Genomic DNA, 473,459 nt, shown 5'->3' with positions numbered 1-473,459 from the left:
GGCCCAGTTAGACATTAAAGCGGGGTGGTCTCCAATCTTGGACGTTATCCAGGCACGACATTTTATCCAGCCAGGGAAAACATCTTAGAGCTGGGGGCAGATCTCATCTGCAAACAAGGGTGGAGATGCCCACAGAAGTTACGTGAATTGCCCAGTGTCACACAGCTGGTTATGTCAGAGCTACAGTTGGAACTCGGGCCTGTGGCTGAGTCTTATGTCCTTTCTACTGCTCCCAACAAGCCTGCAGGACTAGATAATCAGGGTGAGGAAGAACACATGCTTTCTATTTTAGTCCACATTTTCCCATCTGCAAGGTTCAAAGCCATGGACCTGGCTTCTCAGAGACTGAGCAACACATTTAGAAGTATCTGTGACCTGGCTCGTGGCACCACTCTTTCTATACACCTGGTTACCTGTAAATACTTTGTTTTGTGCCAGGTGTGGTGGCTTACACCTGTAATCCCAGCACTTTGAGAGGCCAGGTGGGCAGGTCACCTGAGATCAGGAGTTCGAGACCAGCCTGACCAACATGGAGAAACCCCGTCTCTATTAAAAATAAAAAATTATCTGGGTGTGGTGGCGCATGCCTTAATCCCAGCTACTCGGGAGGCTGTGGCAGGAGAATCGCTTGAACCCAGAGGCAGAGGTTGCAGTGAGCCGATATCACACCATTGCACTCCAGCCTGGGCAACAAGAGTGAAACTCCATCTCAAAAAAGAAAACAAAAAACCCAATCCAAACCAAACCAAACCAAACCAAAACAACAACAACAACAACAAACAAAACAAAACAAAACTTTGTTCTGTGAATTAAGAGAGTCAGACACAAATAACTCCTGGATAGGCCAGGCACGGTGGCTCATGCCTGTAATCCCAGTACTTTGGGAGGCCCAGGCGGGTGGCTCACTTGAGATCAGGACTTTGAGACCAGCCTGGCCAACATGGTGAAACCCCATCTTTACTAAAAATACAAAAACTGGCTGGGCACGGTGGCTCACGCCTGTAATCCCAGCACTTTGGGAGGCCGAGGCAGGCGGATCACGAGGTCAGGAGATCAAGACCATCCTGGCTAACACGGTGAAACCCCATCTCTACTAAAAATACAAAAAAATTAGCTGGGCTTGGTGGCGGGCGCCTATAGTCCCAGCTACTCGGGAGGCTGAGGCAGGAGAATGGCGTGAACCCGGGAGGCGGAGGTTGCAGTGAGCCAAGATTGCGCCACTGCACTCCAGCCTGGGCGATAGAGCGAGACTCCGTCCCAAAAAAAAAAAAAAAAACTAGCTGGACATGGTGGTACGCACCTGCGGTCTCAGCTGCTAGGGAGGCTGAGGCGCGAGAATCACTTGAACCTGAGAGGCAGAGGTTACAGTGAGTCGAGACCATGCCACTGTACTCCAGCCTGGGTGACAGAACAAGACTCCATCTCCAAAAACAAAAAACAAAACAAAACAAAAACAAAAACACACAAATAACTTCTGGACATCATCTGATTAAGAAAATAATAAGGACCTACAGTGTTCCTTGTCTTCCTCAAAATCTTCCTACTCAAAATCTAAAATCTTTCTGGTCTTTCACATCTTAAGTTTCTTGTTTCATAGCTGAATTTATAATGGATGATGTCTACTGCTGCAGGGGTAGCTTGATATTTTTCAAATAACTTTTTATCTGCTTATATAGGTAATTCTCTCCTTTTCTTTTCTCCAACAAGAATGAGCTTGAAATTTCTGTTTTTTAAAAAGAATTTGGCAAACAGAGAAGTATAAGGAAGAAAATAAAAATTACTTGTAATTCTATAATTAGCTGCTGTTAACATTTAAATTCTTTATTACCATTAATGCATATTCATGTATAGATGCAGATTTCTTTGCATGATTGAGATTATATATTATTCATAAATCTTGGCATTCTGCTGTTTGCTTTCTAAAGATCAAAAAAGTTATCAAATGTATCTTATCAGTAAAGGATAATCCAATGTCATCAGAGTTTACCACAGCTCAGAACTTGAGTAAGATTCTGAAGCCAAATAAAGATGCCTTGTTAAACAACTTACATCTTGAAAAGGTGGCAAGGCGGGCGGGAATCTTGTCCAAGAGGTTGTTTGATTTGCATTTCTCAAAGGCAACCACATGTGTACTTACCAGTTTTGAGCTAACTTGTGTTTTTCTCTCACAAAGATCAGCCTTTAACAGATAAATAGGGAGAAAACAACAAAAAGTTCTGGAGCCTGCTCCCTTGGTATATTAAAAGAGTATGATTTAGCATTTACACTGTATAAGGAAAGTATTTTTCTTCCATATTTCAACCTGAAGCACCATTTAGCAACCCATTTTCTGTCCCCTCCCTATACAACTTTAAAGTTTCTGAAATCTGCTGCTAAAAGACTTAAAAGTTTGTGTGCCTTAATCACTGCTTTTAAAATACTCCCCAGGTTATGAAAAATATAGTACCCAGGTCATAATAAACACCATCTCTTCCCAGGAATAAAGGCTGGGGAGGAAATGCCAGGAGTCTTGAGTCATCTGCAGCTTATTATGAATTTGGCTTTAGTTAGTTACTTCTGAAATGTTTCTGCAGTTGGCACTGATCGTGCATTGAGCCAGCTGAAGTCTGTGCAACATTGAACAGTCCCGTCAGGTTTGGGAACCAGAAGGGTGAGGCTGGCCTCGTTGGTCTGTTGTCCTCTGGCCACTCCCAGCTGACATATTTTGAACTTCTTTATTACTTCATAGCCATCCGAAGATGATGCCCTTTCCAAATCAGCCCAGATATCCTTGAATCTCAATCAGCTCACGTGGGTTGTTCTGGCTTTTGCTGAGAAGAGCCCTGGGGAGTTTTTCTATGGGGACAGATCTATAGTACAGAAAAATGCAAGTAGAATTGTCCCTTGCAAGTCAATACGGTGCTGTAGAAACAGATTAGGCTTTGAAATCAGACAGTCAGAAAAGCCGCTTACACTTGCTATGTTTCAGGTTTCCCAGCTGAAAACAAAGGAGCAAGATTATGCCTGCTTTTTAGGCTTGTTATGAGGATAAGATAGAACAGCATTTCTGGTGAGAGCAACCGAATAAGAGCTCCCCTCACTTCTCCCTCTCCTGCTTTCTTAGGTTTCTTTACGGTTTTACATATTAAGTGCAGCACATTGTAATAATCTCTCGAAATCATCTACCATCCTTCTTCAGGGCCCAAAGTCCTCTCATCTGTATTTTCTTTTTCACCCAAAAAGCCTTTGTGATTTTAGGACAGCCATTGTTATCATTGTCACTGTTTTGGTCAGAGAAATTAAGGCCAGGGAATTCTCAGGATTTGTCCTAGTGTACACAGACAAGGAGAAGTCACCTCTGCTCACTTCCTCATCTAACAAGTTTTTTTTTTCCCCCCACAATATTTGCCAGGCACTGTGGAGCATGCAAAAATAAATCAGCATTTTCATACTAGTACTAGAGCAAAGCAAGTCTGATAAACAGAATACTGAGCAGTTCCAACTCACTAAGGTCTGAACACAAAACACTAAGCAGGATGTGATATGTGCATACACACGAGGTGTAGACATACCAGGAAGACCATGATCCTCTTTCACAGATGAGGAAGCAGGCTCAAGGAGATTAACTGAGCTGATCAAAGCACACTTAGTGGTAGAACCGGGTCTTGAACTTCATTCTTCTACCTCCAAGTGTCTCTGGCATTACAAGCTCTAAACCACCCCTCTAGGCCCCATGCAAAGACCTAGTTACTAGCACTCAGCCTGTAATTGCATTTGTTTGTTTGTTTGTTTGTTTGTTTTTGAGACTGAGTCTGGCTCTGTTGCCCAGGCTGGAGTGCAGTGGCGCGATCTCAGCTCACTGAAACTTCCACCTCCTGGGTTCAAGCAATTCTCATGCCTCAGCCTCCTGAGTAGCTGGGACAACAGGTTTGTGGGTTGGTTGGTTTGTTTTTGACAGAGTCTGGCTCTGTTGCCCAGGCTGGAGTGCAGTGGCACGATCTTGGCTCACTGCAATCTCTGCCTCCAGGGTTCAAGTGATTCTCCTGCTTCAGCCTCCTGAGTAGCTGGGATTACAGGCACCCGCCACCATGCCCAGCTAATTTTTGTATTTTTGGTAGAGACAGGGTTTCACCATGCTGGCCAGGCTAGTATTGAACTCCTGAACTCAGGTGATCCACCCACCTCAGCCTCCCAAAGTGCTGGAATTACAAGTTGGAGCCACTGTAACTGGCCTACATAAGTTTCTACATAACGTCAGTGGACTTTTTGGTGAGCTGTAAACTGTGGTTAATAATAGTACCTGTCGGCCAAGCGTGGTGACTCACGCCTGTAATCCCAGCACTTTGGGAGGCCAAAGCAGGCAGATCGCCTGAAGTCAGGAGTTTGAGACCAGCTGACCAACATGAAGAAACCTCATCTCTACTAAAAATACAAAATTAGCTGGGCATGGTGGCACGTGCCTCTAATCCCAGCTACTTTGGAGGCTGAGGCAGGAGAATCACTTGAACCTGGGAGGCGGAGGCTGCAGTGAACTGAAATAGCGCCCTTGCACTACAGCCTGGGCAACAAGAGCGAAACTGTCTCAAAAAAAAAAAAAAAAGAAAAGAAAAGAAAAGAAAAAAGAAAAGTACCTGCCTCATAAGGTTTTCCCGGGAATTAAATGATATGGCAGAGTGAACAGTGCATATTAAGCAATTGGCAACGACGTGCTATTAGCATTTACTACTTTAAAAAGCTCCATTCATCTCTGCTTCTTTTCCTCCTTTTATTTCTCACTTCCAAGTTCCTTTTTCTCCTCACAGGGTTCTTTGGGAAGATGCGAATTTTGCCCTATTATAAATATATGGCACATTGCCACTCCTGCATTCAGTCACTTTCAACCTATCTTTGATGGAGTTAGCCTACATGGTAGGTTAACTACATCTTGGAGGTACCACAGGGAATAGGAGAGGTCCCTGACCTCAAGAGTCCTGGGCTGGAGAAAGAAGAGAAAGAAGAGAAGGAGTGTGGCTGGTGCTTAGGGAAGAGTCTTTGGGCTACAGCCAAGAGCCCTCTGCAGGAGTTTTGAGCTCTGGCTTTGGAGTCAAAACGATTGGACCTCAAGTCTCAGTTCTGCCACTTACTAGCTGGGCCCTTTCCAAGTTACCCAATCTCTCAATACCCCAGTTTTGAAAATGGGGACTTCAAGTTCAAGTTAGAGAATTGTGATGAAAATGGAATGAGATAACGCATGCAAAATGTCTAAGCATGACTGAGCCTGGTGTGCTCACAGTAAGTGCTCCCATCATTTTATTTAGATTATAGAGTTCAGGAAGGCACTCTGTTCACTGCCAAGTTCACAGTGCTGAATAGACAATATATTTTGGATCACTGCACTTCAAGCAAGGGGCTTAAATGCTGGAGGATGTCTGGAGAATCAGAGGAAGCTGAGTGTAAATGTTTTTGCTCTTAGATCGGTCTCTTTTAGAAATATGAAATGATTTGAAAGAGACATGAAAATATAACACTGTATATTTAAGTACTGGGTATCTACGTTATGGATGAGCGACATCTGTAACCATTCAATTATGTTTATAAGACAAAATTGCAAACAACATATATGTCCAACAAGAGGATTGAACAAATTAGTAATTTTATAATCATGCTGTCATTAAAAACATTTTAGAGGAATATTAAATGACATAAGTGATCATATAATCTCAGCATTTTGGGAGACCGAAGTGGAAAGACTTTGAGACCAGCCTGAGCAATGTAGCAAAACCCCACCCCTATTTAAAAATTAACTAATTAATTAAAAAATAAATGATCATTAACTTTTTTTTTTTTTTTTGAGATGCAGTCTTGCTCCATCGCTCAGGCTGGAGTGCAGTGGCACCATCTCGGCTCACTGCAACCTCCGCCTCCTGTGTTCAAGCGATTTTCCTGCCTCAGACTCCTGAGTAGCTGGGATTACAGGCGCCCACCACCATGTCTGGATAATTTTTGTATTTTTAGTAGCGACAGGGTTTCGCCATGCTGGCCAGGCTGGTCTCGCACTCCTGACCTCAGGTGATCCGCCCGCCTCATCTTCCCAAAGTGCTGGGATTACAGGCATGAGCCACCATGCCCGGTCTGATCATTAAATTTTAAGCAGAAAATTCAAAATCAGATTCCAATTCTCAGGCCGGGTACAGTGGCTCAGGCTTGTAATTCCAGCACTTGGGGAGGCCAAGGCAGAAGGATCACTTGAGGCCAGGAGTTCAAGACCAGCCTGGCCAACATGGTGACTATGGCCAACATAGTCTCTACTAAAAATAAAAAAATTAGCCAGGCATGGTGGGTGCCTGTAATCCCAGCTACTAGCAAGGCTGAGGCAGGAGAATCGCTTGAACCTGGGAGGCAGAAGTTGCAGTGAGCTGAGAATGCGCCATGGCACTCCAGCCTGGGCAACAAGAGCGAAACTCCGTCTCAAAAAGAAAAAAAAAGAGAGAAAGTCCCGTTCTCTGTAATCCCGGTGCTTTGGGAGGCCAAGGTGGGAGGTTCACTTGAGGCCATGAGTTTAAGACCAGCCTGAGTAACATAGTGAGACCCCCAACTCTACGAAAAATAAAAATTAGCCAGGTGCAGTGGCTTGCACCTGTATTCCTAGCTACTCAGAAAGCTGAATACAAGAGTATCACTTAAGCCCAGGAGTTTGAGGCTGCAGTGAGCTATGATTGCATCACTGTACTCCAGGGTGGGTGACAGAGCAAGACCTCCTCTCTGAAAAATAAAAATAAAACCCCAAACCAAATATGGAAAAGGAGAAAACTAGAATAAATCCTGTGCTGCTGAACTGAAACTGGAGGTGCCAGTCTAAACTCCCAGATTTTAAAATGGGTGGATGAAGGGAGAGAGAGAGAGAGAGAGAAATAAACCATTTACTAGCTCTGTTTGCTGGGAGACCTCAGAAGCAATGATTTACCAGTAGCACTGAATATACCAGTAGTCCAGATCTTAGTTTCTAATACCACCATCCACTAAAAGGAACCAGGGAACCTTGGAGAAATGGGTGGCTTCCAGGCTGGATTAGAGGATAGTTAACAGATACGTCAGTTTACTCTCAAATATTTTCTACATATAATTAAGTCATTATATAATATATAGTACATATTGTAAGTATATATTAGGTGATATAGAGAACTATGTCATATATATTACATGCCAATATAATAGTCCTATCATATACCCATATCTGTCTATGGAAGTTCCTTGTGCTAGTCTTACAACTTTTCTGTAAGGCTGAAATTTACGAGGCTGGGTACGGTGGCTCACACCTGTAATTTCAGCAATTCCGGAGGACGAAGTGGGCAGATCACTTGAGGCCAGGAGTTTGAGACCGGCCTGGGCAATATGGCAAGACCTCATCTCTACAAAAAATACAAAAAATTAGCTGGGTGTGGTGGTGCATGCCTGTAGTCTCAGTTACTCAGGAGGCTGAGGTGGGAGAATCGCTTGAGCCTGGGAGGTCGAAGTTGCAGTGAGCCGAGATCACATCACTGCACTCCAGCCTGGGTGACAGAGCCAGACCCTGTCTCAAAAGAAAAAAAAAGAAAAAGAAAATAAATTATGTTAAAATAAAAAGTTATCAACCAACAACAGGAAAATCCCTTTGGCAGGCTTCCATTAGTAGAAGTGAGAAGGGTGGTCCTGTTCCCACCCCCAGCTCTCAGCCTGGCCCCACTCTGCCTAGAGGACAGTTCAGGAAGCCACGGGCTCCGAGGTCACCCTCCCCTGCTCACTCTGATCTCCATGCGGCTCAGCACACCCCCTCTTCCGTCCCTCTTCCTGTCCCTCCTCCACCCTCCGCCCTTCATCTGTGCTCTCTGGCATTCATGTCCCTCATCCGCAAAACCTCTGGCTCCCAACTTCTTTCAATTTCCCCACCTTGTGTACTCCCCTGAGGACACTGTTTTACTCAGAACCCCTCAGGGGTTGGTTGTTTCCTGTCCCCACACCTACCAGCCCTGGGGCAATTCTCCTTGCTCCATCTTGCCACATCAGGCCCTTCTCCCGCACTCTGCCCTAACTCCCCTTGTCCCCACCCCTAGCTTCCAATCTCGGCATAGACCAGCCCTGGCCAATAGAACTCTCTGTGATGACTGGAATGCTTTATAACGGCACTGCCCAATACGGAAGCCATTGGCCACATGTGCACCTGAAGGAGGCTGGAGAAACTAAGGAACAGTTTTACATTTCATTTAATTTTCATTACTTGATTTTTTTAAATTCATTAATTAGATAAGTTTATTTATTTAATTATTTTGGAGACAGAGTTTCGCTATGTGGCCTAGGCTGGAGTGCAGTGGTGTGATCTCACTGCAACCTCGGCATCCCAGGCACAAGCCATCCTCCCACCTCAGCCTCCCGAGCAGCTGGGACTATAGGCACATGCCACCACACCTGGCTTATTTTTGTATATTTTGGTAGAGACAGGGTCTTGCCACATTGCCTAGGCTGGTCTCAAACTTCTGAGCTCAAGCAATCCTCCCGCTTTGGCCTCCCAAAGTGTTGAGATTACAGGCTTGAGCCACTGTGCCTGGCCAATTAATTTAGTTTTTGAGACAAGGTCTCATTCTGTTGCCCAGGCTGGTGTGCAGTGGTGCAATCACAGCCCACTGCAGCCTTGTCCTCCTGGGCTCAAGTGGTCCTCCCATCTGAGGCCTCTCCTGAGTAGCTGGTACCACAGGGGCACGCTACCAGGCTCAGCCTTAATATTTGCATTAATTTAAATTGACTACACGGATGGTGCTACTGTGTTGGGCAGCGACGTGTGGACAAACCGCCCTTTACCCTTCTTTTTATGGTGACCTGCAGACCCCCAAGTTCCTCCCTCTCATTCTAGTCCCCTTCTCCCCATCACTGTTCCCATCCTTACTTATGGGTGGTTTTTTTTTTTGTTTTTGTTTGTTTGTTTGTTTGAGACAGGGTCTTGCTCTGTCACCCAGGATGGAATGCAGTGGCAGGATCATGGCTCACTGCTGCAGCCTCGACCTTCTAGGCTCAAGTGATCCTCCTCCCACCTCAGCTTCCTGAGTGGCTGGGACCACATATAGGTGCATACCCCTACACCTGACTAACCTACTTATGTCTTCTTTTTTTTAATGGAGCAGGGTCTCACTATGTTGCCTAGACTGGTTTTGAATTTCTGGGGTCAAGCAATCCTTCTGCCTTGGCCTCCCAAAGTGCTGGAATTACAGGCATAAGCCAGGGCACCTAGCCTATTTATAACTTTTATTTTAAGTTCAGGGGTACATGGCCGGGCACGGTGGCTCACACCTATAATCCCAACACTTTGGGAGGCCAAGGCAGACAGATCGCTTGAGTTCATGAGTTTGAGACCAGCCTCTGGACAACATAGTGAGACCACGTCTGAAAAAATAAAATAATTTTTTAAAATGTTTTAATTAAAAAAAAAAATCAAGTCAGCTCAAGCATGACCTGCCCTTGAAACCATTCTTGATCCTCATTTGGGCTTCCGCCCCTGGCATCTCCCATCCCTCTATCACAGCTTTAGTGCCTGATCCCAAAGTCCTGGATTCCTCATCTGTCTGATCTCACACTGCGAGCTACTAGAGGGCACTCCCTTCCTCAGCTCTATATTAATGCCCAGCACCACGCCTGGCATAAAGTAGGTTGTCGGCAAATGTTTGGTTAATATGTGAATTCTTATAATTATTTTGATAAACATTGTGATTTTTAATTCTTTAGTAAGTATATCAAATGTTTAACTATTTGGAAAATATATATTGCTCATTGCCATAAATAATATGCGCTTAATTTGCCAATAGTTGATAAACATTGCAGAAACTTAAAATTCAGAGAACACACACTGTGATTAATAACTTTAGAGGTCAGTAATGTCCAATTCTCAGAAGAATACTTGTCCTTTTTTGTTTATGTTTTTTTGTTTTTTTGTTTTTGAGACAGAGTGTTGCTCTGTCGCCAGGCTGGAGTGCAGTGGCGCGATCTCAGCTCACTGCAACCTCCGCCTCCCTGGTTCAAGCGATTATCCTGCCTCAGCCTCCCTAGTAGCTGGGATTACAGGCGCCTGCCACTGTGCCCAGCTAATTTTTGTATTTTTAGTAAAGACAGGGTTTCACCATGTTGGCCAGGCTGGCCTTGACCTCCTGAGCTCAAGTGATCCACCCATCTCAGCCTCCCAAAGTGCTGGGATTACAGGCGTGAGCCACAGTGCCCAGCCCCCATCATTTTCTTAAAGAGGTTTTCAAGATCCCACTTATGTTCATGGTTTCACCTATGAACATTTATGCTAATGTGAGTGACCTCCTTCGCTCTCCCCTGGGATTTATTTGGCGGGAGTAGCACACTGATAGATGGATGGAATACAGCATCAGGAAATAACAGCATCTTTTCTTTTCAGCACACATCATTTTTAAGGTGTATCCACTTGGGAAATGGGTGCTATGAGAATAGGGAATTTTGGATTTGAATATTGTGAAGGAATAATGGTTCTCAACCACACAAAAGCCATGGAATAACAGCACTGGTTTTCTCCAGGTATCCTGTTTGGTGGAAGCCTGCTGAGTCTATTGGCAGAGGGAAGCCATTGCAACTTATGACAGCATACAAGGTAGGACTTTTGAGATGTCAGTAGAAACAGGGGAGCACTGGTCCCTTCCTAGGAGGGGCAGAGGGTGTCAAAGGCATCTGTGGGTCTGGGTTGGGTGCGAGCCTGAGCCTCGTGAGCATTGTGGAAGTTGCCCAAGAATGTGGAGTTTGATGCGGGGGGGCCCTCATGTTGTAGACCATACCTCCCGTCTGCTTCCCGGGAACCTCTGCTTCTTCCCAATCTGCCTTTGTCCTCCCTAGATCCTAAAGCCCTGCAGCTCCCTGGAGCCATCTTCTGGAGTAAACAGACTCTGCAACATCATCCACTTGCCTCCACCCCCTGCCATAGCCCTCACCTGAGGATGCTGTGGGCAACTGCAGGTCTCCGCCCTCCAGGCTGCTGCTGCCAGACCCCGATACCTCCACACTTGTGTAGAAGCCCCTGCTCCCCAGGGCTCCTGCCATCCTGCTGAACACCCTCTGCCCCTCCTAGGAAGGGAGCAGAGAAAGTCATGTGTGTCTGCAACGATGGGTTCGCAGGAGATGGTCAGATCCACTAGGGAAGCATCTGCATCTGCCTGGCTCACCACATGGTAAAGCTAATAAACAGTAACTATTTCCCCGAATGAACAAATGAACGATGAATGAATGAATGTTAACACCTGCCCACTCCCCATTGCGCGGTGAATACTCAGGCATCTAGCTTTAGAGCAGTATTTCGCTCCAGCCCAAGAAGGGTGGCTTCAGTGCCCCGTGGAGGACACCGGATGGCCGCCTCTGTGCACCTTCACTTCCTCCACTCCAAGGCCTTCCCTTTTCTCTCCCTTCAGGTGCCCACTCCTGTGCCACACCCTGTACCTTGTCATCACCTGAAACTGCTCCGCCCCTGAAATCTTGAATACAAGTACCCCACCTCCATCCCCCATGCCTGCCTCCCACCACACCTTCCCCTTAACTCACACACCGCCTCTGCTCCCTGCCACCCCATCACCTCCTCCTGGTCCTGTTTCTCTTCCAGCCAAGCCTGAACCCCAGGCTGCCTGAACCTCCCTCTCATCAGCACCTTTCCTTCTCTGTGCCTCACCTTGTTTCAGCAGAACCCCAGCCTAGCTCAGCATTTTTTTTTTTTTTTTGAGACAGGGTCTTCCTCTGTCACCCAGGCTGGAGCACAGGACTCAAGGGATTCTCCCACCTCAGCCTTCTGAGTACCTGGGGTTACAGGCACCTTGCCTGCCTATTTTTTTTATTTTTTGTAGAGATGGGGGTCTCACTATGTTGCCTAAGCTGGTCTCGAACTCCTGGCCTCAAATGATGCTTTCACCTCAGCCTCCTAAAGTGCTGGGATGACCGGCGTGAGCCGCTGTGCCTGGCTACATTTTTTGTTATATCACAATATCACCCTCTCCCAAGGTTGCCTCTTTCTTCTTAGCTCAGGGGATGCAGCACCTGTGGTTCAAGGTCATTACCACCTCCTGTTTGGACACAGAATCCTCCCCAGCTCCCCATCAGCTATCTCCTCATTTTCTTTTATCTTCAGACTCATTAGATTGACCCCTCCCCTCAGCTGGCAAACATGCACCACTGCCTTCTGTCCTAACGCCCATCCTCCTTGGTCCCTGATGCCCATCAGCCGTCATCTAATCTCTCTCCTTCCCTGTGCATCTCACCTCCTCAGAAGGGAGGCCTCATCACAGTCGTCAGCACCTGCCTGCACATACATGCACTCCCCTGACAGGGGAGGACCTACCTGCACGTGCATCAGGCTCATGGCTGGGGAGAGCCAGGAAAACAGGACAGACAAGGCCGCCGACCTCCTGAAGCCTACATTCCAGTGCAGAAGGGAGGAAATCGGCAAGCAGATAGGTAACTAAAAATGAGAAGCGCACACATTCTTTTAAAGTCCTATGAAGAAGATAAAAAGAGGCAACGAGACTGAGCAGGCGGGACATGGGGTCTCACACCTGTAATCCCAGCACTTTGGGAGGCCAAAGTGGGGAAGGGTGGGACATCATTTGAGACCAGCATGGGCAACATAGTGAGTCCCCATCTCAAAAAAAAAAAAAAAAGAGAGAGAGAAAGAGACTGACAGAAACTGAGAAAATGCACTTCAGTGAGTGTTCTTTCTGAAGCAACAACAGTGCCTGAAAGTTTATTTCTTTATTTATTTTTGAGACAGAGTTTTACTCTTGTTGCCCAGGCTGGAATGCAGTGGCACGATTTCGGCTCACTGCAACTTCCGCTTCCCAGGTTCAAGCGATTTTCCTGCCTCAGCCTCCTCAGGAACTGAGATTACAGGTGCTCGTCACCACACCCAGCTAATTTTTGTATTTTCAGTAGAGATGGGGTTTCACCATGTTGGTCAGGCTGGTTTCAAACTCCTGACCTCAGGTGATCCACCCACCTCGGCCTCCCAAAGTGCTATGATAACAGGCGTGAGCCACTGCCCCCGGTCTAGTGCCTGAAAGTTTGGAATGATCCAGATATGTAAGGAGTGGAGGGAAGAGCATGAGGGGCCCTGGGAACAGAAAATGCAGTGCCCAGGGCTAAGAAACCGCATGGCTTAGGGAAAGCAAGTGCGGGTGGGTGCCACGCCCTCCTCAGCCCTCCACAGCCTGGTTTCTTCCCCTGCCACTGCCTTGGAAGCCACACTCTTCTCCTTTGTGAGCCCAGTGAGAGGGCTCTGCCATATTGATTAGTCCTCCCTGCTCTATTTCTCCTTCCTTGATCTTCTCTTCCGGAGCCACCCCCTCTTGTGACTTCCATGACTCAGAGCACCCCCACCCTCCCTGCATCCGTGCCCACTCCCTGCCTGGCTCCTTTCCCGTGCTGGTTGCCTGACTGCCCTTCAGGTGTGCTTGACCTGAGTCTCCATTCTCGCCCACTGCTCCCTCACTCCACACCAGAGGGTCAGAACATTTTCTGGGGTCATAGACTCCTTTGATTCTCTGCTGGTCACTCTTCCCAGAAAAAAATAAGTGCACATAATACATACATATGATTTTTTCCATACAACATCATGAAGGGGTTTGAGGGTCCCCCTAAGTGTCGTGAACTCCAAATTAAGAAGCTTCATTTCTACATTGTCCCAGAAAGATTCCATCTATTTTCACAGTACTATCTGTTTATAGCTTTTTAAAGTTGAAAACTGCACTGTAATTCCAGCACTTTGGGAGGCCAAGGCGGGCAGATCACTTGAGGTCATGAGTTTGAGACCAGCCTGGGCAACACGGTGAAACCCCGTCTCTACTAAAAATACAAAAATTAGCCGGGCGTGGTGGCAGGCACCTGTAATCTCAGCTACTCGGGAGGCTGAGGCAGGAGAATCACGTGAACCAGGAAGGCGGAAGTTGTAGTGAGCTGAGATCACGCCACTGCACTCCAGCCTGGGTGACAGAGTACGACTCCGCCTCAAAACAAAACAAAACAAAAAGACCCTGAAAATTCAGGTGGGTAGGGATGAATGGGCAGACACAGAAGATCTATATGATACTGTCATGGTGGATACATGTCATCGTATATTTGTCACAGCCACAGAATATATAGCACCAAGAGTGAAACCTGATGTAAACTGTGGCCTTCGGGTGATAATGACTTGTCAGTGTAGGTCCCTCCACTATAGCAAATGTGTCACTCTGGTGGATGGTGTTGATCAAGGGGGAGGCTGTGAGTGTGTAGGGGTAGTGGGTATATGGGACATCTCTTGAGAACCTTCTGCTCAATTTGCTCTGAAGAACAAAGCTCTAAAACTGCTCTAAAAAATAAAGTCTGACCAGGCACGGTGGCTCACGCCTGTAATCCCAGCACTTTGGGAGGCCAAGACAGGCGGATCGCCTGAGATCAGGAGTTTGAGACCAGCCTGGCCAACATGGTGAAACCTCATCTCTACTAAAATTACAAAAATTAGCCGGGTGCGGTGACAGGCACCTGTAATCCCAGTTACTTGGGAGGCTGAGGCAGGAGAATCACTGGAACCTGGGCGGCGGAGGCTGTAGTGAGCCGAGATTGCACCATCGCACTCCAGCCTGGGCAACAAGAGCGAGACTTCATCTAAAAATAAAAAAATTTTTAAAAAGCCTGTTATTTTAAAAATGAATCATATGTAGGAAAGAGAACAAATTACATGTATGAAGCTTGACAGATCATAAGTGGGGATTCCCATGAAGCCACCACCCAGGTCAAAAATGAGCCCTGAATGTGACCAGAAGCCCCCTCTTGCCCTCTGCCAGTCACTATCCTTGCCCACCCCCCAAGGAATCTACCATGCTGACCTGCACACCAGTGACCAGTTCTGCCTGTCATAAGTAGAATCATCTGCCGTTGGCTCTTCCATTCACCTGGCTTCGTCTGTTATGCTTGTGAGATTCTACTTTCTTGGCCGTAGCAATTGTTCTTTCTCATCCACTGCTGTCCAGTATTCATTGTCTGATGTCCCATAGTGTGTTTTGATGGACTTCTGTTTCAAGTTCTAGGCTATATTGAATAATGCTATTGTGAGCATTCTCGTACGTGTCTTTTGAGCATTCTTGTACGTGACTTTTGGTGAACATAAGTACACATTTCTTTTCTTTCTTTCTTTCTTTCTTTTTTTTTTTGTTTGAGGCGTAGTTTTGCTCTTGTTGTCCGGGCTGGAGAGCAATGGTGTGATCTTAGCTCACTGCAACATCTACCTCCTGGGTTCAAGCGATTCTCCTGCCTCAGCCTCCGGAGTAGCTGGGATTACAGGCATGTGCCACCATGCCCGGCTGATTTTTTATATTTTTAGTAGAGACAGGGTTTCTTCATGTTGGTCAGGCTGGTCTCGATCTCCTGACCTCGTGATCTGCCTGCCTCAGCCTCCCAAAGTGCTGGGATTACAGGCATAAGCTACCGTGCCCAGACACACATTTCTTTATTTTTAATTTTTAAATATTTTTTAGAGACAGGTGGAGTACAGTGGCTATTCACAGGTGCCATCATAGCACACTACAGCCTCAAACTCCTGACCTCAAGTGATCTTCCTGCCTCAGCTTCCTATGTAAGCTGAGACTACAGGCACATGCTACTGTGCTGGACTGTACATATTTCTTTTTCTTTTTTCTTTTTCTTTCTTTCTTTCTTTTTTTTTTTTTTTTTTGTGAGACAGAGTCTCACTCTGTCGCCCAGGCTGGAGTGCAGTGGCACAATCTCAGCTCACTGCAACCTCTGCCACCCAGGTTCAAGTGATTCTCCTGCTTCAGCCTCCCGAGTAGCTGGGATTATAGGTGACTGCCATCGCGTCTAGCTAATTTTTGTATTTTTAGTAGAGACGGGATTTCACCATGTTGGCCAGGCTGGTCTTGAACTCCTGACCTCGTGATCCACCCGCCTCAGCCTCCCAAAGTGCTGGGATTACCGGTGTTAGCCACCACACTGGGCCAGCTGTACATTTTTCTGTTGAGTGTGTATTTAGGAGCGGAATTGCTGGGTCATAGGAGATACATATGTTCAACATAGGTAGATAATTCCAAATAGCTTTCCAAAGTGATCGTACTCATTCACACACCCACCAGCAATGTGTGAGTACATCTCCATCCTTACCAACACTTGGTATTGCCAGAATTTTTAACTTTCACCATTCAGGTATGTGTGTAATGACAGCTGGTTGTGGTTTTAATTTTTATTTCCCCAATGACTAATCATGTAGAGGACATTTTTTATGTGCTAATTGTTATTAATACACTAATATACTTTTTATTGGATTGCTTTTATATTATTGAGTTGTAGGAATTCTTTATATATATCCTGGATACTAGTCCTTTGTCAGACACATACTTTGTGAATATTTTCTCCTGGTGTATAGCTTGCCTATTTTCTTTTCTTTCTTTTTTGTTAGAGACAGTCTCACTCTGTCACCCAGGCTGCAGTGCAGTGGCACCATCATAGCTCACTGCAGCCTCAAACTCCTGGGCTCTAGCAATCCTCCTGCCTCAGCCTTCTGAGTAGCTTGGACTACAGGCACTAGTCACCATGCCCGGCTCCTATTCTTTTTTTTTTTTTTTTTTTGAGACAATGTTTCACTCTTGTTGCCCAGGCTGGAGTGCAATGGCACAATCTCGGCTAACTGCAACCTCTGCCTCCTGGGTTCAAGCAATTCTCCTGCCTCAGCCTCCCGAGTAGCTGGGATTACAGGCATGTGCCACCATGCCTGGCTAATTTTGTAATTTTAGTAGAGGCAGGGTTTTTCCATGTTAGGCTAGTCTGGAACTCCCAACCTCAGGTGATCCGCCCACCTTGGCCTCCCAAAGTATTGAGATTATGGGCATGAGCCACTGCGCCGGGCCCTATTTTCTTTTCTTCTTTTTTGAGTCGGAGTCTCGCACTGTCGTCCAGGCTGGAGTGCAATGGCAAGATCTCCACTCACTGCAACCTCTGCCTCCCAGGTTCAAGAAATTCTTCTGCCTCGGCCTCCCGAGTAGCTGGGACTACTGGCACGCACCAGTAGTCTAAACTACTGGTTCCTGGCTAATTTTTTGTATTTTTAGTAGAGACAGGGTTTCACCATATTTGTCCAACTGGTCTCAAACTCCTGACCTCGTGATCCGCCCACCTCTGCCTGCCAAAGTGCTGGGATCACAGGCGTGAGCCACTGCTCCCGGCCTCAGCTCCTATTTTCTTAATTATGTCTTTTGATGATCAAAAGTTTTTCATTTTGATGAAGTCCAATTTAACAACTCTTACAATTGTTGCTTTCTGTGACATACGACATCTCCGCCTATTCCCCAAGTCACACAGATATCCTCCTAGGTTTTCCTCTAAAAACCTTTTCGGGCCAGGCACGGTGGCTTACGCCTGTAATCCCAGCACTTTGGGAGGCCAAGGCCGGGGGATCACGAGGTCAGGAGTTCAAGACTAGCCTGGCCAAGATGGTGAAACCCTGTCTCTACTAAAACTACAAAAATTAGCCGGGCATGGTGGCAGGCACCTGTAATCCCAGCTACTTGGGAGGCTGAGGCAGGAGAATCGCTTGAACTTGGGTGACAGAGATTGCAGTGAGCTGAGATCACGCCACTGCACTCCAGCCTGGGTGATGGAGTGAGACTCCATCTCAAAAAAACAAAACAAAACAAAAACTTTACAGTTTTAACTTTGATATTTAGGTCTGTTTTTTTTTTTTTTTTTTTTTTTTTAGACAGAGTCTTGCTCTATCACCCAGGCTGGAGTGCAGTGGCACAATCTCAGCTCACTGCAACCTTCTCCTCCCAGGTTCAGGCAATATCAGTGCCTTAGCCTCCTAAGTAGCTGGGATTACAGGCATATGCCACCATGCCTGGCTCATTTTTGTATTTTTAGTAGAGATAGGTCTTGCCACATTGGCCAGGCTGTTCTCAAACTCCTGGCCTCAAGAGATCCGCCCATCTTGGCCTCCCAAAGTGCTGGGATTACAGGTGTGGGTCACCATGCCTGGCCTATGGTCCATTTTGAATTAATATTTTTTGTATGATATGAAGTAGGACTCACGGTCCACTTTCAGCCATACAGATACACAGTAAATCCCAGTACCATTTGTTGAAAAGCATTTTCCTTCCCCATTGGATTGCTTTGGTGCTTTTGTTGAAAATCGGATAACTACATAAATTGGAATAGACTCCTGAGCTCTTTATTATTTTTATGATCTGTTTGTAGATTCTCAAACTAAAAGTGCATAATTCATTACTGTTGCTTTGTAGTATGTCTTGAAATGAGGCAAGGTAAGTCCTCTGACTTTGTTCTTTTTTTTGTTTTTTGTTTGTTTGTTTTGAGATGGATTCTCACTCTGTTGACCAGGCTGGAGTGCAGTGGCGCAATCTGGGCTCACTGAAACCTCTGCCTCCCGGGTTCAAGCAATTCTCCTGCCTCAGCCTCCCGAGTAGCTGGGATTACAGGCAAGTGCCACCACATCCGGCTAATTTTTGTATGTTTAGTAGAGACCGGGGTTTCCCCATGTTGGCCAGGCTGGTCTCGGACCCCTGACCTCAGGTGATCCACCCCCCTCAGCCTCCCAAAGTGCTGGGATTACAGGCGTGAGCCACCATGCCTGGCCTGACTTTGTTCTTTTTTAAAGTGTTTTGAGAAAAAACACTTTGCATTCCTATATACATTTTAGAATCAGCTTGTCAACTTCTATCAAAAAAAAGATTACTGAGATTTTGGTTGTGGGATTGTGTTGAATGTATAGATTAATGTGGTGAAAACTGGAATCTTAAATAAGTCTTATCCTGAATTGTTTACTTATTTCCCCTATTCTCCAACTGTCCACCAAAACTTCCTCTTACTGATGTATATTGTGTCTTAGGTAGAGTACCATTATCTACTATCCTGGCTGACTTTATAACTGGGAGGCACTTTTAACTTCGCCCTCTTCCTCAGCCCTAACAACAATCTTTAAGGCTGGCTGAATTTGCCCCCTAAATCTTACTGGATTCATTCATGACTCTTTGTCCCCATGACTGCTATGCTAATGTAGGCCTTCCTCGTTTCTCACCGGGGTAACTGCAATCACAGCATAACTAGTTTTTCTGCTCTAGGCTGGACCCTGCAAATCTACTTTGCACTCAGCCTCAGAAAGATGGCTCTTGCAAATCTGACCATGCCACTCTGGCTCAAAGCCCATGGGTTCTAAGTTGCAGTCCTGATGGCTTTGACCTGAGATGCAGCGTGCTCATGATCTGGCCCTTTCCCACCCTTCAGTTGCATTTCCTGATATTCCCTGTACTCTGTTCTTTCTGAAAGTCTTGTGACTAAGAAGGGACCCCACAGATGAATAAGGGTCCCTTCTTAGTGTGCCCATAATGCTCTGTACACAGGACCAGCTACACAATTTCAAGAACCTAGTGCCAAATTAAAACATGGGGCCCCTTGTTCAAAAATGGTTAAGAATTTCAAGAGGTGACAGTAGAATGTTAAACCAAGTGTGGGGCCCATCTGAGCAGGGGGACCCTATATGACCATGCCGGGCCTGGGCACATCTCATGCTTGTTATTGTCTCTGTTTCTGTGATACAAACAGGCAGCCCTAGAGCTCTGGAGATCCCAGGCAAATCATCCATGAGGTAAGTTGCTTTCTTCCAAAATCAATGGCTTTGGCTTTTGTTATAATCTGATTAACGTAAATGCTCTTACAAGGTCAAACATTCATAGTTTTACAGTCCAGTTACTCAGTTCTGAAAACTGCAGTTAACTAATGACAATGTGTGAGAACCCCTAAGATCAGGCATCGTGAGTCGTGATTAAACGGATTGCTGTGGTCACAATGTCAGTCAGCAGTTTCATCACAAAGATAGAGGTTGTGATAAGCATTCAGACACAGAAGTTACCTTGGGGTCAATTTGTATTCTGTGTAGTATAATTAGCCTGTGCTTATTCTCAGTAAATATCTGACAATGTTCTTATTCAAAGGATTCTATAAATTAAATGTCCCTCCCCAGAATAGATTGGAAATGCACATTTATTTGTACTTGGTATTACTCATACAACACTTAGGTGTGTGATTAAAGGAGGAAATGTACAGTGAGCTAGCATCCCCTGGTTTTGGCAGGGTGTGGGTGTTGACTGTGGCATGGTTTGGGACCCAGGCTCTAGCAAAGGTCTTCATGGGCAAGTCTAAGTGTCTTTTGGTCTGTCCTACTGCCAAGCCACCTGACTTCATTCATCAGTCCCTAGAATGCTTCATCAATGCAGACAAACATCTCAGCCAGCCTTTTATTTCTATTTCTACTTGTTATTTTTTTGAGAAGGAGTCTTGCTCTATCGCCCAGGCTGGAGTGCAGTGGCACAATCTCAGCTCATTGCATCCTCCGCCTCCCGGGTTCAAGTGATTCTCGTGCCTCAGCCTCCCGAGTAGCTGGGACTACAGGCACGTGCCACTACGCCCGGCTAATTTTTTGTGTTTTAAGTAGAGACAGGGTTTGACCACGCTGGTCAGGCTGGTCTCAAACTCCTGACCTCAAGTGGTTACACCACTCCAGCCTGTGCAACACAGCAAGACTCCTTCTCAAAAAAATAAAAAATAAAAGTTTTTTAAAAATACAAAAAATGAACAAAATTAGCCAGGTGGGGTGGTGTGTGCCTGTAGTCCCAGCTACTTGGGAGGCTTCAGTGCGAGGATCTCTTGAGCCCGGGAGGTCAAGGCTGCAGTGAGCCGAGATCACACCATTGCACTCCAACCTGGTTGACAGATTGAGACTCTGTCTCACAAAAAAAAAAAAAAAAAAAAAAAAAAATTCTTAAGACTTTTTAATTGCAAAAAAGAGAAAGTAAGTTGTAAATCTACAAATATCCTAGAGTTCCCATTTACCACCCCCCGCCTCGCACCCAGCACTCTGGTTGTTAACATCATACATAACCCTGGTATATATATCAAAATATGAAATGAACACTGATACAATGCTGTCAACTAAACTGCAGATTTTATTCAGATATAACCAGCTTTTCCACTAATGTCCTCTTTCTATTCCAGCATTGAGTCCAGGACACCACATTGACTAAAGACATAATTCTTTTAAATGTTACTTAAAGATGTACAAATAGAAACCTAGTTACAAAATGTATTATGCTTTTAACTCTTGTATTATTATAAACCAAACCAAAACAAATTTATATTTTCTTTTTTTTTTGAGACAGAGTCTCGCTGTGTCACCCACGCTGGAGTGCAGTGGTGTGATCTTGGCTCACTGCAACCTCCATCTCCCAGGTTCAAGCGATTCTCCTGCCTCAGCCTCCGGAGTAGCTGGGATTACAGGCATGTGACACTATGCCCGGCTAATTTTTTGTATTTTTTTTTTTTTTTTTTTTTGTAGAGACAGGGTTTCACCATATTAGCCAGGATGGTCTCGATCTCCTGACCTCGTGATCCGCCCACCTCGGCTTCCCAAAGTGCTGGGATTATAGGCATGAGCCACCGCACCCAGCCCTTTATAAGTTATTTTCAAGCAAAACTTTAAAACTTCAACCTAGTATAATTCAAATTAATTTAGTACGATGATTGATATCGTTTTGATGGAAACCTGCTCTTTGCTAAATGAATGGAGAGCTCTGCTATGGCAAGAGTTCTCGGCCGGGCGCGGTGGCTCACGCCTGTAATCCCAGCACTTTGGGAGGCCGAGGCGGGTGGATCACGAGGTCAGGAGATCGAGACCATCCTGGCTAACGTGGTGAAACCCCGTCTCTACTAAAAATACAAAAAATTAGCCGGGCGTGGTGGCGGGCGCCTGTAGTCCCAGCTACTCGGGAGGCTGAGGCAGGAGAATGGCGTGAACCCGGGAGGCGGAGCTTGCAGTGAGCCGAGATTGCGCCACTGCAGTCCGCAGTCCGGCCTGGGCGACAGAGCGAGACTCCGTCTCAAAAAAAAAAAAAAAAAAAAAAAGAGTTCTCTTGCTTCTACCCCTGTGCTATCACGTTCCCTGGGATGGTTTAATTCTTCCTGCCCCTGACTTCAATTTGGTCAATTGCAAAACCCTTTTTCCCACAGTGAGCCATGACGTCATTGACTTTCACTGGGCTCAAACTTGCCCGTATCTTATTACCTCCTACCAGACCCATCTCATCTCTTTTTTTGAGAGGTAGTCTCACTCTGTCACCCAGGCTGGAGTGCAGTGGTGCAATCTCAACTCACTGCAACCTCTGCCTCCTGGGTTCAAGTGATTCTCCCATCTCAGCCTCCCGAGTAGCTGGGACTACAGGCACCTACCACCATGCCCAGCTAATTTTTCTATTTTTAGTAGAGACGGGTTTCACCATGTTAGCCAGGCTGGTCTCGAACTCCTTGCCTCAAGTGATCTGCTTGCCTCGGCCTCCCAAAGTGCTGGGATTATAGGCGTGCGCCACTGTGCCCGGCCCAGAGCCTCTCCTAATCACTGGGTCAAGACAATACAACTAGTGGGACAGGCGCGGTGGCTCACGCCTGTAATCCCAGCACTTGAGGAGGCTGAGGCGGGCAGATCACGAGGTCAGGAGATCGAGACCATCCTGGCTAACACGGTGAAATCCCGTCTCTACTAAAAGTACAAAAAATTAGCCGGAGGCCGGGTGTGGTGGCTCACGCCTGTAATTCCAGCACTTTGGGAGGCCAAGGAGGGCAGATCACAAGGTCAGGAGTTCTAGACCAGCCTGGCCAATATGGTGAAAGTCCCGTCTCTACTAAAAGTACAAAAAATTAGCCGGAGGCCGGGCGTGGTGGCTCACGCCTGTAATTCCAGCACTTTGGGAGGCCAAGGAGGGCAGATCACAAGGTCAGGAGTTCTAGACCAGCCTGGCCAATATGGTGAAACTCCCGTCTCTACTAAAAATACAAAAATTAGCCGGACGTGGTGGTGCATGCCTATAGTCCCAGCTACTCAGGAGGCTGAGGCAGAAGAATCACTTGAACCCGGGAGATGGAGGTTGCAGTGAGCCGAGATTGCACCACTGCACTCCAGCCTGGGCAACAAGAGCAAGACTCCGTCTTAAAAAAAAAAGAAAGAAAGAAAGAAAGAAAGAAAAAATAGTAGTGGCACATGGAACCAGTGAACTGTAAACTTAAATGCAAACTTGGCACTGAAATCAAGCAGCAGTGCTTCTTAGAAGATGGCCAACCAGAGAATTGGGTGTGCTTATTATCACTGAAGTATTAATAGAAGAAAAACACCTAAAGATTATCTCTCTTTCATTATTTTCTTTTTCGAGAAGTCTCACTGTGTCACCCAGGCTGGAGTGCAGTGGCACGAACTCGAGATCTTGGGTCATTGCAACCTCCACCTCCCAGCCTCAAGCGATCTCCCGCCTCAGCCTCCCGAGTAGCTGGGATTACAGGCACGTGCCACCACATCCAGCTAATTTTTGTATTTTTAGCAGAGATGGGTTTTCGCCATGTTGCCAGGCTGGTTTCCAACTCCTGACCTCAAGTGATCCTCCCACCTCGGCCTTTCAAAGTGTTGGGATTACAGGCATGAGCCACCACACCCAGCCAGTTATTGTATTTATTTTTTTTTTTATTTTTTGAGATGGACTCTCGTTCTGTTGCCCAAGCTAGGGTGCAGTGGTGGGGTCTCAGCTCACTGAAACCTCTGCCTCTCAGGTTCAAGTGATTCTCCTGTCTCAGCCTCCTGAGTAGCTGGGATTACAGGCCCACGCCGCCACACCCAACTAATTTTTTGTATTTTAGTAGAGACGGGGTTTCACTGTGTTGCCCAGGTTGGTCTCGAACTCCTGAGCTCAGGCAATCCACCCGCCTCGGCCTCCCAAAGTGCTAGGATTACTAGTGTGAGCCACCGCGCCTGGCGCCAGTTATTTTAAGAATACAAGTATAGTCTGGGCATGGTGGCTCACGCCTGTAATCCCAGCACTTTGGGAGGCTGAGGCGGGCAGATCACCTGAGGTTGGGAGTTCGAGACCAGCCTGACCAACATGGAGAAACCCCCCCCCCCCCCCGCCGTCTCTACTAAAAATACAAAATTAGCTGGGCATGGCGGCGCATGCCTGTAATCCCAGTTACTTGGGAGGCTGAGGCAGGAGAATCGCTTGAACCCGGGAGGTGGAGGTTATGGTGAGCCCAGATTGAGCCACTGCACTCCAGCCTGGGCAACAAGAGTGAAACTCCATCTCAAAAAAAAAAAAAAAAATAGAATACAAGTGTAGGCCGGGTGCGGTGGCTCATGCCTGTGATCCCAGTACTTTGGGAGGCTGAAGCAGGCAGATCACCTGAGATCGGGAGTTTGAGACCAGCCTGACCAACATGGTGAAACCCCGTCTCTACTAAAAACACAAAAATTAGCCAGGTAGTGGTGCACGCCTATTATGCCAGCTACTCAGGAGGCTGAGCAGGAGAATCGCTTGAACCTGGGAGGCAGAGGTTGCAGCGAGCTGAGATGGCACCATTGCACTCCAGCTCTGGGCAACAGAGCAAGACTTCATTTCAAAAAAAAAAAAAAAAAAAAAACAGCCAGGTGTGGTGGCTCATGCCTGTAATCCCAGCACTTTGGGAGTCCACGGTGGGTGGATCACAAGGTCAGGAGTTCAAGACCAGCCTGGCCAAGATGGTGAAACCCCATCTCTACTAAAACTACAAAAATAAGCTGGGCATGGTAGTGGCTGCCTGTAATCCCGGCTACTCAGGAGGCTGAGACAGAGAATTGCTTGAACCAGGGAGGTGGAGGTTGCAGTGAGCCGAGATCTCACCACTGCACTCCAGCCTGGGCGACAGAGGGAGACTCCATCTCAAAAAAAAAAAAAAAAAAAAAAAATTGTAAGCCCTAGTTTAAGAAACAAAACAGTGAGATGATACACAATGAGAACTTTGATCTCTAGGGCCTCTTGCAGGGGAAGAAAGATTCAGGAGAGTTACCCAGGTGTCTCAGTCCATTCTCTGTTGTTTACTACAGAATACCTGAAACTGGGTAATTTATAAAGGAAAAGAGTTTATTTGTTACAGCTGTAGAGGCTGTGAAGCCCAGGGTCGAGGCGCCATATCTGAAGAGGGCCTTCTTGCTGATGGGGACTCTGCAGTCCCGATGCGGTGCAGGGCATCACATGGTGAAGGAGCTGAGTGTCCCGGCTCAGGTCTCTCTTCCTTTTCTTATAAAGCCACCAGTTCCCCTCCCATGATAACCTATGAATCCATTAACCCATTTATCCATGAATGCAGAGTCCTCATGATCCAATCACTTCTTCTAGGCCCCAGCTCTCAATACAGCCTCATTGGAGATTAAATTTCACTGTGAGATTTGGAGGGACATTCAAACCACAGCACTGTGCAGAGGAGGGTGTTAAAAGTAGCCAGAGGAGCAGGAGCAAAGGCAAGAAGAGGGTGAGAGAGGCCTTGTATTTTTCAGGCTGTCAGTAATCCAGGATTTTTGGAGAGGGTAGTGAATGCAGGAGAGAGGCAGCAGCTTCGGCACTGGCTGGAAAAGGAAGGAGGGGCCAGGTGCCTATAAGGCCAGAACCTGCAAAGGTGTTCGAATGTAGTATTTTCTTTTTCCTAGAGAGGGTCTCACTCTGGTACCCAGGCTGGAGTGCAGTGGTACGATTATGGCTCACTGCAGCCTTGACCTCCCTAGGCTCAGGTGATCCTCCTGCCTCAGCCTCCCAAGTATCTGGGACTACAGGCATGTGCCACCACACCTGGCTAATTTTTTGTATTTTTTGTAGAGACAAGGTTTCACCATGTTGCCCAGGCAGGTCACAAACTCCTAAGGTCAAGTGATCACCCACCTCAGCCTCCCAAAGTGCTGGGATTACAGGCATGAGCCACTGTACTCGACCTTCAGGTGTGTTCTTTTTGGCTTTAGGAGGATTGAAGAGTTTTTGTAGGAGTGCACCATAATCAGATTTGCCTGTTAGAGAGAATGAGTTTGTCTCTTATGGGAGGCAGACTTGAGGCTGGGAGAACAGGAAAAGGGACTACAGTGGGCCAGGTAGGAGACAATGAGGTCTGAACTCCTGCGGCAGCAGGAACAGAGAAGGAATCTGATATTGGAAAGAAGGAACCAAATGCTTCGGAGACCTACTGGCCATGGAGGTAAAGAATTAGGAGAGGAGCCAGGCGCGGTGGCTCACACCTGTAATCCCAGCACTTCGGAAGGCTGAGGTGGGAGGATCACCTGAGGTCAGGAGTTCGAGACCCGCCTGGCCAACATGGTGAAACCCCGTCTCTACTAAAAATACAAAAATTAGCCTAAAAAATTAGCCAGGCATGGTGGCATGCGCCTGTGATCCCAGCTACTCAGGAGGCTGAGGCAGGAAAATCGCTTGAACCCGGGAGGCAGAGGTTGCAGTGAGCTGAGATCCCGCCACTGCACTCCAGCCTGGGCAACAGAGTGAGACACTGTCTCAGAAAAAAAAAAAAATTTAGGAGAGCAAGCTTGAATGTTATTTGAAGGTTTCTGGAATGGCAACTAACAGCAGAACATTTAAGGTTAGTTGGAATCTGTAACAACTAGTTTTTCTGGAATAGTTTTTAATGTTTTGGTTTTCTAATAACTAGCACTTATGTAGTGTTCTGTGTAAGGCACTGTTCTAAGTGCTTTATATGCACTTTATTTTATTGACTCTAAAAGACCATTACCTATAAGATGCACCATTCCCTCAAGATATGCACGATACACTAGACTCATCCTTTCAGAGATGCTAAAAAAAAATGAATGTCCTGAAATCAGTGATTTATGGCGTAAACTCACTTTTCTGTTTTTTTGTTTTTTGAGACAGAGTCTCGCTCTTTTGCCAGGCTGGAGTACAGTGGCGCAAACTTGGCTCACTGCAACCTCCACCTCCTGGCTCACTGCAACCTCCACCTCCTGGGTTCAAGCGATTCTCCTGCCTCAGCCACCTCAGTAACTGGGACTACAGGTGTGTGCCACCATGCCCAGCTAATTTTTGTATTTTTAGTAGAGATGGGGTTTCACCATGTTGGCCAGGATGGTCTCGATCTCTTGACCTCATGATCTGTCCTCCTCGGCTTCCCAATGTGCTGGAATTATAGGCATGAGCCACCATGCCCAGCCTTTTTTTTTTTTTTGAGACGGAGTTTCACTCTTGTTGCCCAGGCTGGAGTGCAATGGCACAATCTTGGCTCACTGCAACCTCCGCCTCCCGGGTTTAAGCGATTCCTGTGCCTCAGCCTCCAGATTAGCTGGAACTACAGGTGCCAACCACCACACCTGGCTAATTTTTGTATTTTTAGTACAAACAGGGTTTTGCTGTGTTGGCCAGGCTGGTCTAGAACTCCTGGCCTCAAGTGATCTGCCCGCCTCAGCCTCCCAAAGTGCTGGGATTAGAGGTATGAGCTACTGCGCCTGGTCATGATTAGTTTTTTTTTGTTTGTTTGTTTTTGTTTTTGAGACGGAGTCTCGGTCTATTGCCCAGGCTGGAGTGCAGTGGCGCCATCTCTGCTCACCACAACCTCTGCCTCCCGGGTTCAAGCAATTCTCCTGCCTCAGCCTCCTGAGTAGCTGGGACTACAGGTGCGTGCCACCATGCCCGGCTAATTTTTGCATTTTTAGTAGAGACAGGGGTTTCACTATGTTCACCAGGCTGGTCTTGAACTCCCGACCTCGTGATCTGCCTGCCTTGGCCTCCCAAAGTGCTGGGATTACAGGCGTGAGCCACCGTGCTCAGCCCATGATTAGGTCTTAAGGGCAGAGCTCTCATGAATGGGATTGGTGCCCTTACAAAATACAGGTTGAGTATCCCTAATCTGAAAATCCAAAATCTAAAATGCTCCAAAATCTGAAACTTTCTGAATGTCAATGTGATGCTCAAAAGGAAATGCTCACTGGAGCATTTCGGACTTGAAATGTTTGGATTAGGGATGCTTAACTGGTAGACCCATCTCTATAAAAACAAAACAGCCAGCTCTGGTGGTGTGCCTGTACTCCCAGCTACTCAGGAGGATAAGGTGGAAGGACAGCTTGAGCTCGAGTTTGAGGCTGCAGTGGGTCATGATCATGCCACTGTATTCCAACCTGGACAACAAAGTGAGATGCCCCCATGGAAAAAACCCACAACGCCAACAGAAAGTAGATTAGTGGTTGTCTAGGGCTTGGGTGGGGGATGGGGCATGGAGTGAATGCTAATTGAGGCTGGGGTTTCTTTTTGTTCTAAAAATGATTGTGGTGATGGTTGCAGAACTCTGAATACACTAGAAGTCATTACATTGTACATTCAATGGGGACATTTTACAGTATGTTAATTATATCTCAATAAAACTGTTAAAAAGGAAATGTTAATGGAATTTGGATACATTTCCACTTATTTGGTATATGGCTTTATTTTCAGTTTTATTTTACAAACACTTACATGGTCTTACTATGTGCCAAGTACTGGGTTCCAAACGTTTTATAAATATGAATGTATTTCATCCTCATAACTCTGTGAAGTGGATACTACTGTTATCTCCATTTTACACAGGTACAGAGAGGTTAGGTAACTTACCTAAGGTCTTTCAGTTAAAAATGGCAGTCGGGATTTGAATCTTGCCAGTCTGGCTTCAGAGTCTGTGATCTTTATTTATTTTTCAAGAGATAGGGTCTTGCTGTGTTGCCCAAGCTGGAGTACAGTGTTAGTCACAGGCATGATCCCATTACTGGTGAGCATGGGAGTTTTGACTTGCTCCATTTCTGACCTGAGCCGCTTCACACCTCCTTAGGTAACATGGTGGTCCCTGGCTCTTGTGGGGTCACCATATTGATGCCAAACTGAGGACACCCAACGCTCGTTGCGTGCTACAGCCAAGAACTCCTGGGCTCAAGTGATTCTCCTGCTTCGGCTTCACTAGTAGCTAGGACAATAGGCCTGCACCACCAAGCCAAGCCAGAGTCTGTGATCTAACCATTCTATTATGCCACCTTTCCCAAAGATGTTTACAGTTTTTCTTAACTGTAACCAGTGTAGAAAATTAAAAATTTGTGGAGGATCTTAAATTTGAGGACAGAGTTAAGGAATATATCCCTACGTACATGGCTAAATGTAAATATGTAGCAATGCCTAATAGAGGCCAGGCACTGTTCTGGTACTCTGGGTAGGGGTGGATGGGGTGGATAGGGAATATAAGGACAAATGATATAGGGTCCACGAAGAACTCTCAACCTAATTCTGATGCAATGTGGTGTTGGTATTTGAGAGTTTCCAAAATGTTGTGGGTAGGAGAGCAAAACAATAATATTTGGGTTTTAGAAAGTAAGGCATAAAATAATTTGTTCATTAAATCAAAGGAAGTAAGAAGATCACTTGGGAAAGTTATAATCCAAAAATAGTTAAGTATTTGAGTTTCAGCAGGAGGAATGAAAACAGATTACTTTAAGGAAATATTTCATAATTAGAAATATCCAGGTTTAGATACTGAAAGTGAGGGCCAGAGATAGGAATGGGTTGAAGATGACGCCACAGTCTTCTTTTTTTTTTTTTTTTTTTTTTGAGACGGAGTCTCACTCTGTTGCCCAGGCTGGACTGCAGTGGCACGATCTCAGCTGACGGCAACCTCTGCCTCCCGGGTTCAGGCGATTCCCCCACCTCAGCCTTCAGAGTAGCTGAGATTACAGGCGCGCGCCACCAGGCCCGACTGATTTTTGTATTTTTAGTAGAGACGGGGTTTCACCATCTTGGCTAGGCTGGTCTTGAACTCCTGACCTCAGGTGATCCGCCCGCCTCGGCCTCCCAAAGTGTTAGGATTACAGGCGTGAGCCACCGCACCCGGCCTACAGTACTTCTAACGTAACATCGCAGAAACACTGGAGGAGAGAAGAGAATACACTTCCACTCGGAATTCGCACCCTGGTCGCCTTCATTCGCTGGGTTCACTCGCTGAACTGCCTCGCCCCCGCCCGGGAGGATGACATCTCGGCCTGGGCAGAGACTCGAAAGCCTCCTCCTGCCGCTCGGGATGCTAACAGCAGGGAGAGCTGTGTCTAGTTTTTTTTTTTTTTTTTTTTTTTTTGAGAGGGAATCTCGCTCTGTCCCCCAGGCTGGAGTGCAGCGGCGCGATCTCAGCTCACTGCAACCTCCGCCTCCCAGGTTCAAGCAATTCTCCTGCCTCAACCTCCCGTGTAGCTGGGACTACAGATGCCGGCCACCACGCAAGGCTAATTTTTTTGTATTTTTAGTAGAGACGGGGTTTCACCATATTGGTCAGGCTGGTCTCGAACTCCCGACCTCAGGTGATCCGCCCGCCTCAGCCTCCCAAAGTGCTGGGATTACAGGCGTGAGCCACCGCGCCCGGCTTGTGTCTAGTCTTGCCCGTAGCAGCGTCGCCGACAGCCACGCCGGGTTGTCAGAGCCTCACTAGTTTTTCTCCCGGCCGCCGCTCTTCCCGGATTCAGCCACCTTCCCTCTTCCGGGAACTTGCCCGCGTGTTCCGGCTCCAGGAAGTGCGTCATCAGTCGGCGCCAGCGGCCGCACGCCGCGGAGCAGGGGCTCGGAGGTCCCGGGATTACGGTGCTCGAGCACGCTGGTGGGAAAGGACCCGGGACTTGAACAGTGTTGTGCGGCGCCATGCAGGTCTCCAGCCTCAATGAGGTGAAGATTTACAGCCTCAGCTGCGGCAAGTCCCTTCCTGAGGTGAGTCACTTCCCGGCCCCCTCACTCTCGAGCTCTTGGGGGTCGTCCTCCTCGTGGGGCAGCCGCCCCTCTCCTCGGCCCTAGCCTCTGTTTTAGCTGGACGCTGGTCACCCCCCGACTCGGGGAGGCCCAGAGGCGGCTGACAATTTCCGGGGGAGGTGTCGGCATTGGGAGACAAGGACACTGCCGTCACCGCGCCAGAAACTGGACCAAGGGATAATCAGGGTCAGTGAGCTTTGCTGGAACTTTTGTAAAGTTCTCTGTTCCAGAGAACGCAACCATTTGGGCCTCTTTGGGTGTTCACAGTCCCTGCCGTACATCGAGGAGGAAAACGTGGCAGATTCGTTGACACATCTCTCCCCCATATGGCCATCAGCTGTTTGTGGAGTCCCTATCATTTGCCAGGTCTTAGGGATACAACAGTGAACAAGGGAGATACAGACTTCGCATCTGCAGAATTTATGGTGTAGAGGACAGTATTTTCGAGACTTGTTGAACTTAACCTGATTCCTAGTCTTAAAGTTGGAGAGGGCTTGGACAAGTCGGTAATTCTCTTCCAATCTTCTCGTGTTTAGTAATGCAGCTGAGATTTAATAATGCGTTTAATATGCAGCTGAGATCCAGCAAGGGGAAGGGTGACTTGTCCAGCATGACACACTTAGGCTCTGAAACTTGTCTTTTGTTTCTTATACGTGATGATCCAGCCTCTGTCCAAGCACTACCACTGAGCACTACCTTTTGTGGAAGCTCATTTCCATTTTGAGACTCTGCACTTGTTAGAAAGTGGTTTTCAAATATGTCACCTTATAGCATGCCACTGTTGGCCTGAGTCCTGCCCTTGGAAAACAGAATAAATATAGCTCTCCTTCCATGCGTCTGCTTCTACAAAAATTTGGAGCCAGTGCTTAGGTTTTTCCTTTCTTCCTAAAATTCTGGTTTGAATAATTCCCTGTCTTCCAGTTGTTCTTCACACCCCATGAGCTTTCTCATTTTGTTCATTCATTCTCCACATGTATTGAGAAGTTACTGTGTGCAAGCAACTCTGTTTTAAGTATTGGGATCTATAGTGGACATTTCAGATAAGGTTCCCTGTTGGGGAAAAGGGAAATAAACAAGTGAGCAAATAAGGCAATTTAAGGTAGTCAAAAAGTACTTTTCGTGGTGAATGATTAGAAGAGAGCTGTTTTGGATAAAATATTGAGAGAAAGTGTTTTGGATAAAACCTTCGGGGAAGGCCTCTCTACAAGAGGTGACATATGAGCAGAAACTTGGATGATGAAGAGGAGCCAGTCGTGTGAAGATGTGGGGAAGAGTTTTCAGTGCTGAGAACAGAAAGTGCAAAAGCCCCACATGGGAATGCACTGGACATGTAGGAGGACGGAAGAGGCACAGGTGTGATTGCACTATGCTGAGTGAGGGGGCGAGAGCAGGGTGGATGAGGCTGGAGAGGTAGGCCTGGTAGGAAAGGTAGGAAGTTCAAGTTTTATTCTTAGTGCTGCTGGAAGTCACTGTTGTGTGGGCTGCTGTGCGACAAATGTCTAGCTGGGGAGGGTTCAAGTCGGGATGAATTAGGTAGTCCAGGTGAGCGACTTCGGTGGCTTGGGCTTGCCTGGTAACAAAGAAGATGCTAAAACACAGTGAGATTCAGGACATACTTTGTAGATAGGGTAATGGAACTTGCTAATGGATTGGACTGTTGGTAGAGGGAAGTTGAGGTGACAAAAAGGAAGGAATCAGAGAACTCTTCAGTTTTGAGTCTGAACAAGTGGGTGCACGGTGGTGCTGCTAACTGACATGGAGAAGAATCAAGAAGGAACACATTGAAAGGTGGAGAGGAGGAACGTAGTGAGCAAAAAGAATCAAGATTTTTTTTTGAGGTCGCGTGCAATGGCCTGATGTTGGCTCACTGCAACCTCTCGGGTTCAAGCGATTCTCCTGCCTCAGCCTCCCCAGTAGCTGGGACTACAGGCACGTGCCACCACACCAGCTAATTTTTGTATTTTTAGTAGAGACGGAGTTTCACTATGTTGGCCGGTATGGTCTCGATCTGATCTTGTGATCCACCCACCTCGGCCTCCCAAAGTGCTGGGATTACAGGCATGAGCCACTGCACCCGGCCCAAGGTTTTTATTTTCAATAGTGAACATTTGAAGTTCTAATACATACCAAATGGAGATGTTGAGTAGTTAGCAGTTGCATGGATACTAGGATGGAGATTGCAGGTGAATTTACTGTCGTTATTTGGGACTAGGTGAGATCAAATTGTGAGAGAAAGAACAGAGAAGATAACTAGGCTGAGGACCTGAGGCAGTCTTAGCATTTGTCATCCAAGAAGAGGAGGGGAACCCAGCAAAGAAGAAAGAGTAGTGGGCACTGATGGAAGGGGAGACTGGGAAATGTGTAGTTTTGTAGAAGTAAGTGTTTCAAGGAGGAGGTGGTGGTCACCTGTGTCAGCTGCTACTGAGAGCTTCAGTAAGATGAAGGCAGAAAAATGACCATCGACTTTGGCATGATGCAGAGCGCCCTTGACCTTGGCAAGGAGCTCCAGTGGAGTGGTGGGGAGGGTAGCTTGAGCTGAGTGGATTTGGAAACCCCTGCTTGTCCTGTTTAATATTTTCTGGTTATTTCTTTGAGGTGTGGTGCCTAAACTACACGTGGAACCCCAGTTGTTGTCTGATCTGTGCAAATATTGCTTCTCTCCTTCTGGGCTTTACCTTTTTATTAATGTAGAGAAGCCTCTACGTTTACTCCCCTGGTGATCCTAGGCAGTCTCCTGGCTTTAAGCACATCTGCATATCGATAACTATCACATTGATGTTTCTAGCCCTTACCTCTACTCTGAACTGGACTTGTGTATCCAACTGTTTCTTGACATCCCCGCTTGGATGTCTGATAGGCATCTCAAACTTAACTTGTCCAAAGTAGAACACCAGCTTTCCCCCCACATTTCCCCCTCCTGCAACCTAGTGGTCTTCCCTCCCTCAGCCAGTGGCAACTCCATCCCGCAAGCTGTTGATGCCAAAAACACTGGAGGCTTTTTGTTGTTGTTTCTTTGCTCTCATACAATCCACTAGAAAATGCTGTTGCTTCTATCTTCAGTATAGATCCAGAATCCAGTCACCTCCATTACTGTCACTGATTCAAGACACTGTCACCCCTGACTATGCAATTGCAGTTATTGCAGTTGACTTCTAAGCAGTTTCTCAGTTTCCACCCTCTACCCCTTTATTCCACAGTCTGTTATCAGTAAGCTGCCAGGGTGATCCTCTACTCAGAACTGTCCAGTGGCTCCTGCTCTCTTGGGGGTGAAAAGCAGAGTCCTTTGAGTGACTTTTAAGGTCCTACTTGATGTTGTGCCTTCCTGCCCTCCTCTCTGAGCTCAGCGGTCACTGTTCTCCACCTTACACTGGCCTCACAAGTCTCACTGCTCGAGACCAGGCACACTCCTGCCGTAGGACCTTGGCACAGGTCCTGCCTGCCTGCTTTTTTCCCAGATGTTCTCCAGGCTTTGCCTCCTCATGCCTTTCAGGTCGTTGCTCAAGAGGACCTTAACCTTATTCAAAATTATAATTCTCCACCAACACTTCGTCTCCTTTTCTTGCTTTATTTTTTCCATGGCATACATAACCATCTGACATTCTAATTGTTTTACTTCCTTATTTGTTGGTGTTCCCTCACTTGAAAGAAAGCTTCATGAAAGGAGGGGTTTTTAGATTTTTAAATTTTTTTTTTTTTTGAAACAGGTTTACTCTGTTGCCCAGGCTGGAGTGCAGTGGCACAATCATGGCTCACCTCAGCCTTGACTTCTCTGGGCTCAATGATTCTTGCACCTCAGCCTACTGAGTAGCTGGGACTACAGGTGTGTACCAACATGCCCAGCTGCTTTTTTTTTTTTGTAGAGACAGTGATCCCACTTTATTGCCAGGCTGGTCTCGAACTCCTGGGCTCAAGTGATCCCCTTGCCTCAGTGCTGGGATTATAGATATGAACCACTGCACTTGGCCAAGAGGGCTTTTTTTTCCCTCCTGTTTTATTTACTACTGCTATACCTAATTACTGGCATTTAGTAGTACTAAATAAATATTTGTTTAATGTATTGATGAATAAAGTTAATTTTCATTTTCAGCTCCATCACACTTTTGACTTGGGGCTACGATTTTTATTCACACAATTTGACCTACAGTCTCCCATTCTGGAGTTAATCAGCTTTTGTTGTATTTTTAATGCCGTTAAATTTATTTTCGTTAGTTTTCTAGTGGTTAAGCCTGTTTTTTTCTTTTTTTTTGGCGGGGGGGGGGGGGGGGGGGACGGAGTCTCTCTCAGTCACCAGGCCGGAGTGTAGTGGGAAGATCTCAGCTCCCTGCAACCTCCGCCTCCCGGGTTCAAGTGATTCCCCTTCCTCAGCCTCCCGAGTAGCTGGGATTACAGGTGCCCACCACCACACCTAGCTAATTTTTTGTATTTTGGTAGAGACGGGGTTTCACCATGTTGGCCAGGCTGGTCTCAATCGGCCTCCCAAAATGCTGGGATTATAGGCGTGAGCCACCATGCCTGGCCAAGTATCAGCTATTTGGTCAGTTATTTATCTGGTTTTATTCCTTGTAAAAAATATATTTCTATAAGAAACATTCTCCTATAAATGTTTTACTTTTTAAATTCTCACTTAAATAGATTAAATTGTTCCATATATTTAGTTATAACCCATAATATTTGAGGCTTTCTGCTTTCCTTTAGATTGCTTAGATGGGTTAGTTTTTCTCTATGTAAAAGATTGTAGTTCAAAAAATTTCTTATCTGGCCGGGCCTGGTGGCCCATGTCAGTAGACCTAGCATTTTGGAAGGCAAAGGTGAGAGGATTGTTTGAGCCCAGGAGTTTGAGCCTTCGGTGAGCTACAGTCACATCGCATCATTGTACTATAGACTGGGCAAGCATGAGACCCTGTCTCTAAAAAAGTAAAAATAAAAGAAATTATCTAATGTATGTAAGTATACACAAGAAAAAAAATCCAGGAGATATTTAATACGTTACGAGTAGAGTTAGGATTAGAGAATATTTTTTGCTTCCTATGTTATATATTCCTATGAAGTTTGAATTTTTAAATATAAGCATGTATTGATTTTGCAAGCCGAAAAACAATTTAGCTAAATTTGTTTTAAAATAAACTCTCTTCATTTTCTTTAAGTGGCTTTCTGATAGGAAGAAGAGAGCGCTACAGAAGAAAGATGTAGGTGAGTATTGTTTTTTCCCACTTCAGCTGCGTTAGTGATCCATGTTCTAATGCTTTTACTCATTTGCTGTTATATATAAGTGAGGATTTATAAGAATGCGGTAACATGTAGTGGAAAATGAATGCTCTTGTCCCTTTTCTTTTTTTTCCTTTGACATGGGGTCTCACTGTGTTGCCCAGACTGGTCTCTAACTCCTGGGCTTGAGCAGACCTCCCACCTTGGCCTCCCAAAGTTTTGGGATTACAGGCATGAGCCACTGTACGCAGCTCTTCTCCTTTTTTTTTTTTTTTGAGATGGAGTTTCACTCTTATTGCCCAGGCTGGAGTGCAATGGTGTGACCTCGGCTCACTGCAACCTCCACCTCCTGGATTCAAGCAGTTCTCCTGCCTCAGCCTCCTGAGTAGCTGGGATTACAAGCCACCACGCCCGGCTAATTTTTTTTGTATTTTTAGTAGAGATGGGGTTTCTCCATGTTGGTCAGGCTGGTCTCGAACTTGCGACCTCAGGTGATCCACCTGCCTTGGCCTCCCAAAGTGCTGGGATTACAGGTGTGAGCCACCGCGTCCGGCCGCCTTTCTCCTTCTTAAGAAACTTTTTGTTGTGGTTGGTATGTTCCTGGTGGGTATGGGATTTGATTTTACCTTATTAACTAATAAGTTAGCCTGTTACCGTTTCATGGATAACAATAGTAGACGCAAGACTCCTGGGCTAGAAATGCAGATGTTATTACTCACAGCACAGTAGATAGCATGAACATCAGCATATTTGTGCCAGTTCCCCTCTTGGGTCTCCTGGGGACACTTAGCACAGTCCAGGTGGATGCTTGGCACACAGTGGATTTGCGTTGTGGCCGAGCAACACAGCTTGGGAAGTCCACTGCTTTTCTGGCAAGCAGTAAGCAAACCTGTGTTTTGTCCAGAAGGGACAGGTTACCTGTCTATCAAGGTTCTCAGCAGTGTAAACAACCCTGAGAAATGGCTCAGGTAAGAGTGGCTGGGGTCTTGCAATCTCGCCATACCCAGTAAGCATGCAGGTCCAAGGAGGACTGTCTCTCCTAACAGGTCCCTAATTGCTTTGCTCTCTTGTGTATCAAAATCTTATCGTGTAAATTAAATCCATTTATCAGTGTTTGAGATACAGAGACAATGAGCATTTCTTGAAGAAAGGAATTTTACATGTAGGGTTTATGAATCTGAACAGTTAAAGGTGATTGCAGAAGATGTTGGTTCTTTTAAATTTACGGCAGCAAGAAATTGTAAGAAAAATTTCTAACTTAAATAATTTTGGTGCACAAGTTTTCATTATATTTTCTTCATTATAGCTTGTCACATATGAAAGAAAATTTATTTTCCCATATATTTTGTTTAACTTACTCTTTAAAAACCTAAGGTATCAAAGGGGTTTCCTCTTGTCTGCAGATAATTGGTTCCAAAAGAGGTATAAGTCAGCTTCGTAGCAGTTTCTTATATAAACTTAAGAGGTTGGGTCAGGCACAGTGGCTTATGCCTGTAATCCCAGCACTTTGGAAGGCCCAGGCGGGCAGATCATGAGGTCAGGAGTTCAAGACCAGCCTGGCCAACGTAGTGAAACCCCGTCTCTACTAAAAATACAAAAATTAGCCAGGCATGGTGGTGCGTGCCTGTAGCCCCAGCTACTTGGGAAGCTGAGGCAGGAGAATTGCTTGAACCTGGGAGGTGGAGGTTGCTGTGAGCCAGGATTGTGCCACTGCACTCCAGCTTGGACAACAGGTGAGACTTGTCTCAAAAAAAAAGAGTTTGGAGAGTTTGGGGGCTTAAACCTGTTACTTAGGAGAAAAAAAAGTTGGATTTTTGTCTTTGCCATGATTGAGTAGTAATAGTGGTTTAGGGGCCCAGTGCGGTGGCTCACTCCTGCAATCCCAGAAGTTTGGGAGGCTGAAGTGTGAGGATTGCTTGGCCCTAGAAGTTTGAGACCAGCCTGGGCAACGTGGCGAAACCCCATCTCTACAAAAAATACAAAAATACCTGGGTGCAGTGGCATGCGCCTGTAGTCCTAGCTATTTGGGGGGGCTGAGGTGTGAGGATCGCTTCAGCCCGGGAGGTTGAGGCTGCAGTGAGCCATGATTGTGCCACTGCACTCCAGTCTGGGTGACAGAGTGAGACCCTGTCTCAAAAAAAAAAAAAAAAAAGTGGTTTAATGTTTATGCTCTTCCTCCTGTAACACTGGATGTTTGATACACTGTTGTGGAAAATTTTTTTTCAATTAATGATGCTACTTTTTTTATTCTTGAAAAGTAAAAATGAAATACTTAGCTTAGAAAAACAACGTATGAGCTAAGGAAAAAACCTCTGCTGTTTAATGGTTGGGCTGTGCTGGTGACCTTTCCCAAGGCCAGGAAGCATTTGGGATGAATTTCACCTGTTTATAGTTGTGGTGACTGCTTGGTACCCATTTGTCTTCTTATGATAGAGAATAAGCACATGTTAGTTAAACTAGTTGTTTTTTTCTCTCTTTTTAGATGTCCGTAGGAGAATTGAACTTATTCAGGACTTTGAAATGCCTACTGTGTGTACCACTATTAAGGTGTCAAAAGATGGACAGTACATTTTAGCAACTGGTAAGCATCTTTTTGGTTATGATTTTCATGCATTTTGTACCAGGAAATGCTGCGATGGGAAAGGTCTTTTTTTTTTTAACCCTAATATTTTATTATAAAAAATTTCAAACACACAGAAATATTGAAAAAATTGTATAGTAAACACCCATTTAACTACTACCTAAATTCTGCAATAAATAGTTTACTCTGCAGTATTTGATTTATCCCATGCATCTGTCTCTTTGTTCATGTATCAGTCCATCTTGTTTCTTTGATGCATTTCAGTGTAAGTTGAAGATACCAGTATACTTCACCCTGAAACACTTCAGCAAGTATATCATTAGCTGGAGTTCAATATTTATCAGTATTTACTTATAGCCTTTTTCAAGGTAAAAACATTTATATTGGTGAAATGCACAGATCCTAAGTTTACCATTTGGTTAGTTTTGACAAATGCACACGCTTGTGTAACTCAAAGCTCTATCAAGATACAGAACATTTTTTTCCTGCAGAAAATTTCTCCCACCCATGCAGAGACAACCATTGCTGATTTTTTTTCAATATAGACAAGTTTAGCCTGTTTCAGAACTTAATATAAATGTAGTCATACACTGTATATTCTTTCTCTGTGAGACTTATTTCATGTAGGATTTTGTATTTGAGGTTCATACATGTTGTTATATGTGTCAATAGCTTCTTTTTTTTTTTTATTACCAAAAGATATTTCATTCTATGACTAAGCCACAGTTTATTTACCCATTCTCCATGTGATGAACAGCTAGGCTGTTTTCATTCAGGTTTTTGGCTGTTACTAATAAAGCACTATGAACAATCGTATAGAAGTCTGTTTTGTGGGTATAAGCTTTCATGTCTTTGGTGAATACCTAGGAGTGGAATTTTTGAGTCCTAGGTAGGTGTATGTTTAGTGTTCTGGGAAACTTCTAAGTCGTTCCCCAAAGTGATCATATCATTTGCACTCCTACTAACAATGAATGAGAGTTTTAGGAAAGGTCACTTATAACATGATTTTCTGTATAATGTACTAATTTTTAAAAATATCTCTAAGATTTTACATTAACAGTATTTATCGTTATCAAAAAATCATGAAATGTAGAAAACTTTTAGTGTGTTGGAGTGTTGAACAGTATCACCCAACCTTTAGTGGTTGTGATTTTGGCGCGTAAGTCCTGTATATTGTCCAAACATTTTTTGCTGATAACAGTATTCCTTTTCCAACCACTTTCTTTTTGGTAATACCTTTTATACATACACAGGCCAGTCTCTTTTGCTTTGTGTTAATGATTATCTCAGTACTAACTAACACTATCTACATCTCTTAGCCTTCAGTTTTATGTTCAGAAACTGGTAAAAAGAATTGAGGAAATCTAAGATACATGGACACCCTTACTGAAGACTAGAAGAAACTCAAATTTTCTTCATTTTATAGATCCAGAGATATTAAGTGACTTGTCTAGGCTCACAGATCTAGTACTTAAGAAAGCTAGGATATAGATTTGTTAAATGACACTTTCTTTTATGAAATCGTCCTCTATTCCCATGCAAAATTAATGGTTCCTTTTCTCCTTCTCCTCCCTCTCCCTCTCCCTCTTCTCCCTCTCCCTCTTCTCCCTCTCCCTCTTCTCCCTCTCCCTCTTCTCCCTCTCCCTCTTCTCCCTCTTCTCCCTCTTCTCCTTCTTCTCCTTCTTCTCCTTCTTTTTTAAGAGTCTCACTCTGTCACCCAGTCTGGAGTGCAGTGGCATGATTTTGGCTGACTGCAACCTCCGCCTTCCGGGTTCAAGCGATTCTCCTGTGTCAGTCTCCTGAGTAGCTGGGACTACAGGTGCTCGCCACCACACCCGGCTAATGTCTGTATTTTTTTAGTAGAGACAGGGTTTCACCATGTTGGCCAGGCTGGTCTCGAACTCCTTGCCTCAAGTGATCCGCCCAACTCGCCCTTCCAAAGTGCTGGGATTATAGGTGTGAGCCACTGCGCCTGGCCTAATGGCTTTCCTTCTTATTCAGAATGCCTCGGTTTTATTTTATCTTAAAAATATTTAATAAATAATATGTGGGCTGGGCGGGGTGGCTCACACCTGTAGTCCCAGCACTTTGGGAGGCTGAGGCAGTCAGATTGCATGAGGCCAGGAGTTCGAGACCAGCCTGCCCAACATGGTGAAATCCTGTCCCTATAAAAAATAAATTAGCTGGGCATGGTGGCGTGGACCTGTAATTCCAGCTACTTGGAGGCTGAGGCATGAGAATCGCTTGAACCCATGTGGCGGAGGTTGCAGTAAGCCAGGATCGCGCCACTGCGCTCCACCCTGGGCAACAGAGCGAGACTCTGTCTCAAAGAAAGAAAGAAAGAGAGAGAAAGAGAGAGAAAGAGAGGAAGGAGAGAGGAAAGAAAAAGGAAAGAAAGAAAAAGGAAAGAAAGGAAGAAAGAATGTGAAACATGGTAGTGAGACTGAGGAACTGAATTTTTTTATTTTTATTTTTTTTGAGACAGGGTTTCACTCATTGTAACCTTGAACTTATGGGCTCAAGCCATCCTCCTTCCTCAGCTTCCTGAGTGGCTAGAAATATAGGTGCTCGCCACTATGCCTTGCTAATGAAATTTTTTTTTTTTTTTTTTGAGGCAGAGTTTCACTCTTGTTGCCCAGGTTGGAATGCAGTGGTGCCATCTTGGCTTACCGCAACCTCTGCCTCCTGGGTTCAAGTGATTCTCCTGCCACAGCCTCCTGAGTAGCTGGGATTACAGGCATGCACCACCACGCCCGGCTAATTTTGTATTTTTAGTAGAGATGGGGTTTCTTCATGTTGGTCAGGCTGGTCTTGAACTCCCAAACTCAGGTGATCCGCCCACCTCAGCTTCCCAAAGTGCTGGGATTACAGATGTAAGCCACCGCACCCGGCCAAAAAAAATATTTTTTAAATGGAGATGGGGTCTCAGTATTTTGCCCACATTGGTCTCAAACTCCTGGACTCAAGCAGTTGTCCGCCTGTCTCTCAAAGTGCTGGGATTATAAGCATGAGCCACGGCACCCAGCTGGAATCTTAAATTTAATTTGATTTTAATTCATTTTAACTTAGCCTCACATTACTAGTGGCTGCCATATTGGACAGCACAATTGTAGAGTCCAGAGTCCTGGTTTGACTTTCCTAGAGGCCTTTTTCTGGTATTGGTAGGGGAAATGGAGTTGGAATGTCACTTGCTTCTCCATTTAATTTGGTAGAGGTTTTTCTTTCAATCTCGGTATCTATCCCTACTTCTTTCTCAGATTCCCTTTGGTGTTCTAGGCCTTGTGGCTAAAAAGTTGAGTAAGATTGGCCCTGAAGACCTTTCATTCTGGTTGGGGAAATAGATTATCTAAGGGAATGAACTCAGGGGATGTGCAAAGTATTGATTTGTTACGGAAGTGACTGGCCTCTTGATTCCTTTTGGAAGCATTGGGTTTATGATCATGCCAGATTCAAACCTATCCTTAGTGGTTGTGTTAATTTTTTCTGTTACTTGGGGATGAAAGATAAGAAATAGAGGCTCTACTTTTATTAGTGTTTTTTTTTTTTTTTACCACTTTTTTCCCCTAGTGGCCAAAGTAATACTTGTAAGCCTTTCAAAGAACATAGCAATAAAAAACAGCAGGGTACACAGTAGCTCATGCCTATAATCCCTGCACTTTGGGAGGCTGAGGCAGGAGGATTAATTGAGGCCAGGAGTTCAAGACCAGCTTGAGCAACACAGCAAGATCCTGTCCCTACAAAAAATAAAAAAAAAATTAGCTGAAAGTGGTGGTGTGCACCTGTAGTGTCAGCTACTCACGAGGCAGAGGCAGGAGGATTGCCTGAGCCTAGCAGTTTGAGGTTACAGTGAGCTATGATTGCACCACTGTGCTCCAACCTGGGCAACAGCGAGACCCTGTCTCTAAAAAAAATTAAAGCCCCAAAAACAAACGACAGTGGAATAAAGGTCCTGGCTATATTAAAAGTTTTATGTATAGCCTTTCAAATTATGTGTGTGTGTGTGTGTGTGCACATAAAATTATGTGTGTATATATATGTATCTGTCTATATGGATATATATGTACACACACATATATACACACGCATATATATGTGTATACACACACACACACACACACACACACACACACAAATGTATTAAAATTATTGCCATACGACAGTGGGCTCATATTTACTGGTTTTAAACTTCTCTTTTTTAAGCTGGGTGCGGTGGCTCACGCCTGTAATTCCAGCACTTTGGGAGGCTGAGGTGGGTGGATCACTTGAGCCCAGGAGTTTGAGACCAGCCTGGGCAACGTGGTGAAACCCCATCTTTACAAAAAATACAAAAATTACACAGTCGTGATGGCAGGCGCCTCTTGGTCCCCACTACTTGGGAAGCTGAGGTGGGAGGATCACTGGAGCCCAGGGCGGTTGAGGTTGCATTGAGCTGTGATTGCACCTCTGTGCTCCAGCCTGGTTGACAGAGTGAGACCCCATTTCAAAAAAGGAAAAAAAAAAAAAACACCAAAGAAAACCCCACAAAATAACCTTTTTTTTTTCTTTAAACGAAATCTTGGGTTTTGATCTATGCCAGAAAACAAAGGACTACCTCATTCTTTTATTTTTAAGATGTCTTTGTTGGAAATACATAACATAAAATATGAAAGTCTCCGAAATTGCACTTCACGGAGATAGACTATCATTGTGAAGTTAGTTCCTCCAACTTTTGCCTTACAAAGTGCCAAAGTTAGGCCAGGCATGGTGGCTAACTCCTGTAATCCCAGCACTTAGGCAGGCGGAGACAGGCAGATCACCTGAACTCAGGAGTTCAAGACCAGCCTGGCCAACATGGTGAAACCCCATCTCTACTAAAAATACAAAAATTAGCCAGATGTGGCGGCAGGCACCTGTAATCCCAGCTACTTGGGAGGCTGAGGCAGGAGAATCACTTGAATCCAGGCAGCAGAGGTTGCAGTGAGCTGAGATTACTCCTCTGCACTCCAGCCTGGGCGACAGAGCAAGACCCCATTTCAAAGAAAAAAAAAAAAAGAGGCCGGCCTCGATGGCTCATGTCTGTAATCCCAGCACTTTGGGAGGCCAAGGTGGGTGGATCACCTGAGGTCAGGAGTTCGAGACCAGCCTGACCAACATGGTGATACCCCGTCTCTACTAAAAATACAAAAATTAGCTGGGCATCATGGCCTGCACCTGTAATCCCAGCTACTCAGGGGGCTGAGGCAGGAGAATAGCTTGAACCTGGGAGGCGGAGGTTGCAGTGAGCCGAGATCACGCCATTGCACCCCAGTCTAAATGACAGAATGAGACTCTGTCTCAAAAAAAAAAAAAAAAAGACAAAGTGCCAAAGTTACCATTTCATTGTACAAAATTGGGATCGTATTATATGGATCATTCTCCAGCACTCACCTGTGCTCCCCCTGTACTTTTACTTTATAGTACGTTTTGGCAGCTTTCCATGTCAATGGTTACTACTGAGGTCTGCCTCATCCACTTTATGGGCTATGTAATATTCCCTTGTGTGGATTTATTGTCATTTATTCAACTATTTTCCTGTCAGTGGACATTTTATTGCTTTCAGTTGCTGACCATTTATAAATAATGCTGCAGTGAACATTCTTAATATCTTTGGCAGGCTTGTGGATATATTTCTGTGAGTTCAATTTATGTAAGTTGAAATATAGATTGAAAGTATGGAAACATCGTGTGTTTTTAGGGATTGTCCTTCAAAGAAGTTGTATCAATTGTATACTAATCAACAACAGTATAGGGGAATATTTTATACTTTCACCAACACAGATATTAACCGTTTTTTAATCTTTGCCATTCTGGTGGACAAAACTGTTTCATTGTTTGCATGTATTTTGTTAGATTACTTGTAGGTTTCTTAGTTATTTTGTTTGGTTTTCTATGACTTGCTTGTTTAGCTTTTGCTCAGTTTTTCCTTGGGGTGTTTGAGAGGGGCTGCTTTTACATTCCTTTCTTTTGATTTGGTTACAATTAATCCTGCCTGTCTCTGAACAAGAAGTACACTCAATGTATCTGGATGTTTTGACTATGAAAGTATGTCTTTAGGTTTTACATCACATTAATTTTTTGTAGGAACATATAAACCTCGGGTTCGATGTTATGACACCTATCAATTATCCTTGAAGTTTGAAAGGTGTTTAGATTCAGAAGGTGAGTAAAAAGCTAAATTTGAATTCATGAAAATGGCTTTTTATGTTGTCTGCTTTTCTGGTTTTAAAATGAGAATGGTTTGTAATTAGTTTTTTATTGCTGTATAACAAATTACTGTACTACAATCCCGATGGCTTAAAACATCCATTTAGTAGCTCACAGTTGTGTAGATCTTAAGTCTATGCAGGTTCTGTGCTCAGACAGGAGGTCAGGGTGTTGACCAGGTGGAGCTCTGACTTGGAGGTGCTGGGCAAGAATATGCTTCCACGTGTTAGTTTGTAGTTCTTTTAGAATTGACTGGCAGCTTTTCTTGTTTTCAGAGAATGCACCCCCCCCAAACCCCCAAAATAATAAAAAATAAAAAAGAATTTGCTTCCAAATACACTCAGGTTGTTGTCAGAATTCAGTTTGTTGTGGTTATAGGATTGTGGTTCCCATTTCCTTCTGGCTGTCAGCTGGGGGCCACTCTAGGCTTCTAGAGGCTGCATGCATTTCTCATCACACACTCACCTCCACCTTCAAGCCAGCAACAGCTCATCAGATCCTCCCTGTATTTCTTTTCTTTCTTTTATTTATTTATTTATTACTTTTTTAAAGAGATAGGGTCTTGTTGCCCAGGCTGGAGTGCTGTGGCATGATCATAGTTTACTGTAGCCTTGAACTCCTGGGCTCAAGTGATCCTCCTACCTTAGCCTCCCAAGTAGCTAGAACTACAGATGTGAACCACCATGCCCCACTAATTTTATAATTTTTTGTAGAGATGGAGTCTAGCCATGTTGCCCAGGCTGGTCTCAAGCTCCTGGCCTCAGCCGTCCTTTTGCTTTGGTCTCCCACAGTACTGGAATTCCAGGCATGAGCCACTGCACCCAGCCCCTTGTGTTTTGGATCTCTCTGACTTTTTCTTCTGCTGCCAGCCAGAGAAACTCTGCTTTTATTTATTTACTTATTTATTTTTTGGAGACGGAGTCTTGCTCTGTCGCCCAGGCTGAAGTGCAGAGGCACAATCTTGGCTCACTGTAAACTCCACCTCCCAGATTGAAGTGATTCTCCTGCCTCAGCCTCCTAAGTGGCTGGGATTACAGGCGCACTTTACCACACCCAGCTAATTTTGGTATTTTTAGTAGAGATGGGTTTCACCATGTTGGTCAGGCTGGTCTCGAACTCCTGACCTCGTGATCCACCCGCCTCGACCTCCCAAAGTGCTGGGATTACAGGCATGAGCCACTGCGCCCAGCTGAAACTCTGCTTTTAAAGGGCTCATATGATTATAAATCTCCCCTTTGCCATAGAATGTAATGTAATCATGGGAGCAATGTCTTATCAATTCACAGTTTCTACCCACACTCTCAAGGGAAGGGGGTTATACGAGGGTAAAGGTCACTGGGGGTCATTCTTAGAATTTTGAATGGCACTGAAGTCAAGTTAAAATGGGAAAGTTCAAGTGCTTTTATCAGTTGGCCTAGAATTTGGGATTGAGGGGAAAGGAGTTAATGGGATATGTGGTCTGTGGAATTATATGCATAGTCTCCCAACTTGTTTCACCCTTTGTTGTTTTTTTTTTTATTTTTACTTTTTAGAAACAGGATCTTTTTCTGTCACCCAGGCTGGAGTGCAGTGTTATGATCACAGCTCACTGCAGCCTCAACTACCCAGGCTCAAGAGATCCTCCTACCTCCGCCTCCCAAATAGCTGGGATCACAGGCATGCACCACCATGTCTGGCTAATTTTTTTTCTGTTTTTTTTTTTCTTTCCCATAGTGATAGGGTCTTACTATATCTTTGTTTATTGAAAACAATAGAAACTCTGTGTGCCACTAATAATGGCTATTTTTCGCTCTTTTTCTTTATCAGGTAGACTATGAATGGGTAAAAAATGACATCTTTTTTGTTAAGCAACAATTTTTTTGTTCTTTAATGTATATTTGAAAGTCTTTAAAATTATTTTGTTTTCAACATCTCAGAGTGTCAGAATTTAGAAGTCATTATATTTTGTGAATTTGCATTCAGTTCTACAAGAAATCTAGTTGATGTGTATTGAGAAATTATGAGGCTTTTAAGTTTTTGTTGGTGTTTTGGGACAATATACTATGACAATTTTCTTCTTGTTTCACGTAGAGGCAGAAAAAAACTGGTATGTATATAATTTCTGTGTTGAATTAGAATCTTTGCATCAGGTTTGCGTTGTTACTAAGAATATTGTTTGATAATTGTATTTTTCCTATTTCTTGTTTTTCAGTTGTCACCTTTGAAATTTTGTCTGATGACTACTCAAAGGTATGTTTTATAGCATTGGTTTGTACTGACTAGACCCAAGAAATGAGTGAGTGGAATTTATTTTAATGATAAGCAGTTTTATAATATTTTTATTGTTAAACTAAAATGGCTGTGTAGTTCTATTGTTAAACAAAAATGGCTGTGTAGTAAAATGTAACCCATCATTTTTTATTAATATTAATACAGTGATACGGATAGCCTTTGGCCAATCTAATATCAAAGGTAATTTTTCATATCGTATATGAAACCTTATTTGTATTTTTAAGAATTGGCAGCAGTCATCTTTTATATCATCCTGTATTCTAGATTTGTGATTCTGATTATTACGTTTAACCTAGATTTATTTGCCAGGTTGCTTTCATTTTCTTATTTATATGTGAAATGTAAACTAGCAGGGTTGTGTGTTTAATTTTTTTTTAACTTTGCAAATGGTTGTGGTATATTCTGAAACAGTTCAAAATATAGCTAAGTAGATTTATTTCTCTTTTTTGGTGCCATTAGTCCATCTTTCAACTCTTTTTTTTTGGAGACAGGGCCTTGCTCTGTCACCCAGGCCGGAGGGGCAGTGGCGTAATTTCAGCTCATTGCAGCATCAGCCTCCCGAGTTCAAGTGATTCTCCTGCCTCTGCCTCCTGAGTAGCTGGAACTACAGGCATGTGCTTCCACACCTGGCTAATTTTTGTGTTTTTAGTGGAGATATGGTTTTACCAGGTTGGCCAGGCTGGTCTCAAACTCTTGACCTCAAGTGATCCACCTGACTTGGCCTCCCAAAGTGTTGGGATTACAGGCGTGAGCAACTGCCCCCGACCCATCTTTCAACTCTTATAATCACTTTCAACAATTATAAAATTGTCAGTAAACTCTTGAATTTAAAATGAAACATTTTTAGTGATGTCAAATGGCATCTTGAAAGAAAATTGAATTTTCTTAGCTGACATGGCTTTATATTTTCAGTTTTGGAAACTATGGGGTACAGCTTATCCTTTTGTCTATGGTATCATTTATCATACGTTTTGGAACATGTCATTTTAGAATGTATTTTCTCTAAATACTGACAAATTTGCCTTTAAATACCATCTGTTGATGTTTAAGATACCCCTTTAGTACACTAAAGTCAAATGTATACAAGGAGTTTATCATAACTTGTGTGATAATGGTGGGATTATTATTATTTTTTGTTTTTTATTTTTTGAGACAAGAGTTTCACTCTTGTTGCCCAGGCTGGAGTTCAACGGCACAATCTCGGCTCACTGCATCCTCCGGCTCCTGGGTTCAAGCGATTTTCCTGCCTCAGCCTCCTGAGTAGCTGGGATTACAGGCATGCGCCACCATGCCCAGCTAATTTTGTGTTTTTAGTAGAGATGGGGTTTCTCCATGTTGGTCAGGCTGGTCTCAAGCTCCCTACCTCAGGTGACCCACCCGCCTTGTCCTCCCAAAGTGCTGGGATTACAGGTGTGAGCCACCATGCCCGGCCAGGATTATTTAAATGTGTTCCCAAGTGAAAGAGGGAACTGATCATTGAGGGTACCATGAGAGTGCTCTATGTTATGACATGCTGGTGCCATGTAAATGAAGGGCGTTTGTTTCAAGTCTTTAATTAGTATGTAAGGTTTGCAGAAAAGCTATCAGGATACAGGAAGGCATTAAGGAGCCGATGGAGTGTTTTCATTCTTAATCCCAGTGGAGTGTGTGTGCATGGACATGTGTGTTTAGATACAGAAAGTGAGAGAGAGGTAAGGGTTTTCCTTGGTTTGCCAGTTTTTTAGCGATAATGAAGTAAACACCTAACTAGAAACCTAAGCAAACTAATTTTTTTGTTTTATTTTCAGATTGTCTTCTTACATAATGATAGATACATTGAATTTCATTCGCAATCAGGTTTTTACTACAAAACCAGAATACCAAAGTTTGGGAGAGATTTCTCTTACCACTATCCATCCTGTGACTTGTACTTTGTTGGTGCAAGGTATTGGATCCAGTCCCTTTTTCTCCTTTTCACCTCCTAAAACAACCAACTTCTGTTCCTAAATTTCGTGTACATTTTCTCTGTTTAGGTAACTTGCTTTAATAAAAAAGTGATACGTGGCTCTTGTAAAAAAAAAAAAAAAAAGAAAAGAAAACACAGGATAGGCAAAAAATTCTATTTTCTACATATTGGTTTACTTATAAGTACCATATACTGTTTTAACAACTGTTGTTTTGCTTAATACAATATTTTCTAATGTTAAAAATATCTGTGATAGTTATGTGCCTCATTGGGAAATACTGATGGGAAGTGTGTGAGCCTTTTCAGTTTAGCCCGGTTGCCACAATTTATGAGACATAGTATTGTTTTATTTATCTGTTTATCTTCTAGACTTTTGTCTCGACCTTAAGTTTGCTTCATGTCAGTAATCAGTTTCTATCTGATCACTTTGTGATTAATAGGTCATATGTGGTTATGGACTCTAGTTTAAAAAAATTGGGAGAGGGTTTTATTGTTATTATTTTTGGTAATTTGATAGTTTGATTTAATTTGATTTGCATGAAATGACAAAAGCATTTAAAGCATCTTTCATTATGTAGTTGATGTCCTACATTAAACAGTCTACTAAATTCTGAACAAAAGTTTATTAGCAAGTTTTCAAAAATTTAAAAAACAGTTGTTTCAAAACCATTAAGTAGTAAATGTATTTAAGAAACTAATTAGGACAGATGTCATAACTTTAGAACACCACTACCTACCCATGTCTTTTTGTTTTGTTTTTTCTGTTTTTTTTGTTTGTTTGTTTCATTTTCTTTTTTTGAGAGGGAGTCTCACACTGTCACCCAGGCTGCAGTGCAGTGGTACGATCTTGGCTCACTGCAACCTCTGCCTCCCAGGTTCAAGTGATTCTCCAGCCCCAGCCTCCTGAGTAGCTGAGACTATGGGCGCCTGCCACCATGCCCAGCTAATTTTTGTATTTTTAGTAGAGGCGATGTTTCACCTTGTTGGCCAGGCTGGTCTCGAACTCCTGACCTCAGGTGATCCACCCACCTCGGCCTCCCAAAGTGCTGGGAGTACAGACATGAGCCACGGTGCCCGGCCCTGTTTTGTTTTGTTTTTAACAAAGCAATTAGTGTATCTTTTTGGCTATTAGTATTAGCAATTTATTTACAATATTTAACGAGATAAATTGTAGGCAAAAATTCAGTACAATTTCAATAGAAATATCCCTTTTTTTTCCCCTGAAAATACAGCAGTATTTGAAGGACTAATTTCTTTAAAGAAGAATAAGACATGATCTTTGCTTTTAAGTTGCTGAAAGTGAAGGTATAATTCCTACATGTGACTCATTTAGGAGTGATATCTTTGGCTTCTGTTAGTATGGTGCTAAATTTGGAGATAGACATGTATAATCTAGTTGATAAAGTCAGTTTCTTAGCCCTATTGCACAGTATTTCAAAACTTTTTATTCTAAGTACCTTTTTGGTTTTATTATTAGTTTTTTATAAAGATGGGGTCTCACTATGTTTCCCAGGCTGGTCTTGAATTCCTGGGCTCAAAAGATCCTCTTGCTTTGGCCTCACAAAATGTTGGGATTACAGGTGTGAGCTACTGTACCTGGCCTTTATTATTATTATTATCATTATTATTATTATTATTATTTGAGATGGAGTCTCGCTCTGTCGCCAGGCTGGAGTGCAGTGGTGCAATCTCCACTCACTGTAACCTCCACCTCCCAGGTTCAAGCGATTCTCCTGCCCCATCCTCCCGAGTAGCTGGGATTACAGGCATGCGCCGCCACGCCCAGGTAATTTTTGTATTTTTAGTAGAGACAGGGTTTCACCATATTGGCAAGGATGGTCTCGGTCTCTTGACCTCGTGATCCGCCCACCTCAGCCTCCCAAAGTGTTGGGATTACAGGCGTGAGCCACCGCTGCCCAGCCCTGTGTTATTTTTATGGTCATCAAAAAGGTAGCATTTGACCAGGTATTTGACTGGTGGCTATTATGTTTGTGTGTGTGTGTGTGTGTGTGTGTGTGTATATATGTGTGTGTGTATGTGTGTGTGTGTGTATATATATATATATAAAAAATAAAAATATATATATATATACAAATACATACCCATTTTAGAAAATTGGGAAAATATAGAAAAGAAAAAATTCAGGCTGGGCATGGTGGCTCATGCTTGTAATCCAGCACTTTGGGAGGCTGAGGTGGGCAGATCACCTGAGGTCAGGAGTTCAAGACCAGCCTGGCCAACATGGTGAAACCTCGCCTCTACTAAAAATACAAAAAAATAGTTTGAGACCAGCCTGGCCAACATGGTGAAACCCTGTCTCTACTAAAAATACAAAAAATTAGCCGGGTGTAGTGAGTGGCGCCCGTGAGCTGAGATTGCGCTATTGCACTCCAGCCTGGGCAATAAGAGCAAAACCCCATATCAAAAACAAAAAAACAAAAAAAAAGAAAAAATTCAGCCATAATTACACCACCCAGAGAGGATCCTTATTATATTTCCTTCTAGTCCTTTCTTATATACATATGTAGATACATTACATATACTTTTGGATCTTGTATTCTCCATCTTATTTGTAAATAGTATTCTACGTAATGACTTCATATTTCCTTGGCACATGAATGGTTTAAATCACTTTTATACATGAACAAATTCATAAAGTGGATATTTTTCAGATTTAGAATACGTTTTTGTATCAGTGTTACAAAAGGAAGTGGTGGCTTATGAGTAATATATATATTTATAAAATTTATATTTACTTAAAGTTTCATTGTAGTTTAGCAGGTTTTTAACTTTCTTTATTACTTTACAGTTCTGAAGTTTATAGGTTAAACTTAGAACAAGGACGATACCTGAATCCTCTACAAACTGATGCTGCGTGAGTAGTTTTAGTAATTCTGCTATATACATTTTGACCAGGAGGTGGAGCCAGATGCTCAGTTTGTTAACAAGTAACATAAACTATTGCAATTAAGCAAAACTCCCAGCAACTTAGTTAAAAAGTACTGTTGAATTTATTCTCAGACAAAAAATTCACTGAAAGATCTGGTGATTACTTTAAAAATTAAATGAAAGCTTTTTTTCATCTACTCAACTTTAAGTCAGTTAAAAATACTCAGTTTATTATTATTACTTGTAGTGTTCTTTAAATTTACATTCATGGTTTTGTTTTGTGATATTTTCTCCTGTGGAGAACTTTTGAATTAATTTGGAGTGCCATTTTTAAATTTTTATGCTCTGCTAGCGGACATTTAAGGTTTTTAAAGGTTTCCTTTTATCATACATTATAGTCTACACATATGTACTATGCAGCAAAAATTTTTAGGAATGAATCCATCATCATCATCATCACAACAAATAATAGTGATAAACACAGTAGGAAAGCACTTTGTGCCAGGTGTTATTCAGTCATTTTACCTTTATTATCTCATTTTAAACTTAGAACAGATTTTTGTGGTAAGTACCATTTTACAGATAGGGCAGCTGAGGCTCAGAGAGGTAAGTAGTTTGCCCAAGGCCACACAACTAGTCAAGGGTGGAAGCTGGATTACTTCTCATTGTGTATATGAAGAGCTTGCTGAATTTCTCGTATTGCTTTGAGAGGATTTTTAAAGGTTAGGTGAACATGTTGTGATAAGAACCAAATAAACTCTAATTTTTTTTTATTTCACATTGGGTAGAAATGCTTTTATTTTTATTAAAAAAAAAACTTGTAGTAGTAACTTCACAAATGCATTATATTGAGTGTCCTCTGTACCCCAGATACTGCTGAACGCTTTGCAGTCTTTTTCATTTAATCCCCATAACAACCCCCCGAGGTAGGTGAAATATCCATTTTACAGAGAAAGAAAATGAGACTTAGAATGATGTACCCAGGACAAGCCTGTCAAGGCTCAGGATTGTCATGGTGATAGCGTGTGTTCTTTTAAGAATGTTACCTGCCTTGGAAGAAAATACCTTGAAAAATAGAGTGACCCTTTCTTCTCATGGTAGTGGAATAGTATTTCAGAAGGAAGTCCCTCCTTGTTTGTCACCTAGCAGGTAGAGTGTCACCCTGGGGATCAGAAACTCCAGTGACTGAGCCAAGCACTTAACCCTTTCATACCTTGGTGTTTTCCATTTGCAGATTAGTAAGAGAGAATCTGTGTGTCTTCTTTCTACTCAGAATTTGGGTTGACTGTTTATTTATTTAATATTCCTTCCCCACTAAAGTAGGTGCTAACTAATTCATTCTTTCTTACTGCTTTCCTGTGTTAGGGAGAATAATGTTTGTGACATAAATTCAGTGCATGGCTTGTTTGCCACAGGAACCATAGAGGTAAGCATATGTTGACTTTATTTTTTAGAATATTTGTTTTATATTTGATTGGAATTTTTATTTAAAGACTGAGTTGCTTGATTCCTTAGAGCAGGATGATAATGAGGTGATAGCTTGAACATCCTGTAGAGTAACATTCAGTAAATATTGAGATGAATGTACACAACATTTTTCTTTTAAATGATAATATCTTTGAATCAATGTCCTTCACACTTACCAATAGTTTTTTGTAGATTTGCATTTTTCACTTAAAATAATGATAAATACTCATAGTTTTAAAAAATGCAAATATGTCAGAAGCATGTAATTTTAAAAAGTGCCCTTTTATACCTTCCAGTCACCAAATCCTACACCCCAGAGGTAACACTTGAATGGTTTGGAGTAGTATCCTTTCAAATTTTTTTTCCTAAGTGCTATATGCCAATATGCATATGTGTACATACATATTTTTTAAAGTGGTTTACCAAACTGAAATTGTATTCTACTGTAGTTCTCCATTTGCTTTTTTTTTTTTAGACATAACAGTATATAATATACATCTTATTGGTACTTATAATTACTTACGATGCTAAACTAATTTTAAAAAAATTTACAGGCCAGGCGCAGTGGCTCACTAATCCTAGCACTTTGGGAGGCCAAGGCAGGCAGATTACTTGAGATCAGGAGTTTGAGACCAGCCTGGCCAATATGGCGAAACACCGTCTCTACTAAAAATACAAAAATTAGCCGGGTGTGGTGGCACACACCTGTAATCCCAGCTATTTGGGAGGCTGAGGCAGGGGGGCGGAGGTTGCAGTGAATGAAGATTGGGCCACTGCACTCCCGCCTGGGTGACAGAGCGAGACTCCGTCTCAAAAAAAAAAATGATAGTTTACAGATAGCATTCTGTTGTTTGTACTATAATTTATTAAACCAGTTTCATATGGATGGAATTAATGGTTTTTTTTTTACTCAAATTATTTTTATGTTGAGAGATTAATGCAGCCACAAAAAAGAATGAAAGAATGTTCTTTGCAGCAACATGGATGCAGCTGGAGGCTGTTACCCTAAGTGAATTAAGACAGGAACAGAAAACCAAATACTGCGTGTTCTCACTTATGAGTGGGAGCTAACCGTTGGGTACTCATGACCATAAAGATGACAACACTAGACACTGGGGATTACTGGATGGGGAAGGGAGGGAGGGAGGCAAGGGTTGAAAACTAACTGTTGGCTACCATGCTCACTGCCTGGGTGACGGGATCAGTCACACTGCAAACCTCAGCATTATGCAATATACCAGTGTAACAAACCTGCACGTACCCCCAGAGTCTAACAAAGAAGTTGAAGTTGTATTTTAAAAAAAGATTAATATTTGAAATGGGACACTAAGTTTGATCTGACAGATATTATGTAAAACTATGTTGAATGTGTTTGAATACTGTTATGTCTAAATCAAGCTTTCTCTTGGTAGTCAGGTTACTTGAGATTACCAAGGGGAAGTTTTACAAGAGTTTCCCTGAGAAAATAGTTTTTAGGGTCCTTACAGGGCAGTCTAGGCTAGACACCAGGCAATGTGCTAAGAGAAGTTATGTATTAGAACGTGCTGCTCTTCCAGCAGCTGGTTTAAGACCAGCCTAGGACATGTTGAAGGGATAGGAGGTAGGGATGCTCAAAGACTGGGCTTCCGGAAATTCCTTGATTATTAGCAGCTTGCAGTTTCATAAGCATAGTCAGATCAGGCTTAACAAATTCATTTTACATTGATTTTCATATTACATCTCAGATTTTAGTTTCTTCTTTAGTTCTTAGTTATCATAATATTGTCAAACTAAATGTTTGCATTTTGTGCTTTTTGAAGTGCCTAAGAGGGGAGGTTTGGCAATGGAAATATTCAAATTTAGGTAATAGAAAATCAGTGTGCTTAAAAATACATTTTGTATTTACACTGGAAGTTATCTGCATACCCATTTTGTGTTTTTGGAATGCAACTTTTCTTTTTTATGTCCATAAAATTTATTAACTCATTTTGAGAAGACATAGAAGACTAGACCATTTGGAATTACCTGCTGTAGTTTAAAAAGGTTTCCCTTCGATTATTCATCTTTGCAACATACCTACTTGTAATAATATTAAAAGATTAATGAGGTCAGAACCTCCTAAGTATATTGAAGGGTTTGCTTTTAAGGTAGTTAATATATTAAACAATCTTAAAACATCTTTGTTTATGTTTTTGTTTTATCATTACAAAATCAAATGATAGACAAGAACACAAAGTGAAAAGTGTAATTCCCTTCCACCCTGTCCTATTCCTGTTTCCTTAGGTAAATACTGTTAATAATTTGCTGTGTATCCTCTCAGGTTTTTCTGTTTGCACAAGCATTTTTTTAAAAACACAAATGTTGGCTGGGTGTGGTGGCTCACGTCCGTCATCCCAGCTCTTTGGAAGTGCGAGTGGGTGGAACGCTTGAGTCCAGGAGTTCGAGACCAGCCTGGGCAACATGGCGACACCTCTTCTCTACCAAAAATCCAAAAATTAGACAGGCGTGGTGCATACCATAGATGCAGCTACTGGGGAAGCTGAGGTGAGAGGATGGATTGAGCCTACAAGGTGGAGGCTGCAATACGCTGTGATTGTGCCCTGCACTCCAGCTGGGCGACTGAACAAGACCTTGTCTCAAACACACAAACAACGACCCCTCATTTAAAAAAGTAAATTGCTTTTTTGTGGACACAATTCTAGTACATGTATATTCACATCATTCTTTGTAATGGCTAATACTCAGTTTAAATGGACGTACTACAGTTTCTCCATTCTGTTTTTTTTTGAGACAGTCTTGCTTTGTTTCCCAGGCTGGACTCGGCTCACCGCAATGTCTGCCTCCCAGGTTCAAGCGATTCTCTTGCCTCAGGCTCCCGAATAGCTGGGATTACAAGCACCTGCCACCATGCCCAGCTAATTTTGTATTTTTAGTAGAGACGGGGTTTCACCATTGGCCAGGCTGGTCTCGAACTCCTGACCTCAGGTGATCCACCTACCTCGGCCTTCAAAAGTGCTGGGATTACAGGCATAAGCCACCATGCCCGGCCTGTTCTGTTTTTTTGGGTTTTTTTTTTTTTTAGACGGAGTCTCTCTCTGTTGCCTAGGCAGGAGTGCAGTGGCACGCTCAGCTCGCTGTAGCCTCTGCCTCCCGGGTTCAAGCAATTCTCCTGCCTCAGCCTCCTAGTGTGTGGGATTACGGGCATGCGCCACTATGCCTGGCTAATTTTGTATTTTTTTTTTTTTTGGAGACGGAGTCTCGCTCTGTCGCCCAGGCTGGAGTGCAGTGGTGCGATCTCGGCTCACTGCAAGCTCCAGCCTCCCGGGTTCATGCCATTCTCCTGCCTCAGCCTCCCAAGTAGCTGGGACTAAAAGCGCCCGCCACCATGCCCGGCTAATTTTTTGTATTTTTTAGTAGAGACTGGGTTTCACTGTGTTAGCCAGGATGGTCTCGATCTCCTGACCTCGTGATCTCCCCATCTTGGCCTCCCAAAGTGCTGGGATTACAGGCGTGGCCACCGCGCCTGGCCGGGATTCTTCTTTTCATTAAAAAAAATTTTCCCCAGCTTTTTATTTTTAAAAAGTTCACATCTTTGTAAAAGTTTAGTGATATATATATTTTGCATTTTCTTTTCCCATAAAAATGTACATGTATTAAAAATGTTTTTTGAACCTTTTGAAAATAAGTTGCAGGCATTATGATATTTCTTCCCTAAATACTTTAAAATGGATTTCTTAAAAATAAGGACTTTTTCTATGAAATAAACAATGTTAATGTGGTTTATTTTTGTATGTGTTTTAAGGATTTCTTAGCAGCTTTTTTTTTTTTTTTGAGACGAAGTCTTGCTCTGTCGCTCAGACTGGTGTGCAGTGGCATAATCTCGGCTCACTGCAACCTCCACCTCCCGGGTTCAAGCAGTTCTTCTGCCTTAGCCTCCCAAGTAGCTGGGATTACAGGCGTGCACCACATACCCAGCTAATTTTTTGTATTTTTAGTAGAAACAGAGTTTCGCCATGTTAGTCAGACTAGTCTCAAACTCCTGGCTTCAGGTGATCAGCCCGCCTCGGCCTCCCAAAGTGCTGGGATTACAGGCATGAGCCACCATGCCCCGCCTTCTACAGCTTTTATTTAAAATTGTTTTTCATTTGCATAGGGTAGAGTGGAGTGCTGGGACCCAAGAACTCGAAACAGAGTTGGCCTGTTAGACTGCGCCTTAAACAGTGTCACAGCAGATTCAGAGTAAGTAGAAATTAATTTGCAATGTAAATGTTCATCAACTTTTAATTTAAGTAATGTGTCTATATTAAATTCAAATAAATTGCTACAGGATATCTGAAATTGTACTTTCCATGATTGTTTTTCATAAAGATCCTCTCCTGTAAAAGCTCACTAGTGAGTAAGCCAGATAGAATTTCTTTCCAAAATACTATACAGAAGGCCTTATTTCTTTAGTTGCTGTACGATTTTATTAAAACAATTACACTACAGGAATTTGTATTCCAATTTTGTAGAATCTAGTGATAGAACCAGGAGTCCACCACAAAGTCCACAGAGGTGTGCTTTGAATTCTAAGGTGGAAGGAAGCAAGTGTTTTTTTAATATTTTCTTGTTCCTGTTTGCCTAATTTCTACATTTAAACCAATCAGAAGAGTTTTCACTATTATACATCCATTTACAGTTTTATGATTATTTCCTGAGAAATGATACCTAGAACCTGAATTTCTGGATTAAATAGCATACATGTTTTGAAGGTTTTTGGTACATTGCTAAATTGCCCTACAGAAAACATAACCTCAGGTTAAATGTCTCCCTGCATGCCCAGAGCATACATTGCTCACTCTCCTCAGCCTGGGACGTCCATCACAGCACTGCTAATAATAAGTCTTAGAAAGAGCCTGAGGATATTGATTAAATAAAGCTTAGTAGAAATAGTAGCTGACAGATAGTGCTTTCTATTTGCCAGGTACTGGGTCTAAGTTCTTTACATATATTAACTTATTTAATACGACAGCCCTTTGCTGTAGGCACTGTTATTGTATTTATTTTATAGATGAAAAAAATATTCGTCAATGGCATACATGTTACTCAGCCTTTAGGAATTATGTTGCAGAAGCATATTTATTACTAGGGAAAGGTGGTCCAAATGCGCCTGTCAGTGGAAAAGCGAGCCATACTGTTGACTATAGAGTGTTACCACATTGTTATCAGAAAAACAGTGAACACAAGCATAGTCATAGGAAGAAGGCTGGGTGTATTCCAGAATGTAAAAACTAGAGGGTTTTTTTTTTTCCGATTTGCTTTTAGGTAATTTTATTTTTTAATTTTTTTTTAATGCTTAGCTTTTTCGTTTTTGTTTTCCCTACAAACCTTAGAAGCTGTCACTTCTAGGTGGAGCCCATACAATATGAGAAAGCAGTAAGTGTAAGTGTTGGATAGGGGAAGCAGGCTGTCATTATTTGCAGATGATGTAAGTTTCTCTGCCTGAGAAACTCAGGAGAGTAACTGAAAATCTATAAGAACTAATATAGACCAGGCACGGTGGCTCACACCTGTAATCCCAGCACTTTGAAAGGCCGAAGCTGGAGGATCACTTGAGGTTAGGAGTTCAAGACCAGCCTGGCCAACATGGTGAAACCCTGTCTCTACTAAAAATACAAAATTAGCCGGGCATGGTGGTGCATGCCTGTAATCCCAAGTACCCAGGAGGCTGAGGCAGGAGAATCGCCTGAACCCGGGAGGCAGAGGTTGCAGTGAGCCGAGGTCACCCCACTGTACTCCAGCCTGGGTAACAGAGTGAGACTCCATCTCAAACATAAATAAATAGGCTGGGCATGGTGGCTCATGCCTGTAATCCCAGCACTTTGGGAGGCTGAGGCAGGTGGATTACCTGAGGTCGGGAGTTTGAGACCAGCCTGACCAACACAGAGAAACCCTGTCTCTACTAAAAATACAAAATTAGCTGGGCGTGGTGGCGCATGCCTGTAATCCCAAGTACTTGGGAGGCTGAGGCAGGAGAATCACTTGAACCCAGGAGGCGGAGGTTGCAGTGAGCCAAGATCATGCCATTGCACTCCAACCTGGGCAACAAGAGCAAAACTCCATCACAAACAAACAAATAAATAAAGTGTTACCACATCGTTATCAGAAAAGCAGTGAACACAAACATAGTCATAGGAAGAAGACTGGATGTATACCCGAGTGTTAAAACTAGGGTTTTTTTTCTGATTTGGTTTTAGGTAATTTTACTTTTTTTTTTTTTAATGCTTTGCTTTTTTTTTGTTTGTTTTCCCTACAAACCTTATAAGCTGTCACTTCTAGTGGAACCAATACGAGAAGGCAATAAGTGTAAGTGTTGAATAGGGGAAGCAGGCTGTCATTTCCAGATGACATAAGTTTCTGTGCCTGAGAAACTCAGGAGAATAACTGAAAATCTATAAGAACTAATATAACAGTTAAATAAATTGGTTATAAAATGTTCAAAAATCAGTGACCTTGTCAGCACTATCCAGTTAAAAAGGTTATAAATGGAAAAACATTCTAATAACAACAAAAATTGTAAAACTCGATAAGAACATATATGGGCCAGGTGTGGTGGCTCACACCTGTAATCCCAGCACTTTGGGAGGCCAAGGCAGGCAGATCACTTGAGATCAGGAGTTCAATACCAGCCTGGGCAACATGGTGAAAACCCATCTCTACAAAAAAATACAAAAATTAGCTGGGAGTGGTGGCACACATCTGTAGTCCCAGCTACTCGGGAGGCTGAAGCAGGAGAATTGCTTGAACCGGAAGGTGGAGGTTGCAGAGAGCTGAGATCATGCCACTGCACTCCAGCCTGGGCGACGGGAGTGAAACCCTGTCTCCAAAAAAAATATGTGAAGAAAATGACAAAGGAATAAGTAGAGAAGTATATCACTATACTGAAAGAAATGATTAAGTATACTTTGAAGAGTAAGTGACTAAAGTTGCTGTGCATATGAGGCTTCGAGGTTCCCACAGGTGCCCCAGCGCAGTTACAGGCTCAAGCTCTAGGTGGCAGAAGAGACCTGATGATGCCGACAGCCAACAGCCAGGACTCTAGGTCCTGGGCCAAGGGCATGTGGACGATAGGATTGATAGTGATATTGTCCACTTCTGACTCATCGCCTAGCACTCTTTCCACTGGAGATCATTGCTTTTGGTGCTGATTGTCTTGGTTGGTATGTGAGAAGCATATTCTAGAGTCGTGGCCATAGCATTCACTCTGTCTTTGGTACTTTCAGAGGCTCTAGGGTCCCCATTTGAGGATTAGTCTTTTATTTTAGCTGAACTTGGCTAATTTTAAAGTGGAAATGGTGTACCCATGTCCAAACAAAACTATGTCTTCTTAAGTATGAAAGGGGATGTTTCTATAAATACCTTATTCTGGCTTAATTAAAATGGAAGAAAGTAGATTACGTTTTGTATATAAAGTGTAACTTTGATTATGAAAGTTTGAATAAAATTACTATTTACTTACTATTTTTGAGACAGGGTCTTGCTCTGTTGTCCCAGCAGAGCTCCACTGCAGCGCAGTGGAATGATCACAGCTCACTGCAGCCTTGACCTCCCAGGCTCAAGCAGTCTCTTGCCTCAGCCACCCAAGTAGCTGGGACAACAGGTGTGTGCCACCACAACTGGCTATTTTTTTTTTTTTTAATTTTTTGTAGAGATGGTGTCTCACTGTGTTACCCAAGCTGGTCTTGAATTCTTGGCCTCAAGAAATCCTCCCACCTCAGCCTCCCAAAGTGCTGGTATTACAGGTGCGAGTCATCTTACCAGGCTGCAGTTACCTTTTAAACAGAAGCCTAGAAATGTGATTCCTCCCCCCCCCCCCCATTAGATTTGAAGTGAAGACTAATAATGAACTTGTTACTTGGAAGGAGGTTTGGCCGTATATTCATGAAGCATGAATATTTTGCTTTTCAGGATAAACAGTTTACCAACAATCTCTGCTTTGAAATTTAATGGTGCCTTGACCATGGCAGTTGGAACAACCACAGGGCAGGTAAATATGTTTAATTTGGAAACCACATGTAAGTTGGTATTTCAGTGGTGTGTGTATGTGTCATGAGAAATACACTGCAGGAACAGAAAATGAGATCATACTATTTTAGCCAGACCAGAGGGTATTCCAGAATGCTGGATTCTTCCACACCTTGAGAAATCTTGACTCTTGCCTTGGTCAGTCTGCAGTGCTGTGGACTTAGAGCTGCAGTGGGATAGGCCTGCACCACCACACCTGGCTAATTTTTTGACTTTTTGTAGAGACAGGGTCTCACTGTGTTGCCCAAGCTGGTCTTGAACTCCTGGGCTCAGGCGATCCCCCCACCCTTGGCCTCACAAAGTGTGGGGATTACAGGCGTGAGCCACCGGGCTTGGCCATAGGTATTCTCTTGTTAGTGGTTTGGAACAGCATTTTTCAGAGTCTATGCAACAGAATTCTGTGGTCAGACAGTCTTGGGAGTCTGCCAGACTTTTACTCTTGAAGATTGACAGTGGGTTTCAATACTGTTTTAATGAAGGCTCTCAGGAATTCTTGCAGACAAGAAATATGTTTAATAAATATTTCCAAAATTTGTGTGTTCAAGGAACTTTTTTTTTTTTAATATAGCATCATTAACTATAGCACATGCCATGAGTGGTCAGCAGAACATGCATTAGCAGTGCTAGTCTGAGGAGTACTTCTTTCTTTCCTTCAAGGCAGAGCCTGTACACTTGCCTCCTACAAGAGGTCTGAAACCCTGCCTTGGAGGATTTACTTTCTTTGTCATCATGGGCTAGAGGGCATCTGTCACCTGGGACTTAATCCTAGGGGAGCTTTCCCAGGCTTCCTTGCCTCTAGTGACGGGTCCGAAGAGATTCTCCCTTCTCCCAAGAAGTCATAGCCTTGCCACCACCATCTGTCTTGATCTACTAGGACTGTTCCTGATTATGTCTTTCATTTTTGTTTATATCTGTTGCTATGACACTGCCTGGTACATAGGCCCTCAGTATATATTTGTTGAACAAATTAAATTCTTATGGGCTTTCATTTTTTGTTCTTTCTTAGTATGTTCAGTAGCTCTTACAAATTAATCTTGGGGTTGAATTCATAAAATGTATACTCTAAGGATTATTTAAGAGATCTTTCTGGAAAGAATCTCAAATCTCAGCACCTTGAGTAAGGGTGTTCATTGTGTTCATAACAAAGCGATGAAGCAAATGGCTGCCATTATTCTCACTTAGAAATATTTCCTTTGAAGATAAAATGTCTAGTTTGTTTAAACAGAAATAATTTTTTTTCAGGTTTTATTATATGACCTTCGATCTGATAAGCCATTGCTAGTTAAAGATCACCAGTATGGGCTGCCCATTAAGTCCGTTCATTTCCAGGATTCATTAGATCTGATTTTGTCTGCTGACTCTCGAATTGTCAAGATGTGGAATAAGAACTCCGTATGTATTTTTGGTTGAAATTACTTGCTTCTTTATTTGCAGGTGTTCCGAATGATCCTTTCCTCTCCCTTTCCTTTTTTATGTGGGTTATTGGGAAAGAGATACTGAATATACATTTGGGAACTTAGCGGGAGGTCAGTTACTTTTGGATAGATAATATCCATATTTAGATAAGATACTCATGATTGCTTTCCTTCTGTTAAGTTTTCCCAATTATCTAGAATTGGCATGCATTTTAGATGTTAAGTTAGGTAGAGAGAAAATAGTGGTTTACAAAAGTTGATCTATGACCCGAGAAACCCCCTAGATATTGAGATTCCCTCACAGGTGTAGGAAAAGTCTTCAGAGCTACTAATTATCCTTCCATGCATGTTGGTATTATTACATATCTCAAATTCATACTTTTCCTATTTGATTTTTTTTTTTTGAGAGAGTTTGCTCTGTCGCCCAGGCTGGAGTGCAGTGCCATGATCTCAGCTCACTGTAACCTCCGCCTCCCAGTTTCAAGCAATTCTCGTGCCTTAGCCTCAGAGTAGCTGTGATTACAGGTGCATGTCACCATGCCCAGCTAATTTTTGTATTTTTAGTAGCGATGGGGTTTCATCATGTTGGCCAGTCTGGTCTTGAACTCCTGGCCTCAAATGATCCGCCTGCCTCGACCTCCTGAAGTGCTGGGATTACAGGCGTGAGCCACCTCACCTGGCCTTAAAAGCTATATTTCTTAAGAATATTTTGATGGTCCTTCTCCTCAGCTCTAAATGTCATTTGAAATGTAACAAAATCCTATATTGCTGGTTTTAATCTGTCTTCTGCTTTTCATTTTTCATTTTAAAACCTAAGTATTTTGAGAGAATAGTAAAGAGTTGATCAAATAAATGGGAAAAATGCATTCAGTATAGCTATGTTTTTAAGAGTTCTTTGCATTTAATTCATTAGAAACTTAGCATTTTTAGTTTAAAAACAGATCACTTTTAAAAAATTCCCATTTGTGATGAAGTCGGGTGGACGGCCCACCAGCCTGAGCAGTTCGTGCCTAAGCGCAAGTGCCCGTCTATTCCGTGGGGGCTGCCTGTGCCCAGGCACACACGCTGCAGACAGCCCCTCACAGTTCAGCTGCCTGTTGAGTCTCTGGCTTTCTGGGCTGTTACTTTGGTTTTTTAAATTTCATTTTGTTAATTCCTGAAGTATGGGTCTTACTTGGCTTCTTTTCCTTTTTTCTCTGGATCTGTCCTGGAGACCAGAGCTGTGTTCTACATCCCTGAGGCCCTCACCTAATTCATAGGTTCTGGTGACTTTGTTTATGTTACAGAGAAGAACATAAAGAAAAGACAGGCTTTCAGTCTTTCTAAATTCTTGGAAGAATTGCCCTGATGATTGCCCAGGAAGTGTCTATGCTGTCTGCTTTGTTGGCTTTGAGTTTGAAGGATTTTGAGGGCTTTTTTAAGGAAGATTCATGATCTTAGACCAGAACTTTCTCTGCTCTTTTTCTGGCAATTCAAACTAATTGATGTTAAAACAATATTTATTTTTAATACTACAAATGCATATGTTTTTATTCTTAAAAATTCATAAAACACTGGTAAAGTAGAAGTTATTTATCCTTGACCTGGCTTTCATCCAACCAAAGGGAAAGACTGTTAGCAATCTGGATGTATCTTTCCAGACCCTTTAACTTCTGCATAGTTTCCATCATGTGGATTATTATCACCTTTGACACCTTTTTGTCATTGTTGTTCCGTGCCATTATAATTCCTTTCCCTTTGCTTCCTGGTTTCCCCTCTTTTCCTTCCTCTTTCAGTGGGAACTTGAGAAGAACAGCAGGTAGCTGTGTGAATTTCACTGTTAGTCTTGGGTTAGGACTTGGCCGTGTTCTTCATCGGACACAAACCATCTTGTCTGTGCTCTAACACTGCTCTTTTTCGCCGTGGGCACTTAGTCCATCCTAGTGTCAGACTTTGCATAATGAGTTACAAATGCAAGAGCTGGCAGAAATTTTCAACATCACTTCTTGAAATCATCACACTGTAATTGCTACAGTAAATTTTATTTTGGCATTTTTTTTGTTTCTTATGACTAAAGACTTCCTCTTGACTAACACCCACGTTACTTGGTTTTGCCTGACTTGCTTACCTTGTTTATCTTTCTCATCACCTTTTTCCACACCCACCTTCTTAGCATCTTTTTCTTTTACTTTCCTTCTCTTAATTTTTAAAAGATAAAACACTTTTCCCCAACAGTTAAAATAGAAATGGTTTAGCCCTAACTACATAGTAACTAACACTTAAGTATTTGTAGGATTTCATTTTGTATTTCATATCCATTGTCTCACTTGATCCTCCTCGAAACCTTGCGGTGCAGGCATGGCAGTGTTGTCCTCATTTTCCATGCTGGCCATCTCTCTCCTCTGATTGGTTTGTTTTCTTTTCTTTTTTCCTTTCCTTTCCTTTCCTTTTTCTTTTCTTCCCTTCTTTCCCTTCTTTTCTTTCCTTTCTTCCTTCCTTCCTTTCTTTTCTTCCTTTCTTTCTTTTTTTTTTTGGGCAGAATCTCACTCTGTCGCCCCAGGCTGGAGTGCAGTGGTGCTATCTTGGCTGACTATAACCTCCGCCTCCTGGGTTCAAGCAGTTTTGCCTCAGCCTCCCTAGTAGCTGGGATTACAGTTGCAGGCCACGATGCCCGGCTAATTTTTGTGTTTTTAGTAGAGTCGGAGTTTCACCATGTTGGTCAGGCTGGTCTTAAACTCCTGACCTCAAGTCATCTCCACGCCTCAGCCTCCCAAAGTGCTGGTATTACAGGTGTGAGCCACTGCTCCCAGCTGTCTTCCGATTTCTTTCAATACAAGTTAAGCTGGGTACACTTCACAGATTATGAGAGATTTTTTTTTAAAGTTGATGCATAATTCAAACTTCATCTTTTCTTGCCATGTTGACATTATCTTTAAAATGTTGTAATTTTTCTTTTTTTTGGACAGGTCACTTCTTCTCCTTAGGCCTGTTTCTTCATCTATAAAATGGGATTTTTTGATAAATTGATAAGATAAATTCTCTAAGATTTTTAAGAATTTAAATTTTGTATTTGAAGTAGGCTATTTTATTTCTTTACATAGGAGTAGATGGTTGAGTTACAGCTTCAGTTTGACATTGCCAAAGTTGTTGTTCTTTAACTTTTAATACTTCGTTTTTGCTTGCTATTTTTAGGGAAAAATATTTACTTCCTTGGAGCCAGAGCATGACCTTAATGATGTTTGTCTCTACCCCAACTCAGGTATGCATTCTGTAGTGAACGTTCAGTGAGACAAATAAAAAGATGCATTCTGTAGTGAACGTTCAGTGAGACAAATAAAAAGGCTATACTTTTTTAGGTTTTAAACCCATTTTATTTCTTAAGATAGAATTTGGCTTTGTCAGCACAATTCTTGGATATTTAACTTACTTAGAAGAATTAAGAGCAGGAAGTGGTGTGGATGATTCAGAAAATGGCACTCTTAATGACTCAGTGCTCAGCCCGCCCAGCTATTAGTGGAACGTGGTAACAGCATACAGGTAGGAGGCAGGTGAAGTGCTATTTTAGTGTGCTCTTTAGCTCTTTTATGTGATTAGTAATAGTGTGTGGAAATTGAGGGTAGAGATTTGGAGAAAGCTAGATTGCCTGATAATACACAGATGGCTCATGAAGCCATAGGTTTTGTAAATTCTAAGTTGTATGCTATTCAGCAATTTACATGTTAGGTTTCAAAATTTAACAGTGCATTCAAGGCAAATCTGTGAAGAATTTCAGAGTATGGGAGAAAAATGAGAATAGTTTCTACTCTGAGGGCAGAGGTACCCAGATCATCTTGATAGAGAGAAGTAAGGCAGAGCGTGAGAACTCCTATCACATTTGTGCAAAGAGTACTTTGACAGCTTGCTGGAGAGAGAGAGCTTTTACCCTGTGACCACCGAGAGCGGAGCAGTGAGAAGATTTTGCTTTGCGTTGAGCTGGAGTGCCGAGTGAGATTTGGTTAGGTGGAGTTGGGGGGCTGAGGTGATTCTCATGGGAGAGCAGTCCAAGATGACCAAAAAGGATGGGCACAGAGGGCTCGGTTGGGGTGGGGAGGAGTGTCCTGTGCCTGAGCTGTGGTGGCTCTGGGAAGGCTGAAGTGGGAGGCAGAGAGTGGTGGGTGGTAGAGGGTTGGGCATGATGTGCTAAATGTCTTGGGCTCCGTGTGCTGTCAGAGAGGACTTGTTCCGACTGTGCTTTCAGAGGCAGGTCTACCCACTGTGCAAAGGGTAGATTGGTTTTGGACAAAAGTGCCTTGGAAGTAACTGATATTCTGAGCTGAGATGGGGAGCACAGGTGAGAGAGCAAGTTTGGAAAGATTATGGCTTCTTTTTCTAACGTGTGAGGATTAGGAGGTGACAGGACAGTGGCAGTATCTGGCACTATCTGGCTTCCCATCAAAATCATCTGCACAGCTTTAAAGGTACAGCTCCCTTGACCTTATACTAGGTGTACTCACTCATAGTGTCTATGGAAAGGGCTTAGAAATGTGTGGTTTTTTTTTTTTTTTTGAGTTGGAGTCTCGCTCTGTCACCCAGGCTGGAGCGCAGTGGCACAATCTCTGCTCATTGCAACCTCTTCTCCTGGGTTCAAGCGATTCTCATGCCTCAGCCTCCTGAGTAGATGGGACTACAGGCACGCACCACCACGCCTGGCTGATTTTTGTATTTTTAGTAGAAACGGGGTTCCGCCATGTTGGCCAGGCTGGTCTTAAACTCCTGACCTCAAGTGATCCGCCTGCCTCCACTTCCCAAAATGCTGAGATTACAGATGTGAGCCGCCGCGCCTGGCCAGAAACGTGTGTTTTTAACACACTTCCCGGTGGATTCTTAGGCGGCAAGCCCTGAACCGATCCGCAGACTTGTGCTTGGGGGGCGTGTCTGGCGTCCAGTAGAAAATGTGGTCTTGGGGTAAGCAGGTCTGTAGATAGAAAGTTTTGCGATTATCCCAGAAGTGGTGGGAATGAATGAGATTACTGATAGGGAAAGCTGGGAGTGAGATAAGAAGTGAGCAGGAGCTGGTTCATTTGGGAGAATGAGGGGGAGGAGCCAGCTGAGAAACCGGATGGGAATGGACAGAACGACAGTGCCAGGCCCCACGGTTTTTGAAGTATGGAAGAGATTCAGTGGGCACTGCTTAGCAACTACTAAGGATTACAGAAGTTGGGGCAGGAAGGAAAGAACTAAGATTGATTGCATGCTGCTGTTATCAATCTGGATGATGGATGCTGTAATACAAACTTATTTAATATTTTATAACTGTGTAGTCAGTGGTCCATGGCTTTTTTTTTTCTTTTTTCTTTCTTTCTGTTTTTTTCTTACCTCTTAAGGGGTCAGAAAAATTGGGTAATTCATTCAGGGTTGGTCACCCAGCTGGTGTGTGGCAGAGCCTCATTTAGAACCCAGCCTTCCTGTTTCTGGTGCCCATGCTGTTTTTTCTTTTTTCTTTTTTTTCTTTTTTTTTTTTGAGACAGAGTCTCCCTCTGTCCCCCAGGCTGGAGTGCAGTGGCGCAATCTCAGCTCACTTCAACCTCCCCCTCCCGGATTCAAGCGATTCTCCTGCCTCAGCCTCCTGAGTAGCTGGGATTACAGGTGCCCGCCACCACGCCCGGCTAATATTTGTATTTTTAGTAGAGACAGGGTTTCACCATGTTGGTCAGGCTGGTCTCGAACTCCTGACCTCGTGATCTGCCCGCCTCAGCCTCCCTAAGTGCTGGGATTACAGGCGTGAGCCACTGCGCCCAGCTGCCCATGCTGTTTCTAATTGCACACTGCTCTCCCAAGAAAGATGAGAAACCCTGGACTTTATAATTTGCATTTCATCTGTAATAGTTGAGAGAATTTTATTATAATCATGGGAGTAAAGTGAAATTCTGGTGAGTTCAGGAATAGATTGCAGCTGAGGATGCTGGGTCCTAGTTAGGGTATTGAAATGACCTACACCAGGGTCTCGGTTAAGTAGGTAAGTGAGTAAATCAGGTGGAGCTGAGGTTGGGGCAAGGGTGACGAGCAGGGATAGTGCGACTGGGGGAGTGACAGTTTGAAGGGCACAGAGAGTTGGGAGAGAAAGAGTCTTACCTTGGGCTGTACAGTTTGGTAGCCACTAGCCACTCGTGGGCATTGACATGTACTGTGAGTATAAAATATACATTGGATTTAAAAGACATTCTACGAAAAAAGGATGTAAAATAGATCATTAATAATTTTCTATTAATTACATGTTGAAATGAAAATATTTTAGACCTGTTGGATTAGTAAAATATATTAAAATTAATTTTACCATTTTTAAAAATGTGGCTACTAAAAATTTTAAAATCACATATGTGGTTCACATGCTCTTTCCATTGGACAGTGCTGGTCTAAACTGGGAGAGCTTCAACCCTTGAGGATGCTGGTAAGGTTTAGTAGTGCTTGTGCCTGGCCCAGTGTAGCGGGGATTGTTGAGCCTGGTAGGCTGCCTCAGTTTTTCCATTGTAACCAAGGATATAGAAGCCCAAAGAGACACCTGCTGAAATGAGTGCCAATCTGTTGGCCCCCGCAGGCTGTGTGCCTAAACAGCTTCTCCAGGAGGCAGGGCTGGAGGGTGGACTCTTGTGGGCAACTTGATTTCTCAGGTCAGTTTTTGTGCATCTCTTCCCCCACCTTTAATGGCTGTAAAGATCTCTTAACCCACAAAGGGTGTGACTACTTGGCAAAGAAGCCTCTTTCTGAGAAATACTCAGGCTCAGACTGTTGAGGAACCCATTCTTGAAATGCCACCACTGACGACAGTGGTTGGAATCACAAGGACAAGGAGAGGAGGGAGGCTGATGTTAGCAGTGCATGTTGTTACCCAGGTGACTGCTGAGGAAGAGACTTAAAATGGATTGAGAGGGTGCTGATAATTCAACTACGCATCTCTGGAATGCTGATTTTATTTTTTCGCCTGGTCTGTATTTATTTATTTTTTCAGAGACAGGGTTTCACATTGTCACCTAAGCTAGAGTGTAGTGGCACAATTATAGCTCACTGCAGCCTTGAACCCCTGGGCTCGAGCGATCCTGCCTAGGCCTCCTGAGTAGCTGAGGCTACAGATACGCACCATCACGCCGGCTCTCCCCTGGCCTCACGATAAAAATTTAAATGATTTGTCATTTAAAATGGCATAAAAATTGTAAAAATAAGCATGCTTTTAAATGAAATTTAAAAGTGTTTCTCTCTGGGAAAAACGCCCAAAACACTTATTTAATGAAGATTGTTGTGGCCTAGTGCAGTGGCTCACGCCTGTAATCCCATCATGCCTATAATCCTGAGGCAGGAGGATCACTTGAGGCCAGGAGTTCAAGACCAGCCTTGTCAACACAGCAAGACTCTGTCTCTACTAAAAATAAAAAAAATTAGCAGGAAGCAGTGGCACTGTGCGCCTGTAGTCCCAGATACTCTAAGGGCTGAAGCAGGAGGATCGCTTGAGCCCAGGAGTTTGAGTTTATAGTGAGCTGTGATCTTGAAACTAACTGTACTCTTGCCTGGGTGACAAAGCAAGACCTAAAAAAAAAAATTATCTTGCTAACATTTTAATTGTAGAAGCATTTATAGCACAGTGATTTTAATAGTTACTTATTAAAGTAATATTTATGAAGAAATGTTTGACAATTTGGTCAGAAAACATTCTTAATGAGTAGCATTTTAAAAAGTCTATTTGGCAAACTGACCTATAGGCCAAATCCAGTCCACCACTTGGTAATTTGCAGCCTTTGAGTTAAGAATGGGTTTTACATTTTTAAATGGTTGGAAAAAAAAATCTAAGAAGAGTAATATTTTATGACATGGAAATTCAAATTTTTGTGACTGAAATTCAGATTTCAGTGTCTTTCAGCATAAAGTTTTATGTGAACACAGCCACCCTTGTTCGTTTATACATTGTCCATGTGGCTTTTGCAGCACTGTGGCAGAGGTGAGTAGTTTTAACAGTGACCAGGGGGGCTGCAGAGCCTGAAGTGTGTACTGCCTGGCCCTTTACAGAGACAGTTTGCTGACCCCTGGTCCATATTACTAATATAAACAAAAATGGTCACTTTATCCACAGTATTTAATTATGAAGAATTTCAGGCCAGGCGCAGTGTCTCATGCCTGTAGTCCTAGTACTTTGGGAGGCCGAGGCATGCAGATCACTTGAGGTCAGGAGTTCGAGACTAGCCTGGCCAACATGGTGAAACCCTGTCTCTACCAAAAATACAAACTTAGCTGAGCGTGGTGGCAGGTGCCTGTAATCCCAGCTACTCAGGAGGCTGAGGCGGGAGAATTGCTTGAAACCAGGAGGCGGAGGTTGCAGTGAGCCGAGATCATGCCACTGCTCTCCAGCCTGGGCGACAGAGCAAGACTCTGTCTCAAAAAAAAAAAAAAAAAAAAAAAAAAATTCAAACATACAGAAAAGTTGAAAAACTGGTAGAATGAACATCTTTATATTCTCTCCTCAATGTTTGTTATTGTTGTCTTCACCATAATTGATTTATTTATCTCTGTGCTTCTGTGGTTGTTGTGGTTTCTTTGTGGAATCACTCGAAAGCCAGCTGCAGACATGGTGGCACTCACCTGCACCCAGGGTGGCATTGATCTCCTGAAAATCATTGAAATTATTAGGTCCCTTATTGTGCCTAATAAAAATGGCAGCCCTTTTCTAATATTATCTTACATCCAGTCCATTTTCAGGTTTTCCTAATTGTTCCCCATATGCCCTTTTTTAGTTAGGTGTGGTTTTTTTGTTTGTTTTTTGTGTTTTTTTGAACCAGGATATAACTGAGGTTGTGTGTTACATTTCGCTGTTGTGTATCTTTAGTTTCTTTCAATCCAGTATAGTCCCCCACATCTTTTTCTTTTCTTCTCCATGACGTTGACTTTTCAAAGATCAGGCCAGTGGTCTCAGAATATCCTTCATCCTCGATTTATGTGATTTTTTTTTCTCGTGATGTTGTTTAACTTGATCCTCTACCGTGTATTTTTTCTAAAATAGAAGTTAAGTCTAAAGACTTAATTAAGTTTAGATTAAATTTGGGGCAAGAGTAATGTGCAGGCTGCTGAGGTCTCCAGGTCGTTGCAGTATTGGAGAGGGGTAAGGTTGATCCCATTGTTAAGTGATGTCGTCATTACAAAGTACAGTTTCTTGCAAACCAGCAACTTTAAGCATGATGTTTTGGACAAAGGAATGACTGTTACTATCTAATAACTCGTAAGAGGTTAATCAAGAGTAGAAAAGCTAGCCAAATAATTTATTTCATAAGAGAGCAGGCAGAACAAGACCCGTAGGCGCCCCTTCTTTGTGGCTTGGATCTGAGTGTGGCGGATGATTGCACTCCGCTTTTCCTTGCTTTCCCACACCTTTTCCTCCCGTTCAACTCTTTGTGTCTGGTGCTTAATCATTGTGGGCTTAATCATAGTTTAGAAAAGCTGAAACTGTCTTTCTTTTTTCTTTTCACTTACTCATTTTGGAGTAATTGAAGCATAATCATGATTATGGTTTTGTAATATTTTTCTTATACCAAGGCTGCTCAGTATATTGGGAAATGGTTCTGCCTTCCTGCCTTGTTCAGGGCCCTGCTCCTATGGCTCATCAGCCACCTGTACAGTGAGCAGCTGCTCCATGCCGGTCAGGGCACTTGAAGAGACAGCACGGCTCTATGACTTGGGTGTGCATCAGATTCATGACACGGGGAGCTTGTAAAGCTTACGTGTGTCTTGAGTCCCACTCCAGACCTGTGGAATCAGCATCGGTGGTTTCAGAACCATGGTAGAGAGAAAAGAACAGGGGCACTGGGCTCAAGAAAGATCCAATTCAGGCTTAATAGTGGTAGAAATTACCCAACCTCGGAATTCTCACCTGCCTTACAGGGCTGTTGAAGACTACCTGTACTGATAAGTGTGAAATAGCCTTTTATTCCGTCAGTGCCTTCTAAATACATGGAAAACTGTTAGAGCCATCTATAAATATCTTTGGTGCCTTGTATAGTAAACTCAAATGCCCCATACTTTCATCTGAGGTTCTAAATAGGGCAGGAGCGCCCCTGCCAGTCCCCTTTGGCACAGTTCTGCGTGCACAGCCTGTCTCCTCTGAGCTGTTCAAGGTGGTGACTGATGCCATATGTTTTTGCGCAGCACTTCCCAACACGTGTGGTGAAGGACCAGGATTTTGGTTTTTTGTTTTGTTTCGAATTTTCTAATCCACTGCACGTTGATACGTCTGTAAAAGACAATACAAATGAATTACTAGGAAAATGATCACACATTTGGTTGTCACTGCAGTGTTGAATTGCAGGTTTCTAAATGCTTCTTTTCAATTTCTGCACTTATTTCCTGGCCTGGTAACAGTTTGCAGTCTGTCACTGGGGACACACTTTGAGCAGCTGTAGAGCACTGTGTTTGTGTTGTGAACTTCAGTGAGTCCTTTAGTCCCCAGAGCACATGCAGATGAGTACTGATTTGTGCATGTTTCTGGGGAGGGCACTATTTTGTCAAATTCTCTTTTATTGTATTATTACAGCGTACTATACACTATAGTGTACTGGGTCATATTGGAAATGTGTTCTTTTGACTCCAGGTGCTGATATCTTTTCCTTCCTTTAAAAATGTATAGTTTTATTGTGGATAAACTACATTAAAATAAATTTAAAGGAAAAAAGTCCTCAATGCCATAATCTCTTTACACGTACTGTCACGTACTATTACTGTCTTCATGGGTGAAACCATATTAATTCTGTGTTCATATGTTTTAAGTTGTCCTCACACTGTACTTACGGTTATCTTTTGCTTTTCAGTTTGATGTTATATTAAACACATCTTTCACGTTGCCATGTGGTATTCATACTGACTTTTTTAAAATGGTTTCTTACTTGATCATGCAGGAGGTCTTTTAATTTTACCTTAGTTGATGAAGTGTCAGAGTCCCATGTTATGAGCCTTGGAATTGGTAGACTGTCAGTGGCTCTACTTACTAGCTATGTGGTGGCCCTGAGCAAGGGAGGTAACTTGCTGAGAATGTGACTTGCCTGGCGCGATGCTCATGCTCTTCTCTTCTCCTGCCTTGATCATCTTAATTTCTGCTGAACTAAGGCTTTCTTTCACAGGTTTATTTTTCTGTTTCTGCCTGTTAGAAGCTGCTCATACTCTTTGGGCTCTATGATGTTCTTTTTCTCATTCATAATTGCTTTCAGCCCTGACCCTCCTCACTTGAGTTTGGTAGTAGACCTGCTTGTATCATTAGCCGTATGTGGTTGTGTGAGATCCTCCTCCATTTTTAGAAAACAGTCTAGCTGTGTCCAGTCTGAATTTTTTTGTGTAATTACATTAGAGCCCTTTCCGTGGTTTGTTTGGTAGGTGGTGTTGTATTTCATTGTGGAATGTTCATTGTTGAGTGTTCAGGGTTGAGCCAGTGGAGAAGGCTTAGGAGAGGTCTTTATTAGGAACCTTCCTTTTGGTTGTGAAGATGTGGCTTCTGTCTCCAGAACTGCTTTAATTATGTCCAAAGGCTCCTGGAGATCTTTCAGCAGTGTTGTTAGTGGAGACCTAGGAAGCACAATCAGCAGAGGCAGTTTCTGTCCATCATGACCTCGGTGAACGTTGTTTGGAAGGCCAGAAAAAGTGCTAAGATGAAAGATTCTACAAGAGTTACAAGCTATGAAAAACAGCTCTGACTTTGTTTTGGTTTAATTTAGACATTATTCTTGCTTTTTTAGACTTCATTAGGTGCTTTTAGATGTTTTTACGGGGTGTGTGTGTGTGTGTGTGTGTGTATGTGTGTGTGTGTGTTTTGTGTGCATATATTTTTGGTGACCTGTTGGTCCCAGTTCAGGGCTAGCTCACACTTCTGAGTTATTGGCAAGACGTGGTTTTGGTAAGATAGTATCGAGGCCAGATGCGGTGGCTCATGCCTGTAATCCCAGCATGTTGGGAGGCCGAGGCGGGCGGATCATGAGGTCAGGAGATTGAGACTGTCCTGGCTAACATGGTGAAACCCCCCTCCACTAAAAATACAAAAAATTAGCCAGGCGTGGTGGGCGCCTGTAGTCCCAGCTACTCGGGAGGCTGAGGCAGGAGAATGACGTGAACCCAGGAGGTGGAGCTTGCAGTGAGCCGAGACCACGCCACTGCACTCCAGCCTGGGCAACAGAGCAAGACTCTTGTCTCAAAAAAAAAAAAAAAAAAGATAGTATTGAGTTCCTGCTTGAGTGGTAATTGACTCTATTCACTCAGCATCTCATTTCTGTAATAGAGTCAAATATCATCACTTTTACAAACTTTTGTGTTAATAAAAGGAAAGGCAGCAAAAAATATTTTTAAAAACAGAATCTAATCATTGCCCTTAACATTTGGTATATTCATTTATCATTATGTGATCTGATAATCTAAATGTCTTCTCTCTGTGGATTCCTCTTGTATCTTACAAATAGATTTTTAAAATGAATTCTTATTTAGCTGATCTGTAGAAGTCTTTATTTAAAAGCAGGCGCTCTTGAGTTTGACTTTAGCTTTAACATTCTCTCACGACTGGGGCATCAGTCCCTCTGAGCTTTATTTTCTGATCAGTAAAATAGGGCTGATGATACATCTTCTTTGAGAGGGTTGTTGTATGTTCACTAAGATAGTATATGTGAAAGTGCCTAGATGATTATGAAGGACTGGTCAAAGGCTTGCTGGTTTCAGTTTTATTTAAAGTGCAGTGGTCCAGAGCAGGGGATCTGAGGAGTTTTGATGTTTGCATATTGCCATGTTGGAGCTGCTTCAGAACACTTGTGGGGAAGGAGTATGTTGCAAAAATGGCAGAGAAAAGGGAACAAAACCGAGATATTTGAATACTTTGATACTAAGTAGTTTAGTACCAAATAATAATGTACTTATAGGTTGCTCCTGGGGTTATAGAGAATCCTTTATTGAATGCCGGAAAGTTATCTCTTTCTTCAGTTTTGCTTTCTTATATGCTGATCCCAAGGAGACTCAATTATTAACCACCCTGTTGGTTCAGTCTGTTATAATTCCCTGTGAGGGAGTGACTGTGCTGTAGTCAGGGCTGTTAGAGTCCCTCTAGGACTTTCTGGTGTAGATGATAACAAAATGTAGACATTTTGTTTTGCAGTCAGTTTTGTAAAAGTTAGGAATTTGCTTTGCAAAAGCAAAGCAAATTTGTTCTGGAAAATTCGAATTTGTTTTGTAAAAGTTAGGAATTTGCTGTGACATTTTGTGGGAAATACTATACTTTGGTTCACTGACTAACAGAAGTTCCTCAGGCATTTCAGAATGGAAAGCAAATAGAAAAGGGTACTTTCTTTTTCCTATGCATTGACCTTTTTCATTGTATTTATTTTTAGGCATGCTTCTGACGGCCAATGAAACCCCCAAGATGGGCATCTATTACATTCCAGTAAGTAATACAAAGAGGAGTTTCAGTAAAAATAGGACAAGCAAAGATACTTTTTATTATTTATTTAATTTTTTGAGACGGAGTCTGGCGATCACCGATGCTGGGGTGCAGTGGTGCAGCCTCAGCCCACTGCAACCTCTGCCTCCTGGGTTCAAGTGATTCTCCTACCTCAACCTCCTGTAGCTGGGATTACAGGTGTACGCTACCACACCTGGCTAATTTTTGTATTTTTGGTAGAGACGGGGTTTTGCCATGTTGGCTGGGGTGGTCTTGAACTCATGACCTCAAGTGATCCTCCTGCCTGGGCCTCCCAAAGTGCTGGGATTACAGGTGTGAGCCACCACTCCCGGCCAAAGATACTTTTTAAATTGGATGTATTGAGGAACCTGGGTCTACATGTGGCTGTGTACATTAGACACAGTGGACTCACTTTTGGGTTGAATTTGCTTTCTGGAGCCAGTCAATTCATGCTCAAACATTCTTTTATGGGAACTGTTTAATATCATGTTAAAACAGACATTATAAATTAGTATTTATTCTTCTGATTTACATTTATTTTTTGTTTCCAAGTATTTCAGAATCTTAAACTTTCAGCTGTTAGTGATCCGGAGGTCTAATTCTGAAAAGTCTATTACTCTTCAAGTCATCTCACTATAGTTTGTTTCTTTTAAAAATAAGTTACATATATAAATTATCATAGATCATCCTGATCAGGGATGACATGTAGTTTGCCAAAAAAACCTTTTTTTCCCTCCTTAAATAATTCTTCTCTTAAATAGCCAGAAGCTCCCACCCTTCCCTTTAAGTTTATAGTAAAAAATGAAGCAAGGAAATACGATTTCATAAGCAGAAAAACACATAGTATAAAGTTGGCATTAGATTACTTTATACTCAGCAGACATCTCCCTTACCTGAGATTTGAGAAGAGAGTAGAGTGAGGGGTACTGAAGATCAGAATCTGAGGGAGGTGAACTCTCTGTAACCACTATCATCTTGCAGGTATGAAAATTATTCCTGTCTATGATAGTCCTTTTAAAATTGCTCAGTTATGTATTTTCACACATAAAAAAAGCATGCTGCTTGCTGTTGACTCTGTGGTTTCGGGATACTGACGTGTTGTTGAAAGCACTTAGAGATATTTCGTTTGGTTGGTAGTGAAATGAAGGCCGTTCAAACAGGAAGCATTTTGGTTTTCCTAAGTTACCATTTGTTCCTTTTCCCCTGGACTCTTGCAGATACTGCATTCATATTCCTGTCAACTTATCCATCTTTCCTTGTATTCACTTGTTAATAAATATTATGGACTACATCAACTGTGTGTTGGGAACGATGCTGTATGCTGGCAGTATTACAGCATCCAGGGTGCTGCCCTTCTCTTTGAGGAGTTACTGTTGGGAATCCAACAAGAAAGTAGGCAGTTGCCATTCAGTGTGAGGAGTGCTACCAGGGTACTGTGGTGGGAGCACGTAGGAGAGACCCTGTACCCACTGAGGGCCCAGGAGCTGATGAGAAGTGTGGTTGGCACTCAGGGAATACTTCCCAGAGGGAGAGACTTTGAAGGAGGGACCGAAGGATAGCTGCGTCGACTGGGTGAAGGGGTGGGGTGGAGTGAGGTGCCCAGTGGGAGAAGGGTTTTTTTTTCCTTTTCAGTCGACTTTCCCAGGTTGGACAGTAGATCGGATCTTGACAGTAGAGTGGGTGCAGAGCTGCGGGAGCAAGTACCTCCCATGGCTGAGCATTCGAGCCTGTGGGGGCAGGTAGAAAGCCAGGTTAGGAGGGGTCTTGTGAGCCGGCTGTGGGGATGTAGGGCAGGGAGTCCTGACAAGAGTTGTAAGCGGGGGGATAGGATCAGACCTGTGTTCTGAAAAGATTACTTTTGCTGCCGCAGGGGAATGCATTAAACAGGCTCTAATCTGGACGCAACAAGCACAGGCTGTGGCAGCCCACAGGAGAGATGATGGCACCTGCATTACCTGTGCCAGGCTCCCTTTCTAGTAGTTGTGGCTCTTTGGGGTTCTGGGATAATGTGAGAGAAGTCTAATCTGGTAGGCAGTACTTGCAGACGATTCATCCTTGAATTGCCTGGTGGCATGTCTCAGAGGTGTTCATTGATAGAGAGCTGTATAGATCACAAGAATGCTGCCCTCAGACCAGCGTTACGTAGTTTTCTCCCAGTTTGTGCCCCTTTGGGGAACATTGTCAGGAGAGGCAGAATAAATCAGCTTGCCCCTAACCTTTTCATCATGAGAAAGGTCTCTTTCATCTTCCTCTTAGAAGTGCTTATTGTATTTTGATCACTACAGCAACATGGACAGCAAGTGCCTGTCCATGCCTTGGATCTTAGATCCCTTCTGCATGTCAAAAGTAGATAGAATCAACTAGTGGGCAGGTGAAAAGCACTCTCAGTGTGGAGTGCTGCTTCGGGAGGTCTGCCTAGTAGAGGAGGAGATGTGGGCTGGAGAGCCGCGTTATGGAGAGGTGGGGAGGGGCAGTCCTGAAGATGGTTGCAGTGAGGCCACCTTACAAGCCTGTGTGAGGATGGTGGCCATGGGCATAGAATTGAAAGGGTTGTTATGGTTGTAAGAGACTTGAAATTGATGAGTGTGGGAAGTAAGGAATAGGAAAGGACCAAGGATGACACCCCGGTTTTTGCTTGGGCAAATGTGCAGATAACTATGTCATTCTGAGTCCAGGAAGAGGCAGGAGAATATTAAACATTATTTTCCCTTTGGTATTTTCTGCATTTTATAAAATGATCTTTTAAAGAAAGCAAAACAGCTTTTTTGTTCATGCAAACAATGTATGCGTATTCCTATTTATTCTAAGTGGGTTACAAAGTACATGAAAATAAAAACCAGCTATTCCCTCTTGATAATACTATAACTACCATTAATATTTGGATGTATTGTTTTTTAGTTATATTTGTGATGTTATGTGTGGGAAGTTGTATTTTTTTTTTTTAAGCTTTAATGTTTTTTTTTGAGACGGAGTTTTTGTTGCCCAGGCTGGAGTGCAGTGGCACAATCTCGGCTCACTGCAGCCTCCACCTCCCAGATTCAAGCAATTCTTCTGCCTCAGCCTCCTGAGGAGCTGGGATTACAGGCATGTGCCACCACACCCAGCTAATTTTTTTTTTTTTTTTTTTGTATTTTTGTATTTTTAGTAGAGATGGGGTTTCACCATGTTGGTCAGGCTGATCTCAAACTCCTGACCTCATGTGATCCACCTGCCTCGGCCTCCTGAAGTGCTGGGATTACAGGCATGAGCCACCGCACCTGGCCCTAATTTTTGTGTTTTTAGTAGAGATGGGGTTTCACCATATTGGCCAGACTGGTCTTGAACTCCTAGCCTCAAGTGATCCACCGCCTCAGCCTCCCAAAGTGCTGGGATTACAGGCATGAGCCCCAAAGTTGTATTTTATATACAAATTGGTTCCTGGTTTCTTCAGTTAACCTTGGAAATATTAATTCTAAGGTACTGCAATTACCTAAAACATTTTTAGTTGCCTCTATTATATGTCATTGGCTGGTTTATGACATGTCTATTATCTTAGAACTGTAAGAGACCCATTGTTTACTTCTGATTCTCTGGATCAGTTTCTTAGGGTGGGCGTTTTTGTTCCAAGTAATGGTGACTTTAATTAGCATGAGTATGAGGGGCTGGTGATGAGAAGAAGTATGAAGTATGAAGTGTGAGGGGCTGGATGATAGCCAGGTGATGAGAAATTGCCTTCTTGACAAATGTTAGCTTATCTTATAAGACCTTTTTAGTTTCAACTTTCTACCTGAGATTTAACAGAAAGCTGTGAAAAAAACATCCAGAGAGCCCTCTCCTAGGTGAGCTGCATATGGGGACAGTGTGAGCAGAAGTTGCTTTTGCTAAGCGAAGCATTATGCTGAAACTTGGACTTCAGTGTTCCTTTCTGACCTACCTTTCTGCCCTGCTCCCTCCCACAGTACTGAGTGATATTTTATAGCACCACTTGTCTTTACTTGGAAACTGCTCTTTGTAAACTCCTTCAAAGCAAAGGGAGAGCCCAGGGGTCTGAAAGCCTGCCATTTTTCATAAGATTTTATCAAACGTACCAAGTTGACGTTTGGCAGGAAGGTTCATTTGAGGCCTATAGAACCAAAGAAATGTGTGTTTAATGTATGATCCATGCCAAGTTTAGGAAGCCTGGACTGTGATTTGTATTAACATCTTATAAATCAGGTTTGAAAACTTTTTCCCTCCCTCTTTGGGGCATACTGAAGATGAAGGCAACTTAGTGTTCTTTTAGCTTGTTAATTTTTGCCTATCTGATATCATCTTTCTTGAGTAATTGAAATCTTTATAAACTAATGCAGTTCCTGATACACCACCTTCTGGCACTTAGATATCTCTGTAGCCAGCTTGTCCTTTGAGACCAAATGGGTTGTCTGCAGCCCCTGTCCCATTTTCTCAGTTCTTTCCTTATTTTTTATTTTTATTTTTATTTTTTTAATTCTCTCAGAGACCAGGTTCTATTGTTTTGTTTGTTTGTTTTCTCCAGGGTCTAATTCGTCTGCAGCTTCAGAGACTAATGCCAAGAATAATTTTTCAAGCTTGCTTTTTCCTCTGAAACATAATTTAATCTTAGGTTAGTTCTTTATAATTAACATCCTTGGCAACTATGTAGACTTCAGAGGGAATCCAAGTCCCCTATGGCACCCAACCCAAAACCTTTCTGCTTAATGGTGTTTCTGTTGGAAATGCTCCTGAATTCCGAGCCCCTAGCATATCAGGGCACTCCTGCAGCCACTCATTGCTTGGTGGTGGTGGTTGGGGTGTGAGTGATTGCTTGCTGCTTGGTAATGTGGATGTGTAAACTTGAGGAAAAATGTAGGAGGAAAACTATTTGTTTGGGAAGCTGTTTGATTTAGATGGAGTCTCGCTCTGTCGCCCAGGCTGGAGTGCAATGGCAGGATCTCGGCTCACTGCAAGCTCTGCCTCCCGGCTTCACGCCATTCTCCTGTCTCAGCCTCCCCAGCAGCTGGGACTATAGGCGCACGCTGCCACGCCCAGCTAATTTTTTGTATTTTTAGTAGAGACGGGATTTCACTGTGTTAGCCAGGATAGTCTTGATCTCCTGACCTTGTGATCCGCCTGCCTCGGCCTCCCAAAGTGCTGGGATTACAGGTGTGAGCCACCGCGCCTGGCCCAAGCTGTTTGATTTAGAAGAATAAAAGTAATTCAGTTGGCCAGGCATGGTGGCTCACGCCTGTAATCCTAGCACTTTGGGAGGCTGAGATGGGCAGATCACTTAAGGGCAGGAGTTTGAGACCAGCCTAGCAAACATAGTGAAACCCCATCTCTACTGAAAGTACAAAAATTAACCAGGCGTGGTGGTGTGTGCCTGTAGTCCCAACTACTCAGGAGGCTGAGGCAGGAGAATCGCTTGAACCTGGAAGGCAGAGGGTGCAGTGAGCCGAGACCACACCAGTGCACTCCAGCCTGGGCAACGGAGCAAGAATCTGTCTCAAAAAAAAAAAAAAAAAAAAAAAAAAAAGGCCAGGCACGGTGGCTCAAACGCCTGTAATCCCAGCACTTTGGGAGGCCAAGGCGGGCGGATCACGAGTTCAGGAGTTCAAGACCAACCTGGCCAACATGGTGAAATCCCGTCTCTACTAAAGAGACAAAAAATCAGCCGGGGGTCATTGTGGGCACCTGTAATCCCAGCTACTTGGGAGGCTGAGGCAGGAGAATTGCTTGAACCTGGGAAGCGGAGGTTGCAGTGAGCTGAAATCATGCCATTGCACTCCAGCCTGGGTGACAGGGTGAGACTCTATCTCAAAAAAAAAAAAAAAAAAAAAAAAAAGGGAATTCAGCTATAAGGGTATGTGCTTTGTTTTTGTTTTTTTCTTTTTTTAATGTCACTATTTAAGATGTTATAAAGAATAAATACTGCACCCAGCTTTCAAGAATGGCAGTTAGGTACTGTTACGTTACGTTACGTTACGTTACGTTACGTCACGTCACGTCACGTCACGTCACGTCACGTTACGTTATTTTTGAATGAGACAGGGTCTTGCTCTGTCACCCTGTCTGGAGTGCAGTGACGTGATCATAACTCACTGCAGCTTCATCCTTTGGGGCTCTAGCATCCTCCCGCCTCAGCTTTGTGAGTAGGTAGGACTACAGGCATGTGCCACCAAGCCCAGCTAATTTTTATGCTGTTTTTTTGTAGAGAGAGGATCTCACTGTGTTGCCAAGGCTGGTCTCAAACTCCTGGCCTCAAGCGATCCTCCCACGTTGGCCTCCCAAAGTGTTGGGATTACAGGTGTAAGTCACTGCACCTGGCCAGTTATTTTATTTTCAAACATTTTCTTAAGAAACTCCTATATTATTTCTATTAAAATATTTTGACTGTTTAAAATAAAACACTGATTAAATATTTTAACATTTACCATTTAATTTAAAATTTGGAAAGTACTCTTGGAGCCTGCAAATGAGGCGGTTAAAAACATGAAGAACCCTTCTAACTTGCACTAGTGCTTCTGCGTCTGTTCAGAATCGCACTGGAGCTTATCCAGCAGTTCATAAACCCACAAAACTCTGTCTTCGCAAATAGAGGACACTATGTGTTAAGAAGCATAAGGCCTCAAAAATACATACCACACAGCTTCACAGAGGCACGCAAACCAAAGGAAATGCACAATTGGAAGCCACATTTTTTGGAATGTAATAAAAGGTTGTTTAGTGAATGTTTCTAAGCCTCTCAGCTGAGTAGGTAGCACACTCCCCGCAGAGGTGAGGCCTTCTGACGCCATCACAGGGTTCAACGCTGGTATCTCCTCAGGGCTTCAGTCACTGGGCTAGGGCAGACATCTGTGCTCCTGCACCTGTAAAGATGGCAAGGCAGTAGGTGCTGCAGAATTTTAGGGGTTGTCAGGGAGATGCTTTTGAAATCATTATAGCTTTGGGAAGTCAGTTTTAGGGAAATGGCATGGACATTTTTCTAGTAAATGTATGAATATTTGCAGTCTGGCAGATTTTTTTCTTGCTCAATGAAGAAATACAAATAGATATTATAGTCTTTTTCTCAGGTTTTTTTCTGTAAGGGTTTTTGGTTTTAGTGTGTGTGTGTGTTTTTTTTTTTTTTTTTTTTTTTTTGAGACAGTGTCTTGCTCCGTGGCCCAGATTAGAGTGCAGTAGCACAATCAACCTCCATCTCCTGGGTCAAGCGATTCTCTTACCTCAGCCTCTCAAGTAGCTGGGATTGCAGGTACGCACCACCACACCTGACTAATTTTTGTATTTTTAGTAGACATGGGGTTTTGCTGTGTTGGCCAGGCTGGTCTTGAATTCCTGGCCTCAAGTGATCCACCCATCTGGGCCTCCCAAGGTGCTAGGATTACAGGCGTGAGCTACCACACCCAGCCTCTAAGGGTTTTGTGACAAAAACAAATTTAGGTGCAAACAATTTTAACTTCTGTCTGTGGTGAATTGAATTTGTTAGTCTAGTTCTAAACTCCATGACTATGTCAATGACTGTTGTCTGTTAGAGAGGTACTTATGGATACTTTTTAATCATCGCTATGTGATCTTCTTCCTATATAGATGGTATCTTTTTTCAAGTTCAGTATTTGAAACATTACTGTTCTGGTGTGTTTTGGCATAATTTTCCAAAGTCTTAAGAACACAGCCTTACTCCTCAGCTTCATTAAGAAGATACTTTTTTTTTTTTTCTTTGATTGAAGGTCGCACTCTGTCTCCCAGGGTGGAGTGCATTGGTGTGATCATGGCTCACTGCAGCGTCACAACTTTCTGGGCTCAGGTGATTTTCCTACCTCAGCCTCTCGAGTATCTGGGACTACAGGTATATGCCGCCACACCCAGCTAATTTTGTTTGGTGTTTTTTTTTTTTTTTTTTTTTTTTTTGGTTTTTTGTAGAGACAGGGTTTCACTATGTTGCCCAGGCTGGTCGCCAACTCCTGGGCTCAAGCAGTCTTCCTGTCTCGGCCTCTTAGAGTGTTGGGATTGGGATTACAGGTGTAAGCCACTGTGCCCGGCCAAAGATGCCATATTTTATCAGCTATCCAGAGTATATGTTGTTTTAGTTTAACGGTAGATTTGACAGTATCTTGAAAATAAGTGTCAAAAATTCCTGGATGGGCCAGGCATGGTGGCTCATGCCTGTAATCCCAGCACTTTGGGAGGCCGAGGCGGGTAGATCACTTGAGGCCAAGAGCTTGAGACTAGCCTGGCCAACAAGGCGAAACCCTGTCTCTACTAAAATACAAAAAAATAGCTGAGCATGCTTTGGCACGTGCCTGTAATCCCAGCTACTTGGGAGGCTGAGGCATGAGAATAACTTGAGTCTGGCAGACAGAGGTTACGGTGAGCCGAGGTCGTGCTACCGCACTCCAGCCTGGGTGACACAGACTCTCTTAAAAAAAATAAGAAATACATGAAATTCCTAGATGGACGAGTGTTTTGCTATTTTGTCTCTTAATATTTTTATTTTGTCTTCCTATATTATAAAAGTAAATGTAGGAGACCAACAAGTGCTTGTATTTGTTCAGTAAGGATATATTGAGTACGGTACTAGGCTGCAGGAATATGTTGGTGAAGAAAACCAACATGTTCTCTATTGTACACTCACCGCCCTTGTGAGCTTACAATCTAGGTGAGGGGTGGTGATAAACAGATCTGTGACTAAGCGCTGTGAAGGAAGGCAGCAGGGTTCAGTGGCTTCCTACGCATTTTCCCTAAGTCAAGGGTCAGGCACTTTGTATCAGTCTCTTTTTTATGTAGATATTTTATCAGCCCCCTTCTTCTGTGTAGATATTATATATAGATTTGTAAAAATCTCCCCCACCTTCATCTTAAATTTGAATTTCAGGGTTGGAGACTTGGTGTTTTCTTTGCCTTATGATCATAGCACATATCTGGGGCAAAATAGTGAATGACCATATTTGTCCCACAATCTCTGGAAACAAAAGAGAACAGTAGAGAGAATGTTGGCCGATAGAGAACGTAGAGGTTGAGCCTCTATAATCCAAAAATCTGAAATGCAGACGCTCCAAAATTTAAAACTCTTTTGAGTGCCAACATGACTCCACAAGTGGAAAATCCAAACATGAGACTTAACCTAAAGTCTGTTTCCTGCCAAAAATTATTAAAAATATAAAATGTTTAAAGGTATAAAATTACCTTCAGTCTGTGTGTATAAAGTGTATATGAAGCATGAATGAATTTCATGTTTAGACTTGGGTCTCATCCCAAGATATCTCATTATTTTTATACAAATGTTCCAAAAGCCAAAAAAAAAATCAAAAATTTAAAATCCTTCTGATCTCAAGCATTTTAGAAACAGGCTACTCAGCCTGTATTGCTTTTCCTGGACAGACGTGTACAGTCATCCTCCCTTTCTCCTTGAACATACATCTCATATGCACATCATTTTACTTTATCTCCAAGTGGTATTTAGAAACACAGTTGACCAGGCCTCCTTAAAACTCTGTGCCCAGCTTCTAGAAGGCCACATTCTCCTGGGATTCCTTCTTTCATCTAGTTATCTCTTTTCAGTCTTCACTGGCTCCTCCTCCTGCTGATAACGTCCTAGACTTCGGATCTTGCCTCTCTCCCCTGACCTCTGAATGTTAGTGAGCGCTAGGACTTAGTCCTTGTCTCTTCTTTATTTATATTCTCTCCCAGGGAGCTTGTTTATGCCTAGGCTTTATATAACTAGGCTTTATATAACAGCTGTGTGTTAATGACGTCCAATTTTCCCTCTCCAGCCTTCCCTCTGAGCTACAGAGGTACATATCCACCAGTCTACTCGGCTTCTCCACTTGGATGTCTAATAGCACATCCTGTTTAATGTGTCTACATCAGAACTTCTGATCCAGCTCCCCACCTGCACCCCACCTGCCAGGGTCTCCATTTCAGCTGAAGCCTTGTTGTTGCTCACTCGGCTGTCTAGGCTTAGAGCGCAGGAGCCATCCTTGTTTCCTCTCCTCTCCACTTCATGCCTCGTCATCCAGTCCATCAGCTGTTTGCAGATTTTGTTCCACATCCAGCCATTTCTCAGTGCTTCCCTTCCATCAGGCCTCTGGATTACTGTAATACTGGATAACTGATCTTTCTGCTTCTGCTTTTGTCTCTCTTGTAACCTATTTTCCATGTAACAGCCAGACTGATGTAAAATATTAAAAATATAAACAAAACAGGCCCAGTGCGGTTGGTCACACCTGTAATACCAGTGCTTTGGGTGGCTGAGGCAAGAGGATTGCTTGAGCCTAGGAGTTTGAAACCAGCCTGGGCAACATAGTGAGACCCCATTTCCACAAAAAGTTTTAAAAATTAACCAGGTGTGGTGACATGTGTCTGTAGTTCCAGCTACTTGGGATGCTGAGGCAGGAGGATCCCTTGAGCCCAGGAGTTTGAGGCTACAGTAAGCTATGACCATGCTACTGCACTCCAGCCTGGGTGACAGAGCAAGACCCTGTTGCTTAAAATAATAATAATAAATATATATATATACACACACACACACACACACATACATATAAACAAAACAAATATAAATCAGATTGTGTTACTCTTCTGCTTAAAACCTTCCAGTGGCTCATTATTTTGCTTACAACTTGAAAAGTCTTACATAATAGAAAAGCAGAAAGAGACTAAAGAATCAGATTCTGTTTTCTTCTCACTCAACAGAGAATAGATCTCTATTAAGCATTAATCTATTTACAAAGATCACCAAATAGTCAGACTGTTAAACCAAATCCTCAGCCACTGCCACCATAAATGGGGAATAACTTATGGGCTGTTAAACCAAATCCCCAGCCACTGTTACCATAAGTGGGGAATAACTTATGGGCTGTATATTAATAATATATCAATATATAATTAATACCAATGTTATGATACATTAATATATAATTAATATATCAATTATATATTACATAAGCTTTATTAGATAAGAAATTTAAAATTAGAGCCTTTTGCGGTGGTACCCACCTGTAATCCCAACTACTCAGGAGTGGAGAATCACTTGAGCCCAGTTCAAATCCAGCTTGGGCAACATGGTGAGAACTTGTCTCAAAAAAATAACGGAATAACTAAGTAAAATAAAAAAGAAAGACAGACACAGCCAAGTTCTGCTGTTCATTTGGATTCACCCCGCGAGCCAAGGACAACTGTGCTTGGATTTCAGGAGCCCAAGTATGTTACACTCTGATGAGGAAGTTTTCCTGGTTCTGTCAGGTGAGTGCATCAGGTATCTTAGTGAGACCTCCAAAACTGCTAAAAGATAACTTCCCCAAAACATGAAATCATGATTCTCATATAGAGATGAAATAAATACATCTTAAAATTTTAATTTAGGCCTAGTGCGGTGGCTCACACCTGTAATCCCAGCACTTTAGGAGGCTAAGGCCGAAGGATCACTTGAGCCCAGGAGTTTCAGACTAGCCTGGGCAACATAACCAAGACACTGTTGCTATTATTTTTTTAAATAATATTTTAAAATTTAAAAATTTCACATTTTAATTTAACCTGTAAATTAAATGAGGGAACCAGGCCCATGGTTAAATCAAAAGGTAAAATTTTAATTTAACTTTTAAAAGGAAAAGTGTAAAAAAGGACAAATTTACATGGAATAAAGTTATATTGAATTGGGAATGTGCAAGTAGACACAAAATGGTCTATTTTGGACTATTTGGGGCCTTTTCCAAAGGTATAAACTGTCCACCAGACATAATTCATTTGCATGTCTATAGACAATTATTTTGCATTGCTTCCAGTTACTTACAATTTGCAAAGTTGTAAAATAGGTCCTGTAGAATGAGAATCAGATGATCTTGCAGGGTGTACTCTAGACTGGGGTTTGGGAAACTACACACCAGCTGTCTGTTTTTGTAAATAAAGTTTTATTGAAACACAGTGAGCCCATTCATTTATGTATTATCTATGCAACTTTCTGACTATAATGGCAAAGTTGAGTAGCTGTGACAGAGACCATATGGCTCGTGAGCCCTAAAATATTTTCTCTTCGTTTATTTACTTCTTTACGTCTATATTTCCCCATTGTAATGTAAGACATGAATGCAGGGGCGTCATTTTGTCTTTTTCCCTGTTATATCCTCAGCACCTAAAGCAGTGCCTGTCATACTGTAGGCCCTCACTTAATGGGTGTGGAAAAATTAATGAGCACACAAGTGAGAGTGACCTGATTACTGCAATTTGGAGCGTCTTTGATAATGGTTGTGTACTTTGACCATGGCTGGTTTGCAGTGCTTCTTGACCGTACTTAATGCCAGATTGAAATTTTGCATTTGCCCTTTTCTGCTACTACTATTAAAATATAGAAAGGCACTCTGGGAGGCCGAGGCGGGCAAATCACCTGAGGTCGGGAGTTTGAGACCAGCCTGACCAACATGGAGAAACCCCGTCTCTACTAAAAATACAAAATTAGCTGGATGTGGTGGCACATGCCTGTAATCCCAGCTACTAGGGAGGCTGAGGCAAGAGAATCGCTTGAACCTGGGAGGCAGAGGTTGCAGTGAGCTGAGGTCGTGCCATTGCACTCCAGCCTGGGCAAACGAGCGAAACTCCATCTAAAAAAAAAAAAAAAACAGGGAGAACATGGTTCATGTGTGCCAGAGTATAATTTTCATACAGTAGGATTAGCATCAGTTCTTTGGCTCTGACAGTGCCTTCTTGTCAGCCACATCTGAGAATGGTGGTATGATGCAATCGTTGTGTTTGGGAGTGCCAACAAATTTTTAAAAGTAATACCTTGTCCAAAAGATTTAATAGTGATTCTGTTAAGAAGATAGGTTAATTAAACTTTTTTTTCCTATAAAAATCCAAAAGGAGAATATGAAAGCAAGGGCATTTAGCTTTTGTCTTAATTTTTTTGGAATTTGTGCAGAAGTTGGCTTTGCATCTAGAGTATGACAGCCTTATTGTATGTTTTAAAGATTGAAAAGAATGCCTTTTGTTTTTCTCTCCATGCTTTTAACTGGAGTTGCTGGGAGTGCTGTACACGTCATTCCCTAAGATTTGGGTTTGAATCAGGACCACGATTGGTCCAGCTGATGTATTTCAGTTCAAAGCCAACAATGTAGGATCATTTATGTTTACTAAATTGATATTCTGGAGAAGTCCCCAGTAAGAGATCTCTTTGCCCCATTAGTATATGTTGAAATGGCCCTGAATCTGTTAGTGTCCGTGTAGAATCCTAAAAATGATAGATCACACTTTCATCTAAAGTGCACATTTAAGCAGAGCCCTATTAGACATACTGACAGATGTAATTTTGCCAGAAATTGCTCTTTTATAGTACCAGTAGCAACATATTCTCTTTGTTTGGGAAGGTAGTGTCAGATGAAAAGAAAACTCTTCCCTAGGGAATTTATCAGCATACAAACGATGTTCCAGACAGAATGTAAACGGGAAAGTCGTTGCTCAAATCTTGTCCACACTAAAGGATTCATCAGTGTGCTTTAAAGGAAAGGGGAAGCTTTGGAGCATAGACCATCAGAGCTAGAAGGGATCTCCAAGGTCATCTAGTCCAGCCCTTAATTTGTAGCTGAGGAAGCAAGTTTTTGGGTTTTTTTTTGTTTTGTTTTTCCTGAGACAGTGTCTTGCTCTTTCGCCCAGGCTGGAGGGCAGTGGCACGATCTCAGCTCACTGCAAGCTTCACCTCCCAGGTTCACACCATTCTCCTGCCTCAGCCTCCCAAGTAGCTGGGACTACAGGCACCTGCCACCACCATGCCCGACTAATTTTTTGTATTTTTGGTAGAGACGGGGTTTCACTGTGTTAGCCAAGATAGTCTCAATCTCCTGACCTCATGATCCGCCCGCCTCAGCCTCCCAAAGTGCTGGGATTATAGGTGTGAGCCATCGCGCCCAGCTGCAAGTTATTGTTTAAGGTCAAATGGCAAGTTGGTGACAGCTGGATCTAAAAAGCATTTCTTCCTTCCACATTGCATAGTAGAAATAACTTAGACTTTGGAATTGGTTGGACCCGAGTTTGAATACCAGCATTGCCATTTATAAATGTGACCTTGAATGAGTTACTTATTCTCTCCGAACACTAGTTTCTTGAGCAACAAAAGAGGAATGATATTGTAAGGCATTTATGTAGAATGGATATACTCATTCAGTCATTTCTCATGTTCAGCTGATTTCTTGTAATGAACAGAATTCACGGGGTCCGTGGGTGGCAAAGAGTATTTGGATAAAATTAAGTCATTAAGCTGGGTGTGGTGGTTCATGTCTGTAATCCCAGTACTTTGGGAGGATGAGGTGGGAGGATCACTTGAGGCCAGGATTTCTAGGCAGCCTGGGCAACATAGTGAGACCCTCTTTCTGCAAAATGTTTTAAAAAATTAGCTGGGCATGGTGGTATGCATTTGTAGTTTTAGCTACTCAGGGGACTGAGGGGAAAAAGAATAATAATTATGGCATTGTGTGAGCATGGACTTTTATTTAGCTTTTAGAAGGGAATATCATGTTGAGCAAAATAAAGCTATACACGGAAAAGATTGTGACAAACTTGTGAATGTGAGCAAGGAAAATGAGTTAAGACATGATTTGGGATTGTTTAGTCTGATAATCACTTAAGATATAGATTGAGAGAGGTCTGTTGTGCCATTAGTTTTGCCATTGACTATTGAAACAGAAAGCAGTGATAACATCTGGTTGTTTAAATAAGAAGTCTGATTTTTTAAAGTGAAGTTCATTTTCCCCAATTATATCATCAAGGCGCACTCTTTGTACAAAATATGGCAAATACAGATGAGTAGAAGAAAACTCAAATACCCTTCCACTGCCTAAAGACAAACATTAACATTTTGCTGTATTTTTTCAATATTTAATCTGAAACTTTGTTAATATGGTTTCTTATCTTGTTTTTTTTCCCACTAAACATTTCTTTATTATTATAAACTCTTGGAAATTATTAAAAAATATATTTTCTGTATGAATATAAAGTAATAGTTATTTTTGAAAATACATAAATATCAGAAAAAGATGAAAAATTTATAAATCTCACTAGTCAGAGACATTCTTGCCAACATTTCTGTTACATTTTCTTTGCATTTGGGATATTTTAGTGGCTACTGATTGGATTTAAAGTGAAATCCTGTCAGAAGTTCATTTAGCTTACATCAGTTTCAATAAAAGCCCTTCAAGATGTTGGAGGCTGGAGGTGGAGGGGTGGTGGGGGGAGGGAGGGAGGTGTATGTAGGGGAGAGGTGGAGGGAGCAAGCGAGCATGTTTGCACTCTTAGGCAGTTTCACTTACGTGGCTGTCCATTCGCTCTGGGGGGCATATGTCCTGGACTAAACTTGAGATGAGAGGGCCTTTCTCAACCGAGAAAACGTGTTCCTAATTCCCTAAGGCATCCAGTTTATGTGATCAATTACCTTCTCCCCCATGCATTTAGGATGGCTCCAGTGATGGATCGTTGTTGGGAGAATTGAGAAAAGAGTTACTCGGTTATTTTTGTGTTCTTAGTTGAGATGAGGAAGACTGTTTGAAAAAGTTTGCTTAAATGTGTTGTTTCCTAATACTGCGCATGACAGCATCACACTGAGTGTGATTCTGGTCATTTAAGACATGGGATTTTTTGGTATGACGTAGTCACCAGGTGCAAGTCTCCTGCTGTATCTGGTCCTATTCTAACACCAGATGGAAATTCTGACGGGCCTTTCAAGTTTAGGTTTGCTTATATTCCATTTAGTCTTATCTGCTTGACTTTAGAACCTGATCTTTATATAAGAGATTAAACCAATGAAATTAAACTTCAGAAATATTTAATGCAATGGATAGAGTAGGAGAAGGGGAACAATTTTAAAAATACAGTTAGCGGAATGGGTGAGATGGTGCCTAGCAGCAGCAGCATCTATAACAAAAAGAGCTCTGTTGGTTTCAGTCAACTGTAAATCAAAGGAATAAAGGTTAAGTAGAATGTTGGCAGTGACTCCACTTGTGAATGGGGGTCGAGAATGTCAGGATAGCACAGTGAAGGGGCTGTCTTGGGGCTCTTCATGTGCAGAGTGTACCTGTGTGTGTTATTTCTGCTAGTGGTGGTAAGTTGGAGAAAGCTCAGAAAAGAATTCAAGAATTGTGTTTCCAGGCATCATCTAGATAGAGAAGGCATGATTTTAGGATCTAGGAAAAGAGTAAGATCATGCAAGAAAGCTACCTTGTATGAGGTACAGAAAATGATAGGACATTGGCCTGAAGACGAAAGTTTTCATTGTTTGAGGGTGTGGGAAGAGCTGTCAGACAATGGGAGGCAGTGAAGCACTCGCCTTTCACAGCTTCTAAAAGGAGGAAAAAGACAAATTTGAATGAAAAATATGATTTACTTTAAATTGAGTTCAAATTTGAATTCAGATGTATATTTTTAATTTTTTATTATTTTTATTTTTTAAAATTTTAACTTTTTTTAGATTCAGGGGGTACATGTATAGGTTTGTTACATGGGTATTTTGTGTGATGTTGAGGTTTAGGATGCGATTCAACCAGTCACCCTGGAAGTGAGCATAGTATCCAAAGTTGTCCCTCCCTCCCTCTCTCCCTCCCTCCCTCTCTCTCCAAAAGATGTGTTTTTTGTTGTTGTTGTTTGTTTTTTTTTGTTTGTTTGTTTGTTTGTTTTTTTTGAGACGGAGTCTTACGCTGTCACCCAGGCTAGAGTGCAGTGGCGCAGTCTCAGCTCACTGCAACCTCCGCCTCCCGGGTTCACGCCATTCTCCTGCCTCAGCCTCCCGAGTAGCTGGGACTACAGGCACCCGCCACCACGCCCGACTAATTTTTTGTATTTTTGGTAGAGACGGGGTTTCACTGTGTTAGCCAAGATAGTCTCGATCTCCTGACCTCGTGATCTGCTCGCCTCAGCCTCCCAAAGTGCTGGGATTACAGGTGTGAGAAGATGTGTATTTTTAAGATGTCTTGATTCATAATAGGATAAAAGAAACAAATGCCTAATTTTATTCTCCAAGAAAGGTATTACAATGATAAAGCCAAGCCTATAAGAAAGATCCGGAAAGATAAGACATCTTATGGAAGGTAAAAGACCTAATTTTATGGGGAAAAAGTGTGGAGTTCTGTTTTGTGATTTTTCAGTTATATATTCATAACTATGAACTGGGAAGCAAGGCACAAATGTCAGGTGGTTAATACAGATTCTTTTGTAAGACAAACAAGTTGTTTGTGACTTTACAAAGGGGAAATGTGGACTTCCTATTTTAATCTAAACACTTTCAGGTAGTAACAGTATCTGTGGCCTTTTTCTCAACAAAGGATATCCTCCCCGTTTCCCATCACAATTTATTGGATCACAAGAATAGCGGACATACAGAAGCATTAATGTGTGACAATCAGGAAGTAATTTTCTGAGCATCCTGTCGCATTTTCAAAGTTAATTTCAGTTCTGATTGGGTAAAAATGTATGTAATTTTCATGGAGATATTTGATACACATATGACATATATTGTGTTAGTGTATCAGATGATGTTTGTTTTTGCTTAAATAGTCTTACATCTGGCATGTCCATTTTCTTGAAAATAAATGACAACTTCCTATTCAGATGCTAGTTTGACTTCAATGTTGACCAAAGGCCTTGTCTCCTGGTTCCGGCATTTCCTCCATCTTGGTGCTTACCAAGTCGATCTCGTTGCCATTCTTATTTTGGATGAGATATAGTCGGACTTAAACCTAGTATTTCAGTGTCCTGGTTGTGTAGTCACTTAGGTGGCGATGTCTTTAGTTAACATGGCCATTATCTCTTCTTTTTTTTTGGTTTTGTTTTGTTTTTTCCTTAAAAAAGAAGGTAGCTTATACAAGTAAGCCAGAAATTTAGACTACATTCTTTTAAAAGGCCCACCTTATACAGAAAATAATAAGAAAGTTCTAGGACTTACACCATCTCTACTTTGATTCAGTGTTCTCAAATCCCAACGTAAGTTTCTCTTCTGATGCCCACTTAGGATGTAAGCTCCACAAGGCGGGAACTTTGTATGTTGTGCTTTTTGCTGTGTCCTTGGTTCTTAGAACAGTGTCTTATACTTCATAGGCTTTCATTGACTCCATGCATGCTGGTTTAAAGTAATGAATATTGACCCTTTTAAAATTTGTTTTATTTATTATTATTTTTTGAGACAGGGTCTCACTCTGTCTCCCAGGCTGGAGTGCAGTGGTGTGATCATGGCTCACTGCAGCCTCCAAACTCCTGGGCTCAAGTAATCCTCCTACCTCAGCCCCATGCAGCTGGGACTACAGGCACATACCACCATGCCTGGCTAATTAAAAAAAAATTTTTTTTTTCATAGAGACAGGGTTTCACTCTGTTGCCCAGGCTGATCTTGAACTCCTGAGCTAAAGGGATCCTCCCATCTTGGCCTCCCAGAGTACTGTGATCATAGGCATGAGCCACCACACCTGACCTGACACATTTTTTTAATGTATTATGAAAAAAATGTATTTTGTCTCTCATTGGTTAGAGGAGAAAAAATTTCAAATAGACATAAAAGTAGAGAGAAATGTAACAAACCCGTCTTCTACCCATCCTTTTGCTCCCATGTCATCAGCTTTTCCCCCAGGCTTTTTTTTTGTGGGGGTGGGGTGGAGGTAAAGTTGGCTTATACTGTATTACTAGCACCGTAAATTGCTCTAGAAAGTAGTTATTACAGATTGTTAAATGGGAACGAATATTAGATCTTGACATGGGCACAAATCCTCATTTGGATTATATGTTTACCTTCTTGAGGAACAGAACATTATTCTTGGTTGGAAAACAAGTAATATGTAAATGATAGTAGTGGGACATTGAAAGAAAGGTTAGATCTGCCTGTCCATGTTTCTTGCATGTCTGTACATGGTTATGTCATTCACTCATTCAGTGGTCTTTATTTTTTAGAGCAGTTTTTGGCTCACGGCAAAATTGAGTGGAAAGTACAGAGTTCTTATGTCCCTCCCCCACACGCTCCCTCACCATCAGCACTTTACAACAGAGTGGTCCATTTGCTGCAGCCAGTGAACAGACATTGACACATCACCACCTGAAGTTCATAGTTTACATTAGAGTCCACTCTTGGTGGTGTACATTCTGTGGGTTTTGACAAATGTATAATGACATGTATACACGGTCATAATATCACATAGAATAGTCTCCCTACCCTAAAAGTCCTCTGTTCCACCTGTTCATCCCTTCCTCCACCCCACAAACCCCGAGCAATCACTGGTATTTTTACTGTCTCTAGTTTTGCTTTTTTCCAAAATGTCATATAGCTGAAATCATACAGTATGTAGGCTTTTCAGATTGGCTTCTTTCACTTAATCCTATGCTTTTGAGATTCCTCCATGTCTGTTTGTGGCATGATAGCTCATTTTCCTTTATCGCTGAATAACATTCTCTTGTCTGGATGTACTGCAGCTTGTCTGTCCATTCACCTATTGAAAGGCCTCTTGGTTGTTTCCAGTTTTGGCAGTTAGGAATAAAGCCGCTCTAAACATTCTCGTGTAGGTTCTTATGTGCACATAAGTTTTCACCTTGTTTGTATAAATGTCAAGGAACCCAATTGCTATGTCATATGGTCACAATACGTTTAGTTTTGAGAAATTGCCAGATGGTCCTCCATAGTGCCCATACCTTTTTGTATTTCTTTTTTTTTTTAAATTCATAATCAGTGTTTTTATTATTTTCGATGATGGCTCATTTCTAAGTTAAGTGATGTATACTGTCTACATTTCCCATCTATAAGCTTTTGTTTTTCCTGGACTTTTGTTACCTAATTTTGATTTGCTTAGGTTATTATTTTTTTTAATCTATGGCATGTCTTCCTATCGCTGTGTACAATGGCTTTCAGTAGAACTTTTTACATCTTCAAACTCATCAGATAACTGTGTTTTAATATCTTTTTCTGAGGACATTCCTCCCAAATCCCTCTGTTCTGCTCCACTTGGGGCTGATAGGTCCTTTTCTGTTTTGAGACAGGGTCTCACTCTGTTGCCCAGGCTTCAGTGTAGTGGCACGACGAAAACCAGAGACCTTTGTTCACTTGTTTATCTGCTGACCTTCCCTCCACTATTGTCCTGTGACCCTGCCAAATCCCCTTCTGCAAGAAACACCCAAGAATGATCAATTAAAAAAAAAAAAAAGAAAAGAAAAATCTACTTCTGGAGAAAGAAATTACCTTCCCATCTCTTTTGTCAGGAAACTCTTGGATGATATACTGACCAAAACAGGGAATAACCTAACAGAGAGGAAGACAGGGATTTTAGGAAACCAGAGATCACACAGGAAGGAGGTAAAGGGAAATCCCAGGATGATGGCAAAGGGAAGTCCCCAAACAACAGCTGTGCAACAAGAATAAAGACCTTTTTGTATTTCTGACATCAGTGAATGAGAGTTCCTGTTGCTCCACATGCTCGTCAGCATTTGGTGTTGTCAATGTTTTTGCGTTTTAGCCATTCTAATCGATTTATAGCGTATAGTATCTTATTGTTGTTTTAATTTGCAAATATCATTTATTTATGTTGGTCAGTCATGAAAATGACACACCATGATTTTTGTCTTTTTGGGCTTAACTAGATAGTTGTGTTAATTAGTTGTTAGTTTTGAGTATTTGGGGGGCTGGGTCATTTATTATACAAACATTTGTTACACAAACACTTAGTGAGCATCTTTCCTGTGCCAGGACCAAGGGTGGGATATCAAAAACTGCACTAGGATATCAAAGGTGTTTGAAGAGATGGGCCTTGCTGCCTAGGAGCTGATAGTCTAGTAAAGGAACAGATAGTACAGGTGATAAGGAACTTTGGTATACAGGATCTTACAAGAGGTAAGAAAGTCACTTTCCCATAAGTAATGTTTCATTCAAATTTCGAAGGACGTTCAGGAATTAGGCAGTGATGGTGGATAGAAGGGTGGCAGAATCAGGGAGATCATCCTGTACAGAGGGAGCTGAAGTAAGACCCACGAGCCCCGGTCCGTTCAGTCTGTTTGGGAAGAGCTTGGGTTTTTCAGCGGCTCTTAAGGAATGGGAGATACTGATACTTCTCCGGTAAGACTGGAGAAGTATCAGGACTTAAAGCCAAACCTTTTGTACCATGTTAAAATTTTACTTTTGCTTTAACTAGAGTGGCATGCCTTTGAAGGGTTTTATTCAAGGGACTGAAATCAGATAGGTGTGTTAGATTATTCTGCCTGTTTAATGGGGGTTGTCTTTGGAAGCCAGGGATAGGACACACTGTAATTGATTAGAAAAAATAATGAGGGCCCCATTTAAGGCAGTAGGCATGGTGAGGGAAGAGTTGGGTGTGAGAGACAGTAAGGAGTGTGCTCATAGAGTGCGGTGATTCGTGGGGGAGTGATGGATGATGGGGAGAGAGGGGAACTGAATGAGCAGTGGTACCATTCACAGAGGTAAGGTGGAATAGATACTAAATTCAGTTTTGGCCATCTTGAATTGTCTTAATTCTGACTCTTCATATATATGAGTTAAACTGCTTCCTGGGAGGGAGTTTTGAGCTTTTGTTTTTCTGGTTCATCTCCATGGAAAAGGTCAAAGGTTATGAGTTAGGTTCTTGAATTTTCTGGAGAAAAAAAAATCATCTTTATTATCTACACTTTGAATATCTGTTCTCAGCCAGCAGCACTAGTACTGACTTGAGTGCTCACTAATAGCCTCAATGTTGAATTAGGGGCTGGGTCTCCGCTCCTTTACAGAGTACTTGAAATAATTGAGGTTTCAGTTTGATAGTGTAAGGGACTTGTTCACCACTTGGTATCTGCATCTGTGCCTGTATTCTTTTGGGGGTGTTTATTTTTTCTTCTCTCTTTTTTTTTGAAAAACGCTCTAACTAAAAAAAAAAATTTAACCTTGTAACAATACATAACCAAGAAGATAAAAGTCCTTCATTACCATTATTAACAAGTTACTAACAAGTTGGTGCACATGCTGTGCAGTCAAGTCACGTATGACACACACAGCGTGGCATGGGGCTTGAGCAGAATCAGGGTCTCCTTATACTATTCTCAAAGGTTTTTTTGATCACAATATCATTTTGGTCAGCACGTAAATCAAGCTCTCTTTTTAATAGTTGCATAGTGTTTTGTTGTGTAGATATATCATACTTTATTTACATAGTTTCCTGTGTTAACTGTTTACCATCTACATTTTCCAGTTCTCTAAACCAGTGCTGTCCAGTTCTCTAAACCAAAGTCTGCCACCAGCGTTTCTGTGATGACGGACACGTTCTATATCTGCTGTGTCCTGTGTGGTAGCCATTAGTCACATGTAGCTGTTGAGCACTTGAAATGTGAGTACTGCATCTAAGGGACTGAATTTTTAATTTCATTTAATTAATTTTAACTTAAATCGCCACAGGTGGCTTAGTGGCTGCCTTATTGGGCAGCATAGCTCTAAACTATTCCAGAGTCAAGTGAGATCATTAGGCTACTTCCTTAGACCACATGCTTTGGTCTTCATCAATTATAGTTTAATGATTTTCTTTGATGTTGAACTTCTGTAAGCCTCTCAAAGAAATATATTTTGTTGCCAGACTCCTTTAAAGGTCTATATTTTGCTGCTTGAGTTTTGTTCCAACAGAGAATTTCTTCTTCCAGATCTATCAGTGTACTTCCCTCTAGCAAGTAAAGGGTATCTGTCGACCTTACTGTGCATCTCCTTTTGTCTTGGTTGCCTAGAAGCCCAAAGTTAATTTTTATTTTTATTATTTTTGAGACAGGGTCTTATTCTGTTGCCCAGGCTGGAGTGCAGTGTCCTGATCACAGCTCACTGCAGCCTTGAATTCCGGGGTTCAAGTGATTCCCCAACCTCAGTCTCCCAAGTACCCAGGACTACAGGAATGTGCCACCACACCCAGATAATTTTCGTATGTTTTATAGAGATGGAGTCTCACCATGTTGTCCAGGCTGGTCTTGAATTCCTGGGCTCAAACGATACTCCTGCTTTGCCATCCCAAAGTGCTGGGATTACAGGCCTGAGCCACCACATCCCAAAGTTAAATTTTTGATTGAATTATAGCAGTTGGTTTTTTTTGCCTCTCACCACCACCCCTATCAAACTTCATCACTTTCTTTTCCTTATGAGTTTAAAGATTTCGTTATGTGTATGGTTTTTTTTAAATAAAGCTCTTCATATTCTTTTTGCAGGTGCTTAGATTTTACATGAAGTCTTTTGGATCTATCCTAAAACTTCACTAAAAAATGATTAGCAGCGGCCAGGCACAGTGACGCACGCCTGTAATCCCAGCACTTTGGGAGGCCGAGGCAGGTGGATCTTTTGAGCTCAGGAGTTCGAGACCAGCCTGGCCAACATGGCAAAACCGTCTCTATTAAAATACAGAAAATTCGCCTGGCATTATTGTGCATACCTTTGGTCCCAGCTACTCAGGAGGCTGAGGCAGGAGCATCGCTTGAGCCCAGGAGGTGGAAGTGGCAGTGAAGTGAGATCATGCCACTGCACTCCGGCCTGGGTAATAGAGCAAAACTCTATCTCAAAAACAACAACAACAACAAAAATCAACAGTATATACACACTGCTTCCCTCCCACAGTCATGCACACCCACATATACATCTTAGTGAGATTCTAAATATTATCACATGTTTGTGGGAATCCTGTTTATTACCTCAGAGGAAACTATGCATACTTAAGACTCTACTTAAGTACTGTTGTGGTTGACCACATTTTATTCCACTGAGTTCAGATTGAGTTCCTTTATGTCCTTTGCTGTGTCAGTATCATGCTTTCTTTCCTTCAGCTTTATTTGGGGGAACATATGGGAAATCTTATTTTGTATGAATTTAAAATACGTTCTTCAGGATTTCCTAGTTCCGTGCATGACCGCCTCCCCAAGATAATCGGTAACTGCTAAATGGTGTTAATATATTTTTTCACCTTCCTAGAATAGCACTGTTAAGGTATAGAACCTTGAATAAAAGTGTACATATAATTTTTTTAAAGTTTTGCTCTTCCTTTTTTTCTGCCGAGTTTCCCCCCCTGGGTATTTTTACATATATCGGTACCCTTAGTTTTTACATAGATTTCAAAATTAAGAATTAGAAAGCAATAAGAATATGCAGAAAAGTTATTAATAAACACTTTTGCCTGCAAGGAAGTCGAGTAGAACCAGGAAACTACTGATGTGCTAAGGATAACACACCAAACCATCTGTGTTACTAACTCTTGGCAGGAATAAAATGACAAAACAAGATCTTGGGAGATGCTCATTACCAGGTGCATGATCAAAAAGATAAATACATTCTCATGTAAAAAAATTGGCGTAGTGCCTTTAGCATCCTTGGGGCATGTGTGCGTGTGCATGTGGGCAAGTTTAGCATTTGGTGTAGTTAGGAAATTGGGAGAGGAAAAGGGTAGAAGTAGAGGACTTTAACATTGCTTAGAGTCATTGTTATTGCAAAGTCTGGAAGTGAACTCTAGGAAACTGCACTGGAATTCAAGTGTAATATGATGATAAACATCAAATGACTGTTTGTAGCCGAGGTGCAAGGCCAGGCTCTTCAGGAAAGAATGAATAGGAGACCTTAAAATAAACATCTGTTTTTTTATTCAGCTAACAGTGGACTTTGAAGAAGATTGGGGCCATGTTCAGATTTTCTTTTTCTTCCTTGAGAATTGAAGAAAAATGTCAGCTGAGGATTTTTTTATGCTATTTAACATGTCATTTGTAGTGTTTCATGAAAAGCAGACAGATATGTAAAGCTTTTTATTCCACTTCAAATTAGAATAATAAGTTAGATCCAGTTTTGAATTTAAAAGAGAACTTTAACAGATATGTTTTATGAGTGAGTTTCATGATTTTGAATAAAATTTTCACACACTTAAACTACAGTGGTTTGGCCAGGTACGGTGGCCACAACTGTACTCCCATTGCTTTGGTAGGCCAAGGTGGGAGGATCATTTGAGCCCAGGAGTTCAAGACCAGCCTGGGCAACATAGTGAGACCCCGTCTCTACAAAATAAAATAAATTAAAAAATAAATTAGCTAGGCATGGGTACATGTCTGTAGTCCCAGCTACTCAGGAGGCTGAGGCAGGAGGATAGCTTAAGCCCGTGATCAAGGCTGCAGTGAGCTATGATCATGCCACTGTACTCCAGCCTGGGTGACAGAACAAGACTCTGTCTCATAAATACATAAATACATACATACCTACATACATACTACAGTGGTTCATTTGAAAGTAATTCTGTATGTCCTGTTCCTAAATGTTTTAGGAATATCTGGTTTTCACCAAGCTTGCATGTTCTGAATCCTGCTTAAGTTCAAAGTTTATAAACCTCCGTTAGGTACGTGAATTTAGTTTTCAGCAAATTATTCCTTTGGTTTCCCAGAAGCTTCCTTCACATTCCAGCTCCTCAAGTAAATGTTAAAAGTTTAACAAGGAAAAGGAGTGAATTGATTTTGTATATATTTTTGTTTGGTGAAATAGCAGAGTGTAGGCATAGTCTTTTCAGATAAGTTTGCTAAAAAGTAGTTTCCTGTCACCTCCCTTTGAAAAGAACTGAGGTGTGCCCCATCCTCAAACCTACCATCTTTCCAATTTATTTGTTTATTGGGGTAGTAGGTGGGAATAAATGTTTCTTAGATTTTTCTGGCCTCCCTTCCTAAGCCAGGGTAGCTCCTGGCAAATAGTCCCCAGACAAACCTTAACTGGGCCGCCTTCCTGGAACCTCATTTTATACCCAAAATACAAAAAAATAAAAATACAAAAATAGGAAAACACATGAAGATAAAGTGCTGCAAACACACGACTTTGCAAATATTAATCATACAGAGCCAATCGCTTATGGTATAGAAATAGTCTGAAGTATTCTTTTGGCACAGCATTGCCTGTGTGATTCTCGCCAGAAAGGTTTAACTGGATCTGATTATGAGCAGTGATCAGCAGAGGACTGTGGGGAACCCCTGCAAATCAGGGCTCTTTCTAAGAGCTCTGGCCTGAGCCTTGAGCAGATGTCCACATCCTGAAAGTCAGTGAAGGTGGGGGCTCCTACATTAAAGGAAACTAAGGAGACATAATAACCTCCTTAATTCATTTTTTTTTAAAAAAACAGCTTTTTAAAGACATAATACACATACCATGAAGTTTATCCTTTTAAAGTGTATAGTCCTAAGCCAGGCTCTGTGGTACCCACCCATAATCCCAGCTATTCGGGAGGCTGAGGTGAGAGGATCGCTTGAGCCCAGGAGTTTGTGACCAGCCTGGGTAACATAGTGAGACCCCATCTCAAATAAAAAAGAAAAAAAAAAAAAAACATGAAGTGTACAGTCCAGAGTTGTGCAGTGGTTGCCACTAATTCCATGACGTTGTGTCACACTAACCAGAAACCCCATGCCAGTTTTTCTTCCTTCTCCTCCCTCTCCCAGCCCCTGCAACCACTCACCTACTTTCTGTCTATGCATTTGCCTTTTCTGGACATTCGTGTACAGTACGTGGTCTGTTTTTTCTTCAGCATGTTTCCCGGCCCGTCCATGTTGTACCATGTCTCAGTACTTTATTCCTTTTGATTGCTGAGTGACATTCCATTGTGTGGATATTATCACATTTGTTCACCCATTCATCAGTGGATGAATGTCATTATCCAGTTTTTACTAAGTCCAGTGTTTGGACTTAGTGAAGTAGCTAGTCTCTTAAAGATGAGTTCTCTGGCAACTTTCCCCCTCCCTTCATATGGACCCTGCTTTTCTTGTTTCTTTGTGTGTCCTGTAATTTTTTTGTTGGAAGCTGGATGCTTTAAGTAACATAATTTAGGAATTATGGAACTCAGTCCCTCCCCCAGGTCCCCAGGGTTTGTGGTTGTTTGTTTAGTGACTGTCCTGGACTAATTCTATAAAATCTGATTTCTTTCTAACGTGTGACCACTGAAGTCTCTGCTCGTTGCCGAACTGTCAGCTAATGAATAAACAGAGATTTCCTTCAATGCCCGGAACCAGTCAGTCGCCCAGCCTCTGCCAGAGTGATCCTCATGAATGCCCCTGCTCACCATTGCTCTCTCTATTCAAGCCACACTGGGCTGGTCTTTTTACTGATCCACAAACATGCCAAGCAATTCCAACCTCTAGGCCTTTGTAGTTGTCAGGTAGTCTTGAGGGTCACTCCCTCCTGCCCCTTGGGTCCCTGTCCATCATCTCCCCTTCCCCTCTATTCTTCATTGCCTTCTCTCCTTCAGTTTCCACAGCACCAGTCTCTGTCTGTCATACTCTCCACTGCCTCTCCCTTGTTTGTAGTTTCCCCTTTCTGGAAGGTAAGCTCCTTGAGGGTGGGGATTGTTCTGTGTTTTGTCACTGAGTATCTAGAGAGAAGGGAAAGTGCCTGCCTCTTTGTTGAATAAGTGAATGGGGAGGTAACTCTTTGTTGAATAAGTGAATGGGGAGGTAACTCTTTGTTGAATAAGTGAATGGGGAGGGAGCTTAGGCAACCTGTTCTTATTTAAGAATGAGGGCCAGACGTGGTGTCTCACTCCTGTAATCCCAGCACTTTGGGAGGCCGAGGCCAGTGGATCACTATAGCTCAGGAGTTCAAGACCAGCCTGGGCAACATGGCGAAACTACATCTCTACAAAAGATACAAAAATTAGCTGGGCATGGTGGCACACACCTGTAGTCCCAGCTACTTGAAGGGCTGAGGTGGGAGGATTGCTTGAACCTGGGAGGTTGAGGTGGCGGTGAGCTGAGATCGCACCACTGCACTCTAGTCTGGGTGATAAAGTGAGACCCTGTTTCAAAAAAACAAAAAAAAATGAAGAATGAGGTGCTAAAATGCCAACTGGGGCCAGACACGGTGGCTCATGCCTGTACTCCCAGCACTTTGGGAGGCCAAGGCGGGCGGATCACCTGAGGCCAGGAATTTGAGAATAGCCTGGCCAACATGGTGAAACCCCGTCTCTACTAAAAATACAAAAATTAGCCAGGCGTAGTGGCACACGCCTGTAATCCCAGCTACTTGGCAGGCTGAGGCACAAGAATCCAGGAGGCAGAGGTTGCAGTGAGCCGAGATCGCACCACTGCACTCCAACCTGGGTGACAGAGCAAGACTCTGCCTCAAAAAAAAAAAAAAAAAAAAAAAAAAAAATGCAGGGTGGTGTTGTCCACTGGTAGTTTTCATGTGGACCCTTCAGCTAATGACTCTACCCAGATATCAATATCTTAAAGTCTGTCTTCTGGGACCTTTCATTTACTCCAGAGAAGAATCCCCCAGTTTTGTTCTGAGGTGTTAGGGGTTTGGGCTGGTAGAGTGGACGCACAGCAGCATAGGCTTGACTTTGGCATTCCAGGGGCTGGGAAAAGGAGGCGAGGGTCCCACAGTTTGATGTCTAGACTGCCATTAATTGTCCTGACTTTAGCCCCACAGCTCAAGTCACCTGTGCCTGGTGGCATACTCCCCACCCACCCCGCACATAGGGCAGCTTTGGTTCCCCTCCTCCAGAGAATTATCTTCTGGTCTCTTTAGGCATGGTGGGGATTTGGGTGTTCATCAGCTCCATTGTTCCCCCTTTATTCGGGCCTGTGCCTCATCCTGTCGTCCCCCATGCTTAGAGCCTTGAAGTTCTTGTCCCAAGGATTCTGAGAGAGGAATCTTTTCTCTTTGCTGTTCACCTCTGTAAGCTCTCATGTTTACCCGGTTAAGTTTCTTAAATTACTGCATCTTCTTCTTCAGTTCTTTTTGTCCTTAAAGGTTAATACCTTTTAAAAGTTATTTACTGTCATTTTAAAAAGGCTTGACAGCGATGGGGGTACCACTATTAACCAAAAGCTCTCTGTGTTTCTTAACATCAGTTTTAATTTGGTGTTTAAATGTTTGCTTGGGGCGTCCTGTCTCTGCTAGCCCTTGACTGAAGGCACTCTGTCATGTGTATCTCTACTCATAGTGTCACAAAAATTGACTATTGCTTGATGGGCTATTAGTGAGATAGTGGCTTAAGGAATCTTAACAATTTTTTTTTAACTTGGCCTTATTTTTCTTGTTATTTCATTTCAGTCCCTAAATTATCTTTTCAAATATTAAGTCATGGCAGGTAATAGTTTTTCTTTTTTAAAAATAAATCTTTTAAAATGTTGAAATTAAATTGCTTCTTTGCTAATCTGATTTTTAAGAACAAAACACTACAAGTAGAGTACATTTAAATGACTCATAATTACTCACACAAATGCATGTAAACTTGGATATGCAATTAGGCAGCTCATTATGCTGCAAATGCAATTACATGCTTAAGGTCATGGCCACTCCCTCTGGCTCACCCAGTGTTCTCTTGGGTTTATGATCATTTATTAAGCCTCAGCTGTCAGAATTTGAAAATACATGCTGCTGCTCCTAGTGAGGCCTTTCCAACAATAATGGAAGAAAAGCTGGAAAAGAAAATTTTCTTTTGAGTTTATATGCAGAGTTGGTTTTCTTAATTGGCAAAATCCCATTTTCCCACAGGAGATGCAGGCTAGGTAATTAGAAAAATTATCATTAATCATAATAGTGGTCAGTGATATTTATAGTATATCTATATTTAGTATATATTTACCATATGTAGCTATGTATAGTGTGTATATACATTATAGTACAACTCCATCATCTCTTATCTGCAATTCTGAAATTTAAAAAGCCTTGAAAGTTTGTTTATAACCCTGTGGTAAACCCTGACTGGACCTGATTTATTAGGACTTCAACCTATGTGAAATAATGAATTTCTTTGTAGGTCTGTGTTTATCCCAAATCACTGGTATGAATTTGTGTAGGTTTTGCTGCAGAGATGTTAATATGATTTGATCATGGGCTACTGACCCAGACCTTACTGAAGTTTTTTTGTTATATACAGCATACATACTGTATTACTTTTTTAAAATGCAAAAAGTTATTTGTTTCAAACTCTGGTTCCAGTTGTTTCTGTTAAAGAACCAGGGCCTCACTGCAGTGAGCTATGGTCATACCACTGCACTCCAGCCTGGGCAACAGCAAGATCCTGTTTCCCAAAAAGAATCATGGCCTCACAGTAAGGGTAACAGATTTCTGGTTAGACCTGGATTTAAATTCTAATAGCGGGCTGGGCACTCTGGCTCATGTCTATAATCCCAGCACTTTAGGAGGCCGAGGTGAGCGGATCACCCGAGGTCAGGAGTTCAATACCAGCCTGGCCAACGTGGTGAAACACTGTCTCTACTAAAAATACAAAAATTAGCTGGGTGTGGTAGTGCATGCCTGTAGTCCCAGCTACTAGGGAGTCTGAGGCAGGAGAATCACTTGAACCCGGGAGGCGGAGGTTGCAGTGAGCTGAGATCGTGGCACTGCACTTCAGCCTGGGTGACAGAGTGAGACTCCTTCTAAAAAAAAAAAAAATTCTAATGGGGGATAAAAACCCTCTACCTCTTAGAGTGTGGGTTGCTAGTGCTATTATTATTTTTATTGTTGTTATTGTTTTTATTATTGTTCCAGTTCCAGAACTGATATTTATATCTATTTTTAGAGTGTCCTGAAAACAGTTCTATAATAAAATAACTAGATACTTGATATGGTTGTTAGGTGGTAAAAAAAACTTTTATATTCAAACTCCCTGTTGCTGTTAGTAAATGTAGTTCTTACCTGTTTGATTTAATAGTGTCATTATAACATAAAAGTTTAAATTCAATTTCTAGGATTGTAATAGTATAAGATCACTGAAAGGTAAAAATGACAATTCTTTTAACTAAACATCTTCTGTGTAATCAGTGAAATATATTAATTTTATGTAGCACTACATTCTTACTATTTAGTGTGGCAGTTAAGCTTTCCTGGTTATGAAACCATAGCCTCTCAGTTGTTCAGGGCCTTGCTCAAGTGCCCCTTGCAAAGCTATCTTGATCGGCCTCAGCAGATAAAGGGCTTCCTAGAACCTTTTAAAAATTTCTGTTTTGGCACTAATCCCATTGTATTGTACTTGATTGTTTTCCACTTACTTATGTTTGACTTTAGCACTTAACTTTTACCAAATGCTCAGTTAACTTTTTGAATGAATGAATGAAGTTGAAGAAATTAAGAATAATTTAGTCCTTCCACATAAGTATTGCTGTATTTGAAACAACTCTGTTCCTTTTGGGTTTCATTCTACTATTTTTATAGGGTATACTGTACTTGGAACATAATAAATATGGAATTTAATAAATATGTGATGAATAAAAATTGAATTAAAATCTATTTCATTACATTTCATGGTTTCAGTTTTATTCCTGAAATTAAAATAATTTACTTAGGTCCTTTTTCCATGTGATTCTTTTTCTTTCTCTTCTTGTCTTCTCTGGTCTTCTTTCTCTCTTTTTTTTTTTTAACAGGGTCTTATTCTGTTGCCCAGGCTGGAATGCAGTGGCGTGATCATGGCTCAGGTGATCCTCCCATCTCAGCCTCAGGAATAGCTGGGACCACAGGCACATGCCACCATACCTGGTTAATTTTTTAATATTTTTAAAAAATATATAAAAAATGTGTAGAGACAAGGCCTCACTACATTGCCCAGGCTTGTAAAAGAATATTTCTAGGCTGGGCGCTCTTGAAATTCCAGCACTTTGGGAGGCCAAGATGGGCAGATCACCTGAGGTCAGGAGTTCAAGACCAGCCTGGCCAACATGGTGAAACCCCGTCTCTACTAAAAATACAAAAATTTAGCTGGTTGTGGTGGTGAGTGCCTGTAATCCCAGCTACTCAGGAGGCTGAGGTATGAGAATCGCTTGAACCTGGGAGGCAGAGGTTGCAGTGAGCCTAAATCACGCCACTGTACTCCAGCCTGGGATACGGATGGAGACTGTGTCTCAAAGAAAAAAAATAATATTTCTAAAAAAAGATAATTTCAAATTTAATGGCTGTTCTATGTTATCAATTATTTTCTTATTTGTTCCATTAATAGTACGTTAGATAATGAAAGGCTTTGTCATACTCAGTAGCATTATAAATAAGCAGAAAAAAATGATGGCATTTGTATTGGTTTAGTAGACTTTGGTTCTTTGTCTATAATATTAATAGTACTTTGTTGTTGTTTTAATCACCCTTGATCTGTTAAAACCATTTATCTGGTAATCTTCAATCTTTTTTTCTGTCTCAGCACAGCTTTGGGATGTAGCACAGTGATTTTTCTAAAGTAGAGTGAGGGAAGGAGTATCTTCTTTCAGCTCCCTAAGAGTATTTATTTTATTTTTATTTTTATTGTTCTTAGAGACAGGGTCTCACTCTGTTGCCCAGGCTGGAGGGCAGTGGCACCATCATAGCTCACTGCAGCCTCCAAATCCTGGGCTTAAGGGATCCTCCTATCTCACCCTCCTGGGATAATATTTGGGACTACAGGTACATGCCATCATGCCCAGCTAATTTTAACAGTCTGTTTTTGTTTTTGTTTTTGTTTTGTTTTGTTTTTTTAAGCAGGGAAGCAGGGTCTAATTCTGTCACCCAGGCTGGAGTACAGTGACACAGTCTTGGCTCACTGCAACCTCCACCTCCCGGGTTCAAGCGATTCTCATGCCTCAGCCTCCTGAGTAGCTGGGATACAGGCATGCGCCACCACGCCTGGCTAATTTTTGTATTTATAGTAGAGATGGGGTTCCACTGTGTTGGCCAGGCTGGTCTCGAACTCCTGACCTCAGGCGATCCGCCCACCTCAGCCTCCCAAAGTGCTGGGATTACAGGTGTGAGCCACTGTGCCTGGCCAACAATATGTATTTTTGTAGAGACAGGATCTCACTGTGTTGCCCAGGCTACCTTGAACTCCTGGGCTCAGGAAGTCCTCTTGCCTTGGCCTTCCAAAGTGCTGAGATTAGGCGTGAGCCATTGCACCTGGCCCCTAAGATTTTTAGTGTTCACCCTTTTTCCTCCCCACTTGTAGTGCTTTACAGGAATACATGATAATTTTGAGTTTTATAATTAACATCTTAAAGACAAATTGTAATCATAGAAGCAGTGATCATCTTGGGCACATGGCATGTATTTTCATGTCCTTTAAAATTGGTTCTTCCGCTCAAGTAGATTGGCACAAGCAGATACTTTGCTGCATTTGAGTTGTGGCCTTCTTGTAGCATGTTGGTACATAAAGATTCATATTTTATAGAATCAAGTATTTCCATTTAGATTGGTTGATATGATTATCATTAAAGTTGCTAAGGGAGCCACATTATCCCTTTCTAGCAATCTGATGAATCAGTTTTCAATTTTCTACTTTTATTAATACTGACCTGTGAGTTGAAGAAATATTTGCTGGGCGCAGTACCACTGCCTGTAATTCTGTCTATTCTGGAGGCTCTCAAGAGTTTCAAGACCAGCCTAGGCAACACAGCAAGAACCTGTCTCTAAAAAAATAAAAAGAAAAAAAGAAAGTCTTATAAATTGACCACAGCATGGGCAACATGGTATGACTGAAGCATAGAATACAGCAATGTAACAGCAGGACAGAAAACCTGGAAAGTTTGAGGTAGTAGTGATAGTCCATATATGGCTAAAAAGGATGTTTTCCTCAAGTTGTAAAATGTGGAATTTAGAAAGTAAATTAATATATTTCAAAGGATTAGTTGAGGTTTAACATATTTTATGGCTATGAAGGCAATAAAGACATTTTACACATTGACGCTGTGATGTAGCTACATCAGAGAGTGTGACGTGCCTGTGGTTGAGCCCTCCTTATTGGCTAAGCTGGCCACTGTTTTTGAAACTTAATGGTAGGCCTCTGACGAAAGGTCTAATGTGGATAAAACCTGCATTTTATACCAGTGTAAATCAATAATTTCAACTTTGTTATGGTGGTTTTGATGTTTTTTCTCTGAAAAGGAACTCAGGAAATGTGATTAATAAGGTCAACTGCTAGATTTAATTTTGTTTTTGATGGAAATATTTTTTCCTAGAAAATTTAATGGCCATGAATCTGATTGCAGAGATTATTTACCATAACTAGACCTGTCCCCTGACAGGCAATTTAAACCACTTCCATTAAAATCTAGATAATCAGAAAGAATGTTGTGGAACATTATAAAAGAGGGCTATGTGAAAGTCAATTCACATCTAGACTGTTTTAGTATTCCTGCCTTCACCTTTGAAAGTCAGTGCACACAGTATAATCTTTTTATTGTCTTTGAAGCCCATGTTTATGATTGATTTAAAAAGGTGGAACAATTTATTTTGAGGTTCTTTGGGTAACAGTGTACCCTTGTATAGGAATCAAGATAGATCTAACTTTCACCAGAAGTATTCATATACCCAGTAGCTTTATGGTGAGGTATTTGAGTGTTTTTGTCTGAATAAGGAATATTAGACCAATTTAGAAATACTTTTGCCGGAGAGGACCCTTTCAGTTTTAGTACTTGATGCATATGAAATTCATATGTGTTTTGTACATGAATAGATTTATTTATCACATAGTTATTGAGCACCTACTATTTGGCAGGCACTGTTCTAGGTACTAAAAATTCAGCAGTTAACAAAACAGATGTCTCTCCTCAGAGGACAATATCTTGGATATTATATTCTAAAAAAGCAATAATAGCATACTTTGATCTCGTCTAGAAAAGAAAAGATTGCTGTTTTAGGGAGTACACCATTATCTGATAGAGCTTTGCATTTGCAGGTTTATGACTCACTGGAAGCAGATACCCCTGTAGTTACAAGGGCCTCAACTCTCTCGGCTTCAGAAGATGCCTGTGATTTTCCTAGCTTGCTCATGTGCTCCTTCCGACATGAAGTCCTTTCTTTTTTTTTGAGTCAGAGTCTCGCTCTGTCGCCCAGGCTGGAGTGCAGTGGCGTGATCTTGGCTCACTGCAAGCTCTGCCTCCAGGATTCATGCCATTCTCCTGCCTCAGCCTCCCGAGTAACTGGGACTACAGGCATCCGCCACCGCGCCTGATTTTTTTTTTTTTTTTTTTTTTTGTATTTTTAGTACAGACAGGGTTTCACCTTGTTAGCCAGGATGGTCTCAATCTCCTGACCTCGTGATCCTCCCGCCTCGGCCTCCCAAAGTGCTGGGATTACAGGCGTGAGCCACCGCGCCCGGCCATGAAGTCCTTTCAAATAGACTTAATTCGGTGTCCCAGCCTTCCCTAGTTTTTTTTAAGCCATCTTCCCCTTCGACTCAGTGCAGTCTGAGTTCATTGCACACACATTGTGTGTGTATGTGCGTGTGTGTGGACATGCAAGTGCACACATGTGCTTCAGCTGGATTTTAAACTTCTTCAGGGAGATTGTGGTCAGTGTCTTTAATTTAGCACAGTGCTTTGTATGTGGTAGCATTTAGTTGTTGACTTCAAGCTACTGTCCTAAAATTGCTTAAAACCATAGCAGTTCTTTTAAAAAGTGTTCTATATGGAATTTTTTAAAAATGCCTTGCATTTCTTGAAGGTTTGTCTTTTATGGTTGGAGTCAAACCACTTAGTATATAAAAACCTTTACTTCTATTTTTAAAAATTGTAGATTGCACTAATATGAAGTTTCTGTGGAAGACTATATATGCTCGAGTTTTTTTCATGTTTATGAGTACCATAGCTGTGTTGAGGTGAAGAGAATCACTCTTTCTAATCCGGCAAAATAATGTCACTAAATTATTATGGCCATATCTAACATTTACTTTTCTTTTTATTTGAAGAGGGTGTTAACAGGGGCTGTTTTTCTTTGTTATAATTCTCTTCCTTCTGCCTTTCCTTCTTCAGAAAGTTTAAGCTAGATTTAATAATTTCCATTATGATTTCTGGGTTTTTTTCCAGTATGCTTGATTGCTACTGAAATAAACAGGTTAAGTCGTCACTGGAAGTTCCATTTTGCCCGAGTCCAGTGTTCTCTCATTACCTCTAGCTTAAGGGAGGATTTCGCTAGCATATCTTCTCTGTTGACTGAGCCAAGGTTTCCTTTGGCATACATTGACCTCAGCGGGTGTGGCATTTTGTTGGGAAAGATTTGTATCAATAGCAAAAATGTACAAAGTGATCATAGTATTTTATGAAAGTAGGTGGATTATATTTTTTCATAGTTGGATTACAAACTTAATGATTCATATTTTATTAGTTGGTTATAATTCTGTTCAGCCTTTTGTTCCTCAGCCTTTCATTGGGATAACTCGTGGAGCCTGGTCACCCATTTAGTTTTGAAGACTTATTTATACAGAAATTTAAAAAATCAACTAATTATTTTTAAATGGCAAGTAAAAATTACATGTATTTGTTGTGTACCGCATGATATTTTGAAACATGTATATGTTGTGGAATGGCTAAATTGAGCTAATTAACATTTGCATCACCTCACGTAGTACTTACCATTTTTTGTAATGAGATCATTTAAAATCTACTCTCTTAGCGATTTTCAAGAATACAATATATTGCCATTAACTATAGTCTAGAATTGTAGTTTTTAATGAGTTAAATGAATTAAATGAAGTGGACCATGCAGAATGGAATGTAATTGTCAAGTAATTAGTTGAAAAATCTTAAAAGAAAGTAATTTTGGGCCGAGTGTGGTGGCTGAGCCTGGCAGATTGCTTGAACTCAGGAGTTCAAGACCAACCTGGGCAACATGGCAAAACCCTATCTCTACAAAATAATAATAATAATAATAATAATAAATATTGTTTTTTAAAAAGGTAATTTTTCTTTTAGACTTTTGTTTGGCAAACTTAAAAAATCTAGTGTACCAAATAATGCTTTTGTAGAATTCTAGTAGTATTTTGAAGGAAGGAGGTGATACATGAATGGATGGATGTTATTATAAGTATCTGAATTATTTATCTGTACTTTGATAGTGCTAATATAAGAACATTCATTCATACTTTTGTACCTTAGACTAAGTGAGGTTGTTTTCTCTTACAAGCCTAAACATTTACCACTTTGTTTATTCTCTTCTGTTATATACTTGTTCATTATACATACTGCATCCATTTGTCAATACTTCTGATAGAAAAAAGGATTTAGAAATCATGTTTAACAAAATCTGGTTATAAATAACTGAGACTTGGATGGCGTGGTAAACTGTGCCTTTGCTGACCTTCTCATAAACACCAACAGGTTTTGGGTCCTGCTCCTCGGTGGTGTTCCTTCTTAGACAACTTGACCGAAGAATTAGAAGAGAATCCAGAAAGCACAGTCTATGATGATTATAAATTTGTCACCAAGAAAGACCTTGAAAATTTAGGTAAAAAAAAAATTGTGATGAAATATTATGTAATTACTTTATTTCTACTTTTTTTTTGAGTTTTGAACATGAGAATTGGCTGAGCCATGTTTACCTCATCTCCTAAATCTTCCCTTTCTGCCAAATCAGATATTAAACATATTATAAATTGTCAGATTTGTAACCTTTCTCCTTAGAGAAAAGTTCAAGTAAATTTAACATGCTGAAGCTTTTTTGTATTTTAAATGAGAATTTATTTTAGCAAATAATTTCTTTTAGCATACTAGCTATTATAGAGGAAAAAAATTGTCACGAAAGGAGTGATTTTTTTTTCACCAGTATTATCTGAAGTATAATAAGGTTTTGAAAATGTCTCAGAGACGGCAAGTAAATGATTCCTGCCTCCCTTTTAGGTTTGATTATAAAAGACCCAATCCAAAACTTAGAAGTGATACATTGAAACTTCAGATGTAGAAGAACCTTAATAGTTACTTTATGTTTGAAGGTCACAAGCCAAGAAGTGTCTTAAAAGAACAGCAAATACTTATGAGATAGGGCTTACTATGTGCAGATAGTATTTTTTTTTTTTTTTTTTTTTGAGACAGAGTCTTGCTGTGTCACTCAGGCTGCAGTGCAGTGGCCCAATCTTGTCTGATTGCAACCTCCGCTTCCTAGGCTAAAGTCATTCTCCTACCTCAACCTCCCGAGTAGCTGGGATTACAGATGTGCACTGCCATGCAGCATGGTAAGACGGGGTTTCACCATGTTGGCCGGGCTGGTCTTGAACTCCTGGCCTCAGGTGATCCACCCACCTCAGCCTCTCAAAGTACTGGGATTACAGGTGCGAGCCACCACGCCCAGTCTGTGCAGGCAGTATTCTAAGCGTTCTACATGTAACTCATTTAATCTTCACATCCCTATGGATTGGGTACTATTATGATTCCATTAGATAAGGAAACTGAGGCAAAAAAAAAAAAAAGATAAATGTACATTGCCAGAAGTTTCAGTGGTAGTAAACTTGAGAGTTGAGCTTTAAATCCAAGAGTCCGTGCCCTTTCCCCAGCCATCCCAGCCCCTGCAGGACATGTTGCGCCTGCTTGCCTAGCCCTCCTCTAGGTTAGAGTAGATGGTGCTCATCTTGTTCTGCTGCTGTCAGAGGGCTACAGCAGAAGTTACTGAGAGTGGGAAAACTTAGAGGATCCATTTTATACAAGGCAAGGCAACTTAGTTGTCTTTGGAACAAATAGATGTGCAACAACAGTTGAGTATTAAAACAGAATCATGTTACCATTAGATTAATTAAACTTCCTTTTTAACCCATATCTCATAGCACAGTTAATCCAGGCGGAATTACTTTCTGTCAGTTACTACCAAAAAAGAGCTGAATTTAGCCTTTTAAAAAATGACTTGAATGAAATAGGACCTTCTTACTGCAGTGCCTTCTTAAGTGTCTCCAACGTAATTTTCATAATATGCTGTCACACTCACCTACATTCTTAAATCGAATGAAAAAAGGTCATTGTTCTTTTATGGATTTTTTAAAAACTACTATGTTTAGTACATTTTGGGTTCTTTTTCAGTTTCTTTACTGGGTTTATTTTGGGTGAAAAAAGGAGTTATATAAGTTTAGGTATATTTTGTTAAAAAGTAATTGTACTGCTCATTTTTAAAACTATAGAAATAGATATTCAACAAAATGACAGTTATACTAGAAAGCATTTTATGTATATTACTAATATCTTTTGATGTCAAATGAGCTTTTATCATTTCCCCATAATATATAAAACCTTCTAAATAGAATATCTTAAGAGTAGAAGTAAGTAATGAACTTCCCTTACTTCCTAAGATTATTTTTAGTGCAGCATTAGTATATTGAAGATTTGCAAGTTCTGACTCTTCTGGATATGGCCAACAGCAGATCTTATAGCTTGGTATTTCCCACAGTGCGTTCTTTGGAAAATTACGTCTGTAAAAAGGACTGGGTGGATAGCATAGTGGCTGATATTGTGGGCACTACAGGTAGACTGACATGGGTTTACATCCCACCTTTCTCACTTAATATCTGCACAACTTGGCCAATTCACTTCGCCTCTTTAAGCCTTGGTTTCCTCATATGTAAAATGGGAATAATATTGGTCCCAACCTATAGGGTTGCCTGGAGAATGAATCAGAAAATGCTTGGAAAATATTCAGCACCCTTTTATTTTAGGAGATTTGTGGCAAATAAGTTTGGGAAATGCTAGGTTAAGCACAGTTAAATCAATTTCTTTACCTCGCATACTTCTTAGAGCCTTTAATACCATCATACATTGTAAATCTCCAAACGGAAGGAAAGTATGAAACATTTCCCAAACTTACTTGACCATGGAGCCCTTTTTTCTCAGAAGATCTCTTGGGACTAGTGATCCATGGAGTTAACTGTAGGAAATGCTGCTGCATCCGATTCTCGGGTTAGGACTGTTTCGCTATGAAAAGCGCTTCACTTGGTTTTTATTTATGACCTGACTTGGATTAATTCTGTGACATTAATAAAGGAAACAAAAAATTACTTTTGCAATCACTGGTATATGTATTTTATAATGTAGTGGTTAATCAGACCCTTATCCTGAGGAAGATTTAGAGAATATACACGTGCAGTTGTATACATTCACGTTTCATTAAGGCTCAGCCCTCTTTTGTTAGGACTCCATTGTGAAAGTGCAAACCCCATATTTTTATTAACCTAATGAATTCTATGACAGTATTTTCCTAATCAAGTTTTAGAATTCCGTTATGAGAATATCCTAAATTTAATTTTCTTTTTTATATTGTTCTATAACATATACTATTTTATACTACTGTATGATTTTGCTCAGTACTTGATTTTCAGGTCTAGATGGATGTATATTTCTAAAATTTGGAAATTAGAGTAATGCTTTCCTTAGAAAGACAGTCACTTATACCAGGGGTCCCCAACCCCTGGGCCATGGACCCATACCAGTTGGTGGGTGGCCTATGAGGAACCGGGCCACACAGCAGGAGGCGAGTGGTAAGTGAGCATGACTGCCTGAGCTCCGCCTCCTGCCAGCCGTGGCATTTGATTCTTATAGGAGCGTGAAACTAGTGTGAACTGCACATGCGAGGGATCTAGGTTGTGGGCTCCTTGTGAGAATCTAATGCCTGATGATCTGAGGTGGAATAGTTTCGTCCTGAAACTGTCCCTCCCTGCATCCGTGGAAAAATTGTCTTCTACAAAACCAGTCCCTGGTGCCAAAAAGGTTGGGGACCACTGACATATATCGTAAATGTTCTGCATGTGAGTACATCACATGTGGACTTATTTTGAAGATCTCAGTCTTTTTCTGTGTCAATATTTGGAATTAATAAATAATTCCTGTGACATAGAGCATTCTTATGTGACCACCAGCACCACAAATTCTAAGTGTAACCTATTAAAACTGGGAAACTCTGTGAAAGTATTGTTTGAGGCAGGGTTCTCAAATGCTGACTGGCAGTGGACTTTTCATTAGTCCCTGATGAGGAGTGCATATGTGATATGAGTATTAATATGCATGTATGTATGTTTATATATGGTGGTAGGAATTTGTCAGCTGTTCTTTCTTGGAAGACGGTTCTTTCTACGTTGTTTTTGTGAGTGTCCTTTGTCTTTGCAAATGGTCGATGACAATGTTTCTCCTCTCTCCCTTCTCCTCATTTCAATTTGGCAACTTACTGTTGATCCCCAGTATTATTTTCTAAATTGAACTTGTTTGTGGAAATAAAAAATCTGAGGACCACTCAGAGGGTATAAGGGAACCCTCTTTGTCTTAGTTCATAAGGACTTTCTCATCATTTTTGTGTGTAGTATTATTACATTTAAAATAAGGATGATATTGCTGAAGTAGATTAAATGTTCTCTATAGATATCAAAGAAGATTAGTAATTCTAATCCTTAAATTTTTAGTCTGAAGTGAAATCTTACTATAATCAAATTGTTGCCCAAGAAAAACTGTTGAATGTTAATGAAGATTGCATAAGGACCTGCTGTCTTCTGTTTGACCTTTCCCAGGGCTCACCCACCTCATTGGATCTCCTTTCCTCCGGGCATATATGCATGGGTTTTTCATGGATATAAGACTCTATCACAAGGTAAACAGAAAACTACAGTTATTATGTTTCAGGTAACTAATGCGCAGTCTGTGGCCATTTCCTCACTACTCGCACTTTCATAAATCATACATAGGATTTGTAGGGGATCTGCCTGTTCTTTGGCATAACTGTCGTGGTGTATATGAAAATGATATTACCAAATACCATTCTTTTATTTTAAAAACTTTTTTCATTTTGAAAAGGTGAAACTGATGGTAAATCCATTTGCTTATGAAGAATATAGGAAAGATAAAATACGACAGAAAATAGAAGAAACACGTGCACAGAGAGTCCAGTTAAAGGTAAATATTATACTTACCATTGAATTTATCAGAGAAGAGTACTTAATTTCCATTTTGTGTATTATTCCAAAGAAATCTGCCATTCTTTTCTTGATTTTCCATCTTTAATTTGCATCTTTTACTGATATTTTTGGTATAGTTTGTTTGTCATCAGTGTGTCATGTTTGTCATGAGGGTGCAAAACTCTTTACAATTTTCGCATTATGACCTCTGCGGTAATTGTACTGTGGGACATAATGCTAGAATGATTGATATTGTCACCTCCACTAGAAACCTGATAGCATTTTTAAATGGGTTTTCCATTTTTGGAGTATCCGGGCTTTGCTAATCCCTATTCCTTACTGACCTTTGGCCGTATCTTAGGCTCTGTTTGGATCATGGGAAATGGTCGACAGTCGTAAACTGCACTCTCTGTCTGAGTACATAGAATTTAATGTAAAGAATGATTAACTTGGTATTGGAGAACTGAAAAGACAGAACTGCTAAAGGATGGAGGAGAGAGGTAAACTGCAGGAAGCAGCCACCAACTCAGAGCTGCGGAACAGCCTGGGGAATAGGAAGAGGAGGCCCCGTGGAGCTGGACCCAGGCCTCTGAGGAGGGGCCACAGGCCGGTTCCAGGGCCCTTGAGGCATAATAGCAAGGATGTTCCTGGGAGCGTTGGAAACTGCAAACTGGAATCCACCACTGCTGTGGAACCAGCTGTTGTTTCCAGGACAAAGAGTTGCTGTTGTGTGATGCCAGTGTAGACAGAGAAGGGCAGGCCCTGCTCCTGCACCTGCCTTGCAGTCTGTCTGCAGCCGCCCCTGTTGGTTCATTTCAACCACCAAATGATACCAATGTGTATAACTGAACGTTGGTATACGTACATACTCTGTCACTATAAAAGACTAGTGACTGTTTTCTGCATTTACCCTCAGTACTTTTTTGTTTTTCCAGACTGTTAAAAGATTTCTGGTGTATTTTTGAGACAGGATCTTGCTTTGTTGCCCATGGTGGAGTACAGTGGCATGATCAGAGCTCACTGCAGCCTCGACCTGAGCTCAAGTGATCTTCCCACCTCAGCCTCCCAAGTAGCTAGGGACTATAGGCGCACACTACCACACTCAACTAATTTTTTGTAGTTTTAGTAGAGACAGAATTTTGCCGTGTTGCCCAGGCTGGTCTTTAACTTCAGGGCTAAAGTGAGCCTCCCATCGGCTTCCCAAAGTGCTGGGATTACAGTCATGAGCCATTGCGCTGCCTCTCAGTGCACTGGAAAGAGGCTCTCAGTGCCCTGGGAAGAGAAATGAGGGCGAGTTCCCTAGCAGTAAGCTGGGGTTGCCGTTTTTTTGCCATGTGGCCCACCTGGTATCATCACCTGTCTACATTTCCTACTATGAGGATAATGAAATTTTTAAAATACGAATTAGTTGGCTGGGCGTGGTGGCTCATGCCTGTAATCCCAGCACTTTGGGAAGGCCCAGGCAGGCGGATCACGAGGTCAGGAGACCGAGACTGTCCTGGCTGACACAGTGAAACCCCGTCTCTACTAAAAATACAAAAAATTAGCCAGACGTTGTGGCGGGTGCCTGTGGTCCCAGCTACTCGGGAGGCTGAGACAGGAGAATGGCATGAACCCGGGAGGCGGAGGTTGCAGTGAGCTGAGATTGCGCCCCTGCACTCCATCCTGGGTGACAGAGCGAGACTCCATCTCAAAAAAAAAATAATAAAATAAGAATTAGTTATCTCCTATTTATGAAATTATACTTACACAACTGTTTACCTTTAAGCTAATATGTAAATATGTTAGCTTTTAAAATAAAATAAAATACCAGCTTTTATTTTCTCTCTAGAAATTGCCAAAAGTTAACAAAGAGCTGGCACTTAAATTAATTGAGGAAGAAGAGGAGAAGCAGAAATCTACATGGAAAAAGAAAGTTAAGGTAAGGTGAAAAAGTATCGGCAAATTGTTTCTGCGTTTTGTTGATAGTAACTTACATCTTTTTTATTGTTTCTTTTTACTTTAAAAATACATGTAGGACTTTTTCTTTCCTGCGTATAAGATTAGTATATGCTTAAGATGGGAAGTCTGGAAAATAGAAAAGAATATCAAGAAGAAAGCTATCCTTACGATTCTTATACCAGAGAAAGGCATCATTAATATTTCAGTGAATTTTCTTCCTGTCTTATTTGTTTCAAAATTAGAAACTACAATAGCAAGAGTCTTGTATGTGTAAAATGTTTATCCTGATTCTTTAAAATAACACAGGTGGTTTCCCATTTTGTTAAAAATTCTTTGTAAATATTTTTAATGGCTACATATTCTGTTTTATGAAGTGATTATAATTTACTCAATCCTTCTATTGTTAAACGTTTAGATTATTGTTTTTCTTTGTTCATAACTCCAGAAGTAACTGATTTTTATTTGGACTTGGTGTTCTTACGAGTATGCAGGCTGAAGTGTAACTTCCACCTGCTTTCCTTTATTAATGTGAAAATAGACAAAGATCAGTCATAAGATAAATAAAAGTTAGCACTTTGTTTAGTTGGTATTGTCCAGAGGTGAGATTTTTCTAGTGTTTTCAGATGTATGAAGGTACCTGGGTCCTTGCCAATCTTGTTTTCTCTGCTTAGATGAGGCAGGCAGATAGCCAAGCTTGGTTATGTGCTGGAATGAGTTGGAAAGAACTGATCTCTGCGACAGCCTGCAGAACCTAATGAGTAAGGAGCTGACCTTGTAGTTTTGGGCCAGCTGTGTGGTGCCCTCAGGAGGTTCTTTTTTTTTTTAAGCTTATTCTTTCTCTGTCCTCTGGTTTTTAACCAGGTACGTGCATCTAAGATGGGTGAGCTCCTTTTGTCTTCATTTCTGTTCATGCTTTTCAATACCCAGGGACTGCAACTGAAGGGTCTTGTTCCTAGCTCTTGGCACACTGCTTATGTAATCTTGGGCGATTGCTCGTCTTCATGGGGTCACAGTTTTTTCATCTGTAACATGCAAGGACCGGATATGGGCATTCTTAGAGCTGTGCTTTCCAAATGGATTCAGACTCAAGACTCCCCCTTGCTGTCTTCTGCTTCCTTAGTCTTTCCCTGCATCCCCTCATCCTCGTTTATTACATTCTTTTAGTATATTGTTTAAATTTTAATTTCTGGAAGCCTCTCAAGTAAATAGAGGACTTTTAGGTTTCCATTTTCATGACATGAATAGTATGCCAATGTTGAAATAATTCCTCAAACTTATTAATATTTGAATTTATGTCTGTGTGTAATGGCTCTGCACCTTCCTAAGTTACACCAATGTGTATAAATGAATATATATATCTTTAAGTGTTTAGAATACAAGTCTTTGCTGCTGTGTTGACTCTCTCCTCAGAGTATTCACACTGATCTTCTTGTTAGCTAAGCCTAAGCATGATTAGGGAGGTAACTTTTCTGCTTTGTAATGTCATTTTACAGTAAAAGCTAAATGGAAGTGATCTTTGGATGTACATGCCATGCCCTAAGGCTTCAGTAGATAGAGAGTAGAGCTAACTTAGACTGTAGATGTTTGCATTCCTATCTGTGTTTTATGCCAGAGTCTTTATCATCTGATAGAGGCAAGAATACTTAAGTTACAATTTAATTTTGCTACTTTGTGCAGCATGCTATACCAGAGCCTGTTTATAAGGCCCTGTGATTATCTAGATGCAGAAGTGCCCTTCCCTTCCCCCCATTTCTTTGTAGACCTTTGCTGAGGTTGAGGGCAGCCAGAGAAGATTTAGAATACCCCATAGTGCAGGATGGTGGAAATGACCTCACAAGTTGAACACATGCAGAGCAATCCTCATGGTCAGGTGGGAAAATTAGCATTGTTCCATGCCTTTAAACATTTTTGACAAAACATTAAAAACTCTCTTACTGTCCATTATAAATTGGAAAACTAGGATCTTTTCATTATATTGTAATTTAAAACATTAGGAATAAAGCCTAATTGAGTATTTTATTTTCTTTCTTTTATTTCTTTTGTCAATAGTACTTGGAACAGTGCTTACTTTTTTCTCCTCCTAAACTTTTGATACGGAGCCAGCATTTTTCTTTGCCTCAGCAAATTGTCATACTCACTTTCTAAGTTTGGATAAGCTTCCGATGTTTCATCCTTTGCTCTTTTGACGTTATGAATTGTCTCTGAGAGTTCCTTTCATGTAAAGTTTTTTGCCAGTGTCACTTCCACTGGGACACTTTTCTTCTTCTTGTCACAGCTGTTTTCCTCATTTGTTTTCAGAGGTTCACCATTACGTGGTCCCCTCACTACAGACTTAGAGTGCCAGCCAGTGACAGTAGCCACATTCCCTGTATTCCCACAGCCAGCTCTTTCTTCTATAACTCCCTTTAAATTTGATTCACATTTTTGTTGTTGCAGTTTTATCTTGTTGATTAGTTCTCTGTAAATTATTCTTTTTTGTAAATGTCACACGAGTTTGTCTTCGGTATCTGAAGAAGCAATGCAACAGTTACACACGCGTCCTGTCTGCAGGAACTGAACAGGAAATTCACGGTGCATCACACCGCCTGATGCAGTGTCCGGTCACTGACAGGCTTTGAGAAAAGCAACCCATTATTTACGTAGGGATTTGTGGACTAAAGAGCTCGCTGTGGAGTTATACTTTATGAACATACTCAGTTGATGAACAGAGATAACTGAAATTTGAACCGTCTTGTTGGGGCACCTGGTATTCTTTAACTGCATTCCTTAGCTACTCCTTCCTTTTGGCACCGTGCGAATCAAGAACTTGCCTTTCTGTTATCTCCAGTCACATCTACGTTCCGTTGATGTTCACTCATTTTGTTGCTACATATTCTCTAATTAACTATCAGGATGGCATTTGATTATTTTAAAACCTATTGGTGGGTCACCCTGTAAAGAATTACCAAGCTGTGTACCATTTTACTTCCAGTGAAAAGGAGGAAGAACCTTAGAAATTCCTATCTTCTTCCATCAAACAGCAGTTTCTCTTCAGCTCTTCATAGCTGGAAATGTGATCTTTGTAGCCATATCACGTGATAACAGAATTCTTCCAAAGAGTACTATTTGTAAAATGTGCCCCTAATCTTCTTGTTGGTGACTTCCTAGCCCAAATCAGACCTATTATCAGAGCTCAGTTTCATTCCAGAAATATTTATATATGGTCTTTTGAAAATCTGAGGCTGTGCTTGGAAAAAGTTTGTATAATTTGTTGTTGAACAGTTTCATCTTATGTAAAGTGAAGATCGTAGAAATCACTCATGAATTAAGGAAAGAATCCTTCATTATAATTTAAAAGACTACTTGAAAGAATTGCTAAGTCTCATCAGCAGATCATTAGTCTCGCCTTTGAACTCAGCTCCTCAAAAGCTTGAGAACTTTACTAGCTGTGATACCTCCTGATTTGAAAGTAGGTATCTTGCAATACCAATTTGAAAGGTATGTTTTGCCTTGTCTGCAGCTGAAATTTATTGGAGACAGTGAAATGTGTTCCTAAATATTGCTGCCACTGAGAACACAAAAATCGAATAAGATGTTTACTGTATGGTTGATATTGAACCTAAAATGGGAAGTGGCCCACCACATAATGTCAATCAGTATTATATGGACATTATCCAAACTCAGAAATTTTGGTTGCATTAATTCTAGTTAACAATTAAGGCCGAGTGCAGTGGCTCACGCCTGTATTCCCAATACTTTGGGTGGCTGAGGCAGGAAGATTACTTGAGCCCAGGAGTTGGAGTCTGCAGTGAGCCATGATCACACCACTGTACTGCAGCCTGGGCTACAGGGCAAGACAGCATCTCTTTAAAAAAAAAAATGAATGAATGTATTTATTCTTTCAACAAATATGTATTGAATTTCCAGTATGCACAAACAGCTTTGAGAGGCATGGGCATCTGTGATCTGTTTGATTTGTGAGGGTTTGAGTTTTGGTTAGAGCTATTTTTCCTATAGGTATCATTTTTTGTATGTTAGTCTTTTTTGTCAGTTTCTTGCTGTGGCCTTAAAGTCTCTGATGAATGTACTTTTCTTTCATTCTGCAGCAGCTCAGGCAGGACTGTGCATGAGATCTCTAGGCCAGGGGTCTCCAACCCCTAGGCCATGGTACTGGTCTGGGGCCTTTTAGGAATCAGGCCGCACACCAGGAGGTGAACCTCAAGCTTCATCTGTATTTACAGCCACTCCCCATTGCTCACATTACTGCCTGAGCCCCACCTCCTGTCAGGTCAGTGGCCACATTAGATTCTCATAGGAGCATGAACCCTATTGTGAACTGCGCATGCGAGGGATCTAGGTTGCGAGCTCCTTATGAGAATCTAATGCCTGATGATCTGTCACTGTCTCTCATTAGCCCCCGATGGGACTTTCTAGTTGCAGGAAAACAAGCTCAAGGCTCCCGCTGATTTTATATTATGGCGAGTTGTATAATTATTTCATTGTTATTACAGTGTAATAATAATAGAAATAAAGTGCACAATAAATGTAATGCGCTTGAATCATCCCAAAACTCCCTCGCGCCCGCCCCCCGCCCCCCACCACCATCTGTGGAAAACTTGTCTTCCGAAACTAGTCCCTGGTGCCAAAAAGGTTGAGGATCACTGTTCTAGGCTATGTGTATTCTGTGGTTAGGAACCCATGGAAGAGATATTTTAGCAGTTTCAGGAATTACTAAATACCACTGAGAACTTATATTAAAGTAATACCTCATCTCTCTAGGGAATACAATTAGGTACAGATACTTTGGGTTGGATCAGGTCAGTTTTAACATCCAAAATATTATTTTTAAAGCTTTTTTAGTATCAATTAAAATTTTTGTTTTTTTTAAATTACAGTTATACATGCATAGTTTTAAAAACTAAACATTTCAGTCTGGGCACAGTGCCTAACACAAACATTATGGGCTCACACCTGTAATCCCAGCACTTCGGGAGGCCAAGGCAGGCAGATCACTTGAGGCCAGGAGTTTGAGACCACTCTGGCCAACACAGTGAAACCCCATTTCTACTAAAAATAGAAAAACTAGTTGGGTGTGGTGGTGCGTACCTGTAATCCCAGCTACTTGGGAGGCTGAGGCAGGAGAATTGCTTGAACCTGGGAGGCAGAGGTTGCAGTGAGCCAAGATCACGCCATTGCACTCTAGCCTGGGCAACAGAGCAAGACTCCATCTCAAAAAACAAACAAACAAACAAAAACAAAACAAAACAAAAAAACATTTCTGTAATCCCATCATTTTGGGAGGCCAAGGCAGGGAGGATCACTTGAGCCCAGGAGTTCAAGACCAGCCTGGGCAACATGGTGAAACCGCATCTCTACAAAACATTAGCTGGGTGTAGTGGTGCATGCCTGTGGTCCCAGCTACTCAGGAGGCTGAGGTGGGAGGATCTCCCTGCAAGGCCGCAGTTAGCCATGGTTGTGCCACTGCACTCCAGCCCAGTAACAGAGTGAGACTCTGTCAAAAACAAAAACAAAAAAAACCTAAACATTTCTCCAAGGTTTGTTAGGAATGTAGGCCATCCCATTGTCTGCCCCTTTTCCTCCCTCTGCCTTCCTCCATTTTCACCTCTTCTCAGACAACCACTTTTGCCTTTTTTGCTGATTATTTTGGTATAAATCTCTCTCTCTCTCTCTCTCTCTCTCTCTCTCTCTGCCCCCTCCCCCTCCCTCCCTCTTGCCTGTAGTCCTACCTCTTAACTTTTTAGTGTTAGGCATTATCTTTTGATAACTTTCCTTTCCAAGGAAGCTATATTGTGATTTTGATTAAGTTGGTATTCAGCATTACATTGTTGTACTTTTGTTTTTTGAGATAGAGCCTGTTACCCAGGCTGGAGTACAGTGGCAGAATCATAGCTTACTGCAGCCTCAGTCTCTCGGGCTTAAGTGATCCTCTCACCTCAGCCTCTCAAGTAGCTGGGATTACAGGTGCACACCACACCCAGCTAATATATATGTATGTATATATTTTAGTAGAGCTGAGGTCTCACTGTGTTGTCCGGGCTGGTCTCCAACTCCTGAGCTCAAGAGATCCTCCCACCTCAGCCTCCCAAAGTGTTGGGATTACAGGCACGAGCCACCATGCCTGGCCTACGTAAGTGCTATTTCCAGCCGAGTCAGTAGTAATCTGTGACTGCATTTCTTGTTCAATCTTTGTGTACTTTGAAGTTAATAATTGTCTCTCTTGCTCGTTTTCTATGTAGTTATCACTAATCAACACCCAATTCTATGTCAGTTCTCTAAGTCTTATTTTGAGGTGTTTAGATAGGTTAGACTTATGCTTATTTACCTTCCTGAAGAAGTTGCTTCTAGAATTTTCTGCCCCATTCCATTCTAGCCTGGTCACCTTCTAATCCCGGGACCTCCCTTTACCATTATCCTGGGGATTCACTTCACCTCAGCCCATGTTGGACAGAGAATTACAAGAACCTTCAGTTTCCTGAAGGAATATAGTTTCCAACCTAGGCAAGCAGTCAGTCAATGTGAGGGTATGGTAGATATTTTCAGACATGCAAGTTCTCAACAACAACCAATTCCCCTTAAATGCTGCTTTTCCTCGGGAAGTTGCTAGGGGAGTTGTTTCTCTAAAATAACAGTGTAAGCCCAGGAAGAGGAAGCGTCCTGGGAAACCTGACACGAAGCGACTGTACTGTGCTGCAAGCCCATCTCAGTCTAGAAGTTCGGTCTTCAGTGCTGGGGAATTTTCTTGAAAGAAAATTTCAATTAGTTTTTCCTGCCATGATCCATAGTTATTTTTTGGCAGTGAGGAATAAGAGAGTTAAAAAACTGAATGAAAACTCTAGGTGGGGACAGGGTCCCTCAGTCAGTGTGCAGTGACTTGGCCACACTGTTTGGGGAAGGACACTGCACATGTCATTGTCTCTTAGGTCTTTCTCTTGGCTGGTCAGGTCCTCCTGCTTGGGGGGGTAAAGGCCTGGCTACCAGCATTCCTAGAACTGACCACTGTAGGTCACAAGAGGTTGGAGGGGTCCAGAGGGCACCTCACCCCCATGTGCCAGCCTTGCCCTCCCCTCCTTGTGGCCAGCACACCTCTCTTGCTCTTGCAGTGCCAGCCTCAGCCAAGCAACTTCTCCGTGGGAAAGGGCTGGGGCCAGGCTTTCCAGAGCTGGGGTGTGATTTTTAAATAGGCTTTCTTTCTGGCTTCCAAATTTTTATTACCCCTATTTCCTTTCCTTTTTTTCTTAAGGGTTTATGCCCTTTTTATAAAGCTCCTTTTCTGTTGTTCTAGTGAAGTTTTAGGAGAGATTAGAAGATACTAGTGTTCAAGCCACCATCTTTACTCAGAAGTCTGTACCAGCCTAACTTCATAGGTATCATAGCATTGAAAGAACTAATTTGATTGGCCGGGGTGCAGTGGCTCACGCCTGTAATCCCAGCACTTTGGAAGGCCGAGGCAGGCGAATCACCAGGTCAGAAGTTTGAGACCAGCCTGACCAACTGGTGAAACCCCGTCTCTACTAAAAACACAAAAATTAGCCGGCCGTGGTGGCGCGTGCCTGTAATCCCAGCTACTCCAGGAGGCTGAGGCAGGAGAATCGCTTGAACCCGGGAGGCAGAGGTTGCAGTGAGCCGAGATCACACCACTGCACTCCAGCCTGCGTGACAGAGCAAGACCCCATCTCAAAAGAAAAAAAAGAAAAAAAAAAAAACTAATTTGTTTCAAATGGCAATCATTCTTCATATATGTTACTATGTTGGAACAAAATAATAATAGGCGTCCCACTCAGGTAGACAGATACCATTCTTCCAGGTAGGACTGTGGTATGAATAGTACTTTAATGTTTTCTATATTTTAATGGTAAAGTTGAGCATGTGTAGACGGGTATTTATAGGACGGATCACTAGCCAGACACTTGTAAGCTCCTATAGAACATTAATAGCTATACCTTATCCTACTTTTTTCCTTAAGACAGCTGTGAAAACAAACAGACTAGGAAAAAACCCTGAGGGAAATATTTTTACAAGCTGGGTCAGAAGAGGTTTTATTTTATAGTTGTTCATCCAAAGCATACTTGTCTTTAGGCAATGCAATTGATTTGTTTTAAATTAAGAAAAAAATCTTAATACCAGCAACATATGTAGTCTTTGTAACATTTTCTCTATTTATTAAATATGATTATTACTTTAATAAATATAGTAAGATGAAAAGTAAATATTTGCCCTTGGGTTTTTTTAACCTGAAAATGTGTAATAGGCACATAGTTATTCATTTGAAATTATCTTTCACACTATCATCTATCCGATATCTACAGATAACTCCAAAATTTACATCATAGCCCCCTCCCTTCTCCTGAGACATGGCGCATCGTTCCCAGACACCTAGTGGTGTCCGTCTGAATCCTGGTGCTCTTCTCCCTGTGCCACAGGCATAGGCAGCCCTAAATGGAGCGTGATTTCTTCCCCTTTACTCCACCCCTGCGTTTTTTCCTAATGCTCTCCAGTGATGGATTCTAACTCAGTGTCGCCAGCTTTCTGGTTGCTTAAGCTACATGTTTGAGAGAAGTTTCTAACCCTGTTTTTAATTCTTAACCCTCCCATCTCCATAGCTGGATCTGTCAATTCTAATTTAGAACTGTATCTCGTAATTATTCTTTCTTAAAAACTGTCTGTTCCCATTGCCCTAATTCAGGCCCTGTCTCTCTTGCCAGTTTCTTAAAATGGCTTCTTAGTCTTCTCATGATGCTAACTTCTTACTCAGCAGTCCGTCAGACATCAGGCTGCTGCAGACTTTTGAAGCACAATTTTGGGTTGGTTTGTTTGTTTGTTTGTTTGTTTGTTTGTGACAAGGTCTCTCTGTTACGCAGGCTGGAGTACATGGTGTGATCTCAACTCACTGCAGCCCTGACTTCCCAGGCTCAAGCGATCCTCCTACCTCAGCCTTCCAAGTAGCTGGGACTACAGGCATGCACCACCACGCCTGACTAATTTTTTATATTTTGTATAGACAGCGTCTCACCATGTTGCCCAGGCTGGTCTTGAACTTCTGGCCTCAAGCAGTCCTCCCACCTCAGCCTCCCAAAGTGCTGAGATTGCAGGCATGAACCACCACCTGGCCAGTTCTGTCATCTGGGAGTCTTGAAGCACACTTCTGTTGATCATCCATCTTCTCCTTCCTCCCTCCTTCCCTGTCTCCCTCCTTCGTTTCTCTTCCTTTTTCTCTTCCTCTTCTTCCTCCCCCTCCTCCTCTTCGCTAGTGGTTTCCCCTTATATCTTCAAAATAACAGTCATGGTATTTAAAATCCTTTACAGTATGACCCAATCAAAAAATTGTTTTGAAATTGCATCATTCTTATGTCGCCAGACTATTCACCACTCCCATCGGCTGGAAATGCTGTTTCTTCAGATTTCTACTTGTTGAAACCTACTCATCTTTCAAGCCCCCTCCCTGATGCTGCACCCCCCAGGGCCCCTCCTGGGGTGTCTTTTGTTGGGATTCCTTTTTCTGTCCTCTCCTGTGGCACTTTCAGCACTACCGAGCAGCCCTCAGAAGAGGCCTAGTAGCACGTGTTTGCAGTGTTTTTTCTTCCTTACTAGTTTAGGATCAGGAACTCGATCTTACCTTTCTTTTTCCCTTCGTTGTAAGTCTTTCTTGGAAATGATGTTTAATCAGGGAAACTTGCTGCATTTAATATCTTAGAATTTTAGGTAAGGGTTTATCTGTTTTTAGGTACATACAAATAATAAACAGGCCAAGTTCCTTAATATCTTATGATTTACTAAACTTTTGTATAGGTCTGTCACACAAATAATATTCAGAACTCAACTGCCTGCAATCTTGTTTACTCTCAACAGTGGAGAAATAGTAAAGTAGTCTGTTCAGCAGAGTCAGAGTCCATCACAAACAGGTCAGCTTTTTCCAGCAGTGTTCAGGGCTGTTTACTCTGATTGACAAACAATTCTGAGTAAGCCGTTTCATCTGGCTTCCAAGCCTGTAGCAGAGAAGGAACAATAAGACAGTCCTAAATGTGTAAGATTCTCTGTCATCTACTTAAGTGAACAGGTAAGTTTACAGTACAGTTTAGAAAACTTTCCATTGAAAATGGTACAAATAAAAAGGAATTTAGTATCAGTCCTGAGCTATCTAAATGGGTCTCAGTAGCCAAAGTTTTTGTATCTGAAGGATACACAATATCCTTTGACAACAATTAGTTGACCTGAGGGGGAATATTGATGAAACAACCCTGTAGGGGATGGAAACGTCCCTTCTGTTTCCCAGTAACTCAGCTGGAATCGGTAAACTGACATCACCAGCTTCCTGCATCCCACCATGTGAGTTACTGACTTTGTATACCTCCTCTCCCAGTTTTGGAATCTGAAGTTGAAAGAATTGCTTATTTTAAGTCAGTGTAGTAACTAAGCTTTATTTAAAAGCCCTGTTTTCAGTGGCTCATGCCTGTAATCCCAGTACTATGGGAGGCCAAGGCACGAGAAATTGCTTGAGCCCAAGAATTCAAGACCATCCTGGGCAACATAGTGAGACCCATCTCTACAAAAAATAAAAAATTAGCCGGGTGCGGTGGTGCACCTGTGGTCCCAGCTACTTGGGAGCCTGACTGAGGTGGGAGGATCACTTGAGCCCAGGAGGTTGGGGCTGCAGTGAGCTGTGATTGTGCCACTGCACTCCAGCCTGGAGTGAGACCGTATCTCTAAAAAATAATAAAAGCCACTTTTTAAAAACCTAGTATCTTCTTGAAAGGTGTTTTTTTGCATTAAAATGTTAATTGAAGAAATTCTTTCTAATCTGTTAAGCATAAAGTTAGCCAAAAGGGTCATTCTTGGCTCATTGTGTGTAATGGCCAAGTGGTGTAGAGCATCTGCAAAGTAGATTAATAGAGGTTGTTTTGGTGGTGGCAGCTAAAACCTAGGGGCACGTTGAAAGTCCTGGAAGAAATTTCATAATGAGTTAATAATGTATGCCTCATGCCGCTTATTAACTTATAATAGAATCAGTGTTTTAAAACCATGTTTCTGGTCAAATTTTAGTCAGATATTAACTTAAATTTTTACGTACTTTTTCCTCCTTGTAGAGTCTTCCTAATATTCTCACCGATGATCGATTTAAAGTTATGTTTGAGAACCCTGACTTCCAAGTAGATGAAGAGAGTGAAGAATTTAGGCTTCTGAATCCACTTGTTTCAAAAATTAGTGAAAAAAGGAAGAAGAAACTAAGACTCTTAGAGCAACAAGAACTTCGTGAAAAAGTAATGTACTCCTTATCAGTTAGAATTTGCTACTGTTTCTTTAATGTAATGTTTTCTTTGTAAGTTAGAAGAGTCTTTGATTATACTTGAGATGTAATTAATTCCATATTAAGTGTTTGACATTGGGCTTAGGAGTATTATCTTATTTATTTAAAGGCATTTCTCCTGATGCATGCAGTAGAGCAGCTGTTAGGCACTCATTAATGGGCCAGTGCTGCTTCAGAGAAACCAAGGGGTCTGTGTTTGACTGGGGGAAAGGAGTTGCTGCTTACTATTTTTATTCTCAGGAAGAGGAGGAAGAGCCGGAAGGAAAACCAAGTGATGCAGAAAGTTCGGAGAGTTCAGATGATGAAAAAGCCTGGGTTGAAGAGGTCAGGAAGCAACGCAGACTCCTCCAGCAGGAGGAAAAAGTGAAGCGGCAGGAACGACTCAAGGAGGACCAGCAGACAGTCCTAAAGCCCCAGTTTTATGAGATCAAAGCAGGAGAAGAATTTAGAAGCTTCAAAGATTCTGCCACAAAGCAGAAACTGATGAAGTGAGTAGCACTGCCTGAGCGCACAGTTGACATGTAACCAAGCCCTTGCTTTTCCTCTCTGGCACATTGCCCTAAAGATGACATTTCTGTCTTTGGATGATGGAGGTGCAGAGGGTGGAGGGGACGAGGGAAGCAGGGGAGGTAAGGCCGTGCAGGAGGTGATGTGAGGGAAGCACCCAGGAGGCCTGAGGGGAGCGTCGCTATTGAAGTACATTGGTCTCTAGGGGATTTACTTATTTGTCACAACTTTTTGAGGTATAGTTTACATGCAGTAAAATACAGGGTAGAGAGAGCCTTATGAGTATCAGTGGAACACTTTTAAGCTGCAGAAGCCACACACTTTCCTTGTCCTTGTTTTTTCCCCATGGGGTTCCCTCACCTACAAATACTTACTCTGTGCCCTACAGATCAGTGGTTTGAAGCCTTTTGGACAGTGGTTGCTAGGAGATGACAACTTTTCTGCTTCTTCACAAAGTTATTTTAAAAAATTAGAACCTCGGTTATGTTTACCCCATCTCACTTTACCTGGTTATTGAAAAGGTTACTTGGAAAATTTGCCAGAAATTTTAAGTCTTTTTCAGGAAAATTGAGAGATCGAAAAGAGTAGTATTCTAGAATAGGCAAATATGTAGAAAGAGGCAGAAAGTAGAATGGTGGTTGCCGAGTGTTTCATGGGTACAGAGTTTCAGGTTGGATTATGAAAATGTTCTGGAAATAGTTGGTAGTGGTGGTTGTACAACAGTGTGAATGTACTTAATGCTGCTGAACTGTCTACTTAAAAATGGTTAAAATGGTAAGTTTTATGTTATAAATATTTACCACCCTTCCAAAAAAATTAACCTTCCCCAAAAAAGGTAGTTTTATTTGAATAATTTTCAGTTGTCAGGAGTCTGAGTCAGGAACAAGCTAGGTGTCAAGCCCAAGTTGTATGTAAACTCTAAATTATGCAAGTCTCTGCTTTGAGAATTCCTAGGCAAAGTATTGATGCACAAGATTGGAATATGATAGACGGTCACAGGAGATGTCTTAAAAGAATAGTGGAATGTCTGGGGAGCCAAGGGAGCAGTCTTGAGGTGGAGCAAGAGGAGTGGGCAGAATAGACAAGGTGTTAGGCTGGGGTCAGTACATTTCTGTACCTTGTACTTCTCCAGCTCCCAGCTCTCCGTGCAGGAGAAGGTGTTTTCTCCGAAGTGGGAGGAGGAAAAGGGTGGGGAGGACATCAGTGAACAGGTGGAATTGTTTCTGGGGTTGAGATATGTTTTATTCATCTTTATTTCACCAGCTTCTAGCAAATATCTGCAACACCAGATGTAGTGAATCCTTGAATTTAGAATTCAGAAGCACCTCAAAATTCTGGTTCTGATGAACTAACTAAAGATATGTCCATGAATAAAGAAGCTAGTAGAGTTGACCCTTGAACAACTCGAGGGCTAGGAGTGCCAACCCCCTGCAAAGTAAAAAATGTGCATTTAGGCCGGGCACGGTGGCTCACGCCTGTAATCCTAGCACTTTGGGAGGCCAAGGGGGGGGCAGATCATGAGGTCAGGAGATGGAGACCATCCTGGCCAACATGGTGAAACCCCGTCTCTACTAAAAATATAAAACTTAGCTGGGTGTGGCGGCACGTGCCTGTAGTCCCAGCTACTCAGGAGGCTGAGGCAGGAGAATTGCTTGGACCCGGGAGGCAGAGGTTGCAGTGAGCTGAGATCACGCCACTGCACTCCAGTCTGGCAACAGAACTAGACTCCATCTCAAAAAAAAAAAAAATATATATATATATATGTGTATATATATATATGTATGTATATATATATGTATATATATGTATATATATATGTGTATATATATGTGTATATATATGTGTATATATATGTGTATATATGTGTATATATGTATATATATGTGTATATATGTATATATATGTATATATATGTATATATATGTGTATATATATGTATATATATGTATATATATGTATATATATATGTATATATATATACATTTAACTTTTTGTGTTATTTATTTTCACTAGAAAGTCTAGACCTAACACATACAACTTTTGATTTCCTGAAAACTTCATTTTTTTTTTAAACCTTCTTGGTGACTGAGAACCTAGAATATCCCCAAAAACTTTACTACTAATAGCCTACTGGTAACCAGAATTTTTAACAGTCAGGGGTCAATTACCACATATTTTGTATGTTCTATGTATTGTATACTGTACTCATACAATAAGATAAGCTGGAGAAAAGCAAATGTTATTAAGAAAATCATAAGGAAAGGAAAATATATTTATTCATTAGGTAGGAGAGGATCATTGTAAAGGTCTTCATCCTTGTTGTCTTCATGTTGAGTGGTCTGAAGAGGAAGAAGAGGAGGGATTGGTCTTCCTGTCTCGGAAGGCAGAGTCAGAAGAGGAGGAAGTGGAAGGGAGGCAGGGGAGGCGAGTAATGGTGTTAACTTTTATTGGAAAAACTGCGTGTAAGTGGAGCAGTGCAGTTCAAACCCATGTCATTCAAGGGCCAACTATAATGTTCTTGGTATCTTTTGAAGGTGTTTTCTTTACTGACCAACCTCACTTTTTAAAATAACCACTTTCTTGAGATATAATTTATGTAACATACAATTCATCTGCTTAAAGCATGCAGTTCACTGGTTGTTAGTAATGTAACATACAATTCATCTGCTTAAAGCATGCAGTTCACTGGTTGTTAGTAATGTAGCATACAATTCATCTGCTTAAAGCATGCAGTTCACTGGTTGTTAGTAATGTAACATACAATTCATCTGCTTAAAGCATGCAGTTCACTGGTGTTTAGTATATTCACAGAGTTCTGGAACTATCACCTTAATTTTAGAACATTGTCATCACCCCAAAAAGAAACCCCACGCCTTATGGGCAGTCACCCCACATTTACCCTACCCCATCTCCCATCCTGAGGCAGCCACTAGTTTACTTTTCTGTCTCTATCGATTTGCCTATTCTGACATCTCATGTAAAGGGAACTGTATAATGTGTGGCCCTTTGTGGCTGGCCTCTTTCCCTTAGCACAGTGTCTTTAATGTTCATCCGTGTTGTAGCATCTATCGGTGTAGTCAGCCCTCTGTATCCAAGGGTTCCTTATCCATAAATTCAACCAATATGGGCTGAAAATATTCAGAAAAAATTTGTAACTGTACTGAACGTGTACAGACTTTTTTCTTGACTTTATTCCCTAAACAATAGTATAACAACTATGCATGTAGCATTTACATTGTATTAGGTATTATAAGTAATCTACAGATAATTTAACATATAGGAGAGGGTGTGCACAGGTTATATGGAAATAACCACACCATTTTATACAACTTGAGCATCCATGGATTTTAGTATCCAAGGGAGGTCCTGGAACCAATTCCCCAGCGGATACCAAGGGACAACTCCACTCCATTTGTTTTTATTACCAAGTAATATTCCAGTGTATGTATAGACCAGTTTATATCCCTTCGTCAGTTAATGGACATCTGGGTAGTTTCCACTTTTTGGCTATTATGAATAATGCTGCTATGAACATTGGTTTATACAGTTTTACATGTGTTTTGCATATGTTTTCATCTATGTGCAAGAATTGGAAGAAATTGCTGGTCATATAGTAACTCTATGTTTAGCCTTTTCAGAAACCGGCAAACTTGTCCACAGGCTGTGCCATTTTACATTCTCCAGCAGCGTGTGCAGCCTCACTTTTTATACAGCTGTTATGTGTAGGTGTTTTACTGGGAGTCCTGCTTGGTTTGTGCTGTTCTGGTTCTGTGGAGTAAGTTTATTTGTTGAGTATATGCTGTTTTTGTCTTGCTCTATTTACTGCTTTATCTCTGGCTCTTGAATAAGTACTTAGAATAGAGTGGGCACTTGAGAAATACTTGCTGAAACTGTGAATCTTTTTTGCCATGACAACACATCAGGCAACTCAGAAGTTACTCCTTCAAGATCTGCTGAGAAAGGACTCCTTTTCCCCATAGCCATTGACCAGGAAAATCTGGGAGCAGTTGTTTTGAGTGTAACCACAGCAACAGGAGGCTGTGATTTGGGGGTAGGCGGTCTGACTAATCTCTCTAACATTCTTCCTTTTGCCTGGGGGCTGTAGTAGGATATGGAGGTATAAAACAAAGAGGATAAAAATTTGTATCTAAGAATAACCCATAGCGAGGTGAATAAACTGCAGTTAAACATTCTAAGTTAAATATCACCAAGTTAAACATTCTTACTAAGTTAAATATAACCAAGTTAAACATTCTTACTAAGTTAAATATCACCAAGTTAAACATTCTTACTAAGTTAAATATCACTAAGTTAAACATCCTTTTTGAGAACTATATAAGTGATAATATTTACATGAGTATTTGGTGAAGCATTAAACCACGATCCTTCAGAGAACTAAAGTGACTCTGTATGTTTATTCTGCAAGTTACCGCAAGCCAGTCAACAAGAGACAACATCAGATTGAATGTGTTATATTTAAATGTTCACTTGGACTTGCCTAGCTTTAAAATGTTTCTATAAAGGGAAAGGTGGATCGTGAATGGTAGCTGGAGACTTGAGTGAGCTGTCTGCGTTGCTTGGTGTGGTCATATGGCTTTAGATAAACACGTGTGTCTGTTGACACATATTTTTATGCCTTACAGTGGGCTAACTTTGTTTGTGAGTCTGTTCATCCACTTATCAGCCTCTCCACCACCCATTCATTCATCAAGCATTTATCAACTGCTCAGTGCGAGCATACCAGCATTCTAGACCCAGGGGATGGGAAGAACGACATGGCCTGCGTACCTGAAGCGCTCATGGGAAAGGAGCATAAGAAGGAAGGAGCTGAATTTGGGGAGCCTTGAAATCATATGGAAACTGGTTGTGGAAAGATGCAGAGTGGAGCATTCAGGGCTGGTGGGAAAGATAGCATTCCTGGCAGAGGCACGGTGCAGCCACAGGCAGGCCATGCGAAGGGTTGGGGGTGCCTTCCTACAGCCAGAGCATGGGGTGCCTGAAGGGGTAGCCGAGCAAGCACTGGAAAGCCACGATCTTACAGCTTAGATGAATGGGATCCAATCTATTCCAACCCCTCCCCTAGTGTTGTAAATACTTTTGTAATAAAAGCAGTGCATGTTTGTTGTAGCAAATAAAAACATAGGCATAAAAAGTCCCTATTCCCAGAAACCCATTAGCAGAATATCTCCATTTTAGAAAGACAATGTGCGGAGAACCTGGACACCCAGAGACCAGCTCTCAAACCATTAGAATCATCCCAGTTAGAAGGGCCACAGGCCTGAACGATGGGGTGGAGAGGAGCAGACAGACCAGAAGACTAAGAGTGAGAAAGAAAAAGGAGCACAAACTCCACCATCAGTTCCTAATAATATCAAAGGAGAAGGGAATAGTCAGGGATGACGTAGAGATGTCTAGTAATGTTGCCATTGAGGTAAAAAATACAGAATGCAAAATAGGTTTAAGGCTAAAAGTAATGAGCTGGGTTTTGTGCACATTAAATAAAGGAGCCCATGCGTCTTCTGTGTCACATTCAGTAAACCAATGGCAGTGTCCATCGGGCCCAGGAAGAGGAGGCTGGAGATGTCAGTTTGAGAGATACCAGCGTTTATTGTGTGGTCAAGATCACGAATGAAAAGAGATTTAGCGTCATTGTATAAAGTAAGATTAGGGCTAAGAATGGAAGCTTGGGGAAAAACAAATATTTTACTTGAATCTGTGATAAAATCCATACCATACACCTCTCTAGAGAAAAATACAAATGCCTGTGATGTATTTACATAGAATTTTAGAGAATTCACAGATGTACTGATTGCCTAGAACTAAAAATTCTGTTAGAAAGCAGACAGAGGAGAAGATGGACAGTAAAGATACTGGAGTTGTCAACAAGCTGAGAGGAAAACTGGAAAGGGCCAAACCTGGAGCGTGTCTCAGGGAAGGGAGTGGTCCTGACACCCATCGGAGTAGAGAGGCCCAGGAATGAAGGCTGGGAAAAGGCCAGTATGCGGATGGCCTCACTGGCACTCGTTTCTCAGTCCTGCCAAGTGGCCAACTGCAATAGAGACACAAGTGACTGGGAGATAGAAAACACAGTAAACAGTTAGTGTCGGTGAGTCTTTCAAGAAGTTTGGTAGTGAAAGAAAGGGATGAAAGCCAATAACTTGATGGAAAGCGGTTTATAGACTTGAGAGATGTGATTTGTTAGTAGGCAGAGAAGACTCAGCCACAGAAAGTGGGTAGTAAGGAATGGAGAGAATTGAGTCAGTTGATAAAGTGGCATCTGGTAAGGAACTGGGTGGCAGTGGGCCCGAGTACCAGGTAAGGAGAGCCTCAGAAAAGACAAGGTATGCATCCTCAGAGACATGGAGGAAAGAAGTCCAGATGCGTGAACATAGGGGACATCATTCTGGTTAGAGGTAGAAAGATTGGGAAGGCCATGCTTGTTGGCCTCAGGAATCTGGGCACATCAGCCTTTTCTGGTATCTGGAGCAGCCATGACCTGCAAGGTATAGGAGTGGAGCTGTGTGTGTTGGTGAACAGTGGAGAAAGAGAGTCCTTAGAATGAAAACTCTCCACGTTTCAGTAGATGGGGATAACTTCTCTCCTTGGGTAGTCAATATTAGCTGCCAGGCAGCCTTTCAGTTCCATTTATGAAAGCATTCTTTGAAGTACCTGCCCTGTGGTAGGTCCTAGAAATTCAAAGATGTTTAAGACAGTCCCTGCCTTTGGGGAGCTCATCTTCTTCACCGGGTAGCTTGGTAGCTTTGGGTGAGCTTTTTATCGTGTCTGCAACATTATCCACTTTGTGAATTAATATGGCATGTTTTTACTCTTCAGCTCACATTCCTCTGATAGTGGATAAGAGCTGAGGTAATGCAGCTTTGTTTTAATATAAGCATTTAAAAATCTAATCTGGAAAGTAATTAAATTCCAGGCTTACATTTTTAAAAAGAGAATCTTGTATTACTCAAGGAATACGTCCTCAGTACTATGTAGGCATGTTATCATTGTAACACTTAAGAGTGTGGGCTGAAGGTTAAAGCCTCTCCTGTCCCCCACCTCCCTCCCTGAGGTCATGGCTGTGTGTGCACCACACTTCTCTCTTTTAAAAAATGCATTCATTCCCGTATGTGTTCACACTCACACATCTATACCTGTAGCTTTTTTTCTTTAACATGAATGGTTCATACTCCTCATGTTATTTTTTGAGATGGGTCTCACACTGTCGCCCAGGCTGGAGTGCAGAGGCGCAATCATGGTTCACTGCAGCCTCGACCTGCTGGGCTCAAATGATCCTCCCACCTCACCCTCCTGAGTAGCTGCGACTACAGGCCACCACATGCGGCTAATTGTTAAATTTTTTGTCCAGATGGGGTCTCATTTTGTTGCCCAGACTGGTGTTGAACTTCTGGCCTCACAACATCCTCCTGCCTCAGCCTCCCAAAATGCTGGAATTGCAGGCATGAGCCACTGTGCCCAGCCTAATTATACTGTTTTAACTTGCTCTTTTTGTTTAGCAGCAAGTCTTGGAAACGTTTCTTTGTACGTACAGTAGGCTTACCTTCTGGCTGCATAAATACTTCATAAGGTGGGTGTGCTGGGATGTATGTTGTTCTCTGACGATGGGTGTTGAGGTTGCTGCTTTTTCTCTTTCCCCTTTCACAGTCGCAAATGTGTGTATGCACACGGACAAGTATTTCTTTAAAGCGTATTCCTAGTAGGAGTTTGCTGGATCAGCGGGGGTATGCGATAAGAGACTGCCAGATCACCCTCCAAAAAGGCTTGAGCACTTTGCACTCTGGCCAGAGCGCCTGTTTCCCCACACTCCAGCAACGCCGGATATTAAGAATCTTTTACATCTTCGTTATGCCTATAGATGAGGCATCAGATTTCGTGGTTGCCTGAGTTTAAGTCTCTTGAAATAGGGCCTTTGAAGCAACACATGGAAACGGAAAGCATTCAAATAAAGTTTTTACTAAACCTTATGGCATATGTAAATATTTGTCAAAGGTAGTTATTTAAAGCAAAGTACTTAAAATTAAATTTAAAAAATACTTAATCCTTTATCTGTGGATTCTCTTTCTCCATTTTCTAGTTTATTCCCTCCGGTGTAGACTATGGAGTGAGGGCTCCTTTAATTAGAGTTAATTAACTCTTCTCAATTTTGTCCTGAAGCACATGCCTTTATGAATATGACCTCCACCCCCACACCGCCCCTTCCATGCAGCGGGATTCAAAACCTCTCATCTGAGGAGCATTGAGTTTTAATTAAATATGTGTGTGTGCGCGTGTGTTCGTATTTTAAAACCCCAAAGTAAATTAGCCTCCCTGGTGCATCTAAATATTTAATTTGATTTTCTTCCTAGTAGTTTCTGCCCACTTTCCTTTTTATTTTAAGATAAATTTACTAATAATTTAGGTTCTTCCCCTGGGAGCCTTCTGCATTCTACACTGAGTAATTCTACCCACTTTCAACATTGTAAAGCCTGTATCTATTTTCTTAGCAATCACAAGTTTGGGGATTGTTTTTATCTGCTTGTTCCAATTAGATTTTCCCCTAGAATCCTTTACTATACACCAGTGAAAAAGTCCCCCATGGCTGTCAGACCTAAAGTAAAGCCTAGGCAGGGAAAAGAAGCAGGGGCGGGGCAGGGAGCGGGGGAGGGGAGAGGAGGGGGAGGGAAAGGCCAATTCTGCCATCCTCCTCTGCCACCTGCCAGTGTCCTGGAAGAAACATGCTGAGAAGCGCATGCAGTGTGGTGTTCTGCCTTTTGTTTTTCTGTTCAATAAGGAATTTTCAGGTGTTCCTACAGCAGTGTCTACTTAGGTCATCTCTGACCGAAGTCACACTCAAGAAGCAGGCTGTGGAACTGCTGGGTTAGCAAACGCTTTCAGTAAACTGACTTTCAAAGGGAGGGAAGTGGAACTTCTTTAATGTAGAAACCTCCACACACGGTCTCTGTCTGTGTCTGATCTTCTGCCATGGTTTGTTCCAAAACTCAGCTTGTCTTTCCAAATAGCCTAGACAGAACAAGTTTTTACAAGTGCACATTGAAAGTACATTGAGAGAAACCCCAGAATGTGTATGCCCTATCATGGAGGAAGTAAGGTCATTCTTAACAGAGTAATAATTGCTCACAATTTACTGGCAAAGTCTTTTTCTTCCTAAATTAGTGTTTTCTGTATACCATCTTCTCTCAGTGGTTCCATAGTTATTCAGAATTCCTGTTAACTTTTTTTTTTAAGTGAAAGCAAGTTTATTAAGAAAGTAAAGGAATAAAAGAATGGCTACTCCATAGGCACAGCAGCCCTGTTAACTTTGAAACCTCAGAGTTTATAGCTATGAAAAGAAAGAAGAAGAATGACATGAACAGGTTGAGGGATTTGCTGAGGCTCACATAATTCACATGCATGCCAGAGTCCGTTTACACTTCACTTTTGAATTGTTCGGAAAAAAAAAAAAAAAGCTAACCGAAATCTTCATTTCATTCCGTTTGTCATGTGGAAGCTTGTCATTGAGAATACTTAATGGACAAGTTTCCTGAACAAAACTGTGTAAATCAAGTATGGCCTGACACTTGCCTGGAAACCAGCAATTCTGAAATTGGAATCCTGCTTAGAACTGAATCCTTACGTGGCCTGCAGCAAGTCATTTCACATCTTACCTCCCTTTTTTGCCATCTATAAAGGATAAATACTTCTGTCTCAGGGATGTTGAAAGGATTAATTAGTTAGTCTATAAATAACTTTGAAGATGAAAAGTACTTTAAAAGTGCTTCTTAATAACATTATTGCTTAGAAAAGAGTGCCACTTTTATGCTAACCACTTTATGTCTCAAATTATATAAAGAAGGTATGTTTAGTACATTACTACGAGTTGTAAACTAGAGATAAATTTCACATGGTGTGAGCATCAAACATTAGCTTCAGAATTTCAAAGAAGCATCACTTTGTCTTAAGGATCATTTAGGAGCTGTGCTCTCAGTAATTAGTTACAAAGATCATATTTCAGGGAAAAAAAGACTCTTTCACACAGTTCAGCCTTTTTCTTTCTTCAGTCAGGTTTCTTAGCCATCACTTTAAAGGGCTGCATTGAATTTGATCTGGGGCAGGGAGGACAGGAGACAGTATACTATTTTTGAGGAGGGAACAGAATAGAAGAGAACCATATTCTTTGTCTTCCCTCGCATCTCTCTCAATCTTATCAGGGGGATAGGAATCTATTGCTTTAGCCATTTCTAGAAAAGTTAGAGTAACTGTTTAAACTTACTGAAAATATATATCATTAGGCTTAATTCAGTTTATTTCCCTCTAAACCAAGTTAACAAAAAGGGCCAGTGTTCTAGTTTATAATAAAACATTATAACTTGCAGTGAAGTTTCATTTTATAATGGGTACAAAATTCAAACTTAACCTCTTTATTGGAAAGCAGAGGGGGATTGTGTTAATTACACAGATGACAGTGAAATGCAGGGCACAGCAGACTGTAACAGAGACACAGATTATATAAAGAGAGCCTAGAAAAATTTGGAAAATGTGATCAAGAAATGAAATGAGATTTAAATTTGGAATAAAGTATGTCAGAAAGAGTAAGTCAAGTAAGAAACTAAAAGGAAAGGTACCTGGAGAGATAGCAGTGGCTAGAGCTGAATCAGGTACAGTTACCCAAAGTGTAATTGCTTTTGTTTTCTCTCAGCGTCATCAGACAGATTCATGTTTCAAGCTGTTCATGCTGTGGGATGATGGCTTGCAGTCTACGGAGTTAAGACTGAGTGAAGGAAAAACGAGAATTATCATAGCTCTTCTCTGTGGCTTGACCTGGAGGACTTAATTTGTGCTCATTCCTTTGTAAAAGGTGGACGAGTGGCCAAATTACTCACATACCTAATTTGTGTATTGTTTAAATATATCATTATATCATAAATGCCATTGACCATTATGATCAATTACAGGCTTCAGGAGTAGATTGCTCTTTGCATTTGGTCTTCAGAAATATGATTGATTTTAGTAAGAAAAGTAGCAGGCATTGAAGTGTTTGGTCCTGCCACTTAAGATATTAAATTAGTGGGTGTTTTTGCCAGCCATTGTTTTACAGTCTATCTCTGGAATATGAATAATGACTATTTGAATGCACCTAATTCTTTCCATTTATTGTGTTAAATGAATGATATTTTCTGTTTACATGTGTAAACATTTTTCTTCGCTATCAATTCTAATCAAAACTTGTTTCAAATGGTAAATTAAAACATAATTTTGATTAATGTGGCATTCTTTTGAATTTCCCATAGCAAAACCCTTGAAGATCGTTTGAAAATTGAAGCAAAAAATGGGACATTGAGTGTATCCGACACCACCGTTGGCAGCAAACAATTGACATTCACGTTAAAGAGGGTGAGTTGTCTTTTATTGTTATTTTTTAATTCACAAAAGAAAAATAGCCTTTCAATAGTGTTTGTGTGTGTGTCCTCAGAGCAGCCTTCTCAATGCTTTTCCCCTATTGAGGAAGCTGTGTTCCCTGTTCTAACATTTTCCTTGCAACCAGAGCCCCTGGTGGGCCAAGAGCACAGTGTGTGACTGCAGCAGAGCCAGGAATGTCACTGGTGTTCCAAGGGAGACAGGGAGTTAGTGGCCCTGGAGTTAGCTCTGTTGGAGATGAACCAGCCGTCTTGGTTTCTGGATTGCTCTGTAGCCTCAGGTGCGGCTTATAAAGCAAAAGTCCCATCCTGACCCTCTAAAGATGTAGGGCTACTACATCCTGACCCTCTGAGGATGTAGGGCTACCTCGCATGTATATGGACTTTGAAGAAGACCGGGAATTGGCGAGTTCTGATAACTTGTGACAGTCACACCCAGCTTGCCCAGATACTATCATTTTAGAAGACAGACTACTCTGCCCGTGGTCATTCTATTCTAAATTGATTTATAAGATCCATTTTTTTTAGCCAGTGGTAATAATACCTGTCACATTGTAGGAGGAGTAAGCTGCTTAAATATTTACTGTTAACTGGATACAGTTTTATTTCTCAAAAAATTTTTTTCTCATTCAAAGTCAGTCCTCTTCAATATAGTCACCAAATAGAACAGAATGACAAAGATTTCATCCCTTTTTTTTTCCTTAAGCAGTAGTAGGGAGATTATTCTTTTTTAAAATTGAGATATAATTCACAGACCATATGCATCCTTTTAAAGTGTACAATTCAGTGGTTCTTAGTGTATTCACTGAGTTGGGCAACCATCACACTGTGTAATTCCAGAACATTTTCATCACCCCAGAAAGAAGCCCTATACCCTTTAGCATTTACCCCCATCTTTTCATCCGCCAGCCCCTGGCAACCACTAATCTACTTCCTGTCTCCATAGCTTTGCCTGTTCCGGGCATTTCATACAAATGGAATCATTCAATGTGAAGTCTTTCATAGCTGGCTTCTTTCACTGAGCATAATGTTTTCAAGGTTTATTCATTCAGTGGTGTAGCTTGCATTGGAATTGCATTTCTTTTTATGGCTCAATAATATACCATTGTACGTATATAACACATTTTGCTATTCATTCGTTTTTTAAGGGACACGGGTTGTGTTCTTTTGGGGTAAGCGATTAATAATTGGCTGTGAAAATGAATGTATAAATTTTTGCATGAACATGTGTTTTTATTTATCTTGGGTCTATACCTAGGAGCAGAATTGCTAGTGTAGCTATTTAACTTTTTGAGAAACCTGTCAGACTGTTTTCTGACAGTGGCTGCACCATTTTACATTCCCACCAAGCAGCGTATGAGGGTTGCAGGTTTTCCACATCCACACCAAACCTGTCTCTGTCGGTCATCTTTATTATAGCCATGCTAGTGGGTGTGAGTGGTGTGTTGTTTGATTTGCAGGTCCCTAATGACTAATGAGTTGAGCATTTTATCATGTGCTTATTGGTCATTTGTGTGTCATCTCTGGAGAACTACCTCATCACATCCTGTACCCATTCATCTCTGATTTCTCTAAAATTTTCCCAACGTGCATCCAGGAGGCTTGCCAAGTAATAAAAAACTTCATTATTCTAAGTGCAAAAAGCTTTTCAGTTAATTCTGTCTGCTGAGAGCAAATTTGCCCTCTTACATTTATCACTTACGTAAGCCAAATACACATTCAGAGGGACCTCATTGTGCCTGTTCCTAATTTCTTATCAATTTTCTTTATACCTGGAAACATTCGTTGATTCCCTCTGAAACTCAAGTGATGTCAAATGGGGCAGGAGCAGCACAGCCTGGAAGGATCCCAGGTCTGCAGCACAGCCACCTCAGCTCCTGCAGAGGCCCCTCTGCTGGGTTGAGTGAGCACCTACCTTGCAGTAACATGAAAATACAAGCCTTTTCCCACTGTTTCTAAATCGGGAGGTACTGAGTTGAAGATCAGTTTAAAATTTGTAGTAAAATGAAAATAAGATGGCTCTGAAATTATATTTTTGTTTATAAAAAAAGTATTAAGAATTGCTTTAAATGGCCTCATAACTGAATCAAGCAGAGGCTTTGAAACTGTTTTGAGGACTGTGTCAATTAATGTTTGATGTGTGTGTTTCCTTACTTGACAGACATTTTAATTATTAAATCTCAGTTTTACTTGAGTTCTAGTTTACAGTAAACTTTACTTATTCGGGCAGTTGTTCATAGAAGTCTCTTTTTATACTGCAGGTTAGATATGCTCAGGTAGAATCTTGAGTTTTTCCTATGTTTGCATATGTACCTCCTAAAATTTCAATAAAATTGAAGAGAGAAAATCCATGCTTTAATGTCGTTTAAAATTGTATAGTGGCAAAACTGGGATTCAGTCACAAATCTAATTTTAAAATGCCATTTAGTACAGTTCCTCATCAAGCCTGAGACTGTTGCTGATACAAATGTGCCTGTTTGCACCTGTCCTCCTCCTCCCTCTGTGACAGGAGTGCTGGAGGCTGTGGTGAAGTAGTCGGGAAGAGGAGGCAGAAGCACCCAGGAGAAGCGCTAATGGCCCATAGATCCTATCCTCCTGAATCCGCCACATGGCGGCAAGGCCTTCCAGATGCCGCCTTGGGAGAGAGGCTAGTCATAGTCCTTTTTCTGCATGGAAATTTGTCTGCAGAACAATAGTCACTGCTTACAAGCTCCTCTTGAAGCTCCTACCTTGGTGGAGAAAGTCTGGCAGAGCTTCCCAAAATGTGTTCCAGGAGATGTAAATGGTGACTCTGGAAGATTACTTTTGCCATCAGACAGATAAGGGAAAAACCTTGGACTGATGTCCATGTTGAAGACTTATGAAGGTACCTTAACTTAGAAGCTCCAACACACACACCTTGTTTATCTGTATTTAGCACATGATTTTCCAAAATTATATGAAGAAACCCTTTTTTTTTTTTTTTTGAGACAGAGTCTCGCTCTATTGCCCAGGCTGGAGTGCAGTGGCACCATCTCTGCTCAATGCACGCTCCACCTCCCGGGTTCACGCCATTCTCCTGCCTCAGCCTCCCGAGTAGCTGGGACTACAGGCAGCTGCCACCATGCCCAGCTAATTTTTTGTATTTTTAGTAGAGACACGGTTTCACCGTGTTAGCCAGGATGATCTTGATCTCCTGACCTCATGATCTGCCCATCTCAGCCTCCCAAAGTGCTGGGATTACAGGTGTAAGCCACCACATCTGGCCTGAAGAAACCCTTTTTAAATAAACCTAAACCCTGATTAACATGAAGAATCGAAATATTGAGTAACTGGTGTTGGTTCACTTTACAGGGCTCCTGGTGGTGTCATCACTTGCTCAGCTAGGGAGTGTTAGAAGGAGTTCTGAGTTTTCCATTAACGCATGTGTATTGATGCCTGCCCTGTGCTGCATGCTAGGGACAGACATGGCTCTTGCCACCACAGTTCTCAGTCTACTGGGAGAGAGAGACAGCGGGTAAAAATTATACACCTCTAATTATATCATTAGAACTGCGGCAAGTGCTTCAAAGGAGAGCAGAGGGCTGTGAGAGTGTTTGGTAAGGGACCAAACTTTGCACAGTTTCAGTAAGCACAGGACTGAACTGACATAGTATTTCTATTTTTTTTAAATCCTTCCGGTTGCTGCATGGAGAGTTGCCTCAAGGGATATTTGAAAGGAAGCAGAGCACGAGGAAGGCAGCTCCGTGGTGGCCATGCTTAGGAGCGGCAGCAGCCTGGGCTTGGGTGGGACCCTTTGAGACGGAGCACAGTGGAGGAGTTTGGGACGCACTTCAGAAGAATACACAGGACAGGATTTACTTTGAAAAGACAGTTGAAGAATAGTAATAGTCAGAGAAGGGACTTAAGAATTATGCAGAAACCCGGTTTAAGAACTTATTAGAATGGGAGAAATGCATCCTTTTTTTTTTTTTTTTTGACATTACAAATTGCTTTCCTTCCCCGCTATTCTCTCACTTGCAACTCTTCAATTTTAGAAGAGTGGGTAATATCCACAAGAGGTGAATCCACTGGACACTTTCTCCTCAAGGGTAACACACAGATGCATGTGTTTTGTTAGGTGTGTAGAAAATACAGATCCTGGCTGGGCACGGTGGCGCACGCCTGTAATCCCAGCACTTTAGGAGGCCAAGGTGGGTGGATCACAAAGTCAAGAGATCGAGACCATCCTGGACAACATGGTGAAACCCCATCTCTACTAAAAATACAAAAATTAGCCGGGCGTGGTGGCGGGTGCCTGTAGTCCCAGCTACTCTGGAGGCTGAGGCAGGGGAATCGCTTGAATCCGGGAGGCAGAGGTTGCAGTGAGTCGAGATTGTACCATTGCACTCCAGCCTGGCAACAGAGCAAGACTCCATCTCAAAAAAAAAGAAAATACAGATCCCAGAGAAGCAGGTTCCCTGGGTGTCCATAAGACGGTGCTTTTCCGCTTTATCAACTGAGGCCCCTGACAGTGCTTTCTCAGTTTACCATGTGTGCAGTTCCACCGCTAAGAAATTTTTTTTTTTTTGAGCTTTACCTTCAGGAGTTTGTATTTTCAAAACCATCAAATGTGTTTTTAAAACCGTGTAACTCTTAACCTTTGTTGTGGATTCTGCACTGATGCTCTTCTAAGAATTTCTGCTGAAAGTAGTTAAACCATTTGGCGCCAGGGATGGGGTAGGGAGGAGTTCCAGCTCCCATGTGAGCCAATGAGCATTGAGGACAAATGTGAGCACCTTTCCAGCAGTCAGCCCGAGAGTCCACATGGTTATTGCAGCTGTGAACGTGTGCATCGTCTGCCTGGCTTTTATCAGTGATTAATGAGAGCAGTTTGCTGCTTTTAAGGAGAAGTGGAGTTTTGGGAAACAGCTAAAAATTCTTTGGAGCAAGTTCTAGTGAATGAATGCTTTAATAACGTACTTTTAGTACATTTAAGTATTTTTTGTTTTTAAAAACAGTGGGAATAAACTAATGGCTCTAGTTTGTAAACAAAGATCTCTAAAAGGAAGTGGACACTCTAAGTGATATCATCTTCTTAAGGTGGCTCTTGTGTAGGCTCTTTTAAAACATCCCAGTGGTTGTGTGAGTGTGTTGGTTGAAAAACCAGTCTCCTACTTTGTAGGAGGCTGGTCTGTCAGGGCCCTTCTCTTGCCTGGGGTTCAGAATTTCTGCTTTTGCATTGATGGTAAAAGTTGGCCTTGGTCCTGCTGTTTCTGCCAGGGTAGCATTTGTCAGAGCAGAGTCCAGGCAGCCCCACCATGTCCCCTGGAGCCTGTGGGCAGCATTTCTCCTGGCAGCAGTTCTGAGATTGGTGGTGGTACTGTTGGCAGCCTGACGGTTACCAGAAAAGAGGTATAGAATTTTCTCTCTTTCCCTCTACTCATTTCATTTTCTCTTTTAGTCTGAACAGCAGAAGAAGCAACAGGAGGCTGAGAAACTGCATCGACAAGAAAGGAAAAGACTCCGTCGTTCGGCCGGACACCTGAAGTCAAGACACAAAAGAGGACGGTCGTTTCATTGATTTGGGAAGTGGTCCTACCTGTGATTAGGGAGGGGTACGTCTCCCCCAAACTGATCATCGTTAGGGTGTTAAACACAGACGAGGAAACACACGTTTTTAAAGTTCATGTACGTTCTTGTACACAGAGGTAAAGATTTGAAAACCTGTGCCTTGTGGGTTGGACTTTGAAGCTGGCCCCGCCGACGGCCACCGCACAGCCCCAGGGGTGTGCTTGCGAGTCGTTGCTCCCTGGAAACATTGTCCTTTCCCCACGGCGTTAATCATGAAAACCAGGCTGGGGTTTTTTTAATATTGTGAAATGTACACCATGAAATGAAAGGTTTATCCTGTGCCAGAAACCAAGGTTTATCATGCTCTAGGAACTTTTTTCTTACACTGCCTACCGCCATTCATGATTAAACCATCCAGAAATACCATCCCTGTTTTACCTGGTGTCTGTGTATTGCCTGTGTTTGTGTTTATAAGTTTATGCTGATAGGTTTGTTCGGCTTGTTTATGTATTAGTTTGGGATTTGTTTTTAAATAATTTATACCAAGAGAGTATAATCTAATGGTGCAGGTTGAGAGCATCCCAAATCCGAAAATCTAAAACTGTTTGAGCACTGTATTTATCTGTTCTTGCACTGCTATAAAGAACTACCTGAAACTGGGTAATTTATAAGTAAAGAAAAGAGGTTTAATTGACTCACAGTTCTACAGGTGGTACAGGAAGCATGGCTGTGGAGGCCCTGGGAAGCTTACAATCGTGGCAGAAGGTGAAGCGGAAGCAGGTATGTCCTGCGTGGCTAGAGCCAGAGGAGGAGGGCAAAGGGGCAGATGCTGCACACTTTCAAACACCAGATCTCCAAGAACTCACTAACACAGAATAGCAAGGGGGAAGTCTGCCCCCATGTTTCAGTCACCTCCCTCCAGGCCCCTCCTCCAACACCGAAGATTACAATTTGACATGAGATTTGTGTGGGGACACAGAGCAAAACCATATCAAGCACTGACATGACATTGGAGGAAAATGCTCATTAGAGCTTTTCAGGTTTTGGATTTTCAGATTTGGGATACTTGACTAGTAAATATAATACAGATATTCCAAAACACACAAAAAAACCAAAGTCTAAAAGACTTCTGGTCCCAAGCATTTCAGATAAGGGATACCCAACCTGTAATAATGGGAAACAAGCAGTAGAGGCTGTTGGTTAATCTTGGCACAAGTTTAATTACAGGTTTTTTTTTTTTCCTGTTTCTTAAGTACAGTCAAACATAAACTTACTGGAGGAAACATTTATAAAAATAAATATACTTTCATTTGAATAGCTTCTTTGAGAAAGACTCCAAGAAAATTTTTTTTTCATTAGTCAAACGGTGGTGTGCACTTGTAGTCCCAGCTACTGAGGCTGAGGTGGGTTGCTTGAGCCTGAGAAGTCGAGGCCAGCCTGGACGACAGAGCAAGACCTGCGTCTCAAAAAAAGAAAGAAGAGAACCAACTTTGGTTTCCTTAGTTTTTCCAGCTTTGATGTGATTTTGGAGGTGCCTTTATAGATTTTTAAGGTTCTTTATATACAACTGAAATAGTAACTCTTTGGACTGTGAATGATACAGCCTAATTTCGAATAGCATAAGCCGAGAGGCAGAATGCATTAATTTACATCACCATGCTTGGGACATGGAACTGGCCTCAGGAACACCTAGATCCATGGCTCCACGGTCAGTCAGCTAGCACATGCGCACTCTATCTCTGTTTCCCTCTTTCTCTCTCTCTCCTTCCCCTACTCCCTCCCTTCCTCCTCCTGTCTCACCATTGTTCCTTCTCTCTTCAGGCCTCCCCTGCTGTCTTTTCCCTATGTGTTTCCCGTCCCCCTGCCTCTGCTCTCTGTGCTGCTTCTGCTTCTGTGCAGATTGGCTTGTTCCCAAGGCAGGGAACAGCTCAGCCATGTGTCCACTTCTGTGGTCCGAGAAATGAGGTCTGTTTACAGAAAAAAGGTGTGTGGAAGGTGGGGTATGTGTGTATGTTCTTGTTCCTGGGGCACCCAGCCCCATTTGTGCTGTGGTACCAGGGAGTCCTCCAGCTGTTCCAACCCCTGGACCGGTACTGTCCTTTTTCAGCTTCTTTCCCCCTAAACTCTTGCTCACTGTCCACCTCTTCTCAAAGGAAGTGGCTGCAGCTTCCTGTTGCCTTCTCTTCTCTGTTTCTACGCTGCCTCCCTCAGGGATGGGGGGTTTTAAAAATTTAGAGAGGGACATTTTGCTGGCTGGAATGTCCCCAGGGGTTGGGTGTTTATGCCCTTGGCCTGTTTCCTGACGTCAGGGTCTGTCACGTCTACTCCTGGCTTTCCCAGGCCCCTCTTTTCCTTCCTTCTTGAAGGGCCTCCTGGTTCTGTGGGGAGCCGGTATTCCGCAGGGCCAGATTCCACAGGCAGCGGTGCTCTCTGTTCACCCAGCACTGTCAGCACACCAGGAGGTCAGGACATCAGGGTAGAGGAGGAGGGCCAGGATCACTTCTGGGCACCTGGGAGGCTGGCAGTTTAGTAGAAAGAGCTTGCATTTGGAACCACCCTGACACAGGGTCGAATTCCAGGTCTGTTGCCTACTAGTTCTGTGTCTTTTGACTGTTGCCTTAATCTCTGTGAATCTCATTTCCTCCTGTAGATCAGCCTAATACTTAGTTTTTATTAGAGTAAAATGAGGCACTTACATTAGGTACAGCACCTGGCACTGTGCAAGGCTCATGAGGATTTGACAAAGCTTCTTGACCATTGAGGGTTTTCAAGAGCAGGGGAGGTGACCTCGGCTTTTGTTCTGGAGAGTTGCTGAAGGGCAGGCGGAGGGACTGCCCTGAGTCTGAGGGACACAGAAGGAGTGTCCGCTGACGACAGCTATATGGGTACTCCTCCTAGGCCTGACCCGTCCCTCATTGCCCCAGTTTTCCTACCGATTCAGCCCTTAACGCAGGCCTGCCTCTTCAGGGCTGATTCCCAGCGTGCCTGCTCTAATCCTTCATGTCTTCGAAGTTTCCTGTTTCCAAGTTTTATTCAGCTTTCATACTCTACTCCATAATTTTTCCGTGTGTGTGATATACTACTCACTAGTCCTAGGAAATGGCCATTTCCCATGGGTCTCTGTCCCAGGCACGCACAGCTGGGGGTGTTCATGAGCCAGTGCGAGAAGCATTTCCTCACAGATGGGGCCCCGAGGGCATGGCTTTTACAGCGGGACTGAGCTGGGGGTTCCTGGGCTGCCATTTCTCCCCTTCCCCTGCTCCAGATCCCCTCAGCCTCTGACACCCCAGACCTAAGGCCCAAGTTTGTTTATTTGTTTCCAAGTTTGTGCTCAGCAGTTAGGATAATGGTGGCTTTGGAGAGAGGGGGGAACATGGCTGGGAGGGACGTGATGGGGGATCCTGTTTGGTCTTGTTCCCTCACCTGGTGGTGGCTTTTCCCACGGGCGCACTTTGATCACTCCTGGGCTGCTCACGACTCATGTCTCTTTCTCTGTGCTTGTTATCCTTGAACACAAAGTTTCATTGAAAAAGAATTACTCGTGTTAGCCAGGATGGTCTCGATCTCCTGACCTCGTGATCTGCCCCCCTCGGCCTCCCAGAGTGCTGGGATTACACAATGAAACCCTGTCTCTACTAAAAATACAAAAAATTAGCTGAGTGTGGTGACAGGCACCTGTAGTCCCAGCTACTCTGGAGACTGAGGCAGGAGAATGGCGTGAACCTGGGAGGCAGAGCTTGCAGTGAGCCGAGATTGCGCCACCGCACTCCAGCCTGGGCGACAGAGTGAGACTCCGTCTCAAAAAAAATAAAAAGAAAGGAAAAAAAAAAAGAAAAAGAATTGCTTTATCGAAGGGACATGTTTCATGGCTCCTCACAAAACCATTTCTATAGATAACTCATAACACTGTAAGGTTATGTTTTTTAGATATTTTTCTGTTCTATAGACAATGATAGACACATCTGTTTTAATAATACAAATGGGATCACACTATATATGCTGTTCCTGAACTTGATTTTTGTAACTAACAATATATTAGAGATATTTTCCCAGGTCTATACATATTAATATGTAGGGTGATCTACCTCATTCTTTTGTATAGAGTATTTCATTACATGGCTGACCCATAATTTATTTAACTCTCTGTCTACATACAGTTCAACCTAAAAATCTAAAGAAATAACCTTTTAAAATCTTTTTTCAAAAAAAGTTTACATTCAAGGAGACACGTGCTTGTTTGTGAGATGGGCATATTGCACACTGGTGAGGAGTGGGCTTCCAATGCACCCGTTACCCAAATAGTGGACACTGCATCCAGTAGGCAGTTCCTCAACCCTTACCACCCTCCCAGCCTTTGGGGTTCCCTGTGTCTGTTATTTCCATCTTTTTTTTTCTTTTTCTTTCTTTTTTTTTTTTTTTTTTTGAGACAGAGTCTCGTTCTGTCACCCAGGCTGGAGTCCAATGGTGCAATCTCAGCTCACTGCAACCTCCGCCTCCCGGGTTCAAGTGATTCTCCTGCCTCAGCCTCCTGAGTAGCTGAGACTACAGGCACCCACCACCATACCCAGCTAATTTTTGTATTTTTAGTAGAAACAAGGTTTCACCATGTTGGCCAGACTGGTCTCGAACTCTTGACCTCAGGCGATCCACCTGCCTCGGCCTCCCAAAGTGCTGGGATTACAGGCATGAGCCACCATGCCCGGCCAGTTATTTCCATCTTTATGACCATGTGTACCCATAAAAATCATTTCTATAGTAAGTATAACCCAAGTTATTTTTTAAATGAATGTAGTAACTTTGCAAAGCATTTGTATGTAGTAAAACAATGGAAATGTCATTTCGGTTATCATTTTCTTTCTTTTTTTCACTATATGGAGCTTGATAGTTTTAACTCCACCAGTTAGAATAGAGTTTTAGCATCTTTTTTATTCATTTGTCAGAAGAGCAGAAACAAATACTTTATAACATTTTTGTTATAAAGTAACAAAAACAATTTTCATAACATTCTCTTAAGTACCATTTATGGTACAACAATTGAAATTATTAAAGTTCCTGGGACATTTCTATGGATTTCCCATCTCTTACGAATAACCCCGTGTTATTCTTCAGCTACAGGAGAGGGTGGGGTGCGTGGGGCTGGGGCAGAAGCAGGAGATCACTTGGGAAGCGCCATAGCATCGTGGGTGGGTGATGGGGCTGGCCCAGGGGTAACAAGGGTAGAGCCCCAATAGGTTTTGCAGGTAGGATTGACAGGATGTGGAGGAGAGGAGCCAGGCATAGCTCTGACATATTTGGCCTTAGCAATGCCAAAGGTGGGACTGTCCTTGCCTGGTACCACAAAAACCACAGCAGAAATAAGTTTGGGGGTGAGGAGGTAATGAGGGATTCTGTTTTGACCAGAATCAGCTTATTTTATTATGTACGTATTATTTATATGGGGACAGGTTCTCACTCTGTTGCCCGGGCTACTGTGCAGTGGCATGATCACAGCTCGTTGCAGCCTCAACCTCCAGGGCTCAAGTGATCCTCCCCCCTCAGCCTCCCAAAGTGCTGGGATTACAGGCATGAGCCATTTTATTTTTTTTTATTTATTTATTGTTTTTAGAGACGGGCTTGCTATGTCGCTCAGGCTGGTCTTGAACTCCTGGCCTCCAGTGCTCCTCCCACGTCAGCCACTCAAGTAGCTGGAATTGCAGACTTATTTTAGATTGAATGCTTTTCATTTTTCTCTTTTTGAAACACCCTGTGGTTCATGTTCTTACTCAGAGTAACAGTCCATGTCCCCATAGCAGCCCACAAGGCACCACGTGGCCCCGGCTGGCCTGTCCAGTGCTCTCCCCTCCGTCCGCTCGTCCTCTGCATGCTGGCCTCCCTGTCATTTCTAGAACACTCAGGCATTCTCTTAAGCCAAGGCCTTTGTAGTTGTGATTCCCTCTGCATGGAATGCTCTTCCCCAGCCATCTCCTGTCACTCTCTCACCCACCCCATGAGGTCATGACCACGCTATTTAGATTGTCACACCCCATCTCCTGGATTGCAGATGAGATGATATGCAATGTGCTTTTTAAAAAGACTACTATGGACAATGTCTAACATATACCAAAGTAGAGACAAATTTAATGTGCTTCCATATTCCCAGCACCTGCTTCAGTAGTCAACAGTAGCTGACCCTGTTTCATCCTCACTTCTACCCATTGTCCCATTATTTTGAAATATTTGATCCCCAGACGTCCTATTGTTTCATTCATAAATCTTCATAGTGGCTTACTTGTTTATGGTTGATTCGCCAGCCCCACTCCCTTCCATAGCAGCCTAGTAAGGGTAGGGATGTGGGTTTGGATGCGTTTTGCTCATTGCTGTGTATCCAGCATCTAGAACAATGTCTGGCACCTCGTAGCTACTTATCAATATTTATTAGATGAATAATTAGGTCAAGTTTGATGAAGCCTGAAGATTGAACTCTGGCTTTAATACAAGAGGGGTATTAAATGTTTTGACTGCAGCTGTTTGAGAGGGGCTGGGAATGCTGAAAAGCCTAATTGGAATAGTTGAGGAGAGAATGGGGAAAAGGAATCAGAAATAGCGATTATGCACAACAGCTGATACAGGGGAACAGAAAATAGGACATCTGAGATCAAGAGAGAGCTTTCTTTAAGAGGGTAGATATTATAGCCTGTCTGTGTGCCCCTGGGAATGATCAGGAAAGACTGAAAGCGATGATGCCAGACAGAGGGCAGCTCCTGGAGTGATGTCAGGAAGTCCGTGTGGTGGTGCTCTGTCGCTGCATAACAAACTACCCACTACTTAGAGGTTTAAAAATTAAAAGCAAGTTAGCTCACAGTTTCAGTCGATCAGGAATCCAGCTTAGCAGGGTGATTCTGTCCAAGTTCCTCCTGAGGGTACAGTCATCTAAAAGCTTGTCCGGGGCTAGAAGAACCCTCTTCCAAGCTTCCACACATGGCTTTTGGCAGGCGGCCATTGTTCCTTGCCACATGGCCTCTCCACAGGGCTGCTTGAATGTCCTCACAGCATGGCTGACTTCCCCCAGAGCAAGCCATCCAAGAGAGCAAGAGACTAAGATGGGAACCACAGTGTCTTTTGTGACCTAGTATTAGAAGTTGCATGTCATCCCTTACTCTGATTTGTTAGAAGGGAGTCACTAAGTACAAAGTAGGGTGGCCAGACATCCAAATAAAGATAAACAAAGGCTTATTAGTATAGGTGTATTCCAAATATTGCATAGGGAATTCTTACACTAAATAATGACTTTATCTGAAACTCAAAGTTAATGTATGACCTGTATTTTTATTTGTTAGATTTGGCAACTTCAGAAGGAATTTGTGGACATACTTTTAAACTACGGCTAGCCAAAGGGAATGGGATGTAGTGCATATGTAGAGCTCAGGCCTACAGAAACACGGCAGATCATAGGGAGAGGGCTGGCGGAGTACTTGGCAAATGTAGATAGGTAGGCGGGTGGGTAGGCAGAGGCAGTGAGGGGAGCAGGTGGACATGCTCTTCTGATTGCTTCTCTTTTCTCACCGGAGTAAGCAGCAAGGTTATGGGCAAGGTAACCTTCTCCCGCCCCGCCATACACCTTGCACAGAGCTTACCCTTGACTCAGACCCTCCATGCTGGGGGAATTACCTCCCTGTGACCATCCTAGGAAGACACCTCTTGGCTCTTGCAGAGTCAGAAAAGCACAGGACATGGAGTTGAGAAACCCGGTTTCTTCTTTTTCTTCTTTTTCTTTTTTTTGAGATGGAGTCTCGCTCTGTTGCCCAGGCTGGAGTACAGTGGCACAATCTCGGCTCACTGCAACCTCCACCTCCCGGGTTCAAGTGATTCTCCTGTCTCAGCCTCCTGAGTAGCTGGGATTACAGGCACACGCTGCCATGACCAGCTAATTTTTTGTATTTTAGTAGAGATGGGGTTTCACTGTTGTTGCCCAGGCTGGTCTCGAACTCCTGAGCTCAGGCAGTCTACCCACCTTGGCCTCCCAAAGTGCTAGGATTACAAGTGTGAGCCACCGCACCTGGCCTGCTTTTTCTTTTCCCTGTTATGGCCTCTCTGGGTTTCCAAAATTCTATCTCTTTTTTCTCTTTTTTTTTTTTTTTTTTTTTTTTTTTTGATGGAGTCTCACTCTGTCACCAGGTTGGAGTGCAGTGGCACAATCTTGGCTCACTGCAACCTCTGCTTCCCAGGTTCAAGTAATTCTCCTGCCTCAGCCTCCCGAGTAGTTGGGCCTACAGGCATGCATCACCACGCCCAGCTAATGTTTTCGTATATTTAGTAGAGACAGGGTTTCACCATGTTGGCCAAGATGGTTTCAATCTCCTGACCTCGTGATCCACCCGCCTCAGCCTCCCAAAGTGCTAGGATTACAGGCGTGGGCCACCTCGCCTGGCAAAATTTTTTTTTTTTTTTTTTTTTTTTTTTGAGACAGTGTCTCACTCTGTCGCCCAGGCTGGGGTGCAGTGACGCGATCTTGGCTCACTGCAACCTCCGCCTCCCGGGTTCAAGTGATTCTTGTGCTTCAGCCTCCCTCAATGTTTTTTTTACTTTGTCCCACAGTAAGAAATCCATTTGACATCATGGTGCAGAATACACGTACATCAAAGGTATTAGAAAATTGTTATCTTGCATCATACAAAGGACGCTGTTATTTTTCTATCCAGTCCTGCTCTAGTTCCTTTACACCTCCCCCCAAAAAAGTTCACACCCATTACTATGGTTCCACCACCCACTAATGAGGGCTCCAACCCCGAGTTGAGAATCACTGCCTACTACCCTAATCAACTGATGGCATTCTTGCAGGAGTATGTTGACAAAGCCCATACTGAAATGTGTCCCCCAAATGTGTAATTCTTCCTATTGTAATGTGATAAATTGTGTAATGAAACGTTTTGCTGGAGTTTTATGAGAATTTTTTTTGACTGAAGACACGAGATGAGTTTTTAATTATTTTTTTCAAAGCTCTATTTTCAGCATAAATTAAGTACAAAATATATTTTATGGAATAGTTATAGGGTTTTTTAGGAAAATTTAAAAGATTTTGTGGTTCTTTCTAAGGAAAACTTTCAATGTGTTAAAAACCTATCCAGGGCCTGGTGCAGTGGCTCACGCCTGTAATCCCAGCACTTTGGGAGGCTGAGACAGGCAGATCGCTTGAGGCCAGGAGTTCAAGACTAGCCTGGTCAACATGGTGAAACCCCATCTCTACTAAAAATACAAAAAAATTAGCCAGATGTGGTGGCAGGTGCCTATAGTTCCAGCTACTCAGGAGACTGAGGCAGGAGAATCACCTGAACCTGGGAGGCAGAGGTTGCAGTGAGCCAAGATCGCGCCACTGCACTCCAGCCTGGGCAACAGAGCAAAACTCCATCTCAAAAAAATAAAAAATAAAAACCTGTCCAGGTTTTTTGTTTGATAAATTTTGTTTTTGAAATGATTTTCAAACCTAACTTTACCCATGTAGCCATGAAGTTAAAACAAAATCCTAGAGTTTATGCTGTCATTGTAAGCAATTACAGATGATGGCCATTACAAAACTTCATTTTACTCTTTGTGGAAGACTAGTCTCCATTTCATATGCAATAGAAGATTCAACTCTCTTTTGCACTTGAGAATACTAAAAGTAAATGTATTTTAGTAAAGAAAAAAAACCCACATGTAAATGAATGTGTGTCTTGGAGCAACTGAATTCTATTCAAAACTTTGGAAGGAAACAGCAAAGTGTTAGAATACGTGATTTTTAAAGTGTATGTATAAATAAATACCGTGAGTAAATATTTGCTTATTTCTTTGACATCCCTAAAAAGTTTATATATACAAGTTGGCATAATTTTTTTTCTTCCCCTTGGGAAATAGTGTAATTGCCTTTATTTGGAGTTTCCTTATATTAACCATTTATAATTATAGTAGCTTGATTTAGGACATTACACATCTCTTTGAACGTGGGGAAATTTTCAGTCCTGAAAATTTTTATCTTACAATTTTTTTTTATTAACGTGTACATTTTCCAAAATTAATGCAATAACAAATCTGACAGTTAATATTTGAAAGAACTATTTTGGCCAGCATGCTGCCTCCTACTCAAAACATCTGTTGTTCCCCATGAGCACATACTGGGTGAATGGAAACTTCTAAGAAAATGTCAGTCCTTACCCTTGGAGATAGGACGGCCTGAGGCAGGAGTGTCAGGAGGGACACAGGTCACCATGCTGGTGCGGGCTCCGGGTGTGCAGCTCCCTGCAGGGGGTGGAACCCTCCCCACTCCCTGGGCATCCTGCCCAATGGGAGTCCCAGATGCACATCTTAATGCACGAGGAAGTTATTATTCTCTCACTGTTGTCAGTTGCAGACCCTGTTTGTGACTATTCTGTAAACCCAGATGGAACTTCAAAGCGGTAGGGTGGAGGGAGGCCAACTATATTTTTCTGGTAGCCTTAGGTTTCTTTCCAATGTAGGACAAAATCACGAATCTCAGCCTCTCAGGATTTGAGGGATCTTCTAGTTGAACTGGCTGAGACGCCTACCTGATTGGATTTCCCGAGTTGCCTTCTCTCCCATTTCAGATGATCTCATTGTGAGTTGAGATTTGGAGAATCAAAACCTCCCTCCCCGCCCTTTCCCTAGCTTCCTCCTGCCCTTGCTAGGTCTGCCTTCCAGGGTTCTGCAGAACTGCTCTGATTTCTCCTGGCGCTCCCTTCTCTGTCCCCATTTCCCTCTGCACATCACCCCTTTCCTTGCTGGGACCCACCTCCAGTCCCCTCCACTCACCACTCAAGCTCGTGGGAGAGGAAGCTCATCTCCTGATCTCCAGCCTTGCTAGCCTCCCTGGGAGCTTCGACACGGCCTCCATTTCCCTCTTGTCCTCGGCCTCCTTGGTCTCTGCCGACTCCTCATCCTCACCCACGCAGGTGTTAACATGCTCCAGGATGTCTTCTTTAAGCCTGTCACTCTTCCTTCCATAGTGTCACCTCTCTTCAGTGTCCCAGAGCTGCCTCCCAGATAGCCTCTGGGCCTTTCATCTGGGTGGCCGCTGGCACCTTGAGTTCCACATGCTCAAAGCAAAACTCATCCACCCCATCCCACCCACCCGAACACTTGCTGCTACTCCTCATTCGCCCGTCTATCAACCTGAGCCAGAAGTCACAGTTCCTGCAAGCACTACTTATCGAGCACTCTGCAGTTGACTCAGCAAAAAGAGCCGTTTACTTGAGTTTATGTTTCACGGGGGAGACAGACGATGCATCCAGTAGACACAATGCAGGCCACACGAGCCACTGGGCAGGCAGGAGAGCTGGGAGGGCAGGGCTGAGAATGCAAGAAATCGGCTGGCTCAGAAGAGGCCTCTCCGAGAAGGTGAGAAGTGAGCAAAGCCTGGAAGGAGGGGAGGCAGTTGGCCAGGGTATCCGGGAGGAACATTCTAGGCAGAGATCTCCAGGGTGCATCAGAAGCCCCTGGAGGGCATGTAAGGTGGAGTTTCTAATTCAGTGGGTCTGAGGTGGGGGCAGAAAACCTGCATTTCCAACATCACAGATGCTGCTGCTGCAGCTGGCCTGGGGCCCCACCTGAGAACCACTGGCTGGTGCAAAGGCCCGAGGCAGGGCTTTGCCCGGATGCTCAAGGAAGACGCCATTGGCCCCTGGGGCTGGCAGGGAGTAAAAGATTCCCCTGTAATCCGGCGGGTGTGGCTTGGTGTCAGCTGTACCAGAGTGAGTTGTGGGGCACTTGGGTCCTTGCATTGCTGTCCCAGCCCATGGAGCTCTCCGTGGGGATCTTTTCATCCCGGGAACCTCAGCCACAACTTCCTCCTTGCCCTTTGCTCGCCTCTGCAGCCTCCTGGCCCAGCAGCCTTCCCTGCACGCAAATGGCAGCAGCATCTGGGCTCCCCAGGCCAAGCTGTGGGAAACTCTAAGCCTTTCATGATGATGGGCTTTCAAAGTCCAGGACGGTCTGATGAGTGAAGACAACAGAAGGAAACAAGACCTGGGTCTGGTCCGGACTTGCTCATGGCGAAGATTTCAGTTAGTGGCCAAGTCACTTAACCCGTCCGTGCCTTGGTGTCTACATCTGTAAAATGGGTTTAATAGTATCTGTCCCCTAAGACTTCAGAGGATGTTAGTGGAGCCTAGTGAGTGAAGTCCATTAAATTCAGAAGAAAGGCGTAACTAAATACAAAGCACTACTAGAATTAGCTCTCAGGGTCTTTAAGCCAGGTTGCATCTTGTTTTAAGAGGGTTACCATGGCGATGAGTTTGTTTGAAAAGCATATGTTTAAAAGGCTTGGCTATTATCTTGCAACAATAAGTAAATTTCATTTTGCTGGTTCCCATTGTAACAGAGGCGCAGCGCCTCACCAGCAGCCATGACAGCCAACACTGCTGCGACTGCCACCTTCTGCCATGGCAAAGAGCACGGTTACTCCTGCTGTACATACAGTGAGTGCTTACTGTACGTTGTAGAGGCCACTGTGGTGGCATCTTGTCATGCGGATAGAGGACTGTCCTGTGGGCAGGACCCACCAGAATAATGCTCCTGCCATACCCACATCTATGGTTATGCTGGGTCTGCACTGGGCCAGAGATGTTGGCGGGATGGGCGGGGAGGGGTGAGGCTGAGCATCCTGCAGGAACGACTCTGTACCAGGCACCATCAGATTCTTTACACGTCACATCTCATCAAATGCCCCCGGCAGCCTGGCACTGTCCCGGGCAGCAGGATGGGGGTGTGGGTGCATAAGAGGTAGGACGGTCCCTCCCTCCATGAGAACAAAATTCAGCCTAGAAACGCAGACAGCGTGGCAATGCTGGGGCGGTGGTGGGGGTCCTAAAACTCAGGCACAGGGGCCAGCCCAGAATCTGGGGTCCTGGGGCTGGGCAGGGGCTTGGGTCAGTCCCTGGGTGCAATCCCAGCCCCACCGCGCAGCAGCTGCATGACAGTGGACAAGTCACTCACCCTCCTTGCCCTGGTTTCCACAAACAGGAGCACACACAGCGCTGTCAGTGGGACGTGGGGCACGCCATGTTCAGAGGCTCCATGTGAGTCTCTGGCAGGCAGCAGCAACTGAATGAATGGGGCAATGGGGACTGTGGCCCTGGATGAGGACACAAAGCTCCTCAGGTGCTGCTCTAGCTCCATGGTCCTGATTGGACAGGAAAGACCCTGTCACTCCGCCGTTGCTTCTTCTCAGGGCTGGACCCACCACAGGCACCTCACACACCTCCTGGAGTGCAGGAAGCAGGACCCCTTGTCTGTGTGGGGCCACATGAGCAGAATCTTGCTCAGGTCTGAGAGCCCCACCTCTGCTAAGAGGGGCTTTGAGGGGGTCACATATCCCCATGTTCCTGCTCACGATTGGGCTGTGGTGTCCCTGCTGTGCCACAGGCCCAGTCGCAGCCAAGGCAGGACCAGGGGCTGGAGGGTCTCGGAAGCTGCCGCTCAGCCCCTGCCTCAGTTTCCTCACACTGTGAAGGTGGAGTCAGGTGAGCCTCCCGTTGCCTGGTTTTCCTGGGGAGGGTGGGGTCTTCCTGTCCAGCTTGGACGTGGAGTGGAGCACCCCTCTTTCCCACAGTCCCGCCAAACTGGACTCATTTTCCTTCAAAGCCTAAGTCTTGTGAAGACACTTGTGCCCTGGAGGGCCTGGCGGCCACGAGGTGGACACTCCATGGCAAGGCCTCGTCATCAAGGCACCTGCCGCCCAGCACAGCGCTGTGCACAGCAGGTGCTTACTAAATACAGGCTTAATGAATAAGTGAATGAATGGAGAAGGGCATGAGAGAGGGGAAGAAACTCATCTGTATTAGCTCAAAACAGCCCGAATTCTGGCCTCCAGTCGGCATGGGACCAAGGAGAGCTGCGCATGTGGTGATCTGAGCCTCAGCCAGGGTGGGCCCAAGGGTAGGGGTGAGGCGAGGTGCACCCATTTTCCTGGGAGCTGAGCTGGAGGCTGATCCCGGCTCAGGGCCTCCTGCTTCCTTCCCTGTGTGGGGAAACGAGAGGCATTTCCTGGAAATGCAGCCTGGGTGCAGCGGAGGACAGAGCCAGGTAGGGTGGGAGGAGGCTGTGGGCCAGGGCTCTGGGACAGGTGAGAAGACACTGGCGCTCTGCCCAGAGACCCTGTCCCCCAGCAGAGTGGCTACGAGTTTCCTTCCCATCAGAAGTCAGGCCCTGCAGGTCCATGGACCAAGACAAGCCACCTCCAACCAGAAAGAACTCTGGAGAGACGTGCCTGTGTCCACGCCCATGGTTGCTCAGGGACCAGTCAGGCAACCTCCTGCCTCACTTTCCCCCTACAAAACAGGGAGATCAGCATGGCCCGTTGTGTGCCCCCAGGAGAGGCACCTGTTATACAGAGCAGGGCGGCAAACAATGGCCCATGGGCCGAACCCAGTCGCCGCCTGGTGGTGCTTCCTTTTCAGCCACCCACCTTGTAGTGCCTGGCAAGGGCAGCCTAAGGGAACCCACACCCTCTCTGACACCTCTGTTGTGTGGATCTCACAGCTCTCCCTGCTGTCATAGCTTATCATTTATTTATTTTTATTATTTTTTTGCGACTGAGTCTCACTCTGTCGCCCACGCTGGAGTGTGGTGGCATAATCTCGGCTCACTGCAGCCTCCGCCTCCCGGGTTCAAGCGATCCTCCTGCCTCAGCCTACTGAGTAGCTGGGACTACAGGCGTGTGCCAGTACACCTGGCTAATTTTTGTATTTTTTGTAGAGGCAGGGTTTCACCATGTTGGCCAGGCTGGTCCCGCACTCCTGACCTCAGGTAATCTGCACGCCTCAGCTTCCCAAAGTGCTGAGATTACAGATGTGAGCCATCGCGCCCAGACAGAAGTTATCATTTATTTATTTTTGCTCATCTTCCTCTACTAGAATGGAAACTCCACTGAGAGCAAGGATCCCATTTATTCTTTATTTCCGTATCCCCGGTGTCTTTGAAAGTGCCTGGTACGTACTGGCACAACGTTTCTGAAATGAATGAGTAGATATGGCTCTACTGGTGTCCTGTGACCCGCGTAACCAAGTGCCAAGAGCTGGGTGGCTCGCAACAACAGAACCCGCTCTCACCGTCCTGGAGGCCAGGTGTCTGACATCGAGGTGTCAGCAGGGCCCTGCTCCCTCCAAAGGCTCCTGGGGAGGCTCCTTCCCGGCCTCCTCCAGCGTCTGGGGGTTGCTGGCAATCTTTGGCACTCCTTGGCACTCCTTGGCTTGTGGACGCTTCACTCCAATCTCCGTCTCCGTTTCTGCCCAGAACTCCCTTGTGAGTCCGTGTCTTTGCTTTCTCAGGAGAATTGCTCATTCCAGCCGCAGTTCTTCCAGGGGGCGGTCTGTGCGCGTGAACTGCCTGAGCGGGGAACCCAGCCAGATCATGAACTGCCCAGGCCCCAGCTCCCGGCTTGATTTGCTGCAGTTTTCCTAATTGGAAGAGAAACGTATGCTGATTATTTTTAAAGACATAAATGTTACAGAAATGTAACAAAAGCAAGTGAAATTCCCCCCAGCCCCATCTCTCCCTGCTCAATGGCGTGATCGCACACATTTGGGGCTGGTGCCTCAACTCAGGCCTCTCATCACCCATGGAGGCCTGGGATGGGCAGAGCGTGACGTCAGGCACCATGGGGGGACTCGCGGGGGCGAGCTTTACCTTTGCTCTTAAGGAGCTCCCAGTCTAAAGAGGGAGACAAAAAAAAAAAAAAAGCCCAAGGAACTGTCCTAGCCAGAGGGGCCTAAAGAGGCCATGACTAAATGGCCTGTGGCTTTCTGCAGGGGATCCTGGAACAGAAAAGGACTTAAGGTGAAAACTGAGGAGATCTGAGCCAACAGTGGACCTGAAGAATGACTGTCAGTCCATTCATCGGAACAAATGGGCCGGACTCATGCCCCATGTTAATAATGGAGGAACCTGGATGTGGGGTTTATGGGAACTCCCTGTACTATCTTCTCAATTTTTCTGTAAATCCAAAACTGTTGGAAAAATTAAAATCCATTAAAAAAAAAAAGACACAATATAAGGCACCAAGGCAAATGGTCTGCTGAGACAGAAGAAACCAAGCCTCGGAGCTCCCCACCGGCTTACGCTGAGGGACCCCCGGAGGGAGGCCAGCTGGCCCTTGCAGCCACACAGGGTGAAGGAAATGAGTTGGGTGTTTCGGGAGAGAGCAACCAGATGTCCCATCTGGCTGTGGCCCGCATCCCTCCCCGCCAGGGCCCCGCTCGGTAAGCGGTATCTGCAGCCTTGGGAATGCCCCAAGGGGAAGGGGACAAGAGGAAAGGGAGTGAGACCATGGGATGGACCCGCGGGCCTTCCTGCTCTAGTTCCCAGCCTCTGCCTGCCCCACGGGAGGCTCCCTAAGTTCCCCGAGAGTGCAGGAATGCACAATGAGCAAATGCTGGTTGCTAGGCCTGCGTGCGCACAGGCAGACTCTCCGTTGTGTCTTTCGGTGCCTGCAAGAGCCTTGCGGGTCTGCAGCTCATAAACCCTCTTCACTCACCATCTATTTTGCTATTTTTTAATTGCCTGAGGTCAAATCCAGAAAGCAGCTTCTGAGATTCCTGCGGCTTCCTGCCCGCCTGGTGTCCTACGCTACCATTTTCCTGTGCAAACACTTGAGGGGCGTTGGGAGCCGAGGGAATTGGAGCAGCAGGTCCTGTTCCTTCCCCTGGCTGTGTGTTTAGGAAGGTCTTTGGAAACACAACTGTTTGGAAAAGTCTTGAAATAGGAAATAGAGTCCCAGCTGAGTGTCTAGGTTACATGAGAGTCAAAAAATATAAAACCATTTCCTCCAAGGTTGCCAAGTTTGGAGGGCCCACCCCGCTCTGCACATCCTGCAAATGACTCAACTTGAATTTACCTCCGTGACTCTTGCGCGACTTCCACGCGTGAAGCCAGCACCCAAAGGAGCACTGGGTGCCCCTGGCGTCCTGGACACCAGCCTCCCCTCCATCACAACACTGGGACCCTATCCCAGGCTGGGCCTGGCCCACTGCTCAACAAGCATCACACTGTCACCTGGGGCATCTGCAGAACTTTTCATCAGACAAGGAGAAATGGCCTGTCCCTTGCATGGGGAGAATTCCTCTGCTATTTTAACCATTTTCTTTTCTTTTTTTTTTTTTTAAGACGGAGTTTCGCTTTTGTTGCCCAGGCTGGAGTGCAATGGCGTGATCTCAGCTCACCATAACCTCCGCCTCCCAGGTTCAAGCAATTCTCCTGCCTCAGCCTCCTGAGTAGCTGCGATTACAGGCATGCACCACCACGCCAGGCTAATTTTGTATTTTTAATAGAGATGGGGTTTCTTCATGTTGGTCAGGCTGGTCTTGAACTCCCGACCTCAGGTGATTCACCCGCCTCGGCCTCCCAAAGTGCTGGGATTACAGGCGTGAGCCACCGCACCCGGCCTTATTTTAACCATTTTCAAACATGCAGCTCAGTGGCAGGAATCCATTCATTGTTGTGCAGCCATCACCAACATCCACCCCCAGAACTTGTTCATTATCCCCTGCTGAAACTTTGCACCCACAAAACACTCTCTATTTCCTCCTCCTCCCAGCCCCTGGTAACCGCCACTGGACTTTTCTCTCTATGAATTTGCCTCTTCCGGGTGCCTCATATCAGTGGAGTCATGTCCCTTTGTGTCTGGTTTTTTCACTTAGCGTAGTGTTGTCGAGGAGTCATGTCCCTTTGTGTCTGGTTTTTTCACTTAATGTAGTGTTGTCGAGGAGTCTGTCCCTTTGTGTCTGGTTTTTTCACTTAGCGTAGTGTTGTCGAGGAGTCTGTCCCTTTGTGTCTGGTTTTTTCACTTAACGTGGTGTTGTCGAGGAGTCTGTCCCTTTGTGTCTGGTTTTTTCACTTAACGTGGTGTTGTCGAGGAGTCTGTCCCTTTGTGTCTGGTTTTTTCACTTAACGTGGTGTTTTCGAGGAGTTTGTCCCTTTGTGTCTGGTTTTTTCACTTAACGTGGTGTTGTCGAGGAGTCTGTCCCTTTGTGTCTGGTTTTTTCACTTAACGTGGTGTTTTCGAGGAGTTTGTCCCTTTGTGTCTGGTTTTTTCACTTAACGTAGTGTTCTTGAGGTTCACCGGTGTGGTAACAGGTATTCGAGTTTCATGCCTGCCCATGGCTGACTAGCATCTACTGTGTGACTGGGCCTCACTGCACTGATGCGTCCCTCTGCGGAGGGACAAGTGGGTCGCTTCCACCTTCTGGTGACTGTGAATAACACTGCTGTGAACATGGGTGTGCACTCTCTGTTGGAGTCTCTGCTTTCAGTTCTTTTGGATATATACCCGGGCGTGAAACTGCTGGGTCATAGGGTAATTCTGTGTTTAACTTTTTTTCTTTCTTTCGAGACAGAGTTTCTCTCTTGTTGCCCAAGCTGGAGTGCAGTGGCGTGATCTCGGCTCACTGCGACCTCCGCCTCCCGGGTTCAAGCAATTCTCCTGCCTCTGCCTCCCGAGTAGCTGGGATTACAGGCATTCGCCACACCTGGCTAATTTTTTGTATGTTTAGTAGAGATGGTATTTTGCCATGTTGGCCAGGCTGGTCTCGAACTCCTGACCTCAGGTGACCCACCCACCTCAGCCTCCCAAAGTGCTGGGATTACAGGCATGAGCCACGGCACCCAGCCTGGGCTTTTTCCTGTTGCTGTCATTGAGGAATTGTAGTTCTTTACATGTTCTGGAGAGGGACATCACATTCTATGTTTGATTTTTATCCATCTGTGCACACATATCCAGAAGCAGAAATTCAAGTGTAGGGGGGCTGTGGGGGGACTGAGAAAGGCTTATATAAAAGGCTTGGCAACAAAATCAAATCAGCCTTTGCAGAGGTCCCTGTTCCTTCCATTCCCAAGGGAACATTCCAGAAACCCCCACTGTGGGCTGGGCTTCTCAGTCTTTTCTCCATGTCCTGTTGCAAGCCCGAGAGCCCTGAGCCCATGGGCCTGTGTGGTGGTGGTCCACAGCCTCCAGGCCAGGGGAGGAAGGGTAGACCTTGCTGGGCTTGGGTGCTCACCCGCCAGGCTCCCATCCTCAGTGCCCCTGGGAACCCTGTCGGCATCGCCTTGAGTGCCCCTGCTGTCTGTCTCCGGCCCCCCTGGGTCAGCCCCTTCCTGAATGCCCCTTGCACCCATCCGTGCCCGTCTTCTCCAGGAGCAGGAATTCGGCCTGTAATGGATGCAGTTTTATTATTGAGGGAGGCAGTGAGTGTGGGTATCAAAAAGGAGAAAGAAACCCACCCGGCGTTCTTCCACAGTGCATGACGCGGCTGAAGGATACAGTGGACTTACCCACTTCAGTGACTCCCAAATTATTCATCAGATTCCTCGAATTGTACACACATCCCAATTCCTCATCTAGAGGGCGTTTTCCACCTGGCATCAGCTCCCAGGGATTTTGGCCTTCATTGTCACTGCTTGGCTGGGAAGGGGAGGTGACGAGCTGCATGCTGGTGGCAGATGCAAGTTGAATTTGAAGGCCCCCAGCTCCAGGACTGGATGTGGTGCCTGCCCCAGCCTGTGGGGCACCTTAAGGGCCCTGTGGCTTTAAGAGCCAAGGCCGGCTCTGTCCCCCTGCTCAGCCCAAGTTACTAGAAGGCCAAGGCAGAGGCCTCACAGCCTCAGAAGGAACCAGCCCTGCCCACACCTTGGTCTCTGGCCTCCAGAACTGTGAGACAGGATGTGCCTGCTGTTTAAGCCCCTGGTGTGTGGTGCTATGTGACAGCAGCCCTGGCAAACTCACATACCTGGAAGCCCTGGTTACAGCCACGTGGTTTGTTGAAGTGGAGCTTGGGGGCCTAAAGGAGGGGCTTCTGCTCTGCCTACAGCCCCCGAGCCCAGGGGAGTTTCAACAGTGATGCCCTCTAGGTTCTGGCAACAATTGCGTGTCCTCAGAGGTAGTGGAAGGGAGCACCTCGCATGGCTGATTGAGACTGGAAAACAAGGTCCTGGCGAGAGAGAGAGAGAGAGAGAGAGAGCAACAGAGAGAGAGCCCGAAGCCCACCCATGGGAAGCCCCCATCACAGACTTGGCCCCGCTTAGGCACAGACCTCTCCACGTTAGCGATGGAAGTTATCTGAGTCACACGGCAGCGGAAGATGTTAGCGGCGAATCCATACAGGGCTGCAGCAACCTCCTCAGAAGAACGAATTTGAGGGGCATGAGGCAGGAGAGACTGGGGCAAGTTTTAGGGCAGGAGTGAAAGTTTATTAAAAAGCTTTAGAGCTGGAATGAAAAGAAAGGAAAGTACACTTGGACGCGGGCCCAGCAGGCGACTCGAAAGACAAGTGCGACGCTTGACCTTTGACTTGGGGTTTTGTATGGTGGCCTGCCGGGGGCTTGCATCCATTCTCCCCGATTCCTCCCTCGGGATGGGCTGTCGCATGCACAGTGGCGGCCAGCGCTTGGGAGGGGAGCATGCGCAGTGTGCGCACTGGAGCTGTACACATGCTCCCTTGAGGCGTTCTTCCCATGCCAGTCGAATGTCCCTAGAATGTCATATACCGCTTATACTCCGCCATTTCACCTCTCGGTGCACACGTGTGAGCCCACCTGCCCAGCTCCTGAGGTCTCATGGGGAAGCTGCTGATGGCCAGCTTCAGGTGTTTTCTATTAGGAGACTGCCTTTCCCTGGAGCTGGCTGCAACCAATTATTATTATTATTGTTATTTTTAATTTAATTTTATTTTTTTGAAATGGAGTCTCTGTTGCCCAGGCTGGAGTGCAGTGGCGCGATTTCAGCTCACTGCCACCTGTGCCTCCCGGGTTGAAGCAATTCTCCTGCCTCAGCCTCCTGAGTAGCTGGGATTACAGGCATGCACCACCACACCCAGCTAATTTTTGTATTTTCGGTAGAGATGGGGTTTCACCATTTTGGCCAGGCTGGTCTCGAACTCCTGGCCTCAAGTGATCACCTGCCTCAGCCTCCCAAAGTGCTGGGATTAGAGGCATGAGCCACCACACCCGGCCCCATTATTATTTTAGAGAGACAGTCACCAACCGCCTGACCATCCCTTGATGGTCGCGGACACTCCTGGGGGGGTGGGGGTGCCTCTCCTGCCCTGCTCATGTCTGACCAGCCACCTTCTGTAACATGGGGAGCCTGAGTGCTGGTGGATGGAGCAGGGGCAGCCCCCAGCACCCGCTGCCACCTGGTGCTGGATGTCCCTCTTTCCCGAACTGAGGAACAAGCGGCTGTGGAACCAGTGATGGCGGCTTATTGCTTCCTGGATGGAGCGGGCTGGGTTTCCTTCCCGTCCCAGCACTGCCCCCACCCCCCACCCCCAGGGCAGCAGCTCCCTCCCTGGAAAAGGCTGAGGACACGTGTATCCTGGCAGCTGGGCTGAGGGTACATCCTCTTGATTGTTTGAAGGAAAGTTCAGGAGTAAATATGGAAAAAGCCAGCAGCGTGTGGCAGGCCGCCTGCCCAGGGGGTGTGGCCGGGCCCTGGGAGCGTGGCCCCCCTGCCACTGGCCTGGATGCAAGCCCCAGCTCCCCAGTGCCTGGGGCCTCCTCTCCACAGGGACACTGGGGTCAGGAGAGCCTGGAGAGCTACTGGGTCTGATGGAACAAAAGACAGCATTTTCAGGGGGTGCTGGGGGTCCCCATGGTCCACAGTAACCTGTTCCAAGGTCTGCCCCAGGGCCCAGAGAGCCTTGGGGATGGAAGCAGACAGTGGACAGTGGTGCCCGGGGAGGCCAGGCAGGGATGGGGCCCCACCATCCGGCCGCCCTCTGGGGGCTGGGAAAGGGGTTCAGTTGCTGCAGGTTTCTGGCCCAGTGCCCCTGGAGATCAAGCCCCAGTCCCTTAGCTGCCCCACTAGTCCTGCCTTGCAGCCTCACTGTCCCCATCTCTCAGGGTGCCTGCCCGTCACCACTGTACACACTGTCACTCGAGGCCCAGCACCACTCTCTGCACACTTTGTGGGCTATAAAGACCTACTTATTTTCCGTTTGTCAGCATCGCTCTGTGACTTGATTTAGAAGGGTCCTAGGATCCTAGGATGGGATCCCCTTCTCAGCCGACCCCCACATTCTCCCCACCTGGCACAGAGCAGGCACTCAGTTCAGGGCTGGGTTGCTGCATTTAATTATTCCTGGGTAGAAGTCTCGAGCAGGTTGAAGTTCAAGCCGAAAAAGAACCATGTACATTACAGGAATGCCAAATTGCCCGGGAGGGTGACAGCGCCTCTGGAGGGGTGCATTCAATCAAAAGGTGCGGGGACACACGGCCCTGGAGGGCCTCCAGCACTGAGATCCTGAGCGCCTTTGTGAGTGGGGCACACAGGCTGGGTGGCCTTCATCAGATGTGCCGTCTCAGAACCCGGGCACGGTCCAGTGTCTCACAGATGCCAGCTGCCTCCAGACGTCCGTGTCTCCTTTACCCCCACCACAGTGCACTATTTGCTGCTTGAAAATGCTTGTGATGCCTGCGTGCCTCTTCTCCCCTTCTTCCAGCTGGTACCCCAAAAGTGAGCACGTGCCCCTGGAGAAAGCGCCGCCTTCACGCCTCCCTGAACTCACTCAGTGCTGGACAAGGAGATGTGAGCAGAAGCAGTGTGTGCCACTTCTAGGAGTTCATGTCCTCAAGGGCGGAGCATCCCTTCCAGTCCCCACGGCTGGAATTTCAACGTAATGACCCAAGTTCCAGCAGCTGCAAGGACAGGTCCTGCACCCCAGGGAGGACACACTGAAACCGGGAGGAGCCTGATCCTTACGATGTCGGTGCCACTGCTGGAGGTGACAAGGAACCTCTGTGACATGAGAGGACAGGGCTTTGGATTTTTCTGCTAAATCTCCTACCTGATATAGTCAAATCACAGCACTGTCCGGGAAGGGAGACTGTTATGTTTCCTTGGAGGGGGAGTCCATATTTTACATTTATTTGTATTCTTTTTGTCATCTAGCACAGAGTAAGCATTTTGATCTGATTTGATCCAATCTTTTCAAATTCTGTTACTCAGGGAGTGACAAAATCTACACCATGCCTCCCTGCCGTCTCCAACATGCCCTGTTTTCTCATCGGCAAACTCCCTCTTAGGTTCCAGACGGGACTCTTTGGAAGGCTGCGGAGCTTGCTTTTGCCCCAGTTTCTGCTGATCTTGGGTCTGGATGACATCACCTCTCAGATCTGATCTTTCCAGATGGGACATCCACCCGGCAGTGGCTGCTTAAGGCATCTGCTGCCCGCCGACTGAGCATCTGAGCAAAGCCATGTGGCAAGTCAGAGTCCGAGAAAGGAAGGGCTTCCAGGAAGGAAGGGCTGGGGTCAGCCGGCAGATGCCGAGCCGCTCAAGGTGGGGAAAGCCGGCCTTCCGATGGGGCCCCGGGGCAACAGGACCGGGTCATCCCAGCAGAGGCGCACACGCGGCCAGGCTGCAAGCACTGAGGGCGCCTGGAGCAAGGAAAGCCACAGCAGCAAGGAATCACCCCTCGTCAGGGAAGTTCACAGCGATAGGAATGAAATAGAACAGTGGCTTCGGGAGCCACAAGGTGGGCTTTCCTTGGATAGAATCTAGAAGTGAAAAAGTGACGGCTCTTTTTCAACGAGTGGCAGCCACTTCTCCTTAGCCTGGGTCTGCTCTCCAGGCATTGCTGCGGGGAGGGGCAGGCACTATTTTTTCTTGGTACTACCCATCTGTATTGCTTATATTTTTTCAAAGCCTGTTTACCTACTCCTGTCATTTAAAAGAAAAACATTTTAAATAGATTCCTGAGCGGGTCATCAGACCAGGGGCCACCAATAAAAAAACTTGGAAATTCCACTTGCTCCAAGGACTTGGCTTTGGGGGGAAATGTCAGAATCAAAACAGGCAGCCGCAGATTTTGAATGGAACGGGTCTGGGACATGCCTTTCCTCTGAGCCTGAGGTGGTCCCAGGTCCCAGCACGAGCCCTTTGTTGTCACGTGACCAGGAGCCAAACCCTGCCTTCGGTTTTGTTTCCTGTGAAATAAGGCCCCGGGTGGCAGTGGCAGGGCGGAGGTGTGCTTTCGCAGTTGGGGGTGAAGCCAGGTAGTCACGAAGGTCAATTATAGGGCAGGGACAAGGCCACGGGGCCGTCTAATAATGAAAGGATATATGAGATTGTCTTTCTTTCTTTCCACACGCAGCTTACTCCTGTAGCTGCTGTGCTGAGCTCCATATGAAAAGGTTACTGACCACAGAGCTTTGGGTTAGTTCCTGGTGAGAACTCCAGGGTAGGGTGGGTAGGGGAAGCGTGCCTTCCGCCGTGGGACAGTGTCTCGGTGCCTGACTGTATTAGGGTTCTCCAGAGAAGCAGAACCAACAGGATGTATAGAGAGCAGTAGAAAGAGATTTATTATGAGGGACTGGCGTGTGATTACATAGGCCACGATGTCCTAAGATCTGCTGTCTGCACTGCACTGGGGATTCAGGAAAGCTGATGATGGAGGTCCCAGGCTGAGTCCAAAGGCCCTAGAACCAGGAGCTCTGACGTCGGAGGGCAGGAGAAATGCATGTTCCAGCTCAGGAGAAAAGAGAGACAATGGGCCTTTCCTCTGCCGCTTTGTTCTATGAAGCCTTCCTCGATGGGTTGGATGAGGCCCACCCGCAGGGAAGAGAGCGGATCTTCTTTACTGGGTCCCCTGATGGAAATGCCAATCGCTTTCAAAAACTATGCCCCCCACCCCGCCCCCCGCACTGACACACCCAGGAATAATGTTTTGCTGCTTATCTGAGCATCCCTTAACCTAGTCAAGATGACTCATAAAATTCACCACCGCGCTAACCCCAGGTGTGCTACATACCTTGAAGTGCTAAATACTGGATGAGATACTTTACTGCTGGGATCTAACAGCTTCTCATCCAACCCTAGAAAGCCCCTAGGATCTTCCTCCTCATGAGTGAATAGATTAAGGCTGACCAAGGTCTCCCAGCCCCTGAGTGGCCCAGCTGGAATTTGAGTTCGTGACTATCAGTCTTCAAATCTGAGTCGTGCCTACTCCAGGCTGATGCAGCCCTGAGCGGCTGAATGAGCTGGCAGGCGCAGGATGTGTCTACTGAGTTAAATCGAATGTACTGGAAGGGAGGGGACTTAGGACACATTATATTATTCATGCATTTTTGCACTTACTTATCAGGGACCTGCTGTGTGCACATTCTGATACTGAGCTCAGCAGAGGTACAAGAGAAATATACCGCCACGGCTTCCTTCAAAGAGCTCGCCGCATGGCTGGGAAGCAGTAGCAGGGAGGCTTCGCTCAGTGCAGACGGTAAGATCTGCGGGCCCCAGGAGAGAGAAAGCCTGCGCCTGGGGTATGGGGTAAAGGCATCATTCAAGAATATTTCCTGAAAGAAGTTGGGGTTGAGCTGCACAATATGGCATGAACAGGGCTCGAGTTCATGCCAAGAACTCGGGAATTTGTTACAAGGACTTTGTTTGGAACTTTGTTCCAAGAACAAAGGAAGAGCATTCCAAAAGGGGAAAATGGAATAAGCGAAGCACCAGAGATAGGTACGTGTAAGGCATATTCGGGGGGCAATAGATCAAACCGGCTGCAACAGCAAAGGCTGTGGTGGCGTCTAGTAAGTTTGGAGGATACCAATAGATAATTATTCAACATTTATTTATTTATTTAGAGACAGTCTTACTCTGTCGCCCAGACCGAAGTGCAACGGCAGGATCTCGGCTCACTGCAACCTCTGCCTCCCGGGTTCAAGCAATTCTTGTGCCTTAGCCTCCCAAGTAGCTGGGATTACAGGCTCCCACCACCATGCCCGGTTAATTTTTGTATTTTTAGTAGAGACGGGGTTTCACCATGTTGGCCAAGGTGGTCTCGAACTCCTGACATAAAGTGATCCACCCACCTTGGCCTCCCAAAGTGCTGCGATTATAGGCATGAGTCACCACGCCTGGCCTATTCAACCTTTAAAAAGAAAAATTCTGGGCCAGGCATGGTGGCTCACACCTATAATCCCAGCACTTTGGGAGGCCAAAGCGGGCGGATCACCTGAGGTCAGGAGTTCAAGACCAGCCTAGCCAACATGGTGAAACCCCGCCTGTACTAAACACACACACGCACACACGCACAAAAAAAAAAAAGAAAGAAAGAAAGAAAGAAAGAAAGAAAGAAAGAAAGAAAGAAAGAAAGAAAGAAAGGAAAGAAGAAAATTAGCCAGGCATGGCAGGTACCTGTAATCCTTGCTACTCAGGAGGCTGAGGCAGAAGAATCACTTGAACCCGGGAAGGGGAGGTTGCAGTGTGCCAAGACTGCACCACTGAACTCAAGCCTGGGTGACAGGGCAAGACTCCTTCTCAGGAAAGAAAAAAAAAGAAAAACTCTGACACATTCTACGCCATGAATGAACCTTGAACCTTGAGGACATGATACGAGTGAAATATTCCAGTCACAAAAGGACAAAAACTCTGTGATTCCACTCCTGTGAGCTTCTAGAGCAGCCATAGCTACAGACAGAAAGTAGAAGGTGGGTGCAGGACTGGAAGGTAGGCGGAATTGGGAGTTGTTGTTTAATGGGTATGGAGTTGCAGCTTTTTTCTTCTTCTTCTTCTTCATTTTTTTTGAGATGGAGTTTCATTCTTGTTGCCCAGGCTGGAGTGCAATGGCAGGACCTTGGCTCACTGCAATCTCTGCCTCCCAGGTTCAAGAGATTCTCCTGCCTCAGCCTCCAGAGTAGCTGGGATTACAGGTGTGTGCCAGCACGCCTGGCTAATTTTTTTTGTATTTTTAGTAGAGACGGGATTTCACCGTGTTAGCCAGGATGGTCTCGATCTCCTGACCTCGTGATCCTCCCACCTCAGGCTCCCAAAGTACTGGGATTACAGGCGTGAGCCACCACACCCGGCCCTGGCTAATTTTTTGTATTTTTTAGTAGAGACAGGGTTTCACCATGTTGGCCAGGCTGGTCTCAAACTCCTGACCTCAGGTAATTTGCCTGCCTTGGCCTCCCAAAGTGCTGGGATTACAGGTGTGACCCACCGTGCTCGGCCATGGAGTTGCAGGTTTGCAAAACGAAATAGTTCTGGAGATGGACGGTGGTGATGGTCGCATAACAATGTCAGCATACTCAATGTCATTGACCTGTACACTTCAACACTTCAAAATGCTTATGATAACTGTTGTGTGTGTGTGTGTGTGTGTGTGTGTGTGTGGTGTGTGGGTGTGTGTATACTTTTTTTTTTTTTTTTGAGACAGAGTCTTGCTCTGTCGTCCATGCTGGAGTGCAGTGACATGATCTCGGCTCACTGCAACCTCTGCCTCCCAGGTTCAAGCGATTCTCCTGCCTCAGCCTCCCGAGTAGCTGGGATTACAGGCACACACCACCCACGCCCGGCTAATTTTTGTGTTTTTAGTAGAGACAGGCTTTTGCCATGATGGCCAGGCTAGTTTCGAACTCCTGACCTCTGGTGATTCACCCACCTTGGGCTCCCAAAGTGCTGGGATTACAGGCGTGAGCCACCACACCCAGCCATGTTATGTATATTTTACCACAATTTTTAAAAATAGGTCAAAGTTTTTGTAGTTTGGAAGGTACAGACGTCTTTTGTGGCTTGCGTGCTGCACGCCGAGGAGTCTGGACTTCACCTCGTAGGCTAGTGGTCTGCTTCAGTTTCCTCTTGCTACATAACCAACTACCTCAAAGCTCAGAGGTTTAAAACAGCCACCACTGTATTTGCTCACGTTCTGCGGGTCAGGAACTTGAGCAGGGCTCCACTGGGCAGGTCTTCGGTTCCACGTGGTATTGATGTGGGTCTCTTGTGAAGCTGCTATCACAGGATGGCTGGGGCTGGAACAACCAAGACGGTGCCACCTCTGTGTCTGGTGTTTGCAGGAATGGCTGGGACAGTAAGACTTCTCTCCTTTTCTCCCTATATTCCTAACTTGGTGGTTGGACCGCAAGAATGGGCTTCCCAAGTGACCAAGGTAGAAACTGTTTCTATCTTAAGACCAAAATTTGGAGCCTACATAGCGTTAGTCCCACCGCATTTCATTGCTCAAAACAAGCCCAGCTTCAAAGGGGAGGGGGAAAGCTGGCACTATTTCCTAAGGAAATTGTGGCAAGGTTGCTTTGCAAAGGAGCAGAAAAGATAGAGATTATTGTTATTGTCAGTGAAAAGTCTTGGAGCTAACTTAGTTTTCTGTTGTTGTTGTTTTTTGAGACGGAGTCTTGCTCTGTCGCCCAGGCTGGAGTGCAGAGTGCAGCGGCACAATCTTGGCTCACTGCAAACTCCGCCTCCCGGGTTCACGCCATTCTCCTGCCTCAGCCTCCCGAGTAGCTGGGACTACAGGCGCCCGCCGTACACCTGGCTAATATTTTTGTATTTTTAGTAGAGACGGGGTTTCCCCGTGTTAGCCAGGATGGTCTCGATCTCCTGACCTCGTGATCCACCCGCCTCGGCCTCCCAAAGTGCTGGGATTACAGGCTTGAGCACCGCGCCCAGCGCTAACTTTGATATGTATGTTTCTTTGCAAACTATACACATATATTTTTATTAGTTTAATATTTATTTATTTATTTATTTTTGAGACAGAGTCTCACTCTGTCACCCAGGCTGGAGTGCAGTGGCGTGATCTCAGCTCACTGCAACCTCCGCCTCCTGGGCCCAAGCGATTCTCCTGCCTCAGCCTCCCAAGTATCTGGGATTACAGGTGCCTGTCACTATGCCTGGCTAATTTTTTGTATTTTTGGTAGAGACAGGGTTTCACCATGCCGGTCAGGCTGGTCTCGAACTCCTGACCTCATGATCCACCCACCTTGGCTTCCCAAAGTGCTGGGATCACAGGCATGAGCCACTGCACCCGGCCACACATGTATTATTGTACTTATATATCATGTACTTATAAAACTTACACAAAAAATGGAAACAGAAAGACTTACTATGAAGTTAGATCAACAATATTTTTAAATGATTGTGATTTTGGTTTCCATTAACGGCTCAAAAATAACCTTTCGCTCTCAATAATCTCAAAAATAACATTTTGTTGGTGAAAGCAAGGTGATGGGGTATGCTTTGTTCTCTTACAAAATCTTGGTTTAATAATTGGTTTAATGATCTGAAGATCTTGTTCTAAGTTATTTCAATACTTGATTTTGATGGACGTCATAGCCGAAAATACACAGCCAAAGTTACAGAGAGCCAGAAGGAAGAAGGGCCTTGTCCACCCACATGAAACCAGGTTTCTCTTTTAAATCCACTGGTATGCAAACATTTTTGTTTGCTTGTTTTAAAAATCTGACAACTGTTATCATCCTTATTGTCAATCTATTGTTTTTGCAAAGTAACTGGAAGTTTTTAATATTTTTAATAAATGTGATCAAAATCTACCAATTCTCCTCATTGGGATGATTTTTAAACAAGATAAAGAATTACATTTTTTGGCTGGGCATGGTGGCTCACTCCTGTAATCCCAGCACTTTGGGAGGCCGAAGCGGGCAGATCATTTGAGGTCAGGAGTTCGAGACCAGCCTGGTCAACATGGTGAAACCCCATCTCTGCTAAAAAAATACAAAAATTAGCCAGGTGTGGTGGTGCACGCCTGTAATCCCAGCTACTTGGGAGGCTGAGGCAGGAGAATCGCTTGAACCCAGGAGACAGAGGTTGTAGTGAGCCAAGATCACACACCATTGCACTCCAGCTTGGGTGACAGTGCGACTCTGTCTCAAAAAAAAAAAAAAAAGAATTATGTTTTCAAGTTTGTCATTGCTGTTGTCCACAAGTTTTTCCAGCCCCCAAGTTTTTTCAGCCTGAAGATGTGAAAGTTGTTTAGTTGACAAATCGTTCATTGCTCCTTCCCTAAAAATATCAAGCAGTAATAACATTTCCAAACATTGTTCAAACTGCCCAATTGCACAATATAAAGCAATGACTTTCTTAGGATTATCAGAATGTCACTGTCTCCAGCAGATCGTGTGAGTGTGTGCCTGCATTCTCAGAGTCGGCTAGGTTGCTACCACGCATAGCCACCGTATGAAAGAAAGGGTCGCTAAAATTGGAGCACTTGCTTTTTGTTTGTTTGTTTAAGGCTCGATGGGTCTTTTCAATATTCTGTCACAAGATCACCAGTGAATCTCTGCGGAACAAAAGATTTCCTTCGCTTCTCGTCTCAGTGCAAGGTACTGAAAAGATGCTCAGCTGTTGAAAGGTCTTGCGTTATGAAACTGACCGCTTCTGGTCACTCTGCTCTCTGGCCTCCTCCCCTACCTGCCTCAGTGACGAAGGCAACGAATTCCCTGTTTCACTCTCTTTGTAACCCCATTCTGCCTTCCTTTTTCCTTTTAAATTCCAAGTAAAACGCAGCCCCCCTGGCTTACAGAGTTTTTCTTTTTCTTTTTTTTTTTTTTTTTTTTTTTTTGAGACGGAGTCTCTCTCTGTCGCCCAGGCTGGAGTGCAGTGGCACAATCTCGGCTCACGGCAAGCTCCGCCTCCCGGGTTCACGCCATTCTCCTGCCTCAGCCTCCCGAGTAGCTGGGACTACAGGCACCCGCCACCGTGCCCGGCTAATTTTTTGTACTTTTAGTAGAGACGGGGTTTCACTGTGTTAGCCAGGATGGTCTCGATCTCCTGACCTCGTGATTCACCCGCCTCGGCCTCCCAAAGTGCTGGGATTACAGGCGTGAGCCACCGCGCCCGGCCCCAGAGTTTTTCGATAACACATTGTTTTCATTACAGAAGTCATTTACAGTTGAGAAAATGCCTTCTCTGGCAGGTCCTTCCTTTGGTGGCTCATGAAAAAGGAGTTCTTTATGCACTTCATCTGTGAAACATAACCTTTCCCAGATACAGTAACAATATCTGTAGTTTCATCCAACTGAGTGGCAAACTTCCCACTGAATAATTTGTTCTAATGGTTGTCTTCACATTTTCCAGCACTATTTGTTGACCAAAAAAATGTGTCTTGGTTTGCTGCCATCTTGCTTTCCAGTCTGTAATCCATTTAAGCATTTGCCCACTGGTATTGCCTCTTGGACTTTTTCTATTAAAACAGAAACAAAAACAAAAAAAACACCTCAGAGGGCTGGCCACGGTGGCTCATACCTGTAATCCCAGCACGCTGGGAGGCCAAGGTAGGATCATTGCCTGAGCCCAGGAGTTCAAGACCAGCCTGGGCAACATAGCAAGACTTCATTCTACAAAAAATTAAAAATTAGCTAACTGGGCATGCTAGGGGGAGGACCTGTAGTCCCAGCTACTCGGGAGGCTGTGGCGGGAGGATTGCTTGAGCCCTGGAGGTCGAGGCTGCAATGAGCTGTGATCGTGCCACTGCACTCCAGCCTGGGTGACAGAGCAAGACCCTATCTTAAAAAAACAAATAAACATTTTTTAAAAAACACCTAAAGGCTGGGCACGGTGGCTCACACCTGTAATCACAGCACTTTGGGAGGCTGAGGCGGGCAGATCACAAGGTCAGGAGATCAAGACCATCCTAGCTAACGCGGCAAAACCCCGTCTCTACTAAAAAAAAAACACAAAAAATCAGCTGGGCGTGGTGGCGGGCACCTGTAGTCCTAGCTACTCGGGAGGCTGAGGCTGGAGAATGGCGTGAGCCCTGGAGGCAGAGCTTGCAGTGAGCGGAGATTGCACCACTGCACTCCAGCCTGCGCGACAGAGCGAGACTCCATCAAAAAACGAAAACAAAAACAAAACAAAAACACCTCAAAAGAAGCTTCTAAACATTTTTCATTAAATCTCAAGAGTCCATAAAGAGTAGAACTGTAAACATCACAAACAGTGTTGAGGTTTGTCTTGGGTTCTGAAGGCTGAGTTTTGTAAATGTTTTGCTAATTGAGATAGTTTTATGGAATCTTGAGCTGTGATCCAATACCAATGCATAGCGTAGACTTAGAGGGAGGCTTCTTGTTAGCAATGACGATAGATACATAAATCCACATTTCCAATAGCCTTGGTAGTTTAGAAAAGGGAGGGGTGCTGACTTCTCATCACATTGGATTAGGTCTCTATTGCTTTTACTTGATATTTGTCAGCTCGGTTACCTGTTGTGTGGTTCTCCAATTCTCTAACACCAACTTGGTGTTCAACAAGTTAATTCAATTCTGACACTATCTACCTGGAGTTAGCATCAGACTCCACAGTTGAAGGGCTCAGTTCCACAAGACAGCCTCATTCAGATCCCAGCCACAAATGGGGTCCTCAGCCGACCTACACTTCTGCCCAGCTGACTTCGAATTCAGGAGTCCCCACCCCCAACCCTCAGGTTCGCTAATTCGCCAGAACGCCTCTCTGAACTAAGGGAAGTGTTCCCCTTGCCATTCCAGTTTATACAGGATACAAACAAGCCGTCCAGTGAAGAGGCACATGGAGAGTGCCAGAAGGGGCCAAGTCATGGCAGCCTGCGTCCCGGTGGAGCTGGGACGTGCTGCCCTGTTGGCGTGCGGATGCGTTCACTAACTTGGAATCTCCTCGAACCCCATCACTTAGGGGTTTTCAGCGGAGGCTTCACTATGCAGGCAAGACAGAGGAAGTCACTGGCCATTAGTGACAACTCACTCTCCAGCCCCTCTCTCCTTCCTGGAGGTGGGGGGTGGGGTGCTGAAAGTTCCAACCGAGGCTTGGTCTTGCTGGTGTCCAGCCCCACCCGGAAACTGTCTCAGTGCCCCATTTCCCCAAGACCCATCATTCATTAGCGTAAAGAAGACAGTTCAGTCACTCAAGAGAGTCCAAGTGTTTGAGGAGTTCTGTGTCAGGAGCCGGAGACAAAGATCAGAATTTTTGTTAAACCACACCTGTTGTTCACTGGGGCTTGTATGTTAGGATTATTTTCAATTTTAGGACTTTTTTTCTTTTTTGCTATGTTTTTTTTTGAAGCACTTCTCCATTTTAGAACAGTTACTTTGATTAAAATCTGATAATATAATCTATATATCCATAATGAATCCACCTAACTGGGCAAATGTTTCATGATCCTAAGAAGAGACAAATATGGGCAAGAGCACCTCTGTATTTTTTCTTTTTTAACAGGGTCTCACTCTGTCACCTAGGCTAGAGTGTAGTGGTAAGATCATGGCTCACTGTAGCCTCCGCCTCCTGGGCTCAGTGATCCTCCTGCCTCAGCCTCCCAAGTAGCTGGGACTATAGCACATGCTACCACACCTGGGTAATTAATTTTTTTTTTTTTTTTTTTTTTGTAGAAATGGGAGTCTTGCCATGTTGCTCAGGCTGGTCTGAAACTCCTGGGCTCAAGCAATCCTCCCACCTTGGCCTCCCAAAATGTTGGGACTACAAGTGTGAGGCAATGCACCCAGTCTCCCCTGTATTTTGTGTGCAGAAGTAACCTTCTGACTTACCTGCCAAGCAGGGACTAGTACCAATCTGAGTGATAAATATTTGTCAATCTTACTCTCTTAGGAAACAGAGTCATCAACATTTCTTGAGGTAGGGTGACTCATTCTTCCATGCATCCCACAGACATGCGTCAAGAGCTTACTGGGTTCTAGGAGGTGTGGTGGGTGCTGAAGCCACCAGATTGAATGCTAGGCCCTTGCCAAAACCAGGATAATCCTGGGCACACCGGGACAGCAGCCCCAACTCCATCCTGAGGAATGAAGAAATGATGCCACCCTCCATTCTGAAAAACCACATTCCCCCACGCTCCAGCTCTCCTGCATGCTCCAAACATGCTGCTTACAGGCGTGAGCCACTCAGCCTGGCTCAGCTCTTTTTTGATTGTTTTTGTTTTGAGACGGAGTTTCGCTCTTGTTGCCCAGGCTGGAGTGCAATGTTGTGATCTCGGCTCACTGCAACCTCCGCCTCTCAGGTTCAAGTGATTCTCCTGCCTCAGCCTCCCTAGTAACTGGGATTACAGGCGCCCGCCACCATGCCCGGCTAATTTTTTTGTATTTTTAGCAGAGACAGGTTTTCCCCATGTTGGCCAGGCTGATCTTGAACTCCTGACCTCAGGCAATCCACCCGCCTTGGCCTCTCAAAGTGTTGGGATTACAGGGGTGAGCCACTGCGCCTGGTCCCCAGCTCTGTTTTTAATAGCCAAAGAATAGTCAGACAGGAGGCGACTCTCTATCCAAGTCCCAGGGGATATCGATGCCAAATATAAAATGCCACCCCAACAGCCGACGACGGGGCTGGCGGGCAGGCTCGAGGCCTGGCTCTGCAGCATCGCTCAGTGGGGCAAACACCTGCTCTGGGAGCAGGCCAGGTCCCACATGGGAAGGATGCGTGCAGAAGACGACAGTCATGGGAAACAGAAAGGGCAATCAGGCGTCTGTCTGTGAAACGCAGCACCGGGTAGGTGGCTCTGTGTGGCTCTGGAAACTTGGAATATCATAGCGCCCTTTGTGTGCTCAGATGGTGGTTTCTCAAAGCACTCACCAGAAAGCCCACATCCTTCCGCTGAGGTTTAAGGTCCAGGGAGAGTGTTCCTGGTACCGAGTACCATAACCCAGGTTTTATGTGCGACTTCCCCCTGCATCTGTCTGCCAGGCGCCACCGGCCTCTAGTGCACCATGGTGGGGAGCAAAGCCCTTCCATCTCTGAGCTGCTCTGATGTCCACACCAGTCTTAATCTCAGTAGCCCTAAGCCACTGGTGTTGGTTTTGTACTCTGGGGTTTCATTCTAGAAGCCAGATCCTCCTTTTTTTTTTTTTTTTTTTGAGACAGAGTCTCACTCTCTCCCCCAGGCTGGAGTGCAGTGGCGCCATCTTGGCTCACTACAACCTCTGCCTCCTGGGTTCAAGCGATTCTCCTGCCTCAGCCTCCCAAGTAGCTGGGATTACAGGCACGCACCACCACACTTGGCTAATTTTGTATTTTTAGTAGAGATGGGGTTTCACCATATTGGCCAGGCTGGTCTGGGCAGACAACAGGGACACCGTGACCCCTCCCCGCCACTGGGCTTGACATTCATTGAGTGTGTGTGAAGGACACACACAGACCAGAGGAAATGTACATCCAGATTCCTCCTGAAAGGCGGTCACAGGATGCCCAAAGGAGAGGCGTTCCAGAAATCAGTAAATCTCCCCAGGGGATGTTCGAGCAAAAACGCACTCAGCAGTTCCATGACACGACGTTTGCTTTCTTCTTCTTTTTTTTTTGGTTGTTGTTTCCTGTGTAAATATTTTGTTCTTTTGTCTTTGTCAACAGCCTTGACCACACACATGTAAGCTTCGTTTCACTCAGCGGTTTCCAAGCTGACAATGTCCCAGGCGAGGCCGGGTTTCAGCAGACGCATCCCTGCATCCTCCACCAGCACTGTTTGTTCTGAAATCATCTTGTTCATGGGGATTCTGGGGAAAACCTTACTCAGCCCCCTTTCTCCTCCCTGTGGTGTCAGCATTCCCATCCTGGCTGCATATTCAACTCACCTGGGGAGACTAAAAAACACCCCAATACACAGGATCTGCTGAAACACCCCAATACACAGGATCTACCCAAACACCCCAATACACAGGACCCCCCAAAACACCCCAATACACAGGACCCCCCAAAACACCCCAATACACAGGACCCGCCCAAACACCCCAATACACAGGACCCGCCGAAACACCCCAATACACAGGACCCGCCGAAACACCCCAATACACAGGACCCGCCGAAACACCCCAATACACAGGACCCCTCAAAACACCCCAATACACAGGACCCGCCCGAGCACCCCAATACACAGGACCCGCCCGAGCACCCCAATACACAGGACCCACCAAACACCCCAATACACAGAACCCCCCGAAACACCCCAATACACAGGATCCCCCGAAACACCCCAATACACAGGATCCCCCGAAACACCCCAATACACAGGATCCCCCAAAACACCCCAATACACAGGATCCCCCGAAACACCCCAATACACAGGACCCACTGAAACGCCCCAATACACAGGATCCCCCAAAACACCCCAATACACAGGATCCCCCGAAACACCCCAATACACAGGACCCACTGAAACGCCCCAATACACAGGATCCCCCGAGATCCTGATTTAGTGTCAGAGAACCTGCTTCCTGGGTGATCCCAGTGTGAAGGCCTGGGCGGAAACCCATTTCAGGTTCCCACGCCAGCAGATGCCGAGTGACCACGCCTGGGCGGGCAGGGCTTTCGGTTCTTCCCAGCTGTGTGACCTTGGCAGGGCCCTGCAGCTCTCTGAGCCTTGGGTTCGCCCATGTGTGCTGGGATAGTGTCCCTGCCTTCCGTGTCTCTCAGGAGTATTGAGAACATCAAGTGAATTCCAGCATGGGGCCAGTGCAGGCCAGCAACCAAGAGCGCCCTGCTCCTTCAAGGCAGAGCCTGGAGCCAGGCCACAGAGGCCGGAAGACGCTGGAAGTGCGGCGGGAGCCGGTCCCATCTGCCCTCCGCACTCTGCCCAGGCTTCTGCCACCGAGCACTGCCTGGACCTGGTGGGGCATGACTGGGACCCAGGAAGGGTCTGCGACGTCAGTGACATAAAGCCCAATAGGACAGAAAAAGGAAGCACTTCTCTCATTGGAAGTGTTACCTAGATGTGGGAATGACAGTGCAGTCATTGTGAATGGAGGTCCTGGGGCCGAACCGCCCAGGTGAGAATCCAGCCTCTACCAGGAGAAGCTGCTGAAGTCTCATTTCTTCACCTGTACAATGGGCAGAGTTGCTTTGAGGATTAAATGAGATAATCCATACAAGGTGCTTGGCTTTTGTTAGGATTATGACTGGTACCTTACAGGCGCAGTTGCATTTCTTTTTCACAACAATCCCTATTACTATCATTCTCCTCTCTTTTACAGGTGACACCATGGAAGGTCAGAGAGGTTAGGGATCTAATTGCCCAAGGGGCAATGCCAGCAAGTGGAAACAGAGCCAGAACCTGAACCCACGTCTGCCTAACTCCAAAGACAGCTCTTTCTGTATGGTGTCCTGCTTGAACTCAGAATGGGTGCTTTTGGGGCTGTCTGAGAAACGGGAGTGAAGAATCTCCCAGGCGGCTGGGAGGAGGGCAGGGCCTGGCTGGAGACCCCCAGAGCAGAGTACAGGGACCACGTGGAAAAAGGGAGATGCAGAATCAGAGCCCCAGAGCAGTGGGTCGTGGAGGTCGAGGGCCTGGGGCCTAAAAAGGAAGTCACATTCTTTGAGCGTCGTGTGTCCCAGGCTCTGACGCATGTGTTGAAGAATGAATCATCATTGTCCTGCAGACCATCTATGACAGAGGAGGTGAAGATCAAGCCCTGGCCCAGTCACACGGGAGGCACTGTGGAGCTGTGGAGCCCGAAGCAGCAGACAGAGGGGTGAGGAGGGCCTGCGCCCTGTGGCAGGTGGGGGCCTCTAGGTGCCCCCTGCGGTGGGAAAGGCCCTGCCAAGAAGTCCTCGCTCTCCCTCCTGTCTAACATCAGCCTGCTCCCAACGGCTGGCTCCCATTCTCCTTCCTCCACAAAGCAAACTCCCATCCCCAGTCGGGCAGGCCACCTGCTCTCTACACCCCAAGGCCACCTCGGCCTATGTCGGGGTGAGCTTCCGCCCTCAATGGGACCTAGAAGGCGCAAGAGAAGAGCATGAGGTGGCAGCCATGTGCTGGGGGCCTGGATCCTGGGACCCAGATGCTGGGTCATATGGGGCAGCTGTGAGGTCTGTACTGGGGTCTCAACCCTGCATTCTAAGTGGGGTGAGGAGGGATTTCCTTTAGAATCCCCTCGGTGTCTCCCAAGGGTGTTTCTCTTGGTTAGTGGCATCGAGTTTGGCTCCTGGCTCTTTACAGCAGGGTCACTCTGAGCAAGACAGGCTTTTTGCAGCAGAAATGACTGCTGGCATCGAACCCTCAAGAGGACAGGACCTGAGACGGGCCATCCTTACTATTGGGTTCACAGGCAGCGAGGGCCCAGTGCCCAGCTGGCATTAGAAGATGGGAGCTTTCCTTGGCATGTGGTGGAGAAAGTCACAGGGCTGTGGCCAGTGCTCACCAGGAGTGAAGCCCCATGAAGCCCTGGGTGTGGCTGGCTGCTTGCCATGGGGTGAAGCATGTGCGGGTTGTGGGGCAGCAGGTCCCAGTGTCAGTGGGGGTTTACAGAAGGAAAACCGCAGGCTCAAGGCATAGAAACAGAACCAGCCAGAGAGCTTGTAGTCAGAGTCTCTGGACTGATGCAACTTACAACCCGAGCCGAGTCTGGTTTCAACACAGGGCAAACTCACAGCCCCTCCAGGTCTCTGATTGAAATGCTATGGCATTGTTGGCAACCAGCCGGAGCCTTCGGATTGTATCCAGGACTTCGGGAATGTTCACCTCACTGATTCCCAACCCCCAAAGCCCACAGAGCTGCCTTTGCAAACGAAAGCAGCCCCTTCTTCCTGTCTGGTGAGCTGGAGACCTTGTGCACAGCGCACCCATTGCCTTTAGACCTGTCACCCAGCAGGACGCAGGAGCCGGTAAGTACCCACTTTTGGAGACAGGAGGAGTATGCCTCCCAAAAAGCAATATTTGCCAATGTATTTTGTCAAAAACTTGGGGAATATGTCAGGCACGGTGGCGCACACCTGTAATCCCAGCACTTTGGGAAGCCAAGGGAGGTGGATCACTTGAGGCCAGGAGTTCAAGACCAGCCCGGCCAACATGGTGAAACCCTGTCTCTACTAGAAATACAAAAGTTAGCAGGGTGTGGCAGTGCACACCTGTGGTCCCAGCTACTTGCGAGGCTGAGGCAGGAGAATCGCTTTAACCTGGGAGGCAGAGGTTGCAGTGAGCCGAGATTGCGCCACTGCACTCCAGCCTGGGCAACAGAATGAGAGTCCATCTAAAAATAAAATAAATAAATAAATAAAAAACTTGGGGAATATATGTGAGAATGGATTTGAGGCTATTAGGCTTAGGAAGAAAGGAATAATTTTAGAATGGACAGATTTTATTACTATGGTGCAACTATAGCAAAGTCAGTGCCATTTTATGGTACAGTTTTTCAACATTCTGGAGTCAGTGTGCGTGTAACTGTCCTAAGCCAGGACAGCTGTAGGATCTACGGCCATTGAAATGGGCCCTCTGATTTCAAAGGGAAGGGTGGGCGTGTGACTGAGACGGGCAGCAGGACCCAGGGGTGAGCAGAACCAGCTGGGAGCTGATGGTCCCGCAGAGCCAGGAGCTCTGCAGTGGGGGGTCCGAGACCAGCCCCTGTGAAGGCATCACAGCACAGGTGCCAGGCGACAGAGCAAAGCCACACTCTCATCAGCAAGAAACTATGCACTTCACAAACATCTCCGAGGCTAAACATCAACCACAGGGACACCAAGTGACCACGATCACAAGCTATGCATCTCGAACTGAGCCTTGTGTGAGCCAGGGAGTCACAGGCTGGGTGTGCTCGGCCGCAGTTAGTCATCAGGGAGGTGGCATGTACACGGCTGTGCTTGAGAAGGTCCTGAAGGCACAGGTAAGCTGGCTCTCACTCCCCTCCCCTCGCTGCACCGCCCTCCCCGGCCCCTCGGTCTTGGCCTAACTGGCACCTGTGAGCACCATCCACCCACCCCCAGGTTCCCAGGCTGCCCAGCAAAGCTGACCCTCATGTCCTACCAAAGGGTCCCTATGGCCAAGTATCTTCATTCCCTAGGGCTGTCATCAGAAAGTGCCACAAACTAGGAGTCTTAAACAACAGAAATGTATATTGTCTCAGTTCTGGAGGCTTGAAGTCCAAAATCAAGGTGTCAGCAGGGCCACGCCCCCTCTGAAGTTGTGAGGGAGAGTCCCTCACTGCCTTTCAGTGCCCAGTGGTGGCCAGCAGTCCTCAGCATTCCTTGGGCCACAGGCGCGTCACTGCCGTCCCTGCTTCTGTCTCCCTGCATGTCTGTATCTCCTCTTCTTCTAAGGACACCAGTCATATGGAATTAGGGGCCCAACCTACTCCAGTATGAACTCATCCCAACAAATTACTTCTGTAATGAGCTTAATCCAAACGAGAATTGCATTCGGAGGTACTAGGGGTTAGGACTTCAAATGGTTCTTTTTCAGGGGGATATAATTCAGCCCAAAACACCAGGAGACCAGGGAGGAGAAATCTGAGCCGGGTTTCAGGACGGCTGTGTATGACCAGCTGATGCCAGCACCTGCCTGATGGGCTCCCAGCTGCGCTGCAGAACCGCCTGGGCTCAGTCCTGAAGGATGACGGGGAAGGGACAAGGAGGCTAGATCGCATGCAAACCAGAAGCCAGATGTGTCAGCCAGTACCCTGTGATAAATATCTCTCTTCTTAAACTGGCAAGAAGGGATCATATTATCTCAACAAAAACCCTGTGATTGAAGCATTCTTTTTTTGTCTTTTTTTTTTTCTTCTGAGATGGAGTTTCACTCTTGTCACCCAGGCTGGAGTGCAATGGTGACATCTCAGCTCACTGCAACCTCCTCCTCCGGGTTCAAGCAATTCTCCTGCCTCAGCCTCCTGAGTAGCTAGGATTACAGGTGAGTGCCACCACGCCCAGCTAATTTTTGTATTTTTAGTAGAGACGGGGTTTCGCCATGTTGGCCAGCCTGGTCTCGAACTCCTGACTTCAGGTGATCTACCTGCCTCGGCCTCCCAAAGTGCGGGGATTACAGGCGTGAGCCACCGCACCAGGCCGCCTTCTTTTTGTAATTAGAAAAAATAGTAAACATGCAAGCAAGAATCTTCCCAAGCTGATGCAAGCGGGGAGTGAGGGGATGGTGTTCTGCGGGCTGCTGGGAGTGCCGGCCCCACCCTTTTCATCTAAACCCTCTATCTGGTCTTGCTGTGTTGCCCAGGCTGTTCTTGAGCTCCTGGGCTCAAATAGTATCCCCCACCTCCTGCCCCGACCTTAGCCTCCAGCAGAGCTGGGACTATGGGTGCGCCCCACCATACCTGGCCTGGGAGGTGCCTCTTCTAGTAATAATTCTCAGAGCCATGGTGGCTCTGCACTCCAGGTCCTCTGGGATCTGTCCCCACCAACCTGCTTCCTCTTCGGCCCAACTCCAGCCAAAGACCCAGAACTCCCCAGTGAGACCCCATTTTCTGCCTCCCTGAGGGACACACCACTGAGGCCACCAGTGGGGAGCCAGGCCTAGTCACACATCTGGGAGGGAACATGAGGTGACTCAGGCCACGAATCAGCTTTGGGAAGGAGCATGCTCCTGCGGCTTGGAGACGCTTAGATAAGAAGTAGATTGGGAACGGGCAAGCAAGCAGATCTGATTAAAGGGAGCTGAGTGAGCAGCCCTGAGCGAGCCGGGCTGGTGAGCCTGTTCTGTGTCCACAGCCTCCATTCAGCCTCTCGGTGCCTGTCAGTAGCAGGGCACCCCAAGTCCCTGCAGTCCCAGTGAAGAGCTCTGGAAGCAGAGCCCAACCCTTCCATTGTACAGGTCAGGAGACTGAGGCCTGGAGCTGGGACCAGAGCCTGGCCCTCCTTGGTTCCTTGTTCTTGGCCTGACTGGCATCTGAGCATCATCCACTCCCCCAGTTTCCAGGTCACCCAGCAAAGCCATCTGCGTCCTTCTCTACAGGCCCTGCCCAAGAGGCCCTGGGGGAAGAATAAATGAGAAACCCCATCCCAAAGGAGAGGGCAGAGCAAAGGCCTCAAGGAGGAGGGCTGCAGCTGTGGTGGTCTCCAGAAATAGAGACATTGCTCACAGCAACGTCCAGTGGGCCAAACAGCCCATTTAAAATGCCAGTTGAGGCTGGGCATGGTGGCTCACGCCTGTAATCACAGCACTTTGGGAGGCTGAGGCAGGCAGGTCACTTGAGGTCAGGAGTTCGAAACCAGCCTGGTCAACATGGTGAAACCCCGTCTCTACTTAAAATGCAAAAAAAAAGCTGGGCACGGTGGCATGCACCTGTAATCCCAGCTACCCAAGAGGCAGGAGAATCACTTGAGCCCAGGAAGCAGAGATTGCAGTGAGCCAAGATCACACCACTGCACCCCAGCCTGGGTGACAGAGCAAGACTCTGTCTCAAACAAATACATAAAATGCCAGGGTGCAGTGGCTCACGCCTGTAATCCCAGCACTTTGGGAGGCCGAGGCAGGCAGATCACCTGAGGTCAGGAGTTCGAGACCAGCCAGGCCAACATGGTGAAACCCCGTCTTTACTTAAAAAATACAAAAATTAGCCGGGCATGTTGGTGGGCACCTGTAATTCCAGCTACTTTGGAAGGCTGAGGCAGGAGAATCGCTTGAACCCAAGAGGTGGAGTTTGCAGTGAGCCGAGATCACACTATTGCACTCCAGCCTGGGCAACAAAAGCAGACTCTGTCTCAAAAAAAAAAAAAATTGCCAGTTGGCTTACAGGCAGCTCAGCCCCAAGTGCAGGGCTCCCCATGAACCTGGCAGCTCACACGTTCCCCCCGCTGGGGCCTCCCATGACCTGAAGCCGCTGTGCTCATTTTCCAGCGGGCTCGAGGTGCAGTTGAGTTCCTGGGGGTCTGTGCCAATCCTGGAAGCCACTCAGGAAGAAGTGCAGGCCCCTCTCCTGCCTCACCTGGCCATCTTGATACTATTTTCCTGAACACTCAGATCTATATCCTTTGCCCCGCTTTCTATGATTATGAAAGTAATCCATGCTCATGGGAAACTAGGAAAATCAAAAAAAGTTGAATAAAGAAGACAAAGATCACTCATAATCACACATCTGGGTAGATGTTTTGTGATTATCTTCTGGATTCTTTGCAGCATATAAAAGTAAGTTTTAAAGGTAGTCATAACTGGGGCCACACCACCTACTGTTTTGTATCCTGAGTTTGTTTTTTTTTAAACAGCATAATGTTCTCTGAATTTTCCCATTCAGACATTATCCAAAAACAAAATTATTGATTCATTTTTGTTTTCTTTGAGACAGGGTCCAGCTCTGTCTCCCAGGCTGGAGTGCAGTGGTGCAATCATGGCTCACTCTGCAGCCTCAACCTTCCTGGCTCAAGTGATCTTCCCTCCTCAGCCTCCCAAGTAGCTGGGACCAGGTAGCATGCACCACCACACCCAGCTAATTTTTAAAATTTTTATAAAAACTATTTTTGTAGAGATGGGGTCTCTCACTACATTGCCCAGGCTGGTCTTGAACTCCTGGGCTCAAGTGATCCTCCCAGCTTAGCCTCCCAAAGTGCTGAGATTACAGGTGTGAGCCACCAGGCCTGGTCCACTTTTTTTTAAGCCTAAATTTTTCAGGAGGTTAAGTTATCCATGGTGTTGAGCACAAGGTAAATCCCCACTCCCAAATACATATCAAAATCAAAACCCCACTTCCTCCCTGCATCCCGCACCTTTCACCACTGAGCTGGCCAAGCAGGTCAGACACAAGGTATTTGGAAGCACCCGTGCCTCATGGGGAAGAGACTCTTCCAGGACACAGGACTGTTTACCAGAACAGTGAAGGGGTCAGCTGGCCAAGCCCTTAGTGCAGCCTCTCTGTTAAGAGTTTTTTGTGGCAGCCGGGCACGGTGGCTCACGCCTGTAATCCCAGCACTTTGGGAGGCCGAGGCAGGCAGATCACGAGGTCAGGAGATCATGACCATCCTGGCTAACACGGTGAAACCCCGTCTCTACTAAAAATACAAAAATTATCCGGGCGTGGTGGTGGGTGCCTGTAGTCCCAGCTACTCGGGAGGCTGAGGCAGGAGAATGGTGTGAACCCAGGAGACGGAGCTTGCAGCTTGCAGTGAGCCAAGATCGTGCCGCTGCACTCTGCACACCAGCCTGGGCGACAGAGCAAGACTCCATCTCAAAAAAAAAAAAAAAAAGAGTTTTTTGTGGCCGGGCACAGTGGCTCACGTCTGTAACCCAGCGCTTTGGGAGGCTGAGGCGGGTGGATCACGAGGTCAAGAGATTGAGACCATCCCAACTAACACGGTTAAACCCCGTTTCTACTAAAAATACAAAAAATTAGCCGGGCTTGGTGGCATGCACCTGTTGTCCCAGCTACTCAGGAGGGTGAAGCAGGAGAATTGCTTGAACCTGGAGGCGGAGGTTGCAGTGAGCTGAGATCGTGTCACTGCACTCCAGCCTGGGCGACAGAGCAAGACTCTGCCTCAAAAAAAGAAGAAAAGGAGTTTTATGTGCATTATCCCTTTAGCCCACTGGCAACCTGTCAAATGGGACAGTGGGGCAGAGGTGGCCTGATTTCCCCCAATAGTCCTTCCCTTCGTCCTTAGCGATAGGACATCAATTTTATCTGGACACACGGCTGCTGGAATAAAGACCACGTTCCTCAGAATTCCTTGTTGCTGGGTGGGACCATGCGACAAATTCTATCCAAAGGTCTGTAACCCAGTGTGTTACATGTAACTCCCAGGAAGTGTGCTTTAAAGAGAACCCTTCCTCCCTTCTGCTAGCTGGAAATAGGACACAGTGGCTGAAGCATGGCAGCCACATTGGGCCATGAGGTGAAAGCTTCCTGCTGAGGATGGTGAAGCAGCAGGAGAGAAGGGGCCTGCGTCCCCGCAGATTTACCACACCACCAGCCCCGGACTGTTTACCGGTAGACTTTTACTGAAATGAGAAATACATTTTTATCTTGCTTAAAAATATGCTACAGCAGGCCTCTCAGAGCCCTGGGCTCTCTCCACAGATAGCTTCCTGCTATTAGGAAAGGTTATTCATATTTATTGCATGTCTACCTCTTGCCAGGCATGTCATATAATTTCTTTAATCAAATTTCATGTATTTTAGCCTCATTTTATTTCCCCAACAACCCTACAGTGTCAGTATTATGATCCCCATTCTACACATGAGGAAACCTAGGCTCAGAGAGGCTGAGGACCGTATCCAAGTCCCACAAGTAAATGACAGTGCCTGACTCCCCAGGTCCCGCTGGCCCCGTGGGCCTTGCTGCCTCCTCCCCAGTTCTCCCGGGTTCATTCAATTTTGCTTCTGAAGGAAGAGCTCCCACCTGAGAAAATCAAGTCACCAAAGGTGGCCATAGGCCAGGTGTAGTGGCTCACGCCTGTAATCCCAGCACTTTGGGAGGCTGAGGCAGGCAGATCACCTGAAGTCAGGAGTTTGAGACCAGCCTGACCAATATGGTGAAACCCCATCTCTACTAAAAGTACAAAATTAGCTGGGCATGGTGGCGCATGCCTGTAATCCCAGCTACTCGGGAGGCTGAGGCAGGAGAATTGGTTGAACCTGGGAAGCGGAGGTTGCAGTGAGCTGAGATTGTGCCACTGCACTCCAGCCTGGGCGACAGAGCAAGACTCCGTCTCAAAAAAAAAAAAAAAAAAAAAGGTGGCCATTGTCTTGTTATTCACCAGCCTCACGTTTGAGATGAAGTCCCAGAAACCGAGCCATTTCCCAAGGGTTTGAAGGAAAACTTCAATCATGTTTTAATATCAGTAAATTATTTTCTTTCTCGACTTAAGGGGAAAAGAGCCATCGTCAGCTATAATAAATCCAACTCAATTACCCTTATTATAGTGATTACTGCCCATGCCAGTCTAATTGGCTTCACTCAGCGTTTTCATTAAGAAACCGTATCTTCAAAGCTTTATACTCAGACACATTTTTACTTGGAGCTAAAATTTAGCTTTAGCGGCCAAACTGGGAGCTCAGGCGCCGGAGGTGCCGCCCGCAGCAGGCGGGCAGGCAGGCCAGCTCCCCTTAGCGCCCTCCCAGCCTCGGGAGGTGCTAGCAGGTCTGTCAGGACAACCGGTCACGACTGTGCAGTTGTCTCCACACGGGCCTCAGTCTTGTTGGGACAGGCCCCGGGCTTGTCAGATGGCAGCGTGGCCGCGGCTTGGCCGAAGCCTGGCTCCGGCCGGGTTCTGGATCTCACCGTGGCTCAAGCAAGTGCTCAGGGGGTGCTAGTTCTGGGGCATGGTGGGAGGAGGCGGGACGGGGAGCCGGAAGTCCTGTATGGGAGTTCTCGCTCCCCCCATGGCTTTTGGCAGGGTGCTTGAGCTTTCTAAGCCTCAGTTTCCCCCTCTTCAAGTGGATAATAGTTGTCATGAGGCTCAAGAGAGATCAGGTGTGGAAAGCACCGATGCAGGTGGTACCGTTTGACTGTGAGCCTCAGCACGGACCCAGCCCCAGCACGGACCCAGCCTCAGCGTTCCTCTCTCCAGTGGAAAGCTTGGACAGGTCGCGTCTCTGGATCTGTAGAGACACAAACTCAAGTCAGTTCTCCATCCGGAACTGTCAGTGGCAGGCCATGGTGCCCGGCAGCAGGCATCTCAGGCTACTGGCAGCCGAGGGGCTCCTGCAGGGCAGAGGGCCAGGGCACTGCCCTGGCACTGTCCAAGGTTCAAATCCCACAGCTCCACGTATTCTCCATGCGACTCTGACTTCTCACAGCCACAGCTTTCACTGGCGCAAAACGCAGATAATAATTGTGTGAGGCGCAGGCTGGCACAGGCGGGCTCTCAACAAATCAGGCCTATTGTTATTAGCAACGGAGGACCTCGCAAATTCCGAGAGTCTGGTGAGTGGAGGACACCTAGCTGGCCAGCAGCCTTGTGGTGCAACATTTTGCCAGCCCTGGTGACCGCTTGTGAAGGAAGAATAAAACTCGCCCCACGTGCCACTAGTCCAAGGCTGGCCTTGCAGGGGCTCACCTGGAGACCCCAGACTCGGGGTGCTTGTCTAGGACCCCGAGAGCTCCCCTTTCGCAGCTCCACCTGCTGCACTGCTGCTGCTCCCCCCAGTCAGCTTCGGAGGAGCATTATTGCTTTACTTCTTGAAACAAGACCGAGCTGGCCTTGACCCACGGCATTTGCAGGGAGGGAGAAGAGGTGGGCCTCGCAGAAGGGCTCCTTCCGTGAAGCCAAGATGCAGGGCGGCTGGGAAACGCTGGTGCCAGGGAAGCTGGAACTCCCTCTGCTCCCTCTTGCCCTGGTCCCGCTGCCCTGGGATGTCTCTCCCTCTCTCACATTCAGAGACACGAGCACAAGTAGACCGTGGTGTCCTGCACGGAGTGTGAATCTCGGCCCCAAACACTCCATCACCAGCTGGAGCAGCTGCCGGGGCTTCTCTGGTCCTCGGTCTGCTCATCTGTAAATCGGGTAACACTGTTCACCTGGCAGGGCTGTGGTCCCATCTAAACGAGGCGTGCACACGAGGAGGCTGCACTGGGCCTGGCACGTGGTCGCTTCTCAGCAAATGGGGCTGATGTGGTTTGGATGTGTGTCCCCTCCAGATCTCATGTTGAAATGTGATCCCAATGTTGGAAGCGGGGCCTGGTGGGAGGTGCTGAATCATGCAGGTGGATCCCTCATGAATGGCTTCCCTTCCCACGTGAGTGTGTTCTCACTCTGGGAGTCCACGGGAAATATGGTTGTTTAAGAGTGTGGTGCTTCTGCCCTCTCTTTCTCTGGCTCCCCTTCCACCATGATTGGAAACTTCCTGAAGCCTCACCAGAAGCAGATGTCGGCGCCACACTTTCTGTTCAGCCTGCAGAACTGGGATCCAAATAAACCTGTTTTCTTTATAAATTACCCAGTCTCAGGTATTACTTTGTAGCAATGCAAGAATGGGCTAATACAGGGGCAAAAGCAACAACTCCGAACTTTCAGGGACCTTGGTGATCACCCGGTCCTGCCCCATTATTGAACAGACCAAGGTCCCGGCATCTGAGGTCCAGAGGCAAAGTGAGTGCTGCACCTGCACTCACACCTTGCACCCCACCCGGAGCCACCCCGTCTGTGTCTCCTGCCAGGCCTCTGCTGGGCCTGCACTCACACCTTGCACATGCCCCCCCACCCAGGCCCCCCATCACTGTGTCTCCTGCCAGGCCGCCACACCCTCCAGCTGCTGCTCCTCCACCATGGCTGCCCTCAGCCCTTGGCAACTCTCGCCTACATCGCAGCAGCCCTTAAGGTCTCCCTGCCTCTGGCATTCCCCTTCCAGTCCCTTCTGAGGCCCCCTGCCTGATGTACCCTCCTAAAATGTCTTCATTTAAAAATCCCCATTGGTTTCCAAACCCCTCAGTTTCAACTCCTCAATTTGCCACTTAAAGCCCTACAAAAATGGATTTTGCCTCCAGCCCCATCGCCCTGTTTCCCTGAGACAACCCTCCTGCCACAGCCCAAAGGGTCCCATTGGAGTTTCCAGAACCCCAGGCCCTGGCTTGACCACGTGGCTGGAGACCAGGCTGCCTGGGGCTCAGGACAAATTTACCTCGGCCACAGGCTCCCCAACAGGGCTCAGTTGGGGACGACTTCCTGGGGAGCAGCCCCTCAGTCCCCCCACCTCCGTCTGGCCCCCCACACCACCCTAGAGAGCTCCTGAAAGGCCCTTTCCCTGAGTCCCCATGTGCCATGTTGGGCCACGGTCTCAGGAGCCGAGAGGCCGGCAGCCGAGGGATCTGCAGAGGTGACACAGTTGAGGGTCCTGAGATTGGAAGATGACCTGGGATTATATGGATGGACCCTGAGTGGAATCACAGCTGTCCTTATAAAGGAGGGCAGAGGGAGCTGTGATGGAAGAGAGGAGTTGGTGATGTCACCAAGGAAGGGAGGAAGAAGCGATGTGGCCTCAGCGGGGAGGTGCGCCCTGCCCACTGTGTGCCCAGCACAGGCACGGAGCCGGTCCCACCTGTGCCTCCAGAGGGAACCCCCACCACCAGCTCACCCAGAACCGTCAGGGAGCACCTTCACTTATTCAAAGTCATTGCGTTTGAGCTTAGTCCTCACAGCAGAAACAAGTGAGGTCACCCAGGCGTGCAGTTGAGGATCACACAGCCAGCCGGGCTCCAGCCCATGCCAGTCCAACTCCTGGCGGCAGGATTTTGCATCCTGCCCCCTGGGCCGGATGGCCACGGGGCTGCCACAAGGCCCATGATGAGCTGCCACCTCTGGGGCATTGCCTGCACTTGGCACGAGGACTCACCAGCATGGGAAGCACAAGGGCCTGCCAGGTGGCCCTCACAGACATCCTTGCAGGATCTGACCCTTCCACTGTGCCTCTGCCCTCGCCCCGAGGCCAGCACCTGCGGCTGCCTCTGCTCCTCTGCCCAGGCTGCCCAGGGCGTGGGGCCCTCCTTCTGCTCCCCTTGTAGCTGCTGCCCTCCACTCGGAGGGCAAGTCAGAGTCTCCTGGGTGCGCCTGCCCCAGCCCTCCCATCGGTCCCTGCACATGGATCCCCGACCCCAGCCCACTGCCCTCTGCTGCCCCTGCCAGCCTCTGTGGCTCTCTGGTCCTTCCTCCCTGACAGAGCCTGCCCACTGTCACCTTCTTATTCCTCAGTCCCCACAGACCACCGGCTGTCCATGCTGGCTCGCTCATCTTCCATCCACACCGCCTTCACTCAGCAGGTGATGGCGAGCCCCATAGGCACCCATGAGACATCCGGGATGCAGACAGAGAAAGGCCCTGGTGGTGGGTGGTGGCGAGTTCACTCCAACGGGGGCAGCCCCACAGTGAAAACATCAAGTGAGCAGATGGTGCCAGGAGTGAGATGGGGCTGAGCAGACTGGGGGTGCTGAAGAGGCTGGGGGGCTGAGGAGGCTGGGGGGCTGAGGAGGCTGGCAGGGACTAAGGAGGCTGAGCAGGCTGAAGGGTGCTGAGGAGGCTGGGGGGCTGAGGAGGCTTGGGGTGCTGAGGAGGCTGGAGGGCTGAGGAGGCTGTGGGAGCTGAGGAGACTGGGGGTGCTGAGTGGGCTGGGGGTGCTGAGGAGGCTGTGGGAGCTGAGGAGACTGGGGGTGCTGAGGAGGCTGGCGGGGACTGAGGAGGCTGGAGGGCTGAGGAGGCTGAGCAGGCTGGGGGAGCTGAGCAGGGTGGGAGGGCTGAGCAGAGTGGGGGAGCTGAGCAGGGTGGGGGAGCTGAGCAGGGTGGGGGAGCTGAGCAGGGTGGGGGAGCTGAGCAGGGTGGGGGAGCTGAGCAGGGTCGGGGCCCCACTGCCTGGAAGGGACCAGCCAGGAGAAGCTGGTGGCAGTAGAGAGTCTCCATGTGGTGTCTGGGGATGAGGGCTCCAGGTGGACAGAAGGACGCCCTGAGGCTGGACCTGTCAGTTGGAGGAGAGCGGGAGAGGTAGGCGGAGGTAACTGGCACCCCAGATAGGGCCTTGAGGGAAAGGACACTCGGCAGGGTGTAGGGCTGGGGCTGCAGGCCTGTGTGGGATCATGAGGCTGAGACTTAGAAGGCAACTGCTGGAATGGGGAGGGGCCCCAGGCTTCGTGGGAGGCCGGATGTGTCTTCAAGGGGGTCCCCCTTTGACTAAAACCCCCTCTACCAGCTCCGCTGGCCGCCCCCTGACTGCTCCCCACCCCCCACTCCACTCCCATGGCCGCTTGCTCAGAGCCGCCCCTCCCCCACACCCAGTCACAGCCTTGCGAATCTTCAATGCCCACTGGTGACCCCCTCATCCCCAGGGGACAGACCACAACCCTCAGTCATGCCCAGACAGCTGCCCCTCAGGTTTCTCTGACCTACCCTCAAGCCCCACAACTCCTGACATCCCCTCTCAGAGGGGCCCAGCCCCCAACAGTGGGGCCTTCTTTATCTCTCCAGCCTGACCCCAGGGTTCCTCCGGCCTCCCCTGTCCCCCTGCACCCCGTTTTCTGCCCCCTGGGTCCACAAAACCCACCCCACATCAGGCCCACCCTATGTCTTTCCCATCACGGCAGCAGGGGCCTGAGCTCGCTTCTGGGAGGTGCTGTCCAGCGCCTGGGTCTGGGTCCTCGGAGAAGCTTGGGAGCCTGACCCCGCCCCTCAGGGAGCACCCGGCCCCTCCGCAGCTCCTCTTCCCACCTGGCTTTCATGGTGACGAAACGTCACAGGCTGGACGGCTTCAGCAGCAGGCACTCCTGCTTGTTCTCATGGTTCAGCTGGAAGTCTGAGGTCAGGAGGCCCCTAGGGTCCATTCTGCAAGGCCTCTCTTCTTGGCTGGCAGAGGTGGAGGGACAGTCCCCTTGCCCCTCTGATAAGGCTGAGGTCCCCATCAGATCAGGGCCTTACGCTTACGACCTTACTTACCCTTAATTACCTATACAGTCACACTGGGGTTAGGGCTGAACCCAGGCATTTCAGGAGCCGCAGTCGGTCCACAACACCCTCCACTTCTCGGAGGATATGGAGGCTCCCGGTCAGATCTCCCTCCCTCCCTCCCTCCAGCCTCCCCTCCTGGCCTCAGCCCTACCCTCCCCTTGCCCCAGCCTGGACTGGGCTCCATCTCTCCTGCTCACTGTCTCCCCAGGCCTAGCTCGCACATCCCTGCCTCAAAACAAATATGAGACCAAAACCCCAAAACCCTTCCCCTGATCCCACGGCGCCCACCCCCATCAATCTCTCACTTTCTTTTCTCTTAGAGACTTCCCAGAAGTCCGTCTACATTCACCGTCCTCAGCCCACTCCTTCCCACCCCAGGGAGTCCACACTGTCAGGGTCTCCTCTTCTGCCCCCCAGGGGCTGGCTAAAACACAGAGCCCGCCTCTGCCTCCCAGGGTTCATGTGGAAGCCCTGATCCCCAGTGTGATGATGTTTGGAGATGGGGCCTTTGGGGGGTGATTAGGTTTAGGGGCAGTCATGAGGGTGGGGCCCCCACGAGGGGACTAGTGTCCTTCTAAGAAGAGGAAGAGAGACTCAGGCTGTCCCTCTCTGTCATGTGAGGACACAGTGAGAAGGTGGCCGTCTGCAGGCCGGGAAATGGGCCCTCATCAGAAACAGAAGCCACCGGCATCTCAACCTCAGACTTCCAGCCTCCAGAATGGTGAGAAATAGATCTCGGTTGCTGAAGCCACCCAGCCTGTCTGTGGTATTTGGTTACAGCAGCTCAAGCAGACGGATATCCAGGTGAAATACCAAAGGCCACCTGCAGGGAGTGCTCCTGTGAACATGCAGGTGGTCCTAAATGAACACACCTGCTTTGGGTAAATAAGATGCCCCACATATGCCAAGGAGGTGTGCCCAGAGCGGATGCCCAGGATTCGGGCCCCTGGTCAGCAACTGACTGGGACCTGCTGTTCAGATGAATCTCAGTGCCCTGGGGACCAGCTAGGTCACTGCAGCCATCGACCTTTCTAGGCGTCCGTGCCCCTCACGGCTGCTGCCCCATGGGCTCCCAGCCCCCCTGCGGTATCCTCATCAACTGGATGTGCCCTCTGCCCAGGGCGGCTCTGACCAGGAGCCAGTGTTCCCCATGCTTATCCAGAGTCTTCTTGCCTTCTGGCCTCCGTCCATTGAAGGAGTCACACATCTTTTTCATGTTGAAGGCAAAAAAAAAAAAAAAAGATTACATAGCATTTAGCAATTACAGAAAGTTACAAAAATATTAAAATTGATTTTGGTTAATATTTTATTTCTTTCCATCTTACTCCCAGTATTTTCCTGTGGGCTTGTTTCCTGAAATTCTATCATATCATATATATAATTGTATGCCTTCTCCTTTACTTCTTTAGAATATATATTTATTTTTCTATCTATCTGTATCTTAACATTGTATCATGAGCAGTTTCACGTGTCCTGATGCAGTCTTCCATTTGTGGATTTAGGTTTTCCATTCCTTTATTCATTCAACAAATGTGTGTTCAGAGCCTGCTATGTATGTGCCAGACACTGATAATATAGCAGTCAATGAAACAGTTGGAGTTCCAGGCCTTATGCAGGTTCCAATCTGATGGGAAAGCGGGGTAGTGAAGAAGCATTTGGAAGGTAATTCACAGTGCTGGGGAGGAGAAGTGCGGCTTGCTCTGGGAGCAGATAACACGAGAGCCCGGCCGGGAGACCGTAAGGACCTGAGATCTGAAGGCTCTGTAGACAGATCGACACCACGTTGTCTCTGGGGGTAACATCTTAGGCAGAGGAATAATAGCAGGTGCGAGGGCCTTAGGTCTGGGGAGTGCACATAAGAGAAAAGAAAAGAAAACCCTTCCGGGCAGCATGGAAAAAGCCTGCTCCTTCCTCCCTAGAAGGCCGTGCAGGGATGGATTTCTGCTGTCCACGCCCCGTCAGGCACCCACCTCGGGAAGCCCAGTCTGTCACTCGCCAACCCCTGGAACTGAAGAACAGCAGTGTTTTGCCCGTGGTGGGAACATGGAGGCAGCGGGGCACTGGTGTGTGTGGCCAGGCTTCCACATTCAGGTCTAAGAGGCAGGCCCAGCTAGAGATCCAGCCAAAGACAGGCCGAGTTATGGTACCGACCCAGAGGGTGGGACGGCCACCAAGACCTCCGAAGCCTCACCTTCAGAGTGGGGCAAGTGCACCCTCTTGGACCCTGGCCCTCTGATGCTCACGCTGAGAGTGAAATACTGCGAGCATGACTTTCTGAAGGGATCATAATTAGGGAGGACATCCCCTGATCCCAGTGCCACTCCCCACACCTCGTTCTGGCACTGAAAGAGGAAAAGCTGATGGGCATCCTCACCCAGAGGCCTGGCCTGGGCCTGCGTGCCCTCTCTGCCCTGACCTCGGCTGGACTCCCCTGGCCTGATCCACATCCGAGAGGGACCTTCTGTGAAGGGCGCCTTCTCTCCCAGGCATTCTGTGTGTGTGTGTGTCATTGTGTGTGTGAAGTATGTGTATGTGGTGTCTGTGTGGTATGTATGTGGTATATGTGTGTGTGGTGTCTGTGTGTGTGTGATATGTATTGTGTATGTGTGTGTGGTATGTGGTATGTGTGGTGTGTGGTATGTGGTATGTGTATTTGGTATCTGTATGGTATATGTGTGTGTACTGTGTGTGTAGTGTGTGGCGTGTGTGTGGTGTGGTGTGTATGTGGTGCCTGTGTGTGTATGGTGTGTGTGGTGTGTATGTGTGTGGTATGTATGTGGGTCTGTGTGGTGTATGTGTGTGTGATGTGGTGTGTGTGTGGTGTGTGTGTAGTATATGTGTGTGGTGTGTGTGTAGTGTGTCTGTGGTGTGTGTGGTGTATGTGTGTGTCGTGTGTGTGTGGTGTATGCGTGTGTGGTGTGTGTGTAGTATATGTGTGTGGTGTGTGTGTAGTGTGTCTGGTGTGTGTGGTGTATGTGTGTGTCGTGTGTGTGTGGTGTGTGTGTGTGGTGTGTGTGTAGTATATGTGTGTGGTGTGTGTGTAGTGTGTCTGTGTTGTGTGTTGTGTATGTGTATGTCGTGTGTGTGGTGTGTGTGTAGTATGTGTGTGGTGTATGTGTGTGTCCTGTGTGTGGTGTGTGGTGTATATGTGTGTGGTGTGTGTGTGCACGTGTGGTGTGTGTTCTGTCAGGAAACCTGTCCTTCCACTTTGAAGCCCACTTTCTGGAGGCTCCCAACAAGGCAGGCTTTTTCTGTATGTTGACTTTGTGCTGCTTTGCTGGAAAGTGGGCAGTGGGCACAGCAAGCTCCAAGCTCATGGCTCTGGGTTGCTTTCCACAGCCAGTCTCCCCTCTGCCTTTCCAGCATGCTCCTGACTGTGTCCAGTGTCCAAGGGGAGCACCGCGAATGGTCTGAACTGACCGTGACAGTCTGATTCCATTTTGCCACCTGTTCCTCAAGCCTTCCCACAGCCGGCAACAGGCATGTGACTGAGTCTTGGACAATGAGATACATTGTGAGGGGTCTGCTGGGAGGCCTTTGGGGAACCATTGGCCTCCCTATAAAAGGGACAGATGTGACTGGTGCTCTTTCCTCTTTTTCCTGTCTTAAACATGGACATAATGCCTAACATTATGGTGGCCATTATGTAACTATGAGGCGATAAGCATGAGGAAGCGTTAGAATCCCAGATAAGAAACATGCAAAGAGCTTTGACCCTCCCCTGCCCGCTAGGGCATTCCTGAGCAGGTGAACCAATACCACCAACTGTCTATCTTTAGACTTCTTGTTATGTAAGAAAAATAAGCTTCTATTTGTCACATTGCTACTACTTGTAGTGGAAAGCATTCCTAACTGATTCATCCTGTACATTTAAAACCGCTAAAATTCTCGAAAGTTGGTTTTGTAGTTTTTATGGCTTCAGGTTGTTTAACCTGAGCAAGAACCAACCATATCTGATGTAGCAAGAAGAATGTCATGTTTCATTTCAAGGAGACTTGTCTCCTTCCACAATTTTCCAAGATTTAGTGCACTGCCAATAGATTAATCACTGTGCTTAGAAGAAAATTCACCTGTCAGAATTTCAAGCCGAGAATCAGAATCCCAATCCCAGAATCCATGTAAGGCTGAGAACCAACCAGAAGATCTTTAGCCCATTATGCTAGAACTCTAAAGGGTTACACACCCAGGATTAGCATGAACCCGAAGTAAATTTTTGCATTCTCTCCCTCAAACCCCCCTTTAGAAATAACAAGGAAATGTTTCTTGGCACTGAGGAGAGCGGGAGAAAAGCTCATCTCTGTGAAGCTGTATCCAAACACTGACCCTTGTGCAGACTGGTACCCAAATTCACACCCCCTGAATGGCCCAGAAATTTTCCAGGAACAAATTCAGATGAAGGTGATCTTGGAGTGGAAGTGTCCCTAGGTGCATGGCAGATGCAAGTGCAAATTCTTTCAGGCAGATGTCACATTCATCCGAGATCTCAAAGAATTATCATCAAGTAATATCTCAAGAAAGTAAGCAGGCTGGCCATGGTGGCTTATGCCTGTAATCCTAGCATTTCGGGAGGCCGAGGCGGGTGGATCACGAGGTCAAGAGATTGAGACCATCCTGGCCAACATGGTGAAGCCCCCGTCTCTACTAAAAATACAAAAATTAGCTGGGTGTAGTGGAGCATGCCCGTAGTTTCAGCTACTCGGGAGGCTGAGGCAGGAGAATCGCTTGAACCCAGGAGGCGGAGGTTTCAGTGAGTCAAGATTGCGCCACTGCACTTCAGCCTGGTGATAGAGTGAGACTCCATCTCAAAAAAAAGAAAAAAGAAAAGAAAGCAAGCAGCACTTAGTGAAAAATAAGGAAGCACACAAGGAAATAAGGCAACATGAGCATGAATAAGCAGAAAAAACAAACAGCTAAACTACTCCCAAATATTTCATATAATGAAATAATAGGAAAGAAATTATACAATTGTTATGTTGAAAAAACAATACAAGCTTAAAGATATTTGCAGGAAACAGAGAACTATGAAAAAACTGATTTGGCAGGTTTTTCGAAAATCAAATAGATCTTTCTTATAAAAATGAAAAATATAATAACTGAAACTTTAAATTTAATAGGTGGATTTAATAGGAAATTAGATATAGGCAAAGAGAGAATTAGTGAACTGGAAGATGGGTCAGAAAAAATTATCCAAATGATAGCACAGAACAACAGAAAGATGAAAATCATGAAAAAGAGGAGGATAGAGTGAGAAGGTCTAAATACATTTAGGGGGTATTCCAGAAGGAGAAGCAAGGGAGATGGGGGCAAAATTATTATTTAAAGAGATAATGTCTGATAATTTTTTGGAATGAACCAAAAGATGTCAATCCATACATTAAAGAAGCTCAACAAATGCCAAGGACAAAAAATAAAAATAAAAGTGAAAAAAATGTTCGAACTGAGTGGCTATCACAAATCTGTCTCTTACTGGCAGGGTGACCCAATGGTGTGTCCAAGGGGCTGATATTACTCATCCAATCCTGGAACATGGAGCTCTGAGCTCTTGCAGGGGATGAGCAAAGCAAGTATAAGTGCAATAATGGGCTCTGTGAGGCCCACTCCTTCTGGCCTGATCTAGGTCTGTTGGTACCATAAACAGAATGATGGTGGAGGTACCAGCGCATTTTTAACCTCCTTCTGTTTATTATATATAACATAGGAGGGATGGACAAATGATGGAAAACCCATTCCTCCAAGGTGAGATTTTTTTCAAAAAGTCTGGCATAAATCCATTGTTTTTTCCCACCCTACCTTGTAACTTAGTCTCCATATCTACCTTAGAATTGCCACATGCTTGGGATTTCATAGGAAATACTCTAAAAATCTTGTTTGGCAGAAAGGCTCATTGAGAAAAATTCAAAATTATACATCTTTTGAATATCAAAACTTAGGTTTGATACAGTTCACCTCATGTTAAGATGGAATAACTGAGGCCAGAGAAAGTAAGAGACACTGGGAGAGTCTGTGTGACAAGGCCAGGCCTAGGTTGTGATCTCCTGGCTCCAATTCTAGGGATTAGTCCCCATTCAGCCACTCACTTCCTAGAGAATGAGGAGGCAGGTGATTTCATTCTCAAGGGATGGTATTTCAACAATGGTTTGTTATGGCATGTATCAGGTTGTTTAAAAAAGAAAATTCTCCAAAGCTTCCCAGCGGTGACATAGAAATACAGATGCAGACACCCCAACAGATAAAAACAGCCTCAATTACATAACCATGACAGCAAATGGTGAATCATTGCCGTGTAATGAAAAAACTCAGATTGGTCACTAGTAAAAGTAAAAGGATCGCTATGGTGAGTCACTGGGCCCACCCTCCTGCGGAGCCGCTGAAACGCAGACACCTACCAGTTGATTCAGAGTCTGGGCTTTGTCTTCCTTTCTTCCACATCGATGTTTCGGTATTTCACAATGGAGCTTTGCAAGTGATGTAAATTTTCAACAAGGGCTGGGCCGCAGCCCCACACTCTGTCTCTAGACCGTTTGAATAGGTGGGTTCTGCACCTGCACCTAAAAGAGAAGATGACTTGAAATGTACAAATAGCAAGTATTATTGAGTGCCTACTGTGTTCCCAAAAGACACATGGACTGGAGATTCATTACACAGGTTCATCCTTGTAAACTCTAGGAGATGGGCACTATCCTAATTTCCCTGAGGCCAGAACAAAGGCTAGGGGGATTCAGAACTTGCCCAGAGTCTTACAGTTAGTAGGAAGTGACAGAGGCAGGACTCATCCCAGGCAAAACCATGTGAAGGCCTACCCTCTTTCCACCAGGCAAGAAGGCGTCCTCCAGCCTTTTGACTGCCTTGGTGGCGCAAGAGAAAGGTGGGGCACCAGGTGGTGGCTGTCACATGGAAGAGGAAAGAGCAAGTAGAGGTGGGCCCTCACATCTATAGAGTGGCACTTCCACAGTGCGTGAAGTGGCTGAGCACTGGATATCGGTTTCCCCTAGCAGTAAAGTAGAAGCATTGAAGTGAGAGAAGACCTATTTGTTCAGTGGAGAGCAAGGCTTACATCTACCTGTTACTCCTTTGGCAGATTATGCTTTAAATTGACCATCTGAGACCAAGTGGGAAGTTCCAGAAACAACCTTTTATTTAACACTGATGTGGAGCACTTTGTGGGTGGTGTCTCAGCAATCTGCTACTCTGGCCTATACTGTGGAGTGGAAACTCACCCAGAATAATATTTTTCAAAGCAGCTTATTCACTTGGTGGGTGGGTAGGAAGGGTTATCTCTTCCTCAGGAAGTTCCAACTGAGCAGCATGAAAACACACTATTCTTTTTTTTTTTTTTTTTTTTTTTTGAGACAGAGTCTTGCTCTGTTGCCCAGGCTGGAGTGCAGTGGCATGATCTCGGCTCACTGCAACATCTGCCTCCCAGGTTCCAGTGATTCTCCTGCCTTACCCTCCCGAGTAGCTGGGATTATAGGCACCCACCACCATGCCTGGCTAATTTTTTGTTAGTAATAGAGACAGTTTTCACCATGTTGGCAAGGCTGGTCTCGAACTCCTGACCTCAAGTGATCGCCCACCTCGGCCTCCCAAAGTGCTGGGATTACAAGCGTGAGCCACTGCACCTGGCTGAAAACACATTATTCTTTCTGATGGTCTGAAAAGTAATTCACTTATGTATATACATTACTGGTATGACCCTCTTCCCCAGCCACATCTCCTTTTTAATATTAACATATTCAAATGAGCCATTGAGTATGCATAAGTGCAATTGACCACAAGACTTGGGGCCTCAGTCCAAAAGAGCCAGTGCCTCTGCATCCAGGTGTGGAGAGGCAAAACTGTCATAGCCTGAAGCTGGTGGGTGAGAGTGGTACAATCATTTTGGGCAACCATTCGGCAGTATGTACTGAAGCTAAATCCATGCTGCACCCCGAGCCCAGCAATTTCGTCCCTAGGTGCATGCCCAACAAGGGTGGATGTGTGTGCACACAAATGTGGGGGAATATTCACAGGAGTCAAAACTCCTGTGAATACAAAGATCTACCAGCAGTGAATAAAGGAAGAAATTGAAGTTTAATCACCAAAAGATCATATACAGTAATGAGAGTGGACAAGCCACTGTTTCTTGTGACAGCATGTGTACATCCCACAAACATAATATTGAGCAAAAGAAATGGACGCAAAGAACATACTGCAGGCTTTTGATTAACACACTTGTTCATATATATATATGAACATACTTCATATATATATATGAACATACTTCATATATATATGAACATACTTCATATATATATATGAACATACTTCATATATATATATGAACATACTTCATATATATATGAACATACTTCATATATATATATGAACATACTTCATATATATATGAACATACTTCATATATATATGAACATACTTCATATATATATATGAACATACTTCATATATATATGAACATACTTCATATATATATATGAACATACTTCATATATATATATGAACATACTTCATATATATATATGAACATACTTCATATATATATATGAACATACTTCATATATATATGAAATTTAAAAACAGTAAAAAGGGATCAACGGTGGGCATAAAAAGTCAGAAGAGAAGTTACTCTTGGGAGAGTCAGTGACTGGGCGGGGGCACAAGGTAGCTTCTGGAATGTTCTGTGCCTTGATCTTGGTGTTAGTTTAACCGAGTTCATTTATGATTTGTGCACTTTTCTGATGTATATTATTGTCAATCAAATTTTTTCTTAAAAATGTGAAAGGGAAGGAGTCAAGGTCTCCATCCCTTTTCCTCCAAGAGGCTTCTCCCACTGTGTGCTCACCCACACTCTTGCTGTGAATCGTGAATTCTGCATTCCAAGGGATATTTCCAGGGACAGCCTTCATCAACACAAGATGCCTGTTCCCAGGTGCATAGCTATGGAGGCCAGCTCTGGGGTTCTGCCCGGATAAAGGGAATGTGCTTTGCTTTTCCTGTTAGAGAAGCACCTGCATCTTTAAAATGACAACTTCTCCCACCAAAGCAAGCAAACAAGTTTCGCCTCATCTGCATGCTGCTACACACACACACACACACACACACACACTCTCTCTCTCTCTCTCTCTCTCTCTCTCTCTCTCTCTCTCTCGCTGTTTTTCTGATTATCCAAGAACTGCAGGCCTGTTGTAGAACACTCAGAAAATGTAGGGGAAAAAAATGGAGAAAATAAATAAAAATAAAGGGGAAACCACACATGATCTTATTACCCAAAGACAATAGAAGCTATTATTTTCTCTCGTTTTCTTCCAGTCTTTTTAAACACACATATTTGATAAATAGGGGGTGTTTTGTTTTGAACTTTAAAGATCAGATTTATCTGGAGAAAACAAAAAACCCACAACCCAAAGGATGGGATTTTACATCTCAAGCCATCTCCCAAGTATTAAGTCTACAGATTACAAATCATTTTTATAGAAGATATTTTTGTACAAATTTTACGTGTATTCAGGAGCGGGATGTAGATCAATCCCCATTTCTATTTTAACAGGGGCAAGGTAGGAGAGTGGAAAAAACAGTTTTAGATGCAAATATTTGAAAGGAGAGCAGACATGAAGCTTTTCATTATCTACAATCAATAGGCTTAAAATAAAACAAAACTTTCAATCTTCCATATCTCTCTTTAACAGCTCACTTCTAGCTGCTAGCCAATCCACACCAATTATTTAAATTCACTTGGTATACACCTTTTGTCCACTGGGTAAATTATTCATTATGCCCGCTGCTGCAGCACACATAAACCAACAGCCCTGCTTGGCTGAACAGGGCCTAGGACTGGTGGGAGATGGGCTTGAAACTGAGATCAAGGTGTCATTTCTCTGCAGGTGCTAATATTGCCCATGATGGGGAAAGATACCATCTACCAAGCTGATTCCTACACAAATGCACATAAAGGCACACAAGTTTAGCTACTGTGTTGCAAGAGAAACCAGGACCTTGTTAAATAGTTCTCTCCATTACCATTTATTTTCTCAAGGGAAGTTTTAAAACAGAAAAGAAAAAACCCACACATTGGTCTAGGCCACCTTATAAATCCAAGCATTGGTGTGGCATTTCAGTGGAGATTGAAACTTGGGGAAAAAAACAAACACACACACAAACAACCATCAACGTTGTAAGAAAGGCTCCCAATTTAAGTGTCCCTATTTATCCACCCTTATTCATCATCTGAGACCATCAATTCTAGAGCAGGATGAATACAGTTTTAATACGGTTAATGAAGTATAATTTCCATCTAGTGAAAAATTCACTTGTTTTAAGTGCATAATTTAATGATTTTTGGCAAATTTACAGTTATGTAACCATCACCACAATGCAGTTTTAGAACATTTCCATCATCCCAAAAAGATCCCTCCTTCCCACCTGCAGTCCATCTCTGTTCCCATAAGCCCTAGGCAGCCACTGACCTGCTTACTGTCTCTAGAGCTTTGGCCTTTCCAGACATTTCATATCATATGAAGTCTTCTGTGTCTGGCATATTTCACTCACTATAGTGTTTGTCGAGGTTCATCCATGTTGTCACATGTATCAGTTTCTTCCTTTTTCTTCTTGAATACAATTCTAGGGTACATCTACATATATCACATTTTGTTTATATACTCATCGGTTGATGAACATTTGGATGTTTTGGTTGTTATGAACAATACTGCTATAACAATCTGTTTACAACTTTTTGTATTGCCAGACCTTTTCATTTCCATTGGGTAGTTTCCCAGGGGGGTGGGCAGGGGGGAATTCCTGGGTTGTATGGGAAAATTACACTTGAGTTTTTAAGAAACCGACAAACCATTTTTTTCGAGGTTGCTGTACGATTTTGATTATGGACATTCTAGGTAGCGTGAGGTGGTATCTCACTGCGGTTTTAAGATGCATTTCCCTGATGACTAGTGGTTTTGATCATATGTGTATTAGCCATTTATTTGTATTTTTGGTAAAATGCCTATTCAAATATTTTGCCTATTTTTAAAATTGGGTTGTATGTCGTCTTATTGAGTTGTAAGAGTTCTTCATATATTCTGGGTAGAAGTCCTTCATCAGGTATATGTTTTATAAAAATTTTCTACTAGTCTGTGGCTTGTCTTTCCATTCTCCTAATGTTGTCTTTTGAAGCACAAAAGGTTTTCATCTTGATGAAGTCCAATTTATCAATTTTTTCCTTTTACCACTTGCACTTTTGGTATCTGAGAACTCTTTGCCTAACTCAAGGTCATAAAGATTGTATTCTATGTTTTTTCCTAAAAGTTTTATAGTTTAAGGTCTTGCACTTAGGTCTAGGATCTATTATAAGTTAATTTCTTTATAAGGTGTGAGGTAAGGATCTGAATGCTTCTTTTGGCATGTGGGTATACAATTATTCCAGCATCATTTGTTAAAAAGCTATTCTTTTTCTCCATGGAATAGCCTCAGTACTTCTGTTCAAAAGCAATTAACCATAAATGTAAGGTTTTATTTCTGAACTCTTAATCCAGTTCCATATATATATTTATGTATGTGTATACATATACACACACACATACATATCTTTATGCCGGTACTACACTGTCTTTATTACAATAGATTTACAATAAATTTTGAAATTAGGAAGTGTGAATTCTCCTACTCTTTTCTTCTTTTTCAAAATTGTTTTGGCTCTTCTGGGTTTTTTGCATTTTCATATACATTATAGAATTAGCTTGTCAATTTCTGCAAAAATGCTTGCTGAGATTTTTATAATGATCGCAATGTATCTACAGATCACTTTGAGGAGAACTGCCATCATAACCATATTGAGTCTTCCAATCCATGAACATGGAATATATCCTCACTTATTTAAACCTTTAGTTTCTCTCAGGGATGTTTTATAGTGTTTGGTGGACAAGTATGATGCTTCTATGTTTAATTTATTCCTAAGTGTTTTATTCTTTTGATGCCATTGTGAGTTAAATTGCTTTATTATTTTATTTTTGGCTTGTTAATTAATTTTGGGTTTTGGTTTTGTTTGTTTGTTTGAGATAGGGCCTCATTCTATTCCCCAGAATGGAGTGCAGTGGCATGATCTTGGCTCACTGTAACCTCCACTTTCCCAGGCTCAAGCAATCCTCCCACCTCAGCCTCCTGACTAGCTGCTACCACAGGTACCCGCCAGCACACCTGGCTAATTTTTGTATTTTTTGTAGAGACAGGGTTTCACTATGTTGCCCAGCCTGGTCTCAAACTTCTGAGCTCAAACAATTCACTCGCCTCTGCCTCCAAAGTGCTGGGATTATAGGCATGAGCCACCGTGCCCAGCCTGATTTTTGTATATTGATCTATAACCCATGACCTTGCTAAACCTGTTTGCTACTTCTAGTAGTTTGTGCATATGTGTGCGTGTGTACATGTGTGGGTATTCTTTAGGATTTTCTACATACAAAATCATGTCGTCTGCTAATTAAGGCAGTTTGGCTTCTTTCTTTCCAATCCTATTCATTTGCTTTTACTTGCCTGTTTGTACAGTCCAGAACTTCCAGTAGAATGCTGAATAGAGGTGGAGAGAGTGAATATCCTTGCCTTGTTACCAATCTTAGGGAGAAAGCACTCAGTCTTTTGCTGTGAAAAATGGTGTTAGTTAGAGGTTTTCAGTAAACCTTTTTTTTTAAGTTGAGGAAGTTTCCTTCTATTACTAAGTTGTTGGGAGTTTTTGTAATGAATGGGCATTCAGTTTTGTCAAATGCATTTTCCTGTGTCTGTTGGGATGACCATGTGGTTTTTGTTCTTTACTCTATATGGTATATTACATTAATTGATTTTCTTGCATTCTTGGGATAAATCCCAATTGGTCATGATGTATAATTCTTTTACATGTTGTTGGATTGAGTTTGCTAGCATTTTGTGGAGGATTTTTGCATCTATAGTCATAAGAGATATTCTGTAGTTTTATTTTCTTGTAGTAGCCTTACCTGGTTTTGGTATCAGGGTAATACTGACTTCATAGAATGAGTTGGTAAGTGATTCTTTCTCTACTATTTTCTGAAAGAGTTTGTGAAGTATTGGTTTTGTTTCTTCATTAATGTTTGCCAGAATATACCAGTGAAGCTATCTGGGCCTAGACTTTTCTTTGTGGGAAGTTATAAAATTACTAATACAGTTTTTTTTTTTTTTAACATGTTACAAGTCTATTTAGCCCATCTCTTTCTTTCAGGACTTTGAGACCAGCCTGGGCAACATGGCAAAACCCTGTCTCTACAAATAAGATACAAAAATTAGCCGGGTGTGGTGGCACATGCTTGTAGTCCCAGCTATTCGGGAGGCTGAGGTGGGAGGATCGCTTGAGCCTGGGAGGTGGAGGTTGCAGTGAGCAGAGATCATGCCACTGCACTCCAGCCTGGGGGACAGAACAAGACCCTGTCTCAAAAAGAAAAAAAAATTATCCTAAAGCTTTTCCCACAACATTAAATACTCCTTAAAACCCAGTTTTGTAAGTGTTTAACATTGCATCATATTGAAGAATACAACTTACTTAGCCGTTGCCCTATTGTTAAACATCTGGATAGTTTCCTAGTTCCTCATTATCATAAACAATGCCTACATGAACATCTTTATCCCTAAATCTATATCTAATTATTTCATTAGATTGATGTCTTGAAAACCAGGTTTCCTGGGTGAATGCATGTAAACACTAATTGCTTTCTAGAAGGACTTTACCACTCTGCGCTCCCACTGGCTGGTGTGAGGGCGTTTATTTGACTGCACTTGCTCGATGGATGTTTGAAATGGAAGTCTTGGCCCAGGTTTTCTGGGGCCCAGTGACAGTGGGGCCCCTGGAGGCTCCAGCAGGGCTGAGTCTGGGGACAAGCCCCTCAAGCTGCTTTCAGCTGGGAACAGGTGCAGCGAAGGTGAAAGATGCCCTTTCCCAGGCGGTCTCTGGGTCCTGGAGACCGCTGTGTGTCAGCCCTGTGCTCTACCAAGTTGAAGCCAATGGTGCCGGCCTCAGCCCCTGCTGGTGAAAACCTTGAGTTTGGTTCCTGGGCCCCTGGGAGCCACAGGGTTCCCACAGGGTCGGGGGACCTGTGTCACTCATTCCATTCAGCACACACTGTCGTGCACCACACTGCAACCGCCAGTGTGATCTTCCCAAAGCACAGATGAGGTTGGTTCACCCCATACCCCAGAGCTCTTCATTGTCTGCATGGAACGAAGTTCAAGCTCTTCGGCTTGGTGTTCCACAACCTTCCATGACCTGCCTCCAACTTACCCTTCCAGCTTTGTTCATTCTTTCTTGTATTCAACAAATATTAGTAATTGCTACATGCAGTAACCAAACCAGACTCTCACTATAGAGGACATTTAGAAGCATTTCTCCCTGTCCATAGCTCTACCTCACTATTCCCAGAACAACCAGAACTCAGCGGCCGTAAAGTTCTGTCTGCTCAGCAAGACCCTTCTGGGCTACTTCTGTAAGAGAAGCCTCCTCTGACTCCCTGGCCATGGGCAGGGCCCAAAACATACAGTAGGTCGCCAGTAAATGTCTAAGGACTATGCAATTTCATGGTGTTGGGCACCTCTGGAGTCAAGCCGGGCCTGTGGGCCAGCCCCAGCAATGCCATGGATCCCCTGAGTGCAGGGGAGTGTGGCAGGAGGGGTGCAGGTGCAGAAATCATAGCATGATGGTGACAGAAGCCACGCTGGACATCAGCTCTGCGCTCTGCACAGGCTACAGGACATCAGCTCTGCACTCTGCACGGGCTATGGGACATCAGCTCTGCGCTCTGCACGGGCTATGGGCTGCTCTATAAGGCGCAGGCCTCGGACTAGATGAGCAGTCCTCAGGAACCAGTGACCTGACAGTCCCCCTTCTGGAACTTTTTTTTTTTGAGACGGAGTCTCGCTCTGTCGCCCAGGCCAGAGTGCAGTGGCTTGATCTCAGCTCCCTGTAACCTCCGCCTCCCAGGTTCAAGTAATTCTCCTGCCTCAGGAGATTCACTGGGATTACAGTGCGCTGGGATTACAGGCTTGCGCCACCACACCTGGCTGATTGTTTTTTTTTTTTAAGTAGAGATGGGGTTTCACCATGTTGGCCAGGCTGGTCTCGAACGCTTAACCTCAGGTGATCCACCCACCTCAATCTCCCACAGTGCTGGGATGACAAGTGTGAGCCACTGCTCCTGGCCCTTCTGGGACTTCTGTTACAAGGCCAAGTTCCTTGTCCTAACCCCAGAGAACCCCAGAGATTCTCAGTTAGGGGCCCGTGGCAGGGCTCAGAATCTGTATTTTCATGACTACCCCATTCCTGGTTTTGGAATTACTAGAGCAGGTGATCCCTAGCAGCCACACAGCCTCAGTTTCCTTGAGCTCTTGGATCTAAATGTGATAATTCAAACCAGAAGTTCTGTGAAAGAGTCTCATTCACAGAGTATCACTTAAAATCCCCCAGTGAAATCTGCTACTTAGAAATTCTGCCCATTTTTCTTCCTTTTAAAAAGGGGACCCACTGGGGGGCCATGAAGGTGACCTGTGTGTCTCTTGACAGGCTTGCCCAGGTACAGGCAAAGCTTGAGATGGAGAGGCCAGGCCAGTGGGACCGTGCACAGCCCTCTCCTGCATAGCTTCGTGGCTGTGTGTGGCAGCTGTTCTGCAGTGTCCTAGTGAGCCCAGGGGCCCGGCCTGGAAGTTTTGCTCACAAATGGCCCCCTCTGGCCTCCCAGGAGGCCCACAGCCACAGGCACCCTGCAGGGGTGGGTGGCCAGGAGCCTCAGACCTGGAGTGGGCTGGGGGCAGGTGCTCTCCAAGGGGAAGGGTCCACTTCAGAGGTCCAAGGGCCAATCAGCCACCTCACTGAACCTTGGTTTCCCCATTTGTTCTGTAAGAGGACTCCTGCTGGCCTGCCTCCCAGCAAGTGCTAATGGGAGGGACAGTGACGACCCGTGTGCTCCAACCTGAGCCCCCTCCGTAAGGAGGAGTGAAGGCCAGGCCCAACCCATTGTCCACCTCCAGGGAGGACAGGCAAGAGAAACCCGAGCACCTCTCAGGCGGGGTCCAGGCAGGAGGCCGCAGCCCCATGGGGCCCTAGTGAAAAGGCCCAAGGCAGGAGTCCAGGCTGAGGCACAGGTTTCCAGGAGCCTGTCAGGGAGCAGCTGCTGGAGGAGCTCAGCGCTCCCGTCCTGGCGGCCCTTCCCTGTGTGACCCCCAGTCCCATCTCAGCTGACTGTTGGAGACTCCAGGGGTGCCCCGTGAGCACTCCTGGGAGAAAGCCACCTTCTGCAGCAACAGAGGCTCTAGTGACCAACCTGGGACCCCGTGTTCTGGAAACACTTCCGAAAACCTATACTGGCCAGAAAGGGAGGTAAACATGGGCCCAGCCACCCCAGGACTCTGGCCATCTGAGCTAGAGATTGAGGCAAACTACAGATGAGGTTAGGGTCTGGGTGAACCCAAACAGCGTCTAGTCCAAAGCGTCCGTTTTACAGACAAGCAAACCAAGGCTCAGAGTCCTGAGGCAAATCTGCTCAGCGTGGAGCCCCAGACTCAGGTTCCCCGGACTCAGAGAAATCATTTCTTCGGTGCTGTTGTCTGAGGCGGAGGAATTTTGCCTCGTGCTGGCTTCTCATTCCCTTTGGTCCCCTCTTAGACTGGCCCATGCCTGGGTCCCACCGGGTGTGTTCCTCAAGACGTGCCTGGGGGAGCTCCTCTCTCCAAGGAGGCTCTGGGGCAAGAGGCCATGAAGAGGTGGAGTCTCAGACCCTCAGCTCAGCCTCGACAAAACACGCACGGGGCGCCCCTGACCTCTTTCAGCTGAGGGAGGAAAAGCAAACATTTATTTCACCACATCATTCACCTTGAAGCTTCTTGTTACCCCTTGGGCAGCAGAGCTCTGAGGTGGAAGTTGTTTTGTTTTTTGTTTTTGCTTCTTTTTTTTTTTTTTTTTTTGAGACAGAGTCTCACTCTGTCATCCATGCTGGAGTGCAGTGGCACGATCTCGGCTCTCTGCAGCCTCTGCCCCCTGGGTTCAAGCGATTCTCCTGCCTCAGCCTCCCGAGTAGCTGGGATCACAGGCGTGCACCACTATGCCCAGCTAATTTTTGTATTTTTGGTAGAGACAGGGTTTCATCATGTTGCCCAGGCTGATCGCAAAGTCCTGGCCTCGTATACCTGCCTTGGTCTCCCAAAGTGCTGGGATTACAGGCGTGCGCCACCGTGCCCGGCCCTGTGGCGGGAGTTTTTATCTCATTTTTACAAGCAGTTGGGAGAGCCTGTAAGGGAGGCCTGGGGTTTGAACCCTGGTCTTTGTCTCCAGGAGAGAGCTCTAGAAAGGGAAAAGAGAAATCCGAAATGGTGTCAGCATTCACGCTTGAAGCGTATCTCCAGCCATCGTGTGCGGGCTGCAGTGAACAGTCTCCCTGTGCTTCAGGAGCTCATTGTTATCTCTTAGCCACAGCAATTATGTGAGGGGCATGATAGTAGCCCCATTTTGCAGATGAAGAAACTGAGGCTCGGAGGGAGTACCTGTCCTAGGTGGGGTCACCTAGCTCATAAGGACGGAGGCCTGACGCCACCTCTTTCCACCGCCTTCCGCTACCTCTGTTTGGAATTCTCTGGCAAGTTGTGCAAAGTGTAGACCTGCACCTGCCCTTCAGTTTTACATGCGGGGAAAATGAGGCTCTGAGGGGCGGCTACACAACTGGTATAGAGACTCCAACCAGCCCGTCAGCCTCCAAGCCCAGCAGTCTCTCTAGACCAGCCACTTCCAATCGCACGTTCTCTGTCCCTTGGTTCCCTGGCTCTTCCCAGACCCCCAGAGCCCTGGCCCTAACAGGCCACCTCATAGTCCCCCTGCCACCATGGGAACCAGACCTCAGACAGAGGCAGCTGAGGCAGAGGACAGGCAGGGGAGATGCTCACAAAAGCCAGCACAAAATGCAGCCGTTTGGTACTTTCATCTTTTTGCAACTCCTGAAATAACACCTTTTAATTGCTTCATTTTCTGTATTCTTTCATTTTATTTAGACTAGTCTGGGGCTCTCCAGTCTGGCATATTAGAGAACTTCTTACTTTTTAATAATAATACTTAGCGTTTATGTAGCACGTTTCATGTTCAAAGTGCTTGACAGAGTTCACTAATTAATCTGAATGCTAACAGCTGTCCTGGGCAGGTTTGCCCAAGTTCTCAGGCTCCTAATTGTGAGGGGTGGAATTCTTCCTGCTGCCTGACCCCTGGTTCCTTCTCTGGACCCCCCAATTCTCTCTGCAGTTGAGGCTCTAGGCTATCAATCACAGTTGACCTGTGTGCTGGGTCATGCTCAGGGCTGGGGGACATGGAGCAGGGGCAGACACGCTGCCACCTCAAAGGGCCCTGGAACAGTGAGGGAAGAGACTCTAGTGCTAAGACATGTGTCTCGGTGGAGAGAAGCTTGGGGACAGCGGGAGCATAGGAGACAGTGACCCACTGGTCTTGCAGAGCTGTAGGAGGAGGGGATTTCAGGAGCAAAGAGGAGCTCTCCAGGCAGGCCAGCCAGGCAGAAACGGCATCCCAGGCAGAGAGTGCAGCCTGTGCCCAGAGGTGGTGTTGAGAGGCAGACATTCAGGGCTTAAAGGAGGAGGGGGAGAGATGCCATGGAGGCCGGGCCAGGCTGCTGGAGCTGAGGCCTGCCGAGGAACTGGACCTTACGCCACGGACTGTGGCTGGAGGAGCAAAATCCTTGCCTGTGGCAAGAAGACACAGAAGCCAGGCTTGAAAGGTGGTTCTGCACATTCAAGATTCTTCTGTAGGCTGCGAGGGGCTGAACCGAGGACAGGCATGAAATGGAGAAGCCTGAACTAGGGCAGAGAGAAAGGAGGCCGAATCCGGGAGAGATTGGTGGGACGACAGGACTCAGAGGCCCGTCAGGTGTTGGGGGTGGAGGGGGGCGTGGCGGCGGGGTGGCCTGAAGGTCCTGGAGTGCAAGCACAAGTCCCTAAAGGGGGCTTGAAAAGGCGGTGCCTGCGGACCCCTCCCAGTGTAGCTGCAGGTGAGATGTGGGGCATTCGCTGAATGACCATACATGGATTCACGGGTCAAGAGCTTGGGCAGGGTATGGAGAGGTCTGGAAAGAGCCATACTTGGTGTCACTGTGTCCAGGTGGCATTTGATACCCTGAGAGTGCCTGGGTTTATCTCTGGGGACATCAATAATTAAGGGGGCAGTGGAGGCAAGGGGCTGACATGGGCTGCTGAGTGAGTTAGGCAGAGTGGGGCGAGATCTGAGCAAGGTCCGCTGGATGGCTTGGTGCCACTGCCACTGAGGGAGAAGGCTGGGTAGCAGGAAGGGGAGGAAAGGCTGGTGGAGGAGGGGTCAGAGCTGGGGAGAAGCTTCTGCATGATCGTGTCCACAGGCCCAGTGGAGGGAAGGAGGCTGGCTGCCGGGGCAGGTGCCTGAGGAGTCCAGCACAGGTGTCCACTTCCACCACGTGGTGGGGGTGGGAGGAGGCGGATCAGGGCAGGTGCACTGGGGGGAGCCGAGGGAACTCACCTGTGACTAGAGGAGCCAAATCCTTCCCTGTGGCAAGAAGACACAGAAGCCAGAATCAGAGGCCCTGCCCCTGTCCTAGGTCTGCCCAGTCCTCTTCCTGCAGAGCCAGGAGGAGCCCCGGGGCCATCGGGGTGGAGGGCAGGCCTGGGGTCTTGTGGAGGCTCTTGTCTACAGCTTGTAGGCCAGCTGTGCCCATGGAGGGTCCCAGTCTTCTTCCCACCACCTCCTGGGGGTGTCAAAGCCCCTAATGTTACAGCTGGGGCTCCCTGCCTGGTAGGTACCAGCCGCCAGCAGCTGTTCCTTCGACAGCAGGGTCTCAGCTGTTTTGTTGGGGGGCAAGCCCCACCGCCAACCCTCCCAGGCAACCCTTCAAGTGGGGCAAAAATATAGCCTGTGCCTGTCCTAACTTCCAATTCCCCACCCAGACTCCAGCGAGAGAGTCGGAGACAGCCTGAAGTCCCGAGGGCCTCAAGTCCCACCTCCCCACTGGCCCGGATGCAGCCCTTGCTGGCCATGCCCAACCTACAGCCTCCGGTCCTGGAAGACCAGGGGACCGCACAGAAGTGGGAGGGTGAGCAGGAAAGTGGATGGGGGCCAGGCCTGTCCTGTGCAACTCAGCCCTCGCCCTGCAGCATCTTCTACCTGGTAAAAGAGGGGCGTTGGAGATTCCCACCTTCAGACCTCGGGCAGGGGAGGAGGGACCGGGAGGCACCCGCAGGAGAAGGGAGCCAAGGTGGGGAGGTGCTCCCTGGCGTCTCTGTGTGTTTGTCACAGACACAACAGAAGAGCTGGGAGGAAGGAAGGAGGCGTTGACTTGTTGGGGCTGGGGCTCTGCCAGGTCTGTGGGGACTCGGAGACAGAAACGTTGCTGCCCTGGAGGGAGGGAAGAGTCTCCACTCAGAGGTTTGGAGTCTCCACTCAGGGCTGTGACTAATGAGGTGCTCACCATACAGGCCTGGCTCCCTCCCGGGCTCGTGAGTCCCCGGGGCTGGGTAGGAGAGGAAAGTTAATTGAGCATCTAATAGCGAACAGGTCCCGTGCCAAATAATAATAATTAACTTTTATTGAGCTCTGTGCTTGGCGCTCCTGAGCTCATCACAGGAACTATCTCATTTAAGGTTCACGGCAACCCTATGAGAGAAGTGCCACTCCACATTACAGCTGGGGAAACTGAGGCACGCTGAAGTTAAGTGATATGGCCGAGGCTGCACCACCAGGATTGGAACCCAGCAGCTGAGCACCCTCATGCCAGTCCTGCACTTGTGATGCTACTGTTCACGTGTGCTGATGGGGGCACGATGCACCCAAGGTCCCCATGGTGGTTCCTAAACAGAGCGGCCAGAGTCCCCACCTAGGCCTGGATGCACACTGGGCCCTGCCACATTCACCTGTGTCCTCCACATCGGCCCAGGCCAGGGGAGACTGGGTGGCCAGAAAGAAGGCCGTCCATCCGCACACACCGGTGTACATCTGTACAGGTGTTCAGCCCCCTCGAGGGGTTTTTGCTTACAGTGATGAGCCTGCTGATTGTCAGGCCAGTATCAGAGAGACCCCTGGTCCCAGGCCTCCTCTAGTTGCAGAATCTTGGAGGCTGGGCAGCGGCAGCTCTGCCCGCTGGTGCGGAAGCATGACCCTATTGTAACGACCAGTGCAGACGAGCTGGTACTCTCCAGCCACAGACCGGCTGGCTGCCCTTCCACTTCTGCCGCAGACTCTGTGCTCACTGCCTGGAGCCATGGGGTGGCCAGAGTGGCTGGAAGCTTGGCCAGGGCCAAGGAATTGCCTGCGGCTCCCATGCAAACCAGCTGGAGTGGGGTGACAACTCCTGGGAGCACTGGCTTCTTTCCTGAGCTGCAGAACTGCCTCACTCCATCCTTCACTTCCTTCTTCAGGGTCTGGCTGGCCCTCTGGGCTCCTGGACGCACTTAAGAACTGAATACGGTGATTTCCTTTGCATGTTACAGGATGTTAATATAGTGGCTTAATGCAGTAACCTAATGGGTTTGTCAAACAAATCAGAATCCTGAGTTTTATCCCTGGAAAGTCCCCTAGCCATTATGCAATCCAGACTAACTTGGCCTGAACAGGTGGCTAGCCAGCCCTTGCTTAAATACCTCCCATGACGGCAACCTCACTACATGTAAGGCAGACTCTTTCACTTCTCAACGGCTCTTGCTGGAAAATTTAAAATCTACCCTTAGCAGTGTACGCCAGTACCTAGAACAATGGTTATCCTTTTCCGCAGAACATTTCAAGTACTAGAAATCAGGACTCACGTGGCCGACTGGAGGAGTGGCTTCCACCTTGAGTGCTGCCCGCCCAGCCCTCCCCCCGCACAGTGCAGGACCAGCCTCCTACCCGTTCCATCCACTGAGTTTGATCAGGCCATTGGCTCCAGCTCACAGTTCTCCTGGGCTCTTGGCTCACTCACCGTTTCCTAAGAGCTTTTCCGGCCTCCTTTTAAGACGAGAAACATCTATTTTAGTTCATAGAGTTTATCAAACACCCCATGAAGGTGACCTCACCCTGTGAGACCTTTGCTGGTAGAGGGAGTATGTATGGCCTGGGAGAGAGAGTGCGTGGTTAGGACGCCAAGGGCCAGGTGGTACCGTCTACCAGCCATTGGTCAGGAACGTAGCTAGGGGTGTCTGGCCAGGGACTCCCCACTTGCTAAGCTGTGTGCCCTGGTCGGGGGCTGCATCTTCCCAGAGGCGTGCCTTCAAATTCACACAAAGCAACTGTAAGAGCTAGATCCAGCCTTGCTTGGGGGAGTCAAATGGTCTGTTTGAGCCTCAGTTTCCTTACCTGTAAAACAAGGATAATAACAGTGGAGGGACCAAGGAAGTGCTCAGAAATATTTGGGGTTTTTTTGTTTGTTTTTCTTGTTTTGAGATGGAGTCTCTCTTGGTTGCCCAGGCTGGAGTACAGTGGCAAGATCTCGGCTCACTGCAACCTCTGCTTCCGGAATTCAAGTGATTCTCCTGCCTCAGCCTCCTGAATAGCTGGGATTACAAGCATGTGCCACCACGCCCGGTTAAGTTTTGTATGTTTGGTAGAGATGAGGTTTCACCATGTTGGCCAGGCTGGTCCCGAACTCCTGACCTCAAGTGATTCTCCCACCTCAGCCTCCCAAAGTGCTGGGATTACACTCATGAGCCACCATGCCTGGCCAGAAGTGCTTAGAAATATTTGAATGAATGGATGAATGAATGAATGATGCCCATCTTACTGGGCTGTCATGAGACTTAACACTGCACCTGCGACCCCATAGGTACTCAACAAAGGATCACTTTCTCATTTTACCTCCTTCTCCTTCTTAGGTCAAAAGAAGCAACTCCTGCTGCATTTGCCCTTCCTCAGGCACTGGGGACCTGGGTCTGTCTTGAATTTCCTTCTCTCTCTACACCAAGCTCTATGCCAGGAGCATCCACTGCAGTACACGCGCCCCCCACTCGTCCCCCCTAGGTCCAAGGTGAAGATGAAGGGCAGGTGACTGCGCGTGGAGGTCGAGGAGTGGCTGGTGGGCCTCTGGACCTGGCCGGCTGTCTTGGCCGTGGGCTGGGGGAGGAGCTGTGCTGTCTCCATGCCCCTCCCGCAGCAGAGGCGATTCAAAGCCATGACAGAGGAGGAGAGTGAGTCGCCTGCCACCCAGCAGCTGCAGCAGGCCTGTTACATCACAGCCCACACACCCGGCTGCCTGTCACCCACCCAGACAACGCCCCGGCCCGGCCCCGGCACGGCCCGTGTGCGCGGTGACTCATTGTTGCCGCCTCTTCCAAACAGCTGGCGGGCCCTGTCTTGCCGTGGCCGGCTGGCACCTTGGGCTCCTGTTCTTAGCAGGATCATTGCAGGGAATGTGGTGTGCACAGCCTCACCGTCTCCCAAAGTGAGGTGGCCCAGGGTGCTCGGCATCCACGGGCTCCTACGACCAGCGCCAGGTGCCCAAGATCAGCCTCAGACCGTCACTGGTTAAATGACACCTGCGGGCCGTGCAGTTAAACAGCTCTGCCACCTACTAGCAGAGACTCTGGACACATTTCCTAGTGTCTGAGCCTCAGTTTTAGCTGCTGTAAAATGGGAATAATAATGACACCTACTTCTGGCAGTGTCTTAAGATAATGCTTATGAAGCCCTCAGTGCCACATGCTTGATGCAGAATAAGAAATTAATAATAAAATAGTGCAATCGCTTTCGTAATGTTGGACTGTTCTATGTTTTTATTTATTTCTTTCTTATTTAGTAGAGACAGGGTCTCACTACATTGTCCTAGCTGATCTCGAACTCCCGGGTTCAAGTGATCCTCCTGCCTCAGCCTCCCAAAGTGCTGGGATTACAGGTGTGAGCTACCACACCCAGCCCTGTTCTTTTCATTTACTAGTGGTCAAAGCCACTGCCAATGCTCTTTGCAATGATACATGGCAGCATGGAGAAGAGAAAGAAACAGCATAATCTTTGAAGTATAAACATACTAAATGAGTTGAGGATCACCGGTTGGGGGATTACTGGTGGGAAAGATGAAACAAAAGTGGCAAAGCGTGAAGGTTATTAAAGCTGGGTGGGAAGCATGCGGGTTCATTATACTATTTGCTCTTTGTTTGTGTTTACTGTTTACGTTGTGTACGTTTGACATTTCCATAACAAAACAGTTAAATAAAATCATGGTGTCTGCGAGGCAGACCGATTGACTCTGGACATGCCCTCACTCACTGGCCAAAGTGGGGCAGGTTTCACAGCAATCTTAATGAGGACTTATTCTCTGCCAGGCTGGGAAATCAAAACTGAGGGCAAGGGGGGGCCCAGCCCTGCACAATGCTTCCGGTTCAATGTGAGGGGGATGCATAACATCTCTTTTGGAGATAAGCTCAAAAGAGGGGTCTTCCGAGAGGGAGGGTGTCTGCATGGTCTGAAGCCAAGGTCAGGGCAGGCAAGCATAGAGGCAGGAGGGACATTTCAGAGTGGAGCCCCCTGGCACTTGCACACGGCCTGAGAAGTTCTGGACTCAGGGTGCCGTGTGACGCCAGAGGTGGCAGATGACAAAGGTGGGTGGGTGGCAGGTGGCAGGTAGCAGGTGGTAGTAATGCCAGCCTATGTAGCTAGGCATTCACTTGGGGGCTGAGAAAGAGCCCCAGGAGGCTCAAACAGGTGACAGAATGGCTTGCGGTCAGACTCGTGCTTTAGTAAGTTCATTTTGTCGGGCGCGGTGGCTCACGCCTATAATCCCAGCACTTTGGGAGGCCGAGGCAGGTGGATTGCCTGAGGTCAGGAGTTTGACCGGCCTGGCCAACACGGTGAAACCCTGTTTCTACTAAAAAAAAATACAAAAATTAGCTGGGCGTGGTGGCAGGTGCCTGTAATCCCAGCTGCTCAGGAGGCTGAGGCAGGAGAATTGCTTGAACCTGGGAGGCGGAGTTTGCAGTGAGCCGAGATCATGCCATTACACTCTGGCCTGGGCCGGAGAGAGCAAGACTTCGTCTCAAAAAAAAGAAAAGAAAAGAAAAGAAAGTTCATTTCACAGCGTGGGGACCAGGGTTGGGTGGGCCGGGAGGTCGGATAAGATTCAGAAAGTGAAATTGGCAGGACTAGGGTGGGATCAGATGGAGGTGGGAGCAGGACTCTGGACCAACCCCCAGTTCGATTTGCAGAATCTGAATGTAGGGAGGGAAAATGTAGGATGCACCCCCAAGGCTGAAGGGCTGAAAGCAAAGCTCCCGGGGACCTGCTGTCAGGACTTTCCAGGAGGCTGATGTGCAAGGTTCAGCCATGGCTGGAAATGGGGGTTCGGGTTGTGAACGTGGAGGTGACAGCCGGGGAGCAAGTGGGTCATTCAAGAAGAACCTTGACAGAGGAACAGAGGGCAGTCAACGGCACCCCATCATAAAGGGGGGTGGGATGGGAAGGGGAGAGCCACACCGTGGAAGCAGCATGGAAGAGAGGGTCAGGAGGCGGGCGTGCCTGCAGGATGGGGCCGGGGCACAGGGCGTTTGCTCAGCAGATCTGGCAGCAGAGCCATCGCCGGAGGTGCTGCCCAGGGAGGGCTTATTTAGGATGGGCTGAGTTTACCGGCAGAGGGGTAAAGCCGATGAGAAGATAAGATATAGGAAAGGGCAAAGCACTGAGGAGTGGGCTGTGAGCAGGAGCTGGAGGGTCTGGGAGTGCGGGGATCCCCGGTGGCTTGTGCAGGATGAGCAAACGAAGACTCCGCATCTTCACGTGCAGCACAGGGTAAGACGGCTTCCTCAGAGTGTGCAGGGAGTGACTGAAACAGAAGCACACTCAGCTTCAAAGGGCCGAGCATATCAAGTGTAGGTGAGGATGGAGAGCAACTGGAGCCCTCAGCCGCTGCTGGCGGGTGTGGAGAGGTATAACCGCTCTGGAGAACAGTCAGGTCCAATCTACACCTGGCCTATAACCCAGCCACATTCCACTCCCGAGTGTTTACCAAGACATGAAAGCTTATGTCCATGCAAAGACTGGTACACGGATGTTCCCAGAAGTTTTATTTGCAGTAGCCCCAACTAGAAACAACCTAAATGCCCATCAACAGACAGATGGGTAAGAAATTGTGGTCAAGACACGCAGAAGGATAATACTCTAAAGGACAGAAGGAAGAAAAGAAGGAAGGGAGGAAGGAGGGCGGAAGTGAGGGAAGGAGGGATGGAGGGAGAGAAGGAAGGAAGGAAAGAAGGAAGGAAGGAGGGAGGGAGGGAGGGAAGGAAGGAGGGAGGGAAGGAGGGAGAGAGAGAGGGAGGGAGGGAGAGGGAGGGAGGGAGAGGGAGGGAGGGAAAGAAGGAAGGAAGCAGGGAGGGAATATCCCCACCCATAGCGGGGAGGCTGACTTTGCCTAACTCTGCACCCAGAGGAAACCCCTCTGGAGGACAGTGGGCAAATCCCATCCCTCTTGCCCTTCCGTGACCGGCATGTGGCAGGCACGGGGAGCCTTGTTAACCACGGTGACTGATGACGCAGATGTGGGACAAGCAGGGAACGCCAGTGCTGGGCTCCCAGGTGGGGAAGCAGCTCCCTCCTGCGGCCTGCCCCTCACCTGGCCCACCTGCAAGGCTCTGTGGCCAGTTGGGCCCCTTCCCCAGCAGCTAAGTGGATGCAACCCTGGTGGGGTTTTACCCCAGCCTGGCTGGCCCTTGCCCTCGACTGCTCTTCCTTGGGAACTGCTGTTGTGCCTCTGGTGTGGATTGGTCCTGGCCCGCCCCAGCCCTGGCCTCCCCGACTGGCTTCCGAAGACATGTCTGTGACCTGTGATCCATAGGGGCAGGCTCAGCTCATGGGGTTTTGATCCAGCTGCTGGACTTCCATGGCCCACGTCTGGAAAAGGCCCTGGCTGTCCACCCACAGCCCCATCCTTCTGCAGAGCCCCCACCCCTCTTGTCCTGACTGTGGGGCCCACCCATGTGGCCAACATCAGGTCCGAAGACCTGGGTTCTGTTCCCAGCTCCACCAATTCTAAGTTGGCATTCACGAACTTAGAACAGACACGTCACCTCTGTGAGCCTCAGTTTCCTTGCTAGGTCATTGCTGAGCGGGGGGCACGGCCACTCACGGAGGGCCATTGCGTGGTGGTAAGGTACACATGTACGGAAGGGAGGGTGACTCTTAGACAGCACCAGCCTCAGTCCACAGGCACTGGCCTCAGTCCACAGTCTTATTGTGCCAAGGGTCGGTCTCCGTGACTCTCACCGTGGCAGCCTGCACGCTGTTAGAAGCTGGACTCATCTACTTTGGATTGTAGCCAGCTCTAAGGGTCTCATTTGTGACGTGTGTGTGTTCTAGAGACAGCTTGAGTCCACAGCACAGTCCCTCATTCTGCAAAAGCAAAGCTGGCTCAGCCTCACTGCCTCCCTGGATGGCTTATGGGTGAATCAGTGGGACGGTTTACAGGTGCTGTTGAGTAACCATCCTCTCGGGGGGTTCCCCTCGCTCCAGGATGTGGCATGCAGAAAGCTGCCGCCCCGGCATGAGCCTGGCCCCAGCGTCATCGCCCAAGTTGTGTAAATAGCCAGCCAGTGAGGCATGCAAAGGGTAGGGGCTGCTGAGGCAGAGGCTTCCGGGGAGAGGTGGCACAGGGCCGGGGGCGAGAAGCGCTGAGGCTCCTGGAACTGTGACTGGTGGTTCCCACGCAGGGCCAGGCTCTCCAAGGGCCAGTTCTCATATTTGGTTGTTGATGTTTGGGTATGGAAATGTCAGCCCAGGGAAAGGCAGGCTTGCCTCCTAATGGACAGAGTTGTTGCCAGGGATGAGACACCTGCTTCCTTGTGGTTAAAGGGCTTGGCACCTGGGAGGCGGCACAAGACTTAGGCCTAGGAGGATCATTCATGATCAGCTGGGTCAGCAAATCCTTGACTGAGCACCTACTATACGCTCATGAGTGTGTCTCTGAATCCATTGTAAAATTACAGGGTTTTAGGGTCAGAAAGGACTCATAGTCATCTAGTCAATCCTGCCTTCCAAAGCCTGTGTGTGAACAATCTCTCCAGTAGCTCTCCTGGGCAGTGGCACAATCTCTGCTTTGTTAAATACTCCCAGCGATGTGGAACTCACTGCCACTGGAAGTAGCTAGTGCTGTCTCATAGCAGCTTTTTTTTTTTTTCTTTTTTTGAGACAGAGCTTCCCTCTTGTTGCCCAGGCTGGAGTGCAATGGCACGATCTCAGCTCACTGCAACCTCCACCTCCTGGGTTCAAGCGATTCTCCTGCCTCAGCCTCCTAAGTAGCTGGGATTATAGGTGCCTGCCATCATGCCCAGATAATTTTTTGTATTTTTAGTAGAGATGGGGTTTCACTATATTGGCCAGGCTGGTATCAAACTCCTGACCTCAGGCAATCCACCCACCTTGGCCTCCCAAAGTGCTGGGATTACTGGTGTGAGCCACCGTGCCGAGCCAGCAGCTTCTTATTCTAAGGAAGGATTTTCCATACCCAAGAGTTTTGATGGAGCCTACAGAGCCGCAGGTTCCTCATCTACCTGCCAGTCCTCCAGGTGTTTCAACACAAAGCCAGTGCTGCTGCTTCTCCCTCTCACTGTCCTTGTCAATTGAGATATAATTTATATACCATAAAAGTGCTTTTAATGGGTACCGGTCCATGGCTTTAGAATATATTCACAAGGTGCTGCAACCATCACCATGATGTGATTCCAGATATTTTCATCGCCCCCAAAAGAAACTCCTCACCACTACCTCCACCCCAGCTCCTGGAAACCAGTGACCTACCTCCTGGTCTATAGATTTGCCTATTCTGGACATTTCATACAAATGGAATCACAAAATATGTGGCCTTTTGTGTCTGGCTTCTTTTGCTCAGCATAATATTTTCAAGGTTTATCCATGTTGTAGCAAGTATCAGTACTTCATTCCTTTTCATTGCCAAATAATATTCCATTGGATTGATCGACCACATTTTTTAATGCATTAATCAGTTGATGGACATTTGAGTTGCTTTTACATCTTGGCTATTATCAATAATGCTGCTGTGGATGTTTGTGTACACATTTTTGTGTGAACCTGTGTTTTTAAGAATGGCATTTTTGGCCAAGTGCAGTGGCTCACACCTGTCTCCTGCCTCAGCCTCCTCAGTAGCTGGGATTACAAGGGTTCACCACCACGCCCAGCTAATTTTTGTATTTTTAGTAGAGAGAGGTTTCACCATGTTGGCCAGGCTGGTCTCAAACACCTAACCTCAGGCAATCCACCCACCTTGGCCTCCCAAAGTGCTGGGATTACAGGTGTGAGCCATCATGCCTGGCCAGTATTACATCTTAAATGTAAGCTATCACTTAATCTAAGATCACATAGATTTATACCTAAGTTTTCTTCTAAGAGTTTTATAGTTTTAGCTCTAACATTTAAAAATTTTTTATCTTTTTTTGAATTTTTAAAATATGGTGTGAGGTAGGGGTCCAACTTCATTCTTTTGTGTGTGGCTATTCAGTTGCCTCAGCAACATTTCTTGAAGACTGTTCTTTTCCCCATTAAGTTGTCTTGGCAGTCTTGTTGAAAATCAATTGTTCATACACATATGAGTTTATTTCTGGATTCTCAATTCTATTCCATTGATCTATATGCCTATATTTAAGCCAGTACCAGACTGTCTTGATTATAATCACTTTGTAGTAGGTTTTAAAATTGGGAACTGTGAGTCCTCCAACTTTGCTCTTCTTTACCAATATTGTGTTGGTTATTTTGAGGCCTTTGAATTTCCATATGAATTTCAGAATCAGTTTGGTCAATTTCTGTAAAAGGGCCATCCTGATTTTGATAGAGAGTACAATGAATTTGTAGATCAATTTAGGAAGTATTGCCAGATTAACAATTAAGTCTTCCAATCCGTAAGCATGGGGTGTCTTCCTCTTTATTTAAGTCTTGTTTAATTTCTTTCAGCAATGTTCTCCCTTTCACTCTTGCCACTCCCAGCCTTTTCCTTCCAGCAAAACAACTGTAGTTCCCTGAGGGAACACGCAGGACATGGGGACAAGCCCCTCAGCCTCCAGCTGCTCCTCTGAACTTGCTCCTTGTTGTCCATGTCTCTCTTACAGGGTGGGGCCAAGAACCCCTGAGCACTGAGCTCTGAGTCTGGCCTTGATGTTGGGGGAAGACGACTGCCCCCTGGGGCTCCCCCATCCCTTCAGACACCATGCAGGCCTCAGGTAACCCACTGCTCCTGGCCCCAGCATGCCGATGCGGCATTTCCCTGTCTGTTTCCCTCAGGACACTGTGAACTCATTTGAGGCAGTGACCCAGGCTCAGCCAGCTCTGCACCTCTGGAGCGTAATTCCAGGGCTTCTATTAATGTTTGTGGAACAAGGCAACTTCCTTGTTCTGGATCTAGATAACACTGAACTTTGCCTGTGAGTACACTTGAGGCTGACTGCTCCATGACACGGCAGATCTTATGACAGATCCCGGGAATAAAAATCCCTCTCTCAGCCGGGCTCAGTGGCTCATGCCTGTAATCCCAGCACTTCAGGAGGCCAAGGTAGGTGGATCACCTGAAGTCAGGAATTCAAAGACCAGCCTGGCCAACATGGTAAAACCCCATCTCTACTAAAAATACAAAAAATTAGCCAGGCATGGTGGTGCATGCCTGTAGTCCCAGCTACTCGGGATGCTGAGGCAGGAGAATCGCTTGAACCCAGGAGGTGAAGGTTGCAGTAAGCCAACATTGCGCCACAGTACTCCAGTCTGGGCGACAGAGTGAGACTCCATCTCAAAAAACAAAACTAAGAATAATAAATAAATCAATAAATATCCCTCTCTCTTTGGAAACCCAGCATTCTGTGCATTATTGGAGATTTCACCCACTCTTCTCTTTACTCCACGGTCAGCTTCGAACTGTGCTGACCCAGGATGCAGCGCCCACCCTAAATGTTTGAATGGGGGCTTTGCTGGCCTTATGAATCCCCAGAGGCTCAGAGCCAGAACGCTTCAGAAGCGATAAGTAATAACAACACTACTCTCGTCTCCTGGGGACTGAGTTTTAAATTAAACGTTTTGTTTGGGTGGTGTCTTCCAAAGCCTGCAGGCAATGTGTAGAACTTTCTGGTAGGAGTTGCAAACAGTGAGAACCATGACTCAGTCACCCGAGAGACTCGAGGGAACATCAGGGTGCTGTTTCTGAGACTCTGGATCGCACGAGACAGAAGTAATCAGAAGTTTCCCAGTGGATAGAAACAAGAGCAGTCAGAATAGAAGAAATCAGACATGTTGTGAAATAGATCCAGACCCTGAATGCATGCAAGCTCCCTGGAAGAGCTGTGAACCCTCTGAAATTCTGCCCACGCCGTCCTGCTAGAGGCTGTCACAGAGGCCATCCAGGGAATCTTTGTTGGCTGAGACAGCCAGCTCCCTATGGCTTACCTAGATGCCACAGTGGGTATGTCACATTCACTGCTGATTGATGCAAAGTGAGGCTGGTTCTCTGCCTGCATGTTGCCAGAGTGATTGCCCTCACCTTCCAGAAATTCCAAAGCAGGTGCAGCTGCACAGCCTGGTGCTGGTCCTGCATTCTGGGTGCATCTTACTTTCTTAGAGCAGGCACCATAGAAATCTGATTTTCAAAAACTGATTCTGTTCTGTGTGAAACTGCTCTCAAATGTTTATTGAAGGCATTTGAGAACCTGTGACCAGGTTTTAAAACAGGATTAAAAAAAAAAAAAAAGCATCTTCACACCAAGATGCTTTTTGCAATCCCACCAGCTCCAAAATAAAGGCCTAAAGATACAGATAAGGTTGGGCAAGCCGGGCGCGGTGGCTCAAGCCTATAATCCCAGCACTTTGGGAGGCCGAGGCGGGTGGATCACGAGGTCAGGAGATCGAGACCATCCTGGCTAACACGGTGAAACCCCGTCTCTACTAAAAATACAAAAAAAATTAGCCGGGTGCGGTGGCAGGCGCCTGTAGTCCCAGCTATTCGGGAGGCTGAGGCAGGAGAATGGTGTGAACCCGGGAGGTGGAGCTTGCAGTGAGCCGAGATCGCACCACTGCACTCTAGCCTGGGCGACAGAGCGAGACTCCGTCTCAAAAAAAAAAAAAAAAAAAAAAAAGGTTGGGCATATTCAATATAAATGGCCCAGGAAGATCCCCTGGCAGCCCTGCCGATGCTACGTGTTCCGGAATTCCTATTGCCATTTTCGCACTCACACTTTAATAGGTGCAGACAACTGAGAATCTCAGATCCTGAACTACAGAGGCTCAAACAAACAGGTAAGCTGAGGAAATGTCTATGTGGGGGTGGGGGACACGGGGAATCATTCTTACTGGGTTCTGAAAGGAATGCTAATTCCACCCACGAAACAAGAAACAGATGGTATAGAAAAGGAACATTCAGAAAATAGAAAACAGTTCTTGAGAGTTAAAAACTTGAGAGCAGAAATGAAACAGTCAGCAGAAGGACTAGAACACTGAGTTGAAGAATTCTAGGAAGTAGAGCAAAAAGGTAAAGTGAAGGCATAGATGGAAAAAGACAAGAAATGGAAGGTCCCACCAGGAGGCCCAACTTTTTTAAAAAAGGGCATTCCAGAAAGAGGAGAAAACAAGAGAGGAAATAAACAACGAAATCGTTCACGAACATTTTCTCAAACTACAGGGCATGAATGTCCACAATGGAAAGGGCCCTGAGTTCCAGCTCAGCAGACCAAAATAGATGAGTGACCAAGCCTTTCTCCTGAGTCGGTGGCTTGATTAATTTCTATTTCTCTTAAAAGTTGTAAGCAGTCATTTTTCTCCTGAAATGTGAAGGCAGCTCTAGAGGCCTCAGAGAGTCATTGTTGGTTCTAGCAGGTGAGAAATCTTGGCAGGTGGAAATGGAGATGAGAAGCCTCCATGAATGGAAGTGGGGGTGAGAGGCCTCAGCAGGTGGAACTGGAGGTGAGAAGCCTCGGCGGGTGGAACTGGAGGTGAGAAGCCTCGGTGGGTGGAACTGGAGGTGAGAAGCCTCGGTGGGTGGAACTGGAGGTGAGAAGCCTCGGTGGGTGGAACTGGAGGTGAGAAGCCTCGGTGGGTGGAATTGGAGGTGAGAAGCCTCGGTAGGTGGAACTGGAGGTGAGAAGCGTTGGTGGATAGAATTGGAGGTGAGAAGTCTTGGCAGGTGGAACTGGAGGTGAGAAGCCTCCATGAATGGAAGTGGGGGTGAGAGGCCTCACCAGGTGGAACTGGAGGTGAGAAGCCTCGGTGAGTGGAACTGGAGGTGAGAAGCCTCGGTGGGTGGAACTGGAGGTGAGAAGCCTCGGTGGGTGGAATTGGAGGTGAGAAGCCTCAGTGGGTGGAACTGGAGGTGAGAAGCCTCGGTGGGTGGAACTGGAGGTGAGAAGCCTCTGTGGGTGGAATTGGAGGTGAGAAGCCTTGGTGGATAGATTTGGAGGTGAGAAGCCTAGGCAGGTGGAACTGGAGGTGAGAAGCCTCTGTGGGTGGAATTGGAGGTGAGAAGTCTCGGCAGGTGGAATTGGAGCTGAAAAGCCTCAGCAGATGGAATTGGAGGCAGCTCCTGAGGATGCCCTGTGTCTGGTGCAGCTGCACAGCCAGGGTATGGACTGTGTGTGCCCCCACAGCTCCGTGCCTAATCAGTGATCTGCTTACCAAAGTGGGCAAGGGGCCCTGGGAGTGAGGCCAGCCAGAAAACCGGAATCAGATGAGGGGCCTGAGCCCCCTGCTAACTCTCCCTGGGGAGCCGGAGGAAAGAACTGGCTCCAGGAACAGGCGCAGAGAGGGAAGCCAGGCATCGGGGGTTGTGGCAGACAGGGACCTCCAGGGCTGCCTCAGGTGGAGGTAGGTGCTTTCAACGCATTTCAGCTAAAAGAACAGGTAATCCCACAGCATCATTCTCCCCTTGACCTTTCAAAGCCCCTAATCTGATGGCATACCTGTATGTGGATCACTGACGATGCTTTTCAAGGTTGAGCAATTTGTTCATATTTACTCTGTGGTTGGGTGTGAAAACACCAGGTCAAGGATAACATCGCGGCTGTTTGTTCGCCTCATGGGAGAAGGAGCTGAGGGCCTTTCTGCAAGCACAGGATTGATGGTGATCCTGAGTCACGAACAGGCAAATGGGAGAGGCTTTTGAATTGGGGCGTTAGGGAGAAGCTTGAGTTATGTAATAGAAGCATGGTGAGCTGTCCTTGATACGATTACCACTCTCAGTAATTATTATTATTTGACCTACGCAGACAAATCCAATTAAATAAGAATTGTTTTGCAATCGAATTGTTCGGAGGACAGCAGAGAGCTCCCTCTGCATGGTGAGAAAATTCCCCTGGGTTTGCACTACATTCGGTGGTTTCTCAAGCAGCCCCACCTATATGGCTGCTTTTAGATTTTGATCCACAAAACCAAATGTGTGAAGAAGGCCAGGCATGATTCCCCCCATTTTGTGACCAAGGGGTTTGAGGCTCAGAGAGGCCAAGTGACTTGCCCAGGGTCACACAGCATGAACAGAACACAGGCAGGGCTGGGTGGGTCTCCTAGCCTCCATTTCAGACTTTGCTCTGCCAGTGCTGGCTAGGCTCCAGCAGCATTGTTAGGCGGCATTGTCCTGGGTGGGAGGAGCAGCAGGTGCTGGAAAGCACAGGAACTTCAGATTAAATAAAATATTGTAATGCTGGTTCCCATAACGGGCCCCATGGGATGTTGGTGAATCCTGGGTCCTGTCCTCAAGCCGTGCAAAGCCTGTGAGGCTCAACCCTCCACTGAACTCCAAGCAGGCTGTGCTGGGAGAGCCCTGGACACTTTGTGCCTGTAAAAGCGACTCAAGATTCTTGTTACTGGCATTCCAAAATGTAAATGTGCTTTTTCTCCTGATTATAACAGCACGGCAAGTTCATTGGAAAATTTCTGAAAATACAGAAAACTATGAGTAATAATATAAAAATCACCCAAACTTCTATTAACATTATATACAGTATTTCCTTTCTGTGGTTTGTCATGTATAGATGAGTATTTCTTGTTTTAAAGACTAGGTTGATGCTATACATGGTTTTGTATACTGAGGGGTTTTTTTCACTTTAACTTACTTCATGATTCTCTTACCATGATGCTAGTCATTGAATATATAATATTTTCAATAATACACTATTCCATCATATGCAAAAAGCCTTTTGCTTAGTTTTTGTCTTTGAAAAACCACAGACATGAATTAAAATCAGAAAGAATGAGTGACAGACTATATGCAGGTGCACATTTACAAGCATAAAAGTATCTTCTTCAAAAACAAAGGGAAAACAATTTTTGAAAAATCACACATGCATGTGGGCGCGCACACACACACACACACACACACACACACACACACTCCAATTAAGCCTAAAAGACATTTGACAAAATGTAACATCTTTTCTTTAAAAACCTCTATGATAGATTATGGAAACGATTTGGAAATATAAGGCATTCACCAAGAACCAACAGAGGATATTTTTCTAAAGAGTGAAACTCTAGAACCAGTTCATTTAAATCAGGAACTGTACAAGGGTGATAATATGACCATTATTATTATTGAATATTGTCGTGGTTCCAGCGAATGCAATAACATCAAAAGCCTATAAAACCATTTTGAGACCTTGGAAAACAAGAAATAAATTTGTCTATTTTTGTGGATGATATGACTATGCACTTAGAAAACTCAAGAGATTAGTAAAAGTAACTAGAAATTATCAATGAGTATTGGTGACATTGCTAGATACTAGATAATTAGACAAATTATACAAATACTGACAGCTTCTGTCTATTCTAGTCATAAGCAACTAAAATGGAAAAAAGTGTATTTACAATAGCAACCAAAGCTATGAAGTGTTCAGAAATAAAATGTAACAAGAAAGAATAATGTCCTATGTAAACTCTAATTGGATGGCATAAAGCAGACTGAATGAAGAGAAAGCTTGGATGGGAATGCATATGTTTAACTTAAAGTACCCCTCCTAGAATTAATGTATAAAGTTAATGCAACTTCAAATAGAATTCTGATGGAGTACTTTTTTCTTTTATTTATATATTATATACTTAATATATATATTATATTATATATTTTTTCTTTTATGCACATATTTTATAGAGATGGGGCTCTCACTTTGTTGCTCGGGTTGGTCTCAAACTCCTGGCCTCAAGCAATCCTCTTACCTCAGCCTCCCAAAGTGCTGGGATTACAAGTGTAAACCCTAATACCTGGCCAAGTATTTTTTAAGAGGCAGAGAATTGGATAAAATTATCATAAAGCTTGTTGGGGAAAATTAATTCCTAAGAAATAAAACCTTTTGAAATAGAATCATTGGGGGAATTTGCATTTTCAGATCAAGACATGCCCGAAAGCCACTCTATTCAAAGTAACAGACTGTTGGCATTGGAATAGAAAGCTAGTTCTAGAACCAAACAGAGAAAGCAGAAATAGATCCCAGTACATTTAAGATTCTAACACATGAAGAAGATGTTCTTTTTCACTAATGGGAAAAGATAGATTACTTGGTCCTCAATCTTACAATTTATAAAATGATGGATTTTGACAAAGACATCAATAGCAAGACAGTAAAGATTTCTTTCCTTTTTTCTGTTTTTAAAGATTACTTAATAATTTAATGGTAGGGAAAACTCTCTTAACTCAGAAGTTTTTTTTTTTGAAGACAGACATATTTGTTGACATTAAGCCATTTAAAATTGTTTATAGCAAAAGATACAATAAACAAGGTGCTAGTTACAAACACTTGCAACTCAGAGGCCAGTGGCTTCATGTCTTGTATGCAAAGAAAGAGCTCTTACAAATTAGTAAGAGACAATCACCCAGTTAAAAAACGGGCCAAGGATCTAGAGAAGCAATTCACCAAAGGGCAAACCCAAATGACTAACAAAAATTTCTAAAGATTCTCTGCAATTTAAAATAGTGGTCAGATTTTTCTTTTTTTTCTTTTTCTTTTTTTTTTTTTTTTGAGACTGAATCTTGCTCTGTCTCCCAGGCTGGAGTGCAGTGGCCCAATCTTGGCTCACTGCAACCTCCACCATCTGGATTCAAGCGATTCTCGTGCCTCAGCCTCCCGAGTAGCTGGGACTACAGGTGCAGGCTGCCACACCCAGCTAAGTTTTGTACTTTTAGTAGAGACTGGGTTTCACCATGTTGACCAGGCTGGTCTCAAACTCCTGACCTCAAGTGATCTACCTGCCTCGGCCTCCCAGAGTGCTGGGATTGGAGGCGTGAGCCACCACACCTGGCCCAGATGATTCTTTACAAGTGTAAAACTACCAAAATTTAAAAACAGCAATAACATGTTTTGTTCTTGGGGTATGGGGAAATGAGTACTCATTTACTGGTTACAGCTTACTTGAGAGTATTGAGAGTCAATCTGGCAATACCTGTTAGAATAATAACCCTTCAGATCCGCAAAAATCCTTTTCCTGGGAAACGAACACATAGACACAAAAGCATCCATACATAAGGCTTGATATTCAAGGATTGTAGCCCTGGAAAACTGTGGGAACAAAGTGAATACCTATCAACGAGAGGGTTGAATAAAGTACAGTAATTCTCACCTTAGACTTAATTATGTAGCCATTTAAAAGAATGAATTTGAGTTACGATTGTTGACTTCATTGAGAAAACTAAGATGCAAAGAACTGTATAAGGTATGATCTGACTTTTGCAAACGATGTGATGAAAACCATATATATTTTTGTATATTATTATATGAGCAAAGAGACATATACATGGGGTTGTTAGTATGGATGTCTTGGGGAAGCTGCTGTATGTGGAAGTGGGAAGGTGTATGAAGGGATGGTGGAAACAGGAAAAGAAAAAAAAATACCACTCCCAAAAGGAAAATGAACCAAAGGGAAGAGTGGGTCTGTGTGTGTTTGGTCCAGACCCAGGGGAATCCTGTGAGATCTGCCATGTGTGTCAATAAAGATATAGCATGGAGGCATTCCTCCCATACCTCGCCGAGTATTTTTTAAGAGGCAGAGAATTGAATAAAATTATCCAATTTTATCCAAAATTTTATCTGCTTTTATCCAAAGCGTGTGATAAGACACACGTTTATCACTTGTGCTTAAAGTGACTCAGAGCTAGTAAGCAAAATTACTCCTGTTTTACGTCTTCAGAGACAGGAAAATCCTATCACGTGAAAATCTCACCATGTCCTCTCTGACATAATAAAAAACATATATGTTGATCTCTGCCCCCAGTCCCTGGCACAGAGCTCCTAAAAACCTTGTAATTTCTTGAGCAAGAAGTGTGCTAGGAGAATTTTTTGTTCTAACATTTGGTCTCTGCCCCGGTTTTTGAGACAGAGCTCCTGAAACCTTTGTAGATAGGGGTGCTCGGAGAATCTTTGGTTCTAATATTCGGTCTTTGATCCTGGTGCCTGACACAGAGCTCCTAAATCCCTTGGAATTTCCTGGATGATAGGAACTTTTTTTTTTTTTCTAATGAAGTGACTCTTGGTGGACTCCTGGCCAGGAGAACGGTCACTGGAAATCCCAAGCCCTGATGAGAGGCTTGGAGCTTTCAGCTCCATCCCGCATTCACCAGAGAAAGAGAGGAGCTGGAAGCCAGGTTAATAATCAATCATGCTTATGTTGAAACTGCCATGAAAACCCCAGAACTCTGGGGCTCGGAGAGTCTCTGGATTGCTGAACACATGGGGGGCGTTAGAGGGCGGGGCGTGTGCCCACAGAGGGCATGGAAGCTCCACACCTCTTCCCACAGGCGTGTGTCACGCATCCTTTCCCTCTGGCTGCTCACCTGTATCACCTGTGACACCCTTTATAATAAATCAGTAAATGTAAGCATTTCCCTGAGATCTGTGAGCCATCCTAGCAAATTAGTCAAACCTGAGGAGGGGGACTGTGGAACCCCCAATGTACAGCCAGTCAGTCAGGAACACGAGTCATACACCAGGGCTTGTGATTGGCGTCTGAAGAGGGGACAGCCTTGTGGGACGGAGCCCTTCGCCTGTGGGATCCGACGCTACCTCCAGGCGACAGTGTCAGAACTGAGTGGCATTATAGAAACCCAGTTGGGGTCTGTTGAAGAATTGCTTGGTGTGTGGGAAAAAAAAAACTCACACATCTGGTGTCAGAAGAGTGGTGTTGAGTGTATAAGAAAGGCACTTCAGGTTTCCTATCCTTACATCCTCCCTCATATGAGTGATGGAATACCGTGTTCCACTACCTGCCCTGGCACAAGCCCTTTCCTGGAGAGCTTCCCCATAATGCCTCCTGCCCAAAGTGCCCACCGGCATCAGGTAGCTCATCACGGCAGCTGAGCTGGGCCAACTGGGTTCAGGGTGCGTGTCAGTCAAGGAGACCCAAGGGCCAGTCATTTGGTAATGGTGAGCTCTTGCGCTGAATGGCCACGTGGAGTTAGGGCTGAGGCAGCAAGATTGCTGAGAGTGGCCTAAGAGAAGGGGCAGTGGTGCTGTTGACAGCCACCATGCATCCCCGGAGAGAGACAAAGAGAATGGCTCCGTAACCCCGCCAGCTCCCCAGCCCCCAGCTTCAGTTCCATGACTGGGCTTTGTTCCTATGAGCTTGCCCTGTGCCCCAGTTATCTATTGGTAGGTTACAAATACTCCCAAAACTCAGTGGCTTCCGACAGTTGTCATGTTCACTCATGATTCTGTGTGTTAGTGATGTGAGCTGGGCTCAGTGGCATCTTCCTTCTGGGCTGAGCTGAACTTGGCTGCTCTAGGCTTGGCGTCACTCACCTGTTTGGGGTCTGCGTCTATGTGGTCTCTCATCCTCCAACAGGGGGGCTGGAAGGAAAGGGAGGAGCTCACCTGTGCACAAAAGCATCAGATCAATAAGGGCCAGGCAAGTCAACAACTCAGGCCACAGGTCACAGGTCTTCAGTGAGCTGGGGAAGACTGCATGGGATGAGTGTGTTGTGCCCAGGAGCCCTTGTCCCTCTTCCTATTTGGGCTAATGATTGACAACCTGACTTCCGTGCCCAGGGTGGTCAAGATTCCCCTGTGACCCCTGGAGAGTGAAGGGCCATGTGCCTCTGATGTGTCCCTCCTCAAAGAGGCACAGATCTTTTCTGGTGCTGAATAACAGCAGTACCAATGAAGATGCAGGCCTGGTGTGGGGGTTCCCACTGAAGATCCCAGCACTTCAAGAGGCCAAGGTGGGAGAATCACTAGAGGCCAGGAGACCAGCCTGGGCAACATAGTGAGACCCTGTCTCAAGAATGAACAAACCAAAGAAAGAAGGAAAGAAAAGAAGGAAGGGACAGAAAGAAAATAAATTAGCCAGGCATGGAGGATTACTAGAGACTAGGAGACTAGGCTGGGCAACACAGTGAGACCCTGTCTCTACAAAAGAAAGAAAGAGAGAAAGAGAGAGAGAGAAAGAAAGAAAGGGAGAAAGAGAGAGAGGGAGGGAGGGTGGAGGGAGGGAAAGAGAGAGAGAAGGAAGGAAGGAAGGAGAGAGAGAAAAAGAAAGAAAGAGAGAGAGAGAGAAAAGACAGAAAGAGAGAAGGAGAAAAAGAAAGAAAGAGAGAGGAAGAGAGAAAGAAATAAAGGTAGAAAAAGAAAGAGAAGGAAAGAAGGAGAAAGAGAAAAAAAGAAAGAGAAAGAGAGATAAAGAGAGAAAGAAAGAAAGAGAAAGAGATAAAGAAAGGACGGAAGGAAGGAGAGAGAAAGAAAGAGAGAAAGAGAGAGAAAGGAAGAAAGGAAGGAAGGAAGGAGAGAAAAAGAGAGAAAAGAAAGAGAGAAAGAAAGAAAGAGATGGAAGGAAAGAGAAAGAAAGAGAAAGAAAGGAGAGAGAGAGAAAAGAAAGGGAGAAAGAAAGAGGAAGAAAGGAAGGAAGGAAGAAAGGAAGGAGAGAGAGAGAAAGAAAAAGAAAGAAACGGAGAAAGGAAGAAAAGAGGGAGAAAGAGAGAGAAAGGAAGGAAGGAGAAAGAGAAAGAAAGAGAGAGGGAGGGAGGGAAGGAAGAAAGGAAGGAAGGAAAGAGAGAGAAAGAGGAAGGAAGGAAGGAAGGGAGGGAGGGAAAAAGAAGAGAAGAGAAGAGAAAAGAAAAGAAAAGAAAAGAAAAGAAAACTAGCCAGGCATGATAGCATGCACCTATAGTCTCAGCTATTCAGGAGGCTGAGGTGGGAGTATTGTTTGAGCCCAGGAGTTCAAGGTTTCAGTGAGCTATGATCACACCACTGCACTTCAGCCTGAGTGACAGAATGAAACCCTGTCTCAAAATAATAATACAAATGTAATAATAATGCAGATGCCTCTATAGTCTGCTCTGTGCCGTGCATCGCACCACTTAGATATGTGGGCCACTGGGGCCCCATCTCAGCTCTGGGCTTACAAGCTCTGTCATGGCCCCGGCCAATGAACACTTCATTTCATTTTCTCATTTGTTAGCTGGTGACCATAACACACACCTCCTAAGTCTATGCTGAGTGAGGTATCTCAGGCACTTAGCACAGTGTCTGGTACTTAGCAAGTACTTGTAAACATTATGATTATTGAAAAGTGCGTCAATGCTCATTCATTGACCACGCAAGGTGACGCATGGGTTCAACAGCACTGCTTCACATTCATGTTTATCTCGTTCTCTCTGTTCCCCGATAACCTGCACAGGAGTTGATGGATGTAGGATCCCTTTATGCTACTAAAGGGGATCATGATACATGACAGGGCTAATTTGTGGGGCATTTGGTCATCTTGAAGCAAAATGGCAGCTGATGCGTGTTTTCAAATGAGCATATCTGCTGAGGCCGAACTGAGTGGGGTCGGGGGCTCCAGAATTACTAAATCGTGACTGTTCTTACAGAAAACTTCAAGTAGCAACTTTAACCAAGAGGTGGCCGAGACCCTGCCTGAAGCCATTTGTGTGACTATTGCTGTTGGCTCTAAATTCATCTCGTCCGTAACCAGAGAAATGCATTTCTACTACCTCAAGGGGAAGGCAACCTCCATTTTTCTGTTCATAAAAAATTTTTAGTTATTTTCTGAATTGAAACTTCCAGGAGAATATTCCACAGGTGCAAGGTATATGACCTTTATAATCGCAGCGCTAGTGTTTCCTCTCTTGCGGTAGGAGCGCCTGTACTCACGTCAATAAACATTTGCCTTCTCCTCTTCCCTCTCTGGTCCTTGTGTTTCTGCCATTACAAAGCCGGAAGGGCAGCGGGGTCACCAGCTGTCATGAGGAAGGGGGGCCGAGCACGCCCCGTCACTGGTGGGCGGGGAGACATGGGCATGCACACTGTGGGTTTTGGTGGGGTTGGTGTGTGGGGTGCACACCCACATGCTGCTGTGCGGACTTGTTCCCATGAAATGAGTCTTTCATGGTGGGGAGGGAATATCCATCTATTTGATTGTATGCCTGTCAGCATTGTTCTAGGGAGAGAATATTCTAGAGTGGTGTCAGCAGACACAGTCACCACAAAGCGTCAGCTGAGGGACGCACCTTCATCTCCCTCAGGCAGCTGAGCCATTACTTCCTGTTCCCCCTATGCTGCCCGCACAATTCCATTCCTTTATTCCTCCATCTATTCGATATTTATCGGACCTCTTCTGTGGGGGGATACACAGACAACAGGCCCAGGTCCCACCTTAAGAAGTTCACCTTTGGGGAGGGGAGAGGGGAGAAAGAAAAGCAAATGAAGGACGGGTGCCCCAGCATCAGGCAGACAGAACACCCGATTCAGCCTGGAGACAGGGAGGGCTTCCAGGGTGGGTTGACACCGCCACTGGGACTCAAAGGACGAATAGATCCCACAAAAAAGTCGTATGATGTACAAACGTTCGGAGGAGGGACAGGGCGCAGGCTCAGGGCCCCTCAGCAGCACACAGGGCCGTGGCCACACTGCACCATGACTGCGTGTGCTGCTGTGCCTCCCACCCACTGGACACCAGCTCCTGGAGGCCCTAGGTGGCCTCTCCCTCATCTGTGACATCCCCGGCACCTGGCACTGGTGAGGCCACTTAGCGAATGGTGAGTGACTCAAACGACGGCCATCATGCAGCTGACCCAGCCTAGGCAACACGGTCATGCGAAGGGCCTTGCCATCCTTCCTTCCATGGAACCCCCCCGGGCCTTGGGATTATGTCTCTCAGTGCCTGAGGGGGGTCTCAGGCACCACCTCCCTCAAAGCCCCAAGACCTTTCTTATCTCTGCACCAAGTCACAGAAACAACAGGGGGTCCTCACAGCCATTGTGAGAATGTTGAAAACGCAGACTTTTAACCCCATGACACCAGGGCCACCTGCAGAGGAGAGACACGCTTCTCCTCTGCCGTCTGTCCACCCGTGGCAAAGGAAGACAGATGGGTGGAGCATCACACCCTCTGCAAAAAAAAGAGTCTTTGATCACAGAAAAATGTTTGGTAAACTTCTCCAGAGTTAAACTAATTGGTTTGGGGCAGATCTAATCTCCTGGATGCTTTGCTGCTCAATTAGTACTGGTCAAAATGTTTGAAGTTCAGAGAGCGGCTTCTCAGAGGACAAGCCCATTTGAATAATTAGCATCACGGGGTGTTCCCAACACGGCCGACCCTCCTGGGGAGATGAAAGAGACACCTCCCCTATACGTGCTCTGGCTCCACTGCCAATGGAGACCTCTGCAAAGCTTGAAGAGCAGGTGGCCTCTGCCCTTCCGTTGAAAACTGAGTGTGGGAGGGAGCCTGTTCCAGGCCACAGCCTGGCAGGAAGAGAGCAGGCTCAGAGGGGAGGCCCTCTCCCTCTTCTGAATGTTTGCACATCACACGACTTCTTTTCTGTGGGATCTACTCATCCTTCTAGTCCCAGGGGCAGTGTCAACTCACCCAGGAAGGCTTCCCTTTCCCCAGGCTGAACCACGCGTCCTGTCTGCCCCTGTGCTGCCAGGCCCGGGCACCCATGCTTTGCTTGCTTTTCTTTCTCTCCTCCCCACTCTCCAAATGTGAGCTCCTTAAGGTGCGACCTGGGCCCATTGTGTACCACACCATAGTTATTGATAAGTATTGAAGAGATGAATGGATGAAGGAATGAAAGAGTGAATGAATGAATGAAATTTGTGTAGGCGGCACCAGGGGAACAGGAAATAACAGCAAAGACGTCTGAGGGAGATGGAGGTGCACTGTTTAGCACTGTTGACACCGTGGGCTGGATTGTTCCTTGCTGTGGGGCCTGTCCTCACCTTATGAGACGTGTGGCAGCAGCCCTGGCCTCCACCCACCAGACGCAGGAGCGCACACCTTCTCCCCACCATGACAACCAAAAAGATCCTCAGACATTGCCAGATCACCCCAGTTGAGAACTACTAGGCTAGACCAACAACTTGTCTTTTTTTGGGTCTGAACAAAACATGGTACCAATAGCTTCAATTCAGAAAAGGTTTCCCTTCTCCGGCCAGCACCTGTCTCTTTCCCACCCTGTAGTGATAAGAGGGAGATTTAAAAACTGCAATTCTTTTTTTTTTTTTTTTTTTTTTTGAGCGGGAGTTTCACTCTGCTGCCCAGGCTGGAGTGCAGTGGCATGAAAGCGGCTCACTGTAGCCTCCGCCTATTTAGCATTTTTAGTAGAGACAGGGTTGCCAGGCTGGTCTCGAACTCCTGACCTCAGAAGATCCACCCGCCTCGATCTCCCAAAGTGCTGGGATTGCAAGCATGAGCCACCGAGCCCAGCCTTAAATTCCAATTCTTAGTGACTAATTTGCAGTATCCCAGCCCATTTTGAGTTGTGTCTCCCGGGCTTTGAATCCAGGCTATGTCACTCACAAAGGCCATTTCATCTCTCAGAGCCTCGGCATCTCCACCACAAAGTATGAAGAGTGCCAATCCCATTTCTACAGCGGGCAGTCCATGAAATCACGTGGGTGGTGCCCCCACACAGTAGGGCTTGCACATGGCAGCTACGGTACTGTGTCTGCGCTTCTCCCTTCAGGAGGAGGGCCTTCCCAGGGTATGAGAGTCTAACCTGCTACCAAGCCCTTCAACGGTTGGCATAATTCAGTTCATTCAAAGCCTGTCTTGCCCACTTAGAAAGAGCCAGAGGCTGCCATGCTCTCTCACAGGTGCCTGGGCTCAGGGCAACAGTGTGACCCTTGGGGCCAGTCAAGCCAGACCCAACCTCCAGCCCTACCATTGCCCAGCATGTCCAGGGCTGGTCATTCAGCATCCCGCTCGCCTGAGGAAACAGGATTAACAAGCCTCCCCTCACAAGGTCTCGGGAGGATTAAACGAGTCCTTAGGTTCACAGATGCTGTGGAATTATTAACTGTGGCTCAGTCGGTGTGGCGAGGCCAAAGCCCAGAAGGCTGGGATGGGAACGTGAGTACAATTCCTTCAGGGAGGGGCCCTGGGAGGCCCCGGGCAGCTTCCCCTCTGGCGTGGCTTGTTAGACCGGCACAAGCTGGGTGTAGGTCTGTTAACTGCGCACCAGATCGGCGACCCTCGGCTTCCAGAACCGAGTATATCAGCATGAAGGGACAGGCATGTTCAGACATGGGGTTGCTTTTTAAGCAAGAAAATGTTCTTCCAAACGAAACCAGCGGCAGCACTGGAGATCTCGGCGGTCTCTTTCGTGCCCAAATGCGGAGATTTTTGTCTTTTCTGAAATCAAGCACCCACAGCCCTCTCCTTGCGGCAGTGAGAACCCCGAGGCCCATCGAGACTCATCCTGTCCACTGCGCACAGCACGCCTGGGGTCTACGAGGCCTCAGGCCCGGCCCAGGCCTCCTGCCACTGTGCTCGGATGAACCCTGGTCTCCAGGTCCACGGGGAGGACAGGTCTTTCCAAGGCTGCTGGCTGAGCCACATGTGTGCAGCCCTCCCCGCCCTGGGCCGGGGGTAGGGTTCCCTGGGGACCTCACACAGCCCCCCCTCCCCCGTGGCCAGCCCTGAGAATGAGAGCTAGAAATGCCCTGAGCAGCCCTTAGGTCCATCAGCCCCCTTCACAGACAAGCGTCCAGTGGCTGGCACACAGTTCCCGCTGGACCCCCAGCCCCCACGCAGAGGTGACGGAACCTCTAGGCACTCCCCAGAGGGGCTGCCGAGAGTGGGTGTGGGGAGACCGTGAGTGTGGAGCCAGGAGACCGCCGAGGCCTTACTGTGTGGCCTTGGGTGAGCCGCCTGACCGCCGTGAGCCTCTGGGTCCCCCTCTGTGGAAGAGGGACTCCGTTCTACAGATGTCATTGCAGGACTGGGAGAGGTTGCGTGACAGTGGGACAGGCGCACTTCCTGCACACAACGGAGATCCAAACGGCAGCCCCTGTTCCTTCTGATGTGGCATATTTAGGACGCAGCTGCATAAAGGTAGAAGACCAGTCAGCCGAAGGCCAGCGCATGGGAAGCAAGAGGGTGGAAGAAAGATCATGCACTCTCCTGGGGAACCCCTTCCTCCCAACACAGACCCCAAAGAGGAGAGGCCCTGCCCTCTGGCCCCACCAGGCGGCTGCCTTTCCCTCTCCCTCAGTTGAGGGATCCTCCTCTGTGGCCTCCTGAGAGGCTCCTCAGCCAGGATTTCTATGCTGATGATCACTTTGGCTTCTGGTCAACACTGGTTTTGCAGAAGAAAAAACGGAGGGTCTGGGGGGCCATCAAAAGCAGAGCCAGTGGGAAAGGACCTTGAGCAGCCAGGCCCAGGGAGCAAGCCAGTCCTCGGCTTCGGTACCCTCTTAAGAAAGCACTTAGGCCTCTCCGAGACCGTTTTTCTCTTCTGTAAAATGATACCATCTCAAAAGCCCTTCCAGGCCGGGTGCGGTGGCTCACGTCTGTAATCCCAGCACTTTGGGAAGCCCTGAGCTCAGGAGTTCAAGACCAGCCTAGGCAACATGGTGAGACTCCATCTCTCCAAAAATAAGAAATTAAAAATGTTTAAAGCCCTTTCCGATGCTAAAATGTGGTTATTTTGATCCTCATATTCCTGGAGTCGAGGAACACGGGTTCCCTCTCTCTGGCACATCTGTGTCAGCAGCTCCGGGTGGCCTGTCCCTGCAGAGGTTGTGGGTGTGGAGTGCGGCACCAACTCTGGGTGCCCGTACTGGGGGGGAAGTTCACAACCCCGCTGGCCTGGTCTCAGGCTGTTTGTCCCTCCCTGGCTCTTTGTCACCTGCCCAGGAATGCCGGCACTGGTGGGAGATGTTGGAGCCGCTCAAGGCTCTTTGTTGCGGCCGGGCGCCGTGGCTCACGCCTATAATCCCAGCACTTTGGGAGGCCGAGGCGGTCGGATCATGAGGTTAGGAGATCGAGACCATCCTGGCTAACACGGTGAAACCCCATCTCTACTAAAAATACAAAAAATTAGCCGGGCATGGTGGCGGGCACCTGTAGTCCCAGCTACTCGGGAGGCTGAGGCAGGAGAATGGTGTGAATCCAGGAGGCGGAGCTTGCAGTGAGCCGAGATCGCGCCACTGCACTCCAGCCTGGACGACAGAGCGAGACTCCGTCTCAAAAAAAAAAAAAAAAAAAAAGCCTCTTGTTGCCAGGTGTTTGCAAAGCTCGTGTTTCCTGCACAGATCCTAGCAGAGATTGCTTGGAGTACTTGGAATATGGAGGGACAGATTGCATCGATGTATTCTATCCTGTTACAGATTTTATCTTTCTCTCTTTTTTCATAAAAAGGGAATTTAGTAGAAAAGTATTTCTTCAAAGTTGAAGGTCAAATTAAGATCTTGACATTTTATCTCCTATCTCACAGTGAAGAATTCATGAAATAAGACAGAAAAAGCACACGGCAAGGTGCTGGCCCCAAGCAGAGGTGAGGCAGGTCCTCCCGGGGCTGGGGATTTCCACACCTGGGAGGCTGGCTAAGCACTGACCCATGAGTCCTCAGGACACCCTGGGGGGAGGTTCTTGTTTTCCAGATAAGAAGATAAATTTTAAAAATCCTGCAGTCACAGACAGCAAGTGGCAAAACTGAGATCTGAACCAATGTCTTCCACATGGAGAAAAGTGACTGGGGCTACTGGCTCTTTAGCTTCTGTAGCTCAGAGGAAGCAACTCAGGTGGGCTGGGACCCCCGCGCTTGCTTCAGGCATCTGCTCTCTGAGGACCCCACTTTCAGGTTTGCCTCTGCACGTCCCCAGTAGAGCAGGAGCCTCTCCCCAGATACATGGATCCCAGAATGAGCCAGACAAAGATGCCTTTTACTTACCCATTGGTGCCCATTCATTTCATGTTATAATTTTCTAATCCAAATGTACTTTTGAAATTTTTCAGACAAGCTGGGAAATTATAGACTATTCTGCCCACCCTGTATTCTTCCATTTCTCTGTCCATCTAATATACAAAAGAATAATACAAATCATTTTTTGGGCCAGAAACGGTGGCTCATGCCTGTAATGCCAGCACTTTGGGAGACCAAGGCAGGAAGATCGCTTGAGCTCAGGAGTTTGAGACTAGCCTGGCCAACATGTGAAACCCTGTTTCTACTAAAAATACAAAAAAATTAGCTGGGCATGGTGGCGTGCACCTGGGGTCCCAGCTACTCGAGAGGCTGAGGTAGGAGGATGGCTTGAGCCTGGAAGGGGGAGGTTGCAGTGAGCTGCAATGGCGCTACTGCACTCCAGCCTGGGAGACAACGAAAGACTCATTCTCAAAAAATATATAAAAATAAAAATCATTTCTCCCCCAGTATCAGGTGCTTTGCATGCATTGCCTAGGAGCTCAGTTCTAGTGTCCACCCCAAACCCCAGAGTGAAACAACCTAGGCCTTCACCCCAAGCCCGTGGTCACTCACGCTGCCTCTCTGTCCCCCTTAGAACCATCCTAAAGGTATGGGCTTGCTCTACCCATCCCTGGCACCTAATTAAACCTGTGGAAAGGCTTCCAGGGGACATGAAAGGGACTAGCCATACAAAACTTCCCATATAAAGGGCTTCTCATCTTTAAAGCTCCATCTATCTAAATAGATAGATAGATATCTATCATCTATTAATATTTTTTAAAGAAGGTAATTGAGTCTCCCTACATAGTTCACAGGCAGATGGAGACGATCTTTCCTTTTTTCTTGTGAAGAAAGAAGCCTAGAGATGGAGGAAGGGGGGCTTTCTTGGGGAGACAGGTGTTCAAACATGAACTAGAATGCAGATAGCAGCAGCTCATTTTTCCTTTCAAACAGCCTGATCCAGCCTTTCTCTAGGTTACCCCTTGTGGTTACAACTCAAATCTGCTTAAAGATGCCCTGCCAAGGGGAATTAGAAGGTCACCAAGCATTCCTCAGAGCTGGAAAGCTCTAGAGCTCCTCCAAGGTTCCAGGGCTGGCCTTTCTCTCCCCTCGCATGATGCTGGGGTGCTGATACTTGCCTCCCAGGGCTGCTGTGGGACTCCAAGGGCTAACTCAAGGAGAGTCCCTAACACAGGCCTGGCACAAAGAGACACGTTATGACCCTTTGCTGGCCTACCACTGAAATCTGTAATTATCAAGCTGCATTGATTATTGGCAAGGAGAAAATATGTTATAATTTTTAAAAATTATGTAAATTATCTTCTAGACTTAAAAAAAACTTTCTATGACTATATCTGCCTCTGTTTCTGCTTGTATAGAAATTAAAATTTTGCCTTTTCCTGTGAAATTATGTTTTATAGCTTACTGGCTTGTGATAATAATCCTTTGTACTTTTGCAGGGCCTTTTATCTGGGAATCTCAAAGCACTTCATAAACTTTAATTAATTCTTGCAACAAGCCCCCTGAGGTAGGTAAATATTATTATCCCCATTTTACAGATAAGGGGAGTGAGACACTGAGAAGTTAAGTAATTTGCCGAAGGCCCCAAAGCAGTTAGTAGCTAAGTCTGAACAAGACCGCAAGTCGACTGTCTCAGGCCTGGCTTGGCCCCACGGGGGCCGCCCTGCTGGTTTCCCCGCCCCTCCCCAGGACGTGATTGACAGGGAGACCTCAATCAGTTGCAGCGTCTGTGTTAAATACATGTTGTACGGCTTACAGGCGTTATGGGGAGTTATCCGAGCTGACTCAGAAGTTTCACCCTGGTACTGGCTTATCTTCATGTGAGCTGAGCAAAGCCTGCACACCCATTTCTCAGGTCAGAATGCTTCTGCTCCTCAACCCTCTCGCTTGGAAAACTCTCACTTCCCTCATACTTGGACTCAACCAAGCATCTGCTGTGTGCCGAGCACGGGGCTCGTGGCTTTTTTTTGCCTGTGCTGTCTCCTCGAAATACATTCTTAAGACAACCCTATGAGTGACTGTTGTTATCCCCATTTTACAGATGAGGAAAATGGAGGCTCTGAAAGTGAAGTGGCATATTTGGGGTCACACAGGAGAACTAGGATTCCAACCATGTTCTGGCTTGAAGTTGATGCTCTTGTCACTCAGCCAGCTGACACCTGGTACCCGGTTGTGTTGCAGGAAGGCTTATTAATCCTACAATGGCATTTCCAGAGGACGTTGGTAAGTGAGTGAAGGGCTTCCATTTTAACCGTGAGCCAGGCTGAGCTAATAGTTTCTGTTGTTGGGTGCATGGATTAATAGGCGACTCTCCTAGGAGAGTGTGCGCGGTTCCAGAACGGGGCACAGTTGCCCCTGAGAGACCCCTTGCTGATGGCTCTCCTTGTCTTACTCAACAGCCTCACCACCACCAGCAAAGCTCCTTCCCTTGACCTGGAGACACTGAAGCGGCTCCGGATGCTTTGCTCTTTCCTCCGACATGACTGTTGAAGTCAGACAAGCCTGGATTTGAACTCTGGTTCTGTACCCATTGTGGTTAATCTTGGGCAAGTTCCAACCTCTCCCTGCCTCAGTTTCCTCATTAGTAAAAGGAGCTGTGGCAAGGATCAAATGAGTTAACGAACACGAAATCCCACTGCACAGAGCCCCACACGTGGCAAGGGCTCCATCAGGGTCCCCATCTGCTCTGCCATTCCTGTCCCGCCAGCTGCCTGCATTCTGTCCTAGCAGAGCCGACTGAGGAGCACCAGTGCTATCCAATTCTTTCCTCTGTTGCTTTTGCCAAAATCCTGGCTGGGACTGCGGCTCTCCTTCACCCAGGTCATGACAACACCCAAGAGCAGTCACTACAGCTGCTCCTGCTATGTGACAGCTCGGAGAGACAGAGGATTAGCTGGGGTTACCCCACTGTGGATATGTCATGCTTGTCTCTTTCAGATCCTGCTAAAGTGGAGTGTTGAACTTTAAGGTGCTTCCTGCCTCCAAGCCTGCAAGCCTGGATCTCCCAGGATTCTCTTCTGCCCCTGACAGCGTTAGCATTGCAAGCGCAGCCTTGGGGAATGAAGTGTCCCTTCCCAGTGCCGCTGAGAGAGGGGCAAGAACTTGGGTGCAGTCCCATGGCCTGAATGAACGGTGTTTCTCAGGCATGGCAAATCTGAAAGGAATCAACACATTTTTCTGTTGGATTCTCTCTTTAAAAATGGGAATGGCGGCACAAGCACATTTCAGTTCGAACAGGTTCTTGGACGCCAGCTCACCTGCAGGCTCCTGTGTTCTTTCATGCTCCTCCATCCGCTCTTCCTTTCAGGCCCTAAGAATGCGCCCCTAGCACTGGGGCCTGGAGCACAGGCCCCCACATACTGCCTGCAGCTCAGCCCTGAAATGACATTAGCTGGGGGTGTTGGAGCCAGCCCGGCCACCAGGCCTCTTAGACTGGTTGTCTGGGACACTGCCTGCAGGACAAGCCCTCAGCCCTTTCCTTCCCCTCACTGGACTGTGGGCACGACAGGGAAAGCATGTCCCATGTGCTAACTTTGCCCAGAGGTGGCCTGTCCAGCCCCCTCTCCAGGTGACCTTGCCCCATAGGGGGAAAAGGTACATGCCGCTACCGCTGCAGACTTCTGGGTACTTCTACCAGGCAGATGGCCCTGCCACCAGGAGCCAGGGGCTGGCCACCAACCTGGTGCTCCAGAGTGCACAAGGCCTCCCCTGGTCTTGGGCCCCCTCACCCCATCAGTCTGCTGTCCTCTCAGCCTCCTGATCTGGGTTGGTCTGAGCCAGTCCCTCAGACCCTGACCAGGTGGAATTTCTGAGCCTGGCCTTGGCCAATCCCACCCAAATCTGGCCCCGAGGGCCTGTCCTCCCCTTTCTTGGGCTGTCTGCCTTCCTAGACAGGCCTTTCTTATTTCAACAGCAGCGGAATTGCATAAATATTTGCCAAGTCCATGTGTCTAGACAACCTTGAGGATGTCCCACAATGGAGCATGGAATCCCTCCACAAATGGGAATTAGACTTCTTCACTGCCAGGGGTCCTCCTAGAAGTTTTAAGACCATCACAGAGGGCAACTGTAAAAGAATGAGGATGGTGTGTTTGTGTGTGTGTGCACACACCTGTGTGTATGAGGCCCGTAGAATCCAATGTGAAGGACTGAATACAAGCCACATTACAAAAATGGCCCCAAATACAGCAAAGCACATCCGACAGGGCCGGGCCTCCCCTCTCCAGTGATGGGGGTGAACAGAGGGGTGGGCTCATTCTTTAAGGCAAAGCTGTTTCTTCTCATTTTAGAAAATAACATTTATGGCCTGACACTGTGGCTCACACCTGAAATTCCAGCACTTTGGGAGGTTGAGGTGGGAGGACAGCTTGAGCCCAGGAGTTCAAGACCAGCCTGAGCAACATAGTGAGACTCTGTCTTTACAAAAAACTTTAAAAAATTAGTTGGGTGTGGTGTTGCATGCCTGTAGTCCCAGCTACTCCAGGAAGCTGAAGTGGGAGGATTGCTTGAGCCCAGGAGTTAGAGGCTGCTGTAAGCTACGATCGCACCACTGTAGTCCCGCCTGGGTGACAGGGCAAGACCCTGTCTTAAACAAAAAATTAATAGTACTTTTAAAAAGTGAGTGCTCCTTATTACAACCACCAGGATGCTTAATGGTTATGAGGTTTCCTTTCAGGGTGATGAAAACATTCTGGAAGTCAACAGTGGTGCTGGTTGCAGGACATTGTGAATGTACTGAATGCCACTAAATGGTACACTTTATTTATTTATTTATTTATGTTCAGATGGAGTTTTGCTCTTGTTGCCCAGGCTGGAGTGCAATGGCTCGATCTCCGCTCACTGCAACCTCCGCCTCCCGGGTTCAAGCGATTCTCCTGCCTCAGCCTCCTGAGTAGCTGGGATTACAGGCGCCTGCCACCACGGCTGGCTAATTTTGTATTTTTAGTAGAGACGGGGTTTCTCCATGTTGGTCAGGCTGGTCTCAAACTCCTGACCTCAGGTGATCCGCCCCTCTCAGCCTCCCAAAGTGCTGGGATTATAGGCATGAGCCATCATGCCCGGCTGAATGGTACACTTTAAAATGGTAAATTTTGGCCAGGCACAGTGGCTTACACCTGTAATCCCAGCACTTTGGGAGGCCAAGGTGGGCACATCACCTGAGGTCAGGAGTTTGAGACCAGCCTGGCCAACATGGTGAAACCCCATCTCTACTAAAAATAAAAAAATTAGATGGGCATGGTGGCATGCGCCTGTAGCCCCAGCTACTCAGGAGGCTGAGGAAGGAGAATCGCTTGAACGTGGGAGGTGGAGGCAGCGGAGAGCTGAGATCGCACCACTGCACTCCAGCCTGGGTAACACAGTGAGACTCTGTTTCAAAATAAATAAATAAATAAATAAATATAAAATAGTAAATGTTATGTGCATTTGACCTCACTCACACACATTGTCCATCCCGGCACGTGAGGCGTGCCCTGCACCAGGCAAGGTGAGGACACAGCACTGGACAAGACCCGCCCCTCCCGCCCAGTGTTCCTTCTGGTTAACGGCACAGACACTCTCAGTGAAGTGGGACTCGGCCAGCAACAGAAGTGAACGGGGCGGACTCCTCCACCAGCTATAGGCTATGGCGCTGACATCTGCTGGATGGAAGTGGTGCCCGTCCCGCTGCTTCCAGGAGACAGGCAGAGTTACCGCAATGGTGGCAGCCCCTCTGCTGCTTTTCCCTCCCCTCCCCCGGGGCACCCCGCAGCACCCCACTTCTAGAACTAAGAAAGGTGGGCTGTATTCTAAGATGTTGCTTGCAAGTCAGTCATTTGAAATGTGAGATGTATTTTACCCCAGCAACACTGTGATGAAAGGCAAATACTGGCCCCAAATAGCCCATGAAACCAAGTCAGCTCATGTGTTTGAAACAGTACACACTTGTCATGAAAAATAATTGAAAATGATGGTCCTAGAATACAAACGGGACCCTTGCTTCATGTGACCTCGGCAGCCTGTGGGTACAGATGCGTCTAGATTACCGAAGGCACCAAAGACCTTACCTGCTCTCACCCTACCTCTCACACGGGTCCTTCTGGCCCTGAGAGCTACACCCGCCCAGATGACTCTAGGAGACCCCTGCTGTCGGTTCTCTCTCCTACGACTGCAGCATGTGCCAAGGCCATCTTGGGGGCCAGCGTTGGTGCTGAGGGCAAAAGATGCCTTGGGGCCCTTGAGCAGCCTCCTGCGGCACCAGAGTCTTGAATCTGGTGACCGTCAGCCTGTGGGGCCCCCTCTGGCCCTTGGCCTGGAGGAATGGGGTAGGGAGGGGTGCAGTGAACCCCTTCACAATGCCCAGCACACTGGAGTCCAGTCTGCAAGTTGGCCAACATACTTGAAAGGAGTCACTGTTGGGTGTCATTGGAGGCAGAAAATGTCTTGGTGGCTGGTCATTTCTGCTAATGCCATTGAAAGAACTTTCCAGAACTTAGGAGGCGAGGAACCAGAGAGTGACTTTTCACTCCCCTCAGTTTGTTCAATCTGTAGCCATTCACTGAGCATCGCCCGCCTGTTTCTCTAGTTTTGGATCTAGAGAAGTATATTTGCCATCGCCTAGCACTAGAAGGCCTGGATTCCTGCCTTGCTATTTCAATAGACATATAAAGCCTCCTTGAGCTTTCATCTCCTTGTCTTTGTCTTTGAAACAGTTCTCTTTTGTTTGTTTGTTTGACAGGGTCTTGCTGTTGCCCAGGCTGGAGTGCAGCGGTATGATCATAGCTCATTGCAGCCTCAACCTCCTGGGCTCAAGCAATCCTCTCATCTCAGCCTCCTGAATAGCTGAGACTACAGGCAGACGCCACCACGCCCGGCTAATTTTTTACTTTTTGTATAGACTGAGTCTCATTATGTGGCCAGGCTGGTCTTAAACTCCTGGACTCAAGCAATCCTCTTGCCTCAGTCTCCCAAAGTGCTGGGACTGCAGGCGTGTACCACAGCGTCCGGCCTGAAATAGCTCCTGCTTCACAAAGTTGTTACAAGGGTTAAAGAAGATAAACACATGCCAGCATTCTGTAAATTGGAACGCACTAGGTAAATGCCAAATAACTAAGTAAACACAGAATGCGTAGGCAGATGGCTTTGGGGTACAGGTTCTTCCAGGGCTTTATTACTGTTTTATTTATGATAAAATTAATGATAGAGTATGCAAATGCTTAAACCCACTACCACCTCAGAATAGTACCCTTCCCCATCCAAGCATGGTGGTGAACTCACAAGGAGTCAAATAAAATCAAAGTAAAATCTTCTGTGTACCTATACATATAGTGGGATACGAGGATGATATTACAGCACATGCATATTTTTTTCACGTAAATCCTGGTCAATTAACAATCCTGGTCAAAACATACAGGTCTAGAGTGAGGGCCCTTTGCCTGTTATGCAGATGGGCTCCAAGGCATGGGAAGGCTTGGAAATCCTGGGAAGAGTTCACAGGGTGTCACATATCATGTTCCCATGGGAGCCTATAACCTCCAAGCCGAGGATGCTGCTTCAGGTCGGTGCTTTCCCAGCACCCTTGTGCACATAGATCATGGGGGCCTTTATCAAAAATCAGGTTCTGGGTCGGGCGCGGTGGCTCATGCCTGTAATCCCAGCACTTTGGGAGGCTGAGGCGGGCGGATCACGAGGTCAGGAGATCGAGACCATCCTGACTAACATGGTGAAACCCTGTCTCTACTAAAAATACAAAAAATTAGCCGGGCGTGGTGGCAGGTGCCTGTAGTCCCAGCTACTTGGGAGGCTGGGGCAGGAGAATGGCATGAACCCGGGAGGCATAGCTTGCAGTGAGCCGAGATTGCGCCACTGCACTCCAGCCTGGGTGACAGAGCGAGACTCCGTCTCAAAAAAAAAAAAAAAATTCAGGTTCTGCCAGGTGCGGTGGCTCATGCCTGTAATCCCAGCACTTTGGGAGGCCAACGCAGGCAGATCACTTGAGGTCAGGAGTTCAAGACCAGCCTGGGCACCATAGCGAAATCACTACAAAAAATACAAAAATTAGCCAGGTGTGGTGGCTCATGCCTGTAGTCCCAGCTACTCAGGAGGCTGAGGCAGGAGAATCGCTTGAGCCTGAGAGGTGGAGGTTGCAGTGAGCTGAGATCACGCCACTGCACTCCAGCCTGGGTGAGAGAGCAAGACCCAGTCTCAAAAAACAAACAAAAAACAAAACTCAGGTTCTAGCTCAGAAGTTCTGGCGTATGGCCTGAGATTCTGTGTTTCTACCAAGACCCCAGGATGCCGCTGGGACCCAGGCCTGGGTCTCGCAGCCTTCATCCCAGGCACCAGGTTCGGGTCACCTCGAGGGCTATAGGAGTAGCGTCTGGGCTCCAGCCCCCGAAGCATTTCTGTTTTCTTCGTCTGGGTGAGCCTGAGCATTGGCACATTTTAAAAAGCTCCCTAGGTGATTCTTACGTTAATCTAAGACTGTCCATTCCAGGGCAGCAGATTTGTCAACCGAGCAAAATGTTCATATTCTCTTACTATTAAAATAAAACATATGATGCTGTTTAATGATCATGTCAAAATAAAATAAAATAAAACATGGGGATGCAATGACAAAGTGGGAAAGCACCTACCGCAGTGGATGTCGGCACACAGCCACTCAGGCAGCGTGAGCCATCATCAACAACAGGGCAATATTAAAGACAGTTAAGATGGGAGGATAGCTTGAGCCCAGAGGTTCAAGACCAGCCTGGGCAACATGGCAAAACTCGGTCTCTACTAAAACTCAAAAAATAAATAAAGTAGCTGGGCCTGGTGGTGTGAACCTCTGGTCCCAGCTACTCAGGAGGCTGAGGTAGGAGGATCACTTGAGTCCGGGAGGTCGAGGCTGCAGTGAGCTGAAATGGCACCAATGCACTCCAGTCTGAGCGACAGAGTAAGACCCTGTCTCCACCACCCACCCCAAAAAAAAGGTAAAACAAAAAATAGTTAACAATTGTGTGACGCAGAAAGTGAACTCTAATGTCAACTGTGGACTTTAGTTAATAATAATGTGTTGGTATTTCAATATTGGCTCATCAATTGTAACAAATGTACCACACTGATCAAGGTGTAAACAGTGAGGAAATTGGGGTAGGAGAGTATATACTCTGAATGTTCTGCTCAATTTTTCTGAAACTTAAAAATGCTCCAAAATTAAAAAGTCTATTAATTAAAGAAAAATTAATAACTGGTACCACAGAGACACTGGCCAATGCTGAGTCCCACAGGCCCCCTGAAAAGCAGGGAGCAGCCCTTTAGTTACTGAATTATAGGGAGGGAGGGAGGGAGGAAGGGAGGGAGGAAGGGAGGGAGGGAGGGAAGGAAGCAGGGAGGGTCTCAAGGGATGCGGAGGGCTGCAGAATTATTTTGATATTTAAACAACTGGCATGGCCCTAACACCTGGATATCAACTCTGATGAATAATTGAAGAGACAAGTTCTCGTTCTGTCACCCAGGCTGGAGTGCAGTGGCACAATCATTGCTCACTGCAGCTTCAAACTTCAAGCTGCTCCCACCTCAGTCTTCCGAGTAGGCAGGACTACAGGTGCGTGCCACCATGCCTAGCTATTTAAAAAAAAAAAGTTTTGTAGAGATGGGGACTCACTGTGTTGCCCAGTCTGGTCTCGAACTCCTGGGCTCAAGCAATCCTCCTGCCTTGGCCACCCAAAGTGCTGGGATTATAGGCGTGAGCCACCACACCCACCCTATTTTTTTTTTAATATTTATTTATTTATTTATTTTGAGACCAGGTCATGAGACTGGCTAATTTTTGTATTTTTGGTAGAGACAGGTTTTCATCATGTTGCCAAGGCTGATTTTGAATTCCTGGGCTCAAGCAATCCACCCACCTCGGCCTCCCAAAGTGCTGGGATTACAGGCGTGAGCCACTGCGCCCAGCCCCAGCCTATTATTATTGTTGTTATTATTTTATATTAGTTAAAAGGAGAAATGAAAAAAGCAAAGAAGTAGCAACCCAATAGAACAGGTACAATTATCCTCATTTTACACATGAAGAAACTGAGGCACAGAGAAGTTTGCTTTGTCCAAGGTCACGCAACTGTCCAATGGAGAAGCTGGGATTTGAACCCAAGTTTATCTGCCTCAAAACCTAATCTCTTTTCAGAAGAGAAAGACTCTCCCTGGCCAAGATTGCTGGCACCTAGCTCGTCTGTTACCAGTTTACTCCTTCATGTAGATGGTCATGAAGCTGGCGTTTGCAAAGTGCCAAAAGTTCAGCTGCACTTGCAATCTGGAGGTGAGAGCTCCCGCACAGCATGGCCACGCCCCTCCCTGGGCGGATCCCTTCTCTTCCCAGTGCCTCACCTTTACATCTGGAGAAAGTCAGTGTCGTAAGGACCCTTACACCTCATCTGATCAGTTGCCCTGACTTCCCATTTTATAGATGGGAAATGTAGGGTTCAGATAGGGAGACAACTCAGCTAAAGTCACACAACCCCTGTGTGCAGAGCTGGGGCTGGGCACCAGGTCCTCTGCCACCCAGCACGCTGCTCTGCCTGCCCCCGTGGAGCCACAGCGCACACATGTGCCGCTGCCCTTGGCTGGAGTGCAGATCAGAGCATGTGCGTTTTCATTGCCTACGTACAAGTGCCCATGTGCTGTGTGCAATTAAGCCATGAGGGGCCGTCTCCACCTTCAAGTCAGTGGGCCACAAGTCCACTCTCTGTGAGCCATGCTCAGTGACATCACTGGGAGTTGTCCACAGAGGTGTGACAGTGTCACACATACCTCCCTTTGCTTCAAATGCACAGGTCAGCATCTTTCTGGATTCTTCATACAGGTCAGTGTGTGCTTTGCAAAAACTAAGGATAGATGAGAGCCGATTTAGTACAATCAGGGACTTGCTTTTATGAATAGGAAGAATAGGCTTTGTCCAGCAGCATGAAAAAGTTGTTTTAAAGTTAAAATTATGTCATTGGGTGGCCCTCAGACTCTGGCGATGAATGACACCTCACCAGACGGTTACAGGGGTGATTTCTTCCAAAAGGAGGTTAAAGCTGAGGATGCACAGTTCATGGCTTAGGGGGACACTCCCACTTGCTTCTGAGGCACTGTGTGAGCAGACTTTCAAGAAATATCCTGTCCTGGACCAGATTCCCGCCCTGAGAACACAGTTATTAAAGGCCCAGGTTGAAAGGGGACCACAGTCCCAATGAGTTCAGGTTGTGTTAAAAATGCACGTGCCGTCGGGTACGTTGGTTGCCATTTGTATACCTAATGTCAATGTTTAAGACTTTGACCTAGAGCTACAATGTCCAATATGAGAGCCACCAGCTAGGCATGGCTATTTAGGTTTGCACAAAGTAAAATGAAATATAATTAATAGGCTGGGCACGGTGGCTCACGCCTGTAATCCCAGCACTTTGGGAGGCCGAGGTGGGTGGATCACCTGAGGTCAGGAGTTCAAGACCAGCCTGGCCAACATGATGAAACCCCATCTCTACTAAAAACACAAAAATTAGCTGGGCATGCTGGCACACGCCTATAATCCCAGCTACTCAGGAGGCTGAAGCAGAGAATTGCTTGAGCTCGGGAGGTGGAGGTTGCGGTGAGCCGAGATCATGCCATTGCACTCCAGCCTGGGCAACAAGAGCAAAACTCCATCTCAAAAAAAGAAAAAAAATAGAAATACAATTAATTCAGTTTCTTAGTCACCCTGGCCACATTTCAAGTGCTCAAGAACTACACGTGGCTCATGGCCGCTGTATTAGACAGTGAAGATCCAGAACACTTCCATGATTGCAGAATCAACACTTGGGTCCAGAGAGCAAGTGCTGTTGATGGGAGAGAGAGCATCAGATACAGCCTGGGGAAGCAATTGGCAAGGCCAGACCACCATGAGCACGGCACTGAGAGCCTGACAGCTAGACTGAATGGATTGAGGATCTTTGTCTCTTCTCCAGGGGCCACGCAGGCCTGAAGAACAGAGAGAAGCCACTGAAACAGATGCTTTCTCTAGACCTCGTCCGAAAATCTGGACCTCAGGACAGTGTGCGCCATCTCATCCTAAGACCAGCGGGGGCAGAACCAGTGACTGCACCATGGAATTAAAGCTGTTCTGCCTGGCATGAGTTCTAGAATAAACCTGCTTGGTGGGACACACGGAGGATTCACGCGGGGATTACAAGCAGGCTCTTACTTTGCAATTGGCATGTATCATTGGTCCTGGAAAGCCAATTATGAGCAGATTATTATAAATCAAATCCTATTCTTCCAGAAAAATGTTTCTGGTTATTACTGAGGAATGTTTGGTTTCCAGGAACCAAATTGACCTCAATTAAGTAAAGGGAGATAATTCTCAGAAGTTGGGGAAATTGTGTGAAAGCTGAGGGAGGCAGTTCTGCCCTGACTGGGCTGGAAGTGGACTCTGAAGGGCCAGGTGGCGCCCTATCCTTCCCATGTGCCCTCATTGCTGCTGTCTCGGCTGTGGATGTCATTCTTTTCTGTGCATACGGGCTTGTGTGGCTCCCGCATCAGCCCGCACGCCGTTCATCGTGGCTGACTCCAACGACTGGTTTCCATCCCCAGCCTCCCACGTTAGCTCCAGTGCCTGGGGCGCCCTCAGACCACAATCCAGTCTGAGGGAATCTGACCCGTCTGGTTTTATCTACACATCCAATCACTTGAGCCCGAGGGTAGATATATTCTAAGACTGGAAGGCACAGGTGCTCTCAAAAGGGGAGGAGGAGGAGGAGGAAATGGCGGCCTCTCTGGTATAGTTTGGCGTAAGTCAGAGCCGCCTTCGTGGTGTGGTTAGAAAAGAGAAAACAACTGGAAACTCTATGATCATTCACAGTGATCAAACTCAGCTGGAAATTCAAGATGTGAACCTAAATTTACAGTGTCCAAGTATCAAGAAAGTCTGCTACATAAAGAGCTTAATGAATATTTGTCCAACGAATGGACAAATATTTGTCCAATGAATGAATGGACCCACTGAATTTCAAAAGACACAAAGGGGTCTGGGCACAGTGGCTCAAACCTGTAATCCCAGCACTTTGGGAGGCCAAGGCGGGCAGATCACTTGAGGTCAGGAGTTCGAGACCAGCCTGGACAACATGGTGAAACCCTGTCTCTACTAAAAATACGAAAATTAGCTGGACATGGTAGCGCATGCCTATAGTCCCAGCTACTTGGGAGGTTGAGGCAGGAGAACTGCTTGAACCCAGGAGGTGGAGTTTGCAGTGAGCCGAGATGGACTCACTGCACTCCATCCTGGGCAGGAAAGTGAGGCTCTGTCAAAAAAAAAAAAAAAGACAAAGGGTAGAGGAATTTTATATCATATATTTGACTGTAAGAAGGAAAAAAACTCCTTCCTTCTGCACCTCAAATGGACATTAAGTTTCCGACATCTTTCTTTTGATGGACATTTACTGAAGACCCACCCTGCAGCTCACACAGCAATGAGGGCGTAGACACAGAACCCGCCTCCCAAAACTCCAAGTCCTGAGTGCAGTCTAGTGGGGAAGACAAAAGTAGTAACCACATTAAAGTATGTGCAAGTACCCCTAAAGATGAAGAAAATCTGAACGTGTATTTCCTCACTCTCTTGATAAATTTCACTATAGCAAATACAACATCAACAATCACTCCAAAGTATTTTAAGAGGCGCTTAATGTTATTTTGAAGAGAAAGATGATGTTTCTCCCATCCAATAGCATTTTAAATATGTTTTAAGTTAACAAAATAATTTGCTTGTTGATTAAAAGTTAAGTACAGAACAGCATAACTGATCATTATATCAGGACTGACTATACCAAGCAAACCAGGATCTTCTCCCCACTGAAGTGTCATGTAGGATCCCATGCCTACTTTAAGTCAGCACCGAGAGTCTGCATAGAATGGGATGCCAAATATCTGAAATCAGGACCTTACTGGAGACTGTGTGTGTGTGGTCTCTGTATTTCCGTGAGCTTGGTTTCTATGTGGGCACGGTGAGAAAACATCGTCGTCCATGAACCATGCAATCTCATGGGGTGACAAGACAGCACGCACACCTAAACACTAACAGTCCACCTTGTCAAAGGAGCAGAGACCAGACAAGACGAGATATGGCCAAGGTAACGAGCTCCCAGGAAGGCCAGAAGCAGTGCGGTTACTGGGGCTTCATGATTTGAGATGAGACAGATTTCTTTTTTTTTTTTTTTTTGAGATGGAGTCTCGCTCTGCCACCCAGGCTGGAATGCAGTGGTGCGATCTCGGCTCACCGCAACCTCCACCTCCCGGGTTCAAGCGATTCTCCTGCCTCAGCCTCCTGAGTAGCTGGGACTACAGGTGCGTGCCACCAGGCCCAGCTAATTTTTTGTTTCTTTTTAGTAGAGAGGGGGTTTCACCGTGTTAGCCAGGATGGTCTTGATCTCCTGACCTCGTGATCTGCCCGCCTCAGCCTCCCAAAGTGCTGGGATTTAGGCGTGAGCCACCACGCCCGGCCGAGATAAGACAAATTTCAATCATCAAAGATCTAAGCATGACGTCTAGGTGAGGGAAGCAGCACGCTGTTGATGCAGAAGCCGGGAAGCAGGGAAGGGGAGGGGCAGTGCAGTTACTGAGCCCCTACCAACATCAAGGCTTGCGCTAGGTTCTTTATAGTTTAACTGATAGTCTTACAACCATGACCCTGCAAAATCCTATATCCAACAACCCTACAAAATAACCGTTAGATCCAGCCTCAGAGACGTGGAAAGACTTAGCCAAGACTCCCTGGGTGGCTGCAATGAGAGCTAACATGTACCCTTACCAGGTGTGCGTTCCAGGCCAGGTGTGGTGGTTTAGGAAGGGTGGGTCCAGGGGCGCTCTCTGCCCCAGGTGCAGGCAATAAGGACACGCATTGTCTGCAGATCATGTTAAAACAATAATAAAACTGACTAAAAGTTGCTCTGCTTGTTATTATCATCATGCCCATCAATTCTAAACAGTGTCACTGATAAAATACTCCTCCCTGAAAAAGATCCCTTTGTTCTAAACAATTGCTGAGGTTATGATGGTGTTTTAATAATACATATGTGAACTTCAGGTTTTTATTAGTTGTCCTTTCATAAACATATTCCGCACCTAAATTAATTCAGAGAACTCCTGGTTCCACAGCTGGCCTCTGATTCACACAGATTTGGCTACGTGTTCATTGGGAAAGTGTCCAAAGTTTTTTCAGTCCTTCAGCTGGCGGGCCAACTTGTTCCGGTTCACCCAGGACTTTTCTGATTTTAGCACTGAAAGTCCCAGACCAACAACTGACCACCTCACCTTTGCGCCCAAAACAGGAGCAAGACATATCTCCAACTCTCATGACATTTGCAAGAAACAGTACCACTGTGATTGTGAAGGCAAAGAGGCAGCATTTAACCAGTTAAATTCCATCATTACACATGGGATTTTGGTGTTGAAAATTTAAACAGTGAAAATGTTAACTGCAAGATGGAATATTTTTGTTTGATACATGCAAACAAAATTTATTGTTTTAATTTATACACAAAATGTTTAACTTAGTTTGAATAATATCTTTAAAATTGAAGTTTCTTCTTTTAAAATTTTTTGTTTTACACCTGAAGAACACAACAGGAAAATCATGACTGCCTATTTTTACACAGGTTATCACAGAAAGTAATCCTATTGTATTGCGATGGTTCATACTGAGTGTCAACTTGATTGAACTGACAGTATTGATCCTGGGTGTGTCTGTGAGGGTGTTGCCAAAAGAGATTAACATTTGAGTCAGTGGGCTGGGGAAGGCAGATCCACCCTTAATCTGGTGGGCACCACCTAATCAGCTGCCAGCGGATATAAAGCAGGCAGAAAAACATGAAAAGGAGAGTCAGGCCTGGCCTCCCAGCTTCCATCTTTCTCCTGTGCTGGATGCTTCCTGGACTCGAACATCAGACTCCAAGTTCTTCAGTTTTGGGACTTGAACTGGCTCTCCTTGCTCCTCAGCCTGCAGACGACCTATTGCAGGACCTTGTGATTGTGTAAGTTAATACTTAATAAACTCCCCTTTATATAAATCTATAGAGAGAGAGATATCCTATTAGTTCTGTCCCTCTAGAGAACCCTGACTAATACATATACCAAGGAAGGGATGTCAAGAAAAATTAACTGTTTCAGGGGTCAAATACAGTAGCCACAGCCTTGGTGCTGTGCGTAAATAATCTCATTTAATTCCCGTGAGGTGGCTTCTATTATTTTCTCCATTGAGAGATGAAGAAACTGAGATTCAGGGAAATTAATTAACCTGCCTATGAGAGGCTGGGATTCAAATCCATGTGCTCCGTCTCCAGGGCCTGCCCTCTTGACATATTAAAACCCAGACATACCCAACCCCAAAGCTGGGCTCTTCCAGACAGAACTTCTTGCTAGGCTATGAGGGTCCTGGCTAAGAATTTCATTATAAAAATATTGTAGCTGCTTCTTTCAGTTGCATGGCTGCATAACAAATTACCCCAAAACTTAGTGGGGTTAACAACCATCTTTTATATGTCTGCTGGATTCTGGGGGTCAGGGACAATAGGTACTGGTTTGTCTGCTGGCTGATGTCTGTGAATGCAGCGCTCTTCAGGGACTGAGCTCTGGGGATTGCAGCCTTATAAGCGTCGCATGCTGCACTGAGCTTCTACAGTGAGCCCTGCACAAATCCATCTCCATTCTTCAAAACAACCTGGGGAGCCCTGGAGTGATCTCAGATTCAGCCCCAAGGTGGGTATCCTCTGCCATTCTCCTCTCCTTTCTTCTAGCAGTCCAGCCCTGCTTTTGTTCTGATAGTGGATGGTTCCCTAGGGCTGCTATAACACAGCACCACTGTGCTTAAACGACAGAAATCTATCATCTCACAGTTCCAGGGGCCAGAGGTCTGAGATCAAGGGGTTGGCGGGCTGGCTTCCCTCTGAGGGCAGCGAGCATCTGCGCTGTGCCTTCCCCGAGCTCCCAGTGACTTACTGGTTGTCTCTGAAGTTCCTCGGTGTGTAGAGGCATCACCCTTATCTCTGCCGCATTCACAAGGTGTTTTCCCTGTGCGTCTCCATCGTCCCCCATCTTTTTATGGCTCACTGCAGCCTCAAATTCCTGGACTCAAGCGATCCTCCCACCTCAGCCTCCTGAGTAGCTGGGACTACAGGCATGCACCACCACACTCGGCTAATTTTTTTGTTTTTAATTTTTTTTATAGATACCGGTCTCCCTATGTTACCCAAGCTGGTCTTGAACTCCTGCCCTCAAGCAATCCTCCTGCCTTGGCCTCTCGAGGCACTGGGATTATATGTGTGAGCCACTACACCCAGCCCCAAATTTCCCCTTTATATCAGGACACCAGCCCACCCTAACACCCTCATTTAACTTAATGACCTCCATAAAGACCCTATCTCCTAATAAATTCACGTTCTGCAATACTAGGGTTAGGACTCAACATACGGTCTCGGGGGCAGGGGACATAATGTAACCCATAACAGAGGGCATCTTCATGCTCTTCGTGGGAGGCCTGAACCCATTTCCACGCAAAAGAGTGGATCCTAGTGGGTTTAGTCAACCATGGAGGGATGGGGGAAGGCGAAGGGATCCGTGCATTCCTCCTGGGGAGCCGAGGGGAAGGATGCTGGTCAAACTGGTTTCTTAGATAAAAAGAGACATAGAGGAAGAGATGCTTCTCCCTCTGTCCACAAGCCTTCCTGGGGCAGCCTTCTTGGAACCATGAAGAGAGCTGGGCCAACACCTGGGCAAGGAACTGCAAAAACAGGAAAAGAATCCAGGTCTTCAACGTTGTTCTTGAGGCTCCGAATACATGAAACTGGAGACTCCCTTCCCCAAGCCACGTTGCTACGTGAGATGACTGCTTTTCCTTATTGCTTAAGCCAATGTGAAATGTCACCAGTGCTTACCAGAACTCTGGTTAGAAACTGTCCTACAAGAAGGCAGAAGGAAGACTCTGACGGGCCTACCGCCAAGGGGCCGAGCCTGCCCTTGCCCGCCCGCTCTCAGACCCATTCCCCACTCCCACTGTGCCTCTGCTGTTTCTCTGGTGGAGTGGACAGGGCTGGCCTTGGAAAATGACACTGACCGGGATCTCTTGTCAACAGGCTTCTGACTGGGAAGTGCTGGTGGGAGCCTGGAGGATGGGCGGAGGGGAGAGCTGGCTCCTGTCCCTCCTCTCTGTCTCCATCTCCCTCTCCCTCTCTTGGCTTCGCAGCCTCCCCAGCACTAGCTGCTTGCCCTTGGTGGTCAGTGGGTTTCTCTGGGACAGCCCACAGGTGGCTGCCACGCTGCTGGGGACCCTCGTCCCCTTTCATCCCCAGTCCTCTGGGTGATAGTGGCTTCCTGCAGCTGTAAGACATGTCATCTCTGTAACTAGTTCTCTTGCTAAATTCCCTCTGCTGAACTGCCTGCCTGGGCCCTGAGCCATACAGGGCATGGAATGCCAAAGGGAAACATTCTGTGCCCGCATGTGGAGGCCGACCTGCCTTCTACGATGGCGGGGCCCTGCTGTCAGCCAGGATTTGGATGGACTGATGGAGGCTGGAGCTGGGTGAAGTAGCAGCCCCTGGGGGTGAGAGGCTGCTCCCCAGAGTGACTCCTCCTCTGCTCTCCCCTTCACAGCCCTCAGTCCTCTCCCAGAGGAAAGCTGGGCTTGTGGGCGGGAGCCTCCCTTGGTGCCCACAGGTCTTATTCTTGCCCTGGGTGCTGCAGGCCCCTCCCTAACTCTCCCTGGCCCTGGACGAGCCTTTCCAAACCCAGGCCCCTGCTCCCTCGGCTGCGTCCACCTCCTTTGTCTGTGTGACCACTGTCCCAGGGACCAGAACCTAGAGAGCACAAGCCTGGGGGCAGCCTCCCCTCTGGACCATGAGCTCCTGGAGCACAGGGACCTCCTTGGCCTCCCCTCCTTCTCCCTGGCACCTGGCAGGGGCGCTGGCACAGAGCAAGTGCTCACAGCTGTTAGAACAGAGACAGGGAGCACTGCCCTCAGGGTACCCTACCCCTTGGAGGGCCCGCAAGGCTCGGTGTAGCAGACCCCAGCCACAGGCCCTTCGGATGGTCCCGCCTCTGACTTGGCAGGGACGCAGAGCTCACACTGCCCCTGGGCAGAGCACTCACCTTCCTGAAGACCCAGGTTGTGCAAGGGCCCTCCGCATGCTGCTCCCTGTCACGAGAGGAAAAAATCTTGCAGGCGCTGGGGCTTCCCAGAGGTGGGGCCCCACCAGGGTGAGGCTCTGGCAAAAATGGGGCAGTGGCAAAGCCCAGCAGAGGTGCTGCAACTTGTTGGGTCAGAGGGAGTCACCAGGCGCTTAGGAGAAAATAAAACAAAAGAGGCAGTTTCCTTAGGCACTGGGTAAAAGCGAGGCTTCTCTTGGCTCTTATCAATTCCCTGCTGGTCCCCAGGAACCCGGCCCAGCCACAGAGGGTCCTCCCTTGTCCTGCCTGCCACTTGCACACAGGTGGCACTCAGCAGACACGTATGGAATGAATCAACAAACAACTGACTAAAGGAAGAACACCCAGGGTCTTTTGTTCCCCTAATCTTAGATAGCACGTGGGGAGAAATTCTCCTGAGCTAATCACTCGTATAGCAACCACAAATGACCACTTTTCAGCACAGCCTCGCTTGCTTTCTTTTGTTCCCAATAGCCCACAGGTGCTACTAAACCCAGTTTCAACTTGACAATATTGAATGGCTTTGTGAGCCAGGAACCAGGCTAGAAACTGAACATATGGAGAGAAGAAAATCATGGTCCTGATTTCAAAGGGAGAGTTGCGGGGAGGGGAAGGCAGGATGGAGGCAGGAAACAAAGGTGCCCACACCACGTGACCCACGTTACGATGGCAGGGGCAGGGTCTGTGGAACATCAGTGGCTCAGGGAGCTGGAGTGGCAAAAGAGGCTGGGAGGGTGGGCAGGGCAGGCCTCAGAGGGTCCTGGGTGCCAGGCTAAGGTGTTTGGACTTTACTCTGTGGACCCAGGGCCACCAGTGAAGGGCTTGAAACAGACAAGCCAAGTAGGCAGATGGCAAAGCTTCTGTCCACGTGTCGGATGGCATGTCTGAATACTGACTCGGTACAGGCTTAATGGGACTCTGACTTCTGCCCACTGAAAAAGACAAGGAAGTGGGAAGCAAAATAATGATAAACATCACTTTCCCCATGAAAATGAACTCCTCCAGGCCGGGTGCGGCGGCTCACACCTGTAATCCCAACACTTTGGGAGGCTGAGACGGGCGGATCATTTGAGGTCGGGAATTTGAGACCAGCCTGGCCAACATGGCGAAAACCTGTCTCTACTAAAAATACAAAAAATTAGCCAGGAGTGGTGGTGCACGCCTGTAGTCCCAGCTACTCAGGAGGCTGAGGCATAAGAATAACTTGAACCCAGGAGGCAGAGGCTGCAGTGAGCCAAGATTGTGCCACTGCACCACTCCAGCCTGGGTGACAGAGTAAGACTGTGTCTCAAAAAAAAAAAAAAAAAGTACTCTTCCAAACTCTCAGCCTCCAGACAAGGGCCCCCTCTTCTCTGCAACTGTGTGTGCCCACTGACCTGCCCCCAGGGCCCTTCTGGGCTCCAGGAGGCCCTGGCCTAGTTCCTATTTGGCTCCTTTCCCAGCAGCTTCCCAGTGAGCCACACCAGGGCTGGGGCAAGGTAGGGCCGTGATGTAACACTTTATAAAACAAACATCCTGGGACTTCCACTTACACATGGGCGTCCTCTGCTTCCAGCAGATCCTTTTGGAGGAGCTCCACTTTTCTGATGATGCCACCATTGCTCAGAGGAAGGAAGGCCTCCCTGAAAGCTGCTTTCTATGCCTCAGGCACGCCATTTGGATTATGGGCAGAGATGGCACACTTTCCACCTTGGAGGGTGGATTGGATTTTTCGGAAACACCTAAAACCATTCAAAGGGCAAGGTTAAAGGACTGGTGAGTGACTGAGCTAAGGAAAACTATTTTTGGCCAAACATCCAGATGGGACTAGAGCATCTGTGACTAGTCCCCATTACCCAGGTGTCCTGAGTTAGGGCACCCTTGCCAGGGCAGAAGCTAACCTCCCAAAGTCCTCATGGGGCTGGAGGTCATGAGCCTCACTCCACAGTCCACTCTTCTATGCTTCTGGAAGAAGTTTGGTGAAGTAGAGTACAACCACGGACACGTAAGCAGCGCCCAAACCCATTTTCCAGAAAGCTCTCAATGTCAAACTTTCCAATACTGAGTAAATGGATACACAAATGCTTGCTGGTTATTGTCTTCTATGTGACCTACTTCTTTTTGATAAGGGTGAGGCCAGGCGCGGTGGCTCACGCCTATCATCCCAGCACTTTGGGAGGCCAAGGCAGGCAGATCACTTGAGGTCAGGAGTTTGAGACCAGCCTGGCCAACATGGTGAAACCCCATCTCTACTAAAAATAGAGAAATCAGCTGGATGTGGTGGTGGGCGCCTGGATTCCCAGCTACTCAGGAGGCTGAGGCAGGAGAATTGCTTGAAACTGGGAGGCAGAGGTTGCAGTGAGCCAGTATTGCGCCACTGCACTCCAGCCTGGGCAACAGAGCAAGCCTCTTGACTCAAATAATAATAATAATAATGATAAGGGTGACTGCTTAAGTCTGCAATCACTATATACCTTTATAAGCCTTTTCATGTAAGTTAGCAAAGAAGAAAAAAGATACTTCCTTCATCAGACATGTTTTTGGTTTTGGTTTAGAAAACTTGGTCAGTGGATTTATACAGAACTCTGTGAAATAAGTAGATTCTTAGAACATTAGAAGGAAAGAAGAACCTGAGCTTTCAGCCAGTCCAACCACCCCATTTTCAGAAAGGTAGTCTGGAACCCAGAGAGACAGAGTGATGTCCAAACTTTCATAATGAGCGGGGCAGAGCGGCGGGGGGGTGGTAAGGGGGCCCAAGGAATCCTAAGAAAATGGGAGTTGGTCCCAGAACTTAGGTGAGATGACTAAGCTCTTAGAAGCATGTCCAGTGTAGTATCTAATGTTTTTATTCACTCTTTTAGCACCACACATAGAAGTCTCATCTCTGGCCAGGCACAGTGGCTCACGCCTGTCATCCCAGCACTTTGGGAGGCCGAGGTGGGTGGATCACTTGAGGTCAGGAGTTTGAGATCAGCCTAGCCAACATGGCGAAACCCCATCTCTACTAAAAATGCAAAAATTAGCTGGGCACGGTGGTACATGCCCGTAATCCCAGCTACTCAGGAGGCCGAGGCATGAGAATCGCTTGAGCCTGGGAGGCAGAGGTTGCAGTGAGACGAGATCACGTCACTGCACTCCAGCCTGGGCAACAGAGTGAGACTCTCAGAAAAAAAAAATAAAAAAGAAATCTCATCTCCACATGAGGGTGATTCCTAAGTGCGTGGCATCACGTATTTTTTTTACAAAGATCTGTTGCTTGTTTCCGAAGAAAAGAAAATAGTAATGGAGAGGATGAAGTTTACTGAAAATACATTGAAAGACAATAAAGTCATGCATTTTAAGTAAGGCCAGGTTTAGTCACCACCACCTGAGCTTCTGGAATCCAGCTGAGTGGTTGGGTTTCACAACTCCAGCCTTGCTGTCCACAGTTCTGCTGCCCAGGGCCTCTGCGGGTCTTCCTGCAGCCGCAGAGCAGAGCTCCGGGGAAGGAGCAGGCCTCCTTCCCTCCTTCTATTTCCCCTGCTGGGCTCTCCAGGCAAGGGCTCACCTTCCCAGCATGCGGGCAGGAGTTTGGGCTTTGGGGTGGGCTGGCGGGAGAGGAAGGTATGTGGGCGATAGCAGTGTGAGTGGCTTGTATGTGCAACAGTCAGAGCCCTCCTGGCTCCCTGAGCCAAGAACTGGCCTCTACGTTCCAGTTAATGTTTCTATCTGACCACCCCCAGGCTGCTAGGGGAACCCTACCTGCCAAGACATCCAGGCCCTCTGCCTGGAGGCTGCATACTGGGCAGTGCTGGGAACGACTGGTTGATAGGTGTGCCGGGAAGCTGGGCGATTCTGGCAGTGCAGGACACTTCCGGAGTGTGAGGAAAATTGCGTCATTGGAACAAAGTGATTCCTCACAGAGAGGCACAAAGTCCGCATCACCACAGAATCAAAGATGTCTCATTCAGCGCTGGAGCTATAACGTTCTCTGATGGGTTTTGATGGTTAATCTCATCAAGAATTAAGCTTGTTAAGGGTGGAGCTAACCCCCCTCTCCCTCCCTCTAGTCCGGGGAACACGGTGCCCGGTGGGCGCTCAAGGACTATGTAAAGATAAAGTTGATAGGGGCGTACCACCCCCACATCCCTTCACATAGGAAGAAGACTCACTTCTGCTTACGGCTAGCGTTTGCTCTGTTTCTGTGGAAGTCGTGCCTGCTCCAGGAAGAGCTGGATCATCCATTCATTCATTTATGCATGCATTCATTAAACAGGTATTCACTGACTGTGCCTCAGACCTGGTTTTGGGTACCAAGGAAGTTTTTCAAAACCTCACAGGGCTTTGTAGCTATAAAGATATGTAAGGATCCTTGGGTTATCTGAAGCCCAGAGAAGGGAGATAACTTGTCCAAGAGCACACAGCAAGTTGGGGGCAGCGCTGGGCCAGTGCTCTGAGCTCCTCCAACCCCGCCCCCACCCACCCAAGGCTAGATCTAGATCTACCCACTCCTCTCCTTAACTCTTCATCGGCTGTACTCCCACCCTAAGGAGTCGAAATCCCCACCCTAGGGAGAGACATATCCTGTCTGGATTGTCCAAAAGGGAATGAAAGGTAAAAATGAAAAAAAAAAAAAAAAGTGTCCCCAATTCAAGTGCAGTGCCTCCCTGGTGCGGGCATTCCAGCGTGGCCTGGAGTGAGTGGCAGTCCACCTCCAGAGGCGTCCCCTGGGCGCTCCTAGGGACTCGAATTTCCCACGCGGCTTTTTGCTTTATGTATTCACTGTTTAGACGTTTTCGGTCAAAGCATTTTGGGACTTCCGTAACTCTCAGAGCGCGCCAGGGAGCCGCCCTTAAAGATACCTAGTTACTGATGAGTTCCATCCGGTAAAGCAGAGGGTAGTGGGCGGCTTGGAGACTCAGGATCCGGGTCCCCTCACGCTCCTGGCTGAGTCCCTGGCTTCACAGGGGAAACTACCTCCGCAGGCCAGGACCCATCTAGTTACAGGATACCTCGATGTTACAAAGACGAGGCTTCCAGCGCGGGGGCGTGGAGGCGGCTGCCAGCCCTGCCCGCAGCGTGCTGGCGACCCCCGGGACGCCCCTTCCCTCCCGCGCCTCTGCTCCCTAGCTGGTGGGAGCAGAGCGGCACCGGGATCACTTCCAGGTCCCTTGCACCGGAGGAATGGGCGGCAGCAGGGTCCGGAGTCGGCCCGGCGGGGCCCACGTGGCCAGCACATCGGTCCTCCGCTCGCGATTTCCCTTTTCCGCTCTCGGGCACGAGGTACTGAACGCCAGGTGGAAGCACAGCTGTGCAGCTACAGGCTCTGCCGTTCAGCTGCCGCGGGCCGGGGCCGGGGCCTGCGGCGTCGTGCGCGTGCGCGGACCAGTTCCAGGCGGGCGAGACCGCCGCAGGGCGGGGCGGGGCGAGGCGGCCGCAGGGCGGGGAGGGCGGGGAGAGGCGGCCGCAGGGCGGGGAGGGCGGGGCGCGAAGCCGGGGGCGGGGGCCACGCGTGGGGCAGGCGGTGCTCGGCTCGGCTGACGTCGGCCCGCCGGCGCCCCACCAGCTCCGCGCGGGCCCGGGTTGGCCACCGCCGGGCCCCCGCCCCTCCCCCGGCGGTGTCCCGGCCGGAACCGATCGTGGCTGGTTTGAGCTGGTGCGTCTCCATGGCGACCCGCCGGTGCTATAAGTAGGGAGCGGCGTGCCGTGGGGCTTTGTCAGTCCCTCCTGTAGCCGCCGCCGCCGCCGCCCGCCGCCCCTCTGCCAGCAGCTCCGGCGCCACCTCGGGCCGGCGTCTCCGGCGGGCGGGAGCCAGGCGCTGACGGGCGCGGCGGGGGCGGCCGAGCGCTCCTGCGGCTGCGACTCAGGCTCCGGCGTCTGCGCTTCCCCATGGGGCTGGCCTGCGGCGCCTGGGCGCTCTGAGGTGAGGGACTCCCCGGCCGCGGAGGAAGGGAGGGAGCGAGGGCGGGAGCCGGGGCGGGCTGCGGGCCCCGGGCCCCGGGCACGTGTGCGGCGCGCCTCGCCGGCCTGCGGAGACACGTGGTCGCCGAGCGGGCCACGACCTTGAGGCGCCGCTTCCTCCCGGCCCGGGGTTCTCCCGCGGCTGGATAAGGGTGATCCGGGCGCCTCGTTCTGCCCCCGTCTTCACAGCTCGGGGCTGGAGGGGCCTAGGGGAGACCCACCCGGAGACCCTGCGGCCCCGCGCCGGCCTCTTTCCCAACCCTTCGGCGGCCGCGCGCTGGCCGGGGAGCCGTTGGGGAGGCCCTGGCGGCCGCGCAGCAGGTGCAGGGGCGCAGAGCCCGGGCTCGCCTTGGTACAGACGAGCGGGCCCCGGCCTTGGCGCCTTCAGTTTCCTTCCAGTTTTTATTTTCGCTGTGTCTACAGAGCAGATGACACCAATTTGGAAACCCGCGAGAGTGGGTAGAGCTAAGATAGTCTTGCTGTAGTAGCTGTGATATTAGATGCTCGGCCATGACTTAGAGGTGTTTATTTAAGGACTGTGAATGACTCGGTGATTTCGGAAAAGCTTGGCTTAGATGAACGGACATACACAGGGGAGACAGCCCTAAGGTTTGCAGAAAAGGCTGATTGTGCTGTTTGCGAAGTCGAAATAATTGGTGAAAGTGTAGAAGGCAGAACCTCTCAGGAATGTCTGGGGAGGACAAAGAATGTGTTGGCTGACTTTGTTTAAACATAAAATTGGGCAGACTTTAATTGATTTGTGAAATTTTTTTCAAAGTTTGTTTGAATTAGCCCCTATCTCTTCTAACATTATCCTCTTGTGCTAATTGATTGACCATTTTAAATAACTTAGCTGTTACAGAAAGACCGAAAGGTGTTCTTCAGTAAAATATATTCAAGTAAGTTACTTAAGTAACGCCTTAAAAGATACAGAAAAGCAAAAAAGTATTGGCGTATTAAAAAGAAATCAAAACTTTCCAAGTTTAGGCCTGAACATTGCCTTAAAAATATTTAATAAGGCCTCAAATGACCCAGTCCGAGACTGCATGAGCCTATTTATTATTAAATTGTAAATATTCTTCATATAAACAAAAATATATAACCATGTCTGTAACAAAAATGGTTTTGCTAGCGTTGTTACTCTCTTCCCTTCTCCGAGGGGTGATTTAGGCAACTTCGGAGGTTGACAATGCCAAGCAGTCACAATAGATAGAGCTTTAAAGCAAATTCTATGCATGGGTTTGGATTTATGACAGGCCCGTCACCCTGGGCCTGTCATAGTACCCCATGCCAGAGCAAACTGTGTCCCCGAACCATTGCCTGGCCTCTGTGCCCGTAGGCTGCTGGCACTGAAGTGGGTTGCACAGTGGAAAAGAAGAAAGCTCTACCTGGCAGAAATTTTTAAAGGTTAAAATAAATAATTTTAAGAAAGCTGGTTCACAAGGTGCCACATTTGATGAAAGCAAAATACAGTGGCTTTTATTGTTACTAGAGTGATGTTCTTGCTTGTTTTTCTTTTTTGGTGAAGTTAGCCCCAAATTATTCTCATAGCTAAGCAAATACGAGAGTGACTGTAAGGACAGTTGGCATTCCCGGAATTGCTAAACTTGGTAGGCAACGCTGGTTTAAGAATACTGAGTTCTAGCCGGGCGTGGTGGCTCACGCCTGTAATCCCAACACTTTGGGAGGCTGAGGCAGGCGGATCACCTGAGGTCGGGAGTTGGAGACCAGCCTGACTAACATGGAGAAACGCCATCTCCACTAAAAATATAAAATTAGCCAGGCCCCGGGTGTGGTGGCACATGCCGGTAATCCCAGCTACTCGGGAGACTGAGGCAGGAGAATCGCTTGAACCCAGGAGGCGGAGGTTGAGGTGAGCCGAGATCATGCCATTGCACTCCAGCCTGGGCAACAAGAGTAAAACTCTGTCTCAAAAAAAAAAAAAAAAAATACTGAATTCTGATCAGGTAACAGCAACTGTAATACAATGTGATAAGTTGACTTGAAGATTACAGTTTTTAAGAAGTATATACCCAGCTAATACATGAAAATTAACTCGTAAAATCTCAAATGCTCCAGACATTTCCATGATGCCTGTTGGTCAGTAAAAATCATTCTAAGACTTAGTGGAAGTAGGAAATGTTTGTATGGCTGTGTATAAAGGCTATAATGTAATCCCAGCACTTTGGAAGACCGAGGCGGGTGGATCACCTGGGGTCAGGAGTTTGAGACCCACCTGGACAACGTGGTGAAATCCTGTCTCTACTAAAAACACAAAAATTAGCCGGGCATGGTGGCAGGCGCCTGTAATCCCAGCTGCTGGGGAGGCTGAGGCAGGAGAATCGCTTGAACCCGGGAGGCAGAGGTTGCAGTGAGCCAAGATTGCACCGCTGCACTCCAGCCTGGGTGACAGCGTGAGACTCTGTCTCAAAAAAAATAAAAAAGTCTATAATGCTATTTTAAGTTTCTAAGGAACTGAAACTGCTCTGAAATAAATCAGACCATTATAAGACTTTTTTCCATATCAGTGAGCTAAGTGCAGATAAGCTTCTGAAACTTGCATGCTAGATTTTTTTGGTACAAATATTTGAAATGCTTAGTGTGCTGCCTTGGAAAAACCTGGTATTTTTTGTTGTGTCCTTATACTGCCAAGGTTTATGGAATCATGTACCTTATGCCTAGTAATAATTAGGATGACCAGGCCAGTGAGTGGTTCATATCCGGGGCATGATTAGCTCTGCGTGTGCTCAGCCAGTGCCCCATCTTCAACTCGATGTGTTCCTAAGGTAGACAGCAAATTCCCTATTTTATTTCTCAGATTGTCACTGCTGTTCCAAGGGCACACGCAGAGGGATTTGGAATTCCTGGAGAGTTGCCTTTGTGAGAAGCTGGAAATATTTCTTTCAATTCCATCTCTTAGTTTTCCATGTAAGTATTCAGTTTACATTTATGTTGCAGGTTAATCTTAAGAATTGTATTGCTAAGGCTTCTAAGTGAATTTCTCCACTCTATTTGCATTTTGTTGCATTTCAGAGGAACATCAAGAAATCATGAACAACTTTGGTAATGAAGAGTTTGACTGCCACTTCCTCGATGAAGGTTTTACTGCCAAGGACATTCTGGACCAGAAAATTAATGAAGTTTCTTCTTCTGTAAGTATATGAGGCCCATGCTGGCAGTGCAGCTGAGAGTGCCAGGCAAGTGGAAAACTTTGGCAAGGTCTAAGGAAGAGCAATGAGGCTTACATGTCTTGTTATGGAATGTAGAAATTAATTCACTGGTGGTAAATTAATAGTGATAATGGTGATACTCATATCAGTGGCTAGACTCAAAAGAGCAGGATTCATTGTGACTGATGGGAATGAAGGTCGCTGGCTATTGGTGTGGTGTGTGGTGAGGCTGCTAGTGAGTCACCTGTGACCACTCTTGTTTCAGGATGATAAGGATGCCTTCTATGTGGCAGACCTGGGAGACATTCTAAAGAAACATCTGAGGTGGTTAAAAGCTCTCCCTCGTGTCACCCCCTTTTATGCAGTCAAATGTAATGATAGCAAAGCCATCGTGAAGACCCTTGCTGCTACCGGGACAGGATTTGACTGTGCTAGCAAGGTAAGCGATAGCAGCAGGCCTCAAAAGCGTTGTATAAAATGGGCCTGGTATTCCCCACGAGGCAGATACAAGTTGTGTTTTTTGGGCAATAAATGCTCACTAAAGGCAAATGGGGCGGGGGGGTACATGACAACTTCCCATGCTTTTCTGTTTATTCCACGTGTTAAGCCACATATGGATAGCATGACACCACTCTTCTTTTTCAGACTGAAATACAGTTGGTGCAGAGTCTGGGGGTGCCTCCAGAGAGGATTATCTATGCAAATCCTTGTAAACAAGTATCTCAAATTAAGTATGCTGCTAATAATGGAGTCCAGATGATGACTTTTGATAGTGAAGTTGAGTTGATGAAAGTTGCCAGAGCACATCCCAAAGCAAAGTGAGTTATTCCCCCATCTGAGGGCAAGATCGGGAGCATAAGATATGTGGATTCTTATCAAACAAACTTAAATTTCTGATTATTATATTTCTATACTTTAGTAGAAAGTAGTTGAAACCCCCATTGAGTCATGAAGCCTGGGACTCAAACTACAGAATATATCAGCGACAGTATTTAGAACAGGATTGTTTTTATTTTAATTGTGGCTATAAGTGAACATCTATCATGAGACATTTGCTGCACTTTCCTTGCTTGTAGGTTGGTTTTGCGGATTGCCACTGATGATTCCAAAGCAGTCTGTCGTCTCAGTGTGAAATTCGGTGCCACGCTCAGAACCAGCAGGCTCCTTTTGGAACGGGCGAAAGAGCTAAATATCGATGTTGTTGGTGTCAGGTGAGATTTTGGTGGGATAGCTAGAGGTCAAGACATTGAACAGTTTGAGTTTTACAGGCTTTCTCCTAGTGTTTGCTATTATTTTAAGAAATACTAAGACACAGTGTCTCGTCTCTTTATTTTACCCCAGCTTCCATGTAGGAAGCGGCTGTACCGATCCTGAGACCTTCGTGCAGGCAATCTCTGATGCCCGCTGTGTTTTTGACATGGGGGTGAGTATACGTGACCCTGTTAGGGAAGGGCGGGACACAACTGACAATAACTAGTCTTAATTCTAGAGTTAACTTTTTATGGCAGTTGGTTCTGTATTACATGGGTTTCAGCCTATCTGCTGCATACATTTTTGTTATTAGCTGTGGATCTGGCTGACTTATTTTCTTGATTCTAGGCTGAGGTTGGTTTCAGCATGTATCTGCTTGATATTGGCGGTGGCTTTCCTGGATCTGAGGATGTGAAACTTAAATTTGAAGAGGTAATTTAGAACAAAACTGTAATACTCAGTAGCCGTTCTAATAAATTCCTTTTTGGAATATTTCAAAATTTAAGTGTCTTAACTAATACCACAATGGGCTGAAGTGTCTTGGTGTGATATTTTGAGTGATTTCTTTGTGCTGTCTGACATTACACTTGATACCATTTGGTTTTCTAAAGTGTGAATCAGCTTTCCCAGAAGTCTTGGATAATTGGTTACATTGGAAATCATGGCTCACACCTGTAATCCAGCACTTGGGGAGGCCAAGGTGGTAGGATCACTTGAGCCCAGGAGTTTGAGACCAGCCTGGGCAACACAGTGAGACCCCATCTCTACAAAAAAAATTTTAAAATTAGCCTGGTGTGGTGGCGGGCACCTGTAATCCCAGCTACTTGGAAGGCTGAGGTGGGAGGATCACTTGAGCCCAGGAGGTTGAGGCTGCAGTGAGCCATGATCATGCCACTGCACTCAGCCTGGGCTACAGAGTGAGACCCTGTCTCAAAAAAAAAAAAGAAAAAGCATGTTGCTGTGGGCTTCCTAGAGAATATGCTGACTGTAGCACATCATCACCCCAAATGTGCTTTGCTAGACCTATGCTTCCTCTCCTTAAAATACTTGAAATGTTTAGTCACTTAGGAAGTTAAGCCATTATATTGGTGCTTGAATTTATAAAATATATCCACATGGTTTGTTAAAATCATGACGTAGGCAGAATAGGATTTTTATCCTGTTGGCATGTATTTGTTAAAATGTTTTGACATCTTGATGCCTTCCTAGGTAGTAGTTAGTTGCGTACTGTTCTTTGATAAAAATCATACCCATAACATCCTAAAGGAGATAGGGTGCCTGGAGGGGAATGAAAACGAGCCACCTGGGATATGTAGCCTGGTTTTCAGGGAGATGTTGATGTTTTTTTGCTTTTGTTACTTTAATGATAAACCTGTCTGTTGATGCCTGGTCTCATGATGTCATGTCACAAGGCCCTGTGATGTTACTCCCCCATGTGAATTTCCCACAATGAAGGCTGCTCTTTCTTTTCTGTTTCACTCTCTTAGATCACCGGCGTAATCAACCCAGCGTTGGACAAATACTTTCCGTCAGACTCTGGAGTGAGAATCATAGCTGAGCCCGGCAGATACTATGTTGCATCAGCTTTCACGCTTGCAGTTAATATCATTGCCAAGAAAATTGTATTAAAGGAACAGACGGGCTCTGATGGTATGTATAAAGGACGAATCACTTCATGTATAACTGAAAGCTGATGCAAAAAGTCATTAAGATTGTTGATCTGCCTTTCTAGACGAAGATGAGTCGAGTGAGCAGACCTTTATGTATTATGTGAATGATGGCGTCTATGGATCATTTAATTGCATACTCTATGACCACGCACATGTAAAGCCCCTTCTGCAAAAGGTAATTTCTGAGCATACTGTATAAAACAATTAAGAGGACTGGTCACAACACGTGTAATTAAGTAGTACTTCCTCTCTCCGTCTCTTTATATAGAGACCTAAACCAGATGAGAAGTATTATTCATCCAGCATATGGGGACCAACATGTGATGGCCTCGATCGGATTGTTGAGCGCTGTGACCTGCCTGAAATGCATGTGGGTGATTGGATGCTCTTTGAAAACATGGGCGCTTACACTGTTGCTGCTGCCTCTACGTTCAATGGCTTCCAGAGGCCGACGATCTACTATGTGATGTCAGGGCCTGCGTGGTAAGTAAGCCATGCATGTTGATGGTGCTGCCAAGAATAGGCACCTTCTTGGATGTGTGCTTCTTGTCTAGACGAATAAGAAATTGTCTTGCCTAAGATTAAATATATATGGATATTTTTCCTAAGAAAAGTTTTAGAAAAGACTGATGAGTGTATTTCTATGTAATTGGAATATATTTAAGTTCATGCCATGTGTCTTGTGGTTTCCTTATTACCAAAACGGTGACTGAAGAAACGCTTGCTTTAGAAATACATTGAATTGGCCAGGTGTGCTGGCTCACACCTGAAATCACAACACATTGGGAGGCCAAGGCAGAAGGATCACTTGAGCCCAGGAGTTCGAGCCTGGGCAACATAGTGAGACCCTGTCTCTACAAAAAATTAAAAAATTAGTTGGCCATGGTAGTGGGCGCCTGTAGTCCCAGCTGCTTGGCTAAGGTGAGAGGTTTGCTTGAGCCTGGGAGGTTGAGGCTGCGGTGAGCTATGATAGCACCATTGTATTCCAGCCTGAGTAACAGAGAAAGACCCTGTCTCAGAAAAAAAAAAAATACATTGAATTGTTTCCTGATGGGAAGTAAATACTCTCATGCCCAGTTAGGAGTGAGTCAGGGTTTTTAATATGCCACTTTTTCTTTCTCAGGCAACTCATGCAGCAATTCCAGAACCCCGACTTCCCACCCGAAGTAGAGGAACAGGATGCCAGCACCCTGCCTGTGTCTTGTGCCTGGGAGAGTGGGATGAAACGCCACAGAGCAGCCTGTGCTTCGGCTAGTATTAATGTGTAGATAGCACTCTGGTAGCTGTTAACTGCAAGTTTAGCTTGAATTAAGGGATTTGGGGGGACCATGTAACTTAATTACTGCTAGTTTTGAAATGTCTTTGTAAGAGTAGGGTCGCCATGATGCAGCCATATGGAAGACTAGGATATGGGTCACACTTATCTGTGTTCCTATGGAAACTATTTGAATATTTGTTTTATATGGATTTTTATTCACTCTTCAGACACGCTACTCAAGAGTGCCCCTCAGCTGCTGAACAAGCATTTGTAGCTTGTACAATGGCAGAATGGGCCAAAAGCTTAGTGTTGTGACCTGTTTTTAAAATAAAGTATCTTGAAATAATTAGGCATTGGGACGTTTTTATGGTGTGTTCATTCCAGACAGTTCACGAATCCCGTATAGCTCGCTCTGATTCTCAGAGAACAATGAGTGGGTCCACCCACACACAGGTAGGAGGACAGGTGAGACGGAAGCCCCATCCTCCCATGTGGACGGTGCACATCTGCTCAGCCCACCCCACATGTCCAGAGTTGGCTGCAAACTCCTTGTCCAGAGCCTCTGGTGGTGGGACCTACTTAAGTCTGACGGACCTGTCCTGTCCAGGCCAGTGCCCAGGGAAGGTGTGGGAGGCCCTTTGAGCCTGGCCTGCAGAGACCATCCGTGTCCCCTCCCACCTTCATGCCTGTGAGAAGTTAGGAATGTATACGGTACCACATTTGGCAGTCAGCTTATTTTAATAAATTCAGCAACAGCAAGTCCCTACCATGTTGTGTATCTTCACCATCTTGTCTGACCATGACCACTGGCCTTGTGTGTTCTTTTACTCAACGTGTACCCCCGCTCTCCCCCAAAGTGTGGCAGGCTCTCATGCTCCTTAACCCCCATTGTGGCAATGTCTTACGGGTAACGCTGGAGCTGCAGGAGGAGGGAAGGACACGTCAGAGCCACCAGGCAGTGGGAGCATCTTGGAGTCCCCACCAGCCTCATGAGGGGGACAGGAAGAGAGCAAATGTGTAGGGAGGAAGGCTGTGGCTCCTCCCGGGGTGGGAAGGTCAAGCCGATGCTGTCACCCATTTACCAAAGCTGAAGAGAGTGACTTCCTTTCTCAAAAGCATCACCTTCCCCTGAACCCTGAGTCCAGAGAAGCCAGGAGCCCTCATGTGGCTGCCGAGTTAGCTCAGGGCTTGGCTTATCACCAACTCTGGTCTCCCTGGGCCAGGGTTGCCAAAACATGAAAGATTTTTTCAGGAGCCAGAGGTTGGTTCTGACTGGAGGGGGAGGGCGGGAAGGAGTGCTGTAGTCCACAGCCCTACCTTCCGGGAGCCTGAGAAGTAGGATGCTGGTGTGTTTGGGTAACTCTGAGCTCCCCAACAAGGGCAGTTCCCTGGGATCCGGGACCCACTATGTTAAGAGAGTTGGCACTGAGTATGTACTGTGTGCCAAGAAATTTGAGCTAGACACCAAGCCTAGAATCTTGGTAAATTAGGTCTTCCATCTTAAAAAGGAAGAAATTCCCGAGATCGCTTAGTGGCAGTGGTGAGCTTGGACTGAAAAGGGGGGTATTCCACTCAAAATCAACTAAGGCTTTGGAAACAATGCTCTTTCAGCCAGTTAGGGAAAATGTAATCCAACAACGGTCAGTAGTGCCAGTGGGGACAGAAACAGCCGCAGGTAATCCCGTGCTACACGTGAGTGGCCCCTGAAACCTCGCTTCTGACCACAGCTTGGCGTAGCCACTTACAGGCCCCAACAAAGCCAGACTTGGGTCTGTGAAATGATGTGGCCAGGCTTGATCAAGTGATCTTCCTTGGCCCTTGTACATGGGAGCAGGCAGGCGAATTTGGCAGGAGAGACCAGAGAACGAGGACAGCCAGACGGTAGCCGGGGCTGTGTCGACACCAGGCACCGTCCTCCAGGAGGCTTAAGTCCTGCTTTGCATTTGGGTATCTCCACGTCATTTTTAAAGATGGTGCTGTCTGGTCGTGCACAGATACTGGGCATTTCTAGACTCGTGACTTGAAGTGAATACAGCTCCACCAAGACCACTTGTGAATTTCTTCCTGGCGTGCTGGCCCCCGGGAGAGGGGATTCAGGGGAATTGAACTATTGGGCAAAGGTAAAGGCAGCCAGAGTGCATTAGAATCACTTAGGGTGCTTCTTAAAAATACTCATTATTGCCCCCTGACCACTTTCCCCAGACTCTGGGGATGGAGTAGTGTTGGAGCAACTGGAGAACCATCTGGAAGACATAAAAGTATCCCCAACTCCTGCTCCAAAATACATTCCAGATAGATGAAAGTTTTAAATATAACAGATTAGACCATAAACCTACTGGAAACAAAGTCAAAAGGCAAGGGACCAACGGCTACAATGCCCGTGAAAAGGACTAATTTTCTTCATATTAAAAACAACAAATCAATAAAGTAACTATGCAATAGAAAGTGGGCAAGGCATAAACTTGGCTCACAGTAAAGTTTTTTTTTTTTTGGTAGGCAGAGTCTCACTCTCACCCAGGCTGGAATGCAGTGGCACCATCTCAGCTCACTGTAACCTCTGTCTCCCGGGTTCAAACGATTCTTCTGCCTCAGCCCCCTGAGTAGCTAGGACTACAGGTGCATGCCACCACACCGGGCTAATTTTTGTATTTGTAGTAGAGACGGTTTCACCATGTTGGCCAGGCTGGCCTTGAACTCCTGGTCTCAAGTGATCCACCCGTCTCTGCCTCCCAAAGTGCAGGGATTATAAGCATGAGCCACCACGCCCAGCCAACAGTAAACTTTTTGAACATGAAGACATTTGTCAACCAAAGGAAACACACAGTAAAACTATGAGAATCTATTTCTCACCTATCAGATTGGCAAAGACAAGAGTTCCCCAGCTCGCGGGGTGAGCAGGTGTGCTCAAGCACTGGGCGGAAAAGTAAATTAGAGCAACAGTCTCTTTGGAGGGAACTTGATAATATCAATAATCCACATTATCTTTGACCCAGCAGTTCTAAGAATTTCTCTGATGATACTCTTCTAAAATTATTCATTGTGGCATCATTTGTAAACAATCTCTTGTACACAAGCAGGTACTGATGAAATTGTCAATGGAACGGGATATACAGTGGTTAAGGAATGAAGCAGATTCATCAGTACTGATAAGGAACAAGCTCCAAGCTAGATTCAGTGAGGATAGCAAAGCAAGGGGCACGTGTAGTATGCTACTGTGTGTGTAAAAAGCAAAATCAAACCCCAACAAACTGTGTGTGTACATACATACTTGCATATGCATGGCATATTTCTGGAAGAGCTTGTAAGAAACGGGTAACAGAGGTTGCCTCTAGGCAGAAGAACCAGAGGCCTGGGCCGAGAGTGGGGACTGGCTCCACACTGCGCTTTTGATATTGGAATGTATTACTGACTTTACGAGGATTGTAAAATAGGTTTCCCGCGTGAAGACATAAACTCAGAGATGAACTCAAGTCACGCAGATAGTGAGGCAGCATTCAAGCCAGGTCAGAGGACCCCAGCATTCATTCGGTGTTTCCCTACCCTGGGAACATGCTGTTAAGCAGCTGGAGGGTGGCTTGGGCAGTGGACTGGCTCAGGGGGACATGGTAGAGTTGCTCACGACCTGGTCCTCACCTTTGCAGGGTCCAGGAGGGCTGGCTCATGCCAACCCAGCTCATGAGGCCGACGAAGGCAGCAGACCCATCAGAAGCCAAAGATGGGAACATTCCTGGCACATCAGCAGGTGGTCAACCCCTCCCTCCCCGACAGTGTCAGGGCCAGGCACTGCCCCTCACAGATAGCCTGCAGCAACCAAGGGCAGGCCAGAAGCCGGTGGGCAGAGCAAGCCACGTGTGCCCCCTGCGGCCCTCTTGAGCCCTGGCTGATGCCCACTTTGCACTTTCTCGTGGGTAGGGCCTGCCCCTTCCCGGGCCTCACTCGGCTTGTCTTGTGAAGTCATGTGCTCGTCACACCCCAGCAGTGACCTCTGCTACTGGGACCACACATCTCTTCGCAGGTTCCCTCCTTACTAGATTTTCCTAAGTGACTCGAAGTGGCTGGCTAGCCCCTTCCGCTTAGGGGGTTTTCTGGCTGTCACCCTGTACCCTCTTTGACATGGGCCCTCCCCCATGCTGGATCTGGGGGTTTGCTTTGCACCATCTCTGGGCCCGGCTGGAAAACTGCCCCTGAAGGCAAGAGTCGACCCATTTCAAATCGGGCTCTGTCCCCACCAGGGATTCCCGAGAAGCCTCAGTGCCTGGGGGTGAGGGGGGCAAGTGGGGGGCTCTGCCTTCTCCGCCTCACCCAATCTCACCCATCGGGTTTCAAGGTAGGACGTCATGTGAAGCAAAGGCTTTGCAGAGTTCTCCCAGTTCTTGTTTTTTACAGATGGGATGAAGCCCAGAGAGGCCAAGTGACTCGTCCAAGGCGAGTCTGTAAGTTAGAAGGAGGGCCTGGGTGTCCTCAGGGCCCTGCCTCGCCAGCCAGCTTCTGCTCCTGGGCTCTTGCTGAACAATGACCATGACTAGAATGCGGCATCCTTCTCTCACCAAGGGCAACGTGTTCCCGGCCCCTGCTCTCTGCCAATCCTATTCCCTGCCAGGGTGGCAGAGGCAGCCCCGAGCACCCATGGCTCCGGAATACCACAGACGGTGGCACCTGGCCCTGCATTCCTGCTGTGGCTTCAGCTTCGGCTGGAGCTGGACAGACGAAGCTGGACCCAGGCCCCACACCTCACTAGGCACTAGCCAGACCCAGGCCCTATGCCTCACTAGGCACAGGGGTCCCCACGGCCGCCTCCTTCTGAGTGGGGGTTGAGCTGGTGCCCCCCACCCACGGCAGGGCAGCTACAAGGGAGGATTGGTGAAGGCCCGAATGCAGGGCACAGAGTGGAAGCGCCTCCGGAATTCTTGCTGCTGTTGGGAGTTCGGAGAATTTTATCCACATGCAGCACTGACTCCAGGCTGGAGAGGGCTGTGACCAGGCGTGCTCTGCCACTGGCCAGGGGTTACCTAGGTGGAGCTCAGTCAGGTGACTTGTGGAGCTCAGGCCCGTGAGCTTGTGAGCTGGGGAGCGGGGGTCTCCAGGCTGGGCCAGCTCGGGGGTGGCTCCGCAGGGGAGGAGACCTGGTGCCCTGCTGGGCGAGGGTCAGTCTGGGCCTGGGTGGTTCCGCCAGGAGGGTCATGCACCTGGCCCTGGGGGTGCCTGTCAGAAGGCCTGGCCCTTCCAGCTTCTCACCCGCCCCAGGGCTGTGCAGGCCCCACTCCCTGGCTTCTCAAGGAGGGTTGCCAGACTTAGCACAAAGATAAGATACTGCACGGGACATATGTCAGCTGCAAAATTGCTTCTCGTTGATCTGAAATTCAAGTGTAACTGGGTGCCCTGTATTGTATCTGGCATTCCTATCTGGCAATAAGGCCTCTGGTCCTGGGTACCGGGAGCCTGGCCTCAGCTTTTGTGTGCCGTTTGGCCCACCACAAGTCAGGGGCTCCTCTGGGCCTCAGCATCCTCCTCTGTCATCAAATGCCGCCCAGGACAGAAAGCTTTTCTCGAAAGCAGGCCCAGCTGGAACCCGCACACCCAAGCCCTGGATGGCCCTCCTAGCTATGGACACCAGGGGGCAGCAGCACCCCGCGGTGGCAGCGCGGTCGGGGCCAGGAAAAGGCAGTCAAATCACTCGACCACTGGGCAAACACTGATAGCTCCACTATCGCAGGGGGCCCTTGACAGCCACAGGGCTGTGAGACTGGAGCGTGGCCTCGATCCAGAGCTCCCGACTCAGCCACTCCAGGGTCCCGGGGGCTTTGAGGAAGGGGCACCAGGCAGCCCAGTCCCCGACCAGACCACTCCCCTGACCCCCAAAACACTTCCTGAGGCCCCCCAGGTGAAGCCCCCAGCCCAGCCCCTGCACCCCTGCCCCATGTTGTAGAACCAGCCCTGTGTACAGCTGGTGGGGCCCTGCAGCCTTGGTCCTGCCTGTCCCCCTGCCCGTCCCCGAAGTGGCCCCAATCCCCTCTGAGGTGTTCCCAATCCTCCCCTGTGCCCACCAGCGACTGGTGACCCCACCCGGCCTCCCCTGACCACCCCCCATGATAGGCTGAGTGGGCGGAGGGCAGATCTCCCCCCGCCACCCCTCCTGTGGGGCTGGTGCCTGGCACCTGTCCCTGAGCCAGAGGCAGAGCCCACCTGAGGCTGCCTGTGCCGCCCTCCCCATCCCCCACACACTACCACACATGCAAACACACCACACACATCCACAGCGCACACTAAGACCACATGCCCCAGCCTCACACACACCCCACAAGACACCCGCACACATGGCTCCCATGCTCTGCCATCCCTGCCAGGGTGCCTGACCCTAACCCTGGGGCCCCCACCTTCGGAGGTCCCCAGGAACCTGGAGGTCAGGTCCTGCCCCTGAGGACCCTTGCCATTCCCCTCAAGGCCCTGCAGCCCCTCCCTCTGCCCCTGGTTCCCTGACCACATGGTTTACAGATGAAGACACAGCGCTTGTCCAGTGCCAGGCGGCTCATTCGAGGTGGAGCTGGGACTTGGCCTGGGTCTCAGTGTGTGTCCAGGGCATAAGCTCATGCGGTTCCAGCTGCGTGAAGACAGAGCAGAGCCACCTGCTGACCCTCCCTTCATTCATTCATCCCCACTCATTCCTGAGCAGCCTCGCAGGGCTTCAGGGTGGAGACGACCAGAGTAATTTGATGAGGTCACCGAAGGCGACCTCTGGAGGAGGGGACATGGAGGCCTAGGACAGGCCTGGTGCAGGGAAGCTCAGTGTGGAGGGAGGCCACTGTGGGCCCAGGTGGGCCAGGAAGGGGAGCAGGGTGCCCAGAGCCCAGGCCCAGCCTCTCAGGCCACGGAGACAGGCACCCCACCTGGCCCTCCTGGAATGAGCTGTCAGGGCTGCCACTCAACAGCCTCATGTGGCACTCCAGAAGCCACCCACCTGTGGACTCGGGTCCACCACAGCACACGCAATGCCACACACACACACACACACACACACACAGTACAGTACACACCACCACACACATTCACAGCACACGCAATGCCACTCACACACAGCACACACCACCACACACATCCACAGCATACACAGTTACACCATGCCCCACACACCATGACACACACAGACACACATGCATCCACAACACACACATGTACACATAGTTACACCATGCCCCACACACCACCACACACGCAAACATACCACACACATCCACAGCACACACACAGTCACACCATCCCTCACACACCACTACACACGCAAATACACCACACACATCCACATCACACAAAGTCACACCATGCCCCACACACCACCACACACGCAAACATACCACACACATACACATCGCACACACGGTCACACCATGCCCACACACCACCACACATGCAAACACACCACACACCTCGACATCACACACAAAGTCACACCATCCCCACACCATTCCCACACACCCAAACACACCACACACATCCACAGCACACACTAAGACCACATGCCCCAGCCACACACACACCCAAGACAACACACAGACGCACACACACACACCTAGTGGATGAGCCCGCTCGAGCCCGGAGGGCCTGGCTGCAGCTGGAAGAGGCCGTGGGCAGGTGGCTCCAGGGCGGGCCAGGGTCTGCCTTCCCGTGAACTGCAGGAGGCAGGTGGCCCCTTCAGGTCGGGGCCCCATGGTACAGTCACACAGCCCGCTGGGAAGAGCCGGAGGAGCTGAGGCCTTCCAGGGGCCCTCCAGGGGCTGCCGCCCCGCCCGCCCCCGCTGGCCTCAGTCACCCCTCCTCCCGAGCTCCCTCCCACCCTCCCCAGCCTCCTGCCCCAGGCAGGCTGTACCCGCCCCCGCAGCTCCTGCGCCCCGGCAGTGCCCTGCTGTGCCATGCCCCGCGCTGGCCCTGGGGAGGTGTTTGCTGGATAAACAGCTGCCCCCCGGGGCCCAGGCCGCAGTGCTCCTTCGCCACCGTGTCTCCAGCATCACCCCTTCTCCTCTGAGACCTCTTCCCAGGCCACAGTAAGGGAGCCCCAAGCCAAGGAGAGGGCGTGCCCAGCTTAAAGGAAACTGACCTTGGCCCTGCCCTACCCCGCCCCACTCTGGGCCGGGATACATCGCTGCCGACCCGGAGCCGGAGCCCAGGACCAGCGGGCACCAGGCCCCTGCGCCGCAGTGGCGGGGTCAGAGCGGCAGGACTGGGTGGCTGGTGACAGGTGGGACTAGCGCGGGACCACTTGCCTCTCGAGCCGAGCCCCGCCCCTGCCCCACAGCTCCATTTTCTTCTTGTTCCTTTCAGGGCTGCCAGGCTGCCCCAAGCCGGAGTCTGTTCCCCGACGGCCGAGGCTCCCGCTGGCTGGCAGCTCCCCAGGCGTGTGGGTTTGATTCCCAACGGCGCCCAGCCCAGGGCAAGGCGGCTGGGGGAAGGCCACGCCACGGATGAACCCAAGGCCGAACTCCTGTTTTTCTAAATACCTTTTCCGGGGCCCACGAGGTCCCTCTCAGAAGCCTGAAGGTCCTGTGGGTTCTGTCTCCTCTTGGGGGGCTGTGATCCTAACTGGACCCCCGTTTTGGGTCCCTGCTCATGCGCACCCCTGATCTCAAGAGGCAGATAGAAGATCTAATGACGTACCTGCCTAAGCCCGGCAAGGAGGGGAGGGTTCCATTCGGAGTCCAGTGCCCCGCCCTGAGAAACGGGCGCTCAGGAGGGCGCCCCTCAGGCAGTGGTGGGGAGGCGCGCCCCCTTCTCCACTAGGGCGTGACCTGGCACGGGGTGGGGAGGGAGTCAGGCCTGGGTGCCACAAATACAGTGCGTTTAAGTCTTGTTCAGGGACCCAGGGAGAAACTCCTTCATTTCTCTAGACACCAGGGGCCCTGAAGGAGGCCGCTGGCAAGGAAACATGGACCCGGCTCCAGCCCAGCTACTGGAAGACCTTTCTGGAATCGGGAGAAGACGCACCTCGGACTTGGGAGCTGATCCTTCTTTCAATTCCTGATTCTGCCACCTCTTGCTAAGGATTTCAGGCTAGTTACTTAACTTCTCTTAAACCAGCATTATCAATCTGTATAATGTGGTAGTGATACCACATTGCAGGGTTGATGGGAGGGTTAAATTAGACGTTTAAAGTTTTAAACAGTGTCTGTACGTGGAAACCCTTGATAAATGGGAGCTAATGTTTTGCTAGCTCAATGCTGGTTCCCACGCGGGAGGCCAGTCTACCCAAGCAGAAAATGCCTGGGGCTGTATTAATTAAGGCCTAAGGTTCAGAGTAAGGGAGGTGACAGTCTTGCCCTACTAGGGGTTCATCGTGGCCTGACTAGATGAACTGTCTTGGGACTAACACCTCATACTGCCACCCTTCCCTCCACACTCCAGGGCTTCCTTCCTTCGAGTCTAAACATTTTCCTGTCTCAGGAGTTGTTCCCATTACCCTGTATTTACTCAGTGAGCATGGGACACCATGCAGTGAGTGTCAGGACAGCTGGTGGATGGGACCATGGAGCCACCGGAGCCATTTTCCAGAGTTTCTGTTGAGTCCACCCACATAAGCCTTGCTTATGCAGGTACATGATTAGATCTTCTATCTGTCTATAGGATAAGGGACACTTGTATGCAACTCCCAAGGAACTTTAACAACTTGGAGTGCCCGTGCAGGATGGCAAAGGGTCTGGGATCCCCTGGGGCAAGGAGAAGGCAGGACAAGAGAGAAGCTTGCAGAAGGAGGTGGTTGGAGGAAGAGGAAGCAGGCCCAGGGCCAGTACTGCAAATTACCAGGGAAGGACAGGTGGAGACACTTTCTTTCTTTTTTTTTTTTTTTTTGAGACAGAGTCTCTGTCACCCAGGCTACAGTGCAGTGGCACCGTCTCGGCTCACTGCAACCTCCGACTTCTGGGTTTACGCCATTCTCCTGCCTCAGCCTCCTGAGTAGCTGGGACTACAGGCGCCCACCACCATGCCCGGCTAATTTTTTATATTTTTAGTAGAGACGGGGTTTCACCGTGTTAGCCAGAATGGTCTCGATTTCCTGACCTCATGATCCACCCGCTTTGGCCTCCCAAAGTGCTGTGATTACAGGCGTGAGCCACCGCACCCAGCCGAGACACTTTCTAACAACCCGCCCTGAAAGATCCTGATCCCGGACAAAGGAAGAGACTGAGGAGGCCTCCTGCTGGGTGGGTGGCATGGACGACAGTTTTGGGTTCACTTCTGGGTTCTTTCCTCCTCTGATAGGCTGGGCTTCTTGGCACAGGGACACCATCTTTGGGGTTCAATTCCCTGCCTTCCCAGAGAGCACTGGACTCCTGGACAAATCATACTGGCTTCTGTGAGCTCCTTGTAGGGCAGGGTCCACTAGGATCCCCATATCTACCTCCTCCATATCTGAGCAGAGGTGGTTATAATGGTTAATTTTATGTGTCAACATGACTGGGCCAGGGGGTACCCAGACATTTGGGCAAACCGATTATTTTGGGTGTGCCTGTGAGGGTGCTTTTGGATGAATTTGACATTGGAACTGGTGACCAATGGGGGAACCAGGTGGGGTAAAGCAGATCCCCCTCCCCAATGTGGGGGTCCTCATCCACTCAGCTGAAGGCCTGAATAGGACAAAAGCCTGAGAATTTGTTCTTTGCCTCACAGTCTTGAGCTGGGACATTGGCCTCCTCCTCCCTTAAGATTCAGACTGGAACTACACCATTAGCTCTCCTGGGTCCCCAGCTTGCTGACCTCTGTCTACAGGGGACAGGGCTGCTTGTCTCCTTGGGACCTCTCAGCCTCCATAATCACGTATAAGCCAATTCCTTATGATAAATACATCTATCTAACCATCCATTCGCCTACCCATTCATCCATCCATCCATCCATCCATCCATCCATCCATCCACCCACCCGCCCACCCATCCATGCATCCACCCTCCCATCCAACCAATCACCCACCCATCCATACATACATACATCCACCCACCTGCCCACCCATCCACCCATCCATCCAGCCACCCACCCACCAACCCATCCATGCATCTACCCACCCACCCAACCATTCACCCATCCATCCATCCATCCATCCACCCACCCACCCACCCACCCATGCATGCATCCACCCACCCACCCAACCATTCACCCACCCATCCACCCATCCATCCATCCACCCACCCACCCAACCATCCATCCACCCATCCATCCATCCATCCAGCCACCCATTCATCCATCAACCGATCCACCTAGGGACCCATCCACCCACCCACCCATCCACCCATACTCCCATCCATCCATCTACCCACCGACCCATCCATCGACCCACCCATCCACCTATCGATCCACCCACCGACCCACCCATTCACCAACCCATCCACCCAGCCATCCATCCACCCATCCATGCATCCACCTGTCTATGCATCCACCCACCCATCCATTCACCCACCCATCCCCTCACCCACTCATCCATACATCCATCCATCCATCCATCCACCCACCCACCCACCCATCCATCCACCCACCCCTCCCATCCATGCATGTCTCCTATCAGTTCTGTTCCTGGAGAACCCTGACTAATGTAGTGGTCACTCCCATCTGTTTCTGTTGGACTCTGTCCCCATCATAAGTGAGCCCTCCCCACAACAAGCACTCTTGATTTAACCTTTGCCAGTCCCAGTTAAATGTTTATAAAATTCAAGCCGTTCACTGGCTGTTCTTCCAGGTGAGGCAGTGTTGCCAAAGGCACCGTCTTGCCTCTTTGTAGCAAGCTAGATCTGCCCAGGGCACCTGGCCTCCATCTCGCACCCCACCTGGTTCCCCCATCAAGGCTTGGTGGCTCTGGGTGCATGGAGAGTTTTACTATGAAATAGCTCTAGCAGTGCCATTGACTCAGAAGGCACTTGGCAAACAGACTCACCATTTCTATTAAAAGAGACATGGAGTCTTAAAAAATATTAAAATGACTAAAATCAACAAATTAGCTGCTGTTGCTGAAGGCCTGCTGGGAGGCAGGTTCCAAGCCATGCGCTTTGCATATGTGACCTTGAGCCACCCAGCTCCCCCCATCCCCTACAGTGAAGACACTGAGGCACAGAGGAGCCGACAGCAGCAGGCAGGTGGGCAGACGCCGTAGTGCCCGTCCTGGTAATAGAACCTCCATTCCACTCACCCCTTCCCAACCCTATGCCCTCTGGGGGAGGCAGATGCCACCTTGGCCAAGGGCCATCTTGACCAGCGTAAGCCAGCCGTGGCCATGACATGGTCATCTTGTGAACACAGGCCATGGTTTCAGCCATGAGATGTGGGGCTGGTGGGGACGGGGTGGTGGGCAGATTCTGGAGGGTTTTCCTGTCCCTCAGTGGGAGGACAGAGGCTTCTCTCCCTGCCTCTTGATGCTCCCATGTCAGCTGTACTGCCCAGAACCACAACAGCAGTTGTAGGCACCCCAGGAAGACAAGCCTGAGGTGAAAAGCTGACTGTGATTAGGAGGCGCAGTGCTGTTCACCCGAGGTCCCAGCTACTCAGGAGGCTGATGCGAAAGGATTGCTGGAGCCCAGGAGGTTGAGGCCAGCCTGGGCAACATAGAGAGACACTCTCTCTTAAAAAAAGAAAAAAAAAAAGACAAGCTGATGCCTGGGGATCCCCAGCGATGCTGCCTTTGGATCCCTTGGCAGGCGAGACCAACCAACCCCCACTTCTTCAGCTGGGCCTTCTGCTGCTGGGACCAGAAGCACTGACGGCAGCGGCGAAGGCTGGATGGAGAACCAGGCCTGCCACCTCTGGGTCCAGCCTGACTGCACCCTTGGCTATGCCCGTCCTCTCTTGGAATGTGGCTTTCCTACGACCTGAAACCGTGGAAGGAGAAGGAGAGGGAAGGGCTGGGGGGAGGCAGAAGCCTGACCGTCAGATCTGCCAAGAACAGTCATCGTTTATTTCCACGAGTATTTCTTGGCATTAGGCAGATATTGAAGAACAGGCTGTGCAAGATTTATAAACGCGGGGACAGCTGGAGGGACGTAAGAGGGGCCGGATTTACCAACAGCGGTGGCACGCAGCACACCCGCCTTGCCTGGAGAGTGCAGGGGCCACGGCCTGAGGAATGGGGGCTCCCGCGGGCAGACGCAAAACTCAGAAAATGCCATTTATTTTATCATTTTAATACCGGAAATGCCAGACCAATCAACAGGGAGGACAGACCAGACACAAATGCCTGTGCTCACAACACGGATGGGAGGATCATCACGGCTCAGGGCACACATGCATTTCCTTAGAAACAGGCAGACAAAGAGAGCATAAATACCACACAACAGCCAGGCTCAGGGGGCTGCGGGCCACAGAGGGCTGCGCTTCAAAGGCAGTCAGAGGCATTAAATACGGGACCTACACAATACACTCCACTTCACCATACATAATTTATATATTAAAAGAAAGGGGACCACAGTATCTATACGTGCAAGCGGCTGTGGTGGAGAAAATGAACGGGGGGGCAGCCATGCACGGGAGGGGCTCCCTGTATACCCTCCCGACGCCTCGTCCCCACCCTTCCCACAGAGTCACTTGGGATCACAAAACGCATGGGCCGGCCGGGGCGCAGCCTCGGGAGGTCCTGCCTGGTCTCCTCGGCATGGACCTCTGAGCTCCCCGTGAGCCGGGAGGTGCCTGGAACCAAGAACACTTGAACCCTGCATGTCACCACATCCCTGGGAGTTGCCCTGGAAGGGACCGGGCCAGGCGTGAGGGGAGGAATGTCGCGTTGGTCAGGTGGAGGAGGGAGGCGCAGCCACCGGGCTGGGCAGGTGCAACGCATGCCCCAGGCCCGGGGCCCGGGAGAGCAGGAACGATTGCGGGGCATCCACTCTTGCAAGCAAAGCTTAAACGGCACGACAAGCCTGTGTTTCTCTGCAACTGTCCAGGGGCCGCTCGCTCAGAACTGACTGGCACTGCTGGGGTCGCACTGCAGCAGGCGGACGATGGAGGGGTCGCTCTTGGCACCTCTGATGAATTCTTCCAAGGACAGTTTGCCTGCAGGGGACCAGAGACAATGGGATTAGCCAGTGCTCACTGTTCTTTATGCTTCCAGAGAGGATGGGGACAGCTCTCAGGTCAGGTATGCTCCCTTTGTTGAAAGTCCTGAGCCTTCTTGAAGCTGGACGGTGTCTAGTCTCCATTCACTTTACAGGCATTTCTGAAAAAAAATCCTTTTTCCTTTCCCTGCTCCCTGCAATACATCAGGTACCTCAAAGGGCTTACCCAGCAAGCTCAGCAGGACGTGGCTGATGAGGGCCATTTAAATCCTTTTAGAAATCACCCCACACTTCGCTTATTAAGGAACGTGTACACTGTGCAGAAAAATGAAGCATTTGCCTCTAACCCATACAGAATCCAGGCTGAGAAGGCCATGCTGGTTGGGGGCCCCCGGAAGCACGGTCCGGATCCTCCCTGGCATCAGCGTAGACCCGCTGCTCAGGCTTGGGGTACCAAACTCATGCTCTGTACTGTTTTGGCCCCATGCGGTGAGAGGAAAACCTAGAAAAAGATTGGTCGTGCTAAGGAATCAGCTGCCCCCTCATCCTCCGCATCCAATGCTGGTGACAACATATTCCCTCTCCCAGGACACAGACTCGGTGACTCCACACTGGGCTGAGTGGCCTCTGGAGGCTCGTGGCCTAGGGCAGGGCTCCGTAAGGCTGATCGGCTGAGCTGGGTGGGGTGAGGTTTTCTGACCCTCCGCTCCCCATCCCATAACCGCTGTCAATGAGCTCACACTGTGGTCACTATAGCCCTGGCTCTGCTAGTCCACAAGCAGGATAGGCTGTAAGGATTCTGCCCGTTCAGACATGGCCTCAAGGGCAGGAGGCGGTCCCTCTGGCTCCAGCTGGTGGGGAAGGATGAGGTTTGAGGTTGGCTGCGTCCTGGCGGCCTGGTCCTGGGGCAGCCCCTCCATGTGTCTGTTTGAGGCTCTGTGCTGTCAGCTGGAATCACTAGGGCACCCTGCAAAATGTCTGTGCAGGCAACACAGACGCATGCAGCCAGGCCCAGCACAGGGGAAGGCATGCAGGAGGGGCTCTCGGCTCTGGCGCATGGCAAGCCACCAACGTTTCCAGGTCTCAGGATCTTCGTCTCGAAGGTGGGATAATGGGAACACCCATCTCAAAGGCACCTGGGAGGATGCATTTGAGGACTCAGACCAGCACCAGGACGGAGGATGCCCCTGCACAGTAGGGCCCTGCTGGGAATTCAGCCCCTCCAGCCCACTGGCAGGCAGGGACACCTGTCCTCATGGGACTCTGGCCCAGGCTTGGGCAGGCTGGCTTCTTCCAGGGCACGAACTTGATGCCTCTGGGGCCTGGGCAGCCTGCTGGCCCCAAGAGAGCCCAAACAATGCCCGGGCTAAGGGGTGGGTAGGGAGAGGGAGGGACAGCCAGGCCCTCAGCAGACAGTCCCCAGGAACCTCTGCCAATGGAGAGAGTGGCTCCCCACCCTCCACCTCTGACCACTCAGGGCAGCCAGCTGTGTGGTCATCTCCTTGGCTAGGTGTGGGGCCTCAGAGTCCACGGCCCCAGCCTCCCCACTTCCAGTTCCTGACCCCAGGCCCTCCTGTCTCAGGCCGAGAGAGAGCAGGCCAGCCCAGATGGACCTCCAGTCAGGAGAACCAGAGCTGCCCCAGGACGACTCTGAGGGCTGCTGAGATGCTGGGAGCTTCCGAAGGTTCCACTGGCTCCTCCTGATGGAGGGCAGGGCAGGCGAGGGGGTTGCTGAGCACAGCCTGTCCCACATGTGCGGCCTGACAAGCTGAGGAGAGGGTGGCTTTAATGATACTTGTGTCCTGGAGAAACCCATCAGCCCAGCCTAGAGGCCTGGAGCAGCCAGGCACCTTCCAGGGTGGCCAGGGAAGTTGGGGCAAACTCCAGGGCACCATCACTCCTGAGCAGTCCCCGGAGGAGCTTTGAGGGCCGAGGACCACTCCCTGAACTGACTCTGGCCCCTGGCTGCAGCCCCACCTTCCTGGTATCACTCTTCCCTCCTTGCCCCAAGCTCCAGGGACAGGCGGGTCCCCTGGGCTCACAGGAGGAAGTGCTCCATCCCAGCAGGCACATTAGCAACGACCATGCCATCCAAATTCCCAACCAACCTAGAAGATGCCCTCTGAAGAGGTGGGCAGGGCCAAGCCAGGAGGCAGATTCGGGCAGCGAGTGACCATGGGTGGCTTCCCCAGGGACACTGTGAAGTTGGGAACAACAGCCATTATTTGTGGAGTGCAAGCCCTGCTAAAAGCTTTAAGGCATCATCTCGCTGAAACCTCACAACCCCATGGGACCGGATTCACCATCCCCACGAGGAGCGGACAGCCTCAGGAGAGCGGCAGCAGGTGCCCTGCTAGGCTGGAGGGTGGAACACACATTTCCCATCAGCCCAAAGGCAACGCCAGGCACCAGGCAGCCTTGTTTTCTGTGTGTGTGTGTTTTGAAACTGTGACCTGGCTGCCTGGAATGCTCTTTGCTGCTTACAGCTCCCCCACATCCCGTCTCCCGCTGGGGCCATGCTTAACTCACCCGAGGGCTGCACTCCAGACTTCGCAGAGCAGCTTCTTGGGCATTAGCTTATCGTTTAATCCCCAGCACAACCCAGGGAGTATTTCCTCTTTATTTTTTTGAGATGGAGTCTCACTCTATCGCCCAGGCTGGAGTGCAGTGGTGCGATCTCGGCTCACTGCAAGCTCTGCCTCCCGGGTTCACACCATTCTCCTGCCTCAGCCTCCCGAGTAGCTGGGACTACAGGCGCCCGCCACCACGCCTGGCTAATTTTTTTGTATTTTTAGCAGAGACGGGGTTTCACCGTGTTAGCCAGGATGGTCTCGATCTCCTGACCTCGTGATCTGCCCACCTCGGCCTCCCAAAGTGCTGGGATTACAGGCGTGAGCCACTGCGCCCAGCCTGTATTTTCTCTTCTTAAGGTCGTGTTTCTTTATTGCTCAAAAGCAAAGCAAACCTGGTGCTGTGGCTGCTCTTGACAAAGCCGGCAAGAAGAGCAGAATGGGAGGGCCGCACAGCCGCCCTCACCTCACAGCCAATGCAGAGGAGGGCACTCGAGGCACAGCCCTGTCACCACTGCTGCCACCCACCATCGTGAGACTTGCACTTCTGCAGTGGGGCTGAGTCTCCACAGAGCTGCTGTAGGTGGACAAGGTGGCAGCGTACATCCTGACAGTTCCCCTTGGACACTGGGGCCATCTGGGCAGCTTCTTCTCTCAGGATGGCAGCAAGAGAGGCATGGCCAGCACCCCAGGACCCCAACATCTGGGATCCTTTGATCTCAACCCCTCCAGGTTCAGGGCCACCAGCATGCTTGCCTCCCTGCCCCTAAACATTGTACCCACGGGAATATGGGTATGCCCGATTCTATAAGTGGGGAGACAGTGGCTCAGAGAGGCCACAACATGCCCAGCATCACAAAGCTGCACAGAGGAGCCAGGATACAGCACGGGTGTCCCTGACTGCATCCCGCTCTTCCCTGGGCATGGCAGGCGCCAGGCAGGTGGCGGGCGGGGGTGGCCCTCAGGAGACCAAGAAGCTGCAGAGGGGAGGGGGTGCCCCAAACCACATGGTTTTGCCCCTACCGTGGCGTACACATGCAGCCCCGCCCCCACCCCGCACTACCGTCATTGTTGGTGTCCATCTGCCTGAAGATCTTGTCTGTGCGCTTCTCCGGGGTGGACTCATCCTCCGGCATCTTCATCACAGACGACACCATCTTGTAGATGGCCTGCGGATGGGGGCAATGACACTGTGCTCAGAGGCCCGGGGGCTTGGGCGGGTGCAGCAAGGGTGGGCTTCCGCCCAGCCCACAACAAGGCTCGGAGAGGTCAGGGGCTCCCGGTGGCCTTCGGGACCCTTCCCCAGTGGGGAGAATGTTCCCTAGTGAACCTCACGGGTGTCTATGTGAAGTTCAAGAGCAGAGCTGGCAGAAGGGTTCTACTGGGAGGGTGGTGAGGGTGCTGGTATCTCTGCCTGGGGGTGGGTAGTGCCAGGAAGGTGCCTAAGTGTCCCTGTCGGGGGCTGGGAATGCTGAGGGAGAGTGGTGGTCACAGATGTGTGAAATTCCCCACACTGCCTGCTGAGCTGTGTGCATTTTACTCCATGGCTGTTACCCCTCAGTTTAAAAGAGACTGAGTCCCTGAAACTCACAGGGCAAGCCCCATCACCAGCCCCGACAGGACAGGAAGCAGCAGCACTGGGGTCTCCATGGCCTGTTTAGGGCACTGTCAGCCGAGGGCTCAGTCTAGCCACTGGTCTCTCTGCGTGTCTCTGCCTGAGTGGCCCAGCCTGGGGCATGTGACTCTGTGCTGCTGGTGGGTGTACAGAGGAGACGGTGATGGGACTGGTGAGTGGCCACTGAGCAGAGTGACATGCGTGGGGAGTGGTGGCACTGCTGTGGGATTTTCTGAGCACTCCACGTGAAGGTGGCTTGATATTCTCATTCCTGACAACAGACCATTTTCTCATTGTGAGAAAGAGGTAGCAACCAAGTGTCCCATGAGAAACACCACCCAGCCGGCCAGGGAGCCATCGATGGCGTCGGGGGAAGGCTTTCAGGGTTTGGGGACTTGGTTTGGGGGCTGTCCCGTTTGGACAGAAGTGGCTGCTCCTCACTGCTTGGAACAGTTCTACCAGTGCCTTGATGTTCTGACCAAGCCTCTGCACGGCCAGTGACAGGCACACCTATTTGCAAAGGGTAAGGGTTAACACACAGGACAGGACGGGTGATTCCTGGGGAATAGAATTCTTACTTCCGCCACTGCATGAAGCTAAGAGCCAGAAAGTGACGACAGTACCAGAGTTCCCCGAGCCCATGTTAATTTACTCTGACAGTGTGAAAACCATCTACGTGGGAAATGGGTCGCTCATTCCTGAGGCGGGCCACTGCTGCTGCAGAAGTTCACGGATTTGATACCCGCTACTGGAGGCCCACCCCTGAAGTTCCCTACCATGGGACCACCCCTTCTGAAGAGTTCCATTTTTTTCTTATTTTGCTTTTGGTCTTTTTGGAGGCAGGGTCTCACTCTGTCACCCAGGCTGGAATGCAGCAGTGCAATCACAGCTCACTGTCACCTTGAACTCCTGGGCTCAAGCAATCCTCCCATCTCAGCCTCCCAAGTAGCTGGGACTACAGGTGCATGCCACTATGCCCTGCTACTCTTTTAATTTTTTATAGAGATGGAGTCTCACTATATTGCCCAGGCTGGTCTCAAACTCCCGGGCTCACGCGATCCTCCAGCCTCGGCCACCCAAAGTGTTGGGATTACAGGCCTGGCCATGAGTTCTAGAATTGGATGCTCCTGGGCTCAGGGAGGCACTCAGGGGAATGCCAGGGAGGGGCAGCTCTGCTCTCTACTCTCTCTCGCATACCTAGGCACCTGGCCAAGTGAACAAAACTTGGTTTCCTTCTGAAACATGGCCTTTCTGCTAGAGCTGTTGATAGGCATGAAGGTGAAGAGATGCCTCCTAAAGTGACGTCTTTCCCGTGCTGAGCTGATTCTCGTGATCGTTAATGCTTCAGTTTTACTTGATGACTGCGCATTCCTGGGGACATCACAAGCTATCTGTTGAGTTCTCAAATCCAGGGCTTTCCCCAGGTCTTGGCAGGTACCTCTTGCAAGTGCCAAGGAGCCCAGCAATCATACAATTCTTGGCCAGGCACGGTGGCCCATGCCTGTAATCCTAGCACTTTGGGAGGCTGAAGGCAGATCAACTGAGGTGAGGAGTTTAAGACTAGCCTGGCCAACATGGTGAAACCTCGTCTCTACTAAAAATACAAAAATTAGCTGGCTGCGGTGGCACATACCTGTAATCCCAGCTACATGGGAGGCTGAGACAGGAGAATCTCTTGAACCCAGGAGGTGGAGGTTGCAGTGAGCCGAGATCATGCCACTGCACTCCAGCCTGGGCGACAAAGTGAGACTCCATCTCCAAATATATATAAAATATAATTTTTAGAAATTCATCTATTTGAGTCTCAGACTTTGTAAAATGCAGAGAATGACCCACGTTGTTGGGTTATGAAGATGAAAACGGATCAAAGTGCTCCACCCGGCCCTGATGTATAGCAAGTGATCAATAAACATTGGCTTTTACCATTGCCCTTTGCAAGGGTCTGCCCAATCAGGTGACAACTGCTCACTTTCCAAAGTGCACCAGGTAGCAACCTGGCCAAGAAAGACCCAATGTCGAGTGAACATAAAGAACACAGGGAGGCCAGGCACGGTGGCTCACACCTGTCATTCTAGCACTCTGGGAGGCTGAGGCGGGCAGATCGCTTGAGCCTAGGAGTTCAAGACCAGCCTGGATAATGTGGCAAAACCCTCTCTCTACCATCAAAAATACCAAAAAAATTAACAGGGCATGGAGGTGCTCAAGAGGCTGAAGCGGAAAAATCACCTGAGCCCAGGAGGCAGAGGTTGCAGTGAGCTGAGATAGTGCCACTGCACTCCAGTCACTAGAGCAAGATTCCTGTCTTAAAAAAAAAAAAAAAAAAAAAAGCCCTGGGCTGGGGGCTGGGAGCTGGGAGGGGACCTGGGCCCGCGGTGAGACCCGGGGCCTCGGGCGCCGGTACCTGCACGATCTCCAGCATCTCGCTGCGGCTGATGTAGCCGTTGCCGTCCAGGTCGTACATGCTGAAGGCCCACTTGAGCTTCTGCTCCAGCTTGCCCCGCGAGGTCACGCTCAGCGCAATGATGAACTCCCGGAAGTCGATGGTGCCGTCGCCGTTGGTGTCGAAGGTGCGGAAGACGTGCTCGGCGAACTTGGAAGCGTCGCCGTAGGGGAAGAAGTTGGCGTAGATCTTCTTGAACTCGTCCACGGTCAGGTGGCCGGTGGGGCAGTCCTTGAGGAAGCCCTTGTACCACTCCTGCAGCTCGTGGTCGGTGAACTCCGTGTTCTCCCGCAGGTCCTGCAGCACCTCGGGCCGCAGCTTGCTGTTCTGTTTGCCCATGGCGGCTGGCGGCGGCGACTACACCTGCAAGACAGGGGGTCAGCCGGGGACGCCACCCACGGCCACGGAGCAGGGCTGAGCCATGTGCCGGAGAGACCAAATAAGCCCATCGCTGTGCAAGCGCTGCGACTCAGCAACTCCCGGGTCCCCCATCGGAAGGCATGCCGCTATCTTATGGACCACCAAGAAGGCCAAGAGACTCTAATTATATCACGACAGCTCACCCTCACACTGCGGGACACGTTCTCACTTGGAGAATGTGGAAATGCGGGGGGGAAAATGCAACTTAAAATCAGTGGAACAGGGCATCATCCGGTGCCCACCAGGGGTTGTACGAGAGGCGAAGATTAAAATCAGTTCTTACTTTCATCCCCCTCATCAGCTCCTGGCAAAGTGGCCACCTCAGCCACATCCCAGACTCTTTGGGGCAGTTCTTCCCTCTTTCAGGCATCACATTATGTTTTTATCTTTAGAAGAGGCGTCTAGAAACTTTCAGGGAGTCACCCCCACCCACCTTCTTTATTTGTTTATTTGTTTGTTTCTTTTGAGATGGAGTTTTGCTCTTGTCGCCCAGGCTGCAGTGCAGTAGCAGGATCACAGCTCACTGTAACCTCCGCCTCCCAGGTTCAAGCAATTCTCCTGCCTCAGCCTCCTGAGTAGCTGGGATTACAGGCATGCACCACCGCGCCCAGCTAATTTTTTGTATTTTTAGTAGAGACAGGGTTTCACCATGTTGGCCAGGCTGGTCTCGAACTCCAGACCTCAGGTGATCCACCTGCCTCGGCCTCCCAAGGTGCTGGGATTACAGGTGTGAGCCACTGTCCCCGGCCCACCCTCTTTATTTTGCCTTTGATAAACTGCCCCGGGTGGGAGGAGGATCTGGAATTAGCTCTAGGCAGTAAATGATGTTCTGAATGGAACCAGGGAAAAATGAGGCACCTGTGGGAACGAGGAACTGCTCTGCTCAAAACCATCCCCCAGGGCGGTTCTCCACAAGTCCTGAATGCAAGACTGATCAACCGGCATTCACACGGCTGCCACTGCACCACCTCATGTTATTTTCTTACATTAACAGTTAACTGATATACAGGGCGTGATAATTTTTGAAGTACATGGAAGAATGAGAAATAAAAAGATGTCTCCTACCCTAGCCACAGTGGCAACCACTTTGAACTCTGTGTTTGTGAATTCTAAACAGTAGGCACCAGCTCTCCATTATGAAAGGTAAGACAGACCACCCACACTGCCCACCACTTCCTTTCTTCTCTGCCTCTATCCCAGGGTTGTTTTTTTTTTTTTTTTTTTTTTTTTGAGATGGAGTCTCACTGTGTTGCCCTTCCAGGCACTTATGAGGAGTGTGCAGTGGTGTGATCTCGGCTCACTGCAACCTCCACCTCCTGGGTTCAAGCAATCCTCCCAACTCAGCCTCCTGAGTAGCTAGGATTATAGGCATGCACCACCACACCTGGCTATTTATTTATTTATTTATTTATGTATTTTTAGTAGAGACAGGGTTTCACACTATGTTGGCCAGGTTGGTCTCAAACTCCTGACCTCAAGTGATTCGCCTGCCTTGGCCTCTCAAAGTGTTAGGAGTATAGGCATAAGCCACCACGCCCAGCCCATCCCAGGTTTTATAGTACATACATGTTTTTGTTTTTACTTATCCTCTCTATATCAATCAATCAATCTATCTATCTATTTTTTATTTATTTATTTTTTGAGACAGGCTCTCACTCTGTCACCCAGGCTGCAGTGTGTGATCATGACTCACTGAAGCCTTGACCTCCGGTGCTCAAGTGATCCTCCCACCTCAGTCTCCTGAGTAGCTGAGACTATGGGCACACACCACCACACCCAGTTAATTTTTTTTTTTTTTGTAGAAACAGGGCCTCACTATTTTGCCCAGGCCAGTCTCAAGCTCCTAGCTTCAAGCAGTCCTCCCACCTTGACCTCCCAATGTGTTGGGACTACAGCCGTGAGCCAAGATGCCAGGTGTTTTTACTTATCTTTATGACTTTATCTTTCAAAATTCCAAACACACATTCACCTTGACCCAGCCATCCCACTTCCAGAAACATCTAATGATACTCCCACCTGTGCAAATAATCTGTGCAGGTGGCCATTGCCTACGTGGTCTGTAACAGCAAACTACTCAGGTGCCCATCTTACGTACTCATAAGAAATAATCTTCAAGGTGTATTTTTATGTGAAAAGAGAAGCTGCACAACAGCAAGCAGAGCTTGTTACCATTTATGAGAAAAGAAGACAAACATACGTGCTTGTGTGTTTGTGCTCTGGAAGGGCTTATGAGGAAAGAATAACATTGGCCGGGAGGGAGAGAGACGGCTGGGTGGACATGGGCCCTGGGGACTTTTTTTTTTGTTTTTTTTTGAGAGGGAGTTTCGCTCTTGTCACCCAGGTTGGAGTGCAATGGAGCGATCTCAGCTCACTGCAACCTCCGCCTCCTGGGTTCAAGCGATTCTTGTGCCTCAGCCTCCCAAGTAGCTGGAATTACAGGTATGCACCACCATGCCCAGCTAATTTTTGTATTTTTAGTAGAGATGGGGTTTCACCATGTTGGCCAACCTGGTCTCGAACTCCTGACTTCAGGTGATCCACCTGCCTCAGCCTCCCAATGTGCTGGGATTACAGGTGTGAGCCACTGTGCCCAGCCCCTGGGGACTTTTTATTAAGAGAGAGGATTCTTCTCTCCTCCTGGCCAGTTAAGCCCAGCTCTGGATATGCAGCCACAGGAGGCCAGCCTCTCCAACTGCAGTTTGCCCCAGACGAGGACAAGCATGGCCCCTGTTTCATGGAGGAGTTGAGGAATCACATCAGACTCAGAACAATGTGCAGATAGGGGACCCCTGCACCCCCTGCCTCCATCATCCAGAAATATGACCCACCCTGGGGCTTGGGGATGACGCCTGCCAGCATGCTCTAAAGGGCTCAAAAAAGTCCTGGTTCTAACATGCAGCTAGTTCACTTTAGAAACTCAATTAATTCACAAGAGGAAATGGCCATAGAGATTTCTACATGGAAAAAAAAAAAAAGGGAATGTAAAATCAGAAGATCACTACTACCAAAATACCTGACAGAAGAGAAAAAACAACAAAGATGCTACTGAGGTTTTTGGTTTGTTTGTAGAGATAGGGATCTTGCTATGTTGCCCAGGTTGCTCGAACTCCTGGCCCCAAAGTGATCCTCCCACTTTGGCCTCCCAGAGTGCCTGACAAGACTGCTATCCTGTTGGAAGAGCTCTGGACCTGGCTTGGAGATGTGGGCTCCCTCTGGATTCTGCTGTCACTGACAGCTCTCGGGTCTCACCCAGGTGAGCTCTGGACTCCTTCCTGTGTTGCCTTGGCGGATCCCAGACAGCTCTGTGCCCAGAAAGCCCCCCTCCGGCTGTCAGGGCTGTGTCCCCCAGAACTGCACAGTGCCCAGGGCATCGCTCACTGGGGCAGTTCCACTTCCTAGGCCCAGATGCATGGGTTGAATCATGGCCCGCCTAAAAGATGTTGAAGTCCTAACTCCCAGTATCTGTGAATGTGAATTAGGGTCTTTGCAAGGACCTATTTGCAAAGGTAGCCTGAGGACCTGAGGTTACCTTGACTGCCGCTAAGCCCTGAGGTGGTGGGAACCCTCCTGACCACTGAGTTTGAGGGCCTGGGCCATTGTGAAGGACCAGCCTTGCGTGGCACCTGAGGGAGAACCCACAGATGGACGGCAGAAGGACAGGTAGAGGATGGATGCCCAGCCTGAGGCCCTGCAGCACCCGTGGTGGCTCCTCCTGTGCTTTCTGCCCTGGCCCTCGGGTTGCTGTGTGGGGCCACTGAGTCAGCAAAGACGTACACACGCAGAGCCCATGGAGCTCGCTAGGTGTTCACATGTCACTTCCACAAACAAGTCCTGGGTGGCACCAAGCCAGGCTCCGGGGCACAGGGGAAAGGCATTGAGTGTGGGCTCAGAGCCAGTTCCACCCACCCCTGCTCGGGGGACCTTGGGGAGGTGGTCAACTTCCTGGAGCTCTGGACTCCCCCCGAATAACAGGGATGGCAGGGTGGTCGTGATGATCAAGAGGAGGCCTGGGGCACCCGACCAAACCGCATGTGGCTCCTTCACCATGCGGAAGCTTTTCCAGAACTTCCTGTGTGTCAGAGGGAGTGTGGGCAGTGAACAAAACCCATACGGTCCTTGCCTCGGGGGCCGACACCACACGGGGAGCACGGGGGTGAGAAGGAGAGGGGAGATGGCTCATAGGCGGGGCATGGATCTGTGGATGGCTGCCCCAGAGAACCCCCAAACTGATAGAACATGGCAAGTGTCCTAGGAGCGCTTATGAGGATGAGGAATAACTGGTTTTATGGGAAGGGAGGGATGGGGGTGCGGGGCACCTGGGAGGTTGAGCTAAGCTGTGGAGTAGGGAATGACCTCCCAGCCCCTCCAGCTCCCGCAGTCAGGCCAGTGAGTGGCAAAACAAGCAGCTGCAGCAGGTTGCCTGAGGCTCCCAGGCAGCGTGAGGCACACCCAGCCCAGGGCCGGCCCTCCATGCGGCCTGGGGCAGAAGTCCCACCTCTCCAAGTCTGCAGAACCAGGCAGGGGTTGACCCACCGGGCTGTCCCACTCTGCGCTATGTCCCTCAGAGCACTGAGACTCAAGCTGGGGCACCCCCAAACCCTGCACATCTCCACTTGGTCATTCCTAGGCTTCAAAAGGGCCCATTTTCCCATCCCTTCGTCAGCTCAGCTGCTCTCAAGGCTTTCTATTGTCCACACTCCTCTCAAACTGTGGCGTTCTTGCAGCCAGCATCTGGAGGGGAAAGCAGGGTTTGTCTTAGGTGTCTCTAGTTCAGCCTCCCGTCTGCCGCTGTAACAGCAGCAGCGCACGTGCAGAATGGACCAGTACGTGAGAAGGCTGTGTTCTGCACCTGCTTGTCCTCATTCCTCACTCCTTTCAGCTGAAAGGTGATGACGTTCCTCCTGGCAGCATGTCCGTGTGTGGTTTAAGGGGATGGCATCGTACTCCTCTCTGGCACGTGGCCAGAGAGAACCAGCTGTGAGCAGAATGAGACAGCTGCTGCTATGGCCTCAACTGTGCTTCCCCCAAATTCCCATGTTAAAGTCCTAACCCCAGGTCCCTCAGAATGGGACTGTACTTGGAAACACAGTCTTTAAAGAGGTCATTAGGTTAAAATGAGGTCACCAGGGTGGGCCCTAATCCAATATGACTGGTGTCCTTATAAGAAGAGGAGATGAGGACACAGACACACAGGGGAAACCGTGTGAAGGCACAGCAAAATGACAGCCATCTGCAATTCTAGGAGAGGGGCCTCTGGAGGAAACAACCCTGCCAACACCCAACCCTGCCAACACCCAACCCTGCCAACACCTTGGACTTCTGGCCTCCAGACCGTGAGAAAACAGAGTTCTGTAGTTTAAGTGCCCAGTCTGCAGTCCCGTGTTACAGTAGCACAGCAGCCACCCTTGGGGAACTGACCTACAGCTGACAAACATGTGTTATCGGTGTCTCTGGGGCAGGAGTGATGCCAGGTACGTTACACCTGCTCTCAGCAGGGACAGCCAGAAGCAGCAACCATGGCCTGTGGGGCCCATTTTGTCAGATACTTTACCTATTAGTCACGCTTCACCACAAGTAAACCAACCCTGGGAGAGCCCCGGAACCTCTGAGAGGCAAAGCCAGGGCTTGGACCCAGGCGGTCTGGCCTCCTCCCCAGGCCTTGCATGGGCAGCAGAGGGGAGGCTGGCCCAGGCAAGGGCGACATGGTGATGGACACATTGTTGGCTAGTGGCAGGCCCTTTCTGCCTGATTTGCACCCCTGCATTTTTCATTATCAAAATGAGCCACCTTCTGTGAAGTTCTAGGCCCTGGGAGTTGAGGATCACTGCCTTAAGAATCCACTCACCTCAGTGAAAACCAAATCACCTCTCAGAACGAAGGGAGAAATTTATCCCAGGATGGATCGGTGATTTATGTTCTTACCGATCCCATTGGAATGCCAAACTCATAACACTTATCTGCCTGAAATCACAGATGCGTATAGAAAGGGAGGTACCAGATTAGGGGCAGTGCCAAACCCAGTGAGCACACCGCTAGAAGGTAACAGGCGGAGTGCATCATGGTCTGCTGGGGAGAAGCTCCCTGCATTCCCAGCACCTTCCTGCGTGTGCCAGAGGGCAGACGTGTGCGCCTGCGGCCTCCTGCCTCACTCAGCACCTCCTCTGGAAGGGCTTCCTACCCTTCACCCTCTCCCAGGTGACCCAGCTGGGCCTGGCACAAGGTGGGTGTCTGTGTTGGGTGAATGGACACTCTTGCTGTGGTTGCAGTTGCTGTGTATACACACATGCACAAGAACCTGCTTTAAGGTTTGGCTAACTCCAGAGGCAGGGAGGTTTGGACAAAGCTGGTATTCCAGTGTGACCCACTTTCGGAATGCAAGGGAGAGAATTCAAGCCTCACAGAGAGGAGTGACACCAGCCAGGAGCCTCTGAGCTGTGTCCCAGGAGCCCCAGGGACCTTCCTAAGGCTTTGGGGGTCCACAGGATGGGCAGGGGAGGAGGAAGGACTCTGGGCCTCCAGGCCCAGCACAGACCAGAGCAGCAACCCTCTGATCTGTTTCTGCATCTGTTCTCTTTCAAAGAAAGGATTCTGCTGATGCAAACAAAGTCTGATGCCAAGACCTGCTCATCCTAAGGTTCCAGGTCTAGCAGCATAAACACAACAGAAGAATGTGGAGGCAGAAGAGTGTAGGGACCCAAAAATAGTACAATACCTTTGCCGCTTCCTTTTGAAAAAATCCCCACCCCAACAAGGAGAACAAGAAAAAGAAAAGAAAGACTGTGCCTATGACCTTGATCACATCCACAAGCCCCAACACATATCAGTGGGAAGTGGGCAGGGAGATGGCAAACAGCTGAACAGGGAGGGGGGCCAGGAAGGAGAAACAGGGCAACTGGGGCCCCAAAATTCCAGAAGGCTCAGGGATAGGGTATCCCCAGAGCCTCAGGAGGTGTGGGAGGCAGAGTCTGAAGGAATGTGCAAGAATAGAGCCTGTGCCGAGACCATGTGCTCTTCTTACTCTATTGCCTTTTCTTCCAGGGCACACAGCCGGACTACATTTCCCAGCCTCCCTTGCAGCTAGGTGGTACCATGTGACTACACTCTGGCCAATGGGATGTGGCCAGAGTGATGACCACACTTCTGGCCTGAGCCTCCATAACTGTCAGGGCAGCCCTTGCTGCACACGCCCTTTCCTGCCCTTTCTTGCTGGGCACCTGGAAGCAGACTATCCAGGGGAGGACTTGGAGGCCCCAGAGGGCATAGACCCTAAAGCATTTCTCAACCAGGCTTTCTCATCTGAACCACAGCCTGCAGTCAATGACTGGTGTGCCCATTTCCCCAACCAGTCATGTACCTAAGGATGGTGTGTAACTGGTTTCATTCCAGGTATGCAGGAGGAAAGTCGTTCCCTGCACACCATGATGCCTTTGCTGTGAGTCCTTGATTCCCTCCTGGAACCCCGGCTGAGAAAGGCTGTGAGACGAAAGACCTTCTAAAAAGAAGAAACTTAAGTCCTTGCGTGACTGCGTGGAATAGAGCCTTCGTCTCCTGCGGTGACATCCCACTGCAACACATCAGGAAACACCACTTCACTGGGCCAAGCAAAGGTTGGCACTTGCTTCTTACAGCAATTAGCCACCCCTGACCAACATGGAACCCTGTACTGCGACTCAGCGGTCAGGTAACCACCCCCACCCCAGCCCCATCTCCAAAGCTTGGGGGAGGAATCTTCTCTGGAAAGACACTGGACAGGAGAACAACAGGCCCAGAGGAAGGCTGGTGAGGAACCCACAGAAGATGGGTGAGTTGAGGGAAGTCTGCCCTCTCCAGCCTACCTCCTTGCCCTGAGCAAGCGGGCAGCCAGCCGGGATCAGCCTCCGAGCAGGGGACTGGAGGATCTTTCTCCAGGGAAGTGGAAACATCAGCCTGTCCTTGGGGCCTGGTGCCAGCGGGGTGCTCAGTGTATTCCAGGCTGTCGGGCCCTCTGAGTGCCGAATCCCAGGCTGAGCACTGGGATGCCGGTCCCCAGTCACCAGCTCCCTGGGGGGCTTGAGTTATGGTGTAGGCATGCCCAGGAAGGGGCATAAAAAGTGAATAAAGTGGGGTCCAGGGGAGTCGCTCATTCCCGGGGCACTCGGCGGCTTGCCTAGGACAACGGCATTTGGAATCACAACTGAATGACAAGGAGGATTTCAAAGGCTGCAGGAGGCCCAGTCCCTGTAGGCCACATCCAGGGGAGGACACAGTGAAGATTCTAGGAGCTGGGAAAGTGGGGTCACTCCTGGCTAGGCCGAGAGGAGGCAATGTCAGCTCCACCTTAGGGACAAGGGACCGAGGCTTCGGTGGGGTGGTGGGCTGTGGACCCAGGAGGTCTGAGTGGAGAGCCCACCTCCTTCCCATTGTCCTGTAACCTCCTCTGGGCCCTTTCCATGCCAAGACCATAAGCAGCCGTGGAGGCCACCCAGGGTGCTCCTGGCTGGTGTCCAGCACTCTGCTTGTGCTCGCCAGGACAGCTTTGCAAGATGGCCTCCCCACTGGAACTTTTATGAAACTGGTAAATGGAGCCCATGAATGCCAAATGAAGGTGACGGCCACACACACACTCCCAGTCACTCACTGGGACAGCCAGCATTTGCTTATTAACAAGGGCCCAGATGAAATATGTAATCTGAAGGACCTCATTTTAGCTCTCTCCTGGAGGCTGTCGGGCCCGACGCAGGCTGCCTCACAAGAAACGGGGGGCGGGGGGAATGCTGCATGCTGCTGTGACCCCTCTGTCATTCATTAAGCAAAGGAGCCAACCTTATTGGTGCTTGGCTGTCTAGTAAGACGACCGAGCAAAAGCAAGCCTTTCTGCAGAGACAGAAAGCCACCACTCACGTTTCCCAGCAGAACAGCCACCTTGCTCCAGTAATTAGGCAAACCCAGCCTTCATTTCTCAGGAAGTCTTTCATCTCCAAGGAGGATGGTGGGGTAAGAAATGGGAGGCCCAGGGGAGGGCAGTCTATTTGAGAGCAGAACCATCTCCTGCTCGGCTTAAAAAGATTCATATTCAAGCAAGGCTCGGATCAAACTAGTAACAGCTGTCTGAGGGCATCAGAGATGACGTTGTAATTCACGGTGATGGAAACATGGGAGAGGGAGTTAATGAGTCACTTACAGCCACCTCTGTGGTTCTCAGTTACCCTGCTATTGTTCTTAATCTGCTGAATTGTAAAAAAAAAAAAAAAAAAAAAAAAAGAAGAAGAAGAAAAAGAGGAACAAGGAAAGAAATGTAAACATGCAGCTGGGGAGCCCTGTGAGAAATAGTTAACCCAGAGTCGGTATTGCCTGTAAATTAAAGCCTGTTTAGTGGCACAGTTCTAGCAGCTGCTCAGTGAGGCTCCTGGGAACCGAGGGCTTGATTGTCCTGTTAATCCCACCTCAGTGCCGGCTGACGGCATTGGTTGGCATCTCATCCCATTGCTCCAAAATGCTTTCATCAGTCAGATCCCCGAAGCTTGCCAGGCCAACCAGACTCTGAGATGCTTTGAGGGAAGGCGACCAGAGAGGTGGGAAACACCAAATGCTTATGAGAGACCCAGGCTGGCCGGGGCGCCGTGGCTCACACCTGTCATCCCAGCACTTCAGGAGGCCAAGGCAGTGGATTGTCTGAGCTCAGGAGTTCAAGACCAGCCTGAGCAACATGGTGAAACCGTCCCTACTAAAAATATAAAAAATTAGCTGGGTGCGGTGGCACGCACCTGGTAGTCCCAGCTACTCGGGAGGTTGAGACGGGAGAATTGCTTGAACCCGGAGGGTGGAGGTTGCAGTGAGCTGAGGTGGTGCCACTGCACTCCAGCCTGGGCAACAGAGCGAGACTCTGTCTCAAAAAAAAAAAAAAAAAAAAAAAAAAAAAAGACTGAGGCTCAGGAAGAGGCTGGAGAGGCGTTTGTTGTGAATTTGAACTTCAAGGAATCAGAGGGCTCAGGCCATTTGAGATGAGAGCTTGTTCTTCCTGGGGTGGAACAGGAAGGTGGAAGGCAGAAGGGGCCGGTGGAAGACAAACAGGTTTGTGCTCTTTCTTATCCAGCACCCAACCCAGTTCTTTCTCCCGGTGACCGCTGGACCCACACGGCCCCTGCAGCTAAGCCCCTCTCCTAGGGCTGATTGCATTTTTCAAAACAACTCGGGCCTGTGTCCTTCTTTCCTCCAAATAAGCAAGTGACAGTCAAGCTGCCTGCAGCCTTAGCTTCCCGGTAGTTCTCCAAGGAGGGGCCCGTTTTGCCCCTGGGTGATTGCGGGGAGGCTGTGCCGGCTGCCAGGACCCAGGTGCAGGGAGGAGCCGATGCATCTGGGACCATCCAGGCTGAAGTGTGGCTGGGCCGACGCTAGAGGGAGCTGTTGAACAGGCTCCCAGGGCCTGAGCTGAGACCCCGCCCCTCTCAGGTGCCTCCGTGTCTCCACCTATAAGCTAGGGCTGCTTTGTCCACTATGGTCACAACCAGCCACACGTGGCTACTGAGCACATAAACCGTCGCCAGTCTGAACTCATATATGTGCCCTTAGTGTAAAATACACGCCGGATTTTGACGACTTCATATGAAAAAAAACAACATAAAATATCTCATTAATACTTTCTCTTTCTTGATTACATGTGAAATGGTAAATGATACCATTTGGGATCTAACGGTTTAAATCAAACAAGTTTTAAATTTCATCTTTTTTACTTTTCAATGCGGCTATAGAAAAAGTTACAATCACATAGGTATGTGTCTCCCACTTTATTTCCCGTGGGCAGTGCTGGGTAGAAGTAGCATTCAGTGGGTGATACCAGGGACCCTGGATCTGGGGCTACCAAACAGGGACTCTTCAAGCTCATTAGCACCCTGTGGTATCCTTTATTTATTCACTCCTTAGTGCCCTTGAGTGAAAGATCATGGCGTTTGTATTTCATAATTACCTGTGAGTCCCACACGGTTCTCTTTTCAGCAGGGAGGGCTAGCCTGAGAACGCTGCCAGAGGCCAGCTGCAGTGAGGACCCCAGGTCTGACCCCAGCTAAGGAATGAGGCTGGTGGGGAGGGGCTGCAGAAGGAAAAGGTTCCTCCTTCTCTTTGGAGCTGGAACAGCCAACCCTGCTGAGTCAGATCCGGGGAAAGAGGAGGTTAGTAACACCTCTAGAGTGACAGTTCCAGGGCGTGCCTGCACCTAAACCCAACCCACTGACCTAGAGCTCATTTCTGGAGGCCTTCCTGAAAGCTGTTGCATCACGGCATTTTACCCACTGGAGGGGCTCCAGGCCAATGACCTGTTGTTGAGAAATCCAACCGAAACCTTCTTGACTTCTTACCCATCCCCAGCCTCTTAAACTCCCCACAACTCCCCAAAACCTTACAAGAAAAACATAACATATGAGAAGAGAGAGAGAGAGAGACCCAGCAGGGCACAGAAATCCCCTTCCTCTACCAATCTCTCCTTCTTTTCCACCCTCTCAAGGCTGAAATGCCCTAAATGAAGCTGGTGAGAAGGAAGAGGTGGAGAAAGGAAAAGGGAAATCCCCAAGAGCTGTACTTTCTCTTGCAGAAGCTGCTACTGCGACAGGAAGAGGAATGTGTGGGTGGCTGTCCCTGCACACCTTGTGCCTCTGCAGATATGAGTTCACCCGTGTGGCACGCTCGCCTCAGCCACCCTGCCAACCCCTACTCATCCACCAAAGCCCAATGCAAAGGTCACTCCTCAGGCTTGCCTTTCCCAGCCCCTACAACTGCTCTTCCCTTTGAATTCTAACAGCGTTTTTCTAGTATGAACTCAGCTTTGAACGCGTCACTTCTTTGTCTTTTTCCTTCATTAGACTGGGAGCTCCTGGGGGAAGGAGAATCCTTCATTTGTCCCAGTCAGAGAAGCTGCTCAGCGTGTTCCAGCCTCAGGGCCTTCGCACCTGCAGTTCCCTCCACCTGTCTGCTCTTCCTTCCCCTCAGTGTCTGCAAGGCTCACTCCCTCCAAGTTCATGTTCTTGCTCAACAGTCGTGGGGAAACCTCCTCCAAGGACCCACCTCAAAGAGCATCCACCCTCACCCTCTGGTCCCTCACCCTGACCCCTTTCTCAGCATTTCCTGCCACCTGGCACTATATTTACAAAATCTCTTGACTGTCTGCCTCCTTTTGTTCACCACTGTACCCCCACAGGGCCCAAAACAGGGCCTGGCACACAATTCAGTCAATAAATATGTTTGAATGAATGGTTGTGTATTCCAAGCGCCTAGCACAGTGCCTGAGCAAATGAACAAAGCAATGAGTGAGTGGTTCTTTTTCTAGGATCCCTCTTATTCTAACATTCTGTGACTCTTCCAGTTTTAGGAATTGCTGGAGGAAGGTCAGGGGTTAGGATGGTCAAGTGCTCTCCTGCTCAGATTTGAAGCTGCTCCAAGAAGGCACATTCAGACTCGGTATTCTGGAAATCTCTGTTTTCTGGCATGGAAACAGCTGCAGCAGAGTAGAGTTTTGGGGCCATGCCAGACTTGGGGGTGTCCATTTATCAAACTGGTGCCAATCTCCTTCCCAGGTGAACACATCCCAGCTATATGGTCCTCAGCCAGTGGGGTGGGGGACAGGATGGGGGACTTCCTGCTACTCTCCAGTGAGATCATTCCCTGGACCAGTGCGGCGTCATCATAGAGCGAACATCACTCCAGCTTGAGTCTTTGGAGAGGAGCTCTTTGAGCTGCCTCCCAAGCAGAGAAAGGGAGGTGAGTGAAACGGACATACATGAGCCTCTGGGGAGAGAACAGGGAGACAGGAAAAGGGAAACGCCCAAGAGAATGCTCCCCTTCCGTCCGGAACCCTAACCCAGCAGGAAAAGGAAGCTCAAAGGCAGGACCAAAATGAGACCATAGACTTTCTGAAAGCAACCCCCGACCCATGTACGTCTGTCCCTGTGACAGTTCCGTGTTTCTACAGAGGTGAAGGGTGCCGGATGCCAGGCGGGGAGCAGAGCCACGCAGCACCCGTGCCAGGGCCAGGCTAGAGCGAGCCCGGTGGAAATCTGGGTGTGGAGTCCTGGCCACAGAGCCTGGGACTTCCTCTGCCCCCACCCAGGATCTCGCTTTGAAGGCGAAGTTGGGGTTTTCAGTGACAGACCCCAGAAACATCAGGCTGAAGTGAGAGTGGAGTCTCTGGACTGGTTCCTTCACCCACACCTCAGTGGTTCCCGAGTCCTGTTCCATGCTGGGTGTAGTCACACGTGGATGGACAAGACACAGACCCTTCCTGGGGCTCCTTGAAGTGACCCCCCACACACGCCCATGAAACAGCAGTGATGGGCATGAAGAGACTTACGTGGGCTCAGGAGCTCGGGCGCAGAGCACAGAGGTCAGCTGGGATGGGACAGAGCTGAGGGCTGAGCCAGGGCTTAAAGGTTCCAGGAGTTCTCCAGCTGGGACAAAGGGAACAGTGTGTGCCAGGGCATGGGGACAGCGAGCACTGGGTCCTGTGGCACTCAAGCCCTGCACGACGAGGAATCCCCACATGCCACAAAAGACTCTTCCAGTTTCAGTAATGCTGGAAGGAATGACTAAAGGAATTAGCGCGGAGCATGACTGTAGGAGAACGCATGTTGATGACAGCAAGGAGGGGTGAAGGGGAGAAACAGTAGAGGCTCAGTGTGCCCACCTCCCCACTACCCGGTAATGCTCCATAGAACACCAAGAATAATTCTATTACTATTCAATCACACAACAAAAACTCAAAAGCTGAAACAACCATGTGAATCACCCAACGTCCCATTTGCGGGGACTTGGCGCATACTGCAAGCTGACTGCTCTTTGGGAGAAAATGTAAGAGGGCACAGCAGGCTGGAGATACTGAGGCTTTAGACGCCCCTTCATCAGTCCCTCTAGATGTGGCCCCTCGTGCAGTCAGCCAGAGCTGGCAGGGCGCTGCTCCTGCCCGAGGCCCCCACCCTGGCTTGGCTGTGCTGATGACGCCTGGTGATTTGGCATGCCAGCTCCCAGGCATCTTGGAGCGCATTCTTCCTGGCTCTTTGTGCCAGCTGCAGAATGACTCAAGCACTGACCCATGCCTGGGGGGAAGATCTACGCGTCAGATGGCAGAATTCCGTCTGCAAATTCCACCCTGATGTTCCAGGCCAAGAGGTGAGCAACAGCCCTTCCCCAGGGAACCGTGTTTCACCCTAGCGGGAGCAAAACTGAGACTACGGGGCCAACTCTGCTGTCGAGTGCCTCAGCCTGCCCTGCCAGCACCCAGCACGCCCTGGAGGGGCCATGGAGGGACAGGCAGCTCTTCCAGGGTCTTGGAGCCATGCCCTGGAGTCAGGCAAGGCTGGGCTAGAGTTGCCAGTGTCAACGCTCCAGACCCAGCCTGTTTGCTCCTCTGTAAAATTGAACCAGAATGCCAGCTTCAGGGGCCTGCAGTCAGGATGAGGGTGTGTATATGAGGGGTGCTGCTGGGAGCAGCCCGCAGACCCAGGGGCCCTGCTGGGGGCTCTGCCCAGCCTGCCCCGTCTCCAGCCATATGGTCCTGGCTGTCTCAACTTCTCTGGGCCTTATTTTCCTTGACTGTAAAATGGGAATAAGGGTCCCTGCCTGCAGGTTCTACTGAGCAGTTGTGAGGATAAAGGGAAATGGAATCTGTAAAAGGAGTGCCAGCTGGAAAGCACCAGTCAGATGCCTGGGGTATTGGCACAGCTTTACAAGAAAGGCGGCCATCTTGGGAGCCGATTCCTGACACTGAGCACAGCCCGGCGGGAGGTGGGGGCTGCGGCCTGGGCTCGGTGGAATCTCTGCACTGCCTGGCGAGCCCTTCTCGCTCGGCACACCCAAGCAGCGGCATTAAAACCTGGTCCTGAGGCCCAGCTGGGCAGAGAGCCTGGGACCACGGTGGCCTAGACACATCCAGCTGGGGCAGGGTGAGTGAAATTCCAACTCCTGTTCTTCAAAGAGAAAATAAAGAAAAAGGACAGAAGAAGCCCAGTCATGCCACAGCAGGGCAGAGCCCACTCGGTCCAAGATGCAAGAACTGCCCGACCCTGGGGCAGCAAAGGAGCCCGGGATCTGGGGGCTGCTCAGCGCCTGCAGGGCATGGGAGTGAGGCTGGGGCTGCCTCAGGGCATGAGGTCCCTCCTCTCATCTCCGTCTCTGGGGAGTCTGTGGCTGCTGACTGCTTTGGGTCTGTTTAAAAGGAAACGCAGCATCCTGCTGACCAGCACAGGCCAGGCTTTCTGCAGGATTTTGCAGACAATGTAGGAGATGGTCCCAGACTTACCCAGAGCGCTGGGGCTGATACCTGAGCTCAGCGGGGCTGGGGAAACACTCACCCAGCAAAGACGGGGTGAGGGGCATTCCAGGAGGAATCCTCAGTGTGCTGGGAGGCAAAAGGGCATGGCTGGAGAAGGGCTGGCGGGGACACAGCTGGGGAGGAGGCCAGAGTCTGGCTAAGGTGGGAGCTCCTTCCAGTCCCAGACTTCATCCTGGGGTGTTTTCAAAGTGTGTAGGTGTCAATGACTCGCAGGCCCAAACTTTTGGGGAGACCACCACCAGCAAGTAACTTGTCCCTGCTACAAACCTCTGGGCTGGTGACCTCTGCATGTACCTTCATGGGTAATGAATGGACAAATGATAGAGAACATTATGGAGCAGTGTATAGAGCAATAAAGAACAAACAGAATATGGAACAAATGGGTACATTAACAAATGCAGGGTATGGGGAGGAGAGGCAGCCAGAAGAAGGAAGAGAAAAATACCATCGAAACTTAGGAATTCAGACCAATTACTTGAATGGTAGTTCAAATTTGTAAAGTCCGAGTCAAAAAAATACCTGAAAAATTGCCTCTGAATTCTTGATCAGGTAAGGACTGGAAAGAGTGGGCGTTTGTAATGAACGGATAAGAACTCTTTGTTGGCCGGACTCGGTGGCTCACACCTGTAATCCCAGCACTTTGGGAGGGTGAGGTGGGCGGATCACCTGAAGTCAGGAGTTCAAGACCAGCCTGGCCAACATGGTAAAACCCCATCACTACTAAAAATACAAAAATTAGCCAGGCATGATGGCAGGCACCTGTAATCCAGCTACTCAGGAGGCTGAGGCAGGAGACTCATTTGAACCTGGGAGGCGGAGGTTGCAGCGAGACAAGATCACACTACTGCACTCCAGCCTGGGTGACAGAGCAAGACTCCGTCACACACACACACACACACACACACACACACACACACACACACACACACAAAAGAACTCTTTGTTATGAGGGCATCATTTTCAACTGCAGAATGGAGCTGGAGGCCTGGGTGACAGTGGCTATGTCACACACCCTGACGGCTCTCACTTTCCTCATCAGGGTCCAATATGTGTTTGGACAGTGTGGCCCCTGAGGTATGAGCTAGCTCTAAAAAACATCCTTGAGAAAAACATTTAAAAATAAAGAAAAATAAATAAATAAATAGAAAACTTCTTTGAGTCTATCCCCAGAGGAGGCTTCCAAAGCACCTGAGGAGCTGCTCACTGAGCCAGGACTGGTGTCCCTCTCCCCGGGACCTTGTTCAGCAGAACCAGCTGCCTAGCTCTTGTCTTAGTAGATGGTAAAAAGCAACATTTCTGCCAGGTCCCTGCTTGAGAAATGACTAAACTTGATCAGTTCATGAGCCCCAAAGGAACTATTTCCAAATTTTGAATTTATGTGTCCCAAATGAATGGGGTTTGGCCACATTGTAATATATCTCGGGTGGAAACCATTTGTAAGAAATACCATTGTAAATGTTAGACTGAAGAGGTGTTTGTGAGACGCGCGTCCTCCCTGGGGTTTTGCGCAGGCTGCATGGCTCTGTCTGCAGGGCAAGGTCCACCCTGTGCTGTGCTGCCCACGGCTGAGCTCAAGGTGGGAGGGCTCTCAGGTGCCTGCCTGGTGTCCACACCAGCACACCCGTCAAAAACTTTTTCTTTAATTCTTTTTTAAATTTGGAAGGGAACCTCCAGTGAATCATCACATGCATTATTTGATTCATGTTTAATATCTCTGGGAAGCAATAAAAACAATAAATCATTATTAATAAAATGGCCTCAGCCCGGCTGAAACGCTAGGCACAGAATGGTGATGTTCCAGCCGCCCTCGGTGGCCCCAGCAGCTACAGTCTGGAGTTAACTGTTGGCAAGTGACTTATCCATGATCACCCAGGCCTCTGACTCATAGAGAGTGTGTTTATAATCAGGAGTGGGGCAGCTCATAAAAGCCACTCTTTGCCATCTTTAGTCTTTAAATCACAGCACCAGAGGCCACAGATTCTGCAGGGAGAGTTGTGGCAACGCACCCACCCATACACACAAAGTGTAATCAACACGCAGTCACGGAACACCCCTTACATGCAGGCCACAATGCTAAGTGCTGGGAAGACACCGAAGTGTAAAACGCCCTCAGAGCGCTTCCAGTCTGGTCGGGAAAGCAAGACAGGAACTCCTTCTTTCCTTCTCCTACCAAGGTTCAGTTCCTGGCCGGGTGCGGTGACTCATGCCTGCAATCCCAGCACTTTGGGAGGCCGAGGCGGGCAGATTACCTGAGGTCAGGAGTTCAAGACCAGCCTGGCCAAGATGGTGAAACCCCGTCTCTACTCAAAATACAAAAATTAGCCGGGCGTGGTGGTGCGCGCCTGTAATCCCAGCTACTCAGGAGGCTGAGGCAGAGAATCGCTTGAACCCAGGAGGCGGAGCTTGCAGTGAGCTGAGATCACACCACTGCACTCCAGCCTGGGAGACACAGCGAGACTGTCTCAAAAAACAAAAACAACAACAACAGCAAAAGCTTCAGTTCCTGCTCTGAGCCTGGCGCCGGGCTTGGGTGCTGGATGGCAGAGGGAGACAGCATTCCAACATGGACCAGCAGCCTCAAGCCTCCAGCTTCCCAGCTGGGCCCCAGTTCTCTCCTGACCCTTTTCCCAAGGACAGAGAGCTGGGTTCCATTTACCCAGGGTGTGGCTAGGAATAATCCCATAACCAATTATTAGCACAGCGCCTAGAACACAGGAAGCACACAGTAATTGTTTGACGAGAGGCAGGAAGGAAGTCAAGGAGGGAGAGAGAAGGTCCGGGTGATCTAGGCGCTCCTTACAGACAACTTCCAAATCCTCTGCAGATCCGGCCTTGGAATAGTGGATCTTCGGCCACCGCGGCACTGTCTGTGCACCCTCCGAGAGCCCCATCAGACACATTCTAGCCCAGATAGTCTCTAGCCTCAGCAAAAGAGCCAGTTTCCCGGAGACCCTCTGGGGGCCTAGGAACACCCAAAAGAACAGATATTTGCTAAACATCGTCTATGATCCCAGTGATTACTTCTAAGCTAAAAATTTGCACATGGGGTCTGAGAAGTCCAAGAATATTCTAGGGGGTAACTGAGAGAAAACGTGTAATCTGGGCTGTCCCAGAAATACCAGGCCCTGTGCCTGGTGTGGTGCTGGATGCCTGGGGAAGGGGAGCAAAGATCACTGTGGACTCCACCTAGAGAGGCCGGTGACATGGGTGGGGAGGAGCCTGGCTGGCTCGGACCTGGCCTGGAGACCCGGGGCCAGCAGGCAGCAAGGTCAGGGGAGTGTCCTTGTGCAGCCTCGGCTGTGGCTGCCTGTGTGGCTGAGCAGACTAAGGGGCAGGTCAGCCGCCCTTCCTTCCACCTCTGCCTGGCATCTCCCAACCAGATGGGGAGGCTAGGCCGGTCTTGCTCATGTGGGATCTGGATGCAGCCCTTCACACAGAGCCCGACATGGAGCAGATGCTCCGGAGATGCTGACGGCTAGGATTCCCCCGCCAGGCACCTGGCGGTCCTGCAGAAGGGCCAGGACAATGTCCCCAGCCCTCCACCAATTCCAGGGCAGATGAGAATGCCAAGTTGTGCCTGCCCACAATGTGTGTATGTGTGTGCGTGTGTGTATGTGTGCATGTGGGTGTGTACGTGTGTGCAGGCACGTGTCTGCCCACAATGCTTGTCAGACAGGATCTGCCCTCCGTGGCTGAGGGCTGGAGGGGACGACCACAGGAAGTGATACTGCCAAGTCATCCCAAGTCACCCTAAATATAACCCTCAATGTACAACACAGGAGGATTGTCCCTTCCCCGCTGCCCTGCCTCATGACCAGCGTCTGCCTAGGAGGGCACTTCCAGAAAGGCCGCTCAGATGGCTCTCTGAGATGCCCGCCTGGGATCCACGGCCTGGCCAGCACTAGAGGGGAGGCAAGCCTGGGGTCCTGCTCTTCCGGCCCCAAATCTCCATGGCCCTGTTCATCTAACTTCTTCCAGAAGAATTGTTGGCTACACAAATCACTATGAGCAACAATGATCTCTTAAGCCTGGGAGGAGGCATCCTTATTTAAGGGACACAGAGGGCTGCCGTATGGTGGGGGTCTGGCTGTGCCGAGATGCTGCTCGCACCTGTCTTCCTCAGCGGTCGGGGTTGCCAGCGTCCTGCCCCTCAGGTGTGACCCACTCCGACCTGGCTGAGCCGCCTGCTCGCCCCCTCCTTGCCACGGGTGCACGTCTGCCACAGGCCCTTTGCACCAGCTGCTCCTTAGCTAGAAGCACGCCCGTCCCTGACCTCCTGCAGGCCTTTGGTCAGGTCTCATCTCAGGAAGGCCTTCCCCAAGCACTCTATCCAAAACCGACACTCATTCTTTATCCCCTTTCCAGCTTGATCCTTTCTCTCATTTCTGTTTTGTTGAGTTCACTGTCTGTCTCCCCTTGAGTGGAGCTCAAGGTCCTTGGGGCCAGGTTTACTCTGGTCTGTTCTCCATCAGAAGCCCAGAGCCTGGAAGCTTGTCTGACACAGGGTACGTGCTCCATGAACCCACCTCAAGGGAAGGAACGCATGAGTGTCTGGGGACGTGGAGAGGGAGGCTGGTAGGGGAGGCTGGGACTCGAGCCTTAGTATGCAGGTGCTGCTTCTCCACTGCCCGGGGAGCGGCCTGCTGTACATGACCAAGGGCCAGGGGCAGAGAGAAGCGGAAGGCCCTTCCAGTGCCCATCACCTGACCCACAACATCCACGGCCAATGGTGTGAATGTGCTGGAAAGTGCCTTCTGATCCCAGAGTCCCTCAACTCGTGGTGGTGGTGGTGGCGGTGGCGGTGGCGGTGGTGGTGGCGGTGGCGGTAGTGGTGGCGGTGATGGTGGCGGTGGCAGTGGCGGTGGTGGCGGCGGTGGTGGTGATGGTGATGGTGGCGGTGATGGTGGTGATGATGGTGATGGTGGTGGTGGTGGTGATGGTGATGGTGGTGGTGGTGGTGATGGTGGTGGTGGTGGTGGTGGTGGTGATGGTGGTGGTGGTGGTGGTGGTGGTGATGATGGTAGTGGTGGTGATGGTGGTGGTGGTGGTGGTGGTGGTGATGGTGGTGGTGGTGGTGGTGGTGGTGATGGTGGTGGTGGTGGTGATGGTGGTGGTGGTGGTGATGGTGGTGGTGGTGGTGGTGATGGTGGTGGTGGTGGTGGTGGTGGTGGTGGTGCAGTGATATTATTTGCTGTGCGTGCACTGAAATGCCCCAGGGGTCTGGGGATGGGAATGGACACCTCGGACCACCTCCTCTACCCTCTTCTGATCTCTTCGCCTGCTCCAGCTTCTTGACACGGGTATCAGCCTCAGCACGACCTGCCGGGCCAGGCGCCTCCCCTGTGCACCCGTGCTGACAGTGGCCTCGGGCCAGGACATTTGTATGCAGGTGACATCCAGGTAACACGGACCCAGATGTTCCCCCACTCTCTAGCTCCAGTAAGGCTGGTGGATGGAGAATGAAGGAGTGGAAGTGGCCCCTTCACATGCAGTTGTGTCTATTTTCTGCTGAGAAAAATACTTTTTTCTCAGCTAACCACACGCTAACTGGCACCCTGAGGCTGAGGCCCCAGCCTGGATGTCTCCTCCCAACCCAGCAGCTACTGTGGCAAGGAGAAAGCGGAAGGAGAAATCGCCTCCCTCAGGAAGAGGAAGGCAGGAAAACCCACCCCACCCACGGGATGCAGATCTAAGGGCGGGGCAGGGGACGGGCAGAGGGTGGGGAGCTCACTTTGCCCTGGAAACACCACGTGCGTGCGTTGGTGCCCAGCGGGAAAGCAGCCACGCCCGGGGTCTGCCCTGGGCCCTGGGCTGACCGGCTGCGGGACTCACATCTACCAGGGCCACAGATGAAACCTGCCACTGGTATCTGCCCTCCACCCCTCACACAGCCCAGAACCCCATCATGAACACTGAAATTAAGACAGTGATGCTTTAACAGGTTTTGGGTCCAAATTTTAGCCTGGCTGAGTATTCAAAGGTGGTTCCTTCTGAGTGGGAAGATGAAAATTATAAAGAGCATCTCCCGTGTCTAGGGCCAAGAAAATTCCAGACTTTTGGAAAGCGACTTTGTATGAGGACTTGGAGGACTTTAATCCTTATACAGGACCCTGCCAAACTCACCAGATGCAAGTCGGTGATGAGGGCTCTCAGGGGCTGGGCATGGCCAGATGGGGCTCTGTCCCCAAATGTCCCTCCCCCAGGTGTCCCCCCGGGAGCCTATGACAGCTGACCCTTGCTACATCCATGGCCCCAACTGATGCTCACAGTATGCAGGAGCAGGTGGGGCAGGGTGGTGAGTGACAAGAGTCACCATAATAGTCATGAGACCATGAGAGGGAGGAGGGAGAGAGAGGAGGAGCTGTGGGGCAGCCAGGTCCTGCTGGTCCAGATACCACAGGGACACTTCACTCCAGGTCTGATCTCGCATTGACCCTGAAGAGGGTGTTTTTATCAACCTTAATATGCACGAGATTGGAAGGGGCTGTGAAGAGGCACAGCCAGAATTACACACTCTCCAGCATCGCATACCTGGTTCCTTGCTTACAAACAAAACCAAACCCTCAACGCTGGAAGGGCAGCCCCACAGCATGGCTGGCAGGCTCTCCAGACCCGAGGGCAGCCCCGGGACATGGCCAGGCCTTCCTGTCTCGGGAGCTGGCAGGATGACCAGGGTCATGAGGAGCCCTCCCGAGCTCACGGAGTTAGCTCAGGCAGGGCCAGGAAGGATTCCGGATGGAAAAAGCCCCTAAGCCAGGCTAACACTGGGGGAGAGGCGACCAGTGGCCAGGCCAGGGTGGTGCATTCAAGCTGTAAGCACTTTGCCCTCCCTCAAGCCTTCCTCGCACCCAGAGCAGGCAGGGGCCTGGGGGGCTGCAGGGTGGCGGATTCAGACAGACCCTGGGCCCGGCAGCCTACGGTAACTGCTCTGAGGGGAGAGCCACATGCCCAGCTCCCAGCGCAGACAGCTTATCTGGCGTGGGTGGGGGTCCAGAGGGCTGAGTGGCCCTGACCATGCACAGGAGCCTGGGAGAAGGAAGCTTCCAGGTACAGGGGCTGCAGGGGATAGAAGACAAAGAAACCCGGACACTAAGACAGTGCCCTCCTTGCCCTCACCCACACGTCCTTCTCAAAGTTCTGGGCCCCTCATTCCCCTGACAAATCGCCAAACAGAAGCACCGAAGGTCACGCGATTTACCCAGAAAGACCTGGCCAGCTTAGGGCGAGAGCTGAGATGGCTGTGGGGCCTGGGGGGCTGTTTCTCTGCATTTCCGAGCCGCAGTTTCCTGACCTGTCTAGGGGTGCTAGCTGGGCTGCCCCCCACGCCCAGTCTTCCCTGCTCTTTCTGCTGAGCTGGGTCCAGTCCCCACACATGGGCAGGACCCCACGGCACAGCAGGAGCCACCCACTTCCATCCTCAGTCCTCACCCACCCTGAGCCAGTCGGCCTCTGGGAGTGACTTACCAGAGACCAGGCGGAGGCTGAGAGGGAGTGGGTCAGAACCTCCAGGGAGTGTTTCCGCGTCCTGACTGGGCCACTAGACCATGCCCCTGGAAGAGAAGAGCGACAGGTCACGCAGGCTGTGACGACCCGGCCCGGAGCCCATGCCCCTCCCTCTGGTTGCTTCTGTGGTGCCTGCTGGGGGATCACAGTTTTTGCAAGTGCCATGCTACATACAGAAAGCCCTGGCTCCCGGCCTCCGGCCAGCCACCATGGACAGGGGCACATGCCCAAGGCCGCTGCACCCCAGCAGGCGAGAAGCCCAGGACAACGTTGATAGAAGCCCCAAGGTAAGATGCTGGCCACCCTTCGAGTGAGGTTGCTGGTTACTACAAAACTGGCATGGAAACTAAGTGTGGCCGGGACCTCTGTGGTCCACAAACTCAGGTTCAAATCCCAACAGCATTGTCACCTGGGGCCATCACAGACGCACAGCCTCCGTCCTCACCCAGCACTCTACACTCTGCACCCAGGGCTGTTACGAGGGTTCAGTGGAATCAGGCACACCCAGGCCTGCCACCCACGACTGTGCCCTGCTCCCTTCAGGGTCTCTCCAGCCTCCACGGTTTCTTGACTGGCATACCTGGGTTGGCCCCTCATCACCCGACCTCCTCCTTGAGGCCCACATTGCCCCCAGCATGCCTCCTGGGCCCAGCACAGGGCACACACTAGGTGCTCAGGAAGAGGTCAGGACGCATCACCTGACATTCAGCCCGCAGCTCAGCTCAGAAAACCATCCAGAGACTGAGAAGGAAAATTTGCATTGCGGGTGTCTAGGTGCTCGGCCACTCCCACCCTCAACCCTCACTGCCAGCTCTGGCACAAGCGTTCCAAGCACCTTTCACGTGGCGTGAACTCGGGACGGGCCCGCCTCCCTCTTCTCTGCCTGCTCCCCGGGCATGGATTGGTGACTCCTCCTCCGTGAACCTGCAGCCTCTGGTACATATGTGTATTAACAGTGTTGAGGCCGACAGCTCTATACAACCAGGCTCCTTGCTAAAGGCTGTCTATGCATTTGTACTCATTATCCAACGTAATCCACACAGCAGCCCTGGGAGGCAGGCACAATCATCATCCCCATTTGACAGACGGGGAAAAATGGAGGCTTACAGGAGCTAATTACCTGCAAGATCATGTGTCTTCCAAGGGGCCGAGCCAGGATGGAATCCTGACAGTCACTTCACCTGACGGCCCGTTTCTCTTCCGCATCTACCGCACACTCCCTAATTACTTTCTCCCAACGCAAGGTTCTCTCTCTCATAGCAACGATCCCGCTTTACAAGCACCCACTAGACGAAGTGGCTTGTTCACCCTAGAACACCCAGCCTCAGCACAGTGCGGCGTGCCAGCGGGGCTCCCCTCGCTCCTGCACAATGGGGGTGCTGCACCTCTCCCCTCCTTCCACCCACCCACCAACCCACCCCCCTGACTGTGAGCGCCACAAGGTCAGGAAATCGTCCGTTTCACGTCTATGCGTCCAGAGCCTGGACACAGCAGGTGCTCAACAAATAATGTTTGACAAATGAATGCCCCCGAGATGCATCACGTGTGATTGGAAATAGGGTGTATCTTGCTCAGAGTTAAATTTCTACTGTTTCCCAAATATAGAATTTTGTAGGCCAATTATGGAATGTAAACTCACTGCTAGAATTCAAGACCTGACAAAGTCATACATCTTCCCACCAGAAATTCTCACTGCAAGGTCCCTATGCTTTTAAGATAGCAGTGTGTGTGTGTGTGTGTGTGTGTGTGTGTGTGTGTGTGTGTGTGTTTTAAAGATAGATTTTAGGCTGGACACCATTGTTCACGCCTGTAATCCCAGCACTCTGGGAAGCTGAGGCAGGTGGATTGCTTGACTCCAGGAGTTCGAGACCACCCTGGGCAACATGATGAAATGCCATCTCTACTAAAAATACAAAAAATTAGCCATGCGTGGTGGTGCGTGCCTGTAGTCCCAGCTACCTGGGAGGCTGAGGTGGGAAGATCACCTGGGCCCAGAAGGCTGAGGTTGCAGTGAGCCGAGATCACACCACTGCACTCCAGCCTGGGTGACAGTGAAATGTTGTCTCAAAAAAATAAAATAAAATAAAAGATTTTATTTTTTAGGTCTTCCCAACAAAATTGAGCAGAAAGTTCCCACACACCCCTTACACCACTCCCGGCCACAGCCTTCCCCACGATCCACATCCCCTGCCAGAGCAGGCCATTTGTTACAACTGAGGGACCTGCACTGACCATCATCACCCCCCAGGTCCGCAGCTCACGTTAGGGTTCCCTCTTGGCGTGGGCCACTCCGTGGGCTTTGACAAACGTGTACCGATGCGCACCCACCATTACAGCATCACATAGCGCGGGCTCGCTGCCCTAAAGCCCCTCTGTGCTCTCTGCCTTGCCCCATATTTTCTCACGGCGTTTTCAAATCGATGATCTCAGCCAATTTATCTCACAGCTCCGTGCGCACTGCTTTGACACTCCGAGAAATCAAGACCTGGACAGGGTCAAGGGCTCTCCACGAGGAGAAACCCAGCAATGGAACCAGCAGCAGAATGTACCAGGTCCTCATTTCATCATCCCCTTCCTACCGGCCTGGCAGAGAGCTCATTCTCAACTGTTTATGGAGAAGGAAAGAGACTCCGGGACACCAGCTCAGGTGACACTCGGCTAAATGGGGTGTGGGGCGCCCAAAACACAAATCCCCAAACCCATGCTCTGTTCTTTTCAGCTGCTCTGGTTAGTTACAAGGTTTTTTTTTTGTTTGTTTGTTTTTCAGGAGACAGGATCTCGCTCTGTCACCCAGGCTGGAGCGCAGTGGCACAATCAAAGCTCACTGCAGCCTCAACCTCCCAGGCTCAAGCAATCCTCCAGCCTCAGCCTCCCAAGTAACTGGGACTACAGGTGCACCCCAATCTTTTTTTTTTTTTTTTTCATTTTTAGTAGAGATGAGATCTCACTGCATTGCCCAGGCTGGTCTCAAATTCCTGGGCTCAAGCCATCTGCCTGCCTTGGCCTCCCTCAGTACTGGGATTACAGGTGTGAGCCACCACGCCCGGGCCTAAAGGGGATTTTTAAAAGGCCATGGAATGCAGTGAATAAGCATCCTCCTGGGGTAGGAGGGGCCTCTGCATGCCCCCAGCTGGAGCAGGTGAGCACAAGCCTGCTGGCACGCTCAGCAAGCACACCCTATCTCCACATTGAGGTCCCTCGCTATCTGGTTGCAAAGGCCCCACTGTCTCCAGCTTCCTGGGGGCAGCCCTGCCTGGCCAGCACTCTCAGTGACCAGCTCCACAGAGGCATCTTTCCTCTGTCCCACCACAGCCAGGCCAGCTGAAGGGGAAAATGCTGGGTGGTGGGAGGGTGGAGAGGAAGTGCTGGTTCCAGGTTGGCCTGTGCCTTGGGCACATCCTGTGACCTCTGCCATTTCCAGTTTCCCCATCTGTGACAAAGTGGATGAGCTGGACTCCGCAGAGGAGGCCCAGCCAGCTCTGACACCAGGCTTCCTAGCAGGAAGGGGGTCTGCTGTTCCGGAGACCTTGAAGGAATTGGCGCTCAGGCTGCTTGGGAACACTCCATTAACTCGAATTGCAAATTTCCTCCTGGCTCTATCTCTAAGCCACAGGGGCTCCCTGGCCACCAGCTTCCCAGTGACAGATAGAGATTACAGTCATTGCTCGAGACAGAATCAAGTAGCAGAAGTCATTATGCAGAAATAATTATGTTGAGTTATGTCTGGTTGCTCCCGATTTCTGTCTGGCGATTGTCTTACAAATTGCCATGCCTCTTCCTCTAGAAAAGCAAAATGCAGAGGCCTGGGTGATTCATACAGACCTGCTGGGCACAGATCTACTGCTCCAAAGTCCTGCCAGCTGGGGCGTCACACCTTAGGGTAGGGTGCTCTGTGCTGCCCTTTGGCTGAGCGCTTGGGAGAGGAGGTTAGAAGATGAAAGCCCCAGAAGGGGACATCCGAACTCCCCAACTGGGAGTCTGAGCCCTTCACACACACGCTTTTCCTGGGGCCCTTCCGACCCCACCTCCCCCAGCCCTTCGTTCATGTCAGGCCTTAGGCCCCTCTCCGAGTCTCTGGAGAATGGCAGAGGGAGGTGGCAAGGCCAGGGGCTGCATGGCTGGACTGTCTGGAATCAAAGCCCAGCTGGACTGTTTCCTATTTCCTAACAGTGTGACCTTGACCTGTTATCTCACCTCTCCCTGCTTCCACTCCCGCATTTGTAAAATGGAGATGACAATAGTACTACCTAGCTCATCAAGTTTTTGTAAAGATTAAATGAGCTAATGCACAACAAATGCTTGGTACATAGAAAGAACTCAATAAATGTCAACTATGACTGAAAGAGCAGGGGAGGCCTGCAAAATCTAAGCCAAGTAGAAAGACACAAACTACCAGAACTGTCTCAAGAAAGAGACAATTTGAAAGACTTATAACACGTGAAGAGATTGAATTAGTAATCAAAACACTATCCACAAAGAAAAGCCCTGGCCAAATAGCTTCACTACTGAATTCTACAAATATTTAAGGAATACCAATTCTTGGCCAGGTGTGGTGGCTCGCACCTGTAATCCCAGCCCTAAGGGAGGCCAAGGTGGGAGGATCGCTTGAGCCCAGCACTGCGAGACCAGCCTGGGCAACATAGTGAGACCTCATCGCTACTAAATAAATAAACAAGCTAGGCATGGTGGTGCATGGGGGTAGTCCCAGCTACTCAGGAGGCTGAGGCAGAAGGATCACTTGAGCCCAGGAGTTCAAGGCTGCAGTGAGCTATGGTCATGCCACTGCACTCCCGCCCGAGGGATAGATCGAGACCACGTCTTAAAAAACAACAACAGCCTGGCATAGTGGCTCATGCCTGTAATCCCAGCAATTTGGGAGGCCAAGGTGGGTGGATCACGAGGTCAGGAGTTCAAGACCAGCCTGGACAAGATGGTGAAATCCCGTCTCTACTAAAAATACAAAACATTAGCCGGGTGTGGTGGCACGCGCCTGTAATCCCAGCTACTCCGGAGGCTGAGGCAGAGAACTGCTTAAACCTGGAGGGGCAGAGGTTGCAGTAAGCTGAGATCGTGCCACTGCACTCCAGCCTGGGCAACAGAGCGAGACTCTGTCACAAAAACAGCAACAAGACCCCAAAAATATAATGAAAGATGCCAGACACAAAAGGACAAATGTGGTATGATTCCATCTATATAAAATGTCCAGAACAGAGACAGAAAGTAGATTCGTAGTTTCTTGGGGCTGGCAGAAGAGCGGATGGGGAAAGAGGGGCTAGCAGGTAAAGGGTACGGGTTTCCTTTTGGAGTGATGAAAGCACTCTAAAATTGACCATGGTGATAATTGCACATACAAGTGAATATGCTAAAAATCACTGAATTGTATACTTTACATTGTATACTTTAAATGGGTAAATGGTAGGGTATGTGAATTACATTTCCACAAAGCTGATTTAAACAAAAATAATAAAAAGGAATCTAAGTCAATATCCTCCTACTCCTATATGCCAGTGGACAGGAGAGCAAAGAGCAGAGTCACAAGAGCAAGGGGACAGAGTGTAGAGCTTCCAGGGGACATAACAGGTCTTAGTGCTTGTCACCCCTTACAGAGGGGAAGGGATGGATGGGTACCAACTTAGCTGACTGCAAACCCCCCTGGCAGCCTCAAATCCAGGACTGGGCCCCCAGGAAGGTGCTGGAGCTGAGCTATAAAACTGCCTTGGAGAACTCCCCAGCAGGCCCTGCAAACCTAGGCCGAGTGCCCACCATGTGTGTTAGGTACAGGGACAGCGTCCCCACCTTTGAGAAGCCCATGGCCCAGTGGGGTGCATGCAGATTAGTGCTGGGCATCGGGTAGGCAGTCAGACATAAGCTCTTAAGATCTCTCTGCCTTCAAGAAGGTGATCCAGTCCACTGAAGGTGGTGCCGGACCCCAGGCCCTCAGGAATATTCATGTTCTCTAAGGAGTTTAGACTGGAGGAACTCTCCGCTCAACTCCAGAAACAGCCCAGGCTGCCACCATGGGCACTGCAGGTCACAGTGTAAGCAGGTTATGGTTCCGGGGCCATTTCTGGGGTCAGTTCCTCCTTCTTGGCCCAGTCCCAGGCCGGGGGGTGGGGTGCATTCGGTGCCCATTTCCCTCACTGGCTGGTCTTTGGGAAAGGGTACTGGAAAAGCTTCTTCCTCCCAGTATCCAACCTCTTGCCCAGGCGCAGGCTTCACATGCTCACTGGGACCTGCAGAAAACCGGAAGTGGCCTCTCCTGCTTGCTCATAGCAGGCAGATGTGTGCTCAAGAGATGACAAATTATTTTAATATATTAGGAAATCCAACATAATTACAAAGCAAAGTCCCTTAGGGAGAAAAAATTATAATGGAGTCTGAAGTCAAAGATGGATGGTTTTGGATTATGACTATTTTGGAGGTGACTGGTTTTCAAATGACTAATTCCACTGTGGCCTCCGGGTGATAAGCACAGTTGCTCCAAGAATACTGTCACACAGACGTTTTGCACAATGACCTCTCTTCATAGAGGCATTTTCTTCCATTGTTCAATTCAAGAAACTGAGTTACAGAGGAGCCTATGTGTCCTGAGGAGACCACCAGGGTGGGCTGTGGTCTGAGACCAGACACAGAGCACAGGGTGGAAGCCAAGATGTCCACATGAGACCATCCAGGTTGCAAGCTTCACACAGGTGAAGGTCTGGAAAGACCACCCAACACCTGAGCCGCGAGTGGTCATGACTAGTGCCCAGCACCAAACCCCTGGTTCCTGGGGCACTGGGAACTGACTGGCAGGGATCCCTGACTTCCAGAGAATGTGCAATGTCTTACTGTAGCTCCTGCTGCCACTCCCACTACCAGGGCATTTGAGCTCTTGTCACATAATAAAAGGAATCTACTGTCTATGACCACTTTGAAAAACTGGCATATTTACTAAAGATGACCACACACATGCCCCGTGAAGCAGCAGCTGACCTCCTTCATGTATGTCCAACAGAAAGAAGGACACATGTCCAAGACAAAGCATGTGCAGGAACACTCAGAGCTGCACAATTTGTCCCAGCCCCACCCTGGAAACTATCCAAACATCCATGTACATTCCACGGGCAGAGAAACTGGAGTACAGTCACAACAGAGTCCCATAAAGCAATCAGAATGAACCTCAGTGCCCCACACAACAGATGCGTCTCACAACCGCAGTGTTCAGTGAAGTCAGACACGAAGCCTTACTTAATACTGTGTCTTCCTCCAGGCCACTCTAACAAATTACCATAGACTGGGTGGCTTCAATAACAAACATTTACCTCTTACAGTTCTGGGGGCTGGAAGTCCAAGATCAAGGTGCCAGCACAGTTGAGTTCTGGGGAGGGCTGTCTTCCTGGTGTACAGATGGCTCCTGATCTTGCAGGGCAGGTGAGCCCCCAAACTGGGACTTAGCCCAGGAGGGTTCTTGGCTTCACTCAGGAAAGAATTCAAGGGTGAGCCGGTGGTATTAGCAATTTTACTGAAGCAGCTGTGCCCAGCGGCAGCAGAGGGACTGTTCCTTGCGGGGCAGGGCTACCCCACAGGCAGTGTGCCCAGAGCAGCAGCTCAGAGGCGGCACTGCAATCAGATTTATTCCCACTTTTAATTACATGCAAATTAGGGGGTGGATTATGCAGAAATTTCTAGGAAAAGGGTGGTAATTTCCAGGTCGTCAGATGATTGCCACGGAAAGGAGCCGTAACTTCCGGGTATTACCATGGCAGTGGTAAACTGACATGCACACTGGTGGGCACGTCTTAGGGAAAGCTGTTTCTACCCTGGCCCTGTTGTAGCTAGTCCTCAATTTGGTCTGGTGTCTGAGTCCTGCCTCTGGAGTCGAGTCCCGCCTCCTACGTCACCTTCTCATTATATACTTGCCTGGTAGACAGCAGAGGCAGGTCTGGCTCGCATCCTCTTCCTATAAGGGCACTAATGACCAAATTACCTCCCAAAGGCCCCGCCTCCTAATAACATCCTACTCGGAGTGAGGGTCTCAGCACAGGAATTTGGGGGCACACACACAATGGGTCCACAGTACACACCAAGATGCTGCAGCGACCTGGACTCTTAAACACTGACGAGGCACTCACAGCTGCTGCTGGTGACAAAGATGGGCCTTCCCAGTAAGAGACGAGGTCGGCAGGGAGTGGGACTTGGGGGCTGGGGATGGAGTTTATATTTCATTTTAAGCACAATTGTTGTAGGAAAACTTTGAAAACCAGAGAGTGCTACAAAAATACCAGGCACCAGGGAGAGAAATCGCAGGAGTCCCTGGACCTGGGGGCAGCAGAGACAGACGGGAGACCGTGAGACCTGCAGTCTTCTCCCAGTGACAGGGGTGGGGTGGGGACAGGTCACCTCGAAACACGATGTGTTGTCTTGAGACTGAAACTTGTTTGTTCACTCAGGACCTTCCATAGGCAGGAAGGAAAATAAAACAGCTCACTGCTCACTAACAGAATTCTGGAACCTCCCGAGCCCAGTCACTGCCACCCTCACCATGGCTCCCAGATGCCACTGACCTTCTCAGGCAGCATCTGAGGCACTGAGGCACCTCCTGTTCTGGAAGGAGGAAGATAAAACAAACCTTTGCCAACATCAGAACAGTGAGGCAGCCACAGGGGAAATGCCGACGGCCCCGGGGAGGCAGGGAACAATAAATCCGCTCCCAATCCAGTACTTTCTATTTGGGGAGCCTCCTACCCTGAGACACGCCAACTGTCTGCTGTCTGTCTTGGCCGGACAACGAGCCTCTGACCTTCTCAGGAGACCTTAGAACCCTAGTCCAGAAGCCTCCAATTGTCCTCTGGGGGCTGAGGGTCCCATGGGGGGCCTGCGAGTGCAGGGAAGAAAAAGCATCCAGGCCTCCCTCCACCCCTGCATGGCCATTCACCTGCCGAACACACAGACCTCCACCTGTGATTTCAGTGGCAAGAAAAATGTTCAACTGCAAAGGAGAAAAGAAAAGAAAAGAAAGGAAAGATCCATCTTGCCCAACCCTTCCATCGTGCAGTTGAGCAAACAGGCCCTGAGAAGAAGGGTCTTACCTACACTCGCAGGTCCAGGTATGACCAGCTAACACTCCAGGTGCTGTCATCTGCTGGGCAGAGATGCAAAGATTCAGGCATCGGAATAAGTGTCCCTTGCAGGTGTTCAGACCACAAGTCACCTTTCACCTGTTGGTCACTGTCACATGAGTTGGGGCCACAAGCCTCTCTGAGTACCACTGTTAAACTTTCTAAAGTTGTGTTCGTAATGATACCGGAAGAGCAAGACAAAGGACCAACAGGAATGCAGTTTGGAACCAGGGTCAGTATCGCCTGCTTACCAGCATGGGGCCACACTGTCCCTGGTGAGGTTGTCCCTGTGCCCACCTAGATGGCTCAGAAACAGCAGGCACCCAGAGCACCAGGAACGCTGTGGGGGTGAGAGGGTGGGGGAATACACCAAGCGCTTCTCCACGTGGACGTGCCCCACAGCAGCTAGAGCCAGTCCCCAGTGCGTCACCGCATGGCCCTCGGCCAGTCACCCTTCCTCCAGGACTGCTTCCTCCACGGTACCGTGGGCATCCCACTGCTCCTCCATGCCCTTCCTGAGGAGGCCGTGAGGCTGGCACAAGGAGGTGGATTCACACGCGACTACTCTTTGGACTCATGGTCCTTAACACAGAAGGCTGAATGTGGCACTTACGGGTCCCCTCAGGAGCCCTTGACTGCCACATCCTGTTCCACCTGCTCCTCATGGGTGCTGGACAGGTACAGACCATCCCCCCATCTGCAGATGAGAAACAGGCTCTGAGCCACTTGCCCCGGGCGACACAGCCACCAGCACTGCACCAGGAATCACACTTGGGCCCACCTGGCCTGCAAGCCCCGCTTCTCCCACTGGCCACTCCCTGGGCACTGTCCCTGCCTCATGTGGAGGCCAGAGACCAACTCTCACCCAGAGAGCAATAAGAGAGGGAGGAAAGCAGCCCCAGTGAGCCATTGCAGTGAAATTAAGCAATGCCGTGCAAGGCGGTGCAGAGGGTGGGTAGGGCCTGAGGTGGGTCCATGGAGAGGTGGAAGGGGTCCAGGCAGCGGGGCTGGTGGGGGGTGCTCCAGCTGGCCATCTGAAGCGTGGTCTCCTCCACCAAGCTCCAAGGCCCCTGCCACTGATGACAACCTCCTGCAGCTCCCCCAGCCTGCAGACCTTTGTGGTTTGGCATTCAAAGCCCCTGACACCCACCTGAGTCCTCAATCTCACCCAGTGGGCAGATTAAAGATGCCAAAAATTTGAGACTCTCCCACACTGCCATCTCACACAACCTCACCCCCTCCCAGGGCCCTGGGCCACTTGGGAGGGCTTACCTGTAACCTGGGGGGGGGTCTTTCTCCCCACATCAAAGCCCCTGCCCAGCATCTGCAGCCAGGGGGACTCTCAATAAACATGTAAATGATTCCACAGACCCACTCAGTGCTGAAACAACAACCAAAGAATAAACATTAAATGAATGAGTCAGCGAGTAGGCAGCTCAGAGCATGGAGCCACGCAAGAGAGGCCAGGGAGGAAGGACCAAGCCCATTCACGGAGGGCTTTGAATACTGAATTCAGGCTGCATTTGGCAACAGGGAGCCATGGTGGGCTCTTGAGCAATGGACCCAGAGGATCAACATGGTGGCCCAGGCAAGATGGAAGGCACATGTCTAAACCGACATCAGGGAGGCCCTGAGGAGGTGAGGGAGCAACCTAGGCTGGGGTGTGGCTGGCCCATGTGAAAGTCCGAGATGTTCAAGAGCGACTGTGACGTTATGTGGCTCAGCTTGTCACACGCAAGTCCTGCTGTGTTATCGACATTAATATTCTAATTGCCAGACAGCCGTAAAACCCAAGGCCAGCACATGCTCAGTGGCCAGAGGCTTCCCAAACAGGCAGAGCAGGAAGAAAAGCCCCCAGAGAGGAGAGGCTCCGGACACCCCCCGACACGAGGCCGACAAATCAGCAGCCTGGAACCAGGCGTCCAGGGCAGTGGGGGATTAAGCCAAATTCTCCTGCTGAAATCACTTAATCAGGAGCCTACAGAACATGTGGGGGCTCGGCTGCAGATGAAGGAATAAGTCATCTGAAAACAGAAATAAATTATTCATTCCCTGCAAATGAGCAGCCTCTGGGTTCCCACAGCAGCCGTCGCGCCACAAACATCCAAAAGGCTCGGCAAATCCTATTAGTGACACCACGCGGCCAAGCAGACACCGGATTCTGCCATCGTCCATGCAGACAGCTTGCCGTGATCTCCTCTACAGCTTCTCATTCTGCATCCGCAAGTGAAATCAGCCCAGCACATTGGATGAAAAAATCACAGCCCAGCCCGGCCTCCGAGAGAAGCAGCAAGTGTCTGCACCCAAGGAACTTGGATCACCAAGCCTCCCTGCCAGGGAAGCAAGCCTGGAGCAGGTGCTTGCTAGAATGCAGATTCCTGGGCCCTGTCCCACACAACCTCCAGGGGTTCAGCCCTGCATTCCCGACAAGTGACCGGGAGCTGAAGCCACCAGTAGGAAGCACTGGGGTCCTGGAGTCCCCCAGGGACGTAAGCTCGGCAGGCCAGCCTCACGCCACTGGGCAGCCTTAGGTCAGATTCTCAGCCTCTCCAGGCCCAGGGGCTGGGAGGGGCTGATGGGAAGATGGCAAGGACCACCGCACAGCTGCTCACTCACATGCGCACTCAGTGGAGGCCACTCATGGTGGGGTCTTCCTGTCACCTCTATCTTTTTTTTTTTTTTTGAGACGGAGTCTTGCTCTATCGCCAGGCTGGCTCACTGCAACCTTCACCTCCCGGGTTCAAGTGATTCTCCTGCCTCAACCTCCCAAGTAGCTGGGATTACAGGCGTGTGCCACCATGCCCAGCTAATTTTTGTATTTTTAGTAGAGACGGGGTTTCACCATGTTGGCCAGGATGGTCTCCATCTCTTGACCTTGTGATCCACCCACCTCGGCCTCCCAAAGCGTTGGGATTACAGGCATGAGCCACCGCACCCAGCCTGTCGCCTCTATCTTTATTTTCACATCTTTGATTTCAGTCTGCTCAGCTCACTTCACAATCAGAAAGAGAAGTCTTGAGGCTTTCTTTAAAAGTGCCAGCCCCGGCTGCCACTGCACTGTTTACTCTGCCTAGAACACTCCCTAACTCCCCAGTGAACTGCTCTTCCTTCAGACCCCAGCTCAGGGTCCCTCCCTAGGGAAGCCCCTGAAACTCCCAGCTGCTGGCTTTCATAGCACTGAGCACCTCCCCTTCATCCACTCTGCCACCGAGATTCCACTTTTCTGGGATTTGCAGATTAGCATCTGTAGCCCCATGGGGGAGGGGGCCTTGCCCCAGTGCCCAGCACAGCACCGTGCACCAAGCAAGCATGGCAGTTTGTGGAGGGCAGTAGTGAGTGTGAGCGAGGGGACACCACAGATGGTAACCTGGGCTCTCCTCTCTCCCCAGGGTGGGTGCCCAAAACCCTTCCCTCCAGACATCCCACGGGGATGTGTGGAGGGTGTTCTCTCCCTCCACCCCTCTCCTCCCACAAGGGGTATTTTGCAAGAACACCACTGGCAGCCCCATCCACTCCTAGTGAGGGGAAGCAGCTCATCTGATGTGACTGAAGAAAGAAATGACCTTCCTGCCGGGCCGCCACCTCCCTCACCTTGTCCCCACCCTGAGGGAGGAGGTCTGGGGTTGTTCTTTTGTCTGCCTAGGATTGGGAAGTTTATTTTAAAGGGTGGGGCAAGTATTAGGATGCTGATTCTTGCCATGGAGCCAGCTTACCAATCCAGAGCCACCAGCAAAAGGTGTGTGTGTGTGTGGGTGTGTGTGTGTACGCGATGTATATGCATGTGTAATTATATGTACACACATATAATTTAGTGACTTCAACCTGAGTGATTTTCCCGGGTACATTTGGCAATGTCTGGAGATATTTTTGGTTATTACAACTGGGGAGTTGAGGGGACATGCCTACCAGCATCTTATGGGTAGGGCCAAGGATACTGCTCAATACCCCACAATGCACAGGACAGCCCCCCCTTCCCCGCACACACCAAAGAATTATGCTTCTCCAAATGGCAACAGTGCTGAGGTGAGGAGACTCGACAAATATATTCCCCTACTGGTCACCTCTTAGATTTACCTTTTTTTTCTTTTCTTTTCTTTTTTTTTTGAGAAAGGGTCTCACTCAGGGCTGGGTGGCTCACACTTGTAATCCCAGCACTTTGGCAGGCTGAAGTGGGCAGATCACTTGAGGCCAGGAGTTTGAGACCAGCCTGGCCAACATAGTGAAACCCAGTCTCTACTAAAAATACAAAAATTAGCTGGGTGTGGTGGCAGGTGCCTGTAATCGCAGCTACTTGGCAGGCTGAGGCAAAAGAATTGCTTAAACTTGGGAGGTGGAGGTTGCAGTGAGCCGAGATCGTGCCACTGCACTCCAGCCTGGGCAACAGAGCAAGATGCGGTCTGAAAAAAAAGGGGGGTGGGTCTCACTCTGTCACCCAGGCTGGAGCACAGTGGCGCGATCTTGGCTCACTGCAGCCTCAACCTCTTGGGCTCAAGTGATCCTCCTACCTCAGCCTCCTGAGTAGCTGGGACCACAGGCACATGACACCACGCCAGGCTAGTTTTGTTTACTTTTGTAGAGAGGAGGTCTTACTATGTTGCCCAGGCTGGTCAGGACTCCTGGGCTCAAGCAGTCCTCCTGCCTCAGCTTCCCAAAGTGCTGGGATGACAGGCATGAGCCGCCGCGCCCAGCCAGATTCACCTTTTGACTAGTTGCAGACTCTAATGGTAAGGGGTTGCAGATTAAACCACGCCTCATTCCCAGAGGAGGAGTCAAAGGTGCTGCAGGGTGTCCCGCACACCACTGCCCTGGAGAGTGGTGCACAAGCGAGCCGCCACTCCCCTCCTGTTCTTAAACAGGAAGGAGCTCGAGGAAACGCAGCTTCAAGTGCTCAGGAAAAGGGCTGAGTGCCCTGTGGTGTGGCTGGGCAGAAACAGGAAGGTGTGCAGCCTTCACGGCTGGTTTGCTGTGGAGAGCACACTCCCACACTCAGCAGCTGCAGCCGGGCACAGGAGGTCTTCACTGGGTCCCACACGGGAGCAGGGAGGGGGTGGTGCATGCGGCTTCTCATCCAGAACCTCATAGAGCTGTTTGGTTCCTGCCTCTACTCTAGCTGACTTGCTTGGGATGCGTGGCCCTCCACGCAGTGCTTTGCATGTGGTCATTTCCCTTTTTTTTTTTTTTTTTTTTAATTAATGAACTTTATTTTTTAGAGCTGTTTAGTTCACAGCAAAATCGCGTGGAAAGCACAGAGTTCTCTACATACCTCCTGCCCTCCCTACTACCAGGGTGGCTGTTTGTTACAACGGATGAACCCGCCTTGTCTCTTCACACGTCATTATCACCCAAGTCCGTAGGTTACATTAGGACTCACTGCTGGTGCTGTATATTCTATGGGTTTTGACAACTGTGCAATGACATGGCTCCCCCACTACAGTATCACACAGAGCAGTTTCACTGCCTTAAAAATGCCCTGTGCTCTGCCTGCTCATCCCTCCCTCCCTCCTAACCCGTAGGAACCACTGATCTGTTTATTATCTCCATCGCTTTGCCTTTCCTAGGATATCATAGAGTTGCAATCCTCCATAGGCATAGCCTTTTCAGATTGGCTTCTCTCACCTACTCATATGCAGATGAGTTCCCCCATGTCTTTTCATGGCTTGCTAGCTCATTTCTTCTTAGTGCTGTGGAATAATATTCCATTGTCTGGATGCACCACAGCTAATTTATCCATTCACCTGCTGAAGGACACCTTCGCTGCCTCCAAGTTCCAGCTGTTATGAATAATCGTGAATAAAGTCGCTATGAACACCCATGTGCAGGTTTTTGTGTGGACATAAGTTTTTTTAACTCCTCTGGGTAAATATCAAGGAGCATGATTGTTGGATCACAGGGTAAAAGTGTGTTTAGCTTTCTAAGGATTTGTCAAACTGTCTTCCAAGGTGGCTGTACTGTTTTGCGTTCCCACCAGCAGTGAGTGAGGCTTCCTGTGGCTTCACATCCTCCCTCGCATTTGGTGCTGAGTGTCCTGGATTTGGGCCATTCTCATCGGTGTTTGCTTTGATTTACAATTCCCTGACAGCCATTTGTTTTTAAGCCACATTACTTTAAGATCACACAGGACCAATCTTTACTGTGAACCAAAGTCTCAAAATTGCCATCAGGGATCCCAAATGACATGATGCTCTGGCGGCGCAGAGCACCTGGGCAGGAGGTGATATAAAGGGAGGATACCCCAAGTTGCCCAGAAGACAGGCTGACAAACATTGTCCCTGTAGTCCTGCCTGATGTGACAACGCCCTGTCTACACTGGAACACGAACATCTCCACGCAGTGCGCATTACAGTCCAGAAGGAGCGTCGCATCCACTTTGTCACTTAATGCCTGGAAACCCAGACCTGAGGTGGGAGGAAACTTGCTGGAGCCACACAGCGGGAAGGGAGAGTCAAGGTCCCTGTGCAGAGCTTTGGCTGGGGCTCAGCAGAGCCACGTCTCTGTTGTTCAAAGCACAACGTAACATCCTTGTGGAATCTTTAAGGAGCTTAGATGCCTCCTTGCTTAGACTAAGGGCCTATCTGGTATTTCACAGATACATGCATCTCCTGGGTGGTGCCCACCTCAGGGGCACCTGCACACCTCAGACCGGGCCATCAGGCATCCTGGGGCCCCACTCTGCTCACCAGCCCCCATGAGAACTCCGGGGCTGCCTCTGTCCTGCACAAGCACTGATCCAGAGGTCCCAGGCCATCAAGATCCCCAGCGGTTCCCACACTTGAACTTTCTTATCAGGGTGGTGGGCTGGTCTTCAAGCTGGAATAGAAGTCTCATTTAGGCACTCTTTCGCTTATTCAAAACATTCTTAATTGGACTCCTACTATGTGCCAGTCACCATCCTAAGATGCAGCAGAGAACAAGAATGATTCCTGTTTTCAAGGAACCCGCAGTGTGATAAGTGCCCAGGAGATTTTGCGGCCAATGATATGTGCCATAGGTGAGTGAGTGCAGGATGCCAGGGGAGTCCGCAGAAGGGCCTCCAGCCCCACCTGGAATCTGGGAAGGCTTCCCAGAGGAGGTGACATCTAAACAGAGACTTGAAGAGTGAATAATAGTCATGCAGAGAGAAAGAGAAAATGGGGAGGGGTGGGTTGTAGGGAGCAACCCTGCTAGGGACTTTACAAGAAGCTACACCCAGACAGAAGTAGCTCAGCCCTGCAGGAAGGTGGCCCTCTGTGGACACACCATGGAGGCCAGTGGGTGATGGCAGTCAGCACCCCCAGCTTTCTAGGCCTGAATGGATCACAGCTGGGGAGGCCTTTGGCCCAGAGCCAGAAGGCTTGTCCCAGCAGACTGGTCTGGCTGGAAAAATCCCAATTCAACAACACAAGCAGCGCACACCCACCCACACCCCTGCCCCAGCAGACCCTACATAAATAGTCCCCAGATCTCGTGGGCCCTGGTGTGCCCACTAAGATGGGGGCTGAGCCCAGGGGACATACATGTGGCTTATTTGCCAACCTGCCCACACACTTCCTCACTACCCCAGAGCACAGAAGCTGCTGTCTCCAGACCAAGCAAACCTTGCACACTTCTGACTGAGAGCTGCATTTGTTTTTCTTAATTGCGAATCTACTGTGGCCAAGGGAAAAGCCGCCCAACAATTGCACAACACACTCAGTCTGCAGCTCTGAGACGCAGGTACTCGTGCAATTAAATCTGTGCAGAGCTTTTCTGAAGTGGTTCTAATTCCTGCCTGGACCTCCAGATGGACTCAGGTCAGGAATCCACCTTCCCTAACAAGAGGGCATGCCTGACTTGGGGGAGCTTTGTCCAAAGTATTCATGGTTGGGCCACATCTGATTCCAGTTGAGGGGGGCTGCAGTATAGCCAGCATGGACAGACTAAGAAAGAGCCACTGGTTCTGAGTGTGCGCTCAAGCCTCTTCAATGCTATTGTCTCCCAAACCTATACTCTCATGAATGGACGACTCTATACTTAAACCAGAGTGCAAAGCCTGCCTTTAACCCTGTGAAATTTTATCTTATTTTCAGCTCATCTTTTCAAGCGACCAGAGCCTCTGGAATTTAATAGCATTCCAGTTTTGCACCCTTAGCCAATCTGATGTACATACCAGGGCTGATAAAGCAGATGGGGGAACTGCTGGCATGGTTAAGGCAAAGCCTATTGAGAGACATCCAGTGGTCATGGTCATCCCATCACTCAAGGCCTTGGAGGCCGGGCCATCGGACCATCTGCGCAGCTATCTAACTGTACCACTGCTCAGCTCCCATTGCAGAAGGGTCAGCCACGGCCATAGCTCCTGCTCATAGCCCAGCCCAGCCCACCAAGAAAAGGAGCCAGGCCTGTCCACTCCCACATCCATCCACCCTCAGGAGCCCCATGGGCCACACCCATGGGGTGTCACAAACACTTTCCCTCCAAAGTAACTTCCACAAGCAACACCTCGCTCATCCTCACAATTTTTCTGGGAAACCAGTTGTGAGGGACATTTACAAGCAGAAAGAGGGAGGCACGGGTTTTTGGAAAGCTGCAAGGCTGGACTTCAAATGTAGTCTTCGGAATCACGCACTGGCCCAGGTGGACAAATTTTTATATTTTTAGTAGAGATGGGGGTTTCACCATGTTGGCCAGGCTGGTCTCGAACTCCTGACCTCAAGTGATCTGCCCGTCTTGGCCTCACAAAGTGCTGGGATTACAGGTAGGAGCGACCGCACCCGACCGCAAATATTTTTAATGATACAGGAAATGAATGATATTGTCTTAAGTGGAAAGAAAAAGCGGGACCTGAAACAAATACATAGCATGACTCAATTACAGCATGAGTCTGTCCGCCTCGCTGTAAATGAATACTGACCAGAAGAAATGGACCCATATGTCTGCTGTGATGATCTCTGAATTGTAGGATTATGCATTATAATTGTTTCTGTATTTTCCACATTTTCTACCGTGAGGATTTAACATCTATAACCAGCTCAGGTGCCCAGCAAACAGCAGCCTCTCTCCAGTTCCTCCCTGGAACATGCAATGTGGTCATGGACTGAACGGCTGTGCCCTCTCCTCAAATGTGTACCCAGGCGCCCTAACCCCGAGGGCGATGGTGGTAGGGGGTGGGGCCTTTGGAAAGTAATTAGGTTGCGGTGAGGTCAGGAGAGTGAGGCCCCCATGATGGTATTAGTGTCCTTGTAAGAAGAGGAAGAGACTATAGTTTGCTCTCATTCCACAGGAGGACACAGAGAAAAAAGCCACCTGCAAAGCAGGAAGAGCCCTCCCCAGAACCTGACAATGCGGACGCCCTGATCTAGACCTCCCGCCTCCAGAGCTGAGTATGTGTCTGCATTTAGGCGGCCCGGTCCATGGAGCTTTGTTATGGCAGCAGGTGAGAGCTGAGGCAAGCACCCTCCTTTATCGGGACAGGAAGTAAAACTAACAGCTGCAACCAAATCTGTCTGGCCCTGCACAAGCCTTGGAAATATTAACTGTGTGTGCAAACGAGTCCCACACCTCCCTTCAAAGCAGTAAAAAAAAAAAAAAAAAAAAAAAAACATGAAACCACCTTTCTCTACTTTTTCTTGGGCAAGTAGCTGCAGAATCCTGACTCTGCAAGACGGCAGAGAATTCAGATGCTGGCACCATCCTTAGGGTCCCGCCATGTCCTAAACCCCATCAAGAACCTTAAACCCAGACAAGTTACCCCAGAAGAGCCAGTGTCATCCCATCCTCCAATGTCCAGCCTGTCGTGAGGTCACAGGACTGGAAATTACCGCCTTGGTCAATTAAGGCCTTCAGTCCAAAGTCGAAACGCCTCCCCGCCTCACCCGTGCCCTCAACCAGCATCTTCGCCGCCTCCTTGCACTCTCTGAAATGCCCTCCCTGTGCCTGCCCCGTCCCCTTGGTGGCTTGCCGCCCTTGAATACCCTCCCCCGTGCCTGGCCCCCCTCGGTGGCTCACCACCCTGGGGATGGGGATGGGGATTCTGGTGTCCCTTTATGTTTCTGTGTTCACTGTTCACACTGGACTCAGTTCCTCAAGAGAACACCCTCATAACCTTTTGTATCTTGGTGCCCGGCCAGGGTCTGCCCTCAGAGTGCATGCTCAGCCAGGGCTGCTCAGGAGGTGCCAGTGTGGGGAGGTGGGCAGGACACGGGAGCCAGGGGGAGGAGGGGGCTGCCGAGAGCTGGCAGGGGGCTTCAGAGGTGGCAGGGGCCCTGCCGACAGAGGGTGGAAGAGTGTGTGCGGGCAGACAGTGCGTGAAAGGACAGGGATGGGGGTGTGGTCGTGACACTCAGATGGCAGCAGGTGGGCACAGCAGGTGCCCGCGGCGAGTGAGAGTTGTTGACTGTACTGGTGTCCACAGAGTTGAGCAGCCGGCAGAATGCCAGTTACCTTTGCAAGCACTGTTCAGACACCTTTCCAGGTAAAGCACTGCTGGTGTGAAGCAGTGGAAAGGTGCAGCCTGGGGCCTGGCTCGGGGGCAGGGTTGCATTTGCTGCGGCTCCACTCAGCCGCCTTCCACCTGCCATTCGGGGCGGCGCGGCCTGCGTGGCAGCCTCCTCACACCTCTCAACAGCGCTTTCTAGAAGGATGCAGCCTCACTATTGAACAGCAGGATGTTCATTAAAGAAGTTAACGGTGCACACCCAGGAACAGAGTACTGCCTTCAAATTTGGGCCACAAGGGATGATTTTAATAACACAGGACAACATATCTGATTAATACAATACAGTATGTATTGTATTACATACATGTATTGTACTACACACAATACAATACGGTATGTATTGTACTACACACAATACAATACGGTATGTATTGTACTACACACAATACAATACGGTATGTATTGTACTACACACAATACAATACGCTATGTATTGTACTACACACAATACAATACGCTATGTATTGTACTACACACAATACAATACGGTATGTATTGTATTATATACTGTTACAATACAGTATGTAAAAATGTTCTGTTTATGGCAAACTTAAATAAAATATGCATTTTGTGACAGTCAAGAGATATAAAGGCTGGGGGCAGTGGCTCACACCTGTAATCCCAGCACTTTGGGAAGCCGAGGCGGGCAGATCACTTGAGATCAGGAGTTCAAGACCAGTCTGGCTAACATGGTAAAGCCCCATCTCTACTAAAAAATACAAAAATTAACCAGGTGTGGTGATGCACGCCTGTAATCCCAGCTACTTGGGAGGCTGAGGCAGGAGGATTGCTTGAACCCAGGAAGTGGAAGTTGCAGTGAGCCGAGATTGTGCCACTGCACTGCAGCTTGGGTGAGTGAGACCCAATCTCAAAAAAAAAAAAGAGGGATTTTTTTTGTAAAGTCAAGTTTATTAAGGTATACTTTACACACAATTAAGTTCATCCTTTTAGGTGTACAGGTCACTAAGTTTTGACAAATGTGTAACCATCAACATAACAATTTCAGCACAAGACTGAAATCTTTTAAAATTATGTTAATAAATGGCTATGGCTAATGTGTTAGTCTGTTTGCATTATTACAAAGGAGTACCTGAGACTGGGGAATTTATAAAGAAAAGTGTCTTAATTGGCTCACAGTTCTGCAGCCTGTACAGGAAGCGTGGTGCCAGCATCTGCTTCTGGTGTAGCTTACGATCATGGTGGGAGGCGATGGGGAGCCAATGTGTCACATGGCAAGAGTGGGAACAAAAGAATAGGGAGGTGACACACTCTTTTAATCGACCAAATTGCTCACTCATCACCAGGGGGATGGCCCAAGCCATTCATGAGGAATCTGCCCCCCTGATCCAATCAACTCCCACCAGACCCCTCCTGCAATGCTGGGGATCACATTTCAACATGGACTTGGAGGGGACACGCATCCAAACCACATCAGCTACTATAATTATTTATTGTCTCCGCAGCTACTCTCTTGAATTATGTCATTAATTTGAGAGTTTGTCAATCGATTCCTTCGGGCCGTAAGGGAGCCAGCACCTGCTGAGTGCCTACCATGCATAAGGGGCTGTCATGGGGCTGTGTTTGGTTTCACTTCTTCCTTCAACTCTCAGAGAAAGGTATGATCCCTGTCCCTGTTGTACAGTGAGGGAACTAAAGTCTGGAAGGTAAGCACCCTGTCCCAGGTCACACAGCTGCTAACAGGATGATCTGGGCTCAAATTGATGTCAATTCTGACTTCAGAGTTTATGTTAACCCAACACGCCACACTGCAAACAACATCACCGTAATTTGTGTTCTTGGCTAACCACTTTTCTTCAAGCTTCCTAAAGGACACGAAATGGGAGTGGTGGTCGTACCTATGCCCCCTGGCCCCCCTCCCCCACGGCTCTGATGCACAGGGAGCTGTTGCTCCGCAGCTGAGGCCCCCAGGAAAGCCCCGAGTCCTGGGAGGGGCCACTGAGTGTCCAGGTGGGAGGGGCTCCCTCATCAGCCCTGTCCTGCCTGGTGAATTCTAGGTAAGAACAAAGTGTTGCTAAGTGGAAAAAACAAAAAACAAAAACAGGTTGTAAAATAGTAGATATGGAATGATCTCACTTATAGAATTATATCTATAGGAATATGCATCCAGCCAGGGCCTGCTGGGGCAGGGCACACTGTACTCCAAAATGTTACCTCTCCCGACAGGACTGTGGGTGGAAATGCTTTCCTCCCCTTCCCCGCCTCTTTTCTCTTCTGTGACTTTCTAGTATTTCTTCCCTAAAGGCAGCTGACTATGGGAGAGGTCTTCAGCTCCCCTCCAGGCTCCCAGCTCTCTGCCAAGGCCTACTCCTCTGCGGCTGGCCCAAGGAATTCTTCCATGACACGGCCCCCCAACCCATCTCTTCCTCCTTCTGTCCAGTCAGTATTTTAAGGCACCTATTCTCTGGGTGAATAAGGACAAGGGGTCCAGCCCCAGGGAGTTCTCCACTCTGGTGGAGGACACAGCAACAGCCAACATCAGCCAACAACAATCAACAAAAAGGATAAGATTACAGGCAGGGCCACGGCTGAAAGGCAGTGATCAGGGCGCCTCCTCTACGCCGTAGGGTGGAACTGCCGCCTCCACTCTGAGACCTCCCTGCTGGTGCCCAGCTCAACCCCAGGCCCTTTCCAAGAAGCCTTCTCAGAACCACATGCTATAGTTGAATTAAATACGCCCGTGTCTGTCTCCCTGCATTTCTGGAGGGCAAGGTCTGGTTCCACCGCACCTCTTGCCCTGTCCCCCGCATGGGCCCTGCAGACAGGATGCCTCCTGCTGGACCGTCAGCTCCCTGAGGGCAGGCAGGCTCGGTCTCCTTGCATCCTGAAGAGGAACAGCTGTCGCTGTAAACCTTAAAGACCACAGCAAGAACAAGAATGGTCAACACAAAATCTTGTAACGCAGGTGCCAATACTGCAACAAAGCAACCAAAAGCCAGAAGGCTGCACACCACTGTGTGTGACTGTGTGAGAAGGCGACCACCAGTGATTTTTTTTTTTTGCCCTGTATTTTGCCAATTTTCTGATATGTTCTTACATCACTCTTATAATTAAAATAAGTGTTTTATGCAGCCCGTTGTCCCAGGGCTCTGGCGTTCTGCCCCACTGACCTCGAGGACTCAGCTGAGACTGGGGATTCGAGACTCGGGGGACTTAGGATGCCCTGAAGGAAGGAAGGAGCCTGCAGCATCTGGAGCACTGCAGGCAGCAGAAGCAAGAGCCGCTGCCTGTGGGGAAGCAGGCGGGCCGGGCCAGGCCACCCGAGCTCCAGGGCCAGCCAGCCATGAGACTAGGGGACAGAGGACTTGGCCAGGACGGACTTTCCCAGAGGCCCAAAGGATAAAAACAGACCTCCTGACCCAAATGCATCATAAAGCCAACCCCGCAGAAGCCCCTGTGATGGCCGGGTTGTCTGGCCCAGAAGTTCCCAAAGACCCTGAGTTCCAAAGATTTGACCTTGGTAAGATCCTTGGGGCTAAAGTGGACAGGTCCCAGTGTGGGGGCTGAGCCTCCCACTGCATGAAGATGGCATAAACCTCTGGGGGTGGTGCTGGTGGCCTGGGCTGGGCTGCTGTGGGGGGCCTGTCTGTTCCAGAAGGCTGAGGAGCAGGTGAGAGGGGGCAGCTGCTCGAGGCTGGACGGTGGAGGCTGAGGAACCCCAGCACCTCAAGAATAGAGAAGACTTTCATCCTTGCCTTAGAATTCTGAAACATAAAAAAACAAAAAACAAAAAAAAACCTCAGCCCAGGGGACATTGTGTCTGATATCATCTATCCTGAGATCCGCTGAGCACCCAATCTCCAGTTTCTAGGAACATTTCTGTCACTCGTCACTTTCAGTGACTTTAAATTTTAATTTTTCTATTATCGAGTCGGATGATCTGATGATGCCGATGCTTCCGGGCGTCTGTGACCCCCTCATGTCTCACTCATGCAGAAGCAGCATGCCATCATGAACTGGGACCTGCTGGGGGCCCAGGCCCTGCCCCTCCCTCTGCTCCAAGCCTCAGTTTCCCCATCTGCCTCTCATCCCAAGCAAGGGATCTTACCACCTCCCTCGCCTCTGAGTCCTGCTGGCCCAAATGCTGGCCCAAAGCCACTCTCCTTCCCAGATCATCCTCTCCCTCTTCTTGGCCCTTGTAGTTACAGAAACCCAACTCATCCCTCCTGCTGCTCCAGGAAAACCCCGGCCCCGGCTCGCAGCTCTCAGGCTGCCGCTCTCACCTGCCCTGCACAGCCGTGTGGCTGAGCCTCAGAACACTGCCCAGGGCTCAGGCCAGCTTGGAGGAGAGTCAGGCAGCGCCTGTGTGTGAGGCTCCCTCTCTTGGGTCCCTTGTAGGGCTGATCCCTCCTTCTGGGGGCAGGAGGGGCTGAAGTCATGGAGGCCAGAAGAGGGGCTTTAGAGGCAGGAGGGGGGCCACAGTCCCGGGACCCAGAGCCTGGCCACCTTCTCCAGAACTGGCCACAGTTTTGGGGTCAGGGAGTTGGCTCCTTACACACCCACAGGCTCCAGATCCTGTCCTTGGGGCAGGGAACAGGAACAGCTGTCACCGTCTCCACAGGTGATGCCCTTCTGAGGAGCAGCACAGGTGTGCTCTGGCCGTGGCTGACGGAGAGCGATGGGACCCACGCCACCCTCCGGGCAGGCAGGGAGGAAGAGCTCTCCAGGCTGATCTCAGCTGTTTCGGGAAGGCTGCAGCTGGGTGAGGGGGCTTCAGGCCCCGGCTGCTGGGTTCTGCCTTGGTGACGCCACTTGCCCCCCTGTGTCACAGCCATACGCTCGCCTGTCCGCCTCCCCGATCCAACTGGGAGTTGCTGGGTGTGTCACAGCCATACGCTCGCCTGTCTGCCTCCTCAATCCAACTGGGAGCTCCTGGGGGGGGATTATGCCTTACCCATCAATGTGTCCACTGTGTTGGACACAGTATCCGGGACATAATAGGTGCTTTGTAATTGACAGAAGGCATGGAGTGGGTGCTCCATTCGCTCCTATGACTCCAGTGGGGCCCCCATGGGGCTTCCCCCACCGACAACCCTCGTCCCCCACCTTAGCCACACAGCACAGGGCACCACCCAGCTTCCTCGCCATGGCTCAGGACCTGGAGATGCGATTTTTCTGATCTTTAGCCCCGATTGAGGAATGACCAGAAATAAAGCAACACTAAAACCAGACCAGATGGTGAAAAGCGCTGGACTGATACATATTCACTGTGCACCCAACGTGTAAGCAACGTGTTTGGCTTTCAAATAAGACAAAGATGACCATTGTGTGTATTCCTTCATCTGCAAAAATAATCAGGGCAAACAAAAGAAAGGATGTGAAACACCCTCTAAGAAGGAGAGAAACATCTGAGGCGCTGGCGGGCCTGGAGGAGGCGGTTGGGCCCGCTGGCTTAAGGCTGCAGCACAGAGCCAAGCCCTGACCTGAAGCCAGTGAGCAGCAGAAAACCCCCCGGACAAAGCCAGACGTCCCCAAGGGCACATGCCTCTCCCTATCCTCCATGGCACGCTGACCCCTGACAGCGAGGTTCTTGGAGCACACCAGGCCCAGGGACCTTTCCGGGCAGGCCCAGGTCCAGTGCCTGGCTGACACTCAGGTGGCCTCCTCTAGGAGGTGAATAGGGAATCTTAGAGGGAGGAGGAGGAGTTTGGAATGGAAGGCAAGGGGAAGGCTGCCCTGGGAACAAAGGCAACAGTGTTGACTGGCGTCGAGGAGACAGACATGGTGTCTCCTAATTGTCCACTCTTCCCACTGACTGACCCCTCACTGCAACAGGACACAGGACTCTGCAGGACCCCCAGGTCACAGCCAAGGTGGGGCCACACTGGGGGCTTCCTACCCAGGTGGGGCTATCCAGTCAGAGACCATCCCCCCACCCCACCCCACCCCCTGGGCCTACACCTGGGGCCTCAAAGCCCAGGTGAACAGGGCGAATGATTTAGGAAAAGCTCTTCTTGGAGGAGAGCCAGAAGAGGGTAAAAGACGGGGGCAGGTGTGGACACAAGCCTGGCTTGTCCACTCAGTTCTGGGGGCACAGTCACCTCCAAGGAGACAATGTATAGTCCCACTGGCATTCCCCTCCAACCCCGGTGGCCAGCCAGACCCACTAACCCAAACTGCAAATGACAGGGCCACAACAAACCACATGCCACCCCAAACCCGCCCTGCCTGGCCCCAGGGCTCCACCCCTGCTGCTCCAGGCCCTGGTAACACCCACCTGCCCACTGGCCTCCTCTGTTTGCTCCATGCCAGGTCACTGGACCCTGCAGCCTGGAGGTGCCTCCTCTGTTTGCTGGCTCCATGCCGGGTCACTGGACCCACAGCCTGGAGGTGCCAGCTCTGCCTCGGATCCCACAGGTGAAGGGGGCTGCCCCGTCACACGTCCAATTCTGTGACAACTTTAGGTGGGCCCCCTTAGCTTGGAGATGAGGAAACTGAGCCCCACGGGGATGAAGGATAGCCAAAACCTGGTAGAAAAGTTGGAATTTGAGCCCACGTCCTCCCAGAACGCTGTTGCTACCTGGGAGCCCCCAAGACCCCCAGGAGCAGGGCACCACATCTTTGGGATTTTCCAAAAGCTGGTACACCTGTATGGGTGGCTCCAAAACACACCCCTGGCAGACTCCTGTGCCCTGCAAAAGGCCAATGCCAGCAGTGGCCCCATCATCTGGAGTCTGCCCTATGTGCCCTGGCATCATGGGGCAGCCTTGCCTGAGGGCTAGCTCACAGTTGCTGCTCAGTTCCCACATGTTAGACCCCGCTCTGGGGACCAGACAAAGTGGCTGGCCCTCAGCCAGCCCCTCCTCTGCTCCTTGAAGCCTCTTCCTACCTGCATCCAACTAAGTGTTCCCCAGAGAGCCAGCAGGATCTGCACATGAGGGTTTAGGGCTTGTATGGGTTGGAACAAAACAGGTCAGTGTCAAGCCAGCCTGGAAATCCTAACCCCAAAATCTTCCCCCACTGCCAAGTCCCAAGCATGCACCTGCAGGCAGGCATGGGTGAGCACAGGCTGCTTCTCTGTGCCCCCGCAACATACACAGGTGTCCCACCTGCTCCACGACTGACGGGAATTCGATTGGAAGAAGATAAAAGCAGAGGCGATTTGGGGAATGGGAAGGGAGCCACTACTGAAGGGAAGGAGAAATGCAGGAAGGAGAGTGGAAAGAGGGTGCGCAGATTAGCCAGGCATGCCCAATGGGCCCATACAAAGGAATGCGGAGACTCCACTTGGGCAGAAGGCCAAGGCCAAATACAGTATCTATGTGCCTGCCACTCCTGAGGCCTAACCCAGCACATTTCTTGAAGATAAGTGGGCCAGGTAGGCGCCTGCACATTGAGATAAGGGCTAAGTATAGAAGGAGAAAGTTGTTTTTTCCAAAACGTTAAGAAGCACATTTCAAGGAGTAAGGAGGTCTCAAGGACACACTGGGGGCAGCCTAATGAGGCCAGAGCCTTTTCCTTTTTCAAAATTACAAGCTGAACTTCTATGCCTCCTTTGAGCTCAATTTCAGCTTTCCCTAGTGGATCCGAACACGGCATATTCATTATTATTTGATTAATAAGGACCTGGTGACAGTTTCCAATGGACAAAGTTAGCTGGCTTAACCACCACCTCCTCCAAGAAGGCCTCAGGGATCCCCTCTCAGTTCTCTGCTACATTTAGGCTGCCCCTGAGTCCCATCAGAGCCCACCTCCCTCTGCCTGGAGCCCTTGCTGCTGTTGAACTTGCTCCTGCCTGGGACAGGTGCTCACAAATGCTGTCAAACGGGCCTGAGCTATGAGGCAGCCAGGAAGCCAGGGCTCCGGCCCCACCAAGTGTCAACATCCACCTTGATCCAGCCTCCCAGGCCTGCAAGTACTATGGACTCAGAGGCAGACATTCCTGTAGGTCCTCTATGGATTCTGCAGACAGGCAAGGCCAGAAAAAATCCCGAGAGAATTCCTCAAGGGCTGGAGGAAAATCCTAACTAGCCATGATGGCCGTGGAAGCCATCACAACCCCTTACAAGGGATATGTGAGCCCTGAGGTCAACAAACTCTAAGAGGCAAGATGGGGGCACAGAAATCAGGCCACGGGCATCATGTGACTCACATGGCAGGACTCAGTGGCCCTCTGCTCCCCACATCACAGAGCTGGAGGGGAATCCTTGTGTTGCTGCAGCCACCCCGGCACAGGGTTTTCAGCCTGAGAGGGCTCCTTGATGTGATGGGCAGGTTCCAGTGCGAAGGTGGCCAGCCTGAGGCGACCGTGAGTCCTCAGGCTTCCCCCAGTCACAGGGCAACGCCATCGGCTGCCGCCAGCTTGGGAGATGTGCTTTTGGGAAAATCAAGTCACCACAGCATTCTCCTGCGGTCCCTCCCCACTCGGTTTAGATGTTGGTGAAGAAAACGAAGCCAGTTACGGCAATGACTTCCAACAGATACAATCAAATAATCTATTCCTGGATTCCGCAAGTACTGAAATGTCGGTAATTCAATTCCTGAAATGCCATTTTGGAGCTGCCGGAGCAGGCTGCGGAGAAAGCTCAGTAAACACACACATCAGTTCAAGCCCAAACACACACCCACTGACCTTGAGCCCCGGTGCCCGGCGCTGTGCTGAGAGGCCAGCTCCCCAAGGGCGGCCACCACCAGACAGGGCCTGGGGAATGGGCGGTCCAGGAGGGAGGCAACAGCAACAGCAAATAAATATTGACAACGCTGCAGGAGGCGTGCTGCTGGGAAAATGTGGACGAACTGCACTGAGCTCGAGGAAAGAGTACTCAGTGTGTCTGGGGGAGTCAGAAGGCTCCCAAAGCAGGCTTGACTTACTCTGTGATTAAAAGCCAGGCCGGAGCTGGGAGCTGGGGGAACAGAGAGGTGGGAACCACCCTGCCCTCAAGGAGCTCTGGCCGAGTGAATGCAGACACACATATGCTGACACGCACACACACCTACACACACATATGCACACACACACACAAACCTACACACACTGCACACACACCCACACGTGCATATGTGCACACACATGCACACCTACACACACGTATGCACACACATGCACAAACCTACACACAATGCACACACACACATGCATATGTGTACACACGCACACCCCTACACACACGTATGCACACACATGCACAAACCTACACACAATGCACACACACACCTACACATGCACGTGTGCACACATGCACACACCTATACATGTGTATGCGCATATGCACACACAGGCACACACCTACACATGTGTATGGACACACACATGGAAAGCTTTGGAACTGAGGTCACCATATGCACACACATCTACAATGCACATGTACACACATACACACCTACACAGGTATATACACACATGCACACACCTATATACACATATGCACACACCTACACACGCATATGGGCACACACGCACATACACACATGCAAGCACACAGGCACACAGTCCCAGGGCAGGCAGGGTAAGGGTCACATGAGGAATCCTGAACACCCCACACTGTGTGGGGATCCAGGGCCGGCGAGGGTGGCCGCAGCAGCAGAGGCTGCTCATGTCCGAAGCTCTGTCACCCTCCACTCCAGCACAGGGCTCACACTGACATCAGTTCTAAGGCTTTCCATGGGAGTGTGGGTCATGGGACTGTGATATGGGACAAGGGCTTTTCTGGCACTTTCGACAAATTTTTGCAAGGAAGCATAAAATTTACATCTAAACCAACCCGTGGGATGACAGTGATTGTTGTTGCTATTATGATTTTGCTTTACATATTATTATACTTTCTGAAATGTATGAATTGGAGATTAAAATTTTAGTTGAGCCCAGGAGTTTAAGACCAGTCTGGGTAACATGGCAACATCCCATCTCTACAAAAAATTAGCCATGCGTGGTGGCGCACACCTGTAGTCCCAGCTATTCAGGATGCTGAGGTGGGAGGATCACTTGAGCCTGGGAGTTTGAGGTTGCAGTGAGCTATGATCGAGCTCGCACTCTAGCCTGGGTGACAGAGCAAGACTCTGTCTCAAAACAACAACAACAACGACAGCAACAAAATCCCCCCTTAAAACAACACTACCATCCGCCCGTCATCTGTATATTAAATATCTAACTGTAAAAAGTCTCAGCCTATTTTGAGAGATGAAGTTACCCTCAAGTCCCAAGCAGATGACAATAAACTGGAAAAGCAATGGGAAATCTCCAGACAGAACACCCAGGTCCTCCACCAGATGCTCCTCCCGGTCTCTCTTGGGCCATCTGGAGGGTGTCAGATCAGCTGGGCGAGCAAGGGCAGGGCCAGCCTCACTGTGGGATCTCAGGCAGCCTCCTCGCCCAGCCAACGTCTTTGTCCCAACACATCAAGGAACCTGGCGTCCCTCACCCCAGGAAAATCCTGGGCCTACACAGCCTCCTCAAACAAGGTCACTGTATGAGACACACTCAGAGCTGCCCCCGGCCCCAGCATCCTTGGATCTAGCAGTGAAATAGTTGGTGCCTTCACCGTGCTGTGGTGGGAGGCCCAGAGGTCAAGGTGCAGAAAGCCCGTACCACAGAGCTCCTAGTGGAGAAGACGGGAGTGGAAGCACACAATGCAGGAAGCCCGGGGCTGGGGAGCCGGGGCAGGTGCCAGAGAAGGTCTCCAGACCAAGCTTGAGCTGCAGGGCGGGAGTCGGATCATGGCCAGCACTGTGAGCTTGGTATGGGTGAGTCTCCTGATGCCAGACAGATGTGCTCTTGGAACATCTGTCTGTGAACCTCATCTGGGAGAACCAGATCTTTATTTAAAGTAAATTAAGGGGCCAGGCGTGGTGGCTCACGCCTGTAATCTCAGCACTTTGGGAGGCCAAGGCAGGTGGATCCCCTGAGGTCAGGAGTTCGAGACCAGCATGGCCAACATGGTGAAACCCCGTCTCTACCAAAAATACAAAAATTAGCTGGGTGTGGTGGCGGGTGCCTGTAGTCCCAGATACTCAGGAGGCTGAGGCACAAGAATCGCTTGAACCCGGGAGGCAGAGGTTGCAGTGAGACGAGATCGCACCACTGCACTCCAGCCTGGGCGACAGAGCGAGAACTGTCTCAAAAAAAATTAATAATAATAAAACAAAATAAAGCAAATTATGAGACTTTGCTCCTTAAGGGACCCAAAGACACACCCACTGACCTTGAGCCCTGGTGCCCGGTGCTGTGCTGAGAGGCCAGCTCTCCAAGGCCAGCCACCACCAGACAGGGCCCAGGGAATGGGCGGTCCAGGAGGGAGGCAGCGGCAACCACGAATAAATATTGACAACGCTGCGGGAGGCGTGCTGCTGGGCAAACGTGGACGAACTGCACTGAGCTTGAGGAAAGAGTACTCAGTGTGTCTGGGGGAGTGAGCGTCTCCTCATGAGGCGTGCATCCCTGGTCTATATCACGTATAGCTGATCTCAATGGGAGGCCGAGGACATGCGGTGTGGGCTCAGCACCCAGCAGGCGAGGCTCGCTCACAGAGAGGCAGCAAGAGGACCTCAACCCAGAATGCAGCAGGCCTAGGTCCAGTCTGGAGGGCCACCCGCACCCCCTCACACACCCTCTTCTCCAAGCCTCATCCCTGAAGTGAACACAGAAAGGCCCACTCAGGTGGGTGTAGGGAGCCTGAAGGAGGGTGGGCGGGGACCACCAAGCACCTGTTAGCTGTTGCCACACCTTTGGCTTCGAAGCAGCTAAGGGGGAGGGAGGTGTGCGGTCGGGGGTTGGGCGGGACATCATAACGCCAGGGCTGAAGGGGAACCACCCAAGGTCAGGTGGGAAGAGAAACAATGGCTCCTGGCTGCAGCCTCCAAGAAAAGCCATCCATGGGAGACCCACCTGTCCCTCCGCAAGCCTTCGACCCGCTCTACCTCCAACTCCTGCACAGACTCCGGGCTGTCCGTTCAAATAGCTGGCACCTCGTCTGCCCATCTCCATGACACGAGGTGTATTTATTTCCAAGAACATGCCCCAGAGGAGGGGCTCACGCTCTTGCAATTACCGCGCCACCACCTGGAGGCAGGTGCACAGTGAGGGCACCCACTGGATGATCAAGATCCCAGCTGTCCTGGAATGCCACCCAATACCATCCAAGAGGAGCAAGGTCAGGGTCGGAGGCCTAGACCTCTCTGGCGGCCTCCATTTCTCCTTCCGTACATGAGGTGGCTAAGTTCAGAACTCAGGGCGGGTGGTGTGGACACTCTCATTTAGGGATGGGGATAGGGGTACATGAATCCCTTCCACCAAGCACCTGGAACTCTGGGAGATTTTGAGGCTGGTGGCCAAAGGCATCAGGACACACACACCTGGTGGCACCTGGGTGACATCACAGAGATGTACAAGCTCACATTGTAGAAGGCCCCACAGTGGACAGGGCTTGGGGAGGAGGGCTTGGTCCCCCTACCTCAGAGAGGGAGAAAAGGACATAAAAGCGGGGAGGGATGGTCAGGTGCAGTGACTCACACCTATAAACCCAGCACTCTGGGAGGCCGAGGCAGGAGGATTGTTTGAGCCCAGGAGTTCAAGACCAGCCTGGGCAACATGGCAAAACTCATCTCTACAAAATATACAAAAATTAGTCTGGTGTGGGGGCATGCACCTGTAGTCCCAGCTACTTGGAAGGCTGAGGTGGGAGGATCACCTGAGCCGGGGGAGGTCGAGGCTACAGTGAGCCATGATCGCACCACCGCACTCCAGCCTGGGTGACAGAGTGAGCCACTGTCTCCAAAAAAAAAAAAAAAGGAGGCGGGAGCTTAGGAGAGGAGGCCGTCAGGGCCGGGGAGGGAAGTTCATGGAAACCATCCCGAGGGAAGCAGCGAGGAGTCTCCCCCGGGACACCCGATCGGCCTCCTCGTGCCCCACACAGCCTCCAGCTCCTGCCTCCCTGGCCATCGCATTCCAGGTCACTGGCCTTGGGGCCCCTCCCTTCCCTGATGTCGGCAGTCATTCCCAGGAGGGTGGGGGAAAGAGTAGGGGGGGCCTCACCCTCACCTCTCGGTGCTCAGGGCTCTGGCCAGTCCTTACTGTTCAAGAAAACAACCTCAGCTTCCCGGAGGGACCCCCGGATGCCAGGCAGAAGTGGGGGCTCTGGGCCCAGCTCCCACACTCGACCCCAGGCAGACACCCGCCTCTGGGTGCTCTCTAGGACCTTTGCCACCCACGTGCTGGGAGCCTGTGCACCCAGGCAGGGCAGGAGGACAAGGTCACTACCATCTCCAAGGTCACTGCAAGCTCCTCCCAAACTGAGGCCTGGAGGCCCTAATATAACCCACTCCCAAGGTCCACCCCTCCTCCAGGTGGCCTGCCCCACCAAGCTGGGACCAGTGCCCTTCCCTCTGGGGTGTCCCACCCCACCACCCGGCCAAGCGCCCCGAATCATCAGGCCTCCCTGAGCACCAGCTGAGTCGGCTCAGGGCACTAAACGCTTACCAGAAGGCAGGCAACCCCGACAGTGCCTAAAACAGAAGGGGCAAGATTGCCACTTAACAGACCAGAGAACCAAGGCTCAGAGATGGGAAATAACTCATCCAAGGTCACGCAGCCCACACAAGGACTGGAGATCCGAAACAAGCCTGGCTCCCCAGCCTTGCCGTGCCCAAACTGTGGCTGGCCTCAGAGCCACCTCCGGAGCTTGTTTAAAATGCAGATTCCTGGCCCCACCCTAAAGATTTGGCTTCAGCAGGTCTGGGATGACCCAGGAATCTGCACTTTAGCTTGTGAGCTCCCCGGTGGTTCTGACAGGAGGAGGCTTCGGGTCACACACTTCCCAGAAATACAGCTACACCACATGACTCTCCAGACCTGAAACGCCACGTGTAGAGGGTATAGGCAGGACTATGTAAGAGGCATCCCGAAAGGTCGCTTCTGGAAGCTCCTACAAACAGCCAAGAAAGCCCCGAGGTTCTTCAGTCGATCCAAGTTATCAGAGCAGCAGAAATGGGGGTGCTGGACGGTAAACGTCTGCCCAGCACCCCCAGCAGCTCCTGCCCACCTGTCACACCGTGGAGCTCCAGGAGTCAGAAATACTTTTCTTGCCATGGTGTGGCAGTGACCTCAGAAGGGCTGCAGGGGAATCACTCTCCCACCACTCCGCCCCTAATGCATTTACAAAAAATAACAACCCTCCCATCTCAAGCCTACCTCAGGAAAAAAATCAGATACAGCATGGGTTAGAGTGAGAATGGGTTTTATTTTTTATTTACTTTTTGAGACAAGGTCTTGCTCTGTTGGCCAGGCTGGAATGCAGTGGTATGATCATGGTTCACTGCAGCCTCAACCTCCTAGGCTCAAGTAATCCTCCCACCTTGGCCTCCCAAAATGCTGAGATTACAGGCGTGAGTCACTGAGAGAACCATCAAAGGGGCACCTAGCTGTGTGACTCTGGGAAAACCAGTTTCCCTCTCTGGGCCAGGGATTCCCCAGTCCGACTGTCCTCTGAGGTCCCCCTCTGCTCAGGAATGGTCCAAACTCACCCTCTCTAACACAGGCCACAGCTGTGCTAAAGCCGCCATTCAACCCAATCTCATGACTCAGCACTCCTACCTGATGCAGGGGCTTCTGGCTGCCCTCCTCAGCGTCTGGGCTGGGGAAGGTGCCAGGAGAGCCCCTCTGTGAACAGACTCGCATTTGGGATGGCCTCAGGGCTACCCTCCCTTCTCTCCCAAAGCAGCAGAAATGGGATCCCGGTCTGCAGATAATCAGCCTGGGGCTGATATGTCCCTGGTGAGGCTGCCAAGTGGCAGAACATTACAACAGAACACCGTGGAGGCCTTCCCCATCGCCCAGCTCACCTTTCCTTTCCTGAAGGAAAGAAGCAGACATGTTCCTTCCCTGTCCTCTCCTCCTCTTGCTCAGCCCGGCCCCCTGCATTCCGGGGGGTCTATCCACAGGAGTAGGACATGGAGGAGCTCAGGCTGGCCTCTCTCTGGAGCCAGGACTCAGGCATTCGAGGCTCTGCTTGCTGTCATGTGGCCCTCCCTGGACTGTTGTCCCCCATGCTCCTGCCCCCGCCCCCCATGCTGCCACTCCAGGACTGAGTGCCAACAGCTCATTCTCGACACCTGGGTTCCGAAGCTCCGTTTGCCTCCATGAGGCTGGCACACAGCAAATGCTCCAAATGCTCAATTGACTCGCTGGCAGAGCAAACTGGATGCAATGGCAGCAGAGTCAAGTGAACCAGCTCCACAGCCCTGCCCATCACTTACTAGCTAAGTGATCTTGGGCACATGACTTAACCTCTCTGAGCCTCAGTTTCCTCATTTTAAAAGAGATGAGAATCCCAATTCATAAGATTATTGTAAGAATTAAATTAGCTAATGTCAGCCACACATGGCAGCTCATGCCTGTAATCCCAACACTTTGGGAGGCTGAGGCAGATGGATCACTTGAGGTCAGGAGTCTGAGGCCAACATGATGAAACACCATCTCTATTAAAAATACAAAAATTAGGCAGGCATGGTGGCGGGCGCCTATAATCCCAGCTACTCAGGAAGCCGAAGCAGGAAAATTGCTTGAACCTGGGAGGCAGAGGTTGCAGTGAGCAGAGATCATGCCACTGCACTCCATCCTGGTTGACAAGAGTGAGACCCTATCTCAAAAAAAAAAAAAAAAATTTAAGAAGTTAGCTAATGTACATGAAAGCATCTGGCAAGCTTTCGAGAACTATGGAAACGTTATTTATGTGATTATCAAAAGATAACAGTCGCCTTATGAGAAATCCTAGCCCTCTGATATATTAGGGTAATACTGATAACATAAGAAGGGCTTTCACACCTGTGTACATGGCTGAGGAAATCAGTTTAAAAGAATTAATGAATCATCCACCTCAAGTCCCTAAACCTGACTGGTTTCCCAAGAACAATGAGAAGATAAGTCCTCAGCTAGACAGCTGGGATCTGTCAGGACCCTCTGCTGGCGTTTTTCCCTTCCAATAATTTGAAGGCAATTAGGGCAACTGATTAAAATTCCAGAGACAGAGCAAAACAAAGCATGACTTATCTGTACACTCTCCTCATTAGACAACGAGGCCACAGTGGAACCAGCCTGCTCTCTCTCTCTCTCTCTCTCTGGGATCCACCCATTCCCTCCCATCCCTCTACAACCATTGCTTGGGATCTCCCCACGAGCCCGACCACCCACCCAGGAGCCCACGGACTCGCCTGGAAAACCACACTGGCCACCGTCCAGCACTGGGGAGGCCAGACACGCCGGGCTTTCCAGGGCAGTCTCGCCTGTCTCATCTAGTATGACAGAAAAGGAGTCCCCAGGCCAACAGGCTCAGGACCATGTCCGACTATGTCATTCCCACAGATCCCAGCCCGCAGCACACGCAAGGCACACGCCAGACACCCAGGAGGAGACCGTGGAGAGAATACTGCTGGACAGGCAAACAAAAGCATATTCAGAACATCCAAAGGCACGTGGTGAGGAGAGAGACAGAAAGCAGGGGAGGATGGAGCAAGCAGGCCAGATAGGAGGAAGAGGAGAGACAAGAGAGGAGAAGAGAGTCCCAGGTTAACTATGCTGGAATGGCTACAGGGCTGAGGCCTCACCAGGAAAATGGCTGGTTTCCCATCACAGGAGATTCATTTTCCAAAGGAATGTGTGATAAGATTCAGGTAAGGCCGGGCGGCATGGTGGCTCAAGCCAGCACTTTGGGAGGCCCAGGTGGGCGGATCACCCGAGGTCAGGAGTTTCAGACCAGCCTGGCCAGAATGGTGAAATCCTGTCTCTACTAAAAATACAAAAATTTTGCCAGGTGTGGTGGCGGGTGCCTGGAATCCTGGCTACTGGGGAGGCTGAGGCATGAGAATCGCTTGAACCCGTAAGGCAGAGGTTACAGTGAACAGAGATCGTGCCACTGCACTCCAGCCTGGGTGACAGAGCAAGATTCCATCTCAAAAAAAAAAAAGATTCAGTTAACATCTACCCAGCAGGTGGAGGTTCTGTTCTGTTTCTGTTTTCCATTTCTCCATCTTCCGTATTTGAGCTCATTCGCTTTGTGAGAGAAGTCTCCCATGAAACGGGACCTCAGGGACTCTCCAAGGCCCTTCGGCTCACCCTGCCTGGGAGTCTAGGGAACTTCTCTTTCTCTTGGATGAGGCTCCTGGTGCCTGCTGCCTGGAATTCCCTTCCCTGGTGGTGCACCCCTCCCTTGCCAGCTCCTGGAGACCGCAGCAGAGTCACCCGACACGCTCTACCCAGGGGGAATGAGGACATGGGTCCTTGGCACTGCACTTCCTCCAGCAAAGCTCTCCCCAGGGTCTGAGGCCTGCTGCGCCAGGAGCCCGTGCTGGGTCCCGACACCCCACACAGTGAAGAATGAATGAAGGAATGAGTTAGTGACGGTGTGCTCAGCCCACATCAAACCTGGTGGGCGCTGTGGACCCGGCGGGCGCTGTGGACCCGGCGGGCGCTGTGGACCCGGCGGGCACTGTGGAAGGAGGCAGGAGGCAGGTTCAGAGTGTGGAAGCTGAGGGGAGATGCAGCCTGCTCTGGAAAGGGCCCTCCCTGTGCCTTCACAATACATCAATAAAACCGCCACCGCTGTGGGGGACACGGGGATCTGGGTAAGGCCCCTTCCTCAGAGTGGAGAGGTGCTGGCCTGGCCTTGCCACTGCCCTTCAGGGAGTGTGGTCTGCCTGCATTTGGAGGTGGGACCGCCAGCCACTGAGTGGGCCTGGAAGGCCACCAGAGCTTGGTCCTGATGGGCTCTAAAGAGTTCCAGGCCCTCAATGAGGCCAGAGCCCTGACTTCATCCTCCAGGCCACCTGGGAAGTGGGGTCCCCGAGGGACAGAGGGTGGGAGAAATGTTCCCTCTGGGCCAACTCTGCCTCTAATCCTGCTGCTGTCACAGAGGCCATGAGGCCGGGGCCTGCAGGGACTTTCCTCTGGGAACAAAGACATCTCAACTTCTTAATCTCTGCGTTGAAGTCTCCTGCCTGCAGGGGCTAGAAGGGAAAACAGAGGTGAGAGGAACCAGGTGACACGGAGCCACTAACCCATGCCAGCCGCAGGGTCCAGAGAGCCCCCAGCTGCCCACCTCCCCCTCGCCGAGCCAGCCCGCAGCAAACATAGGCACACACCAGACACCCATGGACACCAAGGGAGTGGCCACCAGGAATTTCAGAAAACAGCAGGAAACTGTGGCTGTGAAACGGGAAAGGTTCCCTTTTCCCCCTCAAAGGGCATGTGATGGGGGTATGGCTCGCTTCGTCAGTGTCCCGCTGCTCAAACCTCTAGGGGAGCATGCAGACGGGTCAAACCTCGAGGGGAGCATGCAGACGGGTCAAACCTCAAGGGGAGCATGCAGACGGGCAGGCTGTGGGGCTCCAACCCCATGGTAGTGTCTAGGAGTGAATGTTTACAGCTGAAGCCCCGGTGGGCATTCAGGGTGCTCTTTTAGTTTGCCATCCGTAGGCAGCTTGTGTTAGTCAGCTCAATTATACCCCTGCCTTATCATAAGGACAGAGGACTTTCTGTATCCCTGGTTCCTGCCTTGGTGTACCAGAAGATCACACGTGGGCTTGGAGAATGAGTGCAAGGTTTTATTGAGCTCACCCAGCAGATGGGGGAGCCAGAAGGGAGATGGTTTTCCTGACTCTTCTCCGACCGCCCCAGCCAAACTCCGGGGCATTCTGCTGGTCAGTGGCCTGCCAGCGTGCCGGCATCTGTTGTGTGCTCTTCCCCAGGGCATGTTCCCCCGACGTCCTCTTGATATCCAGCCACGTGTGTCTTCTTCCACCCACGTGTTCCTCTCAATGTCCAGCCGCTTCTGTGTGTGCCTGCTAGGCTCTCGCGGTTTTTATAGGCACAGGATGGGAGTGTGGTGGGCCAGGGTGGTCTTGGGAAATGCAGCATTTGGGTGTAAAGGCAGGAGTGTCTGTCCTCACCTAGGGCTGTGGGCATGGGCCCAGGGGTGGAGCCCTCGACAGGGACCCGCCCTTCTCCTCCCAGCACTTCCCTGCCCCACTTCCGTATCAGCTGGGAGTTCAGGACCAGTCTGGACAACATAGTGAGACTCCGATTCTATTAACGAAAATGGAAGAAGTGGTTGAGATTGTGACACTACTGATTTGTGCTTGTTTCCCTCCTCATCCTTTCTATCACAAAATAGGGCCTGACAACCTGATGTTACCGCACATCTATCCTGTTTATTAAAGTGGGGCCGGAATCATCCAGCCATCGGCCACGATTTTAGCCAGAAGCTGGTGCTGAGCCTTCTCCTTCTTCCAGCAACTCCTCCAGGTACAGGAGAAAGAGGCTTTCCACCGGGGCTGCTATACAGCACGGGGCCGTGGTGGACACGGGAAAGGAACCCTTCAGACAGGGCTGGGGTTTCAGCCCTGGGGCTGGTGCCGGCTCAAGGTCACAGCTTGTTTTCCTCAGGGGATCCCTGGGTAAAAGGTGACTGGGGGTAGGCCAGGTGTGGCCCCCTCCCTCTCCCTTCCCAGCTGCTCCTGCTTTCTGGCATAGCACGCTTTTTTTTTTTTCCTGCCTAAAGAAGTCACTGCTGCTTCCTAACAGGAGGACGGTTTTGTTGTTGTTACAGTCGGGGATGGGATTATGCATGGAGGAAAAACACGCTTTCTTGATTTTCTTCTGTAAACTGCAGGTGGGGAAAACAAAACGAGTAAATAACTGTTCTACAAACACCTCATGGGGAGGGAGGTCGTGATATTTACAAGAACATCGGCTTTCTGCTGGATTTCCATTTGGAGGGATCTAATAAAGATGCAGGAGGCATTTCTGCTCTTCCTAACACACTCCGCGGAGGAAACGCTGTCACAGGCGACGATCTAAAGCCAATCAGAGCAGAATTCTGCCATGGCCGAGCCCCACAGGGTCCACTCCCTCTGCATCCCCCTGGGGTGGTTCCCGGGCCCCTGCCACAGCTTCCCTGGCCCACATCAGCACCACATAAGGTAAAGACATGGCCTCAGATGAAGAGGAAAGATAACAGTGCAGAAGAACACGGGGAAAGCACGCAGGAGAAAGAGCAAAACCTGAGAGAGCTGACAACCTGGGCTGGGCCAGGAGTTGAGAAGGCCATGTGGCTGGCCTGGCTTGGTGGGTACTGCAAGCCTCTCATGTCCCACCTCAGCCACCCTCACATTTACTAAAAGGAGGCTGTTCCTCAAAAGGAGAGCACAGGCCCTGAGGAGGAACGGAAGGCTCCTACGTCAAGCCTGGACAGCATCACCATCTTTTTTTTTAGACACAGAGTCTCGCTGTGTCACCCAGGCTGGAGTGCAGTGGTGCAATCATAGCTCACTGCAGCCTCAACCTCCTGGGCTCAAGGTATCCTCCCACCTCAGCCTCCCAAGTAGCTGGGACTACAGGCATGTGCCACCACGCCTAGCTAATTTTGTATTTTTGGGGGTAATGGGGTCTTGCTATGTTGCCTAGGCTACCATCACTATTTTAAAACACTCTACAGTTGTGGATATGCAGCTGGGATTTGGAGATGGGTGGCCCCGCAGGGAGGAGTCTGTGGGAGAATGCACAGGGGCACAAGCATGGGTCCACCTGGAGGGAGGGGGGAAGCCAGGGCCTGAGGGAACACCAAGAGCATGGCTGGGCCCGGGAGCCCACAGGTGAGAGCATCTCAGCACCTCTGCCTCCCTGACTTACACACTGGGGGACGTGATTTCCTGTTGGCCAAGCGCCAGGTGGTGTGGTGTGTGGGGCACGGGGCCTGGCTATGGAGCCAGGTAGACCTGGGTTCAAATGCCACCTTATACGTAGGACCGGTTACTTAATCTTCCCGTGCCTCAGGCTCCTCTCCTGTCATTCAAGGAAATGCCACCTCAGGGAGTGGCTGCAGGATGGAAGGGGACAGTGGATGTGCCCCCCACCACCCTCTGAGTCCCACCGTCCTGGCACACACCGTCCTCCCTCAAGCTTCTCCTCTTGCTTTTACCCCAGTCTGTCCTTCAAGTCCCAGTTCAAAACTACCACCTCCCCAGTCCCTCAGGCAAAAGGGGTCTCCACTATGAACTCCCTTGGCACTAAGAGGCGTCCTGTGACCTTTAACACTCTCATGCTGCACTCATGATTCACTATAGGCCCGTCCTGTCTTCTCTTCCAGGCGAGCGGGAGGTTTAGTAGCTTAGGAGCTGCGTGTCCTTAGGCAAATTGCCCTACCTTGCTGGCCATCAGTTTAAACAGAAACCAGAGGTAACACCTGCCTCTTAAGGTTGTTGCTGGACTCAGAAGAGTAAATGAATAAATGAACTGGCGGTTCCCTCGCCAGTTAGGAATGAGTATGTTTTGCCAAAAGGCCCACAAATCAATACCATCCCACCTGCTCTGTGCGGTCCCTGGGGTGAATTACTGAGCTGTGACTAGCGTTCCTGGGGAAGAGAATGCACTCTCCAAGCCTGAGCCCAGGGCTGTCACTAGAACATGTCCTCCGGCAGGGGCTCCCGGTGCCAAATAAGAGGAAAGTAGGTACCAGTTTCTGAGACCCTCATAGCCATGCCCTGTGCGTCCCCTACTCAGACCCAAAAGAAACCTTCACAAGGCTACTCTGTATCTATTTAGGAAAAAAAAAAAGTGTCCATCTCTGTGGAGCCTAATCTTCAAATGCCTTTGCAAACTGCTCCCCAATCTCCTTGAGCCCTGGACAGTGGGCAAGAACGGAGGAGGTGACACAGTTCTTGATTTTCCCAGCCGCTCTCTGGGTGTCCCTGTATAAGCCAGCAAAGTAGCAACAGTGTCTCCAGGAAAACGAAACCCTCTTTACTGCTGCCCACTGAACAACTTTTTACATTTTCCAGAATGCTGAAGATTCACAACCCACCTACTTCTGAGTGATCAGTGGTGTGGCTGTCCCGTTAAACTCTTTTTTTTTTTTTTTTTTTTTTTTTTTTTTTTGAGACGGAGTCTCGCTCTGTCGCCCAGGCTGGAGTGCAGTGGCGGGATCTCGGCTCACTGCAAGCTCCGCCTCCCGGGTTCACGCCATTCTCCTGCCTCAGCCTCCCAAGTAGCTGGGACTACAGGCGCCCGCCACTACGCCCGGCTAATTTTTTGTATTTTTAGTAGAGACGGGGTTTCCCCGTTTTAGCCAGGATGGTCTCGATCTCCTGACCTCGTGATCCGCCCGCCTCGGCCTCCCAAAGTGCTGGGATTACAGGCGTGAGCCACCGCGCCCGGCCCCGTTAAACTCTTATGCACCCTTCAAAGCCCAATTCAAATGTCCCCTCTCTTTGCTGCTGCCACCACCTAGCCCCAGGAGGATCCTACCAGCTGTTCCCTCAGGCTTTAAACACATGGTACACATGCCCACTTTGCTTCCTGTCCTTCTGCTAGTCTGTTACCTGCCTGGGCACAGGCCATCATCCTCCTCATCTTCATCTCTGCAGCACCTAACACAGTGCCTGGTGCACGGTGGGTGCCCAGGGGCTTGTTGAATTCAATTGTTGAATTGAAGGATCTATGAGGAGGGGACCACAGTTTGCAAAGCAAACGTCGCATCATTAAGTTCTAACACAAGGTCAGCACGCAGGGCTGTGTATTTAAGATCAGACACGTTTGGAAAACCCAGGGCATTTGTACAATAAGCTCACATCCATATCCTCCCTCCTTGAAGCCTATGCAAGAACCCAGAAAGAAGTCAAAGTAAAATACGTAAACAGTAGTTTTTGAGTAGTTAAAATTCCTGTCTCTGCCTCAGTGCGTCGGACAATGGAAAGAATGTGAGAAGCACAGCCAAGGGCCCGGAATTTGAGTCCCGACACCTCGGCCATGGCTGTGCGATGAGCCCTGGGAGCTCTGCTTCTGTAAAACAAACCAACCCAGGACACCCTGGCAAGTCAACCTGGAAGGTGGCTGACCAAGACCGTGGCCTTAATTTGGCCAAGTCGACATTGGTTTCAGCCCAGAATTCACTAGAAGACATTGAAGACTCTGTTCAAGTGAACAGTTGAGCAAAGTGTCCCCTTACAGTACAGGGAAGATAGCAGGCCCTGGGAAGCTTCCAGAAGGTCCTCTGAAGTGCCTGAAATGCAGGAGGCCCTTAGAACGTATTTGTGGAATGAAGAACGAGGACACGCAGGATTGCATGGCTGAAGGGCTGCGCCTGGAGAAGACAGAGAGGACTTCTGCTGGGCCTGAGGGGTTGAGAAAGAAGATGAGTGAGTTGAGGCTTCAGGAAGAGCAAGTTAAGGAAGGATTAAGCAGTAGAACTACATAATTCGACGGCTGGAATGCATCGCCGTGGGAGGAGTGAGCGCCTTGTCACTGGAGAAATGCAAGCCCAGAGGAGATGACAGATCACATCACAAAACCACAGTAAAAAAGATCTAAATATGGGTACTTACCATTAAAATAGTCCCTCAACCCAGGGATCCAGCATTCCACATTCTAGACCAGGGGTCAGCAGATCTCTGCCTGCTGCATGAGGGCAGCCGGACACAATGACATAAAGCAAATGAGTGTAGCTGTTCCAATAAAATTTTATTTGAGACCAGGTGTGGTGGCTCACGCCTGTAATCCCAGAACTTTGGGAGGCTGAGGTGGGAAGATTGTCCAAGAGTTCAAGACCAATCTGGGCAACATAGTGAGACCTCGTCTACTAAAACTCAAAAAAATTAGCCGGGCATAGCGGCACACGCCTATAATCCCAGCTACCTGGGGAGGCTGAGGCAGGAGGATTGCTTGAGCCTGGGAAGTCAAGGCTGCAGTGAGCCCTGATCATGTCACTGCACTCCAGCCTGGGTGAGAGAGCAAGATCCTGTCTCAAAAAAATTTAAAAAATTTAAAAAGAAACCTGCCCAGAGTCTGGCCCTACATGGAAAGCTGATCATTTCAGTCCTGCCTTCTCTAAAAGACAAACCAGTTGCCAGGGGCCACTGGCCCTGAACCAGTATCCCCACACCTGCAGGCAGGGCCCCCCACGACAGCACTGGCACAGGAGCTTGGCAGAAAGAGAAGGATGGCACTGGGGGCTTCTCTGCTCTACAGACACTCTTTTAGAGGACGGGCTTTCCTTCTGAGACTGTGCTTGTTCTTGTTGTTGCAGGTGTTAAATGTCCTTGGTATTAATATTATAAAGAATAATAGTAGGTCCCATGCGCAACACAGGCCTCAGCTGGTTCTCAGACAAACCTGTGCCCAGCACGCCCAAAACACTGCCCATTTGACAGATGAGGAAACTGAGGTGCAGAAAGGCATAGCGGCCTTTTTCTGAGTCTCCTGGCAAATTGACAGCAGAAATGAGAACTGCATCGGCACGACTGCCTGCCAGCTTAGGACACTGGGGATTCATTCTTCCCTTACCCTAACCTGGTCAACCAAAATTCCAATCGCCTTTCTCTACAGAGCTGACAAAGCATCATTTTCATGAAGAGTCTTCTCGTTCAGTGACCAGAGCATGTCAAAAATATTCAGTATCCAAACGGCTCTGAGTTTTTTCTAATGTCAAGAATGGTACCCACCTTCAAAGAGCTTACTAGTTGGCCAGAAAGACTAGAAGAGTCTTTTCATTTGGCTACAGAGAGGGCAGAGGGCTGGAGTGATCTCTGTGTGCTCAGAAGGCCTGGGCAGAGCCAAGAAAGACTCCAAAGGTCCCTCCTGATGGGGGGCACCAGGCCCTCAGCTCCCTCCCCAGCTCTCCCTGGGGGGGCCTGAGCTGGCTACTGTAGCTCTCCTGACACCCTGGCATTGAGACACCCATGCGAAGGAGAGCTAAGCGTGGCCCAACCAAGGAACCAGATCCCAGACGTCCCCAGGGGACTGCAGAGGAAGAGATAGGCCTGGATCTTGCCCCAGCATGCATGGCCTCTGCTGATGGCACAGCTGCTGGAGGATGAAGTCAACTGCTTCCAGGAGGACTAATTTAGCTCCAAACATAAACCCTACTGGGAAATCAGTTCTTAAGAGAGAGAGATTTAAGACTAGAACGGAAAAGTTTTAGCAGAGCGTAGGTGGGAATCAAGGTGTCTTCTCTCTCTTGAGAAGGGGCTACAAAGGGATGGGGAAGGGAAAAAGGAAGTGAGGTCCCAAACAGGCGAAAGGAAAGCAAGAACCTCCCTCACCAGAACAGTGAGATGGGGAGAGGGAAGGTGAGTGGGAGGTATATGGATAGGCAGAACACTTGCGGTTCACACACCATACAATTCACATATTTAAATTCAATGGTTGGCTGTGTAATCCCAGCACTTTGGGAGACTGAGGCAGATGGATCACTTGAGGTCAGGAGTTTGCGACCAGCCTGGCCAATAAGGCAAAACTCCTTCTCTACTAAAAATACAAAAATTAGCCAGGTGTGGTGGTACGCACCTGTAATCCCAGCTACTTGGGAGGTTGAGGCATGAGAATCTCTTGAACCCAGGAGGTGGAGGTTGCAGTGAGCTGAGATCGCGCCACTGCACTCCAGCCTGGGCAAGAGTGAGACTCCGTCAAAAAAAAAAAAAGAAAGAAAGAAAGAAGGAAGGAAGGAAGGAACTCAATGGTGACACAACTGTGCAACCATCGCTTATCACCATGATCAATTTTGTAAAGAATCACTGCCCCCTTTTTCAGACAGGGAGAATTTTGCCCTTTATTTGTTTGTTTGTTTTATATTTGAGACAGGGTGTTGCTCTGTCACCCAGGCTGGAGTGCAGTGGCACGATCATGGCTCACTGCAACCTCAACCTCCTGGGCTCAAACAATCTTCCCACCTCAGCCTCCCAAGTAGCTGGGACCACAGGCACACACCACCACACCTGGCTAATTTTTTTCTTTTTAGTAGAGACAGAGGTCTCGCCATGTTGCCCAGGCTGATCTGGAACTCCTGAGCTCAAGCAGTCCTCCTGACTCAGCCTCCCAAAGTGCAATGATTATTGGCATGAGCCATGGCACCTGACCAGAACATTTTTATCTTCCCCAAAAGAAACCATGTACCCATTCACTGCCACTCCCCATTTCCCCTCAGCCTCCCAGTCCCAGCCCCAGGCAACAACTAATCTGCTTTCTGTCTCTACAGATTTGCCTATTCTGGACATTTCACATAGATGGAATCGTATTATATGTGGTCTTTTGTGACTGGCTTCATTCACTTAGCATATCTTTTCAAGGTTGGTCCATGTTGTAGCATGAATCTCAACTTCATTCCTTTTACTGCTCAGTGATATTCCATTGTATGGATAGACTACATTTTGTTTATCCATTCATCAGTTGATGGACATTTTGGTCATTTTCACTTTCTGGCTGCTGTGAATAATGCTGCTGTAAACATTTATGTGTAAGTTTTCATTTCTCTTTCATTCTTATATGCCTAGGAGTACAACTGCTAGGTCATATGGTAACTCTAGATTTAAGCTTTTGAGGAACTGCCAGGCTGTTTTCTGAAGAGGCTGCACCATTTTCATCCTACCAACAGCGTATGAGGGTTCCACCTTCTCCATTTCCTCATCTCCGCTGGAGTTTATAGGACTTTTTGATTCTAGCAGTCTTACTGGATATATCGCTGTTGTTTTCATGTGCATTTCCCTCGTGACTAATGATGTTGAGCATCTTGTCATGTGCTTCTTGGCCACTTGTATATCTTTGGAGAAACGTCTATTCAAGTCCCTTGCCCATTTTTTAACTGGGTTGTCTTGTATTATTGAGTTGTAAGAGTTCTTTATATATTCTAGATGCAAGTCTAGAATCTATACAATTCGCAAATATTTTCTCCTATTCTGTGAGCTGTCTCTTCACTTTCTTGACGGTATTCTTTGAGGCACAGGTGTTTTAAATTTTGGCTGGGTGTGGTGGCTTACTAGCACTTGGGAGGCTGAGGCAGATGGATCGCTTGAGCCCAGGAGTTCGAGACCAGCCAAGGCAATATGGTGAGATCCTGTCTCTACAAAAAATACAAAAATTAGCCAGGCATGGTGGCATGCACCTAATAGTCCCACCTACTCAGGAGGCTGAGGTGGGGGGATTGCTTGAGCCCAAGAAGCAGTAAGCCATGATCATGCCACTGCACTCCAGCCTGGGCAACAGAGCAAGACCCTGCCTCAAAAAAAAAAAAAAAAAAGGACATAGATTTTTAAAAGGCCAGAAGAAAGCAGACTTCATTAGCTGCTTCCCCTAATTGCCCCTGGACTATGGGGCATGCTCTGTCCCCTTCTGGGTGCATAGAGCATGTGGGAACCTTCGGGCAGGTGCACTCTGAGCCCACCAAGACTCAGTTACGTTTGTTTCCAAACCTGCTTATACCAGTAGTACTTATGTAATTACCAAAGTTAATTAAATTTTATGCAAACCCTCAGAAGAGGAATTAAAAGGAGTTGGTTTTATGAAACAGAGTTGAATGTTTGGGGGAAGATGGCTGTTCAATTAGGCATGAACAAAATAACTGTATAATATCAGTGGTATATGAAATCGGCAAGGATTTGGTGCTAGTTCCTACATTACTTGACAGAAACAGAAACTGAGAATCTCAGAAAATGCATTAACAGTGTGGATAGTGCAAAAAAGACATATCAGGACAGAAGCCAGTGGACCCATAATCCAAGAGAGGTCTTGGCCCTGTATCAAGAGATGGGGAATAAATGCATTTTTATATGAAAATGAAACGTTTTATGTCAAAACGAAATGCTCAATATGTCTATATCTTTTTTTTTTTTTTTTTTTTTTTTTTTTTTTTTTTTTGAGACAGAGTCTTGCTCTGTCACCCAGGCTGGAGTGCAGTGGCATGATCTCGGATCACTGCAAGCTCCGCCTCCCAGGTTCACGCCATTCTCCTGCCTCAGCCTCCTGAGTAGCTGGGACTACAGGTGCCCGCCACCACGCCCAGCTAATTTTTTGTATATTTAGTAGAGACAGGGTTTCACCGTGTTAGCCAGGATGGTCTCTCCTGACCTCATGATCCACCCGCCTCAGCCTCCCAAAGTGCTGCGATTACAGGTGTGAGCCACCGTGCCCGGCGTCTATATCATTTTTATGATCCCCTCTTTAATAATCTTTTTCAATTACCCAACTCCCTGCCAGGTCAGATAATACTGGAAAAGCAGGCTTCTTACAAGCACTCAAATAGAAGAGTGGCTACCTGGGCAGGGGTGACAAAATATTATTTTTTGTCTCCTTCTTACCTCTTAGTATGTTTGAGACGTTCTAATAAGTATGGATGACTTTTATGGTAGAGAACAAGTATGTAAAATTTATTTTTGAAGATTCAGATTCCATTACCGCCTGTTAATAAAGGGAAGAAATTTGGAAACGCTGCACTGCCGTGGCCAGCATTGTTAACTGCAGCCAAGAACATGCCCCTGTGCCACAAAGATAAACAAGCAGGAAATGTGCAAAAGGAACAACATAAAACAATAAGACCATCAGGCTCAAATGCGTGGCTACTTTAATTGAAAGCTAGTAAAACGCTGAAATAGATGCTGAATGTGATTGAATTCAGACAGGCCCTTTCCTGAGCTCTTTGGTTAAAGCTACTGGGCACCGTGAGAGGCAGACATACTTTTGGAAAGCCAGGCTGCTGGACTAAATGGGTTCAACGAACATCATACCAGACAAATCTGGATTTCCCAGGAGAAGGCCAGAATCCAGAGTTTTGTTTTGTTTCTTGAGACAGAGTCTCACTCTGTCGCTCAGGCTGGAGTGCAGTGGTGGGATCAGAGCCCATTGCAGCCTCAGACTCCTGGGCTCAAGTGATCTTCCCACCTCAGCCTCCCAAGTAGCTGGGACTGTAGATGCACATCACCCTGCCTGGCTAATTTATATATATATATATTTTTTTTTTTTTGTAGAGACAGGATCTTGCTATGCTACCCAGGCTGGGCAAATACTCCTGGGCTCAAGCGATCCCCCCACCTTGGTCTCCCAAAGCACTGGGATTACAGGTGTGAACCACCACAGCTGGCCCAGAGTTTTTTCTGTTGTTGTTTTTTGTTTTTTGAGATGGAGTCTTGCTCTGTCGTGCAGGCTGGAGTGCAGTGGAGCGATCTCGGCTCACTGCAACCTCCGCCTCTTGAGTTCAAGTGATTCTCCTGCCTCAGCCTCCCGAGTAGCTGGGATTACAGGTGTGTACCACCATGCCCAGCTAATTTTTGTATTTTTAGTAGAGATGAGGTTTCACCATGTTGGCAGGCTGGTCTTGAACTCCTGATCTTAGGTGAACTGCCCACCTTGGCCTCCCAAAGTGCTGGGATTACAGGCATGAGCCACTGTGCCCGGGCTGGCCCCTAGTATTTTTAAAGAAACACAATGTCACTGCTCTGATGTGTACAAAATAAGTGATTAAGAGGTCCGTCTCACTGACCCTAAATCCCTGCCCCCTTGAACTTGATCTTGCTTTTATATCCCCACCATGCTAGGCTTACAGTAGGTATCTAATCACTGTGTTAAAGCATGAACAAATGCAAGCTTAAGAGTGACTTATGAAGATACCAATCTTTCTCCTGTAAACCAGGGCTTCTGAAATGGTCCTTCTACAGCACTCCTCCCCTCCCCCATTCCCACGCTGCATTTTCTTATGTTTGAGACACAGTTTGCTAAACCCAACCTTGTCTGAATTAATGAGGACACAGAAGTGAAGGGTTTGGGGAGCTAAACATTAAACCGATTTGGCCCATACTCCGTGCCAGGCTTCATACTGGATCCCCGTGAAACACAGGAAGCCTCAGAAAATGCCCAACCCCGCCCCGCAGACACAGTGCCATGGGAAAGGCTGCTGCTGGAGTGTTTAAACCTGTGAGGAACAGCACCAGAAAGGCCCAGACAGCCAGAGCGGGGCCTGAAGGAAAAGCAGGGTGGGTGCTGAGGACAGACACCCACAGATCAGCTCCTGGGACCCCAGGGTGGCAGGAGGCACTTCCAAAGGAGAAGTAGTGGGTGTGGCCATTTTAAACCTCTTTCCTCCTCCCCACGCCCACCTTTGCCCCACCGTGGTCCACATCTGGGGCTGGAACTTAGGCGAAGTGACCATTATCAGGCGCTGGGGGGCACATTTTATACCATCAGGAAATTCCTGTGAGCCAAGTCAGTCCCAGCACATGGGCCTTCCCTGAAGGCCCTGCTCCCCATGAGACTCTGAGACAGGGCTCTGCCTGGTGTGGATGACAGGCTCAGAAAAGGGTGGGCCGGGGGCTGGGTGACCAAGCCAACGACGGAAGGAGCAAGTTGTTCTAAAGAACAGGCGCCCACCGTATGGGTCACGGATGCCAGGGAGGCAGACACTCCCTCTCACTGAGGCCGGCCTGTGTGTCAGGCTGAACTCCAGCACCTGCGGGGGGCGGGGGCGGTGCGGGGCTCTCTAGAGACTTCTGAAAGTGAATCCCAGTAATGTCAAACTCATCTATGAGCACTCTGCTCCTCTGAGGATGAAAACAGTTCGCACCACTCTGCAAACAAATATAAATCCCTTAGAAACTAATCTGGGTGGGTGGGTGGGGTGGTGGGGATGACAAGAGGAACAAATGTTTAAAATCTAACATCCTCCAGGGTGGTCCTGACCCCAGTTAGAAGGAGAGAGAAGGAAGAGGGTGGGGGGAGGGAGCCAGGGCCTGTCTGTGCTGGGGAGGGAGCAGTGGAGGAGCACAAAGACATGGAGAAGGAAGGGGAGGAAGGGGAGAGAAGTGAGAAGCTCTCACAGTCTCGTTTTTGTACTATCATGGTGAAAACACAGTACACTTCATTCTGTTTGATGATGCCAACGCCTGCTACTGGAAAACACTCTCCTTGCACATCATATCCATAAATAAATGCCAGTCCCGGGTCTGTGGGTCTCAGCCTGGTAGACCGGTTATGTCAACTGGACAGTGCTTTTAATGGACCATTTATAGCCTGACTGGCTCACAACAAAAATGCCTGCACGGAGACCTAGAGGGTTAAACATCTCTTTAAGACAGAACTGCCTCCCAATTGAAAGAGGAAAAAAGCCACAGAGGGGACTGGGGCCAGGCAGACAAAGTTAACATTTGAGGATGAGGGAGCACCTCCCCCAAGACTCCACAGCCAAGCCCTGAATGAGGCACGTGGGCTGTGATGGGGTCAGTCCCATTCCATCCCCTCCCAATTCTGGCATGAGGGCTTCTCCCACCATATCCCCAGAGCCTCGAGACAGAATACCAGGAGGCTCCCCATGGCCCCCACAACATCAGCAGTCACTGCTGCTCCCCAACTTTCTCCCCGTCACCCCCCCTCAAAGAAGGACATGAGTGCAGCTGTGCTAGTGTCCTACTGGGAGGCCACCAGCCCCTGATGGACCAAGGGGGGTCTGAGGACCCCAAGGCATTGCACATAAGTGTTTGCATGCATACACACACACACACAGCCTGGCTCTCTCACACATACACAGACACACACACCCCCAGGGCACACACTCAGACACACCCACACACTCACACTTCCACTTATTCCCACAATTGTTCTTCCTGGTTTGGATCAACAGACCATCTGTGTGCTTGTGTGACTTAGGAAATCTTCCAAAATACGGCAAAAGTTCGCAGTCCTTGCCCCTTTTGTGGTGGGGGAGGGGCGTCATAAATAGTTTTCTAGTTTCTTTATATTTTCTATTTTACAGTGAACATGCATGTATCACTTTTATATTCAGAAAAAGTTAAAACACAAAATTTTTAAAAGTTTTTCTGGATGGGTGCAGTGGCTTATGCCTATAATCCTAGCACTTTGGGAGGCTGAAGTGAGAGGATCGCTTAAGCCCAAGAGTTCGAGACCAGCCCAGGCAGCATAGCAAGACCCTGTCTCTACAAAAAATACAAAAATTAGCTGGGTGTGGTGGCTCACACCTGTAGTCCCAGCTTCTTGGGAGGCTGAGGTGGGAGAATCGCTTGGGCCTGGGAAGTCAAGGTTGCAGTAGGCCAAGATTGTGCCACCACTCCAGCCTGGGTGACAGCAAGACCCTGTCTCAAAAAAAAAAAAAAGTTTTTCTAGGACAAATAATAAATAGTACCACAGTAGGTCACATTCATCTCATCTTGACCCACACAACAGCACTGTGAAGTAGTGCTTCCATTTTACAAATGAAGAAACCCAGGATAAGGGAACTTGAAAGCCGCCCAAGGTCACCCAGCTAGCAAGTGGCAAAAACGCAGAGTACAGTATTATCACTCCTGGGAAAAAGGTTCCTCTAGTCTGTCCCAAAGACGGAGAGAGAGACACACACAGAGAGACAGAAAGAAAGAGACAGACAGACAGGCAGGCACAGAGATAGAGAGATTGAAACAGAGAGAGCAAGACAGACAGAAACAGAGACAGACACATACAGAGACAGAGACAGACACACAGAGAGAGGCAGAAAGAGACTGCAAGACAGGCACAGAGAGAGACAGAAAGAGAGAGAGAGAGAAACAGACACATAGAGAGAGGCAGAAAGAGACTGAAAGGCACAGAGAGAGAGACACACAGAAAAAGAGAGAGAGATGGACACATAGAGAGAGGCAGAAAGAGACTGAAAGGCACAGAGAGAGAGACACACAGAGAGAAAGAGAAACGGACACATAGAGAGAGGCAGAAAGAGACTGAAAGGCACAGAGAGAGACACACACAGAAAGAGAGAGACAGAGACAGACACAGAGAGAGAAGCAGAAAGAGACAGAAAGTCAGGCACAGAGAGAGACACACACAGAAAGAGGGAGAGAGAAACAGACACATAGAGACAGACAGACAGACACAGAGAAAGAGACAGAGACAGAGCAAGTCCTGGGAGGAAGGGAAGGGGGAGCAGAGTACTGTGGAGTGTGGGACGCCCGTCTTACTCATTTGATTATAAAATATTTCTGAGCTGCCAGATGGTATAATAGTGGCTGCAGATGCCCCGATAGCTTTTCTTCATTTCTTTGCACAGGGCTCCATTTCAGGGCCTGAAGAGTGATATCTAAGAAGCTATTCTGGAGTTCCATAAAGACAATCACTATACAACTATGGAATCGCCGCTTGGTGCATGCGCTTAACAGATGTGCACTGGTTCTGGCTTCCTGGATAAACGGGCCTTATGCTAATCGTGAGGCACCTAGCGGCACTTCGGGGCCCCCCTTGCTGGCACATGGCCTGCTCAGGCAGGGATGGGATCTGGGCTTGTTACGTAATTAATCCTTGGCTCAGGGCTGCTGCACACCCCACACAGACGCTGGTCGAAGTGATGCCTATGGGGAAAGCAAGCATCAAAGACCACGTCCCCAGGGTCCTCTGAGCCAGGAGCGGCCGAGACTTCGAGATCAAAGCTGTAGGGTTAATGAGTTCACTGCAGTCCTCAACCGTCTGCTTGTTTTGTTCTGGCTTTTTCGTGTTGTGTTTTGTTTAGTTTTTAATAAGGGAGTCTTCATCCCTGCTCCTTCGACAGCTCAGTAACCCAGTTAGAAAGCAACAGCTCTGTGCAGGATGCACCACACAGCCGCCGGTACTCCTGCCGGGTCTGAAGCCAGCGTTCTCTATATCCCAAGAGGTGCAGCCTCCCAGGAGGCATGGAGGCCCAAGCCTCACTCCAGAACTGCTTGCTTGGGAAGCGCACAGCCATGGGCCATGTGTTCATCCCTGAGGCCTGCCCCCTCTTCTCTTTCTGCCCTCATCTCTCCTCTCTCCCCTCAGCCCTGAGCCACGCCCAGCACAAGAGAACAGCAGAAAGACTTTCTATGCCATCTGCCACTGATCTAAAAGTCCCTTCGCAAGGATGAGTTTTGTTTCTGCTCTTAAAATTTAGCCTGGTTTCAGCCTGATCTCTTGGACTTGGCATTGGCCACGGTCAATCCAGTGTCTGCAGTCAAAGCAGTGGCAGCTTGCAAACCCATATAGTGGAGGTCCCACCTAAAGCCATGCCCACCCTAAAAATCCTCCAGACTTCAAGAAACCTCCAAGTTCAGAAGCAAAAGAAAGGAAGACCCAGGGAACAGCAGGAATCACTTGCATGGAAGTCTGTGGACAAACTAGGCTGGCTCACCTGCCTGCCTATGCAAACACCCACCTCCCACCCGGGAGTCCTGGAGGGAGATATGGTGCTATCAGTCCTTCACATGCTAGTGAGAATTAGCATCATCTTGCTCCTAGAAGAGAGTCATTACTCCGAGGATTGAGATCAGCCTTCTCAGCAGAGTGGCAGGGGAAGAGGAGATAAGTAATTTGAATGTGGTGTGTTTTATGGGGACGGGGCAGGCCTCCATGGTGTGCTAGAGGTCCAGGGTCCCAGGAGAGGGGTGATGGGGCTATTTACCAACTACCATGGAAGTTATTTTAATATTGTGACAGTGCACGGCTTGCCAGTGCATACCCACTGCACATCAGAGCTGCGGGCCCACTTGGAAACACACAGGGCCTGGAGCTGGGGAAGGACCCCTACTCTACACACACATCCAGAGGCACATTGAGTTTAAAACTTGCAACAGCTGGCAGGGCACTGATATCCCACACAGAAGACAGAAGCTTCAAACCAGCACTGGCCATCTCCAAAGCCAGGCCCCAGGGAGCAACATCCTGTCCAAAAAGGGGCCGGGGGAAGGCAGCGGGGAGAGGTACCAACTGCCACCCACAGGCCATAGCCTTGGTCTTCAGCCATGAGATGGACAGAAGAAGAGAATCCTCAGAGGCCGGCCAGAGCATCCTGCGTAGCTACTGGAGGGCAGCTGGCCCAACCGGGAACAGATTGTGCCTCTCTTTGCCCAGGAGTCCGGCTGGGTGACAAAACAAAACTCAACGAGAAAGAATGAGAGTCATGAGAGGGAGCTCAGAGCACAGTGCAAACACACGGGGTTCCTCCAGCCAGCACCTCTGCACATGCTGTTCCCTAGGCCTGGAATGCTTTCACCTCAATTTCCTCCCCTGCCAAAAGTCTGGCATCCTGCAAAGTCCAGCACAAGCCCCGCTCCCTGGGAGTCCCCTCCCACCCTCCCCCAGGCTGGGCTGATCAGTCCTCCTTGGAGCTACGTTGTTTCTGCACGCCTCCCTTTCAGGCTGCGCGCTGGAGGCACGGACTGCACATGTGGCTATATCCCAGGACCCAGACTGACTGGCCTCGCACAGAAGCAGGGCTGTGGCATTCCAGGGACACTTCCACAAAGAATGCAGTGTGCCCCTGGAGGCGGGCGAGGCAGGGTCCCCACCTCGGCCTGTTGCTTATTCAACAGGTTAATGATAACCACTCAGCAAGGAAAAATCTGTCTTAAATCCCACAAACGCTCCATCTAAATGAAACGGGGAGCAAAGCTTTATTATTATTATTATTATTTTTACAGACAAGGTCCACTCTGTCACCAGGCTGGAGCACAGCGGCACAATCAGAGCTCACTGTAGCCTCAACCTCCTGGGCTCAAGTCATCCTTCCAACTTAGCCTCCCAAGTAGCTGGGACTACAGGAGCACACCACCACCACATCTGGCTAATTTAAAAAAAAAAAAAAAACTTTATCTAGAGACAGAGTCTCACTATGTTGCCCAGGCTGGCCTCAAAGCAATCCTCAAGTGATCCTCCCACTTTAGCCTCCTAAAGTGCTGGGATTACACGTGTGAGCCAGCACGCCCAGCCCAGAGAAACTTTGAAATAAAGGACTTCTTCAACCCCAAACTTGTAGATCTTTTCAAAACATTTGAATTTTTCCCGTGGTAATCAGGAAGGTATTGCTTTTAAGACAGTCACATCTCTTGGGAAGCGTTGGACCCAGCCAATGCCCACTCTCCTGCCCCCTTCCACCCTCTCTCGGGCAGCCTTGCAACATAACCTAGGCAGGAGGGAATCCCTCCCCACTTTAGAAAGGCCCACGGCTCGTGTTTAGGTTTCTGAAGTCCTTCAGCAGCTTTCTTGTGTTGAGGGGAGAGTTTCTGCTTAAAGACCCCCGTCTCTTCCCCCAAAGCCCCCACCCATTGGTCATTCCTGAGCCTACTATAAAGAAGGCCCTCAGTACCTCCATGCATACATTTGTGCCACAATTTGTTGTTGTTGTTGTTGCTTTTAAGATAAGGTCTTGCTCTGTTGCCCAGGCTGGAGTGCAGTGGCGCAATCATGACTCACTGCAGCCTCGACTTCCTGGGCTCAGGTGATCCTCCCGCTTCAGTCTCCCGAGTACAGGCATGCACCACCGTGTCTGGCTAATTTTTGTATTTTTTTGTAGAGATGGGGTTTCACCGTGTTGCCCAGGATGGTTTTGTACTCCTGGGCTCAAATGATCCGCCCACCTCAGCCTCCCAAAGTGCTAGGATTACAGGCACCCCAGCACCCCAGCACTGCACCCCAGCCCACAGTTTCTATCATAAATCTAGACCCTTGAGTAGTCAACCTAGGCTTTAAGAAAAATCGCGAAGGACAGCCAATTTAAAGCATAACTCCACAGAAAACCTGCCTCCAGACACATGAAGGGAGGTTAGTTCAGTGGCCATCACATGTAATTTATTCTGATTTTATTACATATCCAATATAGTATCTAGAATTTATAATGATATTCTATGAGGAAGGGAAAAAAGTGAAATAATTTAACCCAGAGAAGAGGAGTTTGAGAGTTAATTTCATGAACTCGGCATGAAGCATGATTATAAGAGTGCTGTCTTACCCGGAGGGCAGTAACAGGACAGGGATTCAGGAACAGGGGAGGACAGGCCCCAGGCGTGGGCTGGCTGGAAGGGCAGGGATATGGGGGAACTGCGGGGCCCTGCAGCCTGGAGACTTTCTTCTCCAACAGTGCTTAGGGATAAGACTCAGTCTGAAAGGAAGCCCTGATGTCTGAAGTGAGAGTTTGAAAGCAAAGCTTTGAGAGCAGCAAGCTTGGGGTTGCGTCCCAGCTCTGCCGCTTACAGACTGCGTGGCCCTGGAAAGTTCAGTCCCCTCTGAGCCTGCATCCCCATGGTGCCAACAGGTATGACACCCCCTCCTGGGATGTTCCTGCGCCCTCCTACAGATGACCTCTCAAAGCTACCTATTCCTACTATCTGAGGGATATTCTGAGTCATCCAACGTTAAAGGCACATTAATAACTAGAACATTCCACCACCAGTCCCTGGAAAACATGTTTATCAAGATAGTGGCACAGTTCTTAGCAACAGGTCCTACAATACTGTGGCTACACCTTACATGGTTAGAAAGCAGCCTAGACACTGCACACCAAGAAGCTCCAGTAATCAGTGAAGGAAGCATTGATATCTTTCCCGTTCAAGAAAGGTAACTGGGATCAGAGATGTTAAGCCGCTTCTCCAAAGCCACACAGCTGGTTGAGGGGCTGAAGTGCACCCTTGGGTCTATGTCTTCCTTCCGCTTTGTTGTGGGGAGGAGCCGAGGCAGGGATGGGGGAAGGCGGTGCAGGCACACCCCACCACTGAGGCCAAATGTTGAAGGCTCATACTATGAGAAGCAAGGTGATATCACAGGACCACAGATTTTACCAGATCAACAAAACCAAGTGAAAGAACTCATCCCAATGTCATGAAGCCCAGACTAACCAAGAATCCCCTCCCCATACCCCTCACATACACACCTGTGATGCCCAGTAGGACCACAGGGAGAGTGCTGGCTCCGCTGGGCGCACGCAGGGGCTCAGGCCTCAACGCACAGGAACCCCAGGAGGCCCACAAGCCTGGGGCCTCCGTTTCGCCAGCCCTGTTGCTACGTCCTGCCGGGCATGAACATGGCGAGCTATCTCCGAATCTTGCTGTGTAATCTTACATGCTCTGAGCCTCAATTTCCCCATCTGTAAAGCACAAATAAGAGGACCTACCTCATAGGATTGTTGTTTTTTAAACTTTTTACTGTAAAAGAGTTCAAATATGGCTGGGCGCGGTGGCTCACGCCTGTAATCCCAACACTTTGGGAGGCCAAGGCAGGCAGATGACTTGAGGTCAGGAGTTGAAGACCAGCCTGGCCAACATAGTGAAACTCTGTCTCTACTAAAAATACAAAAAAATTAATCAGGCATGAAATCCCGTCTCTACTAAAAATACAAAAATTAGCCGGGCATGGTGGCATGTGCCTGTAATCCCAGCTACTGGGGAGGCTGAGGCAGAGAATTGCTTAAACCCGGGAGGCGGAGGTTGCAGTGAGCCGAGATCGCACCACTGCACTCCAGCCTGGGTGACAGGTCTCAAAAAAAAAAAAAAATTAGGTGGGCATGGTGGCGCCCACCTGTAATCCCAGCTACTCCAGAGGCTGAGGCAGGAGAATCACTTGAACCCGGGAGGTGGAGGTTGCAGTGAGCCGAGATCATGCCACTGCCCTCCAGTCTGGGTGACACAGCGAGACCCTATCTCAAAAAAAATTTTTTTTTCAAATATACATAAAACAGAGAGATGAGTATAATGAATGATGGGCACCCATTCCTCAGCTTCGTGCAAACAAGTCCTGGCATGTGTGTCTGTCTGTGCCCTCACTCCCATCCTGCTGCTTCCTGGCAAACACATGGCAGCCACACATCCCTCCATCTCCAGCCACCTCAGTGCCACAGGGCTGCTTTGAGAATTAAATGAGATAACAGGAGTAAAGCACTTAGTTACAGTAGCAGGCAGGCAGTAAGTACTCAATAAACATTAGCTTGTATTCCATGTGATTATCAAATTAATGACCAAACCCCACCACTGCACCATGCTTCTGGCTGCCTCCATCTCTGCTTTTTCCTCTATCAAGTGGAGGCGACGCCACCTCTCCTGGACACTTTGTGGATACGCCTCAAAGCTCTACGGAATCCATGGAGGTGAGCTCTCCGACCTGCACCCTCCACGCACGTGGTGTCAAGGGGTCTTGCCAAGCTGACTCTGGGTGCATGTGGGGTCTGCACCATAACTCAGGACTGTGGCTTACTGACTTCATACATACCTGGTCACCAACACAGCACTGGGCACAGAGTAGGTGGCTGAACAATCACAGGTCCCGCTCCGTGACACCTGCCCCAGCCAAGTGACCCACCAACTTCATCTCACGGAGTCTCATGCCAACCCTACGAAGTAGGAATGATCCCTACTTCACAGATGGGAAGACTGAGACTCAACGAGGTTATGCAATCTATTTGAACACCACACAGCTGATATCCAGGCCGCACTGATCCAAAGTTCACACCCCATTCTCTTATGTTGCCTCCCAATAATTTGTCAATTTGCTTTGTGTGTTTTTAAGGGGTACGATTCAGTGATTTTCAGTTTATTATTCACCAGGTCCTACAGCCACCACCACTATCTAATTCCAGAACGCTTTTCATTACCCCCAGAAGAAACCCCGTGCCCCTTAGGAGTCGCTTCCCATCCCTCCTCCCCACTCCCTGCAATCACGAATCTATTTTCTGTCTCTTTAGAATTGCCTATTCTGCACCGCTCATGTACACAGAATGATAGAATATGTGGTCTTCTAAATGCGCCACTTCTAAAAAAGTCACTCTCCTTCATAAACAGCCACCTCTCTGCAGTTCTGTTGACTAACAGGATTTATGGAGCTCCCCTGACTTTCTCTAAAAATAGTAAATCCCCTCCCCAAGTCCAGTGATAGTCAGTGATACCTAAATACAGACTAAGCCGGCGCAGCCATGGCCGACCCATCCTCAGAGGGCAGGCTCGGAGGTACTGCCGGGAACATTGACAGAGACCATTCCTAAGAACCAGCCTGCACCTCCTGGGGGACTGAGAAACCAGCCACTGAGGACTGTGAAAAACGGGGCACAAGAGCAGGAAGGGAAGGTGGGAAGGAAGGGGCTGGGGGAAGATCTTAGCCACAGCCTCCAAAGGCCAGAGTGGAGGAGAAAGAGCCCAGAACAGAGCAGGGCCAGGGTCTACGCCTCATCCCCAGCTGTGCAGCCCAGAGCACATTTCTCAGCCTCTCTGAGCCTCAGGCACCTTGTCAGTGGAGGAGTGGAGAAGCACCTGCAACCCCACAGGGAGGCTGTGAGAAGTAAATAAAACGTGGAAATAATTTGAAAACTACCAAGCTAGATATGCTGTTATAGTCACGGTGGGCAACCGGGGAGCCAGGGACTATTTCTACCTAATAATATTGTTCTTCTTTTTTAAATGGTCATCAGGATGAATAATTACCTATAATTCACAGCAAATGCAGTGACAGTTAAAACCTAGCTGACATAATAAATAGTAAATACTTTACAAATATGCATATTCCTAATGTAGCAATTCTACTTGTAAGAATACGTGAGGAGGCACGAAGACACGAAAGGAGGGGGAGGCAACTGCTCATCACAGCACGTGGTGAGTGGTCTTGGCTCAAAATCCTCCCTCCCTGGCCTCCCTATGGGAGGGGTCTACTTCTAACCCCGCCAACACTGGTTGGGCCCCAGGGTTTGCTTCAGCCAATGCAATGTGAGGGGAACTGACACGCACCACATAGCCATTCCCACGTCTGAGCAGAAGCTTTAAGAGGTATATTGTTCCTGCCGGGTCCAGTGGCTCACACCTGTAATCCCAGCACTTTGGGAGGCTGCGGTGGGAAGAACACTTGAGGCCAGGAGTTCAAGACCAGCCTGGGCAACATAACAAGGCCCCCATCTCTACGAAAAATATAAAAAGTAAAAATTACCCAGGTGTGGTGGTGCATACCTATAGTCTCAGCTACTTGGGAAGCTGAGGCAGGAGGACCACTTGTGCCCATGATTCCGGGGCTGCAGTGAGCTATGATAGCACCAGAGCACTGCAGCCTGGGTGCCACAGCAATATCCTGTCTCTAAAGAGGAAAAACAGAAATAGAATTATGTTGTTCCACCATCTTTTTTCCCTCTGCCATGAGACCAGCAATGTCTCAGATGGGGCTGCTCTGAAAGCCTGGCTCCCTGAGGGACAACGTCATAGAGCAGAGCCACAACCAACAGGTGATGGTCATGTCACTTGAGGGACAAAGAATTCTTCATTGCTGCAAACCACTAAGATTTGGAGGGTCATTAGTACCAGAGCATAGCCCAGCTGACCGACACACAGTCATGTTCCTACTAATGCAAAAGTGCAAACAACCTACACGTCCACCTAAATAAATAAATGACCCATCTCCACAATGGAATGTCAATAAAATGATGTATACATTGGCATAGAAGAACATTCTCAATACGCTGCTAACTGAAAAAAGCAGAGTATAAAATAGCATGAACTGACAAAGGATTAGTCTCTAGAGTGAAAAAAAGAAAATCTACAAATCACTAAGAAAAAGATAATCCACCCAAAAGGAGACTGGACAAAGGATATGAACATGCAATTAATTTACAGCAGAGGATACGCACATGCAATTAATTTACAGCAGAGGATACGCACATGCAATTAATTTACAGCAGAGGATACGAACATGCAATTAATTTACAGCAGAGGATACGAACATGCAATTAATTTACAGCAGAAGATACGCACATGCAATTAATTTACAGCAGAGGATACGCACATGCAATTAATTTACAGCAGAGGATATGAACATGCAATTAATTTACACCAGAGGATACGAACATGCAATTAATTTACAGCAGAGGATATGAACATGCAATTAATTTACAGCAGAGGATACGAACATGCAATTAATTTACAGCAGAGGAAAGCAGAAAGGACAATAATGTATCGAAAATATGTCCAACTTCACTAGAACTTAGGGAAGTACAAATTCAAATAATCATGAGATACTATTTTACACCCATCAGAGTGTTCAGATGTTAAAGTCTGACAACACAAGTGCCGGAGAGGTATGAGGAAAAGGAGCTCACTGACCCTTGTAGAGGGGAGTGAAACTGCCACAAATGCCTTGGAGATGAATTTAGTAATAAACAGTACTGTTGAGCGTGAGAATACCATAGCACCTGGCAATTCCACTGCTAAATATTCTAGACCTCTAAGGAATTCTCAGGGTGTGCTCGTATTGGTTATCTGTTACCGTGTAACAAATGACCCTCCAAAAGTCAGCAGCCGAAAACAACAAACATTATCTCACAATTTCTCTGGGCTGGGAATCTGGCTCAAGGTCTCTCATGAGGTTCCCCTTTGCTGTTTTCAGGGCAGCAGTCTCATCCGAAGGCTCAGCTGGGAGTGGGGAGCGGATGGAGATCTGCTTCCAAGCTCACTCACATGGCTGTTGGCAGGCCTTGGTCCCTTGTCACCTAGGCCTGCCTCTCCACAGGACTGCCTTGAGACATGGCATCTGGCTCCCTCCAGGGCTGGCAATCCAAGAGGGCAACAGAGAACACCCAAGCTGGCAGCTGCAGTCTTTTTATAACCTGATGTCAGAAGTGATGTCCCATTCCTCCTGCTGTGTTCTATTTGTTAGAATCAAGTCAGTTAAGTCCAGCCAACACCCGAGGGAAGGGATTACACAAGGGTGTGAAGACCAGGATGTGGGGACCAGTGGCGGCATCTTAGAGGCTTCCTTCCACAGCACTCAAGGAGGATCAATATTCATATGGCACTCTTTATACTAATGAAAAAATGGAAGTGACCTAACTGTATATGACTAGAGAAACGATGGCTTATTTAGACAATGGGGGCTGGCACAGTGGCTCACGCCTGTAATCCCAGCAATTTGGGAGGCCAAGGCAGGTGGCTCACTTGCGCTCAGGAGTTCAAGACCAGGCTGGGCAACTTGGCAAAACCCTGACTCTATAAAAAATACAAAAATTAGCCAGGCATGTACCTGTAGTCCTAGCTACTTGGGAGGCTGAGGTGGGAAGATTGCTTGAGCCTGGGAGGTGGAAGTTGCAATGAGCCGAGATCGTGCCACTGCACTCCAGCCTGGGTAACAGAGCGAGACCCTGCCTCAAAAAAAAGTCAATGGAATTGTATACAGCAGTTAACAAAAAGGAGAAAAAAGAAGACCATGAACCACATCTATGTATCAACATGGATACAGCTTAAAAATTGTTGACAAAGTAGTCAAGAACAAATTACAAAGTGATATATATATATACCATTTATGAGTATTTCTTTCTGTTTTCTTTTCTTTTTTTTTAAAGACAAGGTCTCACTCCACTCCATCATCCAGGCTGGAGTACAGTGGTGTGACCACAGCTCACTATCACCCCAAACTCCTGGGCTCAGGAGAGCCTCCCACCTCAGCCTCCTGAAGAGCTGGGACTACAGGTACATGATGCTGCACCCACCTAACTGTTGTTGGTTTTTTTGTTTGTTTAAAAAACAAAACAAAACAAAACAGGGTCTTGCTATGTTGCCCAGGCTGGTCTTGAATTCCAGGCCTCAAGCCTCCTCCTGCCTCAGCCTCCCGAAGAGCTGGGATTACAGGCGTGAGCCACCATGCCTGGGCCACCATTTATGAGTATTTCTAACACATAAAAACTAATGTTTTGTTTAAGGTTACGCACATGTGTAGCAAGAGCGTAAAACGCGCACAAATATGATCCCTACTTCCCTCCGCAGAGTGGCTATTGGTCACTGGGGAAAGAAAAGAGTAGAGAAGAGGAGAGATGGGCTTGGGCTGGCTCTGTAATGCTCTACTGGAATTTATAGTACAATCAATCAAAATAAAACAAAAATATGGTCTTATTTTTGCTAAAACATACCCACATTTCTGTTACACATATCTACAAAGCATCTGTAAAATCTGGACACAGATGACATTATTTTATTCCTTTACAGGTTGATGTTCTTGATGGCATTAGGTCTCTTCACCTATGTTTCTAGACTTTATGCACACTTCTGGAGAGGCAGAAATGAGTCTGGAGGGGTATAGCTCAGAATGCTAATAAAAGTTATATGGAGGTGGGCAGGGTAGTTATGGGGGAATTTTTTTCTCTGTTTTTCTGTGTTTTCCAGTCTTACCAAAGAGACATAGAATATTTGGGTAAAGAAATAAAAACTTTCTTCAAAAATCAAATCAAACTCAAAGCCAAAATGGCCACAGCTGAACACCAAAGCACACCAGCTCTGAGAGCACAGAGCAATTCCAGGAAGGTTTGCCTGGGAACACAGCTGCCCACGTGGGAAGAGAAGGTGCTGGGCCACAGGAGGCTGGCTTAGGCTGGCTTGGGCTACGGTGATACATCTGCCAGCAGGATCCCGAGAGGTGCCAAGAGGCTGCAGCCCACCCATCCCTGGAGGGAATGGCCTCCTGACTTTGCTGAAAGGAGGAAGTTGTGAGGCCAGGCTGGCTCCTTGACCTCCAACAGACAGCAGGGGTCAGATGGAGAAACGTTACACCAGTTCCCCAAGACAGACACAAACATCCACAATTCACTGTGACCACCTGATTCACGCTCCTTGGTAATTTCCCGAGTCTCTCCTGTGAAAATGCATTAGTTTTATCGTAGGGAAATTAGTAAACTTTAAAAAGAGAAGAATCTTTGTCTAGCATTTACAATGCCCAAGAGGCTGATTAAAGACCCAGTGCAGAGATCGTCAGCAGGTCAGGCCCCTGGTGGCAGCGTCCAGGCGTCATGGGGCTCAGGCAGGGCCCACTGTGCCCCACACATCCAGTGAGCCCTGAAATCTCCCACAGAGCCCCAACAAAGACCCACCCTGCCCCTCCCCCCTGCACCCCTCACCCCAAGATCAAACTTCACTCAGGCTCCTCTGAGCCCTCTTTCTGCCTCCTGTCTTCAGCCTGCCTGGCCCAGTCTCAGCAAGAATCCTGCTTAGTCAGTTTAGTGAGCCTCTCACGCCCTTCACATCTGACCACCCTTGAGATCCAATCAGTCCTCATCCCCACCTTTGACATCAAAGTCCCCCCCTGCCTTTGGCAAGAATCCCCCTACCTGTGATGTCTTCTCGCAGCTACTTTCCACTCACCCAGCCCACTCCACTTCCCAGCTCTGTCCCTTCCTTGCTGTATTAGGAGTTGGGCTGATCTCTCCCCTGCTGATAAGGTCAACCCCGACTGCATTTTCCTCGAATAAAGCTGTCCTCACTGTTTTAACAAGCGTCTGACTCTTATTTTCCTCCAAGCCTGCAGCCCAGCTAGGGAGTACAGGGGCCCGCTTCACCCCTTCCCTGCACGGCTACCCCCCACCTCCCACCCTGCCTTGCCCACCCTAGGCAGAAGCTGTTCTAGATAAGGGGCAGGGGGCACCGAGGGGCTTCCTGAGAACCGCAGAGGGGCGGGCCAGGGGCTAGAGAGGAAGGAGGAGGGTTCTAGAGAAAATGGAAACCTGTGGGCAGATGGAACTTTGAAAAAAGGAGAACATCATGATGCAACTCAAATGAAGCTTAAATGGAAGGAAATGGTAAATGCTCAGATCAGATGGAGAAGGAGGGGGAAGAAGCTGACGGGATCATGGGTGGGTGGAGAGAGCAGTCAGGCTCTGGGCATGACCTCAGCCAGGTCGAGGTACTTCCCCTCTGAAGCCACTGTCCTGTGATCGTCCCCAAAAGCAGGAAGGGAGAAGCAAAGTGAGTACACCTGACAACGGGTGACAAGGAGCGCTCCCTCTGAAGCAACAAGTGACACAGGGCTCATAAATGACAATGGGTGACAAGGAGTGCTCCCTGTGAAGCAACAACAGGTGACACGGGGCTCATAAATGACAATAGGTGACAAGGAGTGCTCCCTGTGAAGCAACAACAGGTGACACGGGGCTCATAAATGACAACAGGTGATGAGGAGAGCTCCCTCTGAATCAACAGGTGACACAGGGCTGTCTCGTAAATGACAACGGGTGACAAGAAGGGCACCCTCACCACACACAGGCAGCAAGCCCAGCTGGGGCCACCACAGGATTGGCCAATGTCACCAAGCAGTTGATGGCGGCTTGTTTATGTCCCCATCCACAAAAGACTAGAAACACCATGCCAGACGGGGAGAAAGATGCATGCGGGGGAAGAGACAGATGCCTCTGACAGCCGGGCGTGCAGTGGGGGGCAGACAGCCTCACACCCATCCCTGGACCCCGGGCACAGTGCAGCTGGGCCCAAAGCACACACTGACTTCAGCGCAGCTCCACCACCAGCCAGCGCTTGGCCGTGGAAAAGCTCCTGGGAGGGTGTTCCTGCCCCGGAAAACCTCGCTGCTGCATCCGTTCCACCAGCAAGGTTTCCTGAGTGTCTCCTGGGTTCAGAAACGGTGTCCTGTGGGACAAGGGACATGAAGAAAGGAGCCAGCCCCGTGCCTGCAGAACTCCGAGCTCCCCGGGGAGACAGGAGGAAACGCAGGAGGAGGGGTGACGATGCGTAGGTGGCGAGGTGAGGAAGGAGAGGGCGCTCGGGTGACAGGAAGGGCGCCTGTGGGCTCAGGAGGCAGGAGAGGCGGACGTGCTGAGTAACAGGCAGCCAGCACCCTGTGGCTGGGCCGGGGGCACCTGGGGGCAGGCAGGAGAGTCCAGGCTGTCCCCAGAGCCCGCCCCGCCCTCTGCAGGCTCTTGGCAAGGCCCGCATGCAGTAAGAGGGTGCGGTCACTTGCAAGGCTTAGAGAAACCGCTCCTGCAGCCGGGAGAGCAGATGGGAGGCCACGAGATGGAGCGAGAGGCGGGATGAGGAAGAAGCCAAGATGGCAAGACACAGAGAACTGGAGAGGCCGGGGCTGCAAAGGAGGCACAAGCAACAGGCTTCCCGCTAAGGCTCTCCGAATGCAGGGGTGGGCTTGCTGCACCCCCAGGCTGCACCCAGAAGCTCTGACTCAACCAGCACGGTGTGGGCCTGGGAACCTGCATTCTCACAAAGATGATCGGGGTCCGCAGTCGGAGACACACTGACAGAGAGCCCCTGCCGTGGGCAGGAAGTGAGTTAACGTGGACTGAGTGTGTCCCCCACAAAACCCCTATGTGGAAGCCCCAATCCTTACTACCTCCAGATGTGACTGTATTTGGACACAGGGACTTTGAAGAGGTCATGAAGGTAAAATGAGGTCACTGCGTGGCTCCTGATCTAGGGCTGGTGTCCTCACAAGGAGACTGGGACTCAGACACACTCGGAGGGATGGCCGTGTGAGAACAGAGGGAGAAAGGGCTACACGGAGCCGAGGAGAGAGGCCTCGGGTGACACCAACCCTGCCGCCACCCTGTCTCAGACATCAGCCTCCAATACTGTAAAAAAAAAAGAATTCCTGTTGTTTAAGGCACCCAGACTATGACCCCGTTTCCAGCAGCCAGAGCTGACTAATACACCGGGAAGGTTAGACGACTCAGGGCTTGGTGGGGAGGGGCAGGGTGGCCCTTGCTCCAAAGCTGCTGCCCTTCGCCACTCTCCTATGAGGACTAAATAAGAATAAGCATTCTGGGAATTGCAAACATCCACCAAAAAGTCAGGAATTCTCCTTTTGTCCATGTCAGAAGCATCTAGACTGGGACCTTCTGAGCACGACTCACCAGCCCCCATTCCCTGTGGCGCCGACAGACAGCCCCGAACACAGCATAAAGGCCGCTCTGAAAAAGAAAGCATCTCTAGCTTGCCACATAAATTGTGCATAGTCTCTAAAAGGAAAAAAAAAAAAAATCAAAGGACCAAGATTTAAATAACAGGAAGTGTTTTGAGGGTTGAAGACCATTTGTGCAGGTGTCACGAGACCAGGAACTCCTTCCGTGTGGCCCGACTAATCCTAAAGCCAGATTCTTGGAAACTTACCCTGCTCGATATGGCCTCGGCCTGCATCCCCAACTAGGTCAGTCAGGCAGGGCCTGGAGCTGTCTCTTCTTTAGAAAAAAAGCAGCAAATCTGAGGCCGAGCTGATGTGACCAACGTCACCTCAAAGCACTTTGTAGAACCATGAACTTTGCATTCCTGCAGCTGGGAGCCCCAACCCAGGCCCACCTGGAGCCCAGGATCTGGGCCTGGGCAGGGCTGGGATCCACGGGTCAGAAGCAGGGGAAGGGATCACACTGGAGGAAAAGTCAAAAGCAGAGACAAAGCCCGGTGTCACTGCTGTAACAAATCAACCTAGTGGCTTACACACCACAATCGTGTTTTCATACAGTTCTGTCTGTGGACACAGGTCCCACGGAGACTGTGTCAGTAGGGCTGGTTCCTCTGGGGGACCTAAGGGTGGATCTGTTCCCTTGCCTTTTCCAGCCTCTGTAGGCCACCACACTCTGGCTCAAAGCCATTCCTGTCAGCAGAGCCAGCAGTGTTTCATCTCTGCGTCTTCTTCCAGAGTCACACCTCCCTCGGGCTCACTGCAGCTGGGACAGGTTCCTTACTTTTATGGACTTACATGAATACAGTGACTACACCCTGGTAATCCAGGATACTGTCCCCACCTCAAGGTCCTCAATCTTCATCACATAGCAAAGCCCTTTACCGTATAAGGCAACATATCCGCAGGTCCCAGGGATTCGGATGTGAGCATCTGAGGGGTGGGAGTTATCCCGCCTATCACAAGACTGTTCAGGAAAGATTCAATGAAGCTTGGAGCAATGAGTCTCTAAATTCTAGGTGCATAAGAACCCCTAGAGACCAACAGTGGCGGCTCACATCTGTAATCCTAGCACTTTGGGAGGCCGAGGCAGGAGGACACTTGAACCCAGGAGTTGGAGACTAGCCTGGGCAACACGGCAAGATCCCATCTCAAAAAAATTAAGTAATTAAAATTAAAAATTTAATTTAATTTAGGAAGAACCCCTCGGACAGCTTACAGGCATTTAAAGGCTCACCACTAGTGATCTTGATGAAGGAAGGGAGTGGGGGTGGGGTGTCAGCAGGAACCTGTATTCTAATTAGCTTCCCCAGCAACCCCCCACATGTCGAACAAAAGGGGCAGAGAAAGTTCAGATGGGGAAGTATTAGTCAGGGTTCTTCAGAGAAACAGAGCCAATAAATATATAGAAATAAACAGACAGAAATGTATTATGAGGAATTGGTTCATGTTATTATGGAGGCTGAAGAGTCGCAAGACCTACTGTCTGCAAGCTGGAGACTCAGGAGAGCCGGTGGAGTCACTCCAGCTCAAGCCCAGAGGCCTGAGAACCGGGAGCTCCATGTCCAAGAGCAGCAGAAGGTGGGTGTCCCAGCTCAAGCAGAGAGAGCACATTCACTCTTTCTCTACATTTTTGTTCTAGCTGGGTTCTCAATGATTGGATGATATCCACCCACACTGGTGAGGGCAGATCCTTACTCAGTGTGCCAGTCTCTTCCAGAAACTCCCTCCCAGACACAACTTGAAATTATGCTTTACCAGCTACCTGGGCATCCCTTGGCTCAGTCAGGCTGACGCATGATATTAACCATCACATAGGTCAGCAAACATTACTGAACACCTGCTCTGTGCTGGCACCACTCCAGGTTGGGGTTCAGATGCATCTGAGCGCCAATGTAAATCCTGCCACCCAGGAGCTGTTAACCCTCAGACAAGTCACTTAACCTCTCTGGGCCTCAGTGTCCTCCTCTGTAAAATGAGATCCTGGCCATCACCTTCCTATTGCAGAGAGTTCCTGGGGATACAAAGGAGACCACACACAGAACCAAGTGCCACAGGCATGTGCCACTGTCCCCCTTGGCTGTCTTTCCGCATCACATAGGGCCAGGCCATTCCCACAGCTGAGCTACATGAACAGCTACACCATGAACAGCTTGTGGACAGAAATGACCTCAACTTAAGTCTTTTACACTTACTAAATCTAATGCGCCTTTATACATGAAGCTTCTGATATATCAGTCAGGAAATGAAAGTTATGGATCCGGGGCTAACCATAAATCACCCACTTATGAATGTATATGCAGTAAGTCATTAATGTTACCACTGTCTGCAGAAAGTGCTACACAGAGAATTCAGTCCCCTACAGTTTGGCTCTAAATAACTCCACTCTCTGCTGGAATAAGCCAAGGCTCTTGGCCAAAATTAAGTCCTGGCTGAAGGTAAGAGTACTTATACCCACAGATGACTATGGAAAATTGGTTCCCAACCTAGTCTTAAAATAAATACCAAATCAGAAAAAAAAAGCCATTGATCCCCATGTTAACAAAATAAAGGAACTAACACAAATGCAGTTAGTTGAATATATACTACGCTCTATAAAGTATGATATAATATACTTTAGGATATAATAGCTCATATAATCCTGACAATAGCCTTACCAGGTCAGTATGATTTGCATGTCAGGAAACTGAGGCTCCAAGAAGTTAACTGACTTGCCTGGGGCTCACAGGGCCAGGAAGCAAAGAACCAGAGTCTAATCCCCCACCTGACGCTAGCCACTCGGCAGGGGGCTCAAAAGAAGTCACTGGTATGATCCTTCCTGCAGGCCATCCATAACAGCTACCTAGAGAGTTACTTTACACATTCTGGATGACAGAACTACTACCTACAAAATGCATGTTTTGAAATTCTGTTTAACACGATCTGGAGCAATGCAAACAAGGCAAAGTTCTCCCACTCTTAGCTGTGGCTGCAAATCCCAGGAGTTGGGGGAAGGTGAAGCTGGATTCCCAGTAGCATCAGAGACCTCCCCACAGGCTCACTTCCTTAGGAGATGCTGCAGTGAAGAGGCACTTGTACTCCCCGCTAAAATGTAGGACCCACAGAAGAAAGTCAGGGTCACTTCAACATGCTCTGGCCACCTGGGAGAAGGAGTTCACTCTGGTTGGGTGACGAAGGGCTTCCGAGGAGCCGACACCCAGAGCTGAGCCAAAGGGACAACCGAGACAAAGAGCCGGGGCATGTGGGGCACAGCAGGGGCCCAGCTCAGCCAAATCTAGGGAGAGTGGAGGACAAGCGGCTGCCATGGCCAGCTGCCAAACGGGAGCCTCGGCATCTGTCAGCGAGCACCAGCCAACTTTCAAATGCACAGGGAGGGAGAAGGGGGCACTCTCAGATTCTGCCCAAAGGGACCAGTCACACCCACACCCTGTGCTCATGAACGCTGCTGAGGAGGAGCTTGAGGACCAGGGGCGCTGGACAGAAATCCCTCCTCATGCAAGGGGCTCAGCAGGTCTCCAGCCAGCTGAACACCTCCTCTCCTTTGATTCCCACCTTAACCCAGTCTGCTGGCTGGTGCAGGGCAGCCTCACCTACCTTCACAGCTGAGAACAAGGGGCTCATGGCACGGAAGCGGAAGGCAGGCAGGCCAGCACGCACCCCAGGCGGCCAATTCCCCCCACAAGTCTCCAGCCAACACTGCCTGCCCCCACCTCACCTCCAAGGAGCAGCCAGCCAAGGTTCTGAAGCAGGCCCAGCCACAGGGCTCCTGCCATCTGCTTTAGAACCTGTGATGCCAGCCTCCTTCAAACACACTGAAGCCACCTCCCGCCTTCTGTCACCTCACTGGGGCTGACTGGGCAATATCTGCCTGTAGCCCCTTGGCCAGGGACCCCTTGAGGCAGGGAGATCTCCCATCTGCCCTTATTTTGAGAAGAAACCCTAAGAGAACATGGCTAAGTTAACGAACGTTTACCACCCACCCCTCTTCCTTCTGGGTTGATTCTGTCTGGGATGCCTTTGTTCACCAAGCACCTAACAGGCATGAGTACCCTGAGATGGTGTCGAACCCAGAGAGGATGACGGACAGGCCTGACGAACACCATCCTTGAATCTCATGGCCCTCTGCAGCCTCGTGGGCCTCACTTCCAAGCAAACACTCCATGACTGTTCAGTGGCTTAAATGTTAACCCAACAGCCTATTTCCTGCATAGAGTTTTTAAATCCCCAACTGCTTCCTCATTTCCCAACAACTTTCCCCCAACACAGTGGAAAAAGGCCAGCGGCTCCCATGCAGCAAGGAAATGGCCATGGTGCCCAACAGAGGTGCTAATTGGCCGCAGCTGGGCCTGGGACCAGCAGGACCGAGGTGCAAAGACACCTGCAGCAGGTGCTCCCGGGCTTCTCCCAGCCAGGAAGGCAGATGTTTAAGATGAAGCACCTGCAGCTGTGGCTTGTGACGTCTTAAAGCCATGACTGCATTAGCAGTTCCCTCTGCAGGGATGCCCTGAAATAAATATCAAGGCAGCTCTGGCCCGGTGTGGGGAAGCAGGGAAACCGCCCTCCAGGGCCTGCTTAGCAGGATGCTGGCGAGGAAGGTTGCTGGAAACCTGCTCTGAGCAGGCCTCTGCAGAAGCAGGCAGTGGGGACAAGCAGAGAGGCACAGGGAGAACAGTGCCACCCTGGCCTGGCACTGGGGACCCCCACCAACGCTGGCACTGCCGCCTTGGAGCCCTGAGACTAGGGACAAATCACCCTCTGAGTCCCGGTGTTCTCGTCTGTAAAATAATGATAGCCTCAGAGGCTGGGGCTGAAAAATAAGTAAACTTAAATGGGGATGTGGGAGAGCACACCTGTGAACTGAAAACCCTGCAAAAATGTAATTACGATGTCGGGAGGATCGCCTGAGCCCAGGGGGCCAAGGCTGCAGTGAGCTATGACGGCACCAGTGTGCTCCGACGGCACCAGTGTGCTCCAGCCTGGGCCACAGAGCGAGACCCTCTCTCTAAAATCAAAAACCAACTAAAACAGCAACCCGGCTGGGCACAGTGGCTCACGCCTGTAATCCCAACAGTTTGGGAGGCCAAGGTGGGTGGATCACTTGAGGTCAGGAGTTCAACACCAGCCTGGCCAACATGGAGAAACCCTGTCTCTACTAAAAATACAAAAAAAAAAAAAAAATTGCTGGGCGTGGTGGTGCAGGCCTGCAATCCCAGCTACTCGGGAGGCTGAGGCAGGAGAATCACTTGAACCTGGGAGGTGGAGATTGCAGTGAGCCAAGATCATGCCACTGCACTCCAGCCTGGGTGACAGAGCGAGACTCTGTCTCAAAAAAAAAAAAAAAAAAAAAAAACACAAAAACCAGCAAACCCAATATTGCAAACAAAATGTAAAAACCAATAACAACCCCACCCCCAACACAAAGCAAAGCAAACACCCCCTCCCCCAGCAGGTATTCACTAGCCACTAGCCAAGAGGACCCAAGAACTCCCAGTTTCACCAAAGGTCTGCTAGAACCGGTAAGGCAGGACCAGGGGTGGTTTCCTATCATTTGCATTTCCCCAAAACATAGGCTGAAAACCAGCCGGCAAATCAGGAATCCCCAAAATTTTTTAGCAGAGCAGCAACTTTTGAGAAGTGCTGAATGGCCACAATATACTCACAGCTGTGCAATGGCTATCCCCAAAGCGAGGAAACTGAGGCAAAAGGGGAAGGGACTGTCTCCCATGGTCACAAAACTGGTAGTTCTGGCTGAACCCCAGTTTTTGCTCACCAGGTCTCCTGGCCCCAGACCTGACTCCAGAGAACTCCGTCCCCTTCCCTGAGAAATGACATCACTGTTAGCCTGACCTAAGGAAGAATTCCCAAATAACAGACCACTTACACAATAGAGCTGTTGTCATGGTAACCACAGCCTTAACAACTTTGGCATTTCCACAACCTCTGATTGATCCGGTTCTCAAAACTGACATGACAATGAAACAGTATTTGCATTTAATTTATTTTAATTGGCTTTTACATAAGGAAATGTCTGGGTTTCACCCTTAATAACAACAGGATGAGTGAGTTCTTAATAGTGGGACCCTGGAAAACAGCAAGATGAAAGCCAATCATTTTAAATTTTCATTAACTGGAAAAATTCTTAACTGACTTTCTTGAAGTACATTTTACTTAATTCTCCTTCCTTTTCTGAAATGACAAGAGCTTTTGCATGGTGAAGTACATCCTTTAGACTACGTTCTTGTGCCACATTTAGTAATGGGAAGACTAGAAAAATCAGATGTTCCAGATGTTTCCATGAAGTAGCCAGTGGAAGTGTATATGGAAGTTCCGACAAGACGCAGATTTTTGTTGTTGTTGTTATTGTTTTTTAAATGTCTCCCCAGTGCCTGGAAGAATCCCTGGCATACAGTAGGCACTCCATAAATATTTGTGGAATGAATGGATGTGGGCTAATTCTCATTACCTGAGGTCATGCGTATAAAGCAGTAGGACAGTGCTGGTCATTTGAGCTTTTATTATTTTCATTAGAGTGAGGCGCAACTGGTGCTTACCTAAGGTAGTACACCACTGGGCTGTGAGAGATGGGGCCAGCTCCAGGGTAAAGGGTACAGGTTGGGGAGCCTCATCTGGGGCTGACACCTGTAACTGCCTCAGTCACCCATTGTCTTCAGCAATCCCACCTAACGTGCGCCCACTGCCAGGGCCAGGTGCAGGCCTGGGGCCAGATCCAGCATGAAACAAAGCTGAATGGGAATGTGTTTGGCCTCTGCTGGCCAGGGCACTCTGTCTACTGGAAAGGAAGGCTTTTTTACGCCATTCCCCCTGAAAGGTGCTCTAACACTGAAGTTAGGGTACAAGAGGCACAGGGGACAACTGAGAAAGGGGAGCAGCCAGCTTGAGAGGCTGGACGGGAACCTGCAACCAACGGTTGAGAGCGTGGAGCACCGTGACCCCATGCATACACGCTGGGACTCCGTGGGGAACGCGTCTGGGGAACCGGGGGAGCCAGGTCAGAGAGTTGTGCTGGAAACATGCCATGAAGCGGCCAGTGGTGGTGGCTGCAGCACAGTCATGGTGGACCTCAGGGTCAGCCTGGGATAGCTGAATCCTGATGCCCACCTGAGAGACCAGCTTAACACGATGGAGGGACAGGAAAGCAGAAGGGGGCAGCGTGTGTCCCAGGCTTGCCTGCTGTCTGTCTGTCAAGAGCCCCCAGGGATCTATCTGGGGGACTTGGGGACAATGTTGGACATTCCATCAATGAGGAATGCATTTGGCTGCAAACAACATAAAACGTGACAAGCGGTGGCTTAGATAAGAGTGGCTTAGATAAGAAAGGGTCTTCTTTGTGTCACAGAGCAAAGTTCAGGTGCAGGAGATCCAAGGTTCAGGCGGTAGCTCAAGAATGCCATCAAGGTCCCAGTCTTCTTCTGCTCTACTGTCTTTAGCACATGGATTTCAACCTCATGGCCACAGAACAGCTGCCCCATCTCCAGGAATCACATCTGCTTTCCAGGCAGGAAGAAGATGCATGGGTCAAAAATCATCTGTCTTGGGACTTTGACTCTTTATTCAGAAAGGGAAACCCCTCGCAGCAGGCTGCCCCTCAGCCAGAAAGGGCCAGTGAGGCCTAAACTCACTGGGCCCCCTGGTTGGGAGGCAGCTGGTGAAGTCAAGCCTTTCATTTTCCAGCCCCTTGGTGGAAGCATCCTTGCACTTGCTGTTCCCTTGCACCTGCTGTCCTGCTGGGGTTTTCGTGTGGCTTCTGCCCTTATTTTCTTCAAGTCTTTGCTCAGATGTCACCTTCTCATGAGACCTTCTCTGACCACCCTATTTAAAACTGTGGCTGGGTGCAGTGGTTCATGCCTCTAATCCCAGCACTTTATAAGGCTAACTTGGGAGGATCACTTAAGCCCAGGAGTTCAAGACGAATTTGGGCAATCTAGTGAGAACTCATCTCTACTAAACATTTAAAAATTATCCAGGAATGATGGGGTATGCCTGTAGTCCCAGCAACTCAAGAGGCTGAGGCAGGAGGAACATGTAATCCATAGAGTTGCAGGCTACAGTGAGCTATGATGGCGCCACTGCACTTCAGCCTGGGCAACAGAGCAAGACCTTGTCTCTAAAAAAATAAAAAATAAAATAAATAAAAAGTAAAATTGTGTCTCTCTATTTGCCTAAGAGAAATGAAAACATACATCCACAAAAAACTTGCACGCTTGTACAAAAAAAACTTGTTCCTCGCAGCATTGTTCAGAATAGCCAAAAGTGAAAACAGCCCAAATGTTCATCAACAGATGAATGGATAAACAAAATGTGGTCTATCCATACATTGGAATATTATTCCGCCATCTACAGGCATGCAGTACAGATACACACGCAGCATTGGCGGTGCATGAAAACACTGTGCTTGGTAAAGGAAGCCAGATGCAAAAGGCCTCATATTGCATGATTTCCTTGATATAAAATGTCCAGAAGTGGCAAATCCAGAGACACCTAAAGTAAATTATTGGTTTCCAGGGCCTAGGGCACGAGGAGATTGAGGAGTGACTGCTAATGGCTATGAGATTTTTTTCTGGGGTGATGAAAATGTTCTGAAATTAGTAGCTACTGGTGCTCAACTTTGCCAGTATACTAAAAGCAACTGAATTGTACATTTTTAAATGGCGACTTTCATGGTATATGGTATGTAAATTATATCTTATTAAAACAACAACAACAACAACACTTTCCCCTGAAAAAAAAAAACTGCATCTCTCACTGATACGGCTTGGATGTCTCAACCAAATCTCATGTTGAATTGTAATCCCCAGAGTTGGGGATGAGGCCTGGTGGGAGACGACTGGATCATGTGGGTGGATTTCTCATGAATGGTTTCTCACCATCCCCTTGGTTCTGTCCTCGAGATAGTGAGTTCTCACAAGATCTGGTTGTTTAAAAGTGTGTGGCACCTTGCATTTTTCTCTCTCTTGCTTCTGCTTTCTCCATGTGACGTGCCTGCTCCCCCGTCACCTTCCGCCATGATTGTAGCTTCTCAAGGCCACCTTAGAAGTTGAGCAGATGCCAGCACCATGCTTCCTGTACAGCCTGAAGAACCGTGAGACAATTAAATCTCTTTTCTTTATTAATGACCGTGTCTCAGGTATTTCTTTATAACAATGTGGAACGGCCTAATACACTCACGCTCTTCCATCCAATACCCTCACCCTCTTCACTAATGTATTGTTTTCCACAGTCTCATCACCTTCTAAGTATTACTATATTATACAATATAATCTGCTTATTTAGTTTACTGTTGTTGCTCCCAGCTAGAAACAGAAGCCCTGAGCGGGCAGGTCTTCTGCCTAGATCATTCTCTTAGCACAGAGACTGGCACATATACTAGGTACTATGTGAATGAATGAGTGAGTGAATGAATGAATGAATGGGAGCCCCACCAAGGTGCCAGGTGGAGCCCACTGATGTGAGAGCAGCTTTCCCTCCCCAGGGATTCTCTCTCCAGGCCCGGTCTCTGCTTAAACAGAGGCTCCCAAACACACGGTCCCTGTCAGTTCTCGCACTGCTATAAAGAACTACCTGAGACTGGGTAATTTATAAAGAAAAGAGGTTTAATTGGCTCACGGTTCCACATACTGCACAGGAAGCATGGCTGGGGAGGCCTCGGGAAACCTACAATCACGTCAGAAGGGACAGCAGGCACGTCCTACATGGCTGGAGCAGAAGGGAGAGCAGGGGGAGGTGCTTCACACTTTCAAACAACCAGATCTCGTGAGAACTCACTCACTATCATGAGAACAGCAAGAGGAACTCTGCTCCCATGATCCAATCACCCCCCACCAGGCTCCTCCTCCAACACTGGAGATTACAATTCAACACGAGATTTGGGTGGGGACACAAATCCAAACCATATCCGTCCATGTCCGTGGGGAGGCCCTAACCAAGTGGAAAGATAAGACTCATGTCTGGGAAGTGAAAGGCCAGGACTGAAGCCCTGCAGACAGCCAGGCCACAGGAGCTCAGGCATCAGTGGCCCAGCAGTGCCTCCACAGGATGCCTGAGCTAGCCCAGGAGGCTTCTTGGAGGAGGCAACCCCAAGCAAGACTGGGAGCTGCAAAGGGGACTCGGGGGGCTGCAGGAGCAAGAGGGCCTCCCAGGCAGGCAGGTTGGCAAGAAGCAAATGCTCCTCTCCTCAAATGACTGCGCCAAGAAGAAGATGGGCATTGTCTTTCTCCCTTAGTTCAAGACCCAGACCTGCAGCAGCAAGTCAGTCCCCTGCAGCCCAGAACCTGCTCCACTTAGTAAGGCATAAGTCGGCTGGGAAACGAATCCCTGAGGATTTCAGACCTTCTGCTTGGATCACTCTCTTAGCACAGAGACTGGCACATAGTAGACACGATGTGAATGAATGAGTGAATGAGTGAATGAATGAATGGGAGCTCCACCAAGGGGCCAGGTGGAACCCACTAATGTGAGAGCACCTTTCCCTACCCAGGGATACTCTCTCCAGGCCCGGTCTCTGCTTAAACAGAGGCTCCCAAACACAGGGTCCCTGTATTAGTCTGCCCACCCCACCCCACCCCACCCCACCCCACCTGCCCGTCAGCCTATCATCCCCTGAAAAGGTGATCACACAGCTGGCTGTTTGAGCAGAGCTGCTTGCTAAATCGATGCTCTGATTTGAGCCATGCCTGGCTGTCTGTGCTTGAACAAGCATTTTTCATCTGAGAGTCCAGCTCCCAGACTGCCCAGTACATAACGGCAAATTACTCCCCTGCCTGGCAGACAAAAAGACGGAGGAGGCTGCATGCTCCCACAGGCACGGGGGCTTCCTTCAAACATCGTCCCATTTCCCCTGCAAGCCTCCAGGCCTCTCCTATGGGCTGACATCTTGCAGAGGGAAAATGAAAAATACAGGTTGACTCCAGACTGGGGGATGGAAAAGTGCAGAAGGCTCAGAACTCAAATTTCCACAAGGGAAGCCCCAGGAACCCATCAAGGAAACCTGCAGTCTCAGACACTCCCGTGCTGGGGCAGCAGGAGGTGAATTTGGAAAGACTCACGATGAGGACGACAATGATGTTGATGATGGTCCTTACATTGATACAGCACTTTAGAGTTCAGAAGAGGTTTAATGGCAACTATTACAAGCAGCCTGCGAAAGGGAGGCTGTGGAATTCCCATTTCACAGATGAGGATATAGACGCTACAAGGCCGTGTCCATCAAAAGCATGGCAGTGGTCCCGGCAGACCCAAGGGCTGGCATGGAGAAGGCACGGGTGGGTGCTATTCAAGCTTCAGGGAGGGTAGCAGGATAGGAACAGAGTCCATAGGGAGGCACTTATTTTCCTTTAAAAAGGATGGCCTGTTCACTACCCATTACACTGCAAGGGAGTGGGTCAGCCTCAAGACAGCAGCTCTTGGCTGCCCTTAGCCTCCCAGATGGAGTTGCAAGCACCTCCTCTCAAGTCTCTAAGCCCGTGGCACTTGGGGCCTGAGGTTTGTTTTCTTATTCAGATCACAGCATCCTTTGCCACTAGAAAACCGAGCCCACCCGGCCAATCACCGGCTGCACATGGAGGCTGGAGTCTGTCACTTTCCTCACATCGCCAATGTCCGGAGCGGTCATCAACTCTAACCACACCCACGTGCGGCCTTATCAGGCCTGTCACAAGGCCACTTGAGGACCCCATCAGTTAACAAGCATGGGCAAAACAGGCTGTCCGGCACCGGGACTGCAGTAGACCCTTGCTGAACACAAACCCAAAGAAGGGAGAGAAAGAGTGGCCGCCTTTTTCTCCTGAAATAACTGCAAAGACGTAACTTCTGCAGGTGCGAGCTGGGGTTGGGGGAGTCTGGGGCGGGGGTGGAGGAGTAGGATACCCACCTGGGGCCTACAGTGGCTGCCACTGTGGGATGCTCTGTTTCAGTGAGTTTGAGGATGCTGGTGCTGAACTGGATGAAAGGAGAAAGACTTGTCAATATTTGACAAGTCCTAGGAAGTGTAAAGAGCTTTTTACAGCCAACCACCAAGTTGACTGCCTTTAGAAATGGGGAGAGACCCAAGAATATGCACAAATAGGATTTTTTTCATGTATAAAATTATCAGAAGCAGACTGATAAGGCACTGTTCTCCATTCTGAAAAATGCCTCTGAATAATAACACATCAAACAAAAACAGATGATGTTATTGTCCATCCAACAAGGCATGTGCCCACTCGTCCCATGGGGACAACAAGAGAGGTTCCAGGCCCCGAGGTTTAGCTGTGGCTGACAGTGAATGTGAGCCAGGAACGGGTGAGCCCAGGGCCCCCTTGTGGGCTTCATGTGGTCTAGGATCACAACCCTAATACAAGCTCCGCCAGGGCAGGGCCTCCAATGGTCTTGCTCTATCTTGCATCCCCAGTGCCCAGGCCAGGATCTGGCAAACCATATATAATAATTGTTGAGGCCGAGCATGGTGGTTTACACCTGTAATCCCAGCACTTTGGGAAGCCAAGGTGGGTGGATCACCTGAGGTCAGGAGTTTGAGACTAGCCTAGCCAACCTGGTGAAACCCCGTCTCTGCTAAAAATACAAAAATTAGCCAGGCATGGTGGTGCATCCCGGTACTCCCAGATACTCAGGAGGTTGAGGCAGGAGAATTGCTCGAACCCAGGAGGCACAGGATGCAGTGAACCGAGATCACGCCACTGCACTCCAGCCTGAGAGGCAGACTGAGACCCTGTCTCAAAAAAAAAAAAAAAAAATTGTTGAATTATTTTAAGGGGTAATCATCATTCACACCAAAGCAGGCATCTCTAGCTTTAAGAGATTTTGTTGGTGAAGTTGTTGTGGCTGTTTTGGATAGGGGGTCTTGATGCATGGAAGTGCTTCTGATAGGAAAAGGTAGGGTTATGTAGGATTCATAATTAAGCAAAACAAAACCGAGGACAAAATTATGTCAGAAATCACACTGTAAGTCAACAAAAACATCTGATCTGTGTTTAGAAAAACTTAATTCACACACACTATTGCAGAAATATCACATAAAGTGAGCTGATTTCTTTTCCAGGACAACTGGGATACCCAGGAAACCGCAGGGACACACACCTGGTCTCCATAGCAACCTACCTGTCTCCAGTGATAGGCGAGCAGGCTTCCTGCCTCGGTGTTAAATCTTGTAATAACCCGAGGGCCCAGAGTTTGAAAAGAACAATTTCTGAATGCTGAAGCCATACGAATTTTTTTTAATGTGGTATCATAGGTAAAGATCCTGAAATTATTTACCAGACGTGATAGAATTTTGCTGAAAATTACATTTTCTTCTCCAGACCATAAATATGAACAGTAGACTATAAAGATGGGATTCTTTCAATATCTAATCCAAGAAACAGCAAGCAGCCACTGAGTGAGTAGCAAAGGCAACTTCTGGTTTCTCGGATTTTACAGTGATGTGATTTGCCTGGGGAGGCAGCCCGGCCCCAGCATCCCTCTCCTTTGTTCACCCTGGAATTAATCTTTCATATTAGCCAATTTTTCTGATGGCTGGCCTCATCTTCATAACTTTCCACTGCTGACTCAATATCCTGGACTCAAACAGATTAAACCTCTGAAAAACGATGGGGAGGAACGGCCTAAGAAGCCTTTGGAGGGAAGCCATTGAAAGTCAGGCATGGCCCTCACAAGGGCTGAGGTGGCCCTGCTTACCAGCCAGCAAAGAAATACGGTCAACCCAACATCAACCGCCTGAGTCACAGAGAGAAAAAGAAGGATCATCGCCAGGAGTCTTCCAATTCACAGGGGCTAGAGACCAGCAGGCCCATTCTCTGGGGGTCATGAAGAATGGGCAGGGAAGGGGAGCAGAAAAAGTTATTTTCAAAAAGGGAGCTGAAACATATTAGAATGACAAACAGTAAGGAGATTATTCCTGGAAAAGCCAGGGCCGTGAAAAGCAACAGCAGGGGCTGGTGGTATCAGGACATCAAACCACTTCATTAAAATACCCAAGGTTCAAACAGCAGGCGCCGAGATGGCTCCTTCCAGGTCAACAAACGAAGTGAACGCCCAAGTTCAAGAACACAAAAAAGAAAAACCATATTCTAGATAATAAACAAACTCTACACTATGCCACACTGAAACGGTAAATTTCCTGGAAGACTCTGGATGTTGTTTTTTTTTGAGAGCAAGTCTCACTCTGTTGCCCAGGCTGGAGTGCAGTGGCCTGATCTCGGGTCAGTGCAACCTCCACCTCCTGGGTTCAAGAAATTCTCATGTGTCAGCCTCCCGAGTAGCTGGCACTACAGGCGTGAGCCACCATGCCCAGCTAATATTTGTATTTTTAGTAGAGATGGGGTTTCACCATGTTGGCCAGGCTGGTCTCGACCTCCTGACCTCAAGTGATCCGCCTGCCTCAGCCTCCCAAAGTGCTGGGATTACAGGCATGAGCCACCGCACGTGGACTGAATGTTTTTCTTTATGTCCTAGGTAACAGATTTGCTCAGTGTTGAATTTCAGTGCAGCGAAGAAATTTTAATAAGGGATTATGATAAATTTCCATTAATTTAAATAATCACAAGTATGGAAATTATGGATGCCAGCCAGTCTAACCATAACAAGAAAGTTTGGTAAGCAAATTAAGAGGGTAAATAAAGGATGGGTATTTGGAGTTCCTCCTGGAGGCTCTTTCCTGTCTAATTGCAAAAATAATAAATGCCCACTGGTGAAAATTTAGAATGTGGCAAAACATGAAAAATCAAGAAAGACCCATGATCCCATGGAATACAACCACCGTTAACATTTAGATATGTTTCCTTCCCATCTATTTTCTGACTTTCTTCCCCGTCCAAACATAAATGAAATGAAACTGTCTGCATAATTCTTTTTTTTTTTTTTGAGACGGAGTCTCGCTCTGTTGCCCAGGCTGGAGTGCAGTGGCGCGATCTCGGCTCACTGCAAGCTCCACCTCCTGGGTTCACCCTATTCTCCTGCCTCAGCCTCCCGTGTAGCTGGGACTACAGGCACCCGCCACCACGCCCGGCTAATTTTTTTTGTATTTTTAGTAGAGACGGGGTTTCACCGTGTTGGCCAGGATGGTCTCGATCTCCTGACTTCATGATCCGCCCGCCTCGGCCTCCCAAAGTGCTGGGATTACAGGCGTGAGCCACCGCGCCTGGCCTGCATAATTCTTTATCTTGCTTCCTAGCCCCACATTTGGGAAAAATGTTTAAACAGCTGATTTTCAGTCTCTTTATACCTACATCTACTACCTACTATCCTAATCTAATCTATCTAATATCTACTATCTTATTACCGCTAATGTGCTAATTTCAAATAATTCTTAGCAATTCATTTAAAAAAAACAATTTGAAACAAAATCTGGTCAGTAGTTTACATTACTACATATACTTTTGTCTGAAAATAATACAATTACTTATCTCTATAATACTCCCTACTTCTGACTTTTCTCTAATTCACAATTAGTTAAGAAGTTTGGCTGACCAGTTTCTTAAATAATCAGTACTATCACCTCCTAAGACGAACATAAAGACATCATTATAATGAGGAAAGCAACAACCCTAGCAGTGGTTTTTCCTGCTAGAGGATCCTCTTAAGGGAACAGTAAACAGCTTCTAAATAAGGCCCCCGATCTACAGCCTAAGAATCTAGCTGACTGCCAACCTTCAATGCTCCCACAGTGAATATCCCACTGCAGTCACTCACCTCTATGTCTGTCTCGCCCTTACGCCACGAGTCCCTGTCTTCTTAATCTCAGCCTCCTTAATATAGGAAGTTAACAGGAAAGGTTGAATGGTGAGCTGGATGCATGAAACCAACCCACAGAGCTCACCTCCCTAAATTCCAACCTTAATATCTTCCTGCCACCCCCCACCCCTGCACCAATCTCTCCTAATCTGTGCTCCACAAATGTATTCCTCAATGTTATCAGTTTCTTCTGAATCATAATGCTGCCTCTTAAGATGGCAGTTGCTAAGATGGCAGTTGCTAAGATGCCTGCATATTATAAGAGGATTCTTTTTTTTTTTTTTTCCCTGAGACGGAGTCTTGCTCTGTCACCCAGGCTGGAGTGTAGTGGCTCAGATCTCTCAGCTCATTGCAACCTCTGCCTCCTGGGTTGAAGCAATTCTCCTGCCTCAGCCTCCCGAGTAGCTGGGATTACAGGCGCCCGCCACCAAGCCCAGCTAATTTTTATACTTTTAGTAGAGACGGGGTTTCACCATGTTGGCCAGGCTGGTCTTGAACTCCTGACTTCGTAATTTGCCCGCCTCAGCCTCCCAAAGTGCTGGGATTACAGGCATGAGCCACCACGCCCGGCCCAAGAGGTTTCATTTTTTTGCAGTCAATTTAGCTAGGAAAATTCTCTCTTTGCTCTATGTTGGATGTACCTACAATGCAAGTATGCATTTTTAAACATCTTTCCTGAATTGCAGAGCTGACAGAGGACTTAGAGGCTGTTCAACCCTAAGCCCCATTTGTCAAACGAGAGAACTGAGATCTGGAGAGGCAATGTCTCCCATGCCAAGTCAAAGCCAGACATCAATGATGGGATGGGAGTCACTCTGCCAACCCTAAAGCCTTGTTGGCTTCCAGACCACTGTCCCACAGTTTTAACAAATGCGTAAAACAAACTCTCACCAATTGACTACAAACATAGAAAACACTAGCAGTGCCCTGACCTAGCCACTCAGACCTGCAAAGCCAGCCCTCAGGCAAGGTGTTAAGATTCTAATGAAGGCAGCCGCCATCCTACAGTTAAGGAATTGGGGGGTGGTTCAGTCACACATCTGGGCAGACATTGTGTTCCAGGCTCTGTGCCCAGAATGCGGGGGTCACCAAGGAGAAATCCACAGGGTCCTACCTAAAGTGGCCTACCACCCTGGGAGAGATGGACAAGCAGTAAGGTCAGGCTCCAGCCAGAATTTGTCCTCCCTGGAGGGACAAAGGAGAGCTCCACAGAGCAGGTAACACTGGCTTACTCCTGGGCCTGAAAGAATACGTGAGATTCTCCCAGAATCTTCTAGATCAGTGGTTCTCATGAAGACCCTTTCAGAAGAATCACACTCCACCATCATCCACTTGGGTTCTCTATGCCTATACTCATCCTGTCCTGACTACCCTAATCACCACACCAACAGTAGAAAACCCCCAAAGAACAGCTAACTCACCAGGAATGTGCCATGTCAAGCACGACCCAAAGCAGCCCAAAGGTTGAGAAGCACCATGATGTTGGTGACAGTGATGGTGATGGTGGTGACAGTGATGATGATGACGATGATAGTGATGGTGATGGTGGTGGTGGTGATGATGATGGTGATAATGACAGTGATGACAGTGATGATGAATGGTGATGATGACGGTGATGGTGACGATGGTGACAATGATGATAATGACGATGATGGTGATGATGACAGTGATGGTGAATGGTGATGACAGCAATGATGGTGGTGATGGTGATGATGATGGGGATGGGGATGATAGTGATGATGATGATGATGATGGTGATGGAGAAAGGTGATGATGACAGTGATAATGATGGTGATGGTGATGGCAATGGTGGTGATGGTGATGATGATGACAGTGATGGTGATGATGATGAGGATGGGGATGACAGTGATGATGGTGATGGTGGTGGTGATGATGATGGTGATAATGACAGTGATGATAGTGACGGTGAATGGTGATGATGACAGTAATGATGATGGTGATGGTGATGATGGTGATAATGATGATAGTGATGATGATGGTGATGACGACATTGATGGTGAATGGTGATGATGACAGCAATGACGGTGGTGATGGTGATGATGATGGGGATGAGGATGATATGATGATGATGATGATGATATGATGATGATGATGATGGTGATGGAGAAAGGTGATGATGACAGTGATAATGGTGGTGATGGTGATGGTAATGATAGTGATGATGATGGTGATGACAGTGATGATGGATGTTGATGATGACAGTGATGATGATGGTGATGGTGATGATGGTGGGGATGATAGTGATGATGATGATGGTGATGGAGAATGGTGATGATGGTGAGGATGATAGTGATGATGGTGATGGAGAATGGTGATAATGATGGTGGTGATGGTGGGGATGATAGTGATGACGATGATGATGACAGTGATGATGAATGGTGACGATAACAGTGATGATGGCGATGGTGATGATGGTGGTGGTGATGGTGATGACAGTGATGATGATGGTGATGATGACAGTGATGATGAATGGTGATGAATGGAATGATGATGATGATAGCGACAGCAATGATGATGGTAATGATGATGATGGGGATGGGGATGATAGTGATGATGATGATGATGGTGATGGAGAAAAGTGATGATGTCAGTGATAATGATGGTGAGGTGATGGATATGATAGTGATAATGATAATGGTGATAATGGTTTTGGGGAGCCAGCAACTGGCCCAGCACAAACCACAGGGGGAAGGAGCTACAGGCCACAGTGAGCCCTTTACACTGCTTGGCGATCCCTGGCCCCAAAACCTGGAATTCCTTACCTGTGCTCTACATCTTCTCCCCCCACTCCCATCCACACTGTGAAAATAATTCTCAAATGCATAACCTTTCACCTTACAATGAGCTCTGAGAATAATCAGCCAGGCCGTATTGTTTTTAGATAAGGTAACAGCATATCACCAAGAACATGTGCTCATAAAAGCAGCAATTCTTTATCCCTGGATGTCTTCAGAAAGAAGAGGGGAAAGCACCTCCTAAGAAATAAGAATAAATTGTACCTGCCAGCATTCCAGCATGAAGGCAAGCAGGGCCTTAGCACCTGCCAGAGCCCTGCGTCTACCTTTACTCGCTGGGAAGAAAGACACAGAGAAGCCACGGCAGCCACATCTCATGTCCCACCCCTGGAGGCTAAGCCCCTGCCAGGCATCCAGGCTGCATCACCAGCACGGGCTCCAAACTGCATGACTGAAGAGTTTCTAATAAAGCACACCTCAACCACTGCTGAGGGATTGGGGGGCGGGGGGACAACCAGTTCTGCCACCCATGGCCCTATCTCAGCCCCTGAAGCTGGGGGCTTTTCTGGACCTCCTACATCCCACACTCATTCTGCCAGGAGTGTCTCCAGCCACACACAGTAAATACGGAAAACTGCATGATGTTAAAAATGATTTTTTTTCAACATAGGTGATCGATTTCGAGAGGTTCTCACTTCTCTCCAAAAATTGATTACAGGGCAGCAAATAGAAAAGATGGGAGTGAAAGGGAGGAGTTGGGGCTGTCATCAATTCTGCTTTCTGGAAACGTCTGTTAAATGCACAGAAAGAAGGCAGAGAGCTGAGCATTTTGCTGCTAGAGAAAAAGAGCGCTGCAGTCGATACACACTGCTGTACAGAACCGCAATTCTGCAAGTGTGCCCAGCAGTCCTCCTCCGGCCTGCCAGCACGAACACTCCCAGACCCGATCCATGCTCTGCACACACTCACAGAGGGAGGGGACCACCAGCTCCGGGCCTCGTTATGCCTGAGGAACAACCTGCAGCTCTCTCTGTGCAACCCCCACCACCAAGCTCAGGGTCTCTGTAGGTGCATCAGGGACCCTGACAGATGCTTCTCAGAAGGCATGAGGCTAGGACAATCCAAAATGGCAGCTCCCCAAACTCCAAGCAGTAACCAGCACTGGCTGCCTTCCGGAAGCCTCCACACGCACAGCAGTCACAGACTCCAGCATCAAATCCCTTGCTACGACAGCCTGGATCAAAACATGCCTCATAAGCCCGAATTTGAAAAGGAATTCTGTACTCAGTGGCAGAGGAGGCACTAGATCCAAGAATGCTTAAAGAGTAATGGCAGCCACCACCACTTATTCCACACGTGACCAGCCAGACTCACCTAGGTACTCACATCTGCGTCCCCATCTACGTCTGAGCTGCGCCTAGAACCCCTTTCTGCACATGACCAAACAGACTCAGAGAACATCACCAGCCAGTAAACAGAGCAAAGACTACAGTTCAAACCCAGTCTGCCACATCTGCAGACCTGGGTTTGAATTGTAGTTCCTGTCAATATCTGAGCTCAGCCTAAAACCCCTTTCTGCACCTGAGCAAACAGATTCAGAGACCATCACCAGCCAATAAACAACAGAGCAAAGACTACAATTCAAACCCCAGTGTCCCTGATCTTTCCAAGGTATTTTGCAAATGAGGTTCTAATACTCCGATTCAAGAATGTCTTGGTTCTTTCCACCATGATTTCTTTCATGGTTTCTGTCCACCATGAGAGTTCTCTACAACCATGGGAGAGAACGGTCATTTGTGATCTACCTGGCGTACAATGGGTATACAATTTCTGTGTCTTGGTTTGTGCATCTGTCAAATGGCATCTCATCCTCTGCTCTCTTCCTCAAAGAGTGAAAATGATCCAAGGTGAGAAATGCATCAGAAATGCACCAAGCCACCCAAGGCCACAGCACCACTGCATTCAACGCCCTCCCCCAGCCCCTTCTATTTACCAGGAGACCTCTCTACACACACACATTGCTTGAACCATCTCTACCTGTTCAGTTGTGGACTAGGTAGGTACTGGGGCAACACTGTGTGAACATGTGTCACACAGCACTCATGCCCTAGAAGGAGCTTCCATGGCTTAGGAAGGGATGACAAGACTCGTACAGGAAAATCTGAACACCAGCCCAGGCAAGGCCATAAAAGGGCATATCATTACTACCAAAACAAGGGCGGAAGAGAAAGTGACCTCGTTTAATTCTTGATCCTTCTACTTTCTGCTGATGCCCTTGGGCTACTTATTTGCTCTGGGCCTCCTCAGTTTTTTCATTTAGAAAAATGGCTTGGGCTGAGGCACAGTAGTTCACACTTATAATTCCAGCACTTTGAGAGGCCAAGGCTGGAGGATTATTTGAGCCCGGGAGCTCAAGACCAGTCTGGGCAACATAGCAAGACCTCGTCTCCACAAAAAATTTAAAAATCAGCAGGCATGGTGGTGTGTACCTGTAGTCCTAGCTACTCAGGAGACTATGGCAGGGGGATTGCTTGGGCCCAGGAGTTCAAGGCTGCAGTGAGCTGGGATCACATCACTGCACTCCAGCCTGGGCAACAGAGCAAGACCCTATCTCAAAAAAAAAAAGTTTGTTAAGAAGCAGGGTCTCACAATATTGCCCAGGCTCAAATCCCTGATTTCAAGCAATCCTCCCACCTCAGCACCCCCTAGTAGCTGGAACTACAGACAAGAGCCACTGTGCCTGGCTTAGAAAATAGATTTGTTTTGTTTTGTTTTGTTTGTTTTTGTTTTTGATTTGCCATTTGCCTCACAAGTTCTTGATGAAACAAGTTAAGGTATGTATGTAGCAGGGCTCACATCACCTGACACATCAATACATGCGCTGTATTTTAAATCCCCACACTCTGCTAGATACTCAGGAGTTATACAAAAGAAATGTGAGGAACACAACTTCAGCTGGTCCAGCCAACACACCTTGGGTATTCTGTAGGTGCCAGTGCTGAGCCAGGTGCAGGCAGGAGAGGCAGGTAAGAGAGCTCGCCATCTAGCAGCGGGATGGCCAAGCACCCAGCTCACTTCGTCGGTGCTGGGGGATAAATTGATTCTAACTAGAAGACTCTAGGAAGGCCCAAATGAAACAGCTCTTGGGCCGAACCTATGAAAACACACTAAGAAACATAGAAAGAAAAGGCAAATCTAGAGACAGAAAGCAAATCTGTGGGGGACTGGCGGCTTGAGGACGGGGACAGGGAGTTTGTACAAAAGAGGGATCTTTCTGGGGTGATGGATATGTTCCAAAACTGGATTGTGGTAATGGCTATGAACTCTATTAATTTACTGAAAATCATTAAACTGTACACTTAGAATGGGCATGCTTTATGAGAGATAAATTCTATCTTGGTATTAATTAAAACAAAAATGAGTAGGAGTTTAGCAGATAAGGAAGTCTGGGTGAGACAGAAGAAAGGCATCGAACAATCCAGCCCCAACTCCAACCCCTCCCCTGCACCCCCAACTCTCCCAGGTATCAGCTTAGAGGGTGCTTCTCCAGGGAGCCCCCTATACTGGGGTAGGAGCTCCCCTCCATAGCACTTCACGCTCCCTGGTCTTATTTGATAGGTACCCCACATACAACCCCCAGCCCAAGACCTTAAACTCTGCACAGGTAGGGAGGATGCCTGGGCCCAACCTTCTCAGACTCCAGCTTGGTCCAAGGCACACAGTAGGTATCAGAAGCACTTACTGCGTTAAGAGAACAAACCAAGGTTTGGTGGGGTTGGGGAGGCAGAAGACAGTGGGATGATGAAATCTGCGTTTTAAACTGGGAAGTGCTGCCGGTGTGGCTGGAGTGAAGGAACTGGAAGCATTCTCTGGGCCAAGGGCAGATAAGGCTCCGCTGTGCCGGAAGAGTGGGTGTGAGCCCTCAGAGAGGGCTGACCCAATTAGATGGCAAAGTGAAGACAGACAAAGAGCTCCAAAACTCTCCAGAGATTTCAAGTGAAGACAGAGAAAGAGCTCCAAAACTCTCCAGAGATTTCTAGCTTTAACAAATGAGTAGATGAGACGTGTTGACCATAATAGGTAGGAGACACAGCTTCAGTGAGGGAGATGTGTCCTCGGCTCTGTTTTGATGTGGAACAGCTCGGAGCCCACACCTAGTGTTAGGTCTGCAGCTCAGGGGGACAGCTCAGGTGTATATCTATATCACCTGCCAATGCACAGATGTGGGCATAGGTGAGTTCAGCCAGTGCACCTGGGCAGGTAGAAGGAACTGTCCTCTAGACATGCACTTAATATCATGCCTACCTGAGAGGAGACCTCACTTGCCTAAGGGGACACAGAGCAAGGAAAGATTTAAGCTAGGGCAAGAGAGTACTGAGGCGAAATCTGGGAAGACTTCCAAGAGGAGAACCACGCACCACCCAAAAGCCTTCTTCCTTTTTTCAGGGTCACAGCAACCTTATCCATGCAGTACGTATTTAACAATCCTGAGTTTTCTTAGCCAAGGGTCAGAGACCCATCCCTTGCTGGAGAAGACCTCTTGTCTCATGCCACAGGTGGGGCTAAGACACCTCCACCCCCAGGCTCCTGGCTTCCTGCCAACTTGGGTAGTACCTCAAGCACCAAAAAGATCCAAATACCCAGACAACCCAGCTGCGGGATTAGAAGCATTCAGGGTGCACTTGCTTCTTAAGGTAAAGGCACACAGCCCCAAGAAGTCATCTTTCCTGCCCTGCTGCTGGCAGAGGAGGGTGGCAACAGGAAGAGAGTGGAGGTCTCTGGGAAGGATTTCTTTAGTTCGTCATGCCTCCGATGTGAAGCTTTGCCTCTGAAATTCAATTTTACTTGAAACAACATGGCCAAGGTAGGGCTCTTTAAAGGATTTACTGTGCTTTTCAGATGATTTAAAAATCTTGAGACTTGCGCCCTGCTCATCAGCATCTAAGAAATGTTCCACCTGTCAAACCGTATTGATTACCTGAAGTCATATTACAATCTGCACCACTAGATTCCAACCATTTTTTAGTCTTTGTAGAAAGTGATTTGAAGAAACCTTTTTTCCGTAGGGTAACTGGCACCAAAAGAGCCCCTAAGCCCATGCTGCTGTCTCCATATACAGCCACCCTCTGTCATTCCCAGATTAGAAACTCAATCTAAGGGGAAAAGCACAAGAGCTACCTGACATTCACAGATGTGCAGCTTTACATGAGGACATAAGAACGACACAGAAACCCCCTGCTACCATAGGAGAGCAGGGAGCCCCAAAGTAGAGTGTGATTAAAATCTACAAGTGTCTGCTCATCCTAACTCCAAACATGCCTCCCCCACCCCCCAGCACAGTGACATCAGGTGCTGACAAACTAGCAGAATACACATAATCCCCCATCAATCCTGGCCTGGCAACTCATCAGTTGAACGCATTATCCCACAATGAACAAGCACGGTTTAGGGCTTGCTGGAATGCAAAATTTTAATACAAACCTAACCCCAATCTAGATAAAAATTCAGCTGCCAAGTAGCTTAATCTTCGGTGCCAAATAAACTCCGGGGCCCCCGTTAGTACCCTGGATTATCACTGGTTCATGAGTGAGTGTGGTACTCTACCACTTATGAGTAGCAAAAAGGGTCTTAGAATAAGTGTCACAGGGAGACAACTGCTCTGACGCACACTCAGCAGGGCATGCACTGTACCCGCGCTGCAGACCTTGGAACTGTGCTTGCAGAGCCCTGAAGGTAGGGGGTGTGAGCACCAGCGCTTCAACAGGAGGAAACAGCTCCAGGGTGAAATGGTGCTAGGTGAGTATGGGGCGCCTGGCTGGGGCGTTTGCACCAAGCGAAGTCCAGTCCTTGTCCTTCCATAGACTGCACTTCTAATTCTGCACAGCCCTGTGGCCAGAAAGGGGACGGAGTGTGTCCACGTTCTTGTATTTCACTTAGAATCTATCTCTAGGAGGGCTTGTTGGAAATAAATGGGTCATTGGCTGGAGTTTGGGCAAATCTCTGTTCTTCTGGGGTTTTGACTTGTTCTGGTTTCTCCACAGATCAAAGGACCTTCCATTTATTGGATTCCAAAGACAAAGTCTCCCAAATTGTTATCACACATTGACATTTCTGTTCCACCTTAAAAACAGCATGAAAGTGGGACGCAGAGGGAGCAGGCAAGGCTAGAATGTGCCACCGTGGCACCACATCCCACCGCAAGGGAGAGGCAGGGCCCCCGGGCCTTCCCTTTGCCACATTATCCAATAAAACCTCAAGAGCTCAGTAATTACAGGCACTTTCAAAAGTGAAACAGAAATAGATCTAAGGCCAAAACACTGGCTTGCTTGAGACAAAGGGCTGGCTTTAACTAGAAAAAAACAAAAACAAAACAAAACACAAACCTGGGTTTGGGTCTGTCTTCTGAGCTGAGAAAGCCAGACTGATTTTTTTTTTAATATTATTATGGAACCTGATTATGAGGAAAGAGTAGGATTCACACCAAAAGCCCTTTTTTCTTGTAGGACATAAAATCATTTGATGAAACAGAAAACAGGGTGCATTCTAAGTGTGCCCCTGTCACTAAGTCAGGATGAAAAATGAGAAAATGAGTTCATCGCATCCCCCTGGCCTGCCATGGCTAGGATTGCAGGGCTTCAGTCTCGGCCGAGGGAAACCAAAGGAACCGGACCAGGTTTCTATCCCTGGCTCCTAAAAGCCCGCAAAGCAGCCCGCCTCTCTGGGAACACCATCACGTAGCCCCTGACAGTTGGGAAGCGCATCCATACCAAAAGGCCGCCCATGCTGTCCCCTCCGCAGCCCAACCCCATGCCGGCGCTCCATTTTGAGAGCCTCCTGCACTGGTGAGATCTTGGCTCCCTTGGTTAAAGGCGATTTTTTTCCCCCAGAGAAAGACACCAAGGCGATGAAGGGAAAGAATATCCTTCGCTCTGGCCGAGAGCCACCCGACCCCTAGAGCTGGCCTTGCTGCGTCCGAGCCAGCGCCGAGGCGCCAGAACTCTCCAGAGAGTGAGTCGTGGTAAGAGCTGGGTGCTCGTTCACTGCGGTTCAATTTTACGACTAGTAGGTTTCAAAAGTAAATGTTTTAAATTAAGGTGTGGGACTAGGAGGAGGTGTCCCATGTGGCACCCCCGGCATGAGGCTGGCTGCAAGGGAGCAGGGATGGCAGGGGCTGGGGCTGGGGGTTGTCTAATGCCGAGGCCAGCAGCTGGACTCGGCGTCCCTGGCAAACATCCTCCTCTGGTGGAATTGGGGTCAGCCAGGAGGAAAGGGGTGGCCTTTGGCGGCCGGGACACCCCGGGAGCCCGAGATCTGCATGTGCGGGAAGCGCCAATTTTACGCCGTGACTCTCGGACTCCACGAGCTGAGCTGCATCCTCCCGGACTAGGAACTTGTTGAACCAAAGGGTTCTCAACTCCGCAGTCGCTGCCTCCCGGCCAGGAGAGGGACCCCCACGCTTGCGCGGGAGCCTGGGGGCTGGGGCAGGGCCGGCGCCCAGCGCGGCGCTCTCGGGCACTCGCGGAGGCGGCGCCGCCCGGGAGGTGCTGCAGGAGGCAGCGCAGCTGGCAGCTAAACTTTCTCGAATCTCAGTGCTTCGCGGTTAAGTTAGGGCCAGGGAGAGGCACAAAACACGCCCGGGGAAAATGTAAGGCCCCACCCACGATAAAGGGGAAAAAAAAAGGATTTTAAACAGGAGACGCTAATCCAATTAACACAGTACCTACTGTGTGCGGGGCTTTGGACCAAGAGCTGTCTTCAGTGCGTTCTCATTTCACCTGTCACCACAGCCCCCAAGGGAGGAGCTGTCCTCATTTTAAAGAGAAGCAAACCGCGACCGGGGAAGGTGGCGCGTCTGGCCCAGGTCGCAGTGCGGGTCGCGGGGAGGCCAGGGCTCTCCTCGTCGCCCCATGGCCCTGGGAGGAACGAGCGGATCGCCTCCGCGTGGGCCCCCACCCTTGGCAGAAGCTCACAGGCGACCCACGTGGGCCGCACGGACCTGTTCCCTGAGGGCTGCCCAGCCTGCCCGCGAGGCCCGCCCTTGCCCGTCGGGTCCCAGCTGTCCTCGAGGCTCCTAAGCTACGCACTGCGCCGACCAGCAGGGACAGGGGGCTCTGGGCGTGGGGCTGGACCACCCACACCCACCCCGCCACCCCGCTCTGCGCACAGCTGCTCACACACGACACCCGCCAGGCACCGCTCCCCACCAGCAACTGCGCCCCGACACACAATTCCACAAACGCAGTCCAAAATGTGCACACCTAAGGCACACATGGATGCCCACGAGTACACGCCATTCGAAAGACACACCACCGTCCGCAGTCACCCACAACTCCACCGCGCAGAGAAACGCGGGCACTCCCGGACACACACACGCGCGCACAACACACACGCAAAGAGCCGGATCGCAGCGCTCGCCGGTGCACACGCCGGGTGCACACGCCCGGGGCACACTTCAGCAGCCAGCAGACCGCAGCCCGCCCCTTCCCTACCTGCTCCGGCGCAGGACGCGGTCCGCCGGCTTCCCGAGCCCAAGTTCGGCGCCGGCGGCGGCTGCAGCGGGCCCGGGCCGCTGCCCGGGACAAGCGCGCCGAGGCCGGGAGGAGTGACTAGCAGCGCGGGCCTCCGTGCGCCCGCAGCTGCTGCGCCGGCCCTGCGCTCATCGCCGCCCAGAAAGACAAAAGGAAGCCGGCAGCCAGGGAGGGAGCAAGGTGGAGGCGCCCGTCAGTCCGCCCGTCCGCTGCCCGCCGCCGCCGCGGCCCGCCTGCCAGCTCCGGGAAGGAAGGGACGCGAAGGCGGGACCTGGAGGCGGGACCCGGAGGCGGGGGCCGGGGCGGGGCGCGCGGCCAGAGGCGGGCGCTCAAGTTTCCTACGGCCCCGCCCCCTCCGGGCCCCGCCCCCTCCACGCCCCCTGCCGGACCCTCAGCGCCCGGCTCGGCCCTCGCAGCCCCTGCACCTCGCTGCTCCTCGGCCCTCGCGGCCCAAACCTGGCCCTGCCGGGTCCCAGCCCCCAGTGGCTTTCGGGACAGGGGCGGAGCCGGGCACCGGTTCTGTTCCCCTAACCCTTGGCCTCTGGCCTGCTGGTATAGAAGAGGCCGAGAGGCGGCGCCCGGGAGGGGCCAGCCCTGCGCCCGCGCCCCCCGCCCCCACGCCGCAGGAAGTGGCCCGGGCGGCCTAGGAAGGGGAAGAGCCGAGTTGCCCCAGCCCCGCACCCCCAGCCCCAGCCCCGCGTGCAGCTCGCACCCCTTCCCACGCCTGTTCGGGGGAGAGCCCCGGGCCTGGAGTGGGAAGCCTGGCTCCAGCTCTGGTTACCTGCAGTGACTCCCCAGGCCGTTTAGGCGAGTCCATTGGGCCGCCTCTGCCTCGGTTTCCCCACCTAACCACGGAAGGTGCTCCTCCCTTCCAGGCATCTGTGGTCTTCGAGCTCCACGCGGGAGAGGCGCCGGTCTGGCACCTCCTGCCCAGGGTCGGCGCCTCCTGGCTCTCGGGGAGGGGGGCATCCTCCATCCCCTGCACCTGCCTCGAGAGGAACCAGGGACAGAGCACCCCCACCCCCACCAGGAGCTCCGGAAAAACGGCTTCAGAAGAGCAAATATACACACACACCCACCTCCCGCCCCAAACATCCCCGAAGAAAGGTAACCACAGAAACAGCCAGAAATGTGGAGCTGGGCGATCGTATGAGGCTGAGACAAAACTGTCTTTCTAGCGTCTCTAGGGGAGAGCTTGAATCCCTCCTTCCACTCCTCCTCCACGGAAAACAGAGTGAACTCCTGCTACAGAGGCCGCCAGAGCAACATGCAAGACCAGCTTTGAGGGGAGCGGGCACAGGGCCTTGCAGGGAAGGTGGGCCGAGCCCAGACCCCTCATTCTTACTTGGCTCTGAAGGCGGAAAGGCAAAGCTAGACCTCGAGGAAGTTCCCCTCCCTGTGGGCCCTACAGTGAAGATTACATGAAGGCATGTGGGCGGTGGACCAGAGTGCACCGACTGATGAAGGCGGCCCGGTACCCGCGGGTGCCATGCCTCCTTCTTAGCCAAGGCCACTCTAGCTCCCCGTGAAGTATCCAGGTAGAAGGCTGGTGGGGTTACAGGTGAGAAGCCGTCGGTGGGGTCCAGGAGCCAGGCCTGGGGAAGCACACGTCACTTCCACCCACATCCATGGGCCAGAAGTAGTCGCACAGTCCCACCAGGATGCAAGGGGCTCTGGCAGCTGTGGTCTTCATGAGTGTTTCGGAAGTAAACAAAGCCGGTTTGATGAACACGTAGAAACATCCCTGCCACAGAAACTGAGCAGATTTCTCCCAAGCACACACAGGGCAAAGGGGCAAAGTCTGTCCACAGACTCACAGGAAGGGAGGTGCATGGCAGACACAGGCAGGAGGTGGGGTTGGGGTGGAAAAGTTCAGGGAGGGCTCAAAAGCAGACCAAGGCCTGTTTCTGAAACCCAGCCCACTCACTGGTTCCTCCACACTTGGCCCATGCTGTTCCTCTCCCATGTGACTTTTCCATCTTCCCCCTCCAACCTGTCACCCATCCATCCTTCAAAACTTAGGTCAGTTAGCTCTCACCTAGCCCTCAGCAGCTTAGCCCGCAGATGCTTCCTCTGTTTCTGAACTTCTAGAGAAACACACTTAACCGCAGACCTCTTATTCCAGGAGTGTATCTCTCTCAGATGAGATACAAGTTGGTCCCTTCCCTTGCGTCCCTCCTGTTCCTTCAAGAGGAGGACTGTCTACCCACCCCGAAGCTTCATGGAGAGAGAGCACACCGTCGTTATTCAATATGTAGTTTTGAATTTAACTAGAGCAAAGAAGAAAGCAAATTCAGGTAAGATGTTGTATAATTTCCTGGGGCTAATGTAACAAGCACCTCCAACTGGGCAACTTAAACAACAGAAATGTGTTGTTTTGTAGCTCTGGAGGCTGGAAGTCCAAGATCAAAGTGTTGGCAGGGCTGGCCCCTTTGGAGAGATGTGGGGGGCAGTTTGTTTCATGTCTGTCTCTTAGCTTCTGGTAACCTCATGCATTCCTTGGCTTATGGATGGCCATGTGCGCTCCCTGTGAATTCACATCTTCTCTATATACCTGTCTCTTTTCCCTTTTCATAAGGACACAGTCATTATTGGATTAGGGCACACCCTAATGACCTCATCTTAACTTGATCATCTGTGCAGACCCAATTTCCAAATAAGGTCACATTCACAGGTACCAAGGGTTAGAAGTTCAGCATCTTTTGAGGGAAACAATTCAACCCATAACAGGTGTCATGCTAGATAAACAATTTGTTTTTCATATGATGACTGTAAACAAGACAGAAGTAATTCTGATTGTTCTTAATATCTGACTTAGTTTTATGACAATTTTTTTCTAACTTTTATTATAATATACACATAACATAAAATTTATCATCTTAATCCTTTTAAAGTGAACAGCTCAGTGGTATTAAATACATTAATGATGTGCAACCAGCACCACCATCCATCTCCAGAACTCTTTTCATCTTGTAAAACTGAAACTCTATACCCATTAAATAATGACTACCTCTCTAATACCTTACATAAGTGGAATCATACAGTATTTCCTTTTTGCAACTGGATTATTTCACTTAGCATAATGTCCTCAAGATTCATCTATGATGTAGTGTATGTCCAAATTTCCTTCCTTTTTAAGGCTGAGTAATATTTCCATGTGTGTGTATACCACATTGTGTTTACCCACTCGTTTGTCAAGAAATCATTGGGTTGCATCCACATTTTAGCAATTATGAATAATGCTGCGACGAACATGGGTGCACAAATATCTTTTCAAGATCTTATTTTCAGTTGTTTTGGGTATATACCCAGAAGTGGAATTGCTGGATTATGTGGTCATTCTATTTTTAATTTTTTGAAGAAGCATCATAATAATACTTTCCACAGTGTACCATTCTACATTCTGCCAAACAGTGCACAGGGTTCCAATTTCTTCACATCCTCACCGCCAGCACTTTGTTGTTGTTGTTGTTGTTGTTGTTGTTGTTGTTGTTGTTGTTGTTTTTGAGACGGAGTCTTGCTCTGTCACCCAGGCTGGAGTGCAGTGGTGTGATCTCGGCTCACTGCAAGCTCTGCCTCGTGGGTTCACGCCATTCTCCTGCCTCAGCCTCCCGAGTAGGTGGAACTACAGGCGTGCGCCACCAGGTCTGGCTAATTTTTGTATTTTTAGTAGAGACGGGGTTTCACCATGTTGGCCAGGCTGGCCTCCAACTCCTGACCTCAAGTGATCTTCCCACCGCAGCCTCCCAAAGTGCTGGGATTACAGGCGTGAGACACCGCACCAGCCCGATTTTGCTTTTTGATGCACCAAATTTTTATGAAATCCAATTTGTCTATTTTTCTGTGTTGTCTGTGTCTTTAATGTCATATCCAAGAAATCACTGCCAAATCCAACATTGTGGAGATTTTGCTCCAAGTTTTCTTCTAAAAATTCTATAGTTTTAGGTTACTTTTAGGTCTTTGATCTATTTTGAGTTAATTTTTGTATATGGTGTTAGGTAAGGGTCCAGCTTCATTCTTTTGCATGTAGATATCCAGTTTTCCCAGCACCATTTGTTGAAAAAGCTGTCCTTTTGCCATTAAGTGATCATGGCACCCTTGCCAAAAATCATTTGACCATATATTCAAGGGTTTGTTTCTGGGCTCTCTATTCTATTCTATTGATCTATATGTCAAGCTTTATTCCAGTGCCACACTGTTTTGATTACTGTAGCTTTGTGGTAAGTTTTGAAATCAGGAAGTGTGAGTCCTCCAGCCTTGTTCTTTTTCAAGATTGTTTTGGCTGTTCAGGGCCCCTTGAGATTCCATATGAATTTTAGGATGGGTTTTTCTATTTCTGCAAAAAATGTCATTGGGATTTGGACTTTATTGTTTCTGAAGTACCTTTACATACACTATCTCCGACATTCTAAAGATTGTTTCCATATTTTACAGATGAGGAAAGCTATACTTGGAAAAATGAAATGTCCAAGGCCACATATTAGAATCAGCAACAGCCAGGTTTAACAGCCAGATTCAGTGTCATTGTGCTGGGCCCACACAGGCTCTGGAAGAAATACTATTCTTTTTTTAATTCCTTGTAGCACTTTAATACTTGAGTGTATATCCACCAGGGAGAATCTTGCAAATAACATTGTTCCAGCGCACAAACTCCTGCCCCAGAATGTTTGAGGAAGTAGAGGCTAGCTTGTTTCTAGGTACTCTTTTGATTCTATTCCCCAGTTTCATTTGTAATTACAGAGTGGAGAAATGCAGCTGCTGGGAATAGCATGGGTGACGCTGACTTAGGGTAGAGGCAGCATCTCTGGCCACCCAACCTTCCCCTGACCCCAGGAGCTCACAGGCGGAGGAAATGCCCTGATAACTCCCCAGCAGCAGCTGCAGCAGGAAACCAAAGCCGTGCCTGGAAAGGGGAGAGTTGGAAATTTACCATGACCAGTCAGCCAGCAGAATCACTGGATCCTGCCTCAAATCTGTAGATGGACCAGAGCTGGGAAAATTGGATCATTAGGTCAGCTTGTTTATCCCTGAGGCACGCTGTTTTGTAACCACTCCTGATACAGATGCTGTGGCCCATGGCTCATCCAGGAAGTGTGACTCAGAGGCAGGTTCCGATGCCACCCCCCCACCCCCGCTCTTTCCCCTTCATCCTTGCAAGCTCAAGATAAACTAAAATATCCCCTCCCCTGCTGTGGACCACCACCACCCCAATTCCTTTGTTGAAGCCCTAACCTCTAATGTAATTGTATTTGGAGATAGGACTTTTAGGAGGTACTTAACGTTAAAGGAGTTGTAAGTCATAGGATTGGTGGTCTTAGAAAGGAAGAGAGAAAAATCTTTCTCCCTCTCCATGCACCAAGGAAAGGCCATGCGAGAACACAGCACAAAGGTGACTGTCTACAAGCCAGAAAGTGGGCCCTTACCAGAAAAGGAATCAGCCAGCAGTGCCTTGATCTTGAACTTCCAGCCTTCGGAACTCTGAGAAATAACTTTCTGTTGTTGAAGCCACCCAGTCTGTGGTATTTCGTCATGGCAGTCTAAGCATAAGACAGGAAGCATGTCCTGGTACATTTTCTTCTATTTCCCATTCCGTATGCCCTCTGCCTCTCTCTAATCTCAAGGCCGGGGTCCTGGGACACTGCCCGGCAGGACTAGGGACGTTAAGGACCTGGTTTTGTTTCTTGAGCAGTGCCTTACCCTCTTGCCCTGCTTCCCTGACCCCTCTACCCGACCGTGGCTGCTGGGGAACAGGGCGGGGTATGGGCCGGAGCGGGACTTGCCAGGGGAGGGCTCCAGAACTGCACTGTCCACTCACCGAGCGGCCTTTGGAGGTACCCAGGAAAATGAACAGGACTCCAAGTCAGATAACCCTGGACTCCCAGGCTCTTCTATAAAGTAGACAGCTTGACCTACGAACTACCTCTTGGGGGGGTCGAGAGCCTTAAATGAGCTAACATTGGATGCTCTCAAAAAAAAAAAAAAAAAAAAAAAAGAAAACTCAATGCCTGTAACCCCACCACTTTGGGAGGCCGAGGCAGGTGGATCACTTGAGCCCAGGAGTTTGAGACCAGCCTGGGCAACATGGTGAAACCCCATCTCTACTAAAATTACAGAAATTAGCCAAGCCTGGTGGCGCATGCCTGTAGTCCCAGCTACTTGGGAGGCTGGGGTGGGAGAATGGCTTGAATCCGGGAGGTGGAGGTTGCAGTGAGTCCAGATCATGCCACTGTACTCCAGCCTGGGTGACAGAGCCAGACCTTGTCTCAAAAAAACCCAAAAAACAGCTGCTTTCCTCCTCCCCCACTCGCTGTTCCCTCCTCCTCATTAGCAAACTTAAAGCATTCCCTTTAGCAACCCTGATTAGGCCCCAATCCAGGGTCCCAATTTTCTAATTTGTAAAATGTGCATATGAATCATGTCTCGCTTGGATTAAAAGAGGCAATGTGTGCAAAGGGCCTCTGGTGAGGTAGCTCCTCAAGAAGTGATGGGCATGTTACTTCGTTGTCATGTCCTCACCCTCATCATCATCCTCCCACTGACTGACCACTCTGCCCACACAAATAAAGAAAGCCATCGCAGCCATCAGTCGGAGCCCACCGGTGCTGGCCCAGCTCAGCATACGCTATCGGCATCACCTGAGCAGACACCCAACCTCTCTGAGTTCCTTTCCCCCTGAGGGCTCTCTCTCAGATGACCCAAGGGAGGGAGGCCAAGGCACCAAGGAATGGGAAATGGCTTTGTAAAATGTGAAATGTGCTCCTGGACTACACATCTTCAAGTAGTGTCAGAGGCATTTGAACCAGAGTGACTCCATCTTGAGGAGGAGCTGGGTAAAATAAGGCTGAGACCTGCTGGACTGCATTCTCTGGCGGTTAGGCATTCTAAGTCACAGGATGAGATAGGAGGTCGACACAAGGTACAGGTCACAAAGACCTTGCTGATAAAACACGTTGCGGTAGGCCTCCTGGTACTTACCCACAGGCTGCGTTCTTACACTGGCTGTACAGAAAGAGGAGCTAGAGTAAACCTACCTAATATACACCTCAGCCCAGGCCCTGTGCCTGGTCTGTATTGTGAATGGGGGGGACATAGAAAAGAAAAAATAAATGAAAAACAAAAAATAAAACAGGTTGCAGTGAAGAACCTGGGCAAAACCCACCAAAACCAAGATGGCGACAAGAGTGACCTCTGGTCATCCTCACTGCTCATTATATGCTAATTGTAATGTGTTAGCCGGCTAAAATACACTCCCACTAGTGCCACGACAGTTTACAAATGCCATGGCAACATCAGGAAGTTACCATATATGGTCTATAAGGGAGAAGAGCTCTGAGTTCTGGGAGTTGCCCATGTCTTTCCTGGGAAGTTCATGAATAATCCACCCCTTGTTTAGCATATAATCAAGAAATAACTATAAGTATAATCAGTTGAGCAGCCCATGCCCCTGCGCTCTGCCTATGGAGTAGCCATTCTTTATTCCTTTACTTTCCTGATAAACTTGCTTTCACTTTACTCTGTGGACTGGCTCCCAATTCCTTCTTGTGCGAGGTCCAAGAACCCGCTCTTAGGGTCTGGATTGGGACCCCTTTGTGGTGACAGTAGTGGCTCCACAGAGTTGGGTTGGACTTCTGTGCCCTTGCTGGTTTACACAGTGGGGTGGAGGCAAGCCTGAGGCCATGACACATGGTTGTCCAGTACAGGTTGGGACGCCACATCAGCGGCAGCTCAGGCCCCAACATGGAAGTCAGAAGCCCCAGCCGGGGGCTCCGCACAACACACAGACATCTTTTCCATGTCAGTGGAGAGAGGGGAGTAGCCCAGAGTCTGGCTGGCTGCAGAACGCTCATGCTAAAACACAAAACCCAAAGCCAAACACAAGCAGCAGCTCTGACCTCTGCTTCAAACCAGTTTGAACCGGAAAAGGCTGCCTGCCTTTCCAGCTCTGCTTCTGATGATGGTTCCTGTTCTGGGAGCTAGAGCTCCTGGTGCATATGCCAAGGACGTGCCCTGCAAGGAACAGTAGGTGAATTTCTCCCTGAAACATATAGCTCCATGACTAATGGGGGATGGACATAATGTTAATCATATATGTATATATACATATTATTACTTCAACATGTAATCAATCTAAAAATTATGAATGAGATATTTTGTATTTTTTTATACTACTGTCTTTGAAATTCAGTGTGTGTTCTACACTTACAGCATTTCTTAATTTGGATTAGCTGCAATTCAAGTGCTTGATAGTCATATGTGGCTAGTGGCTAACACATTGGACAGCACACATAGAGACCTGTGAATGCAAAACTTTAGGGTACATCAGAATCCCCTGCGGGGCTTGTTAAAATGCTGATTGCTAGGCCCCACCCCCAGAGTTTCAGATTCAGCAAGTCTGGAGTGTTGCCTGGGAATTTGCATTTCTGACAAGTTTCTATGTAATGCTGCTGGTCCAGGCACCACACTTTGAGAACTACTGGCCTAGATAGTCCTCTGAGGCAAGCAAGAAACATGCTTTCTAGTTTACCTCTGGGGAAACTATATCATTATTACGAAGCTACAGTAATCAAGACGGTGTGGTACTGGCATAAGGACAGAGATCTAGATGAATGGAATAAAATTGAAAATGTAGAGATAAACTCTCTCAATTATTGTCAGTTGATTTTTGGCAAAGATGCCAAGACAATTCAATGGGAAAAAAGAATAGTCTTTCCAGCAAATGGTGCTGGACAACAGGATGGCAAAATTCATTTTATTTTATTTTTGAAACAGAATTTCACTCTTGTTGCCCAGGCTGGTGTGCAATAGTGCAACCTTGGCTCACTGCAGCTTCCGCCTCCTGGATTCAAGTGATTCTCCAAGGGATGGCCAAATTCAAAAAAATAAAGTTGGATCCCTACCTCACACCATATACAAAAATTAACTCAAAATGGATCAGACCTAAATGTAAGAGCTAAAAGTATAAAACTCTTAGAAGAAAACATAAGCATAAATATTCATGACCTTGTATTAGTTAGTAGTTTATTAGATATGACACCAAAAAGCACAGGCAACCAAAGAAAAGGTTGATAAGTTGGACTTTATCAAAATGAAAAACTTTTTTGCTTCAAAGGACACCATTGGGAAAGTGAAAAGAAAGCCCACAGAATGGGAGAAAATATTTGCAAGTCATGTATCTGACAAGGGACTTGCATCTAGAATATATACAGAACTCTTACAAGTCAACAATGAAACAATAAGTAAAATTGGGTCAGATGACCCAATTTTAAAAATAAGAAAGGATATAAGTAGACCTTTCTCCAAGGAAGATAGACATTGGCCAATAAGCACATGAAAATAAGTTCAACATCATTAGTCACCAAGGAAATGCAAATCAGAACCTCAGTGAGATACCACCTCACACTGCTAGAGTGGCTGGAATCCAAAAGGTGGACAATAACAGGAGAGGTGAGGATGTGGGGGAACTGGAACCCACACACATTGGTGGTAGAAATACAAAATGGTGTATTGGCTGTGAAAAACAGTGTGGCAGTTCTCAAAAAGTTAAACATAGAGGCTACCATATGACCCTGCAATTCTGTGCCTGGGTATGTACCCCAGAAAAGTGAAAAGCTATGTCCACACAAAAACTTGCATGTGAATCCTGATAGCAAGACTACTCATGATACCAACAAAGTGGAAACAACCCCAAGACCCATCATTGAAGAATGGATAAACAAAATGTGGTGTATCTGTATCATGGAACGTTATCCAGCCATAAACAGAAATGAAATATGGTTACATACTGCAACATGTTGAACCCCAAAAACATTATGCGACCTGAAAGAAGCCAGACACAAAAGGCCACATACTGTATGATCTTATCTATATGAAATGCCCAGAATAGGCAAGTCCACACAGACCAACAATTAATGTGTGGCCTCCAGAGGCTGACAGCAGAAGAGCGTGACCACTAGTAGGGACAGGGTTTCTTTCTGGAATTAGAGTGGTGGTGATGGTTGCACAGCTTTGTGAATATACTGAAAACCTGAGTTGCATACATTAAAAATAAATACGCCTTTTTAAAAAGCAGAAAGGAGGACATTTACCTCAAATCATATAGATAATAAATGTCAGGTGGGAGCCAGCCCCTGGACTACAGATGCCTAAGGAAGGTTTTTTCCTCCATACCTTACCTGGCCTGTGGGGTGCCACTTTTTTTTTTTTTCTTTTGAGACAGAGTCTGGTTATGTTGCCCAAGCTGGAATGCAGTGGCTCCATTATAGCTCACTGCAACTTCAAATGCTCAGGATCAAGCAATCCTCCCACCTCAGCTTCTGAGTAGCTGGGACTACAGGGATGTGCCACCACAACTGGCTAACTTTTAAATTTTTAGTAGAGACAGGGTCTCACTATGTTGCCCAGGGAGATCTCAAACTTCTGGCCTCAAGCAATATTCCCGCCTCAGCCTCCTAAAGCCTCTATCCCAGCCAGGGACTACACTTTCTTAAGTACTGCTGGAACATGACATTAGAGGAAACCTGAAGGGCAAAACCCTTTTATAAGGTGAAAGAGAAATTTCACAGAAGAAAAAAATCCAAATGGCCAATAAATGTAAGAAAGATGCTCAACTTTATCCAGGACGAGGAAAGGCAAAATAGTCACAGTGAGATCGCATTTCCCACCCAGCCATGCCAGGGATGGAGGAGGAATTGGGGGGGGGGGGGTGGGTTCCACACACACTGGGGAGGAGTGTAAATTGGGAAAAGCACTTTGGAGAGCAATCTGGCAAAATCCAGGAAGGTTGAAGAGGCACGTCCTCAGCCGAGCAATTGCTCCCTCTGGTTACCTACCCTCAGGAAACTTCCCTGCAGAGTCCAGAAGCCATGTGCAAGGATGCCATTGCAACATTGTACAACAGAACTGAAAGCAGCCCCAATGTCCAGCAATAGAGGGAGGAGTACATACAGCATGTGATACTCTCACTACAGACTACTGAAACGCAGTTAAAACCAACTAGCTAGACATGTGAATCAATATGGATTAATCTCTGAAGTGATGTTGAATTTTGAAAAGCAAGGAATAGAACCATATAGTAATTACTGTATACGTGCATTTAAAACATGCAACACAACATAATGTATATTTAGGCCGGGCATGGTGGCTCACCTCTGTAATCCCGGCACTTTGGGAGGCCAAGGCAAGCCGGTCACCTGAGGTCGGGAGTTGGAGACCAGCTGGGCCAACGTGGTGAAACCCCATCTCTACTAAAAATACAAAAATTAGCCAGGTGTGGTGGTGGACACCTGTAGTCCCAGCTATTTGGGAAGCTGAGGCATGAGAATTGCTGGAACCCGGAGGCAGAGGTTGCAGTGAGCCAAGATGGTGCCACTGTACTCCAGTCTGAGTAACCAAGGGAGACTCCATCTCAAAAAAATATATATATATGTGTGTGTGTGTGTGTATATATGTGTGTGTATATATATATATGTGTGTGTGTATATATGTGTATATGTACATATATACATATACGTATATACATATACATATACGTATATATACGTATATATGTATACGTATACATATACGTATATATACATATATACGTATACGTATACATATGTATGTATATATACGTATATACGTATACGTATACATATATGTATATATACGTATATACGTATACGTATACATATATGTATATATACGTATATACGTATACGTATACATATATGTATATATACGTATATACGTATACGTATACATATATGTATATATACGTATATACGTATACGTATACACGTATATATGTATATATGTATATGTGTGTGTATACATATATGTGTATATATGTGTGTGTATATATATGTGTATATATACACATATATATATAGAATGAGAGAGAGAGTATATTTGAATAGATTAGAATGTGGTAAAAGTATCAGACAGAATGTAGATTCAGGGTAGTGATTGCTTCTGGGACAGGGCAGGTGAGAGAGACTGGGGTGATAGAAAGGAGACTTCACCTGCACCTGACATTGCATTGTTTCCAAATACACTGTTTTTGGAAACAATAATAAATTTTAATAATAAAACAGTGTTTTTGGAAACAATAATATATGCGTGTCTGATATATTATTCTCTGTACTCCTCTATATTTAAAAATATTTTTCATTTAAAAAGTAGCATTTGAAAAGCATCCCTTATCCCTTATGTCATCTCTTGTTAACTCTGGATTCTGCTCTATGGTAACATCCAGCCTGTCTAACAGTCAAGGTTCCAGGAACATTGGCTTTTGGGAAGACAGTCCTGGAACCAAGTAGAGGGGAAGCTGTAGGTGTGGACGGAGGGGATGGTTGATAGAGAACTGGTGGGCTGAGTTCCGGAGAAGCCTCAGGCGGCATGCCGAAACGAAGGCGGGAATGGGAGGCAGTGGGGTGTTCCTGGGGCAGAAGAATGCCAGTGGCTCAGAAGGATATGACATGCCAGGTCTTTCGAGTAGGGTCAGAGAAGTCACTGTGAAGCTTACAGTGAAGAAGGATCAGGCCAGGAGCACGCATCGCCAAAGTCACGTATGTCGAAAGACGTCAGAAATGGCCACTAGAGACACTCATCCTCAACAAGGGGCGGCTCAGGAGACAGAAGACAGAAGGGATCTGAAACCCCCGCCTCCCAGGCGTGGCGGTGATACCGGGAGGGGATCCAGGAAGAGCACACGGAGAACTCGGAGGAAGATGAGCAGGGGCTTGGGAGGCGCAGAGCTCTCCTGACACTCCTGGCCCTGACCCCAAGGCCAGGCCTCTGCTGCCCTCACAGCTTCGGGACCCACCAAGCGCCAGGCATGTGCCCATCAGACAAATCACACAGAGAGCAGGGGCTATGGACAGGCAGAGCCCTGGAGGCCTATGGTAGATTCATGGGTACCAGGGCCTGGGGTGCAGGAGAGTGTGGAGTGGCTGCTGGGGGGTGCAGGGCAGATGCGAGAAGTACCCTCACATCTAAGTAGCCCCGGGGGAAACCAGCAGCACACGTGGTATCCTGGCCATGGCGATGTAGCTCCTGACTCCCATCAGTGCCAAGACATCCACTGCCTCAGTGGTTGCGGGTGTTGCCTGCTGATGGCTCATGGCTGAGTCACTCCCTGGGTACTGCCGTAGGCTAAGGTTCGCGTGTCCCCAGGGATAGCCCACTTCCGATGACTGGTCAGTGTGGGCACACCAAAGCTCAGGCCCCTGCCCAGGCCATCTCTGAAGCCGTAGCGCACCCTCTGTGGGGGCTGCCCCATCCTGTGGCCCCGCACTTACTACACAGGTGTGTCCCTGAAGGCCCTCTCTATTAAACCTCCTGCTGGCAAATCTCATCTCCAAATCTGTTTCCCAGGAAACCGATCTAAAGCACAGGGTGTCTAACGATGGTCTGGAGTTATCAAGAAAATATTACAGTGTTTAGGGGCCTCTATTTGAAGCTGTAATATATCTATATTCAGTTTTGCATTCGAATCAGCTGCAAATAATAGAGGCCTGGAAAATATTGGCTTCAGCGAGATGAACGTTTAGTTCTTGCTCTTGGAAAAGTAGCCCAGGGCAAAATGAATCTATAGGACAGAAAGCAGATAGGTGGTTACTGCGGCAGGTGTGGTGGGGGAGGAGCACTGAAGATGGACTGCCAGGGGTACAAGGAAGCTTCTGTGATTTGTGGGAATGCTCTGTATCTTAACTGAGATGGCATTTGCGTGGGTGTCAACATTTGTCAAAACTCGTTGAATTAAACTCTTAAAATGGGTGCATTTTATTTTCTCTGAATTGTAACTCAGTAAAGTTGATTGATTTTCTGTTTTTAAGTAGCTGAGAGGCAGACAGTCTGGGAATAAAATGGCAGTGCCAGCTAATGGGGACCCAGTCTTCTTATCTCCTGTTTCTCTGCCCTGCATGGTCTTTATTCCCGAAGTCACATCATGGCCCAGAATGGCTGCAAAACCTCTAGCATTTACTTCCTTATTCCAGGTGGAAGGAAGAAGAAAAGGGAAAAGGGCTGTCCCCATCCTTCTAAGGAGATGGTAAGTGCAACACAACACTTCTGCTCACAACTCTTCAGCCAGAACTTCATCACACAGCCTATTAAGAAGGCCAGAAAATGTGTAATCCTTTAACTGGGATCTTTGCAGTTCCAAAAACTTGGGGATCCTATTATTAAGGAATAGGAGGAAAATGGGGCCATTCTCACCATATCTTAGAAAATTTCCGTGAAAAAGTAGTTGAAATAAAATAGAGCACGTGTGAGGAGAAGCACTAGGAACTGACCGTGTGGGTGTGTGAAGACTTTCCCAGTGAGGTGCAGGGTCATCGTGTTGGCACACACTTGTGTCAACGCTGCCAAGACAGATCTAGGATCTGCAAAGATCCAACTTCCAGTGCAAAAGTTATCTCATTTTCCTAGTAGATTTGTCATTCCTAGGGCTGGAGGAGGAAGGGCAGGTGGGGTTTGGAGAGAAATGGAGAATAACTCTAAAATGTATGTGGCTTCTTTTACGGTTGATGAAAATATCCTAAAGTTTATTGTGGCGATGGGTGCACAACTCTGTGAATCTATGGAAGACCATTGAAATGTGCATTCTAAATGGGTGAATTGTATGGTATGTACATCGTATCTCAATAAAACTGTTAAATTTTTTTTCCGGCCAGGTGCAGTGGCTCACCTTTGGGAGGCCGAGGCAGGCAGATCACTTGAGCTCAGCAGTTTGAGACCAGCCTGGGTAACATAGTGAAACCCCATCTCTACAGAAATTAAAAAATTAGCCAGACATGGCGGCGCACACCTGTGGTCCCAGCTACTCAGGAGGCTGCGGCAGAAGTATGCCTTGAGCCAAAGAGGCAGAGATTGCAGTGAGCCAAGATCATGCTACTGCACTCCAGCCTGGGCAACGAAGCAAGACTGTCTCAGGAAAAAAAAAAAAAATGATCATTTTTCTCTGTCCACTTGGTGGGTCAACTGAATGGTATTCCTGTGTCTTCTACTCTCCTCCCACTTGGAAACCCACTGAGATGCTCTTCCGAAGGCCAGTGCATGCTGGGCCACACGAGACAGAGCTCAGGCTGGAGGAGCCTCATACCCGCCCCTCTAGATGCTTATAAAAATACTTCCCACCTTTGAATCAAGTGGAAAATGAGGCTCTCCAGTCAAAAGCCGCGACTGTATAGAAAGCCCTGAGTTGCCCAATCTGTTCACATGGCATCACCAACCTCTGTGTCATCATCAAGCTGTCCAGGGGACTCGATGGCCACCTGGCCAGGAACTGCGGGCTGATTGGAAGCTGTTGTTCCCATTGTATAATCACACACATCATAAAATAATCAGTCTTGTCTCTATTTACAATTTTGATGTTTTGTTCATCACAAATTTTTATATTAATTTTTAGTTTAACAAACATTGCACTAAAATAATGTTTCTCTTGATGACCGAGTTTGGGTGCCCTTTCTATTCTGTGTACAAGATGAGAGCCTCACTGGCCTCCCCCAATCCTGGCACTGCCGGAGGCTTTCCTGCGCCCCCTGTGTACTTGTAAGTGCTTATGGAATAGTCTAATGCCACCTTTTTGTTATAAGCTGAATATTTGCCTGTCTTCAAAAGTGTGAGTTCATCAAAATGTGGGCTTCCTGCAGGCAGGGGCTTGTGTCCTTTATTCATCTCTGTGTGCAAAGCCTGGACAGGCTGCAGCAGAAAGCATGCTCAAGAAATACTGGCTGAACCAATGAACTGGCCCCACCCCCAAATTTATCAGCTTTTTCTCCCTTCTATATTAAAAGAACAGAGCCCCAGGATCTAGGGTCCCTGCCTGCCCTCTTCCCCTTCTAGAGAGTAAAACAGAGGAGTAACCTAAGTTACGTTTTCTTTCCAAGGCAAAGCTTTTCGGGGCCTGGGTGTATCATCGGGGCTGAGCTGGGTGATCTGGGCAGCACGGTGTCCTCACGTGGGGAGAAAATGGTCCCATCTGTGCCCACTTTCGTGGAGCTCAGACAGGCTGCCAGCAGAGTCCCCAGCTTGGACTGCTACTTTCAACCTCTTGGATGCCATGACCTAGAGGGTCACAGGAGGCTCCAGGGGACTGGGGCCTGAAATTCCCATCCGTGGCAGGTACCGGCGGAGGGAGGCGAGATGGATCCCGGGCCAGGCTGTGAGCCAGGGGCAGCTCCGGATGAGAACCCGAGAATCCACCTCCTGACTCCACCCAGCCCACTGCTGGTGCCACCCACACTGCGGCACCCCCTCCTTCACTTCCCATTGCCCTGAAGCCACCGTGGGCAGAAGCTGTCCCCATCACTGCCTTCGGGAGGGGTGGACAGGGCACCAGCAAGCAAACAAAGCTGAGAGTGCTTTGCAGGCGCTCGGGCACCTGGCCAGCTCTGGCTGCACACGGCCGCAGGCTGCAGGGCTCCCGTCGGGGGCGGGGGGGCTATTTGCTGGTTGGGGTTCCAGGACTGCTGCCGCTTCTGTCACCTTCCCAGGAGGCCCTGGTTACCCTCTATGAGGTCCCAGAGGAGGCATCAGCTCAGAGGGGCCAGGGCTGTGTGCCCAGGAGTCAGGAGTAATTGGTTTAGAACCATGGCCTCCCAGCGATGCTTTGGTGGAGTCCCCACCCACGAAGGCCCATCCTTTCCCTCCCCTGCCATCTCAGCATGGTCTAACAGAGGCCGTGCTGCCCGAAAGTGGCCGTGGGCTTGACTGCCCCACTAAGGGCAGAGGCCAGTGACACCCTAACGGTGGCCGGCCCCACCCGTGGAGCCCGGTGCTGCCCAGCCCTTCCTGCCCGGGCCAGGGTCCTGCCTCTGCCTCTCTATTCAGCTCCCAGGCTCTCCTCTTCCTAACCAGGCTGCTCCCTGGAAGGGAGGCCCTCCCAGAGCCTTATAGCTAGGGAAGAATGCAGGAAGTGGGACCCCTCTACAGGGTTTGCTTCCAGGACCTCCACCTCCTGACTTCATGGGAGTGGGAAAAGCCTTGGGCCTCCCCTCCCGCTGCTGCCCCTGGGCCGCCCTCCTCAGCTTCCCTCTGCTGCCCACAGGAGAGGCTGCCTGCCCGAGCCCAAGCGCTCCCTCCTGCTGGAAGGCCCCTCCTGCCTGTCTCCACTTCTCAAACACATTTCTTCCTTCAAAATGCAAATGTGCCCCCTCCCAGTACCCCTCCTCAGCCAGCACCAGCTCCCTGCACACAGCCTGCAGCCCTGCACTTCCAGTTCGGACACTCCTCCCTCACAGCCCTCGAGTGGGCGGGCCACCGGCCTGCACATGCAGTGTGAGAGGCAGGGAGGGTTGGAGGCTGGTGGCCTCCCGACACCCCACGTCCTGGGGAGGGCAGTGCGCTGGCTGGCATGCAGCTGGGCGGACCCAGGGAGGCTGGAAGGCCTGGGGAGCAGAAGTCCTAGCAGTCACCACAGCTGGGCCACCCCGTGCCACTGGCCAGAGACAGCATGACTCAGCACTGGAGACGGGCTTCCTGCCCAGAGGGGCTGCCACTTCTGCCAGCCAGATCATGTGACTTCTCGGGGCCTGGGGTTGTGCTTCTGAGAGGCCATCGCTGGGCCGTGGTCTGGACCTGCAGGCTTGGGCTCCCAGTACACCAGCTGCAGAGCCTTCGCCAGGCTCCAGAACTCTCTGAAGCTGGGTTTCCTCATCTCTGAGAAGAAGGGCTTAGGACTTAGCATTCCTCCTGAAGCTGATTCCAGAATTCAACGAAGCCAACTCCTCCCCTGTGTGCCTGGTTCCTTTTCTGCAGGCACCACTGCCTCATGCCTCTGCAGAGTTGCACCTGCCGTCACCCTGCTAGGCAGCCCTTCCTGTTCTAGCCCTGGAGAGTGACTCTTCCCCCGGTCAAACCTCCCATAGGAAGCCTTTCTCCATATCTGCAGGAGGGGCCTTGCTCTCGGAGCACTTTGCACCCCTCCTCCATTATAAACCCCTGCTCTGCAGGGTGACCTCAGGCAAATCACTTACTCCTCTGAATGTGTTTCCAGCTTCACAGGATGAGTTTAATGCCATGGGCTTCATTCGCTTGGTGTTCTGGGGAACTCATTCACACCCCTCAACACCGGCATGAATGAAGCAGTTTCAGTGTGGAGGTGCTTTGATCAGGAGGATGGAAGCTTAGGAAGGTTTGTGCAGTTGGGTCAGGACAGTGATGAAGGTGACAGGCAACCTGTTCCCTGCAGATGTCTTGGGGCACATGCTGGCATGTGTTCCATAGCTTTATTTTCCAAACCCCAAATCAGGACCCCCAGCCTGAGTCTGACCATGGGAGGGGTTTTTATACTTGGAGTTGTCCTGGACAATCTGGGTCCCAGGCTGCTGGAGTAGGGGGTGTCTGCCAGGTATGCAGGCAGCAGGTGGGCAGGGAGTTCTGACCTCAGGCCCTACGGAGGCATCCACTGGCGCAGAGCCCCTCAGAGCCGAGATGGGGCTCAGCCGGCTGTGTGGGTCCATAGCGCCTCCCAGGGAACACAGTGTGGCTTTGTGCTCACCCTGGCATCTGCCTCAGGCTCTGACAAAGCAAACCCATGCACAGACCTCAGCTCCCCGCACCAGGATGGCAGAGGGGCTGGAGCACCAGGAAAGGGAGGGTCTGGATTGGGTGCCCTTCCTCAGGTCTCAGTTCCAGAGGGGTGGGAGTCCAGGGTCTTTCTGAACGGAGGCTCGGATGGCATCTTATAGCTCCAAGTTCCCCCCACCCACAGTGTTGAAGCAGCCCCACTGTTTGCCTTAAAGCCTAGGTCATGGGGCTGGGCCAGAGAAGCACAATCCCACCCTGCCCCAACACACCGAGGCCACTGGGAGTCACCAGGGACCCCAAGCAGCCTGCGGCCAGCACGTCCCTCTGCTAAACCACCCTTGTCTTCACTCAGATGCCACCAAGCAGAGCTGAGAGCAGGCACGTGGCCCTGTTCATCTCTGGATCCCGGCCTGTTGTTAGAGCCCAGACGACAAACCTCTCAGTGATGTGAGATGGGAAAGCAACGCGCAGCCTGGTTTCATAAGGAAACTGCAATTTTTTTCTCTTTCAAGCTTTTTTTTTTTTTTTTTGAGACAGGGTCTCACTTAGTAGCCCAGGCTGGAGTGCAGCCTCAACTTCCTGGGCTCAAGGGATCCTCCCACCTCAGTCTCCTGAATAGCTGGCCCTATAGGTGTGTGCCACTGCACCCAGCTGATTTTTTGATTTTTTGTTGAGATGGAAACTCACTATATTGGCCAGGCTGGTCTCAAACTCCTGGGCTCAAGCGATCCTCCTGCCTTGGCCTCCCAAAGGGCTGGGATTCCAGTCATGAACCACTGAGCCTGGCCACTCTCTTCACTTTTTTTGCTGCATAAGAAGGATCCAACCCACTCCAGGGTTGAGCACACTTCCCGGGACAGCAAGCAACTATCTCCCCTTACACCTAGGAAGTTCTAGAAATCAAGCTATCCTGGCCTTTGCAGAAAGGGAACCTGACCCTCAGGGTCTAATGTGAAAGAAAAAGAATGCAAAGTGAAGAGGGCCCTGGGTGGAAGGATACAGAAGGCGAGTAGTGGTCTGATGCAGGTGAAAGGAGAGAGAAGGTGGACACCCCCCCACACACACGCAATGCCCAAGACACCAGCAGGCCAAAGAAGGGCTGCTGGGCCAGCAGTGGTGGCCCCACTGGAAGTGAGTCAGGGTGAGTCAGGGTTGGGGTGGGGCGGGGTTCGGGGGAAAAGACTATGTGGTGGCCCTTGGGGCAGCCTGTGGCTCTATTTGCTGCAAAGCGGTGACTGTGAAACTGTCTTTCCTTGTGTCTTTAGTGCTGGCTCCTCCTCCAGACCCATTCCCAGGCCTCTAAGAAGCTCCTCAGCCAGGCGTGCTCGTTGAGAGCCTGAGGAGAGAAAGGAGGCCGTGGCCAGGCCTTTCTACACAGATCCCTCACTGTCACAGAGGGCCGGCCCCTGCCTGTGGCTGCTTTGTCTTGTGGAAGGCAGCTGAGCCCGGCGTTCATCCATCCCCATGCTGGGAACCCTTACGCTGTGAACACAATCCCGGGCACCTCTCAGGTTCCCGGCTGCCTGCTGTTTCCCCTAATGCAGGTTGACTCTCACCTTGGAGTTTGGCTGAAACATCACCGTCCAGGACATGCCACTTGGCTTCCCTGTGGGGTCCCGGGGGACTGGGAGACGTTGGGTTTGCAACAGACAGCACCCTCCTTTCTCTCTGAGGTGGGGCCATGGCATCTCCTTTGGGAGTGGTGGTCAGGGTGGCTGTGCACAGCATTGCCTGGCCTCTTTCCCAGCTTCACCCTCACAGCCCTGGGCTTTCACTTCCCAAATCAAGAGTCAGCCTTTCATCTTTGCCCCAGTTTCTCCAGGGATGCAGCTAACATGCACACTGGCTCTGTTCTTGCAGCCTGGTGAGGGAAGGGTGTCGGCAGGTACTAATGGCCCTGTGCTGAGCCACGTGGGTGAGACGTCAGCTCAAGGCTCTAGGGGCCTTGCCCAACAGAGGCAGAGATGCACAGAGCAGTGTGGGTGGGTGGGAGTTACCATGGAGGAGACTGGACAGGCTGGAGGTACCTGGAGGCCTGTAGTGGGGTCAGACCTTCCCAGGGGTCTGCAGGACAAAGCAGGACCATGCTGGTTTGTTCTTTTGGGGGAGTTTGGGGAAATGAACAAGGATGTATGGAAGGGTGCTGTAGGAGGGTGTTTGAGAGTGTGGCCCAGCTAGAATGTCCATTGAAGGCATTGGACAGTCATGAAGAGTATTGGACAGTTATGGAGGGTATTGGACACTCATGGAGGTAGTGGATGCTCATGGAGGATACTGGACACTCGTGGAGGGTATTGGATGCTCATCGAGGGCATTGTACCATCATTGAGAGTACTGAACATGCACTGAGTGTATTGGACAGTCATGGAGGGTATTGGATGCTCATCGAGGGTACTGGACAGTCACTGACGGTATTGGATAGTCATCAAGGGTACACCAGGACCCCACAGTGAACAAGGCAGGCACCTGCTGGAAAATCAGTCCAGGGAGCAGGAAAAGTCTCAGGCCTCACCTCCTGCTGCTGGCCACTGTGCCTGCCCTCCCCAGCTTCCCTCTGCTGCCTGCCAGCACCTGCCAGTGCCCAAGTGCTCCTTCCTGCCGGGAAGGCCCCTCCTACATTTCTCCATTTTTCAAACACATTTCTTCCTTCCAAATGCAAATATATCCCCACTGAGCACCCCTCTTCAGCCAGCACCAGCTCCCTCCATAAACGATGCTCATTTGGACAGTCAATGAGGGTGTTAGGCACTCACTGAGGGTGTTAGACAGTCCTGGAGGGTACTGGGCAATTGTGGAATGTATTGGACAGCCATGGAGGGTTTTGAACTGTCATGGAGAGTATTAGAAAGTCATCAAATGTACTGGACAATCATTGAGAGTACTGGACAGTCATGAAGAGTACTGGACAGTCATGGAGGGTGTGGAAACTTATGGAAAGTACTGGACTATCATCAAGAGTGTTGGACAGTCATGGTGCATCTTGGACAGTCGTTGAGGGTATTGAACAGTCATCAGGGGTGTTAGAGTGTCATCAAGAAACAGACACGGCTGGCCAGGCATGGTGGCTCACACCTGTAATCCCAGCGCTTTGGGAGGCCAAGGTGCATGGATCACATGAGGTCAGGAGTTCAAGACCAGCCTGGCCAACATGGCGAAACCCTGTCTCTACTAAAACTACAAAAAATTAGCCAGGCATGGTGGTGCATGCCTGTAATCCCAGCTACTTAGGAGGCTGAGGCAGGAGAATCACTTAAAACCGGGAGGTGGAGGTTGCAGTGAGCCGAGATCACACCACTGCAAAACAAAACAAAACAAAACAAAAAAACAACACTCTGGGCCAGCTGTAGTGGCTCACACCTGTAATCCCAGCACTTTGGGAGACCAACATAGGAGGATCCCTTGAAACCAGGAGTATTTGCCCAGCCTGAGCAATATAGCAAGATCCTATCTCCACAAAAATATTTTTTAAAAACATTAGCCAGGTGAGTGGTGTGCATCTGTAGTCTCAGCTCTTTCTAGAAAGAAAGAGAAAGAAAGAAAGAAAAGAAAAGAAAAGAAAAGAAAAGAAAAGAAAAGAAAAGAAAATGAAACGACTGGGTGTGGTGGCTCACGCCTGTAATCCCAGCACTTTGGGAGGCCACAGCAGGCAGATCACTTGAGGTCAGGAGTTTGAGACCAGCCGGGCCAACATAGTGAAACTTCTATTCCACTAAAAATACAAAAAAAAAAAATTAGCTGGGCTTGGTAGCGCATGCCTGTAGTCCTAGCTACTCAGGAGGCTGAGGCAGGAGAATCCTTGAACCTGGGAGGCAGAGGTTGCAGTGAGCCGCGATCATGCCACTGCAGTCCAGCCTGGGCAACAGAGTGAGACTTCATCTCAAATTTTTTTTTTTTTTTTGAGACAAAGTACTACTCTGTCATCCAGGCTGGAGTGCAATAGCATGATCTCAGCTCACTGCAACCTCTGCCTCCTGGGTTCAAGCAATTCTCCTGCCTCAGCCTCCCAAGTAGCTGGGATTACAGGTGCCTGCCACTACGCCTGGCTAATTTTTGTATTTTTGGTAGAGACGGGGTTTCACCATGTTGGCCAGGCTGGTCTCGAACTCCTGACCTCAGATGATACACCTGCTTCAGCCTTCCAAAGTGCTGGGATTACAGGCATGAGCCATTGCACCCGGCCAATCTCAAAATTTTAAAAAGAAAAGAAAAGAAAAAAGAAAAAGGAAAGAAAGAGCCACACCTTTCTGAATGAGGTGGGGAACCCCTGGTGGGCTAGAGGCCACCACTGTTCTTTAGGGGGCATAAGCTGAATCAGAACAAGTGCGGGAGGGCACAGATGAGCGAGGCCAGTCTTGTGTGAGTTCAGGTAGGAGGCAAGGCTGTCCTGAATTAGGGCCCAGCTGTGGGAGTGGGAAGGGCAGGCCAGTCATCACTGGACTAGCATAGCAGAGCTTACCGAGGCATGGTGCTCCGTACTGAGGAAGAGAGGAGAGGAAGGCATGCAGAGCTTTCCGAGGCAGGAGTCAGGAAAATGCGAGGCTTCCGAGTGGTCCAAGAGGTCAGTAGCCTGCCCCGTGTGCGAAGAGGCCAGGAGGAGTTAAAATAGCAGCTAACACCTGTAAGTACTTTATGTAGGTTACCTCATTTAATCCCTAGAGAGACGTCCTTTACTATCGCCATCTTATAGAGGGAAACTGAGGCACAAAGCGGTTTGTTAACTTGGCTGAGGCCCCACATATATTAAGTGGCAGGCACAAGAATAGACCCAGGGGGTCGGAATCAGGGGTCTTTGCTCTGAGCCACGGCACTCTGCAGGTAAAGGCGTCCTCAAACGCCAGGCTAGGGTTTGGGAGTTTAACTTACAAAGGGTGGAGCTGGGGGTTCTGAGCTGAGGGAAGCAGATGCCCGTGGAAGTCCTGGGTAGGCTGGGCCAGTGAGGGGAGGGATGGGCGCAGGAGACCACCTGGGGTCCCATACAGGGCTTGGGAGTCACACACCCAACTCACGACTGCTTTCCCATGGCAGCCTCTTCACAGCCCTGAGCCGAGCAGAGCTGCGAGGACGTTGTTTTATGTCTTGCTCACGCCCAATTCCTGCCCCAATCCTAAACAACTCAGGTGCCATGTGGATGACCCATTTGGTGCCCTGGCTTCTTGGGTCTTCCACCTCCTCTTCTCCACCACATCATCTCCCTCCATCTCAGCCATCAGCTCCACTCACAGTCAGGGACAGCCTGGACATTGCCTCGGAATGCACCATCTCCCAAATCCGAATTCCAGTCACCCACCTCCTGAGCTGGCCCCTCTTCCAAGCTGCCCGCCCAGTGGCTCCTCCGAGGCTGTTCCTTGGCCTTACTGGGAGTCCACTCCCCAACTTCCCAGCCTGCTGGAAGCCCACATCTACCTGGTCAACTGCGCTCTTGAGTTCTATCTTGAACTAACCTGCAACCCCCACATGCTTCTCCATTTGATTCCCCATCTTGTTTAAGGAGGGCTTTGTATCTTCTCCACTCTCTGAAATTCTCTGACCTGTTCTGCACACTTCACACTCTTGGTAGAGCTCCCGGCTGTCTTCATGATGTAGAAGCCATCAGACAGAGAGCCTTTGACCTCTGTGGCCACATCTACAGACTCGAGCCCCTCCTCCCTCATCCCTCCCGCAGGAGAGGAGCCATGGAAGCCGTTTCTGTCCTTCTCCCAAAGCCTGGTCTCCTCGCCTGGGCTTTGGACAGCTGCCTCTCCCCCTACCCCTGCCTTCTCAGGAACCTGAAACCAAAAACCATCTTCCTTTCTCTGTGACTTTGGCATTTCTCATTAATATTTAAGCGGAATGTGGCAGAAGCTGCCAGTCACCCACCAATTCCCTTCTCCTCTTCCTCCTCGGCCACAGAAGCCCAAGCAGCGGGGTGGGGCCATGTGTCTGGGATCTGGCCAGTGAGACACAGGCGGAAGTGGCCAGGACAGTGAGCAGAAAGGAAGAGGCAGCGTGGGTGTCTGATGACAGAGGCGCTGCCATTCCCACCACAAACTGCTGGCCTCTAAACTTCTCTCCTAACGAAATAGTGTCACAGCCAACCCCAATCATAACCGACCACGTGCTCCACCACCCACATCTGAAAACACAGAACAGTCAGCTCTTCCCAGGATTCCACGCTCCTTTTCATTGATGGGCCTATCCTTTCCTTTTTAGGACAGTTTGTCATGGGAAAAGCCTCAGGGTTTGTTTGCTCCTGGTGCACTCTGGTGTGGCCTCCATCATATGATCAGAGCTGCTTCCCCCAAAGCCCCCGATGGCCTCGTGTCCCTGAGTCCAGCGGGCACTCCTCCGCCCTCCTCTGACCCCAGTCCATCGAGCACTCCTCCTCCCTCCCCCAACCCCAGTCCAGGGGGCACTCCTCCTCCCTCCTCCGGCCCCAGTCCAGCGGGCACTCCTCCTCCCTCCTCCGACCCCAGTCCAGGGGGCACTCCTCCTCCCTCCTCTGACCCCAGTCCAGGGGGCACTCCTCCACCCTCCTCTGGCCCCAGTCCAGGGGGCACTCCTCCACCCTCCTCTTACTTGAGTCCAGTGGGCACTCCTCCGCCCTGCTCTGACTCGGCTGCTTGCCCTGGCCTGAAGCTCTCCTCCTGCGGCTTCTACGGTACTGGACAGAGCCTTGTCCTCCCCATGTCTCAGGGTTTCTTGCTCAGCCCCCTCTGCCGGCTTCCCCTCCACCTGTTCCTCAGATGCAGAGTTCCTCAGGGCTGAGACCAGAGTCCGCTCTTCCCACCCCATACCCTCGCCCGATGCTGCCGCTGCCCGGAATGCAGCAACACTGCCGGGCAGGCCTGCCACAGGACGAAGTTCCTCCCTCGCTCCAGAGATTAGGGTTCAGCAGGGGAGCATTCCTTCCCACGCAGGTCTGCCAGGTGCCATCCACTGGCCATGGCTCACTTCAGTGACCTCTAGCAGGCGAGCCACCTCCTCCCTCTGCCTCTGCCTGGACCCCACTTCTGCCTGCCAGCGTAGCATCTCCACCTACTTGTCCTCAGGTGTCCCAGGCTGAACGTGTCCCAAATTCATCAATTCTCTTCCTTCCCGGGCCCATTGCTCCCGGCGTTCCCCGTCTTGGGAACTGGCGTCACTGGCCCCCTGAGGCCTTGAACCTGCAGCTGGGAGTCACCTGTGGCCTGCTTCTCCCCCGTCCTCCATCTGGTCCACCACCAAGTCCCCACGGCCCAGCCTCCTAAACATCCCTCGAAGGAACATGCTCTCCTCATCTGTGCCTCCACAGCCACTGCAGCGGCCTTCCCTCGGCCTGCGTGGAGCTTCTCTGTGGGTCCCCTGTGTGTCAAATTCAGCCCTTAGATCACGAGTGGATCCCAGTACTTCCCTGCTCCAAGCCTCCAAAGCCCCCCAAGGCTCCGAGGAATGGAATGCCCTGCCTCATCCCGGCTCCCTGCCTCATCCCCGCTCCCTGCCTCATCCCCTCCCACCACTCTCTAAGAAAGCAGAGCCCACGTCACCCCTCCAGTCCTGCAGGGCCCCCACTCAGGTTCGGGTGTCCACACACATCACCTGCTCTGCCCGAAATGCTCTGGCCCCACTCTCCTCCTGCCCAGCTTCAGCCCCTTCTCAGGACCTGACTTTAACGACTCTCTGTCAGGCAGGTGGCCCGAGACTCACTCCTAGGCGCCAATAGCACCCCTGGTATTGTGGTCAACTGACCAGGTGTGAGCTGATCTGACCACCCACCGCCCCCTCGGCTGGCGTGAGCTTCCGGAGTAGGGACAGTGCCCTGCATACAGCAGGTGTTAAGTGCTTGCTGAATGCCTGAAAGCCCCTCTGTCCTGACAGGAGGGCTTGGGGCCAGGCATGAAAGCAGAAGGGGAGGCACAGGGTGGCGGGGGCCTGAGCGACTCTGTCCCTGTTTGGAAGGGAAGAAAGCAGGGGCAGGCAGAGGGAAGGCGAACCCGGGCCTGGCCCAGGGGTGGGTGGAGGGCAGCACCAGTCTTGGCAGAGGGCACTGGAGCGGCGAGGGTCAGGGACGTAAGAAGTGTTCATCCCTCAGGTGACAGGATGCAGGAAAGAGGTCTGGGCGAGGGGTGAAGGGGTGGCAGCCATGGGGAGGTGAGGGAGCTGTGGGAGGAGAAGAGCCACTGGGGCGGACGGGAGGGAAGAAGAAAAGCCGAGACGGAGCCTGGGACTGTGATGCTGACACCGTCACCTGCCCGCCAGCTTGGGGCTGCAGAGCTGCCGGGTCAGCCCTCTTCAGTTCATGAAAACGGAAAGGAAGAAGCATGCAGTTCTTTTCAAACAGACACTGAGCCAAAGTTGGCGGGGGCAGCAGCAGGGTACTTCTTGGCAGGGAGCACTTACTTCTGGTCCAGGCTACCAAGGGTACAGGTTTGCCCTGTTAAGCCACTTTGGGATCCGAAGCTAGAAGAGGTCAAAGTGTCCGAGGCATTCAAACCAGAGTGACTCCATCTTGAATAGCGGCTGGGTAAAATAAGGCTGAGACCTACTGCCAGTGGGCTGCATTCCAAGGAGGTCAGGAGGTCAGGCATTCTTTTTTATTTTTTTTATTTTTTTATTTTTTTTGAGATGGAGGTCTGCTCTGTTGCCAGGCTGGAGTGCAGTGGCGTGATCTCGGCTCACTGCAACCTCCACCTCCCGGTTAAAGCGATTCTCCTGCCTCAGGCTCCCGAGTAGCTGGGACTACAGGCAAGTGCCACCACACCCAGCTAATTTTTGTATTTTTAGTGAAACAGGGTTTCACCATGTTGGCCAGGATGGTCTCGATCTCTTGACCTCATGATCCGCCCGCCTCAGCCTCCCAAAGTGCTGGGATTACAGGCATCATGCCCGGTGGAGGTCAAGCACTCTTATTCACAGGATGAGATAGGAAGCCGGCACAAGATACAGGTCATAAAGACCTTGCTGATAAAATAGCACGTGGTAAAGAAACCGGCCAAAACCCACCAAAACCAAGATGGCGAGGAAAGTGACCTCTGGTCGTCGTCCTCACTGCTCATTATACAATAATGATAATGCATTAGCATGCTAAGAGACACTCCCATCAGCACCATGACAGTTTACAAATGCCATGGCAACGTCAGGAAGTTATCCTATATGGTTTCAAGTGGTGAGGAACCTTCAGTTCTGGGAATTGCCTATCCCTTTCTTGGAACATTCATGAATAATCCACCCCTTGGTTAGCATATCATCAGGAAATGGCCATAAAAGTGGACCCCTCGGGGCCGCTCTGCCTGTGGAGTAGCCAATTCTGTTATTCCTTTGGTCTCTTAATAAACTTGCTTTCACTTTATGCTGTCTTTTGAGAGATCCAAGAACCCTCTATTGGGGTCTGGATCTGGACCCCTTTCCGGTAACAAAAGGGTTCATCATGGGCCCCTTCTGTGCAAAGCTGCCTAATTAATTGGACATTTAAAGTGTCATTCGAATGTCTGAAACTTTGATTGACACACAACCTTCAGGTCACTGCATGAAGGGATGTCCACAGGTATTCAGAGAAACCCTCAGAAATGTTCTTCCCAAACTTTTAGGACTGGCGTTGGTTTTGTTTAGCAAAAATTTGGTTACAATGAGAAATTTTTTTTTTCAAGACAGAGTCTCGCTGTCTCCCAGGCTGGAGTGCAGTGGCACGATCTCGGCTGGGTTCACTGCAAGCTCCGCCTCCCGGGTTCACACCATTCTGCCTCAGCCTCCCGAGTAGCTGGGACTACAGGCACCCACCACCAAGCCTAGCTAATTTTTAGTAGAGACGGGGTTTCACCGTGTTAGCCAGGATGGTCTCAATCTCCTGACCTCATTATCTGCCCACCTCGGCCTCCCAAAGTGCTGAGATTACAGGCGTGAGCCACTGCACCCGGCCTAAATTTTTTTTAATGTTCACATATATCCTTATATTTTTATTTTTAACCTAAAACATACAAAAGTACTTTCATCCATCATATCCGGATGTCTGTGCGACGCCTTCCCTGGGCCTGGGCCACGTGGTTAGAGTACACACCGACTCTGGCATTGTGGTGCCCGGGGGACCCCTGACTCGGAGCCTCTGCTTCTTAACTAATGAGAGGCCAGCACGGTTGCTCACATCTGTCATCCCAGCACTGTGGGAGGCCAAGATGGGTGGATCACTTGAGCACAGGAGTTCAAGACCAGGCTGCGCAACATGACGAAACACCGTCTCTGCTAACAATACAGAAAAATTAGCCAGGTGCGGTGCTATGCACCTGTAGTCCTAGGTACTCGGGAGGCTGAGGTGGGAGGATGGCTTGAGCCCAGGTGGCAGAGGTTGCAGTGAGCCAAGATCGTGCCACTCACTCCAGTCTGTGCGACAGTGAAACCCTGTCTCAAAAAAAAAAATAATATAATGCGAGTTTAAAAACATTTGTAAACAACAAGGTGCAGACTCCACTTAGGCCCCTGTTTCCTGTGATGTGCTGGTTGGCTATTGCTGCCCAGCCAACGACGCCGCCCCAGCACTTACAGCACCGACCCTCATTCACACTCTCTCATGTTGTCTGTGGGCAGGGATGTGGGAGCAACTGGACTATAAGGTTCCCCTGAGGTTGCAGCCGACGTCAGCAGGAGCTGCCCTCAGGAGCATTGCCTGGTGCTGAAGGTGCCGCTTCCAAACTGCCTCATTCCCGAGGCTGGTGCTAGCTGCGGGTAGGAGGCTTCAGCTCCTCTCCATGTGGCCCCTCCAAAGAGCCATCTTCATGGTGTGACAGCTTCGTCCAGAGCCAGAGACCCCAGAGAACCAAGCAAAGGCTGCAACGCCTTCTGTGACCCAGCCTTGGAGCACACAGAGTGTCACTCCCATGGTATTCTATGTCTCCCAGTCGGTCTTGATTCGACATGGGAGAGAGCCACACACGGTGTGAACTCCAAGAGATAAGAAGCATGGGGCCATCTTGGAGACTGGCGGTCACACCAAGCTTAACTCAACAGCAATTTTGTAAAGCAATTCACCTTTAATGAGTCTTTTCAAGGCATTTAATGAGTGTGCATAGAAATCACTTTCATATTCATATTTTATCATTTTGTGTATACTCAATTACACAATGCCATTATGATAAGCATAACTAATATAAACAGATTGGGGAAACTTCACTGACTGACAAGCGGACAGACCCAGGCAGCAGTAGCAGCCCAAGTACGTGGGCACATGGGGAGAAGGCTGCAGCCGGGGTGGAAGCTCAGGAAGGCTTGTCGGGGGCTGCAGGTCGCTGGCTAGATCTGATGGGGCCTGATGTACCCTTTGGTGGCCCCAGAGTCACTGCACCGGCACCAACTGTGTATTTCTTCTGTGAGCCTCAGAGCTGTATAAAGTACGTGTGTTTAGGCCAAGAAGAATTTAATTCACACCAGGTGCAGTGGCTCATGCCTATAATCACAGCACTTAGGGAGGCCGAGGTGGGTGGATCACCTGAGGTCAGGAGTTGGAGACCAGCCTGCCCAACATGGTGAAACCTCATCTGTACTAAAAACACAAAAATTAGCCGGGCGTGGTGGCGTGCTCCTGTAGTCTCAGCTACTCAGGAGGCTGAGGCAGAAGAATGGCTTGATCCCGGGAGGTGGAGGTTGCAGTAAGCCGAGATCGTGCCACTGCACTCCAGCCTGGGCAACAGAGTGAGATTCCATCTCAAAAAAAAAAAAAAGAATTTAATTCACTTCAGCAAGTGTTTCCTGAACACCTGCAGAGCCAGGCACCAAAGGCGTTCAGACAAATTCTTCTCCAGGCCAGTCCCAGTGCAGGGAGGGAAACAAGGGAAAGAACCTTTCAGCCTGGCGCTCACTGGGCTGGAGGAGGCCCGGAGGCACGGGAGCGCAGGGGAGAGTCTCAGTCCCCTTGGGTGCGTAACAAAGTCCCACAGACTGGTGACTGAAACCACGGACATTTACCTTCTCATAGTCGTGGAGGCTGAAAGTCCAGGATTGAGGTGTCGGCAGGGCTGGTGTATTCTGAGGTCGTCCTTTGGCTAGGAGGTGGCTGTACTGTGGCTGTGTCCTCACGTGGTCTTTCTGCTGTGTGTATCTGTGCCCTAATCTCTTCTTAAAGGACATGAGTCCTGTTGGACTGGGGCCCATCCAAATGACCTCATTTTACTTCCATGACCTTTTAAAAGGTTCTATCTCCAAGTATAGTCACATTTTGAGGTACTGGGGGCTTCAAGACGGGGGCACAATTCCACCTGTAGCAGGGAGGAACAGGCATCCACTTACCCGGGAGATCCTAGTGGGCTTCCGGGAGCAACCACGCAGAACCCTGTAGGATAAATGGAGTTTTTCTGACCAGGCAGGGGTAGGGTGGGGAGACGAGCTCTGTGGGAGCTGCAGTGGGGCAGGAGGGACCACCACCATTCAGCATATGGAGGGTGGGGCAGGCAGGGGAGCCCTCCTTGTTCCAGAAGCAGACCTTGGGTCCCCTCCACGCGGCCCACCTTCTCCCTCCCAGAGCCTCCCTCAGGTCCCACCTCTGCAAAGAGAGCCAACGCCATGCACCAAGCCACGGGACACTTGTCACTGGTGACTCAAAAGGGAGGGCTTGTGTGTCATTTGGCCTTGAGCATGGAAAGTTAGATCAGCTGGAAAGAGTAAAAGGAAGTTGGGAATTGTTTTTAAACCAGCCGCAAGTGCAGGAGTGATAAAGGGATGGGGAGGCCACTAGGCCTTTTGGAAAATATTAATCGCCCAGAGTCTGAAGGAAAAAGCGAAAAGCAAGGCCTGGCGAGCCCCTCCACTGTCTGAGCGCACAACTGAGGGGAGAGGTGCGTGTGTGTGTTTGCGTGTGTGCATGTGAGTGTGGGTATCTGTGTGCATGTGAGTGCGTGCACATGTGTGTACATGTGTGTGTCTGTGTGCATGTGTGCATGTGTGCATGGGTCTGGGTGCGCATGTGTGTGTATGTGCACGCGTGTACGTGTGTACGTGTGTGGGCATGTGTGCACATGTGTGTGCTCACGCATGTGTGCATGTGTCCGTGTGTGCATGTGTGTGCACATGTGTACATGTGTGCTCACACGTGTGTGCTTGTGTGTGCGTTGTCTGTGTGTGTTGTGGGGGGCTGCCTTCCTGGAGCCCATCAGCCCAGCACAGCTCTGGCCCGTTTGACAATGTCCCCTGAACCACTGAAAAGGACCATTTTTTTTTTTTGGAGATAGGGTCTTACTGTCACCCGGGCTGTAGTGCAGTGGTGTGATCTTGACTCACTGCAACCTCCACTTCCCAGGCCCAAGCGATCCTCCCACCTCAGCCTCCCTGGTATCTGGGACCACAGGTCTGCACCACCATGCCTGGCTAGTTTTTTATATTTTTGGTGGAGACAGGGTTTCGCCATGTTGCCCAGGCTGGTCTTGAACTCCTGAGCTCAAGCAATCCTCCTGCTTCGGCCTCCCAAAGTACTGAGATTACAGGCATGAGCCACTGCACCTGGCCTGAAAAGGACCTTTGACATCAGGGTCATCACAGCCTCATGCCAGCTTTGCTGCAAGTGCTGGACTCCGATTTGTGGGAAGATGAAGGCAGGTTACCCTGGGACTCTCTCCTGCCTCACCTGGACTTCCAGACGCACGGGGAGTGTGTGCCTTCGCAGCTTGGCATAGTGAACCTGTGAACAGCCAGCCTCTGAGAACAATGACCTCATCTTTATGAAATTTTAGTTGTGGAATGTTTCATAATTTGCACAACACTTGTGTGTGATCTGTAAACGAACACTGTGTACCTGCTGGGGTGCAAGAAACCTCCTTCCTGGCAGGGAGCATGATCAGATCGCTTTGGGCCCACTGGCTGCAGGACATGGTCCTCCACGGCGCAGGGCTGGCACTGAGGGCTCTGCGGGAACTTCCCAACCTCTAAGCCCAGGAAGCACCTCCCTTCTGCCCTCGCCCACGGGGTCTCTGGAGCAAGCCTGCCCCCTGGGGCAGGAGCTGAGAAACTGGCTGGAGGCCTTTCGCTCTGCCCATTTCCTGAGGTTAAGGAGGAGTCCTTCCAGTGTAAATGGAGGTAGGGCCCATGTGTGCACGTTTGCACACACGCAGACACCCACCCAGCCTGAAATGTTGGGTTTGCAAGATCCAGATTGGGGTGTCTTGGGCAGGACTGGCCATATAAGTCTCCTGTGCTGGTCTGAGGAAGGGGGTTGGCACACACAGGGCCCCTGAAGCCCTGGCTGATACCCTCCGCCTGTCTGCCAGGCGAAGCCAGGCTGCTCTCATGGGCTCAGTCCCTGGGCACCTTCCTGATGGAGATGCCCTTAGCAGCCTGGGTGAGGCCCCAGGGGAAAGGCTTCAGATCCTGGAGCAGAGTCCAACCCCCTCATGTCACAGCTTAGCACACTGAGGCCTGGAAAGAAAGGACACGCCCAAAGTCACCTGGCTGGTCAGCTGCAGAGCCAGGCATCAGGTGGCAAGCCCTGCACTCCTTCCGCCGAGTCTCCAGGCTTGCCCTGGTGCCCCTGTCCCTGCGTTTCCAGACCTGGGCACTCAGGACACTGTGAGTCCAGAGGGGTGGCCTGGCAAGGGTGAACCCAGCCAAAGCCGGAGCCACAGGAGGGAAGACCCTTCTCCCAGCTGGGACTCACAGCCCTGGCCTGGCTCTGCCTGGCTGGAAACAGTTACAAGGCTGGGACCAGCCAAGAACACCCCGGGCCTCCTCTCTGTCCTCACTGCCTCCCACCTTTCAAAGTCAGAAAGCCTTTCCCACCTGGCTTATGCCAGGGCTTGGGGTAAAGGCACAGCTGGCAAGCAGCCTGGAGGGGAGAATGAAGCAGCGGAGGTGGGGAGGGAGGAGAGGAGGAGAGAGCACTCCCTGCCTGCCGCTTACGCAGAGATTCCGTCATCATTAGGCTTCTTTTGGTGACACACTCCTGATACCCAGGGACTCGGAAGATCCCATGGAGGGGATGAAGAGTTATTATTTGCACAGAGCATGCAGCTCAGAAGCATAGCTCCCCTCTCTCCCGACACTCTGCCTCATCTTTGATCCTCTCGGTGGCTCTGAAGTGGGTCCTATTATCATTCTCCCTGGGCAGAGGAGAAGACGGAGGTTCAGAGAGACTCAGTGATTTGCCCACAGCCACTGGGCCCTGGTGGGGCAGAGGCTGCCTCCAACCCTCAGATCCGATCTGAGTTCAGAGTCGTTGAGGGCATCCTCATGTGGCTTCACAGCTCTCAGGCCGCGGTGGGGCTGGCTCGGACAGGAAGCACTACATTGCATTCCCAAATGTTTTGGTCTCAGGACCCCTTTCAGTTTTCAAAAGTATTGAGGACCCCAAACATGTTTTACACATAAGGGCTATATCTACAGATTTTCTGTGTTTAAAACTAAAACTGCCAGGTGCAGTGGCTCATGCCTATAATCCCAGCACTTTGGGAGGCTGAGGCAGGTGGATCATCTGAGGTCAGTGGTTCGAGACCAGCCTGACCAGATAGGGTGAAATCCTATCTCTACTAATAATACAAAAATTACCCAGGCATGGTGGCGGGCACCTGTAATCTCAGCTACCCGGGAGGCTGAGGCAGGAGAATCACTTGAACCCGGGAGGTGGAGGCTGCAGTGAGCTGAGATTGAGCCATTGCATTCCAGCCTGGGTGACAAGAGCAAAACACCGCCTCCAAAAAAAACAAACAAAAGACAAAAAGAACACCTAAAACTGAAAAACTCTAGAAATATTTTAACTCGCTTAAAAATAATAATGTCTGTTACATGTTAACATAATAATTTTTGATTAAAAAACGAATATTTTGCAAAGCAGAAAAGATGTTTAGAGAGAAGCGTGGCATGATTTTACATTTGTGCAAGTTTCTTGAATGTCTGGCTTCATAGAGGATTTACATACCCACTTCTGCATTTAATCGATTGCAGTAGTGCACAGATCTGGCAAACTCCACTGCACATGTGTGAGACAATGAGAATAAAAAAGCAAATAATATTTTAGTATTGTTATGGAAATAGTTTTGACCTACAGACTTCCCGAAAGGGTTTCAGGGATTCCCAGGGGTGCCCCTGAGCCACACTTTGAGAATCACTGCACTGCAGTCTCTGAGTGTGGTCTGCGTCATTCACAAAGCAAATTCCAACATCTCCTGACTCTAAAATGCATCCCCCTCCCCACCGACACATTACAGGATTTGTGAACTCCAAGCGTTTCTCCCAATTGCCCTTGGTTTGCGCCTCTCCCTGCATGCTTGGTTCAGTGGAGGATCTGTTAGTTCACGGAATCTTACAGCCAGGGGCGTCACATAATCCTCACAGTGGCGAACCTCTGGATGCCATCTTGCCTCCAGAGGGAGACTCTGGGACCGCTTCTCCACACAGCTTCCGAGGGCCTGAGCGGCAGGTAGCTGGAACCTAATGGAACCTAGGCTGGGGTGCGGGGCCCTGGATTGGGGGTAGCCCTGACCAGGCCAATGTGCCACCGGGCAGGAGGAGCGAGTCAGCACACCTCCTCTGTGCAGCCCATCCTGCCCCCGTCCCCCTCCCCGCCCCTCGCCCCTCCTGTGGGCCCCCGTGCACCCTCCTAGTACACGTGAGCTCTCAGGGACAAGCTGTCGCACTGTTTGTCATGGGTTTGCCTCCCCACCTGGCTGTAGGCATCTGAGGGAAAGAGAGCGTCCTATCTGTCCATACAGCCCAGGACTGGCCCTGAGCCAACCCTCAGATGCCAGGTAAAGAAGGCCGGCAGGCCCTTCCCTGTCAGTGAAGAAAGAAGTTTCCAGAGGCCCGTTCCCTGAGGAGCAGGTGGAGGGCAGGGCTGGGGAGGGGCATCCCACGGATGGCAGCTGTCGCTCGGCAAAGCCAAGGGCATAACTCACCTCAGAGGAGGCCGTGTTCAGGCCGCGCCTGGTGCCCAGATAAGCTGTGCAGGCCGCTGGGCTGGAGCCTGGCCCGCATGACAGGTGTCACCGGGAGGTCCCTGTAAGAGGAGGGAACTTGGGAACATTGTGGCTCCAGGGAAGTGCACAGATGTCCTGGGCCCCCCAGCTCCCAGGGAACCAGCCCCTCCCTCACCCGGACATGGCGCCCTGCCTTGTCGCGGTTGTCGGGGATTTTTCCCTTATCCCGTGGTCTCTGGGAAACCCAGCCCTGCACCCAGCACTTGGCACCTGATAAGGGTTTGCAGAACTGAATGTTTTAAATGCATCAAGAAACGCATATTGAGAGGAGCTGCTTGGAGTCAGCGGAGTCTGAGTATGGACTGAGGATAGTAGCCCCGTCACACACGTGGGCTTCTCTAAATTAGATTTCCTAAAAATGGAACTTGTTGGACACTCATAGCTAAGGCAGCCAGAATGTCCAGGAATTCTCAGCAATTCTGAGCAGGATCTCTCCAGAGGAGGTGAGGAACCCACCCTCGGAACAGAGCAGGGTTCCAAGGCCGCTGTCTCTAGAACACAGGAGGCTCGGGCTCACCTGGCCCCTCTCAGAGCCTGCATGCAGCCACTGGGGCTTTCCTCATGGAGTTGCCAGCCATGAGATGGAAAATTCTGGAAATCTCATAGGCCTTTAAGAAAGGCAAAAGGAGAAAAAGGCCAGACACCAGGGCAACCTCCTGGTAATTCTAAGGTGCTCAGAACCTCTGCGGAGAAAGGGGCCTGCCTGTACGTCCGGGTCTTCATCCTCCTCCCAGGCAGGGCTTGAGATGTGGCAGGTGGAGGCAGGTGGGGATGTGGGGGGCCCAGGAAAGACCCTTCTCCCACAACCACATGCACACGTTTTTCTCTTTCTCTTTCTTTTCTTTTCTTTTGAGGCAGGATCTCACTCTGTGGCCCAGGCTGGAGTGCAGTGGTGCCATCACAGCTCACTGTAGCCTTGACGTCCCCCAGCTCAGGTGATGCTCCCACCTCAGCCTCTCGAGTAGCTGGGACTACAGGTGTGCACCATCTACAGTAGGTGGGCACTACAGGTGCCCAGCTAATTTTTGTATTTTTTGTAGAGATAGGATTTCACCATGTTGGCCAGGCTGGTCTCAAACTCCTGGGCTCAATCCCCCGAAGTGCTGGGATTACAGGCATCCCACTGTACCTGGGCTTCTTTTTCTAAAATTCAGTTATGGTCTCGCTATGTTGCTCAGGCTGGTCTCAAACCCCTGACCTCAAGTGATCCTCCCGCCTTGGCCTCTGAAGTGCTAGGATTGTAGGCTCAAGCCACCGTGCCTGGCTGTACACATGTATTTCTACTGTCATCCTGGAATCGTTTCTAAAAGCCTCGTATTGATGACTCACTTTTTGAGGTTATGAAGATCTTTTTTACAAAAACACTGTATCTGAGAAAGTGGGCTTTTCAAATAGGGGTGTGAGTGCCTTCGGGTGGGCTGTAGGGTGCAAGCAAACAAAGCCACACATGGACACCGCCCCCTCCCGGGCCATCCTTTGCTGCAGACTTGAAGAGAAGCATGATTTTTATGTTAAAGCAAACACGAATAGCTTATTGAAGTGAAGGCAGAAAGTGTGCCTGCCCGTGTGTCCAGTGAAAAGCAGGAATCTTCAAGGACACTTCTAGCCCCTAGGCTACACTAAGACGCTCCCTCCCCCAGGAGTGCTCAAATGTTTGATGAAGTTGGGAGCTGGCTGGTTGCGGGGTGTGGGGCTGGCATGGCAGGAACGCAGAGACTGCCCTAGTGTTGTGCGTGAGAACACTGAGCCCAGGGATGTGGCCACTGGCCCAAGGAAACACAGCTGGCCTTAAGTATGTCAATGCCACCCTGGACTCCTTCCTCAAACTGTTGACAAAGACAGCAGGCTCCATAGAACTCGGCCACCAGGACAGACGTCAGCTAGTGCTAAGAACTGGGCCCCGAACCTGGGAGGCTTCAAAACACCAGGGCAGCCCACCTCGTGCAGAAGCCTGCAGCGGCCCCGGGGGGAGTGGGAGCAGAGCAGGTGTTGGAGCCTCTCTTGGGGAAGCCATGCGTCAGGACTTGGAGCTGCAGGGGGTGATAGTGTAGAGAGCCAAGCCTCAGACTAAAAGTGGGTTCAAGGTCTGACCTGTCACCTAGGGGCTGAAGCTTTGAGCATACCCTGCCCCCCGCCCCCACCGTGAGCTTCACAGTGTCCTGGGGTGAGAAGGGCCATCCTCGTGAAGGCCCCTCCAGTCTCAGATCTAACAGGACTGGGAGGAACAGAACGGGGTCCCTGCGGCGGCTGGCCTCAAGCTGACCCTGGGGAGTAAGCACAGAGGGGAAGGGGGCAGGGAGGGGTGTTCTTGTCACAGGGAGGGACTCTGGACTTCCCAGACTGTTGGGCCTTTGCGCAGCCCAGGACTCCTGTCTACCTGTTGTTGGCTGAATAATGGTCCCCAAAGATGTCCGCGTCCTAATCCCTGGAACCTGGGAGTGTTCCCTGGTGTAAGGAAAGGGCTTTGCAGGTGGGAGTACATTCAGGATCTTGAGACGGGGAGATTATCCTGGATCATCAGGATGGGCCCAAGGCACAGCTGCAAGTCTCCTCTAAGACGGGGGCAGAGGGAGGCAAGGAGAGGAGAGGGCGCTGTGAAGACGTGAGATTGGAAGCTGCTCCACCGCTGGCCTTGGAGCCAGGTGGAGGGAGGAACCGTGAGCCACAGGACGAGATGCCAGGAACGCAGCCCAGAAACTGGGCAAGGTGAGGAAGCCGTTCTTTCCCAGAGCCCATGACACCGCAGTGTGAGCTGCATGAAATGGATTTCAGACTCGGACCCCCACAACTGAAGGAGAACAAACGTGTGCTGTTTAAAGCCATCAGACGAATGGCATTTTGTCACAGCAGCCACAGGAAACAGATACACCATCCACTGGAGAAATGACCCTCAGGTTTGAGAAGCCACGATTTACCACACCCCACACAGCCCCACGCGGGACGCTTTGCCAAGCTCAGGAATGTGCGGGTGGAAGGCAGGGGCCGGCGAGGGCAATGCCATGGGCTCCCCAACCAAGGCGAGTGCATCGTGTGCCTGTGGAACTGGTGGTGTTGGGGGGCCTGAGAAGGTCAAGGCCCCATTCATTCGAGGGTATGACCCTCCCCCACCCCCAACCCTGGCAGGCATCTGACAACTGGCAGGCTTCAGAATCCGATTGTAGTGAAGAGTGAAGACCTCCAACCCAAGAGACCTCCAGACAGGGTGAGACCCTCCAGACAGGGTGGACCCTCCAGACAGGGTGAGACCTCCAGACAGGGTGAGAACCTCCAGACAGGGTGAGACCCTCCAGATGGGGTGAGACCTCCAGACAGGGTGGATCCTGAGCCTGCAGTTCCTCCCAGCTGATTGTAGAAATCCCATCACTGTTGGGAGCTCAATTATTTTTTCTCCCAAATCCTCCAAAACTTAGGGTCAGCACGGTCTTAATCCCCTGTGAGTCCCCGCATCACATCAGCCCTTCCAGCTATACCTGCAGGCTGCAGGCTCACCTCTGGCTATTGGCTGGATTTGAGTCAGACCTTCTCAAAGCTAACCTTTCCCCAAGTCTAGCAGAGCCTTTTGGTGGCCTTGGAGAGGTCCAAACAAGGCCACATGAGAGAGAACATGAAGTCCAAGTTTAGGAAGGGGGAGCGTGGCTTTTCAAAGAGTTTTTGTGTTTTTTTTATTTTTTAAGTTCCAAGGTGCATGTGCACAACGTGCAGGTTTGTTACATATGTATACATGTGCCATGTTGGTGTGCTGCACCCATTAACTCGGCATTTACATTAGGTATATCTCCTAATGCTATCCCTTCCCCCTTCCCCCTCCCCCCACCCCACGACAGGCCCCGGTGTGTGATGTTCCCCTTCCTGTGTCCATGTGATCTCATTGTTCAATTCCCACCTATGAGTGAGAACATGCGGTGTTTGGTTTTTTGTTCTTGCAATAGTTTGCTGAGAATGATGGTTTCCAGCTTCATCCATGTCCCTACAAAGGACATAAACTCATCCTTTTTTATGGCTGCATAGTATTCCATGGTGTATATGTGCCACATTTTCTTAATCCTGTCTATCACTGATGGACTTTTGGGTTGGTTCCAAGTCTTTGCTATTGTGAATAGTGCCGCAATAAACATACGTGTGCATGTGCCTTTATTTTTTTTTAAACAGAATTCAAGAATGGAATAAAGGAGGTGTATGATAAATGAGGGAATGAAAAAAAAAAACAGGTTAGCCCTCAATTAGACAGAAAGAAAATAAATTTCCTGACTTTTAAAAATCGGTTTTTCTCTGCTGTCACAGAGGGCTGCACTATCAGCAGTCACATATTTTATAGAACAGTGAAGATGTGTAGAAGAGAAAACCTTGATTAACTGGAGTCTAGACCAACACTGCCCTCCCCCAGTTCTCGTGTCTGAAGCTTTCACTTAGCAAGAATCCTTTCAGTGGATTTGGCTTTAATCAAGAAGCAAAAATAGCTTCAAGACAAGGAAAAAGCTTCCGCACAAGATTTAAAAAGCCAAGACCCAGCATCCTGTGTCGTGGGCTCAGAGAACATTCATTTCACCTGGCCCCAGGCCTCCACCCCCTCAGCATCTCACTCTCATGGCGACCCCAGAGGGGAGTCTTCCTTTAAGAGGGTTCTGTTTAGGTCACTCCTCTACTCAAAAATCTTCAGGGCTCCCCATTGTCCCCAGAATCAAGTTCACATTTCCTGGCCTTACATTCTCAGGCTCCCGGGTAAGCTGCCTTACCCCTATTCAGGGCCTTGATAGGGGGCTCCCTGCAGGTTTTTGACCTCTGCTCTTTGCACCTCCATGGCCTCAACTGTCTCCCAATACGTTCACTTAGACGTCCCTCAGGTCGTTCATGATGAGACTCTCGGAACTCATCACCTCCACAAACTTCATTCTTCTTCAACCTTTCCCACTTTGGTTCCTCCAAGCCAAAGCCTGATGTGGCACAGGCTGCCAGCTGACCACCAAAGCCCATCTCCTCTCCTTGGACACACAGTGGGACTGGCAGTGAGACCAAGATGGAACCCGGGACATTTAGGCAGAAGTGATTTATCACCCTTCTAAGCCAGCCCCATAAAAATCTTCTCCTCCTATTCCTCCACACCCCCTTTTCCTTCTAGTGGCTGCAAGGGAGACAACCTCCAGGGTGGCCTGGAGAGCCACGTGTAGAAATACAGCTCCAACGGATGGAAAGAGCCTGGGTCCCTGAGTCTTTGCTTGGAAAACAGCTGTCCAGGAAAGCTGCCCCACCAGAGACACCCAACTTGAACAACTGCATGAGCAAGAAACAAGCTTTTGTTGTGTAGCGCCATTGAGATGTGTTGAATTCATCTGTTACAGCAGCTAACACTACCTGTTCTAGTATACCTGGGCATCACGCTGGACTCTTCCCTCTCCCTCATCATCCCTACTCAGAAACCAGGCCTTGTCCGTTGTAGTGCCAGATGGCTCTTGATTCACTCCCTCTCTGCACCCCCTCTTTACTAGTTTTGGCCTCAGCATCTCCAGTCTCCTAACTGGTTTCCATGCTTCTCCAGGTAGCCACTTTCTCTCAGTCTGAGTCCCAAAGTCCACACATAGGGATCAGGCCTAAACCTCAGAGGGGAGAAAAGTGCAGCTGAATAGAGAGACTGAAGAGACAGATCAGCTGAACCCAGCCTGGATCAGCTGATCCCCAGAGAACCTTTAAGATGCTGAATTGGCTGGGTGCGGTGCCTTACGCCTGTAATCCCAGCATTTTGGGAGGCTGAGGTAGGCAGTTCACCTGAGGTTGGGAGTTCAGGACGAGCCTGGCCAACATAGTGAAATCCCATCTCTACTAAAAATACAAAAATTAGCCAGGTAGGGTGGTGCATGCCTGGAATCCCAGTCCTGGGAGGCTGAGGCAGGAGAATCGCTTGAACCTGGGAGGTAGAGGTGGCAGTGAGCCGAGATGGCGTCATTGCACTCCAGCCTGGGTTACAGAGCGAAACTCCGTCTCAAGGGAAAAAAAAAAAAAAAAGACGCTGAATTGTAGAGGTTTTCTTGGGAGCAAAAGCTAACAGGCGTGATCATTCTGTCATGAGATTTCACATATGTCTGCTGAAAGGGAGGCTTTGTTTCAATGTTTGTCCCTCCTAGAACTCACATTGAAATTTAATCCCCAATGTGGGAATATTGAGAGGTGGGGCTTTTTAGAAGCAATTGGGTCATGAGAGCTCTGTCCTCTTGAATGGATTAATCCATTCATGGATTAATGGATTAATGGGCTAACATGGGACGGGAACTGGTGGCTTTATAAGAAGAGGAAGAGAGACCCGAATTAGTACACTCAACCCCTTCACCACGTGGTGCCCTGCACCGTCTCAGGACTGCAGAGTCCCCACCAGCAAGAAGGCCCTTGCCAGATGCAGCCCCTCAACCTTAGACTTCTCGGCCTCCATAACTGTAAAAAATACATTTCTTTTCTTTGGAAATTACTCAGTTTCAGATATTTTGTTCTAAACAACAGCAAATGAATAAAGACAGACAGGATTGTTTTTGTCCTTGGTTTGGCTTCATGCTGGAAGGAGCTGTCTGTTCCTCTAAGTCTAGAGCATGTCTGAAACCAGAGAGAATGAAGCAGACACACAGAGAACAGCAGAGATGAGCAGAACTCAGAAATGGAGGAGCTCGAGACAGCCCAGAAAACATAACTTAAGGCCCCCGGATCCAGCCCCTGGACTCCCAATCATGCAAGCCAAAGACTGTAATTCCTTTTTTATGTTGATTTCTTCTACAGGCAACTGAAAGCCTCCTGGCTCTTAAGATGTTTCTTTCTTTCTTTCTTTCTTTTTTTTTTTTTTTTTTTTGACAGAGTCTTGCTCTGTTGCCTAGGCTGGAGTGCAGTGGTGTGATCTTGGCTCACTGCAACCTCCGCCTCCTGGGTTCAAGCGATTCTTATGCCTCAGCTTCCCCAGTAGTTGGAGTTACAGGCACGCGCCACCACGCCCAGCTAATTTTTGTATTTTTAGTAGAGACAGGTCAGGCCCAGGTCTCCTGATTCCCATTCTAGTCCAATTTGCTTTCAGTGATGCTACAGTTCTTGATCAATAAACCGAAAGCCTGCATTCTCAGTGCAGTGCAGTTCTTCAAGCCTCCCCTACAAAATCAACAAAAATGTATAAAGGCAATTGGGGGATGGTGAAAATGGCAAAAGGAACCAGAGTCACAGGAAGAGAAGGCCGGGAGCCCAGGAACTAGAAGCCGGGTGGGTGTGATTTCCCACCTGGAAACACATTCCCCAGGCCGTCGCAGAAATGGAGAATTGTTTAAAAGGCAATAATTTGCTCAGCTGTAATTGCAGTTCTCTCCAGCTGAGGGATGCTCTTTGCTCCTAGCGAAATGTAATAGAGCAATAACCGTTTTAATGGCACCTCTCCCAGTACTGGTCACCCCACCCCTGGGCGCCAGACGGTCAAAGTGTGCTCTAAAAAGATGGGCATTAGTCATCCTCCCAGAGCGGCTGGGCCCTGCAGCCCTGAAGGCTCGCATTTGTCATCCCCATAAATCTTGACCGCAAGTGTCCCTGGGATCGGTAAACTGAGGCAGGTGGAGGGAGCTGACTCTGGGAGGTCCTGGCTCCTCCATCACCCCCTAGGGATCTCTCCAGCCAGGGCCAGGCTCCAAGATTTAAGGACAGCCTCAGGTGAGAAGGCCCTTTGGACTCAGAAAGAGCCGGTTCAAATCCCGGTTCCCTCATTGCCCGCTCTGTCCTTTTGGGCAAAGGCTTAAGCACACTGAATCTGTTTCATCTACAAGACGGCGCTCATAATGCCACCTTCGTGGGGCCCTGCTGCCAGGGTCTGAGAAGGCATCTTATAAAGCTGCCCATACACACAGACAGGCCTGGAACACAGGAGCCCCCAGCACTAGTGATGGCTGTTCTGCTTTGCTCTCTAGATAGAAAATAGTGCACAGGCCTCAAGATTCCCCAGACTTCACCACTACATACTTCCATGCACAGGTGCCTGGGCTCTGAGACTTCACTCTGCACAAGGTATGCGCTATTTAGTGTGAGCTCTCATTACACTGGGCAGTTTCTGACAGCATTTTAGCTGGGAACACAATACCCTATGGGTTTGCTTTGGGTCACAGGTTTATGTGACTTTGGAGAGAGCACATCTGGGCTCAAATGGCAATACACACAGGTTTGCTTGTCGTGGTTTAAGAAATAGGAATTACTGATCAACCCAAGAGTTGAGTGCTATTTCTTTCTTGTGCTAATACAGTGGCTGATATTAGGAACACCCACCACCCCTTCCAGGCCACAGGGATGGTGAAGTCCAAGGAGCAGTTGGGGAGAAATTCCTCTCACCACTCATATTTAAAAGGGAGGCTTGGCCAGGCTCAGTGGCTCATGCCTGTAATCCCAGCACTTTGGGAGGCCGAGGCGGGTGGATCACTTGAGGTCAGGAGTTTGAGACCAGCCTGGCCAACATGGTGAAACCCCATCTCTACTAAAAATACAAAAATTAGCCGGGCGTTGTGGTGCGTGCCTGTAGTCTCAGCTGCTCAGGAGGCTGAGGCAGGAGAATCACTTGAACCTGGGAGGTGGAGAGTGCAGTGAGCAGAGACTACACCACTACACTCCAGCCTGGGCAACAGAGTGAGACTCTGTCTCAAAAATAAAAAGAAAAAAATAAAAGGGAGGCTCTGGGGAAGCAGACAGAAGGGTCTAGTGGCAAATGGCCAGGGTTACTTTCTTCCTCTCATATGAACTCCTCAAGGATAGAGACCCTGGCCTCACCTAGGGTGTCCAGCCGTCCCACTTTGCCCAGGGCTTTGAGATTGAAAGTCTTGCATATTGAGTCTAGCATCCCAGGGAATTTCTCAGTGCCAGGCAAATCAAGATGATCGGTTGCTTTAGTTACTCCCAGTACACATATATAGTAGACACTGAACAAATATTTGTTGCATGAACAAATACAAACACATTTAATTTAGTTCCATTTAATACCATCGGATCTCACAGACTCATGTTGGACAGACAACCCATTTCCTGTGTGCTTTGCAGTTTGCAAATCTCCTTTGTGAAAACCACCCTGACCAGGTCCTCCTACTACTAGAAGGTGGTCGGAGGGTGGAGAGGTGGGAATCCCTCATAAGGAAGCCAAGGTCATTACTGTCTTCCTCCTAGCTCAGGGCAGCTGCAGGTCAGGGCATTGCTCATGGAGCAGAGCCTTGTGGGGACAGAGTGGGGCCCCGATGAGGGCAGGACCTTGAGGGGAAGGGGGTCCCCAGTGCTCTGTTAACCCCCAGGGTGAAGCTTCTCCTTCCAGAGCCTATGGGGAGGGAGGGTCTGCATCTTTTTTCAACAAGGTCGCATCCTTCAGTTCCCTCCCGACATTCTCAAAGGCATTTCGGTAGAGGGTGAGTTGGGAGAGAGTCTTGGAGAAAATAACAGCTCTGCCTGTAGGAGGGGAGTCCCCAGGGGTTCAAAGGTGAGCAAGGAGGAGGAAGGGACCCCACATTTCACCAGCAACGTGACTCCCACCACAGCGGGCAGTAGGTTCTGCTTCCGAAGCCAAGAGAACTGTAAGTGCAGCCCAGACAACCCTGCTTTCAGCAGAGGCTAAAATTCCTCCCTCTCCAAACTATGGCCCACACGCGTGTCATTAGGAAACTGTCAGGGGCTGTGAGCGTGGTCATCGCCTCAGATGGAGTCTCCCTTTTCCACAAGAGCAGTTCCTGGGCCACAGAAAAGACCTTCCCAGATAGTGAGGGTCACTCTCTTCCCAGGCCAGAGGCAGCTAAGATCCCTCTCTGAACTCTGGAGAGAATATTCCAGAATCCTCAGTGGGCATTTGAGGGTTGATGAGTCCCTCACATACCACGCACTGTGTCCACCAGCAGCACCCACCCGACACATGCCTCGGAGAAGCAGCTTTGGCTGGGTGTCTGCGGGCCTCGGCTCAGTGTGGAGGCACAGGGAGAGAACAGAGAGAGACTCTGAGTTTCAGGAGGAGCAGGGGCAGCTGCAGCAGGGGCAGCCAGACCCAAAGTCGTGGGGGCTGGTGGCCATGGGCAGGGTCTGCCGCAGAACTCTGCCTTGTGCCTCCTCCCTGCACTCACTGCCGCCACCACGGGCCCATCCTCCCTGGGCAGTGAGGCTCATTTTGCTCCCCACTTCCCTCTCTCTGCATGGGCATCCCATGATGTCCGTGTGCACGGTGCAGGCCAGCAAGCCTCCAGCGTGTTGTGTAGGGCTGGACGTATGGTGTCCATGGTTGTTTGTGCCCTTTTTTCTGGGGCCAGACCAACAAGGTGTGGTGTAAACGGGGTGTGTGTGTGTGTGTGTGTTTGTGTGTGTGTATGGGGGCATAGCCATGCCCACCAAATATAGGACATCACAAATGCATGATGGCAGAGATATCAGTGACAACGATGGGGACAGTCAATGTGGTGGGAGGGCAGATGGGTGGGGGAGATGGCAGGGGTGGTGACCGCACACTCATAGTGCAGAGAGTTCCCGTGCTCAGCCTGAGGGTCGAGGCAGCGGTCTCTCTGGGTCCTGCAGGTCTGGGCCTGCCATAAGCCCTCTGCAGACCTGGGCCCATTGTGTACCTCAGCTGCGGAGTCCAAGTCACTCCTTAACCTGTGGCGTGGCTTGGTTCATCCTGGTCAAATGCTGCACGTGATTATAAGAGCAGAACTCTAGGAAGAACTGGTCCCTGTGAGGAGAGGAGGGTGGCAAGGAGAGGCACGGCCTGTTGCTTCCCGCACCTGCTGGTCAGGGGGCGCTGCGTGAGGGAGGCATGTCCTGCAGCCTTTCTCCTCCATGTCCCTGGGAGCGAGCATTCTCACTTCACAGATTAGAAAGTCTTAACCACATTCATTTCCTGGCAATAGCCCAAGCAGTAGCTGTGGTGGGCCCGGAGCTGTGGACGCCTCGCCTCGGAAGGCAGAGTTTGTTTACCTCTGCAGTGTAGCACGCTGGGTGCTGAGCTGCTGCAAACACACTGCCCGTGAGAGGTGCCACCAGGCCAGCGGTGGAGGGTCTCAGGAGGCTGCCCTTGTGGCTGCGACCACACGCCAGGCAGCTGCCTCTTGGTCCCAGTCAGGACAGACCCTGCAGGGACGAGGTCAGCAGACGCCCTGCACTGGGGACAGGGAGTGAGGAAGCAGAAGGAGCCGAGGCCTGGGCTGTCCAGCCTGCTTCTCCCCCAGGCCCCTGGCACCTGCTGTGCTGGCTGTGTCCATCGCTCAAATCTCACCCAGCTGCTTCCCCACCGGGTCACCCGCGCCTTGGACCCACCTGTGTCCCTGTCCACCTTGGGGCCCACCTTGATCTCTGCTCCACCCCCAAACTCTCAGGTTGACACTGCAGATGCAGACCCCGATGCTGGCACCCAGAACTGGTTCTGGCCCTGCCCCCAGCTTCAGGCACCATGCCTGGATAGCCGCTGCTCCCATACCTGCCCTCCCCTGGCTTCTCCTGGTGTCTGCGGGCCTGCAGGCTGGGCTCCCTCTGCCCAGGTTCCTACTTAGCCGGCAGAACCACTCCAGCAGCGAGAGCAGGGGATGTGGGCACCGACCCTGCCCATGACTGTTCTCGCCCCCTCCAAGGCCTGTGGGAAGGAGGCCTCACACACCGGGGCCAGATGAAGAAAGAGTTGGCCCGAATGTGCCCTCTCTTCAGCAAGCCGCCCCTCCCAACACTCGTTTTCTGACCCCCACCCCACCCCCAATTTGGCACTCTCTGCCCCTCCCTTGGGGAGCTCTGTCAGTCTCTTAGGGGGATGATTTCGTTTCTGGGTGAACTGGCAGTTTCAGGCTTTGGCTAGAAGTGCTCTGCCCTAGCTGGGCTGGCTTCAAAGAAGGAAATGTGGGTTCTGGCCCGTGTGTGGGTGCTGGGGGGTGCACCCAGACTCCAGTGTGACTTCTCTAATGGGGAGCTTGACCAGCTGTGGCACAGGTGGCCACAGAGCAAGCTCACCTGGCTAAGGCAAGAATCCATTTTTTGCCCTGAAGAGTGAACCATGTCACGCTGCATGAGGAAGCATCTGTCCCTCCTGGTAGCACAGCCTGGCCCTGCTCCCTGCACACCAGGAACTGGCCTCAGTGGCCAAGGACACCCCCTCCTTCCCAGCCGGCTTGCCTCCCAGGCCCCGAGGGGTCAGTGTGGCTCTGCAGGGTGTGGCTCCCTCTCCAGTGAGACTCTTTAACCTCATAACCTCATCCTGCCCCCACTGCAGAAGAGGGGCTCTGCCAGCCCGACCTGGCATTGTCCTCAGGAGCACCTGGGACAGAGGACCTCTGGGAGAACTGGACTGAGCGCCAACAGCCCTGGACTTGAGGCCGGTTCTTCTGCTTCCTAGCGTGGGCCTCTCAAGCAGTTACTTAACGTCCTTGACCTCGGTTTTCTCATCAATAAAGTGGGTCGACAGTAAGGGGGCCTCCGGGGGTGAAGGCTGACCCCAGTGCCATGCACACAGCAAGCGACTGTCCGCTGAGTCAGGATCTAGACTCCGTAGCTGTGACCAGAGGGAGGGGCCAGTCCACCCGGCTCCTGGTCGGGGCTTAGACTCCGACAGCCCTGGCTCTGAGTCCCTCCAGCCAGTCTTCCTGCCACATTCCCTGGGCCTCCGAGTCCCCATCGGCAATGAGGAGAACACACTAGTGTCTGCTCCCCAGGACACCCCGGAGACGGGGCACGAAGAGCACTCCTGGCACGAAGAGCACTCCTGACGTCGTTACTAACAGCAGCCGGCGCATCCCGGCCAGGGCACCCCAGGGTATGCCAGGTTATCCCAGGGTATCGGCATCATTTCCCAGAACAACTCATTGTTTCCCTCAGGGTGAGCTGATGCTCCAAGCCCATATCCTCCCAGGCTTCAGACGAATGAGGCCCAGGAGGTTGCCTCCCCCTGCACCTGTGACTCAGCAGCTGCGAACCCAGCCCCAGCGAGGCTGATGAACACGGGAGCCCTCCAGCTGCCTCTGGGCAAGCCGGCCCTGGGCCAGGCCTGCTGGGGTCATTCAGATCTCAGCGCTAGAGTCCTGCACACAGCGTTGCCAGATGGAGCAGACGAAAATATAGGATGCCCATGCCCTTTGGGGACAGATACTAAAAACTCATTAGGTGTTTATCTAAAATTCAGACCTGACTGAGCGTCCTCTGTTTCATCTGGCCACTGACCTGCACAGCTCTGCCTCCCTGCCTTTCCCCCCATCCCTAGTGATACGGGGCTGGGAAGATCCGAACCGCCGCGCCAGGCCCGGCTCAGGGCAAGCTCGCCAGGAATGCCGTGTCCTGAGTTAGACCAGCTCTCTCCAGCCACCAGGGGAATCACAGTCTTCTGTCCCCTTGCTTGGGAGGCTGATGTCCCCAGCGTGTCACCCTGCTCTGAATGTGGGGCTCCAGATCAGAGTCTCATGAAGTCGCTGGTAGCAACGTCTCAAGCCAGAAGTCGACCACACCCAGCCCCACCCGTCAGCCCTCTTCCTCCCCCAGGCCAGCAGAACCTGGGAGGCTGTGTTGGAGGCAAGGCCTTTGAGAGGGTTTCCCAACACCCTGTTCTCTCCCAGCGCCCGCCCTGGTCTCCAGGCAGTCAGGGGGACAGGGGCTCTTCATGGACGGAGGAGCTGCCAAAGCTGGCCTCGCTCCCCGAGACCCACATTTCCAGGGAGCAGCCACCACACTCGCCTCAGGGCTCACTTCTTTAATCCTGGGGCCCAAGCACCCACAGCCTCTTCCCTAGCCCTCTGTAGACAAGGAAGACCCGGCTTGAGGGCCTCTTGCCCCAGAATCATCTTGAGAGCCCTGAGTCCTGCCCGACCTTCCGCCCTGACTGGAATTCTTGGGCTGGGCCTGGGCTGCCTGTTCATAGTGACTGCCATGAACATTCGAATTTGAGAGCCTCCAAGGAAGGGGACAGCCCCAGGGAAATAAACAGGGAAAGTATGTGACCTGAGGCGGCAATCTCTAGGACATGCAGGCCCCACCGCCCCAAGCACAGCCCTGCCCTCTGGGCTCCTCGGAAGGAGGAGCTGCTGGGAAGTCCTGCTTGGTCAGGCAGCATGTGAAGAGCCTCCCCTGTGGGTTAAAGCTGGTGCTCCATCCTGCCCTCCAGGAGTAGGAGACAAACGGGAGACAAATGCAGGAGCCTGGGGGCTGGAACAGGAAGAGTCCTGCAGCTCTCCAGAAGAGGCGCACCCTCACTGCGTCTTAGCCAGGAAGGGTGTTTTTGGGAAGGGGAATGGCGTGAGCAAAAGGCTGGAGGCTTGAAGAAGCAACTGTGTGCCCCTCGGAGTCAGAGCAAGGAGCGAGAGGCAGGCAGCTGCTGGGGAGTCCTGTCCTGCTGGGAGAGCTCAATTTGACACTGGGTGGGCGTATGCCAACTTCAGGGACAGAAAAATTACCCAGGGGGCAGGGCGCGGTGGCTCACACCTGTAATCCCAGCACTTTGGGAGGCTGAGGCAGGGGATCACCTGAGGTCAGGAGTCCGAGACCAGCCTGGCTAACATGGTGAAACCCCATTTCTACTAAAAATACAAAAAATTAGCTGGGCCTGGTGGCACACGCCTATAATCCCAGCTACTCGGGAGGCTGAGGCAGGAGAATTGCTTGAACATGGGAGGCAGAGGTTGCAGTGAGCCAAGATTGCACCATTGCACTCCAGCTTGGGCAACAAGAGTGAAACTCCGTCTCAAAAAACAAAACAAAACAAAAAAACAGAAAAATCGCCCAGAGAACGTCCACTTAAACACACCTGTTTATTTCCTCCTCCAGTGAATGCTATTAAAATAACAGAAAAGGAAGTCAAGAAGGGTGAACTTGGAGGCACCAGGTCCCACAGAAGGCAGCAGAGAGAGGCAAGGGCAGAAAATAAGCAGGGAGACTGGATGACAATTCAAATGTAGGGTGGTTAGGTTCCCTAGACAACCACAAACACCAAGGGTTTCCTCCTGCCCCTCTCCCCACTGCTGCCACCACCATAGGAGAGGCAGGAAGTCCATCCACTGGAGAGCTTGAGAAGGCTCTGGAATTGGGAACTCCGGGCACAGTAGGAGGTGGTGGGTGAAGTGGGAGTGGCTTAGGCAAGTGCCATGGGAATTGTGGGGTGCCCCTCCTAGAACCCCAACAGCTGGAGATATATCCCCTGGCAGGACATGAGAGGACTCTTTACTAGAGAAACACAATCACCCTAAGAGGGATAACTGCAAATAAGATATTGTGAGGGACCTCTCACAGACAAAACCCAACTGGCCACCTAATCACCCTTCTGTGACACAGATCAGTCAACAAGCACCCCTCCCACCACCACACGCACATGCACACACACAGGCATACACACAACACACACACGCATGCACACACCAGTCTTCCAGTCAGCCTCTGGTGTCTCACTCTACACATGAGTCAAGCCAAGGCTCCCAGACATCTGAGAAAAGCTCTCATATCAAAGACAAACACCAGCTTGGGGAAACTTGGAGGTGGAGTGGGGAGAGTAAATTCTGCAAGGAGAAGTTTTAAAAAACCAAATCAGCATCCTCAGAGGAATAGAGAAGATATTGCAATCATGAAGTAAGAACAGAGTGCTTGTTTTAAAAATTCATAGACAAGAAAGAGCTGAAAATCAAAAATATGATCACCCAAAGGAAAAGTTCAATAGAAAGAGTTGGAAGCTAAAATCTCCTTGAAAGATTAACAAAATGACCGGGGGGAAATGGAGAGAAAAGCAAATGAAGAGCTTATTCTAGGAGGTTCAGCATGTTAATAGGAATTTCAGAAGGTTAGAAGACTAATCAGCCTGGGTGCAGTGGCTCACAACTGTAATCTCAGCACTTTGGGAGGCCTAGGCAGGAAGATCACTTGAGGCTAGGAGTTCAAGACCAGCCTGGAAAACACAGCAAGACCCCATCTCTAAAAAAAATAAAAATAAAAATTAGCCTGGCATAGTGGTGCACACCTGTAGTCCAAGATACTCAGGAGGGTGAGATGGGAAGATTACTTGGACCCAAGGACTTCAAGATTGCAATGAGCTATGATCATGCCACTGCACTCTAGCCTGGGTGACAGTGAAATCCTGTAGAAGAAGACAAAGACGAAGAAGAAGGAGGAGGAGGAGGAAGAAGAAGAAAAAGGAGAAGGAGAACAAGAGGAGGAAGAAGAAGAAGAAGAGGAAAAAGAAAGACCAATCAACCAAGATGCCAACAAACATTATATAATTATATTATATATATAATTATATATACATTAGATACATTATATGTATATGTTATATACATTATATAATATAATTAAATTATATAGTATAATTATATTATATAATTATATTTGTATATGTATATACATGTACATTATAATATACAAATATATATAATTATATATATATTATATATAATTATACTGAACCTTCTAGGACTGAAAGACACGACTCTGGGTTGAAGGCCCATTGATGGCCTGGCACGGTGGTTCTCAAACAGTGGTCCCTGGACAGCAGCAGCATCCCTCCCTCCAGGTGATTCTGATGTGTGTAAGGTAAAGGTTGAGAACCGCTGGCCTAGCATGTGAAGGTGTTCCATCAAGTAAATCCCAAACACCTGAGATACAGAAGTTCTTAAAATGCTTCCAGAAGAAAAAAGAAAATCTACATCCAAAAAAAAAATAAGAATTAAAACTACACCCATCTTTCCAACAGCAGTCCTGGAAGCTGGTGTTTTCCAAACTAGAATGAATATCAGTGTGAAGGTAGAAGAGAGACAGTTCAGATATGAAAGGACTATATTGCATATTCCTTCCTTAAGAAGCTACTGGAACATATGTTCCTCAAAATGAGAAAGCAAACTAGCAAATTAAGAAATAGAAACACATGGAATTCAGGAAATGGGGGACTGAATATAAAAGAAAGGCAAAGGAAATCCTCAGGATGATGGCCCATGTTGTCAATCAAATTCAACAAGTGTTGAGGAAGCCCTATGATGTGCCAAACACTGGGTGAACATGGCAAACAAACCATTCTTCCCACAAAACTTCTACAGGAGGAGATTATTGAACATCCCATTGCAATGCAGCATGACAAGTGTTTTACAGAAGGAGCACTCAGGGGGTGCACCTAAACTAGACTGAGAGATCCAGGAAGCCATTAGGGAGCATGGTAGCCAGGATGAGATGGGAAGGTTGAATAGGATGGTGCCAAGAAAAGGGCAATGTTTTCCTTTGACCCTGTTGTCATTAATAAAAACATTTCATCTGAAATCTTAACATTAAGCATCACACCCTCTGGGGAACAGCTCATTTCTTTCTACCTCACCTCCTCTATTATCTCTACTCTAGCAATTCTTTAAAAACTTACTATGCATAAACAGCTATTAAAACTGACTCAGGATGAAATGGAAAATCTGAACAGAATCAAAACAAATGAACTGACTGAACTAGTAATTTAAAAATTTTCCACAAAGAAAAACCCAGGCCCAGATGGCTTCACTGGTAAATGCTACAAAAGAAGAATGAATGCTAATCCTTCACAATCTCTTCCAAAAAATAGAAGAATGAATACTTCCCAATTCATTCAATAAGGTCCTAGTATTATCCAGATATCAAAACCAGACAAAGATATCACAAGAAAACTACAGACCAACATCCCTTATGAATATTGATGCAAAAAAATCCTCAACAAAATACCACAAACAGAAACCAGAAATATAAAAAAAGAATTATATACTATGACCAAGTTGTATTTATCTCAGGAATGCAAGGTTGGTTCAACATATGAAAGTCACTCAATGTAATACACTGTAATTACAGAATAAAGGACAAAAAACACATGATCATCTCAATAGACACAGAAAGAACATTTGACAAAATGGAACACCTTTTCATGATAAACACTTAACAAAGCATGAAGAGACAGGAGCTTTCTCGGTCTCATAAAGGGCATCTATGAAAAATTCATGGCTAATGTCATATTTAATAGTGAAAGACTGGATGTTTCCTCCCAGTGATCCAGAACAAGAGAAGGATGTCTGCACTTGACACCTCTGTTCAGCATTGTACTGAAAGCTTTTACCGTGATAATTTGGCCAAAATTTTTAAAAATAAATTAAATAAATAAAAGGAATCCAAATTGAAAACCTTCCTCTATTCACAGATGAGCTTATATACAGAAAATCTTGAGAAACCAACCAAGAAAAAAAACAATAACAAAACTGTAAGACTAATAAACGAGTTCAGCAACATTGCAGGACACAAGATCAGTGTACAAACATAAATTATATTTCTATACACTATCAATGAACAATCCAAAAAATCAAGAAAATAATTCAATTTATAATAGCATCAAAAGGTACTCAGGAATAAAGTTAACAAAAGAAGTACAAGATTTATACTCTGACAGCTACAAAACATTGTTGAAAAAAATTAGAGAAGACCTAAATAAATGAAAAAAATCCCATAATCATAGATCAGACAACTTAATTTTGTTAAGATGACAGTACTCTCCAAATTGATCTACAGATTTAATGCAATTCCTGTCAAAATCTCATCTTTATTTGCAGAAATTGATAAGCCGACCCTACAAAATTCACATCCAAGAGACCTGGAATAGTAAAAACATCATAAAAAAGAACAAAGTTGGAGGGATTTCACTTCCCAATTTCAAACTTATTATAAAGCCACAGTAACCACGACAATGTGATACTGGCATAAGACACAGACATATAGACCAATGGAATAGAATTGAGAGTCCAAAAATAAACCCTTACATTTATGGTCAATTGATTCTTGACAATGGATCCAAGACAATTCAATGGGGAAAGAGATTGTTTTTTCAACAAATGGTGCTGGGACAGCTGGATACGCACATTCAAAAGAAATTAATTTGGACCCCCATCCCACGCTATGAATAAAAATTAACTCAAAATAGATTAAAGACCTAAATGTAAGAGTGAAAACTATAAAACTTTTAGAAGAAAACATAGCCATAAATCTTCATGATTCCTGGATAGGTAAATAGTTTCTTAGATATGACACCAAAATCACAAATGATTTATAAAAAAAGATAAATTGGACTTAATCATAACTTTCAAGAACCTTTTTTATGCTTCAGAAGAGACCATCAAGGAAGTGAAAAGACAACCCACAGAATGAAAGAAAATATTTGCAAATCTTATATCTACTAAGATTTTTATTTTATTATTTTACTTATTTATTTATTTTTTTGAGATGGAGTCTCACTCTGTTGCCCAGGCTAGAGTGCAGTGGCATGATCTCAGCTCATTGCAACCTCTGCCTCCCAGGTTCAAGCAATTCTCCTGCCTCAGCCTCCCAAGCAGCTGGGACTACAGGCGTGTGCCACTACGCCCAGCTAATTTTTGTATTTTTAGTAGAGATGGGGTTTCACCTTATTGGCCAGGCTGGTCTTGAACTCCTGACTTGTGATCCACCCACCTCAGCCTCGCAAAGTGCTGGGATTACAGGTGTGAGCCTACTAAGGGATTTTTTATTCAGAACATATGAAAGACTCTTACAACTCCATCATTTAAAAAAAACCCTCAATCAAAACATGGGCAAAGGATTTGAACAGAGGTTTCTCCAAAGAAAATACACCAATGGCCAATACAATAGGCCCCTGAGTGTCATATTTTCACCAGTAGTGTATGAGGGTTTCCATAGCACCCATATTCACCCTAACAGTTGGTATTGTCAGACTTCTTTTACCAATGTAAGTGGGAGTAAAATGGTATTTCAATGTGATCCAATTTTAATTTTCTTTATTACTAATGAAGTTGAGCATCTGCTCTTTATCTGAAAATACCTTTATTTGAACATTATTCTTGAAATTTTGAAGATATCATTTTATAATTTTATCGTTGCTGTTGAGGAATTTGCTGCTGGCCTAATTGTTATTCCATCCTCGACTTCTCTGCTTTTTGTCTCTGGCTATCATATAGATAGATAGATAGATAGATAGATAGATAGATAGATAGATAGATAGATAGATAGATAGATGAATATATATAGAATACATATATAGAATATATATAATAGAATTTTATATATATATACTATATAAATTCTATCTGTCACTGGGGATCTGAGATTTACAAGGAATTAACTAGGTATGGATTTCTTTTTGTTTCTTCTGCTTGAGAATTTTGTGTTAGGGGAATTTCTAGATTTTATTTTTCATCCTTACAGAAAATTTTGTCATTATGTCTCTTTCAGTGTCTCTATCTGCTCTTTATATAACTCCATGTAGCATATATTATATACCTTCTCATCCTGTCCTCTATATCTTTTAATTTCTTTCTCATACTTTTTAACTATTTATTTTTCTATTCTGTGTTCTGGCAATTTCCTCAGCTGTGTTATTAAGTATTAATTTTCTCCTCAACTGTGTTTAATCTTCTATTTAACTCATCCAATAGAATTTTTATTTCAATGATTATATTTTTTGGTCCTAAATGTTTCATTTAGCTCTTTTTCTCATCTGTTTGATCATACCAAATAGGCTTTAGTTGTCTGTTCCACTTTGGGATTCTACCCTTTATTCTTTAAACATTTTATCTAATTGCTCCATCCAGCTGTTTCCAAATTTGTATCTGAGGATTTCAATATCTGACATCTCTGAGAGACTTAATCATTTGTGGTTGTTTCTGCTCTACGATTTATGATGAACTGTTTCCTTATGCATGTGGTGATCTGTGATTATGAACTCATGTTTGTTTCATTTGATGTGCGGGAACCCTGTGGGCCTAAATGAGGGATGTTGTCCTCCAGAGAGGGTTTGCGTTCGTTTCTTTGGGGAACTAGGCAATTCTACTACTTCGAACCCCTTTAGCCCC

At 48.2% G+C, this 473,459-nt stretch overlaps 3 protein-coding genes, 6 long non-coding RNA genes, 2 other non-coding genes and 2 pseudogenes across 52 annotated transcripts, besides 73 other annotated features; 8 read left to right on the top strand and 5 right to left on the bottom strand.

Annotated features, from left to right (window-relative positions):
* RN7SL832P (RNA, 7SL, cytoplasmic 832, pseudogene) lies at positions 28,287-30,373 on the bottom strand (annotated as a pseudogene). Its single transcript, NR_144555.1, has one exon. The product of NR_144555.1 is annotated as an RNA, 7SL, cytoplasmic 832, pseudogene (transcript).
* A 34-nt stretch (positions 30,374-30,407) lies between these two features.
* On the top strand, positions 30,408-149,629 carry NOL10 (nucleolar protein 10). 14 transcript variants are annotated; one of them, NM_024894.4, is made up of 21 exons: positions 30,408-30,587; positions 35,771-35,816; positions 38,314-38,412; positions 44,512-44,589; positions 46,826-46,863; positions 48,693-48,829; positions 51,660-51,725; positions 53,105-53,165; positions 57,339-57,424; positions 61,133-61,211; positions 62,492-62,641; positions 65,836-65,902; positions 76,011-76,063; positions 113,072-113,198; positions 117,226-117,305; positions 117,509-117,607; positions 119,441-119,530; positions 130,632-130,805; positions 131,093-131,340; positions 142,645-142,747; positions 148,193-149,629. In NM_024894.4, exons 1-21 carry the CDS (start codon positions 30,522-30,524, stop codon positions 148,310-148,312), a joined length of 2,067 nt encoding a protein of 688 aa, NP_079170.2. In that variant the 5' UTR covers positions 30,408-30,521; the 3' UTR covers positions 148,313-149,629. The 14 variants fall into 14 exon arrangements, 10 of the variants coding, with proteins under 10 accessions (NP_079170.2, NP_001248321.1, NP_001248323.1 ...); NR_048552.2 differs by lacking the exon at positions 35,771-35,816; NM_001261392.2 differs by lacking the exon at positions 44,512-44,589.
* Positions 30,562-30,841: an enhancer, noted in NCBI's record as "active region_15310". NCBI's record gives its function as "activates an Ori minimal core promoter by ATAC-STARR-seq in GM12878 lymphoblastoid cells {active_cell/tissue: GM12878}" and the evidence as "EXISTENCE:reporter gene assay evidence [ECO:0000049][PMID:35858748]".
* Positions 30,902-30,961: an enhancer, noted in NCBI's record as "active region_15309". NCBI's record gives its function as "activates an Ori minimal core promoter by ATAC-STARR-seq in GM12878 lymphoblastoid cells {active_cell/tissue: GM12878}" and the evidence as "EXISTENCE:reporter gene assay evidence [ECO:0000049][PMID:35858748]".
* Positions 65,228-66,427: an enhancer, noted in NCBI's record as "P300/CBP strongly-dependent group 1 enhancer chr2:10794082-10795281 (GRCh37/hg19 assembly coordinates)". NCBI's record gives its function as "activates an origin of replication core promoter dependent on BRD2, BRD4, P300/CBP, MED14 and CDK7 cofactors, with strong dependence on P300/CBP, by STARR-seq in HCT116 cells {active_cell/tissue: HCT116}" and the evidence as "EXISTENCE:reporter gene assay evidence [ECO:0000049][PMID:35650434]".
* Positions 129,991-131,190: an enhancer, noted in NCBI's record as "CDK7 strongly-dependent group 2 enhancer chr2:10729319-10730518 (GRCh37/hg19 assembly coordinates)". NCBI's record gives its function as "activates an origin of replication core promoter dependent on BRD2, BRD4, P300/CBP, MED14 and CDK7 cofactors, with strong dependence on CDK7, by STARR-seq in HCT116 cells {active_cell/tissue: HCT116}" and the evidence as "EXISTENCE:reporter gene assay evidence [ECO:0000049][PMID:35650434]".
* Positions 143,587-144,786: an enhancer, noted in NCBI's record as "P300/CBP strongly-dependent group 1 enhancer chr2:10715723-10716922 (GRCh37/hg19 assembly coordinates)". NCBI's record gives its function as "activates an origin of replication core promoter dependent on BRD2, BRD4, P300/CBP, MED14 and CDK7 cofactors, with strong dependence on P300/CBP, by STARR-seq in HCT116 cells {active_cell/tissue: HCT116}" and the evidence as "EXISTENCE:reporter gene assay evidence [ECO:0000049][PMID:35650434]".
* Positions 168,947-169,816: an enhancer, noted in NCBI's record as "H3K4me1 hESC enhancer chr2:10690693-10691562 (GRCh37/hg19 assembly coordinates)". NCBI's record gives its function as "activates a minimal SCP1, AML or CMV promoter by ChIP-STARR-seq in naive H9 embryonic stem cells {active_cell/tissue: H9 hESC(naive)}" and the evidence as "EXISTENCE:reporter gene assay evidence [ECO:0000049][PMID:30033119]".
* Positions 171,559-172,430: an enhancer, noted in NCBI's record as "H3K27ac-H3K4me1 hESC enhancer chr2:10688079-10688950 (GRCh37/hg19 assembly coordinates)". NCBI's record gives its function as "activates a minimal SCP1, AML or CMV promoter by ChIP-STARR-seq in naive H9 embryonic stem cells {active_cell/tissue: H9 hESC(naive)}" and the evidence as "EXISTENCE:reporter gene assay evidence [ECO:0000049][PMID:30033119]".
* Positions 171,559-173,211: a biological region, named in NCBI's record as "BRD4-independent group 4 enhancer GRCh37_chr2:10687298-10688497".
* Positions 172,012-173,211: an enhancer, noted in NCBI's record as "BRD4-independent group 4 enhancer chr2:10687298-10688497 (GRCh37/hg19 assembly coordinates)". NCBI's record gives its function as "activates an origin of replication core promoter dependent on BRD2, P300/CBP, MED14 and CDK7 cofactors, and independent of BRD4, by STARR-seq in HCT116 cells {active_cell/tissue: HCT116}" and the evidence as "EXISTENCE:reporter gene assay evidence [ECO:0000049][PMID:35650434]".
* Positions 173,301-174,172: an enhancer, noted in NCBI's record as "H3K27ac hESC enhancer chr2:10686337-10687208 (GRCh37/hg19 assembly coordinates)". NCBI's record gives its function as "activates a minimal SCP1, AML or CMV promoter by ChIP-STARR-seq in naive H9 embryonic stem cells {active_cell/tissue: H9 hESC(naive)}" and the evidence as "EXISTENCE:reporter gene assay evidence [ECO:0000049][PMID:30033119]".
* Positions 173,418-186,786, top strand: LOC105373426 (uncharacterized). Of its 2 annotated transcripts, XR_001739283.2 has the most exons (5): positions 173,418-173,534; positions 178,305-178,395; positions 183,395-184,909; positions 185,011-185,130; positions 185,416-186,786. It is a non-coding gene; the product is annotated as an uncharacterized LOC105373426 (long non-coding RNA). The 2 variants fall into 2 exon arrangements; XR_001739284.2 differs by lacking the exon at positions 183,395-184,909 and having other exon boundaries at positions 185,011-186,786.
* Positions 180,171-180,682: an enhancer, noted in NCBI's record as "H3K4me1 hESC enhancer chr2:10679827-10680338 (GRCh37/hg19 assembly coordinates)". NCBI's record gives its function as "activates a minimal SCP1, AML or CMV promoter by ChIP-STARR-seq in naive H9 embryonic stem cells {active_cell/tissue: H9 hESC(naive)}" and the evidence as "EXISTENCE:reporter gene assay evidence [ECO:0000049][PMID:30033119]".
* Positions 197,021-197,521: an enhancer, noted in NCBI's record as "H3K4me1 hESC enhancer chr2:10662988-10663488 (GRCh37/hg19 assembly coordinates)". NCBI's record gives its function as "activates a minimal SCP1, AML or CMV promoter by ChIP-STARR-seq in naive H9 embryonic stem cells {active_cell/tissue: H9 hESC(naive)}" and the evidence as "EXISTENCE:reporter gene assay evidence [ECO:0000049][PMID:30033119]".
* Positions 222,298-222,830: an enhancer, noted in NCBI's record as "H3K4me1 hESC enhancer chr2:10637679-10638211 (GRCh37/hg19 assembly coordinates)". NCBI's record gives its function as "activates a minimal SCP1, AML or CMV promoter by ChIP-STARR-seq in naive H9 embryonic stem cells {active_cell/tissue: H9 hESC(naive)}" and the evidence as "EXISTENCE:reporter gene assay evidence [ECO:0000049][PMID:30033119]".
* Positions 226,482-226,621: an enhancer, noted in NCBI's record as "active region_15308". NCBI's record gives its function as "activates an Ori minimal core promoter by ATAC-STARR-seq in GM12878 lymphoblastoid cells {active_cell/tissue: GM12878}" and the evidence as "EXISTENCE:reporter gene assay evidence [ECO:0000049][PMID:35858748]".
* Positions 226,672-226,781: an enhancer, noted in NCBI's record as "active region_15307". NCBI's record gives its function as "activates an Ori minimal core promoter by ATAC-STARR-seq in GM12878 lymphoblastoid cells {active_cell/tissue: GM12878}" and the evidence as "EXISTENCE:reporter gene assay evidence [ECO:0000049][PMID:35858748]".
* Positions 226,792-226,841: an enhancer, noted in NCBI's record as "active region_15306". NCBI's record gives its function as "activates an Ori minimal core promoter by ATAC-STARR-seq in GM12878 lymphoblastoid cells {active_cell/tissue: GM12878}" and the evidence as "EXISTENCE:reporter gene assay evidence [ECO:0000049][PMID:35858748]".
* Positions 226,862-226,921: an enhancer, noted in NCBI's record as "active region_15305". NCBI's record gives its function as "activates an Ori minimal core promoter by ATAC-STARR-seq in GM12878 lymphoblastoid cells {active_cell/tissue: GM12878}" and the evidence as "EXISTENCE:reporter gene assay evidence [ECO:0000049][PMID:35858748]".
* Positions 232,228-232,736: an enhancer, noted in NCBI's record as "H3K4me1 hESC enhancer chr2:10627773-10628281 (GRCh37/hg19 assembly coordinates)". NCBI's record gives its function as "activates a minimal SCP1, AML or CMV promoter by ChIP-STARR-seq in naive H9 embryonic stem cells {active_cell/tissue: H9 hESC(naive)}" and the evidence as "EXISTENCE:reporter gene assay evidence [ECO:0000049][PMID:30033119]".
* Positions 232,737-233,247: an enhancer, noted in NCBI's record as "H3K4me1 hESC enhancer chr2:10627262-10627772 (GRCh37/hg19 assembly coordinates)". NCBI's record gives its function as "activates a minimal SCP1, AML or CMV promoter by ChIP-STARR-seq in naive H9 embryonic stem cells {active_cell/tissue: H9 hESC(naive)}" and the evidence as "EXISTENCE:reporter gene assay evidence [ECO:0000049][PMID:30033119]".
* Positions 242,003-242,193: a silencer, noted in NCBI's record as "fragment chr2:10618316-10618506 (GRCh37/hg19 assembly coordinates)". NCBI's record gives its function as "represses an EF-1alpha promoter that drives an FKBP-Casp9 reporter gene in an ReSE screen in K562 erythroleukemia cells {active_cell/tissue: K562}" and the evidence as "EXISTENCE:reporter gene assay evidence [ECO:0000049][PMID:32094911]".
* Positions 242,185-242,888: an enhancer, noted in NCBI's record as "NANOG-H3K27ac-H3K4me1 hESC enhancer chr2:10617621-10618324 (GRCh37/hg19 assembly coordinates)". NCBI's record gives its function as "activates a minimal SCP1, AML or CMV promoter by ChIP-STARR-seq in naive and primed H9 embryonic stem cells {active_cell/tissue: H9 hESC(naive and primed)}" and the evidence as "EXISTENCE:reporter gene assay evidence [ECO:0000049][PMID:30033119]".
* Positions 242,889-243,592: an enhancer, noted in NCBI's record as "H3K27ac-H3K4me1 hESC enhancer chr2:10616917-10617620 (GRCh37/hg19 assembly coordinates)". NCBI's record gives its function as "activates a minimal SCP1, AML or CMV promoter by ChIP-STARR-seq in naive H9 embryonic stem cells {active_cell/tissue: H9 hESC(naive)}" and the evidence as "EXISTENCE:reporter gene assay evidence [ECO:0000049][PMID:30033119]".
* Positions 250,250-250,764: an enhancer, noted in NCBI's record as "H3K4me1 hESC enhancer chr2:10609745-10610259 (GRCh37/hg19 assembly coordinates)". NCBI's record gives its function as "activates a minimal SCP1, AML or CMV promoter by ChIP-STARR-seq in primed H9 embryonic stem cells {active_cell/tissue: H9 hESC(primed)}" and the evidence as "EXISTENCE:reporter gene assay evidence [ECO:0000049][PMID:30033119]".
* Positions 250,765-251,279: an enhancer, noted in NCBI's record as "H3K4me1 hESC enhancer chr2:10609230-10609744 (GRCh37/hg19 assembly coordinates)". NCBI's record gives its function as "activates a minimal SCP1, AML or CMV promoter by ChIP-STARR-seq in primed H9 embryonic stem cells {active_cell/tissue: H9 hESC(primed)}" and the evidence as "EXISTENCE:reporter gene assay evidence [ECO:0000049][PMID:30033119]".
* Positions 252,950-253,450: an enhancer, noted in NCBI's record as "H3K4me1 hESC enhancer chr2:10607059-10607559 (GRCh37/hg19 assembly coordinates)". NCBI's record gives its function as "activates a minimal SCP1, AML or CMV promoter by ChIP-STARR-seq in primed H9 embryonic stem cells {active_cell/tissue: H9 hESC(primed)}" and the evidence as "EXISTENCE:reporter gene assay evidence [ECO:0000049][PMID:30033119]".
* Positions 253,451-253,951: an enhancer, noted in NCBI's record as "H3K4me1 hESC enhancer chr2:10606558-10607058 (GRCh37/hg19 assembly coordinates)". NCBI's record gives its function as "activates a minimal SCP1, AML or CMV promoter by ChIP-STARR-seq in primed H9 embryonic stem cells {active_cell/tissue: H9 hESC(primed)}" and the evidence as "EXISTENCE:reporter gene assay evidence [ECO:0000049][PMID:30033119]".
* Positions 259,237-259,736: an enhancer, noted in NCBI's record as "H3K4me1 hESC enhancer chr2:10600773-10601272 (GRCh37/hg19 assembly coordinates)". NCBI's record gives its function as "activates a minimal SCP1, AML or CMV promoter by ChIP-STARR-seq in naive H9 embryonic stem cells {active_cell/tissue: H9 hESC(naive)}" and the evidence as "EXISTENCE:reporter gene assay evidence [ECO:0000049][PMID:30033119]".
* Positions 259,737-260,238: an enhancer, noted in NCBI's record as "H3K4me1 hESC enhancer chr2:10600271-10600772 (GRCh37/hg19 assembly coordinates)". NCBI's record gives its function as "activates a minimal SCP1, AML or CMV promoter by ChIP-STARR-seq in naive H9 embryonic stem cells {active_cell/tissue: H9 hESC(naive)}" and the evidence as "EXISTENCE:reporter gene assay evidence [ECO:0000049][PMID:30033119]".
* ODC1-DT (ODC1 divergent transcript) lies at positions 264,831-270,655 on the bottom strand. Its single transcript, NR_110597.1, has 5 exons — positions 270,512-270,655; positions 270,102-270,330; positions 267,914-268,102; positions 266,325-266,514; positions 264,831-264,960 (listed from the first exon to the last, which is right to left on the bottom strand). It is a non-coding gene; the product is annotated as an ODC1 divergent transcript (long non-coding RNA).
* Positions 271,186-272,665: a silencer, noted in NCBI's record as "silent region_11165". NCBI's record gives its function as "represses an Ori minimal core promoter by ATAC-STARR-seq in GM12878 lymphoblastoid cells {active_cell/tissue: GM12878}" and the evidence as "EXISTENCE:reporter gene assay evidence [ECO:0000049][PMID:35858748]".
* ODC1 (ornithine decarboxylase 1) lies at positions 272,056-280,415 on the top strand. 4 transcript variants are annotated; one of them, NM_001287188.2, is made up of 12 exons: positions 272,056-272,262; positions 275,119-275,228; positions 275,334-275,452; positions 275,836-275,909; positions 276,116-276,288; positions 276,547-276,681; positions 276,812-276,893; positions 277,070-277,153; positions 278,209-278,371; positions 278,454-278,566; positions 278,660-278,874; positions 279,515-280,415. In NM_001287188.2, the coding sequence occupies exons 5-12, from the start codon at positions 276,227-276,229 to the stop codon at positions 279,657-279,659; spliced, it is 999 nt and encodes a 332-aa protein (NP_001274117.1). In that variant the 5' UTR covers positions 272,056-272,262; positions 275,119-275,228; positions 275,334-275,452; positions 275,836-275,909; positions 276,116-276,226; the 3' UTR covers positions 279,660-280,415. The 4 variants fall into 4 exon arrangements, with proteins under 4 accessions (NP_001274117.1, NP_002530.1, NP_001274119.1 ...); NM_002539.3 differs by having other exon boundaries at positions 275,736-275,909; NM_001287190.2 differs by lacking the exon at positions 272,056-272,262 and adding an exon at positions 272,371-272,755 and having other exon boundaries at positions 275,736-275,909.
* Positions 272,786-272,875: an enhancer, noted in NCBI's record as "active region_15304". NCBI's record gives its function as "activates an Ori minimal core promoter by ATAC-STARR-seq in GM12878 lymphoblastoid cells {active_cell/tissue: GM12878}" and the evidence as "EXISTENCE:reporter gene assay evidence [ECO:0000049][PMID:35858748]".
* SNORA80B (small nucleolar RNA, H/ACA box 80B) lies at positions 273,534-273,669 on the top strand. Its single transcript, NR_028374.1, has one exon. It is a non-coding gene; the product is annotated as a small nucleolar RNA, H/ACA box 80B (small nucleolar RNA).
* Positions 273,890-274,119: a silencer, noted in NCBI's record as "fragment chr2:10586390-10586619 (GRCh37/hg19 assembly coordinates)". NCBI's record gives its function as "represses an EF-1alpha promoter that drives an FKBP-Casp9 reporter gene in an ReSE screen in phorbol 12-myristate 13-acetate-treated (for megakaryocytic differentiation) K562 erythroleukemia cells {active_cell/tissue: K562(+PMA)}" and the evidence as "EXISTENCE:reporter gene assay evidence [ECO:0000049][PMID:32094911]".
* Positions 285,140-285,189: an enhancer, noted in NCBI's record as "active region_15303". NCBI's record gives its function as "activates an Ori minimal core promoter by ATAC-STARR-seq in GM12878 lymphoblastoid cells {active_cell/tissue: GM12878}" and the evidence as "EXISTENCE:reporter gene assay evidence [ECO:0000049][PMID:35858748]".
* Positions 285,834-286,798: an enhancer, noted in NCBI's record as "H3K4me1 hESC enhancer chr2:10573711-10574675 (GRCh37/hg19 assembly coordinates)". NCBI's record gives its function as "activates a minimal SCP1, AML or CMV promoter by ChIP-STARR-seq in primed H9 embryonic stem cells {active_cell/tissue: H9 hESC(primed)}" and the evidence as "EXISTENCE:reporter gene assay evidence [ECO:0000049][PMID:30033119]".
* Positions 286,799-287,764: an enhancer, noted in NCBI's record as "H3K4me1 hESC enhancer chr2:10572745-10573710 (GRCh37/hg19 assembly coordinates)". NCBI's record gives its function as "activates a minimal SCP1, AML or CMV promoter by ChIP-STARR-seq in naive H9 embryonic stem cells {active_cell/tissue: H9 hESC(naive)}" and the evidence as "EXISTENCE:reporter gene assay evidence [ECO:0000049][PMID:30033119]".
* Positions 287,459-287,518: a silencer, noted in NCBI's record as "silent region_11164". NCBI's record gives its function as "represses an Ori minimal core promoter by ATAC-STARR-seq in GM12878 lymphoblastoid cells {active_cell/tissue: GM12878}" and the evidence as "EXISTENCE:reporter gene assay evidence [ECO:0000049][PMID:35858748]".
* On the top strand, positions 287,570-288,797 carry LOC124907732 (uncharacterized). Of its 2 annotated transcripts, none has more exons than XR_007086214.1 (2): positions 287,570-287,685; positions 288,526-288,797. It is a non-coding gene; the product is annotated as an uncharacterized LOC124907732 (long non-coding RNA). The 2 variants fall into 2 exon arrangements; XR_007086213.1 differs by lacking the exon at positions 287,570-287,685 and adding an exon at positions 287,775-287,879.
* A 3,981-nt stretch (positions 288,798-292,778) lies between these two features.
* On the bottom strand, positions 292,779-417,479 carry HPCAL1 (hippocalcin like 1). Of its 20 annotated transcripts, none has more exons than XM_047444099.1 (7): positions 417,206-417,479; positions 332,573-332,622; positions 323,463-323,548; positions 311,649-311,824; positions 300,248-300,649; positions 297,295-297,400; positions 292,779-293,659 (listed from the first exon to the last, which is right to left on the bottom strand). In XM_047444099.1, exons 5-7 carry the CDS (start codon positions 300,623-300,625, stop codon positions 293,562-293,564), a joined length of 582 nt encoding a protein of 193 aa, XP_047300055.1. In that variant the 5' UTR covers positions 300,626-300,649; positions 311,649-311,824; positions 323,463-323,548; positions 332,573-332,622; positions 417,206-417,479; the 3' UTR covers positions 292,779-293,561. The 20 variants fall into 20 exon arrangements, 19 of the variants coding, with proteins under 19 accessions (XP_047300055.1, XP_005246220.1, XP_011508649.1 ...); XM_005246163.2 differs by having other exon boundaries at positions 311,649-311,821; XM_011510347.2 differs by lacking the exon at positions 332,573-332,622 and adding an exon at positions 314,022-314,118 and having other exon boundaries at positions 311,649-311,821.
* Positions 294,808-295,620: an enhancer, noted in NCBI's record as "H3K4me1 hESC enhancer chr2:10564889-10565701 (GRCh37/hg19 assembly coordinates)". NCBI's record gives its function as "activates a minimal SCP1, AML or CMV promoter by ChIP-STARR-seq in primed H9 embryonic stem cells {active_cell/tissue: H9 hESC(primed)}" and the evidence as "EXISTENCE:reporter gene assay evidence [ECO:0000049][PMID:30033119]".
* Positions 299,949-300,536: an enhancer, noted in NCBI's record as "H3K27ac-H3K4me1 hESC enhancer chr2:10559973-10560560 (GRCh37/hg19 assembly coordinates)". NCBI's record gives its function as "activates a minimal SCP1, AML or CMV promoter by ChIP-STARR-seq in naive H9 embryonic stem cells {active_cell/tissue: H9 hESC(naive)}" and the evidence as "EXISTENCE:reporter gene assay evidence [ECO:0000049][PMID:30033119]".
* Positions 300,537-301,124: an enhancer, noted in NCBI's record as "H3K27ac-H3K4me1 hESC enhancer chr2:10559385-10559972 (GRCh37/hg19 assembly coordinates)". NCBI's record gives its function as "activates a minimal SCP1, AML or CMV promoter by ChIP-STARR-seq in naive H9 embryonic stem cells {active_cell/tissue: H9 hESC(naive)}" and the evidence as "EXISTENCE:reporter gene assay evidence [ECO:0000049][PMID:30033119]".
* LOC124905972 (uncharacterized) lies at positions 301,918-312,925 on the top strand. Of its 2 annotated transcripts, none has more exons than XR_007086211.1 (3): positions 301,918-308,387; positions 312,270-312,414; positions 312,538-312,925. It is a non-coding gene; the product is annotated as an uncharacterized LOC124905972 (long non-coding RNA). The 2 variants fall into 2 exon arrangements; XR_007086212.1 differs by lacking the exon at positions 301,918-308,387 and adding an exon at positions 311,780-311,850.
* Positions 311,054-311,666: an enhancer, noted in NCBI's record as "H3K27ac-H3K4me1 hESC enhancer chr2:10548843-10549455 (GRCh37/hg19 assembly coordinates)". NCBI's record gives its function as "activates a minimal SCP1, AML or CMV promoter by ChIP-STARR-seq in naive H9 embryonic stem cells {active_cell/tissue: H9 hESC(naive)}" and the evidence as "EXISTENCE:reporter gene assay evidence [ECO:0000049][PMID:30033119]".
* Positions 311,054-312,725: a biological region, named in NCBI's record as "P300/CBP strongly-dependent group 1 enhancer GRCh37_chr2:10547784-10548983".
* Positions 311,065-311,194: a silencer, noted in NCBI's record as "silent region_11163". NCBI's record gives its function as "represses an Ori minimal core promoter by ATAC-STARR-seq in GM12878 lymphoblastoid cells {active_cell/tissue: GM12878}" and the evidence as "EXISTENCE:reporter gene assay evidence [ECO:0000049][PMID:35858748]".
* Positions 311,526-312,725: an enhancer, noted in NCBI's record as "P300/CBP strongly-dependent group 1 enhancer chr2:10547784-10548983 (GRCh37/hg19 assembly coordinates)". NCBI's record gives its function as "activates an origin of replication core promoter dependent on BRD2, BRD4, P300/CBP, MED14 and CDK7 cofactors, with strong dependence on P300/CBP, by STARR-seq in HCT116 cells {active_cell/tissue: HCT116}" and the evidence as "EXISTENCE:reporter gene assay evidence [ECO:0000049][PMID:35650434]".
* Positions 311,667-312,278: an enhancer, noted in NCBI's record as "H3K27ac-H3K4me1 hESC enhancer chr2:10548231-10548842 (GRCh37/hg19 assembly coordinates)". NCBI's record gives its function as "activates a minimal SCP1, AML or CMV promoter by ChIP-STARR-seq in naive H9 embryonic stem cells {active_cell/tissue: H9 hESC(naive)}" and the evidence as "EXISTENCE:reporter gene assay evidence [ECO:0000049][PMID:30033119]".
* Positions 336,781-337,434: an enhancer, noted in NCBI's record as "H3K4me1 hESC enhancer chr2:10523075-10523728 (GRCh37/hg19 assembly coordinates)". NCBI's record gives its function as "activates a minimal SCP1, AML or CMV promoter by ChIP-STARR-seq in naive and primed H9 embryonic stem cells {active_cell/tissue: H9 hESC(naive and primed)}" and the evidence as "EXISTENCE:reporter gene assay evidence [ECO:0000049][PMID:30033119]".
* Positions 337,435-338,090: an enhancer, noted in NCBI's record as "H3K4me1 hESC enhancer chr2:10522419-10523074 (GRCh37/hg19 assembly coordinates)". NCBI's record gives its function as "activates a minimal SCP1, AML or CMV promoter by ChIP-STARR-seq in naive and primed H9 embryonic stem cells {active_cell/tissue: H9 hESC(naive and primed)}" and the evidence as "EXISTENCE:reporter gene assay evidence [ECO:0000049][PMID:30033119]".
* Positions 345,917-346,642: an enhancer, noted in NCBI's record as "H3K4me1 hESC enhancer chr2:10513867-10514592 (GRCh37/hg19 assembly coordinates)". NCBI's record gives its function as "activates a minimal SCP1, AML or CMV promoter by ChIP-STARR-seq in naive and primed H9 embryonic stem cells {active_cell/tissue: H9 hESC(naive and primed)}" and the evidence as "EXISTENCE:reporter gene assay evidence [ECO:0000049][PMID:30033119]".
* Positions 346,643-347,370: an enhancer, noted in NCBI's record as "H3K4me1 hESC enhancer chr2:10513139-10513866 (GRCh37/hg19 assembly coordinates)". NCBI's record gives its function as "activates a minimal SCP1, AML or CMV promoter by ChIP-STARR-seq in primed H9 embryonic stem cells {active_cell/tissue: H9 hESC(primed)}" and the evidence as "EXISTENCE:reporter gene assay evidence [ECO:0000049][PMID:30033119]".
* Positions 350,766-351,060: a silencer, noted in NCBI's record as "tiled region #2000; K562 Repressive non-DNase unmatched - State 5:Enh". NCBI's record gives its function as "represses a minimal TATA promoter and a strong SV40 promoter by Sharpr-MPRA in K562 cells {active_cell/tissue: K562}" and the evidence as "EXISTENCE:reporter gene assay evidence [ECO:0000049][PMID:27701403]".
* Positions 351,698-352,505: an enhancer, noted in NCBI's record as "OCT4-H3K4me1 hESC enhancer chr2:10508004-10508811 (GRCh37/hg19 assembly coordinates)". NCBI's record gives its function as "activates a minimal SCP1, AML or CMV promoter by ChIP-STARR-seq in naive H9 embryonic stem cells {active_cell/tissue: H9 hESC(naive)}" and the evidence as "EXISTENCE:reporter gene assay evidence [ECO:0000049][PMID:30033119]".
* Positions 375,738-376,238: an enhancer, noted in NCBI's record as "H3K4me1 hESC enhancer chr2:10484271-10484771 (GRCh37/hg19 assembly coordinates)". NCBI's record gives its function as "activates a minimal SCP1, AML or CMV promoter by ChIP-STARR-seq in primed H9 embryonic stem cells {active_cell/tissue: H9 hESC(primed)}" and the evidence as "EXISTENCE:reporter gene assay evidence [ECO:0000049][PMID:30033119]".
* Positions 388,183-388,770: an enhancer, noted in NCBI's record as "H3K4me1 hESC enhancer chr2:10471739-10472326 (GRCh37/hg19 assembly coordinates)". NCBI's record gives its function as "activates a minimal SCP1, AML or CMV promoter by ChIP-STARR-seq in naive H9 embryonic stem cells {active_cell/tissue: H9 hESC(naive)}" and the evidence as "EXISTENCE:reporter gene assay evidence [ECO:0000049][PMID:30033119]".
* Positions 388,183-388,799: a biological region, named in NCBI's record as "H3K4me1 hESC enhancer GRCh37_chr2:10471739-10472326".
* Positions 388,600-388,799: an enhancer, noted in NCBI's record as "active region_15302". NCBI's record gives its function as "activates an Ori minimal core promoter by ATAC-STARR-seq in GM12878 lymphoblastoid cells {active_cell/tissue: GM12878}" and the evidence as "EXISTENCE:reporter gene assay evidence [ECO:0000049][PMID:35858748]".
* Positions 389,170-389,219: a silencer, noted in NCBI's record as "silent region_11162". NCBI's record gives its function as "represses an Ori minimal core promoter by ATAC-STARR-seq in GM12878 lymphoblastoid cells {active_cell/tissue: GM12878}" and the evidence as "EXISTENCE:reporter gene assay evidence [ECO:0000049][PMID:35858748]".
* Positions 389,330-389,429: an enhancer, noted in NCBI's record as "active region_15301". NCBI's record gives its function as "activates an Ori minimal core promoter by ATAC-STARR-seq in GM12878 lymphoblastoid cells {active_cell/tissue: GM12878}" and the evidence as "EXISTENCE:reporter gene assay evidence [ECO:0000049][PMID:35858748]".
* Positions 399,774-400,274: an enhancer, noted in NCBI's record as "H3K4me1 hESC enhancer chr2:10460235-10460735 (GRCh37/hg19 assembly coordinates)". NCBI's record gives its function as "activates a minimal SCP1, AML or CMV promoter by ChIP-STARR-seq in naive H9 embryonic stem cells {active_cell/tissue: H9 hESC(naive)}" and the evidence as "EXISTENCE:reporter gene assay evidence [ECO:0000049][PMID:30033119]".
* Positions 400,275-400,775: an enhancer, noted in NCBI's record as "H3K4me1 hESC enhancer chr2:10459734-10460234 (GRCh37/hg19 assembly coordinates)". NCBI's record gives its function as "activates a minimal SCP1, AML or CMV promoter by ChIP-STARR-seq in naive H9 embryonic stem cells {active_cell/tissue: H9 hESC(naive)}" and the evidence as "EXISTENCE:reporter gene assay evidence [ECO:0000049][PMID:30033119]".
* Positions 416,585-416,764: a silencer, noted in NCBI's record as "silent region_11161". NCBI's record gives its function as "represses an Ori minimal core promoter by ATAC-STARR-seq in GM12878 lymphoblastoid cells {active_cell/tissue: GM12878}" and the evidence as "EXISTENCE:reporter gene assay evidence [ECO:0000049][PMID:35858748]".
* Positions 416,845-416,904: an enhancer, noted in NCBI's record as "active region_15300". NCBI's record gives its function as "activates an Ori minimal core promoter by ATAC-STARR-seq in GM12878 lymphoblastoid cells {active_cell/tissue: GM12878}" and the evidence as "EXISTENCE:reporter gene assay evidence [ECO:0000049][PMID:35858748]".
* Positions 417,083-417,280: a silencer, noted in NCBI's record as "fragment chr2:10443229-10443426 (GRCh37/hg19 assembly coordinates)". NCBI's record gives its function as "represses an EF-1alpha promoter that drives an FKBP-Casp9 reporter gene in an ReSE screen in both phorbol 12-myristate 13-acetate-treated (for megakaryocytic differentiation) and untreated K562 erythroleukemia cells {active_cell/tissue: K562 | K562(+PMA)}" and the evidence as "EXISTENCE:reporter gene assay evidence [ECO:0000049][PMID:32094911]".
* Positions 417,083-417,944: a biological region, named in NCBI's record as "ReSE screen-validated silencer GRCh37_chr2:10443229-10443426".
* Positions 417,165-417,944: a silencer, noted in NCBI's record as "silent region_11160". NCBI's record gives its function as "represses an Ori minimal core promoter by ATAC-STARR-seq in GM12878 lymphoblastoid cells {active_cell/tissue: GM12878}" and the evidence as "EXISTENCE:reporter gene assay evidence [ECO:0000049][PMID:35858748]".
* On the top strand, positions 417,666-432,672 carry LOC101929691 (uncharacterized). Of its 3 annotated transcripts, none has more exons than XR_922791.3 (4): positions 417,666-418,805; positions 419,370-419,541; positions 431,224-431,276; positions 431,902-432,672. It is a non-coding gene; the product is annotated as an uncharacterized LOC101929691 (long non-coding RNA). The 3 variants fall into 3 exon arrangements; XR_007086210.1 differs by having other exon boundaries at positions 417,864-418,559; XR_001739282.2 differs by having other exon boundaries at positions 417,939-418,805; positions 431,168-431,276.
* Positions 421,959-422,571: a transcriptional cis regulatory region, noted in NCBI's record as "candidate enhancer chr2.403 targeted for multiplex CRISPR interference". NCBI's record gives its function as "positively regulates HPCAL1 gene expression with high confidence in K562 cells {active_cell/tissue: K562}" and the evidence as "EXISTENCE:mutant phenotype evidence [ECO:0000015][PMID:30612741]".
* Positions 422,166-422,460: an enhancer, noted in NCBI's record as "tiled region #12273; HepG2 Activating DNase unmatched - State 8:EnhW, and K562 Activating DNase matched - State 5:Enh". NCBI's record gives its function as "activates a minimal TATA promoter and a strong SV40 promoter by Sharpr-MPRA in HepG2 and K562 cells {active_cell/tissue: HepG2 | K562}" and the evidence as "EXISTENCE:reporter gene assay evidence [ECO:0000049][PMID:27701403]".
* On the top strand, positions 424,203-424,336 carry LOC124900530 (small nucleolar RNA SNORA51). The gene has a single exon (XR_007088723.1). It is a non-coding gene; the product is annotated as a small nucleolar RNA SNORA51 (small nucleolar RNA).
* Positions 429,697-430,196: an enhancer, noted in NCBI's record as "H3K4me1 hESC enhancer chr2:10430313-10430812 (GRCh37/hg19 assembly coordinates)". NCBI's record gives its function as "activates a minimal SCP1, AML or CMV promoter by ChIP-STARR-seq in naive and primed H9 embryonic stem cells {active_cell/tissue: H9 hESC(naive and primed)}" and the evidence as "EXISTENCE:reporter gene assay evidence [ECO:0000049][PMID:30033119]".
* Positions 429,697-431,241: a biological region, named in NCBI's record as "P300/CBP strongly-dependent group 1 enhancer GRCh37_chr2:10429268-10430467".
* Positions 430,042-431,241: an enhancer, noted in NCBI's record as "P300/CBP strongly-dependent group 1 enhancer chr2:10429268-10430467 (GRCh37/hg19 assembly coordinates)". NCBI's record gives its function as "activates an origin of replication core promoter dependent on BRD2, BRD4, P300/CBP, MED14 and CDK7 cofactors, with strong dependence on P300/CBP, by STARR-seq in HCT116 cells {active_cell/tissue: HCT116}" and the evidence as "EXISTENCE:reporter gene assay evidence [ECO:0000049][PMID:35650434]".
* Positions 434,077-434,576: an enhancer, noted in NCBI's record as "H3K27ac-H3K4me1 hESC enhancer chr2:10425933-10426432 (GRCh37/hg19 assembly coordinates)". NCBI's record gives its function as "activates a minimal SCP1, AML or CMV promoter by ChIP-STARR-seq in naive H9 embryonic stem cells {active_cell/tissue: H9 hESC(naive)}" and the evidence as "EXISTENCE:reporter gene assay evidence [ECO:0000049][PMID:30033119]".
* Positions 435,716-436,316: an enhancer, noted in NCBI's record as "H3K4me1 hESC enhancer chr2:10424193-10424793 (GRCh37/hg19 assembly coordinates)". NCBI's record gives its function as "activates a minimal SCP1, AML or CMV promoter by ChIP-STARR-seq in naive and primed H9 embryonic stem cells {active_cell/tissue: H9 hESC(naive and primed)}" and the evidence as "EXISTENCE:reporter gene assay evidence [ECO:0000049][PMID:30033119]".
* Positions 436,375-437,574: an enhancer, noted in NCBI's record as "CDK7 strongly-dependent group 2 enhancer chr2:10422935-10424134 (GRCh37/hg19 assembly coordinates)". NCBI's record gives its function as "activates an origin of replication core promoter dependent on BRD2, BRD4, P300/CBP, MED14 and CDK7 cofactors, with strong dependence on CDK7, by STARR-seq in HCT116 cells {active_cell/tissue: HCT116}" and the evidence as "EXISTENCE:reporter gene assay evidence [ECO:0000049][PMID:35650434]".
* Positions 439,492-439,755, bottom strand: RN7SL66P (RNA, 7SL, cytoplasmic 66, pseudogene; annotated as a pseudogene).
* On the bottom strand, positions 446,714-447,982 carry LOC124907731 (uncharacterized). The gene is made up of 2 exons (XR_007086209.1): positions 447,665-447,982; positions 446,714-447,081 (listed from the first exon to the last, which is right to left on the bottom strand). It is a non-coding gene; the product is annotated as an uncharacterized LOC124907731 (long non-coding RNA).
* Positions 448,208-448,708: an enhancer, noted in NCBI's record as "H3K4me1 hESC enhancer chr2:10411801-10412301 (GRCh37/hg19 assembly coordinates)". NCBI's record gives its function as "activates a minimal SCP1, AML or CMV promoter by ChIP-STARR-seq in primed H9 embryonic stem cells {active_cell/tissue: H9 hESC(primed)}" and the evidence as "EXISTENCE:reporter gene assay evidence [ECO:0000049][PMID:30033119]".
* Positions 464,643-465,262: an enhancer, noted in NCBI's record as "H3K4me1 hESC enhancer chr2:10395247-10395866 (GRCh37/hg19 assembly coordinates)". NCBI's record gives its function as "activates a minimal SCP1, AML or CMV promoter by ChIP-STARR-seq in naive H9 embryonic stem cells {active_cell/tissue: H9 hESC(naive)}" and the evidence as "EXISTENCE:reporter gene assay evidence [ECO:0000049][PMID:30033119]".
* Positions 466,505-467,126: an enhancer, noted in NCBI's record as "H3K27ac-H3K4me1 hESC enhancer chr2:10393383-10394004 (GRCh37/hg19 assembly coordinates)". NCBI's record gives its function as "activates a minimal SCP1, AML or CMV promoter by ChIP-STARR-seq in naive H9 embryonic stem cells {active_cell/tissue: H9 hESC(naive)}" and the evidence as "EXISTENCE:reporter gene assay evidence [ECO:0000049][PMID:30033119]".

Source organism: Homo sapiens, chromosome 2, assembly GCF_000001405.40.
Source record: "Homo sapiens chromosome 2, GRCh38.p14 Primary Assembly".
NCBI lineage: Eukaryota > Metazoa > Chordata > Mammalia > Primates > Hominidae > Homo > Homo sapiens.
This window is presented reverse-complemented; position numbering and strand designations above follow the sequence as displayed.

Coding starts and splice junctions, on each gene's coding strand:
- HPCAL1 (XM_047444095.1), bottom strand. CDS start 300,625: ATGGGCAAACAGAACAGCAAGCTGCGGCCCGAGGTGCTGCAGGACCTG. Junction 297,401..300,247: donor AGATGCTGGAGATCGTGCAG/GTACCGGCGCCC, acceptor CCCCATCCGCAG/GCCATCTACAAGATGGTGTC. Junction 293,660..297,294: donor GATGGACACCAACAATGACG/GTAGTGCGGGGT, acceptor GGTCCCCTGCAG/GCAAACTGTCCTTGGAAGAA.
- ODC1 (NM_002539.3), top strand. CDS start 275,351: ATGAACAACTTTGGTAATGAAGAGTTTGACTGCCACTTCCTCGATGAA. Junction 278,372..278,453: donor GGAACAGACGGGCTCTGATG/GTATGTATAAAG, acceptor CTGCCTTTCTAG/ACGAAGATGAGTCGAGTGAG. Junction 278,567..278,659: donor TAAAGCCCCTTCTGCAAAAG/GTAATTTCTGAG, acceptor CTCTTTATATAG/AGACCTAAACCAGATGAGAA.
- NOL10 (NM_024894.4), top strand. CDS start 30,522: ATGCAGGTCTCCAGCCTCAATGAGGTGAAGATTTACAGCCTCAGCTGC. Junction 57,425..61,132: donor AGTGTCACAGCAGATTCAGA/GTAAGTAGAAAT, acceptor TTTGCTTTTCAG/GATAAACAGTTTACCAACAA. Junction 65,903..76,010: donor TTGTCTCTACCCCAACTCAG/GTATGCATTCTG, acceptor ATTTATTTTTAG/GCATGCTTCTGACGGCCAAT.